Below are 576,716 nucleotides of genomic sequence, written 5' to 3'. Positions count from 1 at the left end.
CATTTCTGACATAGAATAAACACCAAGCTTCCATATAAATGTTAAAAAACTATCATTGCTCGGGGGATAAATTACAGAAAAGCTGATTCATAGGAGAAAACATAGTTTTTTCACATGTACAGGTCACTAATAAAATAGCAAATATGTGTTTGTTTATGTATAGACATAAAAAACAAGAATATTGCTCATTAATGAGGGATGTGACATCTTCCAGTTACCTTTCTAAAATTACATAATACTGCCTGCAGGAGAAATCTGCTTCATTACGATTTAAGGAAATAGTTTGACTATCTGACAATTTCAGTTTGCTCTGGGACTTTAAACCTCACTACAAGCCAAATACAATGTGAATATCCCTGAAAATTTAGAAAAGAGAAAGAAAAAAAAGCTACATTTGATAGTATTAACAGTCGAAGGATGTCTTTTTCTTTTCTTTGCTGATCTTGGAGTGTTATTATTATATACTTATCCAAGCACAACACGTGTATAATATAACTAGCAAAAAGTCATAATCATTCATACAAATGATCTAGAATTTCACATTTTTCATGAAATGCTCTAAAAGTTAACAATTGTAATTTATTTATTTCCAAAAATCTGTATTTAAGATGAGAAAAAATACAATGCTTACAGCAAGTTCACAAGTTATACAATTTTCTTGTTATTTGTATTTTAAAAAAAGTTATTTTATTGCTTTTGACAACCAAGGGAGTAGCATGTTTTTAACAGATCTACAAACAAAATCCAACATTATTATAATTTAATTTTAACAAAGTGTTTTGAATAGATTATGTTAGTCTGTGATTAAATGTCCTAAAGCCACTTCTTGACCAAATATTTGCTTTGCTTGGGATTTATTCATAATCTATTAATAAGTGCAATTATATGAAACCAGACTGATGATGCGAGCTCAGAAACAATCTCTTTTCGACAGCGTTATGGTCTACTGTGATATTTATGTGTCGATGAATGCTGAGCTGTTAAGCCATGCGTCTGAAGCACAGTGGAATCAGTGTGTTGACTGCAGTTTCAAAGTGCTTTCAGGACATTCAGATCCCCGATGTGAGAACTCATCCACCACCTCTGAGTGCTGAGCAGAAAATAGTGCCTCTCTATGTGCTTGGGCATCTTGGACTAAAAGCTGGCTCTTTCGGGGATAAATGTGTGCGTTGTGTTTGTTTTATTATTGAACTCTCATGCTGCTCTTGTGACCATCTTCAGGTTTTTCATAAGTGACAATAGTATGGCAGTCTGCCCAGTCACTTGCTATAAGAAGGAGCAGGAAATAGATGTGATAAGTCAGCAGCCGAATAGCTCACCACTTTGACAACATTATCTCCAATGTGACTGATTAGACAGTTGTGTGACGGTGCGCACTCGGAGCTGTGAATGCATGTTTTGACACCTGTGGGCTTTTTAACAAGCAAGGCAACGCCAGAGGGCATGCATTCTGTGTGTGTGTGTGTGTGTGTGTGTGTGTGTGTGTGTGTGTGTGTGTGTGTGTGTGTGTGTGTGTGTGTGTGTGTGTGTGTGTGTGTGTGTGTGTGTGTGTGTGTGTGTGTGTGTGTGTGTGTGTGTGTGTGTGTGTGTGTGTGTGTGTGTGTGTAGGCTGGTGCTGCACTCAGGCGGATGGATTTAGGATCCACTCAATGAGAAGAGGTGAGCACTCCCTACCAACTCCTGCTGATGGATGGAGGTCAGCAAGGTGTGGGCTTCTCTTGCCCACCCAGGGAAGTCTTTATGAGGGATCGGAGGAGTGTTGCCTCTCGCTCGTTGACCAGCTCGGGACTCAGATTCCTCGCCAAGATTCATGATTGCCCTTTGCAGGAATGTGGTCTAGCAAAGTGTGTGTTCCTGTGCGTGTGTATGTGTGTGTAAAAGTGTGCTTGTGTGAAAGGCTGAGCCCATCAGCACGCCGAGCTTTCATGTGTGGCCTGATGAAGCGTGCTGCTGCACTTTTTTTTCCTTTTTTCTTTTTCCTACACGCTGGATCTCCCAGTTCTCTTAAACCTGGATTGAGAGCTGACACTTGAGGATGACTTAGTGGAAGCAATGAAAGGCAGTGGGGGCTTGTCTTGTAAAAAGCACAAATTTGTGATGAGGGAGAGCATTAAGAAGGAACATTGGCCTTAGCAGCTTTATTACTGCCAGAGATTTATGCTCTACTTTATTCCCAACTGTCACTCGTAAAACTAAAGGAGAGGAGAGCAGAGCAGAGGGAGGGGATGATATAGTAGCGCGGCCCTATATGATAATCAAACACAAACAGGAAATCAGGCAGAGGACTTGGCAGGGAGAGGATGTCATCGTGAAGTTGGGCGCTCTGACGTGCAAATGTGTTTCTCAATTTCACCTTCAGTCAATCTGCCCAAGAGCCGTCGTGCGACCGTAATTGTTTTTGGTCTCTCTCAGGACGAAAAAGCAAAGAAACTTTATTAGTAATGTTATTCACTATTTACACTATATACACTATTCACTGGGGCTGCATTTTGCACGCCATAATTGCTGTAGCATTGTTAATTCCTCTCTAACATAAACATCCTCTGTCGCCCAGGCGCACACATGACGGTGTCCTCTTCTGCGGACATATCCTTGGGTTGTCTCTGTATTGGGGGGAAGAGAGAAGAGATGCTTTGACAACTTGAGGAGGAATTTGAAGAAGTGTCCCGAGGAGTGTTTCTGAGAAAGTAGATAAGATTAAACCGATGGAGGAGTTCAATGAGGCATTCACAGAGATCACCCCTGATGATAAACTAAACGACAGAGGGAGGAGAAGGTGGGCGAGGTGGTGCAGGTATGTGTTGAGGCAGTCAGATTCAGGAGATGCAGTTGGCAGGTTTTGTGTACAAGATTGTTGTTCGATTGCAGTATCTTATTTGAGCAAGCTGGATACACAGAGGTGGTAAGAATCACTTGGGAACGGCGCTCCAGCTCATGGAAAAAGGGCCGCGCGCTGTTGTTCAGCCGTTGCTCAGCTATACGGGCCTCTTCTTTCGGACCGCATTGTAAAATCACATTGATCTGGCCTGACAAGGCGTTGAGTCTTATCCCCGCAGCGCAAGCTTAGGGGTTGACGCCACCAGCTGAGGAGGATAGCGGCGGCGGATAAGATGAGGGAGAGGGGAAGATCCTCTGCCTCATCGGCCGCATTAAGAGATGGGAGGAATCTAAAGTGTAAAATCGGCCTCTTTTGCGATCAGTTGGGATTTAGCACTGGTTTATGGCAGTCGGCGCTGGCGCTGAGTTCTCCTTCCTGACAGGGTAATCGCCCAGGGGCTTAGCGCCACAGGAAGAACAATACCTCCCACTTCCTCTCATCTCATCTCACGGCTGATCTGGACAAAGTACACGTCCACATCGACCATATCTGCCGGAGCGACGCAGCCGGGGAGAGACAGGAGGATGACAGGCCGAGGCCTGGGAGGAAAAACGCTTAGAAGTCCAACGTGCTGTCAGCGAGGGGCAGGCGTGAAGGGATGTTTGTGTTTGTCTTAAGTGTGTTGTTGTTGTTGTGTAGCTGCATCACTGTGTCTGCAAATATGCCACGCGTGTATTCACAAGTTCGGGGAGTTGCGTTTTTATGAGCATTTTTGGGTGCGTACAGCATCATTAGATGGTGTATCTGCACGCTTTCGAGTTTGTGCGTGTCTGTTTGTGTGTGTGTGTGTGTGTGTGTGTGTGTGTGTGTGTGTGTGTGTGTGTGTGTGTGTGTGTGTGTGTGTGTGTGTGTGTGTGTGTGTGTGTGTGTGTGTGTGTGTGTTTGTTTACAGTGCGGCAGAAAGTGAGTGTGTACCTGCACCCAGGTAATGTGCTCATAAATGTATGGAAAGAAACAGCATGCAACATCCAGGGGGGGTCAGTGTTAATCTGTTTCAGGTTTTAGAATCTGGAATCCCTCCTGTTCTCATTAATAAGCGCCCTAAATAAAGCTGTATCTCTGACACATGCAAATGAACCAACGCAGCAGTAAAAAAGATCAAAAGATGAGAAAGGCTGCTATTACAGTAATCTACCTCGGCAGAGATGAGAGGCTTTTATCTGGCCTAAATTAACTGGCTGATCCGCAGTCCATCATCAGCCATGGGATCAGAAAGCGTCAGGTAGCGCAAATGTGTTTCGAACATAAAACACTGAAAAACAGCTGGTGGTCTGCTTTTCAGCTCCGCATTATGCGGAGGTAACTCATTTTAAATCTCTCCATCTACATCGTTCCTTTATGTGGCAGGTGGTCTTAAAAGCTGCGGGAGGTGTTCATTTGACAAAACTGTGGAACTGCTGAAATTGTAGAATGCAGAGGATAGAAACTCAATAATCTGAATTGGGAATACAGGGTGCCGTCCTACTTAAAGTTTTCCCGCTGTCCGGGTTTTCTCTGTTTTCCTCTAAGCAGGCCTGTAACCTGAGATCCGCCTCTCGTCCTCTCTTTTCTCTCTGTCCAGGTGCTGGGCTTCACTGACCGTCTAAATCTGTTAAGTACAGTCTCACTCCTCTCTGTCTCGCGCCGTGATAAGGAGCAGAGCTTTCAGTCTCACACGCGCATTCTCGTATAACCGAGCCATTACTTTGTATCATTGAGGTTTATTTTACCTGATAAGCACACTGAGGGACCATTCGCTCTCTGTAAGTCCAGAGGAGCAGCAGTAGTCTTCCTGAAAGAGGTTTTTAAGCTATCTGAGGTATGGCAACCATTTTTATGTGACTGCTTGTTGCACTTAGCAGCTTGTTGCAATGGTTTTCATGCCAGGCTCAGCAGAGAAGCACCCCATTGGGTACATAAAAACAATCAGGAGTAATTATATGACCATAAAAGGCTGCTGCTGAGTGCGGGGCAGTCATTAAAGAGAGCGAGAGAGAGAGAGAGAGAGAGAGAGAGAGAGTCGTTTTCACATGCATAAATCACCACGATACACAAACAATCATACTCACATCTGCGCATGCACACACAGACACTTAATGTTGCCCTCAGGCTTGACCTCTGCCCTGAAGGAGCTGCTAATATGCTTAAATGACTACCCAACAACTTGCAAACGTCAAGCGGCTGACTGCTCAACAATGATGACATCTGCCTCTGACCATTCAATTAGCACCACAAATGGCCACAAGAGGTCCCGCCTGTATGTGTCACTGTGATGCTCATCCATGTCCATACCCTTTAAAGGCAAACCTGCATTCATATACATGTCCTTGTTTGATGGCCCCTGTCGATTGTTAATTAGCTTTTGGCAGTGTGTATATATGTGTGTATCTTTTCCCTGCCTCTTTTGGCTGGAAACTGTCACTGTCTCTGTTTAATCGGATTGGGAGAACACCAGCGGCTAATGCAGCCTGCTGCCACCGAGTCGTCCATTTAAAGCAGCGCTGATCTGATTGCTGGAAGTTTATTGGAAAATGGAGCAAGCAGGGGCAGGGGCAAGCCCCATGCACACACACACACGCACGCACACGCACGCACACGCACACACGCTTCACCGTGGCTCTATTCACTGACTACACACTGGGAAGTGCTTCAGCTTTTACCTAGTTAGCACCCTTATCAGTCACAGTGAGTTTGGGGTCACTTTGGACAAGGACCTAGAGGGAAATGTTAAATGTAATTTCATTGACAGGAAATGGGACTTTGGATCCGATTAGATAGTTGCTGGACAGGTAGGGGAGAGGAGAAGTGCTCATTGGAGTTTGTTTGAAAGCTATTTGAATGTGCATTTTGCGGGGCTGATATCACGCACAGAATCAGCCACAGCGAGAGCATGACGTTTGCTGCGAAGTTATAAAGTCCTTTCACATCAGTGTTTTTATGGATTATAAAGGGCTGCTGCGCCACATCTGTTTAGTTCTATTTTTACCTTGTCTGGAGAAAGTGAAAGAATGATAGGTGCTCTGTTGTTCAAATGCTCATGACAAATTGTCATTCAGGAAACAGACAGAGCACATGGACATTTGGCCTGGAGGGAAAATTGGGGCCATTTTTACATACGGAGGAGCCGCGGTCCATCAGCAGAACAAAGATGGCGGAGTGAACATTCAACATGTTTTGGTGGTAAAAAAAAAAACCAACATCTCTGCCTTGAGAAACGCATTAAAGTGTGTGAATGTGTGTGCAGGCCCCGCCGCTAATGCCCATCTCCCTCTTTTTCAATGACTTCCTTCAACTCCCCACCCAACCCCCCCCGCTCTCTCGCTTGCGGCCACCACTCTCCCAGTTTCTGTCGCTCTGCGATCTTATCACACCTCTTCTGATTTCATTTGACCGTCGCCAGCTAATCAGAGGCCAACATCTGGATGGTTGCCATAGTAACCGGCAGAACCAAATATTCCGGGCCTTAAAAGGTGGGTCGAGGTCTCAGGGTTGGGGGGGGTGGGGGGGGGGTTGTGGAGGCACAGGAGGGTTGGGCAATGAGAATTTCCCTGAGATTGACAGCTTTGATGGAAAGAGAAGAACAGAGGCTTGAATAGTGCTACAGTGTGTGTGTGTGTGTGTGTGTGTGTGTGTGTGTGTGTGTGTGTGTGTGTGTGTGTGTGTGTGTGTGTGTGTGTGTGTGTGTGTGTGTGTGTGTGTGTGTGTGTGTGTGTGTGTGTGTGTGTGTGTGTGTGTGTGTGTGTGTGTGTGTGTGTGTGTGTGTGTGTGTGTGTGTGTGTGTGTGTGTATACGTGTGTGTGTGTACGTGTGAGGGGGAAAGTGTGCAATGTTATGGATGGAGCTATTTTCTAAGCGCACCAAAAGGTCTGAGCAGTCACAACAGTGGCAACAGCATATAAATACATTCATGTGCACAATAGTGTTTTTTTTTCTCCCAATAGTGGGAAAGAGGAAGTGCACTAGGCAGTGGATAGACCTCTGCCGCCTCAACGTTGAGTCACTAAAAGCTTTACAACATTACAGCAGCCGTATTAACTTATTTAATGCAGTAGCTGCCAGTAGACATCCATAATTTTGTTAGCTCTCTTGTCCTTTGTCATTATCCACAGGACAGATATATTCACATTTGATTGATCAGTTTATTGACTGATCACTTTACCTGTTAATTACTGTCACTGTCATTCCTTCTCCTCTTGTCAGAGCAGGCAGTCCCTCTCTGGCCTGCCTCTCTTCTCTGTGTATTCATTAAGCAGGCTCCATTAAAGTTTGACTCCCCGGGGCAAGTAAAAACCTCGTTTAGCACAGCCTGTTCAGCCAAGACGGGAAACGCCAGACCCCCTCAGCCCTAACTGGATTAGAAACCAGCCAACGGATGGGCCGCAGGACAGAACCTCTTGATCCAACCACTTAAGAGCACAGTACACCAAAAACAGAGGTGGGGAAAGATGCAAGGAAAGCAGCGGAATACAGTTGAAATACAGTATTTTCAGAAAGTTCATAACTGTTTAGCTTTGTGTTGTCTTTTTTATGTATATATGTTCTTTTCAGAACTTGGTAAAACAACACGTTTGAACAAGTGACTATGTTTTCATTAATTCTGTGAATGATTCATGGGAAAGGTAAAAGCTTTAAATGCTTTACTTTCAAGAGTTCTGCATATTTACCTATATTAGGATCATTTTTATTCATTTTACTCATTTTAAATAGAGTCTTCTCTTCGAGTTTAAATAATTGATGATTTCTCTGTAGGAAAAGGGGAAAAAAAGCCAGATTTGAACAACTGGCTGCTCGTGGACCCCCGTCGTCATTCTCCGTGTCCCCTGAGCCCATTTCCAAACGTTTTTACCACATATTCCTACCAAATGTCACCGGACCTTTTTCATGACAAATGCATGTAAACCTAATTTACATGCATTTAGTTCTTCACGGTTAGTTACAAATTCCGCGGTATTCTTGTGGTAAAATGTTCCTCTCTTCTAAAGAGAAAGACAATTTTGTGTCCCTCTGAATGATAAAAGTTCCCACCGCTTTTCTAATTCAATGATAATAATGGTCATGAATTTATAAGAGGACTCGGCAAAATCAGATTTTGTCATTGCATATGCAGTACCAGTTGGGCGTTGCTCAGAAACGAAGCCTTTTGGAGGTGTCGGCTTAACTGTTTGAATGATCACTGTCATAAACAGACTGGTATGTAAGCACTCCTCTCCACGTCCCAGCCCTTCCTCCCCAATTCTCTTATCTGGCTCTCTCTCTCTCTCTCTCGTGACACATTTTAAGACTGTTGTCTGATGATTTACACGTCTCTTCCAAACAGGCAGACAAAGATCAGAGATCTCCGCAACACAACCCCTCACACTATTATCTTTCTGTGAGATATTAGTCACACGGGACATTAACGTGTTTTATTGCATGGAAAGAAATTTTGTTTTGTTTTTATCCACAGTGATTCATCTGTTATTCCTCCTAGTCATCTATAACTATTGGATTCACTGGAAGAACGAATTCTGACCTTTCCTCTGTCTACCTGATGGTGTCTCCACGTTACAGTAAAAGCCCTCAGCGTTTCCATGCTTGACCTTCGTAATAAGTAAAGAGGAAAGCAAGGAGTTAAAGTGAGGTCAGATGAGCTGAGCAGTGACGTCTCGATTATGTAGAGGTGAGTTTAAGAGAACGTTCCCCAGGGATCACAGCAAGAGGAAGACGGTGATGAAGGGAGGCAGGTGGAGAGGAAGGTACGTTCTAAACCTACTCTAAGAAAAACATTGTTTTATTTGTCAGAAGCAGTGTTCCACATCTATTTCACTGAATCAGGTTTCATCCTGCTTTCCCCTCCCACTCTGAGCTCTGACACCCTTTTAGATACAAGCAATCAACAATATAGATACAGTTTACATCAATTTGATCTCCAGATCCAAAAAATAATATCATATTAATAGTTCTTGTTTGCCTTCTTTACAAGAACTGAACAAGTTAAAACTGCAAAGGAAATTAATTACAATCTCAGCAATGTGTCAATGATGCTTAGTCAGTCTTCAATGCAGTGAAATATACAAAAACATTTTATTTTATTTTTTTTTACATTTTGTTACATTTTAAAATGTACAAAAATACTTTGTGCCTGATTTAGCTGCAGTAAATCTTGGTTGAAGACTGCCATGTCTCAGGATGAACAGTGTCTGCAGCTATTAATGCATGTTTTCACTGATTCGCCTGTTTTTAATTGCCAGCGCAACTTTATATAGCAACCATTCAACTGCTGCATCACTCCTCTTTCACAGCACCGCCACTGTTTCACCACTATTCCTACAAAAACACACAATCTTTAGTTTTAATTAATTAGAAACAGCAGCTACAATATAGTGAGCTGGTTTTGACCCCTCTGTTTGACTCTGCTGGTTTACGTTAATGTCTCTTGAATATCAGTATATATATCAGTATATCCAACCTGGAGTCCAGGACCCCCTTTAAGGGATCATAAGGGAACACAAAACGAGGCTCAAGCTGTTTATGCTCCGAGGTTGTCAAAATTGTTTTTGCACTTATTAAGGAAAAAAAATAATTAAGCAACTTTCTCGAGCACACCTGGAAAACTGCTGACCACTTTCATTTTGAATGTCTCTGTTCATTTCTGTAGTCAATTGTGGGCGTCGTGGCTCAAGTTTGGCTTCACCGTTATATTTGATCAAATCAAAGTGTAGAGAGGGGGGTCCACACTGTTTATTAGATCCGATCTGGAGGAGTGCCAGGGGCACTAAAACATTTCTAACCTCTGATTCAGAATGGTTTGATTTATATTATAGATTATTTTTACACGGTCATCTGAACAGTAGACAAACTTCGATAGCGCATGTGATCTGCTCAGGATCACATCCTCCAGTGATGTTATCTCGAGTTCAAACATGCGTCATTCTGACAGTTGTGGGTGCTTTCCTCGCTGTTGAGGTGACGCTTCATTGGTCAACCAAAAACATTTTGAAAGTACATCACAATACATGAATCAAGCCAAAGCCAGACTGGCTTTGCAAATATTACCGTTGGAGATAATACCCCCGGGATGTCGGTGCAGAGAAGCTGAGGGCGGAGGGGAGGGGGGGTCTGGCAAAACGGGGAAAATGGGGAAAAACAGAAGGAAGCCACTGAGTGTCAGGGGAGTTGTATGAATCCATTATGGTGTGGTTGTAATTAAGAGGGACAAACAGACTGTGTAGAGGGAGCAGTGCAGGGTGTAAAAGCTAACCACAGCCCTCTGGGATCAATATGTCTCCATTCACATCAGCCTGGACAGGAGCTGTCCAGCTCTGTGAGTGCTGAGCCTCACTCCACAGTATCCAGTCTGACTCAGGCTGACACTGCAGGCAGCAGGTAAAATCAGCCACGAAAGTGTGAAGTATTATGCCCTGATATATGTATAATACAGCACGCAGGCAGCTCACTGAAGGAATTTAGTGACAGACACCTGTTGAAGGCAACACAGAGGAGATTAAAAAGGCAAAAGACAGAGAGACCGGCCAGGGAAGATAATGAAATCAAAATGACAAGACAAGAGTGAGGGAAAATGGGAGCCCACGTTGAGGAGATGATGACAGGCAGAGGGAGGAGCACTGATAACCTTGCTGGCTTAAAAGCTTCCTCCGGAGCCTAATCAGGCGTCCCAATTACAAAGACGAGCTCCCAATGACCCCCCCATGTCTCCCCCCACCCTCCTCACCAGTGTCTGATGTCCCCCTCGATAAACAGCATTATTAATTAAAGGACTCCAATTGAATCTGCGTCTGATGGACGAGCCTGTGGACGATTAGCGGCAAGACCTGACAGAGCTTATTTCTACATGATGGAATCTGTCGATAACGGGAAGGAGACAGGTCAACACATTGATACAATGTCATACACAGAGCCGTGGACAAACACACTGACAACGACCTGCGAGGCGACGTTTTGTTCTCGTGGTGTTTGTTCTATCATCTATGTCACACAGTGAATGGGAACGGTGCAGCCATGGTGGTCGTCAGACTGTCGTCTTTGCATATAAACCACAGAGAAAAGCACGACTGATTGTTTGGTCAAAACTTCTATGTACAACAAGCTGTTTTTTTTTTTAATTGGCTAAAAACGACAGGTTCTTGAAAAATTGTGTTGTGTTGGTAGCTTATTGTCTATTTTTAATGCTGATCAATGGAGTAGACAGTAGAGGTGAATGGGAGAAGAGTACTACCTTTACACGAGAGAGCAGGAAATGTAAAAGACAGTGTTGGCACAAGCACTTCAATAAAGATCCATTCATCTTCTGCACTGAATCCAATTCAGTTCTGTGGGGCTTTAACTGTGGGTGAAGGCAGGTTACATCCTGGAGAAATATTTACAACACACTCACATTCTCACGTTGTTAATGTTTGCTCCCATAAGATGTCCTTACCTGACACCGATTCAGTGAGATTTCTTCTCAGAATTTGTTCCCACATAGCAAGTTTGAACAATTTAGATTAATGCTCAATCCTTTGGTTCCACCCTTTAGGTTTATTTTAACTGGAAAAAATAAATAAAAAAATAATTCCTGCATTTGTTTATCATAGTTTTGTTGTATGTGCTCTGTATGAACTTCAAACACAGATATTCAAACAGGTAGGTAAAATCAAATTACTGCAATTAAATGTGTTGACTCAACGACACTGTCAGGACATTCTTTAGATGTTTTCTTTCTGACCTCATTTGCCTCCCTTTGAAAATCCATCTTTGTCTGACTGTTAGTTTGTCTGCTCTCATCTGTGCCACTCAAACTGCACACACTCAATCATGAATCGTCAACAACGCAAAAAAGTAAGATGGGATTTAAATGTTTTTCTTTCTCCATAACAATACTATATGAATGATAGTTAGACAATAAAAATGTCAGTCCAGGAATAACAAAACATTTTTAATTACTAGTTTTGGGTTGTAACTAAAAAAAAACACTACACTAACTTTTTGCTTCACTTTGGATTTATTAATCTTCTCCATTGGACTTTATGGTTTTTACATAGAAAATATGAACTGCAATCGTTTTTTGGGCACAGCAAAACTGAAGTATCTGGATAGGATTTTCTTTATTGTGTATTTTACACAAACCTTTGTTTTCCATTGAAGTGAATCTTTGAATCAGAAGCTTGTTTTGTTCTTTTTTCTTTTTGGTGTTTGACGCCGACCAGACAAGGGTGCCTAATGGTTAATTAATTTTCAGCATCATTTAAATCCATCTCATGACCCTCAGCGTCTATCAGGACCTCTGTGCCATCTATTAAACCACATTCTCACAGTCAAGTCGGACATTTCTGATTGAGAGGTGGCCAATAGCTGTTTATTGGAGGTATGCAGACGTGGCTTGGCTTGGCTGGGACGCCCCACCAAATCTACCCCTCCGTCCTCAGGGGAAGCCTGAGGGATCAGATAAGAGCAGGTTCCCAGATCAGGGTCAGATTGACAGTTGAGTGCCCAGGGAAGAGTGATGGGCTTGGGACTCGGATTGGGAGGAGGGTCTCTTAAACTGGACGACCCCAAAGGGACACGCAGGGGCCCTCTCAATATGTTAACCATAGTGCTGACGGCTTGTTTTGGCGCAAATCGCATCAATAATTATGCACAATAGGCCATACATTTTATCATGAAATGAGAATTTATTCAGCTTGATCTTTTTTGTTTTGTTTTTTTTGTTTTTTTAAATGGAATGGTCATTTTAATTTTTGCTAATTTTGTCAATTGTAATCTTTTTTGTTTTTTGAAACTACAATGTTTATCGCTGATGAGATTGGACATTGACAAGAAAACTGATCGTTATTAAAGTCTCCTGGGACTCCTCCACCATTGAACACAATAGTTAAATAATGAGCGCTTTGGTTGTGGCTGATTCCCATGTAAGCATCCGCTATGGATGCAGCAGCGGTTAAAGCAGAGGTCAAATGGTCGATGGAAGAATTTTATCTCCAGAATCCCCCGCAGGGCAATAACAACTTTTGATTAATTTAAATTGTAAAATTAGACTGCAACAAAACAGAAGATTTGTACTTTTACTAGTTTACTAAGCTTATCTCCTTTGTGCCAGTGTGATTTACTACTTGTATGTATTTACTGGCACGAGAGGAGTGGATATGATTGAAGGGGGATTGTATTCTATATTTTATTAAAAAATAAATGATATTTTGGTAGCAAGAAAAAGAAGAATACAAAAAAGAGGTGATGCACTCTCAAGGCCATGGAGGACTCCTCCGGGGCTTCTGACTTAACCAGAGAAATAATGTTGCTGCAGACACAGACTGCATTATTGTCCTTAGCCTGCAGACAACCTTTCGCATATTTTCCCCTTCTGGTGGATGGCGCTATGAGACGCCATGTCTCTGCTCAACACACATACACAGACGCGCGTGCACGCTTGATTATATATACATGCTCATGCTCCTTACACCCGTGAAGTGACCTATTAACCCAGTACAAAGCACCATTTACACTCCGTTGCACACGCTCGCATCTGATTACACACTTTAGGACTGCACTGTGGAAGTGCACCAAGTTATGGCCGTACATGTACGCTCGCAGGTCCGTTTCCGCTGGGCACACGCGAGGTGAAACACGCACGGCGTTGGTCAGACAGACTAACTGGCTCTCGGGCTAATTGAGTAGAGTGTGTGGCCCCGTGTGGCCCCGGTCTGACCCCTCTGTAGCCAGGGACACCACTGAGCCTCTGCTTTGATACATTTGATACGGTTTAAGGGAGGAATGAAGACCTAAGCCTGTTTACATTTGAACTGGATTAGTGTAGGGGTGACAGTGCTGTAACGAGAGTGAGGGTCGGGTAAAGCAGAAGTATTGGAGGAGCTAAAAAACAGAAAGGAGTTACGGGTTCTTCACAGTCTCATATCCGTCTTTGTACATTTCGTGCAAGAACACTGATGTCTCTGCTGTTGCTCCATGCTTGTTCAGGGTACATCTCACATAAAGCTCCACCCTTTTACGTTTCGCTTTCTTTGTGTGTGTGTTAAAGTGGCAAGCCCTGCATACAATAAAAGGACTTCTTGTATCCAGTGTGCCCTTTTGGTGAGTGATTTAGTTTACTGTGTATTATGTGTATCTTTCCATTATGTATTAGTAAAATCAGTCCCTGCACATTATTGTAATTGAGTGACTGAAAACAGGAGAAATCTGATATGTCTGTCCCCGTCTCCCTCTGTGTGTGTCTCTTATACTTTTTTTTCTCTCTCTCTCACCCTCTCCACTAGTAATGATTTGATGTTGCTAATGGCTTCCTAAATTTTGTAGAAAGGGCATAACCAGCACTGTCTCGAGTTTCAGGAGCTGGAGGTCTGCCAGACGCGGGGTGGGGGAGTGGTGGGGGGGGGTGAAAGGAGTCACGGCTGAGCTGGATACTCTAGGTAAGAAAGTTGAGTAATGAGTGCGAGTATCAACAGGGTGTTATCCTTATAATAGTTTCCTTTCAAGATATTATTATTTCCTGTTGTTCCAACATCCATACGTCACCAAATGGAGAATTTCCCCGAATAAATCAAATGCTTGAAGACTGAACTCTCTTTTTTTCTGAGAAATATTAATGGCAGTGGAGTCATCAAGGACAAACTATTCAAACACTTTGGAAACACTTTGATTCATAACACAAATGAACTTGTCAGATTAAAAAAAACAAGTAACAAATCCCAAATTTGGCAGGGCTGTAACTACAGTGAGTAAGTCATAACATTTTGCCTCAAGGTGTGTCTGGCCACTGCTGGGACTAACACACACGGACGGCAGCCCTGACGCTGCCAGTAGAATGGATCCTATTGTTGGAGCGCTCCGCTGCTCATTCAAGTGAGCCCACATGAAAGAAGTCAATGGAAGGGAGAATGACGAATGAATGTGTTGATGCTTGTAGTTTACATGCTTGTGCATCTCCTGCAGTGTGTGTTAGCGCGCACACGGCAGTGTGCTTGTGTGTGTTTGCTTGTTTGTCACATGATGTCCTTTGGCGATCCCTAACTAACCGTACAGGCGCCAGTGGAAGGTGGGGTGGGGGGCTGAGAGACGGGCATGAGAAGACGCAGAGCGAGGAAGAGCGGCTCTGGAGCCGGCGGAGGGGGGCACGCTGGCTGACTGCTGTCACATGATGGGCATATAATGAAGCCAAACTACATTCGAACTGTTGGATAACTGCGCAAATGACTCATGACCCAACTTAGCATTGTGTAAACATGTGGCTTCAGCTGAGCCTTCTGAGTGCAGCAGCATATCGAGGAGAACACTTCTGTCAGCACTGGGAACAGAGCAAACAGAGGAGGCTTTACACCTTTAAAAAAACAAAAAAAAACAAACGCACACTAACATTTTGGACTTGCTAATGTTCTCGCTGTCCTTTGATATGGTGCCTGTGGGTGTGTATATGTGTGTGTGATGAAACGTGGCTCTCATGCCAATAACCGGCAAGGGGGCCTGTAAAGTATAATGTTGGTATTAAAAATACTTCACAGAGGCAGAGCATTTCATCACGAGCAAATTAAAGCTGAAACATTATGCCAGGGTGGTATTTATGAGCAAAAGGCCTTGTTCTTCTGACGAGAGTCCAGAGTCAGCAGACGGAGGGTGGCAGAGGTGCATACATTTCGCAACTCAAGGAGTAGCACAGATATGTTTGTGCGTAAAAACAGGATAAAAACACAAATGAGGATTGGTAAAGGAACGACATGACTGTAAATAGTATTCAAAACACAAACATAAACATTAGACCACTTTGTATCTTTCATTCACCAATCATTTATTTTAAATGCAACCAACGCATAATTTTTTTTTTGCTGTTTTCCAAAACATCCACTGGCAGATGCACAAAGCGCGTGTCTTTTGCATGCAGCTTCCATCCAGGACTATTTTAGCCTTGATGTTACGAAGGCAGGGCATCGTGAATCTGACATAACAAGGCTGTTGTTAAAATCACAGGAAGAACAAAGTAGTTTTCTGTGAGATGAATATTTAAATACAATTCAAAAACGTCAAAATCCTATTTCAGCAAAACGTAGTTTAGATGCCAGTGATCAGCAAAACTGACAAACTCGTCTGAAAAAACCCACAGTGGTTGTGTAGGACTTTTTATGACAAAAGCTTAGTGATGCTGTCATAACTAATACCCATACGCCATTAATCACACAGCCTGCATGTGAGAGTGAGGTTGCATATTGGACGTCACTTTGTGAGTGTGTGTGAGGCTCCGTGTGGCCGAGATGGTAGTGTTTACCCAGTTCATCAGCAGTGGTTGGCCGCAGGCCTGGTACGCCTGGCCATGATAGGCCACTGTGAAATGTTCCTGACAGAGTTAGCCTGCTGCCCTTTCCACTGCAAGTCAGTGTACATCTGTGAGCATGTGCCTATGTTTTGTGTGTTGCATCTAAGCTCTTGTATAGATTTGTAGATTCCACTGACTGAACATTGCTTCACTCTTTGTGTCTGTATGCAGATGACGACCTGTCACGTTCTCTCTCTAGTCCCTGCACAACACAGATGATATTTAATGCTGAAGACAATTCAAGTACGATTCCAATAAGGTGAACCCTTACAGAGGAAATGGACAGAATGCTAATTTGATGGGAAATAAGGAAATGAATCTATGGAAGGCTCAACCATTCTGGTGCATTTGCCAGTCCCTTCTCCTCTCTTCTGTCATCTATTTTTCCCCCTTCTCTTCGTTCTTGAGCTCTTGATCACTTCTCTTTCCCCTCTCCACTGCATTCCGCACAGTTTTGTCATCCTGCCAAGGAAACGAATCAGAGAGCCCTCTCTCAGCCACCACACTTTTCCTTTGTCTCATTCTGCCCCTCTGCTTCTGTCTGCTGCACCCTACCGTCCCAGCACACTTCACAGCCTGAGATGTCACACCAGGACCGAGGTCAGCTGAGCTCGTGTCCAGCACGTATCTGCCCTTCTTTTAAAGGGTGTCGTAAAATGCTCACTCTTCCCTTTGAGGAGAGTGTCTCCTATTCCAAGACTTCTGTCCTTCCCTTGAAAAGAGTTTCAAAGTTTCAAACTGTTTTCTTATTTTTTCACCCGCAGCTAATTTGACGTGTCTCTATGTGCCAGTTATCATTACTACAGAGCTTGTTATTTGCACCAATAATTGAACGCAACCGTTCACTGCTCTGGCTTTAATTAATTTTCATGTGTTGTTCTCTTTTTTTCAAGATGATCTCCAGTGAACCATGGCAGTTGTGAAATGTTTTAATCAGACGGGTAAATGGAATAATTCTATCAGTCAATTTGGTCTTGTCTTTATTTTTACATGGCTGATTAACCATGTTACCAATTGTTCAACCGACTGGGTGGATTAGTTGGATTAGATGTGTGTGTACGTACCGACGCCGGTGCACGCGCGCGTGTGTGCGATGCCAATTAATGATGGTTTGGCAGGCTAAAAGTCAATCAGTGGCATAAACATAGCGCGGGGAAAGAGACTCGACTTTAACCGAGCAAGAGAAGTGAGATTACACCTGCCCACACGACCATTGGCCTCTATAACAGCCTTGACCCAGCAGCAGGGAGGGGGTGCAAGTCTGAAATGTTACAGGCGGCTGCTCTGAGCTGCTTTATAACGGCCGTGTTTGTGTCAGGAACACATACAGTACGGAGACGTTCTCTGTTACTGAAACCTTCTCATGGTCTTCTGTGTACTTGGCGACCCAAGGCGCTGTGAGCAGCTCGACGGTGGACGTGTCGCTCTGCTGTTTCTTGCATAGCTCTTATCAGTACAGATAGTCCTCACATAGACACTCACACCCGCACAGAAGCTCAGCTAGCCACAGCAACTGATGAAGTTGATTCAAGGCCGCTATGACGTCAAGAGGACAGGGCCTTATCTGTCCTTACGGTGATGGCCATGATGGAGTGATGGCAATCTTCTCTTGGGTTCTCGTGTGTTTTCCGACAGGACGGCCAAAATGTGCAGACATGTAAGAGCAGTCAGGTGTGCTCAGGATATCAGCATGCCAGAAGACTACAAATGCGAGCGCTTCACAACCGTACTGGGTGTTTGTCTTGAGCATCTTCTCAACCAGGGAGTCCACACAGGCAAATGATCACGGTCATGCAGAAACCGCAGGGAGGTGAGTTTATGTCACTGGCCCATTTTTTTTTTCGTACTTTTTTTTGACTCATCGTACTCTCACCGCAGTGTCTTTCTTTCCGAAAAAATATGACAGATGCATATCAAGCTGTGTCTGCTCAGGGGAGATAAGGACCAGTTAGGTGCTGGGGTTGCAACATCCCACTGAGCCAATGAGTGAGCGCAACGCCTTTTTCATACCGATCCTCAACAGATAGGCCAGCGGTGCGTGTGTGAATGTGCGCATGTGTGATGCCTCTGATAATTTCTGTCTCCACTGAATTCTGGCATCCACTATGTTATGGTTGCAGGTCTATGCACATCCTCTGTCCCGAAACTTGTTCAAAGTAGGAGAGAAGTTGAAGGAGAGGTTGTCTGTCCCGTCCATGAATGTGCATGCTGTTGATGAGAGAGATACTGCATACTGCAATCCTATTGACCTTTGTGCTAATTACAAAGAGGAAAATATCTTCTGACATATTAAAAGTTTTCTGTCTTCTCTGTTTTATCTGTTGGTGGGATCTAATAGAGCTAATTACAGCCACAGTTTTGCCCCTGAGAAATAAACTTTCATGTCTTTGATCTCTCACAGAAATGCCCTTGTGGCTTTCTAGTGGTTTAATCATGTTGTGTTTTTTTAAAAACATTGTTTAACTGATTGTTCCATTTTTGATAAATTGGCTTGTGTCTGTTCATCTATGTCTTCTGCTGGCATTAACCTGACATGCACAAAAAGCCATAGACACAACAAGATGTCATCCTGAAGATAAACACAGAAAAAAAGCCATCAAAGAATGCCCTCATGTAGTTTTTCTGCATGAACAACATGATGAGCAAAGCTGAAATGAGGCTGTACTGGCTTGCTCCTTCTATGTAATTTAGGTGTACTATATTTTGTCTGGTTTGCCTCTGCATACAGACGAACTCTCTTGTTTTTATTGCAAGTAAGCAGTGTAGAGACGCCATATCTCAGTACACTAGGAGTCAGTATACCAATATGCATTGGTCCATGAAAAGAAGCAGGCTTGAAAGTGAATTCAGGGCAGCCGCAGAGCAGCTCTGTCACTTAATCTGTCTCAGAAGCAACTATCGTTAGCCTACAAAAGCGAGCTGAACAGCTTGGGAGTTTGAACCGGGCTCATCGGGTCTCTGCGGGCTTCTTCTGTCCTCCACTGTCCTCCCGTCCTCGGTCTGCTCATCGGTTCCTATGGGAGTGACCAGAGGATTCATCCAGGGGTAGGCACCTGGGTCCTATCCTCGCACTCCTGGCTGTGGTCCAAGCTGCCGTCGACTCAACACTCATGCCTTTCTCCAGTTACCTGCCAGTGAAAGCAGGAGGAGCGGGGCCAGGGTCTGGGAATGGTAGGGGACATTATATGGGCGCGGAAGAGGATGGCAGGTCCAGACACCCACTCCCCTGAGCCCTCCACGGTATTAGTACTGTACTTGCCCCCCAGTCTGTCAATGGGAGCCTCCACATGAATGGGCTCATTTGTCTGCAGACAGTGGGGATGAATTTGTCTGTCGGAGCAAGTGAGCAGGAGGGCCTCAGCACAGCAGAACACGGTATGAATGAGAGCCGAACACTACCTGTCCCAGGTGAACATCCTGAATGCTCCTTGTCCCAGGTGAGAGGAGACTGACCTGGTTTTGAGGGTGAGTGGAGGGAGGGGTGCTCTGCATGTCCACACCCTGCCTTCAACAGGCTGGGCTGCAGCACCGGATCCGTTTCACAGTCAGACGACTGTTGCTAATTCATAATGATCTCGGCAAGTGTGTGTGATGAAGAGAGCTGGATGGGTCTCTTGACATGCCACCGCATTTGAGTTTGGATTGCATGCATGACATCAGCATGCACGGTACCAGCAGTTTAGGGGATTGGAGATGACAAGAAAGCCATGAAACATTGTAAACTATGTGCAGCCCATAAGTTCTATAAATATTAGCATTCAGAAACACATTGCAGACCACAAATGAGTGCAGTAAGATCTACATTCAGCCAGTGTTTCTGTTTTCTTTGAAACTTTCACTTCTTCAGTATCATATTAACAAACTGCCCAATGTTGTCAATGGGTGTGAATACTGCACAAATCAATGTGCTTCCTTTTATTGTGCATTATTTGCAACTTTAAGCTATTACTCAGAAATGTAACAAAATCATTCATCACACTATTAATTTTAGGTAAATGTTTTATTTAATATGTAAATAAACAAATACATACAGAAATATAGAATTTGTAAAATTAGTAAATACCTTTTGTTTGTTTGTTTTTTGCAATGCTGTTGTGACTTGTGGGGAGGGGTGGAAAGCTCATATAATTGCACAAATACCTTTGAATTGAGTTTATCCAGCATGAAAAAGCCTGCACGGAATTACACGTAAATACTGCATAACCTCGTACCCATTGTCATCAATCTCCTTTTACTGTCTTTGTCAGACCTCTTGTGGTCTTAATTGGTCTTAATAGTGCACCATAAGTATTTCCTGTTTCAAACTCTCACTTCCTGTTATTTTTTTTCTTTGCTACTTTAAAAACTTCTGTCCTCAGTCACGTCTGTTTTGAAGCTCTAACTAAGTGCCAGCATTTTAGTGCGAGGCCACAGAGGAAGACGACTCTCGGACTAGTTTTTAACATGAGAATTAACAGGCAGTTGGATTTGGTGTTGTAACAGATTAAGACTATTTCCTCTTAACAAAAGCCATCCCTGATCATCTCCCCTCTGTCAGACAATCATATCATCTGTACACGGTGGGGTTGATTTTGTTTTGTTTTTTGTTTTTTTTGGGGGGGGTTGTGTGAAGAGCCTCTGGAGGGTAAACGTTTCTATGATTAGTGCTCACCAGGTGTTTGACTGGGCTTACCCATATTCTTCCTGTCGTCCTCTATCAGAGGAGTACTTCTATGAATTACCAATGATCCGTGTAAAGGGGAAGTTCACATGTAGGCTTCTTCACAAAGCGCTATGACTCAATAACCAGTACAATTCAAGCAGTTAGATGCTTTGTTAATGCTTCATCATAGCTTGGCTTCAGTTCTCTTTTTTTACTTAAGGGCAACAAATAAATGGCTCACTTGGACAACTTTATAGTAACTAAAGGCAAGAATATGTGCCCCTTGTTTGTACGTTATCTAAATAATGTCCCCTCTTGAAGCCTTAATATCCTTCTAGGGGTCTGAGGAAGGAGGGATGCTTTTCTAGCTAGGCCCAGGCAAAGGTCAACCCCTCCCATTGCAACACACACACACCAAGAGACCTGCATTTGAACTGCGCTGCACTTCCTTTCATCTTCTACGTCTCTCTCTCTCTCCCTAATTCAACTTTGCGAGGGGATGGTCGGGATACCTTTTGATTCCGCTAATTCAATTTGATGGAAAAACAAATACACCGGGAGAGTGGGAGACGAGCAAAGAGTGGGAGTAGTAGGAGGGGGTAAAAAAAATGAAGAGATGAATCGTTATATGGAGCACAGTGAGGGAGCGAGCAGCGCCAGCGGAGGTAGCGGCGGCGAGGGAGGGATGTCTGGCGAGCACAAGCGGAAGAGCAGAGGGGGAGAAAGAAAAGGAGGCAGGGAGTCGAAATGAGCCGAGACATCCAGTTCCAGGTTGAAGTCGTAAACCTCTCGGTGCTCTGATCTAGGTGGCCACCATGTTCACCCCGCCGAAGCATCTGAGATCTCTCCTCTTCATCTCTTCTATGGAATGCCACTCTGATAGCGGAGATAAGTAACATCCCCTTTTTATGGCTTTTTTTTTTTTGCTTTTTTTTTTGTGTCACATAATTCATGGTGCGAGTTAGGAGGGGGATGTCCTGTTCAGTGTGTCTGGGCGGCCCTGTGAGTAAAATGAATACAAAGGCCTCGCGTAACAAAAGCTGCATGAATTTAACCAGACAAATATGGAGCATTAATCATAGTTTCAGACTAAACGTTGGAGTGCAAGTCTACATATTATGTCCTCATTTAGTTTTTTTTTTTTTTTCAGGTTTATGAGTTGTATAAGTGTCGCCTCGCTTCTTACAAAAATCCATGCAGCGTCTTCACCCATGAATGTTTGTGCACTTGCATGTTCATGTCTGCATTTGTGCTTGTAGGAGCCGCTGGCCTGGCAACCTCCCGTATTATTTTTGGGAGGGTTGCTCCTTCCCTCTGGAGGGCCTCATTGAAGAGAGCTGGCTCTCTCCGTCTCCCCCCTCTTAGGCTCCGGGAGCCTGGCCAAACCCCGGACCGAGCAGGCTTGCTGGCTGCAAGCGGCGTACAACCCGCTGGAGTCATGGCCCGTCCACGGCCCAGCTCCCACAACACACCGCGCTACACACACAGATGGCTAGACTGCTTGCTGGCAGCAGAGCGTTACATTTTCACTGGTGTTCAGCAAGTGGATCAGGAGGACCCCCCCCCCCCCCTCCTCCTCCCTCTGTGAAAACACACACACTCATATGCAGCACTCCAGCTCCGTGTCCAACCAGCGAGTGTTGAGGTACAGGGTAGCATAAGCTCAATCCCCTGTACTCCAGCTACACCGCATAACAAAACATCATCTATATAAAATGCTTGCTAAATTACATTTCCATTTTGAAGTGATCGGGCCTCTGGGAAACCCCTGCAGATCATCCAGTACAGCAGATGTGTACCGGGTGGGTGGGTGGGGGTTCAGGGAGGGGTAGACGTCCACATTTAGCCGAGACCATTTAATCGGATGGTTTGTTCCATGGGTGTGTAAGGGCATGCTGAACTCAGTGATGATGACCTGAAATTGGCCCTAATGGAGCAGACTCATTAGTGGCTGGCTCCGTTCAAAGTTTCTTCGGCGTCCCTCATTTTACTGTAATCTTACAAATGGGAGGGAGAGACGGAATGACCAACACAAGTAGAGCGAGGGAGTAAAAGACAAACAGAAGAGGTAGAGCGAAAGAAGATAAACAAAGAGGGGGGTGGTGGGGGGGGGGGGGGGGTGCGCAAGAGGACGGGCAAGATGAGGGAGACGCCGAGTCGACGCCTGCTTCCTGGCAGCCTCAGCTGCAAGCACATCTGTGTGTGAAGGGTTTTGAGTGGACCCCCATGTGTTTGCTCAGGTCGCCTGATTGCCTTTCCTTCCTTTTTCTCTCTCCGACTAAAGACCCGTTGTCCTTCCTCTCACTCCAATCATCGTGGCCAGGGGAGAGAGGGCCACTCAGAGAGAACCGCACTCATGACTCAGTGTTTTTCTCATGCACATTAAAGGAAGAATTTAGACTTTCAGAGATTGGAAAAGTAAGAGAAAACGTTGCACGGATTATTCCCTTGGATGAGGGTGTGAGTCAAGGTTTGTGTGTGTGTGTGTGTGTGTGTGTGTGTGTGTGTGTGTGTGTGTGTGTGTGTGTGTGTGTGTGTGTGTGTGTGTGTGTGTGTGTGTGTGTGTGCGTGTGCGTGTGCGTGTGTGTGCATGTGAGAGCTTGTGGGTATGTGCATATGTATGACTGTGTGAGACTCTGGAGCCCTGTGCTGGGGCATGCTGTCTGGGTACAATGGTCCAGCCTGGGGCCGCAGCTCCACAAAGGGGCCTTCTCTTAACAAGGCGGCATCACAGATAGAGGAGGAGCCTGACCAAAGCATTACCACGCTTAAGGGATCACAGAGCTTCCCTTGATACATCTGATATCACTTATGATTTTTAATAATCAAGCACTCTTCATTAGAGAGGGAAATTCAGGTTAATTCTTTGCGCATGCATGTTACTCTGCAAACATGGTCGACAGTTTCAACTTTTGGGCTCCCATTAATCATTTAGGCCACAGCGATGGCAGACAACGAGGAAGAAGCATTGCCGGCGACAGAAAAGAACAAGCAGTCCTGCCACATTGAAGTGGTGTCCAAAAATAGTTTTGGTTATATTGGACAACTTTGAAGGGAAAATAGGGTCACAATATGCACTTATTTGTTGTTCGATAAACCTAACCTAGATTTTTGGACAGCATACATGAACGATAGAGACAGGCTTTATGTCAGTATTAAACTTTTATTTCCTTTTCTTTGTGGGATGGAAAAAATGATAAAAATGTACAGCTCAGGGACTTTTCATCTAAGACACGTCAGTGTTTTCTTTACGTAATAACCATGAAATTTAAATCATACGTTTCCATGTGTGTTTTGACGAAAGCTTTAAGAGTGAAAATAAATTATCGTAGCAATAATTATAACATCAAATATAACAACAATAGCAATTAAGCATTTATAAACACTCTATTTACTGTTTTTTGTTTTTTTGTTGGGGGGTTTTTTTGTTTTTTTTTTTTTGTTTTTTTTTCATAAAACTCCGTTATCAAAAACACGTGAGTGTGGTGGTGGCGTACAATCCAGCATGTGGAGGGGAGCACTTGTTTGTGGGTCTGAATCTGCTTCAGACGGAAACACAGCTTTCTGTCGCTGGTTTGTGTTCAGCCCGTCGTCAGGACCTCCAGCATTGAGGAGTCTGTTTTTTCTGCCTGTCCAGAATGGTTGAGGACAGCCCGGGGATGGACAGGGTGTGTGTGTATATATCTCGGTATATAATGCGACGGTGTTGAGGTGAAAACAGCGTTTTCTTTTTAAGACCTCTCGTGAGTCTCCTGTTACGGGGGTCAAGAAGAGGTGGGTACCAAAAGTGACTTAGTTAAAATAAGCAACAAAAAAAAAAGAATGACAAGCATCTCCATTCACTCCGTTCCTGCGAGCCCCGCTCACCCGGGGACGAACAGACCCCTCGTCACATTAGCTCTTCTCAGAGTCCACTGGAGTCCTGCTCTCCGCGGCGGCCCGTCACTGAGGTCAGGAGTGACGCGACCTTCAGTCATTAAGTCCAACTGAAAGTCTCTCTCCCCTCCAACCGCTGTACACAACACGAGTCTGCTCTGCTCCCGACGTGACGTGGAGGCCATTTAGTGTTTATGGCGATGTGGTGGCTCCTACAGGCGAAGGGCTTCTGGGTCTGGGGGGGGATCTCAGTGAGGCTCGGCCCAGACTGGCGAGCGATTCGAGTGGTGGGGGTGACCGAATGAAGGGTGAATGGGCGTGGGAGTAGGCAGCATGTGTCCCGAGTGGCTGAAAGGGGGCAGGTGACCCATGTGGGTCATGTGGCTGGTGAGGCCGGGCGAGCCGAAAGGAGAGGCCTTGTCCTGCATGCATTTGGAGAGCTCGTCAAACCCGTCCCCGACTCGCTTGTTCCTCTTGGACTTGCTGGACATCTTGCGGTTGCGTGTCTGGATGCCTTCTTTCTTCATGGTCAAGGGTCTGTTGACCTGCAGAGAGCAGCACATTAACTCGAGGCGAGCGACACAAAAGCTGCACTGACAGTGTGAATAGTGTGACTATAACTACATCATAGTGGCCTGAGTCCGTGTTGCTGTTTGTCCCGACTCCGGCTTTTAAACCGTCTCCAGGAATATATTGCATAGCACACTGTCAATTATGGGTTACATGCATTTCTTTCATGGTCACCCAGTAAGCTGTTATGGGCTGTCCCAGTGCGAAATAACGCTATAAATAATGAGCAGCTGTTTTGCATACATAGCTCCATTATCAGGCGAGTCAGGGGCGTTTGCTTTTTTTTTTTTAGCTTTTGTCTAATTGTCTGAGGCAAACTGAACCGTCCTGGTCAGTATGAATACATGGCGATGAGGACCAAGCTGGGCCTGAAAGGAGCAGCCTCAGACAAATCCTCATCAGTGTAACCGAGGCCGTTACACTGAATGACAGTCCCACCCGGCAGCCTCTCCGGGGAGTACCGCCCCCCATTGAAACAACGACGGATTAATAAAAAAGAGGACCGGTGGGTTCTGCTCCACAGGGTGAGCAGGCTTCACCACCACACTTTCAGTTTCTCTGCTCCTAAATCGATAGGAGCTGTCCGCCCACTTAGCCACTTAAGGACCTGGATCTCCCTCCGCCCCCACCTGCAGCCCCCCCCCCCCCCCCCCTTTTTTTTTTTTTTACACTAACAGCCACTCACATTGTGCAGTTTGAAGTACAGGCCGCAGGCGTTGCACACCGGGTCTCCGTTCCCGTTGCGCCTCCACAGGGTGGTCGTGGTGGTCTGGCAGTTCGCACAGCAGGTGCCTGCACGTCTCGCAGCGGACTGAAGCAGAGCAGAGAGAGACGTGCGGCATGAATAACGAGACATACAGGTGAGCAGCACTGGAAATACACGTTTAACACCCAAATGCGATAAAACGAGAGAGAGAGAGAGAGAGAGAGAGAGAGAGAGAGAGAGAGAGAGAGAGAGAGAGAGAGGTTTCTTAAAGTAAAAGTTGCAGTTTAAACGTGCTGATAAGCATCAAATAGCGACTTCATCCCGCCACGCAAATCAATTGCGCCAATTATGACCTATCACAAAAGGTTATTCACGCCAGTGACTTTTTACTATAATATTTAATTAATTGATATTATTATGAACGTATTAGATCCGAGGCCTTGTTTAAAACTCTTTTGTTTTTTGGGGGATTTTTTTTTTTTTTTTTTACCCCAATCGAGAGAAAACTGCGCAAACGAGTCGTGTGAGAGCCGCTGTCCCGCCTCACAATGCGCTCCCTGCGCCCATTGCCGATCAATTCTTCACACATAACAAGAAACATTAGCTTTACATCCAATAACCCTCGGGTTCTTTGCTTTTCAAGCAACATCCACCATCTTTTTTTCCCCATCCTCTCTTTTAATTAATTTCAGGTGGAGTCGTTGCTGTTGACCTGGAGAACAACAACAAAACACCCGCTCTCTCTTTTTTTTTTTTTTTTTACGCACAGTAAAATGTGCACGAACCTATATTTATATATATAAAAAAAATACAAAGCGGCCGCGAATTACGACTGTACCGCTGCTCACCGACAATGACAAACACGAGGAGAACATAAATCCATTTATTTTCCAATCCCCGCCCCTCATGCTCCGTCTCTTCACACATAAGCGGCTCCTCCAGTGTTGTGATAATCTCTTTACAGTATATGTCAGGCCGGCCATAGAGAATGCAGCGCGCTGGTTGAAGGCGGAAACAGCCGGGAGCCTGACTTCCTTATCTGGGCCGGCCAGATATCCGGATAGGAAACAACTGGATGCCCCTTTGAACACAACTCTGAAAAACACTTGAGCTGAAAATGCAAAAAGCTACAGGCGCATGGGCCGAGCCAGTGGAAAATCTAATGGGACTTTTCTGGAGGAGCAGCGACGTTGGACGTCAAGGGAATATACATGTTGAAAAAGGGCTTCACAAACACGAAATACCCACACAAATAGTCGTAAATTCGATGTCTGGCAAATAGCAGCTAATGTTATTGAAAATCATCATTATATCGTCATAATGGGGGGAAAAAACCGAGACTTTTTTTTATTGTTTTACTGTTTTAAGTTTTTAAAAAAACATAAAAAGACTGACTTTTTTATGTTTTATAAAATCTATTTTAAGATGTTAGGCACATCATTTATACACCGTCTTGCCACGATAGTTCGTTTTTTTTTTTTTTTTATTTAATTTTTTTGTAATTCAATTTCAGAAAAGCTATAATAATCTAAAATATGTGAATAGACAAAATAGATAATTTATAAATCAGTAATCATGAGAAAGAATAATAATGAAAGCTGAACTAGAGATGGAGAGAGAGATAAAATAAATAAAACAGTTTAAAAAAAAATCCTCTTGCACAGATAATCACAAAGCTTTAAATGTAACGTCAGAGGCTGGGGTACATTGACCCCAGGAATGCTAGGTGCCCTCGCTGCTTTTCATTTACTCAAGCATGGTGTTAACTAAAGCAGCATGGGCATTGGTATCAGTAACAGTATCAGAAGTACCAGCAATAATGATAGCGGGAACAATGGCAATAGTAGCAGTATTGTAACAGGCCATGAAGGCGGATCAGCAGGGGGTGAGAGGGACAAACAATTCCAGGAAGATCATAGGGAAAATATAACTTTCCTGGAATTGTGCAGCCGGCATCTGCTTTGTGCTCATATTTGGGTGCCCTCTTTCACAGCGAGGGGATGGAGTGAAAGAGGAAAACTCACCAGTCTCCGCTTGGGCTTTATGAGTGGTCGGTTCTGGCCGTTCATCTTGTGGTACAGTCCACAGGCATTGCACAGGTAGTGGCCGGTACCGTCCCGTCGCCACAGGGGCGTGGACGTGGCGCCACAGTTCACGCATTCACGGCCCTCTGCATATAGTTCAAGAGGAGGAGACAAGAAGAAAATTTATATAATTAAAAAATTCACCCTCTGCCAGAGGCAACACGCAGCAGCTGCCCAGCCCGACGCAGTGCAGGACAACCCCAGATGGCCCTGTAATATGAAGTCAAAATCTGCCACATGATGGTGGCCACGTCCATATCAACATGCAGGTGTACCAAGTGTGCATGGCTGTCATGGACACAGACACCTCCATGTAAACCGATCCAGACTGGGGAGGCCAGAGACAGCCAGAACATGTCCAGAGGTGTCCAACAAGAAGAAAGAGACACACCATCAAATTAGGACTACATTATTCAAGACCTCGGTGGGTACCCACGAGAGGAAACATAAGTGTGTGTAGGTGGTATTAAATGTGCCAGACAGTGTTGCACCCTCTGATGAGGAAGCTTGCATGTCAGTTGGCTTCAAATATTAACACCAGTATGCCAGACGAGATCCTTCCATCATTTTGCTGGTATGTGTGTTTTTACTCAGGCGAAGGTGGCTTTCCTGGGTAAAGTAATTTTATGTGAAGAGCTGTTTATTCTCTCCCTACAGGTATGACTGACTTCAAACAGCCTGCTTCTAAACCGACCAATTCATTTAATTCAAGTATCCCTCTCTCCCTAGAGCATCATCTCATTATTCCTGTTATAATGCCAGCGACACCCAAAGTCCCACCCTCCCTCTACAATGGAATCTGACCTGAGTAAAAAGCTATGCTCCTTTTGAAATGCGTCTTGGAGCTTTTTGTACCTCCCTTCTCTTCCTCTTAAGTGTTTCGTAAGTTTCTGCAACCACACCGAAACGGCCTCATTACTGTTTTAAATATTCATCAGCGTTAGAGTTACTTGTTCTACCTTGTGCAATGTGTTGTGCTTGAAGTGAAGAGAAAATGGGAAGGTTAAAAGCCTTTTGCATGAGGTAAGATTGGGAGGAGGGGGTTCCGGTTTGAGGCGAGTTCAGCAGGAAGCGCCAGCACAGTAAGGTAAATGTGGTGACAGGCGAAATGTCATTGTGGCATTTTGTACAACAGTCAATCACCATTACTGGCACTGGACATCGACTTTGATAGATAAGAGGCTTTTTAATGTTGGGACAGATATGTTTGTGTTACTGATTCAGGCGCCGGCTTCCTTTAAATGTCACAGTGTAACATTTCTCTGCCACAACAGCTCACATTCACTCAGATTATCAGGCAGTGAGTATTCCCGCGGTGTGCTAAAAAGCTCAGGTACAACGGATGACAACCTTGATAATTACACATGTACACTTAGTACAACAGTCTGTGCTCTTGCTGCATTTTTTTTCTCCATTAATTTGAAGTACTGCAGCTGGAACAATGCAGGGAAATTACAGACTCATTACCAGACCGGGTTGTTTTTTCAGTCGTCTGCCCATTAGACTGAAGCACAAAGTGTAAATAACCTCCTTTTAAATATGACTTCTCAGCATATGCACAGTATACTGATCCAGACCTCCAGAAAATAGAAATGTTGCTTTATTATCAACTGACCTTGAACATTTAAGCTAAAAAAAAAACTAAAAGGAAATTACATGCATTTTTTTACTCTGAATTACTCAATGCACTGGTCTTGAAAAAGAAAATGCACTCTCATCTTCAGAGAGAAGCAGATCTACTGTGGACTTCATGTGGCCAAGGCCATGCTTAAAAACACAAACAGCAGGGCTCTGTCGCCTGTGCTTTGTTAGTACTGTGGAGAGCAGTGGGCGGAGGGGGGAGGTCGTGATTTGTTCACTCGGAGGTATACAGGATATGGCAGGAGCCAGGGCGTCGTGACTCCGTCGTTTTTTGTTTTTTTTAAGTGCAATAAAGGCCACGTTTGAAAGAAAACAAGGCCGTGGCACGAAGACGCGTCCTGAGCCTCACCTGGTATAACAAGTCCGAGCAGACAGAGACTGTAAAACTAAGTCTATTATGTAACAACTCAACTCAAGATATCCACTTATAATATCTTCATTGTGTTTATTACCAATTTATCTCTGCATAGATTTTTTTTTTTTTTTTAACGTAAAATCCCTTTGAGCTTGATTAATCCTAAGTGGCCTTATGAGATGAGAAGATAAGACCTGCCAGGAGGTGTCCGCTTTTAAATTAAAACTACTTTTTTTATGTTTTGTCCCCAGGCAACAAGTTGTTTTCTCGAGATGTATTTTAGCATGAAAATAAAGATGATGATAAGAATAATAATGCGACGTCTGCACTGTCATTAACGAGGGTCCGATGTTCAACGCTGAGAAATTAAACTTTTATGTGCCAATGATTGATTCTATCGCGCACGTCGCTTCACCGGCCAGCTGGATTAACCACAACCAGTTAATTAGGCCTTATCAGTCCAATCTGCCATCTGACGAGAGGGAGAAACACGCGTGGGACTCACCTGAGCTCGATCTGGCTTTGCTCTTGCATTTGGGCGTAAAGCTGGAGGAGGACCCCCCGAGCAGGCTGCCGGGGTGGAAGAGGCTGCCGCTGTACTCGTGGGGTGTGGGGAGAGAGTAGGCCGGGTAGGTCGGGATGGGGTGGTGCGTGGCCTGGCCGTTCATGGAGGCCAGGCCGCCGCGCAGCGGGCTGCAGCTCTCCATCTTCATGCCGTCCGTCAGCTGCACCTGGTACTTGATCGACTCCTTCTCGTCCATGCGAGTCGAGGTGGAGGTCGGGGAGGTGGGTCCCGGGTCCGGGGACACGTCTTTCGGCGGCGTCGGGGGGAAGCTGTAGAGGTGCGGGCTGGAGTGGGACGCCGGAGTGAGCGAGGACACCGGGGCCGTGCCGGTGCTGCTGCTGCACGGGTAGCCGGAGCCGGCGGGGTGCAGGCCGGGCTTGCTGAAGTGACTGACCGCCCAGGCGTTGTGGTGGTGCGCGGCGGACAGGGCTGCCTTCCCGGGGTCCAGCCAGGGAATACCCGGGCTGTGGATGAGGTGCGGTCGGCAAACCTGGTTCCCCGTGAGGCGAGCTGAAATCCACAGTCATCTTGTTTAATTTATACTCTCCTTCAATTCCCTTTCAGCTCCCCAGATAAGTCCCCATTACATTTCAAAGCGTAGCAAAAAGATCTTACCGGTGAAATTCTCCGATTTTCTCAAATTCCACATTTAGTTCCAGATGAAAGTTAAATACTAACCGTTATTTCAATAATCAAATATATACCATGGCAGGATGATAACTGAAACGCTTTCCATTTAATTATAATAGACTCGCATATAAAAAGTGAAAATGCCTGCTGGCCGTAGAAAAAAAAAAAGCTAAGAAAAGTGACCTGGTCCGGACAGTATCTTGTCATTCGCAGCAGCTCTCGGACTAAAGATGGTTATTAGTAAATTTGCGGTTCTTATTTTATATCCGGGAAGTGCCTCTCTCTCCCCCCAGAAACCCATGCCCCACCAGAGAGGGGTTAAGTGACATACTTCCCTTTCCTCTCGCTGTCATTTGCTGGAAATTCCTTTAATGTTTATGAATCGGCGCAGAAAAGTCAAAGGGGAGTTTTGAAAGGTTTTAGTGCGTATGGGCCTACTGCATTAATTATTAGGGTGGCATATGTTTTATGCGTCAAAATAAAAATACATAATGGGACATATACACAGATTAAAAATGTAACATGCTTAGATAATAAAAAAAAAAAAAAAAAAAAGGTAGACATAGATTCGATTACAGATTTTATTTTTCAAGTTTTGATCCCGCCTCAGACTATGCATATATAAATACATATATATACACTCTCGTGTTAAATTTGAGCGCATCTTACCGTGTGCTTGGCTGTAGGTGACCCTTGCCCGGGAGTTCGTGTAGTATGGGTTCCCCTGAGAGTCCAAATGGTTGAGAAACATATCAACTTCGTCCTGGGGCAGCAAAGGCGCCATGGGTTCCATGTAGTTGTGGCTCAGACTGTGGTGGTGAGAGTCCGGGTGCTGGCCGTTCAGCACAGCGTGATGGTGCGCCATCCATCGAGACTGGTCTGCCGCTGCGACCTCCATGGCTGAGCCTCCTTCTCAACCCTCCTTTTTCGGCTATATTTCTGCTTCCAAATCACAGATCAGTCCTAAGCAATGTAGTTCCCGCGCTGGAAAAAAAAATAAAAATAAAAAGCCTCTCTTCTGTTTATTTATTTCAGGAATAGAATCCTTAAATAACCCGATCTCCTTTCTGCTCAGTGATACCTGCAAAGAGACACACAAAAAAAACACAAGGTTAGTTCATCCACGTCGCGGCCGCTCCACTCCCTCCCTCCCCCCGCGCCCGCAAATAACAAACATCCTTTACATTTTATCTAATTGTAGCAGATGACACCTGAAGTAAACTTTGCACAACTTGGTAGTCCCTGATGAAACACACTGCGAGCACAAAACGACGCAGGGTTGTCCCCCCACGTCGGCGCAACGCATTCCGGCTGTGCGTTATATAGAAACACAAATGTTTCCTGTTGGATACCTGTTGCAGTGTTGATCAGCTGACCGAAGAATACTGCTCGGATGTGTAAAACCTCTTGATCCGTTCAGTGCTCGGGCTCATTAATGAGATGTGGCGCAGACTGCTGCAGCCGGCGCCAGTAAATTCCCATATCAAGCCACGCGGGGCGGAGCGTCGGTCTGGAGCCAATCACAGCCGGCCCTGACACAATTGGCTCTCTGCATCCCTGCTCTCCCTTCTTTCAATTTTCATTTCCCCGCACCGAAAAAAAAAAGACTGAAAGACTTATCAATCAGCGGAGTAATTTCTCGGGGGGTCTTTCTCTCTCATGAAGCTCAAACGGAATGAGCAATCGGCCTGTGATAATCTGCCATTTTTTTTTAAACGGCAGCTATAAACCCAAAGAAAGACATCTAACACGGAGGGAGATTCAGTTTGTACAGTATATATGGCTAACAAGATTTCTAAAGAAAAAAAATAAAACCGCAGTAAGTCTCCTTTGCAATCGTGGACCCATCTGCGAATGATAATCACTTTATATTAATATTTTGAGCGAGGCGTGAGAGGCGTTATGTTGTTTCAAAACGTTTCTTAGACGATTAAAGCTGTTGATGGAGCTTTAGACCTTCGATAATAAATTTGTAAGTGTCGTTTTTCGCAATGCGTTGTTATGTAAATAAACAGCGATAACAGCGCCTCTAAAACTAACAGAGGAGGAGTCGATTTATGACCCCGAAATTACCCCTATTGTTGGGAGCGCCTAATTGTCTTTAATTAGCAAGAAGGCATTCCTCTTGCGAAAACACAGGTTTTGTTTTGTCTGTGGGACAAAATAAGCGCATTCTCTGCAGTATGTTTCTCACGTGACGGGCGGGCTGTGCGCAAGGCCTCACCTGTTTACCTGTAAACATTGTAGAGCGCATGAACCAAACCCTGAAGTGAAAGAGTTTGGGATATCATTATTAATTATTAATTAATATTCTGTGGCTATTGAGGTCTTGGTGGCCGTATTTGCGTAAAAGGGATGCGTAATGTCTTGCCCATGCCTTTGTAGAACCCGTCGCGTCCTTGCTTGTGTTACGCGTGATTGACAGGCAGTAATTGGAGGGTGCTCCGGAGCCTCGAGCCCACCGCCCCGCCGACGCCGGGCTCTGACGTCACTGGGAAGTTGCTGGGGGGCAGTTTCCAGAGAAGCGTCACGTGAGGCCTCTGCTACCTGCGCAAATTCTCCAGGTGAAAGGCTCCCTTCATATCTCTGATGGCACGATGCAGGCCGTCACGACAGGAATCATATTCCAATTTGATCTTGTATCACTGTGTGTGTACGTGTGCGTGTCACTCGTCGATCATTAAATCAGCGGCAGGGAGCCAGAGGCTGCGAGTTCTCCTAGAACTCTAGAACTCCTAGAATCAACAAATTAGTGCATGTGTAGTAGCAGAGGGCCGAGCAACTCCAATATCTGACATTCCAGTGGGAGAAGAGCCGGTGGACAGGCTGGCTGGGAGAAAAGTGCAGGCTTTACCTTGATGTGGCTATTTGTTGTCCTTTAACAACTGCTGTATTGTGATTTACACCAATCAGTCACCAACAATACAGCAATTACAAGTAATTTAGTGCTGCAGAATCATTTGTGTCACTCATGTTTGAACCTGAAGCAACAAGGCCTCCCTCTGTCTGAGCCTGAATGGCTGACCTGTGATGCGCTTGATCTCCTGAGCAGTGGTGAAAGGCCACTTTTTTTTTTTTTGCACACACTGTAACATGCTGCTGTAGTCGGTCAGCATGATGTGCATGTGCTGGATTCTGGGTGAGGTAACCACAGGGCCTTTAAGAGTGGGTCCAGTTCAGCATACCTTGCTGCAGCATGCCCATTGTTGTTTGCATGTTTGCCAAATGGATTACTCAGCAGGATTTAGCCTTCTGTAATTTATACCTTCATTAATCCCATTTGTATCTGTGCTGGAACAAAAGACGGGAGAGGGTAACGGAGGGTTAGTGGGGAGTTGGAGGAGGGGGTGCTGCTCTTGCTTTCCCTCTGTCTTTCTCAAGGACACAGCAGTATTGTTTTACCCAGGGATGCTATCCTGGAGCAACATCATCCTGAGCTGGGTGAGAACTGTGTGCAAAAACTGTATCGCTGTGCAGCCACAGTGGCTAATGAACAACAAGATTATCATTCCGATCCATGCTGTTATTAAATAGGATTGGCTTTATCTACCTGTTTGTTCCCATTGGGCACGGTCATCCATCATTATCCAGAGTGGAGGTGTGTGTGTGTGTCTGGTCTGTGTGTGTTTTGGAAAGAGAAAGTGTGTGTGTGTGTGTGTGTGTCTGTGTGTGTGTGTGTGTGTGTGTGTGTGTGTGTGTGTGTGTGTGTGTGTGTGTGTGTGTGTGTGTGTGTGTGTGTGTGTGTGTGCGTGCGTGCGTGCGTGCGTGCGTGCGTGCGTGCGTGCGTGCGTGCGTGTGTGTGTGTGTGTGTGTGTGTGTGTGTGTGTGTGTGTGTGTGTGTGTGTGTGTGTGTGTGTGTGTGTGTGTGTGTGTGGAGCCACAGTGGGGCTAGTGAAGATAAGCAGAGGCAGAGAGAAGAGAATGACACAAACCAGCTGAAGCATTATTGTCCCCTTTACTCATGGCTAATTAGATGGAGCCGGGGCACTGAGGGGCTTTATAGACACAAGCACCCAGACACAAGACCATATAACTGCAGCGCGAGCGGCACTCTCTCCTCTGTAACGAGTTTGTGCTAAAAAATAATAACGTTTCAAAAAAAAAAGAAGGACAAAGACATAACACATGGACTCAACAGAAATGATTTTATGGAGAGAAGATGATCCTTTGCTCAAAACAACATCTCTTGTTAGAGGTAAATAAAAGCAAAAGCTCTGGACATGTAATATGTATATGCATATGTAATTTGTATGTTTGGAAACTGGCACAACAGGTAAAGGCTGTACATTTATATTCAGTTCATGAAATGAAAATAAAAATGCTCGTTCTGTTTAATTGTAGAGCTGTGTGTGCAGGACGCGCTGCTGCATATTTCCTCTTATTTGGATCATGCACACAAAGCAGCAGCACAGGTAAAGGAGGAGGATGGTGGCGCGCGGGGGTGGTGGCAGGGAGGGGGGGGGGGGGGGGGGTAGAAAGATGCCATGCATTCACTCCTGCTCCCGCATGTCTGTGGAGACCCCCAGCCCGCCCCTGCCTCTGCTCCACCATTGTAGTGATGTGATTGCTCTTTCTGCTGATGAAAGAGGATTGCTCGAGTCATTACGCGTTTTAGCGCGTGACAATTGAATACTTTTGTCGTCACTAATAAAACGCTGATGATACACTAAACCATTATTGCGTGATCAAGGGATCTTTATTCCAGGACTGGAGCACCTTGCTGACGGCAGCTTGAGGCTGGAAACATTCAAATCGATGGATAAGATTCATTGGACTGCATGGGTCGGATTAACAACATTTTATACAGCCAAACGCACAATATGGAAACGATATGCGTTGGGCATCATATTTGTTCAAATCATTGCTCGACCTCGAGGATAAATAATGTCAGAGGTCGATGCTTTTGGTAAATGCTGCAAAAAAGACATCCAATAATATAGAATAATAACACAGGCTATTGATCACTACACAGTAGCGGAATTTCAATCTATATAAAGCTGATCTAAAACACGAAAACAGGATCGCAGTCAACAAAGTACATAAAAGACAAATTCTTCCTTGGCTGCTCAGTCGAGCTATCAAACAGTGATGCACAAATTTACCTTAATTTATTACAATATAACAACAATGGCTGAAGAGAACCTATAACAATAATTATTGTAATAATTACAATAATTATAATTTGTAATATTAATAATAATGTAAAACTATTGTTAATATTATTATAATGAGCTAAGCTGCAGACGGGAGTGTTTCCTATAGGAAACAGTAATTCCAGACAGTATTTTGCATATTTAAACAGATCTAAAAGTGAATGGAATCCACTTACATTTCTGAGCGACGTGTCCAGGCTTTTCAGGCAAACCGCAGAAAATGAGCATCCATTCGATTCAACGCTATTCTCTCAGAAAATACACGGTGCAACATGTTCGACCGAGGCAGGAAAGCGTCCTTGTGTTTTATCTAAGATGCTCTGGAGGAGACCACACGGAACAAGAACAACAACAACAATACCAACAACAACAACAGCAGCCCGGTGGCCTGTAGTCGGTGCTGCGCGCAGCGTGTCGTCACCCGGCGGGGAGCGGTGAGTGTCTGCGCTCTGGCTCTCCCTCCTCTCTCACTCTATACCCAAACCTCTGTGAATATGAGCAAAAAAAAAAAAAAAAAAACTTCTTTGGCTCCACGAGGCACACAGCAACGTAATGGCACGTCAGCCGGCTGCCCGTCTTCCGGGTCTCTGGTGAACATACGCAAACTGGCATCAGTGGTTACCTGCTGCCGTGAGCTGATCAGAGGAGTTGAACTTATTCCCCACGGAGAGCTTTTCTGCACGTTGAAGCTTTTACATCCAGCTGCAATTGACAGAGTTTAGAGTTGATCCTTATACTTGCGGAATTGTACAATGTAGGCATTTAAGAGTGCTGGACACTTGTATTTAATTCACACTTGCAGTGAAATAATGAAGCAGGAATAAATGCGCAATATGTTGTGGAATCCATAGAGTCTAAAGTGCAGGATGCACAATGAGACTAACGTGGCAACGCCACAACTTTTTCTATGCCCACATACCTCTTAATGTGCCTTTATTCATTGATCAATGATTGATTGATTGGTTGATTAATTGATTGAGCTTTACTTTGTGGGAAATCTACACCATTTGGGATAAATATGGGATAAATAGATGACAATGTTCCTGCAGACTCAGAGATACATATTAGATGTTTGATGGCACTGACAGCCTCTCTTCGGATGGACTTTCTGAGATTTCCCTTTGTGCCTCTCACCCACTGCTCTCACCCCCTCTTGCATTAAATGTGTTAAAGAGGGTAAACGCACCTCCCTCCGTCAATTTTTGTTCTGTGTGGATGCGTGCTTTATATCCCCACACGCTAACAACAACTTTGTAAAACATGCAAAGCTCCTAAAATCTCCTGCACGCGACCCTGGGCTCGTGCGCGTCGCTGCAGCCAGGCAGGTGCAAGGGGCGCAGGGACCCGGCATCTTGTGGAGGGGGGCCAGGCTCGTGCTCCCCAGAGTGCACACAGAAAGGAAAAGAAAAGAAAAGGAGTTACAAAAAAAAAGAAAAAGAAAAAAAGAAACGTGAAGTCTGACTGAATTAGAAACATTTGCTTTAATGCTCCAAATCAGCAGAGCACATATGAGAGCTCTGCAAATAAAAATAATAGTGCTGAATAGGACATGTAAATAACTTTCTGTAAAACAAATAGTGTGACACCTTACGAACAAGCACCGTCCTTGGCGATGTTTTTATTTAATTGTTCTGTTTTGATTGTTTCAAAAACTGCTTCATTGTGTGGATTTCTTGTAGGAGAAATAAGAAATATATATATATACATGTACACACACACACACACGCACATATATATATGTATTTACATATACACATATATACACACACACACACACACACACACACACACACACACACACACACACACACACACACACACACACACACACACACACACACACACACACACACACACACACACACACACACACACATATATATATATATCGTATCAATTTATTGAGCGTTTTATGGACAAGGGGACGTTATAAATGAATAACATTAAGATACATTAGGATAGATAAAGTGGTCTGAAGTGAACTTTTAATATCAGCAGTTATTTATAGATCTATGTCTATAAGTTGTATGTGATGAATAGACAATTATCAAATTAATTAAATACATGTATTTTTAAAAAGTACAGATTTTTTACATCAAGAAATTTAATTTAGATACTCAGATAATATGTTATTATTATTATTATTATTATTATTATTATTATTATTATTATTATTATTATTATCATCATTATTATTATTATTATTGCACTGTATTGTTGTTTTGTAAAATCTGATTATTTATGAATGGACTGACTTATTTTAGTGTGCTGGTGTGTTTGTGCGTACTTGTCTTCGTAATCCACTTTTTTTTTTCTTCCTCTTGCTCTTTTGCGCAGACTCCGCTTTGGCTGCGCGCTGGCTTTTCGTCGGGGAGATATTATATGCACAGTGCATTAGATGCCGGGGCCCTTCTCATTCTGATTATTACCAGGGGTAATATTTCATCGGCACCACGCAATCTTTGTTCTCTGTGAAGATAATAAATGGCCTAATCGTTATCAGCAAACTGCTGGGGGTGTCAGCACCGACCGAGGCTGGGAGCGGGGTCCAAAGTGCTGCTGAATAAATTGGTGTTCCTTATCTCTCACTCCCAGATTATCGCCGCCTTTTCAAACTTGCACAACAAATACATTCAATGCATCTAATGCATCATTTGTGGGGGGAGATCCCGCAGGTTGATAGAGACAGATAGGCGCGGGGAATGAGATGTATTTACACGTTTTACGCGCTGCAGCGGCGCAGCCAATATATAGGCTCTATTTGGCATTAAAGCGAGTTTATTGACTAGACCATTGGGACACGCACTTTACATATCAATGCGAGCCATATTAAACATACATCACTGTGATATGATGCCTATCTGTGTGATTAGTCTCATCTATTGCCCTGCAATAAACGACCCCCCCCCTTTTTTTTTTTTTTTTAGTAATATAGGCCACTTTTTGGAAGTGTTTGTTTTAGTGAATTAGACCATAGTGTTACAGATTTACCAGCTGGATCGCGTACAGTTTGGTTTACAGTTTCTTAACACATAGATGCAATTTAACATCGCAGGGGTTATCTTTCAGAATACATCGCACAGATAACGAGATAAGCTCAATTTTCAACTATAATTGCACTTGTGAAAATGATTCCGACCTAATAAACACGTCGAAACATGATAGCATTATCTTCGTTTCCACAACAGGATAAGCCGCTTAACATGCACCGTTAGTTTTCCCTCTGATTTGGTTCAGTGTGGTCAGCAGGCCCACTTCTCCCTACATCTGACAGGCCTCACTTCATGCAGGCCGCCGTTATCGCTCCCAGAAACTGCTGTGGCATTTTCCTGAGTCGACTACAATTTAAGATACAGAAGACCTCCTAAATTTGACAATTGATGTCAGGCAGTGCTATTTAATTAAACGTATAATGACCGCAACCGTATGTCTCGGCCCTTTTCACTTTGCTCATGACTGACCTTTTCCCTTTTTTTTTTTTTCTAAATTGGATTTATAATTTCAGACATGTTGAAGGCGAAGGTGCGGGGGAAACGGTTGTAGATCCACCAGCATATATAATGCAGCATTTATGACTGACACTCGTGGAAAAAAAAAAAGGAAAACATTTTCCAACGCGCGCGCGCGCACACACACGCGCACACACACACACACACACATACACACACACACACACACACACACACACACACACACACACACACACACACACCTTTTTAATACCGTGGCATCTCCACCGGCCCCGGTGCTCTGATGGTCTCCAAGACAACCGAGATAACGGTGCTGCGGTTTTCCATATCGGTCCCGGAGTCTATTATAGCTCGGGATTAGCTCTCTTTCCGAAAAGGTCATACACAAAGTCACCAAACCTGCTTTTTGCTTCCCTTCCATATGGCCCCCGCGTACGAGGGCACATTCATAAACATGCATGTGCCATTTCACTTAATGCCATTAGACTAATAAGCACTGCGCATTTTTCCTTGTCTAGTTAAAAAAAAAAAAAAAAAAGATTAGTGATGTAAAAAGAGCTTGTGAGGATAAAGCGGGGCTCAGTCTCCCCGGGCTGCTCCGCAGACAAGGGGCCGCTGTGCAGGAGCACATGCGCTGTTGTATGGCGACCCCTGGCGAGGAGGGCGCGTACTGCAAGGAGTGGAAGCGAGTGGGATTCAAACCCGAGACCAGGGCGTCTGCAACTTCACATGTGTAAATAATCAGCAAGCAAAGCGGGCAAACAGCTGAAATTGCAAAGGAAAAAATGAACGCAGTCAAAGATTGTTAAAATGGCTTGATTACAAAAAAAAAACTCAACAGAAAAATGGCCAAACCAATGAAAAAGGTTAAAAGAAAGAAATGTCAAAAAAAATAGCAGAATCACTCAAACAAAATACATATACAGTACTCAAATTAGCTGAAGGAGCAAAATTGCTCTAAAATGCCACAATTGCAACAAAGCAACAGTTATACTGTTTATTATCCTCATTCAAGAGGTAGAACAGGTTTTGTGTCTCCAGACAAATTTAATTTTCATAGAAAATGCCCAAAACAGCTCTTTTGCCCACAAAGGTGGCAGACCTCCGCCCTGACTATCACATATTTTGCCCATTCATTATATTTGCATGGTTCTTAACTTCATAGAGAAAACTGATGTTTGTATTTTAATTCATTTGTAAATGAAATCCCCCAAATTAGGACTTCATTGATGCACCGATTAAAATGTATCAAAGAAATTGTGAAGTCACTACAGACCTTCAATGCCTATTGTCAGCCTCCCCGTTCTTCAATCCCTGCACTCACTGGTCATTATTCTTTACAGGTCAAACACAGAGAGAGTGACACACTCACATTAGACACATCATTTAGAATAAAAACACACACTTACCAGACTCTAACTGGGGTTGTTCTCACTGTAAGGAGAAGTAAGAATGTAATGACTTGATAACAGTTTGAAATAGATTGATCGTGGGGGATCACCTGCAACATTTCAAACAATTTAAAGCCAAATTAGTCTGTACAGATTGAATGAAACTGGTTGGATGGTAAAAAAATTAAAAAAAGCTCAAAATTGGTCACTTGCAGTGAAGTGATCTTTTTCTTTTAACCATCAAATTATGAACCATTCTGTCACAATTGTCACATGAAGCTGTGTAACACTGTTTACCGTGCAACAACATGTATCTTACAATTATCATTTACTTATAATGTTTGTCAAATATAAAGGTTGAAGACCACTGCCACTGGTGAAACACAAATGTGCCTAGGAATTATTCATGTGCTACTTTCGGCAGGCGACAAGCACTTGTTTCTTCATTTACAGTAAGTAAAAATGAAGTTATCATTTTATTACTTTTACATTATAATACTATTGTATATGTAACGTAAACACCTTGCATTAATTGTATTGATTTGGAACTGCACTGTGAATTGCAGAAGACTCTACATGTGAGATTTTTTTTTCTTTTTTGTACCATTGTATGCTTTTGCATCGTCATACTGATTTCACCCCATAGAATAGTCAAGTTATTATGAATTTTATCTACCTCATTAATGATTTGTGCCATTAGTACTTTTCCAAGGGGCACACGTACAAATAAAAACACCATAATAGTCCAACAAACAAAGGGGACTGTTTGAGGAACGAAGGCCTCCAACTGAACGTGACGTCTCTGACTGCAGCTGTATGGCTGAAAGTGAACAAAATATCATTGACAACCCAAATAATTCAGAGCAGCAATGTATTTCACACACATAGTTTTGTTTAACAGAAATAAAGATCCTTTAGTTTTTTTTGCTTTTTATTTCCTTTGAGTACTTTTGTAATATGTTTAACTCAAATTAACCCTCTGTGTTACTTCAAGTCGCTCTAACTTTCAAAAAGGTTGATGACTCCTTTTCTAGACTTTGACCGGAGTTGTGATCATTATTAGCAGTTTTTCCATCGTTGTTGACTCAAAAAGAGTTGCACTCATTTCCACACGTTTGGCTGGATGATCAACCTTAAGAAGAGTGCAGCCCGTTCAGACTTTTTCCACTTTGCAGAGACTAAGGCGTTTGAAGTCTATCCTCAAGTTAAATTTCACGAGACTCATATTAGAGCGTTCTACTCAGAGTTTTGCATGGCTTTCGATCTGACGTGCAATTAACTCGATGCTACTTAAAAAACATTGGCTGCATTTGACCACAGTTTGGATTCATAAACGCAAGACTGCAATATTATCGGTTCATCAAAATCTGCAAATAAAAAAGATTGAATATAGATGAATCTGTAAATCTGACTTTGTCCTTTATCTGACAATATAAATACATACGGCAAAGGAGGCCAAATTTAAAGATGTACCAGTCATTTCTGAATTTCCTATATACACGTGTGTCTCTGAAATATTAAGGAAGAAAGCAGCACAGTTAAAGATGGCGACTAATGTCCAGCTGGATTGTTCCAGCTGGGATTCCCGGTGGCTGGATAGGAAGTTAGAGGAGCTCCAACAGGAAGTGTGTTCTCAGGGAGGGTCAACATCGTGTGGAGAGAGAAAAGGAGGGGGGGGGGGGGTGTTTCCTGTCGGTTCTCTCCTCGTCTCTCTTATTCTTACCGCACCCCTCTTTCTGGGTTCACTTCACACCCCACATGACTATGTACCGGTATGGAAATGCTCCTGGTGGCATCCGCCCATGCACACCAAATGATCAGAATGCTTTTAGAGGACAGTGGTGAGCCAAGAGAGTAAATCACATACTATAGGGCAGGATTGTGTCACAGGATGCAGATGTCACCACATGAAGTGAAACTTCCTGCCCATCAAAGCAGTCAGTCCAAGTTTAATGGACTCGCAATCTGTAGCCCACAGCAGAAAGTGAGTCTGAGTTCATGGAAATAAGGCCAGAAAAATTTAACAAAAAAAAAGGGAGGGATGGCAGAGGAAAGCAGGACAGAGCAAGTGTGTGCGTGTGTGTGTGTGGGGGGGGGGGGGGGGGGGGTATTGCAGGAGAAGAGATGTGACGGAGCGATATGTGGATTGCAAGAGGAAAAATCTCTTTGTCTCCTCTGAGCTCAGCGGACAATCAAAGTTTCCTATCAGCTCTGGAGTAGGGGAAATTGGCTGCCCTGGGAAGGAGAGGGCCACTCTCACAGCCAATGGGAAGTGCCCCTGTCACTCTCATCAGGTCTGATAGAGAGAGTAGGAAACGTGTGTGTGTGTGTGTGTGTGTGCGTGTGTGCGTGTGTGCGTGTGTGTCTGTGTGTGTGTCTGTGTGTGTGTGTCGAGGAGTGCTTTAATTTAACAGAGAGCAGCTTTGTTTCACTCGTCTTCATGTGATCCCAGATGATACAAAGTCTAAAGTAGACCTTCATCTGCAGATTATCCGCTGCTACTCGGGGACATACATGAGCCACACGGGTGCGTTTTTTGGCAAAACTTGCCCTGAGAGGCATGACCATCAGTGCTTTGATGGAGCGCCATGTGGCAGAGATCAGGGGGTCTTAGTGGGAGCTGTGGACAGTTGCACACACGGGCGGCAAGGGAAGAGGATTACTGTCTCATCGATACAAATCCATACCGTGAGGGAGGTTGACATCAATATGCACACAGATACAGGCGAGACGTGGAGGCGCTGAAGGAAAGCACGCACAAAGTAAACATGCTCTTGCGAGGAGCACAACTGTAGACGTTTGCTACTGGGTTTCTTTTTTTTTTTATTTGTATGTGTGTGTGTGTGTGTGTGTGGCATCCATCTTTCCTGCTGTCCCCCTGTCCACACCTCCTTCATGCCAGACAAGAATGTGTCTCTCTGCACCCGGAGTCCAATCCTCTGTTTGAAGTCCCATCTCCATCTCTGCTCCCCCCCCCGACGTCGTCCTTCCTTTCCCCCCCCCGCCTGTCGGACCGTCTCGTCTGTCAGCCGCGCTCCTCCCCGTCCTCCTGCAGCTGCAACCTTGGGCCACAGGCGCCTTCATTGTCCTCCTCTTCCTCGCCCTCACGCTTCTGCACCCGGCCGCATCACACCTGCCCACCTGCGCGGGACACCGAGCCCCCGGGGGGGCTTTTCATCCACCCCTCACCTCGCCCCTTCAGAGTCCTCTCATCCCCTCGTCCCCTCGTCCCCCGGTGCCCTGTCACTGAGGAATGGCTGGAGCAACAGGAGGCCGGGTGGAAGAGCCGGGGGCACAGAGCTCCCGTTGTGGTTTGTGGCGTGTGTTTTAAGCAGAGCCAGGGAGAATCAGCGCAGGTGAGGCGGTGGTGGCGTGCGTTTGAAGCAAGTCTTATGCTTATATTAGACTCATATTTCTTCTTTTTGATGTCGCGGCCGAGGAGCAGGACTGGATGAGCGTGTGTCGTGAGGAACGTGGACCCGGGAGTGTGTGCATAATAACGCGGTGACAGTGAGGGTGGTGGCTCTGTCTCAGTGATTTATGAGAGTGTGCTGTGAAGGGTCTTCTGAGCAGGATATTGTTCCCTGACTGGTGACTTCTGCCTCTTTCTCTTTCTGCCGTGTGTGCGTATGTGTGTGCATTTCAGAGCAAGAAAGATTAAGAGGGAGAATACGGCAGGTGAGCCCTCAATGTAATCAATCACCACCACGTCACAAGGCCCAGGACTTGTGGATTACCCCCTTCCACTGATAGCTACTTTGACTGCATTTTTTTTGTTTTTTTTGCATATTCATTATTTCTGGCAGATAAAGAAAGAACACACACTGCATCCTCGCTATACTTCAAGAGAGGGAGATAATAATCAAGTCCATGCCTGAGGAAAGGGGCGGACCATGACAGCTCAACCACAAGGCCCAGCCAGTCCAACACCCTGCACAAAACCCCACCATCCACCTCACACACACACACACATAAGCACGCTCGGTTTGCCACATCAGGATACAGAGCTGCACACAAATTCCGGTTCAAACAGTATTCTGCTCGGTTTACACCAACAGATAAACCGCAGCTCCTCTGTGACCGGTTATCATATCCTGGGCGAGAGCAGAGCGTACTGAACAGGCCTGCAATCTGCCACAAGACAATAATACCCTCACTGATGAAGTGTCACGAAAAGGAAAAATGAAACTCCATACACACTCACTGATCCTCCTCTAACTGTCAGATTTCCATTGATTACACTGAAAAAAAACAAAGGACATAGTTCTGACATTGTTACCAGCCGACATAAGATAACTGACAACTCTTCTACTCAGATTTGTAGAGAGAATAGATTAGATAGTAAAAGCGCGGGACTTAGTTTGCGTGGTTTGCATGTTGTTCCGTCACAGAGTTCACCTCACGATCAAGTTGGATCTGCTTTTGAAGTTCTCATGGTCCTGTGGGAGTCTGTGCTCCTTTAGCATCTGTCTGACGACAGATTCTTTTGTTTTGATTGGGTACCAGTACCTGATCAGTCATATCTCTAATAGCATTGATCCATGTATTGTCATCAAGTGGCATTGGGTGAGAGCCATTCTATCACAGTGAACACACACATGAACACAATAAGCTGCAGTAACTTGAAAACATTTAAATAAAAAAATCCCACTGAGAGAATAAACAATCCCTGTTTTTCTTACTGTGAGAGAAGTGTGCTAAAAACTGGGGGAAAAAACAACTATGGAATCCATTAGTATGATACAGACACATCTCAAAGTATAAGAAATTAATTTAAAAGTGAATAGTTTCATCAGTTATTTCTACACTTAAAAGATACAAGGCAAATAAAAGCATTGTTTCTATTTTGATTGTGGTAGTAAATAGAAAAGATGTATTTGTGATTGTCCTGACTCAAATTGATATTATTATTGAAATATATATTTATTTAATGTAAAACATTGGGATTAAGATTTTTGCGAGAAATATCAACAACCAGTTAAAAAAAAATGTAATGCCTGCTGTTAAGCCAATGACTTGTAGTTTATTTCATAACGTCCTCGTAAATAACATTGTAACCAAAGTTTCAATGTGTTTGTATCGTCCGTGCCTTTAATCAAATTATATGAAAGAGCTTCATTTAAATCGATATTTTCATTATATTTGGTGAAATTAAGTTGAACAGTGCGAAGAACACAAAGAATAGCTGGAGGTACATTTACTCTTTGGTGAAGTGATGTCACAAACCGTCTTCTGGCAGCTGACATGCAGCCATCAGGAAATCATAGCTGCTGATATTCAGCACCACTGCCTCTTCTGTCTTACTGCTCTTGTGGAACAGTTCAGCTTGAAGCTACAAACGCCTTTTCTATGTCTTACATATTGTATTTCTACAATACTGCACATTTCACTCCTTTGAGAAATGTACATTAATTGAATTTCCGAGTTTGGTGTCATTAGTGTTATTAATTAAGAAGTAAAAACCGCCGTCTCCCATGCAGACAGATTATCCTCTGTGAAGTCACTGTTATATTAATGTACTTGAGGTTTCACAAAAAGTCTGGATCGACAATGACAACCAGTGAAAATGCCTAAAATGAAAGCTTAAAGATCTGTTTTCATGCCACTTAAATAAATCCATCAAATGTCAGACATTTGTTCTCTCAATTGCACTATTTTAATACAGTCTGGATCTCCCCCCCCTGTTCTGAATAACACGTCTCTTCTTCACTTGCTTTGCAAGAAAATAAAACAAAAGTTGTTTTTTTTTATTTCTTTTTTAAAGTTTGGCCCAGACGAGTGAAAATGTCAAATACTGCTTGTTTGTTTTCTGAGCCTGGCCCGGTGATAAGAATAAATCATTACATTTATGTCGGTTATCCTCAGAGCTCAAGGTTGCTCGCTTTGGCCTCGCAGTTCTCGTTGTTGCTGAAATACTTAAATATGAACTTTAGATATTTGTCAACTCCGGAGGCATTTTAACGTTCTCTGAAAATTAAGTCAAAATGTGTTTCCGCTTTCCTTTGACAAGCAAACATCAAGTTAACCCGGTGAAGGAACGTAGCTCTTTGTCCATTTGCGTGTTCTCTGTGAGCCTGCGTGGGTTTTTCCCCAGGTACTCTGGCTCATTTAGGCAAAAAATATCTAAATCTATGTTCTATAAGTGGCTCGTTGACTGTGTGTGTGTAGGTGAATGTCTCTCTCTTTGTGTTGGACCTATCAAACCTTTGACGTTCCCCCCAAAAACCTTTAGAATCGGACCAGTTTTAGCGCCGTTGACAGATTTTCAGCTTGATGGCGTCGTTACAAAGTGGAGCGCAGACGTGAGCTCAGTGGTCTCCGCGTGACGGTGGACGTGTGCGACTTGTTCTGTGCTGTGAGACGTCGCCGCTCCCCGACTCTCCTCCAAATCTGCACTCGGGCACAAACACACACACACACACACACACACACACAAAAAAAACAAAAGTCGCCTTTGTGTGGCTTTTCAGCGGCACCGAGCGTCGGCGCTAACAGACATTGTCTTTGCCTTCTCCCCGCTGTGTATTTTCAGAATGATTATTGTATGGCACATACAATATGCCAACGCCATCATTGTGAGGGGAACTGGAGTGTTATTATGGGGCAGGAAATGACCTGCCGCGACCCCTGGTGACCTTGCAGGGAAAGTGCTGACCTCAGACTGACCCCTGTGTTTGTCCTGCGCTCAGACTGAGATGGAGGCCGGTCGGCGGCGCTGCTCCTGATAGGAGGGGTTTCACTCTGAAACCAGGACTACAACAATGTGCTGGGAATCCCCCCCAGGTGCCACTTTTAAAATTGGTGCCTGTCAATGTAGACGGGTCTGGATATAATTCGGGGACATTTATGATGTTGAGAGTATTTAAAGTTAAAGAGAATAACAAGTATGGTGATGCAGATTTTGTATTTAAAAAAAAACAAAAAACAAACTCCCAAGTTGGTTCATTTCTTGTTACTGAAACAAGCACGCCCTCTTCTGATGAAAACTGTGTACTACCCGTAGACCATGAAATACCTGCATGGTGCGAAAGAGAGGAACCCTGGCTTGATTCTTAAGTCTCTTGATCTCTGGATGGGACTTCAATAGAAAAGTCTCTAAAGCAATAAGCCTGCAAACAATATCTGTCAATAAGATGAAGACTGATGCAGAAGGTGGCATTTTTTTTACCAAGACATGTAAAAATTATGCCAACGTTTGTGGTAAATAGAGGACAATATCTGACATGCAGAGAAACAAGAATATGAGAGAATTATGCAACTTGTGAAGATCTACTAACATTCTGCAGAATTTACAGCTCGTCCCTCAACACCAGTTTTAGTTTCAATGTGGCCTTTCAAAATAGACTGTTCAGAAATTTAATGGTTTCAATAGTGTTCAAGCACGTCTGGCCTGGTACGAAAGATGAAGGTGAACAAACACGACTTTTTCAGATTTTTATTTCAAACATGACTGCTCTCCATTTCATTGCCCATATTTTTTTTTTCAAATTTCCCAACTTCCATGTCTTTTCTCACTTGCACTCTAATCTCTTTTAGTCTTTAATCTCACAATCAAACGCCACTTAACCAGGGAAAAAACAAAAACAAAAAAACAAAACTTACAAAATGTAGAAAACTTGACCGAGGAGCATCAAAACAAGCATTTAGATGACGCATTATCAGAGCTTCACGTGTTCATATAGAAATGTCAGTCGGCGGGGGGGGGCAATTAGAAAATTAAAAGAAGTTCCAAGTGCAAAAGAGACCATTATCTTACAATACAGTATATGTGAGCGAAGACATGTGACCAAAACATTTGGGCCCTTGGGTTACTTAAAAAAGAAAAACACTGTCCCTCAACCATGCGAACATTTCATCGAGAAGAAAATGGGAAAAAAAAAAAAAACAGTCCCAATTTGAACAAGAAGAGCCAAGTCAGAGCACAGTGTGGCGCAGTTGAAGGACAGACGAACAGACGTTGTGGCGTAGCTGCTGTGGAGCCGAACACACAGAGAGCTCGACTTTATCACAAGGCACAAAGACACCCGTCTTTGGATAAACCAGCACTACTGTAGAACAAGATGTTTGAATGTCCGTGTCTGGTTTCGAAAATGATTTAAAAAACAAAAAAAACAACAAATAAAACGTAAGCATGTGTTACATTTTGTTTGATTCTCATACAAATATCAGGTTTGTGTTGAAGCGTGTGTGAGTGTGTGAGAGAGAGAGAGAGAGTTTAGAGGGCGTCCAGCAGACTGTCGATGCGGCCCACCAGCTCCTGCCTCTTGCCGGTCAGAGTCTTCTCGCTCTCGATGTACGCCTCCTTCTTCACTTTACCCGCCACCAGCCGCTCGGCCTCCTGGCACGAGCGGCACACCAGCTCCTTGACCTGACCGTCCAGCTTCTGCACCTCTCCCACCTGAACACACACACACACAGGGTGGGCTCCATGAATGTCGCTGTCCATTCAAGTTCATTTAACAGCTTTGCAATTGTGACCACTTACCTTATCAGCCAGGTCGGAGCCCTCGGCCTTCAGGCGGGCCTGCAGGGAGCTGATCTCGTTGGTGAGCGTGCGGTGGTCCGCCTCCAGGGTCTTCCGCCCGCTGTTGAGCGCCCCCGTGTCACGGGACTGCTTGTAGCGGTTGACCACCTCGTCCATGTGGCGGTACAGACCCAGACGTTTGTTGACCAGCGTGAGCACCTGCTCCGTGATGGAGGCCACCTTCATCCGCACCTCGGCCGCGGGGTCCTGTGGAGGAAACAGGCGTTACAACAGGACAACTAGAAGTGCTCACGCCTGTGATATAACTCCCTGATTAAATCTGAACTTGGTTTTGTAGTCTGGAATATTTTTGCATTGTTAAACTTGACACTCGACACAAATGCAGGCTCTATGCAGGGACAGCAAAACAGGGACCCAAAAATCATGTGGTCAAAGGTTTCAACAGAAAATAATTCACACTTTAATAGTCATTTTAAATGAGGGCAGCACAACGGTGTGGTAGTTAGCACTCACGCAAGGACGTTACCACTTTCAGTGTGCTTACATTTGTCCCACAGTACAAAGACATAGTTGAAGTTAATTAGCTGCTCTAAATAAGTAACATGCAGTCATTGGAGGCAGAGCCTCACCTGTCTTCATGGAAAGAATCATTCATATATATATATATATATATATATATATATAAATAAAAAATGCATTAAATAGTTATCCAATGATTTGAATTCATTTTCCATTCACATTACATAATTGATTGTTTCTTTATAAAACACATCATTCTTCGATTACAGGGAAGAGACCCGTACGAAATGCGGGAACAACTGCTAAAGCTGTATGTCTTCTATCAAATGTTTGATAAAAAAGTTCATGTCTGCCCTCTGATTTTCCAGAGATTCGCTGGGGTATATAATGTGTTTATTAAATGTTCAGTGTTGATCCACTGCTGCGGTAAAGCAGCAAGCAGGCGAGACAGGCAGTTCGTGTGCCTCATGTCAGGGGGCGCTCGTGAGTCCAGAGACTCTGGTGCTACAGCTGCAGAGGAAGAAAACCGCGAGCTCACCTCGCGTTTATTATATACACGTTTCATACTATGGAGGATTAGATACCCAAGATCAAATTATTCTGTAAGCTGGACTTTCGATCGCAGCAGGAAGTGCTGATTCAATGGATTTTAACCAGAAATATCAACTTCATTAGTAAGAAAAGGTGAGAGCATAACAACATTTTGGGAATTGTTTTGCTCTGCTCTGTCCAATATGCCGTTTTTATCTCAGACATGACAGCAAATTGACTTTTTTTAATCTTATGTATTTTACGTTTGTCTGGCTGACTTGTTTACCGAGAACAGCTGATCACTTCTTTGTTGATAGTTTTTACTGCCAAGCCCATCACTGTATTTACCAACCATTTGCTTTGTAAATATTAATATTTCATTCTTATTTGAGGTTTTAATATTCTATTCTATTGGTATTCCACTCCATTCTGTTGAATACCACCAAGAAAGATAATCGTACGAGTTCACAGATTTAGAGATCATGAATATTCAAATACCGGTATGTCTTTTGCCTTCAAATTAAAATATTAACTGTCAGAGCATCAGCACATACAAGGACATTTATTATTGTTACTGCACACATTGAATGTTTTGAGTTTCTGACTCATTGTCTTTCTGTGTGGAATTTACAATATTATTGCCGGTTTGTATTTAATGTTTCGTGATGAGTGGGACAACATTACCAGTTTTTATACAGTCACATTCACTCACTGACATTTCTGATTGAGAGATCAGATTCTTCTGTTCACATGATCACTGAGCAAAGTGATCAGATTGATACTAATAAAATCCAAATGAGATAGTGGATCAATCCCATAATGCTTTGCACATTTGCGAGACACATGTCATCCCCACATCCAGCTTTATCAGTTTATTCTGGCATGGAAACACAAAAGAAACAGTCTCCTCATCAGTCGCATTGGGAAGAAACCTCATGTTTTAGAACATCATTGTCTCCTGTATCCACCCATTGCACTTTGCAACTGCATTTTTTTTATTTTGACCCACGCATGTGAAGCATCGTGTGTTGAGGTGACTTGCAGGACATTGGCTCAAAGCTCCTGCAGTGGGAAAGCAGCTAACTTCCATTGATTCTGATCAGATCAGACAGTGTCAAACCACGTCTTCCAATCCCATTGTAAATGAAATCGAACGGGTACGGTGGCCCAGGAGTGTCAACGGCACAACGCAACAGCAAAAGCAACGACTGTTGTTGCATTGTTGCTTTTTTTTTTATTGCGTTGTGGCTTGTTGCTGTTGCGCTGGGCCGTTGGTCGTTCTGGGCCACCGGAAATAATCTAATCGGATAGAAATGTTAACTTGACTAGATTTTAATCAGATCAACCACAGATATCAAGTAGCCATCCACATGCTTCCAGTAAAGAAATGCAAAAGACATAGCCTACATCATGAGAATTCCAGCTTTATCTTTCAATTTTCCATTCTGGATCAATAAAGTGCTTCTTTCCATCATTTGGAGTATTTAGCTTCAAAACAAGCAACACCTGAGTATGAAGAGTCCATCACATTTGATCACTATGGGGATACTCAGTGCGATTTCCACTGATCATCACTTTGTGAATGTACTGATGTTCAATAGTGGAGCAATATGAGAACTGTTAGGGGTGCTAAGTAAGGAACACCAAATTGCTGCCGTACCTTTGTGATGGCAAAGTCCAGGCGTACATAGATGATAACGGTGAAGAAGAGAATGTAGAAAGCTCCAACAACCAAGAGCGGCTCCTGTAGCATCAGGATCTTATTGAAGTTGTAATGAACCTGCAAAACATGAATCAGGTTCATAGACTGTTTTAATAACCGATTAATAAAACCAGATTTAAACTGCAAAGAAATGCTGTGGGGAAAACGTAAATGTTTGCAGGTACGCTGGGTAAATGAGTAAAAGGAGGGTGTAAAGAAATGTCATGTTAAGCAGTACAGGTATTACAATTACACATTTAATTGCTCAAAGATAGTCTAAAGACTGAGGATGATGAGGCGGATCAGCTCTGCTGCAACAAAGGTGATATCAACACGTTATATGTACCGTATCCAGGTTAAAGTATTGGGAGAAAAAAATAAATAAATCACTAATATGCAATGTAAAAAAAAATATATATATTTTTTTTTTTTCTCCTATCCTACATATTCACATTGAAAACAGTATATGTTTGTTGTGAACAATTTGTGAATGTCCTGCAGCGTTTACAAAGACTGCACAGGTCACACTACACGTGTTTTACCCTCCAACGCATCCCTCCACTCTGCAGTTCATCTTACCACGACATCCTGAATGTGGTGCTCCACCAGGTTGTTCTTGGTGGCGACCAGCACTGGCCGCCCAAAAGTATCCAGATACGTGTAGTGCAGCTGGTTTGGCAGGCGATCGATTTTGTACGGCATGTCCATGTGGATGTTTCTGACATGAGAGAAGTGGCGAGGAGGCACAATTAATTCAGCTGGTGCTTTTTTTACCTTATGCGCCATTTGTGTGTGTGTGTGGCAGAACTAACCTGGCTCCCTCTGGCAGGATGATTTTTACGGTCAACAAGTCGATGACCTGGTCATCATACACATGGTCGACGAGTCGCATTTTCAGTGCATATTGGTCACCTAAGATATGAAATGATACAACATATTAGCAAGCAAGGATGGACTGGCTCTGGCTTCATCCGCTCTCGGAACAGGCAGATGTTCTCCAAACCGACTCAGAGAAATAGTCTCACCCAGGGTATGGAGATACTCGTAGCTTGGCAGATTGTAGCCAATGATGTAGTGCGTCTTCCAGCCCCCAAACAAGGGGAACCGTGGCCTGACCTCCACCTCTACCGAGTCATCCAGAACCTGCAGATGGGAGGTGGAGATGTTGCCGATCTCATCTCTGTAGTAAACGTCTTGGGCCGACGCAGGGAGGATAGTCTGGTGGACAAGAAACACAATACAATCGCATTAATCAGGTAAAATAAAAAGAGAAAACAGGTGAGAAGACACTTGTTCATGCCTCGAGTGACGGACCTTGAAGGACTTCACCGACGAGATGCCGCTGTCAGACTGGCGCTGGTAATCGTAGCGTGAAAACGGGCCTTTGAGTACGGCTCCAGTGTGCCTCAAGTCGATGGTCTCCTCCACGGCAATGTTGCCCCAGTGAGACACCTCGATGGTGCGAGTGATGCTGCTGATGGTGAGGAAGGGCGTGTTGTTTTCGTAATGGATCTTCATGGTGTCCTGAACAGTGGGAAGGGACAAAAAAAAATAAACTCCCGGCTGTCCTGCGGGTTTTCGCTTCAGGTTATTAAAAATGGACTGGTCGCCATACCTCGCTGAACGGGGCCGCATCGCGGAAAGGCCCGTACTCGATTATCTCGTCCGCCTTGCTGGGATTGCCCAGCTTGGAGTAGCTCTCCACGGTCTTGGAGGCCAAGCGCACGCGTGTTGTCTGGCTGCGGGTGGGATAAGGCGAGTACAGGTAATGGTTGCCCTGGAAGACCACCAGCTGGCGCTCAGCCTGCGTGATGTGCGTGGGAAACGGCTTCAGCACGTGGCTGAATGTCATCTCCACCTTTGCTTTCAGCTGAGCACCTGCAGCGAAACTGGAGGGCAGCTTCACTTTGAAAAACGCCCCACTTTAACAGAGGGAAGGAGAGAGAAAGAAGGATGGGTTAGCGACTCATTATGGGACAATACTGTTAATGCTCCTTCAAGGAAAACATCTACATCTCACAGAATGCCGTTTAATATCCCATAGTACAACTTTATTTGTGGATCGCTTAAAGGATGAGCGAAATGTTTAATCATCTTGCGTTATAAATGGAAAACATGCATTAAAAACTATGTCAAACTAAGCTCTTTAAACCATAAAACAAAAAAAGACTGGGCTGAAATAAATCTCAAGACTGTTCTCAACTAGTTATCGCTCACTTTCAACGGCTGATTTGTGATACTACAATAACAACCACTTTCTTGTATGTCAGAAACAGAACATCTTCAGCAGAAATATTGCAATCAAGACATTAAGCTGTATGATTTAGTAACTGGTATAAACACTACAATTAAAAATTGACTGGCAACACGATAATTCTTATTGTTTGACAAAATAAAATATTATTACATATAATAATGAAATTAATAGATTTGCCAAGGTTTTTAAAATATTTTGGCTACATTTTAATAGATAAATATTTCATTCCTGACAGCATCCTGTATTACATGTACTCACGTGAAGCATGTTGTGTATATTTAGCCTAACCTGGCCTTGTTTAATTTTTTTCATCATGCCTTAAGCATTTAATACTTTTTTTTTTGGCCTGATGCTGATGTTTCATTTTAAGTCAATATGGGCTGAGGAAATATGCAGATAACATGAATAACACCAAAACTAGATCATATCACTGTGAACGAGAGCAGTTTCTTACCTTTGGCCCTGGATTGTCGTCTGCTCCAGTTCCAGTGAGCCATCATCCTCCTCGTCTGATTTGACCTATTCGGGGGAGGAAAAAAACATGGTCGATTTTGAAAGACTAATAACACTAGAGATCAGTTTTGTAAATAAGGGTGTGTCATTATGTTAAAAAACGGCCTTTTCTGTCGAGCTTCATTCATTGTGGACGGGGGCTGGCTCGTGCGCAGCCATACACGGAAGTGAGCTGCCCAGCGCATACGTGTCATTCAACCGCTGACAGAGCGTGGACTGCTGCGGAAGTTCACATATTTCTTAAAACACTGCCATTACAAATGCTGAATCCATGCATATATCGCAGGTTGATGTGTTGTGTTTGTTTTGTGGGATAATGCAAGTCCTCTCCACTCGGGAACATGCGCTTTGTGGTGGTCATTGGCTAACTGACTCCCCGAGGTTGCAGCGCTCGCCTTGTTGCCTGCAGACTCGCACATTTCACGGCTAAAATCATCTGCAGCCTTGCGGGCACACAGAAACACACAGTATCGCTGTGCTGCGACTCGTCGTTAACATCTGCCGCATCACTACATCAAATAAACGCGCGTGAGCTGCAGGATTGCAAAGTCAACGAGTCCGTGGCTTACAATAGGGAAGCTAATAAGCTAAAGCTAACTCGCCGGTGTTTCGGATGAACTGGTTACCCCGTGGTGACCGACTTCCTTCAGTGGCCGTCGTCACTGCTTATTAACAGCAAGGTGTTCAAACAAGACTGACAAAGGGTATAGCGAAGCCTTATTGGAAATGCGGTTATGCTCGCCTCAGGAGAGCTCCGGATTTCTTGGTTTTTTTCAAACATCTGCAGCAACAACGGACGCGAAAGGAAGTCGGTCACCAGTCAACAGGGAAACCACTTAATCCGAGACACCAGCTCCACACAGGCGGTCGTGGCGGTTGGTTTCATTCATAGTTATTTGCCTCACCGAAGCTCCGATGTAGGCCAGGTGTGGGGCCAGGTCAGCCTCCACCGCTAACACAAAGCTGTGCACGGCAGAATGTCCCTGGTTGGACAACACGATCTCCGCTGTGATCTTGGCCAGATGAGTGCTCAGGTCCACAGTCCTCTTCACGTCCTCGTTCACTAAGCCGTCCGCTGAAACCCCCGAGCTGAAAACCGCCGCCAGGAGCAGGCAAGCGGCGATCAGCGGCGCTTTCCTGGTCATGGTTAGAGAAGGAAATCGGGGATCAAGTGCCGGACTTGGAGCGGTGTGACAGGAGGAGATGTGGAGCAACGAAGGAAAAGGCCGCCGCGCCGCTCGACGACAGAAACGATGACGCTTCATTCAGTCGTGCGTGATGACGTCAGGACGTACGCGAGCGCTCTTCACCTGAAGCGATCTGATAATATAATTTAGACGTGAATAATAGCTTCGTAAAATCCTTTTTATACGTTTCACCTTGATTGACACAGCAAAACAATTATTTTTTGAGGCATACAGAAATTCGCGGGATTTGTAACAATATTAATTGTTTGGTGTAGCCATGGCAACCTGTGGACGCCGAAATAGCTCAGTTGGGAGAGCGTTAGACTGAAGATCTAAAGGTCCCTGGTTCGATCCCGGGTTTCGGCAGACAAGGATACATCTTTTATGTGTTTTGTTAACAGCTGTATCAAACCCCCGTATCTCACATACCAACCCCACTTTACAGTTTGTGATGTGTAATAACATACATTTAGAATAGTATTGTATTTTTGGACATCAAACATTTACATAAAATGTAAATGTTTATAAACTCTGATCTTCCGGACCTTTGCAACAAGACATTTTGTCAAACTGGACCTCTGACCTTTTTAATTGAATACCCCTGCTCTTTACAAGTATATTTAACTTACAGTCAAAGATCCCTGGAGTTGATCCCATCTGACTGGGGGTGAACACAAAATACAACCTCAACAGGTCAATCTCACATTCAGACATACGTTCAATTTAGAGTCACAAACTCGCCTGAATATGCATGCTTTTTGAACTTGGTACTAATGTTGGTTCTATTGATCATACAATGAAATTTATACACCATTAAGCATTAGACTTTTTATTTTCCCGATTTGGTCCTGTGGAGTTCAATGGTATACAACTCATTATTTTCCTTTTTTTTGTAAAACTGCATTATTAGAGGAAGTGCAACAAAATGACAGACAACACAGAAGTCTGGCTGACATCTTTACATCTTCCTGGTCATCATTTCCATGTTGACTCAATTGCTGATGAGCTAAAACAAATAGTGTAGTTTTATTTAAACAGGTAAAATGATGAACCAGAAAACCGTGACACACTGTGTCATACTTGCATGTGTCACTTATTCTTGTGATGGCTTTACATTCGTTATGGATACTGTACAGACATTGTATCTAGACATCAGGCATCAGGTCTTAGAAGTGTGTTCTGAAAATGTGATGGAAGTTGTTGGATCAGGGTTTCACAATAATACTAATTGTTGTTTGACTTCAATTTTGCCTGTGATTGTTCAATTATTTATTTTGCTCAAAGTTGTGAATATACTAGTCAGGCGGTGTGCATCCTGGAGCAGTTTTTTTCACACAAACATGAATCAAAGTTGTTGTTTTTTTTAACTTACTTGACTCTATCCTTCTACAAGAACCCATTTGTTGTAGCTGAGTAGCGCTTCAAAATTTGAATAAAAAAAATAAGTGCAAGTTGACAGGCTGAGGTTCATATGATGAATAATGTCATAAAATTGTCTTAAACTTGATTGATCTCAGTCTGATTGCTCTGTATTCCGTCTCTTTGAGGGTTTTATGGTACTATGAAATATTCTTGACAGCAGTGTTTTTGAGGTTTTTTTAAGCTTAAGTTGATGCATAAAGATCATGGTGTGGTATAACCCGTCTTTAACATCTGTTTTTTTTATTTCTTTAGGCTGTGGATCAGCTTAACATTCTAGACGTGGGTCATGTGGATGGAGGGTGGTGTATACTGCTTGACATCGGGACAGGTTGGCAAGTTCAGGTCCCTTAAAAAGGTCAACTTTCCCGACGAGAGCACACAATGATGTGTTACATGGTTCTGCTGGCTCACCTGCTCTGTGGCCCGACGACTGCCGTCTTATTGAGACCATCTTAGTGAGGCTGTGTAACATTCACACCAGTCCCCCCCCCAAAATTGGACAACATAGAATCTCTCCAGACGAGCCTCATCCAGTGGCATAATAAGATAAAAGATATCGACTGTGATGTACCTGCAGTGGAGGCCAGCAGGAAGCTGTTGTCGCGTGATGGGACAGTTGGAAGCTAATTGACGTTTAAATGTGATGCCGGCATGTCAAACCCTGCTAGGCTTCACTCTGCACAGCCTTCACACTGTGAGCACCGACCCATCAGCAGTGCCACTCTTGCGTGATGAAGACCAGTTGGTTAAAAAAAAAAACACCTGCAGGTCAAGAAGGCGAGATTGAGATTGGGAGTAAGTGTGTCTGCTGCTACAATATTTTTTGGAGGATTCAGTGAAAATCTGTCATCAACTGAAAGTGGAATGCCAAACAGAGGTTTTTAATAACAGAGTGCTTCACAAATATTTAAGAAATGTGTGTTTTTTCTTTATGTTTGTCACGGTTCACTCTCAGAGACTCAGGTGCAGACAGAAACACAGCAAACAGGAATACTCTCATAACACTTTATTAATAAGTGATGAGGCAAAGAACTCAAAACCAAAAACCCAAGGAAAGCAAAACTCTAGTGAGACAGAACTAATGACAACCCAGGTACTTTACCCAACAAAACTATAAGGACCCAGCGGGAGACTAAGGAGCACACTGCCCAGAATGAAGCGGCAAATGCGGAGTGGCGTGGCTGGCACTGGAGGACACGGGAGGTGGCGTTGTGCTGAAGCCGTTGGAGTGGGCCAAGGACAGAGTTACAGGCAGGAGCTTGGTGCAGCAGGATGGGTCCGGTACTGCAGCAGAGGAGAGGCAGACTTAACACAGAGGCACACAGACTGAGGCAAGGCGAGGCAAGGCAAGGCAGAGCAGGGTCCCACTAACTGTTGGTAGTTCTACGGTCCGACGCCAAGTCTTCATCTGATGCCAGCTTTATAGAGGGAAAGGTGCATTGTTGGGTGAAGCCACACCCTGCTGCAGGTGAGAGCACTCAGGTGATCAGCACTGCACTCCACCTCACACAGCATGCAGCACACGCCCACCTAGGAAAAAGGAAAGGAGGGAGGGGGAAGGGAAAAAATGCTGCCACTAGGCAGAGCCAGAGGTCATGACAATGTTGCAGTGTCTGAATAGAGCCACGAGAGGCTGAGACCCCACGGCTGCTTGTAGAAGACTCCACGCTTCTTAGTGTTGTTCATAATAAACAAACATATATTCTTGTAAACTTGATCTCATCAAGTAACATTGTGAAAACAAAAAAACAGGTGATGAAAATCTCAATTAATACTTCATGATAATTCACGTTTCACACAAAAATCGCCACCACCATCTCTGCATGCTTTGCCTGTTTTGCCTACAACTCTGTCGATGTTGTGACAGAATCAGCTGCTATTGAAGATCTGCCCTGGACTGGATCATCCTGCTGCTCCGGCTCATCTTCATCATCCAGACGACGTCTTTTCAGGAGTCTCTCAACAGGCGACGATGAAGAAAATACAGCGTCTGAAGTGGACGTCCCAACAACGGAATCCCTGCAGGACACAGTAGCCTGGACACCTGGAACCAAATATATTATTACTGAAGAGAGTCGACAAAGACAGCAGAGATATGACATGATAATTATGATCGTAAACTTGGTCACAACTACTTGTACTAAAGGTGTGAAGTACATACCAGCACTTGTGAAGTGGGGTTGAAGAGTCCTATTGGTCAGCTGAGTGGTGACAGTACATGTGTCCGGCAGGTCAGTCTGGCAGGGAACGTCCTTCCATGTCGGTAAATAATCACAAACACTAAATGTGCTGGCTAATATAGAGAAAACAAGGTTTACATTACTGTAACATCTTCTCTAATTCTCAGTTACAACAGCGGCAGGGAATGCAGAATTTGTGACCGCCAAATATATCAATTAGGTAAGATACACGACCTTCTATGCCAATAGATGCAGTAACATTTATTATTTTGTTAGTTGTCGAGAGCACTTAAATTACTGTTCAGACCATCCCAGCCCCATTAAATATACACTTATTAAACTATAAGTCACCCTGAGATCAGATCATTAGTAGAAGACGGGAGACCATCAGGAACCTCCACTGAATCAGAGAAATAAGATAAGATAAGATAAGATAACCCTTTATTGATCTCACAAAGGAGAACTTTACTTGTTTACTTGCTTTACTAACTGCTTTACTAAATAAATAAGTAAAGCAGTTATAAAGCCCATCACACACTTCAGACTCTGCAAAGCCTAAGTAACATTACAAACATAGACATCATCGTGTTTTGACATTAGAGTGTAGATAGTGTTAACAGTGGTCAAAAGCTTTTTTCCCCATCCAGGTTAGCATTCACCTGCCCAATGGAGGTATTAGTGGTGAAAAAGGTTTGACCACTTGTAAAGTGGAATTTGTGGGCATGTAATTTGAATTTGTAGCTGTTTGTCGTGAATTTGTAGTTGTGTACTGTGAGTTGTGTAATTGTAATTTTTTTTTTCTCTCCACAAATACAACACTACACGTGCACGTTCACAAATTCTTAATTACAGGTGCACAAATCCTATTTTACAAGTCACATATTAAAACACTTACAAGCTCACATTGTGAATGCGGAAGTGTAGTGTTGTATTTGTGGAGAGAAAAATATTCTACAGGTACACAACTCACAGTGAGTACACAAGTACAAATTCATGGTACACAAATACAAATTCTGTGTGTGCTCAAACCTTTTTCAGCAACAATACCTCCATACTGCTGAGCCACACTGAGGCAGGAGTAGAGGACAGGGGACAGCTCACATGTAGAAACTACTAAGGCCTGAGCTCACATGTCCTATGCGCCTCCCCTTCCAGCGGAAGTAGAGGCCCTTGATGGATTCCACAATCACCTCCTTTGCCTTTTTAAAGGTTAATGCAGAGTGCACCAACGCTCCAGATATTAATCTTTGTTAAAGACCGTCCGACCACTGCTGTGTTGTGTGCGAATTTCACAGTAGCAAAAGCTCAGCACACAAAAGGTCTGATGCATTGGCCGGGAATCGAACCCGGGCCTCCCGCGTGGCAGGCGAGAATTCTACCACTGAACCACCAATGCGCTCATGTTAGGTAGGAGGCGAAACTTGATCCCAAATCGTGAAATCTTGTGTGATTGCACAATTTCATGAGTCAATGTATCCGTGAAGGCTGTAATCAGAAGATATGGTAACGGGACAATCTTAGCAGTACTCAGAAAGTAATTCGTAGGAAATCACTGGGGCGCATCAATTGGAAGAAACCCTTTATTTTCCATGAAAGATTATCTGTTTGTTTGTTTGTGTGTGTGTGTGTGTGTGTGTGTGTGTGTGTGTGTGTGTGTGTGTGTGTGTGTGTGTGTGTGTGTGTGTGTGTGTGTGTGTGTGTGTGTGTGTGTGTGTGTGTGTGTGCGTGTGGGTGGGTGGGTGTGTGTTGTGTTGTTTTGATCCCGCTCGGGTTCTGTGCGTCAAGGCGTGCCCAGCGCGTGACGTCAGTCCTCGCGCACGCAGCTTGTTTTGGAGGAAGTGAGCGGAGCTCGGCTGCTAACATATTAGCACGTTAGCTCGACAGGAAAAGCGAGCGTCAACGGGAGCTGGGCGAAACAGAGCCATCACAGCAGACCACTTACTCGTCGGCAGTGGCAGTATTGATTTCGATTACGAGCGCGACCAGATAGGCTGGCCGTCCCGGCGAACTGAGCTGTCGACGGTGTGGACGCGTTGTTTTTGTGAAGGCAGACATTTGGAGGAGCTGTTAGCCTGTGAGCTAGCCTGCGCGGTAGCTGACCGAGCCAGAAGAAAAGTCCACTTTTTCTTTTTCTTCGCCCCCGAAGGATCGTCGTCCAGGTGGGTCAGTTGTGACATTAGTTTTAAAATCTACGTATTAAATAGTGGGGCTGCCATCATCGGAGTCTCGCGTCCAGTTGGTAAGCCTTCACTTGCTAACGAAATGTTAGCTGAAAATAAGAAGTGTCACTGGTTTGGGGTTTAATTGATTCACTTGTGGTCCAAAAAAACCAAACCCAAAACGTCTTGCTTTGCACGTCCTGGAATTAATTTGAAATTAATGACGGTGCTCCTTCGGGACTGCATTTTCTCAACGATATGTATATATTTTGCCCCCCTGCTATTTGCCTTCTACAAACTGTATTTCCGTCCAAATGTACTCATTCGATAAACTTTGACTTTATAAAGTATTTACACTGTTAATACGATGTTGGGTTGTGTGTTTCTCCAGTGGGGGCAGAGATCACAGCTCCAGCACTCACTGTGCTAATCATGCTTGCCAAGTCATGGTTCCGTTGGTCGTGTGTTTTAAAACCATGTGATCAGTCCCTGACACCGTGTCATGGGGTACAGATTATCAGAGCCGCGCCGATTAGCTCCCTGCCACGATTGCGTGAAGCCTTCTTACCTGATCAATACCTCAGATTAATCGATAGGACGACGGGAGAGGTTGGTCCGGGTAACTTATTTCAGTGGAGCGCCGTCTCGGTCTTTCAGACCTGATGGAAATGATGGTTTAAAGGGCACTGGTCACACAGTGTGGACTTTGAACGTTTCAACTGTATGAGGGGGTTATTATTGCACTGCACACAGGGCCAGAGTTAGAACTATCTGGTGACGTGTTAAAGCCCGTGCAAAAATAAATACACATATTATTTTTTATTTGATTTGACTGAACATGCAGAGTCTCCAGATTTAGAATATATATGAAGAGTAACTGAGACTTATAATACAGTTGCCACGTTAGGTAAAATCTCCCGAATGTTGTTTATCTTCGTGTTCAGTAAACAAAAAGCTTTAGCTGAAAAAAAAGTACAGTACATAGTGATTTAATGAGATGTTGGACTTTCAACATCAGGTCAGGATAATCGCTTAATCGTTTGATTTATTGCATGAATCTCATACCTTCTGACTCTGGCTTCAACAGGGCTTTATGATTTATGCCATGATGATTAATGGAATCCCTTTCATTTGTGTAATGTTGGCAATTAGAAAACTACACACTTGAGTCGGTGTGTAATCTTTTTGGTGGGACTGGTAGACAATGTTCACATTTATCTGACATTCGGGGGAAAAAGATAAACACCCTCATCAATTCACAGGAAAATGAAATCCACTCTGATAATTCTCAATCTCTTGTGGTTTTGTAATGATCGACACAAATCGAGGTTGTTTTCAGTTTGTTCTGGAGGAATGTGTTCAGATTATTGGCAGTTTAAATAAGGCCACATAATGAATGCACTGCCACGGGCTTTTGGAGTCGAAACAATGTAGTTTATTCTTTTGAATAGTTTGTCAGTTGATCAGATCACAAAATCTACAATGCACAGTTGAATTCAACAAAGGAGATGCAACATAAATGGCAGACGTCTGCTCGGGTCAAAACCCCAACATTACATTGTTCAAATCAGTCCAGAATTGTTTGTGTCAAGAATTGTTATTGGAGACTTTATGGAACAAAATAATAGAGAACATTGTTGTCATATGAGATCTCTTGACCAATACAGCAAAGGGTCTTCATGAGTGCGATCCCAGTGAAAGTTTGCCTGCTGTTGGAAGACATCTTTTCATGTCATTTGTCTCTGCCTTCACAGCTGTGGCACAATGACGTCAAGGAAGAAAGTACTACTCAAAGTTATCATCCTCGGAGACTCTGGGTAAGTTGTGCTGAGCTGTCCCAGCGATACCATAGAAAAGAAATCACTCATGGTTCAGTTAAAAAAAAAAAAAAATTGCAGTAGATGGAGGGACATTGGCATTCTTGTATACGTCTAATTTGTCCTGTGATCTTTCTTTTGAAGAGTTGGGAAGACGTCACTGATGAACCAGTATGTGAATAAGAAGTTCAGCAACCAGTACAAAGCCACAATAGGCGCTGATTTCCTGACAAAAGAAGTCATGGTGGATGACAGACTGGTGACAATGCAGGTATTTTAACAAACAAGGGCTGCAAGAATTTCATGCAAATTTCAATGAAATTAAGTCGCATACATGTAAGGGCGAGTAAAGTGTTTTTATATGAAGAGAAATACCATTTTCAGGGCATGTTTCGACAACATTTCAAGTGAAAACGCATCATTTTTGCATTTTTTTATTCCAGAAACAATTCGCGCTTAAAACGGAATGTTTTGAAATCAATGGCCATTTGCAAAGACGAGCTGAAAGTGATGTAGTTTTCCTGTAGGGCCACCAGGGGGTGCTGTTAGTTTTTGTAATGAAACCACACACACATTCATGTAGAGAACAATATGCTATGAACAGATGTTGTATGGATGTTGGTTGTTATATTGGCAATTGGGACACGTCACCCATATTTGTCGAAGTGGCAACATGCTGTTTGCTCTCCTTTGCGTGTGATCTAAAAGTGACGTTAGCTTCACTTTGCATTCACACCTTGTACAAGCAGAGTCACTTGCAGCAGAGAGCAGTACAATAATATGGTCTTCTTGCAGCTGACTATTTCAGATTTAAGGGGAGGTCTGCACCAGAAAGTAGCACATCGTCAATCACTTGGTAAAAACACTTAACTGCATTACCAAAGTCACATTTATATGGCTTGTGTCCATGACTTTTAATTTGTATGTTGCATCACTACAGACCTCTATAACAACAAAACAAATGTCTTTGTTGACAATGGTCACATTTAGGGGTGGGTCCGATCCAGTATCGGTATCGGGTTACAATATCAACGTAATTCACAGATCGGAAATGTTGGATCCAACCTGCGGAGATTTCTGATCCCTGAAGCCTCGTCTGCTTCGCTGTCTGCTGAAATGACTCCACATGTGTTTCCCTGCCGGCTGCTCCGCTCGCATGCTGCAAAATATGGAATGGATTGAGGCGGGTTTGAGATGATGAGATGCAGTGTAATGAGTCGGGGAAATCCATTCCACAGATTGCAGCCAGCCACCAGGCTAGTGTCGTAGCATTGTGCTATCCAACTCTTCATGACAACATGTCGCCGTTTGGAAGTGTTTTATTCTCAAAACACCACAAAGCAACACATCAACGTGGATGTTTGCGAAGCCGTTGTACAGCGAGGCGCTGCCCTGCTGCCAGACGTCACCGTTTTAAAACGCCAGCACTGACATCAAAACAATGAAACGCTCCGTCCTCCGCTGTCGCAGGCGATTCACACCTCCGTGAAGCCACGCCCCCCCTCCCCACCCGCAAGTCTGTGAAAATAGTCCCTTCTTTTGTGTTGCATTAGAGCTGGAAACACTGCTGTTAGTGTTGCGTTGCAAAATAATTTCTCCAGGGATTAATAAAGTGATTCTGAGGTTTTACAGCTATAACAAATTTATCGTGAGATGACGACGTCACGCAGAAAGTGAACAAACATAGTTTGTACTGTTTTCTTTTTTGGCCTTCTACTAACCTCAAGTTGCATTTTGTGAGAATACATGTATACATTCTTACATTTTATACTTGCCTGTAGAGAGGAGTTTATTCTGGCCTCATATAAAAATCAACAATTATAATAATATTAAAGCAAATTGAGCTCTGGTATTAGTATCAGCAGATACCCAAATCCAGGTATCGGATCAGAAGTGGGAGAAAACTTGGATCGTTGCCTCCCTAATCACATTGTCTTGAGCATTTGTTCCTCGTTGTCAGATTTGGGACACAGCAGGTCAGGAGAGGTTCCAGTCTTTAGGCGTGGCGTTCTATCGCGGGGCAGACTGCTGCGTCCTGGTTTTTGACGTGACCGCACCCAACACCTTCAAGACCCTCGACAGCTGGAGGGACGAGTTCTTGATCCAAGCCAGTCCCCGAGATCCCGAGAACTTCCCCTTCGTGGTGCTGGGCAACAAGATCGACCTGGAGAACAGACAGGTGGGCCGAACACACATGTGTTTCTAATGTAGTTTTTCCAATTCATGCCGCTGGAATTGTTCAGCGCTCATGCGCACGTTCCCGTGTTTCAGGTGACCACCAAGCGAGCACAGGCCTGGTGTCAGAGCAAGAACAACATCCCGTACTTTGAAACCAGCGCGAAGGAGGCAATCAATGTGGAGCAGGCCTTTCAGACTATCGCACGCAACGCCCTTAAACAGGTGAGAGTCCGACAGCAATGCGACACTTGACGAGAGAGGTGGTGTAAGTGGGACCGACGTCGCCTCTTGATACTCACCCCCCAAGTGTTGTCATGTGATTCCAGGAGACTGAAGTGGACGTGTACAACAAGTTCCCCGAACCAATAAAGCTGGACAGGGACGAGCGTGCCAAGCCATCAGCAGAAACCTGCAGCTGCTGAGGACTCTGTACATCTTCACGGGGGGGGCTGTGGTTGCCCTCACCACCCTGTCTTGCCTTGTCTATACCCTCCCCCCTATCTCCCTATGGCCCACTGTGTTATTCCCTGATGCCCAACATACAGGCAGCATCCCACTCGGAGTATACAGCGACACACGCATACAGACATGCTGCACTCACCATGTTATGTCCACAGAGAAAAAAAAAACGACACATTTTCTATTACAATACAAGTCTCTTATCCCAAAGAACACCTTAAGGAAACATTATGGCATTTACGTGTACGATGCTTGTCACTTCCCAGTGTTTCCCCTCGTACTTCCTCATGGCGGCGGTGGTTTGGGCTCGTTTTTGTTCTCAAGTTTCATGTGTGTCGCTGCGTTTTTCTCCCAGTATCGGTTCCCACACTGCTTTTCGTTTGGATACTGTTGATGGTAATTGAAGCATTACATCCTATACTTGTGTTTGTGCTTAATGATTTTAAGTTGGACAAACCTTTTTGTTCCCAATCAAAGTTTCAGCAGCAGTGCTGGTTGTTTTTTTTTTTACTTTTTCAGCCCACCACCGCTCCCGTGAGTAGAGGAAACACTGCGCCCTACATTTTACTCATTTGTGCTGTGGCTTATATTAGTTCAACTTTAAACAAAACAAAAACACTTGTTACTCTCAATTTACTTTACCTCATAAAAGTAAATTCTGCTGTTTAAACTGGGTTTGTGTGTGTGGAAGTGCATGTATGGATCACATCTAAATGCTGCCTCCTGATTCTTGGTTTTTTTGCCATTGAATCTAGAATCCAGTACAGTGACAAATCCATCTGAGAAAATGTGTACAGATTTCTTTTTCTTTTGCACTTTGTCATCCTTAGCTGAAGACTTTTTGAGACGTGTCACTTCAGAGCAACAATAAATGTAATTTGTGGCTCAGGTTGAGGAAGCGGAGTGCACAGACTCGCCTCCTCAATGCAAGTGCTGTTCTTCTAACGGGGAAAATGAAGGTTTCGTCTTCTAGTCCACTTATGAGAATGAACAAAAATCAACGTATGGCGTCAATATACCAGGTAGTCTGGGGGAGATGAATATCAACGGAATACTGTTAGCTGGTACAATTCTTTTTACTGTCCACTATTGGAAGACTTTGTATATTTGCAAGCCCGGATCACGGTGTGGGCAAAGGCGAAAAGTTGTTAAATCCCCATATCCGGCTGCCAGTTGCTCTTGTTGGCAAATGAATTAAGTGCTTGACATTTCCTTCTTTAACCGATCAGATCTTTAACTCTGTTCGTATTATGAAAGTCTGAATTGCATTATAGGTTACAAAATAGCATACATACTGTAATGGATTTAAAAGAAAGACAAAAAAAAATGTGGGGGGGTGGGGGAAGTATTGGCATTCATCATTATATTATTAATATGATAAATGCATAGCATCTACATTGTTCCAAAAATGTCTTTGTTTCAAGTAATAAGGGTAATAAAAATTCTTGAATAAAGCATTTGGTCTTTGAGCATTTATTTATAGAATTGTGAAAACAGACTATAGCACCTTTTTTTTAAATATACAATAATTATCAGTACAAGGAACAAACTGAACACTGTCCTTCTCCCTTGTTTACGACTGAGATTAAAGAAAGCCTAAACGGTTGCAAATGCTGCTGGTTTTCAGTTCAACTAGGTTCTTGGCTTCTTATTGGCTCCTTGCAGCCACTGCTGAAGTCCCGTGGATTTGAGCGAAGTCGCCGCAGAATCTTTGCTTGGCTCTTTTGTGTCCCCGGTCGCGTCGGGCGCCTTCCGCTTCCCGCTGTTCTCCAGCCAGCTCATCATCATCTTGCTGCTTGCTGTGGGCTTAGGCTCCTAGAGGGGAAGGAAAAATAAAAAAATCAGATTGGTAATCTGAAAATATCACATTTAAATGTACAATGACTGTTAAAAAATACCTTCTTGCTGCTAGGATCCACTGGCTGTAGGCACTCTGGGGAGTTGTTGCGGGAGTTGTTGACAATTGAAGACACGGGGTGAAAGGTCAAACTGTTTTTTGACTCGAGCAGCTTCAAAGCATCCAGAGACTTCACCTGCCCAAAATCCAGCCATCGCCTCACTTCTTCGTCTCCGTCCAATATCGCCGGCATCCTAAACATTTTTCACATACTAAGTACATGTAAAAACAGAAAGAAAAAAACAAATCTGGTCTCCTGATGAGTGCCTCCAACCTGTGGTGGATGTTTTGCAGATTTGGGGAAGCATTGACGGTGATCACGCTGTACGTATAAAGAGGCTCTCCACCGTCTGGTGGTGTCCAGCAGTCGAACAGCCCGGCCATAGTCAGCAGCTTCCACCCCGTCCACTCGTCTACTGCTTCTTCTTCTCCCTGCTCAAACACACACGGCGGTACATGTAAATAGAGAAAATGACTGCAATGTTTCAGATACTGAAGCACAAGTTTGTATTTAGGCATAACGTCAAAACAGGAAATTTACAGCTACTGTAGCTTCCGCCACAGCTGCACCACCTCTATACTTGTGACTCCGATGGAAGAAGTACTAGAGGCTCAGATCAACCATGCAGAAAACCTAATGCAAACCTCAGTCAAAACAGGGGACCCTTCCCCTGGAGAGCACGCTGCCTCGGACTCCTCCCTGTTGCCAGATGAGGTCTCAGGCTCGTCCTGATCCTTGTTTTTATCCCCACTTGGTGTCTGAGGGAAGTAGATGAAGAAGGGCTGCTTGTCTTTCCCCGTTTTCCGCCACTCATAAAAGCCGTCAGCCAGGATCACGCAACGCTGTCCCTTCACCAAGGGATCCTTCAGGGAGGAGGGGTGGAGGGGGGGCACAGGGATCGAATGTAAACAACTTGGAGAGAGAAGCAGGACAGAGCCGACCATGATCGCCCCCCCCCCCCCCCCCCCCCTCACCTTGTAGGTCTTCTTCTCCAATATGTTCTCACTGCGACAGTTGTTGGTGCTGTACTGCATCTTGTTTGGGTTGTTGTCTCTGAACCAAGCCGGGACCAGACCCCAGCGCATGGAGGCCAGCACACACTCATCCACAGGAGCCTCCTGAGCGATGGACAACACACAGTGGCGGTTCTAAGATGTAAACACTTGGTGGGGCGAGAATTTATATCAGGTCTCGTGACACCACTGAATTCCTAAGTAAAGTGGGTGCACAACCTTTTAGCCACATTATAACAACCAGACAGGCGCTGATCCCATAAGAATGTGGAGCCTTGAAAAAAAAAAAATTATATATATAAAAAAAATCATTGATAGGATTCAACCCAGGTCACGCTGTTTCTAAGAAGCACAACAATGTTTCCAACATGTCATGCGCAGCTGCACAGTTTGTTAAAGCAAACACATTGAAGGCAGCACCAGCAACACAGCTGAGCCTGGGTCTACCTTGTCAAAGTGTCTCTGGGACACCAGTACGGGACTCGTGGACTGGGGGCTCTTGTTGTACGACGGCTGGTATTTGTCCGCGTCGCCGTCCCTCCACCGGGGTCGCCTCCGCTGCCCGCCTCTGTTGCTGTAGCCGCAGGCTCTGCTCACCTCGTCCGGGGCGAGAGTGCACGCGATCCTCCCGCACATGTCGGCCGCCTCAAACGGAGACGTTTTACCGTCACGAGACAAGAGTCAACTAAACAAACAAACACAGCCACAGTGTTGTTAGCATTCTAGCTTCAGAACATTAGAGCATTTCTCGAGAATAAAGTCTTTAGCTTACCGGTGATGAGGCTGTGACGTTGTTGAAGTTGTGTGTTTGACAATCTCAGACTGAGGACTCGGGGGTTGTGTCTGGGCAGCTCCCGCGTGACGTCACAACGACGCCCCCTCCAGGCGTGTGACGGAGCCAAAATGGCGGCCGAAGGCATTAATCGTTATGCAGTTTCATAGCTAACGAATTTACAGGGAGGAGACTCTGCTTCTTTGGCTTTTCCGGTGACTTCAGGCAGTACATCCATTCAATCCAATAATCCGAAAAGCAAAAAGCATTTAACACTTGTGTCTGTGTGTAATATGTTCAGGATGTTGACACATCATTTAGGACCAGAATATTTTTACAACATTTTGCTTCAGTCCCATGTTTTGATTTATGTGGTTGCTGTTATTTCACAGCTACGTATTTGTAGTTAGTCGTGTTTTACGTCACCATATTTGATCATGGGAGAGGCCACAATATGTAGCTCGTATGGGAGGTTTTTTTTATTTTTTAGCTCAGAGCAACTGGAGCCACTCCAAAACCACCAACTTTTTTTTGTTGCACACATGAAAATACTCACATAGTCTTCAAACCTACACTGCACAGAGTCATGTCTGCAGGTGTGAGAAGACCTGATGTGTGCCTGTATTTCCGTACAAACCTGTCATCACCCGATGCAAAATGCTGCACCAACATTCCGGTACATGTTCTCTTTCAGCCATCGTTGAGGTTCCGTCTGATATCCTGAAGCCGGTCCTGGAGCGATGCAGCCCTGGGCAGCTGTGCCGCATCGAGCAGAAGAACCCAGTAACTTGTTTCACAACGTTTTTACCCCCAAAAAACCATCTCTGTGGCTTTTCTACATCATTACGTCATTATTTGAAATATTTGCTCATTGGTCTGACTGAAAGGAAAGTGTATCCAGCTAGGTTGTTTACATGTTTTGACATTAGATGCAGGTAATCTGGATAAAACTAGAGTCCAAACAGAGTTAAGCTACTTATTTTGCATCATTATTGCCAATAAATCTAGATAGAAACTGCTGAATGAAGCGACAGTGACAACACGTTTTTCATGGGATTGCACTAAAGAACATTTGCTACTCGTGAAAAGTACACAACGACAAACTATGTATTAATCTGGCTCAATCACTACATGTTCAGAGTTTCCTGGAGGACTTGGACAAGCTCTGGATGAGTCACTGCAAGCGGGACTTCAAGCAGGAGACTCCTCTTGGGCTCGAGTCCTGGAGGGAACTGTACCGGCGGTTACACGATGAGCGCGAGGAGCGACTGAAGAGGCTCACGTCTCGCATCACGTCTGCCCACGCCAACAAGCACAAAGGCAAGCGGGTCTTTAACTGCATCGTGCTCGCCGGAATTCAAACTGCTGTCCAGTGGATTTATCTAATTCCTGTTCAAAACATTGTGTTTGGACTCTGGATACTCAGTGTTTCAACGAGTACATTTACTTCCACAGGAAGGCTGGTGAAGATGATCGACGTCGAGCCAGCCGACATTTGGCTCCCTTGACCACAGAATGCACCGCATGTTGGCGTGTGGAGTTTTTTTTAATCTCCAGGTACACAACTACAAATTCACTTTTACAAGTGCTCAAACCTTTTTCACCAATAATACCTCCATAGCACAGCGACTGTCTTAAAAAAAAAAAAAATTCTTGCTTTGGTCAGATTTTAAAATGTCACCATCTGTTTTTGTGTCCTGTGTGGTTTGTTTTGCAGAAATCGCTCTGATGACAGCCATTCCCATTATAAGCAGAGCAACTGGGCATTAATTCATGCTGGCAATGAGCCCTGCAACTGCAGCAGATCAGTCCAGAGCAATGGGGAGCTACAAAATGTTGTTTGAAATAAACAAATGTCACAGTGCGGAGGAGTGTCCTGTTGATGACTGGAGATATACATGTCTTCCTCTTATTTGTCATTTCTATGACAACCAATACAAAGATGTATATAATATAAATGTATATATACGCATGTATACAAAATGTATACAAAATAATTATTAAATAAAATTCAATTGACCACATACAGTCCAGTTTCATCCTGAGTGGACCGAACTGGTAAAATATTGCTATAATAACATTTACATTTACATTTCAAAGTTTTATTTGTTGTGGTCAAAGTGTATGGAATGAAATTGTCTATTTTTTTTTACAAGATCAAACAGTTAGTACCTAAAATGAACTGCAAAAGAGGAATAAAATAGATGGAAGCCCTGAATGGGAAATTCCCCTCTTTTCTTTTTTTCTCTCTTCCCTTTTGCTTTTACTTTTCTTTCTTTATCACTTTGGTTCAGGATATACTGTCCTGTTCTGTTTGTGGGGAAATAAAAATTACAAAAAAAAAAAAAAAACAACAACTTTGTGTTGTGCTCTTTTACAAAGACAGACATGTTGTGTGGTACGTTGATAAATATATGAATTCAGCATGCAGAGATTAATAGATATGAATCTGTATCTCGCTACAACCCAGATAGCAAAAAGTTATTGAATCAACACTATGATTTGGTCAGGCTGAATATTGAGATCAACATTCATGTCAGAACATTGACAATAATGGTGAAGTTGCTCGCTATGATCAACATTGAAGTATATTATATGAAATATTTAATCAACGTGGATTCAACCATATGATGATCAACATTGAACAACGTTAAATTGCATCAGCATTGATGCCTGAATGGAAGTGATGTCACTGCTGGAAAACCCGGTTTGGAGCGACCCCTGCAGAACTTTAAAACCAAAAAGAATCAAGTGATTATTTTTGACGCTCATAAAAAAAAATAAAAAAAAAACCCGGGAAGGTTGAAAAATTCTGAAATGGTTCTCAACCTTTTACAGACCTCACTTTATATACTGCAAAATTGATTATAATTATGCCATTAAAAGGTAAATATTCGAAAATATGTAGGGAGCTTGCACATGGCGTATTTTCTTTTTTTCTAAGGAAACCAATGTTGAGAACAGCTGCTTGACTTGCCGTCAGACTTAGAGTCCAATAAGAAGCCATCTTAACCCATCTAGCTCAGAGGTCCTTCTAAAAATGCCTTCTAAATCCTAATGTTAAAATTTATTGTTCAAGAAATGTAAAACAAACAAATTATGTTACTATATATAAAGTAAATAATGACAATAATGACATCTGATAATAATAACATCTTGGATTTCCCCACTGACATCTCGTTTCCGTTGGCAACACTAAGCAGGGCGCAGTCCTGCAGTGAAACTGAACCGGCGCTGAGCACACCTGAGGACCTCGGTCAGGTGAGAGGATCAAACGCGAAGCTGCTCTCTTTATACTTTACATTATATTGTCTTTTGTCTCCTACATTAAATTGAAATAGGTGTTCAAGTTGGAGTATGATTATGTCTGTACACTGATCTGCCGCAACGCTGTATTATTCTTTGGACAATTGCTCGTTGACATCAAAACTTGATTTAATAATGGCATGTATGTGGTGTCAGTCCATAGATTACATTTATTTTAAGTAAGCACATTTTGTTGTTAGCTTTTCTGCTTTTTTTTCCCCTGTTCAAGAGGTAACTGAAGGATCTCACCCTCCCGGGGGTATTAGATACAAACCTGTCAGGCGCAGCCAATCCTTCTCCTGCAAAGCAACTTGACCCACTTTATAGTGTGCTGCACTTGGAAAAAGATCTTTATGACCTGTTGCCAAATATGCAGGATGCCAAGAGCTATTTACAGCATTATTAAATGATGCATTGTACACTGTAAATATGCATGCCTCCCAAAAGCCATCCTGTGTGGTCCTCAGCAGACTGTATTCTGCCAAGTCCTGCAGCAGGGTAACATACATCTGCACGACAGCTGACCTCAGTATGGAGTATGGAGTGTCTGCTCAGCAGGGCCAGGAGAGACCTCAAACCACAAAGGGAGTCTGTCCACGGTGTTCAGCCAATGGTTAGTAAGAGACACACACAAAACAAACAATGATCAACATTGTTCCTTGTCCAGGGAATTTTATAATTTTGTAAATTTATAGTTTTGCGTATTAGATTAATAACACACATGCTTTCATATTGCTATATTGGGAACAGCCCATTTTCTGTAGTATCTCATATCTCGAAGGCTATGACAGTTATATTATATATATCACTCAGGTGTATTTACTTTTCCCAAAATTGACTGAGCAATCTTATTGATAGAACCTCTGACTTATATTTAATAAGATGAGAAGCATGTTCAAAAACCATTTATCAAACATTGCTATTTCATTGCTTGATGTCTTCAATTGACCGATTCGGTTATTGTGTTTTTTTCCTACTGTTCACTGTATACTGAAAAGCGATAGGCCACGGGTGTATGACTTCATACCTGGTCACCTCTTGGCCCTTGCAATTTTAGCAGATCATAGATCACTGATACTGAATTAATCATGAGGTCACACTTGAGTATGACTGCACAGGCCATGTATTAAATTTTAATGACTTGACCCTTAAGCCTATAATCACATGGTTTTCAGCTTCTTTGATGGCGGACCTTTGTGTTCTAGTAATTGGTCATGCTTGTCTGTAATAGTCGTGATGATAGTGTGACTGCAGTAGAAACTGAAGGATTCAAGCATGAAAAGGTCAGAATTGTGCTCAGAAGTGTGACACAGATGAAGCCAAACACATGCTTCATAAAGTGAGTCAGAAAGTTACATTTTGAAAGACATCTGTGGCGAGTGCTTCTTCTCGGCATGGTTGTGTGCGGGTGTGTGTGGGAGCTATTGTTGTATGGAAGTAATTCGCTGAGAAAATGAATTTGAGGTCATTTGTCCTCTCCTCTGTAATGATGGCAGCGTGATTATGTGTATCAGCTGCATGTTCTCAGATCAAAGTTCGCCGCAGTTCAGACCGCCTACCTCTGCTTGATCCAGATAGCCTGAGGGCAGCCCGGGCCTTTGCAGACAACGCTGTAAAGGTCAGCTAACATTTAGGGATATAGTTAAGTCTCTAATAAAATTAATGAAACATCAATTGTTTAATTTGCATCTATGTATTTTTTTTTCCCCATTTTTTTTTTTTTTTCCGTTAGAGGCATAAAATATTCTCTGTCCAGGGCCCTTACCCTGTCATCAGGGCAGCACTGAGGGCCCGAGGTTGGGTTGAACAGTGCATGCACAGCTCCAAGCGGAAGGTGCACCAGTGTAAGAGAAGCAAGGACAGCGCAAACTCAAATCAGGCCGATGACAGCGATCTGGAAGACGGTGGGTTAGAAGTGTGAAATCATATTAAGAAATATTCTGATAGAGTTTTTATGTCTGAATCATATCAGTTGATCAACAATGGCTTTCATCCCCAGACAGCTCAAAAGATGCTGGAAAACTGCCAGATCCACAGCGACAACATGATCTCATGGTAAAAGAAGAAAAAAACAACAAAAAAAGCTTTAAGAATGTTGGTTTATTTTAATTGATGTCCAGTTTCAGCGCTCATCTTTTTTCTCTCATTTCATTCCTCAGTCTCACCTGGTGCGCAATAAGATGGTTTATTTCTACTGGACAAACCGAAGACACGCCATCAACTTTCACAACTTACACAAAGACCAGATCACTAATCACTTTGAAAATGCAGGCAGTTTCACCACAAAGGTACATTCCTTTTTAAAGAAAAAGATGTGTCCGGAGTACGCTCTGTCGAACTCAGCCTCGCCCCTCCATCAGGTGGGGCTGTGTACGAACCTGAGGAACCTGCACTGGTTTGATTCAGCCAACCCAGACACCTTCTTCCCCCGCTGTTACAGGCTCGGCGCACAGGATGAGAGGAAAGCCTTCATTGGTGAGCTTTGACTATACAAACGCTGGCAGGTTTAACTGAAATGCACTCCTGTTGCTCCATTATTTACTCTACCAGACTCTCGTGTCTCTGTTTTTTCTCACGTAGAGGATTACAGGAGGACGGCGTGCGTCAGTCTTCTGAAGTACATTGTGGAGATGGACCAAGGTGTTCAGGGAGAGGCGCCAAGTTACAATATTAAATATATGAGCGTTTCTCTCATGACTCCGCCCACCCCGTGTCATCTGTCAAAGGAGCTGCGATTTTCTGTGTCTTTATTCAGGTTGGCGGAAACGCAACAAAATGCAATCTAGGCCACTGGACCATTCTCAAATAATCAGCCGTGCGCTCAAAGTATGTCAAGAGTTCCTGGAAAGCTTTGAGCACAATGACATTGACATGAGCTCTGAAACGCCACCGACACTTTCACAGGGGGAGTGGGCGGAGTTCATTGACACCTATTACCTCATTGTTCAGTGAGTTGATTGAGTTGTAGATTTTTCTGGCTGATTAAACTGCTCCATGGCATCTCATCAAAGTAGATTTTCTTTGAATCCTCACTCAGTGCGGGAGCAGAGATTGAAACCGAGGGTTCCATCGTGAGCTGCTGCAAGGCCATGCTCCAGAGGATGAAGGCAGTCAGTCCACAGCTGGAGATAGATGGCATCCACAACATCTGGATCATCAAACCGGGAGCTAAGTCTAGAGGCAGAGGTATGGAGTGCGATTTAATCAGACCGTTTACGTATTGCTTGAGCAAATCATGCCTCATCTCTTTCACCTGTTTTTTGAGGCATCAAATGTGCCAGACGTCTTGATCAGATCCTCAAGGTGGTGGACGGTGATCCGACCCTGATCAATGAGAGGAAGTGGGTGGTACAGAAGTACCTGGAGCACCCATTCCTGGTCCACGGCACCAAGTTTGATGTGCGCCAGTGGTTTCTGGTCACCGACTGGAGCCCTCTGACTGTATGGTTCTATAAAAAATGCTACTTGCGCTTTTCCACACAGCCTTATTCCCTTGATACACTGCACAGGTAAGCTTTGTCCAGAACTCAACATGCCTCCATCAATGTATGCTGAGCAATAAAATAACAGAAAGTTTGAAATGAAGGAAAAGTAGAAAGGGACAAAGATTTTGAATGGCTCATTTTGGGTTTTTTCAGTTCCGTACACTTGTGCAATAACTCAATCCAGAAGCACTTGACGCCCTCTCAACAGCGACATCAGTGTATTCCCACCAACAACATGTGGTCAGACAAAGAGTTCAGGGCATTTCTATCCGCTGGAGGCCAGGAATCTCAGTGGGACACTGTGGCGGTCCCAGGAATGAAGAAGGCTGTGATCCATGTGCTACAAACGGCACAGGATCTCATGGACTCACGCAAGAACACATTTGAGCTGTATGGTGCTGATTTCATGCTCGGTAACGTGGCCTCAAGTTATACCACAACACTGAACTACTCGTTTCCTGTACTGCTTCATCTCACACCGATTTCAAAACAGTTTCAAAGGCCCTGTCGTCTGGACAACGTTTTCAAGTGAAAATGCAAAACTGTCGTTGGGATTTAGGTTGTTTTGGTTCTCTGCACATGTGCGTGTGGTTTCATTATTAAAACAACTAACAGCAACCACTGGTGGGTTTATTGACATGGCCTTCAGAATGCTGAGTAAACACCAAACTTTTCATAAATGGAAACTCAGAAACAAAGCATTTTCACTCGAAACCTTGCAGAAGCAGGGCCTAAAGCTGTGAAACTACATTTTCTCTTCACTTTCAAATATTTTTCTGTAGTTTTTAATTATGAAAGCCTCGTTAGTTAGACATTTACTGCCTTGTTTCTCAGGTCGTGATTTGCATCCATGGTTAATAGAAATCAATGCAAGCCCCACCATGGCTCCCTCAACCCCCGTGACGGCTCGTCTCTGTGCTGCCGTGCAGGAGGACACGTTACGAGTTGTGTTGGATCGAAAGGTTGACCGCACTGCAAACACGGGCGATTTTCAGCTAATATACAAGCAGGTAGGGAAAAAAAAAAAAACATTCCCAAGTTCTTGTGTGCAATTAAAAGACTTGAATGTTGAGAATAATACACAACATGAAATGTTGCTCTTCGGCTCTAGGCTGCGGTAGACACCCCTCAATATGTCGGGGTCAATCTACTTGTTGAGGGCTTTGCACTTAAAGGCGCTTCCCCACTTCCAGCACTGCGATCAGCGCCAAAACCCCGGGACACTGTCAAAGAGAAGAACCCTGCAGAGAAGGCAAAGCAGCTGCCTGAAGTGAAAGCTGCAAGATCTCTGCTTAAAAACAGCAGTGGCACATTTATGCCACCCCCTCCTCTTCCTCTTGAACCATCAGTGTGTGCTCACACATGTGTCACTTCATCTGCCAACAGAGTTGAGCGAGGTCATTTGCATAGTTTTTTGGCCAATCTTGTAATACAGCCATTGATCAAGAAATAGCGGCATATTGTTTTATTTCCTTTTAACGAAATAAAAATCACATAATTTCATCTGTTCAATGTAACTAAGGGTTGAAATGTGTTAATTCATCAGGAAGGCCCATGTGTTTCTCAAATGCCAAATGCACGCTATATGGTTGACACTATCAAGTGTAAATAAAGCTGCTTTCCCTAAACTCCCCAGTACCGTCACTGAAAGATCGAGCTTCCCATAGAATCAGCAAGTACAAATATCCGGCTCCGCAACTACTTTCAATTGGTTATAAACCGCACGTTCAGGCGGTTGTAAATCACTGAGCAAGACTTACTTAATTGATGTAAGCTTTAGACAACCTTACGAGATGCATTAAATCCACTTATTCCATAAGCACAGCCGACAAAGTTTTTCACATAAAAAAAAAAAAAAAGTAATTTATTCCCGTACAACCAGCTAAGTGCATTGCTGCGTTCATGAAACACGGGAAAAATCGAACACATGTTAGCAAAAACGAAAAAGTTTCGAGCCAGCCAGGAGTCGAACCTAGAATCTTCTGATCCGTAGTCAGACGCGTTATCCATTGCGCCACTGGCCCGATGACGAACCTATGGTGACGTAAGGAAATAATAAACATCTAGGAGTTAAAAGATTTTAATATTGAATTCTATAGATTCACGTACAAGCGAGTCGGGGTAGGGCGATGTAGCCAAGTGCTCAGGATGTGAAACAGCGCACCGTGTACTCGATGAAAAACAAAAATCTCAGATACGGTCTTGTGGCGCCCCCGTGTGGTTTCCGAGAAGAACTGAATTGGTGTGTTTTCCACTTGGAAAACGCACGTGGTCTGAAGACAGTCTTCACTCAGGCGGAAATGACAGAATTTTCTCCTTTTCTCTTGTGATTTAGGATAAAAAGAACAGTATATATAGTAAAAGAAGAAGCTAGAATAATTATATTATTATATTTTAATTATTATTATTATATTTATATAATTATATTTTTTTAATTCTGTATTTGGGAACGAGGAGTTTCTATTAGCGCACTCGTGCTTCCTGAGCAGTAGTTGGCGCTAACACCCCGCTGCAACCGTCTGTGTTTTGCTGAAGAAGAAAAGCGGCCACCCAGTCCCCTCAGCCTTCAAGCGCCCTGTGTTAAAAATGGCGGCGTCCGTGTGCCGAGTCGGCAGCACCGTGGGTCGTTCCCTCGCCAAAAACCGCAGTGTAAGTCTACGTTTCAACGGCTCACTATTAATACCAAGTGTATTTACTTGGTTGCAGCATAGTTGGTGATTTGGTGGGACGGCGAAGCTAACAAGCTAGCCCAGCGGCAGTTAGCGGTTAGCTGTCCGGTTAGCATCCGTTAGCTCGCAGTGAATGCAAGGTCAATTGGTTAATATACGCAAAACACTCGCGACAGTCGCTTAACGTGCAACTTGAGGTTGTCACTCGGGTTATTTGGTAGAGGTGGTCATTATTTTAGTCGTTTTTGATCAGGGACAAGGTCAGGAAACGTGTTTGTCCTCGCTTGCCCTCGAAGCTGCCTGGCTAGCAGCCTTAGCATTGTGACTTTGGAAGAAGAAACTTCCAGTGTTGAATCACGTCACTATCATATGTTCTTCTGCGGAATCTTTCAGACGTAGATTTGATGTTTGATTGTCACAGCTGTTATCTCTGTATTAAAGACATTGAAACAGCTGGACATCTATTTCATGTTTAAATGTGCTAATGCTTTTTAGGTAGACTTTCATAGCTGGTTGTTTTCCAAATTTGACAAGGACATGATACATTTGGTGTTGTTAAATGCGGCATTAATTAATTGGCCATCAACACAATTTAAATTCCTGGAGAAATGTGTATATATATATATATATATATATACACACATCCATATAAAGAAAACCAACTTTTCTGGCTTTTCATAAGTAACTCACTATTTTTCGTGTTTGTAATGCATGGCGAAAAAGAGGATATTAATTGTTTACTTTTACCTCTTCCCTTTACTATCTTTTGGTTGTTCTATATATATTATGTTGTATCTTCTGATGCATGACGGAACATGTAAATCAATGTTACTGTGCTGTATATATTTTGTAAATTGGAATTTTGTTCAAATAAAATAAAAATCATTCGCTGAAAGATTTGGCTCCTTCAGCAGTACTTAATGCTTCATAAATCGCAGATGCTGCTCTAGTAAATGTCTTTCTCTCACTATAATATAGGAGCTTCTCCTCTGACAACAAGTCATCTGGATTTCAGTTAACAAAACTCTACCAGCCAGTTTTGTAGGACTTTGCTTTGAGGATGTCCTTGTTGCTTTATATGCAGGTTGTCCACTCCTTTAGTCTATTTTTAGTAAGAGTGATAATGGGAGTTATTAGTGGTGTCAGTTTCATGTGTAATCATCTTTTAGTTTTTTAAGATTACAAAATTGTGAATGTTTTTCCCTTCTAGCCGATCCTGCTGTCTCTGAGGCGTGGACAGGCCTCCGTCAGCTATGCGCAGAGTTTGTTGGGAGCCCCAGAGACTCGTGTGACTCCCCTTGACAATGGTTTGAGAGTTGCATCTGAGGACACTGGACATGCCACGTGCACTGTAAGTCCATTTTTCTTAACCCTGTAATAGAACATATCTGGTGCTATGTGTTTGTTGTTGTTGTTTTTTTTTTTTTAATGGTTTCCATTTGGGATTGTCTCAAACTGCATCATCTGTGCACACTCTCAGGTTGGACTGTGGATCAGTGCTGGCAGTCGCTATGAGACTGAGAAGAACAATGGGGCAGGGTTTTTCCTGGAGCACCTGGCGTTCAAGGTATGCCCCATGGCTTTGAGTTTGATTCAGACCTTTTATAAAATAAGCTGGTTGTAATTGTGACATCTAGTGACTTTGTATTAACATCTTTCCTTCCTCCTGCAGGGAACCAAGAAGCACCCTCAAACCGCCCTGGAGCAGCAGGTGGAGTCTATGGGTGCTCACTTGAGTGCCTACACATCCCGGGAGCACACTGCATACTACATGAAGACTCTGTCCAAAGACTTGCCAAAAGGTGAGAGACGTGGCAATAAACAACAGTTGTCAAGTCACACCGTGTGTCTCTTGCCTGGTACTGTGACGGCTGGTATTTGAAATGAAAGCAAGTGCATGTGTTGTGATCACGTGCCTGTTTGCCAGCGGTGGAGCTGCTGTCGGAGGTGGTGCAGAGCTGCTCCCTGAACGAGGCGGAGATCGAGCAGCAGAGGGGCGTGGTGCTGCATGAGCTGGACGAGGTCGAGGGCAACCTGCAGGAAGTTTGCCTGGACTTGCTGCACGCCACAGCCTATCAGGGCACGGCTCTGGGACACAGCGTGTTGGGCCCGTCCAGCAGTGCGAGGTGAGAGGAGGGCATGGTGACCTATATGGTTACAATACTGGTATTTAAAAAAAAAAAAAAAAAAATATTTGCTGGAATTGATGTTGATTATTATCTGAAATCCTCCCAGGAATCTCACCCGGCAGGACTTGGTGGACTACGTCAATAGTCACTATAAAGCCCCTCGCATGGTTCTGTCTGCTGCTGGAGGTATTTCCTCGTCACCCTGAAGGAGTCCTCTCAGGTAGCCTGTGGACTTGGAGTGGTGTTTCTGGAATGATCTGGTGTTGGTTGTTCTCAGGTGTGAGCCACGACGAACTGGTTGGTTTGGCTCAAACTCACTTCAGCGGTCTCTCGTTTGAGTATGAAGGCGATGCCGTCCCCGTGCTGTCACCCTGCCGGTTTACGGGAAGTGAGGTGAGAAGGTCTTCAATTCATCTGACGCTAGATTTATGTATCGCCACATGAATTCGTAGCTGAAGTTAAACATGAGGGTTTTTTTTGTTGTTGTTGAATGAAGGGCTTTAAATGAAATAACGTTTAGATATTGTTTTGTTCAGTGTGACTCCTTTATTTGAAGTTGTTCCTGTCCTGCCTCTCTTCAGATCCGCATGCGTGACGATGGTTTGCCTCTGGCACATGTGGCCATTGCTGTGGAGGGCGCCAGTGCCGCCAGCCCGGACATCGTGCCCCTCATGATAGCAAACGCCATCATCGGCAGCTACGACCTCACGTACGGTGGTGGAAAGGTTGGGGAAAATTAACTTTTTTCTTTTTAATAATGATGTGCTTCTCATGTTCCTTCTAGAAAAGAGGACAACATTCAGTTTGGTGGTTTAGCGAAGTCCCCTTTAAGCTTTGCCCACTCGAGGTCGATAATGCCTTGAGTGGCCATTATGAAGGGGTAGAACATTATTCTCTCTGAAAAACCTGAGTCGGGGGTCCCATCCCTGCCTCCGGACCTGTCGGGAGGAACACTAATATTCATGAAGTAAAACTATAGTAATCCCAGGGTTTTTTGGACATTGTTGATGCTAATACTTGATCCACAGATTAGATATCCGAATTACTGACGAGCCATAACGTTTTAGCGACAGAGGAGTAACTGCACTTCTTCTGTTTCTTCTCGCAGCACCTGAGCAGCCGTCTGGCTCGCCTCGCTGTGGAGGACAACCTGTGTCACAGCTTCCAGGCCTTCCACTCCTCCTACAGCGACACAGGCCTGCTGGGGATCCACTTTGTGGCTGATAAGAATCACATCGACGACATGATGCACTGGACCCAGAATGCCTGGTCAGTGAAAGTTTCAGTACAGAGACACATGGATGAACATCAGAGACCAGAGTGTCGCGCTCTATGGCAGTGATTCATAACGCACCAAAGCTTCATAGGGGGTCAGGAAGCCCACTTGATTTTAAGGGGTTTACAAATATGCCATAAAACTAAGTTTGCATGAGTCTTATCTTAAAAATCATGTTGGGACACAAGCAACTACAACTTGCCTTGTGGTGTTATTCCTTCAGGTATTTTGCTGTTAACAGTGTGTTGATTAACCAGAGGCTATTTGTCTTGATGTGATTTATTTTCTTGAAACCTCTTGTAAACAAACTTGCATCTGGAATGTAAATATTTGAGACCCGATTACTAGGTAGTGGTGTGTTTGCAGTTTTTAGAGTGTTTCCTGAAGTTGATGCTGTGAACAGTGTCAAAACTTAATGTGCACAACTGAACTAGAAAACCGAGCTTGTGACCCCTCGGTTTCTTATTGGGTGTGTTAAATTTGAAAAAAGATAATGTCTCCTAGTCTATGGAGACAATATGTTGGGACAATTGCAAAACATGGACAGATTCACAGGTTTTAAAATGTTGACACAATATTTACAAATTCTGGGCTCAAGTAATTGCTTTGTTCTACCCTTGTTTTACTGTATTGCAGAAATCAAGGTTGTCTTTGTGTGCTATCCTCCTGCTATGCTCACTTATGACGATTCGTCGTCTTCTGTCCCTGCAGGATGAACCTGTGCACCACAGTCACAGAGAGCGACGTGGCCAGAGGCAGGAACGCTCTGAAGGCCAGCCTGGTCGGACAACTCAATGGTACGTCAAGTTCCCGCCAATGAGCTCCACAAATGAACGCACATTCAGCACGACCGCTATTCTCAATCCCCCGAACTTTTTTTTAGGAACAACGCCCATTTGTGACGACATCGGCCGGCACGTCCTGAACTACGGCCGTCGTATTCCTCTGGCGGAGTGGGACGCTCGCATCGACGTAAGCACACTGAACGCAGGTTTCCCAGCCTGGAGAAGCTCCACAGCTTCGTCTGGCGTCTTTCAAAAAGCTGAATTTCTTCACCTTTCTGCTCTCAGGCCGTGACGCCCAGGATGGTGCGGGACATCTGCTCCAAATACATCTACGACAAGTGTCCAGCTGTGGCGGCCGTCGGTGAGTTCAGTCGTGCTTCTGCTTTGGTCTCTGCCGCTCCTCCACTATCGAGGATGTTATTTAACACTGCTCTCCTCCCGCAGGCCCCATCGAGCAGCTGCCCGATTACAACAGAATGCGCAGCGCCATGTACTGGCTCAGGTTTTAAAAGTCACCGTCTCGTCGCTCGGCGTGCTCCACGTTTTGCTCCTCTTCTTCATCCTGAACCACACTTCGCTGTCCTCACTGCAGAAACTTGATCACCCGAGGATTGCCCACACGTCGGCCGCCATCCATTCTCTCCTCCTTTTATCTCCTCCCACCGATTCCTCTTAGTCAGCCATGAGGATTGTGGCCAATCTGCACAAACATGGAGTCTTGAAATTGCTGGTGACACACTGATTGTACTGCAAAAGTACTGGAGTCACTGCAGAGTAATTGAAGTGAAGGGAGAGAGACTGGATTCAAATATTAGTCCAACATATATGTGATGTGACAGGAAATGTGCTGAAAATAATTGGTATGGAGCAAGAATATATTTATGATTTCTGTAAAACTTGTTTCTGTCCACTCTTGTACATAACAAGCTCTCATTCCAACAAAAATTAAAAAAAAATATAAACCTTAAAGCCTCTTTTTTTTTTTTTAACTCGAGACCTCAGTGTTGGGAAGTGTTAAATTGTTAGTTTTAAATACACTAATCTTTTAGCAATTTTACTAGAAATGAATAAAGACACCAGTAAGCTTCATTGTTCAGTTCTGAGTTTCAATATATTATATTTGTTTTTGGCTCCATATCATCTGACATAGTATACACACTTTGAAGTCATAAAAATGTTTAAGATGAAATGTGCATTATTTGAAGTTCTGTGCTGCACGGTGGAGAAGGGGTTCACTCATGCTTCACAAGGAGAACGTTCCCAGTTTTAGTCCAGGTTGGACTTTGGAGCATTGGTGTGAAAGTCTGTCATGTTGTATCTTCATGGACTGGCCTGATCTTGGTCTCCCAATGTCTGAAGACGTGATCTTGAGCCTTAATTTAATGGAGCAATAGAAGATGAATGGATAAAAACTGCACAGTTGACATCTTCACCTCTGCTTTTCGATACATGATAAATGATATAAATGATATTCAAGCTAAATCAACTATTTCTTGTATTTTTTAGGTTAAGTGTCAAGTGTGGGTTACCTATTGGAGTTTTGTAGCGGTGAAGAAGGTATACTTGGGACGTGCTCTTGTCTTCTGGTGCTTCATCTATAACCAACTGCTGTTTTCTTGTTTGTGTTTGGAAGCGTTCCTCACTGCAGGACTGAAATGGACCGCAGACCTCCGTGTGCAGAGGAGTCGAGTTGGCAGTTCTCACTGATGATTAAGACGCCCTCAGATACATTGAGTTCTTTGTGTGCACGAGGAGGCTGCTTTGATGGTAAACTTGGACCTGCTGTGACATCTCTAATATTGTATCATGGAGATGACATCACCTTCGGCGCACGTGTTGTCCTGCGTCATATTGTAGCCGTGACAGTCCTACTACTGGTATGACCCAGTACATCTCCACAGCTGCATGCTTGACCCACGTTTGTTTATCTCTGGATGACTGAGAAAACTCAAGGCCCCTCAGGGCCCAGCTCTTGTAATCCGGCTGTACTTGTATTATAAACATCATTAGTTAGATGAGAATAAGCTCCATGATGGGCTGGACTCGGGGGTGACTCAGGACAGAAGGTAGGTTTTGTCCTCTTGAGTCTCCCTCTGGGCCTGATAACTCTGTAGGGCATTTTTTTCCTGAAAGTGTATTGTTCAACCTCTCAATACTTCCCTCTTTCCCTCCTCTGCATTCTTATGCTGTTATACAATATGTTCTTTTAAAAGTCAACGGCGCAGTGTCCAATCTTATGTTTCGCTAAAGCTTTGAAAGAATACCAAACATGCTGTCTCTGAAGGAAAAACAAAAAAATATTTAGCTGCATCATGAACCAGTCAGTTTGTCATTGTAAAATTGACACCCACACAACAGATGTGCTATTTTTTGTTTTTTTTTGTTCTATGAATAAAGGAGAGCTGGTGTGCTCTTTAATAGCTTTCACATATTCATTGCATGAAATGGTTGCATGTTTACATTAGATAAGGTCACTGTATGTACAAACTCTGGCTTTTGCACGAGCTGATTTCCTGCTTTCCTTACATTGCTCCCTGCGTAGCTCTCACCACAAAATGACTGAGGCTGGTGTCAAATTACAAGCACCAGGTGCTGAGTATCACCATGTGTGAGACTGCTGAAAGGCAGCCTCTGTACCAGGTGGCAAATCAAATTATTAGAGGTATAGTTTGAATGAGAATTTAGTGAGTTGTTATGACTGGGAAGCCGATTTCAGTCGTACGACGTCTGGAATGTACACAAAAAAAAAAAAAACCCTCTTTGAAATGAAAATACTATTTTTATTTTATAAGATAACAAACTGTAACTGGTTGTTTCCCTAACATCACATGATGGCACCAGTTTCAGTGGCTCCTGACGGATGCGACTCGTATATTAGTCTGTTTCACTGTTGTATGTGCATGTCATATTGAATTATTCAGGATTATAGACAAACAAAAAAAACAAACCCCAAAAAGCTTGTCAGAACGAACTATGCATGCTGAACTTTTCAGTTACGACTTGGATCAGGGGGCGGGAACAGCGCTGACTCCAAACTGAGGCAACTATCAAAGCCATTACCGGCAAGTTATTGTGATTGCAATCATGTTATTTTTAGAAAGGGCAAAGACGGCAAGCGAGCGCAGAGGAAATGAGATGAAATGAGGGGAGGGCGATGGGGTGTAAGGATGGAAAAGATAAAACACAGAGGGGAAGGGGCAGTGGCACGGAGAGGGAAGAAGTGGCTGGAGTCGTGGACGAGCAGCCGACTGTCGGGTCCAGTTGAACATCCGACCGCTTGCCGCCCAGGTTGTTCCTCCTGCAGCTCGGAGACTGAAGACACACTGTTGCAGGACATCGGGAGGGGGGGGTCAAAGATCACCACCAGAGCGGTGATTGATTCGGAACAAAGGAGGGACGAGTGCCTTTTGAACAAGCTACCAACTTTTCACAGTGGTTGCAGTGGGTGAGTATTGATAGAGGTTGTGACCTTTGACATTGCTTTCTTAGTTTTGTGTGTGTGTGTGTGTGTCATAGAAAACTAGAATAAGACTTGGCTTGACTCGGTAAAGGATCTGGCAATGTTCGAGGTGTAATCACTGGCGGGAGGATCTTATTTTTTAAAATCTTTTTCCATTGCTGACTGACCAATGGCTGCTCCTCTCTCTGCAGACAGTCTGGACCATGAGAAGTGTGCGCGTCTGTCTCTGCCTGGCGCTGCTTTTGCCTCACTGTGCTCTGAGCCAGAGGAGCAGTCCACCTCCTCTCCGCCTCATAGGAGACGCCCAAAAAGACACGCTGGCCGTCGAAATCTTCAGCCGCGGCGGCGTGCTGAACTCGCCGCTCCGCCCCGAGCATCACTTGGTGCTGCTGCGGCGGGCTCGAGCCCCGCGGCCGGCCTGGCAGGTGCCAAAGAGAGCCCAGCAGGGCTCCCGCTTCGCCCTCTCCCTCGACGTCCCCACCAGCATCCTCAGTGTCCTCATAGACCTGGCCAAGAACCAAGACATGAGGACCAAGGCAGCAGCCAATGCAGAGCTGATGGCACGCATAGGAAAAAGGAAATGACCGGGAGCGACCGGGAGGCTTTGTGAAGAATGTCACAACCTGGCAGAAGAGGAGTCACAGTGTCGCAGCATCACGTAGAAACGATGTGAGACCAGGGGAAAGCAGTCCGTTTTTAGTCCTGTAGAGCTTAGATCTGCTTTACTGTTATACTCGTCTTAAATTATTTGAATAGATTATGCCATTCTTCACAGGAACATCTCCATGGACTTAGAAAAAAACAACCCAAAAAAACCAACAAAACAAAACAGAAAAAAAACAAACAGGTTGAAGGATGTAAAACCTTCACATGAACGGGACTCTGCAAACCCCGCCTGCCAGTGTAAGATGGAGCCGCTCTTTTGTCGAAAGGTTGTTCATCACTGGGTCAGGCACTGAAATGTGTTTCTTGTGTTTGCATGTGTAATCTTCAGTTGAAAGAAAAAGGCTGTTCAATTAAATCCAATATGATCAACAGATATTTCTCCTCAAGTCTAATTCATTTCTATGATATCTGACACGTTGCAACAATTACAAGCGTCAGTGGGCCGTACAACACAAATACAAGGGTCTGGTCTGATGTGTGATAATGGGACAAAGGGACATGCAGGATATTAACCTCTGACACAAGAACACATTCTTTCCGGGGACCTTTGTTTATGAACATTTGATCAATTTGGTGAAGCAGCTATTTTAAGTCCAAATGCATTATCTGCTCAAGATTAATCTAATTCCAGAGGCATGAATCATCTGGGTTCCTACACTGAGCATTGAATGTGAGGCATCAGAGTGAAACAAAATGCTCATCTGATTCACGTTTGTTCTATTTTATGATGCGGCCTTATTAAAAGAGGCAAATACAACTGAGCGTGTGCACAATAAAGACTCCGAAAGTCCACAAACACACCATTTACAACCATAACTGTGAATGAAGTGAAATGCAGACTAATGGCTGACACTAGCGACGAAGCACAGAACAGCGAAAACTACTGCATATCAGATGGTTGTTCACATGGGGGTACAAGCACAGTCTAAACTGGTTTCACAAAATGAGACTGAAGCAGGTGCATCTCCATCAGCAGCTGCTGACGTCGTCTGAAATGAAGACGTTTCTGGTGGCGGAGGCTGCGGTCACTGTCTCTTTGTTTGTGTGGCTGCGTTTGTACATAAACCGAAGCCGACATGTGCATCCGGAGGACACGGGGCCACATCAGGCTCCTTGTGTGGACAATTCTAATTATTTAATTCTGCAAATTTTCAAGTCATTTCCAGCACCACTGATCTGAGAGCATGTTGCGTAACCTCTGCGAAGTCCGTCAGTATCTTTCCATGGAGAGAGATATTATTTGATTCTACAACCTGAATTTCCCATCAACACAACAGAAACATACTTTGAATGCACTGGAATTATAAAGCACCTTTGTGTAAACTGTGAATATCATGTATCAGGCATCAGGTGTTGGAGCCTCTTCTTTGGGAAGGAAAATATGGTCACATAATCGCCACCTGCACTCTGTGACCTCAACTAAGGTAAATACGTCTACAGAACATCTTCATGTGTCCTGAAAATATATAGACCAGTTACATCCAGCTTCACTCGCCCTTCGTTTTTATTATTAATTGTGGAGTTCTTTCCTTAAAAAAAAAAAGATTGGGTATTTTATGATTAGGAGCTACATATTGTGTTTATGTAGCTCTGAACACTTGCCCAAGAAATGATCAATATGGGGGCGGGTGCATGCGGCCTTTAATTGTAGGGTAACACAGGTGTGGCTGATGAGCATGAGGAATTCACCACCAGCTCTTCACAGCAGGCCAAGGTCAGTCTGACTGGATGTTCACCTTCACTCTTTATTTCTCACATTTGTCCTTTCGGATCTCCACACTGGGTATATTTTGGTTGCTGAAAAGAGGAGCAAGCATTAGATAGAAAGTAGTTTGTGGGGACCTGCTGATTTACGACTCGATTTTATTTCACAAATTAATCTCCTCATTTCAGTTTTCCCATGAGCTACATGGGGGGTATTTCTTGTATGATGATTTTAAAGGAAATGGCATCACAAACTGTGCGGGAGCTCACAACACACAGTATATAAAACACAAGGTCTTTGTATATTTTGTCATGACGAGTTCCTTTTCTTTGAGGGTGAACTCTTTGGATTTACGTCTCGGGGTGTTTGGTGGTCTGGTGCTGCTTCAGCTTGCAGTTTCAAACTTTCCTTCGACAGTTTGTCAGCATGAAAAAAATGCATTCAGCTCAAATTCAATAAGGCCTCTTTTATGTATCTGTCTTTTTCACCGATTCATCTTTCGCTTTAGCCTCTGTAATACATTTGATTTGGAATGCACTTTTCATTGGAAGAGCTCAAATTGCTACAAACACAATAAAAAGAAGCAACACAAACGCGGAAATTAAGAGTTAAAAAAAAAAAAAAGGGCCACTAAAGAGAGTTAAAAGGGGGTGGAGGAGGTGTTGATGTTTCAGAGCGTGTGTTCCAGTTTGAGGTTTGCTGAGTGAGTGACTAATTCTTCCTGCTACAGCTGTACGTGACTATGCGCAGGAATGATGAAGTCACTAACCTTCAGAACTCGAACAGGGAAGTTTGTTCTCTCGTCTTTTGTGTATCTCTTTTCTTTCAATTGCATTAATTTGAAGTTTCCGTCTTGAAAACTCTTTGTGTGTTTAAGTTAAAATGTGTGAAGATAATGACAGTTTGCCTGTGAACTGAGATGACGACCTCAGACTGGGACACGCTTGTCTGCAGCATGAACTATGGCCTAATTTTTGGAAACATGCAATATCTGTGCGTTCTGCTACTCATCATTCCCATGACCTCTTTTATCCTTAAATAAGGTAAATTCCTTAATTTTAATCCAAATCTGTCAACTAAAACCTACAAACAAAGACATCCACCTCCTAAACACTGCCATGACCCCATAAGTTCATCAGAGTTGAGTTGATCAGAACAGTTCTGTTATCTACATGTTTTCACTCCTGGGTGTCCCTGTGCTACTTGGATCAACAGTCCTTAAAGGGCCCTAAACATGTTTCCTGTAGATGTCAGACTGGAGTCCAGGGTAAGAGGGGCGGGTTCATACGGAGTGTCTCAATAGTCTGTGGCAGCCAACTCAGCTGTCAGCTCAAAGTTCATCGACCAAGTGGTGCAAGAAACAGCAACAGTGCAGTGTTGTCACTGAGGTCGAAGGCTGAAGCCGAACAAAGTTTGCCACCGAGACGACTTCATTCGGAAACGGCCGGGACGGCGTCTGGTGAAGAGCCTCCGTCCTAAAACTGTAAGATTCTGTCTTTTAATCAGGGCAGTAATGTGACGTGTTATTGGTCTGGGGTGGTAGCCACTTTTATTTTGCTATCTGTAGCAGAGACAGAGGTCTGAGTATTAATTGAAAGATGCAATGGGTTCAATGGACATAAACTCTTCTTGGACTTAAACATCTGTGCCTGTAATTTGAGGTGTACGCTTGAGTTGTTTCCTTTTTCTTATTTGGTGCTTCTCCTCACACTGAATCTAATGTCAGAATTCAGTTCAGATTGTTTCGTTTATTGTTGGGGTGTTGACATTCATGTGGCCCGATCAAAATGAGTCCCTTATCTTTCAGGGAAGTCTCCCGTAGTGGTAACGTGTTTCACGGCCATCAAAGTGTCCTAAAACTGATGTTCTTTCCGACAGCGAGTCGAGGTTTTCTCTGATGGATTATGCGATGAAGTCTCTCAGCCTCCTGACGCCGTCCACTGTCTCCAAGTAAGAGCGGAGCTTCCCGAAGTGGATAATGCCGTCACTTTTGTTTGCAGATACTCCCAGCACAAGATTTCTGATTGTTTGTTTTCTCAGGTGTGTCTCGGCCAGCGCCTCCATGACCCAGCAGCTCCTGTCTGGCCGAGCTTCTCGGCCAAAGCCCTTCAGAGTCACAAATGCAGAGCGCAGTGTGAAGAAAGGCATAATGGCGGAGTCCCTGGAGGACCTGATGAGTAAGGTAAGGGAGAGGTACGAGGTTTTGAAAGAGCTCGGGCGCGGTTGGAGATTAGTAATGAGTCTGAGCACTTGGAGTTCTAATGGGAAAACGAGGGGAACACAATCAGGTGGTGGAGTATACCAACAGCATTCGGAGTAAATCAGGATCTTCTGGACTCGCCGTCAAACTTGTATTAAGGGCCGGAAATCTCATCATAGCCGGGAGAGAAGATGTTCAATCTTATGATCTCAAGACTTTTTCAGTTCTTGTCCGATTGCCTGGAAAAAAAAACCCCAGTGTATGATAAATGACTCAAGCATGTGGTGGTTATGAATAACCATGATTATTAAGATTAAAATACTCTTGGATGACTGGTGTGTTGCTGGCATGACACTTGTGCATATTTTGAGTGTATGTGGGTGAAAGTTAACAGGACTGGCGTCACTTCTGACTCGTGCTCATGTTCACGCTGGAATGAACTCCAAACGGCTTTTGCGTGGATAAACATGTCTGAACAGTTTTTTGGGGGGTTTTGTTTTTTTTAAAGAAATTATTTGCATTAAATTGTGACCTGTGTTTGATGGTCCACAGACCACATGAAGCACTGTGGTTCTTCCTTCATGATCAGTGGTGCTTTATCATTGACAATGAATCAGTTGCATACAGATTAATCTACATCAGTGGGTCCAAAACATTTTCCCACCAGACCTTTAGGAAAAACCAACATTTCCATGGCTGCTCATCAGGACATGCACTCACTCATTTTTCTATTTAAACTGCAGCAGTATTTTTTATTTTACTTTGTTTATTGAGTTTTCTAACAGACCATGTTTGCATGCATGTTGCGTAAATGTACATAGTCTGTCAGTTATAAACATAGTACAAAGGGAAAAAAAGAACCGAACAGAAAAACAAATCACAATAACGCACACAAATTTATTTTTTAAATTTTTTTACCATTTGTTTATGAAAATATATGTATGTTTTTGGAATACGGGTGAACTGGAGCACCTGGAGGAAAACCCACGAGAACATTCAAACTGCCCTCAGAATGGCCAGGCCAGTAGTTGCCATTTAAACAAAAATTGACATCAGCTGAAGAATGTTTTTTACTTGGACATGTACATAGAAGTACTTCTCTCCTCCCCGTCAACCACTGTCGGTTTATGGGCCAGTGCTCTCCAGGCATTCCAGTTTTTCCATGTGGCATCTTGGGGAAAACAATAGCCCACATCAACACTTGTAACCCCCCCGACCCTTTCTGCCTCTGCTTCCTCAGGTGTGCGACTCCCTGAGTTCACCGTGTGTCAGTGGGTTGGTGCTGGATGAAGACGGCACCGGTATCGACACAGAGGGATTCTTCCAGACCCTTCCTGAGAATGCGGTTCTCATGATCTTGGAGGAGGGACAGAAGTGGACCCCTCACCCTGTAATGTGCTCGTCTTTTCACCTGAACCGCTAGGTGGCACTCTTGGTCAGCTGCCTCACCATCACAAGCTTGACGTGTTGACATATTTCTGCAGCACTTGTCATTCCAGTGTTTCTTTGAAGTCGACAGTGAAACGTCAGGGATATGAACTAATGTGGGGTCTTAATGATAATAATAATAATAATAATGCATCCGCTGCTCTGCTTTTTCTCCTTCAGATTGAATAGCACAGTTGTCGGCGTGATCACCACAGAATAGTTTCTCCCGTCATGATTTCTTTTTGAGAAAAATGAAAAGCAGGAGGCAGATATTAATCAGACCTGTGGGTGTCGTCACATTTGAATAGCGTTCACCCAAAGGCAATTAATTTACACAGAAAGTGGCACGAGGGATCATTTTCAACACCCCTCCCCAAATGTTTACCGTATTGACCTTGTGTCATTGTCGCCAGCTTCTCGTATCATGACTGGCAGCTGCTGCTTTGGTGTGTTGTGTGTGTGTGTGTGTGTGTGTGAGCCTCATTTCGCCTGCTCAGCTGACTGCAATCAAGCCAACAAAGTGTGTCTGCACCCTGCCTTATGGTTCTTTATACCATCACTTCATAGAACAGCCTCTCCAGAGACCAGCTCATCCAGAGGACGATGCAGCAGCGGACAGATGTGGCCAAAGTGACCTTTGACCTCTATAAGAACAACCCCAAAGATTTCATCGGCTGCTTGAACATGAAGGCAACCCTGTACGGTGCATACACCGTGTCCTACGACCTGCGCTGCTACGCTGCCAAGAAAATGCTAAAGTGAGTGACGAAATCTTGTCCAATGTCTCATTCAAATGATTTTATACTTTTCTTTTTTTAAATCTTCAGTTGAACAGTCTTTTACGGTTGGTCTATATATAAAGCATAAATGCCTTTAACTTCTTAGAGGAACTGAACTGATGTTTTTAGTTGGTGAGCACTTGTTGCTTTCCAAACGATGTTTTGTTTCTTCTTTTTTTAAAAAACAAACAAAAAAACACAGCCCCTCTGTAGACATCGGCTTGATCTAAACCCTCCGCCTCTTCCTTCTTTTCCATATAGACTCCATACTGCTGTTCTTCTTTACACTAACAAATGTTTTTGGCCAGTGTCTACAGAACAGATTTCAAGCATGTCAGAAACCTTCTTGATTGTTTTACTGTAAAGCTAACTAGCAGCTTCCGTTCATCCCATACCAGCCAAAACGCTTCACAAAGTCCTGTCATTTTACTTTGCTGGAACGCTGCCTGGACCTTTTTATTAGTTCAGTCTTCATACAGCTGCTTTTATAACATCCGATGGAGTATTGTGATCAGACATGTTAAATTATAAAACCCTGCTTTATCATGTCCACCTGTGTGGGTGGTAAAATAGTGAGTTCACCAGAGGGGGGGAAAAAAAAAAAGGTTAGGTTTTTATTGAGATTAACTTTGAGAGGAGTTATGTCATCGCTGCGGATATCTGCTGCTTTTCAGCTTTTGCACGGAGACCCATTCAGAGAGGATTACATTTTGCAGACCTGTCAGATCTGATGCTTTCACTGGCGGAGTGAGAGGCGTGAGAGGTCTCGGGCTTCAAGTTTATGAAACGCAGCCGTCATTAGAAATGGACGTGGCCGTATTTTAGTCGTTTAATTTAATTTACTGCGTGGCATATTGCATCACGCCATCACGATTTACTGTATATTGCATAAAAGCTGTGTTTGTCTCGGTATCGAGGGACTCTCTGTCCACATGGGAGTGAGCTGTTTATAACTGGTTCTCTTTCTTGTCGTTCCCCAGGGAGGCCCTGCGATGGACCGTCTTCTCCATGCAGGCCACAGGCCACATCCTGCTGGGCTCCTCCTGCTACATCGAGCAGCTGCTGGACGAGGAGGAGCGAGTGGAGAGGAGCCTGGCGATGCCACAGGAGAGCAGGATCAGGCAGCTGCAGAGCATGCTGCTGGGAAAGGTCTCCTACTGATGACGGCAGGCTGCTAATGGACACGGTGGCCAAGACGCTGAGGTCACCGACGCAACACTTGCTCTTTGTCCGTCCGTGCAAACGCAGGCAACAGTTTCTCACGGACACCCCCCCCAAATTTTTTTTTTTTTTTTTTTAGCCCTGTTACATTGTCTGAATGTGTGTGGAGCTCATCTATATGTCTTCATCAGAAAGCACTTTTACTCATGACTGACTTTTCCCTGTTGAGACGATAATAAATAAACGCTAAACTTTTATTTTCTCATTCATTAAAGCCTGTGTGTGTGTGTGTGTGTGTGTGTGTGTGTGTGTGTGTGTGTGTGTGTGTGTGTGTGTGTGTGTGTGTGTGTGTGTGTGTGTGTGTGTGTGTGTGTGTGTGTGTGTGTGTGTGTGTGTGTGTGTGTGTGTGTGTGTGTGTGTGTGTGTGTGTGTGTGTGTGTGTGTGTGTGTGTGTGTGTGTGTGTGTGTGTGTGTGTTGATCAGTCAGAGTAATTGGCAACAGGTCCAGCTGTCTCTCCCACGCTTCCCTAATTGTCCCCTGGCCTGCACTGTCCTGTCAGCTGCAGAGAAGGAGCGAGCATCTGGGGGGGGGGGGGGGAGACCATTATACCGACAGAGATGATGGTTTCAGCTGCCGAAAGAAGTACCACTTTGGGCATCCTGTCGAGGAAGGTGGCAGCAAACGCAGGGACGGATTTGATCCAAATTGGCCGTCTGATGCAACTCAAAGAAGATAAATGTCAGAGGTTTAAATCCAGCGCGACTCGGCCCCGCTTTCCGTCTGCCTCATCCTCGAGTCACCTTGGGCTCTGTTTTTGTTCCAATTGCTTCATATCAATACAAAAAAAAAATACAAGGAGAAACCCATTTTAACTTTGTGTCAAGAAATGTAGGCGTTAAAAGTGCAACGCACATCAATAATGAATTTGTGAAGTCGAGTTGCACACCCACATACAAAGTACAACACGAATACTGGCCACGTCCCATTCCGTGGTGAAATGAGTCACAGGGTTCATGCTGGCTGTCTGTTGTGCTTTAAGCTATATGTACCGTTTCACTGTACAAGTGGCGGCATTCAAGTCCATAACTGTAGTAGCTTCATACGATGTGACTGGTTTCTTTTGAATCGGTTCACGTCATTTGTGTTTATTCACACTGGTTTGAAGTTCTACTCAGATGGTCCACATAGGATAAGGAGTTTCCTGTTAACTCTGTTGGCCTTAAACTTTGTAAAATCCTGCGTGTGCTGCAAATGAGAATTTTTTTTTATTTTGATTGGTACTGGTGGGAAATTAACATTGAGAGAATGATCAATCTCTCAAAATGTGAGTCTTCACTCCAACTTTGAGGAACACAAGAGTATTAAAAGTTCAGATGTGAGTTTTTATATGAAAGACAAAGACGACCAGATGCATCTCGACAAGAATACAATAGACTTAATTATTGTTTTTTTTTACCAAAAGTTATATTCAAAAGATGTCATCCACATAAAATGTAGTAAATCAACCATCGTAAACTTTGGGTCACACTGAATGCTTTCCTCTTTAACAGTATGCATCTATCCCAAACTACCTTAAAGATATATCCATTAGAAATGTGTTGCCAACATTGAATAATAAAAAAAAAAATATCTGGCACCTCAAGAATTTAAATGGAGGCTATGATAGTCACAATGGAAATAAAGGACATTTATTTAATATAACAGAATAGACAGACGTCTTGCATGACGTGAAACTTAACATTTTTCTGCATGTTAGAGTTCAGGGGCCACATTCAGCCCAATTTGATCTTGGAATGGGCCAGACCAGTAATATAGTGCCAGAATAACCTTTAAATACGAACTTTAAAGTTTGTCTTTGTTGTGGTGCAGAGCGTACATGACGAAAATGTCTATTTGTGCGAAACCAATTAATTACTACAGAAAATGACGACAATCTCAATGTTAAAAACGACTTCAGTGATACTGTCTGAATGCAAAATACAGTGACGTGTCCAAGTGGCCGTATTGGAGCCTATTGCGAGCCTGTTTGGGCTCATGGGCCTTATGTTTGACATCCCTGAGTTAAAACGTTTTAATCCGAGGGACCTTGATAGAAGACTTGGCACCTCCCTCCTTCTCCTCCTCCTTCTCCTTCTCCTCCTCTCAAGTCATTCAGACGGAGTCATCCTGACAGGAGCTTCCTCAGTGGATGCAACAACAGCTTGAGTCTCTCTCTCTCTCTCCCTCTCTCTCTCTCTCTCTCTCTCTCTCTCCCTCCATCCCTCCCTCCATCCCTCTGAGCATGTGCGCGCCGCGGACCGGAGGGACGCGTCTCATCGACACGCGCAGGCTGCGCACATGGATCGCCGAGTGCGCTCTTCCGAATCTAAGGTATGTTTCGCTCAAAAAAGTATATAGTACTATGTTTAATTTTTTCAACAACTTCATTACTTCTGCACGGGGGGGCATTCACAACCCAGGCTGTCATTATTCACTGCAGGCCATGAATTAATTTACAACAACGCTGCTTATTCGTCTGTCATCAGAGCGTGCGCTTTCACTTCACTCATTCAAACACTTATGCAACTTTTGAAATCGGTTTCGCTTAACTTAATGTCAAACCCAATCCTGCGTCCGTTCAGCTCTCTGTCTAAAATTCAATCACATGCATACTTTATTTTTTTTTAAAAATTTCGTTGGAGCTTTTCAGCGCATCGCATCGTTTGGCACAAAGAGCTCCATGAAATATCGATTTTAAGAGCGGAATCGGGGTTTTATTAGGAACCTCAGGCTTTGTGTGGGAGTGGGTGCCTGACACAGTTGCGGGCTGTGAGGCTGCGTGTTTCTCCCACGCTCCCCGGGGAGTCCTCCCTGCGGTCCGCTGGAAACACGCTCATCAAAGTGCGGCTGTTTGTTTGGATGCTCTAGATGTGCTTGCGTTTGTTTTTTTATGTGTGCGCCAACAGCTTTAGGAACAATCATATCCTAACACACATGTAAAATGCCCTAAACACATAGTTTCACCTGCCTGTAAGGATTTTCTTCTGCCTGATTGTGGCTCAGATTTATTTATTTATTTATTTATTTATTTTTGTGTGTATTGTGGCTTTTATATGATAAATGACGACCAGAGGTTTTAATCATAAAACATCTTCTGTTAAGCAAACATGGCTTCAGATTCGCAGAATATTTGGTGCTTTTCTTTGTCTGCTTTAATTTACAAGCTCTGAGACACTGTGGTGGCAATTCGAGCACAACTCAGAAAACAAACGAACCCAATGCATACATGCAAAGCCCTGTTCAGAAGTGACAAATGTACCTGATTGAGTATTTTAAAAGACAACAATTGATCCAATAAGTAGTAATGTTGTATTTGAACCAATTCACTCAAACTGATGGACAGTATTTAACGGTCAGTTTTCAAAAATAACCCCCGACTGCACTGCATCAACAGCAAATCCAATAAAATCTTATACATCTGACACACTCAGTGCACAGAAAAGCCAATATAATGCATGAGCCAAATCAAACAGTTTATTCTAGATTTCATTGGGAATCAGGTTTCAGTTAACAGGCATTTAGTTCAGGAATCAGAAAGCGAAGACTTGAACCCAACACGGTCGAAGGTGAGGGACCTGCTGAGGATGACCTGAAACACGAGTTCCTGAAGAGCTCAGCAGGCCACAACATCGAGGATGTGTACATGAACATGACATGAATCCAGAGTCATCACGAAACTAAAGTCATAAATAATAACCAGACAGGGAATTAGTGATCCTGAACAAAAAAACATTTGGAGAATATCTTCTTCTTTAAATTATGATATTGAGATTGCATTACAAATACATGGCGATAGGTTATATAAAAAGGAAAGGCTACTAATAGCTTTCAGTGCTGCTCTTGAGTGGAAATGTAAAATTTCGATGTACATGTGCATTAGACACAGCGTTGCTGTAAGTGTGGCCCAATGGGACGAGGTGTTGCAGCCGTACATTTCTTCCTCTCCACACACACACTGTATCAGCTGCTCATCACAAGCCGCCATTTGTCAAAGAGCACCCCCCCCCCCCTCTAAAAAGATCAGAGTACAGATGAAAAATGAAGTGAAAGTGAAGCTAAACAAGTAAGACGCAGCGGGCGAGATGGGGAGGAACAGGGACGGGAGGGGCTGGTGGCGACCGTGTGGAGGTGGAAGAAAGCGGAGAGGGAGAGCAAAGTCTTGATGAAAGCGTTTGGACTGAGCTGTGTCTCCGCCGTGCCGCTCCTGTGGTCTGCTGTGGACGGCTTTGATTGTGAACATGAAGGATGGAAACCAAATCCTGCAGGACACATGTAGACAGCAAGCCTGGCCGCGCGCGTGTGTGTGTGTGTGTGTGTGTGTGAGTGTGTGTGTGTGTGTGTGTGTGTGAGAGACAGAGAGACTGTATCTTCTTGCTGCCTGTTCACCAAATAGATGAACCTCCTTCTAATTGCTTCCTTGTGCAGTTTAAGTAACCTCATCACTTTTCACCTTTGCATTTCACAACTGTCATCAAGAACACACATCCTTTATTTTTCTCCCCGCCCGGTTCCACCGCTACACCTCGCCTCAGGGTTTTCAACAGCTGGCTATTTCAGGTTCATATTTCTGCTCTGCTATGAATAATTCAGGTAACAGGACAACATAAAGGCCCTCAGTGAGAGCCTGGATGATTTGCTCAAACCTGAATTGCCCATCCAGCGCTTGAAAAAGTCTGCCTGAATAATGGATTTATTTCTCAGCACCCAGTGGATTCTGGTCGGGGGCAAAAAATGGCAATAAGTGCATCTAATGGGTGTGTCTGCGAGGTTTCCTTTCCCGTTCTTCTCTGGGCGTCATGCGGATGTAAAAACACTTTCAAGACGAGTCTTCTGATGAAGTTATTTTAAAACTTGACTTTCTTCTTGATTTTACTCGTTTTATTTTCTGCCTCTTCTCACTCTGTGGAGTTATCTATATTTCATGGTCTCGTGATTATTTCTTTGCTTCTTCGCTGTTGCTCAATAAGAAATGAGACAAACATATTTAGAACTTAATCTGAAAGGATACCTGTGCAGTAATGCTGCTGTCTACTCAGCATGTTGACATTCCACCCCTGTGAGCTGGATAGACTGTCTGGACAACAGAGAAGTGCTCACTAACATAGAATCTGACACATTTGTGAGCATTATGCGAAAGAAATAGGCCTTTTGTGTATATAGCACTTGCTGTATTCACGACGACGAGACTGCCTGGACTCATGAGCATCTGTTTGTATAGATTATGTGATTTCCTGTGTCGTACAAGTTTATTTTTGTCCATTTTAATGCAGTGTTACTACATTTCAAGACGTTTTACTACATTTGGCACGTTATTTTATTGTTATTTAGCATAATGAGGCATCTGTCCATCTGGGGGATCAAGAATACTACAACATCATAAGCTGGGTTTTTTTTTTTTTTTTTTTTAATGAACCTTGATTTGAATATATTTTTAATTTTCCAACATGATCTCAGTATGATGAGCCTTGAATCAGAAGATCCAAACTGTGAACACAGCAGCATCTCTATGTCAAAGTGATAGACGATCAACACAGGAATGATACAGCACAATCCTTTAAATGTTTTAAAGACTGACACACTCAGAGTTGTACACAATAGAGTAAAACAAACACTATCTATTACGGTCACCAATGAACCTTAAACAAATGTTTTTGAACCGTGAGAGGAAACTCAAAAGCCAAAAAGTGATAATCAGAGACTCTCCACCACCCTGCAATCACAAACGTTTGAGATCACATCACTCTCCACGATCACAGAAATGAAAGTGTATTCTTAACTTTGGAATTAATACAGATGCCTGTCAATCTCATTTATTGGCTGACCGGTGCTTTTCATTGATTAGACTGTCTTGGTCAGTGGAGGCTGTTGGCTCACATCAGTCTGATGTGAAAACAACGAGGTTCAACTGGAGGAAGGAGAGTCCAAATAGACTGTTTCATTAATGGGCTCACAATGCTGTCATGTGCTTCCTCACAAAGACACATGAACGTGTTTAACATTGCAGATAATTGTGACTACGAAAAATCCACTTGTACATTGTACACTTGGCAACATAGAACCAATTTTGTCCATTTATGATATTTATGAGTACCTGAAAGCAGTGAGCATAGGAACAATAATGTGAATAATGGACCTAGTCAATAGTAATTGTGGCCTTAATTTCATGTGAAGTCCAAAGTCATGATGTGTTGAAAGCAGTGTCAAATTCACACAAGGACGATGCAGTTAGTTTGCATTTGTAATGCCTTTAATCTTCCAGCATTAAAATAATCCCGAACATTCACAACGCCGTGCTTTGCGTCCGACTTTCTTCCTTTCACCTACATGCACAAAGCCACTTACTGTAGACTCAGCAGGTGTCCTGTTGTACCACTGACCGCGGGCGTGCACGGCCGCGGGCGTGCACGAGCGGTGACACGGACGTGTGCTTCGCTCTCTCCCTGAGGATGAACAGCGGCCAGTTTTGCTCTGACATGACATTTTGTCTCCGTCGTGGCGTGGTGACTGGAGAGAACGCTCAAATAACAGCTTGATGTCTCAATAGGGGGTTTATTCACACATACACACACACACACACACACACACACACACACACACACACACACACACACACACACACACACACACACACACACACACACACACACACACACACACACACACACACACACACACACACACACACACTGGTGGGTGTTTATTGTACAGACTGAATGTACATGTTCTGAGTCGTGGTGTTGGCTGCAGCCTCCTCCCCTCACACTGCGGACTATTAGGCTCCAAAGATGTCATCTGCATTCCCCCTTGATCTTTTGCTGCGCTGGTTCATCTGAAGAAATGTTCAATGAGAATCAGTCCCAATTTGTGGTGGTATTATCGTGATGACTGAATGGAGCAGCCTTGTTTTTTTTTTTTTTTTTGAACAAAAGTGACAGATGAGACTGTAAATGGGTGGAGGAAGTCATTATAATGACTATATCAAAAAAGAAAAAGAAAAATCACCTGTAAGTACGAGTAACCTTGTCTCTCATGGCATCAACATGAAATGTGATCATCAAACGGTCGTCCTGATCTTTTTTTTTTTTGTTGTGTTTCCTGTCCAGCTGTCACGGTGTCATGCGACTCTCAGAACAACAGTTAATGACAGGCGCTCTCTACTTTCCCTACAGCTTCCTTCGGTCGGCTTGACGGTCTGATTAGATTTTCAGGCACCTTGCTGCATAACTTTGCATCCTAATGAAGGAGTGCGGGTTTTCTCTTAAACTGGTATAAGACGGTGATTCTCTGAGCAATGCGGGGTGTCAGCTAGTTTGGTTAATGGAGAGGAACGTGGATGTGTTTAGAGAAACCAACCGTGTTCGTGTAACATTTCAGAATTACAAGAGACGTGAAGCAGATTAATGCTGCCTATCAATATGTTACCGTCCTCTGTTAGATGGACTATTATCTTGAAACACAAATTAAATACTAAATCAAGTCTGACTTGATGTTAGGAGCAACATGGATCATCACTAATTAGGGCATGAGAGCTGGTGTCACTCAATCCTGCTGACATGGAGCCTTCAGCTGCATGTTTTACATCAGTGCAATGAAATTAGGTATGTTGGAGCCTGTTTTTTTTTTTTTTTTTTATCCCAGAAGCTTTCTTCATTACTTGAAGCCCTCAGTTCCTTTATAAGGGGAGGCTTTGGACCCCTTCTCCGATGTTCCATGTGCTCAAACATACCCGCTCTCACGATCATTTAAAAGCAGGAGCCTTCAAAATAAAATACTCCACAGTTTCCTATCCAGGTCGGCTATCCCAGAATGTGTGCTATTATAGTTTTCTTTGACATGTCGCAAAGCAGATTATGTCAAACAGAGCAGACAAAGCCTGCATCAGAGCAGGAAGTGGCTCGGGTCGAACACTGTGAAGTACTGCGACAACACACCTCGGCCACATAGTGAAGAGAGGGAATATGTTACATATTCATGCAGCACTTGTAAACTTGTACCAGAGTACATTAAGGAGAACTTCACAATGATTACACAATAGCCCTTCATATTTAAAAAAAATTTTAATTTGGAGTTTCTTGTTCTGCGGCCCGATCTCTTTCAGAATGAACAAATGATTTGGTCAATCACTTAATCCATTTTATTGTATGTAATCAAATTTCATTCAATAAAATGCATCTCGAAGTTTCCATTCCATCAACCCTCCATCCTCTATGAGCGGCCTGAGAATCAAGAGATTTCTCTCCAAACACATAAATGCCACGAGGGCGATGCTTTGATAGCTTCTTGGTCGTGAATGGATGTTATGCGTATGACGTTCCATTCTGATGCAATCCCTTTGACTGTCGTATAGTCTAGGCTGCCGTTCAGCTTACCTTTTCCATCGTGCAATCTGCACACAGCCGACTCCACTGTGTTTCCCAAAGTTCATTAGAGTCCAGTCGTACAGTGTGGCTCGCTGAGACCTCATAAGATTGTTAAAATTGCAGTGTGTGGCGGGATCGAGGCTTACATGGCTGCTCGATTTCCCGAGGCTCTGCTTTACAGGAGTAATGAAGTGTTAAATCTCATGAGCCAACTTTGTTTCTCGTTTTGGGATTTCAGGTTTCAGCCCAACCCCACAGGCACCAAAAGATTTTTCACCCATCACCTCCGATCATGCTCGTCTCACAGACCTCACACCGTGGTGTCATAACAGTGGAATCTTTCTTTAGTCATCCATGGGTGGAGTTGTGCCTCTGAACTTTGATGTTATCGTGGCTCTTTTGTGGATTCTGGATTTTTTTCCACGACAGACCACATAGAAAAATTGACAACAATGCAGAGGTGGTGTTGTATATGCAAAAAAGTCTCCATGGTCGTCACTCAGTGGTGCCTCATTCTGCTCAGGCTGCCCTGGAAGAAAAGGATGTACATGTCCAGAGCTGCCAAACGTCTTATTTAACTACAGTCCTTTCAGAGTGTGGATCATGGAAGTCACTTTAAAAAAAAAAAAAAAAAAAAGATTTTCATACAGCCATCCAATAAAAATCCCACATTAAGATGTAATCCTTTTTCCTTTCTTCTCATGAACCGTGTCATTTTGACAACCTGTTACATCAGCTTGTCTCGCAGGAATACTGAGATTATCTCTGCTGCCATTCATCTTTTTAATCTTTGAGCTGCTGCTGCTTCTGGGATACACTGATGTGTCTATAGCTGTTCAATTATACATGCTATACAGTCTCCTGTCACACACGTCCTGGGGGGCGGCGGCGGCGGCGGCAGGGGGGGGGGGGGGTGCAGAGTTTCACTCAGATCTGTGAGGAAAGCAGCAGCTCTCTGCTTTGAGAATTCACCTCCCTGCCGAGGCTTTGATGCACCATTAAAGTGGAAATGTATCCAGTATATTGTCAGATTAGACCCTGGTATTCAGGAGTTGTGCTGTGGTGAAGTGTTCCTCAACATGCATGGATTTTCTCCATCTCCCAAAATTACTTTCTGCACCTCGAGGGAACATATCTGTTTTATTGCACCAGTTGAGATTCAGTGATCAGCTTTAGTGTTTAGTGGAAGTAAGACTCAACTGGCAGGAAGCTATGTGGTCTACAGGGACGACTGTGGGCAGATTTCGAATGTTAATGTAGAATATAATTAGAATATTATTGTAAGAAAGAATTTTTGATAAAGCATTTCAGAATGTAATTGTCATTGAAGGTAATTTTCTTTGAAAAAAATGGTCATCACAAATGGATCATTTTGATATTTCCACTGTTTTTATTTTCTCGCTGAATGGCATCCAACATATTAAAAACTTTAACAACCAACCCTAAGCACTACAAACAAGTAACTTAAATGAGAAGGAAACTCCTATTTAACTGGAATTTCCATATCAATAGGGATCAAAAACCTGTTTGAATCATAAACAGAGGATCAGAGTTTGGGAATCAGATTTGACGTCAAGTGTTGTGCAGGATGAAATGAATGTGTTTACATTTTGCACAAAGTTAAATCTAAATTTTAGCGCTCAATTTTGTAAAAATGCATGACATGTTCACGTTCAAAAAATGCAATGTACTTATTTGAACCAAAACAAATGACGGTTTGGGATTTGCTGTTAATTGTAGGTTATTTAGCTCAAAACTGTATTTATGTTTCCCCTGAATGAGTTTAACAACCTTGCTATACCCACAGAGAAATGGCAAATTAATTAAACCCACACCTCACCAAATATCACAGTCTGTGTTGTTTGTGTAATTTGCACACGAACCAAAGTGCAGAAGCACTTTGAAAGTTAAATGCTGGAACTTGTCCTTGGCCGACATAGGGACTTTCTCAGCCAGCAGATGAAGCACAGAAAGTTACAGCTTCCTTCCAGCCAAGAAATAGCTGGGCACGTTAACCTCCCTGCAACACACAACCTGTCTTTTTATGCTTTGCTTTTTTTTTAATGCATTTGTTCAGGAGAACCAGTCGGTTCATTTGCAAAGGATCAGGAAAAAAACACTTTTGGCCAGAGCATTTTGTCTCTGTTTACAGTCTTTATGCTGAGATAAATGGGACAAGCGTCGTCCCCTCAACGTATTCCTCTGAGGCAATCAAGCTCGAAAATTATGTTTCAGTTTCATCAAGGTCAGATGTGACTGAATTATCTCCAGGGTGCAAACAAAATAACATCTAATTGCTCTTGATTTGAACTCCGTTGTCTAAAGCCTTTCCCTTTAACCTTGCTCCAGCCTTTTCGGTCCTCCGCGGTGTTGAAAGTCCACAGTCACCTGGAGCGCTCCCTGCTGAGCCCCCGCTGCTCTCAGGCGACTTAATTAGCGAACCGTCTTAAGAAATGCACCTGCTCTCACACTCGCCTGCCTTTGACTCACTGCTAGTTAGAGAGAGCGGAGGTGTGGCTTTCAGTGGAGCGAGGAAATGAGCAGTGCCTTACAAGCCCCATCTGCACCCCCCCCCCCCCCCCCCACCCCCATCTTTTTTGATTTCAGATTGTACAGAGAGGAAGAGAATTCCAAATAAGCAGTATGAGAATGAAAAGAAAGCGTGAAAAAAACCCAGCGTGAAACGGCACAGTGCTCTTCGGGGTCAGGCTGCAGGCACTCTCTCGCTCATGCAGGGTCACACTGATTGATTTTTCACACATCCTATCCTCATCACATGAGAGCCCTCTGGGACCGGGGCTTTTATTCTAAACAGAGGCCAAACTGTGTCGCATCTAGAACTCTCGTGTCAATTAACAGTTTCTCGTAGAAAACCCACCCCAGCAAACCGCTGCAGCGCGATCAAAACAAGGCGATGTTATGAATCGTGACATGTATCTGTTGATGGCGGTTCTGTGGCCTTATTTTACACCACGTTGCTTTTCGCCTGGGACTTTGACGTTGTATCCACCTTTTTTCATTCTAAACATCCACACTGCAGTCATCATGCAGCTTTTCACACAGGCAATCATGAGTATAGTCTGTTGGGACTGAAGCAGTCTTTTGGGGACTGGAGGCAACCAGGAAACCAGAAGCCGTTATAAGCAGGCTGATGTAAGTCTGCAGAGTGGAAAAAAAAAAAAAGCCCCTGCCACCTGTGCTCCCTGGGACATCTTGTTTACCAGCGTGTCTGATTCGCCCTTTTCTTTTACTTCCTCTGGACAGGCTTATTCTTAAAATCTCCCTCGGACCTGCTGCAGGCCTCTCAGTTGCCCCGTGTCCATCCGTGTGACGCTTAAGCACTTTTAAACAAAAATCCATTACTTCTTCGAGAGATCACAAGTTCCATCCCCCTCCAGGCCCCATCTAAAACCCCTTCTACCCTCTGATGGCAATCACACAGTCCGATCACGACTGGACCAGCTGGAAACCTCCAACATGAGTCGAGCGGAGTGGCTGCAGGGCTGCACTCATAAGCCCCATCAATTCTCCACTCAGTTTTTCCTCACCCCATGCTTTTTCCACTTCAATTTTTCTTTTTTTTGGGGCTGTACTTCCTTTCATTTTTCTTTACATCCCCTGAAGACACAGCTAAGCATTAAAAACACAGATCATTATTCTGATTACTTATGAAATGAGGAGCTTATCCATTGTCCATGAAGTCTAGAATTCACATCAACGCAGAAGTTATTATTGTTAGCAAGAGCCAGTAATAGAACTTCACTAATGCATCAGAGAGCATGTCACCATCCTTATGTTATTTTATTTTTTTTCAGGAATGTATAAAGCCATCAAGGGAAAAGGAGTTACTTCTATTGTAGAACTGCTTTAAATTCAACCCAAATATTTTTGATTTCAGTTGGACGGTTGTCCTAAAACTCTGGCTTCAATCTGCAACTGAAAAACAACAGATGTCGTCCCTTTTCACAACATGATATGAAGATGCATTACAAACCTCTTTGTTATGGTTCCGGAAAGATTTGCCTTCAACTCCCCTATATCTCTCCATCATCGCCACCATACGCGTCGTAACCGAAGAACTCTGTGTCCCACACTTCAGCGCTGTAGCATCGGTGCCCTCGTTAATCTCGTCCCCTTGTAGTATGGTTGCTGTGGCAACAGAAATGGAGAGAAAATGAGTCCATCACTCAACCGCATGTCGCGTCGCCGGAGTGGAGTAGCGCCGAGGCTGATGTGTGAGAGTTGATTTGTTGTTTCCGTGCACCCCTCAAACTCACGCACGTCAAACATATTAGAAGCACTCGATGCAGAAATGTTTTTACCGGCGAATAATCTGTGACAATTAGTTCATCAATCGATTTCTCACCGCTGCGATTAGATGCCACCCATTAATCAATGAGGGGCTGCAGTGTTTCGCACTTTGACTCTTGTACCGCTCAACAAGCAGGTGCCTGTTTAAGCCGAGCACAAACAGTTATTTAAAAAAAAAAAGAAAAAAGAAAAAAGAAAAATATCAATAGAAAAATGTAAAAATGTTCCATTGCAGTTTTCATTCCAGGCAGCAGAATGTAAGCTGCTTCTGTAATCACTAGTGAATTTGTCTACGTCACTGATTAGTCATCTTTACTGTGCTTGAGCTTTTTTTTAAGCTTATTTATAAATGGATTCGTATCGAGGTTCTCCAAGTATATCTGATGGGTTGTGAGATCTCAAGCGCACAGGGGATGCGTTAAAACAAATGTAGTGTTCTGTGTGTGTGGAGTTTGTGCAGGCATGTGTTTTTTTTTGAGGGAGCTCTTATTTCACAGTTCAAAAATGCATTTGAGGCCTAAGTGCTGATGCTAAATGGTCAGTATGTGGGAATTTTTCACCCAGAATCAGCTGTGATCAACTCCAGTGAGCCTAGAGCCAAAAGTTGAACAATTACTGAACCAAGTGAGAAATTTAGGGGAGTTTAATGTCAGTATTTAGTGTCGGGCTTGTGAACTCAGAAACATCTGGAACGAAACCCCGACCTCATCCCTTCATGGCATTAAAAGTCAAAATCATCAGGAATTGATTCTTTCATCATCGTATTGCATTCAATTCTATTGTCAAATCTTTTTGTGATTAAATGCATTGTTTAACATTGTAGGAGCCTAAACGCAGTTCATTGAGCTTGGTTAAAAAGATAAATAATTTAAGTTGATCTAAAACAGCAGCAATGTAAGACGTTTAATTTGGTAGGAATTAAGAGGGGCATTTACAAGTATTTTAGTTCACATGGGCAATAATGTAATAAGTTAATCATTTAAAATGTTGTGGTTGATTTAAGTGGATAGAAGTGTAATTTTTATATTATTTGCAATGTTTGGGAAGGGATAACTGTTTGGCGTTTTCTGGTGGCTGTGCGCCTTTAATTGTTTGTTGATGCTCCCGGGTGGGTGGAGTTTGGGGGGATTACCTGTGACAGGAAGTCAGGCAGGTGAGAGTGGAGCCGCACGGTTTTTTGACCTCTCTCTCTCACTCTCCCTTTTTCTTTTGTCTCTTGTGTCTTGGATGATTAATACTGACCGGATTTAACGGACCACTTACATAACTTGGAACGCCTTTGGACATTTTTTCTGTACCACCCTTTTGTTTGTTTCTTTGAAAAGTAAACTGTTAAACCTTACGAGTGGTCCTGTGGATTATTTTTTTTTTAACTTGGTTACGATGTGGATGAAGGAGAGGAGAAGAGATAGAGCATCAAGCTAAGGCCACATCTCAGTGGAAACTACAAACATTATAGTTCCGATAAAGCCGTAGTGGTTTTTGAGCGACGTACAAATTCATTAAAAAAACAACAACAACTTAAGTACAGTATTTCAGTGAATATACTCAGTTACTTTTTGGTGCTGCAATCACAAGCCTGACCTCAAATGTGGCTATTCTATCAGTGCTTTTGTTCTATTTGTAATGGCTGTTAAACCGAGAGTTGGATCACCTCTGTGTTACAAACTTATGTGGTCCTGAAGTGAGTAAACACAAGTTACATGTATCTTGCTGCTTTCGAAAACCATTTAAAGGTATGACTGTGTTGTACTGTGATGATACCGGCAATGCAAAACCAAAATAGCAAAACCACAATTAATTCCCTGTCCACGATTACACAGCACCAATCTCACGGCGCTCTGGTTCGAACACATCTGTCATCCATCTTTTACTGCCCATACACAACAAACTCAGCAGCACCTTATAGAAATTTGCACATGAGCACCCGCCACAATGTCCTTGTCTCACCCCCCCAAAGCAGCATTCAGACCACTGGTTTACCTTCCCACTGCAACAACAACACATAGCGTAGAATAAACAGTATGAGACAGGCAACCGTCCACAGGTCAGTAAGCCACACACTCCTGAGCTCTGTCGGTTCAGCAACACAACATTGATCTGACACGTGTCTGTGGACAAAGGAGTGGACGTCTCGTATTGTGTTTCACTGCTTTTGTCCGTCATGCAAGTGAGATAAAGAAGAACAAGTGCAGATTGTGACACCTGTTCTCAATCTCAGGTAATTACTACCTGATTCAGGGTAAACCCACATTTCACTTTTACAAAAAGATACACTTAAGTAATCCAATTATTTTCCTGAGCCTGAAACTGCTGTTTTGTTTTTTTTTTCCTTATTTAACTGGTGGCTACTGAGACTAAATTTGTTGAATTTATTCTCAGCAGATTCATTTAGCCATATGTTGGGAGGCTGTTTCGACACATAATCAGAGCTGACGCAGGTTTGTCACAGCCGTGAGAGCGGCATGGTGTGTGGTTAGCACACAGCTCGGATTTGAAGGCCTGTAATTGACTGAATGCCCAGCAGGTGTAAGTGATGCTAACAGCTTGAAAAAGAAAGAAATAAACCCGAGGAAAATCACATCAAATGCATCTACATAAAAGTTTGTGAAGGAATGAGACATTAAAAGGTAAGAGTGAAATGCAAAGAGGAAAAATCGAAGTGAAATAAATTAGTGGGAAAATAAAAGAATGTTGTTTTACTGAATGAAACTGAAGCAGTCAGCATCCAACACTTCCATCAGTAATGCAATTCAGTAATGGAAAAAAAAAAAGTGTTCCTCGTGAGGAGCATGAAAAGAGGTGAACCAAGATTGCAAACTTCAGATTGGAAGTTTGGGGAACCTTGGGGACACATCCACTTCCACCAGGGGGGTCTCCATTTTGCCCATTCACGCTCCTTTTGGCCGTCACGTACCTGTCTCGCCGATTCTTTTTTCTGACCCACTCTTCTCACCTTTCCAAAGTGTGGCCTCAATTTTTTTGTATCACAAATTATTTATAAGTTGGCTGTCACGATGGTCTCCGTGGGAAGAATCATAGAAACGGCTATATTTTTGAAAACTCTGCTGCAACGAGCTCCTGGTCGTCGATACGGGCTCGTTAATGGCCGTCCACTCGGCTGCAGTGTGCAGCTCACGGACACGTCGAGCACAAAACAGCCTTTAGGATGTTCAATTTCAGATGCGACCAACCGTGTTTTAATATCATGTCTTATCCGACTAAATGAAAGAGTAAAAAGAATGGTGAACCTTCCACTTATCAACTTGTATTTTTATAGACTGTACTCAGTTGTATGCCGCATTAAAAGTGACACGATGACTCACCCTGAAGTCCTTTATCACATCTCCATGTCTTTTACTTCATCGCTGCAGCAGATTGTATTCTGAAATTGTGCTCATTGTAGCAGGATGACATGGATGTTCACACTTTTTTTTTTTCTCCTGTGGTTGCCATGGGGAGTCACTGCATTGGAGGTTTATCACAATTTCCTTGTGTTCAACTTAAAGTGAACAAACTAAGAATGGCTCATAACAAGCCTCAGTTAAACACTGAGTTTCCCGTCTCAGGGTTGAAGGTTACTGTCAGAGTTTGATGTGTGACACACATTTCTTCAAGCTCAGAGATACTTCATTCTGTGCCTCAACACATTTCTCTTGTACTGCTTCATTAAGTCCTCTGAAATATCCTCTTATATAAAACGATAAATGGACACATTTTATTAAAGACACACTCTTGAAACAGACTGTCTAAACGAGACCCCGACTCTAAACCGGACTACTACTTTACTCTTGTAAAGTTACACCTGAACATTTGACAAATGCTTCAAAAATCCTTTTTTTGTAATCCGATCTTGTACTCCTGGGAGTAAACTGTTTACATATAAAGTAGGATTGAGATTAGTCTGGACTGGCCATCAGGGCGGGGATGAATACTGAGCATCTTGGTGTTTTTCTCCTGTTTCCACAGGGACGGAGTTGAAGCGTTTTCAAAATGCAAGAAAGGTTTTGTTTCCACTGGAAACCGTTGTCGTGTAAACGAGGCCTCAAGCTCACTCGACGCTGTTTCAAACACATGAACGTTTTTCACTTGACACGTTAAGAACACCAGGACTTATACTATTTACATTTGACCAGGAATATAAACCCTTGTTTTGGCTACACCTGGACTCTTTGTATTGGCCTCATAGTCTTAAGATAAGTTCTGATGCTTTTGAAACTTATCTTAATTTTTTTTTTTTTTTTGTAGATATATAGCACTGGAACTTAATCCTGCAACCAGTGCAAATACATATTTGTTGTTATTACTATACAATCATAAAATAAAAATGAATAAATGGAGCAAAATAATAGGTTTCCCCCCCACAAATACCTGAAGATTTAAAAAAAGACCTTAAATGGTGCTTTCTCATGCATTGTGGACTACGGAATACCACATTGTGACATGTGATAAATAAACCAAAAACCAAATAAGTTATGGAAGAAATATTCTTATTTAAAAGCACTAAAAAGATCTATACCATATACATATACATATACATATACATATACATATACATATACAAAGATGCATACAAAATAAATACCAGATAAAGTTTTACTTCAGAAGTCACTGTAAGATATTTTCTCTCTATTCTGCAAGTTCCAAACCTGTGGCTGGCTGGAAAGAGCCCACCGTGTCCTGTGCAAGCTGCTATGTGGTGAGAATGTTCTTATAAAATAAATAAATGTGTAAACGCTTAATTATTTTAGGTTGGCTTTCCATAGCCAGCCACAGTGAACATGAAGAATATAAACACCACATATAGTCCAGTTTCATATTGAGTGGGCTGGACCAGTAAAATATTGCTATAATAACCTTTGAATTTACACTTGAAAGTGTTTCTTTGTTGTGGCGCACAGTGTGCGCGATGAAACAAGATCAAACAATTACTACTGAAAATGACTACAATCGCAACATAAAGTCCTATTTTAATGAAACATTGTGCAGCATAATACAGTGAAATGTAAATATAGCCTCTCCGCGTCAGACCATGTGTCAGGTCCTAATCCGAGGTTCGAGTGTACACATATTTTAGAGGCTTTGAGGAAGCTGTGCGCTGTTTTTACGGCCGTCTTTTTAGAAAATTTACCGTCCAGATGACGGCTGGAGGCTCGCTGCCTATTAACACTCACTGAAATGGAGCTGCTGCTCCTTAAACTGCCTGTGTTCAGGCTGTTCTACCGAGCGCTCCCTGCTTCCTGCCTCGACAGGGCTTAAGAAACACTTTTAAATCTGGTAAAATTCACATTTCACAAGAATTTTTTTTTTAAAATATTAGTGTGTTTTGTTTGTACTTAGAAAATCTTTTATTGTGGATTCAGCTCTCATCTTGAAATCCTTTTATCATATCTACCTGTGGTTAATCACATTCAAAGCCTTCATCGTGACTGAAATGTGGTGTTTTGATGTCCTCAGGCTTTTTCCACAGTACTTTCAGTGTTTTAACTCTTCAGTAATGCCGAAGTGGATCTGTTCAAGTGGTTGTCAGTGGAAATTCAAAGAAAACCACATATCCCGGACCATGGCTATGACCAATTTGTGTGTGACTTGCTCAATGTAATTTTTGCTCGCTTCTGGGTCTGATTACTTAAGAGTCATTCAGTCTGCCCATTCCTCGAGCTCCGGTACTCATTAGTGATGGCCTATTGTGGTGGCCCTCACTTCTGACAGCTTGTGAGCACATCTCAAGACTGTGGCTGAGCCAAAATGTTAATCAGGGCTATTGATACGAGACCGAGTAAAGGATGGAAAAATGCATAATGCATAGTCCATCCTTTATCCTACATGCTCAATCCACCCATGCTGGAGTTAATATATGCCTAATGAATGAATGGAGGGATGGATAGCTTTAACTTCTTTTAGAATGTGTTATGATCTCTGTGCTTTGATTTTTCTATCCAAACTTGCGTTGAGGGCGCTGACATGCAATGAGAGAGAATAATGTGTTTTGATTCCCTTCCCCAAAGTTCATTTCTCATCTGTCTGCATTGTGTTCTCGTCTCTCCAGCTCTGTCACCAAGCTGTTATTCATCCCTGCATCACGGAAGCTCGGCCTGGTGCATCATGGGAGCTCATCAGCGGCGTGACAGGTACAATATATGAGGACTGAGAGGTCGTCATGGAGACTGGCAGCTACACCTCAGGCCCAGCCACCACAGCCTGGGTTGGGACGGTGGCCGCCGGTCTGGGAGGGATGGGAGCCCTTCAGGAGCAGGGAGGAGGAGGTGGAGGAGAGGGCCTGTCCAACACTCCCACCTCCTGGTACATGCCGTACTCGCTCAGCTTCCAGGTGTCGCTCACCGCCTTCCTCATGCTGGAGCTGGTGTTGGGTTTCAGCAGCAACCTGACCGTGCTTGTGCTCTACTGCTCTCAGTCCAACCTCGTGGACTCGGTGAGCAACATGGTGACGGTCAACCTGCACGTACTGGACGTGGTGGTGTGCGTGCTGTGCATGCCCCTCACCCTGGTCGTTGTGCTTCTGCCTCCCGGACCGAACCTGGCCTTGCTCTGCTGCTTCCACGAGGCCTGCGTCACCTTTGCCAGCATAGCCACGGCCGTCAACATCCTCGTCATCAGCCTGGATCGGTATGACATTTCGGTGCGTCCGGCCAACAGGCTGCTCACCACGCGCAGAGCGGCTCTTCTCCTGGCTGCAGTGTGGGTCACGTCAGTCGCTGTGTTTTTCATCCCATTCTTGGAGGTGCAGTGGTTCGACGACGAAGGGCCGGAGGAGACGGGACAGGTGACACTCCTGTCATCGCCCCCCCGTGGCGTCGGTGCCACAGTGATGCCGGCGTGGCGTAACCGGACCCTTCTGTGTGTCGGTGGGCAGGGCTATCACACAGGCCTGGGGGTGTATTACCATCTCATCCTGCAGGTACCGATCTTCTTCACCACCGTGGCAGTGATGTTGTTTACCTACTCCAAAATACTGAGAGCTTTAAACATCCGCATTGGCTCGCACATGAAGAAGAACCAGCGGTTGAGGGGCCCCACCTGCGGGGGGCGCCACAAAAGAGAGAAAAAGAGGAGGGCAGGGATGAGGATGACCGACAGTGGGGAAGTGGGAGGGGAGCAGTGTACTGTCGATGGCACCAAACAGCTCAGCCATCCTCCCCTCATTCCTTCCCCAACCCCGACCCCAACTGCCACCTCCCCCCCTGCTCTTTCCTCGTCCGCCCCCCTCGTCACCGCTAACCTTGGTGCAGCGACGCCCATGCCGGCCACAATGGGAGTCCACGCATCTGTGTCGGCCATCATAGCCCTGCGCCGGGCAGTGAGGCGGCACCGAGATCGCCGTGAGCGCCAGAGGCGGGTGTTTAGGATGTCACTCATCATCATCACAACTTTCCTGGGCTGCTGGGCTCCGCTCTCCATCACCAACGTGCTCATCCTGAGCATCGGCCCCAGTGACATCCTGGTCAGCCTGCGGCTCTGGTTCCTTGCCTTGGCTTACGGTACCACCGTGTCCCACCCCCTGCTCTACGCTTTTACCCGACAGAAACTGCGACGTGCACTCCGTGCCAAGGTCAAGAAGAGGGTGGTGTCCCTGCTCCAGGTGGACCCCTCTCCGGGAGGCACTGTGATACACAACTCTTGGGTGGAGAACAGGAAGACCAGCCGGCAGGTGAGACTGGAGGCGAGCGAAGGTACCGACCGCTGCCTGGCCGAGGCCCTGTGAGACTGAAACACATGGGTCAGGCCCAGATAATTAAAAAAAAACAACAACAAAGCAAAGCAGAGTCACAGGTGCGTTCCATTATAAAACTCACCGACGGGAGTCACCAGGGTAAGAAATGTGCAAAACACATTTCCACCTCTGGGAGACGTTTGATGTTAACCACCAGCAGCCAGCGAACGCTAACCCTCAGGCGGCAGTGGAGGCGTAGCGCCGTCCTCACGGTGGTGTACGCACTTCCTCTGCAGCTGAACTATACCACACAATGTGTAAACAGATGTATGTTGTTTGCACTCTGTGAAATGCTCAAGTCTATTTTACATATGGAGTCACATGATGGAGCGTTCTCATAGTGGTGCTTACATAACGGGTACAAAGAATGTGTTTAGCCAGCAGAAGATTTGATCTGCCTCCCACTCAAATGCTCCGGGGAAGCTTCCAAAAAAAAAATACAAAAAATAAAATCACATTGATACACTTCTAACACATGGAACTCTTTGAATGTATTCAATGTTATCTCAGTCTAATTTCTGCTTTGAGAGTTCACAGTGTATTCAGAACAAAAAGGGGAACTCGTTGGTTGTTTGCTACATGATTTCTACTGGTGACTCGTAAACCCAGTTTTACAAGGGTCAGACGACACACAATGTGTGAGGAGCACGCCAGAGGACAAACTGTCACATATTGAAAACTTTTTATATTACATACATTGTTATTATTCAGTCAAACGTTACAGTGTTTACGTGAGATTAAAAATTTTTTTTTTTTGCAACACTCTGTAAAGTAAGTGCAGCTCTCCTTTCTCAGCTTCTGGTGTGATATCTTCTGGCGGTTTTACAGGTCGACTGTTTGAGAAGACGGTTGAGAGCATATTTCCGTCTTCGCTCTTCCTTTGAATCATTTTGAAGAAAATCTACTGGCGGGTGAAAAGTTTAAGATCAACCATGAGGAATTGGCTGCCTGCAGTAAGGAGACGCAGCAGTCTTTCTTTTGGTAAACGGGAGCTTTTTACTGGCTTGATGAGATTCCACCGCTCACTTCTAATCCAGACAAAAGTCTTCTGAGTGATCACCATCATTTTCCTTTTTTTTTCTTCTAACGAAACATCTTTATCCTGATGGGAGAGCTCTTCACTGCAACAGCAATGCGTCAATCAATAGAGCACAACGTTTTCACTGCACGTTTCGATGAGCACAAATGTGTTGTGAATGATCACTTCCCATCTGTTTTTGTAGTATAGGTCAGCACGTGAGTTCGGCCAGTGTTTTCCAGGATGTGCTGAGGATACCTTGCAAAAGAGCTTGAGGTAAATCGGGGATGCCTCTACCCCGGTGTGAGTTCTCACGTTTAATTCCAGAAAACGCAGCATGATAAAATGAAATAAAATGGAGGCTAGAAATTTATTATTTCCTCAAAACACACATCTGAGAGCTGAGTTAATTGCATATGTAATGGAGACAAATCGAATGATGAAAAAGGCTTTAGTGCAAACCTATAAGTGTAATAGCTATGAAGGATGTAGACTATACCATTATCAGCCATTGCAAATTAAAAATCATATATCTGGGAAGAAAAGAGTTATGAGTTTTATAGCCTATGGAGCCCAGTAGCTGGTCACAACAACATGTGACTGAGAGAAGTTCTTATGTGTTCATTATAGATCAAGGCTTGATTGGGAGCATAATTATGTTTCACAGTTTGAAAGCACCTGCTGGACGAAATCAAATGAAGTTGTGCTATTTTCTCACATTAATTGCAAGAATGTTGAAGTACATCTATCGATACTTTTCCTCATGTACAGTAGATGCTCAAATGCTGTCATGTCGATAAACGACCAATAAAACGACTTGCCAAGGCCAGAGTTGATGACAGCATGGTGGTTGGTTTTTCCCAATTGGAAGTGCAACTTTTCCCATTTATTCCCTCATGAATGCACCATGTTAAAGCCTATTTTGCCCTTATTATCAGTGCATGTGTGTGAGGGAAAACCGTGAGGAGAACTTGTCTTTATCCATCCAGTTGTTTTCTAAAGACGTTAAGGTTATTTTGGTATAACTTGACCCATCATCTTTCTCTGCTTTTATTTTAATATTTTTGTTGTTTCTTTGATTTTGTCACCTCTGAGTCTCACAAAAGGTTCTTTGGAAGAAAAATAACTTTCAATCCAACAGAGGGCCACTAAAAATAACAAACTCAGCATTAACTTTGAAGTTAAATCTGCACCTCTATGACACGTTCTCAACAATAAATAGTATTCATGACAGGTCTGTTGTTTTAGATTGCATTACATTTCGTTTCCCCGACACTCATTCCGGAGTCTGGGCACGTGGAAAGCTTATAATGCTCTTTTGGAAGGACGCACATGTACATGATGTAAATACAAAGCAGACCTGAAATAATTACATGTGGAACTTGGTGTTTGAGTCCTTTGGCCTGCCTGTGATTTTTTTTAGACATAGACTTGGAGGAGTGATCCGGCTTGCAGCTGCCTCGCCTCGATGTCAGCTCCCTGACACGTGGTCCCGTGGGTCAACCCATCCTCAGAGTTGATCCAACACAACGCTAGAGAGTTATTGCTGTTAGAGGCCCGCGCTGTCCGTCTTGGTGGGATTTGTTATTAGGACTCGTGTTTGCCGTTGACTTTGATCTCCTTGCTCGTGCGCTCACTCCTCCTCGTGGTGCGCTCGCATCGGAGGCTCGCTGCAAAGGTCACTTTCCCACACAATCAGTGCATTTCTGAATGTAAACATGTTGAAATATATATTATATGTACACCAAAAATATGCTATCTTTATAGGTTTTCTCCATGGTGTTGTTTTTACGCGAATGTATCACAAAACCAAACAACAATAAATGTGAAATACCAAGCTCTGGTTTTGTTGTTTGTCTCACGTGTTCATTCTTGAGCTTGACAATGTATGTATTTGGTTTCACATTAGCATTTATATTGCCAGGGTTAAAAAACAAAACAAAAAAACCCCCAGAAACCCTGGCCTCAAGTACAGTAACTGGTAGAAAAGTATTTTTTCCCCAAAGTGTGCAGAAACTCTCACTGTTAATGACCGTCTAAGTACAGTTTTGTTTTTTTCAGCTTTGTTCATGTCGCTCACATAATTATAACCAAAGCGCCTGGAGGGACTCCCATGTATTATTGCAATGGACAAACACATTTGTTTGACGTTTATCATGTGTGTTCTGTTAAACGGTGCCTGCATTTTTTGCACAATGCATTGTTTGTGGCTGTGTTCCGTCATTACCATCAGAGAGGAGCCAATAATAAAAGTCAGTGGGTGGTGTGAAGTGAACGTGTTAATTTTAGTTCTTGCTGTGTTTGGGATGATAAAAAAATCAAACTGTACTCGCTCAACTTGTGTGTGTGCGTGTGTGTGTGTGTGTGTGTGTGTGTGTGTGTGTGTGTGTGTGTGTGTGTGTGTGTGTGTGTGTGTGTGTGTGTGTGTGTGTGTGTGTGTGTGTGTGTGTGTGTGTGTGCATTCTCCAGCTTGTGTTTGGTGTTTCGGCAGGTGCGCCCATGTTGGATATGGCTGCCCTGTGTAGGTACTGAGCACACCTACCTGCCCGTGTTCAACGTGCTCCTCCCCCCACATGCCTCAAAAAGCTTCCTCTGCATGCTGCTGAAAACGTTGCGTGGGTTTTGTGTTGCGTGGGAGGGTGGTGCTGCAGACCTCTGCAGTATAGGAATAAAAAAAAAAAAAGGTCATGGATGTGGGATGAAGCCTGCAGGGCAAAGTTGGGCTAAACCAGCAGCGCTTAATTCTCAAGAGAACGTTCAGGCTGTTGCTGAAATCGGTTCTAATTTGTTTTTCCAACGTATTTTTTGATTAAATATGTGTTAGAAAAAAAAGAATGTGACCTTTGAAAACATTGCTTGAGGTAATGAATCTACAGGAGTGTAAAATACAAGCAAGTCGAAATACAGTGACTAAAGTCTTCTACATTTTAATTAGGGAATAATCTAAATCTCAAGACTCAAAAATAAATATGGGCAGTTAAACTTGTGTCATAGCTTTTGTTGAGCTGCATTTAAGGTTTCAGTGGAAACATCCGAGGGACGCAGTGGATGCACATAAAACCGGAGGAAAACTATACATGTAAACAAATGCTAAATGCTCAAGCTTCCTCACCGATTCCCGACTTTAGATTTCTACTGATGTATTCATTCCTTTTTCATAGATACATATTGTGTCCCAACGATTCAGGTGAACAATTTCCAGCGTGCCCACATTAGCCTTAATATAGTGGGAAGAGGAGGGTGGAGGAATGAGCGATCGGGAGTGGGAGATCTTGCTGTTAGATGCCACCGAATCCTACGAGCGGTTCTTTAATCATGAAAAATGATGTCCCACTCTTCACAAGATGTTTTTCTTCAGTCCAACTTGTGTAAAAAAAAAAAACCCTCATGACCAAATTGCCACAATAAGAACAGAGGACAGCACATTAAGCAGAGGGCACATATTTCCAGAGAGGTTTTCTATGCAGAGGCTCTGGACCAGCGTCCTGTCATGAACAATAGCAGCACGAGTTTAAGTCGGTCATCTGCTGAAAAGAAAGTGGTTTTTACAGGGAGTTCATGCGACTGATGCACTCAGCAAAAAAATTGCATTCAGGCCGACGGGCTTCACTCTGAAGGTCACAACTCTGAACGTAGTGCTTCGTGGGGTTTGATGTTTGGGAACAAAAATGGAAAGCAAACACATCTGGATACAGAGCAACGTCTCTGTGACATGTGACCTCTGCACTGGAACGTCAAGGGCTTGTTTGATTTTGATTGGTATTCTGGAAGGATTCCATGAAAAGCCATGCATTTCACATAGTTTATTTTAAAATCAAAACTATGTCTTTGCTGCAGATAAACTACTTTGAGAAGAGCAAGTGTTTCTCTGTTTCATGGTTTTATTGCATTTTACAGTATTTCTATGACAACCCGACAATGCCACAACCATATGAAATGGTACATGTTGTCCTGACCAGTAACAGGAAACCCAGCTGTGTGTCTCACAGCATGATCATAATCATCAGAACCTCATATGATGATGGTGCATTAGCCGAGGGGACTTTGACCCAATCTAGCTGCGGTTCACTCAGTCCTCTTCTCCATGATCCGACATTGCTTGAGTGATTTTATACACCACATATTCAAATCAGGATTACATAAAATCAAATGGCAGGGTTTTTCACGGGATAATTGAAATTGCCAAAAATATAATTAGTCTTCTATGTCTGTGGTGACTCCAGGATGACTGACCTCCTCAATCGCACTCTCTAATCTCTTGCCATCTGGCAGAACACATGTTGGCATCTGGACCAAAGTCTACACAGTTTCTGCCTCCACTCATCCCGGGCCCAGAGATTTGAACTTCACATGATGTAAACATCATGAATTGCATCGGTACAATTCAAGGTCAGGGTTGATCTTGTGAATGTTTACAAGAGATGTTTTTTACCTTCAGGGCTGCACGATAGAGCTGCTGCATTATCATGTAACCGCTGAGTACTCTAAGAGGGCGAATGGACAGAAGCCTTTGAATTCCAATTAAAAACATAGAAACTCTCTTTGGATTTAGTGAGTACTACACAATTGCCTGACTGTGTACGAGCATGCATGCTTACGCCATATATACTCACATTCATTCACAACGATCAAAAAGGGTACATTGTGACAGTCATATTACAGGACAACAACATGTGTAACTATTTATGCAATAAAATGTTTAATTAGATTTTCCTGTGTCTGTGTTTTATTGTCTCAATCTTATGACACCCTACAATATCATTATTGCATAACATTAGATAGATAGATAGATAGATAGATAGATAGATAGATAGATAGATTGATAGATAGATAGATCGATCGATAGATAGATAGATAGATTGATAGATAGATAGATCGATAGATAGATACTTTGTTCGTCCCTGTGGGAAAATTAATTCATATATATATATTTAACAACGACCATTCTACTACAGTGTGGTATCTCCTATGTGACGTGACACTGACCGCTGGTGGTCGTCGTGGAAAACTACATATGAAATTTAAAAAAGACGCTGTAGTGCTTTTAACCGACAGAAGGGGGCAACAATCCACTAGTAATAATGACCGCCTGGTGGCTAACCTACCGTTAAAACAAGCATTACGTCATGCAGGACCACGCCAGCCGAAATAGCTCAGTTGGGAGAGCGTTAGACTGAAGATCTAAAGGTCCCTGGTTCGATCCCGGGTTTCGGCAGACGTTGGGACACAATACTTTTTAAATGCTTTCACCTTCCATACAAAACCTTTTGATACTGCAAATTATTATTATTATTATTATTTTATTTGAGGCAAGATATAAAATATAAGAATAGCTAATGGATATATTTTGCTTGAGAAAATGTTTCTTAAGTTTGATTTTATCAAATTAGTCATTATGTAAGGCCGTGTGTTACACATTTAGGTCACATCATCCATCAGACTGTGCCAAGCAGGTTTGTGAGACCTCCTATAGTCTATTGGGACATTCTGGCAGTGGGTCAGCGGCTCGAGTGCCAGCCGGGGCATGTATAGAGGCAAGAAGGCCTCAATCCAAGAGAGTGGGTCCAGGCCGCGGGCCACCAAGCAGGTCAGGGATTTGCGTCATTCCTATTGAAACCTGAATGAATGGCCAAATGGCTCCCAGTGGGGATGTTCTAATCAGCAGTGCATTGATAATGAAGAGACAGGAAAGTGGTTCAGAGAACTACCAACGCAGGAGAAAGTGAACAACGGAAAATGTGCTCAATGTTCTGCAGGATTTAGTGTGAACATCATGTCTGCAGATTTGCCGATAACTGCAACAATGAAGCGAGAAGAGGAACCAAATGTGGAAGGCACATGGAAAACGTAATAGAATAAATTAAACTGCACAGCTTAGGGTTACTCAGCATGTTACTCAAAGTAAACATCTTTATTGTTGTTGGGTAAACTAAGATAACTATGTACTATTATTGTGTGAAATTAAAGTAACTCAAGACATAAAGTAGGAAGTCGAGGTAATGAGCTGGACAGGGCGCAAATTAATCTTAAGTGACTTATAAAACAATAAATCGCCCCATCGCCACGCCTGAGACAAGGTTGTTTTAAAAACCTGTTCGCTGTCAGAGATTACAAAGTCCTTCCTTGACGGACCCCCCTCGTCTCTCATCTGTTGCCATGTCGTTAACTGCTGTGTTTATTATCCTGTTCTCCGGGTTATGTAAGATTTCTCTGTGTCTTTCCTGCTTTTCATTGTGTGTCGCCACTGCTGTCGTCTGGTTTCCTGGTGGCTCTGTTCCCGACGCTCTTGGAAAGTTGTAAAGAAAGCTTGAAGGTGCCAGTCAAGCTGTGAAACCATTCAGCTCGGCGTTTGAAAGAAAGACGCAGGTGGAGAGCGGTTCAGACGGCTGGACGGTCGCGGGCGGAGGATGTTTTTGCTCTAATTAATCAAAAACTCTATTCACCCTTGTTCCACTTCTGAGCAGCTCCCATAGATGTCTCAGTTTATTTGGCATGGTGTCGAGGCTTGCAAAACCGGAGCAGCAGTAACTTCTCCCCTCTCTCATTTCTGCGTCATTTGTAAAACCGACTGAGCTCTTAAGTTGTGTCGTTGTTTTTGGCACGCTGACAGGACATGTATGTGTCGATCGTCACCTGTGATTTAATGAATGTCTCGAGCCACTAAAACTTAGCTTCAAAACATTTTTACATCCGCAATTAAAAAAAAAAAAATTATTGCAAGTTTTAGAATGAAAGTAAAAGCTTCTTTCTAAAAAGTGGCCGACAAATAGCTCGAAAAACAAATAGTTTATGACAACTGAGGATAAACAAGTTTTTAAATTACATTTTTTTTGTTTTAAAAATTGTACAACACAGCTGAACGCAGCTCACGTTCCCTTTTTGCAGCTTGAAGAATTCTCTTTCACAATCGCCACCATTTTGTCCAGGTTTTGTACGCCAGAAATACATTTTTTACAAACTACATTATTTATCTTGTTAGTTAACTTGACCAACGAGCCAATGTCATGAATGGAGCTGAAAGTGTTTCTGCCGTTCGAAGAACTTTTAGGAATCAATGTGTTTTACATGTTACATAATTCCTAGAACCGTGTCCCTAAAACTGCATCTGGTCCACACAAGTGTGTCCGTGTTTTCCTAAGATCGTCTTATTGTGGCGCTCTTGTGACATAACCCACTATGTTGCCTACAATCCAAATGTGACAAGGGAAGGTTGTCTGAGGGGACACAGAGTCTGACCTTGCTTTGTCCTTTGGGACAAAAAGGAGGCATTGTCTTCTCAGACCTGCTGTGTAGTTAGTACCAGACCCACTCAATGTTCCTTGAACGAGGTCCAAGGACATTGGGGAGGCTTGTGTCTCGGCGCTGAAGTGTCTCGAAGTCGTCGCTGAGATTGTTGTTTATTTTCTCTGCACAGTGCTGACCTTTGCGAATGCCGGGATGGCGATCTACGTCATCATATCAAAGCGGCAATTCAGAAAAGTTTATCATCAGTCTTTTGTTCCTGTTGAATAATGATGCCAGGGTTGTGGCCACACTTTGAACGCTTGTGGAGTAAAATGGGAGAATTTCAAAAGTCATCGAATTGTCCGACTCTTACTGTGGAGAATTGCTCATGACAAACAAACGAATAATAAAACGTATTGTCGTGGCCTAATGAGCCTTTCCCGTCTCAGTATTTCAGCGTCCACCCATCAATGCACATAGTGGTGCAGAGAGGGGTGAAGACCACTGACATCATCCCACAAGAGACAGACACTACCAGGTGCGCCATCCTATGTGCTTCGTCTTCGTCTGCACTTTCACAGCCGGATAACTCTTAACGCTTCACACTCGCCATCCTCAAGCCTCGATACGTCCTGTGTGACTCAGAGACCACGTGGGTTAATAACTGCCAGTGTTGCCTAACGCACCATGTTTCTGTACGTTAGCAGGGCAGTGACCACATCCAGTGGAAGTGTTGTTGCGTTCGCCACCCTCAGATTTCCCTTCTTACATGTGTGAGCCGTTGTTTTTTTTCTTTTTTTTCCTTTCCCACATGGGTGGTATGTCTGTGGTATTATCACCATCTGTCCAACGCAGAATAAATGAGAACATTTAAAATAGTAGCTGAGTGATATCTATCTAAGAAAGAAGCTTACATGTAAAGTAATCATGGTGGTGAAGGACCCAGAGAGTAAACATGTCTTCTAGGGCCCAGATTTGCTTACCACTCCTGTTCCAGCACACACACACACACACACACACACACACACACACACACACACACACACACACACACACACACACACACACACACACACACACACACACACACACACAACACACACACACATTCCCGTCTAAAGACACGCTACTTTCCCCTCAACCCGCTCCACAGGCTCAAGTTCATGACATGTTATGTAACGTAGTGATGGATGTAAGATGTTATTGCGTCGACAAAAGGTGTCACCATTTCATGAAAAATATGATTGCCAACAAGGTATTCAATAACTTGAATTAGTGACAAGCCATCATTACCTGTAACCACTTTCGCTGTGTGAAAATACATCTGAGACAGTTCAATCGTTCCTCAGAGCAGACTTCTTTTCCATGTGACTTTGTTTTGAAATAATTTCGAGATCTTGTTAATGAATAAATATGGCAGAATCGGGTTTTCTGTGAAATCCTTTCTTGGAATTTGGAGACAAAGAAACCATTTAAACTTATTATTCAAGTATGTACATCCCCCCCAGTCTCGGGTCGTCTTTCTGTGAGGAAACTGCTCACCGTGGCCATGGCTTCTCAGATTGTATGACATTAAGTAAAGTGGAGCATTTTTTTTTTTTTTTACAAAAATAGAGCGACTGGACCAAATGTAAAAGAAAGCAACACAGCAATCACACAATAGAACAATCCTACAGGTGTTTGAACAATAAATGAATATTCCCAAAAGGGAAAATTAGGTTTTAGTGAGTTGAACTATTTAAGAAATAGTTTTAGTTCACACAGCTTGTCTAAGCCGGAAATCAACATCAACATCAACATCAACATACTTTCAACTGCATTTCGCTAAGAGCCTGAATTTACGTGGCAGAGACACTGAAGGTCATATAATCTCTAAAGGGGAAATAAAATCATATTCTATCCTCAGTATTGTTATTTTCTTGTTTGATGCATTTATTTATGCAGCCTTTTTCTCTCGCAGTTTTGAGGTCTGGTGTTATGTGTACACCATATTTGTGAGACCGTTAGGTATTTGATCGGCCAGATGTACCGTACTTGGAGAACACTGTCAAGTGGAAGGCATTCTAATTATATGTCAGGCATTTAAAACATCACTTACAAAGAGCCTTACGGCAAAAATGTTGACCCAGAAAGCGACAACTTGAATGAAGAATGTACTTACCAGTCCATTTTTGCAAACGTCTCGGCCCCGTTTACAGAACAACAAAAACAACTTTTGTCATATTTGGGGCATCCGTCTGACGACGGCGCTCCGAGCCACCGCAACTGTTGCTTTTCAAGCTGACATTATATGGTGCATCTCATGAATGACTCTGGTCTGTGTCACACGCGTCAGTTTGAAACATTTGGGATTTCCCTCGATCTGCTGCACTCACCTTCAGCTCTTACGTGACACAAGGCAGGGAGGATTCCCACACATGCAACAGGCCCCCGACTGGCATCGTTGATCTGCCCCATGCAGGATTCAGTGTCTTTATAAATTGAAAGCAGGTGGTCGCATGAATGATGACGAGCTGTCTTCGGGCTCGAAATAAATATTAGCACCACATATTCACCATATTTCACAGACACTTCTCATTTTCATCTCCTGCTGGGCCTGTGTGCTCACTGACACAAACATGTTGAATCAGAGCGACTCCATGATATTCACCCAGTCACACGCTCACTTGAAGTGTTTTCCATGTAGACTACCATGCTGTTGTGAATATTATTTGATCCAAGGATCTGTTATAATCACTTTATCTAACTTGGGGTTGAGGGATTGTCAATGTTATTAAAGTGGAATTTAGTTTTTCGAAGAGCTTTATCATGCACAATGCATATGTGCAGTGTTCAACAATATACTTATGACTGTTGGTGCTCATTTACAGAATAAAGAAAGTTATTTAAAAAAAAAAAGCATATAATTTCTTTGGAAATCTTTGTTCGGTTCAGTAAGTATTATCTCGTTTGAACTCTCTGATGTGTGAAGGGACATTCGAGTGAAGTATGAAGTGGTGAGCTGCTAGATTATGGTGAAGTTAATGTCTTTAGCAACAAAACAACTCAAAATAAAGTGTTTTTCCATTTCTTTACTCAGATACGCAACCTAGGACAATATCCTTGGGGTACATATTGAAATTTGATGCAACATACTTCACACTTCTTGGATGAAGTCAAGAGTCTTATGTATAATGTGTCTCCAGCAGTGTAACTGCAACGGTTAATTCTTCTTTTACCCCTCTTCTTCCTTTGGCTCTGTAAAAGCAATAAACTCAGTAAGAAAGACATCTGTTGACATCGTGTCTGCAGATTGTAAATTGACACATTAAATAACGCCACGGCCAGACGTGTGTTCCAGGCTGATGGATGCAGGATTCATTTCACTTCTCTAAAGAGGGTGAAATGTCGCGTTGCCATCTAGTGCAGCTATCACTTCTATTTGTTGGCTCAATTAAGTTGCTTGATAGGTTACTCGACATTTTGGAAGGCCACCTTTTTGGAAGGTCAGATACATGCACAGATCGCAAAGAACAGCCGGCACTAACTTAGCAGACTGAAAGCTGAATGTATTTCTACTTGTGTATATTTAAAATGACAGTGCAGAGGCAGTTCTTGTCTTTGCGTTGCCTCAGTTAAGCCAATGTTATGAACTCCACTGCGACTAACGTCACTTTCACTGCTCCCCTTAAGGCATGCAGCTTCTCGCAGTCACTCAGTTCCTGTTAATCGAGCAAACCTCTGATCTGGGAGCTCTTGTTACACATACTCTCTGCCATGTCTGCCTCCTGAGTGCTAACTAGGATTTAGGGGCTTTTTTGGTAGGGGCTTCAAGCAAGCAGGGTTTCATCTATGTGTTGCAATTCAGGCAAGTGATGCCACAATGCGAGAAACGAGCTGGCAGTTCATTGACGTTCAGGGTTAGAGTTACACAAGTCTCGCACATCCAAAAAAACCTTGGAATAGTTGCTCTAATGCCTGAGGTCTGCATGTTTACTTTGAAAAACATTGTTGTTAAATCAAAGCTGAGCCTGCGCTGTAATTCCACACCAGCAGAGAAGGGCTTCCCTATGAGGTCAAATCATATTGGGAGCGATGGAGGCCAGAGACTGGATAAGTCTGAGAACCATATCAGGACTGTGCAGAGAAACTGCCTCAGGCCCAGGTATCAAAGAACGGCCGACCTAGAACCAGCAGCGCCGCTTTGACCTTCCTAAATAATTCAAGTACTTGCCCCGATCCGGCAGGGCTATCATTTCCCTTTGAAGCCTGGGACTTACCGCTTGGTCACTGCCGCTCAGTCATGGAACAAGTGACGAATTTTAATCCTGAATATGCAAATGATCATCTCCTCAGCAGCTTCCTTTTCCTGATCAGTTGCCGTGAGCTGAATTTGGCTCTTTTAAGATGCGACGTCGGGTCAGATTGTAGACCTGTGGGTGAGGAAATCACCCGGACAGATCGAAGTAGTAAAACATTTGTCATTGGGAGGACGTTGAGCGTGAGGCCGGTCCACTCAGACCTGGTCCAAGTGGCACAATCCTGATCCTTTGCCAGCCACATTCCTCTTCTCCACCTCACTCGCAATACCTCACACTCTACTGTTCATGCAGACTCTCATCAAGAAGCCTTTTGTGAGGGGATTACAGAGTGTATATTTAACTTCTGCCCTCACTGTCAGTAGCCAGTCAAAGCATGTGTTGCCAGTGCCAGCTGTGCTCGACTGGCACCTGATTCCCACTGGTGTTTCCTCACAGTCACAGCCTCTGTGTCTCCAGCTTGAACTTTTCTCCCTCTCCATAATTCACAGCCTTCTTTTTTCTTTTTTTTATACATTACAGTCACATTATTAACTGTTTTTGCCACCACACCTCGTAGTAGCTTCCCAGTGAGTCTTAGGCTGAAGGTCATGAAGAAGCACAGAGGCATTTACACCACCCTCCTTCCATCATTATCTTGGATGCACGTATGTTCTTACACGAAGCCACTCCGTGTCCTCACACTGTGTGCGTTTCTCCATGTGTTGCTTCCAATGTGCACACAATTCTGATGTGTCACTGATTTATTGGAGTGCAGTTGTGAAGTTTGGTCTCAGGGGAAGTGCACTTGAGGAACTCCAAACACTGTAATGGTAGACGAGGTCAATGATATGGAAACAACAGTTTCTATTTTGGGTGTTTGTTGGCGTGCGTGGCCACATGGACTTGTAGGGTGCAAAATGCTAGACTCCACAAATTTCTGTTTGGTCACAATGTGGTTATGAAGAGGTTATGAATAGTTCAAGATAAAGATGGTGTCAGGGACAAAGTTTGTGTCCAGGTTCAGGTTAGACACTTGTCTGATTGACTAAGATTCTCAAGTGTGAAGAACTGCATGCTTGTGCAAATACGTGGTGCTTCAGATGTTCTAGCTGCAATATATGACACGCTGTTTTAAAAAATAAAATAATAAAAAAGAATTGGCCCGATGATCAAGGTGAACATATTTCAGAGACATATAGATCGCATTTACTAAACTGAATAGGACTTGTGCCATGACGCAGCGTAAACAATCACTCAACTGAATTTTGGGGTGATTTTACATTAAATATTCACACCTGAATGTGGGTTCAAGGGTTGACCCATTTATATGGCACAGCTGGGACCAGGATTCGTAAAGATTTTTTATAAAACAGTACATGTGTGTCCTGTTTTATAAATGTTACTATAGATGGTTGGGCTGCTGTGTTGTGTAGCTGAATTTACCTGTCATAAACCAAAGCGGAGGATGAAGCGGCCTCTTCGGGTTCCACATTTTGTGGCTCGACACCATTCTGGCTACATGTGGAAATAAGCCGGGGTGGACTTGGCGAAATGATTTGGAAACAAAGTTGGTTCTGTTTGAAGACAGATATATAAATATATAAATAATATAAATGCCCTACATCATTGACATAGACAGGGCCTGATTTAGCGGCACTGTTGAAATGTGACCTCCTATTGGTCTTTACTAAGTATGTCTTTGTCTCAACATATGTGTTATATCACAGGCTATACAATGGGACAGAGGTAATCCTGTCCACATATCTCTGCTCCACGCATGTAGACTGTATACAATGGTCTACATCTTTATGAGGAAGGCTGCTTTCTTATGTGGTCACATTCTGACTTAGTTGCTGAACCACATGATGTCAAAATCCATGCGCATATTCTGTCAGAGGTCATAGAGCACACTTTCATTAGCGACAAGGAACATACTACTATCAGTAAAGTGACACTAGTTTGTTGTTTTTCTTGCATAATGACACACTAATCAAACTGATTTGACAGTATTCATTGTTGATGACATAGAATGCTTATGAGTGTATTTGTGATTATAGCTGTGAAGTAGGGCTGGTAAGATGTGTTTCAGTTTAATGTGTGAAAAACATCAAAATGTTGATTCAACCGGACAACCCGCCTCCTACTCTTCCATAATTCATCATTAAAAGATTACCTGAGAGAGTGTTGTGACTGGACTTGTGACATTCGAGAAAGACTCAATCCTAAACTAAATCTCTCTCTCTCTCTCTCTCTCTCTCTCTCTCTCTCTCTCTCTCTCTCTCTGTAAATTGTTTGATAAAGACATACACAAGCTTCCTCCTCAAAACTCCACCGGTTTAAATAAAAAATCTGTACGTGCATCTGCATGTATCAGGAAAAAAATCTCTGTGGCTGGCTAATTCTAATTCTATTCTTTCCTAAAATTCTTGTGAAAGTATTATTGGGATTATTGGAATGTTGTTGAGTTTTCATAGTTTTCTAGATGGTCTTGTGGGAAATCAGCTCTAAAAGCTGTTTTGCATCTAAGTTCATTGTATTTGTCATCAATATGATGCAAGGATATAAATCAAAGAGCCATGATTTAAAGTCCACAAATGCTAAATCAAATTGATTAATATTTCAAAACCATTCAAACTGTTACCATAATCATTCTTCATTCTTCCCAGTGATTATGGCCCAGTTGAAATGAGTCACCCCTGAACTCAATTCTTTAAAACAAACATCTTAACACTATTTGAGACATGTTCAGGACTTCGGCAGCGACTTTGCAGGAAATTACAAAAGGTGGGCTATATATTTAAGTTACAAGTTTTAGAATAAGCACAATTTCTTAGCATTAAAATAATGATTTGGCGTGTTAATTACACGTTCACAAATTGTGTGGTGAATCGCGATTAACTACAGTCAGATGTCTCTCCTGCTCCCACACACCTGACAAATCAAACAAATGAGTTCATCATTCAGTTTTAAACAGGCAGAGAACAAGCTATTTAATTGAATGAGGTGTGTTTGGAGCACTTAGATATCTAAAGCATGCAGGGCCAGGTTACTTGAGGAGCAGGATTGTGACGCCCTGGCCTATATGATGCGCTTCAATATTAGTGAATGACCCACTTTCAGAAATCAAAACTGGAAAAAAGCAATTAATGGTTTACTTGCTTAAGACAACACATTGACTTCTTGTTTAGGACTGTTGCAATATACCCAGTCCTAGCGATTAAGGATATTTAATATTGTGCTTTATGTGTTGATATGTTGAAATAGTTATTATGATAAAATTGTGTAAATGATTCAGTGTCACATGAACACGATGTCCCCAGATACCTTCAGTGTCGAGGAGTGACGGGTGGAGGCTCCTCCCTCAGCTGGCAAGGCCTTCTTTATCTGACATTGTCAGAGAGGCTTAGAGAGAGAGAGAGAGAGAGAGAGAGATCATTGCTGCATTGCTGCTACTGCACGGTGTTCACACGCACTGTTCAGTGTTTGGGAATTTGCTCAAGGCTGCATGATCAGGTCTTCCCTGAAGCGTCTGAGTACCGAGAGTGCAAACTCAGCAGTGTCTTGACACACACCTACCAGGGAGTGAAACTCCGCCTGTTCTCACCAAACGTTGGACTGGAGAAACAAGTGTATCTATTTCCGGCTTAAACTGGGAAGATCTGGCCGGTTTTTCATGCTCGGTGGAATTTATGTTCGTGTTTTTATTTTTGTTTTAATGTTGATGTGCATTCGATTCTGCAGGAAATGAAAAAGTTATTGCAAACGTTGCATAAAAGCTGTTGTTCTAAATCTGGATTATCCCTCCAAATGGGATTTTTTTGTAACTCTTTACACTATTTAATTAACGTGAATGAATATCAGGCTTTGTTTGTTTTTTCATCGTTTGAGGTCTAAAAATACAGCTTAAACTAATTTGAATCCATCTAAACTTTTCAATATAATTTAACATCAAAATATCAAAACTTGCACACATTTGCAGGAAAATGCACTTCGTCTCCCACCTAACTGGCCAGCTCACCACCCACGTACATTCCTTCTTAACTTACTATAAAAAAGAGCCAAAGAAATGCTTCATGTGTACTTTCGGTTTTCTGTCTGATATCTGATGACAAAACAAATCTTGGGAGCTGAAGAGCCGACGGTGCAGAAAATTGTCAACAACCCAAATGCGATGCAGTACTTTTCCACTGCACATCATTTAGCTGCTCCTTTTCTTACTCTGTCGGCTTCATGTGTTTTTCATTCAGCATATTGGAGCAAAGCCAAAGTCAGACGTCAGCACCGAGCCTGAAACCTTCGTCAGGTCATGAGCCAAACTCCAGGAGCCGGCGTCCCTCATCATCATCATCTCCACTGATCATCACCTGCTCTACTCAGTATCCAGCTGGAAGCTGCTATGTCAAGAGCAAAGGAGGGGAAGGGATCAGAGAAGGGTCAATCTTATATATAATAGTTTTAATTGATTTGGAGAACAAAGGCTTCAAGTGAACTCCAGCGTTGGCAGTATTTTTGTCTTTTGCTCGAGAAATGACTTTTCTTCCATGAGATGTCAACTGCACTGAGTTTGACTATGTTTAGGGAAACTGGCTCGTCTCCCTCTTTGAGGGGATGAAGCGCTTGTTATGGTGCATAAATGATGCTGTCTGGGGGTAAAATTGAGGAATGGATGATCAAAGGGATGGAAATGGCGACTATATTAGTGCAGCGAAGGGGGTGTAGATTTTGTCTGAAGAAGAGGGGGGAGGGAGGGTCTTTGAGAGGGAGGTGTGGGTGGGCTCATCTGTAATCCTGTGACATGTGCACACTCCCTCACGTGCACACCAAACCACTGCAGTGCAGAGCAGCCCATGGCACAGCAACATGCTGCACTGCTGCCAGCGCAGCCCACGCTGATTTGGCCCGCCAACATCCACCCCGACACAGACTGCGACTGCACGATGCATGTTTCAAAAAAAAAAAAAAAGTCCCTGTAAACTCCTGTGCTGCTTTCTCACCTGTACACCATGACACTGTTTCTGCCCGCCAGCCCCCCTCACTGCCTGCATTGTCACAGAACCACATGCCATAAGGTTCCTTTGATTCCTGCTTCCTCAGACACTTTGATTGTCGTCACAGTTTCCTTGACCTACTTACAATTTAGTTTAAATTATAACATTATAGTAATTTGCATGGCATATTCATTTCAGGGACACCTCATTCAATTTCTCTGCCTCCTTTGTTCCCAATAAAATCCCATTTTAAAATGTGGATATTGGTTTGCACTTTATATATTGAATATAATCAATTTTGTAGATACGTGCTATTATTGGGTATCTTAGTATTTGTTCTTTTGGATATTGGATCTTGTTTTTTAATATGGAAAAACAAAGTAACTTGGTATTTACCAATTGTTTAAATGAATTTTGTATCAACCAGCTCATGAAGCATGTACGGTCTTAATGGACAATCGACAGCTTAAAGTTGTATTTCAACTGTTGGATTTTGTTGATTTCCATGCTGGTTTCAGTAGTGTTTTTATACTCCCTATATTAAATGCTTATTTCCTGTGTAGTCTGAATGACAAGCATATAATTGACTTAAAATCGCTCAGCACGTTTTCACAATTGCACTATACAATCATGTTTAATAGTCTTTCTTGCATCCACATGAAACAGGCTCATACGCTCACTTGTTGTTGTGCATGTACAGATTATTTGCATGTACTTGAGCTCAGCTTAGTTGCTGTAACTGTACTCTTTTAGAGCCCGACCGTATTATGTTTTTGCACGTGAGTCGGATTTTTCCGAGGATTAATATTCATCTGGGTAGCAGTCAGCAGCGGCTGTGTGTGTGTGTGTGTGTGTGTGTGTGTGTGTGTGTGTGTGTGTGTGTGTGTGTGTGTGTGTGTGTGTGTGTGTGTGTGTGTGTGTGTGTGTGTGTGTGCGTGCGTGTGTTCTGCATGCAGAGTTGATTTACACTATTAGGTGTCCTGGATGAGGCAGTCACTTGCCTTTGCAGTGCAATGATCCAATTTCTGTTAATATGGTTATATTTGGTTTCAGGGCATGGCTTCATATTTCAGGTCAGGCCTATGTTAAAATTTCACTCCCATTCTTTCCATTCTTTCCATTCTTTCTTGTTTTCTTTTCTTTTATTCCTTTCATGTCAAAGTCTTTAAACATCCAGTCGGCTTTCAAAACTCCTTTTTTTTTCTCTCTGTGTTATTTATCATCCTGAATGTCGAGGTTGTGCTATGAGCAGGGCTCTGTCCCATCCTTATAAAGACATACAAAGGCATGCACGTGATTCGACAGTGCGCTGGTCACGTTTTGCAAAGGCCTGTCCTTTTTGGGTAGGAGACAGCTGCATTGACATTGTATTCGGCTCCAAATAACAATGTAAGTGTCTGAAAAAAGGCCTTCCAATGAGGGCATGCCTTTGTGTTTATGTCAGTTTCTCTGTTTTTTTTTTTTATAGTGTGTGATAAGGTGTGTGTGTTTGCTGTCATTTAAGGTGAGGTGTGTGTGTGTGTGTGTGTGTGTGTGTGTGTGTGTGTGTGTGTGTGTGTGTGTGTGTGTGTGTGTGTGTGTGTGTGTGTGTGTGTGTGTGTGTGTGTGTGTGTGTGTGTGTATTTTTGGTTTGTCAGTGTGCCAACGTGCTGAGGGTGTAGCCCTCCATCCTGTCACCTCACGTGGGGTGATGGATGGTGTGACTTGACACACTTGGAAGTGAGAAAATGTCAAGGATACACAAAGTGTATTGACAGAAGCACACATCCTAAATAGCATAAATTTAGCAGCACAACATTAGATATGAAAGGCCGTAGTGTCGAGTTGAGAAGGGGGAGATGCTCGTTTTGTCTTTGACACACTTCCTCAACACATGCTTTTTGATTCACTCCTCCGTTTTTGAAGAGTGATTTTCTGCCGATCTACAAGTAGAATCAACATGTCAAAAAAAGGCTTTTGTTTGTTAGGCGACCAATCTTCACATACCCGAGTCAGCTATTTTTCTACAAACATGGGATTTTTACAACAGCCACGCACCATCCAAGCCCTTCATGGAAAGGATGTCGTTGCAAATCTGACATGATGATGTCTCAAAATGTTGTTTTTTTTGGCTTGTTTGTTTGCTGAACCAAAACAACACAGTTGTTTATGTCTCTTTAAATGCAGCTCTTTCACTGAAAATAAGCAATCGTGAGAATATCTTTGATCATGACTCAAAACTGGCCTGCAGATGAATGTTTTCAACATTGTAAGAATACAGAGAGCCTGATTATTTATTGTTTGTTGCCTGACAGTGTTGGAAATTGCGTGACTATTGCCTCACGACAGTCTAACCACGGCTGTGAGCTCCAGCTACTGACGACCAACTGAGACACAGCAGAAAATGATGCGATGTTGGAAGCGACACCAATGCTGCACCAAAACAAGTCTCTTCTTTCTTTTTTCCTCTGATTTCGTCGCCAAACGCTTTTCTCTGTACATCAATGCGACTGGAACAACTGGTAGCTTTGTTTGTTTTCTTCCTGAAGGGCATCTGTGACATACATGGAAAGCATTAGAACCATCTAAAATTAATATCTACAACAGTTCTGTCAAAAAAATGCCCTTATGTTGGGAAACATCTGTGTTTTGGCTTTAATTAGATCATCTGAAAGGATTGAAATGACTGTTCAGCTGCACTTTAAAGAGATATGTTGGTGATATATTGGTTACAGTATTAAAATTTCAAAAATTACATTGTGTAAATTATCCAGAACGAAATAACATAAGAGGAAATCAAAATCATTAAGCCACTGAAGACTGATTTTTTTTAATAATATCTAAAATCAAAGTGGAAAAATCAGATCACATCTGCGAATTTCCTTGGCACAACTCATAATGTGGCAACATCTAGGCAGTCATCAGTGGTCGGGTGAGACCCCTGATGGCCTCCTGGGGAATCTCCTCCCCTAACTGGATCCGTCAGCTCTTATGGGTATGAGGATCTCGTCCTGGTGCCTCTGATCAGCGCATGGACGTCTCTGCGGCCCAACAAGGACATGCATCCAGAGAACAACCATCATTTAGCCAGAATGTTGGAGAACGTTGCAGGCGGCGTAACATTGTCCAACTACATTCTCCAGACTCTGTCACGTGTGTCTCATGTGCTCGGTCCTTACTGCTGGTTTGTTGTCCCTTCCATGTCTCCTGCTGTTGACACTGCTGGGCGACAGGGAAAAACGTTTGAGCTCCAACACATATGGATGCATGTACCATTCTGGAGTGACTCTGCTTCCTGAGGAACTTCTGCAGGCTGCAGATACAACCTCTTGATACCAAGGGTAATGAGGACTGTGGAGAAGATACTAAATTAGTCAAGAACTACCCAGAAAGTTTGCAGAGAGGAAACTGGTCTGGAAAACCATTCCACCCCTTCCTTGCTACTTGTCTCTCATTTCCTTTAGTTGTTGTTGATTAGCATGTATACAGAGGATTGAAAAAAGCCATTCAGACAATTGCAATTCTTTATGATAGCTTATACAGAATTAAATGAAGTATACTGTGAATGCTGCAGAAAAGTAAAAGCGTCCATGGCCAGTCTGCAGCCACAGTATGAAAGCAATCCTGATCAGACTTTTATTTGTACATTTGTTTTCATGCTGCTTACATTGCCTTCAAAGCGCCAACAGATTTGCGTCTTTGCGGCTGCAGTATCAGCTGAATGTTACTGTTGAGCCCAGTAGCCTTGGCACAGCGTGTAAAGCTGTGAAACAAAGTCTGAGTGCTGTTGACATAAAACTATGTCAAGAGCCCTATCTATAGGATTGGCAGAAAGTGGGCTCTGGCCACAGCACGGAGTCTGGGAGCTGACTGACCGTCTGCAATGCTGATATGTCAACAGACATAGTCTGTTGGCCCACTTCGAAAAGTCCTTCCTGGAAGACAACAATGGGCGTCGTGCTTTGTCTGCAATAGCCTGGCATTTATACAATTACCCACATGTCGCTTTGTTGATTCTCATCATCTTATGATGATGAGAATTATCATCTCAAACTGGAGCGCTGCAGTATTGTGTTCTTCCCTGAAACATGGGATCTCGTTTTATTTATAGAAAAGACTACAATTCTCCCCAAATTATGCTCTTTGTTTTCAACAATATAAATGTGTTTTTAAGCATTGCCAGTATGAGTGAAGAACTCAGTCAAAGGTTTTCTTCAGCACTGTGGGAGAGAAAAGTCTCTTCTGTTGTCCGAGCATTAGTTCCGCTGTAGTTCATAGAAGTTGAACTAAAGAGTGCGGGTTGGACAATGTCCTCTGGCAGAGGAGACTTGACTGGAAATAATCCAGTCAAGTTCTGCATAGATACAATCCCAAATCACCTCAGGGAGGTTTAATGTCACACAGGACAAAGCTCACTTGAATGAGTTTGTCAATATTCAACACAAGGCGGAAGACGTGCGTTCTGTGTGTTGAAATAAGACAATTTCTTGTGTGGATTAACTGCTGTTTAATAGTGGTAAATTGTTATTGCACAGGAAACCCCTGAAGTGCATGAGGCATTTAGCAGTAGAGCCCACCCTGGTTGTTCTGCGTCACACGAGAGCCTGTTATTATCTGTTATTTCAATAAGGAGACACAAGTTCATTCCTTTTCTCTCTCTCTCTCTCTCTCTCTCTCTCTCTCTCTCTCTCTCTCTCTCTCTCTCTCTCTCTCTCTCTTTTACCCTGAATCCAGGAAGCATGTGACGTTCAACGTCACTTTTTCCTGTAAAGTCGTTGAGCTTTATGGCTTTTTAAGTACTCTGTTAATGCAGTGACTCATCATCCAGTGACAGAGTTGGCAATACTGCTGGATTAGTGGGTACCAGGAAGACCTCATTCTGACGTTCTAAAGAGGCAGCCATCATTAGTCTGGTTGGCTCAAGACTGTTTTAATTCTCAACCACCAGAATAACTACAGAAGTGTTTGTGGCCAGATTTTATGTGCCTGGCACCTTTACGAGCTCAGCAATGTACTCAAGGTGAATATACGCATACATCACTCACATGCAATTGATGACTTCCAGAACAAAGCGAAAATCAATTCGTCCCTCTTTTCAGCCTTGGGCCTGATTGAAGCTGCTTCTGTTCATCCCAGAGTTGTTCACTATGAACTCTCAATTTCTATCCTATCGTCATCGAAACTCCAAGCCCTTTTTGGTATACCGTATTTGCAGCAAACACAAATACTACATTATATGGCTTATGGAAATGGATCCCCAGTATTTCGTATGAGAGAACATGTGAAACTGACCAAGCCCAAAATATATTCAGTTTCTTCACATTTCAGGGTGCCAACAAACGTGTCTAAGACCATATAGAGAGATCCAAATTAATTATAGCCACTATATTGATTTTTTTTTATTTGCTCGGTTAAAACTTTCTTTTATTGATGAAAAACTGTTATCCACAACAGTTTTTTTTCTTCTTTGTCACATAAATTGTGCTTTTATAAATTATGTAATTTTTAATAAAGTATTTATTTAAAGCTCTAGACTTGGTTTGTGTTAAAACTGTATGCACCAAACAACATGGTGTCAAACTACAATTACTTTGATGTTGTGTGTCAACAGGCTTAGAGAGACTAAGGTTCACACAGCTCAGATCACACACAAGCAGTCGCAAACATTTTGGAAAGTGACTGCAGTATAGTTCAAGACAAACCCCCCCCCCAAAGTTTGTAATTATTAAACCTAATTATGGGAAATAATTTGTTGGTAAATATGCATTAATCCCGTTATTACTTGCTGTAGTTTAAATTCAGTGTGTGCAATCTGATGACATTTAAGTACAATGTGTTTCACTTCAAAACATTGTTGGCTCCGATGCAGAATGTAGGACAACTGTGAGGACAGTCGTGTGTAATATTAATAATTCAGCTCTGCCAGCAGCAGACTGAGACTGAGTCCTCCAGTGTGTTCCCTCTGTTTCTACCTGTGTTTCATTTGGCACAGATCATACCTTGTTGATCAATAGCAAGTCCGGGGCCTGATTTGCAATCAGCATGGGGTATTTTCAGTAAGGGATTAGGTGTTTGGTGACCCGTGAGGATTTGGTCTGAGGTGATCAGTCTGGAAAACGATCCCGCAAATCTTTTTTTCCACTGTACCTTTTCCAGGTGCCAAGCCAGAAGTGGTGAAGGTTGAACCAGAGCTGCATTTTATTATGGCCTGAAAACAGATTGAAACGATGAACTTTTCACTTGATAAGATCAACTCTGAACATTCTGATTTCAAGGCGCTGATTGACCTCCATAATTAGAAATACGAGGGCAACCCTTATTGCCAAGTGTCTCACACACACACACACACACACACACACACACACACACACACACACACACACACACACACACACACACACACACACACACACACACACACACACACACACACACATCGTGCTGATTAACTATTGTTATTGGTTTTTTTTTCTTTAATTTTGTGATCTTTCATGGGCAGAGAAAGGGTTAGCAGTTAGCAGTTAGCAGCTACACACTCCAATAGAGTACCAGAGTGCAGCCAGTGTCATAAATAACTGATGTACATCTGTCTCTAGTGTTAAGTTCTCTCTCCTTCTGCCTTCAGAGCTGACTTTTTTTTTGTCGGTATTAAAGTAAACATGGTGTTCCGCCATTGTGTGTGTGCATCGTTATTCCATATTACTTCAGTCGGTCTAAACACCTGAGTTCACATTATACCTGGTGGGTCTGACACTAGTGTTTAAACACAACCTGATTCTCGATGTGTTTTCAGGTTAAGGTCATATTAGGTTAAGGTGTGAGTTTCGCAGAGACGCACATAGTTTTACCACAAGTCATGCTGTACAAACATGAGCGTGTTTATTCGGTCTTGTATGACATCTGAGTTGCCGTGGTTCTGCCTGTCAGCACATGTAATGCAAGTCTGAGTGTGCACATTAATGTGTCAGTGCGTCTGCACGTTTCCTTCTTGGGCTGGTGTTTAAATTGATCCCGTAAAATCCTTGCCACCTCATTTAGATTATTCGTCTCGTCCTAAATCTGGTAAAGCCCTTTCAGGAGATAAGGTCAAGCCTGCTAGAGTGGCACAGGCTTGTATGTCAAACTTGGATGAAAGCAATTTTATTGAGGATATTTTTGTTCAAATGACACACAAAAAGCCAGCAGTTTTCCGTAAATAAGACCAACCATGCCTGGTGGTGATTTTTACTTCACATTCCCCTGTGATTCCTTCATATTGTCCATCAGTTTTAATAACTGAATTCACTCAGCACCTTCTTATTACGGTACCTTCCGCCTCCAATATCAACGGCCACCCAAAGACAAAAGACAGAGCTGATCCGCCCTTCCTTCCTGAACTCCCCTCACCCACAGCCATTCCTCCTTACCCAAGACGATTTGGAAAGCTCGACTCTTCCTGATCTTTTGTCCTTCAGCATATTCAAATCATACCAGCATTGAATACATATTCTCAAAATGCAGGTTTCCATGGAATGAAAAGTTATGCACCTCCATCATGTGTGTTCATTTTCAAGTTTCATGGGAAATAAATAGAAACTGGTGAAGAGCTTCAGCAGAGACAGTGCCAACTTTCTATTTCTAAAATTACCACTGACTGTATTTTTTGCACACGATGATAATTCACTAAACTCTTGTAAAAAAAAAAAAAAAAAAAGTGTGCTAAATTACATGCTCACACACCTAGATTGTACTTTTGGTTTGTGTGCATTTTGCATGAGATTGAACAACATCATGTGAAAACAGAAGTATTCAAATGAGGGTATTTCATGCGGTTTTCTTTCACTGTCGAGTAATTGACCTGTCACAAAGTCAGAGATGCGGGAAAAAGAAAAACAGATGAACAGATGAGATTTAGAAAAGCTTTACAGACCTGAGAAAAGTCACAGCATAGAATATAACTCATAATAAACTGTGGGGGGTAGGTTGGTGGATGTTGTTGTTGCTCTTTGTGATGCATATTTGAAATTGTTAAATGTACTAATCTGCAACTTATAGTCTGGAAAATACCTTATCATTGATAAACAATGCTAACATTTTCGAAATTACAGATTATTTATAAGTCATGTTATGAGCATAAACTCCTGGTATATAGGCCCAATATTCCATATCCGTGAGGGCAAATGTACTTCCTCAATTTGCACGTTATTTTTCTATTCTGCCTGAATCCTGCAACAAGATCAGCTTCCACAAGTTTGCCTGAAATGTCAAATGTGTGTTTAGATTCTGTCATGCAAATATGTATGTGAGGGCCTCTGCGTTAAAAACGATTTCAAATCACGCTCATCTCATTCAACAACAACAACAAAAAAAAGCCACAGAGAAACAGAAACTGTCCACCACTTCCTGAGTTAACCAACAAATAAGGAAGCCAACCAGCCAGCAACCATCCAGAGAAAATGGAAGAGGTCTGCTCCAACTAAAGCTGAAACTTATCACTTCAGTGTTTTAACTGATCAGAAACATGTCCCGGGGGGACGGACAACCTGCCGATCAACATTCTGGCTGAGAGGAGCGTGATTTAAAGCCCTCCAAAGCTGTTTTAATATGACATCCACCCAGTTTACACCCTCAATGTCATACCTCTACTCTCACTCTTGCTGACTTGTTATGTTTTTGTATAAAAGCCCACAGATTTAAGATTGTTGTGTGAGCCTTTTGTTCCCACTGGGCGTGTTGATTACAGCGATGCAGCTGTCAGCATGACTTTGCATTCAAAGCTGAAGGTCTGAGGGACTTTAAAAAAAAATGTTTAAAGGAGTTGGGAAGGTGTCCTGGTGACTTTTGGTTTTTGTCAGTTTCGTGGGACGTGAAATTGAGAACATTTGATTGCATTGGTGCTTGTACCATTTGAACTGCATTTAATTCAATAAAGCAAATGGATGAAGGTGATAAATTGTGACTTGTATGTCTCGTGGATGTTTTCAAGCACTCGTCTTAAATCGCAATAGTGTGAAAAAAAAAGACAGTGTACAAAATGACGTGACACTAAACAAGATTAACAAGATGTCTTCTCGTGGATTCGTGGTTTGAGTTCATGGTTTCATAAAGAAAATGGACACAAGGTAGCACAAGTACAAGTAGCACCATATTTAGACTGGATGTTTAGGAGCCTCTCAAATGAGAGGCAACACAAAAGTTCAGTTTATGTCTGTGTGTTAAATCAGTACATTTATAAATGGCTCTCAGTTTAAGTTTGATGGTGTGTTTTCTTACTTGTTTTGACCGCATTCTGAGTAAACTGTGTTGTGTTGATTCAGGATGAAAATTAGCTTGTAAAACTGTGTCTTTGATGTTCTCCATAACACATCTGAAGGCTCGCCCTCCTCCTATTATGGTCCAAAGCGTCTCATTATAGGGTGTGTTTTTTTTTTGTTTGTTTGTTTTTTTTTCCCCAACTACACAACAGTTGCACGTGTTGTGGGGGTGAGAGTCTAGTGGCCAACATCCTGTCACCTGAATATCTCACCGTCTCTGTTCATGACTGCCACGTGCCTCAGCAGCGTTGTGAAAAGCCCCCGCTAACTACCTCATGCTGGATGTGGGCCATTTCTTTCAAGGTCAATGCAGTCATTTCCCTATCCTTTCATTCTCCTTTTGCTCATTTCCTCTGGAGTTATTAGTCATTTTCCTTTTCTTTTTTTTTTTTTGCTGTGATATTCCATCATGTGCCTGTTTAATTTCCTCTGAGTGCTTTAGAAATCCACCATAAAATATTTTTAACGGCCTTTTGATTCCCATACTTTTTTGCTTGTTTGTGGATTTCTGTCTGACAAACTGTTGCAGCTTCAAATAACAGTGTCATAAGGTTTTAAACATGCCTATAAGTGAATGCTGTTTATTCTACTTTGAGTAATACATCTCAGTGTGTTGCTCCACAAACATCACCTCATGTGACCTGTATAATCCTGTCACTTTTATGCCTTGTAGGTCATCCTTATATTTCATAGCAACTTTATCTACTTCTGTTCTTGTTTTTTTGTTGGTTTTTTTAAATTTTGACCAAGCAGGAAATTAATACATTCCCACTGACATTGTTTCATATCTGCAAACCAAGACAATTGCATGGTAGTAAAATAGTTATTTGATCAAGAGTCTCAGTGCTATAGCTGGGGGATTACTCTAAGCCTTGGTTAACAGATTACATTGTACAATATTAGCCACAATCACATTGGGATTTAAAACCCGTGCTGCTATCTGACACTAAAAAAAGAAGCATATGTTTGTGACAGCACTAAAAATAAGTGATCACAGGGTGTTAAGAGATGACAGGGCAGAGTTCCCTGCAGCGGCCAGACAGATGAAAGACATCAGGGGCATGTTTGAAGGGGCACCCGGAGGGTACGAGAGACACCACGTCCTTGTCCACTCTTTAAAAAAAGAAAAATTAAAAAATAACCACGTGCTTCCGTGTTTATGTTCTCAACCTACAGTGTGTCTATATATGTAACCGTGGTTATTTTCTACTTGTTTGTCATAGCCCATTTTCCACTGGTGTTCCAAGAGGCAAGATTAGAGAGATTAGCGTTGACTCCACTCACTGCATAGCCAGCCAATAACCAACTGTAATATACAGGATACATGCACACACATGCACACAAGCGCACACACACACATTAAGACAGCACTGACACATACATGAAAGAAAAAAACAAAAACTCCCACCATCCCATCCACACATATTAGAGCCTGCAAGCATGCAGACCAACAGGTGTGAGGTCATTACATGCTTTTGTATTAATGCTCTTGGTGGCGACATTTTAGCACTTGATAGAAAGATTTGTCTGAATGGAGACGGTAGCGAGTGATTGGTCTAATCGCATGTTGTTTTGTCCCTGTGGCAATCTGTGTCAAGAAGGGCCAGGAGACAGGGATTATAGTTTCCACTCTGGTCAGAGGACGAGCTCACGACTGCGCCACACGTCACTCATAGTCAGCCCATCTCATCTTGAGCATTACTCTGGTCACCTGGAATAAAGAATTGTCTGGATGGTTGTTGGGTGGCCATTGTCAAAGGTTGCAATTTTTAAGGATAAGTTATAATATGTTGCCTAAAAGCAGTCGCATTATGTCAACAAAGTCCAGCTATTACATATTGTTAACCAACAATCAATCAGCTTCATTATTTCTGAGTTCCCCCCATATAATTTGGAATAGTCCATCCATCCATCCATCCATCAACAAACATAAAAACAATACGTATGGTGAATTCAGAGAACCAATAGACCCCGAGAACGAAACGAAACGAAACGAAACAAAAACCAGTAAACTGCACAATTAAGAGGCCACAATCGCGAGCAGACTTCCACCAGAAACCCCTTTGCTGTTAGTATTTACATCAGTTTGATGAAATTTCTTCCTCTTAACATGTAAAAATACTTTCACATCTACAAAAGATGTCAGTGTCCTCAGAAACACATAGCTTTAAAAACTATTGTGTTTACTTATTTATTCAGATCTTAAAAATCTAAAAGAGTTGAAGTTTATGTCCGCTGATGGAAAACTAAAGTTGCCCCCCCCCATCAGTAATCACAGGCTGTCAAAGCTTGCTGGCTCTTTCAGGACAAGTTTGTTTGTGGAGTCAGTCAGTAACTTTGCTTATGTTTGCCTGTTCAGCGCTGCCATTGTTTGAAAGACATATGAAGACATTGCATGTTGTTGAAAACCCTGCTGCTGTCACACAGACAGAAAAACAGCTGAGTTCTTATCTACCCCCTCCCTCCTTGTTTTTATTCCAGTCCCCCCCCCCCCAATCCACCCTCCCACCGCTGTCTTTGTTTGCCTGCTTCTTTGCCTCCAAGGGTTACCACCCAACAACCTGCCCTGGCTGCCGCTGATTGGTGGAGAGGCTGCGGCTGGGCGGGGCTTCTGTCAGGACGGCGAGAGCCTCGCCAGTGGAGATCCGGCTCTCAGCTGGAGGAGCTCAGTCTGCGGAGGGGAAGCGCCAGTGGAGTCTGTCGCTGCTGCACATCCCAGGAAAAAAAAGATAAAGAAAGGACATTAAAAGGCTTCCTGTTTCCAATCGGCTACAAAAAAAAACTGCAAGAGAAGGAGCTATAAGGAACCAAATAGCCATTTAAACCCGAGCGATCTTCTTTATTCCCTCCCTGCTATTCTTTGTTTTCGCGCAGCAGACAAAGCAGATCGTCACCATCACTTCAGCCTCCGTGGGAATAACCGCTCTGCACTCTTAATGCATCAGGACGAGTCCTCTGTGGATCTGCAGTGTGTGTGTGTGTGTGTGTGTGTGTGTGTGTGTGTGAGAGAGACGGTGTGTGTGTGAGTGCCACCACATTGTGTGTGTGTGTGTGTATGTGCGTGACTGAGGAGGCTTAATGCCCTCGGTAGTGTGGCCAGGACCAAAGGAGGATGAGTCCGGCTGTGGAGGCTCAGGCCCAGGAGGCAATGGATGCAGAGCAGAAGCAGAAGCAGCAGCAGCAGCAGCAGAACAATCTCCTGCAGAAGCAGCTGCAGAACCAGCACTGCTGCGTTGAGAAGGGGGTGATGCTGGAGCCCTTCGTGCACCAAGTGGGGGGGCATTCCTGCGTCCTGCGCTTCGGGGAGCAGACCATCTGCAAGCCCCTCATTCCCCGCGAGCACCAGTTCTACAAGAGTTTGCCTGCCGCGATGAGGAAGTTCACCCCCCAGTACAGAGGTAATGACAGCAACCCTGTTCCCACCTCTGTCTTTCGTGCATGTTGTGGCCATTTTGCATGTCTCTTTATTCATGTGCATGTTTAGAAGTGGAATAGATGTCTGGGGGGGAGCGTGCACGTGTTTCCTTGCAGGCTGAGTGTCAAAGTGTGCGTTTTTGAGATTATTCTCTCTCTTTTTTTTTTTTTTTTTCGAGACCGAGAGGTGTCTTAAGCCTGCTCAAGTGTTGTTTTTAGATGCCTGGCAGCAGTTTGCTAAATTGTGCCACAGGGGGGTGCTGTAGCTGAACCCGTGCCACTCATTTGTAGCGTCCTGCTTGTAGAAGGCGGTGTTGAACCCAGGTAAGGTATTTGAGCAGGTGATGGTTACCCTGGATGGGTGGCTCATATCCAGGAAGCCACAACACATAGTTACCTGAAGGGCCCGGCATTGAACATTTGCTGCAGGTTATAACTGATCCAATGAGATTTGACTGTAAAGTATGCTTGTGGGAGTCATGGTCACACCATTACTAAGATCTGCAAAAAAAAAAAAAAAATGAAGCCAGAGAACGATGCTGGCAAACAGAGACTGCTGGACTGGCTTAATATGTCACCTCTTTGTGAGGCGGCCCTTTTATGTTCCCTACAAAATGATATGAAATCTTCAGGGTGCAGAGAAGCCGCCTCTGATCACGTGTCCATCAGTGACTGTCCCATCCACCTGCAGCACATCCACCTCATATGTTATCTAAGACACTGCATCGCCGACCATATGCTGTCTCCTTTGTGTCCCCTGCTGAGACGTGTAAGCTGATACGCCGAACTTACTTTCCTCTGCTCATCCTAAAAGCCACACACATGCTTGACATGCACACCAACCCACTGAACTGAATACTATGGGGGGGAAAAGAATTAATAAACATGACTTTCAAATGACGAATCCTGAAATCAAACCTCTCCTTTGGTCTGACATGAATGTTTCGTGGAGTGTCATTTTATTTTCATGTCAGCTGTGTTGCCGATCTTCACGCACTCTCCTCCTCTCTGTCACCTTGTCTCAGCTCCTCTCCTTCGTGGAGCAGCATGAGAGGAGCAGAGAGTGTGTGTGCGGCTGTTTTTATAATCCAAACAAAATAGGGGAATTGTGGGACTCCGTAGATGTTCTGTGTGATCAAAAGTGAAATCGGGAATCTTGTGGACGTCTGCTGTCATCCTAAATCTGCTGAAGCTTAATAACATCATTCAGTATTTGATTTATATCTGCATGTATGCAGTGTTGCATTGTGGGTTGTCCATTGTTTTTCCGACTGTCTTTGGTGTTTCTGTTTGAGATGGGAATGAATAAAAAAACATTTTGACTCAACTCTTTGGAGCCTTATGTCGTTTGTGTTTGGACTTCATTTTTGAAGCATGGCATTCCCAAACCTGAAGAAAATCCTTTTCAGACTTAATGTGTTGGTGGTTTTGTTTTTTCTTTCTTTCCTTTGCTGGGAAACCTTTGTTTAAAAGATGCTCTGCCCTCCTCTCTGCTCCTCTCTCAGGTGTGGTCTCGGTAAGCTTCGAGGAGGACGAAGAAGGGAACCTTTGCCTTATCGCTTACCCACTCCACAGTGACCCAGCAGCAGATCTCGAGAACAAGGACCACTCGGCAGACTGCGAGCCCAAGGCCAAGATGCTCAAGTGGGGGAAAATGGTGGCGTCTTCGCTGCATGTGGACGGCGACATTTACAGCAAGGACGGCCGAAGTCGCCACTCCAGGAAAGAGAAGGAAAAAAGGTGAGACAGAGAAAATGGCCCTACTCGATTTGCTCAAGGTCTTGTTGCCCACATCAAGAACATGTGGTGGATGTATCAACGGCGTGGGGGGGGGGGGGGGGGGGGGCAAAGAGCGTCACGGTGATATCGCACCTCGTTTAAATGAAACTGAAGATGATGCATCTTCAGATCATTACACAAGCAGGACATATATAAACCAAACTTTGCTTTGCCATGAATGGTAACGCCGCAGTCTGGAGACATGAATTAATTGACTAATGATGCAATTGTTGACACGTACGTACCACACTAAGACAGAACTGGCTCTAAATTCAGCACTGGTCTGATCCTTTGGCCTCAGCAGCTGGGGGGGGGGGGGGGGGGTCATAGACTCAGGCTTACATAACTGCAGTAGATGCATGTTTGTGCCTATATACAAACACAACTGACTCAGTCAGCCGTCGCCTCTTACGTGGGGAAACTGCTAGAAGGATGATCCTGGTAGAATACAGTAGAGATTGATATGTAATGCATCAGCAGTGAGTAATACCGCTGCGTTTCAGGCCCCTTTGCATGGACCTTTCTTTCGTCTTTAAACCTACACACATGGTATTTGCGTCACATTCTTTTCTTTTCAGCCTTGATTGTGAATCTAATGACCTTCGTCCATTGTGTGTGCCACTCAGTGTTCAGAAACTGCAGGAGGACATGGAGCTGGAGTGGCTGCAGCAGGCTGAGGTGCTCTACTACCGGCTGGAGCACGGCCACAGTAACGCCGAGCCGCAACTCCAGCACAACCCCTGGAGCCTCAAGTGCCATCAGCAGCACCTGCAGAGGATGAAGGAGAACGCGAAGCACCGCAACCAATACAGTATCCTTCCTTTGGCTGAAAGCTGCACTGTGCCTCGAATGTTGTGTTTTTAGAAATGGTTCGAAAACACATTGGCGCTATTGTGCAAGAGCACCGGCAAGCTGAGCCCGCGGTACAACTCAACACCTGCAGATCTGCATATGAAAGGCATTTATATCAGCGGGCTCGCCTGAGGCCTGTAACCCAACACAGTGTCTCACTGTCAATCCCGTAGCGTTGTCTTTCAAAAGCACTCCCATCAGTTACTTGATATTACTGTGGTTCAATCTTTCATACCGTCGTGACAATGAGATGAGAGTGAGCTAATGTGATTGATGCTTTCCTGTACCGTCTGGCCAAGCGCGTTTAAGATACCATTTATGTATGGCGTTCGACTCCTTGACTCCGTTTTCCCAGAATTCATCCTGTTAGAAAACCTGACCTGGCGGCACACCGTGCCGTGTGTGCTGGACCTGAAGATGGGCACACGGCAACATGGAGATGACGCGTCGGAGGAGAAGAAGGCCATGCAGATCCGCAAGTGTCAGCAGAGCACGTCGGCCTCGATAGGAGTCCGCCTCTGTGGCATGCAGGTAAGCTGCCATATTGGAGTAGCTTTACACTGGCGCTGTGCTCGTACATTAAATCAGGAAATGTATACCACTGTGGCCACCTTTGGGTCAGAAGTCAGAAGTTCCAACAAACCACCATACCTTTATGAAATGAAAACAAAACTCACACAGAGACCACATTCATGCCAGAAACGACTGTTTACATACGATGTATAAAAGGACTACAGGTCCCCTTGAATTATAAACACTGACTGTTCACAATGGGATGTTCTACACCCGATATTCAGCTTCCACCTCTCCGTGTGTCTCCGCCCCCGCAGGTGTACCAGTCCGACACAGACCAGCTCATGTTTATGAACAAGTACCTCGGCCGCAAACTCACCATGCCCGGCTTCAAGGAGGCTCTGTTCCAGTTCTTCCACAGCGGGCGACGTCTTCGGCGCGAACTCCTGTCCCCGGTGCTGAGCAGGCTCAGAGACATGCAGGCCGCCCTGGAAGCCTGCGAATCGTACCGCTTCTACTCCAGCTCGCTGCTCATCATCTACGACGGCGCGCCACACAGGAAACACACGCGGCGACGCACCGAGGACGGGCTCTCGGAAGACGAGGATGAGGAGGACGAGGAGGTGGAGGTGGAAGCTGAGCCTGAAGAAGAGGAGGAGGAGGAGGATGCGGAAGTTGCAGGCGCACTTGGTTTCCCCCACAGCCCGTCCACCGCCAGCGAAGACAGCAGCAGCAGCAGCTGTTCCAGCAGCAGCAGTGTCAGCGGCGGTTCAGGGATCAGCCAGGCCCGTCTGTCAGGCTCCTTCCCCGGAAGCTCCATGGTGGATGTGAGAATGATCGACTTTGCTCACACCACTTGCAGACATTACAGGGAGGACAGCGTGATCCACGAGGGCCAGGACAGCGGCTACATCTTTGGCCTCCAGAACCTGATCACCATCATTTCCGAACTCGAGAACTACAGCACAGACTGAACCCTGCCGAGGCACGGGGGGTTTCCAAGAGGCAATACTCTCTGAGATTTGGAGGAGCAGGACACATAACGAGAGAGAGACAGAGAGACCTTTTATCCCATCTCATAAACTGGACCTAGTTTTAGCTGGTCTTTCCTTCGGACCCCCCCTTCTTTCTGCCACTGGTGCTTTTTGAAGTTGCTGTTGTGTACGTACATCTTTGCGAAGTTGAGCAGACCTGCGAGTAACACAGACCCGATGCGCTAGCGACGCAGCGACTTAGCCGCTGCCAACCAAATGTGTTTTAACCCACTAAGTCGTTGAGGGTGGGGGGAGCAAGTGAAAGCCCGAGAGATGTTTTTCCTTGTGTCCGATTTCCAAAGAAGGTGTCGTCTTTTTTGCACACACAAACATGCACTTGAAGACGTCTTGCTGAGCGAGTGTTTGGATCGAGGCGGGACTGTCAGAGAGAGAGCGAGTCGTATGAAGACAGAGTAGATTGGCGGAGAGGTGGTGCTCACGCCCTCCATTGTTCTCTATTGTCTGTTCACTCTGCCGTCCTTCTCCAACCTGTTCATCTTCACTCTCAAAGAGGCTCATTTAGGCGTCAGAAACGGAGGATATAGAGATATTTATTTATTTGACGTTTCATAAAATAAACTAAAAGTTCGAATGACGAGTAGGACATTCCATGTTATTAATGTTACAATAATGATATTAATTAATATTGTTATTTGACACGTTTGGATACCTCTATCTTGTACTCTGTGTTGTCCACAGTTTGTTGAAGGAGGAATTAAAACTTTCTGGTTTGTGGTAACATCGGTGTCCCCTGTCATGTTCTTGATTGCCAGGTAAAAAAAAAAAAATATCTGGATCATCATATAACAGTGACATTTTCTTGAAATATTCATGGCGTGCTCTCCCATGTTATGTTATGAAGCAGTGAGCTCTTTCTGGAGGCTGGTCCGTGCAAGCCCGTGATGAAAGATCAATTAATATCTCCGCAGACACCCCGGAAAGTATTAGAGGACTGAAACTTAATACGGCCGGGCGTCGGTGATGTTCTCCCACCACCTGCTACCATGAAAAATAACTGTCACGTATGTCGATCCCAAAGCGGCCGTAGACGCATCCTATAAAGTCGTGGCGTGCAGCCAAGAACACAACTTGTACAATATTCCCCCGAATGTATCTATAGTCTTGTTTCTCTCCAGCCTTGGAAGAGTTTTTTTTCTGCACAGAGAGAAAGAGACGGCGCAGTAATTCTGGCAGGAGCAGGATGACTCTGGCGTGCAGGGCGAGTCTCAGCCAGTCGTGGTCATCGCCAGCCGGTCTGGGGCAGTCGCAGAAGGAGGCCAGCGCTCTCTGAGTCACGGGCTCGGAGTGATGTGAGGAGAACCAGCGGTGCACGCAAGGAAAAGCTGTTAAACAGACACTGGCTTGTGTCAACAGAGCGCACGAGTCATTAGCGCTCCACCGTCCCCTCTCTGACATGATGAGAGAGAAATCCATCTGGCACACAAATATCAATGAGACGAATTGTACAGAAAACCGTTTTCACTATATTTCTTTCGTTAAATATTCGTGTGCAGTGTAGTGACTCGAATGGTACGCGCCGGGTCTCGATATAAAACAAGGACAAATTTATGTAGGGTTTTTAATTTGTATTCTAATGCCTGAGTCATAGGAACTGTGTTTAGTAGGTCTGTTTGTGCATATACAGATGCATCTCAAGAACAAATGCAGTGTAAAAGTGAATTTTTCCCCATACATACATAATACATCAATTTAGACTGATTTATCACACAAACCGAAATATTTTAAGACTTTTTTTTTAATCATCAGCCATAACTGAAATCAAAAATACATTATCTCAAAATAGAAATCAGAATACTTCCAGTCAGATGTTTTGAAAAACTTCAACTTCAGGCCATATCTATCACAAATGAAAACGTTTAAAGCTTAATACATTTTAGTTTATATGCTCTGCGTGCTGAAATAATTGAGACATTTGTAATTCTTATTGTAACGTCAGTCTAAAATCTGAAGGCCGATTAAAACATGGCTATATTTTGAAGTGTGATAATGCCTTAATCCTGATCTTCATCTTGTCACTGTCTGGTACCCCTGAAATGTTACTGAGTGGTACTGGTGATTGGTTCTTCAGGGGAAAGGAGAGGAGAGTCAGCATGGGGGCTCAGTACAGAAAAATCTTGTTTTGCTACAGTGAAACTAAAAAAAATCAATGGATCAGGCTTTGTTGTGGTTGGCAGACAATAGTTATAATCACTCGGATTTCACTTGTTCTATTTGGCCTTTAAAGGTCAAAGTTGCCCTCGGTGATAACGTGTATTCTTGTTTCGGGAACAGTTCAGGTCGCTTTCTTGAAATTTCAAATTTAGTCCCTTTGACAACATCTATCATATTTTCAAAGGTGCTTTATCTCTGAAAAATCAACACCCAATTCCTTTCATTCCAATTAATTATCAATATTCACTACATACTGATGTTTTATTTTAGTCTGGACACAAACAATTCTATTTTACTCTGTTCGATGTTCTTTTTAAAAACATACATTTAAATAAAAACAGAACACTATGGAGACGGTGTGCTTTTCTCAGGCCGTACTGGAAATAGAGACCTCCTGCGTCTGGCCATCTGTCACATGCTCGCTGGCTTTTGGATTTGAACATATTGTCCCGTGATGTCTGAGGTCTGATACATAACAAATTCCTGTTTCTTATATCCTGTGTTCAATTGAGTGATTCACGCTTATGTGACCAAATCTGATAAAACTTGAATCAGATATTTCATTTTGATGTTTTTAATATCCAGATTGTTTGAAAAACAGAGTGAAATCGTGGTATAAACGACCCGGCATTGTTCTCAAAGGTCCTATTGGTTGATATATGCATGCTTTATATATGCTGTGCGCCCTTCTCAGCTGGTAATCCTATAGCATTTCAGGACAGTACAACGTAAGGTCAAACCGTCATTGACTGGCCAGACATACACTTTAGTCTTTAAGCGTCTAGGTCAGAGAGGGACTAGCAGGAGAGGTTTATGAGCACCTACAGTATTAGTATTTACGAGAGACTCTCAGGGCCCAGTACTATTTGCCATGTTTTAATGGACCTTTGGGGAGCAGAGCTGCGGTCAGGTCTGAAGCATGCATGTTGAGATCTCTGTGTGACTGCAGTGGGGATCGACAGGCTGATAGATGAGAGGATGGAGAATACAAGCTCATCCCTCTCCACTGTACTAGGAAGAGCAGGGGGATGGAGGTGGTGGGGGGTAACCAATGTTGCATAACAGCCTTGAGGTCAGTGGGCTGCCTGCAACCATCAGAATGATCCCATTCTGTCACAGAATTGTGCCTTTATGTGTATTTTACACTGAATATATACCGTGTAGATTCCTATGCTCTACTACAGTTATTTAATGGTGCCGGATCACGCACGTGTGCATGTGAGTCCTTGTAGCCCAATGCTTTGAAAAAGAGTGCCAGTGTAAAGTGGAGCACTTGCATAACATTGGTTAAAATCGCTATGGCAACAGCAGCCTTCGCTCGGGAATTAAATGGTGCCGTCGTTCTTTTAGGTCATCGGAGTCTCACCCATGTTCATCAAAACATTACTACGCTTTGTAGCTTCAGTTATCAAACCGGCTCCAAAATCTATGAGTCATTTGTTAAATGCCCTTTTGAAAAAATAGGATAAATTGATGTACGTGCATAATGTCACACATAATCTACTATCAACTTGTGGTGTACCACTCTTTTTTTAGTCGTTGACTCTTATTCAACATGTCGCTCACAAACAGAGTTTTATGTGTTTATTTCTTCGTGTTTTTGTTTATCTGGATCTATTTTTACTTGTCCTCTATCTGTGAATATGTGTGTGAAATTCTGATTGGTTCTACATAACGAAAGCCTAATTCCTCCTATGAAGCGCTCATAAACTCCCCCACACTCTCTTTCATGTGCTGGCGCGCAAATACTCTCACTCCATAACACGCGGCCTAAAATACACAGATCCCTCTTCTTCTTTTTTTTTTCAGCGTTGAAGAATTGAACACAATTACTCAATGTGGTCTATGGGGTAACTGTCCGATGACGCCTACGTACCATCACATGTTTGGTCGTGTCCTTGCACTGCCATCTGAGAATTGCCCCATTGTCTCATGAACAGTTCAGTGCATGAGCTGGGGGCATAACACTGCCCCGGGCCGGTCAAGAGGATGGGAGCTGAAACCAGTGTGTTCACAGGCAGGGTGCCTTGGTGCGGTTTAATTTTCCCTACAGGACATTTCATTACACCACTATGACTCCAACATTGTGTATGACCTGTCTACGTTTGTTTCGGGTTTCTTCAAAACGATGGTAGCGACAGAGTACATGGATCATTCTAAACACTGAGATAAGTGGACAAGATGGCTATATATTTGAAATAAGGTATGACGAAAAGAAAAAAAAGGATAGTATAAGGATATTAATAATAAATGAAATGTGTATTTTGTCTACTCTCAAGACAAAACACATGGGGGGGGGGCTCGAGCCAAACCCAGGTGACTGTTTGTGACTTCGGTCTTAGGATATCCTTCAATGCCACCTTCAGTTCAAAAGTATTTCAATGACAACGAGTTGAGAGTTATTGAAAAAAATACAATAATCTACCAATGAGAGAGTTTTTAAATAACTTATTGTTTTGGATCCTGCTGAATAAACCAATAAAGTCTAGTATAAAATGGTGTTTGACATTATGTCATGTGTGTCACAGACGGCGGTGTAGTGGCCAGTGCTCACGGGTCATGGAGAGAGAATGCCCCAGCTTGAGAAAGTTCTCCCTGTGCATGCATGGGTTTTCTCCAGGTTCTCCTATTTCCTCCCACAGTTCAAAAACATATATCCAGGCTAACTTGGGACCCGACTTGTCCTTAGTTGCGAATGTGAGAGTGTGTCTCTGCCCTGTGATGGACAGGAGACCTGTACAGTGTGTCCCCTTCACCCAGCAGGGATCGGCTGCGGGGCCACAGGACCCTGGGTTGGATAAAGTGGTGAAGCAGATGGGTGAGTTGTTAATCTGGACTCATCTTGGCAAAAAAAAACCAAAACATCACACATACTCCCCCATTTTCTTTCCACTATTGGAATTCCCAAATTGTAATCTATGCACATCGATATCAAAACACCAGCATGAAGGCAGAAGGTGATCACAAAACGAAGCCAGTTGTTTCTGTGAATCCAGAACGTGGACATGCTTGTTGTGACAGGTGTTGAACCCAGTTGGAAAAATAGCTCCTATACAGACAGTTACACAACAAGGTCAGTATTGTAAAGCGGTGGAGATGAAAGCAAGAAAGACCAACCTAATGTAGATGTTGCCTCTTTGCTCTGTCTCACTAATAACGATTATAGAAATTTAAAAAAGTAAACCTGCGTGTGGATTAACCTCCTAACCTGCTCAACAATCCCCATGAGAATTGATCAGAGCTCTGACATTAGTGAGGCGTGTGTTTGTCTTTGTGTGTGTCCAACTGACACAGATACGCTGTGAAGATGTTTTTCAGGTCAGTTTAGAAGAGATTATGCGGCAGCACTTAAAGGATTGTGCGACGGCAAGACGAACATAGCGTACGACTTACTGTTCCACATAAATGGATTTGAGAAACAGCTGCGTGTGAATGAATGTCAGTCCCATCTCTGAATGTCAAACCTTCTGTATGTGTCTGTGGTTTGATGTGGAGCAAACTCCCGACTTGGAAAATAAAATCTCAATCTAAATCCTTATTGTGATTTCTCCATGATACCTCAGCAGACTCATTTAAGTCTGAAACAATTTCCATTCACTTAGAAACGATCTGATCAGGTTTTGTTGCCAAAGGTCAAAGTCACAGAGACACGGTTTGTCACATTTGAATGAATGCAATATTCCCCAAAATGCCTTGAGTTGTATTTCAAAGCCATTTTCACCAGATTTGCCAAGACAATGTACATATATTTCAGCTCTGAGAACAAAGAAATGATATGGTGTGATGAAACCTATTGCCTGTATTTGATGCAGTAATGGCATCAGCACCGACTTCACTCTTTCGTTCAGGTGAGTAACGAAGTGTGCACGTAATCAGATTTTTTTTTTTTATTACTGTGAGTCAGTATGTGAAAATACTGGGGACATAAACATTCTGCAGGGTGGGAAATGTACTACTCCACTTATTAATAATGTGTTGTGGCTCCAGTGGAAATAAAAACGTGGACAGACTTTTATTTGAACACAAACCTTGTTGAACACAACCCTCCTCTGTGGCTCTTTTCATGTGGTCGGTCACATGATTGCTAAGGGTTGAGCAAGTTGACGTACCGGTTGTTTTCCCCACAAACCTGATGAAAAATGTGGGTGGATGTGGTTGGCACAGGGAACTTATTCATGTCACCGTCTGAAAGTGTTTAGTCACTAGTCTTAGTGGGTTATCGTGAGAGTGACACAAACATTCATCAAGACTCGTCCGCATCTTAGATGTGAAATAAGGACGTTGCAAATCCTCGTTTCATTCAGGAGGCCTATTTTAAGTGTCGTGCCCTAATTAGACTACAGCGGAGTTCCGTCTAATCAGGCCACCTTGTGACAAATTGCAAAGACACAAGCTAAAGATGTGACAGTGTTCCCCACAACTAGAGGGTTAGAATACTGATTGCTCTGTTGAACATCTTCGTTTAGAAAGTTAGAGTACTCATATGAGCTGTTTTTTTTACATTTTGGAGTGAAACCACATGTATGCAGAGAACAGCTTCATTTCTTTTAACTCCACAACTAACACTCACCTGACCTCTCTCTTTCAACAACATTCGGATCCGGTTGTTGAATAACTTTCCTCAATTCAATAAGCAGTAAACTACGTATGCACTAAAAGTCAGGACATTTATGCTTGGCTGAGTAGTTCTAACAATAAAGCCTGATGAGTTCTCTTTTGCACATCTAAAATGTTAAGGAATGATTTGCATATTGCCAAATCCTATCAGGTACCGGTAATTCAAAGCAGCTTTTCTTTGCCACCGACTCTTGGCATTGTTGTTGTCGTCTTTCCGTCAGTTATATAACCAGTACCTGGATTCGCCAGAAGCTTGAAACAAGACTTAACAGCAAACAAGGCTGTTTGAATGATTTAGGAAACTGAATAATCACTCTGCGGCTGATTATTGACAAATGTGACACTGTCCAAAAGAAGGGAATAAAACAGGCTTTCCAGTTATAATAAGGAATAAAATATAATAAGAAATAAATAATGTACCAAACATAATATAGCACTATCACTATCACCCATTCACGGTACTGCAGCTTCCTACACTCCTGTCTAATCAAATCAAATAAAACCAATCTGCTCAAAATGCTTTCAATGCATTTTTTTTTTAATTAACAAGCTCCAGTCCTTATCAAATGTTTCCTTTTTTTTACTGTTTTTAAATTGTTCTATGTTGGAATATATTGAGTTGTATTTGTTGCAATGATGATTTTTCATAAATAAAGTTGTTATTGGCAGGTGCAGCGGTCTACACTTGATCGAGGTTCTTTACCAAACACAAAAACGTACTTATTTGAATCTGCATTACATTTATAAGAAGTCAATTTACAAGGAGTCTGTTTCTTTTAATCAGGATTTCTTGAAAATGAAACAATGCTCTAGCAGATATTCCTGCTGCTGTGCACTTGTTCTCACCCTCACTCTGAAAATGACAGGATTACATCAGTATGTCAACTTTTCAAGTATTTTTTTAACTTTCATATGGGATGAACTAATGCATGATTTAGAAATATAGAGAAATGTAAAAAGAAACCAAAACAAAATTGCTTCCAGATCAATGTAATTGTCACAGCAACATTATATAACAGAAACCAGTATTTATCAGCAGAAGATAAAATCATGTCACAACCTTTTTTTTTTAATCCGAAATCATTCAACAAATCCCAGCTGGAGCACTTCATCCTGCTCTCACGTAGGAGTCAGCTGTTAAATATTGTTAATAGGACCCACGTCTACCAGGTTTTAAATACTAAATGTGGCCAAAATGATTGCTGCTGAGAACATCTGATGTCATCCTCGTGCAGGGAGACTCGAGAGATGAAGGCTGAACGCATGAGAGGAAGAGCAACATCCAGCCAAGATGTAATTAGAGTGTTACATAATGGCGGCGGTGACGCCGTCCGGCAGGCGTCGGACCCGAGCTGGCCTCGGGGTCCTCTTGTACCCATGGCGTGCCCAGTCAAACTCATTTACACTGACCTCTTAATTACTTTAATGAACCATCCCAGGCTCAGAGCAACACAAAGCACACTCTTTATTCAAGCTCATCCATGAAGGTCACATAAAAGAAGACTTTCTGCCCCCTCAGATTAGTCTTTGTGTGTTATTGTGGCTTGGTGTTGTTGCTGCCAAACCGTGATTGGATTACTCACGGATTACAGCAGTTTGGGCTTAAGAGGGAAACGTAGATAAATGCTGTGAATGTATGAAACAATTGTGAAACACTGGGTTGTGTCTAAGTGGCTGCCAAATAGTCGTCCATCGCCCGACGTGGTTTCAGTGATAAGGCAAGTGCCAGACATGGTGTTACAAAATGAAATTGAAATACTACAGCCAAGGCTTGTAGTCCATCTCTCTCTCTCTCTCTCTCTCTCTCTCTCTCTCGCTCTCTCTCTCTCTCTCTCTCTCTCTCTTGCTCGCTCTCTGCCGTCACATTCATGTACCCATAACTTTATCCCCAGCGGTTTATGTGACCCCATCATATACATAAATAGTGTGTGTGTTGTTACAAGTGTGCATTCCCAGCTGCGGAACAGCTCAGCACTGATGTAACTCTCATGTGGCTGATAGAGGATTATCTGGGAGTTTCACCATTAAAACCATTAAAAAGCATACACATACCTCTGTGTGTGGAGATACTACATGAAATCAGTGCACACATGTCCAACAGTGAAATAAAATAAATAAATAAATAAAAAAAGTCTTAGAATAGAATCAAGTGTCACTGGCTTCTTCTACATTATCCTAACCTTAACTTCATGCATATATCTGCTATCCGCTGCAGGAACACATGCTTCCACACCTGACACCCACGAGGACTTTTCAGTGTTTGCATTCACTGGGCTCTAAAAATAAGGAAAAATGTGACTCATCTGGAACAGACGCAAATTAGCCCAGTGGCCAGCAGCATCATCACCCAGTGAGCTCCTGCAAACATATCGACTTCCCACACCTCGGGCACGCCGCATGTCTCTCCACACACACCAGTGTGTGCAGCCATATGTATCTGCTTGTATCAGTATGGAGTGTATTTTATTTTACTCATGGAAAAAAAAAATCAGAAAAAAAAGGGCCGGTGATTAGAGAAGGTGTGCAGCTGACATACTTTTGAATAGTTTAAATGACTGTCTCACAACAGTGTGAAGGGAGTGCCATCATGGCCACATATTTGTTTTTTTATTGCCGATTAAATAAACCCTGCTCACTCTGACAGTAGTTTCTTTATTCTTTAGTTATTTCTTTCTTTATTTTTTTGTTTGTTTCTTCATTAATTTTAGATGAGATATTTGTAAATATGCTAACAGTGTCTGCAAATGTAAAATAAAGTGTTGTGCACACTGAGGGGAGTGCTGGCCTAACCCGTCTGACCTATTTGTTAATGAAATGAAAATCAGCTTCATTTCCATGACGCATGTAAAACAGCCGGTGTCGTAGTCGTGTAACGATTAGGAGTCGGGTCAGGCCTCCCCGTGTGGAGTTTGTATGTTCTCCACTCCGGGGTATGGGTCATTACAGGCAGGTCATTACAGGCCTTATCTGTATCAAGCAGGTACCGACTATACTGGAGTTGCACAGATCAACTGTGATAACATCGCAAACAACTGGTTGCACGTTTTCTAGTTTTTAAAACGGTATTTTAGCATCCTTGTTCATGATGTTGATATAAACAACAGACATACCACAGTCTATTTTAACTGACGATAAGCCAGGCATGTTCATTTTATATACTGTATTTATTATCAATCAACAGGCTCGTATTGGGAGTGTCGATTCCATGAGAGTCCTTCAAACACTCATGTTTTGTTTTTTTGTAAATAAAATCCTTCATTCCTCCATTTTTGTTTTCTGCTTTTATCCAATTTATGTCATGGACTCTCAAGCTGATCCCAGCTGACACGTCACCAGTCCACCACAGGGCAAACACACATTCACACACAGGCAATTCAAGGGTCACCAATGAGAGTCAGATGTATGTTTTTTCCCTTGTAGCAAGAGAATACATTATGAAAACCAACATACTAAATGACCCACAGTCACAATCACTATGCAGTGACTTTTACATTCGGTCAGTCTTATAAGGGCATTTGTCTTTTAACAAATGATAAAAGATTGTACATTTTACCATGTAACACGTTGGTGTCGGCAAAAAACAAGAAATTTGTATTACTATCCATATTTTTCAGGATTTGTATATGCAAAAATCGTGTGTGACCCCCTTGAGCTTGAGGTACAACATGTTCTCTTATTTTCAGTCCATATGCAAATGTATCAAGTAACTCGAGTGACGTGTGCTTCCTGCTTGTGGCTCGAGGTTCAACAGGTTGTGTAACAGAAGGATGCAGACAGACGCACTGACCTGCACAGGTGCACATGCATAGTAGGAAAAACTTTATTTAAAAAAAAAACTTCCTTAAATTTGAGTATCAGTTGCTTTGGACTGGTCTTCTATCTCTCATATAAGACCTCTGCATACTCCCAGGACATTGTAATGTGGCTCTTAGGGGCGTCAGGCTTCATATTCCCTCAAATCATTTAAGCTCAACTGATTGATAATTTATTCTCTAATTCACTCTTTTGTGAAAAGAGTTTTTCTGCTTTATTCTAAGGGAAATTAGCACACACAGTTATGAGGCATGTTTCGCACAACAAAGCTACATAAAAAAAACAAAAAACTGAGAGGAAAATGTTGACAGTGAATGAAGATTATCACAGACTATTCAGAGTGCTGTAAAAGCCAGAGACTGAGGGGGGCTGTGTGGTCTTCACTTGTCCTCACCTCTGTGTTAGCTCATAGCTCTGTGGCCATTATGTAACCACGTGAACAAATATCCTTTCATCTCAAGGCACATGAGCTGGTTCCCACTGTGTGTGTGTGTGTGTGTGTGTGTGTGTGTGTGTGTGTGTGTGTGTGTGTGTGTGTGTGTGTGTGTGTGTGTGTGTGTGTGTGTGTGTGTGTGTGTGTGTGTGTGTGTGTGTGTGTGTATAACACAAATTAAGTGAAAAACAATGACAGGTCGAGAGAGCGGAGGTTGATCAGATGTACAGGGGGATGAAAGCTCCAGTTGTCTTTGTGCTGTGGTGTCATTATTCTGGGTCAGTGACTAAGTGTGCCACCGGCACAGGGCTCATCAATACTGCAATCACGGAGAGATTTCACACTGCACAACAAACTCATGAAACTTTCTCAGTACACACACACACACTTTGACTCAGCTGCACGGATGTGTGAGCATACTGTAATTTAAGTATTTGATTTTGTTGTTCTCTCTCGCTCTCTCTCTCCCTTTCTGTCACACACACACACACAAAATATGAAAATGTGAAAGCATTGATGGATGATGATGATGATGATGATGATGATGATGATGATGATGATGATGATGATGATGATGATGATGACCCTCACCTGATCTATAAACTCAGATCACAAACTAAACTTAAGAAAACGTTAATCGTTTTCTGGTCTCATACGTTGGTCTTTATATGGTGTAGTGAGCCACATAGTGGACTCTCGGTGTCATTACATCACAAAGAGTAAAGCTTTTCTACCTGGTAAATGTAAATGTGATCCCAACCTTTGTAAATAACTGTATAACCTTAACTTGACCTAAACTTGACCTAAACCTGAACCTGACTGAAACCTTAATCCTTAAACTAATCCTCAACAGGTTATGTCACCCACACGTAAGGCCAGCAAAAGGGGAGCATTTCTCACACACACACACACACACACACACACACACACACACACACACACACACACACACACACACACACACACACACACACACACACACACACACACACACACACACAGACACAGACACACACACACCATGATCAGGACTGAAGCAACACTGACGTCTAACGTTCAGACTTCTTCAGTATCTTTCTCACGGTTTTTATTGTTTGACATAAAAATGAGACGGTTGCAGTTCTAAATTAGTTCTCAATCGTCAGAACGTTTTCTTGGGTGAGAATAATAATGCATAATTTGTCATGCATCTAAGTACAAAAGTAAGATGTGATATTAGGTTTATTCAAATAAATCACCACAGCATCTTTATTGTCTCCATGATTAAATAAGACAGAGGGATTTTTAAAACCTTTTTGTTGACCTTTCTTACCCGTAAAATGACTATTAACAAGATTAGCAAATGTAAACCAATGCAACTGACTGGAATGAACAACTGATTAAACAGAGAATGGAATATGATTTCAAATGTGATCTAATTAAAACAAATGTACTTATTTATAGTTGCCTATTGCAGGTATATAGTTCAAGAGAGTTTCTGAAAATGAAGTAGCTTGCTCCAGTTGCATCATGGTAACATTTTAATACGTTACAACATTTTCTTTTTCTCATAATTTAATTAAAACCATCAAAATAACAAATGTTTCAGATTTATTACATGCAAGGTGAAATATTGCAGCCATATTCATTTTGATCTGTAAGAACATGAGAGTGGGGACCATTGCAGCGTCTGGAGGAGCCTCAAGACCATCGCTTGACATAAAGAACTGGAGCTGCGGGGGAGCAGAAGTGGGCGAATGACCTTGTTGGTGTTTTCACAGGTTTGAGCAGTCATCTTCTCCCGACATAGGCTAGAGCAGAGCTCTCCAACCTCAAGAGCCCCTGTCCTGCACGTTTTAGTTCTCTCCTTGCTTCAGTATACCTGAGTCTCATGGTGACGTCATCACCATGGTTGTGAAAAAGCCCAATAGTGAGCCCCTCATTGCAACGAGGTGTGTTGCAACAGGGAGGAGCTAAAACATGCAGGACATGTACCCTCGAGCCACAGGTGTTTTTTGTTTTTACTTTCTTTTTTTTAAAACCTGAGGCCAACTGTTACTATCACACCTATAACTGTTACAATGCATGGAACCTTTCTAGTTGATATGTCAAGAGTGTAAAAACAATCAGTAACAGTTGCTTATGATCCTATTTTTAAGATCAACCTGTACACTGTGCATATGGTTCATTTCCATTACAATTAATATACGTCTCACAGACAGTACATGTGTGTTTTATTCAGATAAAATGAACAGATTACTATCAGCAGGCTCCTTCGGGGTGCAGAGGTCACACGTGAAGAATCAGAAGCCTGCGAGCCGGAGCGCCCTCTAGAGGATAGGATGTCTTTATGTTCCCCTGTTAAATATTCAGCGTTAACTCTTTAAAATCAATGCATTTAGCAGTTTTGTTGGGTTTTTTTTTTAAACCGTGTGTAGGAGGCAGTCGGCTCTGTCGGTGGCTGCACGGAGAGAAGCACGTCGTGTTTGTTTTGTGTGAACGTGTGTCAGAGAAGTGACGTGTGCGAGCCGCTTGTCTGGTGACGTGTCTCTCCGGCTCTCTCTTTTCTCTCGGAGCGGCTGATGGAGCCACACTGAGTCCGCTCACCACTCACACGGTTACCACTGACACGGCTGGAGGCGGCCCGCGGACACCATGGGGAGTAAGTGGCAATACTTTCTGCTCGACTCGCGTTTCGGGGGGGTGACCCGAAACCTCCGCTGACATTTTTGTTGTCGTTGAAAACCCTCAACAAAGAGCATTTGTGTGCGCTCGTCTGGGAGCTAACCAGCTAACCTTGGCAAGTTGGGCTAGCTCACAACCGGAGCGAGTTTACGTTGAAATTGCGTTTAACCTGGATAGATTCAGACTTCTGTCTCGAATGTCGGTGAGATCTCACGCCGTGTGTGGATCCTTGAAGGTGTCGTCAACGCTGCACGTTTTTAAACCGATTACTGCTGGACTATTCGGGGCTGAACGCTTGTTAGCATCAGGCTAATGCTACCTGAATGAAATAACCAGGCAGGAGAAAAATGCTTAAAAACAAAAAAAAAACCAACTCTTGATGTCTCGTCCTGAGGGCTCGTTTGTGTTTAGGTATGGACTCGGGACTGGTTGGGGTAGTTGAACGCGAGGAGGTGAGGGCGCTTGTTGTCATTGTGGGTTTCGTCGCTCGACAGCAAGGAGACGATTCACTGAGGTGCAGCTGTGACAGCGAACGCGAACGTGTCAGTCTCCTCACGTAGGAGTGTGTTCATGTATCCTCGAGCTTCGCTTTTTACGGGTTTGTCCCAGACTGACACGGTTCGCCCTGCTGGCAGCTGTCTGGCCCGGTGTTAGTGCTGACGTAGCCTGTAGGTAAAAGCTGGTTGAACAGTACAAGACGAGTGAAAACACATAACCTTAACTGTAAGTGCATTTTCTCTCCTAACATTATCTTTTTTCTCCTTGCAGTTAAGTTTTTAGAGGTCATCAAACCGTTCTGTGCGGTTTTGCCAGAAATCCAGAAACCAGAAAGAAAGGTAAAGCCTCTTGTCATGTGACAAAATGTTGTTTCCCCTCACAATTAAAGGGAAGAGCTTCATATCTTTTCTGTTTTTTCTCTCCCTCTTTATATAACTTTGCAGATTCAGTTTAGAGAAAAAGTACTATGGACGGCCATCACACTATTCATCTTTCTGGTGTGCTGCCAGGTCGGTATCTAAATATAACGATCCTTAATGGCAATTGTTAGACTCACTGGTTGTGCACTCTTTGTTGCTCAGTGTTTGTGTCTTGTGTTTCAGATCCCACTGTTTGGTATCATGTCGTCAGATTCGGCAGATCCCTTCTACTGGATGAGAGTAATCTTGGCTTCCAACAGAGGTGATTGCACGTTTCCTCTGAATTTTCACACTGCAGAGATCTTTGCAGCTCCACTGACGTGAAATATGCATCTGCTGTTATCAGTAGTAGTGTAATCTCACAACCACTTGTTTTAAGTCAAAGGTCAACAATTGCAGGTCCACTTGCTCCCCCTCCCTTGTAATCTAGGTATTGTTGCACGTTCTTACAGTAAAGCTGATTACTTTATTCTCCAGGTACTCTGATGGAGCTGGGTATCTCGCCCATTGTCACCTCGGGCCTGATCATGCAGCTGTTGGCTGGTGCCAAGATCATTGAGGTGGGAGATACTCCCAAAGACAGAGCGCTCTTCAATGGAGCTCAGAAACGTAGGTGTCATTTCTCGCCGCATCTGCTATTTTTAAACCATTTCACATACCCTTTGAAGTCTTTGAGAATGTTTTTATTAGATGCCTGTACACTGAAGACTCTTAATGATTTTTTTTTTTTTCCCCCAGTAACTTTCTTTGATTTTTTTCCCCTCTCTCTCTCTCTACAAGATGACTCATTTCAATATGGTTTTCTGTGCTTTTCAGTGTTTGGAATGATCATCACCATTGGACAGGCCATTGTATATGTTATGACTGGCATGTATGGAGACCCTTCAGAGATGGGTGCTGGGATATGCTTGCTCATCATCATCCAGGTTAATATGATGTCCGACTTTGCTGCTTTCAATTTGAAATTAATAAATCAATTATGTTTTAACTGCAAATTCAACTAAATCAGCCAGCACTCTTGTTAATATGGAATATGAGACACTGACAGCATCAATTGATATTACACTCATCACTATTTTCATGTTCTAATAAAAAAAAAAAAAAATGTCTGCCTTTGTCTTCAGCTCTTTGTTGCAGGTCTGATCGTCTTGCTGCTGGATGAGCTCCTTCAGAAGGGCTACGGTCTCGGATCTGGAATTTCTCTCTTCATCGCGACCAACATCTGTGAGACGATCGTGTGGAAGGCCTTCAGCCCCACCACTGTCAACACAGGCAGAGGTAGCAGCACCGGGAATGAACACATCTGGTCTGTGGCCGACGAGGAAGAAGAGGCTTCTGGTCACTGACTCACCATGTGACTCTTGCGGTTCATCCAGGTACTGAGTTTGAAGGTGCCATCATCGCTCTCTTCCACCTGCTGGCCACGCGCACGGACAAGGTGCGCGCCCTGAGGGAAGCCTTCTACAGACAAAACCTGCCGAACCTCATGAACCTCATCGCCACTGTGTTTGTGTTCGCGGTGGTTATATACTTCCAGGTGAGCAGCACGACGGAAACACCGAGTTGCATTTTACACTTGATCCTATTGACGACATTCACAATAAATGTTCAGTGTCGATGGAAAAACCCGAATCTGGCATGTAAGAGATTTCTCTTTCGGTCTTTCTTTCTCAGGGCTTCAGAGTGGACTTGCCCATTAAGTCGGCACGTTACCGTGGCCAATACAACACCTACCCCATTAAACTGTTCTACACCTCCAACATCCCCATCATCCTGCAGTCCGCCCTGGTGTCCAATCTTTACGTCATCTCTCAGATGCTCTCCACACGTTTCAGCGGCAACTTCTTGGTCAACCTCCTGGGAACCTGGTCTGTAAGTATTCACTGGAAGTTTCGCTGTCAGTCTTAGGATCACCCGCCTGAAGGATAATGCCATAAATAATAGTTTGGGTATTGATCGACGTGTCAGATTTGCTGGTGTGAACAAGACCTTTGTGTTTTAGGACACCACGAGTGGAGGACCAGCTCGGGCCTATCCAGTGGGCGGCCTCTGCTACTACCTTTCTCCTCCAGAGTCGTTTGGTTCGGTTTTGGATGATCCGGTTCATGCGGTCATCTACATCGTCTTCATGCTTGGCTCTTGTGCCTTCTTCTCCAAGACCTGGATTGAAGTGTCTGGTTCCTCAGCCAAAGACGTGAGTGTGTTGCGCCAGTATCGGCACGTTGAAAGCCTTGCCTGCGTAACACCACCCGCTAACTCACCACTGTGTACGTCAGGTGGCAAAGCAGCTGAAGGAGCAGCAGATGGTGATGCGGGGACACCGAGAGACCTCAATGGTGCACGAACTCAACAGGTACGATCTTTCTCTCTCTGACCTCAGGTGTACACCCCCGTGGTTTATAGTGAGCACTCTTCACTCATGTGTGTGTGTGTGTGTTTGGGTCTGCAGGTACATCCCCACAGCGGCTGCTTTCGGTGGGCTCTGCATAGGAGGGCTGTCTGTCATGGCGGACTTCCTCGGTGCCATCGGATCGGGTACAGGAATCCTCCTGGCTGTGACCATCATCTACCAGTACTTTGAGATCTTCGTCAAGGAGCAGAGTGAAGTTGGCAGCATGGGAGCATTGTTGTTCTAGAACATGGCAATCTTCTGACGCACAACAAACAAACACAGAACCCCCCCCCTTATTTTTATTTTTTTTTGCAATTGACACAATCAATGTGTTATGCAGCTGAGTAGTAAATTACTCCAACTGTCGTCCATCACCAAATTGCTCTCATGTGTTGAGCATAATAATGTGTCCTTTGTATCCCAGTAGCAGTTTCCCATCTCTGCAGGCTGCCCAAGTCCCACTGAAGAATGCCCAAAAGCACTAAGGTGTGGTTGCACGTTTAAGGAAACACCAAGACGGACCGCAGCAGCTTGTTGACGCTTCCCTCAAGCTCAGAGCACTGTGCCTGGACACTTTAGTGGAGTTCAAAGGAACCATGTAATGTTCATAACCCTGCTTGAGGTTTCCAGAGACCCACCTGGAGTGTGAAAAGTGTAAAAGGAGATCTACTTTTTGTCTTCTGGATGGGGTTTTAAATGATCGCAGACAGACTGTTAGTCCACTACATTTACTTTTACTTTGAATTCTCATGGACTGTTTATATCCACTCTGGTCTTATGTTGGACACAGTGTTTGTCCTCAAAGGAAACTGTCTGTGTTGTCATGCTCTTTTATTCCCAGACTGAATCGCTGCACAAAACTGCCCAGGTGGTCGGGATGAGGGTGGGTTTGATAGGGATGAAAAAAGGGGTTTCATTTTTGTTTTTACTTTATGTAACAGACATAATTGTGTTATTAAAAAAAAAAACAGGACTTGTTTTCCAATACACTTGATTTGTGTTTTGATTTGAAGAGAACATTTGACAAGTCGGTAGCAAATAAAACGACTGCTGTTAGCACTGTTCATTGAGAAAGAAAGAAAAAGTACGAGTTTGGACTGAGGCTTTTCTGCCTCATGCACATGCTTCCTGTGCCTGCATGAGTTTTCTTCAGGTGGACACTTCCTCACACATTTCATTCATCTGGAGTCTAAGGTGGATCATACAACAACCGACTGTACATCCTGAACGTGTGTCAAGTCTCACGCGGCACAAAGACATGCCCATCAAATAATATTGGTAGATATCCAAGTTTGCACATCTCGTGCAAGCTGTGGCACTGTGATGGAGAGATGGCCTGCCCACAATGTACCCTGCCTTATTTTCAGATCCTAGTCTGATAAATCCAAAGGATGGATAATCAAGTTGTTGTACAGTAAAAAGTGTTTGGTTTTCTCCCAGCTCAGAGTAATTTTTGTAATGTGAAAATATATAAAGACAACACTTGTGGATAACAGTAGTGTAACTCCATCTGCATAGCCTCAATCTCTATTAAAAGGAAAATGCTCACCAAGTATAAAGTTTAAGAAGTTTATAACAATGTATCGCTACCAGGAAAGCATCAATCGCATGATCACATGCAGTGGGGTTAGGGTTAGTTCTTTGCATCTGATGGAAGGTCAATCAGAAACAAGAGCGATGCTGTACACATAGTCATACACAAACATGGATGAATAAACAACAGACAAAAGCTTCTTCAAAGACACCTCCAGTAAAAAAAAACATCCTAAATAGATAACAGCCCATATTTCTATTTTTTTTTTTTTTTTTTGCATCATTTTAGGTCACTTTTGAAACTATTGAATTGTACTTTTTGATGTTTAGTTTACATCCTTAATAATTCATTTTAGAATTACAGTTTTTATACGAACTCTATACATAAAACAGGAAAAAACAAGGGTTTGCAAAATGTAGACAGTCTTAACATTTCGATTTCTCTCTTTATAAAGAGTGTTGTTACGTATTTATGCGCGCGCGGTGACGTCATGACCCTGCGCCCGAGCGCTCACAGGTCAGAGGGCTGTCACGGAGCTCCTGGACGCCGGCTGGACTATCAAATGAAATCTTCCTGGTTGTTCAAAAGAAAAATCCCATCAACTGGCGATTTCTGGTCGTTTCTTCTGGCGGACGTTGTGCCTGACGTTCAGTCTGAGCAGCAGACATGTCGTACTGCAAACAGGAGGGTAAATATCTACTTTCATTCATTTTTTTGCGCGTGCGGCTGAGCAATGTCACCGTGTGGCTACCATGCTAAGCTAGCAGCAGTTGTTTCGGTATAAATGGTGTCCTTGTCAACTGGTGACCGACTTCCTCCAGCCGCCGTCTTGCGCCTTGTAACAGTGGGCGCTAAAAAAAAAAAAAAAAAAAACGCAGAAATCCGTAGCTATCCCGGTGAAGACCCTTTGCAATACAATTTCAAAAGTGTTGTACCTTTTGTCTCTTTTTAACATATGCGCTTACTTGCAACAACGACAGAGGCTAAAGGAAGTCGGTCACCAGTTAACAAGGAAACGAGTTACCCCGAAACACCGGGAAACTAACATTTCAGCTTACAGCTTCTAGCAGAGGTGAAGATAACTGCATACATGTTTAATACTTAATTTACTGTCCCCTGTTGTCTGTTGATGTGTTGGCAGGCTGTTTATGTGAGGTGTCAGAGGGCTGTGGTTGTGTTGGGGGGCCACTTTTAGGGTTTTAGAGCCGCACGGTGTCCTCCAGGGACCTCCGTCAGTCAGGCAGGCGAACCGGCCGCACAAATATGTTAATTTATTTAAAACTGAACAAGCGGGCGCCCTTCAAAATGACAGGACACATTTGCTGGGAGTTTAACCTTATCACTGTGTCTTTTGTCGCCATTGAAGGAAAAGATCGCATCATATTCGTGACCAAAGAAGACCACGAGGCCCCCAGCAATGCTGAGCTAATAGCAGATGACCCCGATGATCCTTACGAGGAGCAGGGTGAGTGTTTCAGCCTCTCATTCCACTTATTCTCTCTGTCCACCCGCTGATTTAAGAACTGCAGATGATCAGTATTTTAATGTAGACTTTTCTCGTCAGTAAAGTTTTTTTTTTTTATGCCTTTCCTCTCCACTGAATGGGTCACTTAGTCAATAAATGAACATTGTGTCATTGGATAAAGACGGGATATTTTATTAATCTATTATTTATTCATCATGTTTTTACTCTTCATAAGAGCGTCACAGTGCTGCTTTAAATGTCTTGTTCTGTCTTGACAAACTTCCACTAAGTAAAAAATTCTGAACTTGATAAAGTACCTGAAATGATTTTACATTTTTTTAAGTGACGATTTAGTGAAATTTTAGCCTTCGGATTGTCAGTTTTATTTTCATCACTTCATCAGCCAACACTACAGTTCTTTTTCAAAAATCCATTACAGGCCAAATATCTGGATTTATTTTGCCATTTGTGCTGAATGCAACCTGAATGAGTTTTGATATGGAGTTTTTAAATGATGAAGCAGAAATGAATGAATGAAGGAAGTGTGGACTCAAATGACATCCGACGCTGAAGGGGGGGAGCATTAGCATTATGAACAACTGTAAAGCAGCCAAATATTGTTTCAGGTTTGAAGGGAATTGATTCGTCATGGTTGGATAATTTCTGGCATTTAGGTTGTGGGATTTGTTCTCGGTGGTGACCCTCAGTAAAATCGAGTGAATATGAGTTTCATATTCACGGTGTGCAGAAATAAGACATGCATATGTACGTTTTTGGTGTGAGATAATTATAACGGAAACAAACAATAGATCTTCCGCGTCGCTCACATTTGATGGAGAAGCCTTGTTTTCATGGTTCCTAAATTCATGAAGACATTAATGCAAATGGTGGTTGTGTGGTGGCTCCAGGTCTGATCCTGCCCAACGGAGACATCAACTGGAACTGTCCGTGTCTGGGCGGCATGGCCAGCGGACCGTGTGGCTCTCAGTTCAAGGAGGCCTTTTCGTGTTTCCACTACAGTAAGGAAGAGGTGAAGGGCTCCGAATGCATCGACAACTTCCGTGACATGCAGGAGTGCATGCAGAGGTACCCTGAGCTCTACCCCCAGGAGGAAGACAAAGACGCCTCCGCCCAGCAGGAGTCCGACTCCGCTCCTACCTCCGCCGCCGCCTCGCCGCCGGACAATTCTGCCTTATCGCCCGAGGGCGACTCGACTCCGGCTGCTTCTGCGGTCGCACCCGACGGCGCTTCAGCCGCCGACGGCCAGACCGCCAGCTAAAGTCTGTCACCCGCCGGCTCACGTCGTATCAGTGCAAGTACTGCCCAGCATCACTGACTCTCCACACAGAGCTCCGATCGGTCTCCTCCTGTGGAAGCCACCGGAGAGAGCGTAGCGACACAGCTCTGACACTCACGCCAACCGAATGAAGGCCATCAGAGGGAGACGTGCAGACACACGTAGCGCTTGTACAATAGGGGTGGGCTGCTTTGTTCTCTGTGTACTCAAGAATCCAAAAACCAATCCTGTGTACTGACCGTGGGCCGAGCTGTTTGCCGCAGGGACAGTAGCCGAAAGACTCCCCTTATATGCAATAGAAATGTAATTTGCTGCTTGTTCACATTTAGAAGAGTTGCCTGTGCTTTCTGCGTGTGGTTTTTGTAACTGGGAGATTGGATTGGCTTGAAGTGGGTATGTAACTACCTGTAGCATATGTGGGTCAACGTGTCCCGAGTGTAGAGAAGCAAGCAGCTGTACCAACATGGACGTTGGGCAACGTATAGCCGTGAAGCAAAGTCGGCGACAAAATCTAGTTACCTCACCTAAAATGAGACCTGCTTAAAAAAAAAAAAAAAAAGAACCACCACAATAAAGGGTCCTTTTTGACCCAATATATTGTTGTTCTCCAGTCCATTCAGTTTGCTGGAGCTCTACAAAATAAAACCCTGACAAGTTCAGACCATAACTTTGTTTGCATCTCCACTTCAAATCATCCAAACTCGCAGGATAACTTGACGCCGATCAAAAGTCCACACTGTAATCACTGTTTGATTTGGGCACGTCTGCTATTAACATTTTATTTTTTTTTTTTTACCTCAGAAAGAGTTAGTTTTTACTTTAAAAAAAAAAAATGAGACCAAAACACAGGCAACTTGGGAAGAAAGCAAAGCTGCTGTGGGAAACATCTGTGCAGTTTATAAGTCACGTTTATTTCACTATTTTGTGATGTGGGGGGGCTTTAGGGTCTTTCCATCCATTACTGTATAAACAATGGACTCCTCTTCAGTTCAATAACATAATATAAGGCTTATTGAGTGTGTGACTGTACATGTTGACGTTGTGTTGGTGCCGTCTGGGGTCTTCAGTTGGATGCTGTGGTCACGTCACTGTTTCATTCAGGAGTTTGATGAACTTGATGGTTTTACTCACATGTTCAGAATTTAAGAAAAAAAAGAAGTTGAACATGTTCAGTGTCCATTTTTCTTTCCTTTTTCAAGACAAAGGAGGATGTTTTGATTGTTGTCATATTTACGTTTATTAGTCGGCATAAGAGAGATGACAGGTGAGTGAATACAATTGAAGAAATGGTCTTGAGCTCAGAGTGTTAAAGTCGCCACGGCGCCTCGTCGAGACGTTCAGGAACCAAAACTCAACGGTTCATGTGTTCGTATTTGTTAAATGACATCCCCGAAAAACATACATCATGTTTTGCTGATTAAAAAAATAAAATATTCTTTATTCGTGTAAATATTCTTTAGACTTGAAGCTTAACCGAGGTATTTTTTTTTTTTTTTTTTTACCAACTTGTCATTGGGTTTCTGGCAGTTTAAACGTTTGTGAATGAGTTAAGACCTTCATCCAATCTTTTGTAGCACAAGTCTGGTGAAACCCCCGGAGTATTTCCTCCCTGACGGCAGCGGGTTTCAGTCCTTATTCTGAATTAGTCACCGACTGAGGAGTATTTTTGTAGCGTCCTCTGGAGGATGGATCTCACGGGCATCCGGTCCTCAGTCCCTCGGATATAAACAAGCCTAACCGAGGAGTCCATGGGACCACTACGCTCTGCATGGTGACCAGCAATCTGCCTGTTCCGAGCTCCTCTGGACCAGCAAGCAGGTACTCCATACCTGGTGAGATAAAAGATTGGAAGCAGTATAACAATTCAATCTAAAATTTCAATTTTAATGTCTTCAGTGAGGTGTTTGCTTCTCTTAAACCTCTTCATGTGTTGGCGCAGGTCTCACCTGGGTTGAGTACAGGACAAGTGCAGCCGCGGCTGGTCCAGGACAGAGGGTAGATGCTGATGGTCCCCAGGTGGAGCGGCACCCGACCTGAAAGGAGGACCTTGCGGACTTTGACCAGCACCTCTGCGTGGCTGCCTTTGTCATGAGCGGACAGCACGCTCACCTTTATTGCTGTTGTGAGCCACAAGGAAAAATGCGTCTTGAGCTGCTCTGAAGCACTTCGCGACTTCTTTCTACGGCCACGACTGAGCTTCTTACCATAATCGTGTTTCGTCTTGCACAAGTCGGAAAAACTTCTCAGTTTTTTTTCTTTGCAGCTGCATTTCCCTGTGAACAGACGGTCAGCAAGTAACACGGCGATCGGACGGGGGTGGAAATTTGGCGGCGCGAGATAAATCTCACCTGTGTAATGCAGAGCAGACACTGCGAGCTCCTTTGACCACTGCGCCTCCTCCTCGATCGTGAACATATGATCCAAGTCGGGAATCTTTCCACCGACGGGCACATTTAAAACTTGATTGTTTGCGTACCTGTAAAAGTGAAATGAAATGTTTCGCGTAAATAATGCTCGCAGCGCGGATTCCAATTACGAGTGCTGTTAAACCCGGGCCCACCGATCTACGTACCGGAGGAGACAATGCCCAGTGGTCGGGTCACATCCGTGAGAGCAGCCGCAGGGTTTGCAGCCCTCGTCTCCAAAGCTCCAGTAACCGGGCAGGCAGTGGCTGCAGCTCGTCCCCTCTACACCGACCTTACAGTGGCACTGGCCACTCCGGGGGTGGCACCACGGCCCCCCCTCTCCGATAGGAGGAGGCAAGGAGCCACGAGGGTCACACCAGCACCCTGCAAGGCGGGAAAGAAACAGGTCTGTGTGTGTGTGGAAGAGCGTTCCCTTTTACTCTCCGGTGAGATTTATGAAACTCCAGCAGATGGCGCTACAACAGAAAGCGAGCACTCTGGCCCTGTTGGTTTTCCCATCTCTTCTGGTTCGGATGCTTTTAATATAATGGGTGTGTCATTGGGAAGTTCAACATCAGGCCTGAACAACTGGTCAGCGTCAGACATGTGAAGCAGGAACGCGTCAAAACAATTCCAGGCCGTCACCACCGCCAAGCGCCGGCTTGTGACCCATCTGTTACTTTGAATAATTTCAAGTCTGAAAAATCTCATCTTCCTGCCAAAGCCACATCGGTTCATCTGGAGCCAGGGTCAGGGCGCCGTTTGCCTCGTGTCTCTTACGTGTGCAGGCGTGGGGAGAGCCGAGGGGCATCGACGGGTGGCGGTGGTAGCCACGCTGACAGCGGTGGCACCTGCGGCCCACGGTGTTGTGCCGGCAGTCGTCGCAAACGCCCCCGCTGGTGCTTCCAGAGGAGAGCCACGCCCGCTGGGAGAAGTGACAGCTGTCGGCGTGGCCGTGGCACTCGCACCCTGCAGGCACACGGGACGAGCAGTGTGCCAGTTACAATGATTCCACCTGATCACACTTACTTACTTCAAACAGTATTGAAGTACTTTGCTCTTTACTGATAGAACTGTAACCTGTTTTCTCGGTAAAGATCACGTTTCATTTCCTTTGTCTCTGTCAGCTGTGCCCGAAAGGTAAGCTCATGTTCATTTATGGCCAGTAATGCACCACAGGTACTGTAAATACTGACTAATCTTATTCAGGATCGGGTGCATCACTTTAACATCAAGAGAAATGACTTGGTCAGCATTAATGAGGCATTCATGCACTAGTAAAAGATAGAGTTGAATGAAATTGTGATTGTTAAAACAAAAGCTTCAATGCAAAATTAATAAAACAGTAAATATGGCCAGTCGCCCTGCAGCTCTCTGAAACATCGGAAAGAGTAACTCATTGGCGATTGTATGGGCCGAACAGTGGTGTGTTACTTTATGCGTTATTCTCTACACTAATAACGAGAAATGATAGAATCCACATCAGAATAGTTACGTCTGCCTCGTGTGGCCGTTACGGTTCATCCGGTGTAAAGTCTCCTCTCTCCTCTTCCTCATTTCATGAATGGTAATTGAGTGATGTAACAGTTGTGCGGGTTCGTTGGTGGTCCCTTACTCTGGCATGGGTTTGACTCCCCACTGCTGCCATTGGCAGGCCTCCAGGAACGATCATTGTAGAGCGGGGCGCATCTCTCGCAGTGATTCCCAGCTGTGTGGTGAGTGCACAGACACCGACCAAACACCTGGAAGACACATCTGGGATGGCTGAGTTACTTCACCTTTGTCAACACACTTCACAGACACTTGGGGTCGAGAGAAATGCCCCAGTTGGTGGAAAGTGGAGGTCAAGCTATTTTAAACCTCTGAACTGCCGACATGTTCCCCAGTAAGTGCATTCTACATCTGGACCCCGACATCCTCATGCTATGAGTCCGTAATTGAACACAGGCCTCACAGACTTTCTATAACAGTTGTTGGTTGTTTTCCCGTGAGACCAACACATAAACACACAGGATGAGCTACTCACCATGTTACTGTCCTGGCTTTTGTCCTCACTGCTGTTGTTGGCGACACAATGCTCAGCATGGCCGTGGCACAGGCACGTCCCTCTGACCAGTAAAGTATAAATAGCATAAGGTGCTGAGTCTGTGCTTTCTGTGCTGGATGTGGGGGTCAGAGTTGAGACTGTGGGGTGTCTCCGTTCTGCAGGAGGCGTCAGAGAGGCAGGACAAGCCTGAGCTTTAAGGAGTCTGATGCGGAGATTTGTGAGTGTCATTCGAGCGAGGGCCTCCGGACTGTAGGGGTCAAGTGCTTTAGTAGTGCTCGGGTCAAGAATGCGCAATATCACCTGGAATGAGAAGAGGAGATCTTTAAAAGTATCCAACCAAAAGTATATAGAATGACCCGTCTTTTGTGTATCCTCTCACCTCCCCCCGGGTGCATTGGGCGGCACTGCTGTAGCGGGACGTACAGAGAGAGCCCGGCTGGTTAAAGTCATCAGACAGTCCAAATTCCATGCTGCAGTTGTGTGCAAAGACCTTGACGGTTTCCCAAGTCTTTCCAAAGTCAATTGAACGTTCAATGGCCATAGCAGCAGGCCGGGGTGACCTGAATACTAAAACCACATGGGAGAGACAGAACTGTGTTTCTAGGTCCAGTCGTATCTCCTCCTGGTGTTCCTGTGCAGCAGGATCGCCACGTGACGCCCACCAGGTATCGGGATGCGAGAAGGAGTCGTCAGTCATGTGAGCGGGAGGGTGTGTGTCCTCAGGACAAAGCCTCTGGGTCACAGAGAGGTTCTTGCAGCTTCTTGAGAGGGTGAAGAGAGTCCTGCCACTGGCCAGGTTCCCTATGGAGGGGCTGCAGGCATGGTCCACACATCTAGAGACTGACACAGAGGGTTCGTGAAAGTCAGATGTATATTAGCAAGGTACCTCACACAATGCTTTCAGATCAGTTTGCATAGTTCTGCAGGCAGGAAGGAACAACACTGAAATCAATTAGAAAACCAAACACATGCTCCATTGTGTTTCCACATGAATTTTTAATTTGCCCGAGCAACGTTCCACTGATGCTGTCGAAACCTGCACTTTCCCCCATTGGACAGCATCGAGACTCTCAGGTTCCATGTGACGGTAACACACGAGACAGTCGCGCAATTTTATCTGCAATTTAGTAGTATTACTTTTCCCCTTTACAAGCATGGATTAAAAAAAAAAAAAAAAGGACGGGCAAAGAGCAACGTGTATTCAGCCCCGACTGACTGAAGTGACTCCAAACAAAAAACAAAAACAAACAAAAAAAAACAGCCTCGTCACAAACGCACGCGCCTCACCTGCTCCGCTCCGCGTCAGAAAGAAAAGGAGGCACGCGAGTGTCACCAGCATCCGACGTCCACCTGTCCGGAGCACATTGAACCCCGTCATCCTTAATTCCGCCGTCTTTACAACATTTACGGAGCGATAAACGTGTTCGTGCGGCGATCACTTCCAACATTACGCGTCGCCTGTTTAGGGGAAAAGCGCATTTCTCTGCCAATTACGCAATGCGCAAAGTGGCAGCATGAATCCATTCTCCGTGATTCCCCCTCTGAAATAAAGTCGCCAATTGAAGTTCAAAACATCCTCATGGAGAATAGAGAGTAGGAGTCCCGGGTCAAGTCAATAAAAAAACAAAACGACAACAACTAAAAAAAAAATTCAAAATTGTTTAATTCCTCTTCGTGTTAAGTAGCTACTTTGAAAACGAAATGTTTAAAATGTCAATTTTATATTTCCCCTCCTCGTTTTGCAAAATCCATTCTTGTTTAAAAAATAATAATAATAATTTTCTTAAATTTCAGTCCGACCCAAGAGCTCCATGTGCCAACCTGGTTCACAGTCCTGTGTTACGCGCAGGGGAGAGTGTGCGCTGCATTTATTCACCGCTCTCCTCCGCCCACACTCACACACGCATGCATTATCACACTGTGCGGATGCTATGCTCGACAGCTACTTAACAAAAAAAAAAAAAAAAAGCAAATATCTGTGGTTATTTGGCTCCAATGTACCAGCCATCCATGCATGGTGACTCATCCAAAGGTCGTGCGCAAGGAGGACAGATTTGCGGCTGGCGCAGACTCGCCACCTCAGTTAATGCTAACCAGCCGCATACCAGCTAAAGCGGGTCCATCCATTAACAGGGTCTCGTAATATGGCTGTGGAATCACTTTATCTGTTTCTGCCCTCCTGGTTTTTAAGACGCAGTCATTCCAAGTTGTAATTCTCTTTGAAGTCAAGCGGTAAGAAACCTGAGCAGGGGGACCAAAAATAGTCGACAGCAGTTATTTCCAGCTTGATTGTGGCACAAAAAAAGAATGCATCTTGGAATCGTATGCAAATGAGTAGAAGAGAAACAATAGTTCTCCTGACATCTGCCTGCCTGGATAGATTACTGTGTCATTCTTCATTTTAACACGGGATAATGAAGTCATGGCAGTCTTTCTTTATACATTCTTTTGAACCAAAGGAAACATCCAGTCCTTTCCTGAGCTTGATGTGTTTTTCTCCCCTGGCACACACATGCTCTCCGAGTTTAATAAGTAAACACAATGTCTTTTTCAGTTTTATAGCTTAACTTCAAATATGGCAAGCTCAGAAAATTGGAATAGACACACAGAATTGGATTGGGTTTCCATAAACGTCTTCAGTTCCATACAAATCGTTTACAGCCCTGCCTGTTCGCCTTCCCTCCAGGAGATCAAGACAGAAACACTTAAGATGTTCTGATATGTGCTTTCCTTGCGCTGACAAAATACCATATGATGTTGTTTTTACAAGCACACAGCAATTTACTCATCAGTTTGTCTGTATTGTTGTAAAATGTCCTTATTGCCAGATAAGGAGCTTTATTGCAAAAAAAAAGAAAAAAAAGTCCATATCTCTCACATCATATCTCGCCATCGCCTCATTCCTTGCTGTTTCTTCTGTCAGCTCGTTGTTCTTCTGCTCTCCACTGTTAACAGCAGCTCATGTCTGACAGGTCTCCTCATAATAAACCCAGAGAGGTTTTCACACATGTCACTATTACTCGTTTTGTCTCACTGCTGTGGCTTTATGGGAGATTGGACTAATACCAGTTATGAGGGATTAGTTCTTGTCTGCTCACGTCTGTGTGATGCACACATCGTCTGAGGCTGCTTCAGAGTCAAATCTGGCAAAGTGGGACACACTGAAATGACATTCACATCTTTTCACAGATTACACAGGAGGACCTGTGTGTGTTTGTGTGTTTAAGGAGATGGGGTAATGGATAAAACATCAAATCAACAGTGTGGTCCAGCTGTGGTTTCTGCCTCTAGTGGAGGCTCATACCGTAGTTCAGGGTTTCCTGATTTTTCGACACGCTGCTGCAAATTGTAGGTTTCATTAATTGTAAGGCAATGAGGTTTAAGTTCAAAGTTTGTAGCTGAGCCATAAAACGCCTTTAAGAGCAACAAGTGCAATAAACATATGTGGCGGCTCATTTTAGGTTCACAATGCAAAACACATGAATTCTGAATTGACTAAATTGTAATTAAGGAAGTATTTTCTGTGATAGAGGAAGGCAGACCCACCCCACAGATCATACAGTCCTTGTTTCAAACATGAACATATAAATGAGGGTAAACAAAGATGCTCACACCACATTTCTTAATACATTCCACATTCCCAATGCCTAGTTTTTTGAGGTCATCCGGTACCTTGAGGAAGGAAAAAGAAGAAAAAAAAATCTAGTCCAGGATATATCTTCATTAAGTCGCCCAGCTGTGAAAGGTCAAATACCAGCCCTCAAAGGTCAGAGGTATCTTATACCTGCCCCATGACGGCTCCTCTAATTGCTCCTCTTTCTCTCATTTACAGAGATTAATGGGGGCTGGGGGTTAGAGAACCTCGGTCAGACTAACAGGGACCCCCACTTCCCACTCCGAGTGTTTGTCCAGCCTGCTCGTGCATGTGTGTTTCCAGCACACGTTGTCTCTCCACACTTCTCCTCTCGGCATGTCTCCCCTCGATCTCCGTGTTCTACATGTCAACTCGTATGTTCCTCCCGGGATGAAGAGGATTAAGCAACTTCCTTACATGACCTTTTACTGCACACAGGCCTCGAAAGGCCAACGTCGTCAGGCCTTGAGTTGTTCCTCCTGTTTAGTTTGAAATGTCTCAGTATTTGTCACAACCAACTTGCCATGGCAACACGCGGTTGGATCTCATATGACGTTATGTGCCCGCCACAAGACCAACCAGTAAATGCCGTGGCTCCTGGGACGTGCTGGAGTGAAGCACTGAGGTCAGAGTTAATTGTCCTATTGAGTCTGTAAAGAAATACTGCTATTAAGGCTTTTTGTTTAAGGTGGACTATACTGGAGGTACACTGTAAACCCGAAGAAGCTCGGAGAACTCAAAACTTTATTGATAATATTTAAATAATGTATTTTATATTAACTTAAAACACTAAACAATATCATTTAAATATTCCTGTGTAATCTATTACACAAAAAATGTTGAATTCTGTGAGCTTCCTTGGGTTTATAGTGTCTATAAAAAAAAAACAACAATCATACAAAAATGTATGTGAAATAATTTACCCTGAACCTGGAACTTCAAAGTAATGGAAGTTTATTGGACAAATAGATAGATAGCAGTTGAAGTCCAGTACAAAGATCAAAACTGCAGAGTTTCTCCTGAGTGTTGGAAATAATCGTAACTGTGAAAATGCACAAAAATCTCACGGGTAGTTTTCTTACTCGTGCAATTACACGTCTATTTGTGTGACTGTGTGCACGCTCACGTTCAAATATTACAAGTTTCAATTGCATGGGGCTGCTTTGATGTGAGAGAATGAATGACACAGATTAAGTTGTCAGGCCAGGAACTGATAGAGGCCAGATGAGGCAAGATGACAAATCAAGTCCTGCGTGAAGCCCCGTGGCACGTCGCCAAGCCAATAATGTGTGGATCTGCGAGCGCGTGTGTGGATTTGTGAACGTTTGTTCATGAAAGACTTATGCCCATAAACTCTCACATGTGTGTAAATGAGAGGAAACTATGCGGAACTGTTTCCATTTATTCTGTATTAATTCTTAACAGAGAGGAATTTCAGGAATGGTGAAGACCGGCCCACTTGATGAGGCTTCAGTTGACTGCTGCTGGCTCATTTATAGCTGAAACCCCTGTTTAATATTGGACAACAAATGAAAAAAACTCCCACTCTCTTGGCTCGTACACATTCCTGATGACGCCCCCCCCACCTCCGGTCAGTTACTGACTTCTTCATGTCTGTTTGTGACGTCATCAGCTAACGATTGACTTTTTGCGTGTCGACTGTCCACCGCAGTAAACACACCCACTGACACGGAGTTTGTCGTTTGTATGTGAATGTGAACTCGTATAAACACAGACACAATTGCTCAATACCTCGTTCCATCGCCCGCCCACACAAACAAACTGGGAACGCAAACACAGACACACTCACACAATAGCAGAAACATGTGGTAAACATACTGTTCTCTCCCTTCTAATATTTTTTTTTTTTGCTCAAACCAATTTTGACCATGTGCTCTGACCCGGGCTGGAGCTGAAATAATGATTTTCAGGCAGCTACTGCAAATTCACAATATACACCGAACAACTATTAATAGACATTAATGATGTGAAGGTCACTGTTTGGATAAATGCATGTATCCACCAACACAATATGTGCGCTTGAATACACCTCAGTATGTTACCGTTTTATCTTTGTAATTACGATGTGGAGTACTTGTTTTTTATGATCCATGCAGTGTGACACAGGTTTGCCCTCTAAAAGGTCACACTCAGAAAAGGAGCAAATGAGAGTAAGAATCAAATCCATCTGCTCCAGGTCCAGCAACACAGGTTAGGGGCTCCAGACTGTTTCTCATATGTCTGGACACTTTGCTGCTTTGAGGCCCTCCTCAACTCATTAAACACGTTTTTACTGGCATGCCAAGTCCACCTGTGAGCCATCCAAGCTGTGGCGACTTCCATGTATATTACACAGAGGCCACCGTTAAACATCCATGTCTGGTATGACTGAGGAAGGTAAAAAAAAAAAAATCAACTGCGCATGGAAGCAACCTCATGCATATGTTGCTGGCATCTCTTTGTTCTCAGTAAAACATGCAGTCACCAAACACTGAGGCATTAACGGGATATTCGCTAAGCCTCACGGTGGTTTTCTGTTTCGGCTTTGAACCGACAGTCGTGACATGCAGTGACCACAGTCATGTTGTCACACACACACACACACACACACACACACACACACACACACACACACACACACACACACACACACACACACACACACACACACACACACACACACACACACACACACACACACACACACACACACACACACACACACAAGGCAGTCTTTAAATTGTGCTTCGAGACTGCGGTGCAGTGATGGGCGATATTGTGACTACTGGGTGGTACAGGTCCGTACCATGCCTGCAGCAGTTTGAGCTCTATAGTGTAAATGTGTTTATCATGAGTCGGGTTGTCGGCATTCCCCCTGTCGCCGCACGATTGAATAAAACGTCTGTCCTTGTTTCAGATTGCTTCATGCTATTATTCCGGGAAACCCTACAGTCGAGTTTCCATTGCGATGCTGAAGTAATGCACTGTAACTTAAGGGTGTGCCCACATTCTGGGATACGGATTGTGGGTTTATGGAGAAGAAAAGAGGTATTTGGGAATAAGTGCAACCGCTACACCCCCCTGACTTACCCAACAATGTGACAATAAGAGGGGTACAGCCAGTGTTTGATCATGTCAGCCAACATCTGGCCCTCAGGGGAACCTAACAGCAGATGTTAATGACATGAATATATACAGTATGTATATATAAAAAAAACATGTTTTATCTACAATAGCAAGACAACTGAAGCATCTCAGTGGGTGAATGAATGAAAAACTCGCAGATGAAGACAAGAAAGAATAGATTATATGTCGAGGTGATTATAAGCGACTAATAATCATATTCGGATGTGGAGCCAGATGTGTGTCGATCTGCAGCTGGGCTGTAACGACGAGAAAGGAGGCCTTCTGAGAGGAAGGAAGGATTGGAGGGTGGATCGGGGTTTCAACAACGCCAAGGGTTAGGGTCTAATCACTTCAACTAGCCCAGAGCTGCCGGCCACATCTGTACCCTCTCCATGGTGGGCTCCTGCTTCCAGAGATGGCCGCAGTGTCGTCTACCCAGCATTTGGTGGGCAGCCATTTTTTTTTTTGAGGAGCACTACCTCATCACAGATTTGCCGTCCTGGTGTGGTTTTCTGGTTTTGGGCCGGAACTCCTCATTGATTTCATCAATAGCACCGGCGTATGTTAATCATTAATAGACTGCTGTGGTCAGAGTGATTTAGGTGCGGAGACCTTTCTGATATGATAATGTCATCATTAGATGTGGGTTGTTTAGATCTTTGGGAGAAGTCTTTCTTTTGTTTTTTTTTATTATTTGCTCTGTGGGTGAAGTAAGTGCTTTGGAGAGTGAGCTTTCTATGGAAAGAATGCCAGCGACGCAGAAGATCTCAAACTAAACATTTCAACAAGGCCCGTCTTGTTTAATGGCTGACGGGTGCCGAAATGTCAGATCTTTTCGCATCTATATTGAGTCAAGACTTTTTGCTCTGTGTCTCCACTGTGAGACGCCGTTCACGACCCGTCGGGACGGCCGAGCCGGGCGCCGTAGATCTCCTGCGCCCTCAGATGTGACTTTTACGGCGACCCAACCTTCTCGAGCGACCCTCCGCTCCTCTCCCGACCCTAATTCATGGCTGTCTGCGTGGTAGGGTGTCCTTCACAAGTGACACGTGAGGTTTCAGACACATGAGACTATTCATTTGTGCTTGGTTACCCAATCTCAGGCTGCTCTGGTGGGTTTCAACTGAAGAGGCCAGGGGCAGGAGCAGGGGCCACAGTGCATGATGCCTGTGATCTACCATGGGAAACAGACGGGCTTATGATGCCCCGGTGACCCCGGAGTGTGGGGATCGCACGGGTCAACGGGGTTCTCCCCCCTTGTGGAAACAATCAAGCTGTCATGTGTGAAAGCAAGAGATTGCAAATTTGCGCAATAGAAAAGTGTGCATTCCAATCAAATTCTCTTGGCTTATCATTACTGCCATTACCATCACAGGATGTGAGTGTTCTGCTGCTTACCTGTGGAGAACGGCGTCATGTGAAATCCCGACTGCACTTGTGCAGATTTACGGACAGCTTTCAGTGATTCTCTGCAGTGCTCCTACTGTCAGTGATATACATTATGTTACAAATGACACACGGCTTTTTAAAACCACATTTTGCAGTGGAGCTTCAACCGGCTATTTCAAATTAATCTGTTTTGGACCTCAAGTTATTAAGAATGGCTTTTACCAGCCCGTTTCCCCAGGGAAACTCTCTCTCTGGTCCAACTCGACTGAAACAAATGGGTTGTTACGAAGCTCTTGCAGAGCTGTATGGCACCATGTTCATTTAAATCAGGTGTGTTGAAGCAGGGAGAGATATAAAACATGCAGGGCAGGAGTCTCCAAGGAGCAGGTTTGGGAAACACAGTGACAGAATAAAGCAAACCGGCACTATGAACCGGGATTTAAGGACTGAAGGTGAAATTTAATGACTCATCAGAGAAAAGTGTTTTTATAGAGGAAGCAAAACAGGTTTGTTAAAACTGCAGCTATATGACCCCATCAAGTGCTGCTGCCACTTGATCTTATAACCTTCTTTTATTCTGCATAGCCTTGTCAACATACACAACCTTTTGTTCCATGTCAATATCCCATTTGATATTGATATGGAACAAATATATATATTTCCTTTTCTTTTCTCCAGGGAAACGTAGCGGCTCTACAACAATTTGACTATTGCCTCACTCTGTTGTGTTTAACCATGCGATAATGTAGACTGATTTGTTTGTGATGTGTTTGTGCAATGTTCTGCTTAAGATTGGTTACAAATGAATTGCCCTTTGGGACCAATAAAGTTTTCTGAATCTGAATCTGAATCTGAATCTGAATCTGATTCCTTATTAAGTTCAGTATCAGCTGGTGACATTCATCTTGAGAATTTTAACACCGGTTTGATTTACAGGGTGTGTTCCAGTTCCCCACTCCACTTATGAGAAGAATAAAGCTGCTTTTGTTTAAAAAAAAAAAAACATTCTGTAAATTCCGTCAAAATAAGCGTGTCCAATAAATGATCAAAGAGTGCTGATAAAAAGTCTAAACTAATGCAATCCAAAAATCAGAAACATGAATATTTGTTTTTATACAGATATGTATGCAGCTATATAAAATAGCTCTCATCACTTCTAAACCTAATTTCAAGGAAACTCTTAACACATGAACCAGACGTTGAATGCACTTAAATTCTGTATTTACACATTTAAAATTCAATTCAATTAAGTCATATTTAATTGCCATTCATGAAAAATGTGAAATGTTGGATTAGGTATATTTCACTTTCATAAAAAAATTTTTTTCCTGTCAATACACAGAAAAACTGGGATTTCGTATGAATGGAGAACCAGTAAATCGTTTGCTTCTTCTGCAGATGAATTAATTTCTTAGGAGGATATTTGTGGTCGCATTGACCGGCATCATTCCTCCAACCTGCTGCCTGCTGGTCCTCGGGACCTGGTCTGGGGTAATGAATGACCTTATCATCAGCTCCAACCAGAAAGATAGAATTACACCTCAGCCAATTTCCTTGTCTCCTCCACATTCCACCTGACATTTACAAATCCTGCTGCGCTTACAGTAGTGTTCAGTATTGTGTCAGTAGTGTGGCTCCATTATCCCTCGTTAAAGCCAAAGAAGAGTCCTGTGTTTGTGGTGGACTTGGTCCTCGACCAGACCGGAGTTCATTACAGCACTCTGGAAACTTTAGAAACATCTATTGTTCACCTGTTTGATCAGGGTTTTTGTTGGCCTCACATGATATACCACCGCTTGATAAGGCAAACAAAATCTGCAACGACTTCATGCAGCATTCAGGATAAACTCTTATATTGAGCTTATGAATCAATCAATGATGTTGTTAACAATGAGAAGAGACACATTTATGTGATTGCTGTTGCTCTTTTCCAGACCAGTTTGTGTTGCAGAAATTGAGCAATTATCTGCTTGTCTTGGTTCATTGTGTGTGTTTATTTGTTTTGACGTGCCAAGTGCATCACAAAAATAGAACAAGTCCAAGTCTACCCAAGGGTACTACATAGGATGTGGAGTTGCTTGAGACAGTGAATTTGTGATCTGAGGTAGAACTTTCTGGTACAAGCATTCGTACCTCTCAAGGCCTATGCTGCTGAATATCAGAAACACTTGGAGCTATGCAACTTTGACATAAAAAAAAAATGTTTTAGGTTTATTTGACAATACAATTACATATTCACATTTTTTACAGGTTCCACTGTTTGGCTGTGCATCACATTGATCTTCATTCAATGTGTTTTGCTTGAAATAATGTTAAAGAAATAGGTACGATCCAACACATCCTGCCACTTCCATTGTCCATTGTCAAAATGGACAATGGAAAATGGAAAATGTCCCTCGTCAAAATAAAAAGGAAGGCTTAACCCAATTGGACGGCTGAATCACTTTGCTTGGAAGTTAAGGAAGTGTCATAGTCAAATCTTTGTGCCTTATTCTCATATCAAGTTGACGTTTAACTTTATTTGTTGACGCTAAGGATGGCCGTGTCAGCAACTGCAGGAGTGCGAGACTATGGCCCTAACATTCAGTACCAGAGAACATCTGTCTGCTATATGCCAGTCAAGATGGGCATATAGCCTCTGGGAAGAAACCATTTCCTAAATACAAAGTTACACAAAACTTATTGGGTTTTTAAAGAATGGAGAATTATCAGTCGGGAACAGGCTCAGTGGCACTTTTTGTTATTGTCAACAGATAAGAGGGTGCTGCTTCCGTGGCTGACAGTGGACTTTGCTGTGTTGCCATACAAGGAGAAAAGAAGTTCCCAGTTGCTTGATAATGATGATGATGATGATGACATTGTCATGACGCAGAGCATCTTCTTCTCCCCCTTTAAAAACGTCTTTGCGGGATGCATCAACACGTGGGAGAGCTACACATGAGTGTGATATAGAAAAACAGTTGAGACACACTGAAGAACGTCTGCCTGGTATCGTCATAGTGTCTCGTGGGTCTATGCTGCCCTCTTCTGGGAGATGCAGGACGAGCTGCAGGAGTGTCTGTTGTGCCAATTTGCCGTCTTGATTAAATAACTTTTGTTTTCTAAACTTCTGTGTTTGGATAGATTTGTTAATTACATGACGTTATGGGGATGTTTTTTTTTTTTCAACTTGCAAATTGATCTCAGCCTAATTTGTGATTTTAATTTGGTGCATTAGAATCATTGAGTTTCATAAACTGATCACTGTAGTTGTTTCAACTTGCAAATCTTATGAAGCACTAAAGTTTAGTTTATTTGGAATAAGGTTTTTATTTTTCGTAAACTCCTTTTAAGATTGGCTTTCCTGGACTTGAGTTTATTAAACTTACCTTAAAATTCAACACAAGAAATGTTTTGTGCTTCTGTCTATGATTTCTGTGTAGTGGTGAATATGTTGCGTTTCAGAAAGATCCAGGACTCAGGTTAAACCTGTAAGTCAGTGTAAGAAGAATAATAATAATAAGAAGAAGCTAAAGCTTCAGGAAAAAGCTCGGTTTGCAGGAGACGTTGAATCAGATACCCAGAGAGACACTGCAAAAATTCCTCTGAAAAAAATAAGAAAAAAATATACTAAAACAAGAAAATGAATACTTAAAATATGCAAAATTATCTGCAAACAGAGCAAGAAAATTTTACTTGACAAGATTTTCAAAAAATAAGAAAATAATTCTAGCCCCTTATGACCCAGCGTGATCTTGAAAATAGCATTTTTGGACTCAAAACAAGTATTATTTTCATGTGTGATTATTTTCAAATCTTAAAATAAGAAGATTGGGCTTATGAAATGCTAAGTCAGATCCTTTGATTGCTGGTCAGTCATCTTAAAATGAGAAAAATGCTTGTTTTAAGCCAAACAGTACTTATAACTAGTTTTTAATAGTCAACGCTATGACCATTCTAGCTAATAAGAAAATAAAGTAATAATCATCTTAAAACTCGAATAATAATCTTGGCGGACAATTTTGTTTTAAGCAAAAATGACTTATTAGTTAAAAACAAGTAATTTTTCACTTCATTTAAGAAATGATGTCTTGCCTGGATTTTACTTTTTGCAGAGAGACTGAGAGGAAGCTTCGCCGGCCCTGGATGCTGCTCTCGCCACCTCAAGTCTCTCACAAAGAATGATATCAGTGAGGTCACTGATGTCTTCGTACATGAGCATGTGCCCTGCAGCGGCCTCCTCAGGGTGTGAAGCAGGAGGCGTTATGATGGGCATCCAAGCCAAGAAAGTCCCTGGTTACCGGTGTTAATGACCACTGGGAGCCTGGAAGGGGTCTGCTACAAGATGCCGACACGTTTCGAGAGACTCTCTTTAAATATACTGAGGTAGGATATATCTCTGGTTGATTTACCGCCTGTCTTTGTTGCGAACAATCGTCGTGTTGTTCTTACCACGTCACTATTGTTGTTCTATTTCATTCTTGGCACTGAATTTATTTTGGGCCTGGCGTGTGATGAAGATGTATCAAAAGCATCTATTTCTCGCACAAATATTGCAGAATCACATTCCAGATAGTGTTATCTACTTAGTGCAGTACGACGGAGATACAAAAGAATTTCAACCAGCATCCATCGCCAAGGTTTCCAAAGGCCGTGCCTCTGCAACTTGCCAGTGGGCGAGAGCGATGCAGGCACATCGCCTTGTGTCCAAGGCCGTGAAACCTGAAAGAGTCAAAACTCAAACCTTCTCTTGACTCAGCTCTTTGCTTATGCGCATGTAAGGATGCAGCTGCACTTACATGTTTTGCAAACAGGAGAGCCATGGACATTGAAAGTGTAAATATTTGTGCGGTAAAGTCTTCAGGACGACCAGGAGGTTTTGAGCTCAAACCCAAAAAAGAAAAAATGAGCTGGATTTGAGAGTCTCATGGCCACATTGCAGGCCAGGTAGCATCTGGTTAAGATGGCTGAAGTGAACAGAAAGTTTCAGCTGTGTGAGGCTCACCTTATCTAAGCAGATAAGGTACGAAAGAGAGATAAGATTGCATAAGACATCATGACTGATCCTCAGGAGGAAAACAAGAGTCAAAGCTGGGAATAGGAAACTAGGGCGGCAGAGACAGTTAGGGAGACAGCCTAGTGCAGTATGAAGGCTGGATAGGCCCGTAGCTTGAACATATTATGTAAATATAAACAATTCAACTTAAAATCACATTGCAATGATTGGAAAATACAAGCTTGGGATACATACACGCGTGTTCTTTCTTTCTACAACAACAACAACAACATCTATGATGACGACAGCAACAACAACAACACATTAGCTGTCCAGAAGATGATGCCAGCAATACATAGCAAATCTGAAATGTTGCTCAATTGAGAATAAAATATGGGGTTTATGAGATTATTGCTTTATTTTCCAAACAACAACTAAGAAGTCATGATATGGTATTAAATCAGCAGGAAGATATAATACAATTACAAAAATGTACCATCGCAAGTGTGTCTATGTCTGAGACCAAAGACCCTGCTGTGTCATAATGGTTTGTAAGCAATAATATTATTAGAAAAATATGTTTCTGCTGCTTGGTATTTATCCTGTCCAGCTTTTAGTTGGACGAGCAGAAGATGCAGTTTGATGGAAGGAAGCAACATTTGATCTACGTGGTTAATAAGTTAAGTTCACTCAACTGTGCTGAAATCTACTTATAAGAAAATGTTAGTTGTCGTACACTGCTGTAGAACCGACTGTACTCTCTGTGGTGGGAACTCTTTATTGATGCTCAGTCACAAGCAAACGCCTGGATCACAAAACATGGCGGGGTTGTTTTCCTCTGCATCCTTGTCCTGCCATCCCTGCAGACGGTGTCAGTGAGGCAAGACAAAAAAAAAATAATTATAAATGAGATTTGATTATGTCCCGTCACATCACATGTGTAGTTTACAAATATACCTGGAACAAGAAAATGCTTTGTATCTTGTAAGTAATTGGACTGTAAACACACTTCATGGTTCACTAGTCATAATTGTTTCCTGTTTCTTCTCAGGAGCGACACAATGGATTGGAGGATATGAAGCCCAGTGAGGGAGATTTCCCTCGCAGTCTTGAGAATGCAGTTAGATTTAGTGAGGGGCCGTCTGCTGGAGAATGTAGGAGAGGAGCTTGGCCCTGCTTGAGAGCCTGTCTTATTACAGCAGGTGAGTACGCACATCCGGTACAAACACATTTCTTTCACTGCAGGTCTATGTCGATATAGTCCTCAGGACTGTTTTACAATGTTGAACTTGTTGCCACAGTTCTTCCGACATGAAGGTTTCAGAATGTACATTAAGACCACTGCTCTCCATGTGTTCTATCAAAGTCACCCTCATGACCTTCACTCAGGTAATCCTGGTGTAAAACTGCTTTCTTTGTAACTTCCTTGTATATTTGTGTATCCTCCACTTTTAGTTTCTTCTCATATCTTGCTCTCGTGACTGCCTGAAAGATGTCTCTAGTTTGACTTAATAATACTGCTCAGAGAGTTACCTTCAGTCTGAGTGGTGCTATTTAAATGGATGTGGTTCTCCGTCACGTGTTTTCGTTAAATGCTGGTGAATGTCAACTAAAGTGTTTCTGGAGGATCTGGCTGTGGCTGTGTACCAGACAGAAAACAACTATATTCAGAATAATTTCAGGCTGCCAAAGTGTAACCGTGCTTACTTACTCAATCATAGTGTCTGTGTTTATGCAACTGCATTCTGTGTGTGTTCAGTGGAAGAGCAGTTGTTGGGCCAATTGGCTGAGGAGCGTCCAGAACCAGCTCATCATCAGCATCATCAGCAAAGCCCAGATGAAACAGAAGCTCAAAGAAATTGAGACTTGAGATCTTGCGTCACTCCAGCTCCACTGGAGGAAACCCAAATCTGCGGAAATCAAGGTGAAACCAGATGAGAGCTTTATCTCTAATGTTGTGTCTAAAATCCTACATATACAATAATCTTTTATTTTATTTTTTTTACAGACTTAAAGTGACAGTGGCAGAAAAGACAGAGCAGGACATCGATGGCGGCCGTTTGTACTGTTCGATGTCGACCCAATGTATCAGTGATCGCTGTGGTTTCCTGGCATCTTGGCCACTGTTGTTCTTTATGTGTACATTTAAAACTCCGTCGCAAGTTATATTTGTGTGTATATTTGGCTGCAGGGAAGCCCTGTCAGGCCAGTGGGACAGAGAGGACTGACATCCTTGCTCAAGGTCTGCAGGACCTTTATCTCAGCTCAGCCGGGACGTTGTTTCACAGGGCATCAGGTCAAGGCCCAATTTGTATTTTGTCCCGATGTTCATGTAAAAATGTTCTTTCTGCTGCGATACAAAGCTGTACTTACAGTATATCTGTAACTGTGTCAAATGGAAATACTGTTGTTTTTTTTTGTTTTTTTGTGTCCAAAGCAATAAAGGTGGCTGATTGTAAATGCAGTTGTTTTTTTAAAAATAGCATGTTTAAAAAAAAACAACAACTTTCTCCTGATGCCAGATTTCTGTGGTCTTCAAGGAGTCCTCCTCTTCCTCTTCCTCTTCCTCTCCCCTGATCTTTGTCCACCCCCCGCCCCTTGCACTGAGCCTTCTGCAGACCTGTACAACTTTACTGATGTGATGCAGTTCTACAAGAAAAATGAGCACCATCTCCTGGGGACCAGGCCGGGTTAGTTCCTGAGGGATGTTGGGAGTTCTCATTGCCTATTTCTAACACACTGCAGTAACTTCCATTTTGGTTCAGCAAGGGCATTTTCATTTGCCTTGTTTAGGATGGACACCAGGGTGCTAATTATTCCCTCGAGTTTTGACCAATCAGTAGGACAGTTTACCAGTGGGACTAAAAAAAACAAAAGAAAGAAAATTTACAACATTTATATGTAGTTATTAGGGAAAATGTTTAATCATTGTCCAGCTCTTCATTTTGTAGTGATCTTTATCTATATACCACTGTGGCTTTGTTTATTTCTTCATTTGCAATTATGTAAGTTAAGAATCCTGTGTTGAGTTTTGGTCTGATTTTGAATTGGGAACCTTTAACGTTTGTTAAATACAGTGTTTGCTGCAGGGAGCCGTGCTTTTTCCAGCAGTGAAACTATTCCCTCTGCGACTCACTCCATCAGTACAGATTAAGATTTTATCACTTAAATTAAAACCTTTTAAGCCTAATGGCAGAGCCCTCTTTATATATATATTTTCTTTCTTCCAGGACCTGTTTGTGTGTTTCTGGGCCCCTGGGGCTGAGACCATGATGCACGCTGTCATGGAGAAAGGTCAAAGGGTCTTTTTTCACAACCGTCACCTGGCACCCAGCTGGAGACCTTCTCTGGAGGGACTTGAAAGTATCAGACCAGCAAAGGACACGTAAACGTGCTCCACAAACCACTTCAAGCTAAAAGCATTTCCCTTTTATAGTATCAGGATCTTTCTTCGCTGTCCGTTCCATGGAAATTGTTGTAAGGTGAACAAGGACCTCTGTCAGTGGCTCACAGGGCTTCTCAGCAACAGATTTCCTCTTGTCCGTTCTTCAAAATGTTTTCAAGATGATAATTGAGCCTCTGACGGGGCATGTAACAGACGAGTGGGACACACGTTGTCGACTTGGTGTGCTGGAGGACTTTCATTGTCCCGCTGTTCTGACTGACCGTCATGTGTACTCATCTACCGGCGGATATAAAACACAAAACATAGATCACGAGGTGAAAAAAACACGGAAACAATAAATATACAAGATGTTTTTCATTTGCATAATTCAGGACACACAGAAGTGGTGACTCACAATTCAGTGGATGTATGATGATGTGTGTTAACTGAGCAACATCACATTATAGGCTTATTAATAAATTACACAGAAGAGTATACTATGAAAAGCAGGCAACACTCTATATTGATTGAGAGCTTACATTTACAATTATAGTGTGGAAATATCCATAATCAAATACACTACAACCTTGACACATTATCATTTAAAATATCTTTCAAACGTAAAACTGTCAGCGAGAAATAATGTTTTACAATATTTACTCTGATATGAGACTATTTCCAAGAAGTTCTGAGACACTCCTTAAATTTCCACTAGTATAAGTTTGTTAAAAAGCTTGTATAAGTTCTCAGTAAACAAATATTTCTTTCTGTTCTTTCTGCTATTCTAAAATAATAATAATAATTCATATTTTGAATTTCAGTTTGCCAATGGTCACTTCTCAGAATCTCGGTGACATTGTTAAAGCCCTTTAGTTTATATAGTTTAGTTTATTTGTTTATTTGAGCAGTACACATTCTGCTTAAAAGGAGTGGGCTGAAGCAAGAAGCTTATGAGCGCCCACCCCCAAACTCAGAGCAACAAAAAGTACATTCCACACTAGTATAGAAAGAACAAAACATCAACAAAAAAGAACCTCCCACATTTCAAACGACCATATCAACACGGACCAAACTTACAACACACACACACATGCACATGTACGTTGATCCTACTTCTCCTCCTGGTGGCAATGCATTTCTTCCTCTCTGTATATTTCAAAAGTCTTTTGTTTGTATTTATATTACAAAGTTTACTGGTGACATCTTCTGAACTGAAGCTCATGTCCTGCAGCCCATTTAACCGTGTCGTCTGGTATGTGGGAAGCCGAGGCGAGACACACTATTACACTACTTTTTGGCATAATTTCCTGGTAACATGTCTTTAATGCACTGAAATGACCAAAAGCTAATATTACTCAGAAGTAATTTTCTATATTTTTAACTACGACCACACGTTTCTTATTCTATAATTACTAATCTAACCAGATGAACAGTGAATCCTGTGTGTTCAATGTTCAGTTGGAACTCTACTTTTGCTTCTCTTTTTTCCAGACTTACTCACCTCCGAAGTCCTCTAGAATCCCGAGGATCAATTTCCGTAAGAAATGGATCGCCAATGGCATTCCACCTGTTTTCTGGATTAGTGGCTTCTATTTCCCACAGGCCTCTCTGGCAGGAACCCTCCAGAATTACGCTTGTCCCTCCTGAATCTCAATCGATATCGCCGGGTTTGACTTTGAGGTCTGATAGTTTGCAATCTATTTCTTCCAGCCAAGCTCTGATCATATATCATATTTTCTTAAGCATAATGCAACGGATTGAGAAGAATCCTTCACATACGTGTGAATCTATCTCTTGGATGGCTTTGAAACATTCCTATTGCTTCTCCCTCTCAGGTAATTATAGAGTCAATGTCAGAGATAAGAGAAATACCGACCGCTGGCTGTTACATCCAAGGTCTATTCCTGGAGGGGGCTCGCTGGGATAACAAGGCAGGTCAGCTGACCGAGTCCAGGCCCAAGGTGCTTCATACACAAATGGCCATCGTCTGGCTGGTTGTCAACCACAAACCTGCACAGTCTACAAGACCCTCACTGGTCAGTGCAGACACTCTCCTGGAGAGTTGACAGGGTCACCTACATTACAGATTACTCAGTGTTCATCCATTTGCAAGTCTATGGGCAAAAGCAGGTTGAATTAACTCATATTGTGGGTAAATGCTGCTCAGACTTTGCTCTCTGCAAATGTTGTGACTAAGGAATGGGGGTGTTTGCTCGAGTGTTTGTGTGCATCTCTTTTGGTGGTTTTATTACTTACCCAAAATAGACTCCGGTTAGTGTCACGTTTCACGAAGCGTCTCAAAGCGCAGCCCTGTATTTTCCACCGGCAGCATGAAGCCAACACCTTGTACCGGCATGTCAGACTGCTAAGAAACACTTAGCCCAGAGCGGGGCTGGAAAAATACAAACCATTCACCTTTCTTGGTGATGTCATGAATTCAAATGTGTGTGTGTGTGCTCTTGTCGGGACTGTGTCTACCGCCGGCTGCTTCAATGGCGCTGCCTGCAAATCCAGAGACACTGGATCAAATGGGGAGTTGCCCTGTGCACTGGATAACTCACACAACACACACACACACACACACACACACACACACACACACACACACACACACACACACACACACACACACACACACACACACACACACACACACACACACACACACACACACACACACACATGTATATGTAATAATGTTTTTGTTTTTAAAGAAATCTACTACTGTTGCATTTTGCATGTTTTTCCAAACTCACTGTGACGGTATGGCTTTGAGGCGAGTTTGATGACAACAAGGCAGATATCTTTCATGGGATTATTATTGATATCTCAGGTGTGTTTGGGTCTGCAGCTTATAATGAAATTATGTTTACTTACTGCAGCCTCTTGGGGACCAGTTTTGGTTCTTATGTTACCCACCCCGGCTTTAATTAATAGTTTTTCCCACAATATTAGAATTTAACAGTTATCAAGTCATTCATATCTTTGAAAAAATCCACATAGATAGATTCCGCTGTGAAAGGAGCAAAACAGGAAGGAACCTCCTTGGCTCATCACCGTGGTCCTGGTGGGGTCACTTGTCCTCCTCAGCGTCTACACACTATAAGCTCTGAGCTCCACCCGTCCTGCTCCTTTAAGGCTGCAGCTCCAGCCAGTTGAGAAATATGACTTTACAGAGGATGGGTGGTGCTTAAACAAACAGTGACAGCGACTGGCCATGTGAATAGAGCAGCGGGACTTAAGATCGCCGGGAAACCGAGATCTCCAGAGGCAAGATTACTGTCAGCCCCGCCGTCTGTGTCTCTGTAATTTCATTTTGTTTCCTTTCACTCTGACGTCCTGGATGATTTACCTCTCCCTCCAGATGACCGGTAAAGTTGATTGATCACTTTAAGCACTATATTTGATGACCACAGTTGGTGTTTGAAGCCAATCTTAGTGAGGTTACTGTGTTGGCGTCCCGGACGAGCGGGCGCGTCAGGTGGTCCTGAACCTCTCCGCTTTGCGCACTTACCGGCGGGCAGAGCGCGCAGGAGTCACCGCAGTATTCTGGTTCCTCGCGGGTACTCAACCCTGAGATTCAACGAGACGCTGTGAACATGCTACAAAATGGAAACGGAAAGGAAAAACCTGTGCGGGCGCCAAAGGCTGAGGAGGAAGAGACGGAGTCCCCGACCGTCGTTAACCCCAAGGCGCAGGACGCACCGCCGGCCGCGGACACCGACAGCACGCACTTCCCCATGCCCGCTTACCCCAAACTGGAGATAAAGCGCAATGCAGTGACGGACGATTATAAGATCTCCTCTCAGGTCCTGGGCTTGGGGATCAATGGGAAAGTCCTCGAGTGTTTCAGTAAGAAGACTGGACAGAAGTGCGCTCTGAAGGTATCCAATTCATCTGACACCTATTATGTTATTCACTCTATTGAAGGACATCGTTCATTCATATAATTACATTACTTATCGGAAGTTTTTCCTCAGATTTCTTTTTTTTTTTTCTCAAGATAATTTCAAAGTAGAGCCGTTTTTACGTAATAAAACAATCACTTGTAACATAAGTGATAACTAATGGTTACCAGTGTCTAAACTGGACCAATTCAGAATAATGGCTGCCATCCTGTCCCGGAAGTACTCATATGTTAATGACAATGTCGTATTTGTGTTATCACGTGTAAGACAAGTTTGGGCTGTATGGATCTATAATATTCATAAAGTTGTCTTCATATGCAGACAAAAATCATGAAAAACAACAACAACAAAAAAACACACATCTTTGTGAGAAACCTTGTCATTTTGAAATGATTACTTATTTCTTTAGTGAGTGGGTCCCTCTTAACTGGCATGTGCCTACTGCTCACATTAAAGGGTTGGTATGTGCTGTACACCAACATGTGGACAGTCTGGATCTGATCACAATTCTTTTTTTTTTCTTTCTTGGAAATTCAGTGGGGGGGGTCGGATATATCACAAGTATTTGGGCATGTGGGCAACCAGCCTTGTGTCACGTCACACAGTTCATAATGGGTTTTGATGATGGCCCCCTTTACTGGCGGGCCAAGAGGAAATTTCGGGCACACGTTCACACACACGCACGGACTGTCAGGCTGTATAACAGTCACCTGTCTCTATAGGACAGCGGACTCTGAGAGATTTACAAGCTTACAATAATCCATCTGGATCTGAGCTGTCAAAGCAGGCAGCAGCAGCAGCGTCACACGCAGGGCTGGAGACCCGGGCTGTGAGACAGAAACAGAGACAAAGGATAAGACAGAGATGAACTAAAAGTACAAAATAGAAACGCACTAAAGTATGAGGCCAAAAGTGACGAGCGAGAGTAGAAAACAATGGCTGCTTGAAACATATTTCAGCAGCGAGACTGGTAAGTAAAATATGTATGGAGCCAAAAAGAAATCCTCAGACAGCTTGGGAAATTCAATCAGAGTTGAGTTTTGGTTCCAGAATCGATAGCAGAACTGAAACAGTGAGCTGGATACACGATGCCTCAGACTCATTCTGTGGGAAGGGTTTTTCTGTTGGTAATTCGACTGTTGCCCGGTGCTTGATAGACTTCAGCTTCCATCTGGGAAACCCTGTATCAGGTCAGTGTGACACAAACAGTGAGAAAACACAGTTAAATCCCCACATTGAGCTTCTCACCCCACTCACTGAAGATCTTATCGAAGGACTTTTGAGACACAAAAGAATACACAATTGTACATTTTTCTTATTTCTGTGTGTCAACGCAGTTCTTTCTCTGACATGTGGTGATTTGCTTGTGAAATGAATTTGTGTGACAGATTCTTCATCAACGTGCACTTTCGTATTTACAACTCTCCCAAGGCAAACGTAAAACTACATCACTTAACATCAATCGGCTGATGTGTAGCGGGGTGATAAGGGTTAAGCAGCTCACTGGGTTTTTAATTAAGTGTTGCTGCGAGCGCTGCACTTAATGGATGGTTATAGGTTTATTCTACTTTATAGCAGAGCTGGAAGGGAGCCATACCTTCAATGTAATTAAGTTACAGTCATTGACTCTGGGCCAAGAAGCAGAGAGAAAGCTCTTTGTTGTGGAGAGGACTTCTTGAATGCTTCTGGTATTGATTACGAATATCACTGAAAACTCTAGTTAGTGTTTGTTCAATGTAATAACCGAAACCAATCTGGATTGAATAAGACCTTCAGATTTAAAGTTTTTATCCCCATTAAGCGTTGGAGTTCAAAACATTTGATGGGATTTTCCTAACAGTTAGAGCCCAGACAGGCTTTATGCTTTTAGGACCTTGTTTGGACTTTAATCACAAGGTTTGCTGTAAGCTTTACTACAGTGTGCTCAAGTCCCAGAAAATCTTCGGTTTACTCGTGTCCAAATGAATGTGTTTGTGTGTTTGGTGAGTGTTTATATTATTATTTTCAAAAAGCTTCTGCATAGTCAGTCAAACATCCTAACCGTCACATATACTGTCATCCCAATCAAATTATTATGCGACTGAAGCGTTCAACATGAAGATCTTCATAAATGCATCATGTCTGGATGTTGACCAGTTACTGTAGCTGTGTGCCACTTTCTGAAACACTTTACTGTAGATTTTATGAGCTGTACTTTATTGGTGGAGGTTGTAAAGATAAACCACCGTTTTATGAAGCGACGTAGACCAGCACTCTCATATCAACTAATATTTAATTGAGTGTAAACATATTGCAGCGGTTGAAGTGTGTGTGTTTGTTGAATGAGGATGTTGTCAGAAGTAATGTGCTTTTGAAATGGGTATCATCTCGTAGGGGTGTTTTTGTGTGTGTGTGTGTGTGTGTGTGTGTGTGTGTGTGTGTGTGTGTGTGTGTGTGTGTGTGTGTGTGTGTGTGTGTGTGTGTGTGTGTGTGTGTGTGTGTGTGTGTGTGTCGTTGTGCGTTAAGCTCCTCGTGACACAGTTGTACTTGGCGTTAGGGCCAGGATGTGGTTGATTGGTTTGTGAGTCTCTTGTAAGACGTTCACCCAAAGATTAGCAAAAGTCCATCTAAAGATTAACTCTGGTTGTCTGGATCGTCTCTACGTCGGCTCCTGCTGTGTTTTCTTTATCCACACAGTCCTGCTTTATTAGTCTAATTAACTCTGGTTCACTGCAGGAAATTAAGCAAAGCTGCCCACAAAACCGTCCACTCTGATTGAAGCCATAAAGCTATAAATGACAAAGCAGAAACAAGCCTGCCTGCTGCTTTGCTCCAATACGTGTTCAGCTGCTGGGGTTAGACCAAAAAAACCCAAAAAAAACGTATGCCTGTTGTAGAAGATCAGACGAGTGAAGTCACCGGAAACATTCAGCTTCTGCTTTCTGTCAGTGTCCTGCTCTGAAGTTTTCACTTCCTCTTAAGCTTCAAATATCGAAAACGCAATGTTACGCTTCGGAGTCGCCACTTCTGTCATTTAGAGTTTCCAAGAAACGTCTTTTTCAGCCTCCAAACGACATGAAAGTGGAAATTGTTCTTTCATATTTTGACAATGTGTTAAAACACCTGAAGCACAACACGGACATACTGTGTGTGTGTGTGTGTGTGTGTGTGTGTGTGTGTGTGTGTGTGTGTGTGTGTGTGTGTGTGTGTGTGTGTGTGTGTGTGTGTGTGTTCAGTTTTGTGCTCCAGGCTCACAGTGTGACCGGACTGGCCTTGTGGACACCAGGAGATCCACCCTATTACTGTCACATCCCAAAATAAACAGTGACTGTATGCTATGTCAGTGGCGTGTGTGTGTGTGTGTGTGTGTGTGTGTGTGTGTGTGTGTGTGTGTGTGTGTGTGTGTGTGTGTGTGTGTGTGTGTGTGTGTGTGTGTGTGTGTGTGTGTGTGTGTGTGTGTGTGTGTGTGTCACATGGCCAAGCAGCCTTAAAAATCACACGTGTGTACTCCGCTTACATGTTGAAGGATTTTTTTTTTTGTTCCTACTTTCAGTTCAACATTTGTTATTCAAACATAAACTAGCAGTTATTTGAAGAAAACCATAGCTGATAAAGCTATTTAAAGACTATGATATATAACTAACACCATTTATAGATTAGTTTTTGCCCAAACTAAGAGTTGTCTCTGGTTTTGGACGTACACGTTGACCCATTGTTTTTTTAAACACCGCATCACATTTTCTGTTTTGACACTGAAACTTTCAATGTAATAGATTTGAATGTACATTATTATAAAACAGCTGTAAACACTAACTATAGAGAAGTTGAAACTGGATTCGATTCCCACTGAAAAGTTTCCAAACTCTTGAGCCGCGTGTTTAACGCCTTGATTTTTCACCCGGATCCAAACCTTGACCTCAAAGACTAAATTTATCAAGCTGCATTTTAATTGTGCAACACGGATGCGCCAAAGTAAATGATTACTAAACTGTTGTAAATCAAGTTTCCATCCCCTTTGCCCCCCCCCGTCTCTCCCAGATCCTATACGACAGCCCCAAAGCGAGGAGAGAGGTGGAGCTCCACTGGCGCGTGTCCGGAGGGCCGTACATTGTCCGCATTCTGAGCCTCTATGAAAACGTGCATCACGGGAAGAAGTGCCTGCTCATCATCATGGAGTGGTAGGACTCACATTTCACCACCTCTCCAAGACGCTTCACTCGCCCCCGGCTGGGCGCCTTCCTGGGAAAGCAGCTGTTTGCTTTCTACATTCTCGGATTTGGTGAAATCCAGTAGTCTATTCCGTTTTAATAATATCTCCATTAATATATAAAATATTGCTTTGAAGGTGAGAACGGCGTCGATCTTTTGTCATTTCAAAAAGCAGACGCCACACAGAGCAAATAATGGTGACTCATTCTTTTTGGTGTCAGCTTGAGAGGCTTACACGTTACACGTTCCCTCGATTCACAGCTCTGAGCAGCAGTTAAAAAAAAAAAAAAAAAAAAAAAAGATTTATGTAACTGGCTATTGTGACAAACCTTTTATGAACAAAATGTCACCAGAAGAAAGTAGCTTACACCTGTTTTCACAGATTTTTTTTTCTTTTGAGATATGCCCACATTTCTCTGTGACGACAATTCAAACTGAAAGACCGATACTTTTTCTAATAGACATTTTTGAACCTCGTGTATTTTTTTTCTGCAAAAAAAAAAAAAGAATGGGAGGAAAGTTTCACTCTGACTTTCTATTTCCTGATTTTAAGATGAGTTTTTATGACATCGCCGTATTCTTGGAAAATATAAATAAAAATCCAGAAGCTTGTTTATGGGTCATTGGGATTGGAAGTGATCCTGGGTCACCATGGGTGAATTACAGAGTCCAACCTGGACAGGTCATTCATCTCTACAAACAGTTTAGAGTCACTTATTGTACTGACACACGTGTGTTTGACTGTAGGAGGGAGGACGTATGTCCAAAGTGAATCTGCACACGGGCAGAAGCGATGACCTCACAGTAGTGCCAGTAGGTTCGTACAAGCTAAAGGTCAGTCCTCAGACGTGACGCTCCCCAGAGACAAACACGGAAGACGAGTTCCATCTGAGCTTCATGTATCATGACAGAATGTCCATAATAATAACTCCGACGACAGTGTGAAACTGTGTGCTCGTGCCCTGACACACACACACACACACACCCATGGTGTTGAACTCTGAACGTTTCACAGCCCTCTTTTCTCATTTCAAGAAAACTAAAAAAAAAAACTATTCTGTGAAAAAGACAGAAACCATGCTGAGGCTGTGAGAATGTTAAAGAGTGACAGATTCCACGTCCACACCTTTATTGACACGGCAGGTGTTTGTGTTGTACCATCTGAAGTGACCTTGTGCGTGTGTGTGTGTGTGTGTGTGTGTGTGTGTGTGTGTGTGTGTGTGTGTGTGTGTGTGTGTGTGTGTGTGTGTGTGTGTGTGTGTGTGTGTGTGTGTGTGTGTGTGTGTGTGTGTGTGTGTGTGTGTGTGTGTGTGTGTGTGTGTGTGAGTGAGATTCTCCGTTGCTTCCTGTGTGAACGAGGGTCAAAAGAGGACGGCAGTCATTCAGCCCTCCGTCCTGCTCACATTTCTCTCCCAGCTATCTGTTCATCTGTGAATCACACAACGTAGACTCTTAACCCACTGCACACAAAAGCACCTCCTCTCTGCAACCAACCCTTTTTCTTCTGAGGAACGGGAGGGAAAGTTTCTGGTATTGGAAATTACGACTTGCTATGTAGTTATGAAAGAGAGGAGCAGGGAGCCCCCCCCCACCCCCCCCCACCCCCACCCCCACCCCCACATGACGATAATTTACCGGTTTCAGCACTGTTGAACGTAGTGTGATCATGAGTCATGATTTCTATAGGTGCTTTCCTGTGCTTCTGTTCCTCTGACTGAGTGGAGGATTTCTCTTCTCTCTCCTCGTTCTCCGCACTGGAGTATGAAACACAGTGAAGACCGACGGTGTCAAAAAATATAAGGGATCACATAAGACCCATTTTATTCTCCGTGGGATTTTTAGCGCGTCATCTTTTTCTTATCGTGGTTCACCGACATTCTGGTTTTCTATTTAGTTCACGGCACATTTTAACATTTCCTGTTATGTCATTTCATGTTTTTTTTTTTTTTTTAAAAACCTAAGAAAAACCCACCTGATCAAAAAAAAAAAAAAAAAAAATCTTACAAAATGATCCTATATATCAAACCGTGAGCTGTGTTGGCCTCATTTGTGTTTTGCGGCTTGAGGTACATTTGATTTCGTGGAAAGTTTTTAAAAAGTGGCGGTTTTGCTCATGCAGCTTCCAGACCTCTTGTCTCAGTTCATCTTTGTTGGTCTGTCTGTTCAGCTTCTGTCTCCTTTGTAACAACCTGATGAGTATTGTTTGTTGCTATTCTTCTAGTATTATGGACTCATGTGACTGTGTGGGTTTAGTTTCCTCCACTCAGGCTCCAGGTGTGAGTCTCCAGACCAATGTGGCTTTTTGAACATGTGGACACTTAATAACATTAAATAAAAAAAATGAATCGAACAGTTATATCAAAAACTGCAAGTAATATTCTTGTTGTCTCACATGATTATTGTATATGTTTAAAATTCACAAAATGCATGTTCGCTGTTTTCATTTCTAAAAAAAAATGCATCCTCTGTAAATGATTAAAGAATCTGTTATTATTTCTGTTCTTCACAGCTTCTTATAAAGAAAGAACACATTTTTGGAATTCAGATTTAAATGAATGGATTTCCATCAGTGACTTATCTCTACCATTTTGCATGTTTGTATTATACGTGAGTAAACTGTACATGTTAAAAAGTAATTTTTTGGGGGGGGGCCAAACATTCCTTCTTACAAACCGTCTTTCAGTAGTTCCGAGGGAAAATGATTTTCATGAGGACTTCTTAGAATCCGAAGGATGCAGCAACTCACGCCTGGATGGGTTGCTATTGTGTCTCATACAAACACGGTAAATGATGACACCGCGTCTGACCTTCTACGCCGTGTGTTTGTGCAGCATGGAGGGAGCAGAGCTGTTCAACAGGATCCAAGCCAGAGGAGACCAGGCCTTCACTGAGAAAGGTGAGCACTGGTGGAGGACGGACCACGACATGAACGAAGACGACACGCAGACACAGACACACTAGAGCCCAGTGTCGAGTTCTGTCAGACACTTGAGGAAATGTGAAGGATGCAGATATTTAGAGTTCCAAGTTTTTTTTTTTTTTTTTTAAAGCTCTTAAAGAAGTTGAGCAGTGACCAAGTGAATCCAATAAGAGGACATTATTGAGATTTGTTAGGTTTGTTCCAAACTTCTATTGTCAACTTGATTCGACTGCCATTATTTTTTACTGCCGCTGATCTTGCACCTGTTAATTACACAACGTTGGAATCGTTTCTGGTTTGAGAGAGTGTCTTGTTGTGTTTCCTCCCAGAGGCATCTGAGATCATGAGGGACATCGGCACCGCCATCGAGTTTCTCCACAAGATCGACATTGCACACAGAGACATCAAGGTACCCAGATGAAGCCAGTGAGCTCCGCCATGAGCCGCGTGACCACGTCACTCAAACGTTGTTCTGACTTCCTCTGCAGCCAGAGAACCTGCTGTACACCACTAAAGACAGAAATGCAGTCCTCAAACTGACAGACTTTGGCTTTGCTAAGGAGACTACACTACACAACCCTCTTCAGACCCCCTGTTATACGCCGTACTACGTGGGTAGGTTACTTATCCGCACCGATCCTTCGTTTAAAGCAAAAGGTCTGAGGCTTCAAGAGCTTTAACAGATGTTTTAAAAGGAAGAAAGCCACGGTTGCTGAGTCATTCTTTTTCCTGGTGCGGCACACTCCTAATCTCCATTTGTATATTGTCGTGTGTGTGTTTATTTGTCGATAAGCTCCTGAGGTTTTGGGTCCGGAGAAGTATGACAAGTCATGTGACATGTGGTCGCTGGGCGTCATCATGTACATCCTGTGAGTACCGGTCGTGTGGTTGGGTGGAGGGCCACGTGAGACCTCCCATCAAATGTTGTTTTTTTCCTAACAATCCCCTCTGTATTTAATCTCCATGGTGTGTGTAGGTGACTCATGTTTGTCTTCTCAGGCTGTGTGGCTTCCCTCCATTTTACTCCAACACGGGCCAGGCCATTTCTCCAGGGATGAAGAGGAGGATCAGGATGGGTCAATATGAATTCCCCAATCCGGAGTGGGCAGAGGTGTCACAGGAAGGTGAGGACACTTTTTACAAGGCACGCATTGTGAAAATGGTGAATTACATGCCAAACCAATAGAGGCTCTTCAGCCTAAGTTTGCTTCTGCCTTATTGGAGTGCAAGCTACCCCTTATCACGCCTTCTTCCTGCTGCTGGAAATAAAAAAAAAAAAACCTTGACTCACTGCGTCACCACTGTACATGCCCCCCCCCCCCCCCCCCATACTTCATTGGGGATGTGGTGATAATGGTGGCTTACTGTTCAGAAGTGATACAACAAATCATTTATCGCAAGATCAGTGACTTTATCACACTTTCCATGCAGTACAAGTCATATGCGCCCGAAAAATGTCACGACACTGGGGGTGTCAACATAAGGTCGTGGGCACAAGAGGCGGCCTGCAAAAATATATTAACTCTAACAAAAGGTCAGCGCAATGATTGAAGGAAAATTAACTACAATATGTGGATTATATCAGTGTAATTCACTAAACGGCAAATAGATTTGATGTAAAAGTTAAACAAATTGAGCCTCTATTCATTAAATGTTACTGGTACAGTTTGATCTCTGTATACAGAGATGTTTTCACTATTTGCGTGTTTGATTATGGCAACGTAATATAAATGTTGGAGATGGTTGTAACAATAGGGATTGCTGTTATATGCAAACTATACAATTTCCCCCTATGAAATAGTTTAACAAAACTTCTTCAATGTTAATATTTTTCTTTTCTTTTCATGAAAATCTGTTTTAGATGCTTGAAAAATATAAAATGTTAAACATCTTTAATGTTGTACGATGTCTGTTGTTTAACATCTGACGCTGAATGCACAGGTTTACCACACACACACACACACACACACACACACACACACACACACACACACACACACACACACACACACACACACACACACACACACACACACACACACACACACACACACACACAGAAAGAAATATTACATCATGTTGATTCTGCAGAGTTAAGTTGATGTCTAGTTTTGTGGCTGAGATAAAACATGTGGTGTGTTTGATGCTGAACCCACCACACATCCCTTCCTCATGCAAGATGCAGTTTTAAGCTCAATGCTGAACTATTATTATTGACTGTTTTGAGAAGCTGGAAGAGGTTCATCAGCTATTATGATTTACACGGAAGCATTTATCTTTCCAGCTTATATCCTTTAACTATTGACTCATATAAAGTCTATTATAGTCTATTTTTATAGCTTTTAGTTGGTCCTTGTTGCATGTACTTTATTACTTTTATCTAAAACAGGGAAAAAGAAGGTGTTTGATTATAAATTAATATTAGTTCCACTGTGCATTTAAAATTTAACGACCATGATTTCTTGCATGCTGGGAAGTTTTAGTCTCTTTTCCTCCAACCAATTTCTATCTTTCTTTCTGGGTCTGATCATCTTTATTCACTCACCTTAAATGGATATCTCCTCCATGTTGGACTGTTTTGGGAAGATGTTCTCTTATTTCCTTTTACATTAATAAAACCAACAGCAGGTGATGCTGCGTAAAACAAATATCTCAGAAAACCAACCAGCTGGCGTCCTCGTGTGAACGAGCAATGGCAGTACAGTATATGACTCCCTGTCATAAATCTGTCTTTTCACTCACCCTCTCACTTCCCTCTCTCCCTCTCACATAATCCTATTTGTTGTCTAAGTAGGCCAGTCTGTCCCCGAGACCCGGAGAAGCTTCACAAGACACCATAGTTGCAAGTCTGTGTGTCTGGCTGCTGTTAATGTAATTATGTTTATTTACGTTTAGCAAAAGATCTGATCCACCAGCTCCTGAAGACGGACCCGAACGAGAGAATGACCATCACTCAGTTCACGAACCACCCCTGGATCAACGTCAGTACCTGTTGTCAGTATACGTTCATTCCACTGCTCCCTGGCTGTTTTTGACCTGCGTGTGTGTATCCGTGCTCTCTGCAGCAGTCCATGGTGGTCCCCTCCACTCCCCTCCACACCACCAGGGTCCTGACTGAAGATAGGGAAATGTGGGAAGACGTGAAGGTGAGAGGCGTGACAACACTGCCCCCCTCTGGTCGTATTGTGGTACTGCAGAGTCAATTGGAAGCGTTCACTCTCGGCCTCGTCAGGTGTCCCAGCTTTTGATATTTTGTGGGAGGAAAATACGAAATACTTATGTAATGAGAACGCTTACAATATTCATTCATTCGAGGCTCAGGCTGAGATAGGATGTCTTACTTGTCACACTTAAGGCCTGTTGGCCAAAACCGGCCCACGAAATGGTCAAACTTCCAAAGAAAACATCGTTGTTGTTTTTTTTAAAGACAAATTTCTTAAGAGCAATTTTCAGCAGACACAACAAAATACTGAGACCTGAGCTGAGATATCAGTGATGCTGCCATGAAAGAAACCTCCCTCGTTGCTATCAAACGAGCCTCAAAGCCATGCCGTCAGAATAAGTTTGTGCCAAATACTTTAGTAGAAGTATTTTTTGACACTTCACTGTGTTTTGCACCAGAAAATATCATTAAAACTGGCTCTATGTTAAGATTGTATTAATTTTCAGGAGTATTTGTTTGGGTTCTGTAAAAAAAAAAAACTAAATATTGACATTTTCATCATGTATACTCTGAACCACAACAACAACAACAAAATACATAATCAAAGTTTAATTTCAAAGATTATGATGGTACTATTATACCTGTGCAACCAACTCAAGATGAAATTGTGCTGTATGTGGCCCCTGAATAAAATGTGTTTGACACCCCTGGTTTATTAATCAGAGCACGTCGTCTTCCAATCCTGAGGATCGATTGCTGCCCCTTCATAATTATTGTTCACGTTGCATGGCAGCACACCTACAGTTTATCACCACCAAACAACCTGTAACTAATGATTTTTGATCAGTGGGAGAAAAGCAGTGTACTAGAAGAGAAAAGCCACACACCCAAAACTGAAATTGATTAAACCAATGCGGTACCTCGCACCGCCACCAGGGGGGATAAGTGATCACATTTAGTTCAGTTAAACAATCAAGCCACTCAAACCTGAACATAAAAGGAGCTGCCACTTTTCTATCTGGATAGAACGAGGTGGACGATGGGACATTTCCCCACACACGTTCAGTGGCTGTAAATGATGAGTGGAAAGACACGTTCCTTCACAGCAGCTGAAATGAACCAATCGTCTGAGGAGATAAGGTCTGAAAGGGGCATTCTCTACAATGATAGGCACACAATGAGCTCTGTTTGGTTCTGCAACGGGCCGAGCTGTGTTGTGCAAAAATTTCAGATTGCACTCTTGAACAAAAAAAGAAAAGAAAAAAGAAAATAGGATACAAACTTAGCACAAAGGTGCCATGTGTTACAATGAAGGAGAAATACACGAATAGGGCATTGAACTCCTGCTTCCTGCAACTTCAGACACTCACACCTTCAACCTTCTAAATGTTTCCCCTGTGCAAAAGTTATTAGATGAATGATATTATTTTTAATATATTTCTATGTAATCTTTGGTAAAAAACTGATCAATTGATGGAAGTTCAGTTAAATGCATGATTTAGAAACAAAGGCTAAGTCAAATATGTTGTCAAAAGATTTGCTTCATATTTTGATGCTACATGTCATTAATTGGCAGCGCGGTGAGGAAACACTTGGTGCCAAATTTACATTTCTCAGCTTTACACATGTGCCGCCCACGCTCAGGTTATTAAAGCGTGGTTGAGTGTTATAAATCATCTTTTTTTTTAGTGTCACGAAGGAAGCTTCATTCTGAAACTGCTAAGTCACTGACGTTCTGCTCAACCTGATTTTCTCCCTTTGTGACTCTCTTCACTCCCTGCAGGAGGAGATGACCAGTGCCTTGGCCACCATGCGCGTGGACTATGACCAGGTGAAGATAAAAGACCTGGACACGTCCAGCAACCCTCTCCTCAACAAGCGGCGCAAGAAGGCTGCCGCTGGGGGCAAAGGCGGCTCCACGGTCTGCCAGAGCCAGTGAGGCTTAAATCCAGGGCTGGACAGAAGCTCGGGGCAAGGAAAAGAAAAAGTTATATTTAAGTTTAGCGAGCTGCTTTGGACTCGTACGAGACCGAACTGAAAGGACATTTTAGGAACGGCAGCGTCACGGCTGGACGTTTATAGGACACATCGACACACGTCGTCACCTGTTTTCTGACAGAATCCAACACGTCTGCTCTGTTTGTAAACTCTTTTTATGTTTGTATGTACTTTGTAGAGTTCCCCTGTTTGTAAGCACAGCGCAGACGTGAAGCATTTGTAGTGATATATCGTGTATTTCAATACCTGTTTCAAGAGGTTGCCTTTTTTTGCAACTATGCATATATGTGTGTGCAGATCCCACAGACACACGGGGAAAACAATCAGACAGACTGTGAAACCAGAACACTGATTATCACCTGTGTTGTCTTAAGAATGTCTTTCTTTAGCTGCCTTCTATTCAGGATGAAAGCAAAGTCGGACGCCGGCTCTCTTGTTTAATAAACTGAAACCTCTGTAATGACTCATGATTCAGGCTCAGGCAGATTTTTTTTTTTTTTTTTTATTACCTGAAAACAAAGACAATGAAACTCTCGGTCACTGTGAAATACATTTTCACTGTGTCGCCGCAGCTCCAGGTTTCCAGACAAGGTGCGTCTTGCAAGCGGCTGTGAGGCAACAGTTGTGCGTTTGCGTTGTGTCACTTTGCTTGAGAAATTCCTCGGGTGTTGATATGGGTTGAGAAAAGTGCTTCCAGTAAACAGAGCCTTCCAAGTTCCCCCTCAACAATAAGACCAGAGCAACACAACAGAGCTTTTTTCATACGTCTGCTTCATTTAAACTTTTTTTAAGTAGTGCTAAAGTGAAAATGTGTTGTTTTCCCGTGGAGACGTTGTTGTTTGTCGCTGCGTAGTTCAGGCTCTGTGAGTTAGCCATGAGTAGCAGCTGCTTGGGACACGGCCATCTGACTTCGCCTGCGAAAGGTCAGCATTATTATGTTCAGATTATATGGTAAGAACCTTTCCCCCACTTGGCTCACACGGACCCCGCTGTAGCATTCACACAGTGGGTTAAGAGGAAGCAAATCATAATGCTGCAAGAATACAGGGTCGGCCATAACTGGGCTTTTAAGAGACTTTTAGGAGGAAAAAAACAAACATTAAAACAAGTCTCACGGCATTTGGAGTGGACTTTTCCTACATGTTGCAACCATTTCGTCACAGCGTGGCATGGATGAGAATTTTTTTTTTTTTTTTTCCCCTTTTGTTTTCAACAGGCTCAGTCAGTCATGGTGTATCACCAGCATGATGTTGACATGAACTGTGTCTCAAACACTTCTTTCAAGATTTGCTTCACGAAACTCGATAATCCTCTTCCGGCACCAGCTTGCACACACCGGGTGAGTTTTGTCAGTGACATTAAAATAGAAGACCTGCATCCAACCGGCGTTGCCAGGTCAGAGGTCAGAGGTCAGGCTCAAGCTGAGGTCAGCTTTACTCAGCTCTGCACTTCAGTCCCTGGAATGTGTCATTCATCATTTTTCAGAGAGCTCGTAACTGAAACTTCAGCGGAGATTCAACATTGGATCCATTCATTGTCGGGGTGCACTCATTTCCTGATCGATGACGCATGAGTGTGGAAATTGTTTATATTTTCTTTTTTTTTAATCTCTTAGTGTTCAACTTCCCTGTAGCTCGCAGATTACCCAGCAGGCTGTCGGAGGTCCTGTCATTCCTGTCAAATTGAATGTAGAAATGTTTTCAGCTCATCCGGTGAAACACGTCCCAATTAAAACAGCAACAAATGCAAAAAGACTGTACTGAGTTAGGCGGCGCGATAGAGATCGGTAAGACCGGTCTGACTAGTGTCCCACACGTTCTGCCTGAGGCCTGGGTGTGAAGTGGAGGAGGGCGGGGTGCCGTCGGCGGGGGGGGGGGGGGGGGGGGGGGGGGGGGGGTTGATCATGGTGGCCTTTAAGGTGGAATGTGGGAAGAAATGTGACCTTCAACTGTTCTTTGGCCACTGTGTCGCGCAAACTTCTCGTGACCGAAGCCTCGTCTGTCCCCTCTCTGGACGTCAGCGGCAGACGTCAACAGGTGCCTCTGAGCAGGCTTTTCCTCCATTTTTAATAAACAATTAAATCTCAGAGACTGTCTCATTGTTTCACCGGTGCGCAGTCAAAGGTCCCACTCGACAATTAGCGTTATCATTAACACGGAGCTGCTGGAGCAGGAATCATCACTGATCCAGGAATAGCCTCAAGTCCTCACAGGCAGGTCACATGATGCCTATATTATCTCCAGAGGGTCACAGTTCTGGCAGCGCGGCGGCTGTTTGTGTCTCCGCCGGTCATCCAAATATACTTATCTTCACAAATCATTTCAAAATGGACACTACTTACAAAATGTCATACTTCTGCCATCACAATGGTCTCACAGTTCTCAGTCGGCTTCTCGTTACATCTCCGTCTCTGCTTTACGAATCTCTGTGGGATATTTTCTGTCTTTTCTTGCATCTTTCCCACGACTGGTGGAGCCATCGTCAGGAAACGCATCACAGATTTCTTGGGAATTTTTGTTGAATGTTTACAGTCACAATTCCTGAAAGACACAGATGACACATTCTGACACATTTTAAACAAAACAACATTTAACAGCCTTGTGTCAGAGAAGGTGGATGTACGATTCTGTCAGTTTATATTTTTAAGAAGTATTTGGAAAAATCCTGCTTCCAGTTTGACAGACTGTGAGATTATTGAAGGGTTATCTTATCTTATTTTATCTCTTCTGTTGAGTGTTGTGCAATGGTTATAACAATACTTGGTGATGCAATTTTTAAGTGAGTAATCCTGGAATACTTTAGAGTGGAGTTCATTAGCTTTACTGAAAAAAACAAAACCCAAACAAGTTCAGTGAGGTAAACAGTTCCTGGAAAACCTTGAAGCTCTACCTGTTCTTGTCACCTGAGATATGTGTTGTGACATTTAGGAAGAAAATGCATTTTTTTTGGGGGGGGGAGTGCAAATCTTGAAAATCAATTGTCTTTGAAGTTGCACCCATGCCCAATTCACGAAATGAATTTTGCCAGTTTCATCCTCCATTGGTTTATTTCAATCGTGAGTTGAATAAAATCCTCATTTTCCAGACACCACCATGTCTTTTGGCGGAATCTCTTTTCCTCACATTTTTTAAAAATTATTATTATGTCACAGCCATTTCATGTACTGACACACATCAAATTAACTCTCCATCTATGTCTGTCATTGTTTTCTGTTTCTGAAACTCTGTTTCAATACTTATGTCAACTCCTAACACATATACAGATGAACTTCAAAGAAACAACAACATTCCTTTCAACTGAAACTGAAACCGAACTAAGTAAGAGAAACGAAAAAATATTAATGATTACAAATTATATATGTGTGGGTTTTTTTTTTTTAACCTCTGCAGTTTTACATTGATTGAGTTGATTGAGTTATTTTTTCTCCACGTGTCTGGCTGCTTGGACCACTGCATATACCCAGTAGAAACTGTGGGACAGTGCTTTAAGTTGTTATCGTTATCAGCTTTTGTTTGTTTGTTTTGTTTGTTTTATTTTAACTTACCCTGCAACATGCTTTGTGTTATTTGTGTACTATTTAACCAGTGACGTACAACCAATATATTGTGATCACTATACAACTATAAGGCCGAATGGATGTGAATTCACAGGGAAGTGTGAAAACCTTGAGGTCGGTCGCTGTGAGTGAACTTTTAAGAATCCAGCATGCACGTCATGTGCGTGTGTGTGTGTGTGTGTGTGTGTGTGTGTGTGTGTGTGTGTGTGTGTGTGTGTGTGTGTGTGTGTGTGTGTGTGTGTGTGTGTGTGTGTGTGTGTGTGTGTGTGTGTGTGTGTGTGTGTGTGTGTGAGGACTGGTTGGGGACGTTGACCTCATGTCAAAAGGTGGGTGGGTGCTGAGCAGGAGGAGGGCAGGTAGGCTGGCACTTCATCACATCCCTTTTAGTCAAAAGCACACACACACACCCACTCACACACTCACGGACACACACACACACACATATAGGCGGAGGGGGGTGTGTACAGCGAGCATCCGTGAGGCTGTGTGTGTGTGCAGGCTGCTGCTGCTGCTGCTGCTGGGGACGCACGTACGCACCGCGCGCCATCAGACAGACGCAGGATGAGGGGCTGCTCCAGCCGCTCCAAGACGGCTCACAACCCGGACAGAGCGGGTAAGAGACGTCGCTTCAAACCGTCCGCCGATGTGAAGGGAGTTTGCTTGTAGATCGCACAGCCTTTGGCTTTAAAAAAAAAAAAAAAAGAGAGAGAGAGAGAGAGAGAGAGAGAGAGCGCGTGCGGCGGCAGTGGGCAGGTCGAGCGGCTGTTAAAGACGTAAACAAGAGTGGAGCGTGTTGGAGACCTTTGCCCCACATAGACAACAACAGGCGGCTGTTGGTGGGACGTGACAGTCAAATGTCTTTTGTTTGTGGCAGCTGAGGATTTATTGTAACTTAGAAGATGAGGTACTCGGGAGTTTCTGGACAGGAACCAGTAACAATAACCAGCAGACTGAACAGTGCAGATCATCTCCCCCCTCGAGGCTGGTTTTCACTTCTGACTGGCCGGTCGTGTCATTCTCCACATGCAGGATGCGCTGTTGCACTGATCCGACTCTCCGTGTAGTAAAAAGCTGACTTACTGGCCCGTGTAACGTTAACCTGCATTGCTATATTGGGATATGACTTGTCCAGTGTGGCTGCAATCAGAGCTGGAAGGAGGAGGAGGAGGAAGGAGGAAGGAGAGGAGAGGCAAGAGGAGGAGCTGTGCTTTTGTTTCCTGTTCTCCTTTTGCCCCCATTTAACCTCACTGAGAACTATCCGTCTGTGTCCAGAGCAGGTATGATGGGCTGAGTGTCGGTGTTCTCAAACAGGCCCATAAAATAACAACCCAACTCACCTTCCGGCGTGACGCCATAAATCCATCTGTGTTTCTATTTATCAGTCCAGTCTGTTCAGCTGTTTTTACTCCCCCAGCCGAAACTATCAGACACCTTGTTTCTGAGCCATTTCTTGGTGGACCTGATGAACCTGGCGCTCATTATATCTGTTAGGTGCAGTCAGGGAGTTTGAGAGAGAGAGAGAGAAAGCGAGCACAAGAGCTATTTAATTAGAAAAACCCTCCTCCTCGCCACATTTAGGTCGCAGCTCCTGTTGCTCCAGTACCAAGTCAAGCTTCACATAATCGGTGCATCAGATAAAGAGATGGACAGACAAGGTGCAATCAATTCCCGACATGTGGAACACATCTGTGTCCGTGTAAAGGCCCCGTCTCTCTATTGTGGCTGTGTTAATGAGGCATGTGTCACTGTAGTGTATCACTGTGGTCACTGCAGGGCTCTTTGTTTTCAGCCCACCTGCTGTCCTCTGCTCAGTGCACACATTGTTGTTTTAAAGTGACCAGATCACCATTATCATTTTCATCTGATTTAAAAAAAAATATATATCTTGCCAATTCCAGAATAGCAGCATGAAGATGCAAAACAACAATTTCAGCATGAGCAGACAAACCGTAGAAAGTAGAAAACTACCATGATATGAAGTGGCAAGAGGCTTCAAACGTTGTACCCATGGTACGACTGTTGTATATTAAACTTCTCAACTACAAGGAAAAATCTAGTTTTTAAAAGCAGCACTCAAGTACAAATTGCTTTTCTGTAAAACTAGGTTATTAGTAACTTTTTAACTGCATTTAAGTGCATTGTCACTACACCTGTATCATAATACGTTTGAAAAACAAAATGACTAGAGGATGTGTTTTGCACACAAATTAAACACAAAGCAAGGTTTGTTATCCCCGTAAAACAATAAACTCATTGTCTAGATACATTTAGATTAAAAAATATTTGAACGTTTATTCAAATTTTGGAGAGAGAGAGAGAGAGAGAGAGAGAGAGAGTTAGTGAGAGAGAAAGAGAGTTGTGTAATGATGACATCTTGTGGACAGTGTTGGCTATTAATGGACAATTTGAAAAACTACAGACCGCCTTTGTTAATGAGAAACCAAGACAAACAAAACCAAATCTAGAAAGCACATTTGGAGAAGTGCAGACATCTTCCTTAAATGCAAACAATAGTCTGTCTGGTTTGTCAGCAAAATCAGAAAATCGATGAATGTCCATCGCAGTGAACAGTTTTGTGGTTCATTGTCCTGTGCAGCTTCTCTATAAGTGCATGCATGAGAAAGTGACCCCACATTTCTGTTAGCAATTCCTCAGAGTGTATCTACTTACTTTGTGATTATTGTGGTTTGGTTAGTAATTTCGGTGCAGACTTTTCCAGTCCAAATATTTTTGGCTCCAAATCTGCTCAGTGACTAAAGATGGTTGCACAAATGTTTTCTCAAACAAGCCTGGCAATGTGCATGTTGTGAGAGAACAAGAATGTCAATACGTTCAGTCAGTCGGGAATGAAACAGCTCTTATAGCCAGTTCGTTGAAGTGAAGGAACGGAGCTCATACTTTTTACACACGTTTTTTTTTCTCTTTTCTTTTTGCATTGGTGAAGAAGCAAAATAATTTACATTTTTACTTGAACCAGAGAAAAGGCATGGTCATTGCCATCAGTAATTTACACTCACAGATCTTAAACTATATTGACCATCCCCATTCTGCTCTCAGCTTAAGTCTCACGTGGATGTTGAGAGCCAATAGGCAAAAATACATGATCATCTTACACTTATATTATAATTAGAATTATTCTCCATTGCTTCTTGGAGAAAATTTGGAAAACTTCAGCGATGAAAATGTATTTTATTTGTGTGGACTTACATTTTTCACCTGGTGCCTGCACGTTTTGTTCTTTTTCCTGAGGAGCTTCTCCAGTTTCCTCTCACTGATAAAAACCAAACCAACAACAAAACATGCATGTGACCCTGTTAATCGGTGACCCTAAATATGTAAATATGTGTAAATATGAGTCTATCATGAACACGAGCTCCCTGATTGCTAACAAACGAGTCTCAAAGCCATGTTGCCAGGGTGAAATTGTAAAAACATGCACAATGTACTTTATAAATACATTTCACTGTATTTGAGAAGGTTGCATTAAAATCGATTTGATGTTGAGATTCCAGCAATTTTGGACAGTAATTGTTTTTTTTTTTTTTTTTTTAGAAAATATAGAATTGTTCGTTACAGGTACTTTGCGCCACGACCCAGAAAAACTGTAAAGTTGACATGTTTTTGTGTGTGCGCATCAGACGTGTAATACGGCTTTAAGAAAAAAAATTGTTGCGCTCTCGCGTCGTTTTCCACCCGCCGTGGCAAGAGGGGAGCACGTGATCGAGATAGAGCGAGAGAGAGAGAGAGAGCGCGAGCGCTGTCGTGTCTGAAGGACTGCCTCCATCCCGGGGAAAGCCGCGCGGATGAAGCACCGGTCACCTTCAGAGCAGCATCACGGGAAAAAGCCGCGCGCGCGTGTCGCCTCAGCCGCCTCGGGCTCCCCGCAGGACGGCATGGAGGACAACAAAGCCCCGCCGAACCTACGGGAGCTCACGCAAAACCCCCTGAAGAAGATCTGGATGCCGTACAAAAACGGCCTACCGGAGAAACACATTTCTCAAAGAAAAGGTGCGTGATGACGACGGCACGCCGCTTCCGCGTGCGAGTTTTTTTTTTTTTGACGTTGCGCGCGGCGGTAAAGTCCACGAGAGGGGAAAAATAAAAAAGCCCACGAGTGCTTCACGTTAATCCTGCCGGCATTAGGGTCTTACTGTTGCTGCAGCCTGGTCCTCCGGGTTATGTAAGACCCCACATGATGCAGAAACACGGCCAGAGTCGTAAGTTTGTGTGAAGAGAAGCACTCCATGTTGAGGAAGTTTGTGTTTCGCCTCTTTCTGCATTTGTAGCCTGACTCGCTCCGTTCTGAGTGAAAGTGTGTGTAAAGGTGGAGATCCACAAAGACCAACGTTCACTGTGTGTCCTCGCGCCACGCTCCCTGACCCAGACATCTGTGCACAACAGTGTGGAAATTTTGCTTTCTCCAGATGTCTCAACCATGAGCCCCCCCCCCCACCCCCCCTCACACAACACTGATCTCCCTTTGTCCTTGCAGCAGACAAAAGCAGTATTATGCAGGATTTACATCGTGTGTGAATGTGTGTGTTTCTTTCCAGTGTGTATGACCAACTGTCCGACCCTGATTGTGACTGTGGGCCTACCTGCCCGAGGAAAGACCTACATCTCCAAGAAGCTGACCCGCTATCTGAACTGGATCGGAGTTCCCACCAGAGGTCTGAAATCAATGTCATCCAAGTTCCAAGTTGTTGTTTTTTTGCAAATATAAATATATATAAAAAGTGCTCATTGAGTTCCCCTCCCACAGAGTTCAATGTTGGACAGTACAGAAGAGAGTGTGTGAAGATCTACAAATCATTTGAGTTCTTCCGTCCGGACAATGAGGAAGGATTAAGGATTAGAAGGTAAAGCCTGGTTTTAGTTTTGTCGCCAATAGTCAGTTTTACCTCCCGTCATGTGACCTTTCTGTGTGATCGTTGCAGACAGTGCGCCTCAGCGGCGTTGAATGATGTGCGGCAGTACCTCACCGAGGACGGAGGCCAAGTTGCTGTGAGTTAAATGTTGTGCTGAAGATGGTTTTTGGGGGGGGGCGTGGTGCTAATAAACGGCTTCTCAACTCTGCGCCGTCTGCGTCCTCAGGTGTTCGACGCGACAAACACCACCAGGGAGAGGAGGGAAACCATCCTCCAGTTTGCAGAGCAGAACGGCTTCAAGGTAACTTGCGTTGCTCCGGAAGTGAAGGTGAGAATGAAACATGGCGATAGTGACCGTCTGTCCGTCTGCCTTCAAGGCCTTCTTTGTGGAGTCGGTGTGCGAGGACCCGGACGTCATACAGGAGAACATCGTGGTGAGTGGCCGCTTGTTGTCCCGTCATTTCACAGAGAACGAGCTTCGGCCTGTGGAACTCTCACTTTCCCCTTCTTCCTCTTCCTCTTCCTCTTCCTCCCCAAGCAAGTGAAGCTGGGCAGCCCTGACTACACAAACTGTGACTCGGAGGAGGCGGTGCAAGATTTCATGGAGAGGATCAAGTGTTACGAAAACTCCTACGAGACGCTGGATGAAGTTCTGGACAGGTGAGGGCCACGCCGCTGTGGAGAAACCAGCCCCAGGAGAAACGCGTTAATAAGAGGCCAAATGACCTTTCTGAGGAAACACAAATAGATGAGCCGTTTGGCAATGCCCAGCAGTTTCCTCAATGACTTCTAGAGCCAGGAAAATGTTGGGTTCTGATACGGTTCCTATACTATGATGATGAAACCTCCGCTCTACATACACCCCTCCCCCTCACACCGAAGCACAAACGTTCTGGTCATACAAGATGAAACCCCCCCCCCCCCCCCCAACCCCACCCCCGTGTGTGGAGGCGTACTTGACTGTTGATATCCGACGCTGCTGAGGTTTAATTCCAGGTGAGTGACCGTAGAACCGTTGGGCTTATCGTGCGCGCCGTCTCCTCTCAGGGATCTCTCTTTCATCAAAATCATGGACGTGGGTCAGCGGTACCTGGTCAACCGAGTGCTGGACCACATCCAGAGCCGGATCGTCTACTACCTCATGAACATCCACATCACGCCGCGCTCCATCTACCTGTGTCGCCACGGAGAGAGCGAACTCAACGTGAAGGGCAGGATAGGAGGCGACTCGGGCCTCACGCCCCGGGGCAAAGAGGTGCAACGTGCTTCACTATCCAGAGGCCGTACCGTCACCGCTGCTGCCCTTCCTTTTCCTGAGTCCCTTTTGTCCTCTGAACAGTTTGCCAAGAAGCTGAGCCACTTCATCCAGGCGCAGAGCATCAGCGAGCTGAAGGTGTGGACCAGTCAGATGAAGAGAACCATCCAGACGGCAGAGGCTCTCAGCGTGCCGTACGAACAGTGGAAGGTCCTGAACGAGATCGATGCCGTGAGTGATGCGCTCTCTCTGGCCGCGGTGTTACAGGCTCATATTGGCAGAGTTTTTAGGTTTAACCAGTCCGTTTGTATGTGTGTGTGGTGCATTTTCAGGGTGTGTGTGAAGAGATGATGTACGAGGAGATCCAGGACCACTACCCCCTGGAGTTTGCCTTGAGGGACCAGGACAAATACCGCTACCGCTACCCTAAAGGAGAGGTCAGTAGCGAGATCTGAGCCTTCCGGTGAAACATGTAGTCTGAAGCAGCCCCTCCATGAACAAGTGGGCCTCTGTTTGAAGACTCCCCTTTGTGGGTCTCCTCTTTTGTTTGCTCATAACCGATTGTGTCCACATGGCTGTCGGCCACTTTCTTTCTGCTAATGAGCCCCAGCTCGGACGAGCACTTTCTGGCCAGACACCAGCTCAGTCAACAAAGACTTCACATCAGACGGTGGAAGTGTTCTGGCCGTTTACCGCAGGCCTGCTCTCACCTTTAGTCCATCTCATTACCTTTCCATTAGTCTCACATTGGAAGATGGATGTGGACATTATGTGGCTGCGTGTGTGACGCTCTGAGGCGATTCCCTCGGGTCTGTTTGTCGAGACGATTTGCATGGATCGCTCCACTGAGCGCAAACATCAGCCTCTTGTTTAGATGAGAGCGATGACTCAGCAGGATGTTAGGTAATGATGGAGTGAGAACTCTTGATCCGCGAGGTGAGCTTTTCCCTAACGGCGCGCCGTGTCGGTCTCATGCTGACTTTGGATCCGTTGTCACACTCAGTCCTATGAGGACCTGGTGCAGCGGCTGGAGCCCGTCATCATGGAGCTGGAGAGGCAGGAGAACGTGCTGGTCATCTGCCACCAGGCCGTCATGCGCTGCCTGTTGGCCTACTTTCTGGACAAGACGGCAGGTCAGTGGCGTTCAGCCTCCACCTGCTCCAACAGCTTCTGTCAATCAGCTTTGTTCTCTTTAGAGTCCTGTCATCAAAGAAACAAAACAACATCCTCCAGTGAAGCCAAATATCTCCATCGCCCCCTGGTGGCTACTTGAACTCTGACTCAATTCAATTCAACTTTATTTAGAGAGCACCAAATACAACAGTCATTTCGAGGTGCTTTTAACAGAGAAACCCAACAAATTCACATGAGCAAGCAGATTTATTTGCGACCGTAGAAAAGAAAAACTCCCTATAACCAGAGTGAGTGAAGCTGATGATTAATGTTTTTAATGTTATTATCTCTTCACAATTAAGCAGTTAATATCAATTGAAACAATTATCAGGAACAATTACTCACGATGGTTAAAAACTGTCTTTAGGAATGTGTTTTTTGACTTTTCATTGAACTTATGTCGCACATCAACGGTCTCCAACCCCTGGGCCGCACAGAAAGAATAAATAACATTGGTTCTGTTTTATTTATTGTCCTTGTCTGAATAATCTTTTATTTTGAAAAGTGACAGAATTCTCTCCGTTACATCCGTCTATGACTCACGCTTGTCTCAGTCTGTGAAAATATTGTCTGACATTAAACTGGTCCATGGTGCAAAAAAAGGTTGTTGTCCGCTGATCTCCATGACAACACAGGAATGACTGATCTATGAGTCATACTGCAGCCAACCAGCAGGGCAATGCGTCATCTTTAGTTTCACTTCGCTTTATTCCCCATATTAATCTTTGACCCAATATTGGTTTTTAAAATGATTGTGACAAAGCTTCATGGGAGCTCAGTCGTGCTTCACTCCTGTCTGATTGATCAAATTTTGTTTACTTTAAAAACCTAGCGAGCCGACTCGCACGACTCGCAGGTTCGAGTGTCTCCGTCTTTAACGATGTGAACATGTGTCCAAACAGAGGAGCTGCCGTACCTGAAGTGTCCGCTGCACACGGTGCTGAAGCTCACGCCGGTGGCCTACGGTAGGGCCGCGCTGCTCTTTTGTCTTTAAAGAAAGTCAGACTGAATGAAGACCAACCTAACGAAGCTCGTGTCTGTTCAGGCTGCAAGGTGGAGTCCATCAGCCTCAACGTGGAAGCCGTCAACACACACCGAGAGCGGCCCGAGGTGGGAATCACCACACGCGCACGCACACACACACACACACACACTGGGCTGGTGCTCTTTTCCCAGCATGACTTGAACTGTTTCTTGTTTTAAAGCAGAAGAGAAAGATTTTGAGCTGCAGCAGAACTGTAAACATCTCTTATATATGAAGACTCATCAGATATTTCAAACTGAAAAACATCTTAACTTGCAGGAAAAGTAACAGTTACAAAAATATATTTTAATGGGATGTGATGTAAGAAGTCAGGAAGTGCATTCAAAATTAAATTAACCCCTCTGCTTGACGTGGAGCATGGGGCGAGCGTCTGAAAAGAAGTCGTCCTCCCACCTTTTGGAAATCACTCGATACAACCCTGACCCTGAAAATCAGTGTTTGACTGGGGGGTAACTAAAAGATTACCCCCTGAAGCCTCATCAGCCTTTGTCGGCTTGTAGATCATGAGATTCTCTGAAGATGTACTTTGACAAGCAAAAGTAAGGTAACATGATGGCTGGTGGAAAAGTGGCCGTGTGGCCCGGGCCCATGTGTTTGTTTGAAGATTTAGAACCAACGAGAACAACGTTAAAGGAAGAAACTCACCCATGTGTCTTTGACCTTGTGAATTCCCTGCGTCCCCTTTGTGTTTTGACTCCTCTTTGTTTTTCCCATCGAACAGAACGTAGACGTGTCGCGGATGTCAGAGGAGGCTTTGCTAACTGTGCCAGCTCACCAATGAGGCACCTCACCCCCCCCCCTTCTTTTTTTGTACCCTCTGTTCCACCCCCTGAACCTTCGGACGCACAATGTACCCTCCACAATCTGATTAAATCTACACTTTGCTTGTTTTTTTGTTTTTGTTTTTCCCTCCTTTGATGACGTGATGATGATGATGATGGTGGTGGTAATTGACTGGAATCCAGTTTCTAATTTTCAATTATTAATCCTGTCACGGATCGTGTGTCGTGGATCCTCTCCCATTTTCGGAGAATGAATAAAAATCAGAAGGTTTTTTTTTGTTTGTTTTGTTTTGTTTTTCTTCACTTTAACCGCTCCTGGACTCCCACTGTGAAGAAATGAAAGTCCAGCCTCTTTTCTGAAGATACATTGATTACATGTCGTTTATTTTCTTACCGATGCCGTTTTGTCGAAGCGATTTAACGACATCCGTCGGGAGTTTCACCTCTTTATATTTGTGCCGGCAGAAATCTTGAGATTCTAATTTTAGTACTGCGGCACATCAGAACAAAGTTGTGCTTTTTGTTTTTGTGACCTATTTTGCACATGAAAATCTGTTTGTTTTTCTTTGGACGTCTGAAAGTCTAAAAAAAAAAAGTGTTTTGTCTTGTGAAGATAAAATAGTTTATTCATATTTCTGATCATAGTCTTCCCGTTGTCTGTCTGAATAAACTCCACTCTAACGTTTAATTTATCCTCACCACACTCGTTTTGTGCCTCATTTTAGAAAACTCAGCAGCTGCTTTGTCACCATACACACTTTCATACTTCCCTGTGGACTTTGCTGTTTCCCTCAGATCTTGACTCTCTTCAGATCAAACGTTCACTTCCTGTCTCACTCTGCCATGCAAACCAGAGAGAAATCCCCCCTCCTTCATTCACATGCACACACTCCCGCCCGGGAAGAAGAACACACGTCAGCCCTTCATGAGCCTGAACAAGACGCTCAGTGTGCTCGTGCTGCACTTTCTCTGCCAGCGATGGGAGGCCGGCACAAAGCTCACGCCTGTTGTCTAACGTCCGCACTTTGTTAAGAAGTGAAAATATTGTTGGAAATAAAAATAAAATTCCTAAAAAGGAATCCTTGGGGAGTTGGAAGTTGATGGTTGTGCCACGGGCCTGACAAATAGGATTTCCACCAGATCAACGTGAAGCCACACAAGGGTGGAGGAGGGAAGTGACTTCCAATGTGGTGATGGAGGGGGGGTGCAAACAGGGACACTTTGGTTTAAAATGTGAGCTTTGCAATGTGTTCCCCCGGATGTTTGACATCTGCCTTCCTCTCGCCAGAACGTGAACGTCCACCGTACGACGGCAGACGCCCTGCAGACCGTCCCGGCTCACCTCTGATCCCTCCGTCTGTGCTGATGAAGACCTTCTCCTCCCCCTTCCTCCATACACACTCCTGTGATCTCACCTTCTTTTATCTAATAAAAGACCACCCCCCCCCTCCTCTTCCACCACCCCCAGGAAATGTGCCTCCTTCCTCGCCCACTATTTTTCTTCCAAAGGGGATTCTTAAGAAGCTCAGTCACGGCCCGGCGGGATCTGATGGCTGCAGATTATTTATGAATGAACTGATGTGTTGCACTTTTCTCTGCGTGTCTGTTCTCTTCAGTGTGATTTCAATCAGTGTGTATTGTGAGAACAACACAAGAGTCACGGTTTTGAAGTAGTTTCAAGTGATTTTTCTTTTCTTTGCCCTGCTGCATGTTTGACATGTTATCGTAACCTACAAAGTAGAAGTGATCGTGTGCAACTTGTAGGTTTTGAACCTTCCCGGAAAGCAAACTTCATGCATTTTAACTGCAGGGATTAAACAAGTGAGTCATTATTCAAAATGTGTACTGTCCTGAACCAAACTGCCACTTATATTTTCTACAGATGAGTATCAATATTGTACACTGACTTGTTTTCAGTAGAAATGGGTGTTTTGTATTGATACGTCTCAGATTAGGATATTATTGAAATTCTTTACTGTTATTTCTACAGTCAAAGCATTTAAAACAAAGTGTCAAACATTTTTACATTGGAATTATGGTCATTTTAGCCTCTGGAAAACTTTTTTCCTTATTAATCATTTTATTATTGTGGGAAACTAAAATAATAAATGACAAATGTAATGATTATAAAATCAGGGAAAAGCATTTTGTCGTGTTAAATTAACTATTGTACTTTGATTTATTTAACTGCACTGCAGGGCAAATGATTTTAAATGCAAACTCTAATTCACCTGGTTGGTTAGAAGCACTGAAAATGCAAAAGAAAAAACATGTTTGTGGGTCAAATGTTGGTCCCAATTTAATAAAAAAGGTATTTTTCCAAACTCACAAATCTTTCACTTCCTGGTTTGTGATTTCGGTTTTTACAAGTGGTGGATTGTAAATATGAACTCGTACTTTTGACAGAGCTGTCATTGTGGACGGTTTCCACTGCAACACTTCTTTTTCTTGAAACGACACGTCTAGTGCTGCCTTCAGGCGGCGAACAGTGAAAACAACTTCCTTACAAACAGCTGAACCATTTATAGTTGCATCAGCGACAGACCTTCCAACCACCACAGGTATAAACAATTGTTTTATTTTTTTTGTTGTTTTTTTCACACGAGTCGTACAGGTTGTGGGTGATGGTGAGGGGGGGGGGGGGGGTGGGGGGGGGGGGGGGGGGGGTGTCTTTGCTCCATATGATTTAATGCCACACACACGACTTCCTCAATGTTCTGAACACAGAAAATTTGGAGACGCGTCGGGGAAACTGTGACGCGACATACAGACTCACATACACACGAAAAATATAAAAAACCTGGTTGTTTACATTTGCAACGCCGCGTCGTTGGCGTCCCCTGTACTCGTGGCCTATCAACTGGATTAATACTTTTAAGGACCCGCCTCTGTTTTGGGGATTTGATCTACGTGGCTGAAAATGAAACTGGTAAATATTTCATTATATACAGTCATTGATACTCATGAGTACAGGGAAATACTCGAGACGGGTGCAAAGGAATGTCGTTGCCAGATTGGTCACGTGTTCCTCTCTTCTCCTCGCTGATTGGCTGTTCACTCCTTTTTAGATCGCAACTTCCTGTGCTGATTGGCCGTCGAGAGCGTTTCCAGGCATGTGCTGGACTGAGGACCGAGCGCCGTCATCAGAACTGTGGAGGAGGAGAGGGAATCCAATGTTCAGCTTTAACATAACTTGGATATGTTAACCCACACACACACACACACACATGCAGCTTACGTTCTTGAGGAATTCCTCAGCAACGATACGAGCTCTGGCATTAACTGACAGCTTCATCTCGCTGATCTCTTTGTCGATTTCCTCCATGAAGTGGATGACAAAGTCCACCAGCTTGTGTTTGTACATCTGCTTCCGTGTGAAAGTTGGTGATCAAGAAACTAATATCGTAACCCTGAGGAGAAAAGACACGGCACATCTGTCAACAGATAGGAAATATACATTGTAAGTCTACATTCTCTGAAGACCATATGTTGTCAGTCAAGAATGGATACTGTTGATACTGTGAGGGCCACAACAATAATAACCTGTGTGATTGAACAAACCTTGTGCCTGCATTTCTTGTCGATTAAATCAACCCTTCCAATTGCATTTAGGAATACAGACATTCCAACATCAATAACTCTGTAAAATATCCTTCTTCCTATATGAGTTTTGAGTTCTGACCCGGAGGCCACCCAGTATGAGATCAGCGCCTCGAGTCTAATGTGAACTTGAAAATGTTTGCATTGGTTCCTCATATTATTTCAACTCTTCCTGTCTTTTGTTGTCAGTCAGTCTAGATTCTCACTGCTTTTCTGACCTCGACAGGTTTCCTCCTCAGGATGAAGAAGTTTTCTGCTCTCATCATCATAAAGCGCATGAACTTGTGGCAAAGGATCTTCTCGATCTCGTCAGCCTGCAGAAACATCACAGCACTCTTTTAGCAGATTGTAGAAAAACAGAAAAAAAGCCACGGAAAACAAAGCCAAGAATCGTGACGGGTTTCGGGGACCTGCTTGACTGCGATGCTGACTCTGACAGAGTTGATGGATCCCTCGATGAGAACCTTCTCCTTGTCATTGCGGCTGATCACCACAGGCTGGAGGAGCAACTCCTTACTGCTCCTGTACGACACAGCAAACACAAACGGTTTCCAGTTTGGAAAAAAAAAAAAAAAAAAAAAGATGCACGTTATTTTGCACGGGACTCTTCAGCAGAGTTCCGTGCAAAATTCCGTTCCGTCTCTCCAACACCTTCTCACTGCAGACAGGCAGTGAGCCGTGCCCATGCTTGTTGTAATTTTTCTCCCCGTTCTGGATATTCCTCTGCATGTTTGCACAAGTCCAAACGTGTGTGAGGGCAAGCAGCCCGGGGGGTGGCGGCGGCGGGGGAGACATGGCATGCAGAGAAGCAGGAGAGGACCGCAGTGGTCCTGAACGTACCTGACCTCCACCTCCGGCTTGTTGTGACGCTCCACCACCTGAGAGGAGAAGTTCTCCAGACACAGGGCCGCCTGCAAGGTGGCCCTCACAGCGTTCAAGTAGGGGCGCAGAGTCGCTGTCTGTGGGTGGATGGGGTGGGGGTGGGGATGGGTAAAAGAAGTGAAGAAGATCAGTTGCCCTGCAGAGAAGATCTTCGTGCAAGATGTTATTCAGATCATACAACACGTCTGTTAAGGGTGAACACAGCAGCAGGGTCAGCCTGCGAGGTCAACTTGGATCTGCAGGAACGCGACTGCTGTACGTGCTCGCAGTCAAGACGGTCCACTTCTTCAATTAAAAACGATGGGTGTCATTTTGGGCGGAAACAGATGATCATCACAGTGACATGCAGCCTTTTTTTTTCTCTCGCTGACAGCGGATTCGACAGCATTACTGGATGATATTCAGGTGAATCAGATCACACCTCATCCAAATCCTTTCCTCGCTGCATCCACGTCAAATATACAGTTTACTCCCTCTTTACTCTGAGGAGGCTGCCGGTCAAAGTGACAAGAGGGGAAACCGAGAGAAGCAGACAGCTCAGCTCAATCTCTCCGGTTTGTGCAAACCGAATGAAGGATGCCCGTCCTCTCTTCTACTGCAACCGCGGAGAAAACAACGCCTCCGGTGCGCACAGGGTTAGCTAGCCGTCCTCATATAGAATGTACCAGCAGTTTATGTACCTGCAAAACCAAAAAAATAAGAAAGAAAGGTCGATCTAACGCAGAGTCTTACCATTTTTCTGCTGTTAAAGACGGAAGTTCCTCAGCCACGCCTGGGACGACTCTTCCGTAAATCCTACCATAGTCAAGTAAAGCTAGTGTGTGTTTGTTTTTCTCAAAGTCTTCGATCCAGGAAGCGTCTGTCGTTTCGCAACGGTACAAGCGGTGGTTTGTGTTCCTAGCTCCGCCCCGACGGCATACGCTTTGCACAAAATCGAGCACAACCATATGGCGCGTCCATTTTGCTCTCGAATGGGGGGATTATTCGCGACGGCTACTGAAGCAGAAGGTATTTCGATATTTAGTAGCTTTTTTTCCTTGACTTAAAGAAAACACAGAATTAAATGACTCAAATATAATATACTTATACTTTTGAATAAGGCGTTTGACAAAACTATTTAGTATAACATCCATTTATACCAAATGGTTTGGTCCGACGAGACCATTGTCTCTGACTTCCGCTTATCTGCAGTTTATTCTGATTGTTTTGGAGTTTGCTGAGACTTTCAGTCCGCAATTCGCTTTCTACCAACGTTTTGTTTAACTTCACCTTCGTGACTGGCATTTTCTTTAATATCGGCATTGTTTTTTGTTCCAAGTATATTCCGTTTGTCCCCTTTTGCCACTGTAGTTTTTCCCATCATGGAGACCATTCAGTGACGGTAATCGTCGTCGCAGGCTGCAGCAGCACAACATTCAAAGATTGAAATCCCCACATTGTGGGTGGACCACTTAGCCCTTATAGCTTTCACCACTTCATAAAACGAGCGTGTGCGGATTTTTCGGTGTTCATACGAAATTTCGAATATTCTTCGTGTGGGTTTTGGGGCCCCGTGTGCTCTTGTTTTCTGCTCAGTCCGGAATGGTTCGGTCTGGTTGTTGAACCGGACTCTGCGTGCGTTACTGCGTCGTTAGCAACGCCGGTCGGTTTCGTGCTCTCGGGGCGAAACAAGACGCCGCCTGGCCGAGCGTCATGAGCGAGCTGAAGGACTGCCCGCCGCTCAAATACTACGACTTCAAGCCCGTGGAGCATGTGAAAGTGTGCCCGCGCTACACCGCGGTGCTCGGCCGCTCGGAGGACGATGGCATCGGCATCGAGGAGCTCGACACTCTGCAGCTGGAGCTGGAGACTCTCCTCTCCTCCGCCAGCCGCCGCCTCCGCGCCCTGGAGGAGCAGAGACAGGTCAGATCCCCTCTATCCAGCCACGGGCTTCAGAACCTTCCTTCACTTCTTTAAATAACGCCTCCACCCCCCCCCCCCCCCCCCCCCCCCCCCGTTCCGTCCCTCAGATCCTGACAGACTGGCAGGACAAGAAGGGAGACAAGCGCTTTCTGAAGCTGGGGAAAGACCCCGACCCCGCTGCCTCATCTCGACACAAGCCAAAGAAGCAGAAATTGGATGGCAAAGGGAGTCACGGCCCAGGTCCGGGTCCTGGTCGACCCAAATCCAAGAATCTACAGCCGAAAGTTCAAGAGTACGAATTTACCGACGACCCACAAGACATCCCTCGCACACCCAAAAATGATGCTCCTAACAGGTCAGCAGCTGGCACACAAAACCAGTCTACTCGTATTGAGACCGTTGCTGGTATGTTTTCTATTTCTCACCCTGTTTTAAAACCGGCTGTTTGCCTTTCTTTAGATTCTGGGCATCAGTGGAGCCGTATTGCGCCGATATCACAAACGAAGAGATCCGACTGCTTGAGGAGCTCCTTAAGGCCCCGGAGGATGAAGCTGAGTATTTCAAGGTGTGACGAGAAGAAGTTTCATTGGAAGGCAACGGCACAAAACGTCCTCGCGATTCATTCATTTCGTGTTGATAACGGTGTCATTTTGTGAACTGTAGATTCCTGCACTTGGGAAACACTACTCCCAGCGATGGGCTCAGGAGGATCTTCTGGAGGAGCAGAGGGAGGGCGCACGGGCCAATGACAAGAAGAAGAATCTCATGGGAGGGCCGCTCTCTGAACTGGACGCAAAAGGCAAGACCGCAGCATGCACCTAAAAATATATCTTAATGTCATTTCTGCTGTTTAATGGGTTTTTTTGGGGGTATTTTTTTTAATGTTCCAGATGTGGACTCGCTGCTGAAAAAATCAGAATCTCAACACGACTCTCCTGAAGATGGATGTCCGTTTGGCCCCCTCACTCAGCGCCTGCTGCAGGCCCTGGTCGAGGTGACGCTCACCACTTACCCTGACCTTTGCAAATGCACCAACCAAAAGTGAGATATGGCATTGGGCGTGATATCATACGACACTGATGGTTTGTTGTTGTTTGTTTTTTTTTTCCTTTACAGGAGAATATTATATCCCCCATGGAGGATTCTCCCATTCCGGACATTTCAGGGAAAGATGCCAACGACGGTGCAGGGACTTCTCCTCGAAGCCAAGGGAAAGCATTCAGGTAAAGGGCTCACAACAAATCACATCTTTTTTTAAGATAATGGACGGTAGTATCTGTTTTCAAACACAAACTACAGAGTTCCCAGTAACAAACACAAGATAAGGTACACTCCCTCAAGTCACTGTCGTTTGTAACAGTTTAATATGCACCAAACATAAATTGTGTTGTTTGTACCCCCCCCCCCCCCCCCCCCCCCCCCCCCTCTCTCCAGTGTTCCTCACACACGCTCCTTGGAGGCCCGGATCAAAGAGGAGCTGGTGGCCCAGGGCCTCCTGGATTCCGAGGAGCGACCTGGACAAGGAGGAGACTCTGAGGACGAAGTCCTGGCCGAGCTGCAGAAGAGACAAGCCGAGCTCAAAGCCCTGAGCGCTCACAACAAAGCCCGGAAGCAAGAGCTGCTCCGGTGAGGAGGGACACTCCACGACAACACTAAAGTGTCCTTATCTGCTCAAAGCCCTGGAGGTGATTTCATTAGCGCTTGTATTTGCTCTCGCCTCACAGGTTGGCCAAAGAAGAGATGCGCAAGCAGGAACTGCGTCAGAGGGTCAGGGTGTCGGACAATGAGGTGATGGAGGGATTCCGGCGGATCATGGCGGCCAGGCAAAAGAAACGCACTCCGACTAAGAAAGAGAAGGACCAGGCTTGGAAATCACTGAAAGAGCGGGAGAGCATCCTCAAGTTACTGGATGGATAGAGGCTCGGGGGGGGGGGAATGCTGGAAGAGGCTTCTGTTCTCCACAAATTAACACGAAACCTAACGGCTGTTAGAGAAACAACAACCATCATGACGTGACGTAACGTCTTCCTCAGGTCTGTCTGACCCGAGGTGACAAAGTCTCTGTAGTCTCGTGTCGTTCAGCATCATTCGATTACTAACAGTCATTATGAGTCTTTCTTCACGTTTTGTTGACGTTTTTCCTCTGTTGGTCCAATTTTTATGTTGTTTTGTATTTGATTTGTATAGTGATGTTATGACAGTTTGAATAAATCAAGTACCACTTTAGGACTGTTTCTGTGTTTGTGTGAAACAATGAAATGGCATGAAGCACCTAACAAAATCTAAAACGGTATTTTCTGGGCAGATGCATTCATTCATACTTTACCTTCAACAGGAAGTCACGTGAAAATATATTTTAAAAGCAAAGTTATTTTATGGTTGAAGCAGAAACGATGCTCTGTCACTCAAGTCATTTTCAGGATCGGGAATGTCTTCAAATGCTTGTGTACGTGTGTAAATCATTCTGGCTTTGAATTTTGTTGAAGTCACTAAAGGATGTAACAGTTTTCAGTACTCCCACGCATCCAGTCTTTTATACAGTTTTTATCCTTGAGCCATCGGATTCTTAGTAACAACTGACCTGGACAGTAGTGTTTTCATCCTGCTCACTGCCGTCATGCCCATGAGGATTTTTTAAAGTGTGCATGTTCAATTATTTACATTTTTAGACTTTTACTTATATATTTCTGTTAAGATTACTTCTACAGTAGGTGTATTATCTATTGTAGGTGTATCTCTGCTCACTTATTGATCCACAAGGGAGCAGCACCTATAATTTCATTATATTACACGGCGTGGCGCGGTCGTCTCCCAATTGGACGGCTACATGTTCCATTCCCATCTCCGCCTGCTGAAGTGTCCCTGGGCAAGACACCGAACCCCAAACTGCCTGGGTGAATGTAGTGTGAGGGTGAGTGGTGGTCCGAGGGGCCGATGGCGCAGATTGGCAGCTGTGGCTACATACATAGTTTACAACCATCACTTTACTTTGCATTATTCATTCACTCCATACTCGATGGAGTGAATGAATAATGCAATATAGCTGTAGGACAATGAGGGTTTTTTTTTTTTTTTACATTTCACTGTATTTTGCACCAGGAGATGTCATTAAAATTGGCTTTATGTCGAGGTTGTTGTCATTTTTATGAGTAATAGTTAAATTTTTTTGAAAATATAGACATTTTCATCACCGGTATTCTGTTGAAGAAGAACTTGAAAGTATACATTTAGAGATTATCATGGCACTATTTTACTGGCTCCTCCACTTCAAGATGAAATCAGGTTGTATGTGGCTCCTAAACTGAAATGTGTTTCACACCACTAGTGTACGACAAACTTTTTTCAGCTTCGGTCTTTCGAAAGAAGCCACCTCATCTGTGAAAACCCACTTCTTTTGCCTTTGGAGGCCGGAGGAGCAGCACGAGTTTGAAAATCCAACGTATCACCAACAAGTTTGCTGATTTGAATCCTGCTGAGGGGTGACCACCCTGCTCCTCTGAGCAATGCCTTCAACACCCCCACCATCTTAGTAGATTGTAGTGAAGACAGTCAAGCATGAAAACGAGGAACGAATCAACCGCTTGGATCGCTGGATGGCTGGAAGACCAAACGGAATCAGCTTATAAATGATTAACTCAATCCTTTTTGCAGTGCTTGTAACATATCTGACATCAACATGGTGTAACAGACAGAAAGTATGGTAAAGAAAAATCCCCTTTTTGCTTCCTTTTTTAGGAAACAACTGAGTGTGAAGTGCAATCAAGTGTGTGGTCAGCTGTTTTCCATCTGTGCCTGCATGGCATTTCCTCTCACTGGCCAACAGCATACCTGGTTAACTGTGGTGGTAATAAGTAACCCAAAGGCAAGAAGTGCATCAAACAAGTAAAAGACTAACTAAGGAAAACAAGAAAAGGGAAGGCTAATGTAAAAAAACAAAACCAATAGAGATATCCAAGAATGCATCACTTCATTTACAGATACTATTGAAAACCTCACCTCTGTAAAGCACGGTGGGGGCACCCTCATGCTGTAGGTACTGAAAGCTCTCAGTCTGTCAAACAATCTCATGAAAATCTAAAGATTATTGCAGAACTTAATATGGAAATATGTTCCCAGACTCAGAAAGCACATTGTTTTGAGTTCTCTCACAGGACTTTGATTCGATCCTCACATCCAGCAACACAGAGACCTTGTGGAGGAGGGAAAGGTGGGTGGTCCAGGAGCCGTGAATGAAACATTGGCACAATTTTAAAGGTAATTTCCATTTTACACAGGAATGGGTTGAAACAAGCAGCAGGCAACAGCAACAAACCTCTAAAACTGTGTTACATTCAAATACGGGAAACATGCACACATTAATTATAAGCAGGAAGCATTTTAGGTTTTCTCATTCACTTAAATAGTTCTTTTTAAACGTGTTGATTTTCAACTAATTCAGTCTTTTAATTCAATTTCCAACATATACTTGTTTTTCAACAGCTTCTATACTTAGACACCACTAGATGGCAGTCACTGTCTTTGAGCGTCCAGGCTGGCAGCACTGGACCTGAGGTTGGTATTATAACGGTGGGCATCCGGTCTTTACTTGAAGATGTTCTCACAAATGATTAAAGTAGTCAATTACAGTTTTTATTTCTATTGTCGTCAAGATTTTGTTCCAGATGTCAGCACGTTTGTAGCTCTCCTTCACAATGGACTCAGTGCTGTGCTGATACTCAACTGAACGGCACTCTCGCTTGAGTAATATTGTTTACATCAAAATAATGTCTTTATGACCCCACATCTTAACCTGAAATGTATCCAGACTTAGTTTTTTTGGTTTTTTTCTGCTGACCGGTAACAGGGTGCGATCTGACTTCAACTTTTGTTAGCTGGGATTGTGTCCAATGCTCCATGATCTTGAATCGGTAGAGGATAGAAGATGAATGGATGAGTAACAGTGTGACTCAGAAGCATTTGAAGCAGAAACGATCGATCTATTGGGCTTCTACAAAGCTTTAAATTGCATAGATGACTGGGTACACCTTGGACAGGTCACCAGGGCAAGTACAGACAACATGGCCACTCACATTCACACCTCTGGGCAATTCATGCTCTCTGATCAATCCCTTTTTGAACTGTGGGAGTAAAAGTGCCTAGTGAAAATACACACACACACGCACACACGCACACACGCACGCACGCACGCACACACGCACGCACGCACGCACGCACGTACGCACGCACGCACGCACACATGTTGAATATGCAAACTCCACACAAAGAGGCTTGGCCCTGATTTAAAACCTATGAACCCTCTCATTATGAGGCGAGTGTGTTAACCGCTGCTCCATGCGACCATCCACCAATCAACCTCAAATAGATGTTTTTGTAACAGAAAACACTCACACACATTGAAACCCTGCACAGAAAGGCCCAGACTCACAGTATGGAATCCTTCACCACTGTGAGTCAAGAGGGCCAATTGTGTGGTCGCCCCTTTAAAGAATGGCGTGGCGCTTAAAAAAAAACAACATTACGGCTGCAGGTGAGATCTTCGCTGTGTCTCCAGAGTCCCAAGACATATTTATTCCACTGCTTGTTTATATATTAAACAGCCTCCGATCTGGTTTTCTGTTGCAGCCTTTTGAGATTCACTTGATGGGGCATTGTTTTCCCCTCACTCATGAGTTTAACAGCTATTCACCAGCATATTAAACAGTCCTTACTTACTAAAATCTATCTGTTCATAAAATGAAAGAAAAAAAAAGGATGAAAAATGAAGTGAGTTCTTGTTCAACATGCAGGCTACAAGTTCCAACAAAAGCCCAACCCTCATGTAACAGCTCCTCAGCTTAGGCTGCTCCTCTATGTAAATTCGGAATGTCGTCAGCCCGTGGATGAAAGCTTTTAATAACACGGAGACCTTTTGAGTCGTCCTCGCAGGTGAACGAGGGGCTGAATAGGTAGTTGTGGCGGCCCCTCGAGGCTGGGCGTATCACCGCCCGGGGCTTTTGTTGTATTTGTTGTCATGAGACCTAAACTGAAGGGCAGGTGGGTTTTGTGTTCGCACACCGCTCATGCACACTCAATGATGCTCGGCGGCTGTTTGCACATATTGGGTTTTTATTATCATTCAAGGGTGACCAGACTTCTTTTCACAGCCCAGGTGGTTTGTTCCTGAGGCTCCGACTTCAGCCTGTCATGAAACCCTCTCTCCTGCTTTCTCCATGCGAAATTCAGCCGCGTGGTGAGCTTCTTCACTCCTCCCTGTCAGGGCCCGTAAAGGTTTACGGCTATTTGACGAAGAGGGCCCTGCACCGGGGGAGGGGGGGGGGGGGGGGGGGCTGGGGGTTCATAACCACTGGCAGAGGATATCGAGTCGCTACTCCTCCGAGAGAAAGCTTGTAAATACAGTGCTGTCATGTGGGTAGACAGTGTGCTGTGTGTTGTGTGTTTATACACATGCACACTTATCTATGCTACTATCGTCTGGGGTCAGTGGGGAGGGGGGGGCCCCTCTGTCCATTGGCTCTTTGTTCGGCCTCGGCGGATGAACTAAGTTTCTTTCTCCGGGGCTCTCCTACTCCACCTCCGTCCCAGCGTTCCTGAGAGCTGGAACCGAGCGTGGACACACACACACACACACACACACACACACACACACACACACACACACACACACACACACACACACACACACACACACACACACACACACACACACACACACACACACACACACACACACACACACACACACACATAAACGGGTAAAGGGCTTTAAATCTGTTGATCCTTTGTCCCGATGCAATGTCAGCTTTCATGCTGAATTTGAAATTGTGTGTGTGTGACCGAGTGAGAGACAGAGGTTGAGACAGCTGCCTGGCCCGCTGAGAAGCGCCTCTGTCCAGCCAGGCCACGCCTCAGCCCTTATCCCACACAGAGAACTATTGTCTTCGGGGCTACTTCCACTATTCTGATGTCATGATTTGTCCTTCGCCGTCGGGCTGCTGCTGCCGTTGCGGTAAAACTGGATAGACCTTCTAGACCAAAGTCAGAAACACAAACAATTCCACCGATTGATTGTGTGGCAGTGTCAAATACCTCATACAGAACATGAAACAATCTGGTGTGCTCACGTTTTTTGACCCCTCCCTTAACTTGGTCTGCTTTGCATCTCATTTGCTTCCATTTGCATGGCAGTTGATGATTGTCTTGTGTGACTCCTGAAATTGGCTGGGCATATGAAAATCAGTCTTTTCTGTCGCCGGTCGCCTCCACCTGTTTTGGTTTTGGTCATTGGTGAGGGCTGGATTAGGACTAGTTTTTTCTAGCTTGTTGTTATTCCTTTGAGCCGTTCTGTTGAAAGAAGCCCAATCAACCACAGGCTCCCACAGTTTTAAAGGCACCAATCCTGACAAGACAAGACTTGTTTCTAAGCAGTGGAGGCATTACATATTATTTAGGGGCAAAAAAGAAGTTAGGGACTGAAGACCAGCTCAAGCTTTGATTATAGGTGTTACTACAAAGACAGCAGTTCTCCAGAACAAATATAAACACCCAGAGGTTTAACATCCAGATCCTGATTCCTGGATGGTGTTATGAGCTTTTTGTTTGTTGAACTTCTGTCTTCTTATATTTACCTCCACTCCCCAAATGAAGCTATACTCTATGAGTTTCTCACCCCGTCAGTCCACATTGACATACTTCAGTTACTACTGCAGGGACGGGCCATGAATTATTGCTCCTTGTGACTTTAGAAATCTCCTGACTTCTCAATTTTTTTGTGAGATGTTTCAGTGAGTGTAAAGAATGTGAGTCACATGAGATTTGATGCACAGATAGCTGGATGACACGTTGCTATTATGTAGATGCACTGACACAAAATGTAGGCAGATGCAGTGGATAGCACAGCTTTTTCAAAGAGAGATTATTACTAGCTTTTAATCTGGTGGTTGTTTGGGACTTCTCGACCTGACTTTGCATGTTGGCAATGGTTGTTGCTTGTTCTTAATCTAGGGGGAATATGGGGGAGCCTTGTTGCAGCATTTAGCACTGATGACCTGTAACCTGCTAGCCAACTGATTTTATTTGATGTTTTACCCTTTCTGATGATGCATAGATGTTCTCTATAATCCAATCTTTCTCAAGCATTCTAAAATGTGTGTTGTGGTTCTGTCTCTCCATGTGTTTGCTTTAACACAAATTGGTAACTGATTCCTGGATGATTTGGCTGGAACAAGCTCTCTTCCCCTCTGCAACCCCAGTCCAGATAGGGAAGGTATAGACAATGAATAGGTGGTTATCTGTCTATGTCAACTGCTTCCCTACGGGGGTGTCACTGGTGACAGACTTCAGGTCATCCTGTGATCTGTAATCTTCTTTCATTATGCTCGCTACCTCGTTTTTATATGCAAATGTCCTTTGCATGTGCCAGTAGGTTAAACAGGCTTGATTTGCTTAAGGCATAACCAACTCTCTGTAATTGCCTTGCTTTGATGCTCTTACTCCCTTTTTAGCCAGTCGTCATTCAATGCCACTGACTTGGCTCACAGGAAGGAGCTGCGTGAGTAGAACGTAAGGGTTTCAACACTGCAAGTAGCATGCTGACATGAACATTTATCTCAAAGTACTATTGGACCAAATCATACCCAATGCGTCCTCTAGCAGGAATAACTATGTGTCTTGTTTCATAAAAGAGTGCTTATGTGGCACAATGATGCTTCAAGCAAAACTGATCAGCAGATATCAGCAAAGCTCAATCATCTGCTGAGATCAGGGCTGAGGACGAAAAGTCAGACTGATTGCAATCACAGCAAAGACCTCCAAGGGATGTTCAGGGTTTTTTAAGAGTCTTGTCTTCAAAACTGTAAAAGCCAACATCTGCATCTCAGAAATGTCCCACAAGTGAGTTTAATTTTAACTGCCTCTGGCTTCAGGAATGGTGGGACAAGTGTTATTTGTATCATACTTTGTGAAAAAACTCATAAAAATACAGATAAGACTGGAGAAGAGAGGTCACCCTCGTAGAGAGGATGCATTGTTAGAGCACTGTTTTCATTGCAGTAAATTTGGACGGTTGAGGTCAAATCTCTTGCTAAATAATTATTTACTTCAGAGATAACACCTGATAGCAGAGGGATGTTGAGTGGGGGGGGGGGGGGGGGGGGGGGGGGGGGTTCTAAGAGTGGAGGCATGGCTATGCATATATTACCTCACCCTCACCCTCAAGGACCAGGACACACATGAAGCCACACACTCCTGTGGTCACAGGACCCAGGGGAGCACCAGCCTCCTCTCTGAGTGGCTTGATAAAAACATTCCCATTCCCAAATACTTCCTCCGATTCAGTGGATGAAGACTTTATCATCATCGGTAGTGATAATAAGCTGCCGAGGAGTTGAGGAGACGCCATGAGAAATGCGTCTCTCGCCACCCACCACTTCTCTGTCGTCCTCCCTCCGTCCTCTCACCATCTCTCTGTTGTTTCCTCAGCTCTGTTATTATCACCCGGATCATTATCGGGGGGCTCACTCTCCCCTTGTTGCGATGGAGAGGAGGGCCAGCCTCCCACATGGCTTTGGTGAGAGATTTTTTTACAGCCAGCGGCACAGGAGGAGGGGGGGATAGAAAACCAAAGACAAGAGGCCCAATAAAGTCCATCTAAATATAGAGATAGCAGAGCCTTTTTTTCCTTGTCCTTATAAAGAGCTGCTGCTAGATCCAAGGCAGAGTATCCTCCTTCAGTGTGCAGAGCACTGATCACTCCCTCCAGGACCAGGAACATAACTGACGGTGCATAGAGACACACAGCCGTGCACACAAACACACAGAGCCACGATGTTTTATGAGAGGAGGGAGAGAGAGAGAGAGAGAGAGAGAGAGGACAAGGAGCTTAGTGAGCTTTCTTTACACAAGAGGGCAAATCATGTCGGACGGAACATACTAAAATAGGAGAAGTTCGAGGGAAACCTCCAAAAAGAATTTATGTGAGAAACAAGAGAGGGATGTTCCCGGCCTGGGAGTTCATGCTTGTGGGATTTCAAAAAAAAATAAAATTATGATAATAAATGGATGAACTTGTGACCAAAAATATCTCTGGGTGGATTACACGTTTAATTCTATATCCACAGAACCTCCACCTCCATCCAAAACATGACTCTTTTTGGATGTCACTCCTGGTGAGCCTGACTGCTGAGGAAAATCTGTTTTAGGTGTTGGAACAGACCAACGTTTTAGGTCGATTAAATAAATGATATTAGTGTTTGATTGGTGAGTTTGGGATAAGCTTGTTTCCCTCTTTCCAATTGCTCTAACCAACCAGAGGAAGAAATGTGGGTGTTATTGAAAACGCTTCCATTCAGAACACTGATCCATCGTACATGTTCATCTGAATTTGAGGGAACAACTTGTGCACATAAATGTTCCCCGTTGTTTAAGAGGCCCGACAACTTCTAAACCGGCAGGCTGCAGTTAAAACCTTCCCCTCATGGCAAAGTTAATACATTCAACAGCTGTGTCAGCAATGTTAGTGACTAACATGATTTACTCCCGTAGCCTACACAATGTTGCTATCTGTCTCGTGTGTGTGTGTGTGTGTGTGTGTGTGTGTGTGTGTGTGTGTGTGTGTGTGTGTGTGTGTGTGTGTGTGTGTGTGTTTTGCAGCTGTTTTGTGGTCGCGACATTTGATTAAATAAGTACCTAAGTATTATCTAGGTTGTGTGCTGATGAACACAGACAGCAGACAGACGTGTCTCCACAGGCTAAAACAGAGATGGATCGCATTTATTGGGACTGTTCGACACAGATAGGACATTTCTGCGGGTCTCTCTGTGTCATTTTCACAGCTGTCCTCGTTTACCAGCGGTGACAGCAAAGGTCCAGAAGTCAAACGTGCAAGAGAGAGATCTGCTGTGCCTTTTAACATCGTCTTTTACACCTGTTGCTGACTGACCCCTGTGGTGTATGGCCACACAGTAAGGCACTTACTGAAGGCGCGCGCGCGCGCACACACACACACACACACACACACACACACACACACACACACACACACACACACACACACACACACACACACACACACACACACACACACACACACACACACACACACACTGTGGTTTACGTTGTGGCTGTCTGAGAGGAGAGCACTAAAAGCACGACACTCACACAGACTCACACACTGAATATTAGGCCTTGTTACATAAGATCATCTCTTAAAAGTCGGCATCATTCTTAAACTCTTCACCAAATAGGTTGATTTTGTGCCCATCCGCATAGTTCCTGTGTATAAAAAAAATAAAACAAAACGGAAGTGGATTGATTGAAGTGTGTGTGTGTGTGTGTGTGTGAGTGAGTGAGTGTGTGTCTGTGTCTGTGTGTGTGTGTGTGTCAGTTTGTGGCTATGAAAGCCCCACAGACAGGAAGTGCAGCTGTCAGTAGATTTCAGGCACAGGGCTTCTCTCTCTCTCTCTCTCTCTCCAGTTGTCGTTAACCTCAGCCCTCTTCCTTTCCTTACGTCCTCCACTTCCCTGCCCTCCAGCAGTGGCTAGCTGGGTTTGAGGTCGAGGTGGGGGCGCTTGCTCGTCAGTACAAGCATGTTGGCTCGAGATAAGGAAAAATGGCACAGAAACAACAAACCCCCGCCGCTACCGTCACTGTCACCTCTGAGCTGGACATATTGCCAACACACACACACACACACACACACACACACACACACACACACACACACACACACACACACACACACACACACACACACACACACACACACACACACACACACACACACACACACACACACACACACACACACACACACACACACACACACACACACACAGCAAACAAGTGTCATGGAAGATGGCTGGTAAAGGTCAATGTGCTGTCCGGCGGGCAGCAGGATGGGTTTGGACGTGGCTTCAGTGCTCCTCGCCTGCTCACCTCGTCTCCCGTCTTCTTGTCGTCTCACCCCATGCAGGGTGTTACACATGCTGCGTTAGTTGCTCACATGCACAATGACACTGTACCGACAGCCCCTCTTTACAAAGCTTGCTGCATGTTCAGCACCCGGGTTGGGGGGGGGGGGGGGGGGCTGTTCTTGTTGGTGAGGGCAGAGTGTCAGAGCACCTCTGACAGACATATTATTGGTTTTATGAACAGCTTTTAGCTCTATTTATTATCGTGACTCTTCTTATCCTGGTTTATGTCAGTTACTGCTTGTTATCCCTGTAAGGTTTTATTGTGATTTGTCTTTATCTATTCTTGATTTGATCTTAATTAGGTATTGGTGAATAGCGAAACATTGAGCGCTTGCCTTGTCTGTCCTGTTTCACTCCACCAATTATCTGCTTGTCCAGTTCATTGTGTCACTTTATTTGCTCTGACGTGCCAAATGCATCACAAAAATCTGTTAAACAAGTCTACTCACGGTTGTTAATACAAGTAACCTTGAACCCCGGACAATGGATGCCTGCTTCTTTGAGATACACCCTAACAGCTCATTTCCACCCCGTTAGTTAGACCGACCCTATTTCCATCTACACTGAGAAACTTTAAGAAGCGTCAGTCCCGCACGAGGCTTTCTCCTCTGGCACATCTCACTCCCACCAGCCACAGTGGACGTGGCAGAATGAGCCGGAGGTGTGAGTACGACATGTAGGGTCGTCCAGCAGCAGCTGATATAATACAGGCCTGCAGTCAGATAAGCGTCTCTATCTGTGAGAGCACTGAAAACGCAGATCCGCAAATATCCCGGTCCTAATCGAGCCCAGACTCCAAATAGCCTTTCGTACACTTTCCAATAATCTTCACTGACCCAGAACACCTGACACGCTGCTTCCACCTCACACCATCATCAATACAGGTTATTAAAATACAATATGAACACAACTGAGCTCATGTTAGGAAACCCCACACTCCTCTTGATCAAAGTGTATTTTGGTATTTCGCTTTGAGCCATAGTGCTGTTTGCAGCCAGTGTACACTTACATACGTAGTTCACTTTAAATTCTTGTGACATATGAGTTCAAGCCGAGGTTTCTTTAATCAGCCGTGCGGCGAAGGAATTTTAAGTGGGACAAATGGCCGTGTTTATGTAGACGACTGAAGTCTATTGTTTCAAGTCTTTTCCCAGTCTTACAGGCTGAACCGGATGGATTTCTCTGTGCGCAACTGAATGATTGAATTGTTATAGAGTTTTTGGCAACTTCTCAGCAAACTTTACAACCTTTATCCTTATTTCCTTCTTGTATTTCCTGATTGTTGAATCTTTTAAGCTTCACTCGAGTCTCCCTCCTCCTACACTGAACGCAACTGAAGGGAAACCTCTGATATAGATTCTACTGTGTCATCCTGTGACACTTGATCACAGCAGAGATGTCCAAGGAACACGACTGTATGGAAATTCCTTGTTCTGTCAGCTGCTATTGTTCTGAGCTCGTCTGTTCACCACGTACAGTTGATCCCATTTGTCCCCATAGATCTTGGTGTAATACACAAGCAACACAGCAACAGAAACCAGCAGGTAGATCAGGTATTATCCCAACTTCAACATAAATCTCCCTTATTAGTAACTATTGTGTTGTAAACATGAACTTTTGGCTGTGGCCAGTCATGAAAATGAAATTAGTCATACACTTAATCGGCTCATGACTTTGTTGTATTATAGAGCATGTATAAAATTCAAAAGCTGCTATCTCTCTATGTCCGGCCCACTGTTAGCTTTAGCATTAGTTTAAGCTGTCTTTCACTTCCTATTTCGCAAACCTCTTGTTTACAAGAGGAGTGCCCCGTTATTCCTTAACTCAGTCCTGCAGGTAACAATGTTGAAATTAAAGTGCCTCCTGTCTGCATGTTGTCTGCTGACTACTGGAAACACTGTATAGGTTATTGTGCCGATTTGTTTTACTTCTCTGTCCCCATTTTAGATTATTTTCTATTTTGTTATTTATTTATGCTTCGGTGTTGACCGGGCCTCGAGTAGAGAATTTTGTAACCATGACAGGTAACTGTGCACTGAAATGACAATCAAGAATCATCATTACTACTTTAAGCCACCAACATCAAGACCATAGAGAAGCTTCCTCCAAGCTAACTTTAGCTGTACTCAATGAGTGAATCTCACTGACTGAATAACACAGAATTAAAGTAGTAGATTTAAAAGTGACGCAAAAGTTGCTTTCCCAAGGAGCAAAATTCGTCACTTGTCTTTCACAGTACCCAGTAGTGTTACTACCGTGCACAATGGTGGTTCTAAGAATATACTCTCTACCCCTGGCAGCCTACTGACAGATAGCCTCTACGTGTGATTTCAACTGAATTATCTCATCCGTCTTATCTGAATGAGGTGTCGGTGCAAGAGGAGCCACAAAGAGCATGTGATGGGTTTTCTGGAGTCCAGCAGCTTTTTACAAGAGGCAGGTTAAATATAGTTGGGAGCTGAAACCTATGGGATGCTTCAGGACCAACACTCCCACAGGTTCAGACTTCTGGGCCTTGTGGGTGGCTCCAGATCCATTTTATTTCATAATTATGAAAACACAGCTGAGTGTGTTAAAAAGACCGGAAAAAAAAAATCAGTTGAGAACTACTGGTCTTGAGATATACTTACAGTAAAAACACATTCTTTACATTTTAACACCCTCCTGCAAATGTATCTCTGGAAACATTTCAGATGAGTAAACTTGTTGTGACTGTATTTGACTGAGGTGGGAACATGAGTGGGTTTTCTCTATTTGCGGTTCCAAGTACTGTATTAAAAAGCGTGCTATTGAGCCTAACTGTTAATTTCAAACTGTCCGTAGGTGTAAAGTTCCGTGTGCAATTGTCCGTATTCTTGCACTTGTCCTGGTGACAAATCCACATGAGCTCCCTGCTGCTCTGAGGAGGATAAAATGCTTCAGAAGATAGATGTGCACCGATACTTACAGGTTAGAAAGTATTGATGAGCCTGTGTACTATTTGGGCTTTTAGGAGGAAGACAAGATTAAACAAAATAAAGATAATTCAGATAATTTTAGTTTTTAGAGCACTTATTTCAGTTATGGCAACCCGTTTGGATATTTCTTCAGCTTAATCATGCAGGTGTTTCTTTGTTTTTACAATATCCTAAACAATATGAAAAACAAATTGTACAAACTATGTAACATACGTAATTACGTGACCTAATTTCTGGGGAGTAATGTTTTCAGTTTCAACTTTAAGGAACACTTTTCTCAGAGTTCCTTATCTCGACTGCTTTTTATATAATGATGATGACTCAGGGTGCCGCAAACATACCCGACGTGTCATCAGACGGCGAAAACAAGACGCAGCTTTGGACGATTGCGATTAACCTCGGGTCGGATAAGGCGAGCTTGTTTTTATGACACTTCTGAGGAATCACTTGACGTCAGAGTTGTGAGTCGAGCGAGAATTGACCAATCCCACTTTGTATGTGCCTGTGAAAGAGGGACGGGGCCCTGAGACCAAGGGGGGGGGGCTTTACGGTGACTCAGCATATGTCTGCCGGGCCTGTATGACCTCGTTCATCAAGCCGACACCCAGCTCTGTTGCTGCCGTGTGATTCACGAGGAGGACAGAAAGATAAGAGAAGAGACGAGTGGAGGGAATGAGCCTTATGTGAGGAGAAACAGGACTAGTGGTGGTGGGGGGGGGATGACATGCAGAAAAGTTGAGTAAACAAAGTGTGAAGTGAAATCACAAACAGACGAGAGGGGGGGGCAGGAGTGGGTGATAGTGAAACATAAACAGCGACAGAAGAGGCAGCCCACAGTCGCCGCGCTACAGCAACAAAGCAGTAAACACAACAGCAGAGACGACATCCATTCGGCTCGACACCTTTGTTTAAAAATCTGACATGATTCAGCAATAAAAACCTCTGCTGGCTTCTTCTGAAGCGTGTCCCAACACTCTGCATGGCCTCTGTCAACATTCCACATTTTCACATATTTGCTGTCACAGCAAGTGTTTTGTTTTTGTTTTTTAAATGCAGCTTCACACAATAAAGGTCTATACAGTATCACACAGATTTCAATTTGATTTGCTCTAAACAGTTTACTCGTAACACATGGCTCCACAGAAAGATCAAAATTCATGTAATGTAATGCGTTAACTTTTCATCTATTCTGTTGATTCTCTTCAATGTTCTTTTTTGAATACAGAACTTGGAGCAGTGCTCCGGGAAAGTACAAACGATCAGAAATTCTCCAGAACAACGAGTAAGAGGGCGATGTTTGCAGATACTTTCACATTAAAAGATGGTCCGAATGGATTTTTTTTAATCAAATCAAAAAACACCACATGGGCCTCCATTGAACTTGAGGCTGTATTGTGAATCATTACTGGGTGGATAAATTACAGGCCCGGTGAGGACAAACAGATAATGGGTGTGTTTTTGTGTCTTACAGACTTGACTTGGTTTTGTTCAGAGCTCGAGGGGGGGGGGTTTAGAAGTGACACATTTTGTGAATCAGCTGACGCATGCAAAAAAATAAAACAAAAACAAAACGTGTATAGACGCTGCAGGGACGGGGAGCTCACCAAGCTTGTCTGGCAAAAAACAGGAAAAAGAAACTGGTCTGGTTATAAAGCCCTGGAGCCACTTTCTGACAAACGTGTGTGTGTGTACACACACACACACACACACACTTAATATTATATTTTAAACACAGGGAAAGAAAGCTCGTGTGCTGGCTGAGGGAACACCCAGCTCCCCTGGCAGGTGGTGGTGTTACGGCTTGATAAAAGTCAGGGCCTCCTGCCCCTGCCCCCCCCCCCCCACCTCCCCCCCCAGCACTTAGCACAGGATCTGACAGCACACACACTCTTGATAACAAGCACACACGCATAACTGAACCCCGTCACCCCAGAGTATCACCAAGACAGGCGCCGCGCTCCAGTTTAGATCACAAAGGTGTTTTTTTTTTAGTCCGGACACTTCCATTTCAAAGAAAAACTAGAAAAGTGTTTAAGTACAAATTCTTTATTTTTATTTATTTTTTTGGTATGGCTTCTTCGAAGGGACTGTAAAAGACATTCTTTAGGGGACAGAAAAAAAAAAAAAAAAAAAAAAAAAAGAAATTTCGAAAGAGTTTCCAATGAAACCAGTCCAGGGTCTACAGAGGAGCGTGTACTGTAGTTGCATGTGGGCAAATCCACCGACGTGGTGAGAAAGAAAAACTAGTAGAGACTCGTGGATCTGCAAAGTTAAATGACATCAGTGCCACAACTAGAATAATAATAATAAAAAAAAAGAAATATTTTAACTTAGTACCTCTTATAAATACCTACATATAAATATTTATTGTAAATGTAGTTGCTGACAGGAAACGTTTTAAAATGCTGTACATGAATGTCCTTTTGAGAGCAGTTTGACAATCTCTGAGACAAAAAGAAGAAAAAAACAAACCAAACACTGGTGTTTGAGCTCAGTGTCAGCTACCTTTTAAACATTGATAAACAATGCTCCTGGACCTAGAACGCCCCACATACTGCTTGTGATTATCTACATCCATCTGAAATCGTCGAGACCCAAAAGTAAATCAGAGTAACGTGACTGTTGAAAACTTCCGTTACATACAAACAGCTCTCTGTGGTGTGGGAGAGGGGGAAGCACTTAAATCGGGTGATTTAAAAAAAAGAAAAAAAGAAGGAGTTTCTCTTTAAGGCCTCTTGAATCAGAAATAATAATTATAAAAAAAATGTCTAGTCCTGACATCATCATCATCTCAAAACAGTGGAACTGCTACAGTCTCATAGTGAAAACTCCCCGTTTTGTCCTTGAGGGGGGAGTCTGGTCGTCCTCCTGAGGGTTTGTTCATGGAGGCGCTCTGGAGCGCACCAGACATTCTGGAAAAGCCAGCTTGACGTTTCCCCAATCGCCACCCCGTCTTCAACCTTTAACACTCCCCCCACCCTCCACGCTCCTTTTACAACTTGCCTCCAGGGTCTTAAAGCAGCAGTGGCTTTAATGTCACACACTTGAATTAGGAGGACGGAGGTGTTGCGTATCCCAGACGGCTCCTAAAACATCTATATGTACCACAGACGTTTTGAGCTTCCACTGATTGAGCCCAAAAAAAAACAAAAAAGAAAACATGCTAACATTGATAATAATAGTATACAAACAAACACTGACAAGAACATTAATATAATAATAATTATAATAAAGGATGATAAAAATAATAATTAAAAAAAGTGTCAGCTCCTGAAAGCCCTTGGAGACTTTTTTTGCTGCGTCGCTTCCCAACGTGAACTTTGACCCCCCCCCCCCCCCCCCCCGACTAGCAGCTCGTCCCGATCGTATAGTGCAATAGTCCCATCCCATCTTTTTCCTGAAAGCCGTCGCCGACGACAGCGAGGTCACCTTGTGGGGGTGCTTCACTATCCTCTGTCCGAAGGTCTGTGACCACTGCTGCCCTGCCACCTCCTCCTCCTCTTCCTCATCCTCCTCCTCCTCCTCCACTCTCCTCACTGCGCTCCCGACTCACTGCATGCGATCCGGCTGGATGTGCTGCTGCGGTGCGTAGTGCAGGAAGGTCGGGGCCGGGCCGGCGGCGGAGGGCAGCGTGGGGTGCACCGTCGGCGGGGCCGTGGTGGCGGCGGCCGGCCCGGCGGTGGGGCTGGTGGCGTAGTTGTAGCCCAGGAAGCTGGCCGGGGAGGCGGCGTACGGGTACTGCTGCTCAAACGCGGCCTGGGCGTACTGGCTGTAGGCGGCGCTGTATTCCAGGTAGGGACTGCTGCTGACGGAAGAGGAAACCTGAGTGGGCAGCACCAGGCTGGGCTGCATGAAGGCTTGTGGGTAAAGGTACTGTTGGGCCAACCTGGAGACAAACAAAGACCGGGGGGGTGGGGGGTTAGAGTTGGAGTGAAGGGTCACAGCACCAGAGCTGAAACATCTCAAGACCAGAGTCTTGTTTCTGTGGCTCCCAGAGGACCAGCACGTAGGGAATGCAAACCCTCTGTAGGGTACTTTCAGTTTTCACTGTTATAATATATAATGAGTAAAATGGCTGGGAAGCAGAGGAGATTATGAAGCGAAGGTGACTCAACGCTCTGCCTGTGTCAGTTAGTAAAACCTACAAAACCTGTTGGGTCGGGCCTCCTGTGGTAAACGCGAGGGGAGGAGTGGAGGGGGGGGGGGGGGGCATAGAGTCAGCCGTTACTGGCAGGTTTTCAAACTCAGGCATTGGCGGAGTGTTTTAACAGCTGCTGCTCTTCACTTGCTGAACACTCAAACTCGCACACACAATGACAAAGAGGAGGGAGGAGAATTTTTTTTTTTTTTTTTTTTTTTTTTTTTTTAAAGGAAGTGTGTGTCGCAAGTGCAGAAGTTTTTGAGCCGTCTACTTCTCCCTTGGTTTGTAAAGTGTCACAGGTGATGATGCTGGCTGGCTGGCTGGCTGGGGAGGCAACAGGGGAGCTCATCAGGGCCTCGGCACCCCACGGGCCTCATGGGCGACTCTCAGATATGGCTGATTAGAGCGGTGGGGTCTGGGGACGTCTCTGCTTTGCCACCTTTTCCAGAGGCCAGCAGGTTTTAGATGAGACTATTTTTTTATTCAGGACCTCAAGTTTAGGGGGGGAGTGGAGGGGGGGGGGGGGGGGGGGGGGGGGGAGTCTGGTGAAGTAGCAGGCAAAAGATCTTATTTGTGAGCTTTTACCTTGGATACACACACGAAATTTGAAAAGGTCAAGCACACCCCCCCATTCTTTTATAGACTCAAGTCTATGAAAGGAAGACCAGTAATAAAGAGGGAGCTATGAAATTAACACAGAAAAAGATGAAAGCATGCATAGACAGGGATGTCATCACACCCACATACCCTTTGCATTACCTCTGCCACCCCCCCCCCCCCCACACAAAACACACCAGTTACCACTGCAAACCCCAAACCATGCCATAATAGGGAAAAGAGTCACACCACAATCAGCAAAAACCTCTCGAGTTTATATCACACGAAAGATTTAAAAGAAAAAAAAAAAAGCGGCACTCCAGTCCATCACAGCACACTGCACTGCACTCTCAAGCCATCACTGGCACCTTGGAGAGAGGCTGGCGGCGGGGAGGGAGGGCAGATATGCTGTCCCCGGGACTCTACTGTGGGACTCTTCCGATCCTCTGGTCAGCTGGCGGCAGAGAGCGACCGTGATTATCATTAGCAGCAGGTCCTACTGTATACCGAGTCAGTGCTTAAGAAGCAGTCTGAGTCAAATCTGAAAGGAATTGCACAAGTTAGCTAATCATTTGTGAACAAGTCATTTAACAACAGTTGCGCGTCCGACGAAGCTCCAAAAAGCAGAGTGAGACGGCCATCTGGGAAGCGAAGGCGGAGACAGTGAGCGCTTTGAACGACAGACAAGACAACATCGGCCTGGGACTATTAGGCATAAGTAAATGAGGGCAACCCCCCACGCATGACTGTAGCACAATCCACACTTTGCCCTCACAGTGCTATTAAGCTACTGACAAAGAGGCATTCACTCTCTCGCTCACACACACACACACACACGCGCGCACAAAGATGACCATACATTAATGCTTCGGGGCATATGTGCTTTCAGTCGCGTCACGCATAATGAGGCTGCTTCCTACGAAGCCTTGACAGCACGTCGCCACAGGCAAGTGGCCTTGTGTAGGTAAAGCAGAATAAAGGGGAGAGATTGGACATGTCTGTAATGTAGAGCTTTGAATATCTGCGGCGGGTCCGTGTGCAAGGGGGGGGGGGGGGGGGGGGGACGCTGAGCTGAATGGAGAGATCGGATGGACGTTTTGCTTTTATATAAAAAAGAAGGAGGTGGGATGGGAACAAGTTCAGGACAGGATCGAGTCTCCGGGCCACAAAAGATGCAGAGTGGACGTGGGGGACAGTGGCAGAAGGGGGGGGGACGGATGTGGATGACAGCTGGAAGATCATAGGTCAGCTGGTTTTATGCTGACAGCCAGTCGACGTGTGTTCCGACTCGGTGCCGCTCCGCAAACGACAAGCATGAAGTACGGCGGGGGCCAGCTCACCACTGCACAATTCACATTTCTGGAAAAGCGACATATAATCCAACCGGCCCGCTGGAATCTCTGTTGATGAAGAGCAGCTCATGAGCCAGTGCAAAAAAAAAAAAAAAAAAAGCCTGGGCAACATCACAGTCAGATATTTCTACATGAAAAACACAACAACCTCCGGTGCGCGGCTCACTGCAACACCGAGTGTGAAGACAAAGGGACGAGACTGGCTGAAGGTAGAAGCGCCTCAAAAGACTAATTAGAGGGATTTCATATTTCTATGCCCCCTCTTTGTTTAAGAGAATGGATTCTTTAAAGGAGGCGGGGGGGGGGTAGTTTTGTTTGACACCTGTAGAGGTGAGTTTCCAAGGAAGCGCACTACACCTCATTAAGCATTAGGCTGAGAACACCCCCTCACTCCCACTCTTCCCCGTCACCCCCCTCCAACACCCAACCTCCCCCTCACTCGCAGAGGTGTCAGTTTTCAGTGTCTCCATCTGACACACCAATTGAGGCACCACTGATTATCTTTTGTTTTTTTAATTGGCTCCCACTCCGATTGCGCAAGCAAAAAAACTAAAGAAGTATGCATGTGTGCGGTATGGAGGGAGGAAGAAGAGGCGATGCATGAGAAAAGATTAATCTGCAGCCACACTGATGATTCCTCCAAACCCCATTCGAAACAACGATCCTGGCCTTGGTGACCCCCCCCCTCCTTTTTCTGGCCTTCTCAGTCACACACACAAAGCTCCAAACAAACACTGATCAAAATCCTACTCCAGACCCTGTCCTCACACCATATGTTGTTTTGGGGGGGGTTGTCAAAAGAAAAGCCACTTGTACACTCTGCCTCTTAGGGAGGCCTGTGCCTGTCACCCGCTTCACAGAGGAAACTTGGAGACGGGAGGACAGGTGCCGCCGGTGCCTCTTGGGGTGTTTGGTCACAGGGGATGAAGGGGTGTAATATGAACCAGCACCTGTCACATGTACGGCCTTAAAGCTGTGGCGTGTACCACATGGTAAACCCCTCTAGGGTTTATGCTACACCAGCCCTGCCAAGGGGGGGGGGGGGGGGGGGGGGGGCAGGAGGACTTTCCTCAGTCCTCCTGAGGTCTTGAGACGCGAATGAAAACGTCTCAGACCCTGAGATCTCACACAGACTGATGAGGACATTTTTGAGAGAATGTGCCTTTTGGGTCCATTTTGTTAGGTCCCTGTGGACCGTGTTGAGATTTCCACTGATCTCATGTGCTCAGGTATTGTTGAATAGAGGCAGTCACTGGACAGTACTTTCATCTCCAACTTCTAATGTTACTTACAAGCACAAAAACTCAAAATATACTACCAAAACACCAAAGAAGTAGTTTTTCACAGACTGAACTAAAAACCTACACATCCAGCGTTTGGCATGTTGGGCTAATGAATGATTCTCAGACGGTTAACCCAAGTAATTGTTAACAGAAAACCACTATATCGCCAATGTTTAACCATTTAATGACGATTCACTTCATGAGTGTGTCTAAACAAAAGAGATATTTTGTTAGTTCATACATGTAGATGCAGCACGTGTGGACCGGACCCCCGGCCTTTCATTCCTCCAGACAGATCTGAGGTCTTGTGTGTGATCTGAACAGTACCGAGCTGTACCTTGGAGCGTGATATGCGAGAGCTGCAGGGGGGTGAATTACCGCAGTGAAATGCTCATTAGCTGCTCGGCAGACCGTGGCTCCTGGAAGCTACCCGGACTGTTTCTACAACAGAAAACTCTTCTCAGAAGCCAAAAGCCTCGTCCGTAACGGAGCTCACTCGTGCGGCTCCACAAGTCAAGGGGCTCCTGACAGAAGTTAACAAGTGAGTCATACATTCACCTCTGGAACGCGCTTCTATTATCACAGATATGTGAACCATCTCCCTGCCCTGAAAAACTCAAATATGCTAATGGGGGATTCGCCGAGTTGCATGTGGACACAGAAACTGACATGTACTTTCCAGAGGCCCCTCACCACCCCAACCCCCACCCCCACCCCCCCACAGAGTTTGTAAAAAAGAAGAGCAGTCTGCTGGTGATGCACAGGGAACACAACAAGCGCCCACTCCCCCCTCACTTACCCGTACTGCCTCTGGATGAGAGCTGGGTGAATGGGCTGCACTCCGATGGATATGCCTGGAAGAGAGGAGGCTGGTTGTCAGACACACACACGTCTGCATTTACAGAGGAGGGGAGGAGAACAATGCACAGAGGGCATAGAGAGACAGAGGCTCAGCCTGTTTTCACAGTTACCATGGAACAACCATTGTAAATGTGCTGTAAGAAACGGCAGAAACACGCTTGCAATGAGGAAACTGAATGCGATTTACCACAGCGCCGTCGAGCGACCGCAGCGAAACGGGTCTTTAACCCCCCCCCCCCCCCCCCCCCCCCCGGGGGAGGGAGCGCGACGACTCAACCGCAAGCTTCTAAGACATGCGTTTCAGACTGAGCAACAAAACAAACGAGTCATAAATCTGCTTTTAATGTGTTCTTTAGAGATGGCCTCATCGGCACATTATAGTCTCATCACTTCCACGATTTTACGAGTTACCTTGATAAAATCCCGTCTTACCAGTCTGCATGCTGCGAGGCTTGGCTCCCAGGTAGGCCAGGTTAACGTTGGCCTTCCTGCCGTCGATGATGGGGTTGGGATCCTTGCAGGCCCTCTCTGCCGCTCCCCGGTCAGTCATCGTCACCTGGCGACACGACCAGACATGGAAACAATTACATCTCCACGTGTTTCACAGAAGAAAAAAACAAAAACATTTGAACAACTCAAGCCTCGGATTTGTAGCCTTATCATAAAAGCTCCCACAACCGCATGGGCTTTCCTCCGTTATGATCCAAGATCTCTGGAGAAGAAGAGAAACTACAAACAAAGCACAAAGATAAGCTTAGAAAACTGCCCACAGCAGCAGTAGCGAGCCACTCGACTGCCACTCGGATGGGCAGAGCTGCTGAAATATGGATCTGAGAAGAGCAACAAGGAGCTTAACTAATTAGGGACAAAATAAGGAGATTGGTATTAGTCCACCCCGCCTCTCTCCCTCCTGGCATTAGACCGAGCCCTTCTGTTTTGATTGCCGCGTTCCGCCAACTCGGAGTCACCTCTCGGTGTGGACTGGGCAGTGAATGTAGGCCACGGCTTGCATTGTTTAAGAGGACTTCTTTTTTTTTTTTTTTTTTTTATAAAGGCGGTATGCTTCTTCATCGTGGAAGGATCCGGAACAAAGCCCACTCCAGGGCCTGTGTTGTGAACACACAGGAAGGGAACGAGGCCGTGTTTACACTGAAGAGCTGTGCTGTTGGGGGGGGGGGGGGGTCTGCTAATCCACCTCTGAAGTGTGTTTAGAAAAAAAAAAAAAAAAGGTGTGCTCAGCTGCACCGCCCTCTACCTCTCAGACTGGAACGTTTGGAAAACTGAATAAGCAGGTCCCCTCATGCCACACACACAAAAAAAAAAAGCCATGTAAAATATGCTGATGGCTCATTGTCGGTGTGTGTGTGTGTGTGTGTCGTCCAGGGCCGTGCCCGCATCGCCCTGATCCTGTTCAACCTGAAACACCAGCCCCTGTATGCAGTTGTTCGATACCGGCTCGGGTCACAGGATAGTTTTCCTTCGATTTAGAAGCGCTGGTGTGTAAACACAGAGAGCAATTGTCTTACAATTCAGCCGGTGGAGCTAAACATGCACGCATAACCGTTTTCCATTCCTTCTTTGGGCCGATGCATTAGGGCTGCTGATGCGTCCTTCCAAGGATCTGGTAAATATTTGCATTTCTTGTGTTGCTCCTGTTCTTTGTGTTCTGAGCATCTGTCTATACGGCTGAACAATAAGTCACCTATTAATAATAGAGTCTAAAGACAAATCCCAGATCTGTGATACCATTCATTAACCAGAAATAAAGAGCTGGAGGGAAATACAATCCCAGCAAAACACGTTTTTTGTTTTTTTTTCTACGACTCCACTCTCCATGAGCTGAGGGTCCAGAAGCAGGTCACCAATCATACACAACCTTGAACAGGCTTTTTTTTGTGTGTTATATTTTCTTTGAGGGTTTGGGCTGGCTGGCTGTGAACACACACATCTGGAAATGACAGAAATCCAACATGTAATCCTATAACGGGATAGACATTTTGTTGACGTTGGAATTTCTGTCAGCAGCCAAGATGTGATGTAAATCATGTGCTCATGTCTTTGACAATGGAGGCCAGGGTGTGCAAGGTCGACCACTCCACTGCTCCACAATAACCATATAAAGCAAGCACGAGCAGCAGACACACACACACACACACACACACACACACACACACACACACACACACACACACACACACACACACACACACACACACACACACACACACACACACACACACACACACACACACACACACACACACACACACACACACACACACACACACCCAGATTAGTGTGTGTGTGTGTGTGTGTGTGTGTGGGGGGGGGGGGGGTGCATTGGGTGAGTTTAGTTTAGGGGGGGCCTCAGACATATGTTGAAATATAATCTTCTTAAGTCACCCATCAACTTGTGTGATCCCTCATCCTCATTAGGCTAAAGTAACAGCAAGCTCGGCAGAAGGCGAGAAACAAAATAAAAAATAAAAACATAGATGCTGTGCAACTATTCAAGACTCAGTGGACGAACCCATCTCCAAATGATTGCTCAGTTTATAGTATAAACTGTACCCTCATTTACACACGTGCTACACACACACACATTAGTTTGCGTGTGCATTATTTTCAATCACACGAAGAAGCCAGAGACTGATGGATTGTGAGAGGAAACATTACAGCAACTATGTTTTGTCTCCACTGAAAGGAGCGAGACTTGATACTCACAAAGCCATATCCCCGAGACTTGCCGGTCTGTCTGTCCGTTATCACCACGGCCTCGTCAATGTCCCCGAAGGCCTCGAAGTACTTCCTCAGGGAGGCGTCGTTCGTGTGGTACGGCAGCCCCCCGACGAAGATCTTGGTGAAGGTGGTGTCCTTCTGCAGCGTGGTGGGATGCATGGCTTCCAGGGCTCCGTTCATGAACTGATGCAGAAGCATTGGCTCAGCCGGGGGGAGGGGGGGTTGGGGAGGGGGGGATCCGAGATGCGACGGACAACACTCAACTAAACGCCTAACAACGTCCCGGCATCCGCGCAACCACAACTCACGCGCTCAGTGCACTTTATTGTAGTCGTTCCGCTCGCTGTTAAATACTTGGTTAAAAGTTGTAGCAGCGCCGGTGACATGTACCGAGTCCCGCTGCGTGCACTCGCTCGGCTCAGCTCGGCTCGGGTCCACACCGGTTGCTCCTCGTATCTCTCGGAGAAACTGTGCCGGGAGAATTTATAGAGCAGCGGGGAGGCTCCGCCCCGACACAACTATTGACCAATCGGCGGCGGCGCACAGAGCCCCGGCCCCGCCCATTGGTCCACCCACGCCGGGCCCCGTGCTGCACCTGCTTTTGTCTTTTACGACACAAAGAAAAAAAAAAAAAAAAAAAGAAGAGCCACATGGTGCCTTGTGGAGATGTAATGAGGAAGTAACTGTCTGGACTTCTGGCCTAAATCAACTTCTCCTCAATGTAATCAGTAACGGCTCGGATGCGCGTATTTTACGATCTCGTTACTTTATAACAATGACGCTGCAAAACGGGGGTTGCAAGGATCGCTTGGGTTGTACTTCACAGTACTGCTCGAACCAAAAGGAAAAAAAAAATGACAAATACAAAAACACAGGGTCTTCAATATAGTCTGTAACTTTCGTATTATACTATTCCTATAACTTCTTTGCAGCACAGGAGAAGCGCATAAGTCCACTGGTGACCCCTAAAGGTCACTCAAAACACTAAAACATGTCCCAATGTTATGTTGAAAATAAAGGAAGAACGCTTCACCACAGAACAAGCCAATTATATATATATATATATATTAAAAAAACATACATCAGTGTGGATTGCTTGGCAGGAACTTCAAATAGCATAAACATTATTTTATGTTGATTCATGCTTATTCATGATTCATGCAAGTTTTTTTTTTATAAAACTACTCCTGGTATGTATGAATAAGGGAAAGCCATGAGTGAGGTGCATCTGGAGATTTTCATTCAGCTATTGTTCACTGGCAAGTGAACAATAGCTGATGAGCCTGCAGATGACAAAACTGATACGGATGCCATGCAAGTGAGGCAGCGGCACAGCCTCGCACCCCGTGGTCTTGGAGGAAGACTGCTAAGTACCAAGGGTCAGGCTGACAGTGAGGTGATACTCTAATGACCTCAATAAAAAGGCATTTAATTCACACCTACTTGGCTATGAACTGGTTCACTTCTCACATGCGGCCTTTGTAGCGGCCCACGCCCCCTCATTCATATCCTCTTGATAAAACCCCCTAATTCCCAGCTGTGTGTCCTCGAGACCCACTGTCCTGCTTTGATCTCATTTGTCCCGCTTTAGCTCCCTGGCCTACTCTTGAGGAACAGCTGGATTTACCTCTCTGACAGGGGCAACATGCTCCACCTGCTGGTTACCTCGGATTAAGACAAACAGACTGGGGAGGTCACTGTAAAACTGTTTATGATGTCATGGTGGATCCAGAGTGTAGAGATTCCAGATTGATGGGTGGAATATGATGTGAAATCACTGTGAACTTCAAGAGACATACTTGCATGCACAATACAGTTTTTTTTTTTTTTTTTAAATCTCCCCGACTCACATTTAGACAGTAAACATTTGGGTTGTTATTTTACTTTTGGACCCCCTTCAAGTTGGAATAAGTATGTTCAAAGCTGATGTAATGCAGATTTATTTGTTTACATCTGATTCATTAATGATGCTAAACCAACAGTGAATGAAAAGTCTTCGGAATGCTGATAAAAAAAACAACCAAACAAACAACAAAAAAACCCAAAAACGAACTGGACACAAAAAAACCCTCCCTTTCTACGATGACCTCTCAGACCAATTGTCATGCAGCTGTCATCACCGCCAGGCTGGGAAGGCCCCTCCGATTGGTCCATGCACAATACACAGCACCACGGCATTGGTCCAGGTGTCTGCCGAAAGGAAGGAGTCTGTCTTGAGCGTATACACACACTAAAGCAGCAGGTCTTCTGCATTTTCCCCACAAGAGATGCGACTTGGCACGATGAATCTGGAGACAGGATGGGAGCAGTCAGTCACAAACGTTTGTCTGGAGGTGTTGTTTATTTCTGATAAACAAGGGGGATCCTTTTGCAAAGGATAAATAGCAAAAAAAATCCCATTCAGAACACAAAAAAAAGCAACATCGACGAATGATGATCTCTGCAAGTTATTGCTTGTCTGTCTGTTATATTCCTGATATATTATTGTCCATACCTGAATAAATAATCTTTAAATACTATATTTTCCCAAGGGACACACTGCAACAATTAAGAAGTTACAACCTACATGCTGTAAGTTTTCCCCTCAGATTGCATAGCTGCAAATGAAGCTTGTGAGCACTTTGACAGCAGAAAACACACAAGGCTTCAACAAAACTTCACTGAGGTCAGTACAAACTACTTGGAGCAGTACACGGTGAGAGACCTGACCACGACAACTGTGAAGATCCTGCATAATGTCAGCATCCTCACTGCCCACATCCTGAGCCACCAGAGTCACAGGGTCACTGAGGAACTGGGGGCAGCACCGTCCAGTGACCACGGCCTCCAGCTCCACAGACAGTAGATGCCCTTCTCTCACCATTTCTTGTTCCGAGGCTTCAGCTCCTCGGCAGCGTTCCTCAAGAAGATGTAGTTCTTTTTCTGGGGGTTGTAGTACTCATGGCCCTGAGGGTCGTAAAGTGTCAGTCGGTATCAAATTCAAACTGTGAATTGGACCAGAATGCCAAAGGTGCGGCGACGTTCCCCAGCCTACCTTCGACCAGTCGTAACTGGAAGCGTATGCAAAGATGTTGCCGTTGTGATTGAAGCAGCAGGCTGTGATGGGCTGGTCCAGCTGCTCCGAGGTCTTCAACTTTGTGCGGGCATCTTTGTCCCAGAAGCTGAAGCGTCCGTCGGAGCCGACAGTGGCCAACGTGCCGTGGACCGGGTGGAAGGAAATGGCATTCACCTGATGGAAAACAGTTGGCAGACCAACTCCAATTGTTAGTATACACAGAGACACATAAGACTGAGCCAAAAAAAAAAAGTATTACAAATAACATTACTAAAATTATGGGACTGCTAACGTGCTGTGTTATTTCATAAAGGGGGGGGGGGGCAACTGCAATCAATCACACAAAATCTACTTGGATAACCATGTGGAAAAATATCCATCATTCATAATATAAGTTTTGCCTGGATTGTTTTTATAATAAAATGTTCGCAGTCGGCATAGGCCACACTTATTCTGATGCCATTTGTCTTTAGTTTAAGCATCACTTGAGGAAACATCCTTGATGAGTGCTATACAACTTCTTTAAAAAAAAAAAAAAAAAAAAAAAGAAGGCTATCAGCAATGTTTCAGAAGAACAACGTACAGCGTAGATGTCCTGTGGAGTGGTTGTATTGGTCCCATTGGACCGGTGGCACTTGAAGGTGAAGTTATCTTTGGCTCTGTAAACAATGAGGACACGCGTTATTGTTGGTTTTTTTCAATGGCCTTTTCAGGCAGTGACACTTTATACTACAAAAGAAAAACTACAATCTGGTGTACGAGTACTTGACAGTATCTGAGAAGTTTAGCAACTCACGGATTGGGAGGATTGATGTAATGAATTGCCACCCGGCCCTCGATGCTTCCCAGTGCAAATCCTGTGGGCTTATTCTGTTTGTCCTTGAATATGGCGACACAGCGGTGCTGGAAGACGAGGGCAGGACAGATCACCGATTCAACAGGTAATCCAAACAAGAATAAAGTGTTTTACATTTGGAATGGGGTCAAAGAAAACGTATCTGCTTTTACTTCACAAGGAGTCTTTGTATAAACAGCAGCTAAAAGCAGGAAAAGACAAAGCTGCTCATGGAGTATCAATCGTTTACCTGATGTTTGAGAGGAGAGTCTATTCTGCGAAACTCAGAGGGCTGATTCTCCAGCTGGTACACGATCAGGCCTCTCTCTGCCGTCGCCACCACTGCCATGGGGTAGACCTGCATGGGCAATCCAGAGAAGTAAAAACAAACCATGCAATCGACGAGCCGTCAGGTTTTTACAGGCAACGCGCATTCATGAGACCATCATTGTGTCAAGAAACCACTTACAACATCTGCACAGTAGCACCTCTCCGGCATCTGCAGGGACATCATGGGATTGGGTGAGCGGGTGTCCCAAAACTGAAAGCAAAGACAGAAAATGTTTTCACCATGTTAACCCCCCCCGAGTGGGTTTAAGAAAATAAAAGAAACGCTGTACTGTTGACACAGCAAACAAGCAAAGTAGATAAATTTAGGTGCATAAATGCGTAGCTTCTTATCGGAACGCACAATATATTACACATTTATCATCAGGTGACATCAAAATGTACAATTAAACTAAAATACATACGTAACAAAAGACTGACTGATCTGAGATCAATTGTGTTCTTTTATTGTGCATGTCTCAACACGTTTTGTCCAAACAGATGGAGCCTTGAACAGCATCTGAACATGACTATTATTCCACGGCTTTTGATTCAGGAACGCCTTGATGGTTTTGGTGGTCAGCTGGGTGTTGATGAAGCTGTGTCACTCCTCCGGGGCTATGCTAGCAATAGCATGCGGTGGTATGTAAACAACAACGATCAGAAGAGCGGAAAGCTCCCGCAGAAGGTGAAACAACCTGCATCTCCCAAGTCCAGGGAGCAGTGTGACCCAATAATGTCTGTGGCTTTACACCAGTTGTGGATGTTAAACACACATGCCCCCACCTTTGGGCTCATCGGACGTGACAATTTGGTCTGCCCGGTGAATAGAGTGCACCGTCAGCTTGTCAGCTGCATCTGGGACGACGCCGTCCAGACAAATCTCTGTGATCCTCGTCACACAGCGGCGTGTCCTTTCCGGGACGAAATGCTGGTATCGAGCTACGATTTCAAGGAGTTCGGTTCACCCATACTTTAATTGAGCGCGGGGTGCACGGAAAAGTCAACAAAACGCACACAAAAAGCAAATAAAAGCTGCTGTAGACCCGAAAGCAGGACGCTGCAGTATCTACGCGTGCTGCCATAACCGCCATCACCTCGCGTCCTTCACTGCAGCTCCACTCGGAGGAGGTGTAAATCAAGAGCAGGAGCAAATCAATAAGACAAACTTCCTCCAATTCAGAGACTGCGTTATCTTGAGTCATTTTGTTATCACAATACTGGAAATCAGATTGTACTGTGGATATCTCGCAGATCGAGGATTCTATGATTTCCAAAAACAACGGGTGAGCACAATGTAAATTGTTCCCCAGTCATGTAATGTCGTCTGAAACGAAATTTTTTTCCTCAGATATCGTCCATATTTTTACCATTTACCTTTCATTCCTTGCAGTAAAGAAGCAAATAACTGCATTCATGACAACGTAGCAGAAGAAAGCAATCTTTCTGGGTTCCCGTTCTCTTGTGCAGTGTGTTGGCGTACGCTGATGACGTAAAAGTAACGTAAAAGTGTTACCTTCAATGTTTTGTCCCAGCTGCCAGTCATGATGCAGTTGTAGTTTGGAGCCTTTATCCAGTGGATTGCTTTAATTGGGCCATCATGCTGTGAAGAGATGAGAGGTACAAGTTCATTCGGCTTCATTCCTCCAGGGCCACTTGTTGATCTGTATGCCTCAGCTCAAACCTGTGCGATCTGCATGGCTTGATTGCTGTTAAGATCCCACATCTTTGCCGTCTTGTCGCAGGAAGCCGTGAATACTTTGCTCCCATCCTGGTTAAAAGTAGACAGCGGTGCATACATTATTCAAACGTAAAACAAAATGTACTCTACCGCAGGGCTCAAGTTACTTAGTTCGACGAGACTTACATCACTCCAGCAAGCATCCAGCACTGGACCTGTGTGCATCTGTTGGGCTTTGGGGACTGTCTGTCCATTATCCTGTACCTCCCAGCAACGTACCTACGGTTCAACCACACAACGCGTCATAAACTCAGTATCTCGATGAGAAGTGTGAAGATTTATTTCTCTACATGACTGGAACTGCTCTGCCAAAAATATGAATAAAATATAAAATATAATGCTTATGAGGCCTTGTGGGTCTCATCAAGCATGAATCAAAGGCACTGTTTACATGTTTCTCATGACAACGCCTAATCTATAATACAATTTTAAAAAATGGAGGGGGGGGGGGGTGCGTTTACACTGCAGCAGCAGACACACTGACAATGATGAAGTTCGCATGCCGGACCATGGAAGGGCGCTGTTGCTTGTTTTTGTAATGAAACCACACAAACATGTGTACCGAGAACAATACACTATAAGGGTGAACAAAATTGAGAGTGCTTGATATTTGTATGGACTGATGACGAATCGGATGCTATCAGGAGTGACGCTCAACTATTAAACTACCAATATGGACTCGAAAACTAGAATACGGACCAGGTGTCATACAACTATTGGTCCACCATGTTTGTTTACAGGAGCATGAGCAGATGAAACTATTTTCGATGGGGGGGGGGCGATGTGCATGCGCAGAAACAGCATTCCGTCACATCCAGCTGTGAGGAGGGAATCGTGGCCATGAAATGACATTAGACCCACACGCCGATGTCGTGTAAACACACTCCCCAAAAGTGAAGAACATTTTGCGGATACACTCGTATTTGTTGTTGTGTTAACCAGGCCAAATACTGAATCACATATTAAAATGACAACAGATGAATCAAATATTTAAAATAATACATTGTTAAGTCTACCAAATCATCTCTTGGGAGAAATTCTTATCTGTAGTTCGGTAAACTTAGTAGTTAATCCACAAAAAGGACAACCACGTGCAGTGTTACACAATAGCCTGTGTAATAGCAAATAATATCCTTAAGTTTAATTAAATAGAGAAAATAAAACAAAATGAATCGTGGAGAAGATTTCAGATTTGCTCATTGGGTTTTATTTCTTGTTTTGCGCAAAGAAAAAAGGACATATCTCGCCTTTTGAATGGACACTAAATTAATATAACTAATCACACTTTATTAATGCCCTTGGGGAAATTCTCTCTTTTGTTGCCATTCTATTTCAAGGCTGCACATTAGGGCGCCCCAGGAGATGATGGGGTCAAGGATCCTGCTCAGGGACACTCAGTGCTAACCTGTCCACTGTGCAAATTGAGTCTGCGAACTCCCAACCACAAGTCTGTTTCTCTTGCCTCTAGAATTGGTCTCATCCTATGACGAGGAGCAGTGGGCTGCCTGGGGAACATGTGAGTCGGGGGCATTGCTCAGAGACCCACAGTCCTGTATTAACCTATGGGACTCGGACCAGCAAAAAAATCAGACCCTAAGTTTGCGTCCAGTAGAAGACGTCCAACTACACAGTTAAGCACAGAGAGAACAAGCAAACTTCACCAAGAGAGACCCCGGCTCCGTTTAGAGGCTGCAGTGGAGAAACTGTGCAAACCTGCGACATTACTGTGGTGCATTAGTAAACTGTTAACTCACATCATTGGCCCAGGAGCCCCCGATGAGGAAGTTCCCCGGCATGGTGGGAGGACTGAAAGCCAAACAACTGATGCTGTCATCTGGAGGCGAGGTCACTTCAACATCCTGACACAAGCACAAATAAAACATTGAGAATGGGTGATGGCACAGTGGAAGTGACCGCATCAAAAACTGTGCAGGGCAATCACCTTCATGGGATTATGGCTGTCTGTCGTCGTGCTTCCAAACACTCCGGTGCCTCCTGCTCCGAACCCAGAGTTTGTTCCAAACAAACTCATGGTGCATTCAATGTATTCTTGATGTCCACCTGGGAGGCAGAAGAAGATATGACGCCTCTCACACAGCAGCTGATCGCGACCACTCACCGATCGTGTCCTATTCCATAAACTTTGCGGTTAAAAGTGAACGCTGGTCAACACCGGCGGAAACTATCAAACTGGAAGACGCGGGTACGACACGGTTCATATGTGACGGGAGACAAATAATGCCAAAATGTAAAACTACTTATAATAAGGAGCGTTTTGAAACGTGTCAACTTACTAATGGACAAAACAAATCGTTATATACGTAAGCATTTAAGAGCGTTTAGGGCGCTTTAGCCTCGCAGCTAACGTCAATGCTAACACACCATGCACCACTGCTAGCTTCTTCGAGCTACAAAGCTTGCCAACAGAAGAAGGAATCAACAAATGAGCTGCGATAATCAGCGCCGCTGTTGAACAGATTGCCCTCAGCCCCTGAGACGTACAGATATACACACCAAAACGTCGTTTGAAGGCTGTTTGGCGCTCCGAAGAGTCGAAAATGAGCAAGTGCGGCGCTTGACGCGCGAAGTGCGTGTGTCGCGGACTGATGACGCGTCACACCGCTGCGGATGGCATGGCTGTGGGACGTGCAGTTTGCAGAGGAAACACCCGGGGGCAGCTCGCGAATAGAACATAATTGAATTGAATTGAATTGAATAAAATGAAATAAAATAAAATAGACTAACTAGACTAACTAGACTAGACTAGACTAGACTAGAATAGACTAGACTAGACTAGAATAGAATAGAATAGAATAGAATAGAATAGAATAGAATAGAATAGAATAGAATAGAATAGAATGTTTTATGCTTTATTGTCATAGAGGTACAATGGCATTAACAGATTTTTATTGTGGTGCAGAGTACGACAAAAGATATAATCTGCAAATTAAAAAAATTAAACACTGAGGAAACACATAGAATGACCACATACCCTTAGACATGGTGTTTAAAGTTGTTGAATACATATTGCAATTATGGGCCGGACCTGTACTCCTTCCCTGAGGGCAACAGTGAGAATAAATTGTGTCCTGGGTGTGAACTGTCAGAGGTAATTACTTCTGGCTCTGTGCAAACATAAATGTCTGACAAAGAGGGCAACTGTGCTCCCATGATGTTCTGAGCTGATTTCCTGACTCTTTCCAGTGCCTTCTTGTCAGCCTGTGAGCTGCTTCTGTACCACACCAGGATGTTGTAGGCGAGGATGCTCTCAACAGACCATCTGTAGAAGGGCAACAGCAGCAGCAGCAGTTCCTGGGACAGGTTGACCCTCATCAGTGATCTTAAAAAGTATATGTAATCTCCTTTAAATTTAACATAAAGCGCTGTCAGCTAAAGTTGCCAGCAGATTACATTGTACAAGAGATCTGAGTTAGATCACTTGTATTTATTCTGTGATTTTCTCACCGTGCCTAACTTGTAAGGAAATGGCCCAGGATGCTCTTCCTCAATCTCAAAGGAGTCAATAATCCAAGTCCTTCTGTGACGGATCAGCACCTCTGAACATGTTGCACTTGACAAAAAATAAACCTGAAAAACAAACGACCCATCAAACTTCAACTCCTCAACCTTTGCGCTAAAGGTTGTCCTGTTCAGAGAAAGAATGTGTGTTTAAAGCTATATGGGAATGGGTTTTGTTGTCATCTGTGCTCTGGGGAATGAACCTGGATGACACTTATTTATGCAGAGTTGATAAACCGGTTCTTTCAGACATTGTTTTCTACAGAAACAGGAGTATTATGATGTGACAGATAAGCCCTGACATTGATATTAATTCAAACTTCACATTCACTTGGTGCTAGTTAAGATAACATAGCCACACAGTTTTATAAGAAGTAAAGGGTAAATCACACTATTGTGTAATTAGAATCAAACTAAATTTTGCAAGTTGAAAAACATTATAGAAATACATTTTTAAAGGTAGGAAAGAGTGCAAATATACGTTTGAATACATACCAGGAGGAAGAACCCCAGCATGATTCTTGTCCATGAAGGCTCAGCTCACTGTGAGACTGACTGTGAGACCCTGCCTCCGGCTTTCCCCACCCTCTCAGCCTGCGCCGCCACAATAATCACAGGTTCCAGTGCTTCTCATAAACCAACTTTGAAATGAAGCAATATGCTTCAACGCATACGTGTGAGGTTTATTTTTAAATGAACGATACAAGCACAGGTTTGACCTTTACGAACATAGTTTTACACATTTGATGCCCAAAAAAGTCTCTGTGAAAAATGCAAAGCCATAACACTGATTTTCAGTTCCCATGATCCCATATTTCATTAACAACTCAACATAAACAACAAATAAGATGTCCAATGTAAGACCACGTGTTATTATTGAATAATATTGGCTCCTTATGTGTTTAAATAAAGCATCATTGACCACAAACCTCAACTCCTTTTCATTCTGAGAGACTCTGAATCTCTAAAATGCTGTTTTAATTTCCGTATGTGTTACTGACCTGTTGTCTCACCTGCATTGCTTGTAAAGGCTCCTTCAGCAGTTTTATTATTTGCACCTTTTTGTGCAATTTCCACACCTACTATGAGATGTTTTGCTCTCACTCTTTGAGTAAAATGTCTATTTTCTCTATCTTTCCATAAACTATCAGAAGCATAAATGAAGAATTTTGTTTCTATTTACATTTCATGCAAGATCCAAACAATAGCAAACTAACTGACAGGTTATTACTCCTAACTTTACACTGTTTAGTTTTATGTTTGTAAATTTTAAACTGTGTTTATTTTAGTTCTTTCATGTTTGTTTTCTGTTGTATTCAGGTTGTAGCTTCTTCAAGCCTCTGATGTTACCTTGAAGAAAGTGACGTTTATCTTACAATCATCTAAACCTTTTTCCATTCAATCAACCAGAAAGTGCATTATGATTTTATCTGAAGACATTTCAACATTTTTCACTCCTCTTTAAGGAAAAACTGGTGATCGTGAACTGAGTATTTGCATTGGAAGCAAAAGCTTGTTTTCAAAAACAGAGAGTTTAATAATCAGACATCTCAACCCAAGCTATAATACATTTCATTGTTCTAGTTTAGGGTATTGATTTACTGCTGTGTTAATACAGTACAAAATCCTCCATCTACCAAGCACAAGTCCAATGTGGTTAAAAACACAGGAAGAAGTTTTGTCCATTGCTACACCAGGAATGGAGAAAAAACAAGAAATCTCCATATTTACAGTTCATGGCCTCCATCAAACACAACAAAATGCACTGTACGATTCATAAATCAGTGGGAGAGGTTGAAAGTACAGAGAAAACTGGAGTTTATGGAAGACAGTCTTGTTATGATATTTGTCATCCCACAGTTCAGTGTTTGCCGCCGGCTGAGCTGCTTCACCAGCGAGCTGCAGGTAAAGATCTACTGGGGAGCAGATGGATCCCATGACGATGAAGATGGATTCTGACTTTTCATCTTGTCTGCCTCTGGACCTGTGGCCCTTCTTTTTATCGTGTTGGTGTGTGTTTCTTCCTCTTCTGATTCCATCACCGGGGTGTCGACACCGTTGACGTTGACAGTCTGGCTGTCGGTGGAGGAATTTGAAGATGTGGACGAGGTGCGGGACTTGGCATCAAGACTCTCAAGAACATGTCGAAAGAGTCCATTACTGATTGTTTCCTCATTGTTGTTGTTGTTTACTTGTTCTGCAAAATTGGGGGGGAAAGTAACATTTCATAAATGACTTGTGCTGTATGGGAGGTTTTATTTATTTCACTTTTGATTACTTTATTATCTCAAATGTTCATACCTGAGTGTGGGGAGGTCAACTCACCTTCTTCCCCCACAGAGCTGAAGAAAACATCCAAACTTTCTTGGTCAGAAATGTCTATCAGCTCCATCTGATCCAGAAGGTCCACATTCACCTCCATAGATGAGACGCTGCCGATGGGAGCTGGAAGAAGAGAAACACAGAGTGGCAGTCTGTGCATCTGTCCACGACTGCTCATGTGAAATCCTCCCACTTCAACTCACGTCTCTTGTAGTCCCTGATGCAAAGGTGCGCTGAGGACAGGTAGACGTCCACGTCATGCTGGAAGACTTCTTCAAAGAAACGCTGCCTCTCTCTGAGCTTCAGCTGCTGTGCTGCATCCACATCTGGCAGCCTCTGGCCTCGCTCGGTCTCCGCTGCCAATCACAAAGAAGGGACAAGACTAAAGAGAGCCTGACAGACTGACGGACGTAAACATCACAGCTGAAGTTTGGAAACCAGGGACATCAGACTGTGAATTGAGCAATACAAGTCAGACATCATGTGGTACTGCATCCTGAGATATGAGAGGTAAAAAATGCAGAAGCCAGAAGAGGGAGACCTTGAGCTACAAGTGAAATATACAGGCAGCTGAACATGGTGTGTATTGTCACTCCACCTGGAAATAAAGCCAAATAAGGCTCATGTTTGACAGTTTAATGCAGTTTTTTTTCCCTACGAGGACATAGATTCTTCTGGTAAATTATAGACTCATTCAGTCCGTGAGGATTTACTGACAGCTTTGCAAAAGAAAGCCGTCAGTTCTCTTTCTTTACACACATAATCTCATTTCTCTCCTCAACAGCTTCACTGTAATAAGGCTGAGAGCAATACCAATGTGACAAACTGAGGGGTGATTTGAGTTATAGTGTGACAGCATTTGAAGTGAAGAGAGGGGCAATGCTGGAAGCCGTAAATACTGTAAATATCAGAGCCTGACTGTACATGAGACAACGCTTCACATTTGAGATTCATTGAGAGAAACACCACAAAGAAAACCAAATATATAAATATAGTGACGAGGAGGTGGAAATATTCAGTTGACTCAGCCTTATGTATCAATCATCACACACACACTGAACTTCCATCTACTAGGAGTCCGTGATACACGGGTATTAAAACTGCGTCTGGATTTTCAAAAGCTTTTACAACCTACAGACAGGGATTGAGCTAATTGGATGAGGCCTCACGTCTAAACTGGGAATAATGGGATCGTCTCAGCTGAGAGCAGCAATCACAGCCGCTCTATAAATACACCAGAGAGTGATGGACAACAGGGGAAGACAATCGACTCAGGAAGTTAACAAGGAATACCAGGAAAAGAAAAGAATACTGAAAGTATCTGCTGTTGCTGGTGAGAGGAAGAAACAGTCTTTGCTACAAGCTCTTGTTATATTGCACCATGAAACCTTGATAATTGCTGCTTAATCTGCTAATGCAGTGAGTCCCAAAACTGCAGAGTTGGCATAAATGCAGCAACAGGTCATCTTCTGTGGACTGCAGCATCAGCGCAGCCGTGCCCAGGCACATGTCAGCGATGGAAGTACGACTCCAGCCTGTCAATGTGCCTCGGCTCTTCCCTGTTTGACAGGCTGCCTCCAGGGTCTCTGCTGGAGGACGGCTTCAGAGAGGACACTAGGACGCCAGACCTCAGGGTCCTGCTGACAGCAACTACAGGTGCTGTATACTACGTGGGTATACATAAAATCATAATACATGTAAGGGAAAGAGACCATGGAAATCTCTAAGCGATCTGAGAGAAAAAAACATCACTTTGTACCTATTTTTCTTCACGTTTGATTTTTCCCACTTGCACCTGTGTTCTGGAGTCTCTTGAGAGGAATTGAATCTCATCAAACACTGCATGAAGACCCTGATGACGGGTCAATACTGCTGATGTCTTCTTCTTTAATCTTTACTTTTCAACTTTCGTTTTTATCAAATATTTGAATCCTTGTTTCCTCCTTTTCCTCCAAAATCCAATGAGTTGATAATTGAAGGGAACTGCTCCTTGAAATGTATTAATTAGTCTAATGTTTGTTACACGTGTGTTGGTTATGTGATGTACATCCAACAGTCTTGGACTTGTGACACCTGAATTCCCGCTGACCGACACATCTGCTGTGAAAGAAGCTTTTTAACTAGATATTCTGCAGTTCACTCTGGAGCCTCAAAACACTTTTTACGGCTCATCGTTTTCTCACAAGGAGCAGTACTTTGATGTGTAAAGCCGTCTTCCAGTCTTCCACTTTGAACCGTTTTTCTATCACCGCTTCAGAAGAGACAGAAAACAGCAATCGCTTCACTGCATGAGGGGACGTTAGCGATCACAATCGTGCATCCTGAGAGTATGATGGTGTTGTCAGTGCACCTGCTTCAAGGGTTGTTTTTTCAATTACAGAAAACACTCATACACAGAGGAGACTAATACATATTCTCTCGTTTGCATTTTTCGGTTTTCCCAACATTTCTGCCTCAGTGTGGATGGGGGGGAGGTTTTGCCGGGTTGGGATGGTCTCTTTTGTCATCGTACTGTTACACAATCACAAACACTATCATCTTCAGAGCCTCAAGGAAGCGCGAGTGAAGAGAAGGGAGCAGTGCTGACGGGGCAAGATGCCAGTCACAACCAGGAGCCGCTGGTTTGTTTACTTAGATGAACAGAGCCACTTGTTCAGCGTGATGATTTAAAGATATTATGCGAGACAAAACATGAGCCGTGAATGGCTATCATTATTTTTTGTATTTTTTTTACATGTCGAACAAATAGTTGTTCTGAGAATGTTTGTGCTCAAAGATAATGATGGTTCCCACAGACAAATTTCCTCGTGCATTATTATCTCCTTGAGGGTTTTCACGCTCAGGTGAATAATGATTGATTACTGCATTGATTGCTTCTACTTTGAAGCCGAGGCCCATGGAGAGCTAAAGGTTAGCTACAGATGTATATCCTCGCATTGATTTCCCCCCCCCCCCTCGCTACACAGTTCTTGTTTCCATTGAATCGCCTTAGTCAATACAGGTTCCCTGAGCCGCAGACGACCCCCGTGACCTCTGATTAGCACGACGAGTCACATGGGAAAATCTGCAGTATAAGAAAAAAACGTGGCTGCTGTGTCCACCACCGATGAGGTCACGGGCCCGATCCGCTACGGACTTCCAACAAAACAAAGTCTTCAGTTTCATACCGCAAAAACCCCTGAGGGACCTGCTCCTGGGGAGGGGGAGGGGGAGGTGAGATGACGGAGGCCAGAACAACCTGCTGGCAGATGTGTTTTCTTTTCTACCACTTTTAATCCATTTCCCTTTTCCTCTACCATCACATTTTCACTCCACCTCTTCTTTCGTGTCCCACTCTATCTTCCCTGTGTCCCTTGCCCTCCTTCCTGTGCATGCTCCAGGACTTGGGAAAGAAAAGGTCATAGATCAGCTGGACATGCAGAATGACTAGAACAGACAGAAACCCCCCCCAAACCGCCACCACCCCACATAAAGACAAACCCAGAGCCCCCGCTCAGACTGAAGCAGAAGAAAGAGCCCATTCAGAAGCAGACAAAAGCAGGGATGTTTTCAGGGACGGGGACTGGCCTGCCCTTCTCAGACATGATGCCAAAGACAGGAAATCATTAAGAGATTAAATGTGAGGACAAAATTGAACTGAATTAAATTTTAAAAGGACACAAAAAAAAAAAAATTCACACATCAAACTGTTTAATGAATAATGTGGGTAACCTCCGTGTTGTTATATTTCCTATGAAACTGTTTCATAGTGACATTTAGCAAGATAATGGCCATGGTCAACTCTACCCTCGACTGTGTTCAGTTGTACTACTTCCCACCATAGCTAGCAATTTGGCATCTGTATATTATGTGGCTCTTTTCTTAATCCTGTTTCTCAAGGACAGGCCTTTCAAATACCAGTTTAGAAGCACCAACTGCACTGATATAAGAAGCATCACATTGATCTGGGGGGTGAAACGAAAGGACAGGAGAGCTCAGTGTCGCCCACAGGCTGCCATTAGCCCATCACTGTGTTAAATGAAAATGTGAGCTCACAAGCAGCTCCCTTGCGACAGAGAGAGAGAAGGTCAGAGAAGCATAGCGCAAAGGAAAAAGCTTTGCCAGATGATCCAGTTGTTTATGGTTGTCATGGGATGAAATTCCTCGGTTTGCAGTAGTTAAACAGCATCCCAATGGAAACCATGGTTTCCTCCCCTGCTTTGATTATAGAGCTGGTTGCACTACTCCTGGTTTCATTCTGCCTCAGCTTTGTTTTTTTCTGGGAAGTGGTTTTCTTATACAAATGGATGAAGTCATCCCTGTTTAAATGACCGTGGTGGTGGAGTAAACTGCCTCAGCTATCCCATCATTTATTTTGAATTGTACACTGCCAAGAAACAAAATCCTTACATCCTGATTCTTGCTTGTTTGCCGTGTAAAAGTCTATCCTGAGCCTAAAGAAGATTCTTCTTAACAAAAAAACATAAATAGACAGTTGACTAAACTCTCCGGGAGTGAGGTTACACATTGGTTTATGTTACATGCTGAGGATTAGTGTTGACAGACCCTTTTGAAGCATCTTGCCCCTGGTGATGTACACATATCCATGTACTCTATTACATCAGACTCAGGGTGCTGAGCATTCTCTCCGCTAAGGTTTAATGTTTTCATGGACAGGGTGTGGTGGCTGAGATCAGGAGGACATCATGTGTGGCAGCTGAATCCTGGTGCATATGCTTTTTGCAGATGATATTGTCCATTTCGGCTTCACTCCCATGATTGCCTGCAGCACGCACTGGAAAAGCTCTCCTCATGACCAAGACAATGCGATCAAGTGGCCAGCAGGAGGTTGTTTTTTCCCCCCCGAAGGGTGGTGGGTTTCACTCCTCATAGAAGAGTGATGAGCTCATTTTGGAAGAGACTTGAGCTGCTTTCACACCAGCGAGCGCAGATTGTAAACCAAAACTGAGTCGACTGGTTTCACACAGACTCCAGACCAAACCATGAGTCTAACGTTACAGAATTCAGCATTTTGTTTGACTGTATGGGACATTGTTCTATGGTGGAACTCAAGCCTGCTTCTATGAGGCACTCATATTCATCAGCATTGCTCATCGGACTATGCCTCCTCAGCTCCAACTTGTGGCATTTGCCCCATCGTCTACTGTATTTGCTTTCACACCTCATTCAGCGTGCAGCAGCATTTGATTGCAGCGGGTGCTTCAGTGTGGCCCAGAATGCAGTTTTGCTTTCACATTGGCATAGCTGCACAACAGAATAAGATCAAAAATTCAACTAGATCAAGCTAAATATGGCCTCAGTGAAAGCACCTTTAAAGGAGCAGCTGAACAGGTCGCAAAGATATCGAGGCTTCTTTGCAACACCACTTGGACTAAGGAAGAATGGACGTTTGCAGAGGAAGCAGAGAGATACACTGATGAGCAAGAAGACCAACGTTTGAATCCAGAGTAGGGTTTCTTTTATTTTGCATTTGCATGTTTTCTCTTTCCCTGTGTGACTATTCAGCCGTAGTCCCATAAGTTAAGTTCAATGGTGACTTAAATTGCTGGTTGTCAACTGCATTTATTTTTGTGTCCGACCCCTTATGATTGGATTTTATTCAACCAGGCTCCTGTGCAAACATTAAAACACACTAACAAAGTAAGTTAGTGTGTTATAATCGGGTATAAACCTGAATGGGCTCATTAGGCGTTATTTTTACTGTGTCTTCTGTCGCTTTTAGCACAATGTTGACCTTATCAGTGACAACAGGCTGTTACCAGTCTGCAGCTGGTCATTAGTGGATCGGTGTAGCTGCGGTAAAAAATAGCATCTCAGTGGTCATGATGAATTGTGTATCTACAGTCTGGCTGTTGTGGGAGACACTTTATACCTCTGTAAGACTGGAAGTAAAGATGCCACTAGGAAGTATAGTTTATAACTAACAGTCACCACATCACACAGGGAGCATCTTACTCTAGGTACCTCCTCTAGTTTTATATGCTCCAATTTGAAAGCATCTTTCTGTAAATCATTTAAAATGAGAGAAATAGCTTTGAACTGGGGTGAAACTGATAGGCGCTCATGCTGGTAAAACAAAGAGTTATGTCTCTGGACGCCATGCACTTTGTTTTTCTTACTGTTATTTTTGGGTCCTCTCTGTGTTTTATGTCAAGCTCCCATAGCTGACATTTACTGGGCTCCTGTTGCAAGGTCGTTGAATTATTCATGACAGCTGTTGATGTGTGTTTGGTCCTCTGTTTGAATTGTATTTCATGGCATGTACAGTATGTGTGTATTTATTTCTGCTGGCACGTAGCACTGTCTCGCTCAGGCCGGCAACGACATCAGTGTTAACTCTTTCCTACCTTTCCTCTTGGCTGAATTTCACTCAGAATAACAAAAGCACTTTTTGTAGGTCAGTGTTCTGTCCCACTGCCCTCCATGAACACCCCCCCCCCCCAGCAGGCTGTCATGTGTTTTGATCAACACAATAGACGTGAACAGATGACAAAGCCCGGGTGTAACTGTTTTTTCATGCACTGGTGAATATAAGCAGTAACTCAAGCATTGCTTCACACTCAAGTAGGAGACATGAATGAGTCTGTTCCTGTTTCATGGGAATTCACTGCCACCATACTGATGTTTGACAAATCCCTCATTATGTTTTAGCAAACACTTGTGAATAAATTGAGAAATTACACCCAAATATGTCAAATTATATTGTGAGTTGTTTTGTATACGTGAGACAAAAATGTCCTTTTCTTGTTAAAGGGTCACATGTGGACAGATCTCATCTCAACATCCAAACTGCTTTCTGCTCCTTCTATAAACATATTTTCTACTTACAGTATATTTGTGATGGAGGTTTAAAGCAAACACAGGGTCTGAGACGTTTGTATTTATTTAGCAAGACCTGGTTTCTGCAAGCTATGAAGGATTCATTATTCTTACCATGACCTGTGGGACATAGAGGTGTTTTTATAACGACATTATTTCTCACCTCTTTTGAGCTTCACTGGGTTATAGTGTGAAAGCAAAGGTTGAAATCCATAAAGCCATCAAATATGAACATCTGAGGTATAACTCTAAATTGAGTTAATAAGAAATATCTGCCCTGTTTTGGGCCACAATCATATGAAGCTTATATATTAGTATATTAGTTAGTTTGAGATTCAGGTGGTATCAGTCCATTTTAACAGCAATCGATTTGGGGTAACTGTTGTAAGGACATAAAATTGTGCCTGGAGTCTCACCCTCTCACCACAACGACACACTACCTCAGATTTGTCTGCCTGATGAGTAAAACTCAAACATCGACTCGCCTTTTCCCCTGTATTTAAAGTATCTCAATCTCAAGTTGACTTATTCAAACTGGCATCTCGAGATTACTGCAAAACTATTGAACTCTGTCTTTGTTGTTCATAATTGACCAACCACGTACATTTGTGTTCATGTAAACTCCTTTCAAAAGGGGAACTCAAGCAATAAACCTCTGTTGTTTTGTTCCCCCTGCAGTGCTGTGAGCGCTGGTGGTATTTGCTTTACTCCACAAGGATTTAGCTGAGGAGCGAGTGGATGGATTTACTAACGAGGAGAGCTGGTGAGCTCTGGGGATACCGTGCCGATCTCTGATCTGATGGAAACCACAACCAACCTTCCAGACATGGCTGTTTATCACTGAGTTTAATCACATGCAAAGGAATTTAGTCTCTTTATGCTTGAGGCTGGGAATGAGAGTGATAATAAACTTTACAACTCTTTAATCTGAGATTGGGTTCATGACAAACATGCTGATTGCCATTCGATGCTGTAAAATTACAAGTTACTACAAAATGATTTGATGTCGGCATGACTGTGTGTGAACGACTGCAATTGATATTGATTGTCGGATTGTTGCATAGCTGAGTGTGAATTACATAAAATACCATGATTCAAACTTGATTTACTGTCCCTACAGCGCTTCTCTATTATCAGAAGAGATTTATGGAAAAATACCTTAAGCAGGACAGACACTTTGTTGAGTTTGTTGTCACTCCAGCTCAGAGAAGCGTATTCAGATACACTGTAAATCCTTTAGCATGTGTTGAACTATCACATTTTCACTGCTCCAATTTGAGCATAAAGCAGCATTTATACTTCCTCAGTCATATGTGGGTCATACCCACAGGGATCAAGCTAAGACAACACTGTGGACCGAAACTGTCTCTCTTCTCTCAACAGCTGGCCAGCCCTGCACTGCATTCAATCGCTCTGGCACATTCTCACAACGATCAAAAAGTGACAGAGCACACCACGCAGGCCGGCACAGAGCAACAGATGGGACACATCTTCTCTGGAGTCCCAGCCCTGATCCTTTTTAGCCTCGCGAAATCACTGATCTCGCTGGGACTAATTTGATTCCAGGTCCTATCTGGGTAGATGTCAGTGAGACATGTCGCAGAGCCCATTGCAGCGAGTCGCCCTGATGAGATCTGCAAGCTCAATCCCATTAGAAATAACAGATCTTTGTCTTGAGCTGCGCAGTGGCCCCAATCCAAGGCTGCCTCAGGATGTGTAACGTGTGTGTAAGAGTGTGTGTGTGTGTGTGTGTGTGTGTGTGTGTGTGTGTGTGTGTGTGTGTGTGTGTGTGTGTGTGTGTGTGTGTGTGTGTGTGTGTGTGTGTGTGTGTGTGCGTGCCTTTGTGTGGGAATGCATCCCTGTACCCATGCAAAGAGAGTGACCCATTCATTTGGTATTAGTGAACATTACTCAGGGTGATGATTCAACATTCCTGTCTGAGTTTTGGCCGCCACAGCACTCAGACCAGCCACTTCAGGCAACGTCAACACAACAGCAGCTTTAACACATCGTCACACCAGCTACTTCCACGTTACAAACACCGCACACATACGTTTACATTGTACAGTGATTAAGTTGTGAACTGAAAGAACACAAACCTAAGACATTTTCAGAAAAGTGCACATTTTTGGCTTTTTGTCCACTACTTCATCACTGTTTGGACTTGAAAACTTAACATTAAAATGTATGATTTCTGTCAAGTTACAATGTGATGTAGGCAGATAATTACATGGGCAAGTGGTGTGACAGGTTACGGCTTCCTCAGCTATAGCTCCACACCACAGAGGGACAAAAAGTGGGACAACAAGCTTCCCACAAATGTGTGTGTCCCTCTCATCATTATCTTCCTCAATATCTGATGCTAACAACTGTCTAAACTGAGCAAACGTAAAGTTAAAAACAAAGAGGCACTTACAGGACTGGCGTTTGCTGTGGAGGTTTGCTGATGAGGAGTTCATGTTGCTGGAAAGCTGCCAGAAGCTCGAGGACAGAGGATGTGTCAGTGGTGGACGTTCAACCCTGGGAGAGTCCAGCAGAGAACCCGATGAGCATCTCCCACCTCCTCTCACTCCCGGAGGGACGGATGTACACTGAACACCCTGCTGCTCTCCTCCCTCACTTCCCTTCTTTCCTCGGTGGACTCCAAGACACTTGGACGGGGACAAGAACAAGAATGTGGCTCTGTGGAGACGAGCAGCTGACCAGTGACAGGAGGAGGGTGGAGCTGAGGGGGAGAGAGAGAGAGAGAGAGAGAGAGAGAGAGAGAGAGAGAGAGAGAGAGAGAGAGAGAGAGAGAGAGAGAGAGAGAGAGAGAGAGAGAGGGGAAGGGAAGGGAAGGGAAGACTTTATGTAATGGAGTGGAAAATACCAAGGAGAGACAGACTCATGCATCTGTTATTTTGGTCACCCCCCCCCCCCCCCCCCCCCCCCCCCAATTTCATCTCATTTTGGTGGGAAATCTAAACCCTCTCTCTCGCTCTTGCTGTCTGTTTATATACTGGCATTATTTTTCCACTATTACTTAGATGCAGTTGGGACTCGTGCATTAAACATGTTTTCCACATATGAAAACATGAAACATTTTAAACTGAGAAAGTTTCTGTATCTATAATCAGAAAAATGACAAACTGCTTTAATAACAAATAGATCAATATTTACTGCAGAAATGTATTTCCATAATCATTTCATTTACAGGAATAAAGTTTTCTCAACTATAGAGTTTCTTTTTATGGTGCCGAGTAGAACAGTGGTCAGCACTCTGGCCTTGTCCTCGGTTCAAGTCCGGGTTAGGCTTGAAGGGACTTTTTGTATTATAAATTAATGTCATTTTCACCTATTAGCGATTTGACACTATAAAAGGTGTGGAAAATCTTCTCACGGATCAGTTAGGAGACCAGCCGGAGCTGTGTGTGATCATTTATGCGTCCTGCACACCATCTAGTGGACAGCAGCTGTCAGCTCCAAGGTTCGCTAAGCAGCACTTGATTTCCCAACATTTGCTGGTCGAGTCTCACAAAGCAGCATTACATCACAGCCTTTTCCCAAACGCAGCATCAGCATCCGAGAGAGGCCTTTGAAGTGCATCTTGTTTCACATGCATGCGAGGAAAAACGCAGTTGTGAGTCACTGTAAGAATATGCGTAAATAAGTTCTTAACACAAAGCAACTGACTTGCTGATCACCCACGAAAAACTAGAATTTTAGAAATGTATATGATATATGTTTTTCAAAAAACTTCAAATAATGTTTATTTATTTATGAATTAAAATTAAAAGAATAACCAGCGTAAGAGACAACAATGACAAGCTTATTTTCTGAAAGTACACCAGCATGGAAAACTTCACTACTGAACCTTGCTCTTGGTGTTTTTTTGGCCAAGTTGCCAAGTGAAACTGCAAATACAAGCTGTAATGTGACAGTTGGGAAGTGGTGGGAGTGACTGCAATTTCTAACAATTCAAACGCAGTCTTTGTAAATGTCAGCGGTGGAGGTGGTTTTGTCTAAATGTGTTAGTTGTGGCAAAGGCTGCAGTGCTAAAACAGTTGTGAGCATGCATGTGTGCCTACTGATCAGACACAACATTATGACCAGCGACGGGTGATGTGACTTACGTATGATGGGAAGGGGATTTTTTTTATTAAGCACCACGTTAACATTTTCCCTCCATAGTTGATCAATCAATCAACATTTATTTATAAAGCCCTTTACAACACTCAAGCTGACCAAAGTGCCTTCCAGTAAAAACAGACAGTAGAATGAGAAAGACAAGAATTAAAAGAGAACAAGAGTAAAAATACAATGCACTATATCAACAAGAGAAAAATCAAATAGAATCAAAATAAAATAAGATAAAGAAAGATATGATAAAATGTCAGCATATTACTTTGGATCAAAAGCCAGTCTGAATAAATAGGTTTTGAGTCTGGATTTAAAAAGGCCAAAGTTAGTTAAGGTATATCCGGTTTGTTCCAGAGTCTGGGGGCAGCAACTGAGAAATCCAGACCCCCCCAATGTCTACCTGGCTCTCGGGACTTCCAGGAGCAGCTGATTTGTGGACCTTAGCACCCGTTCAGTGTGCCGGACAGTCACAAGTTCTGCTAAATAAGGAGGGGCAGGGTTTAAAAAGTAAGTAAAAGAGTAAAATTTTAAAATCAACCCTAAAAGAAAAGAGCCAGTGAAGGGAGAAGAGGACTGGAATGATGCGCTGACGTCTTGGTGTATTTATTAAAAAGTGGGCTGGAGGCTTTTTTCATCAGTTGGAGGCGACTGAAGGAAGACTGGAGACACTGACATAAAACCAAGAGAGAAGCTCCAACAGAAGAAAACACATCTTTCAGTGATTTAGTGTGAAAAATGTCCAAAGAGCAACTAGTTGTTCTCGTATGCTGAAAAAGATTAGATGAGGAATGAAAGAGAGACAGATTCAAAGTGATCAAACACTGGAGAATGAGGGGCCGCAGCAGACTGGATGAGGCTTCTGCTCCAGCTACTCAATGCTCTCTCAGATATCACTTTGTTAATAACAACAACAACAAAAAACAAGTAAAAAGTCCTCACATGTGGAAACAGAGGCATCAGACAGAGGATTGGTGAGCGGGCTGGCAACAGAGTTGATGAGTTATGAGTAGTAAAAGGAAGAGTTTAGCAAGGACCGGATTGTGATGGGTAAGAGTATCTGCAAAAGCTCAGCTCTATATTGGTCAGTACCTTTCGTCAGTGGTCCAATATGGAGGGAACAGTTGTGAATAAGCAATGGAGTGGTGAGGGATTAAGCTCAATGGAAACTCAAGGTCCCATGCAGGATCCATTCCGCTAACCTTTTTTGTGCCAGATATCACAAACAGCCTTTGGAGGATGATTGGAGTCCAGGCCTCAGGGTTGTTTTGGGGAATAGGAAGGACCTACACAATATTAGACAGGTGTTCATAATGTTATGGCTGCTGATTACGAATGAGAGAGGCAAAACAGAGAGACACACACAAAAAAAGAGTGGGCAGAGGAAGCATGATATGACTCAAAGTGAGAAATCCTCTTCACCACAAACTAAATGATGCGTAGGCTTTCCCAGGACTGGGGGTTCACCTGCTGAGGCCCTGCAAAATCGATCAGTGAGAGCCGGGTTGCTGAGCCGTGTCCTCGTTCTTGTGAGCTGAACCGCAGAAGATGTTTCCTCCATGTGAACAACCTTGTTTTGTATTTTTTTTTCATTTCTGCAGCGAGCCAATAATGTTACCCAAAGAGGACCTTTGGATGTGTTGGTCAAAAAACACCGAGAAGTCAGTCGTTTGTTCTTGGCACCTCGTTCAATAAGGACGAAACATTAATTCGTATCTGCCCACCGAGGTGAGGAAAGCAGGAAGTGAGCAGTTGAACAACAGGAAGATGATCACAACACAAGATTATGGTCCTCTGCTTCTTTTTTTTTTTTTTTGTTATTGTTGCTTCTTTCTTTTTGCTTTGATGCTTGTATGAGCGAGTTCAAGCTTGTCAAAAGCAACGATTTCCCGCCCTCACTACACCAGGCAAAACGCCAAAGCCATCAGGCAGTCATACGCCTACCATCAGCTGAGGAGTTGCACAGCAGTCTCATTTCTAATTATACACCCAACAACAGAGAGCCACGGAGTGAGGGAGCGAGCGTGTGGAATATGGAGAGAGGAAGAGGAGGTTGATTACAAATGGAAGAGAGGCGAGGAGTGCTACTCAGCAGCAAACACAGGGTGAACAAGTTCAGATGTGAGAGACTGTAAGAGAGGGAGAGGAATAAAGAAAAATAGGGTAGAGGGAGAGACATTAAATATGTCTGAGAAAGGTTAACGGGACTGACTGACGGACTGAGCAGAGTGGGAGTGTAAAATGTAAAAAGCGAGTAGGAGGGATAAGAGAGTGAGAGAGAGAGAGAGAGAGGAGGAGGAGAAGAGAGAAGAGGAGAAAAGGAGGAGTACATGTCTGATAGACAGTCTGTAGAGCTTGTCTGGATTCCTCTGCTCTGTTTTGCTTCTTCACCTGCAGCCTGTGAGGACGACACAAGCCAGACAGGTGTGTGTGTGTGTGTGTGTGTGTGTGTATATGTGTGTGTGTATGAGTGAGTGAGTGAGTGAGTGTGTGTGTGTGTGTGTGCGTTGAGCATCTCCCTTCACGCTGTTCACATGGATGGATGCTCTCTATGAAGATGGATGCAGACAGACACAGATGGGTGAAGGATGAAACATGCAGGTGAGTCTTAAATGAAAAACTGTTTGTCTTATTTTAGGCGTTTGAAGAATTCGCACAAAACAGCGATGACATAAGTGCTCTGCATGCATGACTGAGGAACTCTTTGTGGAATAAACTTGGTCTTGTGATGTTTCAGTGTGATAGAAAAATTATCGCACTAAGTATAATATTGGCACCGCGAAGCAAATCATCTCATCCTCAGTAGAGATTGTGACTATCATGGCAGCAGCAAACACACTGGACTCTGCCGTACATACGCCTCATTTCCATAGATTAGTGACCTGCAGTGACCGCGCTCCCTTCGTAGGGCTATTAAGCTTGCAAGCACCTCAGGGCCTTATTGAGACACCATCTAATCATACCTGTCTGGGTCACTGTGAGCACACAGCCCACACTTCCATGTCATTTGAATTCATTTACATTCGCACCACAGGCATTTTGCTGACAGAGACTAATCTAGTCATGCCTGGTGGTGGAATAACGCTGAGTGCTCACATGGGATTGTCAGCGTGAAGGTTTCGTCTGATCCCACACACGCACTCAGACATAGTAGCAGAAACAGCTCCTATCAGGGACATGGCTGTCAGGAAGAGTGAAAGAGGTCCATTGAGCAGTGATGCTCAGCTGTGGTGATGACATAATGAAGTGAGCTTTGCACCGACAGGCTGTAAAAGTCCCCGGCAGATGCTTTCCTACAGCGTAAAGACTATGGCTGCGGTGTCTTTGAGCAGGTATTGTGTGTCGGGCCACAAGGCAGTTATATTTAGCTCACGTCAGTGAACTGACTCACTTCTTTACATGCATATAAGTAAGAATGTGTGTTTTTTAGAAGCCATGTAACCCAACAAAAACAGATGCGGATTGCACATTTAACAACCCAATTCGGTTGACTCACTCAGTGCACTTCTACATTTCAAATATAGAAAGAAAACTGTGTTTAAATACATTATCAATGAAAGAAGTTAAACCCCTAAAAAAAAAAAACCTCGCTCAAACTTTACACCTGCTACCATCAATTTAATTTGCCGTGTCCTCACGCCATCCATCCTTCCACCATCCACACTGTGCAATACTTTGTTACCATAGTAACTTTTTTACAAAGGAGTTGAGAGAGCAAACTGAACTCGGTCAATATAGCAATCGGTGGCTGGTAAGCTATCGTTTCAATTTGATGGTGAAGTAGTTGTTCAGATTTCAAAGGGATATTTCCACGTGGCACTTCCAGAAGGAAAAAAAAAAAAAAAAAAAAAAAGAACATTTCTTGCAAGAATCATCTGAAAAATAAAACATCAAAAAGAAGACTTCCTACAGGGGATGCAATTAACTTCTCTTTCTTGACACCTTATTTGAGAGGATGTAAACTGCACTGATATTTGTTTTGTTTTTTTTCCCCTCCAGCTCAGACTGTGATGATGACCTTGGATCTTCAACACTTGCCAAGATACAAATGGAATCTGTGATCACGACGTCGCCTCTTCTTCTGCGGGAAATCATGCAGTGTTGGTGCAAGTAAAAGACAGCCAATGAGCTTCACAACAAATCTGGCTGTGGTCCCAGTCAGGGACAGCCTCCCACTCAAGAAACGTGACCAAAGACCAAGCTCACCTGTGCAACGGCAGCAGCAGCAACAACAACAACACGATGCCGCAAATTTCAAGGTGCCATACCCATACAAGGGCCTTCGTGAGTGTAAAGCAAAACACATGGTCCCACTTCAGCCTGTACCGAGACGGGTCCCTGCCCTGTACCAGCCCTGGACGCAGACCCACTCATCAAGTAGGTCCAAACCTCGTGACCTCTCTGCATTCAGAGAGCATCACGGGTGGGCAGAGTGGAGGGACTTCAGTCCTCTGCACACTGGTTGGGACTTTTCTCACCACTATCAGCACCAGAGGCAGTCGTCCAACGCAGCCGCACTACATCCAGGCCATTTGCAATTCCCCTCCAAATTAGATCCCATCTCACTGGTGTCTGAGGAGTTCCATAAAGTGAGTGGGGGGTACAGCTGGGACAGGACAATCGGGGACAGGAGCTTGAACCCGGAGCAGCTCAGCTATGGCAGAAATAAAGTTCCATATGTGAGAAGAGGAGACCGGAAAGCTGAGTTTTTCCCGAGAATTGAAAAAACAAGTCATCTATTTCTGAGCCTACCTCACTCCCCGTGTGCCGATCTCACATTACAACACGATTTGTTGCACAAATCATCGAAAGCGTACAAATATTCTGCCGCTGGACATTGTTTCATGAGGAACTCCCGTGACGACGCAAGCACCCCCATGAAGGAGGAAACTCCAAGGTCTCCCTCGGCTCATTCTGCTGAGCACGTTTCCTCCCCAGACTCTCTAAACCGCTTCCCCTGGCTGATCCCTCACTTTGTGGCAGGTTCTCTAATTGAGCTCGGAGACGGACAGCTCCGAAGGGTGGAGCACCTGCAGACAGAAGACTTCCTGCTCGGCTCACTGGCTTGTCCAGACCTGCGGCTGAGCTGCTGCACCGTGCAGAACATCTCCCCATCAGCCTCCGCCTCCTCTGTCTCCCGCCTCCTCATCCTCCTTCACGAGCAGCAGTCTCAGGTGAAGGGAAACCACCCCGCGGTGTTGTTATTCACAGCACCCCTCACAAGGAGCCGTTGTATAGTATTTTCCATATTCTTGTCACTGAACTTTTATAGGTGTAAAGAAGGCTAAATACATGGTTGCAGCAGAGGGGTTAAAGCTGAGAGCGTCTGAAGTTAATAATGAAGAGACGAGATTATATTAAAGACATAGGCTTGTTGACATTGCAGCCCAGCAAAGTACAAGCAATCCAAGTCTGTAATAATTTGCAGCTGAAAATAGTCCCCAGGCATCGCACTCTTGTCTCCTTTAAAATAATACTGGCTGCACATTACATCGGTTGCAGCTTCTTTTTTTTTTATAAAGCAGCTTCTCTAAGTCAGTGTGACTTTATGCTGAGGCGATAATGGCAATATTTACGAAATCTCATCAAACTATATTCCAGGATCTTCTGTACCTGCTCATATGATAGGTACAGTAACACTTTGTCTTATTGTTGCAACTGTTATTTCTGTCGCAAAATGCTGTAGGTTTCTTTTTTCTTCTCCCCACTGTAGATGTGTCTGCCCTAAATAACACACACGAGCGGATTGTTACCATGTGCATGAGGCCAGTTCATCACAGCTGTTTTATTACTACCTGTAGTCATTACTTTCATAATCATAGAATAAATTATCGCGTTGTGTTCAATATAAGGGCATCAGATTCAGAGCTATGGGTGAAAAAAAAAATGTGTTCTTGAATGACATTGAATAACATTTCAGTACAGAAATGCAATGCATGTGTGATTAAAGTACATTTATTTTAGAGAGTTCCACAAAAGAGCTTACAGAAGCTGTAAAAGAACAGGTTGAACAACTCCATTGTTTCAAATGATCAAACACCCATGTCTTGTTGTGTTACTGTCAACATTTAAGATGATTCCCTAAAAATGACACAACATCACCCCCTAGTGAGTGTGTGTGTCCATTCTAACCTATGCGTGTGTTCCCGCCCCGCAGGAGTTGGTCGATGTATATGTAGAGTACCCTTTCTTTGTGCGTGGCCGGGGCTGGTCTTCCTGCAGCCCTGAGAGGACGGCCCATCTCTGTGGCCTGCAGTGCCGCCAGCTCAGCGTGGGGGACGTCTGCCTGGCCCTCACCCCCGTCTCAGCTCCGCAGATTCCACCGTCTGCCATCCTGGGGCAAAAGGCATCACCAAAGAATCCAGAGGGAGGGTGTGGGGCCCTCAAGCCACAGCCAGCTCAAACCCCTCTGTGTACACACATTGCTCCAGGGCCAAAGCTGCAAGCGGGGCAGAGGAAGACGGGACCAGAGGCTCTCCGCAGGAGACACTATTCAGCCCCCGAGCTTCGAAGTCCAGGGACTAATTGCATGAAGTGAACAGGGGTCACTGCTTTACGGGGAGGGAGAAAGTCGCTCTCTTTTATGCTCTGCAGCAATCAGTCTGAGCATGCTGTATTTCTACCTCCTCCATAATATTTCTGTGCTTTGGCTGTCATTTATGGTTCAGCAGGGAGGAGTAACAAAGAACAATTCAGTAACGTTAACTGTCAGGATCTCCTGAAGTGAAACTTACATTAGCCCAACCACATTTGTTCAAAGCTGTCAGGGATCACTGAATGATAATTACTTGTGTCAGAATTCAAGGTTTCATTTTCCATTCCCCTGATCAACATCTTTACAATGCATCATATTTTATTCATGGCAGCCAGGCTAAGCCTCAGTCTACGTTGCCACAGGGAGCTGCTTCACTGGCAGTTCATCTAAGGGAAATCCTGGCGGTTCAAACAACGCGGTTGGTGGAATCTTTGCTCAAATGTGAAAGTTCATATTATTTCTAGCTGTTCTGACTAAATCAGCCCACGTTCCTTGTGAAGCACATGAAGAAAAAAAAAAACATACACCCTCAGGTCTTTTTTTGTTGCTGTTGATACAGTTCAGAGTACATCTCTCTTCTGTCTAATATGATGTAGTAAAGGTATTTTCCTCAGTTTAAGAGGGTTGTACTGACAATCAACACAACTTTCAATTGTGTAAGTAGGGTTTAGTCTTCAGCTTCTACCTCTATTTTCTATTTACAAATATAATCTGTGTGTATAACGTCGTGGGCTATGAAGTCTAGGAACCCTGATTCTTGGTGAATGTCTGTTTGCATGGTTGTTTCATGCCTGCGTTGTAGGTATCCTCTGCTTTTTGTATTGACGCTGCCTTTTAACTATTGTTATGAATGAAGAGACTAAAGCAGTTGTACTATCAAGGTGTGTTGACTGTTGTACGGTAACTTGTCAGGTCTTTGATGTGATTTTCTCCCCAAAGTGTGCAGAGAGAATAAAATGGACCTGCAGACCTTGTGGATTCAGTTGTGGCTTCACAGTTGAGCTTTTCTTGCTTCATCAGTTATATAAAACATTACAGTGATGGGTGCCATGAAACATGCCCAATGAATGAATTGATATCGTACATCAGCTCATCATGGATGTTTCTACATGGTCTACTTAAAGGAACAGCAGAATTTAATGCATAATCTAAAAAAAAAGATTCAAACTGTCAAAAGGTTTAAGGTGTATAATTAGAAGAAAAGTGGAATTTAAAGGGAATTAAATCTTCAACAGAATTGCATCTCATTTCAAGGGATGACATGAAGGTCTGTATAAACTGGATTCATCCAAGTTAAACTGTTACAAAATGATTAGTGGAGCTCCAGAATACAATTAAATATATATATATATATATCTTAAATGACTTTCAGACATCTTTTGAGTATAAAGCAAATACTGTATTTGAAACCATCTGTAATGAGACACTGTGCATACCGTTGACTGAGATTCTAGAAAACCCGTCTTTGTGTTATGACCCACCATGTCTGGGGCAAAGGAAGAAGCCACGTCTCATTTAAGCTGGAAGCAAAAGCATCAATATAGTAGTTGAATAGCTCAACTAAACGTCTTCCATTTAGAAATCTTAGGTTATATATTTAAGGGTAGATAAATGCCAATACTTACAAGTTACATCAAGTAACAAATCTGCTTTGTTTCCCTTTAACGGATTCACGTCTTTCTTTCCGGGTATAGATATTTTGACGCGATCACTGTGATGTTGAATAAATCAAACAGCCCCTCCTTGCTGCTGGGTGCCACATGTTATTGAGAGAGAGAAAGTTTGAAACACAGACGGGTCCTTTAATTTGTAAAGCAAAGCAGAAATGTTAAGGGAATAGTATGTAAAATTTGAGCCATAAATTAAGATTTCTTAGCCCATTTATTTCTTGCCAAAACATGAAGCATCAGCAGTGAAAACGGTTGCCATTTTTAAGCCACTTGTTGAGGTAAAAATGAAAAAATGAAAAGCTTTCAAAAGTGACATAATAAAATTACAGCCTCATTTCGCCCACCTGCAGCTTCGACCCTCTCTCACACATGCAGCAAGGTGCCCATGTTGTACAGATGAATCAGACATCTTACCCACTTCCAAACTTCCACAGGTGCAGTGATTCATGTGTGCGCAAAGAGCTGAAGTCGCACAGCATGGCCTGTGTGAAGCCCACTCATTGTCCTGACACCTGAGCCAGTCCATCTGGCATGTTGAATTTGGTTGAAGACAGCAGCTTTTTAAAAAAAAAAAGGTGTTTCTCTCATCAGGGACACAAAGTTCATTTGGTGGTTCAATATGGCCGCAAAAGTTTCTGAGCTATGAAATCCATTATCAAGTGTACATCATGACACGGGCCATAATTCATATCCTCATCTCAGGTGTTCAGGTCCAGATACGCGCTGCTGCACGTGATCTGAGCTCTGGGAAAACGGGGGGAATCGTAACTTTTTACAAGATGTTGTGAGCACTAAAATTTCAGTTTGAGTTGTAGGAGTAACTCCACACTACCAAGTGTCTTTGAGGTCAACACCAAGGCACATTTAAAGTTTAATGAAATCATTACTTATAAAAAAAATACCAACAAAAAACAAATAAACAAACAAGAGAATCAGAATAAAACTTGCTCTTCCATCATCACTCAAGTCAGTTATCTTTTGTCTCTGGGATTAAAATTGTTTTGTCCTTCAGCAGATCTCCAGAGTTGTGGAACTCTGGGTAAAGGAGGGGTATGAAAACAGTCAGTGACAGCCGCAGGCCCGGACCACCATGTTGCGGTACTTCTTGAGGATCACGTTGGAGCTGTCGTCAAAGTAGAGCACCGAGATGCCATGAAGCTGCGTGGGGGCGCAGCAGGGTCTGGGCACTGCCTCTGGGTTGATGAAGTGCACCTTTTCAACGACAATGAGCACAATTAACTCCTAAAAGCTGTGAAGATTGTGACGGCACCGTGGATCAGGGGCCGGTAGACGCTCACCAGGGTTTGTACGATGGCATGGTTGGTCGCATTCATTTGCGAGTTGAGAGGGAAGGCACACTCCCCTTCACAGTAGTACGCCGAATAGCCTTCTGGCGCGATGATCCAGTCCTGATCAGAGGAAAAACCACGAGGAACAGGTCAGGAAACCACTTTTCAAGATACCGCATGTTGAAACGTCTGAAGTGTACCTGCCATCCCAGGTCCTTGAAACTGACATACAGCTCGTGTTTTTTACAGCCGTCTTTGGAGAGTCCAAGTGCATCTGAAACTGTCAACATGCAAACAACAAACGGTTCACAACCGAGACGTGTTGGGCGACGTTCAATTCTGTGGTTCTGAACTTTTTTTTTTTAGAGGGGTGCAGTGACCTGTTGCAGCCTCCACCGCCTTGGCTGCGTCTTGGGCGGTCCTCTGGGGTTTGGAGCGGTTGGAATGGCGCCCCCTGTGGCCATGAGCAGAGCGGATGCTGCGGAATCGCACCTGGTTGGCTTTGAAGAAGACGACCAGGAAGGGCTGCTGGTCCTGGTGTCTGCTGCCCGTCACCAGTCCGGCCAGTCTGGGAGACCGCCTCTGGCCTGACGGGGAGGACACAGAACATATAGATGTACAGTCATACTCTTTTGTTTATCAATGCAGCCTGCGATAACCTTCTCCACGGATATAGCAGGACGTAGTGGGGCGGTCGGCTGGGATCCACGTAGTTACCTACCATGAACGTCCTCCACAAACAGATGGAGACCGAGGTTCTGTTCAGGTTTGACCAGCCAGAGGTTGCTGGTGGTGGTCAGATCAAACACCAGCCAGCTCTCTTCTGAGGACCAAATATCCCGCTGGTCCAGCAGCAGAAGCTTCACTTCACTGATTTAGAGAGAAAGATGCTGGACATGTAAGAGTTTCAAGGCTAAAATCACTGCAAGTTCAAGAACCAATTTCAGAGAAGTCGTCTGATGAATTCTCGGCCACAAATTCAAACCGGTGTGGCATCATGTCCACAAATTAAAAGAGAAGTCATACATGATGTGCTGAACAGATATTTCTTTTCCGTGCATTGGAAGAATGAAATGCAATGAAGTTGTGAGTCAACATACAGAGAATTTGACTGCAGTTAGAATTAATGTATGGATTCAAAATGTAATTTCTTTCAATAAATCTAGTGTGATTTCTCTGGTAAATTCCCTTTGATACTCTCAAGGCTCCTGCGGTGAAGAATATCAGAGCTGCACCTTATTAGCATTATTTAAAAAGAAATGGCAGGGTCTGATATGCATCATCTTAAGGGCAGAGGTCGCAGACGATTGTTTTGTTTAACAGGCCGAGTGTCAGACATCAGGGAGACGTCTGTCTTTCTTCTGCCTTTGTGTTAACCGAGAAGGACAATGGTGTCCTCAACGCCTCTATCAGCGCCACTGTAACAGACCTGCTGACCGCATACAAATCCCCTTTTTAATCATAAGCGGCTCGTTGGTGATTGTTAAGATATTCAAATCACTCGTGTTTTACAAGCAATTCAGCGGAACGTTTCCTCCGACTTTTTTTAGTATCATAGTGCCACAGCATCCGTGGCTTTGTAGCGTGACAATTTAAGAACATAGCATGACGGCTCACATCGAGTAAGAACTCTAAATCGACGCAGGACTCCTTTCCTCCCCGAGACAAGAATATGTGTGTTACATAAAGCCAGTGTGAAAGAAATTGCCGTGTGGGTTGGTGGTGAGGCTGTGAAAAAGAAGGCAGTGTGTGGACTTTGAGTAGTGATTAATTTTGTGTGTGGCTTGAGAGAAGGAAAATAAAATGGCGTGAAAGGAAAACAAAAGCCGACAGACAAAACAGAGCCAAACACGGAGGAGCGGCCACCTGTGCAAAAGAAAACGTGTGACGCGGCATGCCTCCGGTGTTATTTTGTGGTTGGAGCAGCGCGATATAAATGCAGGTCTCCGGGGAAGTGTCCTGTTCTGACTCAGAGCAAACTGCTGGAGAGGACCACTGCATTTCTGTAATTGACACTAATGTCTGTGTAAACAGTGCCTGTGTCGACACTACCATCAGCAGGAATAAGCAGTGGGGAGATGGAAGTCTGACAGGCAGGTTTTTCACAGAAAAAAAAAACAAAACACAGTAGTACAAAGTGTACAGGCCAGTTCAACTCAACCACTTGTACCATGTGGCCAAGATTACAAGATAACTGCATTTAGTGACAAAATGAAAAGTACTTATGACACAGTCAGTAGGATCAATCCGAATTATTTTGCAGTGTACCGAGAACTTCTTTTGTAATCAAGTTATGTTTCCTGTTTCGTCTCGGTTGGGGAAACTCTCCACTTAACCCATCCTAGTCATATTTATCCTGCACTACATGTACATAGCCACTGGCAAAGTTTGGTAAAGACTGGCAATTTGGGGGGAAAAAAAACTAAAAACTCACTATATACTTTAGAATGATGGCACACCAATACAGCTATGATAAAAGTCAAAATGTTGCATGAATCCACCATAAAATCAAAGCTACATTGATTTTCTTGATCCTTTTGGAGCCATAATCATAATGAAAAATTTCAGATTCTTTATTAACACCAATAGAAGAGTCCAGACAGTGCTCGTAGCCACTTTCGTGTGTGTTTATGCACACAAGAAGGCTGACAAAAGTTAGCAATAAAAGAACATGGAACGGAAAAGAGGGGTCGTCCTCACCTGTTGGTAGGGTCCCGCTGCACCTGGTAGACACTGACTCTAAAGGTTTTATTTCTATGGTGTTCCTGGATGAAGTCCTTGTAAATCCTGAGCTCCGCTGCCGTAATGGCCTCTCCTTCTGGTATACGAGAAAGGTCGAATTGAAACTCCCTCGTGTGGCGATGGAACAGAAGATCCTGATCCTGTTCCGCTGTTGGAATAAGAAGAAGAGGACGTTGCTTTAAAAACGGCTTCCTGATTTTATTTATTTTTTTCTTCTAATGTGCGGGTCGGGACACACAGGCTGTGCACACAGACATGGGAAAGGGAAACCATTTTGTACAATCTGAACAATAAAACAGTTGGCGGTTACAATATCTGTTAAAACTGTTGATTCATGTGACTCTCTGATGTGTGCTGCTCTGTCCGCAGCTCGGACGCCGTCAGAAATAGGAAGTATCCTGCCTCCGTTGAGTGAAGCGATTGATCTAAACATCTCGAGTCAATCTTCCCATGCACGCCAACGTTTGGGGGGAGAAAAACACATTCATTGCTCAGTTTGGCTCCCCTGTTTAAATTGCACACATGTGCTGACCACAAGAAAAGGCCCGTTAAGGCACAGCCCGGAAAACCACTGCAGCCAGTGTGCTTTTACAAACACCCTCGCATAAAACACAGAGCCACACAAATTCATGTGCGTCTTTACTACCAAGGTCTGTGCCCAGCCACACCTCTCTGATCACTTTGCAATGCAGTAGTACCCTGCAGCCATTTGCCTCCAATTGTAGTGGCGAGCCGGCGGTCGCCTACGACGCCGAGAGGTCTCCGCCCTGTCTCGATGCCGGCTCAAGCTCTCCCAAACTCAGAATTTGTTGTGTTTGTGTTGGGTCAGCGACAACACCGGAGCTTCCCGCGGCTTTCCGGTGTCGTGTTTTCACCGCATCATAGCCGACGTGCTCGTCCTCGAGATGGGCCGCAGAGGGAGCGGAGATCATCACCCTCGAACACATCCTGCCTGCTGGCACTCGCCATGATATCATCATGACACGCCATTGTTTCTGGGCACAGACATCAGCCCTCATGAGACACAGGCACTACAAGCAGAGCTTTTCGCATGGCACTACAGAGCTCACACACACACACACACACACTTCTGAAAACACTTTTTACAACACAGGGCCGCTCATCGTTAAGAGCAGTGCATTCTGAACCCTGCTAGTCATTTGTTTGACCGCAATTAAATGCCGGAGGGGAACAAGGGGCGATTTTATGAAAGCAATAATTGCTTGTAAGGACTTGGTGTGTTTATGTTAGGGACCATTAGCTGCAGAGATCAGACCTCAGATATGCAAACATCCCTCTGGGAGGCATTTCAACACTCGAGGTCCCTCCTGCCCCTGCAGGGCCACACAGCCACGGAGCCATCATTAACCTATTGCAGTTTTATAGTAGTAGACCGCTTGTTTTTTTCCAAATCAACTTGGGGTGGGGGTGTGGGGGGTGAGGCCTATCCAGTTTGCATACTAAATAAAAAAAAACAAAAAAACCCAACTCTAAATATTGTGGAAATCTGACCTGGTTTAAGCATGAATCTGGATGTAGTTAAATGTAATGTCAAATCTCTCATGTCTAATGCCATGAATACCTGCATCCGTTGGCAAGTCTACACAAACCGTTTTACAAAACAGAAAAAGCTGCAAATTATAGGATCATTTAAAAAAGTAAATTACTTTTTTATGCTGAGAAAGAAGAACAATTGCAGCTCCAGTGTTTTCAGAGTTTAAAAAAAAGCAACTACTTCGGTAGTAACAAGATTGTCAAACACAACCATTTCAAATAAAAAACGAATAACTGTTGTTCACCAACATTTGTTCGTGGCCTACAGGGATTCGCCTCCAGGTGGGTTGCCATCAATACAAAGAAGCCCCACACTGAGCACATGTGTGTACTTCATGAGGGAAAAACAAAACAAAAAAACAACCTCTGAGGCAATAATCAGCCGGGGGGGGGGGCACAGGGTGTTACAAAGAGTCAGGCCACAAACTGCAAAATGTGCAGCGCAACTATCACAGTGTTGTCTGGGACAGTGTGCATTCATGTACACGTATAATGCAAGCATACAGCATGTAGACTTTCTGTGACCTCATAACTAAATTGTTCCCTTCTGTTAATGTTCTCTTACTGAATAAATGTTGCTGATTCAAATGAATTTACCAAAAAAAAAAAAAAATACAAAAATCTCCAGCAGGTTGCCTTCACATTGGAAGCTGTGGTCTGGAAGGGAAATACCATTAGCCAAGTGTGTGAAGTGATTTTAAGGAGACCACCTAGAAAGAGTTACTCCAGCGCAGCATGGGAGCCCGTTTAAACTTTGCCAATCGACTGCACAAGCGGAAACAGACTTAATACACTTTCATTATGGGTATTTTTGTTTTTAAATATATTGTCATTATGTAATAAAATCATTTCTCTAAAGCCGGTCTCTTCAAATGTGAAGTCTGCGGGTGATTTCCAGAGACGAAACTTTCCAAAGCTCATTAGTTTCAAACTGTCAGATGAAAGTTCATGACTTTGGACATTAAATTTTATGTTTGTGACTTTCAAGCAATCTCCAAATGTTTCATATTAACCACATGTTTATGTGCTGACTTAAAAAAAGAAAAGAAAGAAAGACTCTAAATTCCTCTGTAATGTGAAGGTTTGAGTTTAAGCTCAGGGGGGAAACGACCATTTGGAGACCAAGAAGGACAAACTTCACCTCCTCACATGGACCTGCAACCCTTTGTGTTTCATGCAGCCACAGGAGATGGTTTTTGGGTGGTTCAAGCGTCACACTCTCAACCATTTCCCCCCCAGGGATAGCAGAGCTGAATTAAATTGTCCACGGGGAGAAATAAAACCACAATTTCCTTTTTTAAAGCTTCCATCGTTTTGGAAGTTCTGGTCGGCACCTGCACCGACCAGGATTAGTACAGAAATAAGACACTCGGAAGCAGATTGTATGTTGATCTCGGGCAGGTTTTCCGTCACTGCTCAGGGGTTTAGAAATGTCTGTTCCAAGTCCTGATCAAGTGAACCAAAGCCTCGCTAAAAAAAACCCCAGGGCTTTGAAAGGATTCGGGGGGAAATCGGATACACGCATGTTGTCATAACATTTACAGCTTGGAATGCACAATGCTTGATTTCAAGTGAAGAAAGTGACCCAAAGCCACTCCGTCTGACACACACACCTATTACTGACTCATGCACTTGGTTGTGGTGCAATCGCTGTAAGGAGACTGAAAATTGAGAACATGTGAAGCTTTGTTTCTTAAGCATTGATAATTAAAAAGGTCAAAGTTGCTCAAAACTACATGACATTTAGAAGTAAATAAAAAAAAAAGATAAATAATAATAAGATTTAACAATAAATCCCACACAGATTTATTTTGAACTTTCATATTTGATGCATATTCACATGATGAAAGATGTTGGCACATTAATTAGGATATTCTGTCATCCACATATATTTGTCTGTTAACAAGATATCTCAAAAACTAATTCAGCAGGTATTCATTCTTCATAAAAAATGGTACACAGGTGCATTTTGGTCAAAGAAAGAAACCACTGGATATTGGTGGTGATCCGGATCAAAATGATTGTTACAATGGAAAAGTTTCATTTTGCAGTTTGTCTTATCTTGTGTGCCTTCAAATTATTGAAAAAAAGAACATGCTTGTCAAACTAAAATGTAAAAAAAAAAGGCAGTTGATCTGGATGTGGAATACGTGTCCATGTGTTTTTGTTTTTGTTGTTGTTCTTTAAATGTTGCCTTGCTCAACTTAAAACGTCCCAAAGGAAGTTGAACTCTGCAGGAGCAGGGGACGCATCTAAAACCTGCAGGGCTCAGGTTGTTACAGATCCAGGACTGGAGGATTCACTCAATGAAGTTGGCCTCTCTTACCCAGGTTGGCGAAGCTCATGACCGTGTCTGCGTCGTCCAGGAAGCGGCTGTCCTTTGGGGTCACCACCGGGTAGCTCTTCGTGGGTAAAGCCGGCACGCGCAGGGGATATCCGTGCGGCGGCGCTTCCGCGGAGATGGCGTTGTACAGGTCCAGCATGAACATCGGGGCCGCGTTGTGTTTGGTGTGCACGTGCGGCCGCGGGCGGTGCGGCAGCCCCAGGATGGAGAGGATCTCCCGCTGGATCTCCCGGCGCTCCTGGCTCCGCAGCCGGCCCTGGATGAAGCTGCTGGAGTGCACCCCGGAGTCCACCGAGAAGTTGGAGGAGGAGAAGGTGGCCCGCGCGGCGATCGCGCAGCAACCCCAGGACAGCAGGGTCGTCACTGTGGCCAAAGCGCATCTCACCATCGTTGCCCAGAGACTTTTACGCGCGGGGGGGACGGAGAGTCGAGAGTGAAGAGCGGAGGTGATGATTCTTCATAAAGACACGCGGGACGTGCAAGACAAAGTGGACACGCGCACAGTATCATCACCTGGTTTTGACGCCGAGTATCATGCCCTCTCGCCGTCCGCTCTGACGCACTGGCTCGAGCGTGATTAAGTAGCCACGCGCTCCTTTTGGTGGCAAACGTGGGAATGGGTTTTTATTGAGGCGCTGCGTCAGGGGAGGGGAGGAGTGGTTTACTGTGGTCCGGGGCAGGTTTAACACACAGCCGCGTGTTGGAAAGGACGATGGAAGTAGATCAATAGTTAATCCAATCTCAAAGGGGCACTTAATGGCGAGATAGATGTGGACTTGAAAAAAAACAACAAAATAATAATAGAAATAATCGGACACTGAGAGGAGAAACACGTGTACTGTATTATAGGGATTGTATTTAAATATTTAGTCTAGATAAGAGAGCAGGGACTGCAACTAATGAAGAGTTTTAATTAATCCAAACAGTGAAACAGACCGTCTTATAAATCAGTGTTTGAGTTAAGACAGACAGAAATAAAAATAAGCATAGATCGATGTGTAATATATAATAAAAGAATCATATTTATAATAATACAATTTAAATGGTCTTCTAATGCGTTCATATTACAATGGATAAAAAGGAACTATGCTATACACACTGGTGGATGCTTCCATATGATTTTGGTGTCATTTTCAGTCGGTTTTATTGTTTCTTCCAGCCACAAGACTTTGGTCCAGTTTTTTTTTTTTTTTTTTTAATATATATACAATTCTGAGGGTGAAAAAAACAGAATCACTAACGTTCAATATTCTAAAAATTCTCACATATCTCTCTTGAAAGATTTTCTCAAAAACCTTCCCATGAATCAGTAAAGACAGACCGAAATATAAGACATAAATACAAGTCCACGTGGAATATAAAAATATGACTTATATGGCCTTATAAGGCATTCGAAAAAAAAGAGGCACTATATAATATATGTCATTAAAACATGCAAATAAGTCAATTTAAATACTGCTTCACAATTGATAAAATTAGAAAATATAACATTGACATTCAGTTCAATATTAAAAGAGAAAGATTTAAAAGAAAATTGAAATGAATTATATTTTAAAACGGACAATATAACATCAAGAGAAATAGCATAATAAATAAACAACAAAAATACAAGAGGGATATAAAAGTATGCATATCACAGTTCAGACAAAAATAAACATCACATTTAAATACAAGCACAGAACAGTCCAAGTGAGTGCGAAACAACTTGTACCTTGTGAACATTTATTGTTTTAATATTTGTTTTTAAACTGGTCATTGGTTTCATTTTCACTCAGTTTTATAGTTTTACTTTATAATGGTTATACAGAATATTGACATTATTGTTGGCTGTGAGTTTATATATTCAACATTCACTTCAGATAAAATGAAAGATTTTATCTGAGGTGAATATCACACAATCACATAAAATGAAAGATTTGATGTAAATTATTTAATCATTTGTTATTCTTAAGTGCTATTTGGGACTCCATTTTTATGCTTTTGGGGAAAAAAAGGTGTTTTCAATATGTCATATCTAATTCCAATGGCTCTTTTTTTGTAGGATGACTCGTGACCCTAGATCATTTTTGAATGTATAGACCCACTATTCTGATATATTGTAAGTAAGGCACTAAAAGGCGCTGACTTTTGAACTGATTACAGGAAAGAAGCTTTTGAAATTTTCTTTCTTCATATTTCCTTGAGCTGCATTTCCACGGCAGGTGTTTTATGTTTGTATTTTCTATGTGTTTTTCGCCTCAATTTAGCTCCAGAAGATCCAGAATCTTTTTTGGCTAACTTTTCTCTTTGTAAAGAGAGTGCCTATAGAACCTCTTTGTATCCCAATGCAAACATTTGTCTCAGGTTGTCCTTTGGGTTGCATTGCTCTCCTCAACATCTGCTTCTTCAGCGCAGTTCATAAACCATAAACTAAGACAGCACTATTTTTTTTAAAAGTGAGTGGGTTCCCAAATACATCCCTATTAATGCAGACTCTTCGTACTGAGCACAAAGTTAAATACACTTTTACAAGTCTTTCACTGCATTAACTCAAATGAATCCATTCACACCATTCAAGCAGATCAGTTTCTATTTAAAGTGTAAATTAACTATCGGTGTTTTTTGTTTTTTTTCTCAGCATGACTCATTCCTTTGGACTTGCCTAAACTTAAGAATCCTCCAAGTTCATACATTTTTAAATCTCATGGTTAAACTCTATACCTGTTGATAAATACAGGTAGCGATAACTCCAGCAATAACTCCGCCCCCAGCTGATGACCAGCTCTGGCCCCTGATAGGTGGGTGCTTTGGCGGTGGAAAGACAAGAAACTGGTGCTAAGTCTGGTCCTAGTTTCGAACTAGCGCCTGGTTCTTTCTGATAGAAAAGCCCTAAATAAGGTCCAGTTCTTGAACAATAAATTCGTCTGCATTCTTTGTGTTTGTGCAGGTCAGCGCTCCAGTGTGTGTGTGTGTGTGTGTGTGTGTGTGTGTGTGTGTGTGTGTGTGTATATATATATATATACATACATACAGGGATCAGCCCACTCCTACACAGCTTAATCATTAAACTTGACATTAAACCATGTCAACGGCTTTGGGAATAGTAGGATCATTTCAGTATGGGATACAAGTTTCTGTCATTGCTTGACCAGCAATGGTACGATCTCTAAATGCAAAATACAAAAAAGCCCGGTTTCCACTGCACAAAATGTGCTGGGATGGAGCTGTAAGAACAAAGTGTACCTTGACCCAAATCCGTTGTGCGTTTCCACTGTAGACAGCGCAGTTATAATGTAGGCGGGATTGTAAGCGCCAGATATGTGACGTTGCAACATTGGTCCCAGCTGAGCGTAGGCCCGACCTCTGTTGTTGTTGACACACTCTGCTTTGCACCAAATGTTTTGTTAACTTTTTTGCGGCCACGGAGCTGCAACCGCAACTTCTGCGTTGGGCCTGCGAGAACGGACGTGACGTGAGGACGGCGAGCGAGGCTCCGGGCCGCTCTGGTGCTCTGGCGCATCGCGTCCAGTCTTAGTCTGTTCGTCACATCACGTCGCATCGTGTTGCATCACGTCATGTCGCGTATTGATGCGACGTGTCACATTGTGTCGACAAAGAAACTTGACCCTTTTTTGAGGTTTTTTGACCCTCGCGGGATCAATTTTCATCACTGTGGGGAAAGTCGGATTGTTGGCATCAAGTAAGAAGTGTTTGCTCATACGTGATGTTATAAACACAAATCCACACTCTCATTTAAACACTGGGACAAACATTTCAGTTGTGTATTAATGTGACCAGGATATAAGGATGTTGACTTTTTCAGGCAACTAATTTGTCCACAATCGCAATCTTATTTTTTCGCTTCGGTGGAAAGTACAGTTGTTTGTTCGACTCCCACCACCTGCTAAATCTCATTCTATTGCTCTTGTCGTTATATGGGGCTTTGTTCAGGGAGATTCTGGGCACAGATGAAATGTGGCCACATTTTCTGGCTGTTAGCGTTATTCCTGCCCTCCTGCCGTTAGTGATGCTGCAGTTCTTGCCTGAAACACCTTGATGCCTTTATATTGATGAAGGAGACATTGAAAGCAGCAAAAGAGGAATGTAGACAGCAGACAGCCTTTATTTCAGATGAGACATATACGTTTAATTCATTATTTAGTGGACTTTACAACAGCACTCATTCTGATCAGCCTCTGAATGAACATCCTTAACCAGCTGACGTGGGTTTATATCAAACATGTACTGTGGTGTGTGACTCAAAAGAGGCTGCTGAGATATCTGTCTTTAAGGAAGCGGTAAAGGTCATGACATTTTTCCAGTGTGTGGGCTGAAAATGCCGTATAAAAACATTTAGTGGCTACACAGTAGCCTATACAGAAAACTAGATCAAACACACTGACTGAAAACTAAAACATATCAGTGGTGTTGCATTCGCTGACCGGCAAGTTATGTGTGTATTCAAGCTTCAAAACACATGAACCTCATGACGGTGTGATCCTCCACCTCTGCAGAAAGCTTGTTTGGAGCAAAGCAATATCTAAGGCAGGCATGATTGACACCAGTACCATATATTTATTGATTTAAACTCCAACCGTGGAGTACACTATCTGCTCCTACTCACTCAAATGAATGGCTCATTAGCAGACTGTGCATCAGACTGAGACAACCTTGGATCCAGTGTGTTTGAGCAGGATATAAAAGAGTCAAGACAAATATGAAAGACTGCATTCACAAGACGAAGAGGGACACTTTTTCAGTGATGCTGGTAACGTGTTAATTAGCAACGCTCTACTCTGTTATGACACTTTTTTCAATAAGTGTGATCTAACATGTTACTTTTTCCAAACCAGTAATCAAATTAAAGTTACTTATCCAAGTCACTATGCATTACTATTGTAGCGTCTAGCAGGATGAGTTTCTTGTCACAGCATTCATGCAGTTTGCACGCTCACCTGACCCACCGCCCTTCTCCACTCTCAGCCAATCACAGGTCAACTTGCTCTAACGGTGTGTTTGGGTAACACAAAAGAATGGTTAATAAAACCGTGAGTCAGAGAGACAGTCTGTCATCTCTCTCCATGGCTTGTTTCAAATTTTAAAAAGTGTGTTTTCCAACAAACGAATCAGAAATCAAACCCTATTTAAGTTTAGCTAATCCCAATCAAGGTAGGCCCTTTTGACAAAAACAGAAGTTGGTACCAAAACACACAGAAGGTTTTCATTTTGGCCTCAAGCACAAAGACCACTAACTCACACTGCCAGTCACTAAAACCTCCTTTGAAAGAAAACTATTTGGTTCAGTAGATCTAATGACATATTAATAAACACAGTGTAGAGACAAGCAGGAGTCAGAATTCGGGTCTCAACAACCAAATTGGCAATAATCATTCACTCACCATTAGACGTTATTATAATACAATGCGTCTGTTGTTGTGATTGAGAGCGAAGGCGTCAATGAATTTGTCATTTTCCAGGCGCCTTGTTCTCTCCGTGTTGATATCCAACAGGGACAGGTTGCTGGTTCAAGCATCTCCACTGGTCCGAGTCGGTTTGACCAATGACTGGCTGGATGCGTGCATATACTGCATGAAGCTCTGCATTCACGGCTGAGTTTCTATTGGTTCCAAACCTGGGGGATGTAGCTCTTCCTGGGGGGATCGGTAGTAACAATCGCCACTTTCGATTTGCCCGCGTTATTTAATTATTTTATCAGCGGCAATCCCTCCCATTGTTGTTTACTCATGCTGCTTTGCACACACTTGATGCTTTGTTAACTGGGTTTAATGAAATGTCAGCGCACTCCACAGCACCGCGGCCTCTCAAGGAGCTGCAGATGCTCATCTCAGTAACAGGAGAGGAGGAGATTCAGCGGGAGCTGGATGCTACTGACCACCATGAGAAAGTTTGTGTTGTGTCACAGAGAACGAGGCTCAAGGCTTTTATTCGGACGGCCGCGGACTTGAGCTGGAAATACAGATGAAACGTGAGACATGAAGCAGCTACATTTTTTTTTACATAATTGGTGAGAGGATATCACTAAGTTCTATAACTTGTGTGAACAGTGGTGTCATGCAGGACCGGCCTGCAGAATGCTGCAGTGTTATGTCAAGGTGTTGTCAGAATAAGCAGAATGCTGAACTTACATCCATCTGCAGTTTGTCCACTGAGGCTCAGAACTCCTGTGTGCTGGTGTAGTAACTCTCAAGCATGTCAGTGAGATTCTCGTGGACGACGGCTGACACCTACATGGGAGAGACAAAGTCACACAGTACAATACATTAAACTCACCAAATGCATCACACTGCCAGACGTTACAATCATAGATGATCATAGATGAACGTTTTTGTACGTTATACACATGTATTCTTAATACATGTGTATAACGTACAAAAACGATCTCAATAGAAATTTGCAGAATAAAAGAGCAGCGTAAATGAGCAGTCTTAAAATGAGCAGTACAATGGCTCTGTATCAGCAAAAGTGACTCAGTAGCAGAAAAAAAGTGGCTCATTGTGCATTAATTAGAGCTATTTCTGTGTTATAAAAACTGTGCCTGAGTTTGTTAGTGCGTGACCTCAGCACCCTGAATCTCCCTGCCACAGGGAAGCGTCTCAAACACGTAGCGTGCAGGGTAGAAAAAAATCAAACTGGACAATATGCATGAGTGTCCTCGAGGTATGAGCGGTTTCTGTAACAGTTCAGAAAAAAAACAACCCTTGAAGCAGGTGCACTGACAACACCATCATACTCTCAGGATGCACGATTGTGATCGCTAACGTCCCCTCCTGCAGTGAAGCGATTGCTGTTTTCTGTCTCTTCTGAAGCGGTGATAGAAAAACGGTTCAAAGTGGAAGACTGGAAGACGGCTTTACACATCAAAGTACTGCTCCTTGTGAGAAAACGATGAGCCGTAAAAAGTGTTTTGAGGCTCCAGAGTGAACTGCAGAATATCTAGTTAAAAAGCTTCTTTCACAGCTGATGTGTCGGTCAGCGGGAATTCAGGTGTCACAAGTCCAAGACTGTTGGATGTACATCACATAACCAACACACGTTCAAAAAACATCAGACTGATTAACACATTTCAGGGAGCAGTTCCCTTCAATTATCAACTCATTCAAATATTTGATAAAAACTAGGACACAAAGTTGAAAAGTAAAGATGAAAGAAGAAGACATCAGCAGTATTGACCCGTCATCAGGGTCTTCATGCAGTGTTTGATGAGATTCAATTCCTCTCAAGAGACTCCAGAACACAGGTGCAAGTGGGAAAATCAAACGTGAAGAAAAATAGGTACAAAGTGATGTTTTTTCTCTCTTGATCGCTTAGAGATTTCCATGGTCTCTTTCCCTTACATGTATTATGATTCTGTGTATACCCACATAGTATACAGTACCTGTAGTTGCTGTCAGCAGGACCCTGAGGTCTGGCGTCTTAGTGTCCTCTCTGAAGCCGTCCTCCAGCAGAGACCCTGGAGGCAGCCTGTCAAACAGGGAAGAGCCGAGGCACATTGACAGGCTGGAGTCGTACTTCCATCGCTGACATGTGCCTGGGCACGGCTGCGCTGATGCTGCAGTCCACAGAAGATGACCTGTTGCTGCATTTATGCCAACTCTGCAGTTTTGGGACTCACTGCATTAGCAGATTAAGCAGCAATTATCAAGGTTTCATGGTGCAATATAACAAGAGCTTGTAGCAAAGACTATTTCTTCCTCTCACCAGCAACAGCAGATACTTTCAGTATTGTTTTCTTTTCCTGGTATTCCTTGTTAACTTCCTGAGTCGATTGTCTTCCCCTGTTGTCCATCACTCTCTGGTGTATTTATAGAGCAGCTGTGATTGCTGCTCTCAGCTGAGACGATCCCATTATTCCCAGTTTAGACGTGAGGCCTCATCCAATTAGCTCAATCCCTGTCTGTAGGTTGTAAAAGCTTTTGAAAATCCAGACGCAGTTTTAATACTCGTGTATCACGGACTCCTAGTAGGTGGAAGTTCAGTGTGCGTGTGATGATTGATACATAAGGCTGAGTCAACTGAATATTTCCACCTCCTCATCACTATATTTATATATTTGGTTTTCTTCGTGGTGTTTCTCTCAATGAATCTCAAATCTGAAGCGTTGTTTCATGTACAGTCAGGCTCTGATATTTACAGTATTTACGGCTTCCAGCATTGCCCCTCTCTTCACTTCTAATGCTGTCACACTATAACTCAAATCACCCCTCAGTTTGTCACATTGGTATTGCTCTCAGCCTTATTACAGTGAAGCTGTTGAGGAGAGAAATGAGATTATGTGGGTAAGGAAAGAGAACTGACGGCTTTCTTTTGCAAAGCTGTCAGTAAATCCTCACGGACTGAATGAGTCTATAATTTACCAGAAGAATCTATGTCCTCGTAGGGAAAAAAACATGAGCCTTATTTGGCTTTATTTCCAGGTGGAGTGACAATACACACCATATTCAGCTTCCTGTACATTACACTTGTAGCTCAAGGTCTCCCTCTTCTGGCTTCTGCATTTTTTACCTCTCATATCTCAGGATGCAGTACCACATGATGTCTGACTTGTATTGCTCAATTCACAGTCTGATGTCCCTGGTTTCCAAACTTCAGCTGTGATGTTTACGTCCGTCAGTCTGTCAGGCTCTCTTTAGTCTTGTCCCTTCTTTGTGATTGGCAGCGGAGACCGAGCGAGGCCACAGGCTGCCAGATGTGGATGCAGCACAGCAGCTGAAGCTCAGAGAGAGGCAGCGTTTCTTTGAAGAAGTCTTCCAGCATGACGTGGACGTCTACCTGTCCTCAGCGCACCTTTGCATCAGGGACTACAAGAGACGTGAGTTGAAGTGGGAGGATTTCACATGAGCAGTCGTGGACAGATGCACAGACTGCCACTCTGTGTTTCTCTTCTTCCAGCTCCCATCGGCAGCGTCTCATCTATGGAGGTGAATGTGGACCTTCTGGATCAGATGGAGCTGATAGACATTTCTGACCAAGAAAGTTTGGATGTTTTCTTCAGCTCTGTGGGGGAAGAAGGGGAGTTGACCTCCCCACACTCAGGTATGAACTTTTGAGATAATAAAGTAATCAAAAGTGAAAGAAATAAAACCTCCCATACAGCACAAGTCATTTATGAAATGTTACTTTCCCCCCCAATTTTGCAGAACAAGTAAACAACAACAACAATGAGGAAACAATCAGTAATGGACTCTTTCGACATGTTCTTGAGAGTCTTGATGCCAAGTCCCGCACCTCGTCCACATCTTCAAATTCCTCCACCGACAGCCAGACTGTCAACGTCAACGGTGTCGATACCCCGGTGATGGAATCAGAAGAGGAAGAAACACACACCAACACGATAAAAAGAAGGGCCACAGGTCCAGAGGCAGACAAGATGAAAAGTCAGAATCCATCTTCATCATCATGGGATCCATCTGCTCCCCAGTAGATCTTTACCTGCAGCTCGCTGGTGAAGCAGCTCAGCCGGCGGCAAACACTGAACTGTGGGATGACAAATATCATAACAAGACTGTCTTCCATAAACTCCAGTTTTCTCTGTACTTTCAACCTCTCCCACTAAATGTTACTTTCTTCAAGGTAACATCAGAGGCTTGAAGAAGCTACAACCTGAATACAACAGAAAACAAACGTGAAAGAACTAAAATAAACACAGTTTAAAGTTTACAAACATAAAACTAAACATTGTAAAGCTAGAAGTAATAACTTGTCAGTTAGTTTGCTATTGTTTGGATTTTGCACGAAATGTAAATAGAACCAAATTTCTTCATTTACGCTTCTTATAGTTTATGGGAAGATAGAGAAAATAGACATTTTACTCAAAGAGTGAGAGAAAAACATCTCATAGTAGGTGTGGAAATTGCACAAAAAGGTGCAAATAATAAAACTGCGGAAGGAGCCTTTACAAGCAATGCAGGTGAGACAACAGGTCAGTAACACATATGGAAATGAAAACAGCATTTTAGAGATTCAGAGTCTTTCAGAATGAAAAGGAGTTGAGGTTTGTGGTCAATGATGCTTTATTTAAACACATAAGGAGCCAATATTATTCAATAATAACACGTGGTCTTACATTGGACATCTTATTTGTTGTTTATGTTGAGTTGTTAATGAAATATGGGATCATGGGAACTGAAAATCAGTGTTATGGCTTTGCATTTTTCACAGAGACGGATTTTTTGGGCATCAAATGTGTAAAACTATGTTCGTAAAGGTCAAACCTGTGCTTGTATCGTTCATTTAAAAATAAACCTCACACGTATGCGTTGAAGCATATTGCTTCATTTCAAAGTTGGTTTATGAGAAGCACTGGAACCTGTGATTATTGTGGCGGCGCAGGCTGAGAGGGTGAGGAAAGCAGGAGGCAGGGTCTCACAGTCAGTCTCACAGTGAGCTGAGCCTTCATGGACAAGAATCATGCTGGGGTTCTTCCTCCTGGTATGTATTCAAACTTATATTTGCACTCTTTCCTACCTTTAAAAATGTATTTCTATAATGTTTTTCAACTTGCAAAATTATGTTTGATATTAATCTCACAATAGTGTGATTTACCCTTTACTTCTTATAAAAGTGTGTGGCACAATGTTATCTTAACTAACACCAAGTTAATGTGAAGTTTGAATTAATATCAATAACAGAAATGTCAGGGATTATCTGTCACATCCTAAAACTCCTGTTTCTGTAGAAAACAATGTCTGAAAGAACCGGTTCATCAACTCTGCATAAATAAGTGTCGTCCAGGTTAATTCCCCAGAGCACAGATGACAACAAAACCCCTTCACATATAGCTTTAAACACACATTCTTTCTCTGAACAAGACAACCTTTAGAGCAAAGGTTGAGGAGTTGAAGTTTGATGGGTCGTTTGTTTTTCAGGTTTATTTTTTGTCAAGTGCAACATGTTCAGAGGTGCTGATCCGTCACAGAAGGACTTGGATTATTGACTCCTTTGAGATTGAGGAAGAGCATCCTGGGCCATTTCCTTACAAGTTAGGCACGGTGAGAAAATCACAGAGTAAATACAAGTGATCTAACTTATAAGACACAGTTTCTACTGGGACAATCAGGTGTTTATTTTACTGAATGTGGGTTTCTTTTTGGAGAGATTTATACATTTTATTATTATTATTATTATTATTATTATTATTATTATTATTATTATAATAAATGGTCTTGGATGTATAAACCAAGATTTGCAGACTATACAGAAAGATATTTCAAGTTGAACGTATACCTATAACAAGATATGTTTTCTATTGTGTTACGAAAAATATCTATTTGTTTGACTCACAGTGATTCAACACATGAAGAATAATGTGTCTCAAACTCTCTGGATTCAAACATCAGTTTGAAATCTGCCATGTTAATGCACCATCATACATCTTGAAATGTAATTTGTGAAATAACAGAATTTTAGGCTTCCAAGCACATTGTGAGAGAACGGATCTTTCATTGTAGATAAATGTAGACCGGAAGTATCAAGTGTTCTTTGAACTGGCGGGTGAAGGAGTGGACGAGGAGCCAAAGGGAGTTCTCTCCATCCACAGAGAGACTGGCACATTGTACGTCCACAAGGCCGTAGACTATGAAGAAAAAACTCTGCTAAAGGTTTGGATGAACGTGTTACATTCTAACGTCTTGTGATCTCTTTGTAATACTTCTGTGAAACTGCTTTCAATGATTTGGGACTCCATTACCTTTCTATCACATCACATGACTGAAGCCTATGTCAGTGTATCAGAAGGTAATGGGAGGTAGGTGATTGTCTATCGGACATGCGGAGGATTGGTGCTACTATTACCGGTACACAGTTATGAGTGGAAACTGGATGAAAGTCAGTACGTGTTTGTTCCGCAGCATCTAATTCACCATATCTCATATTCCCATGTACAATATCAATGTAACTATGACTATTTCTTTTCTAATTGTGATTAATTTGGAATCATATTTGTCAATTTGTAGCTCAAATTTGAGGCCAGAAAGTCGGATTTATCATCTGACACTAAATTAGGGGTGGAAATCAACATCCGGGACATCAATGACAACCCACCACGATTTCAGAAAAATCTCTACGTAGTCAACGTGACAGAAGATTTAGCACAAGGTAAAGAAAACACCTCATTTTTACAAGCTACAGTTGAAACAATGTACACAAGTACAAACTGCATATTTTGTTTTTATGGTCTCGTCAAACAGGCGCCGATCTTTTGACTGTACTGGCATATGACAGAGACGAGAGAGGAACGCCAAACTCTACGTTTCACTATGAAGTCAAGTCTGTGTCTCCAGACCTTCCAGACTCTGAGTTCTTCACTGATAAGTCTGGACAAATCTCATTTAAAGGATGTTTGAATTATGAGGCAAGGAAACATGTCTTTGATGTTCCACATGTACTTAGTACAGATAGTATTTTTTGCATGCTGGTTCTGGGGATTGACAGATTACATGTGAACTATTGTCTACTGTAATGACATTACGTGAGCTTCACTAGCCATAATGAGGATAACTGTGTCTCTGATGGAAGATTTACTTCAAGTGCAATGTTGACAACTTCAGATGAATAATTGAGGATCATCAAAGTTTTTGTGAGCATTGAGACAAATGTAAACTGGAAAATTAGCTATCGAGTAAAAAACAAGTATAGATAACAATTCATGTACTTAAATTCACTGTAGATTTCATGGTGAAAGTGTCTAATTACCACAAGTGAGCAAAGTGTTCCCCCAAACACTCTTAACAACAATAATGTCTTTCATTTTGAAATGTGTTAGGCAACTTATCCATTCTTCGCATTTCTTTAAAGTAAAAAAAAAAATCAATGAAGATGTTCAACCTAACTCAAAACTACATGAAGCTCGACCCTCAATCTATTAACCTCAGGAACAAAGGACTGTGTCACCAGCAACACCAAAAACAGGTTGGATTATTTAATGCCAGATTCAAATAAACAAAAAAGAAAATAGTAAAAAGATCACAACCTTTCAGAGGTATGTGTGGCAAATACCTGAGATCCTTCATGCCAGGTTTACTCATATCCCTGGTGATTTTGCTTTCTTTACTTGTCTAATTTTAGACATTTTACACAACAACATCTTCAAGTAAAAACAGAAACATCTTTTGTTGTGTTTTGTGTGACTGTAGATGCAACTTTTGAAAACGTCTCCCTGGGTGGAACCTTTTGACAACCCTCCCAACTCCAACTCCGTTTACGTGAAAACACAACTTTTTGAAAATGCTACTACTGCGCATGTGCACCACGGCAGTAGTAAACAGTTCTTCTGCATTTATGTGAGTCGATGGACAACAACAACAATGTTGGCTTCCAGACTCCCAGTCCATATTCTACAGGGACTTGGTAGTTTTATAGTTGCAAATGACCCAGAATAGCAATCCAACTTCAAATATCTGCATACTTGTTTTTGTTATAGCGTATTGTTCTCTGAATGCCTGAGTGCACACATACACACTGTACCCAGCAGTGGCTCAACATGACGACGGCCTCAGCGTTCCTGTTGGTTCTGTGTAAACGGGCACCATTGTATAAACATTGTCATGCAAACACAACGTTTTTCTCAAAGGAATATGCAAAACCGAGCTTGAACAGGGCCTAAGATCAACAGAGGCGCAGTGGAGTGCAATAACAAGCTTCAACACGACAATCAGTCCGTCCAGTCTGTTGCCAGCTGTTACTTGGTTTTTGCATGAGTTTTTCATCTTTGGAAATATGCGCAAGAGATTTTCTTATAAAAAAAACACGCCACAGCATATTTTGTGCTCTTTATTCATGTAGAGGGCTGATAATAGGTAGGATGCTCCGTTTCTCATTCATGGTGTGACTCGTTTGATTTGATTTTCAGGTGGCTGAAAGAATTATCTTACTGGTGGAAGCCAAAGATCACGGTGAAGTTATCAGTCTGTCCAGTTCAACCACTGTTGTCATCAACGTCAAGGACGGCAACAACCACCTTCCAATCATCAGCGGTTTAACAGTAGGTCTTCATGCCTGGTTACAAACTGTGGTTACATGGTTCCAACCAGTTCATGCAGGTCTCAGTTACATGCGCCAACATGAGTAACACAATGCTGCCATGACTAGTATTTGAAAATGACCACCCCTTCAACAGGGCACAGGCAAAGTGAAGGAAGACGAGGCCGGCTCGTCTCCCCTGCGACTGCACGTGACAGACAGAGACAGTCCAAAGACTGAAGCATGGAGCGTAAAATATACTATACACGGTGATGACGGTGACAACTTCAGGATAGAAACGGATCCAGACACCAATGATGGCGTGCTGACAGTCGTAAAGGTGAAGGCAGTTTGACTGCATGCTTCACATAACAGTTCCACCCACCATTGCTGTGACTTGTATTTACATGTTTTTCTGACTTGAGCCTAAACCTACTGCTTTCAGAGTCTATGACGTGACGTCAATTACCTAAAGGTTGTTTTTTGTTGTTTTGTATAACTATTTAGGCTTTAGACTTTGAGAAAGGGGCGCAGAGGGAACTGTCGATTTCGGTGGAAAACCAGGCTCCGTATTTCTCCTGTAAAGTGAAAGAGAGGACGTCCTCTGGCCTCTGGAAGGTGGACACCAGCACAGACCCTACTGCAGGGCAGCCTCAATCTATTAAAGTCGTCATTGAAGTGGAGGATGTCAATGATCCACCGGTCTTCAGCGTGACCGTCAAAGAAGCCCAGTTGGAGGAGAATGCAGCCATCGGAACTTGGGTAGAGAAGGTGACCGCCGTGGACCCCGACTTGAGCTATGCAAACACGTTTGTGTAAGTGGAATGTCAAATCTGTTCAGTACATGTTATCTTCAGTGTTGTAGTGAGTTGCGTTCGTCCACAGCTACAAGGTGGGGCACGATCCTGCTGGCTGGGTGACAGTAGATCCTCACACCGGGGACGTCACCACAGCGAAGACGCCGGACAGAGAATCTCCTCAAGTTATCGACGGGCTGTACACCGTCTTAATGCTTGCCATTGATAATGGTAAATACATTCAATGCTCCTCAGGAAAAGCAATCAATTAATCACTTGGTGACAGTGTTTTTTTCTTCCTGAACAGGTAATCCACCCATGACGGGCACGGCTACCTTGCAGATTCATGTGACTGACCAGAATGACAATGTGCCACAGCCGGCAGTGAGCTTTGTAGACGTTTGTCTGTCTGACAGCCCCACTACCACCAACATCACAGCCTTTGACCCCGATGAAAATCCCTTTGGAGGGCCTTTCACATTTGAATTGCTGGGAAATGTCAATGGGAAATGGAAACTGAATCCCACATATGGTAAAGAGCTGTGCCACATTGAGGTATATTACAGCTAGCATTTCAACATCTGCGACGATACATTATTTTATTTTTTTTTGTGGTCGTTTCGCTCAGGTTACACAGCTGGCCTGGTGAAGGAGCCCAATGTGTATGCTGGTCATCACACAGTTGACCTGAAGATTTCTGATATGCAGGGAACCTTTGGTGTCTACAACCTCAGTGTGACTGTGTGCGACTGCTCTGAGACACCGACTTGTCAAAACCGACAGGCCGCAGGGGGAGAAGCTGGCTCTGGGGTTCTCGCCATCGTGTTTGTTTCACTGCTTTTGTTTCTGTGTAAGGAATCGAATCTTATTTTTCTTTTAAAGTACATTTTGAACGACTATCTTTGTATATTAGCCGACAGAAGTGAGTCAATGTTCCTTAGATATTCAAACAACTGCTAAAGAGCTTTCCGTCTGCCGGTGTGTATTGTTACAACCTCAATGACTCAAGTTAATTTCATTGTCTTACAGTTCTACTGCTGTTAGCAGTGGGCATCTCCTGCAAAAAAGAGTTCACTGCTTTGCAGCCCAGTGATTGCTCTGAAGAAACGCTCATTGCATCCAACATTGAGATACCAGGAAAAGACTGCAAGGTTCCACTCAAAACAATGCTGCACATGAATGGGTTCCCTGTTTTTAATGCAAAAATTAACAAGTTAATTTCTCCTTTAAAGCTACCCCACATCCTGCTTCTGTCTGACAAAACTGCCCACAACTCATCGAAGTGGCAAATGCTACAAGTGCAGAATACTTCAAAGGTGAGTGCATGGATGACTCCAAGATTTGTTTTTAAGGCAAAAATAAGTGAGTCAGTGCAGCATTCTTTAAATGTCTTTCAGAGCAGTTTCTATGCATTCTAAAATAACTAAACATTCCTTTTAATGTGAAAGTTCACTTCAGAACATGTTAGGATTGTAAAAGGACTGTTGCTCTTATTCTAAACAGGATATAAAGCAACATTCTTACAAAGACATCAAGGACTACAATACAGAGGATATTTCTTACCTATATGACGACCATTGGAACCAGGTTAGCGCAGTCATTGAAGATTCATGTTATGGGACCTTCAAATATTTCATTGCCTCCCTTTGTTTAATACCATCTTCAGACGACATGGAATTCCTTGATAACTGCCAGCCACGACCAAACCCACAAGGTAAAACTCATTGGGTATGCTATTAGAGGCATGCAGGGAACAAAGAAATGATATCAGTTGTGTTTACAGTTTGAAGACGGATACGTCGCATTTCAACATGAATGGAGCTCCAACTGTGTGATGGATGCAACCCTCTCCGCCTTGATTCATAAGGTTTGTATCATTTTGTAATACTCTGCTCCCTAAAGCATCGTCTCTGCATGCGTGTTGAAACTCCACTCTAATATTTGACTACAGAGACTGTCTGCTCTCCGGGAGACAGAAAACCACCTGGACTACAATCCTCATCTCTACGCAGAAGAGGGATCCTGCACCAGCCTCGCGGAGCTCGACGACATTCCTGATGAGGATTCATTTCACGATGCGCTCGAGGACCTGGGACCAAGGTTTAACGAACTGGCTTCCATTTGCAAGCTGCCAACAGGGAACTGAATTCTTGTTTTATGGCCATCATGTTCAGTTTGTGAGAAAATGTAGATCCTGCTCAACCCGGTCTTGTATTTTATGAGCCAATGTCAATCAACAGTCTCTGCTACAGAAAGTAAGGTCTGTTTCACATATTTAATAGCACCTGTTGGTCTTCATTTTGTACAAGTGGGGGGAAAAAAAAACAAAAAAACATCTGTCCATCAATATTTTAATGACTTTTCTCCAAAACCAAGTTACCTTTGGACAATCAGATATTTAATTTACTCTGACTTTTGGCAAAACAAAAACAAGCATGCCAGCTGGTCTGTTTAACAAGACTAATTCACATTGCATGCCTTTGCACCACTACTGAATTCTTCTGAATCAGTGCACAGCTGCTGGATTAAAAAGAAATTACCCTCCCATCTTAAGGATTCAAAGTACATTTAGGATAAAGGGGGGAAAAAAAAAAACATCTTCCAAAAAGGGAGAGATAGGGGAGGTACTTTAAATAGAAATCTGCAATATTTACAATACATTTCAACCAAAAACTTTTACACTCTTCCGCTGCCGACATTTGGAGCAGCTCGCTGCTCCGGACCGTTTTGGCCTTTACGCCCACGACCCCTGAATCCCCTGCCTCTCAAAAAGCGGCCCGGCATGCCAAACGTTTCTATGTTTAACTTCTTCTCCTCCGCCCAGGTGGTTCTCCTGAGGGCGTAAAAAGGAATGGCAGAATGTTACAATGCTGAAGCATGAAAGACAAGTGAGTAATGGTTACACGGGTACCTGGGCTTAAGATCCGTCGAGATATTGTCAAAGAAGCACTTGGTTTTGTCGTAGTACTTCTCTCCCACGGCGTCGTCCTCCTGCATGGCCTGGCTCTCCTTGGCGTCGGACTCTGCCTTCTCAACTGCGGCAAAATGCAAAAATATGAAACATCGATTGGGTCCAGTACAACCTAAAAAGGACAGCCTGGCGGTAAATTGAACATACCAACAACCTCCTTGGTGAGGTCATCCTTAAACTGAGCATTTGCAGTTTCAAAATCAAAATCAGATTCAAACTCCAAAGTAGTAGCCTTGGAGTTTTTCACAAGGAGTTGGCCTCGACTCCTGTTCCTGGGCCTGCGATTGCCTGTGAATGAGCAAACAAGTTTAAAATTAACAAAAAAAAAAAAAAAAACAGCTGTGAAACTAGTTTAGGAAAAATGTTGGAAACTAGGATAATCTGGTCCATCATGGACATGCATGTCATTTTTGAAATGTTTGTCAGAAAAAAAACCAAGGTAATCAATAAAAGGTCTGTCAATAGGATTGAGCAACGCGAATTGTTTGTGACGACACCTTGTTTTTGCCTACGTTTCTGGTTCTCCATGCTTGGGGCCTTTGGTGCACTTGGCTGGGATTGTGTCTGACCTAAACACAGGACAAGTGTGAAAATGTGTTTCTGAATGGGAGTGCGATTAAACTGAATGCAACGACACTGCTTACTGGTGGGCATGTTTTTCTTCTGAACCTGGTTGCCACTTCGAGCAGAGCGCGGAGGTGGACGGGAGAGCGGCCTGGCCTGTGGCTGGGTTGACGGCTTTCCCTTTTTTTGTGCAGCGCTGGCCAGAGGCACGGTCTGTACAGCCTGCTCGACCATGGGAGCTCTTCTGGCTGGAGCATGCAGACCTGACACTTGAGGAACATGAACAAGAAGCTTACATTTCTGGGTTAAGACAACAGACTTTGGAGGTCTCGGCCCTACCTAGGCCCAGCGCTGCATTGTACTGCTGGTTGAGTAGAGAACTTGCAGCCAGCTGGTTGTAGTTAGGCATCATGTCTCTGTATGGACTCCAGCGTGGATGACACCCAGCAGACGAGCTGCCAAGGGATGACTAAAATAACAGGGAGGAATGAACAACAAAAAAAAAAAGTGGCTGGAAATAAATAAATTACACTGACTTTATTACCTGAACAATTGCAGGGTCACGAGGAAGCCCATGGTGGGGTTTTGGTGGCTCAGATACAGTGATGTCTCTGATGTCACTGCCCCTGAAGATGATGTACTCGTAGATTTCCTCTTTGGGTGGCACTGGTCTGTCAGTGTGTCGATGCTCCGTTCCATGGGACTTGACTGGTGACAGTCAAATAACAAAATGACTGTTTGAACCCCAACAAGATAAATGCAGGAGATAATTTGAAGTGAAAACCTACCTTTAGCTAGAGCAACCGTGGACCTGTCCGTATCCACCGAGGACAAAATCCCTTCATAACGGATCTGAGCCTTGGAAATCAAACTAATTTTACTGCCAATATAAGGAGTTCCTCCTCCAGCGCTCATTTTTGTGGTGAAAACGAGCTATGAGATTGAAGAGCAGCAGTAAGACCACAGAGCGTTAAACCACGGCGCAGGAACACTAACTAATAAACAAAGTGCACAATCAGCAGACACCTGCACGCACTTTATAAGATGAGCGCTCCTGCACGTGCGTGGCTGACTGACTCACCTGCGCCTAAAAGTGGGGGAGTTTCTTTTACTGACCTGTGTGCGCCGGAAGAAACACCGATCAGATGGTTGTGGCTTGAATGGGCTTCCTGATCATTAATCCAATCGTCAGTAGGGAAAGCAATAAGTAATCAAACTACTCCTCAAAAGACACAATGCTGAGCAGTTTTAACATATATTTTAATCTATAAGTTAACAGCCCCCCCCCTTTTTTTAATGCAAAAGTGAAACAAATCCAAGCTTTATTATTGTCAAACAATTTACCCATTTGATATCACAAATCTGGAATTTTAATATCAATTTGGTTTTGAAGCGCCCTCTCGAATCATTTAATCGAATAGAATAGAAAAACTTTATTAATTGCAGAGGGAAATTCTTTACAACGGTGCCCCACACGTAACATGGAATAGAATATATTAGAATAGCTCTTATTGCCGTTTTGCTGCGCTCTGACAGTACAAATGAACACGATGTTGCAACCAAAACTGGCGCAATAAAACTAATAAACGCATTGGGCAACATAAGAAAAATATAGTGCAATATGGCAATAGGTTCACGGACGTTCAACTGCAGGTGGTTTGCGTTGTTTGTAATGTACAGAATGCATGTTAATCAGTGAATGTGTGGCTTTATGATCAGCATGGCTTTCTATATATGGAATACCACCTTGTCTTTCTTTTCAAATACTTATTTTGTGCTGTAAATTGACACTGCAAGACAGAAATGTATGTAAAATTAGCTTTTTGGGTTTCATGTTGTGGACAAATTCAAGAAATGTGGCTTTTCATAATTATCTCAGCACGAATTTAGCTTCTGCTTATTTTTCTTGAATAAAAAGAAGCCAGCGGAGCCACACTGTCCCATGACTGTCAGCTCGGTGTGTTTCCTCTCCACGGGAGGGTGGGGCGTCCTCAGACGTCTCTTCACAACAGCAACTTCTCCATCGGCTACAGCCGCTGCAGCCATCTTGCACAGCGGACCGAGCGTGAACAAACTCTATAATTTGGCTTGTTCGCTTGTCGCAAAGCACGATATCGTTTCACCAAAAGTCACAGAGTGTGACTGCGACACGGAATATGTATCGCATGAGCGTGAGGACGCCGGCGGCGAAGTAACGTTTGACGAAAACAGTCGGTCTCAAACACACTGTTGTTCCGTCTAGTGCATCCCCTGGAATGACAGCTGAAGCCATTGGTAACGCCTTTTACTAGGCCGAGCAGCCAATCACGGCGCACAGAAGCCCGGGCTCGCGGACGTTCGGCTGCTGTGCGCATGCGCACGTCAGTCGGTAAGTACCTAACTCGTCAGAAGCTCGCAGGAGTGTGAAGATGGCGGTTGGCTGCGGTCTGCTGGATGAGCGCCTTTCACACACAGGGCTGAATAAAGCGGTAGATTGTCATCCTGCACGGTCTGTAGAGTCACAACTATCGCTCTTGTGTCACAACAACCACTGGGGTAGGCGCCAGGCAGTCGGTAATTACATGGTTATAGTTCCGGAACTAGGGGGTAGCTCGAGCTAATGTCCAGCTGGGACTTGGTCAAGGCGATTGCTAAAGCAGGTACGCTGTAACGACTAATGTTGTTTTCCTCTTTGTCTCTCCGAGTTTACACGAAAAGCAGGCGTCGGAGCTGACAGAGAAAGGCAGTAGGGGTGCCTCGTTCTTGTCCCATTACATTCACGATTGTTTGTGCTCCTTGTTAAACAAGTTGAAGTGCAGGGAGGGGGGGGGGGGGTGTCTCTCCATAACGAGCCCCCCATGGTTCAGCTATGGACGCACCGACAGCCAGCACGGACTCCGCCGCGGGACACGAACCTGGCAAAACACTTGTTGTCAGCGGCGGTGTAACTTTTCTCCCCAATCACCAAGGGAAAGTCGGTCCACACACAGCGCAGGCTTTCAATGGGAGCCAAACTATGAACTCTCACAGTTCAGGAAGCGCTGCCCCGGCTCACGGGGGGACGGTCGAGACAAGCGGGGCTGCCCACAGCAGCAGCCCGGCTGTCAGCAGCGGCGGAGCGGCGCCGTCTAAAGGGCTGACCCCCCCGAACACCGTCATTCAGACCAGCGCCGTGGCTTCAGCTCAGCCTGCGAACCAGGCGCCGGGACCCACCGTGACGCTCGTCAGGCCGCCTATGCAAGCTGCCGGGTCGGTTGCAACTTTGAACGGGAACAATGCGGCGAGCCCCGCCGTGGCTGGCCCCCAGGCGGGTATCGGCGTCAACAACGGCTCCGCGGCTGTCAGCGCAGCCTCGCACGTCATCAAGGCAGAGCCACCGACAACAACCATAATACAGTCGACGCCGCAGACTGGGGGCAACCCCGCTGCCGTGAGCTATGCCAGGACTCCTGCGGCGATGGCTCCCGGTGCCGGTGCGGTCCGGTCCCTCACGCCCCAGATGCTGGCCCCGAGGCTCCCACACACCACTCCGGGACAGCCCGGTGTACATAACATCCAGCTACCGCCCGGTGAGTTCACGTCTCAACTTTCTCAGGAGTGGTTGTCATTAATCCCGTACTGATTTTCAGGACCACTTTGACTCACGTTAATGTAAACGCCACTAAACCAGTCATTTATGATTGTTTGGTGTCTGTTTATATTTAACAAGTTGAATCGATCATGTTTGCTTTCTGAATTGATATGCACAGAAATGTGAAAATGCCACTTTTGTTGTTGTTGTTTTTGTTGATTCTACTTTGAAAAATAATCACTCCATCCCCTATACCGCTTAATGTGATGTAGAGTGGCACCTGGCTGAAGTCAAACTCCAGCTAACTATGAGCCTTTTCTGGACACGTCTCCAGTCCATCACAGGACAAACACAGAGACAGACAATCACACATGGCCCCAGGGCAATTTAGAGTCACCAATTGCCATGGATGTTTTTGGGAGATCATGCAAGCTCCTCACAGAAAGGCCAATCAGATCATATAAGTCTATTTGAGTACTTTTCAATATGTCATGTTTTGTCACATTTTCTGACCCGTACCAGGAATGGTGCTGGTACGCAGTGAGAGTGGACAGCTTCTGATGATCCCTCAGCAGGCTCTGGCCCAGATGCAGGCCCAGGCACAGGGGGGCATCACACCTCGGACCCCTGCACCCACTAATGTACCTCCAGTGCAGGTAAGTCATCCAAGTCTGTTTAAGAAGTTTATTTATAATTGCTCTCTAGTTTGCTCTAATTTTAAATTGAAAGCAATACGCTGGCTCAGTCTGCAAAATGATGGAAAGCTTGTGCATGCCGCTCACTCCTTAGATGTTTTGCTTTGTTTCCACATCTCAGGCTTCTGGAAACGCCATCATCAGCAGGCAAGTGGCTCCCAGCACCATCATCAGACAGGGCTGCCCAACCCCGACAACCCTCACTGCAACTACCACTCTTCACAGGCCTCCCATTCTTCAGGTGTGTTCAAATCAACTCCGTTATGTTTATATCGCGCCGAATACAAAACACAGTCATTTCAAGACACTTTTACAGAGGCTCAGGCCAAGATGTTCCAGTTCCACCATCTGAGATCCTGCAGGAAGGGAGAGCGAGATGAAGAGAGTATAGACTACAGGAGAGAGACAGAAAGTTAGCGACATGTCGTAGTGAAACATTGTAAGTGAAAGGAAAGAAGCTCAATGTCGATCTCCAAGCAGATTGAACCTATAAAGATTTCACCAGAATGAAGTGTTAGTGTGTTGACAGCAAGGTATTGTTGTAATCTGTAGGTTTATTCTACGTTATTTTGTTGTGTTCGCTTATAGGCTGCTACTTACTCATCGTGAAACATGTTATTTCCAAAGATGTTTGGTGGAGAATTATAGTCTTCTCACTTCACTTTGTGGTGTGTATGTCATGCAAAATATCTAAAAGTCTTATTTACTGTTTGGTTTTGATATTATTTCAATGGGATTCAAAAGAAAATTACTGGATTATGGGTTCAAGATACAACAGAAGTGTTTAGAGTCTATTTTTCCACAAAGAGAAAGAGACAGAATCTCACTTTTTGGCACGCTGGTTGCATATAGTTAATGTGTATATTTTTTCTTCTGAAAAGTGTTTCCCCGGCTCACTTTATGAGAATGAATTGAAAGGAATTATATGCATTTATAATGGATTGGGCCATAACAGGTCAGAATATAGTGGACTTTCAATAAAATGTTAAATGTTATCTGTCACATGGAAATGGATTCAAATGCAAACGTTCCTGTAAATTCATCATTGAACTCTCCTGAAATGTAAAGTGTTTCACTTTGAGTGAAAATCAGAGCTGCTTGCTCACAGCAGTAAAGTAACACATGATAATCATATTGTATATATCAATAATGATTCTCCCTGGTCTTTTCAAACCTTATATATGGGATTACATGCAGCTAACAGCGAGGTTGTGGACGATAGCAGAGGGAGTGGCCAGAGCGAGCTTTGAAACGGCTGCATAACTTAAATAAGATATCTTGATTTTTTTTTTCTTTTTTTCTTTCTTCCCCCAGAGCTCAGTTGGGGCCACGGTACCAGGAATGACCTCTTGGCCAGTCAGCCAAACAGCTGGGAACACCGTTACCTCAGTAACAGTGAGCAAAGTGGGTGTTGATAATCCTCAGTGATCAAATGGATCTTGGCATCTGCACTGCACTGCATTGTGGAGAGTGGACGCTCCCAGGAATGATTTGCTTTGCTGTACATACTGTATAATGAAAGCTTGTTACTGTGTCTTATCTGACTGATTGTGGACGTTTGCAAACCAGATGATTTGTGTTTCTGGCAGGAGACGATGGAGAATGTGAAGAAATGTAAGAACTTCCTGTCCACACTGATTAAGCTGGCATCCAGTGGGAAGCAAACGTGTGATAATGCAGCCAGTGTGAGAGGGCTGATCAAGGACCTGCTGGTGAGTACTGAGTGTTACAAACAGGAGGCACACTGTTGATGATGGGAAGTAAAAAAAAAAAAGCCAAGTTTGTAACTTCTACCTGAAACACCCCTTTAAGCCAAGAAGAATCTATAAAAACGTCCTTATAAACCTTACAGCGTTCAACTCCAGCCTTTTGTGTGTATTATTAGGAGGGCAAACTGGAAGCTGAAGAATTCACCAGCAGATTGTACAAAGAACTGAACTCGTCACCCCAACCTTATCTCGTGCCTTTTCTCAAGGTAAGAAATAGTTATTCTCTTTTAATTTTGTGGTTTTACCCCAAAAAAGAGGCCGTGGTTCTCGACCAGAAAAAGGTGACTTGCCTCCTTCAGGTCAGTGGCGAGCCCTTGCCCCAAGTGGAGGAGTTCAAGTATCTCGGGGTCTTGTTCACGAGTGGGGGAAAGATGGAGTGTGAGATCGACAGGCGGATCAGTGCAGCGTCTGCAGTCATGCGGTCGCTGTATCGGTCCGTCGTGGTGAAGAAGGAGCTGAGCCAAAAGGCAAGGCTCTCGATTTACTGGTCGATCTTCGTTCCTACCCTCACTTATGGTCATGAGCTTTGGGTCTTGACCGACAGAAGGAGATCCCCGATACAAGCGGCTGAAATGAGTTTCCTCCGTAGGGTGGCTGGGCGCACCCTGAGAGATAGGGTGAGGAGCTCAGTCACCAGGGAGGAGCTCGGAGTAGAGCCGCTGCTCCTCCACATGGAGAAGAGCCAGCTGTTTCGGATGCCACCCGGACGCCTCCCCAGGGAGGTGTTCCGGGCATGTCCCTCCGGTAGGAGGCCTCGGGGCAGACCGAGGACACGCTGGAGGAACTACGTCTCTCGGCTGGCCTGAGAACACCTTGGGGTCCCACCGGAAGAGCTGGAGGAAGTGTCTGGGGTGAGGGAAGTCTGGGCAACCCTGGTGGACTGCTGCCTCCACCACCCGGCCCCGGATAAAGCGGTAGACAAAGGACGGATGGACGGACCCAGAAAAGACTTCTCATTACTAACTTCTGCGAGAACAAAGACTGAATGTAATGACTGTCACTTGTTGTATTTTGCAGAGAAGCCTCCCAGCTTTAAGGCAGCAAACCCCAGATTCAGCAGCTTTCATCCAGCAGAGCCAGCTCCCACAGCCAGCCTCAGGTCCAGCCTCTTCCGGCCCGCCCACCTCCACCACCGTGGTCCTCGGCAGCCCGGCCACTCGCCTTACTACTCCCATCACCAGACCCCAGCTTCAGCCAGGCGTTAACAAGCCGGGACAGACACCCTCACTGGTAACCAACGTTTATTCACACGCCCACTAAATCTGGACTGAGAACTTTGATGTCATGAATACTTTTAATGAATTGGTAACAGAATGGTAGAAATGTGAAAACAGTTTTTTGATGGCATGATCAGCAAAAAACTTACCAAAATGATGTGAAATGCAGTACTGACTACAGTGTGCCAGGATCACATGACCATGACGGTCAGGTATCAGAGAGTAATCAGGAAGTTGTTATGACAGGATGTTCAGAAGTGAATCTGATTTCCTTAGTGTGCACGTCAACTATCCCGTTATTTCAACACACCTCGTCCTATCTCGTGAAAACACTTACTGTCTTAGCTGTGGAGAGTGTTTTCATTCCATCTAAGATGAAACCGATGTCCTTCATGTTTGTTGTCATCTGTCCTCCGCTTATGTCCTGGCTGTGACCTCTGCTTTGTACCTTCTTTTTTTTTTTTTAAACACCTGCGCAGATGTAAAATAAATAAACAAATAGGATGAGATTAGATATTCCCCTCCACAGCTGGAAAATACTGCATGTTGCAACAACAACAAATCTGTGTTCAGGTCAGATTATTTTTCATAAAATAATGAGATTACTCAGATTATGAGCATATTGCATGATGCTGTTTACATGGTCTCTTGAATTAACTCATAAGTCCTCTGATCATGATCAGATTTTTAGTATGCATGGAAATGAGCTCTGTTTATAGCTCTTGTTTATGTTGTTATATGTTAAACCAGACATCAATTCCTGGATGAAAGCTGACTTCGTGGACACATATTTCTACATAACCCACTTGTGAATACAAAAATCAGAAATTTGTTAAAGCTGCTTGTAAATAAATGAAACACAACAGGTGTTTGCTAATGTGTACTGATGATGCTGAAGCCATATTTTATGAGAAAGAAGATACTTGAACCATTTGATCAAATTCAAAATTCTAATAAACACTTTACAAAAAAAAAAAAATTACTTCAACTTTATGTCCTGATATTTTAGTCCCAGCAATTTCCTTTTTCTTTCTTTTTTTATGGGGGGGGGTAAATCAAATCTTATAAAGGCTTCATGAAGATTGAATAGAACATTTTACATGCCAAACATATTGATTGCGCTTCAGATTTTGAATTGAAATAATACAGTAGCTCCTTTGATGTTTTACTCAATTATCCAAGTCCAGCTTGATGAACTGAGGCGAAAATTACCATAAAGACTTTGTATTAGTGCAGTAATGAAATATTTACAGTAAATGCAGTCCTGAAGAACAATAAAAGGTACAGTGTATTTATTTTTTTTTAATGACAAATCCTCTATTCCACGGCTCATCTTTACAGGTTCTCCAGACTCCAACGCAAAGAGCAATCTTGAGACCTCAGGTAACGCTACCGACGACCCCCATGGTGACGCTCAGGAATCAGGCGCCGGGTCGCATCATGCTGGGACAACAGCAGGTCCAGCTGAAGGAGCTGCAGCCAGGTCAGTGTGTGGAGCTCACAGCCTGTCAGAACATGCGCGTCGGTGATTAGGTGAGCCGTCAATGCGAACTGTTTTTGTGAATTCAAATGTGGTTTGCCTCCCTCAGTCCCTCTGAGGCCGGAGGTGCCCTCGGTATCTAAGCAAGTGTCCGCCGCAAGCTTGACAATGGCTCAGAGGATCAAACTGAAAGAAGCGGGAGGCACTTTCAGGTAGGTGGCATTCACTTCAACTGCTGTTGCTTGGAATCCCTTTCATAAAGTTTCTAACGCATTGCTTATTGGAAAATCAACCATCCGTTGGTGTTTAATTGGGACAGTTTTTGTAACGAGTACTCTGCATTGCTTTAATGTATGTGTGTATACGATCTAAAATATCCACAAAGCGGAAGGGAGTTTGTGTATTTGTTATCCCCCGCCGTAGCCGATAGGCCCCGAAGGGGGATCTTGAAACAGTCTCCGTACGTACGTCCGTATGTTCGAACGTTTCTACCTATATCTCGGCAACCCCTGGGCCCACAGTGACCAAACTTCACATGTGGATACATCTCAGAGGGGGAAGGGATACTATGGTGACCTTGACCTAATTTGCATATTAGGGAGGTCACAGGGTCACGAAGTGCTTAAAAGCACATTTTGGGCTCTGGAGGCCTAGGTTTTTGAGCTAGGGCTCTGAAATTTTATACACACCTACTAGTACTCTGGGGACACCCTCCAGCATACCAAGTGACCTGACCTTGACCTTGAAGATTGGTAGGGTCTGAAATTTGCTCGTCATGGTTGCAAAATACATGTATTTTCATATAAACATTTCTCCGCATTTCTCAGCAATTCCTGGGCCCACAATCACCAAACTTCACACATGGACACTCCACCTGGGGAGAAGGGGCACCATGGTGACCATGACCTAATTTGCATATCAGGTCACAGGGTCACTAAGTGCATAAAAACACCTTTTGGGCTCTGGAGACATATTTTGACATAGCTTATGAAGAAGACCTTTCAGATTCTACATAATTATCTACTAGGACCCATGGAACACCCTCTAGTGTACCAAGTGTACTGCCTTAGAGCTGGCTTTGTGAGAAAATATAAAGCCCTCCGGCGGGGGATTAGCCCAGCAACGGCCTTCTTGTTTTCTTTTGTAACGACGCTTGATTGAATTAAACCTTATATCTCCAGGAAGCATGAATGTATTGCCAAGACAAATTGTTTCAACACAGAATAATCTGCAAAAGGAAAGTTTTCGCTCTACGTGCGTGCAGCTTGTTCGCCCATACACAAGTGGCCCGCCCAGTTTTCAACCCCTGCACGTCTTCCTGAACAGAGACGACGAGGACATCAACGACGTGGCGTCTATGGCAGGCGTGAACCTGTCTGAGGAGAGCGCTAACATCCTGGCCACCAACTCCGGGCTGGTGGGAGCGGTGACACATTCCTGTAAGGACGAGGTCTTCCTTTCCTACGCCGTGCTGCAGAGGAGAATGTTGGAGATCGGTGAGACACTGGACTCTCCCTCGCCTATCGGTGGATTGCAACGCTTGACACGGTGTTTCTGCTCCAGGGAGGAAGTATGGCGTGACAGACCTGGGTGCAGAGGTGGTGAACTATGTCTCCCACGCCACCCAGCAGCGACTGCAGCACCTCCTTGAAAAAGTCTCCCAAGTCGCACAGCAGAAAAACTTCAATTTCAAGGTTTGTTTATCAACACTGTGAACAGCGTTTTTTTTTTTTTTTTTCCTTCCTCCCCCCGAGGGTTAGATTTTGCTCTGCCAGATCTTTGGAGAAAAATAGAAATGTTCCGTCTCTGCAAAACACATATTTTAGTCTGCAATGACAGAATTATCCTACAACATTTCAAGTCACTCCACCCACTACCGCCTTTTTCTTTTCTTTTTTTTTACCCTCGCCTCAATATTTTGGTTTTCTCCCGTTTGTAACGCCGCTGTCTTCTGGCAGGAGGATGACAACTACGAGCACAGCGGAGACGTTCGCACTCAGCTGAAGTTCTTTGAGCAACTGGACCAGTTGGAGAAACAGCGAAAGGAAGAGCAGGAGAGAGAAATCCTGCTGAAGGCAGCTAAGGTGAGCCCCCCCCCCCCCCGTCAGACATCAGAAGGATTTTATCCGCTGGCTACTGAGGAAATTACTTGAAAATTTGAATTGTATTTTTAAGCTTGGCTGCGTTTTATTCTCAGGGGAAGACGTGTTATCACTTGTTAGGTTGGCTCAGTTAAAACAAATTACTGTCTGATGGAGTTGTTGTTTTTTTTACTGTTTATGTGGTTCATTTCTGAAAGCAAAGACTGTGTTCTTCATATTTTAGATCACAACAGATAATTACTCACAGTGTCAGTCCAATTCCAGGCAAACTGCTGTGACTAAACAGAGTATACAGGACTAAAAGGTTTGGTGTTTTCATGAGGATCATGACTTAATCTCTCACAGTTTTATACTATACATATAGTTTTATATAGGTTGCAAAATTGCAAATACAGTTGTGATTTGATGATTAAAAACTTGTATATCTGATACATTATGATGGCAAACAGCTTAATATCATTAGATTGTGTGCTTTCAACATAAATGTCAATCGGGTCAATTACACCTGCAGCTCCTGCAGTCGTCAAACTTTTAAACAAATGATACACGACGATGAACCTTTTAGTTCTCTCAGTATACATACCAGGGACTATATAGAAGACAAACAAATAGCCATAAGAAGGTTTTTTTCTGTGATCTTTAGACATTGATGGAAACTGGATCTCTGGATCTGAGGCTCTAGTTTTTTCACCTACGTCTGCCAGCATTAATTAATTAATTGTGTTTTGCTTTTGGCTCCACAGTCTCGAGCTCGGCAAGAGGACCCAGAGCAGCTGCGTCTGAAGCAGAAGGCAAAAGAGGTACGGTGGGAGGAGGAAGACCAGCAGAGCCCACAGCTCTCCGTCTGTACATTCAAACACTGTATGCTTCACTTCCGCGTGTTCCGTCCAGATGCAACAGCAGGAGTTGGCTCAGATGAGACAGAGAGAGGCCAACCTGACGGCTCTGGCAGCCATTGGTCCGAGGAAGAAGAGGAAGAATCTGGACTCTCCATCTTCCTCCGCTTCAGCCGAGGTAACGAATCAAATCGGCTTATGGACAAGGTTTTGGGTGAGCAAAGGAAACTAATTTGATAGTTGCTGAAATTCAAAGCAAAGACTTCAACTCTGAATGGTTCTCAACACCGTGGTGCACATCTTTCCTCAGTCCTTTACATTAATTAGTTGGCAGGAATTCCAATAGATGCTTCTCTAATCGAGCTGTCCCAGACGGGGGCTGTCGGTTTTCTCTGCCGTCCTCAGAAGGTAAATCGGGCGAGGCCTCGCGTTCAGTCGGAGCCGAGCTCTGGCACACCGTCACTGGTCTTCTGTAGTCACAGGTTAAATAACAGACACGTTCATTCAGTACAGCCTTCTTGCAGCTGCTGGTTTACTGCTTGTCAGACGTACAAGGTTCTTACTCTGAAATACAATCTGATTTTATTTTAATTTATGACAAAAGTAATGATGATCTTTCATTAAAAAAGCAGGAATCTCACCATCTCAAATTCAGTGTTTAATTCTATTTACTGTTGTTATGACCTGGGATTACGTTATGATCTTAAATTGGCCATGAAGGGAGATACCCACAGCACTTACTACATGTTAAATAGACTTTACTTGTCTTTCATGAATATTAACATCGGTACAATTGAAAAGTTGCACTTACAAAGAAAGCACAAACACAGTCTTCTGCGCTCTATCTAACGATCAACCTCAGGAACTGAGCCACAGTTTCAAATGTTCCAACCAGCCGCTTGTTAATCTCTGAATTTGTAAAGCCAAGTCTCTTCTGTAAGGCTGCAGTTTAGCCTATTTGTGCAGAACGTGAATTGTCAGACGCGAGGGCAGATGAGAATATGCTTGTTTTAAATTAAATGAGAATATCTGTCGCTCAATTCGCTGGAGCCACCCTTCAATATCTCCTTTGGTTTGAATCAGTGGTGGAAAGTATTTCAACGTCGAACTTATGGTACTTATTTAGTTCGATCTATAAATGGAAAGTACGAAGCTTCGAGTAAAGCCGCAGCGACGTTGTCGGACTTGTACATTTACTCCCAGTGTGCTCAACCTCAGTTTCTCATTTCTCCCCGATGTCCTGCAGGGATCGGGGTCGGGTCCCCCTCTGTGTGGCGGGTCCGGCTCGTCAGGCTCCAGACCCACGCGGCAGCGCATCACACGCGTCAATCTCAGGGACCTGCTCTTCTGTTTGGAAAACGAGAGGTCGACCAGTCGCTCCCATTTCCTCTACAAGGGCTTTCTCAAATAGGCGTGATGTCATGGAGGAGGGGAAGAGGAGGAGGTGGAGGTGTGTGGAGGGACCGACTGCCCCCACCACAGAGAGCCTGAGACTCCTGTAAGGGAGGAGGAAGAGGAAGAGGACGAGGACGACGACAGCGATTTGGCACATCTGAAGGTTCATCAGACAGACGCGATAACCTGGAATCCACTAGTGGCCATTCAAGATGGTTTCTCTACCTCCCTCCTCAAATAACACCCACCATCTTTTAGGGCAGTTGTTGACAAACATGGATTGAGTTCCCCCGGTTCTTCTTTTTTACAAGATGGTGCAAAAGTGGAGTTTATGTTGTGTGAGGAATGTTTTCTTTCTTTTTTTTTTCTTTTTTTCTTCAAATGAACAAATAATATGTAAAAGATATGCACTGTAACATAGTACAGTTTATTTCGTAAATATTTGTATGCACATTGGGCTTCTGAGCAACGCAAGTAATTTGATCAAAATTAGTTGGTTGTCTATTAAAACAATTTTAATTTGTCGCCAGCAGAATTAGCTAAAACTTCAAACTGTGTAACCGACTGAGTTGCCTTCTTATCTATAAATAAGCCATAAAGTCATCAGTGAGCAATTAACCCTTCCATAACTAACCAACTTCATCAACTCCATTATTTTACTTGATTTTCCTTTTTCTCTTGACCATATTTATTCACTAAATTGAATCAAAGTGTAGTTATTTATTGAATTCCATGTGACACCAACTGTTTCATGTAGCTTCAGTTTAAAACAATGTGCATTAACGTGCGCAGGACATGTTTGAAATTAGTGCGTAGGTCTCGGTGTGTGAAGACAGGCATGTCTGTTTTTGTTTTTAGAATTTCTCTTGTTGCAATTTTTTTTTAAAAGCATATTTCATGTTTTGATTGTTAAAAGTTTCAACAGGTGTCGGACTGCTCATTGCTACACCAAACCCGAGTCTACCTGAAACTCTTTTTGTAGTTGCCCACTAACCCACATTTTTACTCTTCTAATGATGAACTGACGCTGTCCTCCAGTCATTTCTTTACCTGCTTATATACCCCCCCCCCCCCCAGTTTTGTAGTATCCGACGTGAGAAACTGGAGTTTCTTCCTGTATATTTGTAAATGTTACACCTAAAATTTTACACGCTGTTTTGTATAGAATTGAGATTTTACGCATACAGAAAAGAAAATCACATTTTCTCTATAAAAAGTTTGAATAAATATTGATTTTGCAGTACTGGATTTTGCTTGACGTTGCAAAATTGTTTTTTTTGGGTGGGGGGGGTTACATTTGAAGTGAATATATATACTTGGCTTTTTCAAAATGACTAGATACCAAGAAAGTTCTATTCTTAGAAGAATTACAGAAAATCAGCAGATTTTTTTTCTTTTGGGGTGAAAAATTGGTTGAATGAAAGTTTGAAGCTTTTCAAGCTGAAGTGTAGAGTAAGTATCCGCCGGAAAAAAAAGGAAACTCATTGTCACAAAACATAGTAAAGCATCTATTTCACATATAGTGTGTGGTGAGGTTCCTTTGGGGTTTGTCAGGGTGAAGCACTTTACACCTGAGCTTCTGTACCTACACTTGCTGCCTGGGTGTCAAAAGATCCACTTCAACATTTCACTTCTTGTCTATAAAGCTTTGAATATCTAAATGTATCTGGTAGAATATGAAACATCCAGACCCTCCGAGGTCCTCAGGAAGAGTTTTGTCAGTCATAAGCTGAAGCAGCTTTTAGTTACTCTCCTCACATGTGGAACAAACTTCCTGCGGACACTCGCTCAATCAGGCCTCAAAACATCATTACTGTTAACCATGAAAACTTTCCATTAGACAATAGATTTCACCTTAATTGCCTTTGTCTTAATGATGGTTTTACTTTATGTACTCTCCTTTTTTTAAGCCTAATCACTTTTGTTGAATGCATTTCATGAGACCATTTAAGATTAACTTTCTTAATCACCTTGCTTTAAAGCATTTATTTTTATTCGATTAAAAGCACAGTGAATTTTTCTGGTGTCTGTATAGTTGTACAGAAGTGTTGTAGTCAAAACAGTGGCTCATAAATCCTACGTTGTGCTTCCCTGTCCTCCACTAGGGGGCAGCCTTACACCGCTCAAACATCTGGATGCGTGCCGCACGTGGCAGCGAGAGTTTGTGCATGAATGAGCCGAACGCCTTTTAATACCATCTTATTCTACCTGTTCTCAGATAATTCTCCTTAATCCTTTAACATCTGTAAAGCTACATGTAGTACACGGCGTACCCCCCCCCCCCCCCCCCCCCCCCCCCACACACACACACACACCCCACCCCGGGTTTATACATGCATCTACAGCTCCCAGGAGTCCTTCCTCTCTGAACCTGGAATCACGCTCGCAGTCTGTCCTCTCGCTTTTGTCCGGCTGTCTTGTTTGAGTCCGTCTCCGTTATCAGCCACACACTCGGTGCACAAGCAACAGCTGCCGCATCAGCTGCTAACATCCACCAAAAGCGCAGGCTGGAAATAATTAGGCCATTCTGCCACTGGGACAGTCGCCTGATGTTGTAATGATTGGGAGCAGCTTTCCTCTCTGCGCAGACCAAAGAGGAACCATAATATTTGGAGCTCAACATCAGTGACGATGAGCCACAGTTATGATGCCTCTGATGTGAAAGTACAGGTGGGAGCCACTAGGGGGCAATAGCTCATTTTAACCCAAGATGAAATCATCTCATAGAGGATGTTGGCCTCATCTGCATTTTGGGGCTCCTCTTCATGTCACCTAGTTTCAGCATCGGCATTCTCCACCGCAGAGACTGCTGGGCCAGTCCGTCAACCAGTTTTTGGGGTAGAAGAAGGAAAAGCAGGCGGCAGCGTCGTCCGTGAGGTGAGAACCTGGGCGAGGCTCCATCGTGGCCCGACAGTCTCTCATATGGTGACTCCGACTAGTGGTGGTGGTTCAGGTAAGGCCTCGCCCCTTGCGCCTCAGCCCACTCCAATATTTTCACTAGTAATCCCCCTTCCGCTCCTCAACACTGCCGCTCTTTCAGAGTTAAGTCTACATAAGCTCCCACTTGAGTGCCAGAGGCAGAGCAACAACGGGGCTGGTGCGGTTGCCTAGCGACGTCCCAGTCACTGCACCTGAGGGTGTTGGGTAAACACCCGGAGCCTGCCACAGGGAAGAGGAGAGGAGTCACGTCACTGTTTCCCTCCTTGACATTTATCAAAAGCGGCTGTTATTAATTTCATACATTCAGTGCTTGTTGTTCCTGCTCTCACCCCAGGATGAAATTATATAATAAATCTTAAGCAACGGTATATACAAGGGTGTGTGTGTGTGTGTGCACGTGCTTGAGAGTATTGTTTGTGCTTGGCAGTGGGGGCTTTTGTCATATTTCAAGATGGGTTTTGACTGATGTGATCGTGCTGCTCAGCGGGGTGGTTCCTCTTGCACTTGTCTAACTCTCCAGCCTATAAAGTCTGCGTGTTTACACTCACAGAGGGATTCAGTTATAATGATGGTTCCAGGCTGATGAAACGTCCCCCAGCTTCCTTCACTTACATGAATCGCAGGGTTATGAAATTCTTTATTAAAGCAAGACGCCTATAGCTATATAAATAAAAGGCTTGTGATATTTCGTGTTTTGACATTACACTGCAACCTGGAGAATTCAAAGCTCCTTCCGTAATCCTCCCCGCATTCACGCTGTGAGACAAATGCAATGGTGAAAAGTCAGTTAATCAATTTGATTCTTTTCAACGCCTCCTTGCATAGCGTTGATTAATCTTTGAGCTTATGAATAAAACTCCCTCCTCGGAGGGACACGAGAATGTGATTCGGATGAACTGATGTGGCACGGTGTGATTCAGTCACTGCACTTCATCATCCATTAGAATGCGCAAATTCGCCGGCCCAGAACCACTTTTACTCTTAAATGAAATAGACTGATCTGAGCCCCGCTGCAAGGAATCAAGCCCCTGACGTGTAACAAGCAGCAACAGCTCATTAGTTTACGTCTGGACACAACACCATCTCCTGTATGCCCGCGCCCTCGCCTCACCCGGGTTAATGCTGACTTCCGGACTCTTTTGTTATGGGGTCGAGCGGGGCAGTCTGCTTTGGCCCGGAGATACTATAATAAGGCCAGTGTTTATGACCGCTGCTGAAATGGGTTTGTAAGCGCGGCTGAACCTGTGAGGTATTGACGCAGGGGTTAATAGCCTGTTGGCCTCCTTAATGGAGCTGAATCAGGCCAAGCAGCAGGCGGCGTCGGCCCACAGGAGCAGAACATCTCCGCTTACAAAGTCATCTCCTATGTGGAGCGGGACAGACGCCGGAATGGGTTGGGTGGGGTGGGGGGTGGTGGGGTTGGGGGGCGTTGTAGGCCGGAGGTTGACATAGACTAATGTGCATCATGGATTTGACCACACTGAGACAAGCCGAGGTGTTGCTCTCCGTTCCAGACTGAATCTACCAGATCTTCCAGGGTTTTTTTGTTTGTTTTTTTTCTGAAAAGCAAACACCAAAGTGAGAGTTTGCCACTACGGCCGCCGCTTCATCAGACAAAGTAATGATTAGAGCTAAATGTGAACAGTGTGAGAATTCAGAACTCATAACCTCGAAATGTGCTTCCTAATGTTCATGAATAAGTGTATTAGACAGGCCAACATAGCGAGCGGCATGTCATCCATCAATGTCTTCTAAAAATAAGAATTAATGAACAACCATATCTACTATTCATGTTTTTATGTTCCAGCCAGCGCATATAAATACATGTTACAGAAACCTTAGTGCAGTGAGTGATTATCTCCATATTGTTCTGGTGTCCCTGGGTCAAAAGAGTTCTGTCAAGACAGAGCTTTTTTTTAAAAAATTTATATATTTTAACATACGACTGTTGAGGAATAGAAAAGCCTTGATGGGCAGTTTTGTGAAATTAATTACAGTCATCATTTTAGTTTTACTTTACAGATGATCAGTGTTGTGAATGATGTGAATGTTGTGTTATTAAAAGTTGTGATAGTGACAGTTTGTTTCAGCCACACTTACGTCAAATGTGACACCAACATGTGACACCCCACACCCGGCTGTTGTTGCAAAGTATTTTAGTCGTGACTGTTCCATTTTGTGGCTCATCAATAAGTAAGACTCAAAGCTCCTTGGCTGTAACACTATGTGAGCACTGCCGGCACTCGCCCTTTTTATTGACTGGTTGAAGTGACAGGCACTTTGGGCAGCGGCGGGTCTTCAGGGGTTTCTTACACTGTTGTCGTCCAGAGTGTACACAATGAAAACGTCTATATTTTTTTCACAAAATCAAAACAATTTGTAGCAAAAAAATTATTACAATCTCAACATAAAACATTTTGATTATACCTTCTGGTGCAAAACAGTGAAATGTCGAAACAAAACCAACCAAGAAAAAAACTTCAGTCGTTGCATTATGGGTGTTTTTAGAAACCATAGACAGAACATCAGGCAGGACTTGGAGGCCTTATGTTTGACACAACTATGGTTTGTGTTTACAGGTGAGTGACAAAAGTATGTGTAAATTACGGTATATAAGTGGATTATTATCACAAACACTGCGCGAGTGACATCAACAAATAATCAATATCATTTGATTAGCATTTCATAACCTTCGTACATGACTATTTAAAGCTTCATGAGAATCCCCCATTCACACCAGTGAAAGCAGACTTTATATACATGTTTAATAGAGACTGCGTCTGTGTGGATCGCGTGTTGGACCCCTCTGCGTCGTGCTCGTCGTCACCGAGCGTGCAACACTTGTTGTTCTTGTTTTAAGTAAAGAGGCACAGACACTCCCTCGCTTTCTATGTCGTGCTCGCTGAGAGACTCTCAGCGTCGGTCTTAGTCAAAGCCGTTGTTTCAGCGGTTACAATTTCTCTTTTTTTACTGGAGTGGCAGCCCTGTGAAATATCTGCAGATTATCGTGTATCCACAGCGCTGAAGCATTGTGGTCCTGACAGGAACATAAGCTTCGTTTTCTCTCCTCGTGGTGCAGCTGTTTTGTTGCTTTAAAGACCTGTTGATATCATAGAGCATCTTCCTAATACTAACTGATGTAACTGTAGCTGAACTTATGAGTCATTAAACTGACCCACAAAGTGATGAAAAAGCAGCTAATGTGTCACAGCAACATGAAAATATTACAGCCATGTGCACATTATTTGACAGGCCTGGTTGAAGGAGACACAATTAAGTTGAGATTTACATCCAAAGTGACTTTTTGTGTAAGTATTCAGTGAATCACATTACGTTTTGAGAAATGAACCTGTAATTGTTTTCAAGCATCTCAGTGAGTTGCACTGCAGTGCTTAAAGATTTAATATTGGCGACACTGCCCAGCTAATATAATCCCAGCTCACATTTCCACATTAAACATCCAATCCTTGGTAAATCTTCACAATAACAGGAGGAAGGATCTGACGGCACACTTTTGTGCTACAAGCCAGGTATCCCTACGGTGAATTTTCGTGAAACTATGCATTCATTTCTATCTGAATTTTCACCTCTTTACCATTGAACCTGTTTAGAGAACCTTGATATTTACCACCCGGATCCAACCAGTTATTCTGGAGTCTCGGTAAACATTCACATATTGCATTACTTCAAGAATGCATGTGAAAACAAACCTATAGCTTTCACTATAGTGTTGCTGAAATATCCTAGATAGCAGAGGAGAGAGCTTATGCATTAGTTACACACGAACAAGGATTTGCAAAAGTTTGGACCTGAAAAAAAAATCTCTGAACATTGTAGAAATGCCTGCTTCAAGCTCAAAAACATTTCGGTAAAGAGAAGCGACTGTGCATAAGAGGTTTTATCTACCGTGCGTAAATCATGCTCGTTATGGCGGGGGGGTTCTACCAACATAAAACAAGCATAAGAGCATAACCATGAAACTACGACTAAGCAGCTTATGCGGTGCGCGCAAGGCCAAATAGGCTGCCGCTCCTCCTGTTGCGAAGGCCTGTAATATCATCATCGCATTTACAAGACTAATTTTGTCACACACGTGTGGTGATCAATTATTTATTTATACTAATGATGGCGCTATGCATCCATTATTCATGCTTAAGCACCGGTGTTTCTCGAGTGATGCTGACAGGGGGAAATGGTGGAGCGGATAGGAATGGAAGTGTGATTGTACACTAAAGGACACCGGAGACCAACTTGACTGCAAGGGAATCCTCTTCTACCATTTAGAGAGGTAGAGGGTGTCCTGGGGAAGGCACTTAACCTGTGGCTGAGGTGAAGAATTACATGCAGTTGATTAGAACAGCTGCTCTGCTGGAGGATGCAGCTCAGATTTCCCACTGCACTCCAGCTTGTAATCACATGGAGAACTTGGTCTCCGCAGAGCTGCTCGGCGCCGACAGCAGCATAAAATCCATGTACTTATACAGAGGAAGCTAACATATAACACAAAGGCAATCCCATGATGCATCATTTACTGTGATGATTATAGTGTATAATAAGTGAAATAAAATCAGCTTATTAGGCCTGTTGGAATATTTAAAGTGTTGGTTTCAAAAATCCCCTGGTTTAAGAGAGGTGCTTCATCAGTGCATACTCTGCCCATGTATTTTGGATATTTTCTGATGAAATTGCAGGATACACCCCAAGTAGATCATCAGGAAATCACAGGGTTTAGGCACAGAGACACAGTCGTAAAAGAGTTTTTAGACAACAATCAGCCGAACACATACTATATGTCTCACACAGCGAAAACATTCCAATCCCACACAGAAAGCACCACAGCTGATGGACAGCACAGCATTTTAGAAATATATTGATGAGCGAGATGACTTGTCGACATACTGTAATAAAAACAAGGCAAGCTCCTGACTCCTGACCCGGTGCAGTGTTACATAATTGCATCTTGAATAAAAGCCCCCGTTCTGCCTCTCAGAGTGTCATGAATTGTTGATACATTAACCAGTAAGCAACTCAGTTATTTGCAGAAATGCCCAGAAATAAACCTGCTCACATGTGCAGTAATAACTGCTCCTGACACGACGCCACTTCACATTAGTGAAGACAAGGTGAATTCATTGAGTAAAATGTATTCAGGAATATGCAATGTGAGAAAATGCAGGTTATACGGGGCAAGGCCTCGGCACAATAATGACGCTACTCTGATGATGTTAAGCACATACAATGTGTGTCCTGTTCTTTATTTTAGTTTAATGTGTTCGGACCGAACATAAAACAGAAATGGGGCTAAATGCATTAGCCTCTCAGAGCTTATCGTAACGTTTTACACTTCATCCTGAGGGGGACATACCGTTACGCCAGAATGCGGGACAATCACTTCCAGAAATGTCAAAATTAAATCAAAATTAAAAGTGTCAAGTTGTTTCCCAGGTGCATGTGTTGCATGTGTGGTTTTTCTCCCACAGTCCAGAAGCATACGACTCTGGTTAACTGGTGACCCTAAATTGTCCACGAGTCTATCTGTCCAGATTGGACCCTGCCCTCATCCTCAGTTAGCGGGAATTAAATCCAGTTCCGCATGAACTGGATGAAGCAGTACAGAAGATGAATAGGTGGACTTTGAACAAAAGGTGGTTGCTAACAGATGGCTAAGTGGGGCACAGAGGTTGCCAGGATATTATGTCGTTACAGCAAACCACTTCTCCTTTAAAGCACCATCAAGCCATTACTGCAAACTACTTACTGGTAACTTAAAAGGTTCAATTTGTATATACATCAGTTTATTGAGATTACAACAAGAAGAAAGCATTTTGTTGAAGTCTTGTACATTTTTTTGTTTGACACTGAAAAAAAACTGACTTTTGCTTTTGAAATGATATGATAAGGATCCCAAACAACCCCATTTGCCACATGGTGCATGATTTTCTATTTCCACTGGAGGTTTGCATGTGCTCCCTGTGCATGCAGGCCTTTTTCTCGGCACTCTGGTTTCGTCCCACAGCCAAAAAACATGCACTTGAAATAAATCTGGGTGATTCCGCATCATCAGTTCCCTCGGCCATCGTCATCTGGGATTGGCTCCTGCACCACGTGACCCTGCGCTGGTTAAAGTGTCATGGAGGATGGATGGGTGGAAGAATCTCATTGCCATTTTGTCATATGGTACCAGTTTAGTGCAAATGCTAAGATAAAGTTGAGAAATCTGTACAAACGTGGAACTATTCTGGAACAAAAATGTAAAACACGATGCGTTTCCACTTGAAACACTGTCATGTAAACGGGGCCTGACACAGTCAAATTTACTGAAGCAATAACAGTGAGGCACCAAAAGCCGTCATTATTGTCGGAGATGCTCTTTTTCAAATTTGGTTTGCTCACGCTTGAAGGGTTGATAGTCTTGCCTGCTTGGAAAATCACATCTTTGCAATAGTTGAGTGTCTCCACCAGATCAGTCATCCATATCATGGATGGCTGGTCGTTAAAACTGAGATATTTTTCTCCTCCACTTAGAGCAGAAACATCAAATTCATTCTGCTGCTTTGATCTCATTTTAGACCGAGTCCTGAAAATAGCAGGAGGCTGCGAGTGGTGTCAGCAGAAAGGCAGCCAGCAGCGCCTGTACTTCTGCTGCTGAATAACAACATCAACATTAAACTGTGAACAGTTGATCGCACAGTCAGCATCAGAACCAACATCCGGTGGTGTTTTTTTCAGATTGGACTGTTCCCAGCCTCGGCCCTAGAGACTCACTAGCTATATAGAGAGGAAATGAAAAGAGCCAGGCTTGGACATGTTTGAAGAAGAGAACTTTATTTACAACACACAAGGCACTGGCTGCAAGCCAGCAGCAAAGCTCTCAGTCTATATACGCCATTTATCAAGGGGCCAACTCCAGTTTGCTTTCTTCTTTCACTCTGCCTATCTGCCACGGGGAAACCAAGTGAACTTCAGCTAAGCCCATCAAAGAGCCCTTCCTTGAAGTTAATCTGCTTATCTGCCGACTGGCTATGACCAAGAATACTTTTTACCAATCTGATTATTTTTTCAGGGCAAGCGAGCCCGCCACAGATGGCTCACTTATTAACACAGGTCCAAGAATTCTGCCGGGCCCATCGAAAAATTCATTATTGTACCAGCGAAAGGTTAACTTGGGTTTATTACTGGATGTTCTCATTACTGGGATACTCAGGGAATCAAAGCACCTCTCATTACCTAGATCAGCCTGTTCCATCAGCCCCGCTCACCTCTGCCTGTCTTCTCTGCCTCTTCAATGCCCTCTCTTCTAATTTCTGCCCACACGGGGCATTAAAAGCATGACTCGGCGTCAACGCCCTCATATCCTCCCCCCCCAAACCATTTTCTAAACGTTATGCATTGTTCACGCTGGGTTCCAATCTCGTTTTTGGTGGAGCCCTCCCTTTGCTGACCCTCTCCTCCATCCTACTAATCACCTCTCCACACGGCCTACCTGCATTTTGCCACTGCCTCATTTTTCTCCCTCTTGCTTTCTGCCTGCCTCTCTGTTTCTCTCTGGGTGTCTCATTAAAGGCGCTCTATCTAATGAGATTACGCCGTGGGGATTAATGGTGTGGTTAATTGATAGACACACAGCCGGAGAGGATTAAATCCCGTTAAGTCCCCAGTGGGGTTTTTTTTTTTTTTTCTTTTTTGGGCAATTCCGCTGACTAATTGAAATCACAGGAACGGACACAAATATACTTCCTGACCCCACATACTGCTCTAACAATTATTCGTCTGTTACGCCATGAAATAACCAATACGGGTTGTTTCATTAGAAAATGAGGCTGCGTCGAAAAAATAGGGTCAAAGACTAACTGCAGGATTCCCCTGGGGAGGCTGTTCCACTTTACAACCGTTTTCTAACACATAAAAAAACCACAATTCCACATTAAAAAAAGAGAACAAAGAAAATAAAGTGCAACCATTCAGTGTGCATATTACAAACCAGTCATTCCTGAACAAAATAGAAATATTTACTTCAAAGCCACTATGTAGAGGTCTTTCTATGCAATTTTATAATTTTTTTTTTTAAGTTGTTTTGAGCTTACTGAAAACCAGTAGTCAGTGTAAGGGAGAAGCAAATGCTTTTGATCTGTTGTTTCATGACGCTACCATGAAGGGTGCGAGAGTCAGAATCATTCATATCCAACACATAGCGGCTTTAGTCTCGTCAATGATACAGATGATAAAGCTCTATCGATCAAGATTTTAAAAACAAGATCACGGAGGCCCATTATCATGATTATTTAAAGCTCTGTAACAGTACATCTGAAATGACCAGCATTATTCCGGCCGTGCCACACGACTCGGCATACCGAGTGTACCTTGGCAAGAGATTGACGCAAGTAAGGAATAAAAAAAAAAAAAAAAGATGGCACATTTTCAAAACGTGTTGTTTTATTTTCTAAAGCACACACCCAGTATCTAGATGACGGAGTAAAAGAATTCCAGTACACGGACTACCAGAACGACTATCAGCAGGCATGGCTAATGAACCTTCTGCCGCCCTACAGCCGAGAGCCAGCGAGAGGAGCTCTTCTGTCGGAGACAATACAGACCCAAACAGGGAGGACGGGCCTGTTTCCGTATATAAAAAGAGTATAACAAAGCACTTCTTGAAATTAAAAAGAAAAGCAAAAAATTTCAACAACAAACAAACAAAAAAAAAGTATAAGCATTCATCTTAAAAATGGAAATATGCGTGTCAACAAAAGACAAACAAATATTTACATATTTAAAATGAATGGGGCAAAAATCCCTCAAAGCCCAAAGTAGAGCCAAAGAGAGAGCGAAGAGCAGCAACTTTTATCATCAATACTTCAAAAATATGTATCTTACAGTATTTTTATTTTCTCAGTGTCTTTATACAGAGTATATTCATATAGTTTCTGTTGACTATTTTCACATTCTCACCACATAGTAACAAGTGCTTCGAGTAAAACATTTGAAGGAATTAAAAAGAAAAAGAAAAAACATGCACTTTTTAATACTTTTGTTGGCCTATAAAAAACGGGAATGTTCAAGGCGACAAAGAAACAAACCAAAAAAAATCGTTCCCAGATTAATTTTGCTCCGAGTCACTTCCACTTCCTCAACCCTCGTCTGACCGATCAGATCATGCCTACATAAACTTTACACGGTGGAGAAAGCAACACTAAAACCGTACAGGGCAGGCAAGCGTCTCAACGTAAAGGCTCCGAAACTCATGGGTCCACAGAGGAAAGGCAGGCATTCTCCACTAAATTAGAAAACCCTCCACATGTATAAAAACGCTCGCGCACAATCGCAGCATGGCTGCTGCAGTTGTGTTGACAGGTGATGCTTGCCAAAGTCAAACTGAGCGGGTCCGTTTGAGAAGAAGCGCCATCTTCCCCGCAATGACGTGCGTTGGCTTCTTTAGGCCCATAATTGTGTCGTGATGTCCAATAGTCTGCCCTGGGTGAGTCTTTCCCTCCCGGGACGGGATGCTGGGGTTGTTCATGTGCACCAATGTGAAAGGGGGCGACAGGCAGGGCTGGTTTGAGGAGGGCAGGGAGGAGGAGGAGGAGGAGGAGGAGGAGGAGGAGAAGGAGGAGGAGGAGGAGGAGGGCGACAAGAGAACGTGCCTCCGCTGTACTGCACGAATGGCAACCGATCCTGAGATAGCAGGAGTCTGATACAAAAACACACCACAAAAGGCACTTTATAAAATGACAGTGCTTCTGTTCTAAGGAAATTCAAGTTGACAGAGTTAAAGAGACAGAGTCGGAGAGCGTCTTCCCGAAAACATTCTCTTCAGTGTGAGACTAAAGCAAGAAATGGTTTTGTTGCAACAATCAATCAAAGCACAAATTCACTATTTGTCTCTCACCGGCGGCTTGAGTCATCCCCAGAGACATCCAGGTCCAGCACCGTGAGAGAACGACCAAATTATAATTAAAAAAACAAAAAGAAGAAGAAGAAGAAGAAGAAAAAAAAGAGGAAAAAAAAACAACACACTACAAACTCACCACTAAAAAATATAAAGCCAGAATACAGTTGCATTGCAGTGGACTTCATGATTGTGGGCTTGGTCGCTGTGAACAAGCTGATGTGGCCCGTGTGAGGGTCCGTTCCTGACAGAGTCTACCAAGGAGCCTGCATCATGTTGGTTGGCCCTCGCCTGTGGTTTAAAGGAGCGTCCGTCCAACTTGTCCAGCCTCTCCTGGCCCCCGCTGAAGCCCCGCCCAACCACCCCCCCCCACCGCCCCCCCACCCACCCCCCGCTCCGCTCTCAGTCATCGTCCCCTCCTCCGTAGAGGTCGGCCAGCTTCTTGAAGCGAGGGCCCCAGTCGTTGAGGTAGTCATAGTCCTGGTCCCCCGAGCTGGTGGAGTTCAGCGAGCTGACGGAGCCCGCGGTCGAGCCGCTGCCTTCGTAGTCGAACACCAGCAGGGAGTCGTACGGAGGGGCGGTGGGGTCGTTGTCTGCTGCCCTCAGACCCTGTAGCCAAGAAGGCAAGGATATCAGAAGTCAAAGATCATATAGTACACTATTTCATCTTCACTGTGCTGATGAGCTGATTTTCACACGTGGAAACAAGTTCAGGGTGCAAGACGATAACTGCAGCAATAAACTTGTGTCCTCTGCCTCAGCCAGTCATTAGTATTTAATGTTACTTCATATCCTGAACGTAGCTTGAGAGCCAGAAATACAGTTCTGGAAAGAATCGATTTACAACACTTCTTCACAAGATAATCAACTCATTTCTACCATAAAACTAAAAATCATCCACCCCCCCATTAAAACGGTTTTGGCTGACAGCGAGGTCTCATTAGGAACCCATGCCTTCATTAAACAAGCGTAGAGAAAGAAAAGAATTTGTGAATTTTGGCCATAAAATCTCAGCAGTTTTTTTTTTTTTGGTCATGAACATACATCATTTATGAAGTCTCCTATGTCTCCAGGGTGGGGCAGACTGGGTCTCACTGGGTACTGTGACTCAGCAATCACAGGCCTCTCGTCGACCCGGCGCACCCCTGATGGCTTATTGATGATGTGATCCAGAGACTCCGGCTGCTGCAGCTGACTCAAGTCGTAGTCCTGGATGAGGGCGTTGGAGGGAGAGTGGAGGGTTAAAATCATTGCCATCTATTCACCCACTGTTTCTAGCATGTTTTCCTTTTTTTTTTTTTTTTTGTGACTGCAGAAGTCATTGTGTTTCAAAGCAGGCTCAGTTTACAACTTCATTCAGCCTTTGTTTCGCTCTCATTGTTTGCCATCAAAGACTGTCAGACTTTAAAGTGTGCTTGTGTTGAGTCTAAGAGCGCTGACGGGTTTCCAAATTATGGCTGCTTTTGTAATTCTCCAGACTTTATTTGTGTACCAAATCCAAACGACATTCTGTAAAAGCTTGTGCTGCTACATATTAAACCTCAAGTGCACAGGATCAGCAGAGAGTCAACAAAGACTCCACAGGTTATCGAGTCCATTCTTTTAAGATTTGAAAACTGTTAAATAATATAAAATCACTTTTTACCGGGAGTATGTGAGCCATACATTGCTATTGTGGCTTATCTGCAGGACATTTTTATGGCTGGGTTAGAGTTAGTGGATTTCTGACTACCCTCAATCTTTACATAGAGACTGCATTTGTTGCAGTCATATAGCTACAACTACACTTTTGTCTGACAAAAACCAAAACGTTTTTTTTATAATGTGAAAATTGTTGAATTTTTGTTTTGATACATACAGGGATTCATTTTAACTTGGGCTTCCTGTTTTCTCCATCATGATTGTTTCACAAACAAATAACAACTAATGAGGTAAACAACCCGACCACTCAAAATACTGGGCATAAGAGGCGCAACAATTAGCAGAGAATCAGCAATTAAAAGAAGTTACCCACGATTTACTATAAATGCCACAGACACTATTAAAGTAGTTCCCAAACAATGTCAAAACAAGCTGGACATGGAGGAGTAGAGATAAACACACCGTCCTCATAGTGAGACTGTCCCTGGATTCAGTGTGTAAGAGTCTTGTGGGGTTTACTCATGCAACAGTATAAATATTTGGTATCAAGTTGATGCACCTGTGATAAAAACAAGAAGCATTTCATAAAACTGCATGAGAATCCTGTCTGCTGCATGTATAAAGCATTTGGAGCTGTTGCACAGTCATACATCATCTGTACCCCAATGATTGAGGTAATATTACACATATAATGCAGCAGCAGCTGTAAATAAACCAAAACAAAACCAGACAGCTTCAGTGTGTTGATATTTCTGCACTAATTATTGTGATTATGCTTATTGTTTGATTTATTTTTATTGCTGATTTCTGTGATTCTAAAGTGAATGGGACAACAGATGACTGGCAGTTTATGACGGTTGGTTATGCTTTCTAAAACACGAGCTATAAATGTAAATGGCACAGGTTGTTGAGTTTTCTTTACTGCTCTCCTGCAGATGATGAATAAATACTCCCACTAAATCTTCATACAGGTGTTTCAGAGTGGAAAATATGCCCGTCTATAGCACAGCCATCTGACACTTGTGTGTTTCTGGTCTGGATATCTGGTGAGTGTGTGTGGGTGTCGGAAGAGAACAAGCATCAAAAACAGCATATTTATTTCTGAATTAATCAAAGCTCATTATTGTTAAAGAGGTTGGTTTTTTTTAGAAAAAACAACAAGGTGTGAATAAAAAGAGGTGCTTGTAGGTGTATCACAAATTCTGAGTAAAAAATAAAAGCAGGGGTGATGGTGTGAGAAGAGCGGCAGAGTTGAGTGTGAGGGGAATTTAAGCCAAGCTGCTTTTTTAGCAGAAGCATTTATTTTTAGAGCAGTTTGCAGTGTTTTTCTGCTTCTTCTTTTTTTTTAAAATAACCCCAGTTATATTCTTTGTTAATTCCACATTTTTGGTAGATGAACTCATACCTCAATTTTACTTATTTTACTTTTGACTGGATCAACAACTTAAAGCAGTATAAATAAAAACAAAATCTCAGGATTGATATGGATGCAAGTTTGAATGTGTGAAAAATATTATACTTTATTAAAGATGCACGTAGAAGATTTATTCTCTTTGAGAGGTTCTCAAAAAAGTCAATATATTACTCTCTTTTGTACATTACAAGCTATTGTGTGTTGGGTGAACAGCATTGCTGCTGAAGATGAAAAGAAGAGTCTCTGATTAGTTAGACTTGTGACCTGTTAGAAAATGTTTTTTGAGTAGGATTGTTCAAGCTGCACTTCAGCCTGAAGCAGGGGTGTCAGGAGTGGGCTGGGTGAGAAGAAATACAGCATAATACCAATCCATCAATAGGCTGTGGCTCAGGTGATCCAGTCAGGTCATCTAATTATGTGAATTAGTGAACGTGACAACCGATGTAAAGGACTTTTGGGACGGCTGAAGAAGGTGAAATCCATTCATCGAAATGAAAATGTTTCCCTATTCTCAGTGTAAAGACGTTTGACAGAAACCAAATGGGATGTATTTATTTTTTACAAAACCTAAGAAAAATAAGTATAATTTCAATTCTAATTTTAATGATAATTTTAATTCATTTCATTTTGTGAAAAATACAGTGAAATATCCCAAACCTATCAATCAATCAATCCAACTCTGGGCTTCAGGATGATAGAGTTGATCTCAGCTGACGACGAGAGACTGTCGCACACATTCACACTTCACAACAAGGCAATTCAGAGTGTTTGAGAGTCTCACATGAACAAGGAGAACACGGAAACATAAATGTCCCCCGAAGTGACACCCCGAGTTAACAGACCAGAAATGGCAGCTCACCTCCCAAACTGACTTAGAAATACCTTCAGTTCTATTATTATAACTACAGCATGATTCGTAACTGCTCACACATGTCAACTCGCCTAAAATTGGAAAATGAAAACTCTGTATTTACATGTATTTACATATGTACTGGAGAACAATACTGCGCGACATGAAATGAAGTCCCTGTGTTTGTCATCAAGGTCATGTGTCCCTGTTATTGCCAATGGAACTCATTCAATCAGATCATCAGCATTTAAATCGTCCCTCATTTCTATTCATAAAAAAGACGTTTTTGCAAATACACAATTAATATGATAACATGAAACTGGATGTGTTGGTGGAGAAAATCTACAAAGTTGATGGAGTTACAGCAAAAATAGAAAGACAAATCTGACCTCTAACATTATCAATAGTTTAACAAGAATAAAATTATCCCCCCCTTTCATATTGATCAACGCTAACTCACCAGTTACATATGTTATAGTTTGTTTTTAATCACAGATACATTATTTGAAGTGTGTTTGTACCTTAATTAGTGCAGGCTCTGCTGAGCTCTTTTATTAGGTACAAAATGCAGTATTTTAATTTCTTCCTGCACTTGCACTTGGCCAAAAATGAATTCCTCTGTGGGGTCCATAAAGTGCTTTGTCATCACAAGTAAATGTATTTCATAGTGTGAGTAGTGATCTACTCATGAAATCTGCCCTACACAGTGCTGCACCCGCTTGACCTCAAAATAGTATTTTAAGCTTGAATCGTCCCACGAGCAGTAAATTATGTTTGCTGATGGATGCTAATTAGAGGTATTTACTTTAAAAGCAATAGGAGGTCAGTGCAACCAGCACACCTGTAACATCATTGCACTACTTAGATTTATCTGAGCTTCCTCTGGAAGTGACAGTGGTGTGAGCCAGCTGAGGAAATGCCCCTCAGCTCAATAATCTTCGGTGCTTTGCTAATCTGTGCCTCCTTTTCAAGCACTTTAAAGACAGACGCAATCAGAAGCAATGCAACTGAGTATAGGCAGTGTGGGCACTTGAGTCAGTATTTACATGTTCTGGTAAACACACCTGAAGTTGCAATTTCATTAAAGTAAACATGCAAAATAGGTAGTGTGTGTTATTCTGCTCATTTGTTAAACGCTGGTAGCTAATTTGTTTACATGCAATATGAAGTTTAAATGTGTTTTTACTACAGGACATGTATACATTTCTTTACCTGGTCCTCCTCTCCACCTCCCTCCTCATCATACTTGAGGATGTTGTCTCTGACGTCATCCTCGGGGTCGATCAATAACGGCTTCGCCTGACGCTCCTTCTCCCTGCGCTTCATCCACACGACAAACAGCAGCACCATGCCTGCAAGAATGAACCGCAAAACAAGCGAAACACAATGAGCCGCTGTGAAATACCACATCGCTGAAGACGCAATTACAAAACAGCTCTGCGAGACTGATTTGGAGCTCTGAGAGCATCGGGCTTCGATCCCTCGCACTTTGTTGTACTCACTGAGCAGGATGATTATGCAGATGAGGATGGCGATGATGGCCCCCGTGCCGAGGCCCGCGGCTGCAACGGCCCCCGTGGCGCTACAGTCCCCGTTATCATCACAGGGACACACTTTGACCCTGATGAGAGAGCGATTGGAGAGAGGAGGGTTCCCCGAGTCCGACACGATGATGGGAATCTCGTATACGGCCGCCTCCAGATAAGGGATCCTAAGCCTCAGCTGAGCATAGTCACCTGCAGAGTGGGAGTTAAATAGTGTCAAAGATGGGGGGGGGGGGTCAGGAGATGGAAGGTAGTGAGTGGGAGGGGAGAAGACATGCAAGGAGGAGAGGAAGAGGAAAATGAGATTAGACGGTGTACTGTGGACAAATTACATTTTGTTTACTGCAGAGTATCATGTCATCATGTGCGTAGGTATCAGGGAAAGACACAGCAAATCAAAGCTGCCACCAAACAAACTGCACAGTAATCAATCTGACATGTACGTATGCGAGGGGGCATTAAATATATATATATATATATATATATATATATATATTTGTATATATATATGTATAAACACCCTGCAATATATAACCTTCAGCATCTATCACTCAGTCATGCTCAGACAAAAGCCTCAGCAGGAGAACAATCCAGGTATGTGATCAGATTTGTCCTCAAGACAACTGCTGTGAGACATCCATCTGGGTGGATTAGGTGACAGATCGGCTGCTCGGGGGACAGAGAGATGAATGGAGCTCATTTGTCAGAAACGATGGATCGTACGTCAACACTGGATGGCACCCGCGCCTCTCACTGTGAGCTTTGTGAGACATTTTGTTAAACTTGGACTTCTCTCACAGCTTACAGCGTTCCCCGTTCCTCGTTCCCCCCGATTAATGTCGCAGCTGACTCTGCAGAGGGGCTTTTGCTTCTCATCAACTTTATTGCTGAATTCCGTTATGGCCATCTTTCACTGGTGCGTACATGGGGACTTTTACGCCACGGAGGTCCATTCGCCTGCGATCCAGACAGTGTATAGCACAACGTCAAGAGTTGAAATTACCGCTCAGCCTGGAAATGGTCCAGTTTCGCCGAACAGTGACGGGAAACGACGGCAGCTCGAAGACAAACGGCCCCACGTTTGGGTCGGCGTCGGCGTCCGAAGCTGTGATGTTGATCCTGGAGTTGGGGCGCGCACGCTCGCACACCTGCGCCTCGCGGGGAATCAGCACCGGCGCGTTGTCGTTCACGTCGATTAGGTAGATCTGGAGGGTTCCCGTCCCGCTGGCTTGAGGCGAGCCTGAGGGCAGGCGAGAGAAAAGAGAGCCGATGAAGGGATCATAAGGAGCCAATGGTGGAGTTATATAACATATAGTGCCGAGGCAGTGGAGGGGGAAGATGAAATTAATGGAGATGTAGTTTATAAAACTGTACGATAGAAAAAAAAAAAAAAAAAAAAGCTCCAGAAGTTGCAAAAGGAATCCCTCCATTCCAGCTACACCGTTGGAGCCGATTCATGTGTGGAAGTGAGAAAATGAGATGCACAAGGCAAAGAAACAATTGATAAGAAAAATGTTTTGTTTACCGAACGGCTGCAAGCAGAGGGACAATACTGTATACATTTGGAGCGGCGCACCCACGCTACGGCAGACAGAGCGAATGAAAGGACACATAAATTTTTCAGTTCTTGTGTTTCGAACTGCAAGCTTTTCTGAAAAGGCTGGGGCCAGACTCGTATTGGAGGGGACAATGTTCCCATAAAGATTGCTGTTATCTGCACTCTGCAAAGCCCACTGGGAAATGTCTCAAACGCTATCCCTTTACTACATGCCACAGCAAAAGCTCATCATAACTTATTCTGTTCGTTCTTCTTTTTTTTTTCTTTCATTCCCCTGATTGTAGAAGCGGAACAAAACCCAATCAGGTTGCGAAAGAAACTTTTTGATGTTTCATCCTCTGTCCACAACACAAACGCTGCAATGTGATTTGATTAAAGTTCACACAATGATTAAATTACAGTTTAACTGACAGAGAAATATTGTTTTTCTGCCACTGTTTCTTGCTGATTCTTCGAAACACAGTGTGGAAAACCAGCAGCTCCTTGTTTTTCAAGTGCACTGCTCATTTTCAACCAATATTGTGTTTCTGCTTCTTTTCTTTTTTTCTCTCTCTCTCTCAGCGGCACAACCTTCAAACCAAAGAGACTACATGTCATGAGGTTGATGATCATTCCCTTTTCGAATTAATCAAATTTGCAATGAAAGTGACAAGAAAAAATTCACCACGCAACGTTTTAAGCTGCTGGCAGAACTGTGGGCACAGCGTGCATTGTACACAGCTGATAAGCAAAAAGCTCACAAATGATAATCTCGCTCATTTCAAAGTGTTTGTTTTCACTGGGATGTGGTTCAAATGACTGACAAAGACATATGGGCAGAGTTAAAATGATGAATAGAGTCCAGCATGAAACAACAAACGGAGCAACTGATTGTATTTTCTCTGAAATAAAATCTGTAAAACTATTTTAATCTGGTCCTTGAATGCAGACACATGATGTTTACTACATGAAAGAACTTCTGCTATACTTTACCATCACATTTGAAATTATATTCACACTTCAACATATTGAGAAATGGACGACTTCACTGTACACATATAGAAAATTACATCATTTTCTTTTCTATCTATCTATCTATCTATCTATCTATCTATCTATCTATCTATCTATCTATCTATCTATCTATCTATCTATCTATCTCTAAATTATTCTTGTATGTGAGTTTAACGTTAACGGGATACAAATGAAAGAGATACAATTTCACCAAGGAGAATTAGAATAACATGGCTTCTTTCTTTCTTATGTCACGTGTGTTTATATGCCACCATATAACAGAATTTATAGACTCATTTTCACCTAATGGCTTCAATCTGGTGTTTTACAAGCTGCTTAGCCTCATTGACTCCCTGTAAAGTATATTTGCAGCATTTCAATTACATTTGACTGAAAGAGGATGCATTGAAAACAAAATTAAGAAATACATTTTAAGTCTGGGAGAATCAAAACCCTCCACAGAGCTTAAGACCATATTGAGGAAAATGAAAAAAAGAAAAGTCCTCAATACCATGAATATCACTCACTGATCGTGACACTAGAACCGTGTGCGACAGATGTAAAAAGTCAAGTATGTATAAACACTCCAGTGCTCACCACAGAGTGATTTATTGAGGCCTTCAGCAGACAACTCCCAGAACAAACACTGTCAGCAAGATCAGCTAAATTACCGATGCGGTGCAGCATAGAGGGATTTTTTACCCCAGGAGCTCATCACTGTTGTATTTTAACTTTTTTTCTTCCACCAGTAACTTGGTGCATCAACTATGTAAAGGTCCGTTGCCCCGGGCCTCGAGGCCCATCGACCGTCTTGTCGGTTATGATTGGCTGGGTGCTTTGTTGCTTCTTACGCCTCAGTTGAGTAGAATAAGTAAAGAGAATTTCAATCAAAGTGGGATATATCCCCTTGTTGACACTGGGCACTGGAATCAATAGGCAGTCAACACTTTGAGCTTAAGTTGGTGTGCTTCAGGGCAACCAATCCCTCATTTCTCACTGGAGTAAAAACACCTGAGTCCCTCCTTCTTAAACACAGAGCAAGCATCTCTATTTGTATTGCTTCGCTTCTTTATCTTTGTACATGGTTGCAGCAGCTGGGGTTGATACTCACAACCTCCATGGACAGATTGTTTTTCCTTTATCGGAGACGGGGCCCTGAGGCATGGGCCATTTTGATAAAAGGATATGAAATGGACATTCCCAATCATTCACCAAGTCTTCTGACTTTGTCTTTACAATACAATGCAAAATGTTGGCACGATAGGTAGGATGTAAACAAAAAAAACACGTTTCCCTTCAGCAACATCGAAGCTGCAAGCAGACTAAATGCAGAAGTGTCGGTACAGAAATGTGATGCGGTTCTTGAGTCGCTCTACAGTCCAGGATCTTCTGTGTTCTGTGCTGCGAATTTTGTTTTTCTGCTGAAGTGTGTGGACACGTCCAGCATCTTTTCCCCCATAAAGCCAAGCTGTTGTGGCCTCACAGTTTTTTTTTCCTTCTTCCCTTTTTCTGAAAAGCTGTCTGGATGGTAGACGATGTTCTAAAACCTTAATGTCCTCTTCACTATTGATAGCGTGTAAACGTCCACCACCATCTTCAGAGGTTCTGAACCATGTTTTGTGTAATGACCTCTGAAAGTGTTCCTGAGCTTATTCAGTTTTTCTCCAGTGCAGAATTATGCCGTCTCATCACCGGCACCCAGTACTGGGCTTGTTTCTTGTCCACTGAGATTGTTATGGATTCTCTGCAGAGGCTGATCACAGTATGTTCTGCAGACTGATACATCTTTACATTATTTGATAAATTACACTGAAGATGAATTCCCAAATCGTGGTTCACAATTTTCTTAAAACTTTTTCTGCAGACAGGTGATTGTTTGGTCCTTGTTAACTCCCCTTCGTCAACACATTTTTTTTTTTATTCAATGCCACACTATTGACCGGTCGCTTAATCGCCTAAATGTTTGCAAAGTCCTTCTCCATCTGTTTTTCATTAGTTCCACTTACTGTTTCTTTGTTGGCCCTCATCCAACTCTGTGAAGCAGATTTGCTTTCATAACATTGAAAACGAGCTAATATCTTCCATTAAATGATATTCTATTCCCCTTTAGGTGATGGAGCAGGTCTATGCATCACATTAATTCTGTGAGAGTATCAAAACACTCCTCACAGAAACGCAAAGAGCCTGTAAACTGTAAACTGCCACTGTAAACAAACAGTTTGACAATTTGTTAACTTTGCAACGGTCTTGTCGTATGTCTGAAAAACTGTTGCAGAGCGAGGCGACGGAAAACTGAAAAAAATTCAAAATCAACAAAACTGGGGCTGACGTGGGCATGCACCAATGAAAAAAGAGTCAATCAACCAGAGGAGTCAACATACTTATTATAGCTTGAAGATACAGACAGAAAATACCCTGTACTTGGCCAAAGCTGAAAATAAATGTGAAACTACACTGAAATAATTTAATCTGAATATCAATACTGCTAATGCAATCTGAGTGCAGTGGGGGGGGACCTCCAGATTTGATCAAAATACTGTCATTCTGCTAGCATATGATGGTGATGTGGTGCTTTTCAGCATGTTGTTATCCACTTTTGAATCGCTGTATATGGAGGCAAACAATACCGCAAGCTCCAAAAATATCAGCTCGTAAATCGTATGTGGTATACTCAGTTGACCTGATTTGAATTGGTCGACTTTCCCCCCCATCCAGATAATAATGTGCAAAAAATATGCCTGATCACATGCCTTTATAAGCTCTGCACGCCACAGTCAAACACATGGGCACAATTTGATTTAGTGTGGGTGTCAGATGGGGGAAATTGGAAATTATGAGAACTATAACCAAGCAATATTTCCCTACACTTTGTGTTGCTTAATGCATTGAGTCACATTGTCCAATTGTCCAAAGCCATAACAGCAAGTTATGGAGCAGGTTCTGCTTTATGGTCACTTCCAGCTTTTACATGTTTCTGTAAAAACTACCATTATTACTTTACTTTAACAGTTACAGAACACATTGGTCTAGAAAGTAAAACTCATTGTGATTATATTATTAGACATCCGGGGAGAATTCTGTAAGTTGGTTGGTTTTAAACATTGCAGCAGAATTAGTCTCACTTCATATTGTTTCAGACATAAGAAAGAAGGCCTTGAAATATTTTTGGACAGCACCTCAGTGCTAAAACTATACACTTCCAAATATTTCAAAGACTGCCCAAACTGTTAATGGCTTTAAAGTGTTGTCTATTGTTTGAAACAGACTGTTCAGACACGTCAGCTTGTACTAAGAGCATTATTTAACTGACTGACCCTCCATCATGAGACACAGTGTGTGGCCTGCTGCTGAACAGATCACCACAACACACACAGTCATCTGGACTTACCGGACTTACCATTGTCGAATGCCAGGAAAGTGGCCTCATACACGTTGTTTTTTACATACACAGACTCTCGATCCAGCAGGGCCATGGTGGTGATCTGACCGTTGGTTCTATTAATCTTTAGCCAGTTTGCAGGGTCTGATAACTTAGAGTACCTATAAACACACAGAGGAAGAAGAGACAAGAAGAAAGACAGACAGTCCATTAAATCCAAAGAAAAAGACAAAACAAAACAACAACACACATTTATTCCACCTAATGATTCCCGTAGCCTACAGTTACTTAGAATACCAACAACTCGGAATCTTTTGTTGATCCAAAATACCCATTATCAGGTTGGGTGTTCATTACCATAATAAGCAATACCAGCCAAGCACCTTTGAAATATTACAGTGACATGGAGAGCGGAACATATGTTCACCAAGCTTATCATAACAGCAGCTCATTAGCATGAAGACCGATGAAAACCTGAACCCATAAGCGGAGCAGCCAAGCAACGCGCTTAACTACTCCACCGCTCTCTGTACCCACACAGCCGCCACAGCAGCTCTCACCGGTTGACATATTCGCAGAGTTTAAAGTGACAGCTGCAATTAAAGTCTATAAATTCCATTACTAACAATGGAAGTTTAACAGCTGACTGAGAAGAAGGTGTGCTCCCAGGTTTAATGAGGGATGGTTAATTGCGGACAAGAGGAGATATCATCTGCAGGTAGATGGTCAGTGTGTCATTGTAATGACAGCAGATGTGGGGAGAGATGCTGGAATAAAAATAAGAGGGGGGGAGAGAGAGGGAGAGAGAGAGAGAGAGAGAGAGAGAGAGAGAGAGAGAGAGAGAGAGTGCAGAAGATCAGAGGCAAGCGTCTGTACAAGCGAGCTGGGTACAAACGTGCTGGAGTGAAAGGAAGCTTAATTAGAGGAATGCGTTGGAGGCTGCCACTAGTTAGCCAGAGGCTTTCAGGCTTTCAAAAAAACTAATTCCACCTTCAGCGAGAGACACAAAACTACCGGACTGGGGCACATGGCAAACAGCAGAATTAGAAACGTCCGTTATTATCAGGTGTTTTAACCGCTGATTTCTTGGGAGAACAGAATAAGCGGGATCTGTCGTGAAAGAACTTGTCATGCTGTGTTAGTCGCAGTCTTATGTTACCCTGCAAGTAAGAGTCTGTTCCCCCTGTTTCCTTCCTGTGCCAACAAGATGTCACCTCCCGCTGCATTCATTTGCAGCTGGCAGATGGGAAATGTCTCTCTACAGTTCTGCTAATCTATTTCTCTGACAGGAATCGTACCATAAACTTTAGGACTGGCGTTAAGTTTAGACTCCTCGTTAAGTAAGATAAATATGTTTGCCTCTGTTTGGGAAGGGGCATCAGTGCTGTCGAGGTTAGAGAAGCAAGTTTGTAACCAGAACTTTGTCAGATGACTTATTAACCTAAGTTAACAGGCATGTATTTGGACTGCGGAAAGCATCTGGAGTCACCTTTCAATATCTGCCAGTAAAGTCATAGTTTTGGCCATTTAAATGTTATAAAGCTAATAACACAATACAATAGTACAACCACAATTGAGGAAAAAGTGCCAAATATGCATCCCGAATGAATGAATATATTGACTGTCACCCATTTATTTTTGACAAGCCAACTGCATAAAACCGCAAAATAAGCTTTTCTTTTCAAGAAATTCAGTCATATTCATGCATGAAATATAATGTGCTGGGGTGTTGCTGCGGACCTCCTTACATCAAGTTCCAGCCACACCCAGTGGGCAAACCTCATACGTACGCACGCACGCATTTACTTTTTCATTAGTCATAAATGAGCTATGCTGCATGCTGCTGTTGTAGCTTGTTTTCTGCCATCATTTAAAAAATTGTTTCATTTATGTCAAATTATGTATTTCTCGCTTCTTTATGTGCCTGCTTGTTTGATAAGTAATTTATGTTTGTATATGGAAAGTGCTGTTCAGGTTATGTTAGTTTTAACCTGCAACCTCCCAACTCTCCAAAGCACTCAGATACCTAAATACAGCCCTCCGGAATTTTTCTCATTGAAAAATTTGTCCAAAGACATCCCAACAAGAGCTGGTGTTTAAGAGGCATAGAGGGTCTTGTGGAAGGCATCACTCAGTTGCAGCTTGGAAATTTAAGGATTCAGGGCGATTGGAGTTGTGCAAGAGACTGAAAATCAGCATATCTTTGCCTCCGCTGCTTAAATTTTTGAAAGTTTTCTTTTAAATGTGTCTCTGGCGAGCTTCTGAACTTAAAAGAAGTGCAGCTCTAACATGCTGGAGGACACCTTTAATCCTCCACCCAAGCTCTATAACCTCAGACCTTCATAAATAGGGAGCCACCAGCATGTCCTCATATAAAAATGTCCTCACTGTGCACGGTGATTATTCAAACCTTTATTACGATGGCAAAAGCACACACGCACGCACACACACACACACGCACGCACGCACGCACGCACGCACGCACGCACGCACGCACGCACGCACGCACGCACGCACGCACGCACGCACGCACGCACGCACGCACACATTAATTCCATCTTGCTGCCACTTAAATCACATCAAACAGTCCAATCTGCTGGCAAATAGGCTTGGCTTCACATCCTCTCCTCTTTCCTTCCCTCCAGAGAGAGAAAAAAAATAGAAACATTAAAAAAACAACAACAACACACATACACACAAACTGGCTCTTTTCCCATCCACTGCTCATGTACAGGCCTTTCAGTCATGCTCTGCGGGTACTCGTGTGCCTGTCCGCGTGCATCTGCGAGCCTACGTTTGAGCATTTCCATGTCTTTTGTGTGTGTATTGTGCAGCAGTTCAAGCGAGGTCATTGAAAGGGAATACAGCAGCAGCAGCAAGAGGCAGAAACGAGGCTGACGTGAGCCGAGCGTCTGCTGGCGAGCTGCTTTGGAGAAGACAGCCGCTCTGAGCTCCCGTCAATAACAGACATGCAGACTGACAGGGAAGAAAGTGACAGGGTCAGTGGGAGTGAGAGTGAGGCAGAGATGAAGGGAAGAGGGAGTAAAAGACGAGCTGCTTCTCTCAAAGGGCAGAGAAGCTCAGGCCACTTGGTTTGCATGTCTTGTCATTTTCAGGAGACCTGAGTTGGGGCGACCGCTCACTCTTCTCCACAGTATATATACTATATGAGTGCGTCTCCCACTTGGTCCCGTTCTATCAATTCGGTAACATTTCCACTGGGCTTCTCAGTGGAAGAGGCTGTCTCACTGACATTAAGAAAAATCAATCTTTCTGCTCGGAGCTGGCGGTGGAGCGGAACGGTGTCGCTGGACCTCGGTAGGCAAGTGGGAGTTTCTGTCACACGGGGTCGATGCCTGTATGGCACAATGCCCACTGTGTGTGATCCCAGTTAGGGAAGGACGGAGGGAGGGATCAATGAGGAGGAAGATAGGATCTAAAGAGGGCAGACAAACAGTGTCCAACTCATTACTGCACGACCTCTTCACACCAGTCGCCTGGCAACAGGGGAGGTAACTGCAGGGTGGGCGGGCGGTCAGTTGAGAATGTCACAGAAGAGGAATAAACTGTGGAGAAAATGCTCGGCTCTGATCAAACACTAGTGACACTCGACGCTCAGAGAGGTGGAGGACAAAGTGTTTGGAACATCCAACTCTCGGTTATCAAGTAGAGTCTTATCTTCAAAGGAAGACATATATTTGCTCTCACTTATATACATTACAGAAGTGAATATTAGTTTTACTTGGCGAGAAAAACAAATCTGGGAAATGTCAATCTTCTGAACTATCTGGTTGCTGTTTTCATGGATTGCATTAGTAGACTTTTCAAAAGCATCTTAAGATTATAACATATATCTATCTTCATCCAGGGTCTTGGGGTGTTTGAGCTGCTTCCAGCTGATTAGAACGTGAACACCGTGTATAGGCTGCTACAAATACACTCACATTTACACCTATGACCAATTTGGACGCATCGATTAAACTCAAGAGCATTTTTGGAGTTTGGGAGGACATCTGTAGTGAAAATATATACATGCAGAATAAGCAAAATCTGTAGTAAAAAAAAAAAAAAAAAGCCCCTAACTGGATTCAAACAGGGGAGGTCCTCGTTGTGAGGCAGGAGTGCAAACCACTGTACCACCAGGCGGACAGTTTTTCACAACATATGGACGTGAACATAGTTTTACATTGCCGACGGCAAGGATTTAGTTTTTCCTTGAAATTATGAATGTGACGCTCAGGGTAAAGTGTGGATGTGTGGGGCTTTTTGCTACCTGACAATCTGATGGATGAAGTGGTCCGGATCCTGGGCGGCAAACACTGTGAGAGTGGTCCCCGCTGGCACGCCCTCCTCAAACCGGATCATCTTGGGGTTGACGGGGAAGACGGGTGGCTCGTTCACGTCCTGAACAGAGATGGTGACTCCGGCTGTGGACTGAAGCGAGGACTGGATTCCACTGGCCAGGTGGGCCTGGTTGGACACCACGACGGTGAGCATGAAGGCCCGATTCATCTCAAAATCTACCGGCTGGGAACCCGACCAGGAGGACGGAGTGAAAAGGAAGGCAGAGAGAGAGAGGGAGAGAGAGAGAGAGATGCAGAGAAGAAAATAATGAGATTGAAAGGAAAACGAGCATAGCTGATTGCAAAATTAGCTCTAACTGTGTTCCAATTTGAGAAATGACATATAATTCACTGAAACAATGTGAGTCCAAAGTACTCAGTCATCAACATCTGGCACTTCACAGCAGGTGGAAACATACAAGATGCAGACCCGCATATTAATGCATGCGATCTTTTTCAAAGATATTCCGTGCTTGCGATCGGCCTATGGGAAGAAGGAAAAGCTGCGCTTTTTCTACCTTGACCACTGTCAGCATGCCCTCGTTGGTGATGGGATTGGTGCGGATGGTGAAGTGTCCGGAGGGGTCTCCGCTGACGATGCGATAAACCGCGTTCCAGTTGGGACTGTGGGGCTGATCCCTGTCCACCACCGTCAGGTTGGTCACCACCACGTTCACCTTGTTCTCTGGCACTTCTCCAGAAAACTACAAGCGAGGAGGAAGGAAGGAAAGAGACGATGAGGAGGGATGATAACAGGCGGGGGATGGGGGGTGGGGGGTGGGAGAAGATAACATTATGCTGATGTTGCTTGAGCAGCCTGCTAATGCATGTTAATAACGTGATTTATTGAGATTTTTAGCATTTGCTCATGCCGTCATCCATCTTTCAGCATTTTACATAATTGTTATTATGAAAACAAAGTGCTTTTAGTGTCGTGCCAATAAGGCTCATTACATTAAAACATGAACTGAAAGCGGTTGCAAAAACAAACGGGGGAAGAAATTAGAAAATTAGGAGACTAGGAAGACGAAGAAGAAGACAGAGGACATTATTGTTTAAATGTGGATAATTGAGAATCATATCTTTCATAATGGTAATGCAGTCCCTTATTCCACACCACGTCTGCTCCTATGAAACTCTTTATTCCAACTAATGGATTTGTTCAATTAAGTGTTTATACATTTAATTTAGTTTCTGTGCATTCACCAAATCGAGGTCTTAATAAGCAATTAGATAAGTACTGTAATTAAGGCAGCGGTAGGAATAATCTTTGGCTAATGATCTTCATTATATTGCAATCTGAAATAACTCTCCTCTGAACTTACTCTGGAGGAAACTTGGTGACAGCTGCGGAGCCCGAAGAAGAATTTACAGTGCAATAGGATACATTTCTCTCGCTCTGTGGGAGTTACTTGGCGACTGAGGGATGGCCACTCAAAGGTAGACACACGCACACGCACACACACACAGTAGAAAGCTCTCATTGTCACATGATAATCCGTGTTTCCTCTTGTGAACCGTTGACTTGTTTATGGCGTGTGTCTGCCAGCTGCTGTTCACTTTAATGGCTTCATCATCGTGGGATTGAAGCAACGTCCATACCACCACATTCCTCCTCTCCCTCCCTCCCTCCCCTCCTCTTCTACTTCTTCTTCTTCCTCCTCCTCTGTCCCCCTGCCGGGCTGATAAGCGCACAACAAATTAAATATGCACTCTCAGTCCCTGGCGTACGGGCTCCTCCATTTCATTTTCACCCCCAGCTTTTGCATAAACACCACCACAAACCTTCCAAGCTTGTTTGGCCGAGCTGTCAGGCGGCCAAAAGCAGTGTGCTCGCTCAGAGGCTACACAATGGTGCCGACTGTAGAGGCGGGCCTCTCCAAAATGGCCACTCTCTAAAATGCAATGTGGACCCATTGATAAGCCACTAGAGACACACGCTCAAGAGGTTCTGGAGGATTTTGTGCTTCTGAAGAAAGAAGTTAGGATAGTTTAATTTGAATTATGTCAGAAAAAGGCCACTGATTTTGTCCGCATAGGGATTAATATGCACACTTCAAATGAATTTCATATTTAAACATTAATTATCATTTGGAGGCAAATCTCAGGCACAGTGTGAACTTGTTCAGCAGCACCTGATGGGAACAAGCTGAACACCCTGATAAATAAATTGCTTCATTAAAAAATACCAGGACTTGTAAAAAATAAGTAGCATATATTCAAAATGTATGTGCCAAGCTAAAAACTCATCGAGCCCTAAAAATATGTACATGTTGACTGAAAACTAAAACCTCCACCAGCATAACTGCAAAGCCTACTCTTGATTTACACAGTATTCCTCAGTTTGGTTGAACGGTTTATAGTTGCCGATTGGTTCAGTTCAGTTGACTTGTTCTATGCCTTATTAAATGTCTTATTTTTCACACTGAACACTTTTTACGATCAACATTGAGTTTGAAGCATCTCTGCTATTTCTCAGAAACAAGTTTAGCCTGATGGAAGTTGAGTGCAATGATTCTCGGGTGAAAGCTTTCATCGGCTGATGAAAAGACGCGTCATAAAACACTCACAGTCAGATGACGTTTCTCATGAAGACGGAAGCGTGCCGTCAAAGAAATGTCAAAGTATGTTTAATGGCAAACTTTGGATGTCGTTGGTGATTTGTATTTGGTACACAAATGCAATATTGGTGCAACATTGCATTGGCGTTTTTATGGCTCTGGTGGATTCTCACAAAGTCCAAGAATACAGGTAATAAATGCTCGCTTCACTAAAGCCAGGGAGAGTCCCATGTTCTTGGTGATACTTTTAGAACAAACTGATTAAAACAAGGATCCGTTTTTATCGTATATGATAATTGCTTTTAATTTGGAACATGACTACTTTAAATTTCTCTTTTCTCAAATATCACAAAATATGGATTTCACAGGCTCTCAGTTTTTTACATCCTCAAAATAACTGATTTATTTTAGTTGTCTTTTAACGTTTTTATTGTACTATTTACATTGTGTGTAACACTTTGGCTCCCCGTGGTTGTTTTAATGTGCTATATAAATAAAGATGGATTGAATAATAATGCTTTAGTGCTGATTTGCATTCTCAACTGAAACAATTTACTTAAAAAAGAATTTACTGTCATTTCCGCTACTTATTGTGATAATAACTACGACATGGAAAGATGGAGTTAGATCCTACAACGTCATAGCTAATCTATACATTTCCAACAATGGCTACCATTTAGAGCAGACATTTTAACCGAAATACAAAAAAAAAAAAAAAAGCCTATTACACTTTTGAACTGCAGCCCAATTGGGAAATACACGGGGCTGCAGGCACAAACTTTAAATCAATTTAGAAAACAAAATTGTGTGCAGGTGCACAGCAACAAATTAACTGCAACTTATTGAAAACAGACCAGTTAAACTAAACTCTGATTAACTTGAGAAAGTTGTGATCTAGAAAAAAAACAGCTAACAGGGCACATGTTTCACATTAGGAATAATATCAAGTTTGTGACATATTTAAAGACCAGTGAAAGTCAAAGCTCTGGGATCAGGGCAAAGTGAGGGCAGGTAATCTCTGGCACTACAGATCTTTTGAGACGATCACATGGCACCGCTCCACAGCAGCAACACAAATGAGTCTTTATTCAAATCCTTCATCTTGTGTGTCTCAAGTTCTGAATGAGTTCTCCTGAGCTAAGCAGCTCCTCTCCTCCTCATCCCTGCGCAGTCAGAGACAAAGCGCAGTACACTTGGGAGGTGAGATGCACTTGATTAAATACTTTGATAAGACAGACTGTTGCAGTGCCATTGTCTTTCAGTTTATCACATAATGGCCAACATACCATAGCCCATTCAGGCCCACGTGGGATAATGAATAAAACATTTGGCTTATTTTTTTTCAAATTAGATGCAATATATCAGCTCGGTTTACACCCCCGCAAGCAATTTCACTTAATTAACGTGCTTATGTTTTCTCTATGCCTCCTGCAAAGAGCAATGAATTCTTCTTGCGTCTGTCATACTCAAATAATTACTGAGCTGCTCCAAGTCTCGTTGCTTGTGTGGGAGGCAAAACAAGTGGTTTTGAGATCGACAAAACAGAGGCAACAGCATCTGGGCCCAAAACAAATTCTTTGCTGTGGATTCTAATGTGGCTGTTTGAGTCGAAATGAAGGATAGACTACAAAACCATATTTCCGTTCATCTTTAATCACCCCCACATCGGAGCCACATGCCACAATAGGGTGAAGCACTCTCTCACTGATACGCTGAGACATAATTTCATCAGTTATCCCTGAACAGGGGTGAGTGAAGGCTACAAAGAGAATTTGGGAGAAGGAAAAGTTCAAATTCAAATTATAATTACACTAAGAAAAAAAGATCTTGCAGAGCTGTCTATCATTTCTGGCCCTGCCTAGACTTCATTACTTATGTCCTAAAGAAGGGAAGTTCTATCCAAAAGTTATAAAAAAACAAAAAAAAAACAAAGTAGGGCTTGTTTTCATTGTTTGGGCAAATTTGTATTTGCATTTTATTTATATTAATTGTATAATATAAGCCTGTTTTATTTAAGTCAGGGTTGTAGGGAGCTGATCCCAGTCACTAGTATGTGAAGTGGAGGGTGCACGAACGCACGCACGCACGCAAGCACGCCAGGGTCTTATCGCTATGAGGTGAGGGTGCGAATCACTACGCCACCCCGCCACATCTGAAGCAGTAAGAATTAATAATGTTACTCTGATTTCATTGTCACGAATAGATACATTTACATGAAATGGAAATGTCTGTACTTCCCCAGAGGCCTGACACCTTAAAATCTTTTTTTAAGTTAAAAGGTAAAAGCTGGTTAGAGAGCGATGAGTTGTACCATTTTTTTTCTTCTTCTCTCAATCCTCTGACATTTTGGCTCCTGTCTTTGCTACTCAAGTGTTTGTCATCAACCAGCCAAGATGCAAAGCTCCCCAAAGACTTCAGACGAAAGTTTTTTTAGGATGTCTTTGCCTGCGAGCCGTATAACAGATTTTAATCAATCTCCAAATGTTTTGAAACCCCCAAAAAATCTTCTGTAAGTGTTGTTACTGACAAACAACGATTGACTTTCACTGGATCCACTGATGTAGTGAAATCAGCTGAATACTGTACATAGTATAGTATAATATAGTGTTTCACTTTATCTTTAAGATAAGGTATTATTTTCATGATAGACAGAAAAGTAAAAAAAAACCCAACAACAAATAAAACTGCCAATTTCCTCTCTTGCTTATTCATAGGAGCTTTCTTTATAGTGCTTACTTCCGTGCATGACTGTATCTGCTTGCACACGTCTGTCTTTGCATGGCCACTGAAGCGAGACATGACAGTTCGTGCACATGAGGGGACTTTGATCCAGAACTGCTTCTGAGTGTAAAACCTGCCAACAGCCCGGATGGGGACACAGAGGTCGGGGACCAGTTCTGAGAGGAGTGGCAGCCTTGTTCGATGAGCTCTGCCTCTGACAGCTGGGGAGCTCTGTTCACAACACGAAGCTAAAACTGTACTGGCAAAGCCCACAGAGGAAAAGCCAATCACAGCATGTGACACCGACCCATTGGGTCCCAGTTTCACTGCGAACAGCATCTGTCTCTCTTTGGAATCCCAAGAATTAAAAAAAACAAACCCTCACATCAAGAGCAGCCGTGACCCTATAGGTCCATGAGCAGACAACATTTCAGTCTATTCTACAACTTTGCTGCAAACGGAAAAGGTACCAACAGACAAAACCGGGTTCTGGATGCAGTTTTTCAATGGGTACCTTGAGATATAGTCACCATTACTGTTAAATCAGAGTTATTCCCCACCTTTAGCTCTGCACTCTTTCAGACATGCATGCACAACAACACACACTCAGACATGCAGGTTTAGGAGAGTGTTCCAGGTGCAGCTCTGCTTCCTGACAGGCCATTGCTGAGGAATCAGGGACTGAGGCCAGATGCCTGCAGACAAATGCTGGCCACCAGAGTCCCCGTGGGCAGGGGACGCATCAAGAGGGGAGGAAGAAGAAAGCTGATCGGTAGTTTTCTGTTTTCCCATACGGTGTGTTTCACACAGACTTTGAATCTGTTACTAAGGAACATATTGAAATGATTCTTCTTTGCACATCGAGCATCGCTTTCACTATTTTTATCCTTGCTTATTTCGAAAGAGCAATAGTGATAATGATTAATTTATTGCGTGGTTTACTCAGGACTGCATATCTGGTCTCAGGGATTCACTGTAACGCAGGTTGTGGAGGGGAACACTCCCGCAGATTTTCAACACCTCACTGCTCTAACACACGTGATTGTGAGGAGTTTCCTTTCCTCAGACTTTCTACAAAGCTTTGATAGTTTCACATTGAATTCTACAGGAGGAATTGAAAGCACGCTGCACTGTGAACCCTCATGATAAAAACTGAGCATCACTGACATAGACGTCATTGTCGCCTGCTGTGTGTAAGGGATGGAATAACCACCTTCAGTGTCTTGTTGAAAAAGCGGAGGGATGTTGATGAAAAATCTTTTTGCTGATGACGCCGTCATTTATTCATGTGCATCATCATTAGAACATACAGCACAAAAGCTTCATAAAGCATTTCATTCATTATGAACTGCAGAGGTCAGAACCTGCGAAAAGGTACGCAATGTTTGTCCTCACTTTACAAATTATGATATTCCAGGTGGTTGCTTTTTAAATGTACCGGGCATGTTTGGACAGAATTGGGAGAAAAATGTCTCATTGTGGATTCAAAGAATCAATGAAAGAGATCTGACGCTAGAAACAGTCACATGCATCACTAAATTCACATGTATCATTAATAATCTGCTGAACAGAGAATGCTTCTGCTTTTTTTTAGTTTCACTGGAATGTGAAACAATGCCATACTTGTTTTGTGTCTGTTAATTATGATTTTGCATATACCCCTACCCTTTGCGTGGCCTCATTTGGAGAAAAAAAAAGACATTAATACCAATTAAGCTTTCTGGCAAAATTAAGATAGGAAATTTTTTTTATTATGTATATAAAAAAAGAATCTTCAAACAAACCATCTTGTTTTTCTTGTTACAATTAATTGCACAACAATTAAAAAAAAATTTTTTCTCTCATACTTGCAAAGAAGAAATCTTTCAAAAAGGTTTGGGTTGAAGGCTGATATTTATATTATAAACATGGCACAATGATTTCCAATAACCATGAGCTGACATTTTATACCAATATCAATTTGATGGCATATGTATCACTCACCGTCCTGACAGTCAGTTCTGGGGGATTGTCGTTGATGTCAGTGATGGAAATCAGGGCTGTTGCTGTGTTGGAGAGTCCAAAGTTCAGATTTCCCTCCATATCGGTGGCCTGGACAATAATGGTGTACTGGGATACTTTCTGTAAAGACAAACAGAAAAGAAAGTGTCAGTAAATAAATGACAGGTGTTTCAAATCCTGCTACAAATCAACACAGGATATAAGAAGTACATGTGTTCCCCTGTGACAGTGATACAGTAAGATATACAAAGTGATAAATAAGTTAGTTCATGGCTGCCAATCTCTCAGCATACTTATTTCCTTTTTACATTGCTAAGCTCCCGCTGGAGCAACCAAATTGTTAGAGCACCTCATTCGCTCAAGAACAGTCACACAAATGCACCAACATATACACCACAGAGCAGACATTTATACAAAAATACACGGCGTTGCAGTGAGGGAGCAATGCGTTGGTAAAAGGCCCATCCATTATTACCTAAGAGTCTCAGCTTTCTGCTGTGGGCACAGATTTAGATCATCACTCATTTTAATGGAGGTGCTGCCACTTTAAGATGCGCCGTGGTGCTTCAGATAATACCAGGAGGTGAACGGGCCTTATTTAGTCCAGTTACAGCAAGAGAGACTTACCACGGAGACTACTGCAGCACTGACTGCAGTACGACAGTGCTGTGACTGGCAAAAGCACATCAAACACAAGGCTTTTTGTGGACACAAGTGAATGAACCCCCCCCCCCCCCACCCACAAAATTAACAACATGTGAAACAAAAAGGCAGACATGGCGCAGCGTCCAGTGACGCTGTCCATGGTTCTGAAAGTTCAATCGGTCCCCAGACTCACTGCTGCTCAGAGGTCTGTGGATGCTTTCATTCTGACAGCATATAAGCTGCTCTGCTTTGTGGTTTTCTTCCTCTTCCTAATAATCCATTTGGCTCGGGCCTCCATTGAGAAAATAAATTGAACAAGAGGAACTGGACATCAAGGACAGGCTACTGTTTGTGGCACCGGGTCTGCTGCCATGTTGAAGATCCACATTGTATCCTGCTGATGGTCTAATGTTCATTTGTTGCTCAGCTGGTTTTGCCATATTCTCTCGAGGCCACGTCTTCCAGTGACTTTATTGCCGGTGCTTCTGAAGACGGGGACTGCTCGGAGGAATCAGAACAAGCCCAGCGAGAGTCTCTGTAGCTACAGACGAAGTAGTTAATGCTTCCTGACTGGGTGGCAGCTTCTTTGATTTTTCTCCTCTTTGAATCCTATCCAAATATGCATGGACAAAGAACACCTTAGGAAACCAGAAGGGGTGTTAAAACCCCCCTCTGGTTCAAGATATTGTTGTTATTTTCAAAGGCAGATACTGTTCTACTTTTGATCTCTTGCTGTTTTTTTTTTTGCATTGTATCTTGGTTGCTTTCTGTTTTCTGCAAGTTTTTTTTCTGCATGTCTACCTCCATACCGGCTCATCACAATCTCTTTATCTCTTCCCCCCCTTCCCTCTTTTTGTTCAGTCTCGGAGGATGCAACTGATTGTTAGATCAGTCAAAGCTTTGAGGCCAGTTAAAATACCCAGCTGAAGTCATTTAGCATCTCTCCAAGTCATTATAAAGTGCACAGACATGTTAATCTGCACCAAACCAACCCTATTAATGAAAACTCAATACTGGCTGCCCTTTATTAGACTCATAATGAAATATCAATACCATCTCCCCTCATAGAGCTTCAGTAAATAGAGCCTCCGATGAATGTGTCTCTCTGCAGTCTCATTTAGTTTTGGCCACATACATCAATCTAGAAACTGCACCAGATGGCTGTAGGAAGCTAATAGGCTCACAAGCTTTGATGGACGCCTCTTCCTTGGTCAGGTGAAGAGAAGTGGCTGGAGCTGAGCCAGCAGGTGGAGCTCTCGCACAGTGGGGGACATGGCTAATGCATCCTATCCTGCATGGTTATATCACTCAGCCATGAGGAGCTGTGAGTTTATGGTACTTCTGGCATGCACACGCGCGTCCGCAAATGCTCCAGTGAGTGGAAACAGGTGGGACACTCAGATGCATACACACATTTGTATATGTGCATGTGCACAGGAGCACGCACCTCATACAAACACACACACTTGGCTGTCCAAGAGTGGCTGCCCAAGCAAGCCTGTAAAATGCTCACTAATGAGTCCTATGGAAGTGCTGAGCAGAAAATCTCTCTCTTAGATTAGAGTCCAGATCTGGCATGAAACTGGGCTTCTTGATTCACAACTAACATCAACAGTCTGCACACACACACACACACACACACACACACACACACACACACACACACACACACACACACACACACACACACACACACACACACACACACACACACACACACACACACACACACACACACACACACACACACACACACACACACACACAGCTCAAGGTCTGGAGCATTTCAGACTTAATCTGAAGAAGCTGAAAGCCATCAGAGGCCACGATAACACCTGTGCAAACAGCTCTGCCAACAATAAAAGCCAATCCCTTTGTCACGGGGATAAATTAGGGAGTTTACCATCCTGGAGACTGAGGAAAGAAAATAGGAAAATGGCTTTAGGCTATTAATGTTCACTCCTCAACTTGTGAAGCCAAGCAGCCATCAGGGCAGGTGAAAAAAAGCTGGCTGCCTATGGTAAGCAAATGGCCCTGTGCACCAGTGGGACTTTGTTAGCAAAGAACAAAGCAGTAGAAATAATGCTTCAAACAAGCAAGGCAGTGTAGAACAACCAAATGGACAGGAGTGCTGTTCTGGTGTCTTAAATTTGGTGGGGAATTTATTGTTTCTGACCTGTGCATTTTGGCTCAACATGCTGTAAAGGACAGCTCGCGGTGCGTAAAAGTGGGGGAGACCATATGAGTGAAAGATATTCTCTTTACTTGTGTCATTTGTTGATGGTGTTCTGGTTTGCCGAGCTCCTACAGACTGCGGTCATTAGCCTGTCACTTACAATGTGTGTCAGATAGCCCGGTGCTCGCCTCAGACTGACACACCCCCCTTTTCTTTAGCCATTGACTTCTCTCTCTGTCTCGTTCATTGACAATCAGTGTTCCCTTCCACTGTTTTACAGTTTCAATTCAGTTAAGCTTTGATCGCTTAAATAAATCCACTCAATTCAAATTTTATTATAGGATTGTTTCAGCTCAGTTCAATTCTCTTACACATCTCTCTCTCTCTCTCTCTCTCTCTCTCTCTCTCTCTCTCTCTCTCTCTCTCTCTCTCTCTCTCTCATTTACATTTCTATTCATATTTCTTGATATGTAATTAATGTCATGTTTATGCTTTCGTTGTTTTTCCCAGCTATTGTACAGTTTTGGTCACTCCTGTTTCATATTGTCTATATAAAATATCTTCACTTGACTACAAATGAAAATCTGAATTCTGTACAGTTGCAATACAGCTGAGGGAAACCCGTGAAACAGAGTCTGCTTCTACACGACTATTCTACATTTTTGCATCGTTTCCCAGTTAGTGATGCAGGGACATCTGTTTGCTTGCATTCTTCATACATCCCCTTCCTCGTTCCTCACAGGGAAGTCTCTCAGGCTGGGTTAAGGACAGAAACAGCTCAGCGCTGGTTTGAAGAGACAACAATCCAGTGGAGGCTCGTCAGTGGCAGGCCGTGTGCTCCGTGAAAGCTCTCTGAATCCCATCATAAACTGACTCAGACACGTGGGTAAATCTGAGATACAGTATAAACTTGGAATCCACTTGATTAGCTACGCCTCCACATTTACACAAACAGCTCGCAGTCACACACGGGGTAAATAGGAGCTGTGAGTCACATATGAATAACGCTTGTAGAATAAAAGCAGGACTTTGGGCAAGAGGTTCAATGAATCGTTCAACTGAGACTTGAAATAGAAACAGAAAAATAACACAGGAAGCGATGAGTAAATATGACCTGATGAACATGCTGATGCCAAAAGTGCCTTGCTCCAACATGCGAGAGGCACATGACAACAGCAAAGCCAGACTGCAGGCAAATGCTTGTTGCGCCCCTGTAGCAGCAGATTGCATTAGGTGTCCCTTCAGTTATCAGCGAAGACAAAGAGAAACTGAAGTTTGACCACAAGAGACCTGGAAGGCTCCTTGGTCGAATCTGTACCAGTCTGGCCTGTTAAAGCACTGCATGCATAAAAATGAAAGTATTTGGAAAAGCTCCTACCAATGATGTGATGATTGTTGAGATTTGCATTGATTATGTTAATCACAGATTGAGATTTTAAGGATGGGAGTGGGGCTGTCAGGATGAAAACATAAAAACAACGGTATCAAGAGGAACTGAAAAAATAATGACACAGATGTGTTACATTATATGATCCGTCATACTAATGTTAATCTCAGTATTTGGTGTATTTTATTCAACTCATGGTTTTTTTTTTTTTTGCTGTGAAAAGAAGGGTGTAGCACAGCGAACTGGCTTAACACAATGAATAGAATTCAGTAGCCTTCACTGGTAAAAGTGCAGAATCAACTGAGCCAAAAGAAAATGTCATCAGAAAAATCTGCAAAGACAATAGTTTCAACTTTGCTTTATGCCTTCATGAAAAGGCAAAGTCAAAACTAATGTCTCTGTAGATTTTTGCAATTTAAAGTGGGCAACAACCAATGATTGAATAACAGCCAATAACCTAGTACCTAATACTTAACTTAACTTATACAATAATTAATAGAACAACTTAGTACTTTGACAGCGTGGCAAAAATACAGTACATTTTCAATTATTGGCTCGGAGGTTTTCTTTGTGGAGTTTGTATGTTTTCCTTGTGCTAGTATGAGTTTTCATCCCATACTCCAGTTTCCTCCAACTGTAAAAGACATGGATTCAAGGTGAAGTGGTGAAATCTTAATTCTTCCTCTTAATTGGCCAAAAAATTATTTAAAATAAACTGTAAATCTCTACATTTAAAGAGCAAGCACAGTGATTTTACACACAAGCTCTCAAAATAACTGACATCAGATCCTTGATAGGATCAAACTCAAAAGAATAAAAAAAAAATGAATTTGTTGAAAGAGAACTTACTGCTTCGATAAAGTACAAAACATACAAATGAACTTGCAACTACGCAGGGCATGAATGGAACAATCCAGGCTTATCTGAAGGAAAGACAGTGCACTTTAATACTGAGGAGAAGCACAGAGTGCATAAAATAAAGACTGAGTCAAGATTTTTTTTTAATTTAATGTTGGCTACAAGCAGTCAACACCCACGTACATGCATCAATACTCTTCATTCAGCAACCAGCACACAATCCTCAGATGACTCTGTTGTCTGGCTTCAGGAGCTCCGGTGCAACAAGGTGAATTAACATAACTCAGCATCTCTGAGACAATGAAGCCCCAAGCCCATTTAGAATGCTCCCAGCCTGCTGCCCCACTCGGGCTACGCACATCCTAATGGAGCCAGGTTGTGGGCACTCATGTCCTTGAGGCGGTCCAGCCGATGTCCTAATCGACAGCAAGTCAGTCCAACCAAGAGCTGGCATGAGCCCTGGGGACCGGCTGGCACCCGGCAGCACCGCACCATGCCGCACCAGCCTCTTCCAAGCAAGGGCTCAGGGGAGCCTCAGACAGCCTGGGGTAATGAAAGACAACAGCTCTGCCTGCCAGTGGAACTGCTGCCACAGAAAGAGGGCACAAAAGAAGAGCGTCTCTGCCAGCCGTGGCACTCTGCTACCTGCTGCAGAGGAGTTTTACTTGATGAGAAGTGTGTCTCTCACCTCGGCACCTCACAGCAGCAACAGGTGGAAATGTGGAGCTAACCTACAATTTAAAAGGTTTAACCCCCCCCCCCCCAAAAAAAAATAAAATCCTTCAGGATTGGTGAGTGAGGCCATTATTGGTTTTCTTAACAGTGCTTTTTGACATCTTTTTAGTGATTTTGTTATTGTGATCATGGGATAGTGTGTGTGTGTGTGTGTGTGTGTGTCAGAAACAAAACTGTGTTAAGACAGAAGTCTTAACGCAGAGTCTTGTTTCTGACACAGAGCGGAGCTGAAACCCTCATTGAGCTTTATTCAGTTTTGGCAGCGATCACATTTTGAAAAGGGAATCCTCCCCATCTTTTATTGGCCAGAAGTTGTTGCTTTGTGGGTTTGAGTGGGTTGGGTTGAGGCAAAGAATACAGGCAAAGAAAACCTGGACGGTGACACTGACAAGGGGCCATATATGTAAAGCAGCAAGAAGGTATATTTATCAAAAATGCTAGAATTACTTATTAGTAAAAGTTATTGAAATTTATATTTTACTGTTGTGTGGAGCCCTCCAGAGTCACACAGAATGTAACAGTGAACTACTGCTTGTTGGGTTTGATTTGAATCATTGTAGTCGCACTTCACATTTAGCAGGTTCCTACATGGAGGACAAATATTGGGCGTGACTCCAAGATCACTCAAAATACGGAGAGGTGTTTTTGAAAAATGCAAAGTGCAATATCATTGACTACTCTGAAACCACTTGCCTTGTTGATGATTGCTCCTACTTTTAATCTTCCATATTGCACTTATTTTATTTTATTTTTTTCCAAATTGAGCTTTAGTGCTCTGATGTATTTTATAACCTCACCAACACTCCTAACTCCAGCTCGTGAGGACTCAGTGCCCCATCCAATCCCTCTACAGCAAACACATGCGAACAAACATGGCAGCAATATTGTTTTCTGTGTAAACAAGGGATAATGCTCGAAAACCCTCATTTGAATGCTCGTGTTTGATGTCATTTGTGTTGTTATTTTTAGTTAATCAACTGCAAAATGCAATCGAAATGTGTGCATGCACAATTTAGCATGCTTGAACTACATGTAGTGGACCATAAAAGTTTTCCCTATTCTGATCTCTGAATTTATATCCAACTAACTCAGGAGTAGTGGATTGTTACATCCATCCACTGCACTGGTCACTGAAGGCCAGAGCATGTCCTAGCTGAAGTGGAGGACACAATCGAAGGGCCATGAATTCCTCACTAACCACGACACAAAAAGATAACCATTCATAATTACAGAAAAGAGACAAACTCCATTCAGAAAGGGCTTTCCTACAAGTGAACCCGTGTCTCCTCTGTGTGAGATGAGAGCGCTGCCGCACTGTCATGATCCCTTGCTGAGACTGGCCACTCCCAAACCTCCAGGTAGAATACATCAATAGCAGAGACAAAAAAGACAGACGACATGAAAAACGACTTCAGGTACATTTAACGCTGAAGATTTGCCTTCAGGCAACATACAAATTCTTGGACTGTCACGTCTCCACAATCCATCCAGTTGAACGATGCGATACTTTCAAAGAGAGCGAGATCCACCAGGACCAGTGTTGCCACAGCCACTTTAAAAAAACTAACCTGATTACTAGTTATTCCTATAAAAATTTACTTAGTTACTTCACAGATGACTTTAAAAAAAAGTAACTAAATTAGATTACAAGTTACTTTTTAGTTACTCCCAGCAGCTGCCGACCCCCCCCCCCCCCCCTGCAATCGTGCCCCTGCTGATACATATTTAACCTTTGACCATCATTCATTGTTGTATTTAAATCTGACTCACGGTTTTATTATCACATTTTTACTATTACTGGTATTTATTTACCAGAGGGCCTGTGATTGGCTGAGAGTGGAGAAGGTGAGCGTACAGTGTCTGCATGCATGCGCTGCCTGTGTCTGTGTCAGTTTGGAGAAGAACAAAGAAGTGGCCGGTTCTGTTTAATAACAAAGCAGCTTTGCAGATAAGAAACTTGTCTTATGGGAAGCTACAACAGTAACGCGCATTGAATTGGACAAGTAACTTTAATCTGATTACTGGTTTGGAAATAGTAACATGTGAGATTACTCGTTACTAAAAAAAGAGGTCGTATGAGAGAAATGCGTTACTAATTAATGTGTTACTGGCATCACTGATCAGGATCCAATGATAAGGCTTGAATTTGACGCGCACGCACGCACGCACGCACGCACAGGGCTCATAATCAGAATGCTGATTAAAGTAGTAGTATTGATTAAAAAAAAAAAGACTCCTCTTCATTATAAAATATCCGTTAATAAAATCAGCTGTAGAAAAAAAAACAAAAACAAACTTAATTGTGATATTGACTCTAATTTGAATCGACCTCCGAAACGCAGAAATATAAATCAAAAACCTGCAGTCCCACCGGAGTCGCCATGTTGCGCCTCAAACATGGAGATGTAATGGACACCCATGTTGCTTGGTTAGCTCGTTAGCCTGTGGGCTGCAACACGTGGAAGGTTAAGGGTGGGCAGTGAGCGAGAATAATTGGTATTCGGCAGTGTCAAGAGGTAAATGATACCAGGCTAACCTCCGTGTACCCCCCGTCTTCCTCAACACGGGGAAACCTGCTTCACCCCTTAATTAGCACATGGATATTCTAATTAGACACCAGCACGAGGGTTTAGGATTATCTAAAGAGAGCACGAGCGAGAGAGGAGAACCAGTACCAGTGTTTATCCGGCTCTTACCGTCCATTCTTTGCCAACACAGCAAGAATGATGGGTCATGTTTCTGCATCCCATCATGTGTGCACAGAGCCCTTATTCAGGCCGACGTCTGGGATGCTCTTCTTTATTTTTGCTGCTCCTGCCCGCTCCTCATCGAGCGAGCCTGCACACGTGCAGCCGGCTGCCCGTGCTTGTTTGTGTTGGTGACCTTGACAGCAGGTGGGTGAACTCCCAGGTGTGTCCCAGTTTTAGTGGGAGGATCATAGGCAGGTGGGACTGCGCTTGGCTTGATGTGTCCAGATTAATGAGCTTTCCCTCACTCACATCAGCTGCTACTGCTGCTGCATGGGCCAAGCTGGAAACAGGGACACAGACCTGGCCCGCATTCACTGGACTCATTTATATTGTCCAACAAAAGTGCAACAGAATCATGCTACGCCAGCACCATATAAAATCTGGATAAGGAAGGACCATTGATGTATTGTGTCTTCCGTGATTTGACCAATAGTTATTCTCAAAATACGCTCACTTTGCTGTTGGTAAAACCCAGTTTTAATTTCCAATGTGTTGCCTGGCCAGGTTTAGTGCTGATAGGGACCAGTGGGGCTTCTCAGAGTATAAACATTATGAGACACACTCAGTGGTGCTTTTATGTATGCAGTAAAACCAGCCAACTAAGTTATGGGAATGAGATTATCGTCATAACGATGGCATATGAATGCCACTGTTTCTCTGATTTTCCCAGTCGTGTCAATATGTGTACGCTATTTTGCACTGTGATGCCATGAGGACAGGCCTCTGTGTGTGTTTGAGAGAAAGGCTGCAGCAGTAAGCCACGAAGCACCGTAGCTCACAGTCACCTGCACGGGATAAACAAAAGTTGACCCTCCGTGACCTTCCTCATTATGAGAATAAGATGGGGATTGGAGCTGTGGTGATGTGTGCCCTGGTGTCGGTGGTGTGTGGGTTGGCAAACAGCAAAAGCAAGCAGCAGCGGCAGATGAGACAGAAGAAGAGGGGGAGAAAAAGCACACCTCGTGAACTCATCAGCAGAGAGGTGCTGCATTCACGTGGCCATTATTTCACTCCCGCACTGAGGTAAACCATTAATATTTGTCACTTTGTCACAGGGATTCAACTCAATGAGAGAATTATTAGTTACTTTGATTTCAAAAAAGAAAAAAAATCACCCTTCGAGAAGGGTGAATGTCGCTGACAATGATTCAGATTTTTGAATTCCAGTGACAATTATTACACTTTTTTTTGTATAAAACTGTAACTGGATCTGATATCCACACATCCTGGTGTCGATACACACACACAAAAAAGATCATTATCCACTTGAACAAAAAGGAAGAGAATTGACTGGAAATTGACAAACACATTCTTTTGAACGAGTTGAACATTTACTTAAACTTCATTGGGATTTATTTTGCGAGTGATCGTGGTTTAAGCAGCCACCGTTTGCTTCCTATTCTTTTCTAAGGGGTAACTAAAATACTTAAAATGACTGACATGATGCTGCATCCCTCTACATGCTAACAGCATGGAGTGTGTATGGGTGTGTGCATGCATGCGTGTGCGTACTAGGCACAGATCAATCTGCTCACATACAACTTGCAGTGCCACGATTACTGAATTCAGGACAGCAAGCATCCAAACACGTTTTTCTCATGATTTTCACTTTAAATCTGATGTTGCCTTCTGTGAATGATCCAAACCACACACTCTTCAGTTCTATTGACATGTGTCATCTGCTTTAAAAACTGTGTGCAATAACCTTCAATCAGCTCCCCGGTGGTCGGCTGTATAGGATTCGGTGCTCTCACTGCCTTGTCAGAGGCTGGTTTGACATTTTTTTTTTCTTCTCAGGGATCAATTTCTTCCAGATCAATAATGTATTTTATTTCTGTCTTACTCTCATTCATCCATCTGATATTCTGCTTCCAACTCAGGTTGGTGTGGTGGTTGAGGTACGCCCAGCTGACTTTGGACGAAGGCACAGGACAGATGACCAGTCCACCACAGACTGGCCACACACACAGATTAACCTCTATTGTTTGCTTTTGGACTGTGAAAGGAAAGTCAAGCATGCACAGGGAGAACATGCAAACTGCACACATACGTGCCTTGGAGTAAGAGTTTTGCTTTAATATGACAGTGGGACATCCTGCAGGAATCTAAGGATGTAAATGTTCAAACCGCCCATCTCCCCCTTGTGCCACCTTCCTTATCGTTGATAGTTCTTCTCTCTTACATTTATTCTTCTGACACCAAGCAGTCAAGTCAGATCGCAGCCCCCTCTAAATCTAGTTCTACTGTAAAATTCTTATGGTTATATATAGAAGGTGTTTTTCTTCTCAACTGTCACCTTTGCTTGCTTGATTGGGAGTGTTTGACATTTTATCTACACTTCATGAGAACATTCAGTGTCACAGGGTGAAGATGTTTTAATTGACGTCGTAAAAATAACCCGGCATTGTCCTCAGAGATATGACCCCCATCTTCTAATGAATGACATCACATACCGTAAATAATCTCTGTAATATCTCTGTGTACATCAAATGGGTGAAATAGATGTTTACTTTGTGCCAGTAAAAACTTATCTTGTCAAAAATTGCCTTCTAATATTTGAGTCTGACATGGATACAGAGATGTATTTGTCCTCATTACTCATTGTGTGTGTGTAGTGGAACGCTCTTATACTTGGACTAGACATGCAATATATGGCTAATTAGAGAAGACAAAGGCTGTGTCACAAATGACAAGCTTGCTTTACAGTAATAACATGTTGTGCACCTCATATCAGTTCACCCAGGCCACCCTGATGAACGATTGTCCACCTACTGCTGATGTTTACTGATGCCCCGTTGACACAACGCTTCAAGTGAAAACTGGATTCGTCTTTGTATTTTAGTTTTAGAAAGGTTTTGCACTTACGCAGCAATGATTTGAAAATGGCAGAAATGCTGAAAATTATGTAGTTTTTGGTCATTTGAGCACAACACCAGCTAAAATATCCAATCACCTTGAAGTATTTATTTAAGAAAAATACATCTTGCTGATGTTGATGTATCTGTACATTGCAGTGAAATGGTTGGTGCTCTTGCCTCAGGCTCAGGCAGGTTTTTCTCACACAGTCTAACAACATGCATTTACGGTCAGTTGGAGACTATAAATTGTTTGTGTGGATGTGAGTGTTTTATTTCTTGAGGGAATAAAAATTTTTTTTTTTTAAATGCCCGTAAGCCGAGCATGTCAGTTTTGCACTGGGCCCAAAGATCAAATGATAACCTTGTTCTTTTTGCTTGTTCATACAACAGGTAAATAAGGCCCGCAGTCGATGCTCCAGAAGAGTCATTGTGACTTGTGCCATGATGCAAAACGTTACTCATTCATTTTGTCTTCCAGTTAATAAACAAACAGGATCACACTGACCTCTCTGTCGAGCCCGGCTGCCATTGTTACTATGTCCCCGGTCTCACTGTTGATGGTGAACATGGTGGGGATGGGGCTGTGCGGCGACTGGGAGAGGATGCGGTATCGCACCATGCCGTTGGCCGTGGTGGAGTCGTCCGAGTCTGTGGCCGTCACCTTCATCACAGACGAGCCTGTGGAGAGAAAGACTGTGAGCCACAGTGACGCACAGAGACGTATTGTAGAATACCTCCATCCTGCACAGTAGCGCATACAGCACAAAAGAGGTTAAATTGGGAAAAGAAAAGAAAAGTCGGAAAAAAAAAATTCTTTACGACACAAAGACGTGCTTCTCAAGGCCCTTTAGCGCACACGTTTTGAAAGCACGCACAGCAAAATGAAAGGTTCTTGTAAGCCTATTACTGTTAATGAATTTGTGGGAAATAACAAAGAGAAGGAAGAGACCTTTGAGAAGACTCAGAAGACAACAAACTCATTTATAAACTTGAAACAAGTCAATCAGACTTTCCAAATTGCTGTGACATTCTCTCTCTGTTCTTCGGAAAAATAACTTTTTGGAGCAAGAGCCATTACAGAGCCGAGCAAAAAACACAAACAAAATCTGTTAAATAAGCCCCTATTTCAAGCTGCACTGCTTTGTCCTCTGTGCATTTCATGCGTGTGGGGCAAAGTTTCCACCTCTGCAGAACCCATTTAGTAATGAGCAACACTGAGTCTTCTTGCTATTTCCACCATCCATTATTTCAGCCTTCAGCAGCACCGTGGCTGCCCTTAATGCTTCGATACTCTCTCCCTATTTGTCTTAGAATCCCAGATTATATATATACAAACTGCCATTTAAAGCAGACAACATCGATAAGGTGAGACAAAGTGTGTGTGTGTCGGGGGAAGAAAAGGGGTATGTCCGCATTTACGCACATCTGTATGCATGTGCGTGTTTGTGTCCTCGCAGCACGCATCAGTACGTGAAGCCCCGTGTCCCAACATCTTCCCCGAGCGGGATTATTGATTTGCACGAGTTTGTCAGCTGGGCTCACAAATGCGACCGGGCAATTAGGAGCACTTTGTGCTGCAAAGAGGAGAGATCACCCCGGCTCTCTCTCAGGGTTCTGTGAAAATGTCACTTTCCATCAGGCAGCCATTTACAGGCGACTGCTGTGGAAGCTGCTGCGGAGAGAAACAGGGTCTGTCGGCTCACAGGAAGGGGACAGCAGAGGAAAAGAGACGGCTGAGGCACAAGCATGCTTGAACGTAAAGGCTGCGTAAGCAGTGAAGATCTCAAAAGGAGGATGACAGGAGCATAGAATCTGAGGGATATGGTGAAGGAAGAAAAAAAGTGTGGCGTAACAACACAGTTGCTTTATGCATCATTATAAGTCTGATATGGACTCCAAAGGTTAAAAATGCCACTATTTTACTGTAAGTGGGAATCGCAAAGCAACTCAGCAGCTAATGCATTGGCACTCTGTTTACCTCAGCGGGTATGATGGTGGGTGGTGGATGTCATGCTGTGCAGGCACTAAATCAGTGGTGTTCAATTATCACATCAAAAGCGATCAGAATAATTCAACATAAAAACAAAACATGTTGTGTTTGTTTTCGAAAAGAACGGGAGGAGGAATGTCAAGTTTTGCTTCGCGTCCTCCCAAATCATAAATGGAGGAGTCGTGACCGAAGCCAAGGAGCTGTGGATTTATGTGGATTTGCCGGTCCCACCCCCGTGGGTCTGCGCAGTTACAGGTGTCTCCATTCCTATAATTGGGTCTAGATGGCACCATCATTCCTGTGACAGCCTGCATGGACAGGATAATTGTAGCCTCAAATTCTATTTCAAACTTCATTAAGTTTCAAAGCAGGATTTGTCACTTTGACCAGGAAAAGGAAAAAAAAAAAGATACTCCAAGGAAAGACAGGAAAAAGAAAAACAATTATTGCTATTCCACTGAGGACAGCGCCAATACATAATCAACTTTTCAGTTCCTGTAGGGCGGGAGGGGGTGCGTGATGCCGCTGCGATCTTTCATTTCACTGTGGAAGATTGAGTAATGTGATGATGGTGTGATTTCACATCCAAAGAGTGAAGGCTAAGCCCAAAAGGGTTAAACCCTGAGCCCTCTTAATTCCTATTTAATTTGAACACTAATTCCAAATCCTAATTGCTTTTCCGCCAAAATCACTGGGCCTGAAAATTTAGTGGCAGGAGCATATATTCTTGGCTGTTTTGCTCACGTGACACAAGAGATCACCGGCGAGGGCTATCTGCTGCCTAAACATTAATCAGGTGGAGTCAACATCTGCCTCCCAATTACAACCACATCAAGCAAAAATAGAGCAAGATGGATTTACACAGAAGAAGAGAGGAAAGCCAGGCGCACACAGATTCAAAGATAAGAAGCTGGGGAGGAAATTGCAAAGCAGAGAAATAAAGAGGAGATGGGAACAGTGGCGAGAGTTTATAAAGACTGCAGAAAGCCAAAGTACACGAGGAAGTCAAAGAGCGAGAGGGCAAAGGATGGACGGTATAAGGGGATAATAATTCTCATCAGCGGAGGAAAGATAGAGGTTACCTTTGAGGAGGAAAGTGTGGCTGTGACACAGCAGATAGACAAGAAGAAGGAGAAGTAGAGGTTGAGATGTGAGAGGAGCATGTGAGAAGGCCGGAGTGTGGCGAGTCTGGGTGGAAGTGATGAAGAGGGTAAAGAGTTTCTAATAGCGTCCCCGCTAAACCACGAGGGCCACAAGGACACAGTCAAACCACCAGAGCCATTTAAAGACGGCTTCTTTGAATGAGGTCTGACACTTTGATGTAAAAGCCAAATCAAAGGTGGACTTTTAGAGTCTTACTCCGTGTGTTAGACCTCGGAGGCAGACCTCTGTGCTCCTGTGAAGGACAGCAAACCACACTTAATATCCCCAAAAAGCTATGGAGGAATTATGTCGTCTGGGTTATTTCTAGGTGTCTGTGGTTCAAGCTGCACTGAAAGCACGAGTAGGTGACTGTAGATGGAGTCGGTAGTATGACATGTGTGTATAAAGTCACACAAAAACCAGGTCATTCTAAGGCGAAATCCTGATTTTTCTTTGTCGATCCCGGAGGTACTGCTGGTAGATTGCATTTTGTTCAAAACATGCATCTATCATCTGATATACCGAGTGCAGATCGATACCAAAATATTGATCCTTCTGATTTCACATGTGACTGTTTTTGGAATCATTCTTATGATAAATTATCCATATTTACAATGGATTTATAATCTTAGATAAACAATATTTTTTTTATTTTTTTGCGGGGGGGGGGTTCTATTTCCTGGTGGTTGGACAACTACTTCCTCTTCCTGGTGTGATTTGTGATGCTAATGTGGTTGTATAAATGCTTCACATAGACAGGATCTTTGTGTCAGAGGCTGAGATTTGTTCAGATAATGTCTGACTACCAGCGGTCATGTTTGAAGGTGAAATAACTCTGATTTTCCTTCATTTCTGAAACAATCAGTGGTATCACACATGACTGGTACCGAGCCGTCAGTCAAGCTTTTGTGTCTGTAGCTGTGTGGTTGAGTGGATGACATCAGTGTTTCTCATGTAACGTTTAACTGTCCAGATTAATGCTTATTACAGCAGCTATTTAAAAAAAAAAGAGGTGACAAATGCAATGGAGTCCTAGCATGATGGTTTCATGTAGGGAAAAGCACGAGTCCATCATATCTAAAGTTAATAAACACTAAACCAGGGGTATCAAACTCATTTAAGTTCAGGGGCCACATACAGCCCAATTTCAGTGGTAAAATAACTTTGCCATTGAAACCTTTCTTTTTCTTTGTTGTGCACAGAGTATATGTTTTGGAAAAAGTCTCTATTTTCCCAAATCTGAACAATTAATGCTATAAATGACTTTAATCTATATATAAAGCCAATTTTAATAATGCAAAATACAGGGAAATGTCCAAAAATATTTCCACCTGTGGCATTTTGCATGCATGTTTTCTATAAATTCACTCTGTCAGCATCACTTTGAGGCTAATGTTAGTTTAGTAGCATGAAGTAACCAACTTTCATTGTTGAACTACTGAGATCTCAGCTCAGGTCTCAGTCTTGCAGGAGTGCCAAAATTAAAATGAAACAAATGTGGAAATATATAGAAAATCAATAATACAAAAAAATATACAAATGTAGTCGTATTCTTTTTCTATCTCATCTTTACTTATTCCATTTTGCCAATGCTTCTCCTGCTTTGTCATTGCCTTTTCCATTTGCTTTTTGTCATTGAATTTACTGGATGAGGCCAGCCGTCTGGAAAATACTAAAGCAATACAGTACAAATCACCAAGCGCTGTGGCAAAAGGTCCGATTCCATACATTACTAACATTAAGAAAGCTGTGTTAAAAAATCCAATGCTTTCTTTACAATTGTTACAATTTGCTTGGAGGGTCCATGGGTCAGAATGCAGACAGTTTTGAGGATAATGTTATGTTTGACACCACTGCCCGAAACACTCCCTTAATCTTGTTTTACTCGTTTTAAAAAATTGTTGATTTGTGTTGGTAGTTGATTTTCAGTAAGCAAAGTTCAAAAAAAGTTGAGTAAAAAGCTACAGAATATGATGCTCATAAAAAGTGTGGGAAGCATGGTGTGAAGAGGGTGCCCGAGTCCAGTGATGCTATTGCAATGGTGGAGAATGTCTTTGCATAAAACCCAGCACGACGTTCAACAGCTCAGTGTGCAAAGAGCTTGGTTATGAGGATATGTTTGTCAAAAAACTGAATGGTGATTGCTTGAACCGCAGACAGAGTACAGTTGGTGTATCACAAATAAAGTGTTACTGTGGGACAATTCAACTTCTCAACAACTTTGACAACTCATAATTAGCCTCAAGCACAGTTATGTCACATGTATAAAAATGAAACAATCAATGGTTTGAATGTTCAAGAATGAATTAAAACATTCGCATTAGCTTAAGCAACAGTGAAAAGAAGAAGGACCCTTCATAAACAAGAAGAGCCCTTCATAATAAATAAAGTTCTTATTAGTTCTTATTATGAAAAATAATCCACCTCAGGCAAACTGAGGTGGATTTGTCTATTCCAGCCATGAAACGTCTGAGTATATATGTAAATACCTCCTGATTTTTCTTAAGGTCAAAAGGAATGATTTTTCAGTGCCTGTAAAGAGCATTGCATTACTCATGACCCGTCTCCACCTGATTCTCTGACTTACTCACCCATCGGTGAACACATGCAAAAATCCCATGACATTTGAACAAAAAACTGCGTCAGTCTAAAACCGGCAAAGAAACTTGTGCTACTTATAATGCCGGCTTGAGACGTAACCCCATGTGTCCAATAGTTAAACAGAGAGACAAATACCTACCTGGAACAGGTATTCTGGAACATGTGGGTGTTTGAACTGCTGGAGGGTTGTAATGAAAGGTCTCGCTGTGGGAATTGTAGGATTCAGCGGTCTTTGAACCCCATCCATTATGACTCGATGTCATGTGGGATCTGGTCAGTCCTTATTGGAACTGTCTCTCACAAGTCTTTACATTTAACAGAGTTCTGATTTGTTGAAAGAGCTCCTGTAAACGCTACCAGTAGAGTGAAGGAAAATGAAGAAGGAATATGTAATTTAGGAGCAACACTCCCGGACTTGACACGGTGACACACTGGCACCCCAACAACAACAAGCATCACTGTGTGTTTACCAAAGAAAAGACTTGCAGATGTGCATACCTCCTGAATCTCAACAAAATGTTTTCACACTGTTTGATCCAGCTCCTGTCGGGAGTCTGGCACGGAAAAAAAAAGATAGCAGTAAATATCATCCCTAGAATCTGTTCGAGGCTCAAGGGCAACACAGTATTTGTAACTACCCGCTGTTCCGACCACCAGGAAAACATGGCAGCTGATGGGCATCGAGTCAGACCTGCAATATTCTCAAATTATCCAGGAGAATCCCACACTATGCAATTAAATTAAAAGACAATAAAGAGATCACAAAATGAGTTGGCATTTTTAAAAGTTAGAACACGTGCTATGAGAGGAGACTTGAGAAAAGTCCACGATTTACCAGTGAAGAAGTCGTCTCATCAGGTCATGCACACAGATAAAATTGATTTGCTCAAAAGTGTCAGGTTAACTGTTGCCTCGCTGAGATGACAAACATTCATATAAAGATGAAGACCGGGGTGTAAAACACCTCAGAAGGCGACTGGAACTTCCCTGAGCAGCCACCTCCTCTATTTGCTTCCATCACTCCATGTCTCTGCTGCTGTGCCAATCTCTAATTACTCACTCACACCCCCTCCACCCCCTTAGGCAAGTCGGGAACAGAAAGTCTCTTAAATCTCTCAGCAACTGTTAGGAGAGAGAGAGGGAGGAAAATGCAGTCCCCCCTGTCCCCCCTTGGGAGGGTAAATCGACTGTGAGAGAAGGCACTCAGCTGCTGGTTTTGATCTTGCACTCTCATTTCAGAAGGCCTTTTGGAGAGAGACGGTCCATAAAAGGGAACAACTTGCTGTCAGAGTGGGGGAGTGGGTGGGGGCACAGCGTCATGGGGCAGATGTTGTGAGTGCACTTGCAGGCTGTGAAGAAGTCACGCCATCTCCACCAATCTTTATCTGGGGCCACTTAGCGCCATGTAAGGACTATTTGATGTCACAATCTTCAGGCTTTTCTGGACTTTCAGATCATTTTTTGACCTTAGTGACACTGATGTCACATGTACTGCGTGTGTTTTGCACCAGTGTACACTCCAAGTACATAAGAGGCTTAAGGCACCTTATCCACAGGTGGCCAACACCACGGTGCATCTTTTGGCTCAAATTTCACAGATTTAGCCAGCATTATTACACTAATACCTTTTTTTTTTTCTTTCCCTGCATGCGATATTTTGCTCTGGATTCCCGGCATAAAATCACATTATTAGTGTCGGTGTTATTGGGTATTGTGCAGAGACCTGGTGGCAGAAAGTGACAAATGCTGCAGTTTCCAACTGGTCCCGATTGATGGTTTGATCAAATCTTTCCCTATGAAGCATCTGCTGATGGCGATAAGGGCTGTTCCCTGTAGGTCCTCCTCTTTGAAGGCTTTCATACAGCTCTAGATGTGAAGATGTGTTGTAATGCTTCACAGAACCTTTGATATCAGGGTCTGTAGATACTGAAAGTGATGCTACTGTAGCTCATTGCAGACCCCTCCTATGTCGAATTTGAGAAAAGGATATTCAAGGGATTTTATTTTAAAGGGAAATATTGAAATAATTACTTTTTGTTGATATATTGTTCTCTTGAGTTAATTTTTTTTTCTTTTTTGACAAATTATATAGCATATGTTACAGAGACAGTGAAAAGAAATGCAAAATAAAATAAAATATATTACTTTTATCAGATTATTGTAACCCAGGGCTGTCAAAAGTAAGGTCTGCAGGTCAGAAATAGTCGAACCATAAAGTCCAAACCATCACGCAAGCTGAAATTTGCCATAGGTGAGAAATGATGACATTAACGCCAATATAGTTATTTGAACACCAGGGTCACAGAGTGGTTATTCATTTACTCATTTTGAATCAGTTCAGGTGATCAAGATTACTACACAGATATGAAAACAAGTCTAGTGTCGCCATAGAAGATCATTTCTAGATTTTGACATGTTATTTTGATCATTATACGAACCTCCTATATTTATAAAGTCCCCGCGACATGCGATCAAATGTTTTTATGCCTTTGAAGATGTAAATATTTAAATAAAAATCCACTGTGATATGTGAAGGCTGTAAAGCACAATGTGAACTAAGGCATACTATTGTTGAAATTGCAGTACTTTAAATGAAATTTCAGGGTTGCCATGTGTTGTGAAGGGATAGTTCATCAAATGTAAACTTCCTAATAATATATGAATACTTTGTTGCACTAGAATAAAGGCATACATTTAGAGTTCTAGTTATTTATACATTGTAATGCTATTTTTCACCGGTCTGGCCCATTTGAGATGAAACTGTGCTGTATGTGGCCCCTGAAGTGAAACGAGTCCACCCTGGTCCAACCAGTGATGGCGTATAAAAACTCAATTGTGGTATGTGAGAAAACCATTTTCAAATATTTCAAGGTTTTTTTTTCATCTCAGATTACATGGAGCTATTTGTTTGTGAAGTGATGTATTTTCTTTTTTGTTTTTAATAAATGGTGATATCATATAAATTATATAGTTTTGAAATATGCACGATTACAGCTGTACGTGGATATGAAAAATCATGCATTATCATTGTAGACTGTTCAAATCTGCTGTGGCAGTGGGAGCCGAGCAGGAGAACAGAAGTATGTTGTGAGGTACGATGGCCTGGAGCAGCATCTGTCAGCTGGAGAGCTGTGACGGGCTTCATCAGGCCACCTGTTGCAGCCATGCAGCGAGTGGTGTCATCTGAGGCAACACCTGAGAGATTTCATGCTCTTCCAAGCCCTGAGAACACATGCTAATCCAGTTTGGCTCTGTGCAGCTCAGCAGCTCAGCAGTGGGTCCTTTGTTAATCACTGAAAAGGTCAGTTTGTCACAACATTCAATGATTAAGGTCATATTGCACATATTCACAAAGCAGTTTCAAGGCACACAGGCTGTAAATGAGGATCAAAAACAAAGGGAAAAGCAGCTATCGTGTTTACGGGGACAGACACAAGTGAGGAATAAAAAAGAGAAAAGGTAAAAATGGGAATTTAAGGCACTCCCAAACCAGAAATAATGTATAATTTGAGCTTCAAAGAGCTTCAATTTCCCTTTGTCTTATCATAGGCTGATATTTTATTAAACGTTTGTCCTTTCGGTTGTTGCCTTAGGTTTCTAGATTTAAAGTAGCAGAGATTTTGGGATGTTCGGGAAGGTGATGCAAAAAGGGTTTAGTTCAAGTCAGAGTTGATATTAATAATGCACCTCATCCTCAGAGCATATCGTGCATTTGGCCGAGCTCTCTAACTGCGGGGTGGAGAGCAGTGCTGGTGAGGAGAGAGGCGGGCAAACACCCCAAAAAAACAACATCAGCAAAGCTGTGCAGCACTTAACTTCAGGTCTAAACAGAGTGCATTAATAGAAAGTAAAAGATTAAACTGGCAGAGGATATATTAAAGACTTAAATGGGCCACAAACAGTATACAAGTGTGTCTCCTTGAACCGCCACTGAATATGAATGCCGTTCAGTCACTTGTTCTTTGACTAAAAAGGCAATTAGGACAACATGCAGTCTCTTTTCCTAATTAAAATGCATCCATTCAGACACCAATGATGGAGCACAGGAAAAAGGAAAGCTTTTTTTTTTGACACCTCAATTTCGACACCTAACGATGTGTGCTCCACAAACACACGGAAATGACTGCTTAATGAAGAGCAGAGCAATTATACTGTACATAGTTTAATGTGTTCCTTCTGAACACGAGTTAAAAAAAATTTGAATTCAAACACTTGTCGTTTTGTGCTCTCATTTTAACCTCCGCAGGAAAAAAAATCAGAGGGAAAAACAAAGAAAGTAGCTTTTGGATCGTCTGGTTGCCCTCACTAATTAGGAGCTCTGTATACAGACCCACGCTCCGCTGAGGAGTAACCAGTGCTCACACACACACACACACACACACACACACACACACACACACACACACACACACACACACACACACACACACACACACACACACACACACACACACACACACACACACACACACACACACACACACACACACACACACACACACACACACACACACACACACACACGCCATACTTCCCTATATTGTTTACAAATCCCCCAGAGATTAAACTTTGCAGCAGAACAATATCTGAACGCTGTGAAGACAAACACGGGTCCTCGGGGTCTGATTGTTAGAACAGGAGTTCTTCCAGTCGAGACATGCGAGCTGCTTGCACATTCTGCTCTTGTCTCTGGCTTTACGCTGACCACAACTCCTGTTTCTTGATTCTGAGGGAAGGTCTGCAATGCTCCATGCTCCGCAGAGTCTGATAATGATGCGTCCAGCCAAGACACGACAAATGCAAGTATCTCATGAACTGACCCAAAACTTAAAGCCCCACATGTTAATTCACACCTCAGTGCTTCAGCTGGCTGAATTGAAGCAAAGCTATTGAAAGTTAAACTGACACGTCAAGGTTTTAAACCGAGACAAGTGTTTTCGTTCATGCAATTAAAAAGCAAACAAGATCCTCTGGTATTAAGACGCTAAGCTTTGCAATCAATAGAAACATTTTTCTTACAAGTTTTACTGTTAATTAAATCATACAGAAGAAATCCAATAAAAGCAGTTAGATGTTTAAAAAATGGACTAAAGTAATAAAAGGATAATTGCGTGAAGAATCCTCATCTGAGAAAAATATGGTGATGAAAAAAAGTGTTATTTTACATGCACTCATTTCAGCTGTTCTAATAAAGTGTTATGGTAATACATGACAGTGAACTCGTTTTAACAGGTATCCAATGATGCACTCAAGTGGATGTTAGACAAGTCAAAAAGCCCTTTTATATATAAAATAAAAAGGCGCTCAAGCATCTTCTTTCTGCTCGGTGACTCTGCAGCCACAGAACAACAGCCATTTGCTGCTGAGGACGGTGAGAACGGACGACACTTTGAATCCTTGTTCAGAGTGAAGGACGTTGGAAAACAAACATCAGTTAAGGTACTTTTATCAGCCTCGGTAAAATAAACACATTGTTTCTCAAATCCAATGTCAGAATACACAAATGCACCAAAGTGTGAAGAGTCAGAAAATGGGATGTCTGCAGATGAACGTGACGTTTCGCTGGTAAACTGCGGCAAAGAGTGTGTGACTCCAGACTCAGTGTAATTTCAATGATTAAGAAAAGACACAAAAACAGACAAAAACGTAATTTGTGCTTACATTGGTGTTGCGTCATGTTCACAGCACCCATTGGCAGTGCAAATGCAGATGACAAAACTTCAATCGAACGTCTTATTTTAATAACCACATTTCCAAAAAAAGGCTGGGACGAGGAGTAAAATGTAAACACGACAGGGCATAGTCTTCTAAAATTCAGACAAACTCATATTTTATTCATAATAGCAATGACCAAATGTTGAAAGTAGGACATTTTGAATTTATCTAAATTAATGTAATTATTGAACCTCATATTGTTTCATTCTGTGTAACATCTCTTATGACGAGTCTGTAATCCTCAATGAGGAGACCCCTTCCTGGAGTTATTGGAGAGAAACCTTGTCTTATTCTTGGCTGATGCGGCATTCTCGCTGTTCAACAGCCTTCATTGCAGTTTTTATTTTGAATCTTTTTTCAATGATAAAGGAAATGTTTTCATGGATCAAAGGTCTGGAGTGCAGAGGCCAGTTCAGTACCCGGACTGTGAACTCCTGTGGTTGTGGTGAATGCAGTGTGTGGTTTAACGTTTTCTTACTGAAATACAGACTTTGACTAAAGGTGACCTTCTCTGGATGGGAGCAGATGTTTTAAAACTATGTCCTAAATCCTTTTGATTCTGATTCTGATCTATTCTTCAGCAATGATGGCACCTCTACAGATGTGCAAGCTGCCCACACAGTAGGTACTAATGCAACCCCATACCATCACAGGCTTGTGGTTTGTGAGCTGAAAAGACGCACATGCACTGTTTTCCAGTTCAAAATCATGCCTGTTCTTAATACAGTGGTGCTGAAGGGCTTGGACATCACCAGGTCTGACTTTCAGGAGCACACCGGGATTCATCCAGAGTCTATGGATCAGCAGCAATGTATTAGAAGTCATTTTCAGCTTTAATAAACCTCTTTACCTCACCTTTAGTGGCTATTTTGAGATATGTTGCTGCCATTACCTAACATTTTTCATGAACCTTTTATATGCATTTTAGAGTCTGAAATGTCTGTATTTCACTGTGAATAAAATAAAGAGAATAACACGAATGTAAAGTATTGTATAGGTTTCTCCGGGGACTTGGTAGTTTTGTAGTTGAGAGTCGCCCGTAATAACAATCCTTCATCGTCTGTCCATCTGATTGTTCGTATACTCACCATTGTTTATGTTTATAGCGTAATGCTCTGTGCGAATGTGTGTGGTTTCATTACAAAAATAACCAACAGTACCACCTCCTGACCCGGCATGCCAACTACATCGTTTTTAGTGTTTCGGCCATTTCCGTGTAAACTAACATCTTTTTCCAAATGTTGTTATGTAAACTTAAACCGTTTCTGAAACGAAAATGACACCCTTTCACTTGAAATGTTGTGTAAATGGCCTTAAAAGATGTAGACACTAAAGCAGAGCTCTCATTCTCAAGCTCTTCAACCAAAGTGAATGAACTCCTATTTTAGTCTTAATTGTGAACAAAAACCTCTGGCAACACTGTGATGGCAATGAGGATGAATCCTGCTGCAACAAACACCAGTCCTGCAAAAGAAAAACCTTTCAAATTGTCATCTGAGCCCTGTGTGAAATAAGCCGTTTAGGATAATTCTATAATAACTGTTGACGGCTTCTAGGTTTTTGGCTTAAAATAGGTTTGGGAAGACCGTCTCTGAAGAAGGCCATTTGAAGTTCACTCTGTCTGCATCTCAGCATGTTAAAGAAGCAGGTTTTCCCCCCCAAATCAATACATTAACTTGACAGTTTGTTCAGTCTGAATGGAGGTGCTGATGACTGGACCGCCTGCTCATACAGGTAAATAAATCAATCAATTTTGTATATTGTGTAGATGTCATCAATCTAATAGCGAGTTGGCTATGCAATTGCTGTAAAAACAGACATCAAGTACCATTCAGAGTTGCTCATTAGAACTATTGTATCCTTCATTTCAATCATTATTCACTGAAAAGGAAGGGGACTGAAACGCAGAAGTGGTTCAAACTAAAGGGATCTCGTACGAATGAAGAGTAAAAACTAAAACTTGTCAACAATGTGAGGAACAAGAAACAAGGTTCTTTTTAATTAAAGTAAGGAAACAAACTTAGGAGCTCGTAAAGGGAATCTGGCAAGTGAACAGGCACTATCTCATAGGATTAGAACCAGACAAAGCCAAAATAAGTCTCATTCAGACTTTAAACCCATCAAAACAGAGACAGAAGTGTGTCAGTTTATTAAAAAAAAAAAAAAAACACACATCAGGGAATGTGTCCGTCCACACAAAACGCTGTAGTATTTGTACCAGGCCTGCAGAGGCACTGTAATTCTCTATTAAGCTGCCGTTCCACCGTAGTGTGCATGGTGGAGCGGAAGGTTACGGTATGGCAAAGCACACCCAGGCCCAACTCTGTCATTTGGTCCCACCACAGAAAGTATGGCAAAAACGCAAGCGGGGTTGTGAATGACACGGGGAGGCGTCGAGAGAAGAATGTGGAAGTGGCTGATGGTGGCCGGCTTCGACCAGCTGCAACTCTATGGCCGTCCGAGTCGTTCTCATGACACGGCACAAACGTTGTCATTGTAAACAGCAGCGTCCAGCTCCTGCTGAAGCTCCTCCTCCTGTTCCTGAGAGGAGCGTCTGCTTCTCGTTGAAAGACCGTGATGTTGTGTCGCGGCGTATGTAACTAACAATGGGAGGGTTTACGGCCGATGAAATAGTTAAATATTGCGGGCAAGTCGAGAGTGACGATGGACACTACCAATCAGCAGACGGCTGCGTTGTCGCTCCTCCTCACAGGCCGGTTCCTTGGTGCTCGGTATATCGATGGAGGGGTGGCGGAAAATTGTAGCCGGCGGTTTTTCTGTACCATACACAATTTTTTGGGGACCACGTAAAGACCCGTCCCTCCCCGACACAAAAACCACCGTGGGAGGGTGGCTATATTGTGCTGTTGTGCTACACAGCTAATGTATGCAGGTAAAGGAAGACGAAGACGCTGACGAAGGGTTTTTCAAACAAAAGAAATAAATTGTGGTTTTGCTCTCTGAGTACACTGGCTTTATGTGGATGGAATGCCTATCTGATCAGAAATGTAGGCCCGTTTCCATGTGGATGGGCCCGTATTCACAACGCTGGTGTAACAATTGTTGTGAGTCAATCAATGGAAGGCTACATGCAACAATAACACGACAAACACATTACATAGATTGCAGCTAGACTGAAACAAGAAGTAGTGCGACAGAAAGGAATAAAGTTTGACAGAAACATGGTCAGAACACAAAATGAAACTATAAACATGAGCGCAGTGACAAGATATATTTGACAACAACACCAGAAGCTATAAAAATAGAGACTGGGATGACAAAATACAAAGAAAAAGATAGAAACATAGCAAAATATGAAAAAAAAGTACAAGTCGTGTGACAGAGAGCAAGAAATGTATGCAGCGTTTTCACTTGCAGCTTCTGTTTGACGTCGTCTATGAATTTATAATGAGGTTGTTTTATTAAACCATGATGTCTCAGTAAAATCATGGAAACCAAACAGTCATAAAGACATATATTACTATACTGAAAGTGCATGGAGCACTACATCCAAATATAGAGGTAATTATGAGAATTCAGACATGACTGAAGCGCTACAGTGGCTGCAGCCGCACCAACAACTGACTATGTTTGTCAAATACAGCTACGACTTGTGTGAGGTCTCACGTAGATCTACAGTATAAAATAAAATGAGACTGGTTTACATAAGCTACCATATTGAAAGTGTCTCTTCAGGTGTGTCACGATCAGTATTAGAAAGTGTTGCATAACTGCAATACCTTTGGCAGTAGGGTACAAGTAAGTGTCTATAATGGTATTAATACATTTTCTTACGTGTGACAACAATGTAAGAGCTGCTGGCTGTTAGCTTTACTATTACGTGAGGCATTTTTCCTCACAGTAGCGCGGTACTGATTCTACTTGTGGTCACTTTAGATGCAGTCTTTGGAAAAACACTTCCAACAAACTAATGCAACTTCAGCTGAAATTAGTCTCCATGTAAATAGGGGAAAACAGACATTTTTGAAAGCGTTCCAACTCTATCTCCATGTTAAATGGGGAAAACACAGCTTTTCTGAAATGCTGCCACTGTATAGCTGCACCATGGCCATAGTAAATAGTTGTTCTGTACATTTGCGAGTAGAAGCGTGTTTGTGCGGTATCATGACAAAAACAAAAAAACAGCAGCCACTAGTGGCGGTGCATGGTACCTACATACTATACTACAATAAAACTATAATACTGTTTCCAAAATGCTGCCATGCAAACGCAAATGCAAAAATGATGCGTATTCACTTCAAACATTGACTTGTAAACGGGGCCTAAGTGTTTGATTCAGAAGTGCTGACAGCTCAATAAATATGTCACAACAACACCACAGTGGTACAGCGATGTGCTCAATATCGAGGCATCCTAATCTAAAGTTATGTTACTAGATCTTTCTAGACCAGTAAAGCAACCTCACTAGTGACGTGCACAGCAGAGGGGGCTCTTACCTGGTTTGGAGCCTTCGGCCACAGAACCGTTGTAGACCTGGTTCTGAAACTCAGGTCTGTTGTCGTTCATGTCGATCACATAGATATACAGATCAATTGGATTCTCCACCTGGTTGCCATTCATGTCCACTGCATGGGCACGCAGCTGTAGATGGAAAAAAAATGAATCATTTGCAGTCAGCACCACACACGAGGTTGAATGAATATTCTAAATGTAGCGCAGATAACTTTTGACACAGGCTGCTGGCTTGATTGATAGGAAACTGTGCAGACCATCAGCACCGGAAACAAACTCAGCACAACCTTGACTTTGCTAATTGGCGACTTCATTTATCTGGCAAATATTCCATTTCTTGTCTGCCAACAGGGCACGAGTATCCCGTTGGTGTCTGGCACGGACTACAACACCACAGATAGGGGCAAAGTAGTGAAATGTTCCAGACACACAAACAACACCTATTTTGTTGTTAGCACAGCCAGAGGCCTAAAACATATCTGAGAGTTGTTGCTGTTCAGGCTGTGGCTTCTTCGTCTATATTTTTTGGGTGGGTGTGTGGGTGGATGGTTGGGGCGGTTCAGGGAGAATGTTTGTCTCAGTTTGTTTTGACAAAGCCAACCATTTGGATGGATGTCTTGGGCCTGATGAGCGGTTCCCTGACAATGCACAGTGTGAGAATGGAGTGAGCAAAGAGGACAGGAACGAAGAGCGAGGAAAAAAGACGGCTGAGATAAAAGGAGAGGAGGAGAGTGACTGAGTCTTGTGCAAGTAAATGAGAGATGAAAATACAAAGAGGCAGTGTGGGGGTGTGGGGGCCTGAACAGGGAGAGCTGACAAAAGCAATCATCATCTACACTGGGATGTCTTAATCTCCACCACTGCTGTTACACACCCTCCACTCCACACCAATCCCTGCTAATGATATCTAACATAACGCAAAGCTTTGTAATAGCCCTGGAACCAAACCGGCACTGTTCACCAGGACTTACATTACTCTCATTCAATTGCCTAGAATTTCATATTCTCTGCAGAAATGTTATTCAATCACAGCTTGGCTTGGTAAGTGGAGAAGGGCTCTCATTCTGGCTAAAACAGACACACTGGCAGCAAAATATTTTGTGTGCAGGAGGTAGAGCAGGATCTGCCTGTCAGCCTATTTACAGGAAGTCATGATGTACTGTGGGGTGACATGAAAGATTGAATGGCAACACCTGCCTTCACCAAAACACAACTAATCATGTCGGCTTTTGTGGCTGCCTGTCAGGGATGTATCACACCGTACATAAACACACGGCCGCTTGAGCGTGTGTACACGCCGCGCATCCAAGCCCCAATTCAGACACATGTTTACGCCCATTAACACAGACACTGACAAGCGCGGCGACACACACTGGGGGAGCCGCACTCAGCCAATCACAAGAGCCCTCTTTAGCCACTTAATGATCCTCAAGATGCTCGTTTTCCATTGGCTGAAGCACAGCAAACAAACATGGACAGGAGACCCAACAAACAAACAGGCCCAATCTGTTTTCTCAGCTGCGAATGCTGCACGCCGAGGTTGTGTGACCGTGATATGTGTAACTGCTTTAGCACATGGGCGTGTGTGTGTGTGTGTGTGTGTGTGTGTGTGTGTGTGTGTGTGTGTGTGTGTGTAACGTGTGGTAATGGGTGTGCCTTTTCATCTCTTTGTAAAAGAGTGTGTTTTTGTGTATGTTTTTTCCTTGCTGTTTATACAAGGGTATATGTGAGTTTCTGCATTTGTTTTGTTGCTGCCAGAAGCATACATGTATATTCTTGGGCAGCGGTCTGTTTATATGTTTGGTAGAATTGGAAATGTGATCTGAGGGCTTGGAAGAGGGTATGTGGTACAGGTTTGCAAATATGTGTGTGTGTGTGTGTGTGTGTGTGTGTGTGTGTGTGTGTGTGTGTGTGTGTGTGTGTGTGTGTGTGTGTGTGTGTGTGTGTGTGTGTGTGTGTGTGTGTGTGTGTGTGTGTGTGTGTGAAGCGTCATTGGTATTCTTCATGGTAAGCTTCAGTATGACTGGCTCAACCACAGAGTAGAAATACAGTTTACACCTGTCCCACTCCCCATCGACTTCATTAACTAACATAAAGACACTGCAACTGATCCAGTGCAGAGTTTTGGTTTTGAACGCAATGCTTATATACATTTCTCAGTCATTTCTCAGACATTTAATGTATGTCAGTGTCCAAAAATATTTCCTCCTCAGTTACCACAACTGTCATAATGTACAGTTTAATGCAAACTCATGCGGTTTACTGCTTGCAGTGTCCTCTATGTCAGTGGTTTCCAACCGACTTTTCATAAAGCAGCCCCCAGACTGCAACTTAAGGATGATCTGATTAAAATAAGACATAACAGAGAAACCAGGTGGAGACACCCAGTCTCCCAACATGAAAGCATTGAGTCGTTTCCCTGGGGTGTGTAAGATTATTAAAAGTATCTAACTAACCTAAGACAGGGCAAATGTGCAATCTGCAGGATTATAATTGGTGCTCAAGCAAATGCTGGTAATTATTTTTAATGACTGTTTCGAGCATATGGTAAATACTATATTAGAAAAATATTGGCATTTACAGTGAGAGTCACTGTCAGCTTCACAGTTCCAAAACCATGGCTATAGGCTTGCTCATTATCAACATACATTATTCACATCATACTGCCTGAGGTATTTATGGATTTTTTCCCAACATAGTCCTGCAGCTATTTTATACATATGTACACTGTATATCAAATGACTGTCACTGGTGTGTTCAAGTACAACAGAAACTTCCCCGTCCACAACAGAAGATGCATTCATGCAAACCAAAAAGCCAGAGAGGGAGAAAAGAAATCCCTGACATCCAGACATTCTCATATTTGCTCAGTTCTCCTTGTGCCCTGCTGCCTCGCAGTAGCTCTGTCTGACAAAAGTGAAGCTCAGGCTAACACCCACTCTCCTCACCTCACAGATCACTTCCCCCTGGTGCTAGTCTGACAAAAACAGCAGCCTCATCTCTCTTTTCTCTTGAACCCAAAACTAACAAGCAAAGTTTGGCCTGTGAGAGCACAGCAGTGCTGGGAACTTCCTGTCAAGTTGAAAGAAAGTGAGCCATTGACTAAATTTCCCTTGGGTCAAACGCCGGCTACATTCCCTGGCACTAAATCATACATCACATCACAAGCAGCAAGGGTCCACGGAGTCTAAATACGAGGTGAAATCAACTTGAAGTGCCCCTCAACCTAACATGCTGTTTTCACTACTGGCTGTGTCAAATAAGAACTGTTTACTGAGAGGTTGTCCTTTCCCAGGGACCAATAACCTGCCCGCTTTATTGATCCCAATTTGCTGGTTGAGTGTACGAGTTGGTGTGGAGAGACAACAAACATGCACTTAAGACAATGTCAAGAGCCTTAATGCCGCAAGGAGCGTAACAAGAGGATGGCTGGAAACCAAAGGACACACACACACACTCACAAGTACAACAAAAACAAACAATCACGAGACAATGATGCAGACATATGTGATAGTTCTATTTTGTTAAAAGAAGATGCGCGAGTGTGTCTATTGTATGCATGCGTCTGGGCGCGTGCACAGAAGAGTCTCAGACCCCCCCCCCCCCCCCCCCCCACACACACACACACACACACACACACACACCTTCTTCTTTCGTTCCTCCAAAGACAGGAGCAAGCTTTCAAATTAGCTCTATCAGCAGCACAGCCATCTATCACTATGACAGGCATGCGGGCGTTGTGAGCCTGACACCAGTGCTCACCTCAAGAGGAAGTGTTAGTCTGTGCTGATATGAACCAAAACCAGTAATGTGCGTATATATGAACCGATGGCCCAGCTTTCAGTCAAGTCTCATGTGGTCTGCATATTTAATTCACACATCCACAAAGCTGTTTAACCTGAGGGTCCTGAGAGAGCCAGGATCAGTTCAGTTCGTGCGTGAGTCCGTGTGTGTGTGTGTGTGTGTGTGTGTGTGTGTGTGTGTGTGTGTGTGTGTGTATTCTTCTCTTTATAGGAAGCATAAACAAAAAGACTATCAAAACATTTGGGTCTAAACAACATTGCTTAGGTCAATTTTACCCACAGGTCTAATGTTTAAATGAAGATTATGGTCATGGATAGGTACTTAGTGATTCGTTATTTGAAATTTGGGAGTTGTAAAAGGGAGCAGCATAAAAAAACCCACCAAAAAAACAAAAAACAAATACATATGTCAATGGTATAATACAGCGCCTTCCAAGCCAGTCAAAATTTACATGATTGCATGTAGGTAAAATAAGTATTGCGCAAGCAGAATTGAGTCTTTATTGCAAAGTTGTAGTAAGAATGATGATCGCACTGCATGTGCTATGTTTTGTACTAAGCAAAATGCTCTTCCTTCAAAGATTTATAAAGATTTATATACAGTGTATTCACAACTATGATGTGAGGTCTGAGGTCACACTTGCTGTTAAAAGTCAGAGTGAAGGAGCAGAAAAAGTGTGTGTGTGTGTGTGTGTGTGTGTGTGTGTGTGTGTGTGTGTGTGTGTGTGTGTGTGTGTGTGTGTGTGTGTGTGTGTGTGTGTGTGTGTGTGTGTGTGTGTGTAAGGGGAATCCTATGGGCCGCATACAGACGGACTCTACAGCTGTCGGCCTGACCTGCTGAACAGCACAGCTGCTCAGAGTGCATGAGGTGAGTGTGCACCTATGAGTAGGCCTTCATTGCACAAAGCAAAACTCGAAGCTGCAAGGCATACAGTGGACATACAGAAGAAGAAAAAAAAAAATTCTTCCCAGGGAATACACAAATCCATTATCTGTCGGCATGCCACACAGGCACATGTGCACACTTTTACAGAAACGGGAGCAAAGTTGCACCTGCTCATTAGGTCTGATGATAGAGACAAAAACAATGGCTTACCTCGGTTTTTCTCTCTTTCCCACTTTTCTACCCATCCTGTGCGGCTCTGTGCAGCTAAACCTCACTCTAAACTGCAGCTTAAGTGGCAGTGCGTTTTGTCCAGGCATTCTTCATTTCATCGCTGGCTTCAGCATCAATCAAGCCCTGGAGAGGCTGGTGTGAAGGCAGTGCACATCAGAGAGCCGCTCTGAATGTGCTCCAACTTGTGTTTTTGTTTTGGCAGATCAACATTACACTCAAAGGTAGATGAAAAAGAGAAAAGCCAAGGCAAATGTCCACAAGGATGGATGTGAGGTAATGAGGCAGATGTAACTGGAGCTGGTGAAGGTGCAGAGACAAACAAGGCAGACGGGACTCATTTCTTGCTTACATGGAAAGAGGCTCTCTCCTCTCTGTCCAGGGGTTGGGTGACAAACATGTTGCCACTGATGGGATCTATGTTGTAGATGCCACTCGGGGGCTGGTCAGCACCTGCTCCAGTGATGCTGTAGCGGATGCCGACGTCCTTATCCTGATCGGAACGGATCTGAGGATAGAACCGGAGGAAAGAAGTTTAGCAGAGACGGAAAAAAAAAAGGATTTTTTTCCCCCCACTCAGTCTTTGCTTTTCGGGCTTTCGGCGAACTTGCAATAAAAAGAACAAAATGTTCAGTGCACAGTATGTGGCATAAATTGTCAAAAGCACATTGTGAAGGAAAACCAAAAGCATGACTAAAAACTGAGCGTACAGGAGCTGTTTGATAGATACATTGATGATAACAATTCTGCAGAAAGCCTTCTTTTGTGTTAACACTTTGAACCTACAGCCTGAAGGTAGAAATAGAAAATTGAACCATGTGCAAGTCGGGAAAAAGATCTGATGCCAGCAGATGCGACCTGTTGAGCTTTTGGATTTCTTTGTCTTAACAACGGCATCTAAAAGGCTTTTCTCAGTGTAAAATACCTTTTTGTCCAGCAAAAAACATGTATTGCTGATGGTTATCTTTCCGGAATATGTAAACATGTCTCTATTCTCAGCTGCATATGACTGATCTTAACGTCTCGGAGCATTTTTAACAGTCTGGTTGTTATTTCAAACACAACTCAAACTGTGAGTGATTTATTTTACATCGGGCAGGTTTCAGTGTTAATGGATCCCGTGTCATTGCAATGAAAATGGCAATATTTTTGTTCAATGCCTTGAAGCCTTTAAAGAAGACAAGATGACATGACATTCACAGCATTTCTTCCCTTGGGATTGATTTTCTGTAGGATTCAACAAATATCCAGTGCCTCATAAATTTGCGGCATTATCGTTGCACTGAATAATTCGGTAGGTCTGAAAGTGTTACGGTCACCAAGTCGGTATACAAGCACTTCCACCTCCTGACAGTCACAATACTCCCCCAGAAAATGCATTCAAAAACATTTCATTTGTTGGACTTTAATGGTTAAACACATCGTGTGGCACATAGTAATTCAAGCAGTATTACTGCTTTTGTAAATGACAGACAGGGTGAAAACAGATGTTTTGCTGCAGCAAAATGTTCAGAGAAAGCATATCCTGACAGTTAGAGGGGTTAAAAGAGTAGTTTGACAGTTTAAGAAAAGCTTTCCTTGCTATTGATATCACTCTCATGTCCATCAACACAAACATGAAGCTCAGGGCTGCCAACTGTCAGGCTTTTGACTCAGAACTCACACTTTCACAAATTTTCTCACCATGAGCTGCAGTTTTTAGCGGAACCTAACGTGTTGAAACTAAATATTCTATTGTGCATCTACTACTGAAAAACACACAAAGCAATACCAGACGCTAACGCTGAAAATGATGGTCATTCTGTATTTATTGCAAATTCATTTAGATTTTTGGTTTAACTTAAAACACAAGTTTGGCTTATTAAAACCCCTCAAAATATTCTATACTGTCACTGAAGCAGTTCGGTACTGGAGAAGGTTCTCAGTCTGAGGACAAACTGTAATTACAGAAATGCTTTTCATGTAATTATGACCCTCCGCGAACCTGAAGTGAGGAGATCAGCAAGATCTCATTCATATCATTCAAAGGATGCTATTTTCATCATCTGCGGTAGCACAAGAGCTTGACACACACAAGCCGAGTGCAGATGCAGTATCATGGTGAATTAAAACCACAGTAGTGCCCACTTCTGCAAATCCTCAACCATAAATTCAGCGAGTGATTACGCTGAGCCCTCCATTATTACAGGTTATTCTAGGAAACAATGCGCTCAATATTACAGTAAAGGTCGACCTGCAGCTGCTCTTCAAAAATGTGCACAGTTTGTACTTGTTAAGGAGTGATTTTTTTCCCTGCTCAAATGTTTGTTACTTGGAGTCGAAAAACTTTATTCAATTTCACAGAAAAGAAAGTTTTTTGAGCGGTGAAGCATTGCTTCAACCTTAGACCCATTTGTCTTCTATGCCACTTTATCCAACTTAGTGTTGCACACCACAGGCATTTACAGTCACCAGATAACATGGAGATAACGTGCAAACTCCACGCTTGAAGTTTCCCCAACCTTACTTTCTGCAGCCGTGCCTTTCCGTTCCTGCCTCAGAAAAGGTTTCTGTATGTTTGTGGTTATCACTGCACCACATCATGTGATTTACCAATCAGAAAGCTTGAAAACAGTAATTAGGAAATTGAACATGACAATGCATAAAACCACTCTGATTACAACTGTAATAATTCCCAGACTCACACATTAAGAATAATTATTGATAATTAGCACCAGTTTTGCATGTTGTGGGATGAGAACTATGATTATATACATTATGATTTAATCTGCAAACATATTTGGTAGATTAATTGATAATGTATAGATTATTAGTTCTAGTCCCACAACATGCAAAAGTGGTGCTAATTATTAATAGTTATTATAAATATGTGAGTCTGGGAATATATAATCAATTATTCTGCTAAATATATTCGTATTTTATCATCTCATAAATGAGCCTAAAAAGAAAAACCGCTAAAAATTGTATTTCAATAGTCAAGAGAGTTGCATTTCATATATAGACGAGTACAATATTCAAGAAGTTGTAATGAGGAACATCAATCTTCAAAATAGCTGCCAATTATGTTGTATTTCAGTTACTACTTAAAAAAAACCCAAAAAAAATAAGCAAAAAAAACAAACCAGTGCCATATCTAATTAAATCACATTTCTGTCTGACCCTACTCTTAGCTTTTGAACACATCACAGATATTTTTTGGGGGGAGTGAACTATCACTATGGTTACAAGTCGGAGGGAATAATCAGAGTCAAATGGAGGGAAAAAAGAAGGCCTGACTCTTTTTTATTTTCTCTCTATCTTTCTCTTTCCCTCCTATGCAATTTTCCTGGTCTGTGGGACTGCAGATCATGCATGAAAATGAAATTACTTCATCCGTTCAGCAGTGACGGCAGCTGCTGCATAAAACATTTCTCTGTTTGAACATGATACCCTCTCTCTTAATTTCCAATGTGGCGTTCGCGCACCCACAGTGCACCACTCCGTTGCATCTTTCAGCACTACAATTTTCATTTCCTGTGCTCGCATCGAACACGATCCACTCGTGGACCCCGCAGGTTCTGTTTAGTGGAACTTCTATCAATCAGCGAAAAGGTCCTACTCAGCCTACATGTAATCGCTGTCGCATGATGAGGATGATACTGCAAGAGTAATTACATTTCTTATTCACAACGCCCACCACCTGCCAATCAAAGCGGGATGAAAATATGGAATAAATAACAATGGAATTTGATCATTCACCCTCATTATTGGTTTCATCTGTTTGGATAACACAGAGATAATGCTCAGCAGAATGGACAGATTATGCATTTCAGCAATGGGAGTGTGCTGCGGAAATTCTCCGTCTTATCCGAGAGGAGTAAAAACATGTTCAGGACTCGCTATTTGAAACCGGGAGGAAAGAACTGAGGCAAGCCACAAAGTAGCCCATATGCTCAAGCTGCAAGTACAAGGGGAAAAGGGGATGGGGAAGAAAAAAAGACAGCAGGAAAACAGAAAGATTTATCACCACGCAGGAGCTATTTTTGCATGAACATTTCCTGTGTGCATGAGAGGCTGCTTGTATCCATGTATGTGTGTTTAGTGGGGTGTTTGACAGGTAGGAGATTCTCTGTGTGTGTGCACCAATGCTTGGATCAAAAGGAACTGCTCAGTTCAATAATTCAGAAGGCCGTCATGTGGGAAACACACTTATGAAATTTTCACCTGCCACAGGCCTGTGATTCTGCATGCGGGTGCGTGTGAGCGGCTGCTTGCCGAGTGTGTGTGTTTGGGCGCAATCTGTCTTTTTCTTGGAACTTCAAAGCTGACCGTGTGCAGCTTGGCACGTCGGTATAATAGCCCCAAGTGGAGACAAAGAAGCTCTCACGCATCATGTGGCCTCTGCCGCCGTGTCTTCTTAAAATCAAGGCCACCTGAGACCACATGTCACATTTGCTGGCGTCTCTTAATGAAGAGTCTTTATATCAATAAATTGAATAAATGAAGAAGCATGGCTTCTTGGAGTCCTGGGAATCCCATGAGTGACAACTGCTCAATTGATCCATTTGAATAGAATGCTAATGATGAAAGCTGGGATTTCTGCAGTCCTCTCTCCCTGTTTAATTCTCCTCCTTACTTCAGCACTTCCTTGCAGACAGAACGGATACTAATAACACTAAAAATAGCAGGGAGAAGCAGATGCAAGGGACTTAACTGGCTGTCTGTCTCCGTCAGATCAGACCAGACATCAGATAAGTGACCTATTTGTAGCTCTTTCAGAGTGATTTCCTTGATTACTGACAACTGGGATCCTCTGGGACAAGCTATCAGCGTGAGAAGAGGAGATGGAGAGGGATGGAGGCTGGAAGACGGGGAGGAAAGCAATGGGGAATTGGGGAAAATTAGATGAAGAATTAGTGTTCTGCTGAAACTCCTTGGGGTGACACAAGGCACACAAACAGATAGAGGGAACCAAATGGAAACAAATACATTTCCATTTATTGAGCATAACGGCTGGTTGCCTAATTAGCGCACTGTGAAGTTTCAGTCTGTCCAAATCTCCTTTAATTGATCCAGCCCTGTATGATCATCCTATCTGCATAAGTAGTTTGATGCCCACATAAACAGGCACTAATTTGGTGTTTATTTGATGATATTTTGCATTTCATCCACTTGCTCCATGTCTGACTTGTTTTGCGCGAAACTGCAAACAGAACAAAGTGCTCTTCCACTATTCAAGGGATACATGTTCAGCTGCACTTTTCATTCCTCTGCAGTATTTTGCTTCCAGGAAACAACTCTCCTTCAAATAGGAAGTCATTAAAGGATTGTGTGCTGGAGGCACCCACGGGATCATTAAGGGTTACTGTGTGCTTTGGGCTAATGTCACACAATAATGGGAATCTGTGGTTTACACTCTTTGATAGCCTTTTTTTTATGTCTCATCTACACTTGATGTTTGGGGCCAGCGTTGGAGGCTTTTGGCTTCACACGTATCCTCGCTCTCTCTGTAATATATAGAATTTTATGGCCACGGTCACCTCGCATTGCCTTTAGACCACATAAAATGCCCCACTACATGTTAGGCTGGTCTAAAAACACTCACCCATACTGATGTGAAAAGGACAGAGTCTCACTTGAAAATTCGTTTGATGCAGGAGCATTGGATGTATCGGCACAGCTTTCAGCTACAATCAGCCTCATATATATATATGTGACTATATAAGCTTTTTAAACTACTGGACATTTGGCTCAGAAGTTGGTCCATATCTCTCAACATGACTTGGGGGAAAAAAGTACAAGAAAAGTGCTTACTATTTGCACTTGTCATTGCTCATATACTCATAAGCAATAAACAGTGACACTCCCTCTCATGACGAGCCATTTTTAACTATGAGGCTGATAGCAAATATTACAATGACTCCTAATTAGAAAGAAAAAAAAATAAAGTCAAATGAAAAGATAGTCCGAGAGCAACAATAAAGTGGTTCTGCAAGAAGTGGCCATGTTACCTATCAGTGTCCAGTAAAAGCTCACCACTGGAAAAATAAATGTTCCAAACCGTATCTCCTCCAAAATCCTTTGCTGGAAAACTAAACCTTTTGAAGAGAATCTGCAATCGACGACTATTCACGCAGGTTCAGTCTAACTTTTTGAGCTTTCCTAAAGTGAACAAAAAAAAAAAAAGAGTCTTGGCTTCGAAAAATATGTGTTTGGACCAAAATCATTCACAATTATCACAGTGAGCAGTTGAAGCTTCCCTCCCAAAACCACCTCAATCTGCCATTGCTTTCCTCTACTTTGTCACATGTATATCTGTGGTGGGGATATGTGTATTTTAATTCATGTTTGAACAAACTGGCAGAGCAGATAAAGTAGACACCTTGTTTGGTCAGCTGGAGAGCTGCCTGCAAATCTGTGTGCACGGAGCCACAACACCATGGACAATCTCATGTTTCCTGTTTAATGTCCATCAGACCAAGAGACAAGCGAGATCAATTATTTACAGATTATAGTTTGAGTGGACATGGACATAAAATATAATAAAAAAAAAAAAGTGTTAAAAGCATGTGATACATTAAACAGGTAGATATAATATGGAATTACAGTTTGGTAATCAAGTTTGAAGCGTCATTTGTCTGCAGAAGGTAAATGCACTGAAGCAAAAGTAATAGTATTTTCACACTGAGATGCATTATGGGAGGAAAAGATGCCAACCAGTCAGAGCACAGACATGCTATGACTGAGCTGTCAACCATAATTAAGACAGCATCTGCCAAATCTCTGGATGCCTGTAAAAGAGTCGACTTTCAGAGTGGATCGCTCATACGCTGAGGAGCCTGCAGTGCTGTTAGACTTTATCTCCTCCTCTGAGGTATCACTTTACACCCGTGCGCATAAGACATATGGTTTTTTAGTGGTGATGAAAGCGTGATTCTGAATTTTTACTGTCCAAACTGAAATGAGACACTGCTCCGAGTCAGGATTAGTGTGAGGGATGCTGCTTTAGCATTCGATGGCATATTCATCTTGTGGATTTAGTGAAAGTAGAAAACAATCAGACCATTTCTGATGTTTTAAAAAAAAAAAAAAAGGGGGGGGGGGGGGGGGGGGTTATTGATAACAAATCAAATTTGCTCTCTGATGCTTATACTTTTGCAGCTTTGCAGAAATTTTCCTCCAGTCAAGCAGATTTCCAAAAAATTCAGCAGCAAGCTCATACCTCTCGTTTCCGTTTGCTTTACGGCTCATTCTATATCACTGCCTGCACATTCAGGGGAATTACTGGCAAGCTATATTTTAAAAGTGCTGCCTTCTTAATTTCCACAGCACTATACCAGTTTCGGAGCGGGCCTGGCACTTTGGTGAGCCGTTTTAAAGAAAGCCAATGGCAATGTCATGCAGAACGAGAAAGAAAAACATTACTTTTTCGGAGCTGTTTTACTTTGGCGACACCATTGGGGGGTGGAAACTCTTGTGGGATGACAACAAACCTTTACACTTGCAGTGTTGCTGCGATGGCTGCTGACATGTATTACTGTGGATGGTTGAGTTTCTGTGTTAACAGCGTTATCAAAAGCAGCTGTGCATCTGCGAACGACACAGGCACTGTGAAAATCGCTGTTTGATAATGTCTCATCTTTCCCTGCTGTAATACAGTATCTGTTTTCCCTTTGTTGAACATGAGGGAAATGGCAAAACTACATGCTTTTTAACTTCCTCTTAAATTTCAGTTTTGCATCGCTTTGATCCCTCCTGCTGTGTGCTTGTCACTCTTCAAAGCTGATGTGCCCTGCTTTTGATGGGGATGAGGAATTCAAATAGTCTGATAGGCCATCCACACAAACATCCAAGGAAATGACATTGGAGGAAATAAGAAAGCGGGAGGATGAAAGAAATGGAAAGATGGGCTGACAAAATGGAGACAAATTTCCAATTAGGGAAAACGTGGGACCTCAAGTTTTTTTTTTCTTTTTTCCCCCCTCCTTTGCCAGCCTTCAAAATTCTTGCAAATAATACAATAACAACCTCACATGCAAGAGTGTGGCAATAAATGGAGGTAAAATCTGTCAGTTTTAGCAGAGTCATGCGAAGGGAACGGTGCGGATGGTTTTAAAAATAGTCATATAGGAGGTCTGTGAGGGAGAAGCGGCACAGAGCTCAGGTTTAATATCTCTCAAGTGAAAGCCACTGACAGCCACCATCGCACACAGTTATCCTTGATACTCATAAAGAACAGCACGCAGGTAGGCGAGTCCATTATGGATCGGAAACCGAATGGGAAATGAGCCGAGTCTCATACAGCTCTGGAATATGTCTTCTGTTTTTTTTAGTTTGTACACCCTCCTTTTCATTTAGTCTGCTCTTCCATTCAGTCCCTATTTGCACTGCCATATCAGTTTGTCTACCTCTTTCTGTCTCTCCTCCACTCCGTCCTCCCATTTCTCCCAGTGGGACGGAGGCTGTGAGAATTCCATCAATACAGATGAGCGAGTGTCGCCACCTGAGGAAGGCTCGTCTGCTCTGGTACTGACACTGTTATCCAGCTATTCTTCTCCACTTTTTTAACACGGTCAATTGAAAGCAATCCTCGGAGTTTCTAAGGTTTCCTGAGGTAATCTCTATGATGTGGATTTGGATTGAAAGATAATAGAGTGAGACTTCTTCTGTTTTTTTCTTTTTTTCATGGCAATACAAGGAAACACAAGCTCAAGTCTTTCGGAGGCAATATTTTTCCCACCAGTGAGACGCTTTTAATGTGATGTATAAGAGAAAAAGACAATCCAGTTATATGGGAGTGTGAGAAGGAGGAAAGGAAAGAGGCTCGATGAAAAAGCTCGGAAAAAGCAGCGGCATTGTCAAGTAATATGTATTTTAATGAAGAGCCCAAGTGTTCTGATTGCTGGCAGCACACTCAATAAATAACTCTATAATGAAACAGTTTGGTGGTCTTTTGAAAGGACAGATTTAGCATCTTTGGAAGAGAGATTCTTTTAATATACTTATCACGGTGGTAGCTCAAATTTTGAGTGTGCCCCCCCCAATCCTGGACGTCATTCATGTTCACCCACAGAAGAGAAAGAAGTCCCACTACTTTAACATTTTGTGCTTCCCCCTCCAAAAAAGAAAAAAAGAAAAGAGAAAAACATTAGAAGCTTTCTCGTGCGTGTGCATGCACGTCACTACCTCCACATCAGACCATTAGTCAGACGGAGGACTGAAATGTAGGATTGGAAAAAGGGGGCAATTATAGGGAGAACAAATATTAATGGAAGTTAAGAAGTGACTCACAAACCCAATTATGGCATTAGCCAGGCAATTTAGATGAGCTTTGCAAGGGGCGAGAATCCTGTTGAAATGTACCAGCGGTCTCTCTGCATTAACAATGGCATTAATTTCCCGATTTGCAGTGAGAAAGAAGAAAAGAGCAAATGCAGCCATTCTGTCTCCCTTACAAAGACTGTCACATCCCCTAATACTACGATGGGAATGGATGGAACAGAGACAGACAAACTTGTCTTACTGGTGTGAATACACTGCAGCCCTCTGGAGAGACTCAACTCATTAAATAGTTCCCCTTTCCTATTCCACACAAGATTTCCTAAAACGGGGCTGATCGCTAAACTGCACAGCAGCTCCTGCGTGAGGAGAGAAATATTCCACCTGATAATTACCAGCGAAGACCCGGTTTGCAGCTGGAAGGCTGACTGAAGGGAAAGACCAGACCATGAGGGGATACAGACGGGAGGTGTAGTTTGAGATATAGGAGAGGTGGAAGAGTGAGAAGGATTCTCCTGCTCTTGCACTTTTCTTATCGTCCTGCCTCCATTGTCACAGCGTCTCCTCGACCCACGCTGCTACCTCATGCTCCCATAGGAGACATGCGGCCATGACAGCCTGGCCAATCAGCACCACCCCGAGGCCAGTTGAAAGCCCTTCTGGCATGCCTCCGGCTAGCGGAGTCCAACCAATCGGTTAGGGGCCAGGCTTGAAAGGAGGTCCATGGTTGGCTCAGGGAGCTGCCAAGGCTGCCAATGAGCGTCCAGAGGGGAGCTCGAGTGACTCAGAGGGAGGCTGCCAGCGGGGTCAGAGTGGACGAGGGCAGACTGACAGTTATTTAGTGAGAGGCTGAGCTCTGTGTCACTCACAACAGCACTCAGCCTTTGTACTAGTGGTCCAGCTCTAATGGGACTGTCACCTTCTAATTGTCCGACTGGGGATGCTGCGAATGACAAACATGCTCTTGCTCAAATGTGCGGACAATACGCAGGGACAGACACACAATCAGACACATGCCCCAACAGACACAGGCAACAAAAGCCCAAGTGCACATGCATGTTTACAATAGGTTCTTTTTTTCTTTTTGTTGTGCTGGAGGAGATTTGTGAGGGTGAATTTCTCACATCAAAAAACAACTAAACATCACCTGAAGTGAAATCCTGGGGCTAAGATCGATATTTTACCTGTTGCTTTGCAGTTTGTTGAAATGCATAAAGGAAACAGCATGTCACGGTGTGATTGTAAGATTATCCCGTCGTGTCGTAATTGACTTTGTGGCAACAAGCTGCAAACACAACACTGATATACTGACAGCAGACACGACGGACCATCAGCATCAGTGATGTGTTTTCCTTGCCTTGTATACATATATACATATACACACAACAATAACACAATAACTTACCAATACTGTAATATAATATTGAGCCATAATAACCTTTTTACAAGAAAGTCTAACAACTGCAGCCAATAATGTAGATAGATGTAGTTAAATAACATTAAAAGGACTACAGGTCTTAGAAATAAAATCTTTTTTGTACTTTGTATATCAGAAATAAGATAACTGGATGAAGTAGTCGTCATACTCATTCATTAAATATCATACCATTGGCTATAATTACATCATGGATTGTTCCAAATCCTTTTTATATTATTGTCTTTTATCATCTATTATCAGTCACTGTGTTGCTGATGCAACATTGGGGTGTCTTATCCTTCTTAAAAAAAAGTACAAATGATGATGAAGCCGCAATGACAGAAAAACTTCCATCGGGGCACATGGGAACCAGCTGTTCTCAGAACAAGTGGAGGACCCGCACTCTCCAAGAAGATGGAGACGAGTGAAGTGTTTTGGCAGATCCTTTCAGAGACTGTGGGTTAAACAGTGGAACTGGAGCATGTGGAACAAGATTAAAAGGAACTTTGTTCGTGAAGACCTGTGTTGTTTCTTGTCGATGATTCAGCACCAAGAAACTCAGCTATTCTGGGACGCTGAGGATCGTGTCAAGGGAACGGGAAGTGGGGGGGTGTCCTGATTTAAACCAAAGAGACATGTCAACAAACTCTATTTGCACCTTGAAGCTAAAAGTGACTTTCTTTCATGGACTGATGCTGCACGTAAACCTGAGTGATGCGATAGAAACATATTGGTGTGCAAACTGAATATTTTGGTTATTTAATTATAGTTATTGAGTATTAATTGTAATGAATGTCCCTTTTTTGATTTCTTTCTTTTTTATGCTTTTAAATTCCATTATTATTTTAATTTCACATGGATTTCTAGTAGATTTGACCAATAAATTAAATTGTATATCATTATACATTTGTTGTTGTAGTGAAGTGATCCAAATATGGTTACTATCTGAATTTGAAGACAAATTGCTGCAACAACAACAACACATTCCTTTGTCCACACTGGACATGCTGAATGCTTCGCCCGGAAGAGGTTTTTCATACTAAAGTTACTTCTTTTCATTCAAATTCCATTTCATACAAACTGCAAACTACCCGTGACAAGTGGATGAAGCTGTCAGGTAACATTTTGAAATGAAATGTGCCATTTATACTACTTATCCATATATTTTCTCATTAAAGAGGCTGGAGTTGGACAAATGCTAGAATAGCAGACAAATAAGTTGCGCAGGTTTCCAAGGTGGGGTAAGAAGTCGTCTTGTGTTGTCGGTGCAGCACTCTGACATGCCTTAACACTCACCATCCTCATTAAAAATGTTCTGCATAATGGGGAGAAGGTCAATTCTACCTTAAATATAATTTCTTTCTAATTTTTTTCCATGTAAACTTGTTTGAACCAACAATTGCTGAGGACTGTGCCCATGAAGGGTGGAAACGGTGATAAAGGGAAAAAAACCCCCGATATATAATTCAATTCCTATGGAATGAATAAAAACTACAGATTTCTGTAAGTTTAACTAATGTGAATGCAGTCAAAATGTTTTTTTTTGTTCTGGTAGGTGACTGAACTCTTTCTATAGAATAGAAAAAATAAATAAATAAGCAAGAAGGTGAGTACCGCCTCCGTACGGATTTGGAGTACGCAGACACGCCGTGGGACTTTTTGTGCGTGAGAAACTTTCGCTGCGTTCGGGCTGCGGATTCACCTCCTGAATGGGTGACGCACGTGTCTTCTACAGCCCACAATGCACTGACTCCGTGAGTTTTACATTTTAAACTTAGTTTCAAATCGCAGTGGGGAAGTAAAAAAAAAAGCATGTTGTTAAGTGAATTATTTGTACCATTTTAGTAGCCTAGGATGATGGTAAACATTAGTAGCTGTATTTCTGAAAGCAAATAAGCCGTAAAGTTAAAACGCAGCTCAAAAAAATGACAGTTTTTTAGTGATGCATTCAGTGATGCTCAGTTTGCAGGGCTCAGAGCGACGTTACATGCGTTTTCAGAATTATTGATTTGAAGGATTGGATTTCAAAGTGTCTCTGTAAAGGTGTAAATACATGATTTAAATATGACTGATACAGTCATTAGCCAGGTGGAACGTGTATGCGCAGTTTCGGGGTGGGGGTGGGATGGTGAATATCAATTAGAAATGTAAAACTACATTGTATGGGATTTATTTTCTCCCCAAAAAATGTGAAATCTCATCCGTGGAGTTATGTAATAAGTTGAGTTTATTTCTTGTATATCTATCTATCTATCTATCTCTGTATATCTAATTCTGGAATCGGAATATACACATTATATCAATATTTTATTTGCTGTTATATGCAGCTTCCAGCCAAGCTTTTCATCAAAAGTAATTCCTAGAAATGTATTTATTGTATCGGTAAAAAAATGAAGATGAAAACAACACACAAGTTGTTCTGGACTATGTCACATTTATCCCCCCCCCCCACTTTCCCCTTCACAATTTTATACTTTGTGTCTGTGTGTGTAATAAATACATCACCAATTGTCCAAGGTCACTCAAATGTTACAAATTATTATAATAAGTCTTCTATCTGGGAATCCTCTAACCGGAAAAACTCATGTTCATTGCACTTGCACGCACTCACAACATGCGAGTGAGTAAGGACACCATACATGAGCAGTACGTATAAGTACGGCCTCCATAGGATAACGGGGCAATGAGGTTGTGAATAAGATCACAAGTTTTACTCCGTCACACTGTAGAAAGTTAACGTTTCACCGCGGGCACACTTAAAATATTAGTTCTTCTGTCTGTCCTACTGGTTGCTTTGGATAGGAAGCCACTAAACGAGGAACTGGTGGTCACTGACTGTGAGACAAAATATTTCATCCCACGTTAGCCATTGGCAATACCACAATAGGCATCAGAATACTAGTTTACACTCATCCTTGTCCTGGATGCATGTACGCGCCACAGCTTCATGGAGAAGGCACAGAATCACGCAGTGAGGACAGAGCACAATGAATGCAAATGCTTCTTTCTAGCCTTTCTCCTGGCTTGTACAATCACAAAATATTAAAATAGCCTTCCACAATGTTCTCAATTAATTCCAGTTCATTGTTCATTTCCTTGCTCTAACTGTGGGTCAGAGAGGAAGCCAGCGTTTGTGGCCTGGTTAAATGGAAGGAGGATCTATTCTCTCTTATATTCAGACTGCCTTCCATCAGTTTTGCCTCATTGGCCCCAGTGTAGGTGCTGCAGGAGGAGACGGTTGAGATGAGAATGCCACAAATGGCCTGAAACTAATGTTGGCCTCTTTCGCCCTGCAGATTTACAGCACTCTCCAAAGACTTTCTATTTTTTTTTCATTTTTTCTTTCCTTTTTCTTGCAATATCAGCCTGTCCCCTCCCTCTTCCATCCCCCATCCATATCGTTGTTCAGTTGCTTGGCGTAAGGGGTACTTCTTGTCATCTACCCTGGTATCCATTCAACTCCTGCCGTTTTTCAACCTCTCCATTTCCACTGCACTTACATCTGTCATGTCAAATAATTTGACAGGGAAAGCTCGGAAACATATTCCGTTTGAGCACAATGGTAAATCAATGCCATCAAAGCCGCTCCCATTTGTGGTTCTTCATGACTGAACCGCACATGTCAAGGTAAATGCGCCGCACAGTGGAGGGAGCTCGTGCACACTATTGGTGGGTGTGAGTGAGAGAGAGGGTGGGAGCCGCTTTCCTTTGTCTCTCTGAAGACGAGGCAGCTCTCGGGAGCTGAAACAAGGAAGTGACATTGAAGCTTGTGATGGTGATGATGACGATAATAGAGGCAGCGTGAAAACAAAAAGAACACAATAGAAATACAGAACGTACATGACGCCACTGCAAGGGGATGCAGGGATCACAAGCTTATCAGAGCACGGGCTTTTTCCTTATTGGTGTAATTGAATCCATCAGTGTTACTCAGCTTCATTCACTATCCTGCTGCAGCAGAGCGACATTAGTATGTCACTGGAGTCCATGTCATCCTGCCAATTCTCTCTCTCTCAGAATCAAAGTCGAAGCCACCCCACACCTCTTTGGGCATATTATTTGCATCATTTGATGGCTACAAAGAGGTAATTACACTCTAAAGGTTAATTGGCCTTTTAATACCCCAACGCACTTGCTTATGAGAAAACCCTGAGTGTTGAAACACAACAAAAGGAAACTCAAAAGAGTTTTCAGCACAGGAGAGCTCAGAATGTGTCCTGAAAATGAAGTGTGTAAGCTTTAAAGGTTGTTCCTGGCCACTTCTGAGACCGGCAAGACAAAGCATGGAATCCCCACTGCTCCCTTCCTCAGCTGCCTGTCAGAATCGAGAGCTGCAGAGACGAGAGGCACGGACACACACACACACACACACACACACACACACACACACACACACACACACACACACACACACACACACACACACACACACACACACACACACACACACACACACACACACACACACACACACACACACACACGCACGCACACAGAGCAGAGGAGTCACATCCTCCATGGTGCAACGCTTTCTGCTTTCAACAGTGCAGTGGCTGAGGGCCAGCACAGAGCACATTTCTTCCCTTTGTTTTCCAGGGTGCAAGGGATATACCACCTCTCTGCTCTTTGTATGCCCCCTTATTCCTGCTGCAGGTGAGATAAAATGCATCGCCCGCTGCATAGTAATTAAAGGCACAGCACCCGAAGACAAAAAAACACACGAGATTAATGTATTTTTAAAGTAAACATCTGAGTAAAGCAGAGAGAGATTACCACTAAACACCCACTCAGGCCACACAGTGTTTGCATCCCTCCAAGTTATAATTGTCCTGTATTTTCAAAAATTAGTGAACAGGTGACATTTGCTGATGGGTCATGGTTACAGGCTTTTATTTTGAACATCAGAGCTACAGTTAGTCTTTGCTACTGATGTACCTGTGACATTTATAATGCTCTTACATTTTGTTTTAACTGCATGCCATCGTTACATTTCTCGCATTATTGTACAAATTGTAATGCAGTAAATCTTTGTGTTTTAATAAAAAACTATTTTTATCTCATGCATGCCTTGTATCGGATGTCCTTTCATTTTAACCGCTATCGTCATTAAGAAAAAAAAACCCAAACAAACCATGAAAATATAATATACTCTGTCTGTTTGTGCGTTTCTTTGCATTCAATCCATACACTCACCCACACTGACCCCACCTCAGCACTGACACGGCCACACACACAAAGGAGGCTCTCATGGTTTAATCAAAACATCCAAAACTCCACATGGAAAAGGATAAAAGAGGCTACGTTTCTCCAGCTGGGCAACACAATTTGGTGCCTCCCATGACAGTCATGGCCCTTGCTGCCTTGCTGTGCGTGTGTGTTGTTGGGAGGATGAGTGTTTCCATGCTTTGGTGGAAAATCTGCCGTCTTGCCGACACATTGGTGAAAGGCGATTTCCGTAATCCGGGAGTGTAAACCTTGCTGTACAAATGGGCGTATGGGACTTTCCGTGTGTGTGTGTGTGTGTGTGTGTGTGTGTGTGTGTGTGTGTGTGTGTGTGTGTGTGTGTGTGTGTGTGTGTGTGTGTGTGTGTGTGTGTGTTTGTGAGAAATGCCAGCAAAAAACTGCACGTCTGTGTGGGTGACTGATAAGGGAGGCAGTGGCGAGTGAGGAGAGATTATAGTAGCAGTGAACAGCTATGAGAGGGTGACACCTCCATGAGAAACTTGGTGGTAATTAGGAAGTGGTTGTGTACATGTTGAGCTAAACAGTTTAGCAGTGCTTTAGATTAGAGTGATACCACTTGGAAATAATTAAAGTACAACTTGTTTTATGAAATATGACCATTTAACATTTTAACAAACCAATATATTGTGCAGAAAGTACAAGAACAAAATTAATTGTTTTCTATAATATACATGTAAATACATTCTTTTTGAATTTCTCAGGGTTGTTGAAGAGTTATGTTGAGCCACAAATTCTCTCTCTTTGAAGCACAAATCTTTGGACTTTGTTCTCCACAATGCCACCTTACTTCTTCTTGGATTCAATTTCTAGAGCCACAACTGTAATTTATGAATTATTCAACAAGTCAATTGAAGGACCCCAGACCTCCTTAAGTATAAATGGAGAATGGACTTGAAAGAACACATTTCGGGACAAATCTCATCCGGAAATTTCCTTCTCTGTAGATCATAGGCAGGTTGTTATTCAGTTCAAAGTTATTCTCCGTCTGCACTGGTCTGTTGGCTGGAGCTGTGCAGAGTATGCATGGTCTCGCTAGATGTTACAAGAAGAAGTGATAATTTACAATATCAGGCGTGGCCCTGTGACAACTGTTTTTTGAGATCTAATGAGCCCTCAGATTCATAATGCATCATCGAGGAACTGATAAAATGTCTCATTTTCAATATCCAATGTTAATGGTTTCTTATAAAACCATTTTATGGAGTTTATGGAATTTGCAAGCAATTGCATTCTGTTTTTTAAACTCAGCAAAATGGGCCAACCTTTTTGGGGAATTAAGGTTGCACATATGTGGTGTGATTAAAAAAAAATGGAAGTACTTGAAAATTTAAGGCATATTTTTATTTTCCACCGTTTACAGGCAGGCTGTTAATTGCACCCACTAAATGTGGAAGGAAATCCTTTATTTTGGTTTTATTCAAATTTTACAATCAGTCATACTGAATAAAACCAGGTTTATGCATAGTTTTATTAGTCTGAATGATGAATCTGCAGAGTTCATGTGACTCGGAGCTTAATAACAGCCAATACAGTTGAAGCATTATTGGTTTGCTCTGTCCGACTCCATTCTCTATGTATACCTTTATTTCTGTTTATATGAAGGTAATAGTACCAGAAAGAAGTAAAGGGACCATCTATTCCTTTTTAACAAGCAACTATCCATGTACGTGTCTGTGGGGTTGTTTTTCTTTCCACAGAACAACAGAAATGTGCAAATTACCTTTGAATAATTAAAGTCGTTCCGCTTTGTTTTGCTGCAAAACTTAACTGAAGCCCACGCTTTAAAAAGCATTTTTTTTAATGAACGTTCATCAAAAGTGTTTGGGATCCCACAGCTCAGAACAATATGGATGTCAAGATCATCAATTTAAATAAGCTGTAATCTACAAAGTGATGCACTGTGATGTGAAAATGAGACCTCCGGCTATATTAACAGGTGCAGCAATCCCAGAGAGGCCGACCGCTCGTGAGTAATCCTTACAGCTATTCTTCTGAGACAGAGCATGAAGTGCATATTTGTGTGCTTTCCAAGCGGGGATTATTTCTGTCTGTCTGCTGCACCCACAGGCATGGCAGACAAATCACCTGGCATCGTGACTTAAATCAGAGACAAGAGCAGTGCTTTTCGCCTGCTGGGTGTGCTTGATAGAAAATACCAGAATGTTGAGTCTCTTGGTCTCACAGTGATTGTCGGAGATATTACAGTATGTTCCCCTCTCCTCTGTCTTCCTCGACCTGAATGAGTACTATGAGACAATACACGAGTTCTACCTTGGTTTTGTTTGGATCTGAGCTTCTCTCTCTGCAAAGACAAGTTAAATAAAAGTTTGTTGGCGCGCTCGCGACATTCAACATCAGGAGAAAAAAAAGGGGGGGGCATTTGTCGAAATGATACGGGTTGTCACTCACTCTGACAAGCATGTGAGGAAAGGGTCCTCTGGAGTTTTCAGGCACATTGATAGGCGGGATGACCCAGTCTCTCTTCTGACGCCTGAGCCCATTGGAAGAAGAGCCTCTCTGATGTCTTCGAGAAAACTTGATAACTCTGGGCTGGGAGTCCCACACTCTTGACAGCATTTCTTCAATGCCAATCTGAAAAGAAAGAAAGGCAAATGTATCATCAATTCACATCTCTCATTGATGTTTTGGATGTTATCATTCCAGGAGTGATATTTTGCCCCAACAGGTATTGAGATGAATCTATAAGTTGTTGCAAAATGACAAGTTTGCCCCTTGCTGGAATTGAAAGTGAAAATCTGTTTGTCAGGCTAACAATAAAGCCAATAAACAATTTTGGGAGAGTGACACAGGTAAACACGACAAACACAAGCAAACAAAATATATGCAGTTGCGTCAAATTGCGTAAGGCCCTTGGCGGGACGTCTGAGGCTGCTTGAGTCCTCGGCTCCCGCTTGAGAATACTGAGCTACATGGCTGCATTCACTGTGACAGAAGCCTATCATCTGTAAAATATCAGCATAATGAGAGAAGTGCAAGACTTGTTTTGGTTTGTACACAGCAAAATGAAATGTTTCACGACACAGTTTGTGCTAGATTGAAATCCTTTGTGGGAAATCCTGAAAGTTTTGATCCATTAATATTCGGTTTTTGACAAACGCAGAGAGAATTGGACGAGCGCAAGGCTTTATAAATCAGAATTTTTAGCTTCTTTTTAGATACTCATTGGTTAAAGGACGTGCCATGCAGTTCTGTGAGCGAACGGTACCAGAAGACAGGTTTTATTCTCAGTTTTGAAGACGCAGTGTCTCTAAATGTAATACAGGACCACAGTGTTTTGAGCACCCTTTAGAGCAAAATGTTCTGGTGTACAGTGTATATATAGCCCTCCCCATATCCCATGCACCGACCCCCCCAAAGCTACGGCTGCAGAAATAAGATTGTGTTTTTTTTAACTCATCTTGCCTGGTGAAATAAGGGTGAGAGGGGTGTGTAAGAGACTGAACGTCCCCCCCCCCAATCCTCTACGGTGTCCTCCTGTGTAAGATGGTTGTATTGCTGTAATCCAGCTAATCCTATTGTTGTCACTGCGCCTCTCACACACACGCACGCACGCACGCACGCACGCACACACACACACACACACACACACACTGGCAGCATGCCGTTGTCACCTGAAGCGCAGTGGAAATCCGTTCTCATCCCACCTGGAACACACACAGCGCAGCCATAGAGCCACACGCCTGTGCACGAGCGACCGCAGACACGCTGCCTTTGCCAAGCGCAGGCCACACTTTCAGCCTATCAATATGCACCTGCTTTGCCTGTGAGAGGGGCAGACTGTAAGCTACACCCGAGTAAATGCGGTGAATATTTTCCATCTTTTGTTTTAAACTCCTCGCACATTCGCAGGCACACAGAATTGGGCTCGGTGCAGGTCTGTGGACGGCTACAGCCCGGGGTTTAGCCGGACGTTAAGGGATTGTGGGTGGCCGATTGGATGGTCGGAGGACAGAGGGAGGAACGGAGGGGACCAGATGTGTTTCTCAGATAAGACAGCTCCACTCATCCAAAACACTCACAGGTACCAACTGGCGCAGGGGAGGCAGGGCATGCCAGTTCCCTCAATGGGCGACAGGTGGAATTAGTCTCTGTCTGTCAATTTGTGTTTGCTTCTGTGGCTATGCACGCACGCATCCACCACTGCTCATTTGAGACAAACACAGGAAAACCAACAAAAGCCGGTGAAGCTAACAAACATGCAATTGAGGACGAGCAGTCTATCTGGCCAGCGAAAATGAATCATCACAACAGTTTATGTGCACATGGACGGTTATGACATATATGATGTCAAATCACAGTTTCCCTTCATCTCCGCCGAGTCCAGTGTACTGCTCCAGTGATAAAAGTCTTTATCTGAATTCACAGCTATCTGCAAGAAAACACTACGAATGAATAGAGGCTCTATACATTGAGCTGAATGCTGATGAAGGTCAGATGATAACAAGGTTGAAGTATTCGATTGGTCAGGCCACAATGTTGCTCTGGAAGACTGGAGATGGTCAAGCAACTTGAGAGAGAGGACAACAAAACAGAGACATCCTTTATTGTAAGTCTGCATGCGGATGATATCAGCACAGCGGCTGCATGCGACAGTGGCTGCATGCCACTTTCAAACAGCATGGCAGATGACAGGAGCAGAATCACAAAGAAAAGAAAGGGAAACTAGAACAAGCTCTCAGTGGGCTCCTAGGAAACTAGGTGCTTATTAGGGTTTAAGAGGATTTATTTTTTTTTATTTTTTTGTTGGTCTGTTTAAAAGCATGTGCACAGCATGTGCATGCACGCTGGGTTCAGTCATGCCTGCGCTCACATATGGGAAATCATGTGTGCTGGCCTTGATGCAAGTGTGTGTGCACATGTACAAGTGTGTAAAAAAATAATGCACGAACATATGTGCAGGCACATTTGTCTGTGGATCTGTGTGTGTGTGTGTGTGTGTGTGTGCTCGACTACATGACAAGGAGTGAGTTAGTGTGTCCCTGATGTGCCGGGGGCTCCTGAACCCCAAAGGCAGGCAGGGCCAGCTGGCAGCTCTCTGCTCGCAGCCAACCCGAGCATTGCCGGGGCATTCTTCTGGCCCGAGGTCCCCAAGCCCTGAAACTGACATCTGGAGGTTATCAGTCTGACAAACAGGCAGAATAATACAATAAGCATGTGTGCTCATTGCCCAATCTCTGTTCAGAGTGGCTCATGAAAACATTCGATGAAGGCCTTTTGATTTTTATTATCATGTCTGTATGTCAGCAGTTTCCTTTGCCGGTTCACTTTAACAATTAAAAAAAGATCAGAGTGCTACATTTCACGAAGAAAAAAAAAAAATTGTTCTCCCATGAGTGGTGCAAAACTCTCCCAAAAAACCATGCATTTAATCACATAAATCTACATTCTCTTTCACAAAAACAAAACCCACTGAAATCGCTGTTTCTTTTTTTTTTGCCTGTTGAGACTTCCCAGCCTCACTGTGCAGTCTGTCAACATAATCAGGCTATAATCACAAAGTTAAAGCACATAGCTTAAAGGCAACCATCTAACCTTGCCGCTGCCGCTTTACAATGACCGGCAGACCCTGGGGTACTCCGTTCCGACCTGGTTCCGGCCTTTGCTCTAATCTACCTTGAACAGGTGAGGCTGTCTGGGGAAAACGTGGTAAAAATGCAAATGAAATAAGCACTAAAACCCGTTCCAGGAACCAGTCGACTACAGATCCAGTGGTGCATAACTGATGGGCTGTAAGCTGGTGGAGAAGGCAAACCAACGTGCCATGAAATCAGTACGAGTTGGAGAGCACTCAACGAGAGGCCCTACCTGTGTGAGCTGTGATAGCCTGAGTACATAAACACAGCAGAAAGGGCTTTCAGGCCAAATATGCTCTACACTTCAATTGCTATGATATTGTACACTGGAAAATCTAATGCTGAAATAAGCTAGTGGGGCACATTCCAAGTATGCTAATGTCTGCTTCTGAAACAGAGCATTGAGATGGTGAGCCAGTTATTAAAAGCAAATCAGGTTTCTCTCACTGGTGCTGTACAACAAAGCGAGCATCGCACGAGAAGGAAGCTGCAGAATATTCCGTGCTGGGGCCAGTTGAGCAAGTGGAGATGAACCCGCGACACATTTTATTACAGTACAGCACCTCCCTCTTGGTATTATTCATGTCTTCACAGAGCACTAGTGAACAAAACGAGCCGCTATTTGAGGTGTCTGTCTTTTAATCACCACTGGGAAAAGGAGGATATCCTCAAGCTGTTTATATTCTTTGCCATGTTTATTAGACAGAGATACGTTGCGGTTAGACGGCACCCATTATGATATCCTCTTTTTTTTTTTTTTTAAATAACTATTGACTTTGAGAACAAAGCGATGGGCTCAGATAACAGCTACTTGTCTCGCTGTGTGTTTAGTGAGCTGGAAAAGGAAAATGGGCCACACAGTTCATAAACAGTGCAACGATAACTCACAGATAAGCTTTGACTTTGGTTCTCGGGAGCCTTTTGAAGCTGTGGCACTAAACTGTACACAATTCTGGCATTTGTGTTTGCATCTCTACTGGTTTCTAATCCTATTCACCAAAGTGGTGGGGGGGGGGGGGGGGGGGAGGTGAGATGAGAACCATTTCATAAAAGTGGGGAAATTGTTTTGTTTAAAAAAAAAAAAAAAAAAGCCCTGACATTTAATCGAAACAGAAGCAAAGTAAGACGATTAAACATGTTTCAGGGAACGGATCCGTTACTGATGGCACATTGCAATAGCAGGACCGACGTTTCATTACATTTCCAGCTGTTTCTGGATCTGATTCTTTTTAGTATTTGTTTGGGTTTTTTTGAACAATTTTGTCATTTGAGATTTTCTCTGAGATTTTTCTATAGTATTTCTAGTTTATTTTTTTAAGCTGTTTCAGCATTTTTCTCTTTTTATGGTGATTTGAACTATTTTTCCCATTTTCGCAATTTTTTTAAAAGCCCCTTTTAGCCAAGCGCTGAGACTCCTTGTGACAATTACTGTGTAAATAAGCTAAAAATGAGTTAAATTGTTTATTTAAGTAATTTTCTGAAAGGTTCAGTGAGCCACGACAGAATGACTAAAGAGCCACAAGTGGCTCCAGATCTGCAGCTGCTTGCATTTTTCTTGTCTTTGGCTTTTGAAAAGCACAGCGAGAACATGCAAATTACGTGACACTGACAGACAGTAATCTGAATACAACAGTGAAACAGTCAAGAGAACCTGAAACCTTAAGTTCAATAGTTTAACCAACAATCAATACAAGCACTCCCAAAGCCCCATCCACATATTTGTGTACTTACAAGATACAAGCAGCACAATTAACATTCAACAGATCAACAAAAAGGTTAAAGAAGATCACATCAACAGTGAAATTAATAAAGGTGTACCACCAATTTTGCATTGCAACACTTGTTTCCAAGATTTGTCTAAAAACAACATCTCCATGCAAAAAACGTCTAAAAATATGAACACTATTTTTGGTGAAATGAAACAAGGCTCATACAACTGTGTGGTGACCTGAAACGCCACTAAAGGAATCGATCATGGACACCCTTTTGAACAATGAAATGTATAAGAAACGCTGAATGCAGAAATTGCAGAATGGAGGCTGAACATGCGGCTCTTGAGCTCAGTACAGACTGAGAGCTGCCAAAGTTCCTGCGGACTTGTTACATAAATTCTTGCGTAGGTGCTTGTGGTAACAATGATGCAGTAATTATGCTTTCCTGTTAAACTTTGCGTGTTTCTCCACTTGCTCATTTGAGCAAACTTCCTGCCTGAAGGAGCGCGATAGCACACTGGCCAACGCCACCTCGCCCACAGAGCCTGCCGCGGTGCCATTTAACACTGCAACGGGTCACTCTCACACCAAACTCTTTGTGGACACACTCACTGCCATCCAAATCTTGATTGTTGCACTTTTAAATAAGCGCTCATGTCAGGAGAGCGCACAATGCCGAAAGTCAAGAGGACTGAGGAATCCGGCACTTCAACGGATGTCACCAAGGACAGACTAATAGTCACGGCAAATTTTCAGCTGAGGAGAGTTTGTCACTCAATATTTCTACTGAGTTTACACAGTTCAAATGATACGAGTCCATTGTGGAGTATTAAAAAAGTAACACAATTAAATTAAAACTACCAACATTTGTTAATCACCAGCCAAAATGTTCTGCACGTCTTTTACGCTGACATATGAATTCCTTCACCTACTTTTCTGTTCGCTCTTATTACACATACTGTATTAAATAATTACATCTTTTTTTCTCTTGTAAGGGCAGTCATCAACTTTAATTTCTCTCCGGGGAATACCAGCAATTTCTCACTTGGGCGATTGAAACTAAATTCTACTGTAGCCGTACCTTCATTTATCCTGACTGATGGGGACACATGTAAACACTGCAATGCAAACTGTACGGTGAAGCTGATTTTCACATTTCCATGTCATTAAAGGAAAAGCGTTTATCTTTTGTTCAATTATTGAATCTTCCTGCAGTTCAATGGCATGGGGAACATAATTATACACAGAAACTACATCACCTGGTCTTTTGCAGACTCCGCCAGAGTGGAACATTAGCTCAATCAATGTCAATTATTACCCAGTCCCCATTATTGCACTGCCAGGAGTGGGCAGAATTGTAATCCCCAGTCTGCAATTGCTTTTGCAACATGAATCTTGGGCTTTTTGTCATGATAAGAAACATGAATGAACATTAAGCCCTTACAGCGTTCAACAAGTAGTATTGGGGGAAAAAAAAAAAAAAAGAAGATAATGGCCTGCCAGTGCAAAGCTCCAATAGTACTTATGCATCCTGGCTGTGTAATTTTATAGCGTTTGTAAATGTTTCCACTTGACAGAGCTTCTTTACCACAATATGTAAAATCTCAGGATGGAGAAGGCAGGAAACACTGTGTCCATGGAAAGAAGGGCAACCAAGTTCTATTTTGATCATCTTCACAGGACTTCTCAGGTTTTCATCTTGCTCATCATTTGTTTTTGTGAAAGTGACTGATGCCTTGTGACTGAACCGACTGAAACCGAGAACATTTATCAGAGACATGTTTTGACAGTCGCTGCACCAAAGTAAATGAAGCCCGTCTCATAAAAAAAACAACAACAACCTCACACTGATAGCATTTCACAGGACACAAATCCACACTATAATCGGCTTATCAAATGTAAATCCTGGCAGAATATGTTTTATCAAATATAATTGGGTGCCACGTTCAACACGTGCAAGTCGCTAACGTTGAAAACTAAAACTAGCATCTGTTATCGCCATTTGTTGGCTGATTAGACAGAAGGAGCTTTGAGTGGCAGCTGCGTTCATTTTCACAACCTGTTGCTACAGTTAAAAAGTAGGATAAAAAAAGAGAAGACACTGCATGCACCAGTGTTACCTCATAATATATCCTTTTTTTAATGATATATTTATATATATATATATATATATATATATATATATATATATATATATAGGGGGGGTTTGAAGGATCGAGTTGAAGGTCCGCTGGTTTCCAGTAACGTCAAACATGCAAGAAGCTCATGCATTATTTGACGGCTGGAGAAAACAGAAGCCAAACGGCAGTTTTATATTCTTGGAGCTCCCGTGTTTTACCTTTGTGAGCAGCAGAGGATGAGGATGTCCGGCAAGGGCGAGCTTGACGGTGGTCTCCCAGATGTGGGGGTCATGGAGCCCTCGGGCTGTTACCATGAACTGAACGGGTTCTGACAGGTTTGCCACCTCCTGCTCTGCGTACACCGTCCCGTCAGGCCCCACCCGGAAGTTGGGGTCACTGCTGATGAAGCCCACCTCCCTGCTACGTTGGCAATCCTCGAACTTCACTGCAGACACGGAACAGAAGACAGGGGGAAGGAGGAACAGAATTAAAGACTGGCACAGTGAGATTTACTCCGTAAGGTGTTCGGAAATCCTTGACACATCTGGCAGGCTTAAGATTAACCTGCATCCATCAAGACATATCTTGAAATATCTCATCCCTTCTGCTGTCACTTCTGATTCTTTGCTTTGACGTCTTTGGCAAAACAAACTGCTTATCTGTTCCTGAACTGGGATACACGGGAGAGCGAGGGACCTAATTCTTTTTCGTATCATCCTTTTCTCAAGCTAGATGGATAGCAATGTCACAACAGCATTTCCCCTCTGCTTCTACAGGGGGAGCATGAAGAGAAAGTCTGAAGTGTACTAAGCTGTCGGGACTGACTGAACACAATGGCCATTGGGGACAACAGTCTTGAATGACATTTGGAGGGTTTGAAACAGAAGTGTTCACACCAAAACTGTCACAATGCCAGAGTAATGCACCATATGTGTCTGTATGTGCAGAAAAAGCCTGGTGTGGAAGTGGAGGTGTTTACAGCCTCAACATGCGAGCAAACAACTGAAACGGATCACGCTGGGCCAGACACACTGAGATGGTGTTGGCTGTTGGCTGCACGGGCAGATTTCCTTATGGCAGCTGGCGAGAATATTTCATTATAGCACACGAGACAGAAGACAAACGGACAGTCTCTCACGCAAGTGTTTGGAAAAGGCTTTCATTCCTCTGCCAAATTTAATCAACACTTAGTGCGTCATTACCGCATGATGCAATGGCATGAATGCTGAGAATGACTGATTGTTATTTTTGGTATGTCTATTATTTAGCACACACACACACGGGCACGCACACACCCACGGGCGCGCACACACACACACACACACACACACACACACACACACACACACACACACACACACACACACACACACACACACACACACACACACACACACACACACACACACACACACACACACACACATCAACCCTTGTCTCCATCTAACCCCAAGTTGAAATGCGCGCGCTGTGATGTTATCTCACAAAGCCTGGCTGCTGATAACAAGACAAATTGATTTCATAAATCAACCAGGGAACAGATCATCTGTTATGAGCTATGGCAGCATGATTTCTCAAAAATCCAGCGTAAAGAATTCTGCACAGCAAGCTTTTTATCAAGCCATCTATTTAATTTATCGCCCAGCTTCCTGTCAAAAAGCAGCTCCCAAACAACAGGCTAATAAAGCATGAGATCTCCTCAGCCTCCGCAGCTTAGCATCACACAAATGAGGCTGCTTGTTTTCAGCCTCTGAGTAATTGCATGCATAATGGGACGGATGGTAAACACAGTTTTGACAATGTGTGCATCTGTCTATGTTGGCTAATGTAATCCATATTTTCATTAAAAACACACACACACACACACGCACGCACGCACGCACACACACACACACACACACACACACACACACACACACACACACACACACACACACACACACACACACACACACACACACACACACACACACACACACACACACACACACACACACACAGAGTGGAGCATGTCTCAGTGGGAGTGATAAGCTTTGTTTGAAATCAGTGCCTTGCTTTGTGGTTCATTTATCAAGGTGATGGCTGCGGTTTGGGGAGGCTGGATGGGTGCGCTTTAACATCAGGTTGTGGCAATATGACAAAGACCTGCTCAAATTGTCCACAGATGAATTGTGATTTGCGCACATGTATTATGTAAATGACTTCAATTAGCTTGAACTGAGCGGGCTAATTGTTGTCACTTAGACAGGTCTCTTGTGGTGGAGGAGCTGGGGAGCGTGGCTGAGGGCTTGTGATGTGAGCACAGGTGTGTGTGTGTGTGTGTGTGTGTGTGTGTGTGTGTGTGTGTGTGTGTGTGTGTGTGTGTGTGTGTGTGTGTGTGTGTGTGTGTGTGTGTGTGTGTGTGTGTGTGTGTGTGTGTGTGTGTGTGTGTGTGTGTGTGTGTGTGTTCAGGCCACAGCCAGTGTAAAAATGTATGTTCCCCATTTGTCCATATACTAATGTTGATGTTAATTCTACAATAAAAGCACCGGGGCCTCTGAGGGTCCGCATGAACCTGCTGCTTTGTGTGCAACGGTGGTGCCAGTTGGCATGGGAACACAAATGCAGTCTGTGAGGCATTGCCTTTGTGCAACACTGTTCGAGCTGTACCTTTGATTCTTTATGAGGGCATCGGGCCAGCTCCCAGTTTACCACTCACCGCCTGCTGGTGTGCACCCGCTTGGGGCCGGGACCGTGACCCTGATTCCTGACACATCTGCTTAGTGTGGAGATATTCATAAATGCCTTTCTATTCATTAAAAATCCTGTTCACAAAGCACATTCAAATCAGGTGGTGGGATCTGATCTGCCACGCTGTTAAATAGAGATGAAAGAGAGAGAGAGAGAGAGAGAGAGAGAGAGAGAGAGAGAGAGAGAGAGAGAGAGAGAGAGAGAGAGCGAGAGAGAGAGAGATAGGATTGGAAGATTGTAGGATAAAAGCTAAATGGGTTAGAGGCATGTACTGTAGCAGAAAGGAAAAAAAAGAGGGCAATATTTAATCAAGTATGTAAACTAAACCCCAATCGAATCTTTTTCCACAACTTTCAAACTAAGTATTGCATTTTCAAAACATGAAACATTAATGTCCAAAAATAGCAGTGTGGTTAAGTCTCGGCTGTCAAATAATAACAGGGGGAAAAAAATTTAAAATCCTTGTGTTAATAATCAATTCATACTTCTTAACTGTTAGTGTTCTTTAGTGCATGTAATTTAATTTGTCATCTTCCACTTGAAAAACTGCAGCCTTCCTTTGTGTGAAAATTGAGCTTGAAATGAATAAATGAAGAGGAAGCTCCAGGCTGTTTTCTCAGCTGATGACCCTGAAGGTCAGTAAACCCACACATACATATTTACAGCGGGTTCAGTCAGTCCCGGCTGTGGGCTTCATCACCTGGTCACCTTATTATCTGGGGCACTGGGAATCAATTGAAGTGACAAAGGACTGTGTTGGCAGCAGATTATGTTTTCTGTCCTTGTCTATAACTGCTGGAATCTGATGATCAAACTTACACAAGGTCATTGTGCTTTGCGGCCAGACACAGACAGTTCAATGAGCTCCTATCAGCGGGTCTCAAACGTGAAAGAGCTCTGTGGCTGTTTGCCACTCGGCTTCGACCAGATTGGGGCACATCCCTGCACCAAATGGATATAATGGTAGATGTACCTCACCTGTAGAGAGCATTTTTCAATCCCTCAATCCCTCAATCAGACAGCAGCGTGTGACAGCTGCTATGCAAGATGCTTGCACACTATTGGAAGCAACTTGGGTTTCAATGTCATGTCCGAGAGCACTTTGACACATGGGCAGGGTGAGTTTGGGCATCAACCCGAGCCTTGGGAGTGGAAGACAACCAGACGTCAGACCTCATGCCAAATGCCACGATTAGTCTTTATTTAGGTGAACTTCTTCTGGTGATTTACTATGATCGGTCACCTCATCAGAATTGTTGGCTGCATTTAAAACTGGAGACAGTGATGTGACTTTGTGTTTCCCTGAATCTTCCTGAGAGGATGTAAAGAGACCAAAGTTTAGGTCTTTAAAGATTATTATGACCACAGAGAAATCTGTTCTCTCACTAAAGCCTGTGTGGAAAAAGGGACGTCTTTCTTCTCTTAGCTCTGGTTTGTTACTGCTCAGAAATTCCAAGTGGATGTGGTTAAATGCAGAAATACAAAAATACTACTCATGTTCACTCTCACTAATTTCATACACTTCAACGTCAAATTTAATTTAAAAACAGATATCAATATATACAATGAACAACAGATTGGAATTAAAAATAGATTTGTTTTAATGTTCAACACAGACGGGAAAAACATAAACTGAGTGTGGCTAAATGACACATCAGGAAGATTGGCCTGCGACAGCTTCAACTTAACAGCTCAGAATCGCCAAGTCGAGGAAACAATATAAAATGGACAGTTTTATACCTTGCTGGTTAATGGCAACAACCCTCTGATTCTCAGGGTTATTGTACCTATTACTTTCCTTCTCTATACTGTCTTTGTATTTCAGGGAATTGGCTTGGTTGATGTGGAAAACATGGTGGGTATTAAGTCTGCAGCTCAACACTGCATGGCGTGGATCGTCTGTATTTGTTTGTTTTTATCTATGTGAAACTGTGTGCATTCATTTTGGCCTCTCTGTCCTCTCTTGTGAGCACGCATACATTGAGCCGTGTCCCGTATATTTTAGTGCATCCTTCCTTCCTTCCACATAGATGTTTGGCAGGCTGCTGAGGCCGGTGTCATTCTGCTCGGCTGCTCTTTTCTGGACTTGCGCTGCAGAGTACATGCTGTCCAACAGAGCGGCTGGTGCAGCACAGACACGGCTAAAACAGAACGGGCAAGCAGCCGTGACCGCCGACCACGAAGTCGTCCCTGCGTACACGCACGCGCACACACACACACACACACACACACACACACACACACACACACACACACACACACACACACACACACACACACACACACACACACACACACACACACACACACACACAAACACACACACACACACACGCTTATGCTCTTTGCCTCTTCCTGCTTGTAGATCCGTGACAATACCCAAGAGGAGGTCAAAACAGCTCTTGTATGGAAACATTACATGAGCATAAAGCAGCTGGTAGGTAACTCATTCATCCACGCGGAGCACGCCGCAGTCCTCCCACTGCAACCGCCTCCACCGTGTTCACCTGTCGACCAAGAGAGCCTCCCCTCTCCCCCTGTTAACACACCTCCTTCTCCCACTTGCACAGTGTCACGGCCCTCCATACTCCTTTTCTCAACCTTCCCATTTCTTTCCCATTTAACCTCCTGTCATCCTGAGCCGTCCTCCTCTCCCTCCATTCCCGACTGACAGAATTACTCTCCCCTCATCGGGCCAGTCAGTTTGAGCCCCGTATAAAAAAAAAAACGGGGCACCCTGGTGGGTCAGTTATTACCATTGTTAAAGTGAGCAGAGTGAATGGCACAAAAGAGCTAAAAGAGGTGCAAAAAAGCACCACAAAAAAAGGTCATGTCACTCTGACACTCGCATTTACACACTTGTAAGCTGGTTTTAGAAGTGATAATGTGGCTTTATAGGTCTTTTTAAGACTCTGATTATCCATTTTATAGACATGCTTTGAAAGAGCAAACTTTAATATTCTTCATAGCCTCCCTGTTATGATTCTTGCTTTAATCTGCATGCTTCATCTCACATTTGTTGCTCCTGATTTGTTCGGTGTTTGTAATGATCTACAAAGTACTTTTTTGTGATCTGAAAGGAGTATAAATAAAGCACAGTTATGAAAGCTAAAAATAGCTGACCCGCTCAAAGATGCTGCATGTATTAATGAGATGATAGGCTACATGGAATATAAAATTGTGCAAAGTTGTCACAGTTTACAAGAGAAATTTTAAGTGTGATTGTGATGTAGTTGTCAGGTGTGCTGCGGGTTTATCTGTTAAATAGGTCCAGACTGAGCATATGGAGTTGCTTTTGTTAAGGTGCTGATCATCACAGTTGTGGCACAGTGCTAAGTAAACATTCCCTCTGGTACCCCGCTGCTTTCCTCAAGCCAACGGGAAAATCAAAGCCACCCACTCAATTTGCAAATAACAGTATTTCTGCCAGGCTGAGGCTGTGATAGACAGGAGCACGGAGCCCACTGATGAGCAAACCGACACTGCTCAAACATAGAAGATACTGTATGCACGCACCAAGCCCAAAAGAACGCCAGAAAAAAAAACTCTGCTTCACTTTCCTGGGTTCTAACTTTGGTGTGAAATTCCTGAAGCGCTATTGCAAATGAAGGCTCTCATTTCTATCAGCACTGAGATGAACCTGAGGTATGGTTGGATGCTTAAGTGTTTGTTTTTAGGTGTGCAGATAAGCAGTGTCACTCTAAATTAAGTGAATTGACTTTTAATGAAATGCAGCAAGGTGGAAAATATAATACAAAAGCTTAATTCGCCATGAAAGAGATTACATCCTTGAACTCCATAAGAGTCTGATTGTAATGACTTAAATTGCTGAATGTTGATGAAAAAAAAACTGTTTTATCAGACGTATGTCTAAAATAATTTGATACATTAAAACAATTAAAAAAGGAACCTATTAATCCTTTAATTTGGATTGAAACATGAAAGAAGATAATATGTTCATAGTTAACCCGCAGCAAGCAAAAACACTTGAGTTCAATTTTTTTTTTTTTCAAACCTAAAAGATGCAAAAAAAAAAAAGTTTACTTCTTTCAGTAGGTGGTGATAGAGCGGCACTTGAACAGGCGTGATTGGCAAGTAAGGATGTAAAAATCTATTTCCAGACGTTGCGTTTTATCCCTAAACTAAAGAGCAGCATCTTGAGAATCTGTAGTCAAAACCCGAGGCGCCCCATGCAGCACATCCTCAAGCCTAGAAAACTCTTTTGAAATCCAGCCCACTGTGCCCCCACAGGAATGCTTATAACTAATTCAATTTACATGCTGCTGTTTTTAAAACACTGCAGGTACAATGTGACTTTCCTGAAAAGGCTCGTTCTTTTTTTTTTTTTTTTGCCGCAGTTGGAAATGCATTTCTCTGCCTCTGCAGTTCTCTGTTTTAACAAAAGCCCACACAGTTCCCTCTGACAGCTCGCTCTCACAAAAGGAAAACCACTGCGACTCAAGTGCGTGTGTCGCTGTGTGTGTGTGTGTGTGTGTGTGTGTGTGTGTGTGTGTGTGTGTGTGTGTGTGTGTGTGTGTGTGTGTGTGTGTGTGTGTGAGAGGGGAGCCGAGTGAGACAGATAAAGCCAGTGAGAGAGAGAGAGAGAGAGAGAGAGAGAGAGAGAGAGAAGAGGGACACTGGAGTGGGAGTCTGTGACATGAGCTCTTTGCATATACGATTATTACCGGTGATGCACAAATGGGTAACGGGTGTCATAGACTGTGTTCCCATAGGTGTGTGTGTGTGTGTGTGTGTGTGTGTGTGTGTGTGTGTGTGTGTGTGTGTGTGTGTGTGTGTGTGTGTGTGTGTGTGTGTGGGAAGAGAAGGTGCTGTCAGCTTGCATTCGTGTCTGCGCTCATGTTTCACTTTTTAAACGCTGCATGCTTGTTAGCGGGCGCCGCAGCTCTTACGGGTCTGAACTGAATCTTGTCACATTGTAAAGTGCACCGTCGCATCTGTGTGGCCAACATCCGCCCACAGCCTTGCCACCCTCACCCAATAACACCTTTGTTTTACTCCCGTCGCCGACTTCTTCTCACAGGTACAGGCTGAAACAGCTGTTAAAGGGAGGCCTTCCTGCGCCGAAACCTACATCTCAGGCTGTCATAAAACCGAAGGTCTTTATAGTGCAGACCTGTCAGTCATACCGGCGCACACAATCAGCCTGCTGTGTGGGCCATAAGCGCCAGGGATATTTATTTTCCAAAGGTTGTCAGGGTATTTCAATGGATTATGACAATATCCTCGCAGATATTTGTTTATCTCTGAGCGCCACCACACTTGTACGGCATCATATTACACAGCGAGAGTTGATCTACATTCCAGCTTGATCCCCGGCGTTTTCAAGTCCTGCAGCACTTGTTGTCCACTGACAAATTTTGACATGGAGGTGGTCTTTGGCTTGAGAGTCGTTTTTTTTTTTTTTTTTTTACACATCCATGGACCTCCCTCTTGTCTTGGCATTAGTCTCCCCTCATGGGCACGGGCGTGAGGCGGTTTGAGAAATGAGAGAGGGGAAAAAGGCAAGATAAAGAGGGAGAGCGGGAGCAAAGCGGAGCGGATGCAATTAAAAGACTGGGTCACAGATCGAAGTGCCAGACGTCAGTGTGATTAATACACCGCGATTGAGCTTAGGAGCTTTTCTTTCTCTACTGTGAAGGTGTGTGTGTGCGTTGCGTTGCGTTGCATTAGTTTGTGGAATAATGTGTAAATGATACTGCAGGTAGGGGGCAGCAGTGTGTCTCCTTCGATGATTTCCTCAAGCACCTGGTTTAGCCTGGTTTCAGGTTATGTTAGGATCCTTATGTTAGGAGTTGATCTCTATTGTTATAAAAAAAAAACAACAACTTTGAAGTCAGAAAACAACCGTGAATGTTTGTAAAATGCATGGACACATGGGGGGGAGGGTTTATATTTGCAAATGATGGGGAAAAAAAGCTCAATATTGAAATTATCTGAAAGAAACAGCATGCAAAAATGTTAAACCTCATACTGAGCACTATCCTTGATCATGCTTAATTTTTTTTTTTGCATGCCTCTTTGCTGGCCATCTTGTCAGTGGCTACCCACTAATTTGAGATCAGACTGAGTCAGTACAATCTGGTTCCAAGTCAATCCACCCTCTGCAAGAAAAGTGACATCAAGGCAGAAAACAACGCCTTGCAAATTCCCCAGATTGAGCTGTTGGCCCTTCCCAGAGTGTTATGGTAATGAGAAACGCTTCTTTTTGAACCAAAGCGAGCTGCGCAAACATATCAACCGAGTCTTTCTTTTATTTCTTTCATCTGGCTCCCACTCACCAGACCTTGCCTTCAAGGCTTCCCCTTCGATTTAGCGTGAGCAGAGAAAGAGCCACGCTTTATCACAGCAATATCGCTTTTAAGGAGGTGAAGCGAAGAAAGTGCCTCAAGGCTACATAGTGTCTGTTATCTCCTGGTACAATATAATAATTTCACATAGCCTAAAGTGAGGCAGTGGGACCTCAGCCGGGCCGAGTGACAAAAAGGGAAATGCGAGCAAAGCAGCAGCAAAGACCAGGAGACAGGTGAGGCTTCTGGTGAAGATCCATGACTCCTACTCAAGCATATAATGACGATAATGAGAGCAGATTATTCAACTCTGTTTTTTCTCATCGAATGTAAAGAACGAAGAGTAGTTTGGAGATAATGCTCACAATTTTGACAAATATTAATATAGAATGCATTGAATGACAGTGTTTAGGAGTAGAATAGATGTTATGGCTGAGACACTCTGGCCAGAGTTTATGACTGCAGCACCTCTAAGCTGGATATTTTTAGTTGGCCTTGATTACCCAGGAGAGCATCTTTAATAAATACTATAAAACTAAAAACAGGATTCCTCTCCCTGCCATCCCACCCTCCAGTCCACAGAGAAACCAAAGACTCACTCATAAGGTAATCAGCTTTTAATTTTCTCCTGCCTTTCTCCTTTTTTTTTTTTTTTTTTTAATCTTCTCTCATTTTATCTCTCGCTATTTTAGCTCTCACTTTCTATTGTCATCAACCAATGGCTGAGCCGATCAGGAGCAATTTCTTGTCTGGTTCTTTTTTTATTTTCTTTGCCATCTTTGTTCCCCGCCCTCGTCCTCCTTAATAGCAAAAAAGTGTTTGCATCCTTCCCTGTTGATTGTTTAGCTGCTGTGTTCAGCATCTTGATTTGATTTTCTACAATTGCTCTAATTAGCATTACAAACATACACTTAGAAATAAAAATATCTGTTAGGCCTGACAGTCTAATTTAAGAGACTTGGGAGGCCAGGGGGAAAAGCAGAAGTCTGTGTGATGAAAAAAAAAAAAAAAAGGGTACATCGTTATGTCTCAATAACAAGGTGTCTTATTCGAGTCCACCGAAACTCCAGCTTAAGAATGTTTATTTAAATCAATAAATGACTGTTCACTTGGACCAGATATAGCAGAACGGCTAACATCTGACAAAGCAAATGTATTGGATGTTCACTTGTGATAAAAAGGTGTAATCACAACAAGAAACGGACCTCTTATCTCCTCTCTTGCTCGCTCTCTCCAGCCCAGACAATATCTTCTAAAGCCAATGATTAGACTTAAGACGGATCTCCTTCATTACCCATTGCTCTCATCCATTTCTCTCTAATCCTGTCTCTACTCCGAAGCCCCCGGGGGCAAGCGATAGGACACGGCCAGCGATTAGTCACCAGGTCACACAACCGTGGAGGAAACTCAACTGCATTTTCCCAATGAGCAGGTCAAGGAAATGGGATAAATCAATCGACATTACTGAACTGTAACTGCTATACAACTCAATTCATGAAGCCACTTTCTGTCAAAAAAGGTGCATTTCTTTAAGCGTGTCTTCCTCCATTCAGGAAGCCCCGCTTGACATGGACATAAGAAGCAAAGCTCAAGTAATTGTGTAGGCAGCTCTCAAAACCATTTCCACTAATTCATCGATGAACTTGTCGATGGAAAACAAAGTAACTGATCTCTTCCTGGTGAACGAGAACATAACAGTGAATTTAAGTTTGTTCCTCCAGACAGCCGAGCCCGGCAGGCAGATGAGGCTGATCTAAAGAGAGCCGGCACATGAGGACAAATTGTTGTGAGCCAGGTGCTAATGTTGTCATTATGAAGGTAATTGCTTTTCCAGCTAGTACCGTTGTATCATAAGCCACTGTGTTCAAGTCAAAACAGGAATCGATGCTGAGTGCTCCAGGTTTGGAGAAAAGCCATTTTACATTTAATGCCGAATCTACAAAAATACGCTTCGAGGCTTGTGAGAGACTTGACAAGAATTTGGCGAAGTGTCTTTTCTGGGAGCCACATCCAAGGAGTAGTTAACTCCAGAAACCCCCCCCCCCCCCCCCCCAAAAAAAAAACAAAACAAAACAAAACAAAACATGATTAGTAATTATCATATCGATTAAGACTCTATTACATGAGGCTGCTATATTGACTTGTATTGTTGCCTGGAGATAGGTGGACATCATGTTTAGGTAATGTTAGCAAACAATTACTAGCTTCGTGAATGATGGAAACAAACAGCAACAGTGAAGTGAAGCTGACATTGGTGACTTTTTTGCTGTTTTTAATGCAATTTTAACACTTTTCACATGACCGACCTCAAACTACCCCATAGTTCAGGATGAATACTAGCATGTGTAACCAGGTATTCATGATATTTATCTTTCTATACTGTTGACAAATAATGATCAGGAAAAATGTTTGTTTCTTAAGTAGTTCAAGCCATTTAGTTGTACTGCTCTTTAAGAAATCCTCCATGTTTGGTGTCGTGCTGCGCTGCACATTTCTGGCCTGATACCGAATTTCATACCTGAAATCAGGTATGTGTTATTTTGCCACAACGTTTAACATTTTTCGAAACATATTTGATGTCATGCCTCTACATCCATTTGCATTTGTGAGTGATTTTCTTTTCCATGTGAATTCAAATGTGGGTGTTTTTTATGGGTTGTGTGGAAATATATATTGTGTGCGTGTCTGTCTACCTGCCACCAGGGGACTTTCATCCTACTGTGCGTCTGCTGCATGTTGATCAGGATTTATAATATTTTAGTTTTCTGAACAGATGCATCGTAATAAATGTGAACCAGTAACAGTGGGTCGTCTGAGTCTTCCTTCCGATCAGCGGAACAACGCAGTGGGTGACAGATGTGCAGCCATTAGGCTAGGCCAGTCGAGCTATGCACAACTGTTACACACACACACTCCCAGTCATTTGTCATATATACTCGACACTGACGACACCTCTACGCTCAGCTTGAATGTGCATCTGTATTTGAACAACATAAAACAGCTTTGGTCTATCAGGGTGCAGCAACACATTTTGGTTTTCTTGTGCAAGCTATTTGCTTTGAAGTCACTCTGGCCTGTTCCAGAAAATCAATTAAAAACACGACTAATACATTTTCACCTAACATTTCCACACTTCCTCTTCGCAACGTTTGATGTTCCCCTCTGCCTAACACTGTGTAAATGCTGAGATCACAGAGATAGTGATGGGAAGATTTCAACAAGGCCCCCGTTGCACTCATTCACAGCTTCGAGTGAAGCTTCGACCTGAAGTGAAATTAAATAATGAAGGATATCAGTGGCCTCCTACTGTGCTCTTTTTGCAGAACACTCAACAGAGAAATTTGCCATGCTTCAAAAGCCCATCAGACAATTGGTCTACGAGTTTGCCTTGGGAAAGAGTTATCGGTTTGTCACCCCATTGAAGATATTTTTTCGCTGTAGTATTTACAAATCATGACATGCAAGAGTATTTTTCCTATACCGCTTCAGCCTTCCTTAAATTGCGAATACCAGTCCCCCTCTGCTGTTTATCAAACAGATCTGCAGTGGTCCTTCATACGAACATATGGCGGTCCCTTAAGTGGGCAGGAAGGAACCTCATTGTCTGCTGCAGAGTAAGGAGACACAATAGGAGAGGCTGAACCTCTCAACAAAACTATCTATGAGGAGGGAATGGGAGGTCGGTCTCCCCGGGCCATGGCGCCAAAACCATTATTCTTATCACTGCAGGACAACTCACTGCAGGCCAGAAAAAAAAAAAAAAACCCTCTGAAAGGTCAAATGAGAGTGTCTCAGTGCGTGTGTTTACCTCCTCCCCGCCTCTCACACACACCAGACATTTCTGTATTTCTCATTAACTGATAATGCATCACTCATGACCTTGTGATAAAAATACATTAGCTCCAGACATGTCATTAATCTATAAAGGATCAGGCTGTTTAGGTTATCAGGTGAGAATGGGTATACGTGTTATCGCACAAGTAATAGGAAGAGGCTTAATTGCTCTTTTTAAGCGAGTCACTACATATATAGAGGAGGAGGTTTATGAGATGTCTTTGGGTTGCAGAGTCAACTCCATCTCAAATTAGCTTTAATCTAAATGCCTGGGTCAGGACAGACCCCAAATGCGATTAGAAATTCTCAACTGTGAAAGGGTGTACTATCTGAACAATACAGAAACATTGCTGGTACAGTTGGAATCGGGCAATAGGTTTTGTGAAAAACAGGTACAGAATCACTAAAACACCAACCGATAGCAGTGGCATGGATTTGTGTTAATGGGTTATTAATGGCTTGCATGGCGACAGATGAACAAAAGTCTTTTTACTTGATATTTGCATTGGTGTATATCCCGCAAAAGAGAAGACTATTTATTATATTGACTATTAATTAGGCTTTTTTATTGCTTTACCCTACAAGCTGACCTTTTAAACTGCACGTTGTAGGTTCAATATGTAGTTACTAGATAACAAATAGAATTGAATGGATGCTATTGGGGTTGTGTAGAACAAAAGAAAAGGTGACAATATTATTTTGTTGTGGTCCTATGACATACCGATGACAGAGATTTCCAGGCGGTTGTTGCCATGGCCCAAACCAAAGATTGATAGAAGAGTTTCATCGCATCTCATAATGATTCTTTCACCACCTCCAGGCATTTGCCAATTAATAGAAATTTAGTAGGAAATAATGTGACAAAACAGCTTGCAGGCTATATTGAAGGTGAAACACTGGACTGCTTCCTCAAGTTTCACTTATATTCCTGAGTGTTTCCTAATTTTGGTCATCTTGTAAACTGAATTAGTGGAGGTTGATAATCTGCAGTCAAACTTGTTGTATTCAGGCTTATGATTTTCCTGAAGCACAGTATAGTAATAAACCCATTGGATTGCTAAAATTACAGTAGATAGTAGACTTTCATATTACCGTGAAGCTGGCCCATCATCGGGATGGACGTGGGGTTCAGTTTCTTGCTTGATGACGTGTAACAAATGGCCTACAGGACACAGGCATCTCTCCACGGAAAGCAAGCTGGGAAGAAAATCTACTGTCCCGTGTGAATGTTGGTCTAATTGTAGAATTATTGTGTCAATAAAGATACTTTGCTTTGGTTTTGGTCTGGTTTTTGATTCAAGTAAAAGTGTTATTTATATGATGAACACTTCCATAAAATGTAAAATACAGCATATGCCAGCAGTCACATTTAAGAAATGATAATGATGACTTAATGAATACTGTGCTGACATGATGCCAATATAAAGTAAACAAATGAAACTCGCTCACCATGGATGTGATATCAGAATGATATATTTGAAATAAACAACTTTTGCGATTTTGTCACGCTGCAGAAAAGTTTGTTATCTCATGCGGACCTGCAGCCATCATCCCATGATGGCTGTCAATGTCCAGTATCTCCAGTATACCTGCAATCAATCCTCTTATGTCTGTTTTTCAACTTAAGAGTGGCAGAGAATCTATACATGTGGCAACATAAAGGTAACTGCATTTTGCCCCTTTTGCCTGGATTTGGATCTCCACTAAAGCTTTCAGTACTTTTTATTTTTAAAAACTTTTCTGACAAACCTTTTTTCTGGGTTCAGAAAAATATATTATGTAAATACCTAATCTTCTGCCTGAGCAGATATAAATGCCACTATTGCAGAGATTACCACTTTCATAAACAACGTAAGCTGAAAAAAATCGTCAGGCAAATTAATTGTTGGAGCATTATCCAAACCTGTGGGGCATGAGCAGGGTTGATAAACTGTGAAGGAATATTCCAGCTTTATCTTTGTGTTTATAATGCTATAATGTCCAAGAGTCAGAGCCCATTCTGGTATGTGCAATATTATATTACATGAATGATATACTTCAGATTGAATAAAATGTTTTCCCACAATGAACATTCAAAGCCTTAATATGTTTAAAATGATTCTACAGTGCATCTGTGTGTATGGTCTAGTATCTTTGTGTGTCTCTTAAACTGCAATCTTAGTATATTTGTGACGTCCAACCGTTTCCCACACAGGTGTATGTGTATTTTAGAGATAAGGTGAGAGTTAAGGTGAAGTATTTAGTTGTGATTCTTGGCATTGGGATGTGGAGCTTGCGAATGCATTACAGGATTGTTTCTAAATGTCCTTGGAGTGGGGTGCACGAGATCACTGGGGCCCCCGCATTTCCGCCTACAAAATTAGATTGGTGCATGGTAAAGATTATCATAATACAACACTTTCTGCAATCCGAGCCTGGGAAACTCGCTAATTCGTTTATTTTGTAGAACACTGCATTTGTATGTTTGAGTTATCCTGCAAGGCAAACTGGAGGGGGGCTTCTGGTAAAAAGGTTGGAAGCGACAACGCTGCATTGAATCGATCATGTGTTTGAGAGCAAGACACAAGATTGTATTAAGTAAAATATGTTTAATCATTTTGGTATCATTCCTCATGAATTAAAATGGGCTATAATTACACAAACTCATTATAAACAATTAAAAAACACCATCCATTCTGTCGATCTGGCAGCTAAAGGCTGATGGCTGGTTGCCAGCCTGGCAAACCACTTCTAATAATTTACTCTGGGGCCCCTGAGAGGTTGGATAATTTTTGTTTTCACACTAGCTAAAGCTTGAGGATCTAAGACCCAACCAGATTTAACAGCGGCTGGAAACGCAACACAAAAGCCCACCAAGGACCTGTCTCTCAAAGCAGGATTATTAAATTAGCAGTTTAGCAGCACTGAAAGGAAGACGCAAGAGCTCTTTTCATTTCAGTCCATGGTCAGTATTCTGGGTTTACTTTATTCAGCTACCATGATTATCCATTTTCTTGAGACAGGCCCCAGGAGAATGAAAAGAAACAGCCTTAAAAGGCAGATTTAGAGGAAAGCACTTTTAAAAGCAACATTTTTTATGATAAAAACAAACAGTGCCACAAAGATTTACTACCTCAAGGTGAACATTTTTAGCTTCATCAGGACCAAAACAGTCCATTTCTGTAATGAAGGGTAAGAGGTACCGAAATGCTAAGCAGGGAAATGAGGAGACACTTTCAGTTGTTTTATAAAACAGAGAGGCTATTATTAATTAATCATAAATCAAGTTTTCTCAATACTTGCATTTAAAAGGTTGTTCACAGATGTCATTGAGAGGGACTTTAGCTGTCCTTGATAACAAACAAACAAAATAATGTTGATTTGTGGATACATAAAACCAAAACGTGTCGACCAGAGAGGAAATTCGGATTTTTATCACACCTGATAAAACACTTCTTCCTGAAGATACAGCCAGACACTTTTTTTGTGTAGCATATAATCTCTATGCCGAGTTCTGGGATCAAATACTCCAGTTTCCTCCCACACTCCATAAACACACATGTGAGGTTAAGTGGTGACCCTGAATTGCCCCCAGGTGTGTAGTGTGAATATGTGTGTGTGTGGTTGTCTTCGTCTCTCTGTTTACCCTGTGATAGACTGGCGACCTGTCCAGGGTGCATCCTTCCCACGCCCAGAGTTTGTTCGGATCAGCGCCAGCTCTCTGGCAAGGCACAGGATGGATGGACGGATAAAATCTGATCTGTGGAAATTTATTTTGCCACAGCTGGCAAATGCACAAGAATGTTGTAGTTTTGTCTTCTCTATTACCATTCTCATTTCTTAGGAGGAGCTATTGTTTCTACTCTCTAAGTATTACCTGAATAAACACGTGTCCACATGCATCAGTAGCCCCCCTTCCGCCATTTATAATGTTTACAAACATTATAAACATTCCTGCACACTATCGAGGTGAAAATGTGCTGCACTCATAAATACATTACGCCACACTGAGTGTGAAAAAGTATATTTAAACCTGCAAATCGGGATGTAAATGAAGCCTGTGGTAGTGTCTAATACAGTCAGCCGTACTGCCGTCACAGCTTTGGGCTTCCATATATCTAATTAATTGCAATGAGCTTTTTTTTTCCCATGCCACGTTCAAACGGAGTTTGACTTCTTTGCCAGCATTGATTTGTCAGCGTAGGTGTGAAAACTTCAGAAAAGACTGAGCCTATCCGAGCTCGCCAACAGCGCCGATAGTGCTCTGTGTCGCGGCTTGCTAACCTAGAACGTATGCTTGCACTTGAGCCGTCTGCTGTGCGTAAATCTCCCCGTCGTGCTGCAGGCAGAGAGGTGACAGAGAGGCAGATGAGGACATCCAGTGCAGTATGAAGGATGGTGGCAGCCGCTCCCCCGGGCCACGGTGATGGCATTGCATCGATCCAGCCACTCCGGAGCCTGAAGTGCACGAGCCTTTTGGCTTTGTCAGCACTGTTCAGCACAGCATTGCTACAACTCCTCCGATCACTGTCAGAAACCCAAGAGAAAAAGCCCAGGGAATAGGAGGGGGGGGGGGGGGGGGGGTGATCTATTTGAAGCTCTGCTGGTGGCACAAGTTTAGCTAAATAATTTCTAACTATTCCCAAGGATTGTTTTACAATTCAAGCAGAATGTTGACAGTTAAGCAGGAAAAACAACAACAAAAAACAGAGAGGGTTTTTTTTTTTTTGGGAGCAGTTCCTTTTTCATTTATCACTAAACAGAAGCACCTGTTTGTCCTATTCAGCCTGCCAACTGCTCCTCCAGGAAACTTAATTCTACTAATCCTTCCATATATTTACTCATGTGGAGGTGTGACTGCCTGCGCCACTGAAAGCATGCGCACTGCCTTCTTCACTGTTTGCTTTCCGAGGTGATTCACTATGTACACTAGTTTATATCTTGTGTCATTAATCTCTTCAGATGTACCCTGAGACTTCATGCTCTGTCTGGTCTTTTTCTTCACTCAGTAAATGCAATCGATACAGTCCAAACCCTGAACTTTGAGATATCTGGTCCATTGTTACCTCTTTTTAACAGTCCCCCATCCAGATCTGAGTCAGACACACAGGCAAGAAAAAAGAAAAGAAAAGAAAAACCCTCTGCAAATTCTAAAAGCAGAGGCCTTGATGAGGCCTTGAAGTGCATAGGCAGAGAGAGATTCAACAAAGACACATAAAGAGATTAAATTAGGTAAAACCTCACGTCCCAGGGTTAGTCTGGGGCATTTTAAGTGCAGCAGCCAAGGTTGGGCTCAGACTCACTTAAGTAATGTTGCCCTGAGGATTGCATATTAAATTGACCACATACTTAACTATGTGGAGACAATAAGGAGGCATTTAAAATAAATCTTTGGGAACAACTGAAGCAATAGCTCTTTATAATTGTTTCAGATTCAGAACATATTGTTGTTTTTGAAAACTGAACATGAATAGAAAACCACGAGAAATAGTGAAGCTTGCTTTCGTCAAATGTTATAAAATATTCCTACCAGCAAGTGTGAACCTTGCTAATTACCATAGTATACTGCATTTCTTTAATCAGTATGGAAGCTAATAAACCAGGGGCTATATCTACACAGTCTTAATTCTTTTGGTCCATTTTAGTATGCCTTGCAGTATTCTTCAGAATCAGACTTGAATAAACTAAATACAATATATTGAGGAAAATGGTTTGTAGGTGCCTGTGTGCAAAACTATGCATGCAGTATGCTCCTGTTTCCTTTGTTGCAGGGAAGTTAAGGTATGTGGCTAATGGCGCACAAGTGGTTTGAGATTTCAATACAACTCTCTGAGAAAAAGAAAAAAAAAATGTAAGTATTTTCCACAATTGTGTTGGGCATTCATGTGGGCGGCAGAGAAAAATACACTATCCACATTAACAATGGCAAGTACATACTGTAGACATTTGAATGGACAGATAATGATGTTGGATTACTATTATGGTCACGCTCGGGTATAAAACTACCAAGTCTGAGGAGAATATGTACTGAGAGACATGACAGTCTGGAGGCAAACATTGTTGATATTGTCCACCTACCTGGACGTGTGCAGAAGATCTGTTTACTACGGCCGTAGCACGCATGTACAGTAGTAGCCTTTTTGAAAAGTTTTATTTTCAAAGTTGGATTTTCAGTGTCTCCGATCACCATTGTCATGTAAACCAAGGCCCAAACCCCAACAAAATGGTGTGCTTTTCACTTGAAAATGTTGCCGCGCAAAATGCCGTGGCCATTAGTCTGTGCAGGTGTGCAAGAAAAGTCCATTTAGTATTTGATCATTTCAATTACCCAGTTCTATGTGGTTTATTTTAGACTGATGGTTCCTCACGATTGTAATTCGACACCATTGTCAAATGAGTTCAACAAAGTCATAAGAATTATTTTTTCCAAGAAAATGCTTCAGACTCATTAGCTGCAATCACATTCATTAAACACAGCAACACTGAAAGTACATGTGAGATATATGTGTTGATGCATCCTTTATCTACTATATTTCTGTTCTTGCATACCGCCTATCACACTCACATCTTCACTGCGGATTATGTAGCCATTTCCAAAACATCTGGGTTTTGGGGCCATGCCTTAAAAGGCACATACATTTTTGGCACATCCTCCCCGACTTCCAATCACACATTGCAGCAATAAGCTTCCCTAAAAACCATTTATCTGCAAAACGAAAACAGTCAAATCATTCTGCCAGGATGTGTAAAAACTGAAGTTGGTGTTTCTGCTGTGCATGGGGAAAGAGCTTTCATTCACCCATAACTATGTGTGTGTTCAGCAATAATGGTGCAGTGAAATCCATTAGGCACAATTGCTATGTTGGCATGGTTACTGTTTAGGTGGGATAAGCAAATTCTTGTGCGCACAGGCAAATGTGCAGGGTTGTCAAATGTGAGGAGACGACAAATATTCACCTCTTCCATTATGTGCCAACATAATCAAGCTCGCTTGTTTCTTAAATTGGGGGGGCATTCATGATGACACATCTTATATGTAAAATGTTCTCAGTTTTTTAAATTCATTCATTCGTGCTATAATGTTCATTCAGTTGGATGAAGCAGCTACGTGAACCCTGGAAAGGTCATAGTCTATCACAGTGGTTCTCAATTATTTTCTATCATGCCCCCCCTAGAGGAAAACATTTTTTTCAGCCCCCCCCCGAATTGTACAACCATTGAGAACCTGATCATATTAATTTATTTATCTGTATATACCACTGTATGAGTTGCTGGCACCAGCATTCTGCATACAATCGCCTGATTATCAAAATAAATTAATAAAATGAGCTGGAGGCCCTTTTTTTATCGCTCAAGAATGAATAAAGACACTAATACTGAAAGTTGCGCCTGCCTCACGCCCCCCCCTGACACCCCACCACGCCCCCCCAGGGGGGCTCGCCCCACCATTTGAGAAGCACTGGTCTATCACAAGGCAAACCCACCGAGGCGATTAATCCCAGACATTCATATTTGGACCACTGGGCAATTTAGAATCACCAATTGCCATCAATTGTATGTTTTTGGACTGCGGGAGAAAATCAGAGAATCCAGAGAAAATATATATATTTGTTAGCCCCAGTAAATGTGCCAATGCATCGTTTTCCTTTTTCAAACATCTCATTCAAAAGAAAATGCGAAAGACTTTTATGTGTTCCTCAGATAATAAATGGATGCACAGTGGACGGTGGGCGCCGTGTTCATAAAAGTTTGTGGCTGTCCCACAATGAAGTGATGGAATGACATGACATTTTCTTCCATTGCCTTGGGAAAAATCAAATTCTGAGTGAGCATTTCCTACGAAAAGCTTGCAGGAAAATGTCAAGCTGACTGTCATTAAAGACGCGGTGACATTTTTATTCCTTCTCTTAACGGCGTGATTCCATCTCTGCCAACAGAGGCAGTAATCTGCTGCTTGAGCAACAGACGCCAGATAGATTAATTCAATTACTCTTCAACTTGGGTGAATGAAGGAGACAATACATTTCTCATAGACACCTAATCCTGTGTGGGATCAGCGGAGGAGGAGTATCGGAGGGAGTGCGATGGCAGAGGGTGGGTAGGAGGCGGGAACGCGCAGTGCTCGGAAATTAATTCCAGTTCAGCCAGCTTGTTTGCTCATCTTTTTGAATGCTCTCACTTAACCACAGTTCCATTGGACAGGAGGAGGAAGCAGACCCGGAGACGGAGATGAAGGAGAGACGGCAGGAGACAGAGAGGGGGACATGATGGAGTGATAGTCAGGTGGAAGGAAGAGAAATTATGAGTTATTTTGTGGTATGAGAGAGCAGCCAAAAAAATAGAAAAAGAAAATGTACCAATTTCCTCTGTGCTGACACACCCGGACTAATACTCTCCATGGGGCAATACAGTCAGCCTTGTGTATGAAACACGTCGTGACACATGTGGCCTCTGTATTGTCTGCAGCATCTGTTGCAGGGGCACAGATGGCGATGTCCACGCTCGCCACCGCCCCGCCAAGCTCGTGCCTTGTGGGAGAAGTGGTCTGTGATGGCGTTTTACTGACAGTGCGGGCCATCTGCCAATGTATGACAGCCTGTTTTCAACTTCTTTTTCTTTCCCATTAATGTGGATCCAGAGGCATGAGGTGTGTGCGCGTTCGCGTGTGCATGTGTGTGTCTGTGGGGGGGGGTAACGGAAAAGTGTTCTTCGTGTGAAGGATGGATATTTGTACGGTGTGTATGAAAAGGTCAGGGCTGGGCACTTACTGCGGCAGCAACATCAGTGAAACCCTGAAGCGGCAACGGTGGTGAAACCCGGGATCCTCAACAAAGCTCTGTCAGACTGCAGGAGAAAGCTGTCAGTGCAGGCGCCTAAACCTTTACCGCCCTTCCCTCTCCCTCGCACTCACTCTCGCCTCGCTCTGACTCATTGTGTCAGCTCTTCAAACTCTCTCCGTTCGCTCCCGCCTCAAGCGAGACGCAGAGAGCAAAGGGAAGAATGAGTCCATCTCTGGCTGCTGTAAACAAAAAGGAACAGTCTTTGTGCTGTGTGAGTTTTCTCTCCCTCCTGTCTCTGTGCCACATCAAACCCTCCGTTTCACATGTAAGCGAGAAGGACTTCCCCTCTCCCCGCTTTCCTCATTTAGTGGCCCCCCGGTTATTCACAGATAAAAATAAATTGGAGGAGGTGGAGATAATGGAGATATGATGAGGACATGGCAGAGACAGTGATCCAGGAATATTGAAAATTGACTTGAGCAGCTCCACCACTTTCTCTGCTCCCCCATTCTGAACGGTGATAAAAGCCCATTAAAAATTCATCGCTCTCCTATCAAAAGAGCGAGCGTCGGCATTTTGACCGGACAGAGACACACTGCCAGCAACCACTGGACGGTCTATCAGCTTCAATGCCCGCAATCAAGGCCGACTCTTCAGAGATTGACTTTTGGGATTCAGAACATACTGTCTAGACAACAGCTTATGGATTACTTTATTATGCAAAGCATTACAGACCAAAGATTTTACAGGGTTTGGCCAGAGGCACATTTAAACCAGCATTTGATGGTACAAGGTAAAAAAAAAAAAGAAAAGAAAGAAAATCACTAAAGTTAGGATATTTCGCTCCAAAAATGGAAACTTCATCTTGATGTTCAAAGGATTAGGAAAGTTTTCATTTAATTCTTAAATGGCCCAATATACCTCAGTCAAAATGGCAGGACAACCTAACCGATAGAGCTTTTACAAAAAGCCAGTTGACGTGGGTATCATCCCATCGTTAGGCTTAATCCTGGAACCATTGTGTTGATCAATTCAACTTTTATACCCATTTTATCCAACTTAGCGCTACAAGGGGATGAAGTTGATCACTGCCAATTAATCCAAGCCACCAATCAATGAACCGCGCATTAGTTTGGCTTGTAGAAACTCACCGACATAAAGTCGACAGATGGACGACTCACAGAAAGCTCGCGAACACAGAAACGAGTGACAACTGCCACAAACCTCATGAGAACAATGTGTGCGTTATGTTTATAAATACACTGGTTGAGTTTGCAGCCACTGACATGGAGTCCGATAATTTTCATGACAACATTTGATAAAACTGAGAAAAAAAAATGGATGGAACTAGACGAAAAATCTGATTTCCTGTCCAATGATCAGCATTTTTCACTTCATCACCTATGCAGAAGACATGTTTACCCAAACATGATGTTAAATAAGTCAATATGATAGTGGAGGCCTTAGAGTAAAATGTAGCTGCTCTCAAAACATAAAAGCTAACAGGCAAATAAAAAGCAGAACAAAATCCAAACTGACATAAGTGAACACAATGAATAATAACTCATGACAATGATATTTATTAACTTAGAGATGGATTCTTAGACATCTAGTGAAACTTGTTTTATCCACCACACAAATACATTGCTTGAGCTATGAGAAAATGTATTTGCTAAAAAGTGAAGCATGCCAATATAGACAGACCTTTCATGGCTTTGCATATTAAAGCAGCAAGACAATAATCTTCCTTACGAGACAATTTACATGTATTAGCTAAATTAAAGACCATAGGCCAAAGCCATTATGTATTCATGGCAAAGAGGACATTTCATATTGCTTTAATTTCACCAGTGTATTTTGTATTTGTAATTCTAAGGACTGAGGTCAACTTTTATACAACGGAAACCCTTTAAATAGCTGTGGCAGGTATTCAGTACATCATTACCGGCGTTTTATTGTCAATATCTTTTATATTAAGTTTATATATATATATATATATATATATATATATATATATATATATATATATATATATATATATATATATATATTCCTATCATCACAATGAGCTCAGTTAAATATTACAAAGCAGCGGTTTGTTGATGCATGGCTGCAGCTGCTGCACTCCAAATGACTTCGGCAGGTTTACAAATAATCTATACACGTAATAATGGTAGTGAGTGTGGGGATTTGCCTGTTTTTTATGTTTATCAGGTAGACATGCACTTTACAAATGGAAGTGGAATGCAAAAAAAAAATAAAGAACAGAAAAAAAGAAAAACACGCAGAAACTGAGCAAAGGGGCCACTGCTGTTCCTTCACAAACTTGTCCTCTGCGTGCAAACGAACACACGAGGACTTCTCCATCAGCCCCCACAAAAATATGGTCAAACAAGACTTGTTCTGCACTTAACATTTGACAATAACTGAATCATTTACCCAAAATTTTCCAAAGTGATATTTCATATCTGCAAACATAAACATTAACCTGTGAGACCAGATGAGCCAACAGCAATAAGTTCTGCAGCCTACAGTACTGTCAATATGTGACATTGATACATCTAAAGTGTGCTTTGTAAGTCTGCTGACTGAACTGCACAGGTGAGTTAACGGCTTATTTCTGTTTTATTGTACAACGACACATTTTAGGTTTCACTTTAGGGTTGTGTGATCACAAATACATGATAACTTGTGCAGAAAAGGAAATATTAAGTGATTCCGAGGCTCGCTGATGCTCTGTTTGACACAATGATGTGAATTAATCATAGTTTAGAGTATTGTCTCACCTGTCCTACATCTGAAGCCAAAGTGATGCTGTGAGGTTAAAGGGCAAAAGGCGAAGCAGCAGCAGTCCGTCTCTGAGAAGAGGACTTGCTAATTTGGACAATATTTCTTTCAGATCTTCTATTAGTTTAGGTATAGGCTTCAACCTTTTATCTGGCAAGTGACCAGATTTACCAACTTCTGTGTTTATTTTTGTTTCTTTCAAACTAATATTTGGACATTGATGACAACCATTCACAAATAAAAGGTTATGCTAAACAGTGTGATAGATGCCAGTGCTTTTGTGTTTGCACCTTTTCCCTCCTGTAAGCTCAACTGATTTGATGCATTTGACTTGGAAATGTAGGAAAAACATTAATGATTTCAAAACATATCAGAGCTAGGCATTGCACACATGAAACAGAAGCCCTATATATGGTGCATTTTTGTGAAAAAAACATTATACAGTAAAGCAGTTGTTTTTCAACAGAACTCCACCGACAAATGTTTCTCATATCGAGCATTATAAACAAAAAATGCTGAACTGTGTGTGAGATGTATTTCACCATGTGTCATTCTGTAATACAGGTGTTTTAAGACTTGACATATGGAAATAGTCCATTGTTTTATGTATGTATGTATGTATGTATGTATGTATGTATGTATGTATGTATGTATGTATGTATGTATGTATGCATGCATGTATGTATGTATGTATGTATGTATGTATGTATGTATGTATGTATGTATGTATGTATGTATGTATGTATGTATGTAATTATTTATTTCTGAACATGTACAATTTTTTTTAAAAGAAACAAGAGAAAGAAAGACAATGAATAAAAAAGAGACTCATCCAAATGAGTACTCCAGGGATCACTTGACATACACACCAATTTTACAATATGTGCGTTATATGTTCAAATCAATTATTAGGAATCACGTTCTTTCCCCGAGCCATAACCACTTAAATGTCCTGATTCAAACACACACCATACATCACACATTTCTTCTTCTACTAGATCAAGACATTCATCTACATACTGCTAAAAAAATATACATTGTGTCCTGCTGTAGATTTAATGTTATAGAAGCAATATTCTTGTGTCATTTTGTTATATTTTAACTTTGAGGGAAGGAGCTCACTTATCTGGCTATACATGGTATAATGACAATAAAGTCGTTATATTCTACACTTAGAGTTGACTGGGCGCCAATCACTGAGTTGATAGCACAGACATGTACTTGTCAATGTACATGACAATGTAGTATTGTGTGTGTGTGTATGTGTGTGAGAGAGAGAGAGAGAGAGAGAGAGAGAGAGAGAGAGAGAGAGAGAGAGAGAGAGAGAGAGAGAGAGAGAGAGAGAGAGAGAGAGAGAGAGAGAGAGAGAGAATAATCAAGTCAGACATAATCTAAGGTAACACCACAACATCTTTTGTTTCTAGTTGGGTGGCTGTGTGGTCATGTGGTCAAGCTGCTGGCTCACCTACAGTTCTGGATTAGGGGCCTTTCATTGCAGAGTTTTTATTTTCCCTTATATGTTGTGCACACATTTCTTTTGCAGTACTCAGTTTCCTCCTCCAATCCAAAAACATGCTTGTGAGGTTAATTGCTGATTCTTCATCATCCACAGCCGTGTGTGATCTGTCCAGGTTGTAAGCTGATTTAGCTGGGAATGTCTGATGTGACCCTGAGTTGGATGAAGCTGGTGTAACACGATTGAGGGACGTTTTTCCAGGGACTGCTTGTTATGAGTTCCAATGCCTTTACGCAATCCCCCCCTCCACCTACCCATTTGATATATTGTCTGTGCTTATGGGGGTAAGAGACTAAGCAAAGCAGTGCTGACGCCCTTCTGCACAGACACAGACATGACCTCCAGCTCCTCTTGGGGGATGCAAAGGAGTTCCCAGGCCAGATGGGATGTACAATCCCTGCAGCATGTTGTAGGTCTGCCCTGAAGACTTCTGCCGATGGCATGAGCCCAGAATACCTCCACAAACAGGAGGCCTATAAAAGATGTCCCAGTTAATGTGAAAAATCACCTCAACACACTAAAGTAAAATGAACAGCCAGGATGTACAGTATATACAGTTACTGTTGACTCCTCCTCCTCCTGAAAGATTTTAGACATTTTACGCCATAACTTGAACTTATGGGCACACACACACATATATTCTCTCTATAATACATGAGAAAACCAATAAAGTAACCAAGAATAGCATCATCACTGGGTGGGTGCAAGCTACTTATGCAAAGCAGCCGAGAGCTAAAAATTGATTTAGGTGAACAATAGTGAATTACCTTACTACACATGAAATGCATTTTATCAGCTTTTTTTGTAATTATCCCCCAGTGCATGTGTCTAATCGCACACTATACCTCACATAAATCTTTCTGAAAGAAAAGTGAGGATTTTTTTTCTTTTACCAAAGAACAATATCAGAGAAAACGATTTTACAGCTGCGGTTGCTCTGCTCTATTCATTCTGAACAGACACACCCACACGAAGTACAACATGAAAGATCATGACTCCATGTCAATGCAATCTGTTGGAATTGTGTTATCGATTCACTTGGAAAGGGTTCTCGTGTGCGCTCCGAGCTATCATGTTATGTGTGCTGTAAAGACGTTCACAAATGCATGGAAGTATCTAATTTACATAAAATCTTTGAGAATCATCTTCATTGGATTGGAAATTATTGAATATGAATGGAAATGCAGCTCCGAGGTGTAATAAACTGCTGGTAGGGTAACAATTTAAACACATCCATGTCCAATAGACGGCATTGAGATCCAATCTGTGATGACAAAAAACGCAATAGCAGGAAATTGCAAAAACTGGAGTGTGAGGAATGTGCCTCCTGTTGGAGCACCTCTTGAGTGCAGAAGGTGTTGCGATCAGGTGGCGGCGTGTTGACTTTCTGAGGTGATTTGTCAAGGTTTTTTCATTTGGTATTTCCAATTTTTCTAATGTAGCATTGTTTCTATTTCTAATGAGCATGCAGGGTTTCTCTGCACTGATTGTCTTTGTATCACGATAATAATGTGAAAATGGCTGTGTGTCATGCCAGGTGCTAAAAAGTTGAAGGCAAAAGATTAAAAGGTACTTAAATTTAAACATTAATGTGTAGAGAAAGAAACTACCTCAGATTGACTTTTCTAAAAAAATATAAATAGATGTACATGCACACACGATACATGGGGTACATAATGTACATACAGTACAATTTCCGAACACACACACGCCCAGCCAATACATTATTATTTGGAGCCTGTTAAATATTGTAAAATTGTATGTATTAAAGGATAGTACATGGGCAATACTATGATCACGGTACATGCATATGCTTATATACTGAAAATCTGACAGTTCATTCTAACCAGGACATTCTGACCGTTCATTCCAGGATACTATTGTGCTGCTATCAGCCTGACGTATGGTGGCAGAGCAAAAGAGATAGAACTCAGCTACTCCAGATAATGTTCAATGAAATGGCGACTTTTAAACTGCCTGTAGGTGTGAATGGGCCCATGGAACTGGGCTCTGCTCAAGCTCACAGCAACCCAAACGAGAGAGACATGGTAGAAGTATAGAAGATGGATGGACGAAAAGTTTTCAGTCATCTTAAATTCCACAAACTGCCTCAAAAGGTAGCATTTGTGGTTCATTAAATACATTGTCACTCACGCACATTAGCTTGTTTTTAACTCTAAATAAAATCTGACCTCAGAAAGGGGTAGAATTTGTAGCAGTTCCCTGTGATTGAGGATGTACATTGTTTTTGTTGACTGTCATGCACAGTATGAGCAAGTCGAACTGATGCACTCATTGACTGTGTCACAACTATAAGGCTGCATGAGCTTATGAAGGGGAAATTTGGGTGATTGTCTGCATTCAAAAAGTTGAATATTTATGAATGAGTCTCACCTACAAATTACAACCAGAAGATGCATCAGCGGAATAGCTAAGACAAACTACAAACATGCAGGCGGCAGCTAGAATTTATGCAGAGTAAAGATGATGTTAATCTAATGCAACACTGGTGCTGTGGATTTGGCTGGATGTGAGTTTTAAACAGAGTTAGATATCTTTTATGCTGCTGTCAGGAGGAATGAGTAAGTTTTGAAGTTAATGGTGGTACTTTGGCTCAGTCACCATCCAGAAAACAAAATTCGATGAAAGAAGAAGCTCTTTAGCGAGGAGATCAGTTCGGCCACAACAGTACTGACATGAGGGCAGTACAATATAAACTTGGATTACTTGTAAAAACATAAACTTATATAACTAACAGGTCTGATATCTTTGTATCACAGAGAAGCATGGTGTCAAATCCAAGAGGAAAAATAAAGAAATTCAATCATCTAGTGCAGTGAAAATATTTCTCGTCCAACATAACATCAAACCAAGAGCCACATTTATGCTTATGGGATATTCAAAGTCAGTAGTTAACCTCATAGATTACCAAAAGAGAACCCACACATGCGCATGGAGAACATGCAAAGTCCACAGAGACTGAGTATTGGATTCAGTATGTAAATATTGCTGCAGGAAATAAAAGGTACTGAAATAACGTCTCAGTGTTACCAACACCAGCTGATGAGGAACAGAGCCAGAAACCAAAGTGAGATTCCATCCGTGAAAATTACTGATACTTTTGTTTGGTGTGTGACTGTGTGAACACAGATCATTAGCAGGTTAAGTCAAGACAAAGAAAACTTGGGCCTTTTTTCCAATTATCAAGAGACACACATTTTGATCCTGTGTGCTGTGAAGCTTAATTGAATCTGAGGCAATGTGATTATGGATGTCGTGGAAATGTGGTTTGAGTCTTGGGTGTACGAGTTTTGGATGGATGGATGGATGGATGGATGGATGGATAGCAATATGACTATCACAATAACCACCCACAAAAGAAGACGTGTAACTTTTTTGGGGATACACACAATCAAAATAGTTCAAACTGCATCATTGCTGACCTTTCCAGTGCTGCATCGTCTCAATTCTACATCACAAGAAGTACACTTCCTGGACATAATAGATCTAATGTGGACAAATGCGTTAGATCATCCTTTTCCCACCTGCCACTGTTTCATCTGTGCTATAACCTTTTGAAAAAAAACAATATTGGTGACCTTATACGGGACCGTGAGTGGGAGAAATAAAGAAGAAAAACACTGAGACAACGAGAGAGAAGGAAACTGAGAAAGTGATCATGTATAATTTAAGGACAAGTGGTTTTTCCCGTGAGACACCACTGTCAGTTAATAGGTCACAGTTATTAACGCAAGAAAGTGCTCCAGCCTTGTGCGGGACATCACACCGCTTCTGAGGCAACAATAAAGAGAAGAGGGAAAAGCAAAGTGGACGCATAAAGACGGGATGAATTAGGTAAAGCAGATATGAGAAGAAGATGAAAAGAGCGGGGAGAAAGAGCAAGGATAAAGAGGAAAGCATGGAAATTAGTCGCAGACACTGGGGAGGCTGTGATCAGATAAAAATAGGCAGAAAGAGGGATGAGGAGGCGAGTCATGTTCGTGCACTCAGAGCGGATGCTAATGCACCAGTTCACAAGTGAGCGAAAATGCAAGGCACTGTGAAACGCATCCAAAAGTGAGTTTCAAACAAGCCCCCACTGGAAGTTTACACGTCTCTATTTTAGCACTTGAGCTTTCAAAAGTGGGTAAACACAACACAATTTAGCAGACACGTTAAACACGATTAGCAAACTCTCATTCGATTCTCTGCTGCGTGACTAGAAATGAGCAGCCGCACAGTCCCCACTGTGAGTGCTTCAGGTCCAATAGGACTGGAAATTCTGCAGCACATCAAGTGAATGAAACATTGTGGAAGATCGTTACTGACAGTGGAGAGCTTGAAAGAGTACTTGGCACAAGAAAAAAGAAGAAATTGTTAACATTCCAAGCTGGATTTGATTGTGCCATAAAGACTGAGTCTTTGTTGGTGTCCACTGAAAGCGCTGCATTGTGAAGCGCTGTGAATAGTGGTAACAGGATGATTGAGAGAAACATCCTTGCAGCAATCGATATTTTCCGTTTCCGTCTTTGCGTCCCGACGATAGAAGCGTTATTCATACAAGGTATGGCCATATAAACATGGATTCTGGTGGAACGCTACAAACAGAGCAAGTGTAAATACCATTAGAAATACAAAAGCAGAACCTAAAGCCTCGAAGGCTGTGATTTCAGCAAGCTTACACATTGATTGCATGCCACAGTGTGGATTCAATATTTTTAGGCTTGACATTAAGTCTGTCCTGCACAATGTCAACCTCTGCTCAGTCAGAGGTTGACTATGGTGATACTGTGTGCGTCAATACGAAAGGAGAACGTCACTGTAATGCGTCACCCATGTGCACAGCGAGCACTGTCAGATGAGTAAATAAATCTAACAAAAGTGGAGCATTTTTGTGTGTGAATAAAAGAAGAGGGGACAGAGATCATGGATGTTTTTATGTATCACCTTGAGTTGTTTAATGCAGGAATTCTGTTAGTTAGCAAATAGCTGCAAGTGGCTGCAGCAGACACAGTGAGAAGCAGTAAGGGTCCATTTACACGATGTTCCCGCCAGCCACGGCAGCCCCGTGTGCTGGAAACGTAGTGCGCCGTGGGATTTTGGGGGATTCTGAGAAAAGTCTGGTTCATTTTTCACATTCTGTCAAGGCTTTCTACGGATGAAATGTCTACACTGTGCCATTTTGAAGCACGTTTATGACCCAAAGGGCCACCAAAAGTGAAGGTAATCATTGTATCCTGAGACTTTTGCTGGGTGCGTACATACCTCTTGATTTCTTTTTCGGTGGCATAGCTTGTAGAATGTGTTCTGTCGTTGATTGCGCAAACTGAAATGAAACTCCCCTACCGGGCCCGGCTCTTCCCAGACCGTGCGTTCCGTGGCAGACTAGAGTAGAACGCAACGCCGCATCACACGCCGGGACGAGCTGCAATTGAACATGATGAAACAGCTACCCATACACCGTAGCTTTGCCATGAAAACTGTGATGAAGCGTGGCGTGACGTGATAAAACGCGAAGCAACCGTGATAGAACCCGCACTAAACATCACTTCCTGATTATCTTCCCGTCCCACTACGGACCGCCTCCAACTTCCATTATGGCCAATTACGTGCTGCCACGTTTTTTGACGTTCATCTCATTTTGTTAGGGGCTACTGTGCTTCTCATCCTCACTTTGGCCACCGTGGCAAAGTTTTTGATGGTTTAAAAATCTGGCACAGCACCCATGGCAATCACGACTGGTTCCGTTTGCACATCCGGTCCCCCTGCATTGTCTGACATCCATCCCGTTTGGTCTACGGTGGCCTGAAACGGGGCTGCCGGGAACATAGTGCAAACGTACCCTAAGATGCCTATCCTCATACCGTTGACACTATCAGAGGACTTTCTTTTCTGTTACAAGAACATCACAATTTCTCTCACAACAGTGGAGCAGAAGGGCCGGCGCCACAACACAACTGCAAAATTCACAACACAATAACAAAAGGCCACACCTCAAATGCAAAGGCTACAACAAGACTGCACAGTTTTAAGAAGAACAGGTTTTGGTTCTGGGGGACAATATTTTCTGTGGAATATTTTGATTAAGGGGGAGTTTAATGAAACGTAAGTAAATAACTGTTGCTTGATGATTGTAAGTAATGTCGTTATGTGTTTTCACAAATCAGCAATGTTGGTCTCCACGTAGAAAATTGTTATAACGTTATGTGTGGGCTCTGCTGGCAATCATTTGGTTCCACTTTAGTTCCATTAGATAATATTGGTCCCTCGACACAAAACCTGTTTTTGCTGTTGCACCAAGGCTTTTAATCTTGCATTGTGGATTTTGTGCTTGCATTGTGGCCCTTTTGGGCCACCGTACCTCACCACCTCGATGTTGCCATGTTTGCTTACTTTTCAAACAAGTGGTCCAGTAAGAGATATGTGCAGAGAATATAAAGTTACAGCCTCTTTGCCCTCCTTGGCCAAAGCTCAATCCTTAACTGAATAAATACATAATTATTGCAAGCATTGTTGCACTTTTTCCACTGCTGTTCTCCAAACTTATTATTCTGACAGAGTCTGCCAAGCTAAGAATCAGCCAGCAATAACATCGTCCTCTTCAGAGTTGGCACGGGCTGAAGAGAAATTCTGCTTTTTTCCTGTTAAATTTCTTTCTTCAGCCCATTCAGACGGGTTTAACATTGCATAGGGGATGTGGGGATTGAAACATTCACTCTGTTGCTCTGTTATTTAACTCATCCTTCTGGATGGCATTTTAACCATTGGGAAATTACAAGATGTGTCTGCAATAGATTTGAACGGTGGCAGGGAGGCGCCAAGAAAGAACAGTCAAAATCTTCCATGACGGGGACACAGGAGAGCTGGAGGTGAGGCAAACTCACTGGATGACTCGAATATGAGACAAAAAATGCACTGCTTCTTGTAGTCAAGATTCAGGTAATTGTAAACACATATAAAAAGCATACTGACATTGCTTTATCCTTGTCTAGCATACTGTGAAAAATTCCAATTAGGCTCAGAAGGAATCAGAGCGAAGAAGCTCCAAAACTTACCGAAGAATAACCAGAATACCACAATTAATCAGTAATCACTATTTACACATCCGAGGGTGCGTGTAAACAGCAATTAGTACTTCTGCAAAGTTGAAAATGAATGGAAGTGGGTCTGAAAAGAGAATTACATTTATTAATCAAAAGTTATGCCAAAGCTGAAGTTGAATTCGACCCTGAAAAGACTCAAACACGGTTATGCGTTAGAAGAGCTTTATTGACATGAGAAGGTTATTTGGTGCTCAGACCCCGGCAGAAGACTGCCAACAAAGTTATAAATGCATGAACACACTGATGGAGGATTAGTCTTCCCCAGAGGCGGGACACTGGTGGTGGCAAGTATGAGGATGAGGCCTGAGGCAAGCAGGGGATTCGATTCGACTTTATGTATGTGGCACCGGAACAGGCATCAGAGTTTCTCTCTCTATGACCTGTACAGACTATACCCTGCTTTTTGCCTAATGTCAGCTGAGACGAGCCAGATCAGTTAAGGGAAAATAAATTAATTGAGCTGGAAACGTGGGCGAGGCAATAACCTTTCATTGGAATGAATCAATGGGGTCCATCATTACTGGAGTGTCCACCAGATCAATGGGCTAACATTATTGCTATTCAGTCTTTTAAAATTTGACACATAAGCCGACCTGAAAATGGATCAATGATAGAAAATTGTCTTTTATGTATCACCCCAATTGAAATTAAATACAAAAATATAGAACAATAAAACATACAATAGATTATGAAGAAATGGCTCATTTTTAATCTAATTAATGAATCATTTTCAGTTGATAAAGACGTGTGGACTTACATTGGTGCTGTCAAATGTCCACTCTATTCATTGGTAAAATCACCTGCTGTGACAAATTACAGCTATTCATTTAACGGCCTTAAATGCACAGTAACAACGTGCACCATCTTAATGGTCGTTTATTTCACCAGTTTCAGTGAGAAACCATCCGCAGCCTTCATAAAATCCGGGCGCTGACGAGATCACTGGGGCTAATAGCTAATTAAGCACTCTGAATTATACAGGCAGGTTTCCCTCTCAGGGTAATGAACGTTCTCCACTCATTACTCTTGTGGGTTAGGGTTAGTCAACTAACTCTCACTCGGAACAACAATTGTTCTTGCTGCTCTCTTCAGTCTTTGCAGGCTGTTTTCTATCTTGATGGGCTTGTGGATAAGATCACCTTTTAGAAAGTACTCAACAACTCCGATTTATCACATTAAAACCCCACTCGGTTCAGGCTGAGGAGGAGAGTGGCGACATGAGTTATGTAAAAAGGATGAAACACAAAATTGATTGACACAGAAAATATGTGTGTACTCAAGACTTCGTCCAGCTGTGACAATTTATTTCAAAATATCATCAATCACAAGGTTTGGCAAAGAATGAAGGAACTCCATCAGTCTCATCTCAGAAGTGTTTAAAAAAGTGTCTCAAAAGTTTTTGAATTAGTTTTTTTTATAGGTTTTTGTTACAATAATGTTTTTATTCAATAAATCTTCAATTAGCCTCCCCTTTTACATGCAAAATAATGTGTGAATTTTGTCAAAGTGATTTTTTTCAGGGTCCACACACAGTCCAGTTTGAGTGGAAAACACACAAGTGAGATTCTACCATGGTGTGTTTTTTAATATTAACAATTCCAAATGCTGTGTTTAAGCACAGAAAGCTCATATTTATGTTTTTTTCCCCTCCATATTACCAATAAGCCTATTCTGTGTAAAATGCAGTGATATTTCCCAAATATGAAGTCGACCCTATGTACACGAAAAATTACAACAAACGACTCGACTTTATCAAAAATGTCTCTTCTGTTAGCAAAAGATTAAAACTTGTAAAACTGTTTTCAATTTGCAAAATGTCAGCATTGACATGACGCTCATGCTCGGCTGATTGCCACCAAATGTCACTGATCACTCCACTTGGGTCTCGGTTAATGGATTAGAACCAGCTTTACTTTAATTGGACAATTTTGAATATTGTTTGCAACTTTTAAACTTTGCAGGTTTGAACAATTTGATGGGCCGACTTTGGCCCTCGGGCCTTGTGTTTGACAGCCCTTCTCATTAAATATTAGTGGGATCAGCCCAGGTACGACAGAGTGACTAGTATAACCACGGTAGCTGACGTGAGAAAGGACTACCAATATGTCTTTTTTCTTCAGACTTCAGTCATCTCTCATCCTCCAAACATGAGTCAACAGGAGAATAAACTTATTAGCAGAGAACTATCAGCAATTCACTCATTTCTGCAGCTCGTCCCGCAAATGCATGCTCTACACAATGACGCACCTTTTAAAAGGTAAAGATAAAATAATGTTAAACAAATGGATTTAGAGTGGGATGACTTTTACTGCAAGAGAAAACACCCCAAAATAATTTTAGAATTAAGAAAAAAAAAAAAATAGTTGACACAAATTGTTGTGGGCTCAACTGTGCGCCAGCTTTCTAGAACAGACTACTTTACATAGGCAGATAAGCTCTGAATCTCCCCCCCCCCCCCCCCAATATTTTTTTCAATCTTGGAACAACTTGGTTTAAGTGGTTTAAGTTTTTTTTTGTGTTTACACTGAGGAGAGTAATAGATGTCAAGTTGATGGACAATCATGCAATTTCCCCTGACATGTTATAATCATAAATTCAGCTCAGATTCTCCAGAGATGCCCAGTCAAACATGTTTAGCCAGTCAGACGCTTTAACATCCACCAGCTGTCAGACCTCGACAAACACTGAGTGACCTGAAAGTACCCCATTTTGACTTCTCAGTGCTGACATCATCCCATTTCGTAGTTTATGGATAAAACGTTTTCTCCTAAGATTACCGTGCCAGGATAGTAGTGCCTCTTATGAACTGCCTGCATGCTGGTGTGCAGTGTTGTGCTAATCATTAAGCAGGAAGCAGGCTCGAAGGGAGTCTACGCCCAACGTGTGCGTGTGTGTGTGTGTGTGTGTGTGTGTGTGTGTGTGTGTGTGTGTGTGTGTGTGTGTGTGTGTGTGTGTGTGTGTGTGTGTGTGTGTGTGTGTGTGTGTGTATATGAGCACCGCGAATGACTGAAGGGTTTTGGCAGAACGAGGTCAGTCTGTTCTACCAGGTGATTTTCTGTGGGGGTGGACAGGAAAGCATATTTGCTTGTGTGTCACACATGAGATCTCACAGTACAAACTCAAAACTAAATATGCTTTTATAATTCTAATGTCAGACTTCTTTTCCCACAAACCTAGAACCAGTCATCTGTTGAATGGTCAACTCCAGGTACATTTGAAATAATAGAATCTACAGCAGGAGTGTCAACCATAGGGCCCGTGAGCCAAAACCATCCCGCCAGAGACTCCAGAGACATCAGTCCGGTGAAAACCATCAAGAAAATGGTATGAAATAAAAAAAAAAAAAAACATTGACTTTTTTTTTTAAACACATTTCTTAAGAGTAGCGGACACAGCTGAGACATGAGCTGAGATATCAGGGATGCTGAGATGAAAGCTAGTGCATTAACATCAAAGTCCTTCTATCCGGGTGGATTTGTAAAAAAAAAAAAAAAAATACATAATGCAACAGCTATAGGATGACTTTTTATTTTTTTTTTATTTCTTTTTGACAGTTCAGTGGATTTTGCACCGGGTCTCATTCAAATTGTCTTTATGTTGAGATGGGAGTCATCAGCTGAGTCTTTCAATGTAAGAAATAAGTACAGTAAATCTAAGGGCCAGTTTAATACAGTGAAGTGTGGTAGTCAGGGGATTTATTAAAAAAAATATGGCATTCAACTACCCAACTCTCACATGTAGGCTCACATGTAGGCTCGTGCTCACTCATCCTCAAAGATTTTCAGTTGTAAAGCAGCTGAGGATCGCCAGTACTATCCAAGAACAATCCTTTTTTTTTTTTTTTACTTTCTTAAACACTTCTATTTAGGCCAGCTTTTAAGCCCCATATGTTGAAGAGTTAAGAATTGTATGCAGTGAGATAAATAAGAAGCTAATGTAGCCCTTTGCGGACCCACATTATGACATGATGTGATGTGAGCACAGTGCAGCTTAATGAGAGTCTCAGGAGATAGCAGGTACACGTCTTCCATCCCTGAGCACTGCCCTTCTCTCTCAGCATCATTAACTCCTACAGTAATGATGACAAAAACACACAGAAGCGTAATGAGGTTAAGTGACATTTTTGTGCATGTTAAGGCTCCAATAAACGTGAAGCTGAAGAACGTGTCAACAGAAACAGTCGTCATAATGAAGTGCCACGTAGCAGAGTGTGCTCATTAAAATAAAGACGTTTGAACAAGCCAGAGATACAATTTTCAAAACAAAGTGTTAACATAGTGCACAGAAACAAAAGCCAAATGCATCTAAGAAGATTTTATGTTATGGCACTTAATCAAGTTGTTAATGAGTGGCCATACAGACTGTGTCTCAGGAGAGCACCTTTTACCATCTGATTAATCCAGTTCAAGATGTCTGAGAGCCCGGTTTTTATTTGTTGCCCTACAGGGTGCATTTTATTTTCTGCTTCAGACAAACAGCCTTTCATTTATCACATCCCGCGCTGAAAAGACACCTGTCGCATATCTGGCACTGCAGAGAGAGAGGAAAGCAGAGCCTGGGGGAAAACTAATGTTCAGCATGCGCCGTCCTAAATATTAACCAGGCGCTTCCTGCTGTAAACCTGCTGATGGCAGCTACTTTTGGACAGACCGAGAGGGAGGATGCGGCCCAATCCTCCACGGACGCTCCTGCCCTACTTGTTCGGAGGTGACCCCCATGTGTTCTACATGCCCCCCAACATTCACCATTGTTATTTATGAGCACACAAAGGTGTCCTTCGGCAGGGAGAGTGTGCACCACCTGTTTCACTGGTCGGTTAAAGTATGGCGTTATGTGTAGAGGTGAAACTGGAGGTGTCTGGGTCGAGTTAAACTATCAAGCAAAATCAAGTTCTAAAGTAAGCAGGGAGCTATCAGATGAGCTGGGAGCTCTTTTCAAAGTCGACTATCACCATGCAAGGGTAGATGATTGGTAACACTTGATACATATAATAAAGCCAAGGACGTTTGCAGTAATTGCCTTTTGTGTTTTTTTTTTTTTTTTTCCTGTCTTCTTTAAGGTTTGGAAATTTTAATTATAAAGCCTAAATAGAATATGAGTCAATTCCGAAGTTTGTTCCAGGACTTGAAAAAAACATTGCAGAGGAAAGATATTATAGAATATTTAAATCAGCTTGAGATTATCAAAGCAAAATGCAATAAAGGTTGTAGTATAAACATCAACGTTGTTGTGAGGTACTAAAGTCATGTAGTTTGTTTTAAAGGAAGAGTTCAACATTTCTTATGGGAGTGAGGAGAGACAATAAAAATACGGGTGTGCCACAGTTTGGAAACATCTACATCTCTGTCTAAACAGGAAACTGAACATTTCTGAAATGGTGGTATGGCTCACTGTGGCATTGCGGGCGGTATAAAATAATTTGGCCCGCGGTAGAGAGTCTGACTTTGCCGGCTTACAGTGATAGCGCATGTTGATGATGTCATGAAGTCGCGCCTGTTTTGGTTGAAAGCATGGCAGCGGCTGCAAGCATGGGGCTTACATAGGAGGAGGAGGAGGTGCAATGTTGGTCATTTGGACTTGGTTTGGGTTTCAGGAGATGAACGTTGAGCAGAAAAGTTAATCTGCAAAATATGACGGGCGACAGTAAAAGGGAATACAAGTAATTTTATTTTATCATCTCAAATCAAAGCACTTATTAGAAGATGATTTAAGCCAAAAAATGTGCCAGTCCAGTGGAAAGGAAAAAAGACTCTACAAACCAGCAGACTAATATTTTTAAAACATTCACTAAAGGCACTCCGTATACAAAAAGATTTGGTGGTGGATTGATATTACAAACGACATTACTGTATACTTGTGTACCGGTACATGTTTACATGGTGCCATTTTTTATAGTGGAGAAAAGCAGCTTTCAGAACATGATGATTAATACACTTGATCCACGTTACGAAGTTCTTATCTGTAAAAAAAATACATTTTTTGTTTACCTTTTGCACTGTATTTGAAACAAATGATACGGAAAAGGATCTGTTACACCCCTTAAGAATTTATAAACATTGCTAAATTGCTTATTAATAAGTTTTGAATAATAAATGTTCTTAAAAAAAGTGTGTTTACTCTGCTGCAATGTATCTATTATGTGAGTAATTTTGACATATATACAGAAGAAAAGAATATATCGCAATTTATATCATTACTGCACATGATTCAAATTGTACTGTAATACAGATTTCAGGCCACATCGCCCAGCTCTACAAAGTGGTTGTAGCAGTTCTGCACATAAAACAACGAGTGAATGTCCATGCTCCACACTCTTGAATTTAACAGGGCATCTCCAATATATTTCACATTTACTTCACCTTCACCTGGGTCTCATGTGGAGACGGGGCAGGGCACCATCACAGACAATTTCACACACATAGTGCAATATGAGAGCAGACAATAACGTCAATGTGTTTGGATTGTAGGAGGAATCTCGCCCCAGAATCTAACCACGAGGGTCTTTTTACTGCGAGTGCTTACCACGACACCAACATGCAACCACCACCACCACCCTGAAACTAAATCAGCAGCTAAATTTAGGATTACGTTAGACGTGATGTCCAATCTTGGAGAAGGACACCTGACTCTAGTGGTTTCATGTGAGATGCTTTTTTGGGGACTTTTTGGACATAATTCAAACACTTGTTGGTTCCAGCTTCACAGAAAGGTAAGTCGAGCAATACTCTTCTCATTCAACTCTTGCTAAGAAAGCAGATAAGCATTTTACAGCCCACAATAGAAGCTCATCATGTAACAATACAGTTCATTGCCCAGAAACCTAAATCCAGGGTCTTAAAATGTGTTGACAAAACCAGAGGCTGCCAAGCATGGTCGTCGCCGACTGTAACTGTAGTGTTACCTCCACATTTAATGTTGGTGTGCCACATTAAGTTCAAGGCTTTACTGCAGCGAGTGAATGTGCACAAGTATTACAATAAGCCGAAGTTAATTTCTCCACAATTTCAGACATTAGCAGGGCAACACTAGGAATAAGGAATAAACTCTTCACTCAGCTTTGTTTTTCTCTCCCAAAGTGCTCACGTATAAAACACACTGCTATAACATTTTATGGCCCTCTGGCTTTACGGAAAAGAAAAGCAAAAAGCAGGTGGGCTGGCAAAGGAATTCAGATTCAGGAGTTGAACAGAGACCTTTGTAAAGACACCTTGAGCAATCTCTTACTGCTGATCCTTTTATTTTCCCTCTCTGAACATAGATTTCCATTTTAGCTTACACTAAAGCAGGGAATTAGGGGTATAATCAGACACGAAGATAGTCATCTGGACTGTATTTGCAATTAAATGCAGAGGGCATAGGATGGCAATTCTATTATTATAAGTGCTGTTGTGCAAAATAAGGGCTTTCAAATTTATTATCAGTTCTTTAAAATGCTTGACATTGATAGAGGCCATTGTGGTAGTTGTCCTCAGTCAGCATCCCCAGTTTGTGCAGCTTTATCTGATTTGATTGATCATTTAAGGACAATAAAGCATATTTAGTTCACAATCATAGGGTATCTAATCCAGAGACACACACCAGCACACACAATGAATGTGTGTGTTGTAAGAGCGCAGTCACACAAATAGACAATAGAAGTAGATGTGGTCAATGGACTCCGAGTGAACTTTCACTGCATTTCAAAGCATCAAGGTTGAGCAGAGGACTCTGTTTCCTATAATGAAGGATAGATAGTTAATCTATCATTAATGCCTGACTTCCCTTGAGGAAACACCATGATTCAGGAAGGTGTGAATCAGTCTTCAGTATGCAATCACGCCGCCTCTCTTCCCTCTGTATCTCTCTTGCTTAATTTTCTTTCCTTCTTTTCTTCATGGTGACGCAGACACACCACAAAGAGCACTTAAATGAAAGGGGCATCAAACCAACATTGATTTCTAATAGGGAATTCTCTGGATCAGCATGGGGGCTCGGCCCAAGTCACATCTGCACTCCGGTCAAGGACACCATGTGTGGGAGCATCAACCTGACCTGTCTCTCTCCACCAGGCAACAAATGAGCCGCCACAGCAGGACACAGGGATCAGAGAGCAGTGGGAGGCTCCTTTCATCTCTTGGGGATTAGCACTCCCATAGGAGAGGTGTGTGTGTGTGTGTGTGTGTGTGTGTGTGTGTATGTGTGTGTGTGTGTGTGTGTGTGTGTGTGTGTGTGTGTGTGTGTGTGTGTGTGTGTGTGTGTGTGTGTGTGTGTGTGTGTGTGTGTGTGTGTGTGCGCGCGCGCGTGCATACGTGCGTGCTGCACAACACTCTACAAGTGTCTACCTTTTAGCCACAGGCTACACACTTCCTGTTTCTACTGCATGCTGAGAAATCCCCCAAGGCCACAAATACATGAGGTTTCTTAGGCAAGAGAGGGATGAAGGAGAGGACATCTTCCCCGGGCAAATTTTCTTTAAATAAATCTGAAACTCTATTTGTGAGCTCTTTCCTCATGTGAAGTGATGACGGTTGTAGGCTGGGTTACACCTCAGCTGGGTGATTACATGTGAAATATTCAGCATGTAAAAACACTTCAAAGCTGTCAAGTGGGAAGCCATTTGTATGACGTCGAGAACAGAGTAACAACAGCACAAAAAAAAGAAAATGCTGACATGTAGCAGAGAGTAGTAATTCTGGTACAGGCATTAAACATGTATGGGAACAGCACAGGGCTTCTGGACCGTATCCACTCAGTTCTATTGAGGCTGTAGTGCCATGCGGGAGGAAAAAAGGTGAGGCGAAGAGCGAAGCCATGTGGGAATCCAGATAGCGTGACAATCTGTGGAATTCTGGATCACTGGGCACTTCACACGTAGCAACACCTTTAGTGTTTCTGCTACATACGAGCTCACAGTGGCACAAAGGGAGGAGAGAGAAAACCCGTCACACAAACTAATTCTGTCACGGCGAGCACAAAGGAGACACGCACAAAACGAAACCGGCAGTTTTGTCGCGTGTAATTGTGGTTTGACAGGGCGCAACATCGGCCCTGTGAGGCTACGAATGGAACAGATGCCTGCTGCCAGCTGAGAGATTCAACAGATTAAAGGGAAGGCCAACAGGCCAGATCATCTACTGGACATCGTGGATTATTCTACATTCAGTCTGATTGACCTTTGTAACTTAATTGGAATGATAGATTAGTGGCCGACTGATGAAATGAGCAGACAAAAGATAACCCAAACATTTGAGTGTCTCTGCAATATACAGTGAGATCAATGTTGTGCTTCATGCAGTTGACCTGCTCCAACAAGGCAAACAAAACAAAGTCACTTTGGAACACTTGAAAATCTTAACCTCAGTGTTGTTGAAGCATATTTAAGAAAATAAAACCCTGAAAAAAACTGAACAAAATATTACAAATTTCACATTTTGATTATGATTAAAACATCTAAACATTTGTAAAAGACTGACTGAAAACAATTGAAACCCACAATCCTGCAATTCAATGTGGTATTTCCAACCAATCCAGAGCCTCATGGTGATATAGCGGGAACATCTGCTTTTACTTTTGAATGCAGTTGGACCTTTTTTGTACGGAGTTTGACTTTTCTCTGGATACTCCAGTTTTCTCCCGCAGTGTTTGATCTAAACTGGTCACATCAAACTGGCAATATGTAGAAGGAGCGTGTGTGTGTGTGACTGTCACTGTTTTCCCTGTGATTAACATTGGCTGGGATCAGCTCCTGCCCCACAGCCTAAGGAAAGCCGCTCTGAGGAGTTTAGTAGCGATCTGACCAAATACTGATTAACACCTGTCAGAGTAATTTTATATATAGTTGCCATATTCGTGCTTAATTATATTCATATTCAAGTTCTATCTTATTTCTGTGTATTCTCTCTTAGCAGCGCCTCTCAGGCGCTGCTCACTAATCACATGTTCTGAGCAGGTCAACCTGACCGAGGCTGATAAACAAGATGAGCCGCGTCTTCCACACAGCTGCCATCTCGACGTCCCATGCGCGGGATGTCCTTTGATTGTATTCATAGTTGATAAACTGTTCAAACTCACAGAATGTTTTGTTACTATGATGTGTATCCTGTAAACCCTCCCCTTTGTTTAATGAAATAAAAACGCAGGAGAATGGTCTGAAGCTCAGAGTGGGTAGGAGGTGTAATCTGAACACGCTCCTAGGCCATTCTCCTCGCGAGTAACCAAAGCTCATTCGTGTTGTCTTCTTCTTTCTTGCAGATTTAATAAATGTCTGTAGCCTAAACCTGACACACCAGAGTGACTGACATGAAATTAAACTAATCAGCATCATTTCATGTCAGAGATTTGGGGAACTTTTTTAAATCACCCCTGGCTCAGTGATTGGCTTAAAGTCTGTTCTGGTTTGTTCTCACTTGTTTCTGCGAGATGTTGAGATGAAGACAATAAGCAGCGAGTCTGATCATTAACTCTGTCACATCTCTTCTAATTTACTTTGAAAGAAGAAGTTTGAATGAAAAGTTGCAGGTCAGGTTCAACTTTCTCCACTATAGTTATTTTTTGAGGTTTCTTTTGAAGCATTCTAAAATGCTTTGAGAGATGAATGTATGTGTTGTTTGAAAGTATACAGGTATACCTTTTGTTTTCTCTAAAATGAGACTGTAATTTCAAGTAAACCAGCCTGAAAAAAAACCAAACACATTAATTTTCTAATAGGGACTTAATGAAGCATCTGCTTGTATTTGTTTACAAGTATGTTAATAGACGCCTTAAGAAGTGCTCGCTGTTCACTAGCTCTTTCAAAGAACTAGAATGTTTCATCTTGTTGGGGAGGGGGGGTGGGTGGGGGGGGGGGTATTAATGAAGAGCCCAACCTAAGAAAATTATCACCAGCCGCCACTTAAAACACAAGCACACAAAAATTGATGCATGACATACACTCAAAGTATTTGGGGGCAACGTGGTACACAGTGTGTCATACAAACACTTAAAGGTCCCAGATTAGACTAAATCAACTTTTCTGTGCTTTAAACATCATAAAAGTGCTATTTGGGGTTCATATACATCCCCAATGTGTTTTTTTCATTGATTCCCTCAAGCTTGAGTTCACAGCGATCTTTCTCTGTTCTAACTGGTGGGGGAGCGCAACGTGTTGATTCAATTTGATGACGTGACACCACCTTGCTGATGCGGCACAGAACTGGAGAAGCACCGCTTCCAGGAAGATTAACATGCGGAGAAACCAAAACAAGACACACCCACAAACGCACAGCCTCTTCTCTGCGCGCTCTCAGTCTATGCTCGCTTCACATTGAACGCTGCTGTTTTTGTTGCTGTCCATAACTGTTTTCACCATCATGTCCACTTGGAGAAAATGTGTTTTCGGGTGCAAGTATGTGTCCACACTATTTGGCTTGCTGAAAGAAGAAGCACAGCGGCGAGTGTGGCTCGAGTTTTGTTTCTTTTCCGCAAAGAATGTGTTCGTTTGCGAGCGACACTTCACCAAATACTGCTTCCAGAACTACGGGTACTTTGAAACTGGACTTACTCAGAAGCTCATCTTGAAACCTGCTGCTATTCCCACAATAAAAGATTCCAACGAGGCGCTGAGATGTGTAAGTACATTACTGCAACTACGAGCGTGAGCTGCTGGCTACGTCACCGAGGGGGTGGGAGGAGGCGGCTGTGAGCTGGGCCGCAGTCTCCGTGCGGGCGGGGGAAGCAGAGGAGCTGAGAACCACCCGTTTCATGAGAGGTGACGTCACCTCAATCTAAGAATTTGCTATAATTTCCCAAGTTTTGAGTGTTGTATGCTGTATCACCCAAATTATTATCCCACATGAGCATAGGATGGACTGTGAAACATGAAATATAGTGAAATATGGGTCCTGTAAACACATGTACATATATCAAACCACACATCATAGAAGAGGAGGCAAACCAGTTCTACCCACTGATTCACAGCAGCCCACAGGTTGTCAGAGCTGTTACTAAATATAATCACTTGCTCTATAAAGGGTTGCAGTAAATTACTGGCATTGCTTTTTTTTTTTTCCAACTGTGCCTTCTCCACATGCCTCAGTTCACGGTGAATCACTGACATCTCACACGTCAGTGTCTGTTGGAAGGAAATGTCAGTTTGCCCCAGCAACTTTGTCTCTTTGCATGCCGCCAGGTCTCGCCACAGATGCAGCTCTTGCTTCCCACAGTCATTAATTTCTCCCTCCCAACCTGACTCTTAAAGCCACTCTTCACACATTGTCAGGAGAAAGTCTCACTTTGCACCGGCTCACTCCCTTATTGATGTCACTATCCAAAGAATAAGGATGACTCCTGCTGTCCTGGATACCACGAACAACCACTCAGCTCTGACTGTTCAAAGCTGCCTGTCTGCACATATCGAGGTACTTAGTCTCACCATGGAGGCAATTTAGCGAGATTTATATCCAATTACAACAGTCAAAATGTGAATACATCATATCATATTGCCCATTGCTGAATAAAAATTGGACAGCTTGCATTTGGTCTTATGTGAGTGAGCGATCCCCTCAGTTCTGATGACAGTGTTGTTTTTCTAATTGTGTTTTCTTACTCAGTATATTACCCACTGTAAATCTGACACCACATTCACAACTGCTTACCTCTCAGGCAGTAAAAACAACACGGCCCATCTAAAACCTCTCCACTCCTTGCTGATACTTTTTTTTCTTTTTTTCTTTTTCAAACAGAATTGCCTTTGCCAATGCTGACTGCCCTGGCACGGCCCTCCACCTGCAGCGGGCCCACCATGCCAGCCTGGGCTCGGACACCAGGCTGTGGGCAGCCAACAGCTCATAAATGAGTAATGGCAGTCACATTAACATTCGGTGGTAGGCCAGGCTAAGGGCAAGAAGGAGGGGGACCTGGGGAGTGCACGCGCTCCCTCTGTCTTATAAAACAGCAGCTGATTAATGTTTGATTCTAGCTGGCCTCATTCTTCCACGAGCACAGTGGCAAGCTAATCTACAGTGTGGGTGAGAGCGAGAGTGATGGAGCTGTGGGAACGGGTGAAGAAAAACAGTTTGTATAGGTGCTGTTTGGAAAGGTTGCAGCAGAGATACGCCGTCTTTCCTCGGGCCCTCGTTTTGAAAAATATCAGGAGAGCAGCACGGTTCAATCAATTCAAAATGCATCAGGGAATTGCTGTGATATGTCATGAAAATGATGATAGAAGGCCAGCAAAGGTCAAAATGTGGTCATTTGGAGTGAGTCATGAAAAAAGGAATATATTTATGAGGGAGACCACCACCATCAAGGCACATGCTATGATCTAATTCCCCCCTAAATGAGCTCAAACACCACAATTACCCCAGTTAAGTCTTTTTGTCTTTCAAATTGAGCAGTTCTTTTAAATCAAATATGAGATGTGTAATAATTAATGCATACACTTTGGAATGAGCAAAGCTGCCATCGACCTTCTCTACTCTCTAATTGTTTTATCAGCATTCAAGTTATAAAACAGATATAAATTCTCTGGATTTTAACATTTTAAACACACTCAAATGATCGTATTCTGTTGGTAAAAGTCAGCATTGTGATTATTACAGGAGTAATGAGAAGACCACAGTGAAAGCCCACTTTAACAGGGATTTGTCTATCTCTCTCACTTGCAGAAATAGACTTTGAGTCGGGCCGTATGGTTGTTGTGAGGCAGAAAATATCCCAGACTTGAGTAATAATGTCACACTCAAATGAAGCACAACATGTAGGACAATCTGGGCTTTTACTATTGTTCTCAACATCTGTGCAATTCCCACGTAAACTGACATTGTTTTCGAACCATTGTTGTGCAAACACCAAACTTTTCTGAAACTGAAGTGCAAAGACAGTATTTATTTACTTGATTGGTTGTGTAAAGTGACAGTAGCACACTATACAGAGCAGCTTCCTAACAGCTATATGTAGTCCAGCGAAACATTTAAATCCATATATCGAGTCAACAAAATAACTTTTACACACACACACATATATATATATATATATATATATATATATATATATATATATATATATATATATTAAATTGTTAGTAAATTAATCTTTTCAGAAAGACATATGTTTAAAAAATGAAGCCTGAAGCTGTACAATGCCTGGTGTTGTGAAACATGTCCACTAATGTCAGTTAATGGTTTAGCATTCAAACACCTGCTCAGCATCCTTGCATTGTAAGTGTGGCTGTTTTACAGCTTCTGCACCAAATCCTCTATTCTCCCCCATCAACCGGTCACTGCAAAGCAAAGCTGCTTGTTGGTGGAAGACGGACTGATGGACAAGTTGAACGTCAACCATTGTGGTATGACCACACTGCTCTTCATCTCAGCCAGGTAGGTATTAGAATAATTTAGCCTGTCACAGCTTGCAACGATAAATCAAACTAGTACAATGCATATATGAACAAGTGGATTGTCCTCTTAATTACTGGCATTGCCAGTAAAGACAGTTGGGTCATAGTGGATCTATTTATGGATGTGGGGGTGTATGCCACCAGCTATATGGAGAATCCACAGTTATGTGCCACACTTGTTCTTGTCTCAAGCCGAGTAAAAATGATTAAGTTAATACTGGACCACCTTATACATGGGTCTGAGTCTATGTATAAAGTGTCTTGTGATTTGCACCACACATCATTTAATCATTTCAATTCATCTTACTTTTATGAATTCATAGTCTAGTTCTGATACACAACAATATGATAGTCATATCCTCTATTTATTTCTTGTTGCTTAATATCTTGTTCTCAAAACTTTACGAGAAATGAAACACGCTGGAAGAAATGCCTGATTATTGGCGCGTGATACTAATCAGATCTTCTTCTTTTTGTCTTTTTTTGGGAGGCTTCTGCTGTGGCGGCATTATGCTTCAATAAACTGTCTTATTATCATTGAAACATAAAAATAGCAGGTAACAAAATATTCTGACAGATTCATTAAGACCCTTTTAGTAAAAATGACAGTAAAACAGGCTGTGATCCTTAAATCAACATCATTAGCAGAATTATGTTGTCAAATTAACAGCTCCAAGCTTAATTAACTTTACGCAGAAAAAAATTGATAAATAAAAACATGTTGACCTTGCTATTTGGCCATGTGATTGATTAAAATTTGCAAAAAAAGTGCTGTTTGCTGTGTGGAGTACATTAAAAACTCGACTACAAAACTCATTTGGTGTAATTGAGTAAACATTAAAAGTGAAATGAATCTCTGAGGATTAAACCTTGCAGAACCTTATGATTAATTCTTCCCTGCATGAATGGTCGATGACCAGACGGATGATGGAGGAGGGAACGCTAAAAAGAAAAAGGGATTTTGACAGTTGTGCGACTGGGGAGTAAAAGGAATTTATGGTTCGTCATAGGTGAGAAATATGCACCTCTTCATACCTCAGAGAGAACACTTGTTTCATTTCTCGTTTTCCAGGGAGAATATTTAACAGTATTTCACAGTTCACTATGAAAAAGTGTGAACACTTTGCATTGCATTACAACCCGGAGCTATTTCAGTGTCTACATCCTGAAGATTAAAGCAGGGATATGTTATGTGTGGCGGCCTCGCTGCTGTAACAAATGAAACTTTATGTACTTTAACTCAAATATTTTGTTTAGTGTGGGATTCCATAATGATATATTTAGCTTGTTGAAGCCCCCACATGTGTATGTTAACAAAACACCACCAATGTATTCTGCAGCTTTTAACGGTCTCTACTTTCAAGTGCAGATGAGCAATAATTACACAGCAGTGTTAAGTCATTAATGGAAAAGGGCCCAGTGAGACGGGATGCTTCCTCCATACTAAATTTGTCACAAAACGAAGGGAAATAAAATCAAGGAAGAGCCGTGGAGCACCGAGTCAGACAGAGTTTAAATTATATTAATGTGTCAAGTTAGGGTCGATTAAAGTAATTTGGTAACATGGAAGTGCAGTTCGAATAAGTGACAAGGAAAGAGGAACTCAGCAGGTTCTGTCAGCCGGGATGTTGACGTGCACCGCATGGAGTCGGCTTCAGCGGTAATCTTATAGAAGTGACAGATTAATGCTTATAACATGAAATGGTCTTGGATGCACACGTGCGTGCGTGCGCGCACACACACACACACACACACACACACACACACACACACACACACACACACACACACGCATGCACGCACGCACACACACACACACACACACACACACACGCACGCACGCACGCACGCACGCACGCACGCACGCACGCACACACACACACACACACACACACACACACACACACACACACACACACACACACACACACACACACACACACACACACACACACAGAGTAATCTGCACATGTAAGACACGCAGACACAAGAGTTGTGATTGACGGGAATACAGTTCCTGCTGAAATCACCATTTAACAGAGAAAAGCACCAAATGCAAGAGTGAAAAGCCATCCACAGAAACCACCTCGGCGTACTTACCATGAAAGCAAACTTTTCCGGGCTTTTGAGAATCTGAGTGTCTGAGGTGAAATGTTTAGCAAAATGTATGGCTTTATAGTTTTGCCCAAAAACCTAAGAATCCGAATGTTACCTCCATCTGCATGGGGTGCCAATCAAAAGCACATCTCTTTGAGGTCCAGGCCTCATGTGAATGTACATTAAAATTTCACTCCAAATCTTGAAGAATGACACAGATCCGAAGCTGCACTTGCTCCACCGTACAGCTCTGCCAGGCCTGGGAAGAAGAGGGTACTAAAAACTGCATGCCTTTTTGTTCAAGAGACATTGTAATTTAACTGTTGGTAGCAGGCAGTGACAATTGGCTTTAATAATGGTCTCTACACTCTAATTTGTGGAGGGATTTGCCTGGACCAGCCTCGTCTCACAGGCTCTTAATGCTGCTGTGCCATCCAGTCTCTGAGAGAAGGGGAGGATGTGTTTAAAGGGATAGAGAAAAGAGCTGGAGAGTGAGTAGTCTCCCCCAGCTGGAGGTGATATTGAAAGGGACACATCCTAAAATGCACTTTGCTATTTCCTATTGTGTATAATATCACATGATATTGTTGATCAACTCCAGAAACGTGGTTTGATCCATATGTTACTGTGAAATGGCAACTGGTCGGTCAAGTCAACTTGATGGCAAACATAAATAAAGGCCCAATTTAAATACAAAAGCATGCGCAGAGATGGACATTCATGTGAATCTGTTCATCTATAGAATGCAAACTGTAAATAAAGACATGACAAAAAAACAGTTGGCAGGATGTGCTCTTACAACAGAGACAGTCAAGAGTTAAAATGTGAAGCACACAGTGCAGTGAAGTGGTTTGACCCTGAAGAAAAATATTGTCTTTTATCTCTGTTTCCTTGTTTGTCTGCTCTGAACCTCAGCAAGTAGCCTTAGACCTCATTGGTTCCTGCAGGTTTCCTGTCAGCTCTCATCTGCATCACCAACAGAGGCTGCTTCTCCCAAAAAAACCCAAAAAAACACTGATCAAACCTTATCTTCCTGAAACACGAAATCCACTGGGGGAAAGCTGGACTTGCAGCCATTAGGCGTCGTCTTCTGTGGCTCAACTCTCGCCCGTCGCAGCCTTTGTAGCAAACGGCAGAAAGGAAAGCTTGTTTCCATTCAGCAGGGAGAGCTGGTCAAAGCCACACGATCAAGCAGATCTCAGCAGCTTTTTCTTAGTTTTATTTTACGATTTATTTATTTTTTTAAACCGAAAAATACTTGACTTGTCTGGATGGTTTTTGGAAGATGGTGTGCAAAAAAAAAAAAAAAAAGATTCTCCCCAGAACAAGATCTTATGTTTTCCCTGGCCTCTTGCAGGTCTGACAGCATTTGTGAGGAAAAGTTTGAAAATTTGGAAGTGGTATGTCTTAAATTGGGTAGAAAATAGGAGCTTCTCACTGGAGACAGGCTGCCATTTTTATGCTTGTTTGTTTCCTTCTTTGCTGCTTTCTCTCTTCGCACATACTCTTGCACAAACCATCTGCCATACAGGCCCTGTGTGACTTTACTTCAAGAGCTCTTAGTGGCTGTCTTCATCAGCTCAAGGTCTGCTGCAGAAAAACAGCTTTAATTGGTACTGAGGGGGGAAGAGAAGCAGAAGGGACTACACGCTTCACTACGTTTCAGAGAAAATACTTGCGAATGATCACAAATTGCATTCAGCACCATTTCTGCATTTAAAGCTACCAATAAGACAGATCTTTCCGTCATTCACCTTTTTATCCCCCCCATGAAAAGCTTGTGATTATTGAATGTGCCACTTTGCAAATAAACGCATGTTCCAATTAACGCTCTTAAGGAAAGCGGTGAAACTACATCACAAGTTGCTTCCAGGTTGATCAACTTGCGCCAATGAAATGACCAAATGCAATATTTCACACCAACCTGTCAATTCCACAGAACCTTGAATCCGCCGCACTAAGCACAGTCCCTTGCAGTTAGAAGATTGAAACAGCACCAATGAGCGACGTCCGGGAGTTTCTTATACACAGAGATAAAAAAACACACACAAAAAAAACCTCTGCAGAGTGCAGCCGACGGTGCAGTCCGATCTATTCCAGCAAGCAATTACACAGTTTCACCAAGGCTACAAGAAAAGCTTCACTACAATTAGGCTGACAAAAATGGCCTTTCTGACACATGAGGAAACCAGGGATGTTTCCCTCCCCCTTCTTCTTCTGTTCGCACTGTCAGGGTTCTCCACTGTTTGTGTTGTTTTAGGAGAGCTCTGAGACATTAGCTTCCGTTGTTACGTGAGCTCTGGAGCCATTTCACATTCCATTAGCTGCTCGTTCAACCCAAACCACAACTCAAAACCAGTAAAACCAGAGAAAAAAAAGGCGGGATTACCAATGAATAAAAGGCATGTCTAATACAGATGTTGTGAATGTGACCTTTTGGGGACATAGTCTGTAATGAAAACTGATGTTCATGATTTGGGGAATATTCCTGTTTTTCATTTGCCACGACAAGGCCAAAATAAGGAATTAGAAGTGTTTCACATTGTGAGACTGCTTTTATGCTTCGTTATTCTTGAAATTAATTTCTAGCGGTGCAAATACAAGCAGAAATTTCCAAAAAGACAGTCAAACTAAAATTACCAGCACAAAAACCTAGGAATTGACCTCAAGGTGACAGAAAACTGATCTTAAACAATGTTTGCATAATAGAAGATTTCAATGGGTCCAGTCAGAATTGCAAACGTTACTGTGTTTGGATTATAGTGAAGCCCCTGGCTCCAGTATCCAGGGTTCCTCATGTGCTCATAAAGTATGCCTCCCCTGGCTGGACTTCTTTTAATGAGACCTCACTGAGGGGAGGTGTGCCACTCTTCAGCATCCTTGAAGTTGCTAATACCGATGACTTTCTTCCATTCTCTTGTAGTACCACCTTCTATCAGTTCAGCCCCTTACAATGTTAGTGACTCGTCCCATTTTGTCATGTCCTATTTCTTCACTGTCCCTCTCCCTCGTGTTGCCTTGTGGATATTTGTGTCTGCAGGTGTTTATTCACACTCTTACTCAGTGCTTTAAGTTTGTACATTTTAAATTTGTACCCTTCAGCACACCCGGACTTTTGTCTACCATATGGTGCGTACCGGAACCTTTCGTAATGTCTGGACTATCACACACGTTGAACCCAGTGGCTTTAACAATGACGCTAATTTATAGATTTCTACGGGGAGCTTCATGGATCCACACGCTGCACAAAGTGCCTTTATTTTACACTGACCACCTGCTGTAAAAAATGTCTGTGCATGTCACTGAATATTATGTTTTTGTCCATATTTCTATGAGAGACTGACAGCATGTCACCAAGGGGAGTACCAGCACTTGTTTTTTTTTCCACTTAAAGCACAGCTCTTAATGTACAGTATGTGCCACACTGTTCTTCTACAGCACACTTTCATGTCATCCATGTTTTTTGTTTTTTGTTTTGCACTATTCGACATGTTGTTGCGTTGAAAAACATGCATTGTTGACGATCACTGATCACCACTTGCTCCAATCTAATTTTGAGAGGATGTGAAATGGAGGTGTCGAGAAGGGGGGGGGGGGGGGGGGGGGGGCTGTTTGAGTAAAGCGTGAGGGGAAGTAGTTGATCTGTCAGCTGCAAGGTAAAACAGCTGACTACTGGCACCTCCACCATTCATTAATCAACAACTCCTGTTATGTTAGTTGAAGTTGTACACAGAATAAAGTGTGGAAACAGGGAAGCTGGCTGTTATACAGAAGAAAATGTGTGACTCTCAATCATAACACCATAACACCCACACGCCTGCATTATCAGATGTTAGTCTATCTATACCATCCAGAGGGATTTTCTTTCACTGTCACCACTGTTTCCTTCTTTTCATCTCGACTTTTATAAACCTGCAATCGAAAGCAAACACTGGAGATATTCTATATCTGTGGCGTGAAAATGTTTGTTACGATATTATGTTGAAACAAATAAACATTTGTATATATCACAGAAGCATATTATTAGCCTGTCTAAGAGATTAAAACGAAGAGTCAAACAGGTACAACACGAAGAAATATAGAAAGAAAATTGACAAAGAAAACCCACAGAAAACAAAAAAAGGGGGGAAAATAGAAATAAATAAAGATAAGACATTCATCCTACAATTTAAAGGCAGCCCCCACCCCTGGCACCTACCCTCATGATTCATAAATATTCCGAGCACACATACTGTATATACCATCACATGTGTGAAAATACCTATCCTTCCCACAATGCCTTGCACCCTTTTAAGGAGTTACCATCCTTATGTAATCCACAAAGATAGATAGATAGATAGATAGATAGATAGATAGATAGATAGATAGATAGATAGATAGATAGATAGATAGATAGATAGATAGATAGATAGATAGATAGATAGATAGATAGATAGATAGATAGATAGATAGATAGATAGATAGATAACTTTATTCATCCCCGAAGGGAAATTGTTTTGTTGCAGCATTCTGGTACCTAGGAATGTTATAAAATACAATAGAATAGAATATAAAAGTAAAAAATTAAAATATAAAATATAAAAATATCTGGGTAGGACATAAGACAAAAGACTTCCCTTACTTCACTGGTTTCACTTGTAGCACTATTGACCCTGGTAATCATCTTTCTAAAGGCAGCAGTCTCTGTCATGAGTTTAAACCACTCCACTAGCTCTGGTTTATGTGGCCGCTTCCAGTTGATGATTCTAGCATGAGCCGAGCCGCAACAATAAAACCAGTTATTGTCAGCTGGAGCTCTGCTTTGGTAAGGCCTGGTTGCATTAGAGCCGTATCCATTAACAAACACAGTTGTGGGGATTCTGGTGAAGATCCATCCCTTTTTCAGTACCACCTTCCAAAAGGGCAGTATCATAGGATTTTCCCATTTCCAGCATTTACTGTCCTGAGCTAATCCCATTTTAAACAGTTTCAGTGGTGTAAAATAATATCTGTGCATGACCCTATAGTGAATGAACTCACTCCTTCCATACCTAGTAGCCCAGCCCACATTTGAGATCACATCCGGCCATACTCCTTCACTACCCTCATCACCAAGATCCCTTAGCCATGTTAGTCTCAAGTTTTCACACATTCTTGTTTGAATACTATGGTGTTTGAATCCTGCAGGTTTTAATAAATCTTGATGGTTTTAGCTAAAGAAAAAGAAAAAGAAGTCGTTCAGAAGCTGAAAGTAAGTGGTCAGTATATAGCCGGATACATTTGCACTGTAGTTCAGCCAAGATAGAGTTAAGGTGGTTTCCAGTGCAGCTGATGGGCTTGAACAATTTGCACGGCTGGCAGAAAAACCATAATCAATCTGGAGATTATAGATAAGGGCGCTAAAACCAGCCAAGCGCAGCGTTTTCTCTTATCGCAATTACACCTTGCCCTCCTGCCTCAGGTACAGCCAATTAAGCGGCGAGAGGAGGCACCAGCAGCTACTTCACGTCGAGGAGGCCTATCAGAAATAACTCCAGACAGAGCTCGCCACTGCTTTGAGGGCACAGAGAGCTTGTTAGGCGCAGGATGGAGCAAGAAACAAGGATTCAGTATTGTATGGTTTTGTGTTGCAGGTATTGTATGTTGATGTCATTCCAAATGCATGTACAAACACCAAACTTGAAGAGTGTGAAATATGCATGCTGTGGTAAATGATAAGTCTGCTGGAGCCACATAAAGGGACCAAGGGCGGACAGACTTTGCCCTTATCATGCACCTCGCTCATCTGGTTTTTAATCCATCCATCATGTGCCTCTTCCTTTTTTTGCCTTTTATTGTGGACTATCATTCATATCATGAGACTGCTCAGCAGCACAGAAAAGAAAAGTAGGTGTGTGAGAAGAGAGGCATTTGTGCGTCTGTTTTAATGTGAGAGCGGTGGGGCGTTTGAGAAGATATGAGGTCAAAATCAAGGATAACACTCAAAATGAATACAAATCTTTTCCTATTGTGAAAGCCTTACACTGTGCCTGTTTTGTTCAAATCCTCACTGAATTGGAAAAAGTGCCACACTGTTGCAGACTGTAGCTTGGCAATGAAAAATTGATCACACGAGCATCTTTGTGCTGCATATCGCCATCTCTCCCACCAGCAAATGGAGGTTAACCAGGCACATGCAAATAAACCTCAAGTACTTGATCCCAACCACAACTTTACACTTCTCTATCCCTCCTGCCATTTTAAGGCTTCAAAGACCAGACGCACAGCATGTGGTGTTTTGTCTACACCCTGTGATGTCACCGCACCGATGTGGCTCGACAGTTTCGCCCCAAAGCGCCATTCTTCATCGGGTGGAGAGCAGGTTCAGTAGAGATCACTTTTTTATTTTTAATGTCAAGGCTGCCCTGACACTAAATACCCTACATCTGAACATCTATATAAAGCAATTACATAAAAGAAAAAGGGAGAAAAAGAGGAGCTGACACACTGCCAGTAACTAGATATCTGGACAAAGCACACATAAACACATGCAAGCACACACGAAATAAAGACACAAACAAAGCCAGTGCTGCAGATGGACTCTCTCTGTCAACATGTTTGATGAGGGGATTAAAGTATTCCTACCAGCACAGGAAATCATTTATAACTGTACAACAGACAAAGTCAAATTCTAAATAAAAATGAGATCCTGCCACAGCGGGGGGGGGGGGGGGGGGGGGGATCTACTCTCTGTTTAGACGACATGGGTATGTGTTCCACTAAAGCAGGGAAGAGACAGAGTAGAAAACACACTCCTTATTTGCTCCTTATTTAATTCTACTGGAGTCAAAAGGGGGGTAAATTGACTAAGTAGGTCGAGGCGAAGTGCGTGCCGAGTAAATGCGCTAAAATTCAGTTTCTGATTGGCCACATGGGTCCGTGGATGCTGCTTTCATAATTGCCTTCGCTTGATGTTTCTCTCCTCATTTCAACGTTTGCGGTGACATGGAATGTGATGGAGAGGAAAATAGCTTCCTGGTGATGCAAATGATGTTTGTGGACTCGACACTCCCCGACAGAGACGAACATCTGAGAGCGACAGCGAGGCAGCCGCCACACCGGTGCAGGAGGAACCCGTGTGTGTGTGTGTGTGTGTGTGTGTGTGTGTGTGTGTGTGTGTGTGTGTGTGTGTGTGTGTGTGTGTGTGTGTGTGTGTGTGTGTAGAGCATGTGCAGCTGCGGTACTTACCACGCTGGCTGGACAGGGTGGTATCTGTCACCAAGAGAGAAAATAGGAAGGGGGTGGGGGGAGGGGAGGGGTAGAAAAGGGCAAGGTGAGAAGACAGGAAAGATGATGATTAGAACATAATAGGTTTCAGTAAAAGTGCAAATGCAATGTCGAAGTCGGCGTTAAACAAGGGAACAAAACATATCAATTCTTGAGGATTAATGGAAAGTCACATGCAATAGCCAGACAGTGACACATACAGAATGCGAGGCGACTATTGGAGAAAATTTGCTGTCACAACTGCATAGTCGCTCACATTTGTCTCTGTCTATTATCCAGGCAGAACCATTTAACCAGAATACAGCTTTTTTTTCCCCCTTATACTTTTTGTCATTGCCTCAAGCAGAGGGATTCATCATTATCTTCAAAACCTTGTTGTGATGTCTATATTGCTTTGGTGCTCCCTCAATGAAACATGAGGATCACATGGTAGTAGTGCACAACTATGTACATTACTGTGGGTGGGTGGACAGAGAGAGGGAGAGAGAGAGAGAGACAAAGAGAGAGAGAGAGAGAAATGTGGAGAATCTTGACGTCGCTCTCCTGGTTGCCTGCCCTTCTCACGTCCTCTAGTGGAGTTGCTAAGTAAGATTTGATCAGAAGCAATTTTCTTTCCTCAATTTTGCGTTTATTGTTGACTTTTCTGGGTTTTTTGGGTTTTTTTTAAGCTGAAGAGTCTTAAAACTGACAAAATCATAGACAAATATCCCAATGAGCCACACTTGGTTCCAACAAACGGGGACGCATTACAATCTATTTAATGATAAATTCCATGATAAAAAATATGACATGAAAGTGGCTCGGGGGCCCCTCCTCTCTCAGGAATAGTTTGCTTTAAAGAATATAATGGTAATGTTGTATATTAGTCACTTAAACAAGAACTGCTGAGAGGAATCCAATCGTCCCAGTTTTGGGCCACACCGCTGCTCTTGTTCAGACTAAAATAGATGAATTCCACTTACTTCAGTGAACCCAGACTTTCCCACTGCCACCTCCAGCAGGTTGACATTTGTAGCTTTTATTTAAATGTCTCAACAACTATTGGGGGGATTAGCATGAAACTCGGTACATATATCAAAGACTCCCCTAAGAGTGATTCAGAATAGCTTTTTCAACCTGTAAAATATAATATTAAATTGTGACACTGAATGAAACAGCAACAAGGAACATATGGGGCATTTAGGGAAAAAGAATACATGAAAACACATATTGAAATCTGCCACGATGAGTATGAAACACTAAGGTTGAGACAGCTGGTAAAGACATCTGCCCTTAATGTATGTGCTTGCTGCAGCCACCTTTAAGCTGCCTTTAGAAATGGCTGCACAGTGCAGTGTTATGTGCTACCTGCAGCATACAGAGAAAAAAACCCAAAACAAAAACAAAAAAAACCCGCCAACATCAAGTTGCAGTTAAAAGGTGGAAGAGTTAGCAAGGTTTGGTCTCCGGTTGTATTTACTAGAGGCAGAGCTGGTCTGCAATGTCGACGACTAAATTATTCAAATCCGAGGAAAAAATCCAAACCCAGAAAGAATAAATGTCTCAACTAAACTGATTAAGTTACAAAGATTTCTCATTTTCCCAACTGTATCTTTATATTCTTACTTTTCTGTGTTGCTGCCATGTAAACTTGTACGATCAATGGCACTTCTCAACTGGTTTGCTTGCAGCCGCTCTGATCAAAACTCATGTATTCCAATGAGAAACACTTTTTTTCCCCTTAACTCTTCTCTCGCCATAAACCCATCTAAGCTCATCTTAAAGCCTCTGCAACTTTTTGAGTTGTTTACAAAAAACAAAACATCACTATCTAAATGAGAGTTTTGCTTATAGACAGCCTGACTGTCTCCATTTCTCTTCTCCATGTATACGGGCACCCCACTCCATCCCAACAGAACTTCGCTTCGCACATGTTCAATTATTCATCTCCCTCTGTCAAGAATTCAGCCTTGCTAGCACTTGCCAGTATCCCCCACAAATTGGCAGGCAGGCTCATATTTGGCATATGGTGCAGAGCAGTGCTGCTTTTCCTTCCCTCCTCACTTGGCCTGCTCGCGCTCCCAAGTAGCACAGTAACACACACACAGAGTCAGAATACACACAGGCACGTCAGTGATCCACAGTGTCTGTCGGTTTTGTGAAACCCCCTGCCCACAGAGTACTGACTTGCTGTGCATTTGCCCACAAACCCTTTGCAACAGGTTTGTGGCTTTTCAGCAATAGTGGAAAGAACACCAAACGAAGTGTAACAGCCACACCAGCACACATACGATCTCTCTTCATCTTGGAATCAGATCGTACGCTGCTTTGGTCATCGTCGTGTGTCTTTTTAAGGCTAGAAAGTGAAGGGCACAAACAATCAACTAAACTTTGCGAGACAGTGTTTCGTTAACTGGTAAAAACCCTGGACAATTCAAAACTTTTACAGAGAATACCAGCAACAAATGGTCGCCATTTAACCACTTTGGTTTTGGGGATTTTGGTTTCTCATGAACAGTGGCAGTAATGACAGACTTAAACTGACACTGCCGAGCCTGAGCTTCTGCATGTTTAGCTGCTTGTTTGCACACTATCCAACCTCCTTATACCAATGCGCAGTAACACCTTTATTTTTATCATCACAACAAATGTGCCAGCCCTGTAATCTAGTTCCCCCTGCCATAGGGAACAGTTAAAGGTGTCTGAAAATCGGCATCATGAACCTTATTTGTCCCATATAATGATATGTAATGGTGGAAACATTGTTTTTTTTACTACCAATCTCTGTATTCAACTGAACATGATACTTGGGAGTCATTTCCACACATTTTTATTTTCCACCTTTGATATAGAGCTCGTCTACTCGCTGAAGCTGGGAGGAAGAAAAGTAGAATTAACACCTCACAATGGTATACTTATCCACCCAGTAATGGTCCAACAGTCGTCTTTCTAGACTCCAGACAAGATAAAGATGTTGTGACAATATTTAGTGAATGAAATTAAAGTTTTGAAGGAAACAGGCACTTATTACTATGTGGTCATGGATCTGTTCCTTGACCAGTCTCAAGAAGAAAACATGCAATTTTCTATTACAGACCATAGTTCCAGAGAAAGAGCAGCAGGCGTGACAGAGATGGAATTGAAGCTACCTTGTCCTGATTATTCATCAATGTCTTAATTGATCTCATACACTCGCTTCACTTAACAGCAGCTGGAAATGGATGAATGGCTTGGTGACTGGACAGCTCAAACCACAGTGTGTCTGTTTATAACAAGGACAGCACAGAAAAACAGATAATCTCATCCACATACATTCATATGCATGATTACAAATGAACTGAACCAGCATGTTCTGGACAGCTCGAGGAGCCAAAATACCTGGAACAATTCCACAAAACCACAGAAAGACTATGCTGCATGCTCTATAGACATTGGTATAGAAACACTTGAGCTCATGGTACATTAGCGAAGACCCACTTCCTTTAGGTCGGCGTCTTGATTGTGAAGTCAATTCAATGTTGAGAATCCAAACTTTAGTTTTCAGTATAGTTGTGTGCAGTGTAGCATGTTATCATGGACAGTGTTTCTATCGTGCTTTTCATATCACATGGCTCAAACAAATAGCTCACCTGTGTATACAAAGCTAAACTAAACTTGAAATGAGCACATTTTCTGAGAAAGTGACACCATTCTGTAAAGCAACTGAAGCTCAAATAAGACATTTTCCTAGGGAGCGAACTATGACCATTTAAAATCTGATCAATTCATACTTGACTATACATAAGCATTAAAGGCAAAGTTGAAGCCATTTTCTGAGGTATTGATTCAGTCCTAATGAAGACCTGCGAGGTTGCCGTGATTTTGACCCTTTGCCGTGTTACAATTCATACTTTGAAAGAAAGTGAACATGAGTTGCAAATTTGATAAAAGCCTGAAAGTATCTTGAGATATTACACAAGCACGGAGGGGACAGATGGACATAACTCTGAAACATAATGTGAGGAGGCAAAGAAAAACATGAATATATTCCACTGTGGCGAGTTTAACTTCTCTGCAATTTAGTTCAGACCAAGTGTTCTATTTAATGTCATTTTAATTTAAAGCAATATCAAAGACAATCTCCTAAACACAGAGTCAGTTCCTTTCCAACACTTCTTCTACCTGTGTCTGGTATTCACTCATTCATTTCCCTTTTAAATTTCTCCAACACGGTTGGCGTGCTTTTCTGGGAAACCAGATGCTGCTGAGAAAAATGTATTAAAAGCCAGTGATGATGCACACTACCACATAATACACATCACTTTTTCATTTCCTTCATCAATGATATGAAGAAAACATATTGGGATCTCGAATATCCTAAAAAAGAAATTATTTTTTGCACAGGAAATATGATAATAAAATAAAGAAATATTACAAATAAATTCATATTTGTGTATACAAATGCTTTATAAATTCGAATACATATAATATTCTCCATAGCCGCCATGTCTGAGTGCACAAATACTCCCACATTAAAAAAAGAGAAGTAACAAAACAAAGCCATTTCACACAAAGCAGCTTTCACATTCAGCATCCTCCTCTTTAGTCAGTACATGTTTCTACTATGAAATATAGTGTGACTTTATGTAATTTGCAGCTATTTATGTACAATTATGGCTTTGCATTGTGGCTTATGATACTTTCAATCTGTCATATTTCTATCTACATTGTATGGCTCAATAAACATATATTATAAAGATGAACATGGTGAAGTTTGCACCAATGCCATTCGATTGTTCTTTTAACTCATGTTGAAAATGTAATATCAGATATATGTTACACACACCCACACACACAGGAATGACGTGAGCATGTCTGCTTGCATGCAGATGTGTACTAATGCCAAATCTTCTTGTTGCCCTTGTGAAGACGAATAACCAGAGAACATTTTCAGCTAATAAATAATACATTTAAGAGTCTAATCAAATTGAACAAATGAGTATGTCTAGAAAACTATTAATCAGAGAGCAAACGTGTATTTACAAATATAACACTGGCACAAACAATCAATTATTCATAAAGTGAATGCCGGGTAAGTGGGCTTCTTCCCGGGTGAGATGCTGCCGTAATTGGAGTGGGACTACAGGAGTGCTGGCTGGTGTGTGTGCGTGCTTCGGCATGTGTGCCTATGTGGCACACGCACACCAGCCCGTCTCCCCATGCGCCAGAGTTCCCCCAAACACGACAAGAGCAGGCAGAGTCGGCTCATTACTGCCTAATGAGTTGTCTGATTAGTGCTGAATATAAAAGCCTTATTGTCAAGCGCTGTATGTTTATTTTGATTAATTATTGTACTGAAGTGACTGAATGGGAAGCAGTACGACATGGAGCATTAACATTTTGTGGTAATAGGGCCCTTGTGGAGAGTGCCATCGTATATTCTGCCCTCAGTGCAACACATATCGCACGGCCACTGGCTAAAGAGGCTTTGCTGTGGACTAACATGCACTGTAAGAAGGCTTTTAATACATTCACTGCTTCAGGCACACAGTTCAGCCATCAACCCCGGCCTGCAATGATCAGATGTCTCTTTTCAGAGATGTAACTGACGATGTAAGGACTTAGGGGTTAAAGTCATGACTGACCAACTGAAACAGAGATTGACCCTTAATTTGGTACACTTGTACACAATAGTAAAGTTCTGTCATAAATTATGCCCTTACAATAGTGACCGTGTTCACGTTGGTTAGACATAAGGTTTAATTTTATTTAGGAGTCAATATTTAGGGCTGTGGTTTGCAGTATTGTTGGGCTGGACTATATATCTTGTCAGAGGACATTCTGACTTGACATGGGGAAAAAACTCAGTAAAACAGTAAAAAGTAAAAGTAACATAAAGCAAAACCATAAGGGTGTTACAAGTAACAGTGGGAGGCTGTATGTCATTGTCTATCATGCTCAAACATATTTCAATGTCAATTGTTTAAATTAACCCAAGAGCTAAGAACACTTTATGCATTCATCCAAAACTTACAAGCTTACGAGAAAGCATGTGTTTAGTGAGAAGTTCAGCATTATTTACATTAAACCTAAAATACTAATGATGAAACGACTTCGGCTCTCTGTTTGTGTGCATTGAATGAATCACTAGATGTGAACATAATGAATGCAAAACAATCCGGAAGTTTACTTTTGAACGTTTAAGACGCAGCACTTAAGATGCACAGACAATCTGGCCGGCCAGAAACCACACGCTGAGAGTTTAGACTGGATCCACACATCAACAGACTGTTAGCTGAGAGCTTTTGTCTGGGATTCAAACAGGGACGTGCTTTTGGAGCTTTGGTGACCATGTGTATTTTACTCTTATGATATTCGGCAGGCTGGCAATAAAGTCAGTGTGTTCTGCTGTAGAATACGAGATGATTAATAACAGCAAAGCACTCTGGGAGATAGCCCCCCCCCCCCCCCCCCACCCCCCCCCCCCCTCTCTCTCTCTCTCTCTCTCTCTCTCTCTCTCTCTCTCTCTCTCTCTCTCTCTCTAAATAAAAGATAAAAGTACCTCTGGTACACTTCCAGATCATAGGATATGTCTGATCGGTCAAATTTCAAGCATTAAGTGCATTGTTTATATTAAAATAAAGAAGAAGAAGAAAGATGCTGCTGCGTAGAACAAACAATGCACTAACAAAAAGCATGTATGTAGCTGAAGCAGAAAGGTTTGCCGTGTACCCTCGCTAATGCGGGTCCCATAACAAGAAGATTTTTTATGAAACCACTGTCCAAATGCAGGTAGAAAAAAAAGGATAAATGCCTAAATGTTATTAATGGTAGAAAATGTGATTCTGCTGGTGAATAAGTCCCATTTTCGCTCCCATAATTTCCCGCTCTCGTTCTTTCTCTCTCTGCAGACCTCTTATCCGTGAGCAGAATGCTATTGGTATCGTCAGAGGAGGGACTGTGTTGCTTGGCCTGTTGCTCTGTACACACTTTAAATCAGAGGTAATGGGGCACTTCAGGAGACTGCTGTTTCACACACCCAACTGCCAATACACTGTAATCACTAAAGGCCCCCTTTTCTTCAGAGATAAGCACTGGTTACGTGCGTTGCACTCGAAACTACAAAACTCCACCCGGAATGCTTTGACGATAACGTGGCGAACAGAACTTTGTGATGTTTATGTGTTTTGACCTCTCCACCTCGGTTACAGACAACTTCTGAGTCTTAGTGCAATTTCAGACTGGAATCAGATTCAGCAGTGCGTTCGGACAACACTCACAATTAATGTCCACACAAATTTGATCTGCCAGATCTGTCATCTTGTCTACGCTAAGAAGAAGCTCCAAAGAGATTCAGAGCTTTGATCTTTTCTAAACTGATTGAATGTCTGACACCATTCAATCGGTTTTTGAGTTCATGGACTGCGTGTGAAAGTAAAACGAGGTCATATATTGAGACTGAGAGCAAGAAGTGCCCTCTGATCCCGTCTTAAGGTTCAGATGAACTGAAATGGTACAATAACATTTAAAGCCAAAGGTTATCAGTGCAACAGTTACAGCCTATACATGAACATTTTATCGTCTTTAGATGAGAACATTGCCTGTGAAGCTAAGCAGGTTTGTGATGAGTTTAAGCTTTACAATATTTTTGTGAGTTTTACAAACTGCTTGACTAAGGCTCCCTTTACACAATAATGTTTTCAAGTGAAAACTGAAAACTTTCATTGTGTTTTGGGGGTCTGTTGAAAAGACAGCTTTGCTCCAAGCCAGTGAAAATGACTTTGAAGGTTGAACTTCTCGAAAATTCTCCGACTCTGAAATGCTGGAGTAAATCATTCCTCTGCACATGCTCAAGTAGACGGACAATAACAACAGTGGCGGCTTCCAGAGTGTCGTGACTCCCAGTCCATATTCTGCTGGGACTTCCTAGTTTTATAGTCGAGTCACCCATAATAACAATCCAACCTGGTCGTCTGTTAATACAAATGTCTGCGTAATTGCCATTGTAACAGTTTATACTTATAAACGTTGCTTATGGTTCTCTGCACATGCCTGTGTGATTTCATTACAAAAACAAACAACATCCACTAGTGACTCTACATGCCAACTACATTTTCAGCATTCCTGTTGTTTCTGTGTAAATTGACACTTTTCAAAATGTTGCTGTGTAAATATGAAACTTTTCTGAAACAAAAGCATAAGACCTATGTATTTTAACTCGAAATGTTCTCGTGTGTCTATGTTTTTTTGCATGGTTCACTGGAGGAGGTCAGTTTTGGTCTGAGTACATATATGTATGCTGAACATCAACACTCAGAAGCTTTCACCTCATGTGTCTTTCAGAACTTCAACTATACTGTAACAAATGTACTCATGAGACTATTGGGATAGGGAACTTATCAGCAAAGGACATTATTACATATACGCCTTTCTTGAATGTAAGTGGCAGAGACAGACAAGAGATAAAGCTGGAGCAAGAAGAGGAATGATGTGCTGTGTAGGTGTATCCAGCCAGGAATAAAACCCAGGGCGATTGTTTCTATCTTACATACCTATGGGCTCTGGGCAGTGAACGACTGGATATGTAATCGCCCCCAGACCGTAACAACTAAGCCTACAACGTGAGAATTACTTAACGTGATTAGTGCTGTGCATTGGTTGCTTTCTATTTCATTGTCAAAAATTGTCAATTACATCAGCTTCTGTGCTGCCAAAAAGAAAATATAATAACTCAGAGACTAAATGAAGTCAGCGGGTATTGTAACAAGATGAAAGTGTCCTCTCTTCAATCTGTCAACAAATATCAAACAGTCGACGGAGGACAACACAGTTTTTAGGTAATGCACACTTAACTTGTCCAATTAATTTTAAACATGTGCCTTTTTGTCAATTGGCCAGTATTTAATGAACAGGCATAGCTTCCGTGTTCATGTATTTTGTGGTCGGATCAGAACACAGCAGTCGTCCTTATCAACCTCAAGAGTCAGCTCAGTCATGTTGTGCAGCACGCTTTTATTAATGTATGCTGCACGCTGTTAGACCCTTAATATCAAATGGATCTGCTTTGTTCAAAGCTATTTGTACGTTCTCTCATCTCTCAATAAACCACTTTCTCCCTTGAGGATAAACGCATTTAATGGGGTGACTCAACCTTAATGTTAATGCACTGTAGGTAGCGGCCGTTTAATTGTTGTAGCCCGGTGGGTGGTTTCATTCCAGCATGTAAACATCTTGTGTGTGAGGACATTTGGCGGCTGCGTTCGCGCTATTTTTGACCCCAAAGTATATGAGTTCAAAGGAAGGGAAGACAAATTCACCTTCTAGCCAATGAATTAGTCCATAAGTGTGGGCGTGCAATGCTCACACAAAAATATAAAACCAACACAAATTACAATGTCCAAAAGATTTTTTTTTAATGCAGCCCTCTAATAAGCCTAGCCAAAAAAAAAAAAAAAAAGAAAAAAAAAGGAGGTGGATGAGGGAGAGTTCCTGCTGTGATGAACTGTGGTGACACAGCCAGATGTTTAGTTAAAATGTATAAACCCAAAGTGGGACGCAGGGAGGAGATGACATGTGCTTCAGGGGCTTCTGCAGCCAAGTGCTCTTCGGTAGACGCCTTCCATTTCCGTAGGGGGAGTGTATGTATGCTTTACCTCATACAATTTGCATTTGACTGATTGGGCGCGTTCACTTGTATGTGTGCCTGTGTGCATCCGGCTGGCAATTTGGAGTAAATGCGAGATACAGTCAGTTGTGTGAATGTACGCACGCTCCGTAGTGGTACATCAAGCATATGTCTGAACCAAGGTCTGCTGTCACAGTTCGCTCTCTGTGCACTGTGTCAGAGCTGGAGGGCAAGAGACTACACACACACACACACACACACACACACACACACACACACACACACACACACACACACACACACACACACACACACACACACACACACACACACACAAACAGTACTGCTGACTCAGTGGTTCCACCAGCGTGCAGAGTCTCTTTGGTGGAGTGCACGAGCCCCACTGGCTGAGCTTCTGCAAATATAATAAAGTAAGAGGCGGTGTTGAAGAAGCAATCATCCACACTTTGTGGATGCTATCACATCACAAAACCAACGGCATCAACAGCCTGTCGTGGTCATCATCATCACCATCAACATTACTATCATCATCATCTTCATCAACATCATCTCTGTCATCGCCTTCCTGCTGGCTCATTTGGCCCTGCTGCAGTAAGCCATAATGGAGCCGGTGACAGAATGACAGGCAATTGACTGTAATGACTCCAAACATCTTCTAAAATAACTTGCACTTGAAGCCGGAGAAGCAGGCAGGTGGGAAGTGATGGGTTAAGATGCACACATGTTCCTCCCATCTCTGCACCTCTCACATTTTCAGGCTCCACTCTGTATCCCCCACATCCTCCTCTATCGAAACTAATCTCATTTCCGAGCAGCCTGAATTAAATAAATGTCTGTCATTAGGACTGGTGAAGGATGGTGAAGGGCCTGGGGAGATCAAGAGAAGGGTAGGCTGTGGGGAGGACAGAAGGTGCTTAGTTACACCCTGTAGCTCCACAGTCTGGGAGCGAGATGATGAGGGCGAATGGCAGACCAACACTGAAGAAAGGCCTTCAAAACTTCCCCCTGCTTTATCTTTTTTGGGTTGTTTATCCTCACCTCGACTCCTCCAGTTTTGTCACATGCTGTGCGTATTGGAGCTATATTTGAGAGAAAGGGAATGAGGAAAAATAGGTGCTAAACTGTTGATGAAAGACATGGTGAGAAAAGAGGAGAAATTACACCTCTGCAGCAGCTGTGCAGTCTTTTTCTATTTACCGTCTGCTCACCACCACCCCTCATCTCCCTGCAACCCCATTTAACCATTAGGCTGACAAAGAGCACTGCTGTCTGCTCACCAAGCAACAAGCTGAGCTCTCCTATCCCCCTGGCTTCTATTGACAACCACCAGCTAACCGGGTACTGTGAAGCGTTTCACATCCACATGGGACTCATCCTCACAGTCATATCTGTCCAACATGTGACTATTAGGAGACGGCTAAAGGCTTCCATCAATCCCTTAGGTGTCTATTTGATGATCTTCTCAGGGGAATACTTCACTGCTAGTCTGAGCTAACCTGCTGAGCTATTTTAACAATGTCCCCTGGGTCTGTTAAAGCTTTATTATGTGTCTGCAAGCAGGGTCGTGCAATACATTATTGGATGCATGTCGACATGCAGGCACTGCTTTGTCAGAGTCCCGTAATGTGGTCACAGAACTGGTGGTTCAGCTGGACTCAAACCCATTTCATCATCTCAATATATGAGAACCAAGTGTAATAGGGTCTTGATGCCAGGAGATTATGCCTTCAAGTGGACATATCACATTGAGAACAGTACAAAGACATTCAAAGGCTTTATACTGAGAACCAATCTATTTTCTTTATCTTTATAAAGCATTGAAATTGGAGGCTCCCGTCAGCTAACAGAGACCACAGAAGCTGCCAACTGACCCAGAGTGCTGATTTGCTTCCTGGAGACATCAAAAGCATATGACAGACTTGGAGACAAACTACAGCTGGTAGCTAAACTGGGCAATTGAGACGTCCTTTGAAAAGACTGATGAGAGGGTTTTGACAGGTGGAAGCTTAAAAAAACAGCTTTTTGCTGAGGTTTTTTTTTTTTTTTGGTGGGGGTGACGGGTGTGTCAGACTTTGAAACAAATTGTCAAACCAACCACGCTCCATCACGGTGACCTCTCAATGCTTCTCAAATAAAAATGGTCTGTAAATGTCAGGAGCCTCTGAATGCAACAGCAGTGTCATTGATGGTGGATCAACAATTTTGCTTGTGTTCATGTTTGTGTGTGCGCCACTGTTTTTGGTTGAAGCTCAAAGAAAGTGGCAGCAGGCAAGCATGATACAATACTTCCATAATTTACAGCTTCACGTCAAAGAGGCTAAAAATACAATAACACTATACTCCAAGAATGGTATCAAGAATAAGGACACCTGTAAACATTTGGAGACTAACTCAACAACTTTAACTTTTGTTGAGCGTTTTTCCAAATCACTAAACAACTTTTGTGATTTGCATGGTCGGGAATATTACAAGAATAAACCAAGCCATGAGAAGTATCAATAAAAGGTACATAGTACCCATTTTTGTAAAATAAACATGACAGGTATGACCTACGGTTTCAAGCAGGACATTGTCCAGATCATCAGCCTCTGTACAACCTTGTACATTATTGAGGCAGGTACAAGCCAAGCAACCCCCCCCCCCCCCCCCATTGCAGTACAGGACATGATCCAATTCAGACAGTCATTTGTACGCTGACCAGTCTGCAGTTACACAGTCTCAAATGCAGCAAGCTGTGATGCACCGTTTTCTGAAATGTCTCCACAATAACTAGCATCAAGGTCTTCATTGTTATAGCTTTTTGTGTGCTCTTGTAACTCCTTGGTGCAATATTACATTGCCAGCTTTTATTTTCATCGAATATATATAAACCCTCTGAAAATGGTGGATTCTGTGCTACAAAATGAGCTTGATAGAATCCCATTTGTGTATTGGTGTTGCTACTCGAAGAGTAGTTTTCTAGTTTTGCACACAGTTCACAGAATACCAATAAATAAGCTATTGATGTCATGCCTGTAAACTGGATACAATCTCCTCAACGTTAATCGCATGATAGGCCACACCACAGGGTTTTTGATCCCTCTATTTTCTATACCTGCTTTAAATGCAACACGATGAAAGACACCAAAAAACGAAAACAAAATCTCTATTTCAGTCTTTATTTTTCATGGACATTTTAATCTTCCATTCTTCTTTTGCTCTCTTAACAGTCAAGTGGATCATTTTCATTTTGTATGAGCTGACAATTTGCCTGAACAACAAACAAAATCAAATCAAATCTTACCCTCTACCTTTTTCTCTGAAGCCTACATGGAGAGCAGACGGTAACATTTATATGTCACACTTTTTTTTTTTTCTTTTTTGCTGAATACTGAGAGGTTGATTTCATCAATTATAACTTTGCTGCATTCTGTGTGGGAAGCAGTAGGATTATTTTTCTTTAATTCAAATTGATCTTGTATAATAGAGATAAACAATGATCATATCTATTATAGCAGACCTGAACGAAAAACTGGCCCGGTACTTTTTTCATTAGGAGAAACACAGCTGTCATGCCACTGCCTTAGAGTGGCACTCAGATACAGATCTGAAAGTCCTACTTTTCATTTGATGCACATGATGCACACCATGTCGCACTGATGCACCAAGTGTTCTGGCCCTCTGAGGATTTGTTGGAAAAATCCAAGTTTTGCTTTCTTTTGTGTGTTCAGAAGGGACAACAAAGATAGAAAGCACCCAAGCGGGTAAGAACAGAAGTTTGTGTGCTCCCATGTCTATTTACTTCTGCTGTTCTACATTTCAGACAACAGTGAGCAGACTGCAGTTGTAGAAGCACTGCTGAATACTGCAATGTTCTTTAGCAGCGCCAAGAACCCAATATTCTATTTGTACTCAAAAGTTTGAGTTGACCAAACTTTAATCATATTATTTACATGTCAATGAATGAATTGCTTGTTGTGCAGGGTCCCATATTTCTTTTGCATTCTACACAAGCATTTATGTGTCAACACAGGACAAACTAAGGCAGAACAAACAACAGTGCCAGCCCATCTAATAACAGAGGGGCTTATCAGCTGCCTCTGCCTCCTCTAATTTTCATCAGTTTTGACAAGCCCATTAAATGAATCTGGGACCAAAAATAAACATGTTTGTGTTGAGCTGAAGTGACAGCCAGTGATCACACCTCCCAATGTTGGAGAGAGAGAGAGAGATACAACAACTTTTAATTAAAAGCAAGGCCCCCATGCACAACAGCCTGGACATGATAAACAGGACGTTTGCCTCCAGCACAGAAACTCATGTGAGGATCTGAAGGCACAGTGTGATCTGACATGCTGCACTACGAGCGGTGGTGACCATTAACACAGAAGCCAGAAGATTCAGGAAGCTGCTTCTGCGATACATGTTGGTATATGGCTTACAAAGCAATCCATCCTATAATCCTGATCCGACAGTGATGAGTTTTATTATCCTACTGCTTGAGTGTATTATATTTGTAGTTACAACAACTGAATCCCCAATTAGATAAGTTTTCCATCTTTTGCTTTCACATTCAAACATGTGGCAACAAAAACCAAGGACCAGACTATTTTTTTTCTCTCTCCTCTGTTTGTAACATGTCACATCCGAAGTCTTGCGGTGTGCTATGTTAAACAGGCCCTGTGGGAAGAACCCTTCAAATTCAAATAAAATGATCTGCGGAGCCTTTGAGAATCCTCAGCGGACTGCCCAGGACAATACAGCTCCAGCAAAAGCAATGTCAGCACTCAGGTCCTCTGACAGCCAACACCTATTTTTCTCAAGATGACATTTTTATCGGAGGGCATTGCCATCCACAGAAAAAAACAGTGAGACCACCCGCCTGTCAGAAGCACAAAAATCAGTTACCATGACAACGGCCATCTCTAAACTTCATTTTTGTCACACGGGCTGAGATAAGGTGAGCTATCATTACTTTTTTTTCCCTTCTCCATCGTGCCTTCACTACTTTTAGTTTTGCCTCATTTGCATCCCGTTGAGCTGTCGCGCATTATTACTGCCCCTATCACTCTTCTCAAGCTTTGTCTCCTCCTCTCACTCACTTTCTTGTCTTTCATACCTATTTATTTCCTACAGCTGCACCCCTGAGTGAAAATGGGAAGCATGAGTGAAGCAATGTAAAAGCTGAAACACAGCAGACGCCAAGCTAAGTTTCCATTTTCTCAAAGGTGTGAAGGAGGATCAGGACCGGAGAGCTTACCCCCAGATTACCAAGTGGATAATGAATGCAGTTGTGGTTAGGCAAACATCTCTTTCCCTGCACATCAGTGGACATGCTCTGGACTCTGCATCGCTGAGATGTTTTAGAGAGGTCTGCAAGATCATTTCTTTTTATCTGTGTGCCCTGGGGTGCCTCCTACTCGCTGTGGAAATGCAGAAGAAACATAATACCTGAGAAGTTAAAAGTGTGAAAAGATATGAGAAGAAGGAGATTGGGTTATTGAGTTTGGCTAGGGTAAGAAGGGAGTTAAGATCCTTAGGCAAATATTCAGTTGTTTTTTTTCCCTCAATCTTTATATGCCACATTCTGAGTAAATGTCAAGCTGTGCTAGGAGCTGGCAGGAAAAGCTTATTAGAAAAACCTGAAGCATCTTGTCCCTTCTTAGCCAGAATGTTCCATAAGTAAAACACAAGGATGAGATTGGCCTCTGATATACCTATCATACGCTGTACGTATGGAATCACAGGAGTGCCAACATTAAAAGGAAATAAATGTGGAAATATTAAGAGAATCAATACTATAACAAATATACAAAGGTAGTCATATTCTTTTTCTATCTTGTCTTCGCTTATTCCATTTTGTCAGTGCTTCTCCTTGTATATTTTTTGTATTATTGATTCTCTTTATATTTCCACATGTATTTCCTTTTAACTTTGGCATTCCTGTGATTACAAATGGACGAACCAAGGCAGAACTTAAGTGAGCTTTTGCTACTTTTTTCTTAAAGAAAAAAAAAAAAATACATGACACTCCACATGACTATACTATAGGGCAGAAGCTAGTGGCCAGTACCAAACCTGAAATTGCAGTCACTTGTATCTTGTACAATGAAATGAATCATTACCACTGCAGCATGAAAGAACATAATCTGGCATGCTCCCAGCTTTTCCACCCTATGGGGACTGATTTGTGATTGCATCTGACAATAGACTCTGCATTCAATCAACAATGCAGCTTTCAGCTTTCAGGCCACCCCGCTGAAAGCTTGAGGGATACAAGAGATCAATGGAGATAAATTAATTACCACATTGCCTAATGGGAACTCTGCGTGGCCAGAGTTACATTTGAGACAGAAAACTGCATGGCAGGACACATGGATGATACTGAGGCGGGTATCTCCACTGCACCAAACTAGGTCCAAGGGAGGTCGTGGAGTTGCCCGTGGCATGCCATGATCATTTGCTGGACCAGTGACATTAAGAAATACCCACTGGTTTGACGCAGAGAAGCAGCTGGTTCCATGAGAGGATTAAGTGAAGTGTTTCAGCAGCTTGTACACTGGAGCTAGTCGAGCAAAAAACGATGCAAGTTTGCCAGTGAGGTTTGGGTCTCATTAATGTGAGTGCAACTCATACAAATTCACGATATGAAAGCAATTAAGACAAGAAGTGAGGGAGATAAAAATAAGGGAAGAAAGGGCAGATCCGAAGAGCTCACTTAAGCGCTTATCATCACTATCCACTCCCCCTTCGGTTTGTTTCTCAGCGGGGCTGGGCTGCAAACGTACTTCCTCCTGGCACACTCATCTATAGAGTAACAGCGTGGCGGCTGCCCTGCCTGCCTAGGGGCTACATTTGCTACAACACTAACATCAGAGAGGCAACCAATGAATTTCTAAAGTGTACAATCAAGGGAGAAACAGCCCCTTCCACTGACATCGCCCTGGCACTTGCCTTCCTTCCTGGTCCTTACTCGAGCAATATTCCAAGTTGTTGTTTAGCTTCCATCAAATTTTCCATTAAAAGTGACATTTCATCTAAATCAAGCCCTTGAGGTGCAAACCCAGACAAAAAGTAAAGGAGGTGAGGGATGGGGGAATTCTCATATACAGTTACTTGCATTTGTTTGTGCATGGAGGCCCTTTGTGTACTCCTCCAGCACACCCAAATGACTCAATATGCATGGAGAGTGGGATTATTTGCAGCCGTCAGAGCAACATCAAAGCAATTACATGTGTCTCTGCAGCTACTGTGGTTATTAAAGCACACATCACTGTTATTTATTGGAAATGTGTAAACATCACAGTTTTCGTTGCCTCTCTCAAAAAAATACTGTCTTCATGTGGTTCCATCTTCACACCACTGATATGAGATTCACAACTATGTCTAAAGTAAAGTGATGATGATGATGATAATTTTTTACAGACACAGTCATGATAATTCCGACATGCGTGTATACACAATCATATGTACCCTTTATGTGTATGGAACTGTACCCATTGCTCTACAGTCACAGTGTATGGTAACCCACTCATATCATGCATAATTGCAAACAGTTCTTATGCCTAAAAAGCAAGAAGATGAAGAAAAGTTCATTAAAATCTTACTATATGACGTGTTCCTGACTTTACTTGCAATAAATAGTAATATATACATACCACACATACCACACAACATTAGTTCATAGACATATACTGTACATACCTTCATATATGAGGTCAGGAGACACCCAGCCACCCAACTCCACACTTTGGACCCAAATTGACAAAAAATGCTACAGTCTTCCGGGAGCCCCCACAGGACTACCAGGATGGTTCACAGCACCGCACGAAGGGAGCACTCTGCCCACCCCAGCAGCGCCAGAGCCAGCCAAAGCAATCTCAAACAAACCAGGAACCTGCCGCCTGTTGTTGTCTTGCAACTTCACCAGCCTGAAGGCCCACACAGCACAACAAATCTGCACTCCAGTCTCTCACTGTAACACACAATAGTAGCAGCCAGCATCCGAATATACATACTTTGGCCCCCTTGGACAGGTTGGAAGTCCTGAAAAAGCTCAGATTTCCCCCCACCACAGTACAGGATCATTCCTCCACACCAAACCTCAAGCACCCTGCCCAGGGTGAAACCCCCAACAACCCAAGAGACCCACAATGATGCCCAGATTACTGCAGCCACTCCCTACCAGAGGCACCAAGTGCAAACCTACAGAAGATAGATGGACTCAGGCAAGCCCAATCACAACTAGACTCCCCTGAATGCACAAAAACAGGGGGGAAGGGGACTGGACAACTTCAATGCGGCTGACCTAACATGTGAAATAGGCTGCACTTGCTACATATGAATCATTGTTCAGTTGTCATATTGCCAGAGGAGTGAGAGACTGAGAGATACACCAAAGGAAGAGAGGAAATGAGTGCAGGCAAGAAGGTGTGGGAAGTGAATGAGCAACAGCTCTTGACCAAACACTCCTATTTTAGGAGGATTGTGTCTGGGAAATGTTTGTTCCCTCAGGCTTCCATTCACACAGTTTGGTGGGACTTATCAACATCCAGGGTCTTTTAACAGTCGAGAACACCCTGAACTCTCCTGGAGACTTTGCCGCAGTTTCCACCAGAAATGAAAAACTAAGACATAATATCAATAGTACTGCGCGGTCATCCACACACTTCAAAAAAAGTAAAAAGCAGCCTTGCCTTGAAGCTCTGCAGCTGCATTTAAGTGCCAGCTCGTGCGAGTTCCCTGTATTTGCAGAGTCCCTGCAGTGTCTGAGCAACTGATGAAACAGTTAGGAAAAGTGGCCACTGCGCTCTCCGGGGAAAGCAAATATTACAGCCTGACAAACTGAGCTTTGTGGCAATCAGTTTGACGTGCTTTTGTCCTCCCATTTTCTATAACCACTTATTTCATCTCAACAGCCTTTAGTCGAGACCATGTTGCAATGTGCACTGAACAGTGAAACTAAAAGCCATACCAGTCACACGTATGGACTGTGTGCGGTCTGAATTTCACCAAATAACATGTTTGATTGATGAGTGAAACCCATCCTCAATATTTACAGTAAATACACAAAGAAAACATTCCAGATCAAAATGGTATTAATTTTTGTTGCTCCATTGGGATGCTACAGACAAAGCTTTGAAATAATAAAACATTGACTACCATAGAACAAATGTTCAACTATCAATTTATTCCAAAATAAAACACACGTTTATGTCTGCATGGTGCATGTCTACAACAATTTGGTGACGGCTGCAAGCTATACATGAAGCCATTAATTTTTTTTAGAGTAAAAACCTTTTACTGACACATAAGTAAATAAAAAAAAATTTTGCCTATCGACCTCAAAACTCATTACAATATTGTATTATGTGAATAAACCATTAGTATTTCTTAGTGAAACTAAATATCTGTAGCATAAAATTGTGTGACTGTAGACGTCACTCCCAAAACTGACAGACATCTATATTTAACATTTGTTCTTACTTTACAGGTTTCAAACATTAACACCACCCTTAAATTATAAATGGTCTTTTTTTTTCCCAAAGAATTATTTTTCAATACCATCTGGAATGCTATTATTCATCACTCGCAACTTAATTTCTAATGTTTTTAGATATATAATATTCATACATTTTAATATGGATGATTGTATGAAAAGTTGATTGGTGGAATTGGTGGTATCCAGCTCTATTTATGATCTTAATTGCTCTTTTCTGCAATTTAATTATTGGATCTAAGTTAGTTTTATATGTATCCCCCCCCCACCCCCATATTTCCACACAATATTCATCCCAAGCTATGCAAATATCTCCGTGGAAAAGAGCCACTAAATGTCACCCTGATAAGTAGTCGTTAGGGTTCTTTACTTTTAATAATTTAGGATAGGTTTCTTTGCTATTTGATCAATATCAAAGTAATATCTGGGCCCTGTGTACAAAACAAAGTTTTCAAGTGACATAAAAAAACGTTTGTATGGGTATCTGTTTACAGGACGACGGTGGTCAGAGCCACTGAAAACTGACTCGGTCTCTGTGTAGACAGAGTAAACGCCGCTGTGACTGTGGCCATAAGACTGTAAATAGTTTCCCTGCACATGCGTGAGTAGATGGACAACAACAACAAAGGTGAACTCCAGAGTGGGCACCCCAGTCAATATGGGACTTGATAGTTTTATTGTTGAGAGTCACCCATAATAGCATTCAACTTTGTTGTCTGGCTACGAATGTCATTTACTTGCCATTGTTATTGATTGTAGTGTATTGTTCTCTGCACATGTGCTCTGTTTTGGTCATTCCCAACATTGTGTGCTCTTTAAACCGTTTTAATATCTGCTGCTGGATAGACAGCATGTCATAAATCTAAAAGTGTCTTTGTAACCTGCTGCGGTTATAATTGTCATTATGAAAGGCACCAAGACTCAACCCAGAGTGAAATCGCAGCCAGTAAAACCCAAACAATGCACTGAAAGCCACTAAAATGCACTTAAGAGCTGAACTACACAATAATTCTCTGAGAAATCAATATCATGAGAGACACCTTTCAAATACATGTGGTGACTTTTACATTGATCATATAGAAAAAAAGAATTGCTGATGAATGCAAGTTTAAAGTTACTTTGCTTTTGAGTTGCCAGTAATAATTGAACTTATCAAGCTGTCTGGCGCTTGTTTTTGAACCACTACATTAAAATCAATCCTGATATATATATATATATATATATAAACACAATTTCCTACTCAATGTAGAAAGTGGATAATATATTTTGTGATTGAATCAGTTTGTCGAGCAATCATCGTGGAGACATTACAGGAGATGACAGCATTTTTATTACTCCCGGTTAACTCCATGCACGTAGACCCCCAGGTTGTTGTAACGGGAAACAAAGTTTGATTTGAGTCACTGCAGTTTGCTGTGTGCCTTTGAAACTATACATAGAGTGTGTGAAGAAGCACTGCAGCGAGCATTTGCACATCTGATGTCACCTTTACCTTGCACTTAATGAGATTTTCATCGATTTGCTTTGCCTGACAAGATAAATCAATTGGAAACTCTATCAAAAATTGACACAACACAGGCCAAAATGCATCAACTGTCATGTGCCCGACAAGTCAATGGTGGTTGTCATAAGAGATCTTAAAAGAAATGCTAGTTGTTATGCTTCCTGTGCCATGTATGCATGTGATTCTATGCATCCAATTGTTTCTCTGTGTGCGCTCTGTGCTTGCTGAGGGGAGACAAAGGCCGATCTCTTCACCTGCCACCTGCAATTAGCCTAATCTTCACACGGTTCATTACAGTTTGGGTGCGTTACAGGTGCAGCATGTGGAGGATCAATGGGAGTCCAGGTCTAAGTCGATTGAGTTTATTTATTTAGTCATTTATCACAGGTAATACTACAAAGAGGACCCTGAAAAACCAAAGCCAACTAAAGGATTCCTGTTATCTTTTCGGGTAGACCCAGAGCCACCGGCAGCACAGGCCAACTTAGAGGCAGTCAAGGTTGTCAGTGAAGAGTCTCGCTAATGCCCCTTATTAATTAAAAGCTGTGTCAGCATATTCACCAGTGACAGCAGCTATAAAACAAAATGCTCCTCATCAATTACCAGGCCTCCCGCCAGCATAGACGTTGTCCTACTATGGTTTGCGTTAAATTCATGGAGGGAGCCACTGGGATGTGATAGTATGTGCGAGTGAATCCACAAAGAAGCTCTGACGCATCGCGGTGTCCCGCTCCGTGTGTGCTGACTGTGTGTGAGTGCCTGATTAGGCAAACAAAGGAATGTTTTGGAAGGCAAACGAGTGGGAGCTCGGCAATTAGATGTTTCAATTCCGCTGATTGGGGATGACAGGGGCGACACACTGTGTTGAGCCTCACGCAGTAAGACACAAACACACACACACACACACACACACACACACACACACACACACACACACACACACACACACACACACACACACACACACACACACACACACACACATGCACACACACACAGAATACTTTGCTTCATTTACTGCAATCCTAAATTGGATCTGATAAGCAATTAATGGTGTAATTGGCCGTCGGAGAGGTTGTCTTCTCCCTAGAGTCGAGCTGGTTCCACTGGGCGGTCGAGTGGAGAGAGACGGATGTGTTAGTGATAGCGCTGGGTCAATAAAAAAAAAAGAAGAAGAAGAACTTTCTCAACTTGTTTGTAGAGTGGAGAAAGAAAATGGCACAAGTCCAGTGTGGGGGAGCTGAACTGGCCAGAATTTACGAGGACTAATTCAAGAAAACTAAATGTTTCATATGAAAGAAAATTTGTGATTTTGTTTGTTGATCCATTGTAATGACTGTTTACAGCAAATTGGTATCTTGGCGCAACAATGTGACTGAGGCATAGCGTAATTATTGTCAATTACACCACAGCAATATCTTCTCCATAGTTACAATCGGAAGAGTCGGTGTTCTTTGTTGTTGTTTATACCTTGTTGAAATACTCAGTCTTCTTAAGCCAGATGTCTAAAAGGATTCAGAGCCACTCGGGGGAACAAATCATTTCCAAAACCCATTTCATGTGATTTCTGATAAATTCATAAAAGTGTATTTCTTTATTAATATAGAAGAAAGTTCAAACGCAGGTTCCTGGGCTAAAAGTTTGCAAGCAGTAAATTGTGCAGATATGTTTACACTGCATGTTGCAATTCTCACATCATAACTTGTGTCCAACTGCTAGTGAACACGCAACATCTGTAAAGTGACCTGCAAGCACAGAAGTACAGCTGATGTCTGGGTTTTCACAGAAGTACCATAGATTTGATACCAATATCACCGCCTTTCAATTCTGAAGTTGTTGTGCAATTGGAGCCGACAAAATTCCAACTGCCATGCAAAAATTAATCTGTTATACCGTAGTGCGCACCTAATTAATTGTTTTTGTGCATTAGACTTCCTCTCGCTTGCACAATGTTACAATATGCCTCCTAGCTAGAGGGTAAATTGAGAATGAAAAGAAAATTATTTTGTGATGGGTACATCCTGCCAGCAACTCCGCATAAAGACTTTTCCCAATAAAGAATCTTTGAATGCAGAGTTTTCTATCAGCAAATTATCATCACAAGGTTCCCTGTTGATGTCTTTATGTTCACTTTAACTAATAACTACGAAATACTGTAAATCATAAAGCTGGTAAATATTTGAAAACCTGATACTATCCTGTTTTTCTCCACTTCTATTATCTAGTTCTAATTCTGAGAGAGTGATTTTCTTTGTCAACCACTATTTCTATGACACGTTTGATCTAATTGTTCTCGATTTAAGTGAAAATCTAAATAGTTCATATTACTTGTGTGTTGTTTTTTTTCATCAAGCTGTCTGTCACCTTTTTCAGAAATATAGTAATAATCAAATCAGCTCCCTGGTGTGTCCTGTGTCATGGCCAAAGCATGAGAGCCGGTGATTGATGTGAAGCGAGGCCCGACATGCCCAGCCGCTCTGGGCCATACATTCATCCCGAGGCATTCTTAATGGAATTGACCTTGCAATAACCCCACCCCCTCCCATTTATTTTTTCCCCTTTTATTACTTCTGTCCCCACCCTTTCCTCTCCCCGACTGTTTTCAAAGGAAGAAAATAAATAAATTAGGAAAACCACAGATGTTGCACCTCCCCACCCCTACCCCTCTGCCGCAGCACTATTGTTTTTTCGATGAGTCAGCAGAATTATAAATGCACAGTTCATTATTAATCTGCCCACAGTGTCAGGCGCTGCTCCAGCTGGTAGAAATCTTTCCTTGCTGTGCATAGCGGAGCCATCAGGTTATCACATGCTACTTTTCCCTCCTTGTTATTAGTTGCTCATTCTTTTTTTTTTCCTTGGACATGTCTACTTACATTTACGGCTGCTTTTTTCGCTGTTGTGGGGACCAAATCCTGGTTCCACACACAATTACCAGCACATGTCAACATCATGTTTAATGGTCGATTGCATTGTGACGTAGTGGTTAGCATGCTCGACTCATGTAGGGGCTCTTCATTGGGTAATCCAATTTCTACCCACAGTCTAATAACATGCCTTAGTGCTGATTCAAAAACTGATCTGTGATCTTCATCCTTAGTTGGTAAAGGTTCATAGAAGCCTTACAGCAGATGGATGCATTAGGTCAGGTTATGGGTTGGAAAACGGTTTGGTGAGTATTTGAGAGTTCAGAGCTGAAACCACATGAAAGCCAGATTGTCATGTTATCTATGTTATCATGTTACCTGGTGTTGAGACGCACAGGCAAAAAAGAAAAAAAATTGGCATGCTCGTTTGAGGCTTTTAACATGAAATAGTCGGTAGGAAATTATATATAGTCAGTTGCAGCAATGCTGGTTTCTGAAGCTTATTTTGAGATTATAGTTAATATCCAATACCCTTAAAAACAAATCCTGTGATAAAAACAAAGGTGTTACAATGAAATATTTTGCATTTTATTCATTCATCATTCATCCATTATTTTTATTCTTATGATAAATAATGGATGGAAAGACATTTCCTTGGAAAATGTATCTCCAGACCCCTTATTTCTCTAGCTGTGCTCCCGACAGGGTGTCTGCTTCACAGTTTGGTGCCCACTTGATACAGGTTATAGAAGTATCCGTTACAGGTAAGAGTAAGTTTAGTTTGGAGTAAATCTGCAAAGAATGCAAGTCAATTTAAGCCAACTTTAAACATCATTTAAATAGGGCCCAAGAGAAAGATGTGATGTCCTGGCTGTTTAGGTTCTGTAATTGACATGAAAACAATTACATACCAACCACAAACATCTATGATTCCTGAGTCTTATTTGAGGTGTGTGCCCCGAATTTCTACTTCTCCCGTGGAAAGAATGGCTGTGTGTGTGTGTGTGTGTGTGTGTGTGTGTGTGTGTGTGTGTGTGTGTGTGTGTGTGTGTGTGTGTGTGTGTGTGTGTGTGTGTGTGTGTGTGTGTGTGTGTGTGTGTGTGTGTGTGTGTGTGTTCCACATTGCCTCGTGCTGTCTACAGAAACAGCAACATGATGCATACTTGATGCACCGAACAAATTCCCTTTAGCCTGCGGCATGTCAACCGTGTCTCCCAGGAGAAAAGAGTAGGAGTCTGGACTACCAGACAGAGGGAAGAAATAAAAAGCGAAGCCAGGAGGAGAGGAGGAGAGCAGGAGAACTGCTGTGTAAAGGTAGACCTGTGTTTCCTTGCACAGACATTTGACCACTTTACTTTGATGCTCTCTATAGAGGATTTCTCTTTCTATAGAATTGCCTGCTACATGCTTTCTGGAAACTGAAAGACTCACAGGTGTGCCGCCTGCTTGTAAACCTTATACAATAGGAGATTTTCAAAGCTCGGCTGATTTTATCTCACAGATTTCTAAAAAATTTAACAAACGCTCCCTCACCAGGAGCGCATCTCTGAGCTTCTTTCTACACTCTAAGTTGCAGCATGGAGGCTCCTGAGCAAAGAAGCACTAGACAATATTTCAAAACCTAATTCTTAAGAGCTGAATATTCAACTTTATTTTTTAAAAATTCATTCATAAGCTCGGCCAGGGGAATTACTGCTGCTGGAAATGAGCCAACCCCCCCCCCCCCCCCCCCCCCCACCACCCATGCTGCCCAACACCAACGTTACAGATTTACAACCTGACAGCCTTTGGCTACACCAGGCAAACCCTGAGACATGGATCAAGGTGTCTGCAGTTCAGTTTACTACCTGAGAGACTTAACTCAGGGCAATAAGTGCCCTCGCACAGAATCCTTACTGCATCTAATAGTGTTAGCAGAAAAGCTGGATGACTTCAGGTCTTGTTATTTTCTGCTGGTTTTTCAGTTTAGGCTACAGAGAAAGTTCTGAAACTGATTTTAAATTGGAGGCTGATATATCCAAGTTGGGGGCTTTCAGAAAAGTACCATCACAGACAGAAATTTACTGTATTACTTCAGTGACCGGAGAAAAGGTCATGAAGTGAATTGAATATGGGAACGGTTGAAAATGTTAAGGTTAACTGAGCAAGTCTTACAAGTGATGAGGGATGAAATATTCAAGAACAATTAGTCCTTATTCAACAGTAAAGTGTGTACATGGCAAACGACTCAATACAAGCTCATTATACATCAAGCAGGCCAATTAATCACACAAACCAAATAATGCCGGAACAAGCAGGTCAGATGTGAGCATTACTTTACTCTTCTTGTTGAAAGAATGTTGCTTTCATTTGTAGGTTGAATTGTATGACACTAACTGAGAGGAAAGAAAGCACTTGAATGTACTGCATATTTGACACGGATCAAAAATCGATAAAAAAAAAAAACCTGATATAAGGCTGATTATATCCATTGAAAGTCTTCAGAGATTCTGTATAGGCAGTACATGTATGTTGTTGCAATTATTTAGATAGACAACATGAGGATATACACACATGAAACATTATTCCTCATTTATTAATTAAACATACTGACACAAAGCACATTGTCCTCTTCATTTTCATTCGATCCACTTTGCAGCATCACAAAACCCCCTGCCGAGCTGTTTACTATCATCTATGATTCCCCAAATAGAATTTAGAGGAAAGCAAACAGGACCAAAGGTTTCCATGTTCAAACCAGGGATGTCATGAGTGCACAACAACCTTTTAATCGCTCGAAGAAAGTGGGCTCCTCCTCTCCTCCGCTCTGATAATAGCTCAATGTGAGCTGAGAATGATAATGAGGTATCCTACTGAGGAGGATCTGAGGACGGGCCTGCCACAGACACCACCTGCTTACATGGCACCAATGCCCAGCCTCTCTTTTTAATTCTATACTTTCCACTCTCCCTGCCTGTTCTCCTACCTTTCAAGTCCCGTCGCAGCTTTGAAAAACTCGTTGCACTTCAGCAGCATCTTTCTCTGTTCGCTCCTGCCTATCTTGTTTTTCCTGATATCTGCCCGTCTGTCTCGTTCCCTGTCCATCTGCCTCTCCTTTTTATTCCCCTCTCTCCTTCTGTACCCTTTTCCCTCGCTCCTTTGCCATGTTTGCCGGCCCCTCCTTCCTGCTCGACATCTGAGCCAAGAATCAATGCCATTTCATTCCGGTGAGGGAACAAATGGAATTCCAGCTGAGAGAGTGGCAGCGGGCGGCGAACAAAGGCTTTTTTTCTGTGACGCAGACTCCTCCTGCCCTTCCCTCTCTTGCTCTCCACCACAAGGACCCCAAACTGCACCAGGTCCCTATCATTTCTCACACATACACCCACATGGGGGTTAGTCATGCACGAGTGGGAGCACTGTGACCCCGTTGGCATTTACAGAAGGTAGAGCTGTAAATAGTTAGCAGGAACACAATTGATGGAGTACAAAGAGAAAACCGCTGTAAGTGTTACCAATAATTGTGTCTTCCATACAGCTTGTTGTGTAGTTCAATTTCAGTTTCTATTATTATAATAACTAGATATCCAACTGTGGCTTCATGCGAGGTTTATGCGACAGTACATATCCTGGAAAAGGTCATTCAACAAATTCAAGCTATAAAACGTCTTCTTTTGAATACAATAACTTCAAAAGGAGCTGATAAAAGACTCATTGGGTTACTAAATGAACAATCAGGTGATTCATGTTGCTTTAAAACATGTATTCATTCTAAATTTAAAATATTGATTGAAATTGCATGGGTTTCTTTTCATTGCTATAAGGTCTCATCCAGCCAAACAAGGTCAGTGGAGATTTTAGTATTGTAGCCAGTTCCATGCCCACGTAAAACAGCATTCAGTTGGTTTGTGTTTAAAATGCTCTCTGTCAATTAATCAGCCTTGTCCTGTTTTTTTCCTTGATGTTCTCAATACAAGGCTGCTGGACTCACTGGCTGACAAACTGAGAAAACAAACAGGAAGTTGCAAATTGGCACCTTCTTGCAGCATTTCGCTTTAAAAGCAGAATCACAGCTCATCTAATGCATCTCTGGACTCCCCAGGAAAAGTAAAATAGATGCTTGAACAAGCTTCAGTATGGGCCAAATTAACATTTCAACAAGACGGAAACGTCATTTCTGCAGCACAGAGGTTTTAAACTGAGGGCTGATGTCCACCTAGAGCCGTCACAGCTGCTTCAGGAGACAGGAGCGATTCACAGGCCCATTTCTCCTCTAACAACGCAGGATCAGAATGGACAAAATAACAGATTAAATAGCTGCTTCCCCAACTCACCGTTCAAAGACGTGTTTCATTAAAACCCAGCGAGATGTACCAATCAAAAAATAGGGCTAAATGGAAGCTGAAGAGGAGAAAACATGTCTGGCAGGAAATGTATTCTTGTAGCTTTCAGTGTGAGGATGTGAAATTACAAGAGAAAACGTTATTCTACAAAAACCTTTACCACTGAGTTCAGATAAACAGTTGGATTTTTGTGATATTTACATCCTGACCAAACAGCCAAATAAATCTATTCTAATGGTGCATTTTTTTTTTTGTCAGTTACATAAACCATTGTCACCGGGGCTATAGATATATCTAGAATGGCCTAAATTCCTATGGACTCAGTGCTCTCAATCATGCACTCTCAATCCCAAGTTGGAAAATGTGCCTGCAACTGGTGCAGTTTTTAATTTCATGTCAATGATAAATACATTAGAAACTGTTTATTTGGGTTTAGTCATGAAAACACAGAGCTTTTTTTAAGAAAGCAAACAAAATGGACGTTATCGACTTCACTTCACAGTGATTAGATTGAAATATTCAAACTATTTGGTAAAGTGTACAAAAAGATAAGCCTTTGCTCAAGGCACAACACCTGAATTGTCTGACACACACATTCTGTTTACATATATGCTTTGCTTTATTATTTCTGATGTACCGAGTTGATGTGCACAAATACCACTTTTTGAAATAACGAGTACAAATACTAACCATTGACTACTTGCTGATACCAAGTGCTGATATGAATACTTATTAAATGCCATAAAGTCGAATTCTTACTTGATACAAAAAACACCATGTGCTGCAGTGAACCAGCTCGACACTGCCTCTGGATCGATGCGACGCACACCGCCAACAGCCTTGAAGGCTCCAGTATACTACTGCGTCTGCTTGCTGTGTGCCGTGCACACACACAATCCAGCTCACTGCTAATGACTTTATCGGTCATACTTTAATCGTGTGTAGCGTGTAGCATCGCTGGTGTGTGAGCCACAAAACCCTTTATCATATAGCATGCAGCATGGATCGAGTGAAATCCTCCTGGATCCACTGAGCAGTTAAACTAATGTACGACATCGGGCGAGCTCTGCTGGTACAAATGTTACTGCAGTTTAGGTTGCTGGTGTATGAATTATCTTTTGCTATGCTCTTGATATTTTAGCAGAACACAGTCTGCCCTACATTTTTCATCTCATTAATACTGAAGAATCTTCATGATGCCATGTAATGCTCACCAGGATCTTTCACGGGTACGGGCATACCGTCGAGTATCAGACCCAGTACTAGTGTCGGTATCGGTGGATCCTTAATGTCGATCACCTTTCACTCCACCGTCTTGTAAATAGTCTGACTGTAAGTCTGAACATCAATAAAAGCTATTGTAACCTTCCTGTTATGATTTACTTTAAACATTAATTTATCCTTCTGTTAGTATGAATTGGATCCACTAATATGCATGGTTTGCAGAGAATAATGAGTTAAGAGTCAATGCTATAAAATTACTTTAATGAACTGTGTGAACTTATTGTCCCAAAAATTCTGGACTCATAAGCTTGTTAACTATCTGCTGAACCTGGGCACGTTTCTCCTTCTGAAGAATATCTTTATTAAATTAAGGGCCGTGCAATGCAGACAGCCAAATGTCACGGAGGCGAAAAACAAGCTTATAAAAAGAAGCGTCGCGTGTGTTTCACTGTAAAGCACACTACATTGGTTTATCAACTCGAAATAGAAGTGGTCGCGCTGTGTCATCCAAAAAGAAGATATGTTTCCCTGAGGTGATTTCAGCTGTGATGAAGCCTTAAGCGATTTTGTGAAATGTGGAAAAAAATGTGTGCATGCGTGGTCATTGTAATATTACTCCTCCACATACGCAATAGTACTCTGAAACCCTTCCCTCACCCCAACTTCCACCACTGTACCTCACTGTCTGCCAGCTGCTCTGGGCTCCCTCAGGCGTTACCCTCTCTACATGTCTATCCAGATGTGGCAGCTCTCCGAGGCAAAATACAAAGAGAAAAGAAACACCAGTGGAAGAGTGGAAGAGAGGGAGAAAGGCTGACCGGCTGTGAGGAACCATTTCCTGTTTTATCAGGCAGTTAAATCTATGAGAGTGAACTCAGGGAGAAAGAGCAAAGAGCGTGCACGCCTGTTTTCAGCATACGCACACACGGCGAGTGCCATGGGAATCAACAATTGAACAAATCCAAGATGCCCGATATGGCCTAATAAGCACAGCAGTAGTCAGTAAAATTATTAATGAATGCACTGACATTTCTTTTAATCATCATGCTCTGCTAAATGCCCAGGACTGTGGGAGGTGTGTGTTAGAGAGCAAAGGGATGGAGAGAGAGAGAGGCAGAGAGAGAGAGAGAGAGAGAGAGAGAAGGAGGGAGAGAGAATTAAAAAAAGTGATAACAGATAATGCAAAACATAATGCATCAGCATACGATGGATTGTGCAAAGGATGGCAGAAATAAGTAGGTGATCCCCGCGGGAAAATTCAGGCCCATGCTAGAGCAGCCCAGGAGGTCCTGCTAACATTAACACACATTATACGCTAGGCCAGATTTCCAGCAGGACACCCATCACACGCTGTTAGCGTCTCTGCTCTTTTTACTGATTTGAATTTATAATCAGATGGACATGAAGGTTTAGCAATAGTCCCATGTTAACACCAAGCCAATGATTTGCGACACCCCTCAAGCTCATCCATATGTAGGGAAGAGTTGGTGATACAGAGGCATGCCATTCACACAATATGTACGAGCCTCTACTGAATACATTCACGCTCTGAGGGAAGAAATGTAAATAACCCCCAGAAATGTTCCTTCATGTTAAGAGCACGTTTGTGTATATGACAGTGGCTTCCTGTGAGAAAGAAAAAAACATTTCTGAAGGCATATGCTTCTCATAAATATTTGCATAACATATTACAATGACCATGGATTAATCTGCTCCTTGATTTGAATTAGTTGCATTCGGAGATTCAATTAAATCACCATTGCTTTGCAAGTTGCTTTAAGTGCAATCAACAAGGGGATGGGAAAATTACATTTCCCTTTAACAAAATTTGCATATCACATTGGCACTGGTAATGTATTCAGCTCCTTGGCAAAGAAACTACTTATTTGGTTCCAACTGTTAAAGACAGCTGAGAAAACTGTGTTCCACACTCCTCTGTGTCTCTGGTAGGTCTGTTTTTCTTTCATAATACATTCATCCAAACACATAGTCACTTCTTGGACAGAGTGAAGACAGAGTGATTTTTTTTTTTTTTTGTAAATGGCAAAACGTCCAATATTTAAGGCATATATTAGCGTTTGTAGCCAAACCATGTCTGACACATGGAAGGTGTGAACATGACTTTAAGATGAGCCATTCACCCTTTTCACAAGAGCTTCAGGCAGGTTGATAAACAATTAATTGCACACTTAAAAAAACACATTTGTGACTCACGTGGATGGGATATAGTAGCTGTCATACCTTCAATAATGCGGGCACCTTTCACCTTGAGCTTCAAAACACACTGAACTGATGACAAGCACACATAAAAATCTGGCCGTGCCTCTCTGTCATTACAAATTAAAACCTGCAGAATTTAGTGCCTCCATCCTTAAATCAGCCAGCCACACCTGTGCCTCTGACTCACCCACTTAAACTGCTCCCATCGCCATTCAAGAACTCAACTACCGCGCTCCTCTCACCTCTCGCTGTCGAGCACGAGTCCACTCCCCACTAACATCAGCCGCCACAAAGCCTGCTACTCACCACACTCCATAGACAGTTGAGCTGACATTAAGGCAGATGGATTTTCTCTCAATCCGCTTAAGACATCAGACGCTGAGTGACTTTGTTCCATTTTTTAAAGAAGAATTTTAATATTGCTTTCATGTCTGAGTGCCTCCCCACTGTTACAGATATTGAGTCTGCAGACTGCTGCATGACAGGTAGTCAAGACATTGTCGAATGAGAGCGATGAAGTGCTTCTAAATTTGGTCTACCTGCTTCAGTTTGATGCTCCTAACATAAATGATGGATCGCAGTAGGAGCCTGTATGTTAATTATTTGAAATAAGGAACGAAATCTGACAGCATATTCATATAAAAATGTTTGATGACAGCATGTGTGCTGATGAGATGCAACCGCATCCAGATGTAATCACAAGCATCCCCTAAGATTACATTTGTGGCTATCACTCACAGCAAGAACAACCCAGTTTGATTCAGTGCTTGGCACTTTTATGTATGGAGTTCCCATGTTCTCACGATGTAGGTTATAAATAACTTACTTTTGTCTCCTCAGAAAGGCCAAAGAGGTGTGCGTAAGGTTAATCTGTGACTTGTAATTGTCCATAGGTGTGAATATGTGTTTGTTGCCCTATGACAGTGGTGGTCCGTCTAGGATGTGTGTATTCAGCAGCACAGAGTAGGTATTGGAAAATGGATGCATGAATATGCGGCTGAGGCCTGTGCTGACCTGAGGGATCTTTCCTGTGTGTCATCTATGCTAAGAAATTAATAGGAAAGAAATTCTCAAGCACTTTTTTTTTTCAAAGGTGTTGAAATTCACCCCTTGAACCTTATCTGTCCACACCAAGTGACTCTCTCAAACAGAACTTGAAATTCTTCCAACCTCATTCCAAAACAGACACATGGCCTACAGTAACATCTCCGAACTCGCCTCATTCTGACTGTTTTTAAATGTTCTCAAAACAAGTGAGGCAGAGGAGATGAGGTAGTGGGAGGCCGGGGATGAGGCCGTATGTGTCAGATGTGAATGTGTTTTCTGTGATATCACAGTCAGTGGCAGGGTTCCTAGGTTGGCCTGATAACACACTGCCTCTCTTCTGCCTTTCTGACTCACTGGGAAAGGCAAAATGACAAAGTCATTTTGTGTCAACACAGCTAAAGTCCCGGGTGAATTGATGTCAGACGGCTGTCCATGCAGCATGGTCGGAGGTCAGAGCTCTTTCCGTGATGCAATCCCCTCTGCAGCAGGCACGTGCAGCAGATTTATGTTGGCATCTCCACAATGAACACCCACTGTGACACTACCACTAAGAGAAGAGAGACCTAGCGCATCAATATGGAAGAAAGATGTGATTGATATTTGTCTCCCTGCCTCCAGCACTGTAATCTACATTTTGTCAGAGGCCTGCCCCTCCAGGCTCTCTCAGTGCAGTTGCTGGCTCTATTGATAGATATGAAAGTCCCCCGAGGGAAGGAGCAGAGCGTGTTTCATGTGAGGACAGCTCCATTACTTCAATACATGTAACATCGGCTTGAATCGCAGAGAGTGATGTATAACCCTCAGTTGTGGCATTCATCATTGCATGACGGCTGCAAATCACATGCATGCCTTACTCAAATCTGACCTTTACAGGTAATCATAATTTCCTGGTATATAATAAAATGTAGGGCATGAATAAAGGAAATGAAACGTCAGTTACACAGGAAATAGTTAACCATGACTCCTGCCTTTTAAAGCCCGCTCATGGCAAAAGCCCGGGACAAACTGTAAGGAATAATGTGGGGATTAGGCTCATAATCAATCAAATAGATTAGAACCAGTGACAACAGCACAAGTAGCGGTCCAATGCAGGGTCTGCAGTCACCACTGGCAGGAAGCATTGAGTGTTTTGGCTGTGATTGGCTACCGAGGGGGGGTCTGCAGGAGAGAAGTGGCGCTGCAGTCAGTCCTACATCGTAAATCATGCTCCTTTCTCCTTTAGATTGGTTTAAATCGAGCCTCGCTTTTGGGCCTTGACTGGGTCCCTGGGCTTATTAGAGCCTCACGCTGAGAGAATAACCAAGCTTGCTATTCATCAGAGGGACGCCTTAAAAACGAGAGCCGGGCCAGAGCCGTTCATTTGTATCATCCATTTACATTCCCTTACATCTCCCCTCACACATAGCAATACAAGAGTCAAACAGTGCACATTTGCAATGCTGCCCACTGGGCTCATTCTACGAGACCGTTTGTTCCTGATTCGGTTTAGATTCACACGTAAACATCATTCAAACGTACTATTTGGTCCAAATGTGAAGTCAGTGCAGTTCCATGTCAAACATTCTGTATTTCACACACGCATCGACAGCTTTAAACAACTGCGACTCAGGTGTTTATTTTTGTTCCAACATAAGGAAAAATGCATAATCAATGAAGACAGGAACACCAACTGAAAAATCACGGCAAACAATTACGAAACTACGAACACTTTTTTAATGAGTAAATTGCAGACAAGACTGTGGCAAGAAAATTGTTTGAAGCAATTATCACATAACTATATTTGTTTCCTATCAAGTGCTTATGACAATGAAAACAACTAACAATTTGCACAGTGAAAACACAGGAACCCCCTCAACACTGTAACTTAGTCACAACCATCAGGAGCTTAACAAAGACATTGTATTACAAGTCAGCCTTGTTTCAATAGCAGGGCTTTCATCTAATTAATAGTGGCTTAAAGAAATCCAATGGTCACCAAACAACACAATCCCAGAGGAAGCTGATCATAGTCCTCTCCAAAGGATATTTCAGGATAATGGTAATTTGTCCAAGCAGTTTATGATCATTCGACTCTGTGTCTTCTCAGTGTGTGACGAACCGCTTCAAGTTGACTTTCTCAAATCAAAAACCTCCATCAAGTTACAGAGCAGTTTCACATGCAATTACCAGCAGTATGACGCTATCTTACTTTGTTTTTGTAATCTATTGTGATTTTCAGACTCTTGAGTTTGGAAGATGGTGATTAATAAGTTGAGCAAAGAAACGTGGAATGGTTGGATTGTAATTAAGTGCCTGTGAACAATAAAGAAATACAAAAGTCTCAATCTGACAGCTGCAACTGTATCAACTTCGCTTGTTCATGGCCATGCATAAATAATGTCAGGTTGGCATCACTCAGTGTTTCGCCTGAATTGTGCCCTGCCAACAAACATGACAAGGTCTGTCAAGGTCACTAAGGCAGGAAAAAAGATTAAAAGACCAGAGAAATCTCTGTCTTGGTATGTGCTTTATAACCCATATGTATGATCTATGTGTGATGAATTTATGAACTTAATGTTTATTGCTTCATATTCATTAGAAATTTGGAAAGGTGCTGGTCATTGTGTACAACAGTGTATGATAAACCTTTTTTATCCACACATCTTTTTTTGCTGATATCTCATCTTGCGTCTAACAATCGCACACAATTTGGTGAAATTGTGGCTCCATATAAAACCTGTTTCTTAAAGTGTGCGGGCCCACTGATGCAGCTCATATTGATCTTTGCTGTCTATTTCTTTCTCCTGTATGCAGAGCCTAACCTGTGCTGGCTGATAAACACGGGCTGTCGATGCAGACTAAGGTGTCGGGATTAGGCAGCGACATCCTTCCAAAGGTCTCTGTCTTGTTCACACGGGAGGGGTCAACAGGATCACCGAGGATGGCTGAGCTCGGCCCTGATCTGAGGCGAGGTGACAGGTGAGGAGTGGCAGCCGATAAGCCCAGCTGGGGAAGGGCACGCATGTCGCTATGGTGTCATAGAGAATGGGTTCAGAGGTGTATCAACAGTCAAATTACCGACTTGCATGTGTGTGGATGTAGTGCAGATGACCAGCAAATAAGCAAACATGTAAGGTAGTGAGACTAATACGTGGACTTGTAAATGACTCTGATATGTGCAGGCAAACATACATTGATAAGTAAATGCAACCATATCTGTCACTCAAATGCATGAACACTCATGGTGGGTATGGGACTACATATGTCATATGTAGCAGTAGTATATGCAACAGACCAATGTGTCCTAGACTATACTTCAGAACCCTCTTGAGGGGGCAACAGTCACACGGGGGGGTCCTGAAGGTTTGCCTTCTCTGACATTACCAAAATGAGACTAACAAGTGTTAAAGAAATTATTAGAAACGCATACAATCAAAGCGTCGAGGACTGAGTGCCACAAATCTAAAGAGACGATGTAATAGTGTTTGTGTTGTATTTGTTGCATCCCAGGTCACGTACACAATACTTTAGCATTTTCATGAGCATTTGGTCCTTGTCCTCCACTGTGAGTGAAGCCACTGCCATTTACTTAAAAGCCTTTGTTGTTCTGACACAGTGGGCTTACCTCGAACAATAGATCACATCACTCAAAAACATCTTCCACACAGAGCTGTGTCATATCATTTTGTGTTCAGGGAGCCAGTCACAAACAAAGGGAATCAAAACCAGAACCACAAAATACAGAGGAGAAGCTGCAATGGACATGCGGCCCATTAAACTGTCAGGGATGTGAAGTGCTGATGTAACTGGCCATCGTTAAAAGCTACTTGACAGCGGCGTTAAATAACAGTGCTGACACTGTGCTTTTCCAGCTCATGATGCATTCATCCTGCTCCGGCCTCTCCAAAATGGCATACAGCACCAATTTGCAAAAATTACTTGGTCACACAGATTTGCTTTCCTGGCCTGAGTTTGCAACCATAATTGTATTTTTTTTTTTTTGGGGGGGGGGGGGGGGTTCACAAACTTGTAAATTGTCTGTTTACTCCCTGATTCTGTTACTGTCACTGTGATCCACTGGGGAAGGCGGTAAGCAGACCTCTAGTGTATTTTCCATAAAGAGATTTGCAGAGATCAATGCAGAGGTTTAATGCAATGTACCAATCCAGTTGGTGCTTTTCAATTAAAGGACCTGAACATGGGAGAGGCACTGGGGCTGCTTGGTTGACAGGCCAGTAATTACAGATGCTCCATTTGAGCTATCACTCTCAAGTAATGGCAGACCTGTCTCAAGCACAACTCTGATGATACACACATTCATCACCACAACTGTCTGGATACTCCAATTGCACAGGCGCACACTTAACTTTGCACCTGCTGTGGCACTGTGAAGCAAAAATGGGGTAAACTGCTGCAAAGGGCTGGCTGTCAGAAAGTCGATGAGCTTCTCCATAAGTTGTGGCAATATGAGGGTATGACTTATCCATTTGTGTGGTCCAATTACCATTACACATCTGGAGCTGATAGTTTTCAGTTTGTGACAATTGCCAGTTTCTCTGATTTATCATTGACAACTTATTTCCGACAGATGCATCACACTTCGTCTCCATGCGTAAAACTAACCATAGAGACCATTAACACACAATGTACAAAATGTCCCAAAAAATTATTGGAAACCAGATGTTCTGACAAGAACAGAGTAAGTAGAGTAGAGTAACACCATCATATTACACTTTCTTGTTTCGTGTTTGCTAAGAGAATTAGTTACACGTAGATCCTCTGGCTCACTTTATCAAGACTTTCTTTAGGTCAGAAGTTTGTAACCTACATCTTAAGGGACACCTTTGTTTAACTTGTTTTTTATTTTGTTGCACAGCAAAATATCTCATGACTCCCAAGTAAATAGAGCTACCTGACCTGTGCAGCTAAATATCCCCCTGAGAGTTCATTTGGGCCTTTCTGTTTGGAGCCTGCATGTTCTCCGTGTGTGTGCAATCAGTGGGTTTGCTTTGGGGGATTAAGTTTCCTCCCATATTTCAAAACATATGACTATCATTGCATGTAGGCATGAATGTGAGTGTGTGTGGTTGAACAGGGCGTGTGCAGCCTCCATCCACATTCAACTGAAATCATTCCTAGTGCCCAACAACCCCAAGTGAGATGAAGTTGAACGGATGGATGCTAGCATGTCAATTGTACCGCAAGTAAATGGTGTTAAGTTGTTGACTTTGGAATCTGGCTGGTAAGTGAAGTATTGGAAGGTTAAGACTTCATTCAATGAAGACAGATTAGTTTGCTGTTATCTTGCTTTTGAAAGTTAAATGTGTTGTAGCAAAGGGTAAATTAGCTCTTTCATTCATCACAGTTGCAGGCACCTGACTGTATCTAATTTAGCCTTACAGGAGTGTTTGCTAAACCACAAGCATGACATAATCAAATGAATTATTTCAAAAAACAGAAATCTTGTGAAGGATGGAAACAATGTAAGTGGTCACAGCTCTTATGATTAATCAGCCAGCAGTTACATAGGTAACAGAGCCTGTGTGGTGTAACTGTGGTTAAGCAGAAAAATGTGTCCTTCACTGTAGCACAGCAGCTCGAGCTCTAAGATGAGAGACAGCAAACTTTTTTTTTCTCTCCCCAGCACAATGACTAGAGTAGAGTGTGATGAATTCAGCCTAAGATGGATGACATCTCGGGAGAAGACTCCTGTGCACTGCTCCTTTGTGCTCTGCTTTGTTTTTCTTGAGTCTCGCAGCCAATATTCTAACAGCTACACTACACACACACTCACCCTGAAAAAGAAGAGAAAAAAAAATCACAGATGGGAGGGGACGGGGGATGGAAAATGATAAATCTGTGGAAGCTGGAGATACCTGTCCCGATGGAATCAGAGGCACTTAAAAACATCAAGCAGAAGATGTGATTCTCCCAGCCGGGCAATTTAAGAACAATCAGTGTGAATTGTTGAGGTGATTCTTCCAGGAAGACTGAGGCGGCGGTACGACTGTTCATGTCAGCAACGATAAACATGCTACAAAAGGTCTACTATGCAGGCAGTGAATCCATAAATAGAGGTTTGAGAACAGGTCAACCTGACCCCCCCATGCCCTAAAAACAAACTTTGTTAGGTTTCTTTCATTGACCACAGTGCTTTCTGATCGTTTGGCTCAATGATGCGCCCCGTTGCCCGTGCTCTCAGCTCCCCTCTGAACACTTAAAGTTTCCACAGACTGCTTCTCAAGAAATCCATCTTGATCAATCAAGTCACAAAAAGCCAACCGACTTCACACCAGGGCCAATAAGCACTTTGACACGTTTAGCCACTGTACTGTATGTATAATACAGAAATCCCATTCATTTTACAAAAGGAATTATTGATATTCAACAACACCAAATATACTAGTTACTACCACCACAGAGCTCATTTCCTCCATGAAGGGATCCTGAACTCATCACATAACAGAAAAGAGAGGCCAAAGCTATGGGGAGTCGCAGCAGAGGTAGCTTTCACTATCTCCCAATACCTCATTTAGTGCACTGACCAGGGCATTAGAAGCTGTCAGACTGAGTTTGACTTGGGCAGGTATCCATCCACGCAGCACAGGATACTTCATTTCATCCATGAGTGAATGGGCAATGGCAGAAAGAAAAAAAATACAGGCGAGGGGAGAGAGGTGCCGGTGGTGTGTAGGAGTACTGAGGCAATATTTCCGAGTCAAAAGAAAACCTTCAGGTTAAGGTTGGCGTCTGAGCTTTGATTTGAATTCACCTGTGGACCATCGAACTAAATGACCGTGTAAAGCCTCAGGCAGGCCCGCAGACAAAATTGCATGCATGCATAAAATCACAGTCTGAACTCCTTATGGTTGTGATCCCTGATTATTTCTCTGAATCAGCCTCCTTCTGAACACTCAGAAGGGTGCAAAGGCATCGGTAAGGGGAATTATATGAGGAGTTATTCAACTACTTGAGGAAAAAGCTCTCATCTCTAAATGTAAATGGTGCCTCGTGACAAAAGGGCCTCACTTAGAAATGTTATGTGGCCATTTAACTACTCAAGATGATGGGAGGTATAGAGAAAGAAATTTCATCTGCAACAGAAAAATATTCCCAAACCCACAGTTATAGGTGCAATATTAAAGAAGCAGCACAAAATGAATAGAAGCAGATCAAGTCTGAATGTGCATAAACTCCACTGCTTTTATACTTGGGACTGACCTGGTCACCATTAGATAATGTATTTTAAGCGTTCCTTTAACATAACATTACAGCTGTGACATTTTTATATTAAAGGATAACTATGCATAAAAAGGTCATGATCGTCTCCTTTAATATGATATATTTAAAGATAAATTCATATTCAGTAATTTCTGTCAGATATTATGTTCAAGCAACGTGATAAAATGTTCCTCCAGTACCTTTTTTTTTTTTTTTTTTTAAATCAGCCCTGAATACACTGAAATCCCAGCTACGCAGTAAAAGTGTGTCTTGTAACCATATTTTTTATGCATCAGTTCTTTGAACACGTGTGCAGACTCACACAGCCAAAGTACAGATGGCAAATGTCACTTACCACTTCAAGTCACTTTTATATCAAATTCTATCCCACAGAACACTGGTATAAATGCATGCACACGTAAGGTGCGTCGCTGTCGACTGTGATTTGTCACAGCTGTTCTCACTTCTATGTTTAAAGTTTCTCGCCTCCATGTTTCCAGCCAGATGATATCAGGCACATTCAACTCAAAACCTGCCAGTTTTCAGCTTTTAGAGCTTTCATCATTCTCCAGCCACTGACCAATGAAGCTTGACCGCAATGTATATAGTGGGTTTATGGTGGCTATCTCACTCAAACAACATGGTTACTTGTATTGATAGCCAATTGGTTGCTGTTGATCTGACTGGTCTTGGCTCATAGGTGTGATTTCTGTGTGTGAAAAGTGTGAACACATCTTCAGAAAAAGAAAAACACATCTTCAAAAAAAAATAAAAAATCCAAAGGGAATAAGAAATAGACAAATTTGAGTGATGAAGACTGTCAGTCAAGTTAAAAACAAGAGCGTATGTGAGGGATCAAAATCAAGAAAAATTTATATGAAATCTGAGATTTTTTTTCCTCCTTTTGTTTTGCACCTGACACATCAGCCACATCTCTCTTGGTTACAGTTGCTGTGTCTCTCAGGCTACAGCAAATATGTAACCTACAGAGGCAACTCAAAAGTGTTAATGACCTTGCTATTAGCACATTAATATAATGTTGGGGCCATCATGGGTCCTAATTATGTAGTTAACAGGATTACGATGACGAAATGTTTGTTTGGAGGCTCATCTTTGGCAGGAAGCCCCAATTTATGTTCCATTGTTCATGCTGCAATCTTTACAAGTAAAAAGGCTTTGATTATGAGAGTTAATAAAAGGCTTTAGCAAACAGGCCAACTTTCCACATGGAATAGAGCATCCGCTGAAGCTGATGGAGTTTGATTTGCAATGAATAGTAAAACAACAAATGTTAAACTCAAAAGTTGTATTTCAAATCATCATCTGAACTGATTCTTGGAGTCATCTCAAAATGCATATTGAGCAAATGACATGCATCTTAGCCACATACACAAACATAGAGGATGCCTGTGAAAGTAGCAGAGCAATGTTTGCTGCATTTGTAAGAAAAGTACATGTTCAATTTGCTCAATACACTTTTGCACTTGTGATCGCTTGTGTGAAAAAATGTCAAATTGTTAAGGAAATTAATAGATAGGCCGTTCATTTGCTTGTTGTTATTGTTCCGTATTCGTATATATTTAGACAGTTGCTGTTAGGAGTGGAAATAATTTAGCAATACTGCTCTGATCCAGGGGTTGCAGAGTGTTGTGGTTAGCATTCACACCTCATAGTGAGATAAGACTCATTCCAAGTCCAGATTGGTCTTAAAGTCTTTTGTTTATGTAGTTGCATGTTTTCCCTGTGCATGCTTGATTGTTTCTCTTGTTCCCTCCCACTGTCCTTGACTTCACATTGCATGTTGGCACAACCTTCTTCTCTGATCTACACAGGCACTTGTACGAGTAGTCAGCTGGAATCGGCTTGAATGCTTTGTGAATAAGAGTGATAAACCAGCATGGATGGATGGTTCATCATTTTATCTTCCAGTACTCACATTGCTTTCAAAGCAAAACACACTGTGTGACTTGACCAGACTGCCTTGGACTTTAAAGTCTGCACTTTAAACCATAGTAATACTGCCAGAAGAGAGTGAAATGTGAGGCTATCGCACATAGGATGTATATATGTTTTATCTTTTGTTGACGTAAATATTGATTATTAATATGTGTGCATTTCCTTATCTCAGGCTGCTTTAGTGTGTGCACCATAATTGGAGAATCAGCAGGAAATTAACTGGTTTTATATTGCCTCTTAACTTGTTCCATTACAGGATTAATGTCAAACCCAAACAATAAAAGATCAGTTTATGGCTTCACTACTGCTGGTCCCACATCCATTGCGGGAAAGCATTTATTAATCCAAATGAAACAGTTTGATACTTTTAAATCTAAAGGTCATGGACATTGTAACATTCTGAAACCCCTCTCTACTAAACATTTTGTTCTCAGCCTATTTTTATTGTTGTCTCACTTATTGGATGAGACTGGGAGGCAAAGTACTTGTTACTTACTGCACTGGGCAGGACCCACTGCTGGGACAGTGGCAGGTGGGGAGTTTGACAAGGGTGGTACACCTGACAAACTGTAATGTGCCCATCTTAAGACCTCTTGTAGAGCAGGAAGGACAAAGGTTTGCTTGATCTTGATTTACAGTATGGATATAGACTGTGAAAACGGAGGGATGCCTGACAATCCTTCAGGGTTTCAGGGTTTTTGTTGTCAGAAAAGTTACCCCAGAACGAACACACTTGTAGCAGCCAAGTATTCATAGCAATGTTGTGTTTTTTACCCTTCACTTAAGGTGAAGCAGAATTCACCAAATGTTGTATTGTTCACCCACTATAAGGGAACCTGAGCTGGGTTTAGACCAGGGGTGTCAAACATCAAGCAAGCACCAAGCAAATTCACAATAAAAGGTATCTTTAAAAAAAAAAAAACTTTGAATTTAAAGGTTATTATGACCCTGTTTTATCCGTCTGGCTCACTCAAGATGAAATGAGGTTGTATGTGGACCCTGAACTGAAATGTGTTGGACACCCTTGGTAGACCGTCGTGAGACAGGTTAGTTTTGCCCAAATGATAATGTGTTGTTGAAATATTTTGAAATGTAGCATACAGGGTGCATGGCTGAGGAGGCAATGATACTGTAGCACATCAGAAATTAGTTGGTGTGAAGTCCATGGCCAACGGCTAGTGAGACGGGTGCTATCAGATAATGGCCACCACTCGCCCATAACACAAATTATGATTGTGGAGGTCCTGTTGCTAAAAAGCCTACAAACCCATCGAACACACAGAAACACAGTCTCCCAAAACCATTGTGGGTCTTGTAAAATTTAGGATTTTCTAAAATGTAACTGTGAAACCGGCACTGGCAGATACATCAAGCAGCTATGCTCTTATTATCAAATATAAACACAAACACCTGAAGAGTAACTTCCTACGAATGTTGAGGGAAAACATATTTGGGCCTAAAAATAGTAAACTTGCAGATAAAAACTTTAAACAGTCACCTGAGTAATAGGACAACATTTTGACAGATTACTCCTTTTGACAAAATGTTAACAATAAAAAACATGAAGATTGGGAAATGCTATGACAAACTGCCATGTCCTGCCTGATCCTGCTGAGTTCTTTCACTGGATGCTCGCTAACTGAAGAGACAAGCAGATGATTTAGTTGGCGTGCAAATCAATAAAGAAGCTCTGCACAGGTCCACGAAGCCTTGACCCTCCAGCCTCGATGCAGATGTCATCACTGCAGCTCCTTCATATGTCTGACTCATGAGCTTTGAACAATAGTCAACGTCCTCCATCTCTCCATCAACAGCCTCAAAGATAAACTGCATAAATGCCACCAGACTCATGAATGAGAACCCAGATTTGCTCTTTTATGCCTCAGTTTTCATCATTACGTCTTACAAATTGTGCATGGCAAGCAATATTAGTGAAACAAATTTATGTATATATGTATGTATGTATTTTACCAACTTTTCACAAAGGCTACTGACCCGATTTGCATGAAATCTTCCAAGGACCAATTGATTCGATTTTGGGATCGAACAGCTCTTTGAGGGGTAAGATATTTACTGAACATCCTGGACCTCTGCAGTATACCGTCAGTCAGGCAGCTGTCGCGAGCTCCTTGCAAGCACACTGCTAACTTTGCTCCAGAATATTCAACTCCAACTGTGGCAAATATCCAGAAACACCTGTGTGGACGCATTGACTTGGGTAGCGGTGTATCTGTGTGCCCCCGCTCAGTGTTCCGCACAGTGATGTTGCCATTTGTGGTGTTAGTAGCGATATGAACTAATGGTTAACATGCTAGCAATGATAACTGAGTTCCGCAAAGAAAGTTGATACTTCGGTTCAGCAAGTGTCCACGAACACTGGCGTGAGCACATTGCTATGTTAGAGGCTAATTAGCATTGATCTGAGCTAAAAGCTAATATGCTAGTTATGGTAACTCAGTTCTGCAAAAAAATATGGCATTGGCAAAGGTATCCGTGCTATTGAGTGCACGCTCTAGTTCTGACATGTCTTCGCCTAGTGAAACAAATAAAAATTTTAAATAATGTCATCATAGCGTATAATTCCTCCTGGAAAATATCTTTATTTGCCAGGATCTTACTGTCACTGCTGAGCCCATGGAAGGCAGCAGCTGGCAATCAAGCATGGCAGCAGCATCATTAAATCTTTGTAGTACACCCTGTTCCAGCACATACTTTAGAATTGCATCAAAAGGTTTTTTTTTTTTTTTTCCAATTGTGACTCCTCATCTATCACATGATCAATTCGAATGGGACTCAGGACATTTTAAATAAATGCAGCCGTCATGTGGCCACTGGGGAAACCAACCTTGTTGAAAATACTGCAACCTGTAGTTAACAGTTCGTTGGCACAAGTCTGACGACATGGACAATAATAACAATGGCAAAGTCCAGTGTGTCATGACTCCCATTCCATATTCTGCCTGGACTTGGTGGTATAAGAGTTGAGCATTGCCCTGAAGACCAATCCAATTGTGGCGTTGGTCCATAAGAATGTCTATGTACGAGCCATTATTTGGAATAGCAATGGAATAGCAGAAAGCCTCCACTTCTGAGCCTGGTTCGACAAAGGTTTCTTTATGTTTGACAGAGTTTTTCATTTCTACTGTCGCTTATGCTTGCTCACGTGGATTTGTTGTGTTGAAAGCACCTAGAAATGACCGCATGTATTGCAATGATGGTATGTAGTGCTATATAAATTGAATTGAAACTTGAATTGTTACTATTTATAAAGTATATTTTTCTGTGTGCATAGTTTCAGCACAAAAACAACCAACAGCACCCACTAGCCGCTCAACGTGAAAACTACATTGTTTTTGCCATTTTGTATAAAGATGTTGCAATGGAAGCGCAAAACTTTTTCTGGTATGAAAATGCAAAAACGTTGCATTTTCACCTGAAATACTGTTGTGTGAACAGGGCCTAGCAGCAGCTATTAGTCTACTTTCATGCTTAACTCACAGTTTTGATGGTGATGATGTCAGGATAAAGCTGACCATTATCAGATGTTTATCAATATAATCTCTGTTTAGTCAGCATATGATAGGGAGCCTTTATAGCTCAGGATAAAAACAGTCCCTGGTCAAAAAGCAATCTTTAGATAAGGATGAAGGTGAAATTATACTTTACAAATGAGATGCATGCTCACAAAAGCAAACAACAGATAATTTGGCTTCATAAAACTGTTTCACGTTTAACCAGTCGAGGAATGTTTGTCACCGTTTCTCTGTGCAATTCAAAGCAAGATGTGCGTAGTAACAAAGAAAATAATTGTTGTATAAAAGTAACAAACACACAATTGGAATAAATGCCTTTTATTTTTGCCTTTGTGATTTCTTTTGTGGCGCTCTGCTTCAGCTTCATCAAAGGATGTGCTGGATTGGTTGAATCAGCCTCAGCTTATCTGGACTGTCATCAGAAAGCCTTTTTTTTATTTAATGAAAGCAGAAGGAAGACAATCTATTTACTATACATTTATTTCATTGTTTATTGCCCTTTCAGGAGGGTTTTCATCTGAAACCAAGGTGGACAGACTAAATATCTGGAAACACCACATACCATCTCTTGTTACTATTCATTTCAACTTAATGTCTCAACAGCTCCTCATCACCATTTCGGAGCTCTCTCTCCCTGTTGACTAAACTCATGGGCTCTTTTGCATGACCAGGCATTCCATGCCACAGCATTTCAGCTAGATTTAGGTCAGGACTTTGCTACTTCACTAATCCAAAACAATAAATGTCTTATTTCTAAGTCTTTCTTTGTGGAGCTGCTACCATAGTAAGGATCATTGTCAAGTCAGAACAAAGTCAATCCAGCTTCACTACTAAGAGGCAATTTTCTAGTCTTCTTTAGCTCCTGAAGCTAGATGTATGCGACTGCTTGCTGGATGTTCATATAGGACTCTTGACCGTCTCCAGAGTCAACCTTTCTGATGTTTCTAATACCTTTTGTTGCAAAATTAACACTGACAATCAATTCATGCAGGTATTGGACAGCTGTGTAGCAGTAGGAGAGGAGATAAGAACGCTTGGTCTGTAGCATGTGTTCTTTCATGTGTCACCTATTTTTATATACACAACCCACATTATAGGCATTTGATTGTTGTTCTCTGAACCTTCTACTTCCTTTCATACATATATAGATTTTTTTTTATATACATACTTCATAATGTTCTAACTCTCATATATCTATATATTATGTGGCACCTACACGGACTACATTTACAATTTCATCTGCACCTGCATTTTACAATGAGAAACTTCCACTAGATAAAGAAACGTATTGTTGTGACTCATTACATTTCCAAACAAGATGCACAGAAATGCATGCACGGCACACGTTTCTCGTTGTGCGCATTTTGCAGGTGATACATTAAGAATGCCAGATTGATTGACAGACTTAACACAAACAGTTTGCAATGCTGAAAGCTTGTAACTTCAAAACAAATTTGAGCTGTTGGTGGAGAAATTTCAACCTGTTGGAGAGTCACAGCATAAAAATCTGAATTTGGCCAATAAAGAAACCTTCTGCAGACGTCCTTATATTGCTGGCCAGGACACAATAATTCCTTAATACACGTTGATTAAATAGGTTGTGGCAAAAGCACATCAAATAAATATATTTAATGGCAGTAAAGCAGAACTGTCACATTTGATGAATACAGTGCGAGACGAGACTGTCATGTATAAAGAGAAACTTGCTTGTAGAAAGTGAAAGTCACATGTCTGAACCTACGCTACCCACTATTTGCCTCACAGCAAGTAGTACATTTGATCTTAATTCTGCATTTCCTGCACTGTCACATTAATGCAACAGCGACGCGTTCTTGGAGTGAGAGAACACAAACCCCACTATGTGACCATACCATAACATGCATCATGGTTTTCTAAAAATGATACAATATGTTCTGAAGCTTTGTGTGACCATCAATATGAATTTAACCCCATGCGCATGGCTTTGTCTTCAGATTGCGTTAAATTCCTAATTACCCTTACCACACTCGCCTATACTCGCACAACACACATCACTATTAAAACATCACCTTTCTGCTGCCATGGCCATTTGCTCCCTGAATAAAACATAGATGATTGATCACAAAGTCATCGCTGTGGGATAAACAATGGCAGAAAAAAATCAAAAGATCCCCTGAGAAGAACAAAAGCAAAACAATCTTATTGAAACCTGTGCAATTAAAAATGCCTCTCACTCACCATGAAAGCAGCCGCGTTCGGATGTGTCAAATACTGACGCAATGCGAAAAAACAGCACAACTGCTTTTGAAAATGGGACATCACATTATGTGTGCTAATAAATCTATTTCCATATGCTGTAATCCTCCCAGCGTGTGTGATAGACCTGCTCCATTCATATGGAAAACGTGTTAAATGCGGAGTTTGGTTTTTTTTTTTGTGGATTCAAGTTACTTGATCAGAGTCGATGTGTACATGAATGTGATGTCTAGATTGCACTCGTTTCACATGCATACATCTTCAGTCTTTATCTAATCCATGCCCTTCTAGTGTGCAGTTTGGGTCAAAGATGTCATTTTTTGACAGTAATTACATTGTTTAACTTTGTCCAGGTGCTGTAAGGCAGAGGACCTTGTCCCTCTACGTTCCCTGGCTGCTCTTGCGTGAATGCCCTTTCTATTCAGCATTTTGTTTATTACTGATGGATGCACATTGACATCTCATTCTGCAGTAATGGTTGAAGGATTTGGTAAACTTATTCTTTTTCATGCTTCTCCTACTTTGAATGTTTTGCTCTAGGCTCCTTGTGATATTCTATTTCTATTTGTTAGTATTCATCTGATGGGATGGTTAGAGGCCCACATCTTGTGGTTTTGACTTTATAATCATTCTCAAACTGATGGCTGCCTACCTGCAGTCATCCTAAGTCATGTTAGATCACATTTGTTTTTTTTTAAACTGCATACAAACTCGTGATTCACAGACGCTGCTCGTTAAAAGCGATTGCTTGATGCCCAAATTTGATTCAGTAGTGAGAATAATTTAGGTTGATTCTTTTGTCCTCACTAACAAGACAACCAATCAAGGGTAAAAAGAAGAATTAAGTCAATTCTTAATTCCAGTTGAATTGAAACCGTGTATTCAAAGTAAGATCAAATGACTCATCACTGTAACCACTTGTGTTATTCAATCGTCATATCTCTTTGCTGGTGATCTTAAATTCATACTTTTTTGCCTAAATGACAGAAATCCACCCAATACTGAGAAAGAAAAGAAAAGCCAATCATATCTCTGATGTTTTATCCCTGTCAGACTCAATTTGCACTTTTAACAGACCAGCTATACGGGTCTACTCCTTTCTCCTACCAATAGACCACAGACATCAACACGACGACCACTTAAACCATAACTTATTCCGCCTCCAGCAGGGGAGGCTTCACTCAGGTCACATCCAGGTGATAAGTCTTACTGGTCAACCTGAATCTCTTTTCATTTTTCTGCCTGTGTGCACTTCACATTTACTGACCTTCCCAGTCAACCCCTCCTCGCCTCAGCGTTCGCTGTATAAACGCAACCAGCAGGAACCATTGTGTCTGACCAAGGTCAGAAGATGCTGCAACGCACACCCTGGATGGGATGGTTTGGCTTTCAAAACAATTGGTCAGGAGATGATAAATGCTGGTGAGGGTGGCAGCAATAATAGAAAAAGACATACATCAAGAATCAAAAGGAAATAATAATGTGGACATATTCAATACCAATAATGGGGGAAAATGCTGAATTCTATCAGCAGAATTAGGCTCACTGCTTCAAAGTTTGATTACTTTAGAATATTTAGAGACCAACCCTGGGAAAGAGTGCAGCTGGTGAGGCGAGTGGTTGCTTTTTTGGAGTGTGTCAGACCCCAAGATCGAGCTATTGTGTTCATGGTGACGGAAATTCGATATTTAATATAGCAGTTAAGCTCTCACTATAAATAAGCAGATACACTTTTCGCAGATTAGATTAATATTTAGACAATGGCTTTGATTTTTAAAGGACCTTTCTATGCTTCTCCTGGTTTATTGTGTTGGTCATCCTCAATAATGTGTGTCAGCTTTACAGTGTATTTGGACCAAACCAAGTATTTGGGGAATATTTGTGGAGTTGATACAACCCACATGATCCAATGGCATGTGTGCAGATGCAGCAGTGAAACACTGAATGTGAAACAAGTGCTGTAATAGCATTGTTTACTAATGGAGCAACATTTATGAATTATTTATTATTTAATCCTTTAGCCCAAATGTGAAGTGGCCCACCAGGAACCTCAAGTACAAAATGGAAAACACAGTCCATTATTAACCAAAGTATTAATAACACAAACATATTGTAATTCAGCTCCATATACTGTAAGCTACAATTTCAAGGCAACCTGTCCAGCGATCAGGTCAGAACCAGTTCCAGAAAACCCAGAACCTGAACATAAAAGCCTGTACCAGCCTGTGCTGGACGTCTCCCTCTCAAGGAAGGGATGGATTAAAAAGCTGTGAGGTAAATAGCAATAATAGTAATATACTATATGATAATACTTCACCTCAACTGTCAGATACAATGCTCTGAATGCCATGATGTTATTGACATCAGTTGTTTAAATCAAGAATCTCAATAAGCAACCAGTGCACTGGTTTCTACGGACATGTGTTGCTGTATGATTCATTTCTATGACAGGATTGATCACTATTTATTAATAACGGTTATTATTTTCAATCCATTATAAAGATCTGGTCAAATTGTCACCTTGTAGACTAGCATCCAGTTGAATTAAGCAAGTTATACTATCGCATTGAGGTGGATATACTGTACACTGCATACTGGGAATCGAAGCAAAAAAAAAAATTGTGTCATAATAAATGCAGGTGGATTTGGAGGATATAGCTTAATTTATCAGAAGTATTTGTCATTGTAAGCACCTTGTTTAAAGAGGAAATTGTTATTTTAAAAGGAACATTTCTACTCTGTCCTCTTCTCCATCGTACACGAGGTCTGGTGGGAACTCGCGACTATCAATGTTAGAGACTCACATGCACTTAATAAATTGCTGCATGAAGGTGGAGGGACTAGAGGAGACCAAAATGCAGAACTAACAGGTTAAGTGAGGGAGAAACAACCAGGTCAGATGTGTGAGCGCGAGTCCGCTCCTCAGCAGCCAGCCAGCCAGCCAGCCAACGGCAGACTGACGTGATCTGCATCCTAACCAGTTGCAGAACAGCACTTGTCCTCTGGCATGCTCGCTACCTCCTTCAGACCAGGCTGCCAGGAGAAAGAATGAGGCGCTAAAGCTTCAAGGTCAGATATAAAATCTGGATGGGGAATAATAAACATGTGTAAATTGACAGTCTTTTGCCCGGCTTGGACAATCATTCTATAACACATTGACAATGTGCTAATTCAATGCTCGATCCGAGTGGCTGATTGAGTTTGAATTGTTTCTGCCTTTGGGATTATGAAACATGACAGGCTTTTTATAAGGTGTAATTAACAGTCTGATTTTAATGGGGACATGACAGATATTAAATTGGTTTCAGATCTCAGTGTCAGAGGCTCAATGTTTCCGATGCTCCATACAGTGTGTGCGGGTGCGTGTGTATGCATATGTCGAATATTGCCATTTAAAAAAAATCCATCAACTGTCATCATATTAGAGCTTAGATGCAAACCTGCTCGGATGTTCAACAAACTAAAAAAATAAAATAAAATTAAGTAAATACTGTAATTCAAGAGAAAAAAGATCAATTCCTGTTGATTAAAGCATCAATGGAAAGCAACACATACACATACAGGTCGTCGATTTATGAGGTTCTGAATACGTGAAGGAAGCAAAAATCAACAAGTATGTTCTATTCAAAGCTGTTGAAACTTTAAAACACCCCTCCTCAGCCTTAATGATGTCTCTAGGTACCCAACTTTTGTATTCATGCTCAGCTGAACAGCTTGCAACAGTGCCCAGCCATATGGCTCAAACGAAAAAGGAACTTCAACCAAAAAAAAAAAAAACAAGGAAATGCATAAAAAGAGGGTCTGTTTTCTTGGCATTGAAGCATAGAAAATAAATACTAATGAGCGCCGAGTTGCTGACTGCACAATTTGATACCGTTCCTACCAGCATTAAAATTTAAATGGAATCCATTTTAATGAATCTGTGACTTCCAGTCAAATACCTTAACGAGACGTGTCGTATCCTCTGATTCAGAAACGACATGCTGGTCTAGTATTTTCTGTGATGGCTCGTCATATTGCACTACAAGATCATCCAACTGATCGGTCATGTCTTTGTGCTTCCTTCCCAATGTGAACCCTGCTGTTCCTTTACATTGCAATTCCACAACAACACCTGAAATAGTAGTAATGTGCAATCGTCCAAGACGCACAGCCTCCTTGTCCCGTCTCTGTGAGCACAAGCTGTAGCGATCTCCCTGCCTTTCAGTGCGATAAATACTGGCAAATGGAGTGTAGCCTGTGAAAACAAACAATTAGTAAAGGCATTCCCCTGAGGGGCCGACTGTCAGAGGTATTCATGCCTATCAACCAGTGCCCGTATTCACAAAGCATCCTAAGGCTAAAAGTAGCTCTTAGTGACGTCACTCTTTAAAAAAAAAAAAACATCACATAGATAAAAGTAATTCACGAAGCATCGTAAGCTCGAAAAACCACTAAAAGGAGTGGGGAGGACGTTTAAGAAGCCTTAAAGTTTCTTAAACAGACAAGATGACAGACAGACAAAGAGAAAGGAAAGATGTTCTCCGTATGTATAACAACAATGATATAATGACACGCTTCTGGCTTGATACTGCAGGAACAATGTTTGTGGTCGACCTCATCGAGGATGAGCTTACTTCTCCCACACAGCGAAGCAACGCAATAACGCCCGAGAAGAAGGTGATCACAACATTGCGGTACGTCGCTACAGGGAATATGCAGCAGTGTAGCGATGTGACTGGGGTCTGTCCCAACCCTCCGTCCGCAGACTGACCAGTCAGACCATTACGGCGCTTTCACAACTCCAATTTGGTTGTAAATCACAGGAATTGGTGACGGCTGCCTCCACCGTTAATATCAAATACATTAAGTGGTAAAAATAACCAAGAGTGAACAGAAAAGATAATAATCAAATCAATGTAATAATCGACATGTGAACGAGGTAAGTCCAATCATTTTCAAGCCATGCACAAATTAAGTTTTCATCACTGTGACATAAAGTAATTTTCATGATTACACATTTTTAATACAGCTGAAGGTATTTGATGAGTTAATTTTACTCAACATTCATTACAAAGAGCACAGAGAGCTTTTTTTTCTTTCTTCCTCTCTCCAACAACCAATCACAGCTTTCAGCAGACTGCATCATACAAAGCAACGGGGTCGACCACACCTCCCCACTAACATAAAAGTTTCTGTCAACTACTTGCTCAGAGTTGGTCTTAGACACTTTCTGAATCACTTTTAAGCTAAGATTCCTTGCGAGGAATTTGTAGGCTAAGTTAGGAGCTCTCTGAGAGACTCTGAGATGCTCCGTGACTACGGGCACAGATCTTTCCCAACGCTTTGATTGTGCCGTTAGCTACAAGAGGGAATACTGATGGAGAATTGGTCTGTAATTTTCTGTGTGCTCCTAGCATGTATCATCAATACATAATATGATCTGGTTAAGCAGGGAGGTTTGAAACTACATTTTTCTTGTTTCTATCCTCTACCATATCACCAGATGACCCTATTTCTTATCCATTTTAAAAATGACAAGCTCATTTTTCACTTTTTTCTCTTTCCTCCCATTGTAACATTAGAGTAAAAAAAAAAAAAAAATATATATATATATATATAACCTGAACCAGCAGCTTGCATACGCCTCCATTAAATTGGTGGATTGTAATACTAAAGATACCTCCTGTGGGTCAGCTAGGCGGGCGTAGATGTTTCATTGTCTTGTTACCCGTGCTCACTGGTAGGAATGCTTATGTTATGAACACCTGCTGCATTTGAAAGAGTGTTCCGGCAGTGATTCCATTCATTTCAATGTTGAAAGTGTCTACCTGAAATTGGATTTTATTCATATCTGGACTGGGTTAACTGATGGTGTGGTTGTACATTTTTCCATGATGTGGATTATAAACTCTGTCATCATTATGTCAAAGCACACAGCCTTTCATCGTCCGCCAAAGCTACGGTTTTCTGCAATAAGATTTTCATGGTACTATCTTGGCCTGTATATCTGTATATCTATAGAGCAAGCAATATCAGCTCAAAGGTTGTTTTAAATCCAAAAACAATCATGTGATAACTGTGACATAAAATCCTACTATCACATGTAGTCATATTAGTTAAGGACATTGTTTTATGGTAATCTCAACTGTGGCTGGAACAAACATATTTGATGGTGTTATGATATGCATTTCTATAACTTTGAGGGAAACTGTAAAGATATCTGTAGATAAGAAGATTGTTCAACATACTGTTGTATTTATTTACTTTGTATAGGCACATACATCTTTCTGGACCAATGTATTGTGTCTCACTGCTTAAAGTATTCGACCTGTTTTGTGTTGCACAATGGAGATGAACAGCACATGGTCAAGCTAAAACACACCCAGGACAAAAATAAGCATAATTCAGTATGTAACCAATACACAGATCTTGAAGAACGTGTGTTCAGTAAACTAATCAGTTTCATAACTATGTTTTACCACAGTGCAGTGTTATGGTTAGGAGACAGGCAAGTTTAAACACACTCTCTGATATGGAGATGTATTCACAGGAAGAGTCTTGACAATTTTGTTGCTCCGCCGCATCTGTCTAATGCATAAACATGCCAGCAAAATTATAGGTAATTTTCCATTTTGTTCCTCATGGATTGTTCAGTGAGACATCTCAACACTAAGGCTTCACATCTAAAGCCACTTCAGAGAAGCAGGAAGCAGAGCGAACAACATTATCAGGCAGGTAACTACAGTAACAGTGCATCTTTAAAACTTGGTGGCCTGAGGACACATTCTGAAGCACTTTCATTTTTATATGTGAGCCAGATCTGCGTTCACTTACCACTTTAAAAATAAGCTGAACATCCATCTCACTCATTGAAAATTCAAATGTCAGATAAATCATGAATGTGTCACGTTAACAGAACTAATCTGATGTGATCAAAGAGGAAAATTATCACATCTTCATCTTTGTGATGGACTCATAGATGGATTAGATTAACCTTAATGGTGACCCAGTGTAATATGAGGAGGTGGCTATCTTACAAGAGTGCCTATCTCTCCCTCCACCTCCACCCATGTGAGGAGTTGCATCCATTTCCTCTCTGGAGGGTTCAGGGCTGCTGGGCTGCGGCTTGTCAAAAACAATTACATCCTTTGGTCTCTGGGAGGGCCTCCTCTTAATTTGAACTGATAAGCATCTCCTTGCATATTAGCAGTGAAGCCCAGCGGTCGTCCTGCTCCCACAGATAATGGACTGGGTTGGCAAACAGCATTTGTCAGGGACAGCCACTTACCTGGGTCGTGCGCGACATGTCGAGCAATGCTAATAATAGCCACTCAGCCAGACTAGCAGTTACCAGCCACGAACCCCAACCCTGTGGCTGACCAATCGATAGTCATTTACTCCCGCTTTCCTCGCGACTCAACAGAGAAAAAGATGTATTACTGAACCCCCTCTCTCTGTTTGCTTTGAGGTTGGATGGGGGAGAAAACACTTTGTCGTCCCTGCTTGACCAAGTTGAACATTGTTTGGATGCAAACGGCTTCTGTCGTGCATTAAGGTTGATGTGATGTGAGCCTGTTTGCAATTTATACAATGCTATGCAATGCAATATGAGTTTAAGGAAATGTATGACAGTGACAATAGGGAAATGTGAGAATAGACCACTGCTTCCCTTCTCATCTGCATGTCACGGTTGGCTCGTGGATGGTATTATGATGTTCCTGCTTCCTTATTTCATCCTTGAAAATAAGGCCCCCACGTCACAATTTATCTTATCCATCCAACATCGACCTAATGTCAACTGACAATGGATGAAAGGCAGAGCACCAATAGACAGGTCTACAGTCCATCAATGTGCGTTTATAGATGTCACTGCTCGGAGGCACTGAAAACATAACTTTTTGAATACAGCTCCCACATGGCATTACTACACTGAAAAAACAAGATAGTAGGGACACCAGAATCAGCTAGGATTGGGTCCAGCTTTCACAATCTTAAGCTGGATGAAGCTGATGGATACAATGCATGCATTGTATATTTAAATGGAATACCAGATAGATGAGCAGATTAATGATATTAGAGCTACATTAAAAACAACAACAACAAATGATGGAAAAAGACAACCAGGGACCTAATTGTCTGCCGAGGTCCAGAGGTATCCCAACAGGATTGAAGATGATCAAGATGCAGCATGCACACAGAGGAGAATGAAACAAACAAACACACCAGTCTTGAGGAAAAGACAGTGTGATTAATTTCTGTTCATCACGGCCACTCATGCAGCACACAAGCAATAACGATGTTGGTTTGGCTGGCAAGTCTGCCAGAGTGGGATGTTGTTTCCTTATGGCCGCAGGTTGGCATTATCCCAGCGCGCTTATATCATTAAATCACTCATTAGAGGCGAAATAAATGACATAATTTGATTTACAGTGCCAGTATCACTCCTGCAGCTAACAGGTGAGTTGCACAAATACAATTACACAGCAACAATGACTTCAGGGTGGCGGAAATGATCGCTGGGACCCACAGGCTCGCTTCATGCATAAACGCACATTGACATTTACAGGGAGATCCAACGCTATGCGTTTCATTCATGTTTGCATTCAAATGTTCTCGCTTATTTGTAGGTAGTGGGACATCAGTGAGTGAGTAAAAGAATGGCGCTGTCCACATGGATTCCACTCACTTCCTCACAGCCGCCATTCGTGTTTCCTTTTGTTTTGAGCTGAGTAAGGATACAATATTCATGACGTGTATGACAGAACTGACAAATCAAGACAGCTGCAAAGATTAGAAAGGTCAGTTGCTTATCATCAATGCTGTGCCAACAAAATACGTACAATACAAGGTGTGTGTGTGTGTGTGTGTGTGTGTGTGTGTGTGTGTGTGTGTGTGTGTGTGTGTGTGTGTGTGTGTGTGTGTGTGTGTGCGCGCGCGTGTGTGTGTGTGTGTGTGTGTGTGTGTGTACGTACATACGTACGTACATGGACCTGATGGTCCCATGTTGGAAATAAATGTGTTAAATGTTGTGCCTGAGCGAAATGGGGGAAAAAAATGGTTAGATTAAAGCAAACTGTGTCGGTGTCACATGCAGTTAGAGATATAATGCAGCAGACAGTTCAAGAGTGACTTCATTTGAAGAAATACAGAAACAATAGTGAAGGACGGAAGGACATTGAAGCTAGATTTCTTTCTTTGCACACTGTGCAGCATCTCTCATGGAATACGTGTTGTCATTTTGTTTGTCTTCGACTAAATACGTGCGTTTCTAAAGATGTCGCCAAGAACAGATGAGCACACACTGGCTTTGTGCAGTTGAATATTACCACAGCAAAGTATAATGCTCAGGTTAGAATACATATTCAAAATAAGTGATTCAGGAATTCAGTGCGATGCAGGGGGGTTGGACACATTCCAAACAGCCTTTACTCATTTGCATCTGAATAGGCGGCGCTATTAGTATGGTAAATATGTTGTAACACATGATAAGCCCATTTAAGAGGGAACACACACCAAATTAGGCTCAAGAATAGTCAGCCAAAGTGCCACACAATGGAAAGTTGCACTTTCCCACACGAGCAAGCAGACACACACACACACACACACACACACACACACCAGTTAAAGCATGGAGAAGCCTTTTGTACCTGTATTTCATCCTGGTCCTGAGGGGCATTTCCCTCCCCTCTGTGTAAGCAAAACTGACATCCTTTATAAAAGATTTATGAGCCAAAGATGCAAACGATAGAGCGTGAACTCCCTCGGGTGCAGCCTCTTCCATCTGTGAAGGATCACCTGTTCTTAGGTGGGCTAAAGCGCTTGTTCCCTGCCAGTGTACTAACAGAAGTTCAAGCCGTAGGGAAGCGGGGCAAGGGGGCTGCCATAGGATGCTGTGCAAGTGTAAAGTCTCTGGGCTGCAACCCGAGTGATGCAGCCCCAACAGCAGACATTATGGAGTTCTCAAACAGCTGACAGAACTTTCTACTGGCTGCGGCAACGCTTAAACACATGGCCAGAGGCGACTTAGAAGTAACTGATAAAAATCTGCCTTTGAAGTGAGAAAACTAGACGAGAATAATTCAGCAGTCGTCACCTGGATTTTTAACTCCACGTCGACCTGGGAATTACTGCTGCTTTAAAGATTCCTAGTGAGACATTTCCTTGCCAATTAGGGACTACAACACATTTTGAGTGAGATTGTAGGACAACTCGTCCACGGATAACTCGTCCACAAAGCTGCAACCCCGGCCCACTCGTCCACGGACAAGATTACAGAATTTTGGGGAGAAAATAAATCCTGTACAATGTGCTTTTACATATTATTTCTGATTGATATTTTATATACGTTTCATACATCTAGTATATGTCCATATATATTTAGTATACCGTACTATCACATGGCTTGGTGAAGAATGGTCTTGTCGCACATGAAGTTTGGGGTTGGGGGGGGTCATGTTTTCTTCACGAGAATAAAAAGCCGTATGATACCATACTAAACATATATAGACATATACTACATATATGAAATGTATATAAAATATTAATTAGAAATAATATGTAAAAGTACAGTGTACAGGATTTCCTTTTTCTGGAAAAAATTCTTAAATCTCATCTGTGGACGAGATGTCCGCTGAGGGTGCTGTCCGTAGACGAACTGTCCAGGGTTGCAGATTTGTGGACGAATTGCCCTAGATTCGAGCCGATGCACAGTGCACCCCTGTTGAATTTGTGCTCCGGGCAGCTAGCAAGGTTTATGTTTTTATGTTAAATACACTTAATAATTCTTCCAAATGTGTCAAATATGCTTTGTAATCCAATCCTTCAAATCAATAATGCTGCAAAAAAAAAGATCGTGGACGAGTTGTCCGTTCACCGTTGAGTGAAGACAGCATGCGTTTAATACTTTGCTGCATAAGTAGGTGCATGTTAAAAGTAAAAAAAACAAAAAAAACAAGCACCACAGCAGTGTAAAAATGTACAAAAAGCTAGAAGTAGGACAGCCCCCCCTGTGCTGGTGCCAGCTTAATGTAGAGAGAGAGAGAGGCCAGGGAGACACAAGCCAAGCCAAGAGGCTAAAACAATTTGCAACATCAACAGGATCTACAGTGAAGGATGAGTGCTGAGGAAAGCTCTTACATCCAATCCTCAGGAGCCCCAACAGGATTACAGCTCTACGCCTCTTTATAGCCCCACAACTGGTCCAAGTAAGACAGACACCACCGGTTAGACTGATGGCTCAGTGGTGGCATATGTTCAATAAGGGCCATAGTGTCATTTGTTACTTCTTTTTTTTTGCCGGAGTCTTAATCCGAGGCTGAGAACAGACGCCCATTTTCTCACCTGCACCGACTCTGCTTCGTTCTCTGCCTCATTCCACTTGTTATTCAGATGAATGAATAGCTGAGCACTGTTGCCTTGACTGAGTTGTGCTCCTGGAGAGGCGCATTCAGCCCAGTCTCCCACAGGAGAAGTGGTGGTGGTGAGAGGGAGGGCACTAAAATAATGCTGGGCTTTGTGAGGGGATTCGGCTACATCCCCCGCTCTACCCATTCACCATTCTCTCTCTACCGTGGCCTCTCAGGATACCTCTCCACACCTTCCTCCTACAATCTGATAGATAAATGCACCCTGGTTGAAAGTGGGGTCACACTTGTTGCTTTTATCACAGTTTTGTATTCATCTCCTCTATAAAGTTGTGAGTCCCCCGCTACCCTCCCCCTGCCAAAGTCTGTGACGAGCTTAAACAATGAGAGGGGCACTCTCTCTGAGCTACTTGGTAATATGAAGGGAACACATTAAGTCTCTTCAGGCACATTTAATTGCCGACCTTGTTTGCACGCCACGCCCCTGGTGCTTTGTCCCTGGTTTATCTTGTTTGCTCTCGGAGTAGTAAACAAGGAATAGTACAAAACACTGGCCTGAAATTCAAGATGCCTCATCAAGTTTTGTTCTGGATTCTGCTCACAGAAATACAGAGTACTCTTTAGACTTTGTTTCCATACTAAAACTGCTTGCGCTGCCTTGAGTAGTTCGAGCCATTTTAGAGAAGTTTTCCATTCATAAGGAAACTCAAACCCAATTTGAAAGTAGCACTTTTCTTCCCACTCTACTGTGACCACTAATGAGTGCTCACAAATGTGACAAACAGCCCAGCAACTCTACCTTTTCTTGCCAAGTTAGAACTCCTTTCTGTCACCTCCTTCTCTCTCTGGTTTCATATTGTGTGACAAAAACCTTCCCCGTGCGACGCCGCGTTCAAAATGTACAGAATCATACTGAAGGTGTCGGATAAGTTCATTTCTCAGCATCTCCACCTCGCACTACCACCGACTGTGTCTGTGAAGGCTTACGTCGCCACATTGGAAAGTAAACGCCACTGTCGCCGTCCACACTCCAGCAACCTCTCGCTGGTAAAAAGTGTTAAGAAAAGGCTGATTTGAGGTGTTAAAATGTGTCAGATGATGGAGAGAGGCAGGAAAAATTCCCCTTTGTGCAAATACAGACTAAAAATTATGCTTCATAAAGAGACATTTTTACCTTGAGGAGACATTTTATGTCTCAAGCAGAAAAAAAAAAGAAACTTCTGCCTGATAAGAGAGAGAAAATTGGCCAAATGGTCATTATCATGCCAGGCAGCTGAAAGAAATTCCCACTGTGGTTTGAATGAAACTAGTGTCATTACCGGGCTTTGCTTTGCAAAGCCATCAGATCAGGGGGGAGGTGGGAGGTGTGAGCTATTATCCATTTGTAATTGTGCGGACTAGTCATTATTAATCCACCTTTGACCTTTTAGGTCGCTACAAGAATTCAATGATAAGGCGGAACAGGTTTGAACAGAGAAATAAAAGACTCAATACTTAACCACATCATTTGTTTCATGTTCCTCACATTTATTTTTTTTTTACAATAACATTTAGTCACCCTTTCCTCTGGATTCCTGCCATCGTTTTTCTTGATAATGGACCTGTCAGTTCTTAAATTACTTCACCAAACCGAGATCACTCTCGATGACGAGTACTAAAATGTCTGATAACCATCATCGAACCTATTTCGAACAATACAAATGTAACACAGGTTGTCTGAATATCAAGCTGCGTTATTGGCTGAGAGTGTGTGATAATTATACTTCTGAAATTACTCATCAAATAAGTTTAGCCTTCGTCGTCTGCATACAAGTTGTTAGTAAATAACAGCTTAACAATTTAAAACCTCAGTTTATAGCTGAGACAGCTTGTTATTGGATGAAATACCAGAATTGATATGTTTTGAGACACTAAATTAACATTGCAGACATGAAATTTTGTTTGACGAATTGTTTTATTTTCTCTGACTCAGTGCAATAACAGGAACTGGAACATATTGATCCAGTTAACCGGGGTCTTGATTCATGCTGGCAGATGGGTGACAAATTAAAGAGAGAAGCTGAATAATTGAATAGTAGAACATGCAGATGTTTCCACACAGGTACACTGCACTTTCGAAAAGGGTTTATTGTTGGGATATGGATGACAAGGGCTTTATTCAAACACACCACTCATGAAGAATCGAGCCATTGTCCTGTTAGAGAAAAGCCCGGAATAGAGGTACATGGTTAATTTGGGTATGACCCATCATTTCACCTCCATTGGAATCCACACACTATTATTTGAGTGCAGTGTTTGCTGTGCTTTGAACTTACTGCGTTTTCTGATGCATTTCAATTTGCGGTCATGGCACTGTGGCTTAACTGGTAAATTGGGTGTCTGTTTACATGACAATGGGGCTTGAAACCACTCAAAATCAATCAATCAATCAATCAATCTTTATTTCTATAGCACTTTTTATACATTAAGCAACACAAAGTGCTTCCACAAAAATTAAAAACAGTGCAAAGATAAAATAGATGAATAAAAAGCAGGTGAACACACACGCACACATGCAGACACACACCATAGGTGAAGACATGCCTAGTGATATGGAGACATGGCAGGACACTGAGGACTAAGGTGAGGAAAGGGACATATTTGGGCCGTCCACACTGGGGGCGGCACAACTTCCGACCACAGGGGGCGCCGCCCCACAGATCCCCCCCCAACCGGGCAGACAAGCCAATCCCACCGCATACGCAGGGGACCTGCCAGGTGCCCGGGCAGGGAAACCCATGGGACTGCTCCACCAGCGGCAAAAACCGGTCACCACCAGTGTAGCGCCCCCTAGAGGAACCACTGGAGATAAAAAAGAAAATTAGATAATTATCTGAAATAAATAAATAGAAGTAGATAAATACATTGATCAAATACATAACTATATACACACATACATGTGTAAAATCAGTTAAAAGCCTGATTAAAAAGGTGAGTTTTTAACCCTTTTTTAAAAACCTCAATGGACTCTGCAGCCCTGAGGTTCCCCGGCAGGCTGTTCCACAAACGGGGGCCATAGGAGCTGAACGCAGCCTCCCCATGAGTCTTGGTCCTCGTTTGAGGGACAATTAAAAGGCCGGTGCCGGAGGACCTCAGGGCCCGCGAGGGTTGATATGATAAAAGTAGTTCGGATAAATAAGAGGGTGCAAAACCATTAAGACACTTAAAAACTAGTAAAAGAACCTTAAAATCGATCCTGAAGCGAACGGGGAGCCAATGCAGCAATTTTAAAATAGGCGTGATGTGGGCCCGCCCTCTGGTCCTCGTCAGCACTCGTGCGGCAGAGTTTTGTAGGAGTTGTAGTGGTGCTAAAGTTTTCTTGGGGAGACCAGAGAGCAGGGCGTTACAATAGTCAATTCGACAAGAGATAAAAGCATGCATTAGCACCTCCGCGTTTGCCTGAGAGAGAAAAGGGCGGGCTCTGGCTATATTCTTCAGATGATAAAAACCAGTCTTTGTGACATTTTTGATGTGTGAGATAAAATTAAGCTCAGAGTCAAAAGTTACGCCCAGGTTCTTTACAGATGAAGATGAGTTAAAATCTAGCAGTTTTCAAAATGCAACATTTTGAAAACAGCCTCCATTGTGAACTTTTTGAAAAGCTCTATTTTCATCTCCATCTCCGTAGAAACGGGCAGAAACGCAACTTTTGTGAAACTCTGCGACTGCGCTGTGTACCACAGCTGTACTAAATAGTTATTTTCCACACGCGTCAGTCGATTGTCATTAACAACAATGGCGGCCTCCAGAGTCATTACCAGGAGCGACTGGTCATTAAGGGCAAAGTCACCAGAAAGGATTGCATGCAAATTATGTTATCAATTAATTAAGATTATCTACAATATTTTCTTGTCTGTGAATAAAGCTTCCTCCTAAATTGCATATAATTTGTGTGTGAGGACTGTACTCCTTGGTTATTGGTCTCCTCTTGCCGCTTCAGGCAGTGTTTTCTCCTGATCCACACCGAGGGTGCATGAGTGAGGCGAGGTCCTCTTTCACCATGCAGTGCGCATTTCTGAGATGAACACTTGTTGCATTTATTGGCCACTTACTTTTTTGCTAGACCTGCTCAGCACAGCACGCTCGCTCTCTCACACACACACACACAGTATATGTGGCAGTGCCTTAAAAGAACTAATTTTGAATTTCAGTCAAATAACACCTGTGGAAAGATTAATGTGTGTATTGGCCTAAGTACTCGGTATCGGTAAGTACTGAAATGCAAATACTCACACACTACTCATTTGGGAAAAAAGTGGTATCGGTGCATCCCAAGTGACAACTGATCATAAAACAGTACTGGCTCCTCCTCTTTTGAACAACAGTCTTAGCTAATTGGTGAAGAGTTAATAAATAGGCATAGCTTAAAAAAGAGGGGAATATGGGAATGATAAAATATTTGTGATGGTTGACGATGAAATGTGTTTGCCAGAAGGTAAATAAGAATAGATAAAATGACCTCATATTGGTTACATGTTTATGCATTAAGAATTTGTAAAAAGAAAAAATGTCTCTTTACTGGGAAAAATTTGGAGATTCCATATGGAAAATCAAATTGACACATGAGCCAAGATGGTCGGCTAAACCCAAGGACGATGATTCAGGAGATCCTCCTTTGTAGTGCCAGTGTGAAGGCTGCTGCACATACTGTGTACGTACATTTTAATGGCAAACTCGTTGCCAACACGGTAAGAATAACTAATACACATCCATCCCAATTTCTATTTTGTTCCTAAATTGATATTACAAAACACAAATATATTTTTGTAATAAATACATTTTCAGGGGACTGTTTTTTTAAACTGTAATCCAATTCCCTACTTGCCTTAAATGGGTTTCATTACTGCAAGATGTTCAATTGTTTTATTGCTATAGTCCATGGTAGCCTTTGTATTTCAAGTATCTGGCTCGTGGTTTCTTCTTATACTGTTACTCCCACTCCTAGAATGTGTACAGTAGCTCTATTAAGCGTATTGATCTTTACAAGTGCTGCACAGAGGTGCTAATACAAGGTGCTATTAACTTGCATAAGGGGAAAAACTGAATCCGAACTTGGTTTGGAGTAGATATTAAAAATCAGCATGTCACAGCATATACTCAGGGTCCCCTTCCCCCAAGAGGTTCCTGAGAGTCTGTTGAAAGTAAATCAGCAGAGAACAACGTTTACGACTGTGCTGATTCAGTGCTTTCACCTTCACCTCTCCTGCTGCCTCGAGAACGTCCCTGCCGCTCTTTCCCAAACTGTTCATTCCCACTAGAACAAGGCAAAGCAAAAGGTTTACAATGGGGAATTACAGCAGCTCTGCGCTAATGGAGCACTGTCTGGATAATCTCCATTCACTTAATGTGGATATTCATGTTATTCTGTTCCTTCTACTGTGGGGTATCTGAGCCAACAGACCGGTGCACCAAAGAGTGCCTGGAGGAATCTGCAGGGCAGTCTCTGCACAATATCTTTAAAAACACCAAAATAAAGTGTCACACTGTGTTAGATTGCCTCTTGAGTAACAAGCTTCCTCAAGCCTTAACATGTACTGATAAACATGTCATAACAGTCAGCTTGACTGCATTTTATTATCTTCAATTTTAACCTAAATCCAGCCATGAGTATTATTTGCCCAAACCATAGCCTAAAATCATAATGTAACCTTAAAAAAATGTCACCACCGAAAAAACTGAATGATTATCGATGAGGACTGACTTCTTGTCAACAAATACACAGCAAATCCTCACATCCCCACCAACAGCTCACACATGCAGACCCGCACACACACATCCACAGTCACATGATGCGTCAGAGCTTATCAAAGAAGCAGAGCCCTTTAAAGGGCAGCTAACAGTCCTGTTATCTCCTGCCTTCAAAGAATCTCACTCGCCTGTGTGTGTGTGTGTGTGTGTGTGTGTGTGTGTGTGTGTGTGTGTGTGTGTGTGTGTGTGTGTGTGTGTGTGTGTGTGTGTGTGTGTGTGTGTGTGTCATACATTCACAAGCAGGTGTATGCATTCAAGAGACTGTGCAGTGGTGGCACTGTGTTGTCAGTAATCACCTACTTTATCATGCAATGTTGGAATAAATATGATACTAAACACATTCTAATATTTGTGTCCAACGTTTGTGCTATTTGCATTGCTTTTAGGTTGCCCCAACATTCCCATTTGTTCTTGTTCTGATCTCATTTAATGACTCCTCTGATTTAATGAGTCAAATCCCAACTTTATGAATCTCATCTAACTTTAAAGAAGAAATTGTGCCCCTGAGCCTTTCCATCACCTATGAGAGACTGTGATAGTGAGTATTACAATGTGGGCAGAGGGAGACATGCAGTGGGGGAACAGGTGCTACAGGGTAATTACAAACACAGCAAGCTTTTAATTATGCTCTCTTGTATGAACTGTTAATGAATGTGAACTGCACGCAAATCATACCGCGATCCCACTGTGTCAACCGCACGCACGCACACACACACACAAATTCATACATATTAAGTGTTAAGGAGGGGGGCATTGGCAGCATAGAGCAAACCTGACTCACCTCTACTATGACTCTTCTGAACGGCACAAACGGCGACACCTGAAATGCAACTGCACTCTTTCAGCTGGTGCAATCAAAAGCACTGCAGCAGTGGTACATATCAGGATAAAAACGGCTTTATCAGGTGTGGCAGGGCTTTTTGTGCGTGTGTGTCGGGTGTGTGTCAGCCTCTGCAAATCAGGCCAGCATGATGTTCTTTTCACATAGTCCAAAATACCATGGCTATCTTCCTTTTGTGACTATTCTATTCTTTTCAGCTCACCTGGGAGCGTGATGTCATGAGATCACGCTCCGAGGTGATGCTTCAGTTCCTGTCAGGTGCACCTGACAAGAACTGAAGCACTGATAATTGATTCACTGTGAAATCCCCTCATATGATTTGTCTGTAATCTTCCCTGTATCTATTCCACCGCGTATACACATCTGCATTTAGCCTAAGCGCTCTTGTCTGTTGGCATGTTTTATTTTTTTTCCATATGAATGGAAGATAAACCATTGCTTAAGCTATACAGCTTAGGCTCCTTTGTCTGGGAGGAAAACAGCAGCAGTGACGAGACTGAGAAGACGATGTAGTGGCTGCGTGTCCCTCTGTCAGCACACTGGTGTCAGAGTCTCGCTCAGCCGAGCTGGATTCACTTCTCTACCCTCCATGCCTTCATCGCACTGCTTCCATCCCTCTGTTCTACTTTGTGTCTCTGTCCTCATGTCATCTCTGTCGCATGGATCTATGATGTTAAAAAAACAACAAAAAAAGGCTACCCAAGCCAAGCGGTAGACTTAAAGGCTTTCATAAGGCAAACAAATAGGCTGTAAATCGGATTAGGACGAAGGGGAGGGAGCCTATTCTATTGAAAATCCATTTTTGTGATAGGATGGACATTGTATGTACAATGACAGGCAGGACATACACTTGTTTCAAACAGTGTGAGGGTGACAAGCAAAGAGAATGCCCCAACCACCACAAAAGAGAAAGCTTTCATATTGAATACCACAGTGGATGTTGTTGCATTTGATGTTTGCACCGAGGAATTTCTCTCAGTCTTTGTGCCTTGCTGTTATTATCCAAATAAAAGAGCCGAAGAGTGGGAGAAGAGTGCGTCAGTGTGCTCGAGAAAAACTATTTATATGTACCAATACTCCAATTTCCAGTGGCTGCCACGACAGTGATCTATATTGTTGTCAACAAATCCAATGAAAAGCTAAGAACCAACACTCCATCTAACTATCAGAACTGTTTTCAACATCTGTCTGTGGCACTCAGCTCCCAGCCTATTCACTTCAAAGAGGAAGATGAAATGAACAGGTGTTTTTATAAATGGGAGACAAATATATAGTTTTCATTTTGAAGGGACTCAAAGAGAATTCAGAACGCGCATGATGGAGACTTTTCATAGCCAACCAAATTAGGGAGTTTGTGAAAATGAGCCGCGACACATATATATTGATTTCAGTGTAACTACAAAGTTTAAATTGTTTTCAGGGCTGGCAAAGTTGGTTCTGACAACACAAAGAGACAACTTTGCCACACTTAAGGAAAAGAGTGTTAGTTAGTACTAGCTTGCGATGCTGCATTGCAACCAATATGACCTTTACGAGCCATAAACTGCCATGAAGCCGACCAAAAGTAAGTGGTGGTAATGGCAAATAACTGTTCCAGACATTCATGTTTACAACCTTCTTCAGAAGCTGACAGCCAAAATTATTTATTGCTACAAAACTTAAGGGTACATCCACATGACAAAAAAACCCACCTTTTTTTCTCCCCAGCCTTCTCCAAAAAAAACTCCGTCCACACCTCCCTATAAACACGGCTCAACATGAGGCATGCCAGGCCTTTAGGGGCACTGTGACTCACTGAAGACAGAGCACATAGCAATGTTTTAGTAGAATCCTCGTCATAAACCTCTTTATAATTCAGATATAATGCAGACCGTGGTGGAGGGAGAGGGGGGTGATTACATCATCTTTTTTCCACAGATGATCGTCTTTGCCGACTTTGCCATCCACACCCTGGGGGGGTTGGACGGCACGAGCCGGGGTTTTAGAATTTCCCCACTCTGGGATCTGTGTTCAAAAAAACCTGTTTTCACACTTCTAAAACACTGCCTCATCTGGATGACAGGCCAAAAACAGCTCGTTAACCGTTTTCATGTAGCCCCTAAGTGAAGATCCCAGTACAGCTGAAGCTTCACTCAGAGATCTAATAAGTATGGAAAGGTTTGTTCAATTTATCTAAATAATAACAGACTCATGCTTACCTCAGCCTGTTTGTGTTACTGATGTTTAGTTATTTCCAGCAGCAGATTTCAGGAGTCCTCAAATGTCCTGTTAAAGGCCACGACTGCACGTCACCCCGTATGTGTGTCGTTCATGATTTTAATAATGTCCCATTAACTCAAAATGATCAAATTAACATGTGTGCACTACTATTTGACTTTCTACTAATGAATGCAACTCCAGCTCAACTTGATAATCCCCTAATAGACTGAATCACATTGTGCTGACAGCTCAGCTAATGTGTCCCAGAAACATAAAAATACAGTTATCTTCTCATTAGAGACAGTTATGTTACCAAGTAACTAGGTACTAGAAGGAGTCTTTCACTTAGGGACTCCACTGGCCAAGGACTGGCCAGACAGCTGCTGGTTTGGGGGGCACTGTTGTCCCAAACAAACACTGACCAGAGAGCAAGTAAAGAATAAACACGGCTCATTGATTCATCTGGACCGAAAGTGGAAGTCCTGCCACTTTAGCCCTTTGTTGCTCAGCTTGTGAGGTTGTGGCTAATGGGTAGAAAAAAACAACCTTCAGATCAGATATCAATGAGTGCCTTTATCACTACTCTTTACTTTTTTCTCACTACTCCACATCTGCCCACAACATTTTCCACGTCCGCTTCTTCTGGTTCGTACAGTTAGCATTGTTCATTTACTACCTAGAATGCATTGCAAACAATGTCACGGCCTCTCCCCCCTTCCTCCTCTCACCTTGCCCGCTGGAAAGATCATTTGCCAGCAAAGCGAGACCTCGCATTTGAAGTGGACCAGAGATCGTTTGTTAGATTCAGTTCAGAGTTCGAGGGCATGTTCGCGTCATCCAAACAAAACAATTTTTCCCTGACGAGAACTCTGGTCCAGATGAAACAGGGGAAGGTGAACAGGCCCCCATACTCAAGGAGTCTGTGGTCTCTGTCCTCTCTCTGCACATTCCCGTTGGATCTCCAACAGTGGAACAGGATGTTCAAGATCAGAGCCTGCTGCTCGCATGATGTCTGCAGTGAGTGAGTTAACTTTCCTTCTTATGACAATCTGTTTGTTTCTTGTTGTTCTCTTCTTCTGTCCAATCCCTTTCTCTCTTTCAGGCCTTCAGAACAGCAGAAATTATCCACCTCTGAGTTTGGTTCCGCAGGTTTGTTGCTGTTAAAAAGGAGATTTTCCTTTCCACGCTCACTTGTGTGGAATAGTTGAGTTTCTCTCTATAAAAACCGAGTTGTGATAGGCTTCTTGTATTTTGAGCTATAAGAATAAATTTGATATTTTCCCCAATATTTAAGTTGAGTTTTCAAACAGTTGAATAAAATGTCCATAAGCGACGTACTTGCTGCTAATGTTGCTTGTGAATCAAATAGAATTGCACTTTAGTTTCTATCACAGTAAACTCAGCAAAGGAACAACATTCTATTTTTGATTTTATTATTAAACGTCACTGTAAAAGTATGAATAACTGCGTAAAACCTTTCACCTACTGTGCAGCACTAATTGTTCTTGGTAACTACAAAAAATCATTATAAATTGAAAAAGACTTCCTCATTGTTAAAATGTAGCACTAGAGAAGACCTGTGGTCATTGTGAGAGCAAGAAAAGCTTTATTCTTACTGCAAGATGCTTAAATAATTACTGGGTACATTTGGGAACTATGGCTTCTAATCTAATGAAACAGTTTAAGTGATTAAATCTAGTTAAAATTACCTTTAACTTTCCATCACCTCTGAGATAGTGCGTATCAAATTTTTTGGAAATGGGGTTACATGTAGTCTGTCAGCCACCATTTGCTCAAGTTTTAGTTTTATGAGAAAAAAATTGAGTGTAATTTGCTAAATAAAATAAAATTCTCAAATCAACTGCAGTTTTCTCACTCAGGAAAACATTTCAAATATGTTGCTCGGTAGCTTCTCTGGTTCTAGTTTGAGAAACACTGGATTATACCATAGAAAGTGTACAATAGAAGTAAATTACATCAACGTATAGATTTTACCTTGACATCAAGGCTATTTGGAAATGCCATGTTTTTTTTCTTCCAGTAATTTGGTCTAAAGATTCAATATCTTTCTTTTGAGGGTAAAAAGATTAAATAGACATAATAGCACCATAAACAGTATTTATGCAACCTTGTAGTAGTTACAAGTGATTTTAGATTAAAGCCTTCATTTGAAAGTAAAACAAATTATAGACTTGGTATTGTCAGTTAAAATAAATTATACCTATCATTTATTTAAATATATGGGCTCATATCAATGATATACTGTTTTGAATTTAGTTGTCGTTTACCATTACTATCATGAATGATGAATACACTTTGCAGTCACAGTATTTATGCACTCTCAATTCTCATTAGTGATTTAGCGAGATTTTGTCTTTAAATCGCACCCGTTTGCAAAAATTGAAAGTAGTAAATAATACCGTACTTATCTCAAAAACCTGAACCTTGGTGGAAAGGCTTTCAAAAAAATTTTTTTGAGGTTGTACATATAATCACAACTGAGGGTGTGTTCGTGTGCATCTCTCTTGGTTGTGCACTGCATGTGACACAGCGGCCTGCTGAGATACATACTCTCCACAAAGAAGAGCACAGTAGGGTTTGAATGGACCCCCATGGTCTCCATTTCTAATGTGCTGTATTGTCTCTGGCTATCCTTCAGCTATGAATGCGTGTCTGTGCTCACAGGGGGAAAAAAAAAAAGGCTAAGCATTGGCCTTCAAAGCACATACTGTTACTATGCGCAATGAAACCTATTATTGGTCTGGTATTTCTGCTAACAATATGGAAAAACAGAAGCTTGCATTCACACTGGGGCATAAAGAACTTAATTATGCATGGTATTTCAAAATGTATCGCGTAGTATGAAATGTCAGCGCTTCGCATGCAAGGAGAACAAGCATATTTCAGAGAATCTACCAGCAAAACAGGAAGCCTGTGACTTGTCAAAAGTTTTCCACATTTAGACAGTTGATATTTTGGTTGCTGGCTGAGATGCTCCAGTGCTCCGTAGAAGCCGAGCAGGCTCCAGTTGATAATCATCTGCTTTGTTGCGGGGAGCAAGGGGAGATGGAGCAGATGGCACCAGTTTTATTTTGCCGTGGATGCTTTCTCTGAATAAGGAATGCTCTACTGAATGCCAAGCTCTGTGGGAGAGGAGAAGCAAATTGAAGGCCTCCTGCACCACACTCCTCGTCAGGGAGAGGGGCTATTGTTGTGTGCGGGCTTCAATTCCAGAGTGACGGGTGAGCTCTGCTCATTCATTAATGTTGCCGAGCTCCACGATGGACAAGCCACATGGGAATTTCATTATCTTACTCACTCCTCCTTTCTGCCTCATTCAAAAGCCCCCAACACCCACCCACCCCACCCACCCCACCCACCCGCACCTTCTCACCCACCATTCCTTCTTCACTCATCCGTCGACTTGCCTACGTTGATGAGAAGTGATTCGGTTTCTCCAGCAAATAACCAGGAAAAATAGTACAACTCCAATTCAATTAAAGAGTAATGATTTAGTGTTTCAGCTAACTTAAAAGGAATTGGCTTTCCATTCTAAGCACATCTCTGATTGAACACTTCCATGATACTAAAAGAGCTCGTAAGAACGCACAGAACGACAACCACAGTTAAATCATATTAAATGCAGCATTTTTCACACAAATGAAACTATGCTGTGGTTCATCCAAATGTCACATTTTCTGGCATTTCAGTGGGCAACTATAATGAAAAACCAAAGGGGACTTCATTTCATATGGCAGTAAGAGCTTTTTTCCCATTGCACATTTGCATGCAATGTGAAAATAAAAAATAAAAAAATTTGAACAAGCATAATCCAAGTTCAACACAGTTGACCTTCACGGGCTGCCTGTGAATTATCTGCATGAAGTAACTTGCAGTTAATAAAATGTGTTTATGCAGAAAACAGGCCAAAGGTCAAAGGGCATCTGCAAACAAAAAATAGAGAGGAGTGAGGCGAGAGAGAGAAACACAAAACAATGAAAATAATCGGCCGTGGGAATCGCATGGGCAGTTCCTGAATACGATTATTTGTCCATACCATTTGTCTTCCAATTCTTCCTTCCAGTGTCTCGCGTGTAAGAACAGTTTCTGTCAACCGTGTGTAGCCCACACAGATCATAATACTTCATACCAGTAACAGGTCATTATAGACCTTGGAAGGCTGGGGTCACACGTAATCTGTGATTCATCTTCAAGCGTTTTGTGTCATGTGAATAGCCAGTCGCATGGCAGCAACTCAATGTATTTAGACGTGTACTGTAGACATGGTCAAGACGAGCGGCTACACTTTAAAACAAGCTTGAGAAAGTGGATGAAAGATCAATTCTTATGGTTTGCGCTGAATGGCTAGAAAAAGAGAAGACACACAGTGAGTGGCAGTTCTCTGTGTGAAAATGCTTTGTTGATGCCAAAGGTCAGAGGAGAATGAACAGGCTGGTTCAAGCCGATAGAACGGTAGAACAGTAATTCAAACAACACTTGTCACGACAGAGGTATGCAGAAGAGCCCGCTGACAGCAATGACAACTTTAACCGAGAAGCTGATTGGCGACGGTGTAGCAGAAGACCACACCAGGTGTCACTCAGGTAAGCTGAGGACAGGAAAATGAGGCTAAAGTGCAAAAATTGGACAATAGAAGATTGGAAACATGTTCCCTGGTCTCAGGAGTCTGAATTTCTGCTGCCACATTCAGATAGTATGGTCAGAATTTCAGCTTTCCATCATGAAACATGAAAATGTGGCTCCATCCTGCCTTGAATCAAAGGTAAAGACTGCTGCTGCAGGTGGAATGGTGTGGGGAATATGTTTTGGCACACTTTGGATGCCTTAGGCTGCGCTTGCACAACATTTTGAAGTGTGTTTTGAGTGTCACTTTACACGACAACGGTGGTCAGAGCAGCTGAAAACTCAACTTTTTGAAAACGGCTTCCAAGCTGGAACACCCCAACTCCATCTCTGTGTATACGGGGGGAAACCCAACTTTTCTGAAACTCTGTTAGTATGCATGCGCACCACGGCCGCGGGAAATAGTTCATCTGCGCATACATGAGTAGATTGAAAATGACAACAATGACGGCGTCCAGAGTGCCGTGACTCCCAGTCCATATTCTCCTGGAACTTGGCAGTTTTATAGTTGAGTCACCTGGAATAGCAATAAAACTTTGACATCTGTGCATGCAAGTGTAGCCATTGTTAATGTTTATAGCAAAATGTTCTCTACGTGCATGTGTGTGTGTGGTTTCACAACAACAACAACACACACTGGTAGACCAATATGAAAACTACAACATTTTCAGAGTTTCTGCAGATTCCATGTAAACGGACATTGTTTTCAAAAATGTGGCGTATAAATTAGAAACTTTTCTAAAACACAAAAAAAACATTTCACTTCAAATGCTATTGCGTAATCGGGGCTTTAATGTCAATTGGATATGTTACAAATTCACAGCCTACTTTATTATTGCTGACCATGTCCATCTCTTTATGACAGTGTAAGAAAACAATTGCCTCAACACAAGGCCATGACACAATCCATGAGTTTTGTTCTCCCGTACACATCACACACACTCTCATACTCTCATACAACCCTCACACACTCTCTTACGGCTCACACACACTCATCAATACCTCACTGCCATTGAAAGCTTTGTTACTACAGTCCCATTGAATGAGCCAACCATTTACTCAAACATCCTTCTGAGATCGCACTGTTATCATTTGTTATCAATGTAGCCCTCTGTGTAAATGGAGGCAGACTGCGGTGCAGCTTGGATCCCATTTCACACATAGAGCAATCAAACAGAGGTAGCAGAGGCGGTTTCCTCCTCGGTAATGATGCTGAAAGGGTTTGAGGAATCAATATTATCTGATCTGTGGAGCTCTGACACTGTATAGACAAAAAACTAAATCGTAAAGAAACCCTGTCCTACACAATACGTAGGATGTATTTAATTGGTGATTTACACAAATGTTGCAAGGACATCTGAGGAGCAGGCTACTCCCCCCTTGCCCATGTGCCATCACTTTGTGCTGGACATGGAAACTGGCACCAGCCAGCATAAATGATTGAGTTGGATGTCAGAAGCAGAGCTCCTGCCAAGGGGCCACAGCATCCATGCTAATGGGCTGATGGAGCCTAATCTAAATAAGTGTGAATAAAAGGGCTTTTACTGTGAGTGTTCACATCTAAAAACAGGGACGTGGTGGACACTGCTGTATCTTAATCAGACAGTAGGCAGGACAGAAAATATATCAGTTCATGTTGAACGTCCGGCTTCTGCGCTGACGTCAAGCGTCTATGTCAGTTGTGTGTGTGTGTGTGTGTGTGTGTGTGTGTGTGTGTGTGTGTGTGTGTGTGTGTGTGTGTGTGTGTGTGTGTGTGTGTGTGTGTGTGTGTGTGTGTGTGTGTGTGTGTGTGTGTGTGTGTGTGTGTGTGTGTGTGTGTGTGTGTGTGTGTGTGTGTGTGTGTGTGTGTGTGAGAGACGTTTGACGTGCTTCTCGTGCTCACGCTGTTTCTCTGTTTGTTTGTTTGTTTTATAAGTCCTCAGTCTTCTGAAGCCCATCTGAGATCAATCACGAGGCCGGGCATGATGGAGAGGCCTGTCACGGCTCACTGTTGTGACCTTGATTCCGTAAAACAAATAAAATAGGGAGAGGTATTACAGCAAGGTTCAACGCCAGCCAGACAAGAGACCACACCGAAGAGCATCTGGAGAGAGGGGTGAATAATGAGAGGGGAGATAAATGTCAAAGAGCAGAGCAGAGAGAAAAATGATGATGTTGAAGAGATAGAGAAAGGCAAATGTAGAAGGAAGGCTGTGGGACTGAGAAGAGACTGGGAAGAAGGAAGACACACAGACGGGAGCAGGCCCAGTTCTGTAGTCTTTGTAAGTTAGCCACGTCTTTGCACTGTTCATCAGTGCCACCCTCCTCTGTTTAAATCCTGCTGTGGACGATGCGGCGTGATGAAAGGGAGGAGCCCCGTGAGATTTTTATGCAACCTCCCTCATGTACCCTTATGTCAGAGCACATCAGCACAGTGCCTGAGTAAATTCTCCCTTTTCTCTGATGATGTTAGCCATGTACCCAGCACTCGGCACAGCTGGACTTGATTCAACTGAATTTACAAGACTACACATGACAACGCAGCACAGCTCTTTCCATCCGCATAACATAACCTGAGGATGCCATTATGCACCCCTGTCAGCACTTAACCTTCCCCCAGCACTTCAAAGAGACATTCAGAAGCGAGTATCTCAGAGGTGAAGCCCCCCTGGGGAGCTCCCCACCGACACACCGCAGACCCCGGACCCAACGCCCCACGCCGTCAGACGCAGCGCAGCACTGGCACATCAAACTGCTTCAGGAGGATGCTCTCCACTTCAGTTCACTCGGCACACATGCTAAAGATGACGGCCTGAACTCAGATGGTTCCACTGGTCAGAGAGAGGTAGTGGTCAGAGGTCGCCCTGCACTGCAGAGTGAAACTCCACTCACTCCCTCGGTTCAGCGCAAGGGCAGAAGAGAGTTCAAGAAGCTGTGATCAAACAACTACACCAACACATAATGAGAAAGACTTGGTTCGTCACACCGCCAGTGTAAGGTTTTCTCAGTTTTTCAACAATTACTTCATGAGAAATAGGAAAGTCTGCAACAAGATTCAGCCTTTACTCAAAACAGTGAATAATACATTGTTCATGTATTATCCTTTGTGGGTAAAGATAAACAAAAATCTGTTTTTCACCACCGGGCAAATAGGAAAGTAAGAATACCCTGCATATAAGTAATTCAGATTCCAGTAGTCACAGAGTCAAAGTCCTGCCCAACGCTCCAACTCTCAGTTTTATCACATTTCTCTCACTTTAACTCACTGTTCAGAAACTTGAGCAACAATTAAAATGATAAGAAGCAGCAAGCCTTTGGAAATAATTAATATGATGTGTACTTTGATATTTTTAGAGTTAAGGAAGAGTGAGTGGGATTAATAACTCTTTAAAGCACCCAGGAGTGACTGAGACATTTTGACTTTGTGTGTTAGGGAACTGTAAAGTTTCATGAAATCAGTGGCATGATCAAATAGGAGTGCTGAGAGATTCCATCATTTTCAGAGAACAAATTGACCACCAAGTTATAAACACTTTGCTATAGACGTAGTGAGCCTTCATTAAAATTCACACGGGTGTTTGTTCCTAACTGAAAACATGGCTTTCAGTTCATTTAGTTCATAAATTAAATGATTAAAAATCTTCAAAAAAATCAGTAATAATTCAACTAATCTAACATTTTGCAATTAAGGTATATTTCAATTTTTTTTAATTCCATTATCAGCAAAATATGTTGTTTTGACTATAAAGAGAGAAAGAAAATACCTGTATAATAATAAAAGGAAGCTGGCATGGCAGCCAAAAGCAATCACATTCTTTACTCCAGCAAAAGCACAGATACTACAATTAAAAATACCAAAGCAATTTTTTTCTACAAGTACAAAAATAAATAAATGTTCATATGTACAAAAAGCAAATATGAGTTATCTACTTTCTGGATATGACTATTCACTTTATTTAATTTTCTTGTAATCCTGTTCAGTGAGGACCTGTCAATGTCTCGCGTCTGTGCTGTTTTTACTGTAGTGTGTTTTAAATGTCTGAATAACGTCTTCTCCTGCTACTGCAGAACAGATACATTCTTTTAGGGGTGCATAATGGCAGTACAGGGATCAATAAAGTCACCTTGAACTCATGTTTACTCCTCATGTGATAATGTGTTTATCTGCGTGGCTTCACTGGCTTAAGCATTAGTAATGCCATGGATCATGATTGAAGTTTTGAGTCTAAACAAATTGATTTGTAGGTTTAAAAAAAACCAGATAATAACTGACTCCTATTAAAAAAAATATATATAAACACAAACAAAACTTACCGGTACTGCCCTCTACTTTAATTCTTCTATTGTAACTGAAGGATTTAAATAATAATAAGTGCAGATTTGCGTATAAAAGTAGATTTAAACAAAAACAGGCACTGAAGAGGAGTTACATATAGCTGAACAATCTACAATCTAAGTACATTAACAGTGCACAAATATATTGCTACTTGCCAACCCTACAGTAAAGTTTAAATGTACGTCTGGAAGCTTGCTTGCTCTCCCTGTGCAGGGTTTCTGCTCGAGCTTCTTCTCACCGTGCAGAATGTAAATGTAAAAGTGTGTGCGTTTTGCTGGTGCAAGCAGGACACACTGCAAAGATTGCCAAATATGAGCTTTTAACTGGTTATCCATGACCTTCGGACCTTCGGAAGTGGATAAACAAATACTTCAGCATTAGTATTGTCTTTTCGTCATACCACGAGCCACATGACTGTACAGCTGCATACAACTTTTTCTTACTTTAAGTGAGAGGGCACTTTCCTGCCTTTTACTCCCACTGAAGCTCAATTTTTGGGTTTCTATCCAAGAGTGAGCAATTTGTGCTCGACTTTATGTTTTTATGTTGTCTTCTTTTAAAACCAGCAAAAACAACTTTGAACTTAAATTTGAAAATGTGACTTTCACACAAAACATTTCACATTGAAAGACATTTTTTCCCCCTTTCCTGTGAGTGCAAATTGCACTTATCTGCATTCTTGATGAAGTCATGCACCCACATACTTTTCATAAATAAATGTACAGATCAATGGCCATCCAGCTGACTTATGAGGATTCACTGAGGCATAAGATTGTTTTCCTGATGCATTTAAAATAATGTATGTGTGTGTACGTAAGTGTATAAGCAGTTTCAATAGCACTTCTGCAGTAAACCTGACAACAGCTCCTCAATGATCATAAATCCTACTGGTAGACAAGATGCCTGCACAATATTCTGAGTGAAAGACACCTGTATAAAACACCACAGTTCATGAGCATGTGTTATTCCCGAGGGTCTATTAACTTAGTACAGATACAAAACACTCATATTTCTATCAGGACTATCAGTAATATTAGTAATATCCATCCATGCATCTCAATTTTAACCTTGTTGTTGCACACGTTGCTGGAAAAATGTGGATAAATGTAGAGGAAGCAGCGTCAGTCAATGCAGACAGCGCAGGAATGCTGGTGTCATCGCATTTGCCTTGATGTACATTTTATTTGTGTGCTAATCACGCAGGTCACACACCTTCTGCTTCACTCATACGTGGGCTGTTAGCTTTTCATTAAGATGCCACGATGCTTGCTGGGCTGTTAATGACCCAAGGCAGGGTTTTATAAATACATATGGTTGATTATCACGGGCTTGGTAAGATATTCTCATTAAAATTTCATAATGGGACCAAGGTTGTCAGTGCGCAAGGTTCCGTTTGGTATTTAATCGCTTTGAAAATCAGGAAATTATCAGTTGAAGAAGAGGTTTTTTTTTTCTCTGTGTATGACATGTTGAAGCACAGAAACCATGACAAACACGGCAGCGAAGGGAGCATGTCGTCACTCCACCATCAAGAGCTCCATGTGAATGGATGGAGGTTTGGCTCATCTGCAGTGCGTCGGAGTCTCATGGGTTGGCAGGGCTCCAGTCCTCTGCTCGCTTATTCATCTCTTTTTTCCCACAGCCAGTCTGACACACACACACACACACACACACACACACACACACACACACACACACACACACACACACACACACACACACACACTCACACACACGCACACACGCACACACACACACGCGCACACACACGCGCACACACACACGCGCACACACACACACACACACGCACACACACTACCACCCGATTCCCACAATGACAATAATCTGAAACAAACAAAAAATTCAGCGGCAGCATATGATGGCCACAAAACAAATTAGGCCAACGGACGTTTCAACATCAATCACTTCATGACGATAAGTGCTGAGCAGCCTTTCCATCAAAGGCCATTAGATTTTCAGTGCTGCGCATTTCAAAGTTACCGGGCTGATTCCCAGAGGTCTAGACACACCAAAAACAGGCTAAACTCGACATCCTAAAGAAAATATTCAGCCATGTGAGTAAATTATGCATACAAATGTGCCACAGGTTCGATAAAATGCTATGTAGATTTGCCAGTTAGGTGGTTCAGGGTGCGGAGGAAGTAAATAAATAATCCTGTTTAATAATTCATTGAAATTCATGTTGCTTTGCCTCCAGCCTTGAGAGTATTTAGAATGCAGCCTGCAAGGGCCCCGCTTCTGACTTGTGGTGGTGTGTGGTAAGATTATTGAGAACAGAGATGGATGGAGAAAGATCAAGGATCTTTATGCATCACACATATCACACACACAGGGCTACATGTGCACCATACAGTATGTATGCCACTCATCATATGTTCAATAAAATCGTGACAGGGGATATCCCCCGTCGACATCTTATCCCCTTTTTGCTCCATTTCTCCCTGGAACCGAAGATATAATCTCCAGAGTACGAAGACAAGTTCACACTGAGCTTCAGGCTGGTGAAAAGACTGAAGCTGAGAGGGATGGCAAGGCAGGCACACGGAGGACTGCAAATTGGGTCTAAAAGTCTTCCACGGGGAAGAAGAGTGAGAAAATAAAATTCAGAGAGGAGGGTAGGCAGCATGGAGTGGAGGAGAGACAGAGGAAGGGAGGTTTAAGGCCACTGATCCATGGGTGACCTATTCCCGATGATGTCTTGGCTTGATAGAATTACACCAGCAAATAAAATGATCCTCTCTCCCTCGCTCTGTCTTTCTCTCTTTCTCTGTGTTTAGATTGTACAGACCTGCTGTGGTCACTATGTCCAATTCAACCCTGTGCCCTAAGTTCATTCAATAAAAAAAATAAAACGAAAAAAAATGACATATCTGTAAAACCTCGTCCTGTTGGATGCTGTTGAAAAATTGCAAAAACTGGATGAGGCGCCGGTATACTTAAACATGCAAGGGTTCCCGGGTTCGGGAAAACCTTAACATGTTTGACAGAAAAGTGGGACAACTGATATCAAAGTACTCCAGCTGTAACTTTGTGATGATGATTTGGCACAGATCAATATTCAAGTAACAATTGCTTTTTGAAGTAAAGTTTTGGAATTGTTTTCTTTAGTTCTTTGGTAAATATTATATACAGATGCTGCTCCTTGTCAGTGGCCTTTCTGTTGGCGGCTAATTCTGTGCATCTTCTGTGTCGCTACGGTTTGTACACCATCTGACCAGTGAATCCGACTGCGACTGCCAATTATTTGTTGGGCAGTTTATAGGCCTTCATCTCTCACATACAATTGTTGGTGCGGAGCTGTGGGGATCGCTATTTGGAGTCGGCTCTGTTGCTTGCTTTGTCTCTGCCTTAACAAATACCTCATTTTGTTCAACATGGTGCTACCGGGCCTCCTGCAGAGGAAAGGTTGGTTATGGTTGGTTGAGATTGGAGTAAAATCGACTTCAGGATGTGTCTGGAGCACTGATGCCTTTGTTGTTTCGGTGACGAGTACCATTGTAGTTTGAAAGTTGAAAGTGAACATAATTTATGATTTGAGGCTGTAAAAAGAAAAAGAAAATTGTTGGAAATTCTTGAAATTGAAAAAAAATTAAAACATTGGATTGGATGCAAGATTATTTGTAAAAGCATAACAGTTTGGAGGAAATAGTCTGCTGAAGGGAACATCCTGTGATTTAGTGCAGCATGAACAGCTATGCAGCAACAGTGATTAGGTCATTAGCCTGTCTATAAAAGAGAAATTCAGGTACAGAGGTGAGCTCAGGTCACCCTCATTTTGAAAGTGCGCCGAGCCAAAAACTAAAATTGTGTTCTGCAATGTGAAGAAAAATAAACATTCAGGCAATATCTACTCCAATTTAATTCAAACAACTGCATAGAGACTTAGAAATTGTTTAGCTCCCGGGAAATATAACTTAGTTAAAGTTATTTCATAAATAAAGCTGGTTTACCTTCTTAGCCATCAGCTGTTTCTTTTAATTATGATCCTGCAAGATACCCAGTTCACTCATGTGACAAACATGTTGGGAGGATGAAAGTAAACGAGAGAGCGTTAACACCTTAAATCTGCAATCTGGTTTCATCAGACATGCAAAATTCAACCCTCTCAAGCCCCGTGCAGAGGATGTGTTCAACAGGTTGAACAGCGAGAGCAGAAAATGAGTTTTTAAACACTTTACAACAACAGTTCTGCCTGGATAATTACCTCAAATTAGCCCAAAACAGTAAAAGCCAGACAACTACAGCAACCTTTTCCCTGATTATTTTTGAGGGGGACAAAATCGTGATACCGAGCAAACCGCAGAATGAAAAGGCCTTCTTACCTCGTTCCGTCAGTGTGTAAACTGTTGTGCAGCGAGTTATGTTCATCATACACATGGCTGCAGTGATGAAGGCTTTTTTCCAACTCCTCCTCGTATTTCATCTACCATGCTGCAGGGCCTGAAGTGGGTTCTGTTGCCAACATCCACCCCAGCTCTACGATAATGAGCTCTACAGGCCCTGAACCTGACCCAAGCATGAAAAGCTACCGGTTAAAAATAACAGAGAGGACCAGCAATGTGGTCAAAGCATCACATGGTACTTCAGTGGTATAATATAATCTTGAAAGGGCCTAACAGAAATGCAAATGGAGCAGTGAATCACCAGATGGAATCAGGAAACCTGCAAGAAACCTATCAATGGCGGATGTTTATTCATGACAGGTGAGTTATGCGCAGTCGGTCTGTGGACCTGAAGGGCAGAGGAGCTTAGTCAACCAGGACGTTAAACTCCGAGCTTCATGACGATACTTTGTGCAGAGTCGTTCAAAGCCTCCCCATGTCCTCTGGTTAGAATTCAGACCGCTACATTAGAAACCACCACAGCGCGTTCATGCCGGTAACCTGCAGGACGTGGACCAAGAGGCCACATGTTTGAGCAAAAGAATGAACAATTGTATGCAAATTAAATCGGCATAATAATCTCTCTGCTTTTAACAAACAGGCTCAGCAACACAAATGAGCAGCAGAGTCGATAGCGCAGAAGCGGGGGAGAGAGAAACATCTTTCACTTATCCGTGGCAGCTCTGACGTGTCATCATTCGGATTAGCCTTGATGTTGGACTGGTGCACACAGCCGTAAATTTGACACTGCATTTAAATAGATGCCTGGATGGAACAGCCATCACTCACTTTGCCACAGCCCCGTGGTGGCTGTAATCATGATGACACAGTGATGCGACTGTATCCGTTTTGCTTTAACCGGGCTAAATTGCCGTTTATGACTATAAGAAAGCTGCTATTCCCAGAGGCCACAGTTAGTCGACTGCCTCCTATTGTCTTACTGCTGGATTTGTGGTGCACAGTACAAACATTGTCACCAATACCATTAACCCTACCTCCTCTCTCCTCCTCCTCCTCCTCCTCCTCCTCCTCCTCCTCCACCACCTCTTTTCCCCGTTGGTTCTCAGAGCTATTATTTTTATCTGAAAACCTAAACGAGGCTACAGAGGGAGAAGAGACAAGAGAACGAGAGCGAGAGGGGAAAAGAAGCGAGCAGAGAGACAGAGCGAAGCGGGAGAGGAAAACTGTGATTCTTCTGAAGCTGTGATCGATGCTACCAGCGTGTGTCTGCATCGCATGTTGCCAGCAAAAAGGAGGGCTCTATTGATTTGCTCCCATATTTCAATCAAAAAAAGTAGGTTCTCAACCCCCAGACTTTCCTCTGTATTGCTACAAATTACCAGCCTCTCGCTAAATAAAGAATAAAATTCCAAATGTCAAGCTTAAGCATATTTAAAGAAAAAGAAGGGAAAAAAAAACCCTCTCATCTTGTTATGCCGAGACAACAAAAGACATGTTTGTGAGTAAGAGTAGGACATCTTTGGAATGGTAATGATGTTTCATGTGGATTTCTGACTGTTGAAAGCCGGTGGCTATAACCTTCTCATGGGTATTTGTAGTGAGCTTCTATCCACATAACACTCCAATATGTCAAAAAAGTGCACCAGCAGCGGAAAAAAACCCACTATCAGATTATCAAATTATTGTGTTTTTTTTCCCTAGAAGTTTGAGTTGCATGTTAAGTGTGCTTGTGTGTGTGTGTGTGTGTGTGTATCTGCGTTACTGCACCAGCATGAATGCATCTCTATATATAAATCAGACATGTAAATTGTGCTTTATTTAGTACCTTTACATTTTTGAGCAATGAATTGACAAAAGAAGCTGCGATAAGACAACAATTAGCTCCATCACATTCTGAGAGAAATAAAAACAGACAGAGAGAGACGTCTGAGATAATGTGATCATGGGAAGAAAGTGAAGAAAGCAGTCGAAACAAAGAAACGTTTAATTCTTCACTGACATTAAAAGCTGGCAGTAAGAGTGCACAGGAAACAGACTGGATTAAGTTGCATTATGATTCTACGGCAGAACATCTCCGGTTTACTACGGTCAGCAAAGCATATTTGGAGATTTGTCGGCCTCCCACAAACAAATCTGCATCACAACAGGCCTGAGCACGGTTCCATGTTGTGATTTCCGAATCAGCCATCTGAATCCCAGCCAGAATGAGCTCTTTCAAACAGCCTGTCTGAGGAAAGTACAACCGAGTTCCCGGCGATATAATAACAATAGCAACTTTTTATTCTTATGAAAGCAAGCCAGTTATTGCTCAAAAGGTAGCAGGAGCTGCAAATTTAGCAGGAGCATAAGTCGAAGCCCCCTCTGTGGAACGACAACAAGATTAAAAGCAAGCGGAAAGCTTAATGTTGGAAAATAAATTCCAGCTTAAAGTGAGACATCTAAAGTGGGTGAAATGCAATTTATTACAAAAGGGAAAAAAACCCACTAAAACACAACGCGTTGAGTTTTAAACTAAATGAGAAATAGTTCCAAGCAGTGGACATCCACAAGTCAGGTGCAAATAAGCCTGCACACAGCCGGCTTTTTTAGATCAAAATAGACAGCAAATTGATACAATCAAATCCAAAAAGCGTCACCGCCATAGGAGATGCAATTTCGCTCCTTCTCTCCATGATGGTGTCGGGATTTGTGCTTCTATTTTCTTTTATGGTGCCATCGTTTCTCAAGCAGTTTCTTTTATGTGCCTCGGAGCCTGGTGAAAAATGGTAAAGATACTTTCAACACAGAAAGTAATTGAGGCGCGCACGCACACACGCGCGCACACACACACACACACACACACACACACACACACACACACACACACACACACACACACACACACACACACACACACACAGAGGTTTTCAAAGCTTCAGGTGACATTTCATTGACATGATTTGGCCTTTAAATGACGTTATGCTGCTTTGACTGGCTTTGATTTTGCTGCTTTCCAGTTAATTAAACATCTCTAAGTATTTGATGGGCAACCACTTCTTTAGGAAAAAAAAGTGTTCATTCTTAGAACACAGATTTTGTTTCGCAGGTGTTTCCAGTAAAGTTGTATTTCCTTGTTGCTTTAAGTATAAATCACATTTCATTCAAAAAACAAAAATGACTTTATGTGTACTGTATGTATGAGTCATTGAAACTTTTGAAAAATAACTTATGTAAGCTGTAGAAAAAACTATCTTGAAAGCAGCATTTCTCCAAATCGCTCGTCTTATCCTAACATTAATTATCAACCTAATAACAACCTTGGCCAATGTTTTGTTCTGTGAATTGCACTAAAAATGGAATGACTAAAATCTGAACTCACTGAATGTTCCCATATGGTGAGTTTTTGAAAGGTTGTTTAATCCTTACACTCGTTATAAAATCGACACCTTTAAAACTTCATTTATTCATTTAAAGTAAAAAAAGAAACATAAACTGTGGAGCAGCAGCCGTGCCATAATCTTTAGATATGCGCTAGAATAGGGACAATGACAGGTAAAATGGCTACATGAATCCTTAACATGGATTCGACTGAGATGTCACGCTCCAGAGCATATCCTAATGCTGAACTGATACTTAACCCAGACAGTCGAGTGGAGTAACGTCTCTTCTACCTTGTGAGCACAGAGCCGATTTACAACAAATAAAGAGAGCACATAATATAATTTTAAAAAGAAATTATGAGGAATGTCAAACCTCCGCATTGCTCTCATCCTGTACATAAATGGATAAATGTGCAATTTAATAAATGCCATACTTTTTTTTTTTCTATTTAAATAGTATATGGCAAATTTGATGTTGCAGCTAAATTTCACTGAAAATCATTTTTATAACCAGGAGGCAATTCAGGTGCGTCGGAGAAACCAATGCCTCATTTTAAGTGATGAAAGGTGGTAAATATTGTGGGGAAAATGCAAAACCATCCTTTCCGTGTGATTGACACGTCCACATCTCCTCTCCTCTAAACAGGCACTCCACTCTCCGTCTCCTTCCCCCTGCTGCCTCCCCTTCAGTGAGCTTTACGGCGCGCTCTCCTCCGTCATCTCTCTCCTCTGCTTACTAATGAGCCATGAGATTGACAGCTGGATTACTGGGATGGTTTGTAATCCTTTAATTTCTCCATTTAAGATAATCACCCTCTGGATGGAGCATGAACTACAAAGGCATGTACACGCAAACATGCAAATACACACAATACACAAAAAGTATACTGTGGTTGTATAGGGATAAATAAACGACATCGGACAATAAGCAGAACAAGAAAATAAAGTAGAAACAAGAGCAGGCCAGCGCCCTGATCAAATATAGATTCAGGGCTGAATTAATCCCAAGGACAAAGTAGAGCGAAAGCCTCTCTCAGGCGAGGGACCTTCTTGATATTAGAGTTTGTAGAACAAAGGCATCTTGACAGTGCAGTCTTTTAATTAAGGCGATAGAATAGCAAAAGCCCTGTGGCTTCAGAAATGGCTATATGGTACAATACAGAGTGGCCCTCTGGAGATGCATTTAGCAGCAGCTTAGAAGGATCTATGTGTTGAGTCAAGCTGAACGTAAATCATTTTGATTGGGCCGTGTTTTTCATCTGCGCCAGTGCTGCAGACTGAGGATATGAGTGTTGGCGAACACGCGAGGTCAAGTGGCAGCACAAGGTCAAACCACTTGGCCATAATTCATCAATAAAGTGAGAAGCTGCATGTCACTTTGAGCCTTTGACTGTGGGGGTGGGGAAGAGAAATAAGCACCACAGCTGAGCAGGAGGGCAGGTAAGGGTTGGTAGGTGGGGGCCCCTCGCAGCTCGTCACTCAGCAAACATGGTGACATCTAAACACATTGACTAACCTGGAAAGCTTGTTGGAAGTATGGCGGCATAATGTACAAATACACAAAACTCCGGTATGAAAAGGGTGACGTTCACGAACATCAGGTTCATCTCCTTCCGTGTTCACAATTCTGAATTCCCAAAATTGCTTTCTGGCCGTCTGGACAAATACCTGAATTATTTTGAAGATTAGTAAATGCTCCAGTTTGATCAAAATCTACTCCATAGCAATTAGAGAAATGCACAGCTACTGAAGTGCCACCCAAGATTGAAAACATTCCTGATGGAGATCAACTCTTAAATACTTATGTTCTGGACTGGAAGTGAAGTCAGACTTTTTTAGTACCCAATGAGAGCCTTTTTTTTTGTTTTTTTTTTGGGGAAAAAAGAAGGCTTCACAAAACTGAAAGCCTGTTTGGAAAAGCCACAATTTCTGACAGATAAGAGAAATTGAAAATTGGTTTAAACAGGAAATAACATGGAAATATTTCAGAGTGTCAATGTTTGTATGGAGCCCTTCCTCTTTATGTCTCAGATTCTTCAGCTGGATCAGTTAAATGGCTTTCCATTTGTCATAAAAATCGTAATATGTTTGTCTACTTGCTTATACACCTAAATATCAATGGAATGTACCCTGTCATGACAAGATAAACAAGTATTACACCATGCCAGTGCCCAATTCCAGTCAAGACACTTTAGAACTGAGGACCTGATTTGTATTCAGATGCATGTAAATCCTGAAAGCCAAGAGGAGGGGAGGGAACATTTGTAATGAACTGGTGTATTCTGGGTTACACTTGCAGCTGAAAGGTGAAACAGAGGTCTCCTAGTGGGAAAATGGTTCTTTTCTGCACTGCAAAAAAAAGAAAAGCCAATGGAGTCTTAATCAAGGCCGCCGATCATTAATGTGCACCAAGATGCAAAGTGCTCATACACATCGATTGGAAGAGAGGGTGGTCAATTAAAAAGGTTTTCAATAACTAATGCAAATAGTATTCACAGAATACAAGGTCACCAACGGTGGAGGTGGTGTATTGCCTTCAAAAGGCTGCTTTCAGAAAGCTGCTTTCTTTGATAACGCGTGTAAAGAAAGACATCATCCAGGAGCTTTAAACGCCGAATTGGAGACAGTTTCCGGAAAGCAAGAAAGAAAAACAACGACATTAAACTTTGTCTATCAATATTCTTCTCTAAATTTGTCCTTGTCTGAAATCCTAACACACTGTAGTGAAGTCCACAGTTCTTCATCCAACACAGTCCTCTTTCTTATCCGTTAATCCCTTTGCCAAAGACCTTTTTTTGGCTAACACCATCAGAAGAGGCTGGCTCTACTTTCTTCTTTATAATCACTCTATGATTTAACCCAAAGCCGCCAGTTCTTGCAGATACCATCTGAGGACAGATGATATCGTGGTTCGCTGTGTTTGAAGGTCAGAGCAAGTCGCACAATTAGTTCACTTCCATTTTGATGGGAAATGCAGATTTTCTGCCAAAAAAAAAAAAAAAAAAAACCTTAATCGCACCTGGAAGAGTGTGAAGAGGCTGGATGTACAGCAACCAGAGCCTCAGACATCACATTTATCTCTGACAGCTTATCACCATCTAAACACAAGAAGCTTGAGATGAGCCAGGCGTGCCTCCCGGCGGACACCAAAAGGGAAAGCAATGAAACGAACTGTGCTGTAATGAAACTCCTGGTGAGTGCATGGCATGACCCGGCAACCGACCATCAGACAAAAACTAATACCAGTACACTGAGAGGGGAGCACAGCGGGGATCAGTGCACTCAAACTAATAAAATTCAGATGGATGCCCTGATAATATTTTCACTGACAGACAGGTTCCCATCTATGAAACTCGTTTGCTTTTCTTCTTTTTTTTTTAAACTTACTACCTCTACTGAGGAAGCAACTATAAAACAGGATGAGAAGCATTGTGCAGTGGCATGTACTCGCTATATCTTGGGTGGCTTGGTTGATGAAATTGGCTCAGCATGTTATGTCATGTTGTAGGGAGTTTGAGGGATATGGGAACGTAGCTTGGTTTGGTAAGAAGGCAGGCGGAGATAAAGAGAAATGATGTAGCTCATCTTCTGTACCTGTATTCTATCAGCTCGCCACAGACTGCAGGTCCTGGCTGCAGAGATGAAAGACTCTCTGGAGGACAAGAGAGACGTTCGTGAGTCAGAAGGAAAATGGCATCCCGCTTATCAAATGCCTGGAAACATAATCCCCATCCCCTCCCCTCCCCTCCCCCTCCTCCCTTCGCCCCCAGTTCTTCGGTCTGGACGTACTTATGAAAGCCCTGTCACTTTGGATAGTGGGTTAGAAGTCAGAAGTTCTCCACGGCACAGTAAATGCCGAGCTGACTGTTTCAAAGCAGATATGGCTCCTTGCCAGGTTTTGCCGCTGCAGTCTAATTGGGGTCATGTTACAAGTCATTTCGTGTGTGTGTAACTTTTCGAGATGGAGCCGAACAATAGGATATCCACCTTGAAAGCATATAGCTGATGAAGACAGGATCCTCCTTAAATTAATCTGTAAGATTAAAGTACGGCGTGTTTAATTTTTCAGCCCCCTCAAGATCTAGTTTTAAATTAAGATTCTGGGGATGAGGGAAGCAATGAAAGACACAATTGTATGACTTCATCTGCTGCGATTCAAGTGACAACATGAGGAAAACAAGCAGAGCAGAGCAGCATAGGATCATGGGAGGAAAGCAATTTTTGCTCAGTTAGCATTTAGACACACTGTTTTTAGGCTAGAAAGCTCATAGTCTTCACTTTCTTTTGTCTCAGCTCTGTTCTTCACAACAAAGTCACTCACCAATGCATTTCTAAACCGTCTCCTGTAAGACTAATACTCACACACACACACGCACACAGACGAACGAGAAGAAAAATATGCAGCAGTCAGACAAGGGTCCAAACCACACAAAGTGGGTTCGTTGGCCTTCTTTTAGGACAGGTGAGGGGCAAAGGGTGAAACTCATCACTGCCAACTCCCCAAACACGCTTTGACAGCAACTTAAAGAGACACCATCCCGACTGAATTGTATTTCAAATCAATGGTTTTGTACCGAGGCTACATCAATTGTCCGAGTTCCGGGGTGTCCGTTCTGGCTCTTGCAACGAGGTGATGGTTTACACAGCAATGTGCAATCATTGGAATATTTCTTTTCATGGCTTATCTGCCCACAGTGAGACTCTGCACAGACTGCGAATGGAGGCCCGGCTGTCTGCTCGCCTGCGTGCCGCCGCCACTCCTGCCAATCCTGACCCAGCTCTCGAAAAAACATTTCCACAGGAGCATGGGGTGATTTATTCAAAGGAACTCTGCAGCAGGGCAGAGATTTGTGACTTAGTTAAACAAAGGTCCTCCATGGTCAACTGCAAAGCCATAACAGCCTTTTTAACCTATAAAGCCAAAGGGGCCACTGAATGATGCATTGCAATTCTAAAATGACCTTTCAGTACTTTCAACAGACATTTCACTTTATCTACAGGGAAAACAGAAGAAGAAAAAAAGCATGTGAATGTGTCAGTGTAATGTATTTATTAAAAAGCACATACATTTTCAGTCTAAGTCCATTTTCAAAAGCATGCTGAATCTCATGTGTATATTAGTTTAACTTTGTTCACATGCATCTATATGTTTATTAATGTTTTCCAAGAAGAAACTAGGATATAATCTGATTGGTCAAGACAGGCACAAAATACACTACTGCAATAGGAAGTAGAACATAAAACATGAATCCGATTTTGTAAACATGATTTAAAATGATCCAACATTGATATGTAGGTAACCTTAAAAGCAAATTAGACTGTATGAGAAGTGACATTTCAACTCTGTTTCCGTCATCAAGACTTAAGTGTGTGTTGATGCCGCACCAGGTTATAATGATATTGATAGGTATCCCTATTATTCTAACTCTTTCATGTATGTTGAATAATATTAGAGTTCTACATTGCCAGCTTCCAAATACAAAGTCAGAGTTGTGATCTTCCAATCGATGTGAACAACAGTGTTAAAGAACAAAATAAAACATTCAATCCTAAAGGAAAGTAATCTCTTCATGAAAATTGTGTTGGATTATGTTAGATTGTGTCACTGTATGCAAACACTGTGGTTCATAAGACAAATTCAGGCAGCTGCAGCACCAAGAAAGATATTTCTAACCTTGATCTAAAACTGTTATAGTACATTTAGTGAGGAAAAAGAAGCATGTGTCACTGCTCCTAAATGAGTCACACACTGTCAATAAGTCAATAGATACCGACTCAATGTCCCACCTCAGCCTGAAGAACACACTGTTCAGCAACTGGAAACAGAAGCCTGGTTCGCACTGCACCTGCTGGGCCTCAGCTCCCCATCGCTCACTGTCCATCTCTCCGGGGAGAAAACAGTCGTGGCCCACAACAGTCCAGCAGCCCCCGAGCCAGCTCCAGAGCATCCCAGACACTCCCCTTTTTCATCCCTGGTCCATTCATTTTCTTGGAAAATGACAGTTTCAGGTTATACATAGCTTGGTGTTTGTATTAAAGACTTCCAACCACTTTGCGTCCCACCATATAGAATGCAGACCCTCAGTAAGGCCAGCCACTGTACATTAATCATAGCATGAGGACTTATGCTGCCGCAGCCTACATCCTTTTGAATGGCCAATTGGGACAACAGCATGGCTCTGGGATTGATTTTCACAAAGAACAAACACAGGCACAGACAATGAAATCAGAGAGACTGGAAGCAAACGTAATGTGGGATCAAAGCCAGAGCTCGTGCAGCATATAAGGTAAATCAAATTGATGCGGCTGAGCTTTGGCATTGACAGTTTTTTTTTTTTCAACCAAAGTGTTAGCAGCTAACAGACTAACAGACCAGCACAAGCTGAGTGTGTGTGCAATACCCCCCCCCCCCCCCCCCCCGCCCCCTCGCCCCCTGGGACATGTGTGCATGTGACACACACAGACCCAAAGTGGGAACCAGCATACCTTATCTGTCCAGATACATCTCCCTCAGTTAACATAGTTTGGGTCGGTAAGGACACCTCAGCCCATTTCCAAACAGGCTGAACCCTTCAGGCAAACTGGCTCCCCGCTGACCGCCTGCACTGTCCTTGTCAGCTGCCCAAATAACAAAATAACCTCCAGAATAATTCAATTGTTCAGCTGGCAGTCGGAAAAAAGCTCAAACAGCTGTTACAATGAGAAAGCCTTTTTCTCCTGGCAAATAGCATTTCACGTAACAATGGACAAATATTTGGCTATAAAAACAAAGTATCAAGGGAGAGCTGAGCTTATTGTGTGCTGGCGTTGAGCTGTTACTCAGAAGTATGAGAAAGAGTCTAGCAGGTTACAAGACAAAAACTAAAGGAAATGTAAAACGGCCCAAATGTTGGGTTTGTTTTCACCAAGATGAAAGAAGTCCCTTGACTCGCAGCAAAAACCTTCAGCATTTTGAGCAGATTGACACTGAAGTAATGCAACACCAAGCCTTTCCTTACCTGGAGGATCATTTCATCATCGAAAAGTTTAAAGAGCGCAATATAATGCAGTCTGTGTTGGAGAAGTGAATGTCAAAGGTGTTGTTTATCTGTCAGTTATGTATATTGGCAGGCTGAAATGTGGCTGGGGGGGTTCATTTCCATTATGGAGAAGATTTGCCAGAAAACAGAGACACCGAAGGAGTTCCGGCGTAATTTCAACGTAGCAGGAGATGAACCTCACAGCAGATTCAGTCAACTGCCAGCACTGAAGAGAAATGGAGCGAATAAAAACAGAATTGAATTCTTCAAAAAAAAACCTGAAAGAATAAAAGGGCCGGAAAATGTCCTACAATAAGCGGTGGAAATAAAATAAAAGTTTTGGGCTACCAACTGCAACACGCAGAGCTGGGAAACAGGCAATTTAAATTAGTCTGCTTTGTGAGCTCGCTGCTTAGTCAATCAAAAAAGAAGAAATATATTGCTTTTGCAGCCATCACAGTAATTTAGGTGCTCATTCATCGATGAAACCTCATATCTGATAACAACTCTCGAACAAAATGCATCACACACCTGCTGCCACGTCGCGTACTCACAACAAAAGGTTTGTTTTTTTTCTTTGATCCCACATCTCATACTGCTTCGCGATGGCTATGCTCAAAATGAGCTCCTTATATTGAACATTCACATCCAAAATGCATTTTGAGCTTCTTCGGGACTGATGGAGCGGACCCCACCTTAATAAACATCCCTGCACACATACACACACTCAACTCACTCAATTTGAGGCTGGGGACACATCTGGACGGAGAAGAGATAATATTCTCAGTCTATCAGTGAGATCCAGCAGCCGCGAGCTTACCTTTGAGGATGCTCTGGCCGTGAAGAACATCTCTCGAGACAATCACTGTGTAGAAGTTCTGGGAGAAGCCCGGTCTGCATGGGGGTTTGAGAGGCTGGCCTGCCTTACTCCCCTGGGGAACAAAACAAGATGGCCCGTTAAGCATCGGCAAATTGACTTGTGGCTGCAGGGTCACGGGCTGATCTCGCAGCCTTTCCAAGCTGATATTGAACCTCACACTCTTTTGTCACAGTGAGTGATTTACTTTGGAATGGAGAGTGTTGTGTTTTGAGCATCACCGTGTGGAAATCCACATATAGGACTGAAGGAACCTGCTTAGAATCTGTGTGGTGACACATCAAGTCTCCTGAGTGGTACTCCAATCTCCTGAGGGATTGGCTCATACAAATCCTTGTCATCACTAGCAAGATCGTATTATCATTATCTTTATTGGATTATGAGTACATGAAAAAGTCAAGCAACATGGGGGACAGCATTGTAGAAGATGGCAATGGCTGACAATAAACATTTAAACATAGAACATGAACTGAAAGGTGCAGGGAGATGGTGCATGTGCAAGAGAAAGCAAAAAAGATCAATTCAAATGTACTGTATTGTAAATGCAAGTTTGCAGGCACAGTGCCTTAAAGGAAGTACAGTACTTGTAGCCATCTACCCGATTCATTGCACCACTTTATGTTTTAAGAAAGGGATACATTGTGGAGTTTATCACGTAATAAAATAGGTGGCTCGTTATTTCCAGGACTGCTCATTTCTGCCAACTACTACAGCGACAAGGAGGGCTATAATGCCTTTTTTTCTGAAAAATCGGAAATAAAAAAGATAAGACATTCATAAAACGTGATTTTTCCTTTTGAATGACGCGCCTCTAGAAACCTCTGAGTCAATAACTGAGATGTGATGTTTCGAAAAGCAGAAATGACAGTGCGTAAACGTGCGTAAACGAAGTTGATCGCAGCCAACAGAACGTCAGTCCCCTTCAGAAACCACTGTCCTCTGCAATAATGCACAGCAGTTTATTTGGGCGGGGAGATGAGCAGGCGAGCAAAGAGTTCTCACGGACTTTTTCTTCCCTTCTCCTCACCACGAGAATATTATTCTCCAGCCAAAATGTGCCCTTATGAGACTCGATTACACGCGTCATGTTGCCTTTAGCGCAGCACTACGGGCAGAAAGTGAACCGTTCACGGCCACTTTGAGCTCCGGCAGCTCCCTGCAAAGCCCAAGTAAGCACGACAGCAGTGCAGCACTCCTACTGCGCTGTGAAGCCCCAAAGACATGCAGAAATTCACTCATCTTACCGAGGATGCGCCCGCGAGTAAGGTGCACGCCAAGATGACGCAGCCAACGTTCATCTTTGCAAAAAAATAAAAAAGAATAATTATAATATAGAGGATAAGAAGAGATGGTTCTTCTTCGCCAAAATAGACCTCAGTAATTCCCGGAACCCTGCTTTTCCTCCTCGGCTGCAGTGTGAGAGACCGTCCTTACTTGTCTGGTGCAAAAGTGCCGCTGAGACGGAGATGCTGCGCTCGGTCCAGACGAGGCCGGAGCTCATTGGATCAGCGCGTCACTACGACTCCTCCTCCTCCTCCTCCTGCACGGCGGAGAGCCTCTCCTGCGAGGCGCTGCGCTGCGCTGCGGCGCGGTGCGGTGCGGTGCGCACCGTCTCAGCTCCCACACTTCCCGTCATCATGCCCCGTACCACTTCTGGGAGATATTGGTGGAAAAAGAAAAGCCTCCCCCCCCCCGGGCTATTTAGATTCATATTTTTGACCAGATTGAGCAAAAGCGTCTCTGGCTTTGTGAGTGACAACCAACCATCCGAGTCCTCTCATGTGTCCATCAGCTAACTGGAGTCTATTTCACACCCCAGTTACCCCCTCTGCCCCTGATCCAGGTTAGAGGTATATAGAACTGGTCGCTGAGTTATTTGCTTTTTGTCAAAGCTGCAACTATAGTCCACTGCATGATACGACTTGGTGAAATAAAGGCCGAGGAGCCTGTGGGATCATCTACAACCGGGTATCACGCTCATTTTTAGTTCGTGGGGGTAAATACATAGGGATCGACCATAAACACTGAGCAATTTTTAACATGCCTACTGGTGCAAAATGCAGTGATATGTCCAAAACCCATGTCGTCCATTGGTGGTGCATATTTTTTTTTCCTCTTTATAATTTGTTGCAACTAAAAATGCAACAAAACATTCAACTAGTTGGTCGCATCTACAGAAAAAGGTATTTCTGTTCAGGCCAATGTTTTCAAAAGTCTCATTCATCTGATACATGATCTCTGCAGGTTTTTTGTAGGTTTTACAGTTTCAAAGATCAAATTGATTGCCTGAATGAACGCTATTTAGGTCCATAGGTCATATGTTTATTATCCTTGAATGACAGATGTGGTCTGCTTTTCTCAACCGTTCATCCAGTATTACATCCTCGTATACATTTATTAAAGAAAATGAATAGTATATAACTCCATTTATTGTTAGGCTTAAAAGATGTTCTTCCATAATAATAATGACTATATCATTCTGCTAGAGCAAAGAATGTGGGACCAGGATAAAATACAGTTACTTGACAGACTGCAGAAATATAAGTTGAGACTTTGTGCCAAATTGTACTTAGGGAAAAATTACAATAGGTCCATAAATATTTCAGATTTTTACAGTGTGGTCTGAAATGATGCATGGGGGAGAAGGAGTGAACACTGCTATGGTTTTAACTGCATTTAGGTAGTGGACCCACAGTTTAATAATGTTGACATTTGCGAGAGCTTCAGATCACTGCCTCAATTTCCATATCTGAGAGGTCATGACAATTTAATCCCATCAAAAGGAATAGGACAGTATTGCAGTGTCAATCAAGGCAGCCCAGCGTCTGCCCCCATCACTGCCATTCACTCTGCTGTTTTATTTTCTCCGCTAACTCCAATATTAGGGGGGGGGGGAAAGAAAAATGTCTTTGAACAGTTTTTTTTCCTTCTCAGTTTCTTTTCCTTTAAAACGGTATCTTCAAAATAAACTGCTCCAGGCTGATAATTAGGAAGTACGGAGACACTAGTTGACTATAGCTCAGTGGGTGTTTCTGTCCAGAGGGCAGGATTTTTTTTTTAAGGTCAGAGATATGAGAACCATGCTCCGCTCATCTCTCTTCAGGGCATTGTGCTAATGCTTTTTTCATATCCTGCAAAACTTGGCAGAGAAACTGCAAGACACAGATTTAAACTTGTGCCCCGCACACTAAACAATGACTCTTAATAAATAATGTGGCATCTTTGTATCAGTCACTGTCATTTCCTCACTTGGGAGCAGCTGTTGACAGGAAGGAGGGTTAAGAAAAGGAACAGAGCTTCCAGGAAGAAAATGTCTGAGTGCGCTGAAAATGGCACGTCCTCCAGGGAGGAAGACTTGTTCCTGCAGTCTGAGTAGAAATCTTCACATTGGGAGGATGGAGACGGCTGCACGCACACAACTACATCATGCATCTAATTGTGAAAACACAGAATCAGAAGAAAGACCATAATCCCTACAAACAGACAGACATTAGACTGATTCCACTTTAAACGCATTCAAGCCTATGGATGTGTTTAAAAATTAAAGGCAGCCAAACCTCCCCATCTGCCTCTTTGGTGCAAAAAACGATGACATTCATGAAAATATTACTTAGCTGAATTTGCACCCCGAAGAAGTGCAACTGGTTCTCCACACAGCAAAAAAGAATAAAAAATCCTGCAATGACTGGAAGGTACCCTCACAGTTCAGGCAGAAGAGTAAATTATTTCTTTCAAGAATGAAGCATTTGCGCAGTAAAAATACCATCTGGTATACCATTTAGTTTAAGGCCTACATTATTAAAATTGCACAAAATGAGCCCCAGTTATACTTTACTATACTGAACAAAAATATAAACGCAACACTTTTGTTTTTGCTCCCATTTTTCATGAGCTGAACTCAAAGATGTAAAATATTTTCTATATACACAAAAGACCTATTTCTGTTGTTCACAAATCTGTGTAAATCTGTGTTCGTGAGCGCTTCTCCTTTGCCGCGCTAATCCAGCCCACCTCACAGGTGTGACATATCAAGATGCTGATTAGACCGCATTATTATTGCACAGGTGTAATTTCAGTGCTCACTAACATAGATTTACACAGATTTGTGAACATTATTTGAGAGAAATAAGTATTTTACATCTTTGGGTTCAGCTCATGAAACATGGGAGCAAAGAAAAGTGTTGCATTTATATTTTTTTCAGTGTATAGAGGAACACCTCACAAGGGAGTGTACAGGTCAAGAAATGTCACTTTTGCCATTTAAAGGCATCTTTGTCTCTGTTTTTAGTTTTGGGGGAATAGTTACCTTCAAATGCATGAGTTTGAATGAGTTGGAGGAAATGACATATTTTTTTCCAGGTCTTGATGCAGCAAGAATGACAGAGCATCTCCAAAACTGCAGCTTCTGTGGGTTGTTCCCGGTCTGCAGTGGTCAGTATCTATGAAGAGTGGCCCAAGGAGGGAAAAGCGGTGAACCGGAGACATAGTCATGGGCAGCCAAAGCTCACTGATGCATGTGGTCCTATGGAGGCCCCACCTGTCAGCTTAAGGTGGCTGGACAAGCACAAACCACGGACAGCCTGAGATAATCTCTTGACTGAGGAAAAGATTTTACAACTGCTGTCTCACCACACGGAGTGACTGCTGCTTCATGCCACAACTTTAAGAACCAGTAAAATGCATCTACAATGAGCTGTGGTCATTGTCTAATTCTCTCATCTTTATTTTCTTCTTGTAGCCAAATGCAATGAGAACAACATCTTTAATTTGTTTATTTATCTACTGAAGTCGAGCTTGGACTTGATAAACAATGTTCAGTATAAGGTCACATTTACATCAACATTGTGAAGACAAACTTACTATCTTAGGCACATTTATTAACCTTATATTAGTTATTAAGTGACCATAATTGACAAACTTGTGCATTTAAATCTGTTTCTTTTAATCTGACAATTGTAAATTGATGTGCTACTTTCGTAGGATTTCTAAGAAAACGATATTATACAACACTCCTGCTTTACACTTATTAAAACACCATCAGTGCTTGTATTTGAGCTTAAATACATCAATGTCAGTCAGTCATGCTTTCCACAGCAATGACAACACCATATTGGTTATGTACACTGGAAACAAACAAAACATATTTCATATGATAGTAAGTCAGTTTTGATGTCCATCTATGAAATAATACGCTGAAAAAATGCAACCTATTTAAATAAACATTGAAGCTTTTAATTGTAATACTAATGTGATTTTTGTCAGTTTTAACGAATTTGCGAATAGATTTTTTACAAATTTCCATTTCCAAGTAATTCAATGATAGCCCTAAGTTATTGTTTTTTTAAATTGGTATTTTATTTCAGATATATAATGTTTTTAATACATATGTTGTATGTATATACATACACAATTACATTGTTTATGTATTAAGTATCCATATGTCTACAGCTATAGAGTTTACAGTTTATAATGTAAACAAACTAATTCATAAAACACACCCACAGAAACAGTTATCGTCTGAAAAAAGAGTAGCACAGCCACTGTTCAATCTAATAAGTATAAAGTAAAAACACTACAAAAATCATGCATGTTCTGTCATATTTGTACAGAACTTATAGGACTAGGTGGTAATATCTTAGATCCAGAAAGCACAGTGCACCTTCAAAAGTCTAATAGAGGGCACGGCTCTGTGAGTCAGCATTGTATTAGCAGCAAAAAAGACACCATGCAGGAGATGAAATACAGTGATCGTAATGTTGCGGCTGACCGGTGTACCATCTGACTGAACTTTGGTAACACTTGGCAGCCATGGGTTCATCTGAGCAACTGACTGACCTGAAAATGAAGCCAAACAGATACCTACAAAGCGGACCGAAGCTCCACAAAGATATCAAAGCTTTTCCACCCACTGTCTGAAAAGTTATTAAGAAATGGCAGCTCTGTGATAACTGCCCAAGGCTTGGGGTTGCAAAATGCTATTTTCTCTGTTTTATAAGTTAGTGAAATAAAAACTGCCAGTGTATTAACATTTGAAGAAAGACTCATTTTGAAGTGCAATTGCTTCAGGGGTTGTAGCTACTTTTTTTTAACTTCAAAAATCAACAACACATGTAATTCAACGAAACCTTTGCAAACATTTCTCACAGGCATTTCACTATTTTTGTTTTAGCTCATTTCTTTTGCACCGAGAGTCAATTGTTTAAGCAGATAAATTGGGTTTTGTGAACTTTTTATCTTGTATACATCAGCAAGGAACAGAATCTGTAAAGCTCATTGAGAATATCCTTTCCACATAAATTTGGTCAAGCAAATATGATGAATTCTGTTATCAAAATTTAGTTTACTGGGTTTATTTTATACATGTTCAGTTGTATTATTCCTCACCAACAAAACAGTGATCCTGTGAATTTTGAAGTTTTGTGGCGCATTTTAAATCATCAGCTCTGATGATTCTCGACAAATTCAACTTGGTTTCGAGCGACAGTTATATATTTGTCACAGATTGAAAGTCACTTTTATCGCTGATAGAAGAATGTATTTTCTTATTTGTGACATGTTATCAGATCTTTTTGTGACTGTTCATATTTTTGTCCACTAATGAGTTTTTGAACAGGAGCGTTCGTGTTGCATACCTATTTAAAGTTCTTAATGAACCTGCATAATCTGACCAGAAACCATGTCGACAGGCCCAGGAGATCCTACTATTAAAAAGATTATGTGAATGAGGCGTCGGTTGATTAAATTTGCAGAGGAAGAAACCATTGCATTGATGACTGAACATGTGAAAGTTGGGGAAAAAAGCATGGAAGCTGTCCGTCATATTCTCGACAAGGTCCACATTGACGCTCGGGACCTCAAGGTGAACAGCAAGTTTTACCGCAACATCCTGAGGCATCTCGGAGAGACGAGTCGACGCCACAATTCTGAATGATACTGCCACAACACCTCGCCATCACTTTTTTTTGGCTTTCCATGATCTAATCCAAGCTGAAGGGTTGCAGTTTTGACACGGCGGACGAGATCCAACACGTTGCAGATGATGGTTGACACGCAAAAAAGGGCAGGACCTCTATGTGGCAGGTGCAGTGGGAACGATGTGTTCCTGCACAGCGTGAAGCCCTCAAAGAGGACAGTGGCTAAAATTAAATCCCTGAGAGTTTTTGTTCCACTCGATGTTGTTACAATGGGTGGATAACTGGACTCCTGTCCAGGATTCGCACACATCCATTTGTATACTTCTAACAAATTACGTGCAGCATTTCATCTATCTCGTAATTGAAAGGTCATGATGATGCAAAGTTTTATCAGTGAACCCAGTGATTAATCACAAAATAAGGAAGGTTTTTAACCTTTGAGTTCAGTAAATAAGCAGTTAAATATCCAAATGTCTGTAAAACCTCTGCAGTTTGTGAGCACTCATTTGTTCTTCCGAAGGTTAACTGCTGGCCAAGACCCCCTCAAGCTTTATATACAAAAATATAGCAGGCGTCTTCAATAAGAGCACAGCAGTTGTATTCCACTTTCATAAACATGTGTGACAAACACTTTATACATTTTTATAATGACTACATTTGTCTCCCAGGTCGTATTGCTGTGTTGCTGAAGTGTCTTCAGGCAAGTCACTGGTGCTCTACTTTGCTCCTGATGCAAAGAGAACACTTATGCACTATATTAAGTTTGAAAAAATGCTCATTGTGTGTCAAATACATATAGCGTATTACATCGTTTCTATGCCACGCATATTATTGATGCATTTGGAGTTTGTTGTTGTTGCTAAATACATCAAAAGGGCTCACATGCGAAAGTCTGTGGAAGTTAATGATTGCCAATACAGACTATGTCCTTTAGAGCAGATCAATGGAACTGCTCTCTGGTACAGGACAGGATAAACAGAACTATTTGGACAGCTGAAGCCAGGGCGCTGGAAGAAGATGTGCTGCTATATCAACTTCTTCTGTTGTCTTTATTTAAATGTCTGTAATGCATGTCTCAGTCTGATGAAAGGACTACAATGTATCCAGCTGAGTAGAACTCCAGATGTTGTTTACATCTGGTTAAATATATCGCCGTCGCCTTGATTGTTCTCTTGAATAAAACTTAATTCTCTGTAATGAATTGTCTCAACCTCAAATTTGAATACTGACTTAATGTGTTTATTTTCTCTTTGGTTCAAGTTCAACACCCCTGCAATTCTGAAATCATCTTATATGCAAATTTATAATACAGTAAAGAAGAAACAGAGGTACAGAAATACAAGAAAGGAGAGGCTTTACTGCAGTCATATTTATATGTCATCATATTTTTATGTAGCGCGTCAAGTAGAGAAAAAAACTTGGTATTCCACTTAAGCAAGCGTATGGCGGCAAGGAAAAAATCCTCTGCAGAACCAGGCTCCGGGGTGGCGGTTTTCTGCTGTTCTCACTGAGAGGATAGAAAGAGAGAAAAGGAAAAGAGAGCAATAAGCAACCTATTGTCATAATGTACAGATCGATTTTCTGCACATGTGATGGGGCAGGAGGAGAGCGAGAGAGAGCGGGGGGTGGGGGTAGATGATAGAAGAGCGAGAGAGAGAGAGAGAGAGAGAGAGAGCACGCACAGAATGTTAGTGATCAGCGTTGCCACAGTTACCTTGAAAAAAGTAATGTGATTACTTTTACAGTTACTTTCAGCAGCTTCCGGCAACACCCCCCACCGCCTCAACATAAAAATGACCTGTGGCCAGGGTGGCCTGAACCTGCCCAAACTTAGCTTACAGCTTTATTAAATTAAAAAGTAATGAGCCTAACCTTAATAGTAGAGGCTGTGTCGGCCTCCCAAACTGAAACTTGGCAGCTGGCTTCTCGTCAGAGGAGCCTGATAGCTGAAAACTCGGCCTCCAATTCTACTTTTAGAAAACCTAGAAACCTCCAATAAGCAGCGCTATGATAACAACGTATTCTGCGAGCAGAATGTGAGCCAAACAGATGGTTCAATAGACTGCTCGATCATTCGGAAGACTGCCAACTCCACAATTGTCCTGTAGACCATCTACAAGTGGGATAAACCACAACAGTTCATTTCACAAGAAGCCGATTGTTCACAGAATATTGTTTTCCAAGCATATTAATGAAAAGGTAAGTGGGAGGAAAGAGTACAGCCAAAGAAAAGTCCTTTCATGAATTGAAAAACGGAGATTCACAAGGAGAGGACGTCAGCTGGAGTTGATGCTTCAAGAGCCACCACGCATCTTATCAAGAGGAAGATGAGAGAGAGCAAACCCGGCAATGTAGAAGAGCTGAAGGTAGCCATCAAAGCAACATAGGCTTTAATCACACCTCAGCAGTGCCACAGGCTGGTTGCCCCCATGCCGCAGCAATGCAGTAATTCATGCAAAAAGAGCCCCAACCAAGTACTGACTGCATACTGTGTAATCCTGTCAGTAAACCAACACTTTAATGTTCAATGATTTCCTACTATTCTGTAGTAGTGGAATTTGAGTTCTCATTTCCTGTAAGCCATGATCATGATCAAGATTTAAAACAATAAATGCCAGAACCCCCCCCCCCCCCCCCTATGTGCAATGAATTTAGATGATAATGGAAAATTTTTCTATTTGAACTGAATCACCAAAAAAAAAAAATACTGCTGCCTTTCCATGATGACTCACCTGCATGTGCTGCTGTCACAAAGAGTCTGACGCAGTTCAGGAAGTCACTGTACAAAGAGTCTTTTCAGTGCCCCATACTGTTGTTATCAAAGTTAAAGTAAAGTGCTTGAGTTTCACATTGCGATACGATACGAAACATGAGCATTTCTCTCTCCTTTTTTTTTTTTGCAAACAATTACACCTTCATCATACATTTTTCCATCCTGAAAAGTCTGTGCTTCATTCTATTACTTCATCAGATTAAACGGACTCCTGCCAGACAGTGATGCAGTGCGATACTGCGTGCCAATTAAAATCCTAACAATGTGGACAGTTTTTACCGAGCTACCGTATCTGGAGACACTTTCTTATGAGCCTGCCTGCTTTCATTAAGCCTGTCACGCTGATGGAAAAACGTTGATCAATCTTAAAGAATTTAGATCACGCTTGAAGAGATAATTATTAGGACTGCTGTACACATCCACATCCTCCTCCTGGCTGCACACTGAGCCAGATCCTGTGCGTGTGAACTTTGCTATAAGGCAACATATTCTCAAGGTGCAAAAGCCACACAGAGTTCAGCGCGGCAGCGTTCACTGCAAAAGCCATTGATGATGCAACTGTTGCAGTGTTGTCATCCGTGCGGGAAAAGCAGTACGACTTGCTGTCGATCTGAAGCTTCCCTCACTGGTGACCAAGGAGGGAACTTCATAGAGGTTTGCAGAGCTACTGTGACAGCACTGTAAAGATAAACAAATCCTCCCAATTAATTAACTCTCTCAGAAAGAGAAGAGAAAAGGCGTTTCAAAAGAAAAAAAAAGAAAAATTGTTATTGTGTGTGAAGTCTTCTAAAAATAATGTTTGGAGGGTTTTCAGAAAAAAACTGTGTTGCATCTGTTGGTTCTGAATAAGTAACAAAGATTCTTAAATAATTGTAGGGATCCCATTAGAATGTACTTTAGTCAGGTTTTTTTCTCTACACTTTATGTAACCGTGCCTGGTTGTTCTATGCACAGTTCACACGGTGCTTTGAGCAGTGAAATAGTTAGTTTCCTACTCAGTCTGGTGTTTTCAAGACACATCAATCATACAGTGAACAGCATCCTGTAACAATAATTCATGAATGTCCTATCCCCGAGGATTCAGGTTGACATAGGTTTTGGTGAAGAGATCTCAAAATTCATGCACAGCAATGAGCT

At 42.8% G+C, this 576,716-nt stretch overlaps 25 protein-coding genes across 30 annotated transcripts; 14 read left to right on the top strand and 11 right to left on the bottom strand.

Moving 5' to 3' along the window:
* Nucleotides 1-24,202: 24,202 nt before the first annotated feature.
* On the bottom strand, nucleotides 24,203-32,118 carry gata2a (GATA binding protein 2a; the record flags this gene model as incomplete). 2 transcript variants are annotated; one of them, XM_080495277.1, is made up of 5 exons in its annotated part: nucleotides 24,203-25,214; nucleotides 25,925-26,050; nucleotides 27,970-28,115; nucleotides 30,531-31,100; nucleotides 31,890-32,118. In XM_080495277.1, 5 exons carry the CDS (start codon nucleotides 32,116-32,118, stop codon nucleotides 24,918-24,920), a joined length of 1,368 nt encoding a protein of 455 aa, XP_080351403.1. In that variant the 3' UTR covers nucleotides 24,203-24,917. The 2 variants fall into 2 exon arrangements, with proteins under 2 accessions (XP_080351403.1, XP_080351404.1); XM_080495278.1 differs by having other exon boundaries at nucleotides 25,925-26,008.
* Nucleotides 32,119-48,661: 16,543 nt separating this feature from the next.
* rpn1 (ribophorin I) lies at nucleotides 48,662-56,474 on the bottom strand. Its single transcript, XM_080495918.1, has 10 exons — nucleotides 56,147-56,474; nucleotides 55,183-55,247; nucleotides 54,087-54,393; nucleotides 53,786-53,995; nucleotides 53,497-53,689; nucleotides 53,284-53,383; nucleotides 53,051-53,189; nucleotides 52,430-52,549; nucleotides 49,720-49,965; nucleotides 48,662-49,632 (listed from the first exon to the last, which is right to left on the bottom strand). The coding sequence occupies exons 1-10, from the start codon at nucleotides 56,384-56,386 to the stop codon at nucleotides 49,450-49,452; spliced, it is 1,803 nt and encodes a 600-aa protein (XP_080352044.1). The 5' UTR covers nucleotides 56,387-56,474; the 3' UTR covers nucleotides 48,662-49,449.
* Nucleotides 56,475-61,864: 5,390 nt separating this feature from the next.
* On the top strand, nucleotides 61,865-68,043 carry rab7a (RAB7a, member RAS oncogene family). Its single transcript, XM_080494588.1, has 6 exons — nucleotides 61,865-62,189; nucleotides 63,944-64,006; nucleotides 64,151-64,277; nucleotides 65,967-66,185; nucleotides 66,278-66,406; nucleotides 66,511-68,043. Exons 2-6 carry the CDS (start codon nucleotides 63,954-63,956, stop codon nucleotides 66,604-66,606), a joined length of 624 nt encoding a protein of 207 aa, XP_080350714.1. The 5' UTR covers nucleotides 61,865-62,189; nucleotides 63,944-63,953; the 3' UTR covers nucleotides 66,607-68,043.
* Nucleotides 68,044-68,123: 80 nt separating this feature from the next.
* Nucleotides 68,124-70,415, bottom strand: hmces (5-hydroxymethylcytosine binding, ES cell specific). Its single transcript, XM_080494673.1, has 7 exons — nucleotides 70,327-70,415; nucleotides 70,002-70,239; nucleotides 69,516-69,659; nucleotides 69,186-69,404; nucleotides 68,815-68,972; nucleotides 68,542-68,734; nucleotides 68,124-68,458 (listed from the first exon to the last, which is right to left on the bottom strand). The coding sequence occupies exons 2-7, from the start codon at nucleotides 70,188-70,190 to the stop codon at nucleotides 68,276-68,278; spliced, it is 1,086 nt and encodes a 361-aa protein (XP_080350799.1). The 5' UTR covers nucleotides 70,191-70,239; nucleotides 70,327-70,415; the 3' UTR covers nucleotides 68,124-68,275.
* A 497-nt stretch (nucleotides 70,416-70,912) lies between these two features.
* LOC308128743 (tubulin monoglycylase TTLL3-like) lies at nucleotides 70,913-78,509 on the top strand (the record flags this gene model as incomplete). The annotated part of the gene is made up of 16 exons (XM_080494408.1): nucleotides 70,913-70,922; nucleotides 71,021-71,109; nucleotides 71,466-71,693; nucleotides 75,161-75,250; nucleotides 75,365-75,536; nucleotides 75,632-75,687; nucleotides 75,792-75,920; nucleotides 75,993-76,107; nucleotides 76,213-76,308; nucleotides 76,388-76,580; nucleotides 76,670-76,818; nucleotides 76,898-77,141; nucleotides 77,271-77,530; nucleotides 77,952-78,127; nucleotides 78,229-78,387; nucleotides 78,504-78,509. The coding sequence occupies 16 exons, from the start codon at nucleotides 70,913-70,915 to the stop codon at nucleotides 78,507-78,509; spliced, it is 2,172 nt and encodes a 723-aa protein (XP_080350534.1).
* A 1,131-nt stretch (nucleotides 78,510-79,640) lies between these two features.
* Nucleotides 79,641-84,945, top strand: uqcrc1 (ubiquinol-cytochrome c reductase core protein 1). The gene is made up of 13 exons (XM_080495265.1): nucleotides 79,641-79,766; nucleotides 80,997-81,137; nucleotides 81,267-81,353; nucleotides 81,459-81,588; nucleotides 81,714-81,912; nucleotides 82,022-82,101; nucleotides 82,193-82,308; nucleotides 82,497-82,640; nucleotides 83,024-83,184; nucleotides 83,903-83,988; nucleotides 84,075-84,163; nucleotides 84,262-84,337; nucleotides 84,421-84,945. Exons 1-13 carry the CDS (start codon nucleotides 79,704-79,706, stop codon nucleotides 84,483-84,485), a joined length of 1,437 nt encoding a protein of 478 aa, XP_080351391.1. The 5' UTR covers nucleotides 79,641-79,703; the 3' UTR covers nucleotides 84,486-84,945.
* Nucleotides 84,946-87,639: 2,694 nt separating this feature from the next.
* Nucleotides 87,640-88,020, top strand: ucn3l (urocortin 3, like; the record flags this gene model as incomplete). Its single annotated transcript, XM_080495176.1, has 1 exon — nucleotides 87,640-88,020. The coding sequence occupies one exon, from the start codon at nucleotides 87,640-87,642 to the stop codon at nucleotides 88,018-88,020; it is 381 nt and encodes a 126-aa protein (XP_080351302.1).
* Nucleotides 88,021-91,695: 3,675 nt separating this feature from the next.
* Nucleotides 91,696-95,375, top strand: cidec (cell death inducing DFFA like effector c; the record flags this gene model as incomplete). The annotated part of the gene is made up of 5 exons (XM_080495309.1): nucleotides 91,696-91,757; nucleotides 91,848-91,989; nucleotides 93,248-93,397; nucleotides 94,003-94,193; nucleotides 95,195-95,375. Exons 1-5 carry the CDS (start codon nucleotides 91,705-91,707, stop codon nucleotides 95,373-95,375), a joined length of 717 nt encoding a protein of 238 aa, XP_080351435.1. The 5' UTR covers nucleotides 91,696-91,704.
* An 18,871-nt stretch (nucleotides 95,376-114,246) lies between these two features.
* On the top strand, nucleotides 114,247-115,809 carry LOC308128804 (G-protein coupled receptor 22-like; the record flags this gene model as incomplete). The annotated part of the gene is made up of 1 exon (XM_080494475.1): nucleotides 114,247-115,809. One exon carries the CDS (start codon nucleotides 114,247-114,249, stop codon nucleotides 115,807-115,809), a length of 1,563 nt encoding a protein of 520 aa, XP_080350601.1.
* A 29,474-nt stretch (nucleotides 115,810-145,283) lies between these two features.
* On the top strand, nucleotides 145,284-150,931 carry LOC308129585 (inositol hexakisphosphate kinase 2-like). The gene is made up of 5 exons (XM_080495560.1): nucleotides 145,284-145,998; nucleotides 147,520-147,754; nucleotides 148,420-148,604; nucleotides 149,001-149,176; nucleotides 149,476-150,931. Exons 1-5 carry the CDS (start codon nucleotides 145,713-145,715, stop codon nucleotides 150,130-150,132), a joined length of 1,539 nt encoding a protein of 512 aa, XP_080351686.1. The 5' UTR covers nucleotides 145,284-145,712; the 3' UTR covers nucleotides 150,133-150,931.
* A 12,838-nt stretch (nucleotides 150,932-163,769) lies between these two features.
* Nucleotides 163,770-168,192, top strand: LOC308129353 (protein transport protein Sec61 subunit alpha-like 1). The gene is made up of 12 exons (XM_080495284.1): nucleotides 163,770-163,868; nucleotides 164,660-164,727; nucleotides 164,833-164,898; nucleotides 164,992-165,070; nucleotides 165,286-165,417; nucleotides 165,625-165,734; nucleotides 165,933-166,086; nucleotides 166,185-166,345; nucleotides 166,483-166,680; nucleotides 166,811-167,002; nucleotides 167,085-167,161; nucleotides 167,258-168,192. Exons 1-12 carry the CDS (start codon nucleotides 163,862-163,864, stop codon nucleotides 167,442-167,444), a joined length of 1,431 nt encoding a protein of 476 aa, XP_080351410.1. The 5' UTR covers nucleotides 163,770-163,861; the 3' UTR covers nucleotides 167,445-168,192.
* Nucleotides 168,193-169,271: 1,079 nt separating this feature from the next.
* Nucleotides 169,272-172,557, top strand: chchd4a (coiled-coil-helix-coiled-coil-helix domain containing 4a). Its single transcript, XM_080495164.1, has 3 exons — nucleotides 169,272-169,422; nucleotides 170,101-170,199; nucleotides 171,108-172,557. The coding sequence occupies exons 1-3, from the start codon at nucleotides 169,401-169,403 to the stop codon at nucleotides 171,476-171,478; spliced, it is 492 nt and encodes a 163-aa protein (XP_080351290.1). The 5' UTR covers nucleotides 169,272-169,400; the 3' UTR covers nucleotides 171,479-172,557.
* A 151-nt stretch (nucleotides 172,558-172,708) lies between these two features.
* Nucleotides 172,709-177,749, bottom strand: LOC308129285 (netrin-4). Its single transcript, XM_080495163.1, has 10 exons — nucleotides 177,236-177,749; nucleotides 176,328-176,788; nucleotides 175,928-176,248; nucleotides 175,517-175,643; nucleotides 174,682-174,870; nucleotides 174,069-174,285; nucleotides 173,845-173,972; nucleotides 173,701-173,769; nucleotides 173,443-173,613; nucleotides 172,709-173,325 (listed from the first exon to the last, which is right to left on the bottom strand). The coding sequence occupies exons 1-10, from the start codon at nucleotides 177,324-177,326 to the stop codon at nucleotides 173,189-173,191; spliced, it is 1,911 nt and encodes a 636-aa protein (XP_080351289.1). The 5' UTR covers nucleotides 177,327-177,749; the 3' UTR covers nucleotides 172,709-173,188.
* Nucleotides 177,750-195,668: 17,919 nt separating this feature from the next.
* LOC308129317 (MAP kinase-activated protein kinase 2-like) lies at nucleotides 195,669-209,700 on the top strand. Its single transcript, XM_080495229.1, has 10 exons — nucleotides 195,669-196,341; nucleotides 200,383-200,522; nucleotides 203,385-203,449; nucleotides 203,803-203,882; nucleotides 203,962-204,088; nucleotides 204,267-204,342; nucleotides 204,473-204,597; nucleotides 206,369-206,454; nucleotides 206,539-206,619; nucleotides 208,420-209,700. Exons 1-10 carry the CDS (start codon nucleotides 196,057-196,059, stop codon nucleotides 208,573-208,575), a joined length of 1,221 nt encoding a protein of 406 aa, XP_080351355.1. The 5' UTR covers nucleotides 195,669-196,056; the 3' UTR covers nucleotides 208,576-209,700.
* Nucleotides 209,701-212,608: 2,908 nt separating this feature from the next.
* pfkfb4a (6-phosphofructo-2-kinase/fructose-2,6-biphosphatase 4a) lies at nucleotides 212,609-224,456 on the top strand. 3 transcript variants are annotated; one of them, XM_080495228.1, is made up of 14 exons: nucleotides 212,609-212,803; nucleotides 216,744-216,860; nucleotides 216,953-217,049; nucleotides 217,128-217,194; nucleotides 217,285-217,359; nucleotides 217,436-217,492; nucleotides 217,597-217,718; nucleotides 218,106-218,313; nucleotides 218,398-218,544; nucleotides 218,646-218,750; nucleotides 219,317-219,446; nucleotides 220,389-220,451; nucleotides 220,532-220,596; nucleotides 221,253-222,577. In XM_080495228.1, the coding sequence occupies exons 1-14, from the start codon at nucleotides 212,752-212,754 to the stop codon at nucleotides 221,310-221,312; spliced, it is 1,365 nt and encodes a 454-aa protein (XP_080351354.1). In that variant the 5' UTR covers nucleotides 212,609-212,751; the 3' UTR covers nucleotides 221,313-222,577. The 3 variants fall into 3 exon arrangements, with proteins under 3 accessions (XP_080351354.1, XP_080351353.1, XP_080351352.1); XM_080495227.1 differs by lacking the exons at nucleotides 212,609-212,803; nucleotides 221,253-222,577 and adding exons at nucleotides 215,853-216,198; nucleotides 222,602-224,456; XM_080495226.1 differs by lacking the exon at nucleotides 212,609-212,803 and adding an exon at nucleotides 215,854-216,198 and having other exon boundaries at nucleotides 221,253-222,580.
* On the bottom strand, nucleotides 224,368-226,652 carry LOC308128742 (actin-related protein 2/3 complex subunit 4-like; the record flags this gene model as incomplete). Its single annotated transcript, XM_080494407.1, is given in 7 exon segments — nucleotides 224,368-224,436; nucleotides 224,552-224,680; nucleotides 224,682-224,723; nucleotides 225,132-225,227; nucleotides 225,324-225,435; nucleotides 225,754-225,872; nucleotides 226,528-226,652. Coding segments are annotated over 7 exon segments (570 nt in total). The 5' UTR covers nucleotides 226,531-226,652.
* Nucleotides 226,653-227,227: 575 nt separating this feature from the next.
* On the top strand, nucleotides 227,228-229,900 carry tada3l (transcriptional adaptor 3-like). The gene is made up of 8 exons (XM_080495937.1): nucleotides 227,228-227,697; nucleotides 227,805-228,052; nucleotides 228,157-228,262; nucleotides 228,361-228,496; nucleotides 228,588-228,691; nucleotides 228,814-228,920; nucleotides 229,132-229,323; nucleotides 229,422-229,900. Exons 1-8 carry the CDS (start codon nucleotides 227,488-227,490, stop codon nucleotides 229,612-229,614), a joined length of 1,296 nt encoding a protein of 431 aa, XP_080352063.1. The 5' UTR covers nucleotides 227,228-227,487; the 3' UTR covers nucleotides 229,615-229,900.
* A 14,767-nt stretch (nucleotides 229,901-244,667) lies between these two features.
* Nucleotides 244,668-254,038, bottom strand: LOC308129288 (RNA-binding protein 38-like). The gene is made up of 4 exons (XM_080495166.1): nucleotides 253,582-254,038; nucleotides 251,290-251,413; nucleotides 250,796-250,850; nucleotides 244,668-246,509 (listed from the first exon to the last, which is right to left on the bottom strand). Exons 1-4 carry the CDS (start codon nucleotides 253,792-253,794, stop codon nucleotides 246,173-246,175), a joined length of 729 nt encoding a protein of 242 aa, XP_080351292.1. The 5' UTR covers nucleotides 253,795-254,038; the 3' UTR covers nucleotides 244,668-246,172.
* A 1,252-nt stretch (nucleotides 254,039-255,290) lies between these two features.
* Nucleotides 255,291-262,150, bottom strand: rae1 (ribonucleic acid export 1; the record flags this gene model as incomplete). 2 transcript variants are annotated; one of them, XM_080495784.1, is made up of 13 exons in its annotated part: nucleotides 262,069-262,150; nucleotides 261,497-261,615; nucleotides 261,309-261,413; nucleotides 259,681-259,773; nucleotides 259,498-259,584; nucleotides 259,330-259,416; nucleotides 257,956-258,027; nucleotides 257,737-257,844; nucleotides 257,448-257,554; nucleotides 257,235-257,310; nucleotides 256,631-256,825; nucleotides 256,457-256,542; nucleotides 255,291-255,884 (listed from the first exon to the last, which is right to left on the bottom strand). In XM_080495784.1, coding segments are annotated over exons 2-13 (1,107 nt in total). In that variant the 5' UTR covers nucleotides 261,587-261,615; nucleotides 262,069-262,150. The 2 variants fall into 2 exon arrangements, with proteins under 2 accessions (XP_080351910.1, XP_080351909.1); XM_080495783.1 differs by lacking the exon at nucleotides 255,291-255,884 and having other exon boundaries at nucleotides 256,453-256,542.
* Nucleotides 262,151-263,853: 1,703 nt separating this feature from the next.
* Nucleotides 263,854-274,870, bottom strand: LOC308129376 (dysbindin). Of its 2 annotated transcripts, none has more exons than XM_080495316.1 (4): nucleotides 274,631-274,870; nucleotides 265,599-265,751; nucleotides 265,375-265,518; nucleotides 263,854-265,270 (listed from the first exon to the last, which is right to left on the bottom strand). In XM_080495316.1, the coding sequence occupies exons 1-4, from the start codon at nucleotides 274,671-274,673 to the stop codon at nucleotides 264,987-264,989; spliced, it is 624 nt and encodes a 207-aa protein (XP_080351442.1). In that variant the 5' UTR covers nucleotides 274,674-274,870; the 3' UTR covers nucleotides 263,854-264,986. The 2 variants fall into 2 exon arrangements, with proteins under 2 accessions (XP_080351442.1, XP_080351443.1); XM_080495317.1 differs by having other exon boundaries at nucleotides 265,399-265,518.
* Nucleotides 274,871-284,517: 9,647 nt separating this feature from the next.
* LOC308129729 (bone morphogenetic protein 7-like) lies at nucleotides 284,518-293,035 on the bottom strand. The gene is made up of 7 exons (XM_080495764.1): nucleotides 292,447-293,035; nucleotides 288,525-288,714; nucleotides 286,546-286,694; nucleotides 286,205-286,411; nucleotides 286,025-286,104; nucleotides 285,834-285,944; nucleotides 284,518-285,747 (listed from the first exon to the last, which is right to left on the bottom strand). The coding sequence occupies exons 1-7, from the start codon at nucleotides 292,850-292,852 to the stop codon at nucleotides 285,598-285,600; spliced, it is 1,293 nt and encodes a 430-aa protein (XP_080351890.1). The 5' UTR covers nucleotides 292,853-293,035; the 3' UTR covers nucleotides 284,518-285,597.
* A 9,836-nt stretch (nucleotides 293,036-302,871) lies between these two features.
* Nucleotides 302,872-309,363, top strand: cdh27 (cadherin 27; the record flags this gene model as incomplete). The annotated part of the gene is made up of 12 exons (XM_080494406.1): nucleotides 302,872-302,892; nucleotides 303,330-303,452; nucleotides 303,912-304,061; nucleotides 304,416-304,557; nucleotides 304,650-304,813; nucleotides 306,311-306,442; nucleotides 306,578-306,760; nucleotides 306,928-307,235; nucleotides 307,306-307,448; nucleotides 307,525-307,749; nucleotides 307,846-308,027; nucleotides 309,169-309,363. 12 exons carry the CDS (start codon nucleotides 302,872-302,874, stop codon nucleotides 309,361-309,363), a joined length of 1,968 nt encoding a protein of 655 aa, XP_080350532.1.
* A 530-nt stretch (nucleotides 309,364-309,893) lies between these two features.
* Nucleotides 309,894-311,667, bottom strand: LOC308129605 (protein LSM14 homolog B-like; the record flags this gene model as incomplete). Its single annotated transcript, XM_080495585.1, has 8 exons — nucleotides 309,894-310,050; nucleotides 310,129-310,252; nucleotides 310,336-310,476; nucleotides 310,686-310,757; nucleotides 310,833-311,021; nucleotides 311,092-311,221; nucleotides 311,297-311,460; nucleotides 311,541-311,667. The coding sequence occupies 8 exons, from the start codon at nucleotides 311,665-311,667 to the stop codon at nucleotides 309,894-309,896; spliced, it is 1,104 nt and encodes a 367-aa protein (XP_080351711.1).
* A 1,493-nt stretch (nucleotides 311,668-313,160) lies between these two features.
* Nucleotides 313,161-324,939, top strand: taf4a (TAF4A RNA polymerase II, TATA box binding protein (TBP)-associated factor). The gene is made up of 15 exons (XM_080495276.1): nucleotides 313,161-314,300; nucleotides 314,825-314,958; nucleotides 315,119-315,238; nucleotides 316,312-316,401; nucleotides 316,587-316,709; nucleotides 316,883-316,972; nucleotides 317,784-317,996; nucleotides 319,325-319,466; nucleotides 319,573-319,675; nucleotides 320,790-320,959; nucleotides 321,027-321,157; nucleotides 321,422-321,547; nucleotides 322,309-322,365; nucleotides 322,457-322,579; nucleotides 323,648-324,939. Exons 1-15 carry the CDS (start codon nucleotides 313,601-313,603, stop codon nucleotides 323,810-323,812), a joined length of 2,487 nt encoding a protein of 828 aa, XP_080351402.1. The 5' UTR covers nucleotides 313,161-313,600; the 3' UTR covers nucleotides 323,813-324,939.
* A 12,085-nt stretch (nucleotides 324,940-337,024) lies between these two features.
* On the bottom strand, nucleotides 337,025-567,244 carry cdh4 (cadherin 4, type 1, R-cadherin (retinal); the record flags this gene model as incomplete). The annotated part of the gene is made up of 17 exons (XM_080494878.1): nucleotides 567,137-567,244; nucleotides 565,836-565,947; nucleotides 473,914-473,937; nucleotides 417,439-417,665; nucleotides 410,204-410,386; nucleotides 392,228-392,383; nucleotides 386,943-387,087; nucleotides 371,542-371,714; nucleotides 359,610-359,747; nucleotides 352,863-353,048; nucleotides 352,275-352,528; nucleotides 348,011-348,162; nucleotides 343,075-343,311; nucleotides 342,030-342,263; nucleotides 341,740-341,879; nucleotides 337,667-337,831; nucleotides 337,025-337,231 (listed from the first exon to the last, which is right to left on the bottom strand). Exons 1-17 carry the CDS (start codon nucleotides 567,188-567,190, stop codon nucleotides 337,025-337,027), a joined length of 2,787 nt encoding a protein of 928 aa, XP_080351004.1. The 5' UTR covers nucleotides 567,191-567,244.
* Nucleotides 567,245-576,716: the final 9,472 nt, after the last annotated feature.

The sequence above is a fragment of the Blennius ocellaris genome (assembly GCF_963422515.1).
Source record: "Blennius ocellaris genome assembly, chromosome: 4".
Taxonomy (NCBI): Eukaryota; Metazoa; Chordata; class Actinopteri; order Blenniiformes; family Blenniidae; genus Blennius; species Blennius ocellaris.
Note: the sequence above shows the minus strand (reverse complement) of the source record. Positions and strands in the feature narration are given on the sequence as shown.

Excerpts from the sequence above, each read along its gene's own strand:
- LOC308129317 (XM_080495229.1), top strand. The coding sequence starts at position 196,057 with ATGCTACAAAATGGAAACGGAAAGGAAAAACCTGTGCGGGCGCCAAAG. Across the intron at positions 203,883-203,961 it reads TTGCACACAGAGACATCAAG|CCAGAGAACCTGCTGTACAC; the intron begins GTACCCAGATGA and ends CTTCCTCTGCAG. Across the intron at positions 204,343-204,472 it reads GGCGTCATCATGTACATCCT|GCTGTGTGGCTTCCCTCCAT; the intron begins GTGAGTACCGGT and ends TTGTCTTCTCAG.
- hmces (XM_080494673.1), bottom strand. The coding sequence starts at position 70,190 with ATGTGCGGGAGGATCGCGTGCACTCTCGCCCCGGACGAGGTGAGCAGA. Across the intron at positions 68,973-69,185 it reads GGTCCCCTGTTTTGACTGAG|GGAGAAGAAGAAGCAGTAGA; the intron begins GTTTGCATTAGG and ends GTGTTTGAGCAG. Across the intron at positions 68,735-68,814 it reads CTGCAAAACATCCACCACAG|GATGCCGGCGATATTGGACG; the intron begins GTTGGAGGCACT and ends AAAAATGTTTAG.
- LOC308129285 (XM_080495163.1), bottom strand. The coding sequence starts at position 177,326 with ATGACGGGGTTCAATGTGCTCCGGACAGGTGGACGTCGGATGCTGGTG. Across the intron at positions 173,973-174,068 it reads ACTGGGCATTGTCTCCTCCG|GTACGCAAACAATCAAGTTT; the intron begins GTACGTAGATCG and ends TCACTTTTACAG. Across the intron at positions 173,614-173,700 it reads CAAGACGAAACACGATTATG|CAATAAAGGTGAGCGTGCTG; the intron begins GTAAGAAGCTCA and ends GGCTCACAACAG.
- chchd4a (XM_080495164.1), top strand. The coding sequence starts at position 169,401 with ATGTCGTACTGCAAACAGGAGG. Across the intron at positions 169,423-170,100 it reads GTCGTACTGCAAACAGGAGG|GAAAAGATCGCATCATATTC; the intron begins GTAAATATCTAC and ends TCGCCATTGAAG. Across the intron at positions 170,200-171,107 it reads TGATCCTTACGAGGAGCAGG|GTCTGATCCTGCCCAACGGA; the intron begins GTGAGTGTTTCA and ends TGGTGGCTCCAG.
- uqcrc1 (XM_080495265.1), top strand. The coding sequence starts at position 79,704 with ATGGCGGCGTCCGTGTGCCGAGTCGGCAGCACCGTGGGTCGTTCCCTC. Across the intron at positions 79,767-80,996 it reads CCCTCGCCAAAAACCGCAGT|CCGATCCTGCTGTCTCTGAG; the intron begins GTAAGTCTACGT and ends TTTCCCTTCTAG. Across the intron at positions 82,641-83,023 it reads TCACGTACGGTGGTGGAAAG|CACCTGAGCAGCCGTCTGGC; the intron begins GTTGGGGAAAAT and ends TTCTTCTCGCAG.
- taf4a (XM_080495276.1), top strand. The coding sequence starts at position 313,601 with ATGGACGCACCGACAGCCAGCACGGACTCCGCCGCGGGACACGAACCT. Across the intron at positions 314,301-314,824 it reads TAACATCCAGCTACCGCCCG|GAATGGTGCTGGTACGCAGT; the intron begins GTGAGTTCACGT and ends GACCCGTACCAG. Across the intron at positions 314,959-315,118 it reads CTAATGTACCTCCAGTGCAG|GCTTCTGGAAACGCCATCAT; the intron begins GTAAGTCATCCA and ends TCCACATCTCAG.
- rab7a (XM_080494588.1), top strand. The coding sequence starts at position 63,954 with ATGACGTCAAGGAAGAAAGTACTACTCAAAGTTATCATCCTCGGAGAC. Across the intron at positions 64,007-64,150 it reads ATCATCCTCGGAGACTCTGG|AGTTGGGAAGACGTCACTGA; the intron begins GTAAGTTGTGCT and ends TTTCTTTTGAAG. Across the intron at positions 66,186-66,277 it reads TCGACCTGGAGAACAGACAG|GTGACCACCAAGCGAGCACA; the intron begins GTGGGCCGAACA and ends CCCGTGTTTCAG.
- LOC308129585 (XM_080495560.1), top strand. The coding sequence starts at position 145,713 with ATGAGTCCGGCTGTGGAGGCTCAGGCCCAGGAGGCAATGGATGCAGAG. Across the intron at positions 145,999-147,519 it reads GTTCACCCCCCAGTACAGAG|GTGTGGTCTCGGTAAGCTTC; the intron begins GTAATGACAGCA and ends CTCCTCTCTCAG. Across the intron at positions 147,755-148,419 it reads AGGAAAGAGAAGGAAAAAAG|TGTTCAGAAACTGCAGGAGG; the intron begins GTGAGACAGAGA and ends TGTGCCACTCAG.
- tada3l (XM_080495937.1), top strand. The coding sequence starts at position 227,488 with ATGAGCGAGCTGAAGGACTGCCCGCCGCTCAAATACTACGACTTCAAG. Across the intron at positions 227,698-227,804 it reads CCCTGGAGGAGCAGAGACAG|ATCCTGACAGACTGGCAGGA; the intron begins GTCAGATCCCCT and ends TCCGTCCCTCAG. Across the intron at positions 228,053-228,156 it reads AAAAATGATGCTCCTAACAG|ATTCTGGGCATCAGTGGAGC; the intron begins GTCAGCAGCTGG and ends GCCTTTCTTTAG.
- LOC308129353 (XM_080495284.1), top strand. Across the intron at positions 165,418-165,624 it reads CTTCAATGGAGCTCAGAAAC|TGTTTGGAATGATCATCACC; the intron begins GTAGGTGTCATT and ends TGTGCTTTTCAG. Across the intron at positions 166,346-166,482 it reads CGGTGGTTATATACTTCCAG|GGCTTCAGAGTGGACTTGCC; the intron begins GTGAGCAGCACG and ends TTTCTTTCTCAG.
- LOC308129729 (XM_080495764.1), bottom strand. The coding sequence starts at position 292,852 with ATGGTGAGATGCGCTTTGGCCACAGTGACGACCCTGCTGTCCTGGGGT. Across the intron at positions 286,105-286,204 it reads GGCGGTGGAGGCTGCAACAG|TTTCAGATGCACTTGGACTC; the intron begins GTCACTGCACCC and ends GCATGTTGACAG. Across the intron at positions 285,748-285,833 it reads ATGCCATCGTACAAACCCTG|GTGCACTTCATCAACCCAGA; the intron begins GTGAGCGTCTAC and ends GTCGTTGAAAAG.
- LOC308129288 (XM_080495166.1), bottom strand. The coding sequence starts at position 253,794 with ATGCTTCTGCATCAGTTCATGAACGGAGCCCTGGAAGCCATGCATCCC. Across the intron at positions 250,851-251,289 it reads GCCTCGCAGCATGCAGACTG|GCATATCCATCGGAGTGCAG; the intron begins GTAAGACGGGAT and ends CCTCTCTTCCAG. Across the intron at positions 246,510-250,795 it reads CTCATCCAGAGGCAGTACGG|GTTGGCCCAACAGTACCTTT; the intron begins GTAAGTGAGGGG and ends GTTTGTCTCCAG.
- rpn1 (XM_080495918.1), bottom strand. The coding sequence starts at position 56,386 with ATGACCAGGAAAGCGCCGCTGATCGCCGCTTGCCTGCTCCTGGCGGCG. Across the intron at positions 55,248-56,146 it reads TGGCCTACATCGGAGCTTCG|GTCAAATCAGACGAGGAGGA; the intron begins GTGAGGCAAATA and ends TCCCCCGAATAG. Across the intron at positions 54,394-55,182 it reads ACGACAATCCAGGGCCAAAG|TGGGGCGTTTTTCAAAGTGA; the intron begins GTAAGAAACTGC and ends CCTCTGTTAAAG.
- pfkfb4a (XM_080495227.1), top strand. The coding sequence starts at position 215,994 with ATGAAGCACCGGTCACCTTCAGAGCAGCATCACGGGAAAAAGCCGCGC. Across the intron at positions 217,493-217,596 it reads TCATACAGGAGAACATCGTG|CAAGTGAAGCTGGGCAGCCC; the intron begins GTGAGTGGCCGC and ends TTCCTCCCCAAG. Across the intron at positions 220,452-220,531 it reads GCTCACGCCGGTGGCCTACG|GCTGCAAGGTGGAGTCCATC; the intron begins GTAGGGCCGCGC and ends GTGTCTGTTCAG.
- LOC308129376 (XM_080495316.1), bottom strand. The coding sequence starts at position 274,673 with ATGAACTCCTCATCAGCAAACCTCCACAGCAAACGCCAGTCCT. Across the intron at positions 265,519-265,598 it reads CATCAGGGACTACAAGAGAC|CTCCCATCGGCAGCGTCTCA; the intron begins GTGAGTTGAAGT and ends CTCTTCTTCCAG. Across the intron at positions 265,271-265,374 it reads GTTGACCTCCCCACACTCAG|AACAAGTAAACAACAACAAC; the intron begins GTATGAACATTT and ends CCAATTTTGCAG.